Source organism: Bos javanicus, chromosome 13, assembly GCF_032452875.1.
Source record: "Bos javanicus breed banteng chromosome 13, ARS-OSU_banteng_1.0, whole genome shotgun sequence".
NCBI lineage: Eukaryota > Metazoa > Chordata > Mammalia > Artiodactyla > Bovidae > Bos > Bos javanicus.
In genome coordinates, this window is record NC_083880.1 from 31,354,038 (window position 1) to 31,813,988 (window position 459,951).

Consider the following 459,951-nt stretch of genomic DNA (forward strand, 5'->3'; position numbering starts at 1 on the left):
TCGCAATCATGGAGCCTTGAGTCACAGGACAGGGAATAGACATATGATAAATACGTGACCCCTGTGTTCTTATGCTATGTCATAGCTTAGTTTGCTTTCTGTTGAATGATGATTTCCTCGAACAATTTTGTGTTGTTTTTTTCTTTTAACTAGAATTTGTTTTTCTTCTTATAACCTTAAGCTTTTCTTTACTCTCCACTGTTTGAAATCCAATGGATTCTTCCTGAAGACTTTAGGAACCTACTAATATACTGCTGTAACTTGGACTGATTCTTTGTCCTTCCAGCTGAGAGACTGTAACTTTTTAAAACTTGGTTCCTGGGTTTAAACAGACATTTCTGGTAGTCACCTTGCTGAATAACTACTCTCAAGTAACCTTCTCTAAAAGGATGTATAAGAGGCACAAAGTCGCATGTTTTTAAATGTCCTTTTTCTCCTATGCCCCACATGGAATTCTAGGTTCAAAATCAGTTTCTCTTAAATCTCAATGGCATAGTTCCAGTGACTTCTGCTTGCAATGTTGATGCCCAGAAACGTCTCCTTAAATCTTTGCAGGAAACTATTTTTTTCCCTTGAGAAGCATTTGTGATCTTTTTATTATTCATCACCATAATCTCTCTGATGGAAGCTCTTTTTTTGTTTAATCTGTTCAGTGCTCATTGGGTGGTTTTCAGAGGATGGTTCATTTCTCTCTTCCTCTCTAGAAATTGTTTTCAGTTAATTCTTTTGAAATTTCCTACCATTTTCTATGATTTATCACTCTTGGAAATCTTTTCATATGGCAGCTTCCTGGGCCAGTTTTCAGTAGCTAGGTTTTTTTTCCCCCTCATATATTTAACACCCCCGCCCCCACAACACACACACTTTTTAATTTAACGTTCTGGAAGATTTTCTCTGTTTTATCTTGCAAAGATGTTAATTTTTTTTAAGCTATTAAAATTTTTAAAGTTGTTTTGACTATTAATGAAATATGCTTCTTAAGCCCTCCTTGTTTAATAGTGCCCTGCTTTTGTTTCATGAATGCACACTCTTCTCAAATATCTCTGAGGATAGCAATTTTTAAACCTTTCTTCTGTTTACTAAATTGTTTGCTCATGTCCCATTTTTTGTTAGTTTATCTAGTTCGTTCCCATTATGGCTGCTGTAACTTTTCCTCTGTCTGCTGACTCCTGGTTTTCCTTTTGTACTGAAGCATGAAACCTGAGCTGATTTTCCTAGCTAGCTGGTGTGCTCTACTTCCTCCTCTATTGTTGATGTGTATTTGTTTCCCTCTTAAGTCATCATTAATTTTCCTGGGCTATTTGTTAAATTTCTTCATAGGTTAGAAGATGGTCCTCACAAGGGTGCTTCCCCATGTTTGCATTCACTTCCAATTTTCCAGAAATTCGTTTTCACTCCTTTATAACCTTCTTCCATTCTTTTCACTTTTCACCAGTACAATTCTTAATGAAATGTGTCCCTAAGTTCCAGATTTTTATAACATGGAAACAGGACCGGCTTCCTGGATATGCAAACTGTACACAGTGTCAGAAAACTCCGGGCTTAAATAGGCCCCACAGTTAGTTTCTTGTTCTGATGTCACCAGCTTGAGATGTTTAACACTTTGAACCAGGGGCCCTGCATATTAGGTAGCTATTCCTGCAAGGAAAAGTATTTATCTGAGCTGAAATCGCCCTTGCAGTGTCACTGCCAAGAACTTACACAAAGTCTGTGCTTCATTCTCCTTTGGAGGGAATGTTCTACCCCTGCCTGTGAGCCCCCAGAGTGGGCCAGTCAAGGACAATCAAGGGGGATGCCTGGTTCCCCGAGGTACTGAAGCTGAATCTGGCCTCTGTACACGAACACCAAGTTAATTCTTAAAGACAGAGTTTTGGTGAAATAGAAAAGCTTTACTGGTTTGCCAGGCAGAAGGGAGAAGAGCAGACTAATGCCCTCAAAACTGTGTCCCACATGTGCACCATGGCTGATTCATGTCAATGTATGGCAAAAACCACCACAATATTGTAAAGTAATTATCCTCCAATTCAAATAAATTAAGTGATTAAAAAAAAATCAACTGTCCCAACCTAGAGGGTGTAGTGAGAAATAGGAATGGTTCAAAGAGAGTGTGATCTGCTCCTGGACATTCTCCTGATTGGCTGGTGGTGAGGTGGAGGGGAGTCAGCCTCATCAACCTTCCAGTTCCAAGCAGTCTGGAGTTCACGTGCTTGTGGGCAGCTTACCGCTAATTTCTCCCACCTGGTGGACCAGGGCTACACTATTGTTTCTTGACAGTTCCTCGACTGTCTCTTGACAGAGAGACAGTCTCCACAACCCTCTCTTCCCTAATTAGCAACTATTTGAACCTGCTCCTTGGAGCACAGGGAACGTCATGGAGGCTGATTAAAGCCTATTTTTGTAATCAAGAAACGCCCGACACACAGAAAGGCCCAGAAGCCCCACAGGTTCCTGCTCAGTATCAGCACCCCAGACTACAAAACAATGGTTGAAATTCAAGTAAATTATTATATAAATCGTTCATTTTGAAAATGTCTTTTGTAGGGACTTCCTTGGTGGCTCAGTGGTAAAGAATCTGCCTGCCAATGAAGGAGTTCACAGGTTCAATCCCTGGTCTGGGAAGATTATACATGCCTCAGAGCAAGCAAGGCCACGCGCCACAGCTATTGAGCCTGTGCTGTAACAGAGCCTGCACTCCGCAACAAGAGAAGCCCACAATGAGAAGCCCGCACGGTGCAACTAAAGAGTAGCCCCCACCCACCTCAATTAGAGAAAAGTCCACACAGCAACGAAGACCCAGAACAGCCAAAAATAAATAAAATTATTTTTTAAATGCCTTTTGTAGTCTCTAAACTGTGCTTATAATAAACAACTTACAAAGAAACATATGAAGGTATGAAATTAAAATTTGAAAAGCCAATTTCTCATTAATATCCAAAAATTATCATACCATGTTTCTTCCAATAACTTTCCCATTAAATTGTAGCCATGGAGTGATTTGAAGTCTCAATAAGTAAAACATTTTCTTCCTTTAACACTATCTTTGACTCCGTATAATTTCTACATTTTTACTAAAATAACAGCAATTGCATCAGAAAATTTTCAGGCCATATTTTTTAGTAATGTCACTAGATCTATGAAGATAGTCGGGTTTTCATACTTAATACGTTCACACATAATCCTTCTGGCTGGATGGGAGGAACTTTCTTGGGTGGTTGCTGAGGTTAAAATCACCATTCCGTCACTGAGATTTTACAAACTTTTTCATACCTCATTTTCCTCAACTGTAAAATGGAGGTGATTGTTCTTAGATTTCCATGAGTGATGAGAGAATGATGCCTGGCATAAAGCAAATGCTACTGATGTGAGTTCTCCTTTTTATTAATAAAATTAATTATGTTACTATTCCCTTGAAAAGCATGTGCTGGATTTTTAACAAATTCCATTGACTAATAAAATAGAGTTGAAATTTAGGAGATGATGACAAGTAGGAGGAGTAACCCAGGCATCACTCAGCCCCAAACTAACATTGGCCCATCCATCCCTGGGGTTTTCTTCACAGGTGCTTGAAGTGCCAGGAGATCCCTGGCCTGTGGTGGCCTCTGGCTGACTTATCCCAGGCACTTCCCTGAAGGTCAGATGAGGGTGACTGTCCAGTGACGGCTAACTTAACCTTGAAGACCAAAACGCAGATGCTCAGTTCTTCCCACTAAAGTCCAGCTCTTTAGGGAGACAGACAAGAAGAGGAGAAAAGATCACATGGTGGATGGAAGCCTGGCTCCCCTGACTCCTGAGCCCCGTTTACTTCCAAGTAAGACTCCCCTCATCCACTCTTCAAGCCCATTCATTTTATATTATGTGGTCGTTGTTGTTTTTGGATTCCATTTGTGGCCTACAGAATGGGGGAAAATATTCTTATTTCCTGTTATTAGTTTAAAAATTACATACAAAGATTGATTATGCTATCTCTGCTTGATAGATGCACTTTCTGAATATTCTCACATGCCTCCTAGAAATAATAACTCTTTAAAAATGACTTTTGTAGACGTTGTTACTCTAATGATGCAATCACAGATCCGATCATCTCTTACTGTTTGAAAGCTGCATATGCTAATCTTGCTTTCAGATAAAACTACTATTTCATAGGTTATTGTTCAACTTTCTCCATATTCTGTACCTCTGTGATTCATTTTTAGATAAAAAAGCTAAATCTTGTATCTATTCCCATCAAATTTCGTCTCGAGAGTTTCAGTCCATTGTTCCAGCTTTGTCAAGAACTTGGGTTTGATGGTCTCTTCATCATGTTCACCATTCTTTCCAATAGAGTCCTCCACAAAGTTGATGTATCCAACCATGATAGAGCTAAGCTGAGACTATCTCATTTAGGTGGCTCTGTAGTCTGTGCAGGTATCATTCCCCTGGCATCTGAGTAGTAGAGGAAGATGAAGTAACACATTTGATAATGTCTTTCATTCATTTGGTCCCTTGTCCTTCATAAGACTTAACTTTGTATTTTTAACCTAATGTTTCCGGATTTAAAATAGCAGAATACTTGATGAAAGCATGCTTAACTAGGTATAACTTCACATCTTGTGAAGTTGTGTCCAAATAGACAAGTGGCACATAGGGAAACTAGGCCGGAGAGTTAAGGAAGTGGCTGGAAAGGCTAAAATTCAGACACAGGCAACTGGGCTCTGGAGTTCCTATCCTGAATGAGTCATACACTTTCTCAAAATGGAACTATTCAGCTTGAAGTTTTACACAGACCTACAGTGAAAGACAAATTTCAGTGAGTTAAAAAGAACATGCAGCGCTACTGTTGAGATTTCAGTAAGGTTTATCATCCCTAATTTGACATTCACAGAGAAAACCATACTTCTATTTAATCAACTTCTGAAAGTGTACAGCACACAGGCCATAATCATTTCCAACCCTTTAAGGGATTCTAGAAATTTTCAGCTCAAAATACTAGATTAAAGAAGCTATGTTCTACATTCAAAAAATAAGTACAAATGTTGATTCCACGTGTACTTTGATGAAACACATAAAAGTTCAGATTATTCTCAGTGGCACAGGCAGAGGGTCAAGGATCCTGTCCAGCGTGAGGCCGGAGGGTCCAGCCCCTGCGGAATATCCAAGGTGCTGGGCAGACCCGGCCTCACTGGTCTAGCTGGCCCAGGTTAACCGGAGCGCTGATGGTCGGGCTGCATACTCTGCGTGAAATTTTATGAAGACACGATGTGATGAGGCCACAAAGGGAGCTATATCAGTGTCCTAAAATTGAAAAAGAAAAGAAGTAACAAATTATATAAAATTTGAACATTTTCCCAGAAATGTCAGTAGTAGTAAACAAGTACAACATAAAGAAGCCTTCTAGAATTTTCAGTAAACCTTCATATGTGTCTAGAAGTGATCTTGCTAAGTATTAATGTAGAGACTTTACACAAGAATATTGCTGGGGGGGGTGCGCGGAAAGTAAGGAGCAATGGGGAGTGATTGCTAATGGATACAGGGTTTCCTTCTGGAGTACAAGAATGTTCTAAAATCAAGCACAGTGACAGTAGCTTCCTGGATCCGGGAACTGACTAAAAGTTATTGAATTTTACCCTTTAAGTAGATGATTTCTATGGTATGTGAATTGCATTTCAATAAAACTGTCACTAAACTTTCAATTTCCAATTCAAGTTCTTATTGAAATTTTCATTCTTCTGATGGGAAACACAACTTATGTCCGCAACTAAAATGAACATCTGAATAAAGTATATTACTCCCTTCACCAACACCTGTACTTTCCTTTGGGGGATGATTTTCATATCCTTTGTGGGGAACAGTTGTGTTTGTGTGTATCTGTGTGCGTAGAAAGAGTGGGTAGATGGGTCTCTTTCCTTCTCCAATTATTAGCACTAGGGATATAAAAAATGAACCAAACATGCAAAAATCCCTGCTCTCATGAAGCTGACATCCCAGTGGGAGAGGTGAGGTAGGAAATAAGTCAGTAACAGGCACAGAAGCAAAGCACATCACACAGGGTCAAGGCTGCAGTCTGGGGCCCTGCTCCTCTGGTTCTGCTCAGGTCCCCTGCCTCAGTCCTACCCAGAGTCATCAAAAACAAAAAACAGCCAGACTTATTTCCAAGGCAGGAAATTATTCAGGTGAGCACAGCACAGGAATTCTTTTTCCTAAAAAGAGATACCAAGGGATACACAATATGGATCAATTGCTGTGTGCACACACTTTTTCTTTCCATTTCAACTTGCTCCCAAATTTCTACTTGTTATTCTATGCTGACAAACTAGTGTGAGCAGATTACAAAAATTTTAAACTCCTTCTCTTTAAAAAAATGTAAACTCCTCCTTACTTCCCTGTCATTCTTCCATGCTTCTAGATGTTCAGATTCTGTAACTCAGATGCCAGTGAGCAATGACAATTATCATAAAAGAAAACATTTCCCAATGATTTTATGACTAGCTATCCAAGGAGGGACTCCCCCTGTTTTTCTGTAAATACACTGACCCTGCTGGGCTTCACACACTAACTAAATCAATGGTATCTTTAAATCAAAACAATTACTCTGGAAACTAGGTCTAAATTTACTAAAGAAAATTTAAAACTGGGAAAATACTACAAACATCAATAGTTAAGAAAAGGAGACATAACTAATTACAGACTTGAATTTAATGTGACATTAGTTTAAATGGCCGTAATCTCTCTCAGTGCCTCAGTTTTCTTTTATCGGCAAAGTCCAGGGATCAAATGGGACTGTATATTTGAAAGTCACTGAAAACCAAAAAAAAAAAGTCATACAGACATAAAGTAATTATATTTTGAAAATAATCTCTTTTTGAAATTTTCACAAATTTCTTTATTCTTTCTTTCTTTTTTGGCTGCACAGTGCAGTTTGTGGGATCTTAGTTTCCCAGCAGGGACCGAACCTGGGCCATGGCAGTGAAAGCACCGAGTCCTAACCACTAGACCCCTGGGGAATTCCTACAACTCTCAACTAAATGTCTAAGGCCCAGTTAGCTTCCAAATCTGACTTGTGACTCATTTACTGGGGTCTCTTTTCTGTGGGCCCCTGTGAATAACTGCAAGACAGTATCCACTAGTCAGGTGACCCAGATTTCTCCCTCAATAATTAGCTCTGTGTAGAGGGACAGAGCTACCAGAGAGTTTATGATGTGTTGTCTGTAAACCAGAGGAGCCTCGTTTCAGAAATTAGGGGGCACCCATGCAAGAGAAAACCACCCAGTGATTAAATATGATAGACCACTTTGCCTAATGATATGGTTAAGATGTTAATGATGTATCAGTCAGTGGAAGAAAAAAACCAAACCACAAAACAGGATAAAATATGTGTGTATGGAAATATATTCCTCAAAAGTGTTTAGAAGAATATATGGGAGAATTCTCAGAGTTTTAGAAAAGTGGTTTTTTAAAAAATATTTTTGATAATACTATTAATCAATTTTATAAACTGTAGTTATAGTCTAAAAACTCTAGATTTCCAGCAGAGGCAATTCTCTGTTAGTTTGATCAGAAAGCATAAATGAGCAAAGAGCGAAACAGTAAGAAACAGCTAACTTCTCATCAGTAGTCATGCATCCCTCGCACTGAAGCTCTGGAAACATCCATCCACTTGGACATAAAACAAAAGGCAGCGAGGGGGGATGCAGCAATGTTGAGTCAACATCAGAATCTCCTGGAGGGCTCAGGGGAGATCTGAGATTTACCAAAACAAACTCTCAGTCCCCAGGACAACTGTTAATATCCCTGTGAATCTCTTCAAAGAGTTCCCACAATTTTCAGCAAGCGGTGAATGGAATGGAGCCAGGCATCCAACATTTCTATACAGTCAGCCCTCTGTAAGGACAGAGGGCTGACTAATCTGCTAATCTACATAGCAGATTCAACCAACCACAGAATCCAGCAGATACAGAACCTGTGGATACAGAATCCGCGATATGGGGGACAGACTGTACTCACTAGGCCAGTTTTTATAAGGGATCTGAGCACCTGAGAATGTGGTATCTGTGGGGGGCCATGAGACCGATCCCCTGCAGGTACAGAGATAAGACTGTAATTCTAGTCACGCAGAAATAACATGGATGGGCAACCCTGGACAGTGCCTTTAAACCACACATGGAACTTCCACAAAGCAGCAGGCCACAAGTGCTCCCCCAGAAACTTTGATTCTATGGGCTGAGTGGGGACTGGAAGTCTGTGATGCTAAATAACTGCATACATAATTTTGATGCACAGTCAAGTTTTGTAACGGTTAATAATACCGGTGGCTGGGTCAGTAAAGAATCTGCCTGTAATGCAGAAGACCTGGCTTTGATCCCTGGGTCGGGAAGATCCCCTAGAGGAGAAAATGGCATCCCATTCCAGTATTCTTGCCTGGCAAATCCCATGGACAGAGGAGCCTGGTGGGCTAAAGTCGAGCATGACATAGAGACTAAACCACCACTACCACCATTATTAATTTAATGAAAAGTCCACTAGGTGGCACTCGTGCTCCCCAAATAAACAGGAAAGTCAGAAAACTGAATTGCATTAATGAAAGTATGTTGTGCTCTGTGATTGCACGTCTGCCTTTAAACATGCCCTTTAAAGCTACTTTAATTATTCTGAAATGATAATTGGATTTTTTAAAAGCTTGTTCTACTCACTGCGCCACAATAGGGCCCGGAGGATGGAGAATTAGCATCGGGTCCATCGTAGAGCAGGAGGTAGTTTTGGACACATTCTCCGGGATCGTCGATGCTGATAAAGTAAAAGCTGACGGTGACCGGTCTTCCAGCTGGAGCAAGGATGGCCCATTCACAGTGAGTATTGTTTGGGTAAGTGCCCGGATAGCCAGGGCTGGTGACCGAGCCACTGTCTCCATAAAGAGTCCCACCACAGCCTGCCAGGAAACAGCAGCATGGAGTTGGGTTCAGTCACGCAGAAACCACCCACTGTGCTTTAGTGCACTTAAGACAATGCAACATTTTCCTAAGGCGCTGAGACTCCTTGCGGGAAAAGTGGAGGCAGAAACCCTTTTTCTGTGCCTTCATGGGCTACATCCTTCTCCTCCATCACCACCTGCCCCCTCCATCCCCACCTCCACCATATATTCCTTTCCCTGCAGCTCACCACTTACGACCGACTTCCTCCAGGTCTATTTTTTGAAAATAGTGAGTTGAGAACGCAATGGGAAAACCAAGATCTTGATAAAGTAACTGCAGGAGAGAGTGAAGTCAATCTTGGCTACTTTGGTGGTATAGGTACTTGGATTGATCTTGAGTACTTTGACTCAAGGGCAGTGACGTGGTGATGATGTGGGTGAAGTAAATTAAAAGGGAAATTCTGGGGCAGGATCACAGAAACAGGTGTTTTATTTTAGGTTTTGGCAGTAATTTGTTGTTTTTGTTGTTTGTTCAGTAGCTCAGTCGTGTCTGACTCTCTGTGACCCTAGGGACTGCAACAACCCGGGCTTCCCTGTCCTTCACCATCCCCCAGAGTTTGCTCAAACTCATTTCCATCGAGGCAGTAATTACTTTACTAAAAAAAAGTGACTTTACCAGGCATAGAACTGATAGCTCCAAGACTGATATGCTTAAAAAGTCAAAGTTTATTTTCTTTTTTTTTTGGCCAAGTCGTGTGGCATGTGGGGGTCTTAGTTCCCTGACCCGGGACTGAACCCACACCTCCTGCAGTGGAAGCACAAAGTCTTAACCACTGGACCACCAGGGTAGATCCCCCTGCCTCCTAAAAAGAAAGCCAAAGCTTTTTAAGTATCGGTGTTAATTTTTTCGGTTTGTCAGTTTGCACAGGAAATCTATCATGATTTAGACCAGATGGCATGGGCATCCAGATACGCTGTACGCAGGAAGAAACTGTAGAGCATAATTAAAGAGCACAGAGCCGGGTTTCTGACCAGTGGGGGTTTGGGCCTGCCTCTGCCACAGTCTGGCTGTGCGTTTAAGGCAACTCATCAGTTGGGTGTTTTATTTCTTTATCTGTAAAATTAGGGCATAGAGATCATCTTTTACTTTTGTGCAGGTACCAAGAAATCATTATCCACAACTGTCTTGATAGAATCTTTTTATAGTCACTCGGGATATTTAAACGAATCGTTTCCACATTCTTATGTTGAAAGCTTTTAGATATTTTCAGGGACATTTCATAAAAGTATTCCTTCTTTCTTGAGTTAAATGTATTGACATGACTTAAATTTCCTTCCCTCATCAGTAAACAGCCAACCCAAACTGCAAGAAGGTGCTTACTGCCCTGCAAGAGCCATTAATCTCCAGGACTGTCCAGAAATGAGAGGGCCTCCAAGGAACACAGCTGCTTAGATGTACTCAAGTATGTGTTTGTAACTTTTTGGCAAACTTTTATTTAATTTTCAGAGAAGTACACCTTGATGATCAAACCGAAAGTTAAAAATACGACAAAATCGGCTTCCCTGGTGCCTCAATGGTAAAGAATCTGCCTGCCAGTGTAGGAGACACCGGTTCACTCCCTGGTCTGGGAAATCCCACATGCCTTGAAGCAACTAAGCCCATGCACCACAATGACTGAACCTGTGCTCTAGAGCCCAGGAGCTTCAGCTACTGAGCCCACCTACCACAACTACTGAAGCCTGCGCCCTAGAGCCCACGCTTCACAACAAGAGAAAGCACCCCAACGAGAAGCCCACACACCACAGAGAAGAGTAGCCTCCGCTCTCCACAACTAGAGAAAAGCCCTCTTAGGAACAAATACCCAGCACAGTCAAAAATAAATGAATAAACACATAAATACATAAAAATTTTTTAAAATATGACAAAATCAAAATGTATAAACTAATTACAAAATCTTTATACCTTATCTGTGCCTCATATGTAGATATATATTCTTTAGAGAAATAATAAATACAAGTAGAATTTTTAAAATCTATAATTTCATCATTAAAAAAAATCTCTATTTTTTAACAGAAAATGATCAAGTACACAGATTGGGGAGAAAGATGAGGTCCCTTTAACTGTCTTTTCTATGAGACACTGTATGTTTTTCTCGGCTGCATCACTTGCCCTGACAAAGTGCCAGTGTCTTACCGGAGGGTGAAGAGGTCCAGATAATTTCATATCCACGACCAGAAGTTGCACCATCACTCTTAAATCGAAGGTATAGTTCATGACTCTGGGAGAAAATGGGATTTGGCAGCAGAGTCCCACAATATGTGCCCAGTAATGGCGAACTGCTCTCACTTCCGTTTCTGACCTTTAAAAATGCACCATTAATGATGACACTTAGACATATAGTACCTTCTTTTCTGATCTATCATTGCTCTACATTAAGACATGAGACTATTTGAATAACTTTTTTGAGAAAAACTTTGTCTTTTTATATATATTTACACTCAGATGGCACTTTCATTTGCAAAGGAGAGAAACATGAAATTTGTAGATCAAAAACTATTTACACTTGGATTCAGAAATATGTATTCATCTCCAGCAGTTAAAACATGGAGGCATGTTTCTGCTGATAAAGTCAACTAGTTGATTGCTGTATAACAAACTAGTTATATCTTTGTTCTTGGGGAGATGCTTCAAAGAATGTAGTTAAAGTGAACTTTAAAAAGATGCGGGGAGAAAAATATCTGCATCATTTCCAGTTAACTCTGTGGTAGTCTATTCATCATACTGCAGTTATGCTTTTCTCTCTCCTTAAAAATGGGTTGACTATAACGGGGCCATGAAAAAACAACATACAAAGTGTGATAAAGTCAAAACAAAATGAATTTCTATATGGGAAAAGGACATAATTAAAACAATCTATAAAATTTCTGACTGTTTAGATATATTTTAAAAATACACTGTGAAGCTGAATATATTTCTAAAAGAGAAAATCATTGCATGGTGTAGACACACATGAAAACAGGAAACGAGCTGTCCTGTGCCTGTGGTAACCACACGGCGAATTCAATCAAACCCAGTTGGAGGAGGACTCTTGAGGGCTATGAACACACGTGATTCAGGAGTTTGGGCTGGATCCAGCCCCTCCTGGATGGATGCTGACTTTATTGAGTTGATACCTGTATTTAAAATCCTGAAAGTGCCTCTGTTCCCTTTATATTCCCATAGTTTAACATGTGGTTAATTGTTGGTTGTCTTAAGTCACAGAATGTCTTCAGAGGTGTGGTAGGTAGTCTGGTCAGGTTGTGTTGCTCAGGAGATATCCCCCACCCTGACTTTTTGTTTGTTTGTTTTACCACAAGACTTGTGGGGGATCTTACTTCCCCGACCAGGGATCAAACCTGGGCCCCAGCAGTGAAAGCACTGTCCTAACCACTAGACCACGAGAGGAGTCCCTGGAGAGATTCCTTTTAGGTCTATAGAGTAGCCAGCAGGAGAGAAGAATGCCTTTCTGGATTATTCTGCTAAGTGTTTATACAAAGTAGCCTTGCTGTGGGTGGAGCAGCCGGTTCACAGTCAGCAGACAGAAGTCCAACTGCCCTACTCCAGTCTGGACATGGGTCTTTTTCCTCTGGATCCTCTTTAGAAAGTTGATGCTCTAAGAGAAGGAGCGGGATATTCATTCTCACGGAATATGCCAATGAATCGTCCTTTTCATTTCTCTCTGCACAGGAGGAATGGGACAGGAGAGCAGAGAGCATCTCTGGGAGTGCAGATAAGCCTGAAAGGGTTGCTGAAGGCAAAGGCAGATTTCAAATGGGGTCGAGAGCTTGGCCTTCAAGGGGTATAATACATTCAGAATCCTCATTGATAAATTTCCATTCTCATCATCATTAACATGAACGGAATGCTGAGGCTGCAGTAAACCGTGCCAGAATCTTCCCACTGAAAACCAGAAACAGCTGGGCTTTGCAGGCCTGAGCTGCCGTTTCCTGTCTTTGCTTATTGGATGGGAAGTTTCAGACCCGTTTCTATGGGTTAAGGCTTGGCAGCTAGAGAGTCGCCCTTGCTTCCCAGCATCCAGAGGCAAATAGCAGAGTTCACGCTAGTCACTAACGGGCAACTCAGGCTTGATGTGAACCAGGAGTAGCTGCACTGTGACTCTGAACTGTCTGGATGGTTTGTCTTTTTTCTGTGTCTCTCTCCACCTCTCACTTCTGCTTTATGCTCCATGGAACTGTTCAGCCTCCATGGTGGGTACGTACGTAGGGCTGAGTTTAATAACCTGATTGATGCCAACAAGACTGTCCTTCTCTCATCTCCTCCCTGCTACATCCATGTCCTCCCAGTTTCTACCACGGCTAAGGTTCCCCACGAAAAGGCATATGCTTCCTCTGAGAACTTTTACACTCTAGGTTGAGCATAGTCATTAACCAAGGACTTAGATGAATTCTATGGTGGGGGGCGCTTTCCAGGATAATAAAACTCCATAACAGGTCTAGGGGAACAAACCAACTTTTTGGAAACCTTGCCAGAGATTCGCATGTACATGAAACACAGCCAATTTAGGGACTCTCGGATTAAGATTTAGGTGTGAATTCAATTCACAGAGGGATTCAGCATCTTTGTACGTCTGAGACTTACTCAGCAACTCAGTTTACTTCCTAAGAATGAATACATTTCCAAAAGAGTCTGCAAAGGACACGGGAGAGAACACTGCAGTTTTTATAGCAAAATATAGGTACTAAGCTCCAGACAAGGGAGGGTTCTCTCTCAGTGTGTTTGGGGGGAAGGAGGGTAGGGTGGGTGGGGGAGGACAGGCAAAGAGCAAAGGTGCTTCAGAGGAGGAGGAAGAAACAAAGCGCTCCTCTTGTGTCTGCCAAACAGGTGGTCAAGGAGACACTCTCCGTAGAGAACACTGAAGATGCCCCGAACATACTGTGGCCATCAGCTAAATCAGGTAAACTATTTAGTATCATTTCTTATTAAAGTCAGACATATCTTCCACCTCCAAAATTAGCACTTTGCACTTGACCTTCCTCTGGTCCTTCCAGTCTCAAGCCACATATCAGTGCCTTCAAGATGCCTTCTCTGTCCCCAGGTGGGTTAAGTGCCCCTATCCTTGCTGGCTGTTGGTCAACAAGAGCAGACTACTTCCTGTCTTGTCTTTCCCATGGATTGTGAGCCCCCGGGGAACCCTGACTGTGTCTTGTTCTCTCCTGGATTTCCCATGTCTGGATCTTGGAGATGGTTGGTATCTAGGGGATGAAGGGATGATGAACAATTTAATGAAATGAGGAAGGAATAAGCAGTAGCAGAGGAAAAGGTGACAAATCTTTAGGGATCCAGCATCTTTTACATAGTTCATTTACATGATATTCAGCCACGTGTTACCTCCAAGAAGTCATGGGTGCAGCCACTTGAGTCCTCGATGCCAAATGAGTGAAAGAAGAGGGAGATGGTGTGGTTGTCGGGGGCTGTGAGCACGGTTGTGCAGTCCACGTCGCTGGCGTAGTCACTTGGCCAGCCAGGACTCCGCAGGTTGCCAAATGCCTTCTTATATTCTCGATTGCAATCTTAGAGGAAAGACAGTATCTTAATTAATGTATGCATCCCAATAGTTAGTTCTCCTTCAACTTGACAGGAATAATTCAAGAAAATTATTAAATCGGAGCAAACTTCAGAAAAAAGCTAATCTAGCTCCTCCATTTACCTCTGAGATGACTGAGATCCCAAGACCTGAGGTGGACAGCGTGCTGGGCAAACGCAGTGCAGTGTCTTAACACAAAACATCCTAGTGTGAGATGTGAAATGTGAAGACTCTCCTGTGAAGATGAACATTCTAGCACTCTCTGCACTTTTCTGATGATCCGGAGGTGGAGCTGGCTGACATTTAGACTCTGGACATACAGACTCTACCTCCAAGACAGAGTTTTGTCTGAGGATGTTTCCTCAAATACTTTGATGAATTGTTCATTCTGATACAACTGCTATAGCTTTTGACCATTTTTGGTAAAAACACCCTGAGTGTTTTTGTTTGTTTTAATCAAAGGCAGCTTTGGTTTTAATCAAGCTTGAAACGAACATTACATACAGTGTTCTCTGGAAATCAATTTCTCGGTGACAGTGAACAAGTAACTCTTTCAAGGCTCCTTGGTTTTTCCAAAGTAGTTTTCTAATACATAGTGATTTCTCTATGTGGTTAAGAGCATAATTAACATAGTAACTGGTATATATTTTTAATTAACAATATGAACTTAATATCCTGCATTCTCAACATTTTAATTAGTATTTCATTTGCTTTAACTCTTCAGAAGCCAGCTTTAGTCATCTACTAAATGGGGCAAGGCTTCTGGTAAAGTCTTACTTCACGTGGGTATGGTTTGTGTCAACAAACCTTAATTTATTCACAGGAGTCAACTCTAGCAGTAATTGTAATAATGGCAGTTTTTCTGAATAAAAGATTAAATCCCCAAGCTCACCTGCAATCTGATAGGTAAAACCCACTCTAGAGTTAATACTGAAAACTTCTGATTTGAAAACGATGACTGCGGTGCTCGTGGAGGAGTAAAACGTGGGCACGGCTGACACATTTCCACCGCAGAAGCGAATTCCTGGGTTTCCATTACTCTGAAATGGAATGGAAGCCAAGGGTCAGCAGGTTTAGTTTCAAAAGAGAATAGGCCACAGCAGAAATTAAACTGCACATAAAAATACAGTTTAAATATTTAACCATGGAGACCAATTATAGAGTTTAAAGCACTCTGCAGTAAGATGTCACCTTGGCCATGGAATTGACAGATGTCTCACATCTGAGGGCTGGGAGAGAAGTGGAGAGGTTTCTGCTGAAACCACAGGGCAGCCCCCTGCCTATTGAAAACAGGACCATCCCCCTCACTCCAAGTCCTCTCTAAGGGCTAGGCTGTTGTCAGAGCTCAGCCAGGCTGCTGGAGCTCACTACAGTTCACCTGGGGCATCTCCGTTGTTCGGAAGCCCCTACGGCTAACCAACACTGTTCCTGGCCCTCTCTCACCACCCTTTAGCAAACTTGCACTGTATGAGTTGCTCCTCAAACTGCAGCGAAACATTCCACGTATTCCCAGGTGCCTCCACCAGGCAGCATCCTCAGTTCAGGATTCCTACACTCTAATCCCATCATTCTTTTTATGTCAACCACCTAATAACATGATCAGTTCAGTTCAGTCGCTCAGTTGTGTCCAACTCTTTGCGACCCCATGAATCACAGCACGCCAGGCCTCCCTGTCCATCACCAACTCCCAGAGTTCACTCAGACTCACATCCATCAAGTCAGTGATGCCATCCAGCCATCTCATCCTCAGTTGTCCCCTTCTCCTCCTGCTCCCAATCCCTCCCAGCATCAGAGTCTTTTCCAATGAGTCAACTCTTCGCATGAGGTGGCCAAAGTACTGGAGTTTCAGCTTTAGCATCATTCCTTCCAAAGAAATCCCAGGGCTGATCTCCTTCGGAATGGACTGGTTGGATCTCCTTGCAGTCCAAGGGACTCTCACGAGTCCTCTCCAACACCACAGTTCAAAAGCATCAATTCTTCGGCACTCAGCTTTCTTCACAGTCCAACTCTCACATCCATACACGACCACAGGAAAAACCATAGCCTTGACTAGATGGACCTTTGTTGGCAAAGTAATGTCTCTGCTTTTCAATATGCTATCTAGGTTGGTCATAACTTTTCTTCCAAGGAGTAAGTGTCTTTTAATTTCATGGCTGCAGTCACCAGCTGCAATGATTTTGGAGCCCCCAAAAATAAAGTCTGACACTGTTTCCACTGTTTCCCCATCTATTTCCCATGAAGTGATGAGACCAGATACCATGATCTTCGTTTTCTGAATATTGAATTTTAAGCCAATTTTTTCACTCTCCTCTTTCACCTTCATCAAGAGGCTTTTTAGTTCCTCTTCACTAGGTCAGGGGCAGTGGCCGAGAGTGCCAGGCTGCGACAGCGCAGGAACGGCCAAGAGGAGCTACCCTGCGTCCAAGGTCAGGGGCGGCAGCCGGGAGGAACTACCCCACATCCAAAGCCAGGGGAGGCGGCCGAGAGGAGGAACCCCACCTCCAAGGACTGGTGGCTGCGCGGGCGCAGGAGGGCCTAGAGGAGCTATTCCACGTTCAAGGTCAGAAGGGACGGCGGTGAGGAGATACCCCTCGTCCAAGGTAAGGAGCAGTGGCTGCGCTTTGCTGGAGCAGCCCTGAAGAGATACCCCTTGTCCAAGGTAAGAGAAACCCAAGTAAGACGGTAGGTGTTGCAAGAGGGCATCAGAGGGCAGACACACTGAAACCACACTCACAGACAATTAGTCAATCACATGATGTTGATGCCCAAATCCTCAGGTATTCTGTGACCATCACACTTTTATGGTCAACAATCTCTTCAACATCTTACCCCATGAGCAATTCAGACTGATCCATTTTTTAAAAAAACAAAACAACTTCTCTCTGTTTTTTAAACCATGAATATAGTCCCCTTAGACTGGTACCAAATGGCTTCTTAACCAAACCCTCCACTTTGTTCTACACACAGATCCCGCTGACTACAGACAGCCTTCTGCCCGGAGCACTGCAGGCAGAATGCCAGAGACGCACATCAAAAACTCCGGTTAATGGCCTGAAACTATCACATCCTTGTTAATCAGCCGTACTCCAATACAAAATGAAAAGTTTTTAAAAATTCAGGTTAATAGGGGAATCAGTCTCTGAGGATGGGGCACAAGAGCAGGCACTTTTCTGTTTTATTTTGTTTTAGTTTATTTTTAATTGGACGATAATTGCTTTGCAATGATGTGTTGGTTTCTGCTGTACAACAGTGTGTGCGTGCATGTTACTAGCTCAGTCGTGTCCTACCCTTTGCGACCCCATGGACTATAGCCCGGAGGCTCCTCTGTCCATGGAATTCTCCAGGCAAGAATACTGCAGTGGGTTGCCATTTCCTTCTCCAGGTCAACAATGTGAATCAGCCATGAGCGTACATATGTCCCTGCCTTCTTGAGTCTCCCTCCCACTCCCCTATCCCGCCCCTCCAGGTCATCACGGAGCACGGAGCTGGGCTCCCTGTGCTGTGCACCAGCTTCCCACTAGCTACTTCACACATGGTGCTGTAGATATGCCAGTGCCACCCTCCCAGTTCATCCCGCCCTCTCCTTCCCTCTCCGTGGCCACAGTCTGTTCTCTACTTCAGGGCCAGGCACTTTTGCCAAGACACCCAGATGTTAAATAGGCACATGACCTACAGACCAAGTGCAGGTTTCTTAATGCCTATAAATAGGGGGTGTCATAAAAGGCTAAAAAGCACATTAGGCTGGAAGTAACTTTGAGAACTTATCCAGTCATGCCCTCATTACTTCAAGTGTTCTGCAAACTCTGATGAAAAGGTTATAGATGTTTCTGTCATTCATACAATTGTTACCTCCGGTGGGTCCTGAAACTCTAAGTAGTTCTGGTTGCAGTCTTGAGAGTGCAGCTGAAATGCCCACACAGTTATCTCGACCTGCTGATGCAGGGGAGCTTCAATGACCCAAGTACAGGTGGCAAGGGGGACATCTGGGTCTGATGAATTGGGTGACGAAATACTTTGTGGGGTCCGAGTTGCATTAAATGTTCCACCACAAGGCACTGAGATGGGAAATAAGAAACAACTTAGAAGACATTTTACTTGTAACTCATCACACATATAATATTTAAAATTCTATTTTCTTTGTTCTTCCAACCCAAAGGAGCTGTATTTATATCATTCTAGGAAGGATTTACATTATACATTCTTGACTAAGAATTGTACCAAATTTGTACCATGGATTAAACACAAAGTAATTAATAGGGTGTTTAGTAACCGACATTGCGCGTAGATAGTAATTAACATTGAGGTTAGTAATTAACATTGAGGTTAGTAATTAACTGAGTATAGATATAATCATGTCATTATTTTGAGTGCATAAATACACATGTGTTTCATAACATGTAAAAATGTCTCAGTTTACTCACTGTCCATGATGGTATATGTAGCATTAAATCCTTCTCTTTCTAAACTCAAGTCACTGACAAATTGAACTGTAAGGAAGTTTCCAGAAGAGATAAAGGGGGCAGGTACGGTGGAACCACAGAATGTTCCAGCCAAGTTGGCATTTTCACTGTCCCCATCATATAACTGAAAAGAAAAACAGCTCATTAGTTATCCATTAGTCACAAAGAAGTTGCATATTTTACACTAAAATGCACATGAAGTTACAAGAGGTCATAGTTAAGAATCTTACACTAATGTTCTTAATGCTGGTTTTAATTTAGGAACTGAATTGTTATCGAATCAATTACGCTATAATGATTTTCAGTAAAATTCTAGTATAATGGCCTAAAATTTTTTTCTCATTGGGAAAGTCATATTTGATTTAAAAAATAATGTGTCATTAGAGCCACAAACCCATCACCACCTTCACCTCTGTCCTCCCTAACAGCGCAGGTCCAAGCCATCGCGACATCTTGCCTGATTCTCATCACATCTTCCCACGGATGCCCCCGGTCCTACTCTTGACCCTCTACAGTCCGTTCTCAACACACCAGCCAGAGGATACAGTTTAAGTGTTAGTCAGACCAGGTTGCTGCTCCGCTAAGAACTCTCCTAAGCCCTCCCCACCCACTCAAAGCCATGACTAGGGCCTCCGAGGCCTGATAGAACCTGCTCCCACTCCTACTCCTGGACTTTCCCAGCTGAACTCTTAATGGCCTCCACTTTGTTTGCTCTGCTCCTGGAGTGAAACAGGTGCTCTGGCATCCTCGCTATTGTATCTGCTGTTTCCTTTGCCTGGAATGTTCTCCTGTTTATTCACGTGGTTTCATTCCCCTCTGTTCTTTTAGGTCTTGACTCAAACATCACTGACTCAGTAGACTTCCCTGACCACTCCCCTCCCCATGTGAGATCTTAGTTTCCCCACCAGGGATCTAACCTGCACCGCCTGCATTGGAGGGTGAAGTCTTAACCCCTGGACCACAGGGAAGCACCCCCAAGTCATCTTTGCGTCAGTTGATGGCTCAAGCCTAGCACCTCAGCCATCCTCGACTGCCGTGCCTCCTTCTGAACCGCCATCGATTCTGCTCCACCTTCATCCTCTGTCCCAAGGGCTCCATCTCCAGTGTCCCCACAGTGGTCCCTCTCACCTGTGCTGTTGTAACATTTCTCATAGCCCTGACTCCACAGAGCATTCTCCCCCAAGCCGCCTGAACATCTGTAAGCTTAGAACAGGCAAAGATCCTGCTTGGCCTGCAATGTCCCTGGGGATCTCACTGCATCTTCAGTTATACTCACCCTCTTTAGCATGGTCTGCAAGCCTGCTCTTGTCTGGCCTGGGCTGCTCTTCACACTTGCCCACTCCTCTGAGGTGTGCTGTGCTTAGTCATTCAGTCATGTCCGACTCCTTGTGACCCTATGGAGGACTGTAGCCCCCCAGGCTCCTCTGTCCATGGGGATTCTCCAGGCAGGAATATTGGAGTCCAGGGATCTCCCAACCCAGGAATTGAACCCAGGTCTCCCTGTAACTCCTCCATCCCCTGGCAAATCTCTCTGAGCTGCTCCTCTTGCCAGGAGCTCTCTCCTCAGCCCTTGGATGGCCCACTCCTCATCATAGGATCTCCGCTCAGATGCCACCCCCTCAGAGCCCAACTCTACCTAGTGGGCACTCCCCCAGTATCTTCCTGTTCTCTTCTCTAACTATAACCAAGACCTACCTTGTTTATTGCTTATTTACTTCTTCCGGTCTCTCGCCCATAAAGCATATAAACCTGTGGGTGGGCGAGGGGACCTCTGACTATTCCCTGTATGTCACCAGCACCCAGAACAACCCCCAGGCAAAGGCGCCTTCAGCAAATGCCCTTCAGCATGTGTTGAAATAGTGAGTGCTTGTATTTTCTCAAACACGTCACTAGAAGACAAAGTGTTCTCCATCTGAGCAATCCCTATTGCACTGCTAAAACACATATCTGTGTGGATCCAAACATGGAACTGAGAACAGAACCATGGTGTGTTGTTAAGCCTCAGCATCGCCATGATCCCTGACATTATTTTAAAATGCTGGGAATACATCAAACAGAAATGGTTAAAAACAGTCTTGTCAAAATAAACACAAAAATAAATTTCCCACTAGATGGCACTGTGTCTCTCCTTGAACATGATTTTAATAAAATTTTAGTAAGATTTTAAAGCCGAAAGAGACTGAGGGGCTGAGTTATCTAATCCCCTCATTTTACAGAAGAGCAGATTTGCCAAGTTTTAGGCGGTGTACTTGTTCTGGTAAACAAGTTAGGTTTTTATTATAACCATCGCTGCCTGTATAAAATCATGTTCATATCAACAAGCGTTTTTATTCCTGGTGCTGTGTATCAGGCCTCCGAGCTAGGTCCTGTCTATACAAGGATGCATAAGCACTTCCCATACCTTTAAGACACTAATTTGACTCAGAGATTAATGAGAAGAGGTTCATAAATTAAATATATGTGTGTGTGAGTTATACATAAAATAGAGAAAAAAGAGTGCTATAGCAGAAGAGTTCAGTGTATGAGGGGAACTCATACGATTGAGTCAGGACAGACCCCATACAGACGCCTCAACTGTGAGTAGAGGCCTTCCAGACCGAGACAACAGGAAGGGTACCCCGGGCAGATGCATCCAGGTGTGGAAGGCCACAGAAGGACAGAAGGCCTGACCTGTTTCAACACCTCCCTGCCCTGTGGCCCACCGGCCTGAGGTGAGAGAACAGGTGTGGGGCCAGGGAGTTCACTGGGACAAGGCCGATGCTTCATATGCTTCATGCGAAGGGCCTTGTATCTCCTACAGGAGTTGTAAGATCTGATTTGGGTTTTAAATGGATAAGTGGGCGAAGTGATGGAAAGAGATTACAGTAAGTCCCCAACATACAAATGAGTTCCATTCCAAGAGTGCGTCTGTTACGTCCAATTTGTTCGTTAAGTCCAACAAAGTTTGCCTAGGTACCCAATTAACACAAGCAGCTATATAGTTTGGTACTGTATGAGGTTTATATAGTATAACAGCTGGCATACAGGGGCTGGCACACACAATCTCATCTTTGAAAGCTCACAATTTGAAGGTTCGTATGTACAGGACTTTGGAGGAGGCAATGGCACCCCACTCTAGTACTCTTGCCTGGAAAATCCCATAGATGGAGGAGCCTGGTGGGCTGCAGTCAATGGGGTCGCTAAGAGTCGGATAAGACTGAACAACTTCACTTTCAATTTTCACTTTCATGCATGGGAGAAGGAAATGGCAACCCACTCCAGTGTTCTTGCCTGGAGATCCCAGGGACGAGGGGGCCTTATGGGCTGCCGTCTCTGGGGTCGCACAGAGTTGGACACGACTGAGGCGACTTAGCAGCAGCAGCAGCATGTAGAGGACTTACTGAATAACCACGCCCAGCATCCAGCTGGTGTTCGCATTACTTCACTCACTGCCACAGTAAGATTTCTCCTAATGGAGCTGAAATAGGACAGATGATAGAGGCTCTGGACTCCTGTGTAGGCCAGGCCAGGGTTTTTTCCCTGACGACGCCACGTCTCCACCGTAAACTTGGCAGGGCGGCTCTGTAGAGGCTTGCAGGAAGTGCACCGTGCAGCGCTGCAGGCGGGGGCTCTTACTCGGACGAGGTCAGCAATGGCGTCCTGAGGACCTCCCTGAGGCCCCACACCATCACCAGCAGCTGCGTGGTGCATTCTGGGAGCACACGTCACTGCCATACCGCCTAGACCTGGAGCTTGAATTAAGTTCTAAGTCTTGTGAATGGAGAAAAGTGCTAAGAGGAATTCCATGTTTTCTCAGCTTTTAAACCTCTTTAACAGTGGTGCAGGTTAGAATCTATTTAAGACCCTGAAGGAACTGCAGAAATAATCTGGTGGAAGATAACTTCTGATGATAGCTACTGCCAGATCCTCCCTGATTGGAGCAGCTAAAGAAAGTAGGAAAGGAGATTTGGGAATTTTAACTTATATGAATTTTTAATGCATGAGGGCAAGAGGTTTTGATATTGGGCTTTAATTCTTTTTAAATTTAACTCCGTAATTTTCCCTGGTGATCCTTGGGTCAAGAAGATCCCCTGGAGAAGGGAATGGCAACCCACTCCGGTATTCTTGCCTGGAGAATTCCATGGACAGAGGAGCCTAGTGGGCTACAGTCCATGGGGTCCCAAAAAGTTGGACACATTGAACTGAACAATTAACACTTTCATTTTCTCTTTCATAATTTTAGACATCAGTTTCCTTAGGACTTTATCTTTGAACATTTTCCTGGGAATGTGATAACAAGAGAATTTTAATAGTCTTATTTGAAGACTATGTAGCATCTCAGAGTATCTTCATGAATTCTTTTATCTTACCGTGAAACATCTGACAGAGTCTGCTGGACAACAGGCCTAGGTATAATTTGGAATGAGAATGAGAGTAAATTTTTAGGTTTGGGGTTGAACTCAGATACTTTATAGAATCTTTTGGGGAAAATGTTATCTTGGTCCTAGTGGTTCTAGGTTTTTATTATAACCATCGCTGCCTGTATAAAATCATGTTCATACCAGCAAGCGTTTTTATTCTTGGTGCTATGTGCCAGGCTTGGTGCTATGTGCCAGGCTTGGTGCTCTGTGCCCTGGTTCTAGAGCTTGGTCCAAGCTCTAGAAGAGCTTGCAAAGGAGCAATGAAGAGAATCAGCTCTAAATGCAGGAGTTTTTAATATAACAACAAAAGTAGTATTGTTATATAAAATCAATAATATTATTAATATGATTATTATGTAATTTCAGGCTCTTTTCCAGTGCTTATGACGGTGTTGGGAATATAGTAAGTACTCAAATTAACATTCATTGAATGAGTAAATGGATAGTAGGTGCTATCTTATAAGGATGAAGACCTGATGCCCAATTACTGACCTTCTCCCCAAAACTGGACAGCCCCCTCCTCCCATGGCTGATCACAGACTGATGGTTGAGCCTAGTGGGTTAAGACAAAGGTTTTCCATGAGAACGGTATCATCTAGGAAGTGTTTTGCAAAAGTTTGGTGTTCTTGGCTCATCATAGTAGTCTGAGGCTGAAACTGGTACTTAGTGTTTAGAAGCCACACTGCAGAATTCCAACAAAATTCACAGGACAGATATGCAATATATCCCACATACCTATGAATGTCCTGCCAGACACGTGTGTAAGAAAACTGTTTAAAATCATTTGGTCCCAGAACCTAAGCTCATTCTGTATATAAACACAAAAATATTTTGCACTACTTTAGTAAGAACCAAATTTCCAAGAAGGCAATTATTATATAAGTTGAGGGAAGACTATAGTTTGTTTTATCTGGAACTATTTGATTTGAATTTTGGAAATTCATATTGTGGATGGGTACTGCCATTATCTTTTAAGTTGCAAATAGAGCCTATGTACTCATACCAGTCCACATTTCTATGTATGCATTTGTCATGATTCCAGGATTTTAGTACTTAATCAAGTGACTTAGCATAGTCACATCAGAGCATTTACATGTTGATATACACACTATTTTATGGGTTTTCCTTTTATTTCTCCTTTTCAAAGCCTTTAGCATAATTGTAAATTGAAATTATATGTGGCTAGGCTATGGCACAGATGAGCTTTCAGATGGTCAAAGGATCATTAGACAATACTGGTTATTCCAAGGGGCACTGACTGCATTGAGAAGAAGCTGGGCAGTGTTAGAAAGAAGCCCCTCCTTTTCCTGTTTCATGTTTCCTAGCAAAGGAATGTCAGTTATGGTCACAAAACTGAGTCCTCTTTGCTGTTTGACTCACTGGTCTCCACAAAGGAATGACTTAACTGATGAATAGGCTGGTGTTCAGAAGCGGGGTATACATCATGCGGCTTGCTTCCCCTCTTCACCCACTTCTCTGTGGTAACCAATCACCCACTGGAAGCTTGCTTTTGTGCTGTTTATCTGAAATTCAGCTCAGCCATCCCATCTAGAATGTCTTTCTGAACCCTGGAGTGACAGCACTCATACTTTGGTGTTTTGCTCTATTTTTCTGTGTTTATCACATGTATTGGCTTTGCCATGTTATCCGTCTCATCCACTTACAGCTCCATGATTGAAGCTTATCTTTGATTCTCATACCTCAAGTGCCAGGCACAATGCCCAACACATAATCATGCCATGTGACTCTTCAGGGAATGGATGTGATGTCAATTTCAACAGCAACCACTCAGTGAAATACATAATTCTCTACTTATTGCGGTTATCTTTTTGTTGCTACTACTGTTGTAGTTGTTTTTCTTAGCCATACTGGGTGGCTTGCAGGATCTTAGTTCCATGACCCAGGCCCTCGGTGGTGAAAGCCCAAATTCCTAACCACTGGACTGTCGGGAAGTCCCCTACTGCAGTTATGTTAATAACTTTCCAAGTCAACCCTTTCAAAACAATAATGATATAATTACAAATGAATAAAGGATTTGGCATGTTTTCACTTAAATATCTACCTACAGAATTAAATTAACTTTTCTAAAAAGTGATTTGATTAGAATCTCTAAGAAACAGTCTAAAATGAGCCCAGTGTCCTATTTATCACAGTGAATCTCTTTAATAAAGGTACCTCCAGGCCTCACATTCCGAGAACTGTCCTGTGATCTGCCAGATTCATATAAGCTGGAAATGGTGCCAATTGAGAGAAACTGCTTTCCCAAAAAGAAAAACAAAAGTAGATCTGAACAGAATTTCTTTTAAAAAAGAAAGGGCATTTTATATTGAAGCCAGAGAATAGCTCCTTGTTTTCAATATTGTTATGTCTGTCCTAAATAGCTTGAAAACATCTATAAAATTAATAGTTCTTTTAATTTAAAAACAATTTTTTGCCACCCCATACAGCCTGTGGGATCTTAGTTAGTTCTCCAACCAGGGACTGAACCTGGGCCCTCAGCAGTGAGAGCAGAGACCCAACCACTGGACTGTCAGGGAGCTTCCAAGAGTTCTTTTAATTGTATTATCAAATCACACATAGAAGCATACCTTGAGAATAAATCCAGTCAGCCTCCTCCTGGCACAACCACATTCTAAACATCCCCCTTGTATTTACATTCATAATAATGTATATGTAAATCAATTATTCATAATATTTTAAGAAAAGGAGATTCTACAGACTTTGTGACCATGTAGAGTCACCCAAAGTGAGGAAAAAAGAAATAAATTTATTTACAAATTATATGACAGGCACAGTACTAAATGCTCTAACATACCTTATCTTTATCCTCAAAACAGTCTTGCAAGACAGGTACAATTGTGTGATTTTGTTTGTTCGTTTTTCAATAGATGGAGTGATGAGAATCAGGGACATTAGGAAATTTGTCAGGTGGCAAAGTTGGGTTTGAGTCCGTATTACCTGCCCTGAAAATGTATTTATCCTCTGGTAAAATTAGCACTCAAACAGCCTTGAACAGCCTTGAGCAGCTCATTGCTGCTCTGGCCACTCTGGTCTCATTCCAGACAAGAAGAATTCACCCTGATCTGACATTTCTTGTTATCTGTAGTCTTTCATGAATTCCTTCTGATCTGGCTTCTGTCCCAATACTTTATTTAAATGGTTGTCATCCAGTCTAATGAGTTTTTCTTTATCTTAACCTTTCCTGGCCTCTAATTTACAATTTAATAGTACTGACCATCCATCCTTGGTAAAAGACTTTTCTCCCTTGACTTCAGTGATAACTGCATTATTCCTGGTTGGTACATTTTTCTGTGACTTGTCTGTTTCTCTTCCTGATTCTTCTGTCCTTTCCAGCTGTCTCACCCTGGACCTTTCCTGGAGTTGAGCGGGAGCCTGGCTGTTCAGTGCCATGCTGTCTCTCTCAAAGAAGCATCTCTCCTGACTTAAGAAACTCTCTTTGCTGCCTTCTCTCTATTTATGCCACTGCCCCCTTGCTGGAGCTCTGGCATTCTCCCCTGGTCAATTTCACTTGTCGGCCCTGCCATCATCCAAATTAAACTGATTCCTGCAAAACCGTGGCCTCCTCCTAAGAGTACTGACATTCTTTTGGTCTTCTGGGCATGGTGCTTTTCACAGTGAAAATATAAGACTGTCTATAATTAAGTGCCCTGGTAGTTCAGACAGTAAAGCGTCTGCTTACCACGTGGGACACGAGGGTTAGATCCCCTGGGTCGGGAAGATCCCCTGGAGAAGGAAACGGCAACCCACTCCAGTACTCTTGCCTGGAAAATCCCATGGATGGAGGAGCCTGGTAGGCTACAATCCATGGGGTTGCCAAGAATCAGACATGACTAAGCGACTTTTCTTTCTTTCTTATAATTAAGTGCTCAAATGTGTATTTTGTCTATGACTTTTCTCCCCTTTCTTTTAAAACCAATTTCTGCAAAATTTAAGATGATTTTTGAACTTAAGTTTCTCTCACATCCAGCTTGTCATCAGCACCATCTCTGCACCCTCCTCACTTAAAGGTAATTTCTTCCTGGGCTCCTAACTCCAGCCTCTCCCCGGACCATCCACTCAGAATGCTGAGTCATCTTTCTTAAATACTGTTCTCATCTTATGACTCATTGGAAAACGTGCAATCACTTCTTATTTCCAACTACATAAAATCTAAATGCACTAGCTTGATGTTCTAGATCCTTTATAATCTGGGTATTTCTCCACCTATCCAGTCTTATTTTTTGCTCTGCTTTAACAATAATCTGCCCTGATAAAGTCAACCTCTTCACTCATTCAACTTCAATGCCTTTTCTGCCTCACCTAGAATGCCCTCTGTCCCAACTTGAACAAAGGTTCTCTTCATTCTATGTATCTTTCTTGTTCCCACCAAATCATCATGAACCATCCTCCCTTTTAAACTTGCTCATGGCTTCCAGCCTATGCCCAGTGTACTTGAATATCAACTCTCCTGAACTACCTGGTGTTGATTCGCATGTATCATCCTTTAACTGTGCAACCAACTTTAAGCTCCTCCTGAACAAAAATAGTGCCTGCTGTTTACCCCCAACAGTGTAGTGGAGTATATTGATTGATGCTGCTTAGCACTTTTAATCTAAATGCATATAGCCTGATAAATACAATGATTTAATATTAAAGAGTCATTTAAATATTAAAAAGTTTCTTGATTTACTTCTAATGGGACTTCAGAAGTAAGATATTTTTCACATCTAAAAGTAATATATTAAATAAGTAAATATCCAAACTTTAAAAATAGATGAAGGAAGGAGTGATGATTTGCATATAGACATTGTCATTTATTTTAGATTTTGCCTAAGATCCTTTGATAATGTCTTTCCAGAGGACCCATCGTACAGTAAATTATCTCTTGACAAGGCTTGGAGGAACAGTGAATCTTAAAGCTAATGTTAGAAGCTACACAAAATTTTTGACTCATTCCTGTCAGAGATTATTTTGATGTGAAGATAGGACAGTTGCAGTATCATTCATTACATCAGAGGACCCCCAGCCCTTAGGCCATGGACCGGTACTGGTCCATGGCCTGTTAGGAACCAGGCCACATAGCAGGAGGTGAGCAGTGAGCAAGTCAGTGAAGCTTCATCTCTATTTACACCTGCTTCCCATGGCTCGCATCACCACCTGAGCTCCGCCTCTGATCAGATTGGCTGCAGGATTTGATTCTCATAGGAGCATGAACCCTAAGCCCAAAAGTCAAGGCAGAATATCCTGAGATTGCCACAAAACAGAAATAAGAAAGAAAGTGAAGTCACTCAGTCGTGTCCAACTCTTTGTGACCCCATGGACTGTAGCTTACTAGGCTCCTCTGTCCATGGAATTTTCCAGGCAAGAATACTGGAGTGGGTTGCCATTTCCTTCTCCAGGGGATCTTTCCAACCCAGGGATTGAACCCAGGTCTCCCACACTGCAGGCAGATGCTTTAGTATAATAAATATAATGCACTTGAATCATCCTGAAACCATCTTCCACTGCCCTCATCCATGGAAAAACTGTCTTCCACGAAACCCATCCCTGGTGCCAAAAAGGTTGGAGACTGCTGCTTTAATCATCGAAGAACAGGTCATTTAAACAATTAATAGTACTCACAACTTTCAGGACTTTATGTGTGGTATAAACTGGAATACATCATGAAAAAGTCGGATTAGAAGACTCTTGTTAAAGAACACAATAGCTTTACCTTGACATAATCATAAATGCATCTTCGCAAAGTAGTTGCTGCCTCCAGAGCAAATGTATGGAAGGTGAGTTTGATGACTTTGTTCACGGGGGCAGTGATGAACCACACACAGTTTAAACCCTTGTCATACCTCCCATTGGAATCAGAATCAGGGGAGGCAAAGGAATGGTCGGAACCTGTCAGATAACCACCACATCCTTGCTGAGGCCCTGTGTTAAAACAAAAAAAGACACATCAATATGCAGAGCAAAGAAAGTGACTCTTAAATTTTATGAGGAGGATTTTTAAAATCATATAGTTTCTGTCTTCTGTCACACTTTGATGAACATTATCAGGTTGTTTGCAGGCTTCATCGAGCTTATGCAAGCGCAGGTGCCCCCTGCCTTAGCTTCTTTGTTATTTATTTCCTCTTCAATCACTGATCTGTCAGCCTCTACCAACTCACATCTAGTTGCCTAGAAAAGTGGGTAAACAGATATGGTCCTACACGCATTTTTAGAATGCTTGATATGATTTACCGGAATTTTTTCTACCCTTGCAAAATCCAATTTTATACAAAATAAAGTATTTTGCATAACAAAACTGATGGAAACTGTGAACACGTTTTACCTTTATGTTCTGCTTTCATGAACACTATCAGATTGAAAACTGAATTTAAGAAGAATTTCCCCCACATGCCAAGAAAATTGGCTCTCAAGATATCTTTTATTTAAATAGCCTGGTAGGAAGAGGCTGAGAGGCATTTAACACTCCATTCCACTTAATATTAAACTGTACTCTATATTTGAATCCTTCTTTTTCCAAAAATATGGGGAAGCTGAAGAAGAGGAACTTTGAGAAAAATATATACTTTGAAATGAAAACTCTGAAATTCAGAATAAAAATACAAAAGAGAGATAAGAATACTCTCACTGCTTAGTTATGAAAAAAATATGGCACAGACTCCTCAGAGCACAGGATTTAGTTTTTTCCACTCCACAGCCTAAGTTGATGCTTTGGAAAGGAAGAAAAACTTTATTAGTAATTTTGAAATGAATACATGAGACTGAATTAAGGTTAAAACAGCTCTAGGAGGAATGGAGATGAAATAGGCATTCAAAGTAGTATTCATAAAGCTTGCAATCTACACAAATACTCAGCATTACAAGTTGCATAGTTAAATTCACTGACAGTGGTCTTCCATTTATTTACCTGTCTCATTTCATTTAATACTAATATTAATGTTAATGTTAAACGTGAAAGGGTTGCTTTCAACATTAGGGGGCGCTACGGTTCAGGACTTGGCTCTTGGCAGGAAAGGCAAACAATGGCTGCCCACACGGGATGCAAAAGATACCAAATGCTCAGGGCGTTTTCCAGCATAGGCGCCTTATTTAGTAAGTCAAGCTACCCTGTCACAGCTTCTAAGTGAAGTACAACTACAGATTATTTGCGCTCTCACGTGTTTCCTGGCGTTGAAATGCTTCCAAACGTCCAGTCCCTGATATATCCATAAGCAGCATCTGGAGCAAAATTATTCTGAAACCCTAAGCAATGCTAATCACTCTATTCCTATGAAAGTGAAGTGAAAGTCGCTCAGTCGTGTCCGACTCTTTGTGACCCCATGAACTATACAGTCCATGGAATTCTCCAGGCCAGAATACTGGCGTGGGTAGCCATCCCCTTCTCCATGTTGTCTTCCCAACCCAGGGGCTGAACCCAGGTCTCCCACATTGCAGGCAGATTCTTTACCAGCTGATCCACTATGGATTCCTAGGCAACAGGTCTGCAAAGTGAAGAAAGAAATGGAGATTGCACAGTTTTTGCTCCAGTGTGGACTGACTGTTACTAAAGGCAACCACTTAAGCTTATTGAAAAGCCTGACACGGAAGAACAATTACTAAGGGTATTAATGAATTGAGAAATTCATTTACCTATTAAATAACGTTTTGTTTGTTAGTCAAGGAAATATATTTATTATTTCTTAATTTTTGTTGGTGTGTTGTTTGTTTACAATGTTGTGTTAGTTTCAGGTGTACAGCAAAGTGAATCAGTCATACGTATACATACACCCACTCTTTTTAGATTCTATTCCCATATAGGCCATTACAGAGTATTGAGTAGAGTTTCCTGTTCTATACAGTAGATTCTTATTAGTTACCTGTATTTATATTTAGTGTTGAGATGGGAAAAGATGAATGGTATTCCGATAGCAGTGATGTCATATATCTATAATGATGATACCATTTAGAAATCACAGGTGCCATAAAAGTGGCAGAGGTAAATTTTGCAAGAAAGGGAGACTATTATTTCAGGCCAAGAGGATCTAGAATGTTCAAGGAAGAGGTGACATTTGATCTGTATCTTAAAGGATAAACTGGACAAGACCATAGAGAAATGAGGTTGGTATTGGCAAGTCCAGGCTGAAAGAGTTTGTAACCAAAGGTTAAATGGACAAGGATTTACATTTATAGAATTTGATCTATAGACTTTATTCTATAGCTAGTAGGGATTCACTTGAAAGGTTTTTGATCAGAGGAGTGGTAGGGTCAGGATGAATGCACTTTCTCATCAAGTCCAATCTAGAAATGCATCTGGAGGAGATGAAACCAGACCTGAGCATATGGCTGTGGTCTGAGCTGGAGGAAGTAGGGGAAGTGAGAATTGGAGGTCTGTACTCAGGAAAACTGGACTGCTGGGCTTTAGTCTATTAATACATCAGCTCCAACAACTAAATGCTATTTTTTAAAAAACTTAAGCTATATGTTTTAATCACCATTTGCTTATTAATTGTTACTAGTTAAGTTAATAAGGATAGAATGACAATTACACTGAGCACTGCAAGTGCCGTTATACACACTTATTGCTGATATATACAAGATAAGATACACACTTATTAGATACAAGACTACTCCTATTGCTACTACTGCTACTAATGTCTTAAGAAAGAGACACCCTGCCTTCAGGAAATCCCAGAGCAGAATCCACAGCTCACTGATGTGCACTGGCACAGGCTTAGTGGGAGACTGTGTGATTCCTAACTCTTCAGTCTGTCTCTCTGCAGTGCTCTAGAATGGACAGAGTATATTTTTCTGTCCACTTGATGCTAGATTTGACTATGTGACTTGCTTGAGACAATGGAATATCAGCGGCCATGAAGTAGGAAGAGCACATTTAAATGTGCTGATGCTCTTTGCCTTGGACTTTTGTGCTTGTGTGATCCACCAAGAGCTCATGCCCTGGGGACTTGCATGGAAAGCAGACCCAGCCCTAGCCTGTACTGTAGAGCCAAACACACTCAACTTGCTTCCTGAAACATGCAGGCAAACCAGCCTGACGATCCATAAGTAATAAAATTAATATTCCAGGTATAAGCCACTGCATTTTGGATAGTCTGTTATACGGCATTATTGTGGCAGTAACTGACCAATATAAAAATAGCTTTTTCCAGTTATCAAACTATAATAGAGTACATTGACTCATAAAATGAACACACAGAATAAAGAAAATGGAGAACTAAAATTATTGTCAGATAATCCTGGCCCAAATAGTCAAATAACTGAAGTAAATATAACATTATATGAGTGAGTTATATAATTCAATGTATGAGTAAACATATTATATGAATAAATAGTTGAATAATTGAGGTAAACACAATATGATATGAGTAAATATCTTTCAGTGTTTGTGGCATAGGAAATGGAATGGTTATACTTGCTCTGATTCCCCACTTTGATATTTAAACCTAGCATAACTGCTCTGTGCTTCTGCCCCTCCTAAGGCAAGATGGAAGTGGAAACCTATGTCTTGAGGAAACATAAAGACGAATATTATCAAAGGAAGGGTTCTTTACCAAAAAGTACTATTGCCATGTAACTATTTCTGAATTTCAACAATAGTAGGATACAGGGGAAGAAAAAGGCAGAATTCTGTAACAGTGAAATAGTGTCATATATTTGTTTACTATATTGGTATTTTAGAATTCCTTTTTTGAGCTAGTTTATGACCTTAACCTTGACATGTTCTTTAGGATCACAAACTCACCATCTTTCTTGTCACTACTCATGTTTCTACTGTCCAGCCAGCTCCCACCCATCAGCAACTTCCTCGTCAGTCAAGTTGTGTCAGAAGCACTCTGGAAGACCCACTCTGTGCCAGAGAACAAATGTCACTCTAATCTCCTAACCAAAGAAGAAACACTTCCTACAAAAGAGCTCTGTCTTTAGAGAAAGCAAATGTTGGTTGGGCTTCCCTGGTAGCTCAGCTGGTAAAGAATCTGCTTGCAACGCGGGAGACCCTGGTTTGATTCCTGGGTTGGGAAGATCCCCTGGAGGAGGGATAGGCTACCCACTCCAGTATTCTTGCCTGGAGAATCACATGGACAGAGGAGCCTGGTGGGCTACAGTCCACGGGTTTGCAAAGAGTCAGACATGACTGAACGACTAAGCACAATGTTTGGCTAAAGAAATATTGGAAATACAAACTCACAGAAAGCATTGAGATCTGGGTCCAGATCTACTTAATTAAAAATCAGTAACTGAATCCTCAATTGTCTCCCTCCAATTATGAAACTTCAGAGTGAAGTTCAAGCCAGAATAAATCTGATGATAAGAAATAGCTATCTTATCTAAGAGAAAACATCTGGAAGGCTTCAGTGGAGGCAGATACATTTCTAAACAATTATCTTGAGAACTGACATTTCTGCAGCTGACATTGGAGGAGGCTGACATTTTATAGAGGTCTTCTGGATAGGATCTCCATCCATCTCTGGACAACCGCTACTTGGACAGATAGTCGCAGGCCAGCTGGACTTTCAGATAAGGATCAGCCTGACTTCAGGCATTTTCCTGTTCCCCAGCGTGTATTTGAAGGGAGCAGAACATAAGCACAGGAAACAGAACACAAACGCATTTAAAGCTGGTGCCTTAGGGAAATGGGAGTTCCATAATCCTGTCTTTGAGTATATCTTACTATGATTTTCAAAGCTGCAGTGTATAAGTGCCCTATAGCAGTGAATTCATTTAAAAAGTTCAACTAAGCTTCAGATGAACATGTCTTGCCTTTTTCACTAAAAGTAAACTGGAGCTGTTATTCTACTCCCTGGGCTTCCCTGATAGCTCAGTTGGTAAAGAATTCACCTGCAATGCAGGAGACCTGGGTTCAATTCCTGGGTCAGGAAGATCCCATGGAGAAGGGAAAGGTTACCAACTCCAGTATTCTTGTATGGTGAATTCCAAGGACTGTATAGTCCATGGGGTTGCGAAGAGTCAGACACGACTGAGCAACTTTCACTTCACCACTTCACTTCACCACTTCACTTCACGTCATTCTACTCCCTAACCCTAAACATCATCAACTACAAGGACAATTCAGTCACTTAGTCGTGTCCAACTCTTTGTGACCCCATGGACTGCAGCACGCCAGGCCTCCCTGTCCATCACCAACTCCAAGAGTTTACTCAAACTCATGTCCATTGAGTCGGTGATGCTATCCAACCATCTCATCCTCTGACGTCCCCTTCTCCTCCTACCTTCAATCTTTCCCAGCATCAGGGTCTTTTCAAATGAGTCAGTTCTTTGCATCAGGTGGCCAAAGTATTGGAGTTTCAGCTTCAGCATCAGCCCTTCCAATAAATATTCAGGATTCATTTCCTTTAAGATGGACTGGTTTGATCTCCTTGCAGTCCAAGGGACTCTCAAGAGTCTTCTCCAACACCATAGTTCAAAAGCATCAATTCTTCAGTGCTCAGCTTTCTTTAGTCCAACTCTCACATCCATGCATGAGTACTGGAAAAACCATAGCTTTGACTAGATGAAACTTTGTTGGCAAAGTAATGTCTCTGCTTTTTAATATGCTGTCTAGGTTGGTCATAACTTTCCTTCCAAGGAGCAAGCATCTTTTAATTTCATGGCTGCAGTCACCATCTGTATTGATTTTGGAGCCCCAAAAATGAAGTCTCTCACTGTTTCCATTGTTTCCCCATCTATTTGCCATGAAGTGATGGGACCAGATGCCATGATCTTCGTTTTCTGAATGTTGAGTTTTAAGCCAACATTTTCACTCCCCTCTTTCATTTTCATCAAGAGGCTCTTTAGTTCTTCTTCACTTTCTGCCGTAAGGGTGGTGTCATCTGCATATCTGAGGTTATTGATATTTCTCCTGGCAATCTTGATTCCAGCTTGTGCTTCTTCCAGCCCAGTGTTTCTCTTGATGTACTCTGCATATAAGTTAAATAAGCAGGGTGGCAGTATACAGCCTTGATATACTCCTTTCCTAATTTGGAACCAGTCTGTTGTTCCATGTCCAGTTCTAACTTTTGCTTCCTGACCTGCATACAGATTTCTCAAGAGGCAGGTAAGGTGGTCTGGTATTCCCATCTCTTGAAGAATTTTCCACAGTTTGTTGTGATCCACACAGTCAAAGGCTTTGGAATAGTCAATAAAGCAGAAATAGATATTTTTCTGGAACTCTCTTGCTTTTTCGATGATTCAACGGATGTTGACAATTTGATTTCTGGTTCTTCTGCCTTTTCTAAATCCAGCTTGAACATCTGGAAGTTCATGGTTCACATACTGTTGAAGCCTGGCTTGGAGAATTTTGAGCATTACTTTGCTAGCTTGTGAAATGAGTGCAATTGTGCGGTAGTTTGAGCTTTCTTTGGCATTGCCTTTCTTGGGACTGGAATAAAAACTGACCTTTTCCAGCCTGTGGCCACTGCTGAGTTTTCCAAGTTTGCTGGCATATTGAGTGACCAAGGACATGAGTTTGAGCAAATTCTAGGAGACAGTGAAGGACAGGGAAGCTGCAGTCCGGGGGTCACAAAGAGTCAGACAGTACCGAGCAACTGAACCACCACCACCTTAAACAGACACCACCTTTTAAGTGTCGTATTTATGTTTGCAAGAAAAAAAAAATCTAAATTCTAAATGGTTTCTGTATCCTGAGTTAGGCTTTTTGTTTGTTTTTAGTAATTTCACTCAAGATTGACTTACCTTAAACATCTCATTTTGAGACTCAGTCTAGTTTAACATAGAATATGTACTTAGTCCTGTGATATTTGGGACACATTAAGCTAAAATACTAACAGAAACATAATTTCAGTGGTTAATCATGAGCTATAGTCACAAGAAAAAGAGCCATGCAATGCATAGAGAATTTAAGGTAAGGAAAAGGATATCATTAACTTTTAATTTATTTTGCATTAGTTTGGTATTACTGAAAACACTTTATGTATGCATTAATAGTCTCTTCATGAAAATGAAGGGCACTTCATGAAAATCAGTCTCACCAATTTGAAATTTTTAAAATGCCTTATTAAGTAATACATAGTGATATAATCATGTCAATTGATGCAGGAAGAGGACTGACAAGATCCAACATACATCATGACATAAACTCAGAAAACTAGGAATAGAAAGGAGTTTTCTCAACTTGATAAAGAGCATCTATTGGGTTGATCCAACAATTCATTTGGGTTTTTCCACAGGCTATTACGGAAAAATACGAGCAAAATTTATGGCCAATCCAATGCAAAAAAACCTATAGTTAACACGGTACTTAAGGATGAAAACTATATGCTTTCCTCCTAAGATCAGGGACAAGACAAGGACATCTTTTTCTCACTACCATATTCAACAAAGTATTGGAAACTCTTGCTATCATAATAGACAAGAAAAAAAATGCAGACTGCAGAGGAAGAAATAGAACTGCTCCTATTTGCAGATGCAGAAAATTCCAAGGACTCTGCATAAAAATTCCTAGAATTAACAAGTGAGTTCAGCAAGAATTCATGATACAAGTACAATATACACAAAAGTCAATCACATTTCTATAAACTAACAATGAACATATGGAAAGTGAAATTAAAAACACAATTGTTTTAAAGAAGATAAAATACTTCGGTATACACTTGATGAAATATATATAGAATTTACATGCTGAAAATTACAAATTGTGGAAAAAAATTAAAGATCTACATAAATGGTGGGACATATGTATTTATGGATTGGAAGACTCAATCTAACAAAGATGTCAACTATTCCCCAAAATGATTCATAGTTTTAATTGTAATTCCTATCCAAACCCCAGCAAGATTTTTCTGTTGACATTAAGAAAGCTTATTTTAAAGCTCAAGATAATAGAACATTATTATCATCAAGATAATAGTATAACAGTAGTACACCAAGATAACAGAACATTATTCAGGGCTAAAAAATGAACTATCAAGCCATGAAAAGACATAGTAATATACAACTTAATGTATGTTAGCAAGTGAAAGAAGCCAATTTGAAAAGGCTATATACTGTATGATTCCATCTGGATGACATTCTGGAAAAGGCAAAACTAATGAGACAGTAAAAGGATCACTTATTTTAAAATTTACATTGAAAGGCACAGGCTCTTGAATTGCTTAAAACAATCTTGACAAAGAAGAATAAATTAGAAAGGATCAATCCACCTGTTACTATACAGCTACAGTCATCCAGATAGTATGATGTTAACAGAAAGTTAAATGGATTAATGGAAAAGAAGAGAACACCAGAAATAAGTTCACACAAATATGTCCAAGTGATTCTTTGTTGTTCAGTTGCTAATTCGTGTCCGACTCTTTTGCAACCCCAAGGACCATAGCCCATGAGGCTCCTCTGTCCATGGGGCTTCCTAGGCAAAAATACTGGAGTGAGCTGTCATTTTTCTCTTAGGAATCTTCCTGACCCAGGCATTGAACCTATGTCTCCTACCTGCTTGACAGATGGGATTCTTTACCACTGAGCCACTTGGGAAGCCCAAGTGATTCTTTACAAAGATGCAAAAGCAATTTAATGGAGGAAAGACAGTCTTATCAACAAATGCTGACAGAGAATTTGGACATTCAGAAGCAAAAACGAATTCCAACCTAAACCTCAGATCTTAAATAAAAATTAGTTCAAAACGGATCCTAAACATAAGTGAAAAATGTAAAACCATAAAACTTTTAGAGGAAATCAAAGTAGAAAATATTTGAGACCTCAGGATAAGTAAAGAGTTCTTAGCCTTGTTATCAAAACACTGTTCATAAAAGGAGAAACCAATATGCTGGATTTTGTCAAAATTAAAAACTTTTGTTCTAAGAAAAGCTCTGTTAAGAAGACAAAAAGGCAATCTATGGACTGGAGAAAATGTTTGCAAATCACATACCTGGAAAAGACAACTATTGAGAATACATGGAGAAGTCTCAAAAGCCAACAGTGGAAAAACAAATAACCCAGTTTGAAAATGGGAAAAAATTATGAACATATACTCCACCAAAGAAGATATACATGTGACAAATAAAGCACATGAAAACTCTTCACCATTAAGGAAATATAAATTAAAATCATAATGAGATGTTAATGCACATCTGTCAGAATGGTTAAAATACTCACCTACATGCACACACACTCAGCGATAGCTCACTGTAGAGTACCATACTCCACAATGGAGTGAGCACAGTGAGGGAAACCAGAGTGTGGACCACAGAAAGTGTTCTCTGACGACTTTCTAACCAAAATGATAGAACATAGATGACAATGAAATAGCATCTTAAAGCGCTGAATGAAAATAAGTGGCAACTAGACCTCTATATTCAGAGAAAAAAAACCCCACAAAATTTAAGACAGAATCAAGCTATTTTCAGAAAAACAAAAGCCAAAAGACATTTTTATCAGAATATTTGATATAAATTTAGCAAAGCACTAAAGGGAGTTCTTCATAAAGAAATAAATTTAAGCCAGATGGAAGCATAGAAATTCAGGAAGAAAAGAACAGTAACAATGGTACATATTAATTATGTAAAACAATAAAAATGTTTTATATGCTTAAAACATATGTAGAATTTAAATAATTAAATAATGGCTATTAATAGCACAGAAGACAGGAAGCGCATTAATGGATTTAAAATGTTGCATTTGTCATGTCATGGTAAAAGGACTAGTTTTAAACTAGATTCTGATGAGTAAAGGGGGAATGTTATAATCTCTAGGGTAATAACTAAGAGAAACTGCATACATAGATAATAGTATTTAAAACAGAGTGATAATTGATTAATTCAGAAAAAGCCAAAACAGATAGCTAAAGAAACATGAGAACATATAGGACAAACAGAAAACAATACAGTGGTCTATTTAAACCCAATAATGTTAGTAATTTTATCAGATGTAAATATGATACATTCTCCGATGGAAAGACAAAGAAACCAAAACGCAAATACATTCTTTGGAGTATAGAAATGTTCAAAGTGGAGAGATTGAAAAATAAGTCATGAATTGAAAGAAAGCTAGGGAAAGAAAGCTATACTAAGTCGGCAATAGTAGACATTAAGGCCAAAAAGAAAAAAGGGCCTTGCAGAATGACATAAGTCAATTCACCAGGAAGACACAATAATTTTAAATGTAGATGTGCCACACATTACATTGCCTCAAGTAAAATAAGACCAAAATTCTGAGCTTCTAATTGTCCTATATGGCTACCCACTGGATGACTTAGAGTCACCAAATTCTCCATACCAAAACCAAAAGTTCTTATTTCCTCCTGTGAAACCTGGTTCCCCCCTGTAAGTTTATATTTGAATAGTGGATATTGCCCAGAAACCTTAGTAGCATCATGCTTTCCCTTTTCCTCATTCCTGTTCAAAGACTATTGCGTCCTCTTGATTCTTCATCTTAAGTGCTTCTCCTTTCAACATCTTTATTTTTGCATTATCACTGTTCTCATCGTCCCCTGCCTAAATGACTGCAATGCTTTCCCAAATTTTCTCGGCCTAAAATGCTGCTCCTACTTCGAAACAGACCCTGATGCTGGGAAAGACTGAAGGCAGGAGGAGAAAGGGATGACAGAGGATGAGATGGTTGGATGGCATCACCGACTCAATGGACATAAGTTTGAGTAAACTCCAGGAGTTGGCAATGGACAGGGAGGCCTGGCATGCTGTAGTCCATGGGATCACAAAGAGTTGGACACAACTGAGAGACTGAACTGGACTGAACTGAACTGACCTGACTTCAGAACATCCTCCTCACAAGTGCTAGAATGTGCTTTCTAACCCAAATCATATTAGATCATAGGACTCTCCAGCCTCCAGACAATTGATGGTTCTCTTTGCTTGTGGTACACAGCCCAGCATGTCCACTGCTGCGTCTATCCTGTCTCAGCCCCTACTGTCCTCCACCAGAAACCCCAAAGCTTTACTAACAATGAGCAGGCCAGTCTGCAACCTCTGAAATGGGAAGCCTCTGCAACTTTGTACAAGCTTTTTCTTCTCCATAAAATGCCCATTTTCCCAACAAATGCCTTCTCAGCCTTCTGACTTACTATTATTTGTATCTAAAATGTATTCCATTCTAAATGAGTATCAGGGAATGTTTTAGTTTCCTCTCTACCACAGCTCTATGAGGTAGTTACTATTGGTAGCCCACTGTACAGATGAGAAAGTCAAGAGGATAAGTGACTGTTCATGGTCAAACTTGCTGGGACGTGTAAAGACTGAATCTGAACCTAGAAAATCTAGCTCTAGGGCTTGCACTATGTTTATGAAGCACTAACTACAAGTCAGGAGTCATCATTCTCTGCAGTGCTTTCTGGAACTTTTTTTTCCTGTGTTTTTAAAAAATTTTACTCAGTGTACTTCAGATCCCTTTCTTCCTGCCTCTGCTGTCCTCTGCACATACTTCTGACAAAAGCATTTGCCATGCATAATTTACAATTCTTTCCTGACTCTTGAATAAGATTCTCAAAAACCAGGACTTTGTTGAATTCATCTTTGTGTCCCCAAAGAAAAGCTCACTGCCTGCATAGAAAATGGTGAATGCTATTGAATAAGCAATTAAGGAATGCATAGAGAATATATAGATAGTTCTTACTGGATGGATCTTTGCTGTCTAATCTAAGTTTATACGGGGAAATCTTGGGGTTAAATATATTTCTTGAATTATAAAGCTGTAACTATGCTGCAAACATATTAGGCATGTGTTCGTGTGTGTGTATGTCTATATATAACTTTCTGGTTTTATGTATTAGCCTGTTTCAAAGCTAACTTAGTTGACTTTTGTGGCATATCTCATTGTGAAGAAACAATTAGCAGAACAACATCAAAAAATATCATCACAAGATTTGAAACACTGCCAAAGGGGTAGTTTTTTGTAGGAAAATGCTTGTTTAGCTAAAAACTTGAAGTTATAAGTGATGTTAGGTCTGTTTCTTAAGAAAATCCATTCTCCTAATGCTGAATTTCAGAAGGCAGAGAAAATATAAAAATTTTTAAAACACCAGACACTTTAACGTGCAGCAACACTACTTAGAAGTATGACTTTTCTCATCATTGACAAAGTCAAAAGCTAGAAAGAAATGAGAAAATGTTCTATTTAGAGAGAGCAGGATTAAGAGCAGTGTGCCATTCAACAGTCATAATATGTTACAATAGAAACGATGTGAAATTCATCGATCCAGACCAAATATACAATAGCGTCTAATAATGTAAACAAGGGCATGGAATTGTTTTGCTGTTCTCAGTGATACATTAGATTGCACATTATACTATTGATATTTAAATTCTATGACTCTGATGGCAGAGCTATTTAATGGCCACAGGGATTATTTCCCCAATTCTGCTCAAGATGTGCTAAGAGACCCTGCCAAGTCAATTTCTATGTAACTCTGTTTCCCAGTTGGTAAACTAGAGCATATAGTAAGAATGCCAATTAGGATTATAGCATAAAAGTAAATGCCCAAATTCCTTAATTTTGCTGGAATTTTGTGAAAGTGAAATTCGCTCAGTTGTGTCTAGCTCTTTGCGACCCCATGGTCTATACAATCCATGGAATTCTCCAGGCCAGAATACTGGATTGGGTAGCCTTTCCCTTCTCCAGGGGATCTTCCCAGCCCAGGGATAAAACCCAGGTCTCCCACATTGCAGGAGGATTCTTTACCATCTGAACCACAAGGGAAGCCGAAGAATACTGGAGTGGGTAGCCTATCCCTTCTCCAGGGGATCTTTCCAACCCAGGAATTGAACCGGGGTCTCCTGCATTGCAGGTGAATTCTTTACCAACTATTAGCCATGAGAATTTTGAGAAATTTTTACTAAACTGGAAGCTATAATTTGGAGGTAGAGATTTTTGTTATATAGAAATTTATTACCCTTATATTCCAATGCAATTATATTCCACATACTTGTGCTAATTCTTTACCGTTATGCCATATGTGCAAAGCTGATATGATAGATGTGATGTTTGTCAACATTAGAAAGATAATGGCTTTTTACTGTATGTGTGTATATATATACATAGAAATATAAGTATTACTTAAAATATAAATACTACAAATATATATTATGTATAATATATTTATGATATAAAATATATTCATATAAATATAAATATCACATAAATATAAAATTTTGCTATAGTACATTATTTATAAACAGTATATTTTAGTAAAATATATATTTTCCTTTCCTTCTGGTAAGGAGGAAGCAGTGACTCTTACTACAATATTTATATAGTAATAGTAAATTAAACTGGCAGTTCAGATGGTAAAGAATCTGCCTGCAGTGTGGGAGATCTGGGTTCAATCCCTGGGTTGGGAAGATCCCCTGGAGAAGGGAATGGCAACCCTTTCCCATATTCTTGCCTGGAGAATCTCATGGGCAGAGGAGCCTAGTGGACTACAGTCCATGACAATTAATTGCAAAGATTCAGACACAACTGAGCGACTAACACACTGACATTAGTAAATTAAATGCTCTGTTTAGGACTAGGTACAATTTGGAAAGCAGGCAAAGTCAAATGAGAAGATGAGAATGAAGAAAAATATCAATAGTTCTCTCTCTCTAAAGAGTGAGGAAAGAAATGACTTGCTTTTGAGAAAACTCACCCCCAGAATCTCTTGTCATCCTGAGTGTGTTTACTGATCTATGTGGAAACCATGTGGGCAGATGAGAAAAAGGATGAATTTAGGAGACAGTCCTACCTGATTCCAAGGTTGGCTTTACTTCTTACGAATTCTTTGACTGCAAAGTACTTAATCTCCTAACTTCTCTTTTCCTCCCTTCGAAAATGGGATAATCCATTCTGTCTCATGGGTGGTTGTGAGGATCAGATGAGAAAACCCATGCAAAGCACCTCTTGTAGAAGCTTAGTGACAGGTGGACAACCAGGACCTCTTCACCTGGGAGTGAGCTGAAATTAAAGCTCCCACACAAAGGTAACAGAACAAAGAGAAGAATATAGTCCCTGATAATGTTTTATCTCTAAACAACTGATTTACAACCAAAGAATCTTCTTCAGTGTTTATGCTGACCAGGCATAAACAAGACAGTCTGCTTGTATGTTCCTGGAAATACTATATCAAAGCCAGGACCAGTGAATAAGGATAATGATTATTACAGGAAACCTATGCTTATAAATAATTTAACCCCAAACACCCAGTTGTCTGATGAGGTGTGCATTTTTAGAAGGGCTGGAGCAGTTTTGGATATGCAGAATAACTGTTTGCTAGCTTCTTGTTTTTTTCAGTGCTTTTCAAAGTGTTATAATTTACTATTAACTCGATTTTATCACTGAGATTGGTTTTCACAATGCCATCTGGTTTTATTTTCCCAATGACAACCCTATCCTTCAAGGGGCAGCAATATGATCATTCAAGAGGCGGGTGGAGAGTGAGAACACAGACTGATATTGGAATACATTTTAATAAAAACCTTTCCCTTTTTTTGGCTGATCTGGCTTTGGTATGGTTTTGGTGAACTAAGCATTTGGTGGTTTCTTTAGCATATTTCCACATCCAGGGCTCAGCAAAAACCCTTGTCAATAAAACCCACAAAGGAGAAACCTTGCCTTTGACATCATCTCCCAAGAGGAACCTAATCACCAGTGAAAGCTGCAATACTTAAAAAGAGCAGAAATAAGCTTAGTTGAGCTTTCTGCAAATGGGTTTACAGTTTCAGCTCATCTCATTGTCAGACTTCATCAGAGGGAGCAAATGACTTTAAGAGAACAGACAAACAACACTGCTTTCGCGTAATATCCCCATTACTGCTAAACCGAGGGTTACCTAAGTAGTGGCTTACAAAGTTATTCACTTAGTAATTCAACTACCTTATTGTAATTGTACTTTTAAAAGTAATGTCACCTGGCAGCTAATATCAGGCTGCTGCTGCTGCTGCTAAGTCGCTTCAGTCGTGTCCGACTCTGTGCGACGCCATGGACTGCAGCCTACCAGGCTTCTCGGTCCATGGGATTCTACAGGCAAGAACACTGGAGTGGGTTGCCATTTCCTCCTCCAATGCATGAAAGTGGAAAGTGAAAGTGAAGTCGCTCAGTCGTGTCTGACTCTTAGCGACCACATGGACTGCAGCCTACCAGGCTCCTCCATCCATGGGATTTTCCGGGCAACAGTACTGGAGTGGGGTGCCATTGCCTTCTCCCATCAGGCTGCTAGGGAGGACCAAAGAGACACAGAAACATTGCTAGTGTCGCTAAATGTTTTTATTTATTATTATTATTTTTTAATGTTTAGCCATAGAACTTTAGAATGCCTCTCAAAGTCCAAACTTAACACCCAAACTATGAAATTTACAAATAACTAGAAGCAAAAATCTGAATTTGAGATGTTGTTACATTTGCCTCCTTGTGGTTTTATTTTCCATCTTTGGAGCCCCAGACTGTCATCAGCTTTCTCTGTATACCTTTCCATCTCTCCTGTCCTCTCTTACAAGTTACTCTTGTTCAACTGCCTCAACTTCTTCCCACCACTGCCACCTGTTTTCTTGCAGCACATCTGAGAGACAGTTTCCAAATATTAAGGAGTGAGTGTGAAGTTGCTCAGTCATGTCCGACTCTTTGCGATCCCATGGACTGTAGTCTACCAAGCTTCTCTGTCCATGGGATTTTCCAGGCAAGCATACTGGAGTGGGTTGCCATTTCCTTCTCCAAATATTAAGACAGCAGGTAAAAATCAAAAGACCAGACACACATGACCCGAGTGCTGAGTCTGACCTAATTAAGGATGAAAGTCATCCAGGTCACTACCCCGAGTAATAGCAGAACTGTCTGTACCACGACTCCATGTTGAGAATGAGATGAATCTAGATACAATATAATGTATAACACATACATAGAATACATAATGTAATGTAACTTTACATTATCCATCTGTTCTTTAATTCATTCATATAGCCAATATTGATAGAGTAACAGCTATGTGCTAGGTGTCTGCTGGGTGTGCTAAGTCGCTTCAGTTGTGTCTGACTCTTTGCTATCCTACAGACTGTATGTAGCCCTCCAGGCTCCTCTGTCCATGGAATTCTCCAGGCAAGCATACTGGAGTGGGTTGCCAAACCCTTCTCCAGGGGATCTTCCCAAGCCAGGGATTGAACCCGTGTCTCTTTCTTCTCCTAGATTGGCAGGCAGGTTCTTTACCACTAGCCACCCAGGAAGCCCAGGTGTCTGCCAGGCTTTGGAATTTTATTGGAATTTAGCTTCTGATTTTGGCGTTAAGTTATAAAACATACTTTAGGGTTTGCTGGTTAGATTTAAGTGCATGGTGAATATAAAAGAACATGAAATAATTGCACCCAGGAGTGCTGTTGATAATAATAACCCTATCTCCCCTCCTCTGCCTTAGAGAGAGAGTGGGGTAGGTCATAGAACCTTATAGAAATTCAGAGCTTTAATATTACTTTCTGATATATATCAGTCCTCTTTGACATCTCAGGTACTTTACAGAAATTACCTACTGCATCCCCATCAAATTCTTGAAAGACAGAATATAGTAATAATTCAAGTTGATCTTTTTTTAGTGGATAAAAGCTGAACATAGTCACTAAACTTGTTTTCTTAAGTAATGTATTCTGCAGCACTTTAGCATGTACTGACTATGGTGCAACACAGTCAGAATACATACTTTGAATCACTGATTCTCATGCCTAATGTGATGAGCATGTCAAAAACAGACTGACTGGACAGTACTCTGGTGTGAGATCAGTAAAATAAGAAGAAAAGGGGGCTTTGATGACTTAAAAGCATGTCTGTGGATCTGAAATGTTGGGTGAGTGACTTAGGTAAGCACAGCCAGGGTGGAAGCAAACCCTGGTGATGAAGGGGGGGCAGAACTAAACAAGCAGAAGTGGACAGAATAATGGATACTCATGAGTGTCAGCTGTGCCCTGTGGGGCTTGCCCACTTCAGCACAATCCACAGGACTGATGCCTGTTTAAAGTTCATGGGATTACAGACACCACTGACAACTGGATGAAAGATTTGTCTTCTTTCCAGAGAAAGGCTCAGATCTGCAGATAATTTCAGATATCCACAGATCCCAGGAGCTCAGGATGACTAGGTCCCTGGTTATCAGTTATCCAGAATCACTTATTCATGTAGAGTAGGACTGATGGGGAAAGTGAGAAGGCAGGTGTCCTTCACAGGAAAGTGTCAGCCCCCGGGAAGGGCTGACTTTGTTTCCTCCTTACCTTCCACTCCATGCAAGTGGCCCTTCATAGCAGAAGCTCCATTAAAGAGGAGACCCGATTTTACCACATAATTCATTAGCAACAAACCAGGGGGATATTTCCCTCAAATTTGTTCTGACCTATTAGCAATATAAATATAACACGTGTACAAGAAGTTACCTAATGATTACAAAATTGTATGAGTCGGCACTTAACTGACTTCTGGAAAATTATAGCAGATTTATATAGTATTGTCGAGTGTTACTTTGGCCACCTCATGAGAAGAGTTGACTCATTGGAAAAGACTCTGATGCTGGGAGGGATTGGGGGCAGGAGGAGAAGGGGATGACAGAGGATGAGATGGCTGGATGGCATCACTGACTCGATGGATGTGAGTCTGAGTGAAGTCCGGGAGTTGGTGATGGACAGGGAGGCCTGGCGTGCTGCGATTCATGGGGTCGCAAAGAGTCGGACACGACTGAGCGACTGAACTGAACTAAACTGAACTGATTGTCAAGTGTGGAAGTGAAATAGCAAATTTGTAAATCTCTAGGGTTTAGGTCAAGATGAATGAAAGTGAGCTGCTGCTGACTAAAATGGCGTCCATTTCACATCAATTATTTATTCAGGGAAAACACTGCTTTCCAGGCTAAACCAACAGTTTTGGAAATAAAAATATGCTGTCCCATCCATAAAGTCGTTTTTTTCTCTCTTTACAGAATGCTCAGGGCAGTTTGAAATGGATGACACTGAGGTGAAAAGTGCATCTTATTAGCCAAGCTTAAGATTTTTATCTAGACCTGTAGTGAAAATATCCTATAAACCCTAGAATTCATCATACCCTTAATGGTTCCTCTCCCTTTTCCTCACCAGAAACAACAAAAACCAAATCAAACTGAAAGGCTATGCAGAGCAAACAGTGAATTTATATGTACGGTCTTGAAAGGTTTTTAAGATCAAAACAGTACAAAATTTTAATACTCAGGTGTTCAGTAAAAAAATAAAAAACCACTAAACATACTTAAAATTATTCTTTAAATATTCCCAAGTGGCTGATGGCATTTATACATGAAGAAGAGGTGAGAGGGGGACTTCCCTGGTGGTCCAGTGGCTAAGATTCTGTTCTACCAATGCAGAGGGTGCATGTTCGATCCTTGGTCAGGGAACTAGATCCTGCATGCTACAACTAAAGATCCCATGTGCCACAACTAAGCCCCAGTGCAGCCAAATAAATATTTTTTAAAAAGGAAGAGGTGATGGGCATGCAGGGGTAGCACATGGCTGGTAAGCAATGAAACCACATTTCTGCTCTCTGCCTGTAAACCTTCTCTCTGTGACCAGAGGAAAACAGTTATTGACTGAAAGTGTCCAGTGTTTATGGGTAAGCAGGGGCTTTGACAGAAAAGGCAATGGCACCCCACTCTGGTACTCTTGCCTGGAAAATCCCATGGACGGAGGAGCCTGGAAGGCTGCAGTCCATGGGGTCGCTGAGGGTCAGACAGGACTGAGTGATTTCACTGTCACTTTTCACTTTCATGCATTGGAGAAGGAAATGGCAACCTACTCCAGTGTTCTTGCCTGGAGAATCCCAGGGACGGGGGAGCCTGGTGGGCTGCCGTCTATGGGGTCCCACAGAGTTGGACACGACTGAAGTGACTTAGCAGCAGGGGCTTTGACAGTGCACGATTTTTCCCTCTGCACTACTTCAGTTCAGTAAAATCACATAAAGTCCCAAAATGTCTTTTTGTAGCTGAGAAAAACATCATAATTCATGAGGTTAGGTAACACTGACTAAGCTTCACGCATGTGACGACCATATAGAGTGCTTTAAGAGGACTTCAATGATCATGTGAGAATATATTAGGAAAAAGAAAAACAATTTGAAAGTGGGTAGAATGAGCTACGGAGAAGGCAATGGCACCCCACTCCAGTACTCTTGCCTGGAAAATCCCATGGACAGAGGAGCCTGGTAGGCTCCAATCCATGGGGTCGCTAAGAGTCGGGCATGACTGAGCGACTTCACTTTCACTTTTCACTTTCATGCATTGGAGAAGGAAATGGCAACCCACTCCAGTGTTCTTGCCTGGAGAATCCCAGGGACAGAGGAGCCTAGTGGGCTGCCGTCTATGGGGTCGCACAGAGTCGGACACGACTGAAGCAACTTAGCAGTAGCAGCAGCAGAATGAGCTATGCAATTACATGTCATTTGATTCTAAAGTCTGTGCTAAAGGCATGGATATATGAGTTCTTTTGTGCAAAAAAGCTCCAAAGGAAAGGAAAGTTTTTTTCAAAATAGCCTTCCGTGTTTTGTATGCCATTTCACTTAGGCAATTCTATTAAGGAAATGAATGCTCCCTGTCTACCCATAAGACTTGCTTTCAAGTTATTGTTGATACAGCTAAGTAGGGTTTCTGATTTTCTGATTCCATTTGTCACAATGTCTGCGTTTTATTGGGAAGACTTCAAAACACAAATGTCTAATTGCTTCCCTTGAGAAATGCATGACAAAAATCACATACCAAATGTAAAGAAGGTGAAGGTAAGCTCTGATTGCTATCAGAGGCATGAAGAAGGTTTGGCACAACATGGGGTAAACAGAAAGAAAGAGTTTGAACACTGAGGTAGAATTCTTATTATAGAAAACGCCCCAGGTCTCTCTGAGTAGTCACAGTAAGTGATTTGTTTTGTGAGCTTTTTGTTTTTAGAACATTGATCACTTCTATATTCAAAGTGAAGAATCAGAACACTTCCCAGAATCAGATATAAATGACCTTAGACTGTGCCACTGATGCTACAAGTACAGATAAACAGAGAACTGGTTAGCTACTTTATATTTTAATAAACTTAAACTTCTAAGCTAAAATGGATAACCAACAAGGACCTACTGTATATTTCAGGGAACTCTGCTCAATGTTATGTGGCAGCCTGGAATGGGAGGGAAGTTTGGAAGAGAATGGATACATGTATATGTATGGCTGAGTCCCTTCACTGTTCACCTGAAATTATCACCACATTGTTAATTGGCTATGCCCCAATACAAAATAGGGTTTCCCCGGTGGCTCAGATAGTAAAGAATCTGCCTGCAATGCAGGAGACCTTAGTTAAAACCCTGGGTAAGGAAGATCCCCTGGAGAAGGGAATGGCAAACCACTCCAGTATTCTTGCCTGGAAAACCCCGTGGACAGAGGAAACTGATGGGCTACAGTTCATGGAGTCACAAAGAGTTGGATACGACTGAGCAACTAACCCTTTCAATACAAAATAAAAAGCTTTTTAAAAAAAGTTCTAAGCTCATATTTACAGATAATTATTTCTCAGAAGCAGTGCTATTACAGGGGTGCTATTTTTGATTGAGCCTCTCATCTGGATTTCTCTTTTACCTTTAAAGGGCTCCCTGATTACTACCTTGTGCCCAAATTGCTTCTCAAGCTTCAATTTCCTCCTGTATTTCTCCATTTAGATATCTCATAGATCTTCCAACCCAAAATGATCCAAACCAAATATAATATTTCTTCCCTAAACCTCAGCCTCCTAAGGCACCACTAACTAGTGAAAGAAAGTGAAAGTGTTCGTCGCTTAATCATGTCTAACTCTTTGCAACCCCACGGACTGTAGCCTGCCAGGCTCCTCTGTCCATGGAATTCTCCAAGCAACAATACTGGAGTGGATTGTCATTTCCTTCTCCAGGGGATCTTCTCAACCCAGGGATCAAACCTGGGTCTTCGACATTGTAGGCAGATTCTTTGCCCTTTGAGCCACTAGGGAAGCCCCTACTAATCAGCGAGCTACCCACAAAAAGTCATTCTCAACTCATGTCCTCATTAATAAGCATCAAGTTCCCAACACTGTACTTCCAGAGTATTCTACCTTCTGAGTATCTCTGAGATTTTTCACCTTTCCTTCTGTTTCTATTCACCCTGTGTTAGTTCGAGCTTTCAACCTTCCTCATCTAGAATTCTGTAATGAGCTTCTTCCTTTAGAGGTTAATGAGTCCTCGGAGTCTTTCTCAGTTTCCTGGATAGCTCAGTTGGTAAAGAATCTGCCTGCAATGCAGGAGACCCTGGTTCGATTCCTGGGTCAGGAAGTCTCCTTGGAGAAGGGATAAGCTACCCTCTCCAGTATTCTTGGGCTTCCTTGGTGGCTCACATGGTAAAGAATCCACCTGCAATGTGGGAGACCTGGGTTCAATCCCTGAGTTGGGAAGAACCCCTGAGGAGGGATAGGCTACCCACTCCAGTATTCTTGCCTGGAGAATCCCACGGACAGAGAAGCCTTGTGGGCTACAGTTCATGGGGTTGCAAAGAGTTGGACACAACTGAACAGTTAAGCACATAGCACCAAGCCTTTCTCTACCCTGCTACCACTATGATGCTTCTAGAAGCAGAGTCTGGACATGCATTACTTAAAATTCTCCCAGGTTCCTCACCATTTTAAGGATAAAGTCAACGCAGGCCACAAGGCCCTTTTTTTTTTTTTTTTTTTTTAATCTGGCCCTTGCTACCTACAGGCTCAACTCCCACTATTTTCATGGGTGATAATGAGACTCAAGTCTCATTTGAGATACTGCTGTAAACAGACTTCATCTTTAAATAGTAGAGAGACACATTTGTTGCGTCATTTTTTTTCACTCAACATACCTTATATGTAATTTTTAAAACCAAAATTTTATGTGACATATTCCTCTAAACTTAAATGAAGAGCAACTTTAGGCAGGTGAAAAAAAATTAAAGCAGAACAGTAACAGTTATAAAAAACAGATTTACAGGTCCAAAATTCTTACCCAATGTCTGCCGGAAAGTTATCCTCCAACCTCTTGCTGTTTGAATTGAATCTGTCTTGAACACCAGGAACATACTATTATTGCTGCTCCTAATATTTGGTGGAAGGTTGGAGCCACAGAATTGGCCGAGAAGGGGATCGCTGATGTTAGAACCATCGTAAACTGCCAAGTAGTCTTCAGAGCAGGAAGCCGAGGGAACCACATCAAAATCATTGAACCTGTGAAATGAACCTGGTTAATAGTGATGTTCTCCGTTTGTACTTCCATTAAATTATAGCTTTAGCTCTTATTTTTTAAAAAAAGATAGGACAAAGGTTAACGAGCATCCACGATTCACTTGCTAGGAAACATTAGAAATAATATACTATTTTACTGATCAGTTCAAAAGTTTAGAGGAAATTTTTTGAGAGACTAGAATATGGCAAATAGATGGGGAAACAGTGGAAACAGTGAAAGACTTTATGTCTTGGGGCTCCAAAATCACTGCAGATGGTGACTGCACCCATGAAATTAAAAGACGCTTGCTCCTTGGAAGTAAAGTTATGATCAACCTAGACAGCATATTAAAAGGCAGAGATATTACTTTGCCAATAAATGTCCATCTAGTCAAAGCTATGGCTTTTCCAGTAGTCATGTATGGATGTGAGAGTTGGACTATAAAGTTGAGTGCCGAAGAATTGATGCTTTTGAACTGTGGTGTGGGAGAAGACTCTTGACAGTTCCTCGGGCTGCAAGGAAATCCAACCAGTCCATCCTCAAGGAAATCAATCCTGAATATTCATTGAAAGGACTGAGGCTGAAGCTGAAACTCCAATATTTTGTTCACCTGATGCGAAGAACTGACTCATTTGAAAAGACCCTGATGTGGGAAAGACTGAAGGTGGTAGGAGAAGGGGACAACAGAGGATGAGATGGTTGGATGGTATCACCGACTCAGTGGACATGAGTCTGAGTAAACTCCTGGAGTTGGTGATGGACAGCGAGGTCTGGCATGCTGCAGTCCATGGGACTGCAGAGTTGGACACAATTGAGTGACTGGACTGAACTGAACTGATGATAAGCTTTTGGAATACACAGATGAGTAAGACACAGCTCTGGATTTCCAGGATCTTATAGTCAAGGACATAGTAAGTCTCTTTGACATTAAGCTTTGACAAGCTGAACTGATACTCATTTATCATTTGAGCAACACTTTAGTTTCCCAGTCTCATTAAAAATATGGTATTTACTCTGCTCCCTTGTTACTTTTGTGACATCAAGTGGTACTATTATCCTATTCTTTATTTATGGGAAGGATGCTAATATAACAGAGTGGGAAAATGCTGGTTTGAGAAGCAGAGCTTCATTTTCATTCTTACACTCTGTTTCTTTTAAAACAGACTTTATTCTAAGGTTAAATGAAGCTATATATAACTAAAACCAAACTAGGGTACCTGGGATAAGTAAGTGAAGTCACTCAGTTGTGTCCAACTCTTTGCGACCCCATGGACTGTAGCCTACCAGGCTCCTCTGTCCATGGGATTTTCCAGGCAATAGTACTGGAGTGGATTGCCATTTCCTTCTCCAGTGGATCTTCCCGACCCAGGGATCGAACCCAGGTCTCCCACATTGTAGACAGACGCTTTACCGTCTGAGCCACCCAGGAAGACCTGGCATAAAGAAGATGCTAAAAAAAAAAAAAAGAAAGAAAGAAAGAAAAGGAAAAGAACAGACCCAACAAAAGATTATTATTTCTGTGATTTTGAAAACCAGGAATATGAAATAAGTTATTCCTCAGAAAAAAAATATAAGAAACCAATGGTACAAAAGAATGAATTAAATTCTCTTGCATCTCACTTTACTGAGGTAAGCAGTAATTCACATTTCAGATCACTGTAGTCATCATGGGCATGTTACCAGTCATCCCAGCTCTAGACCTTCCTGACATTTATTAGGATTGTCTTTTTGTGACAAACACTAGAGGTCTGACGTGGCCCTAAGAGATATTTTGGCCCCAGAAATGTAAACAGTTGTCATGCATATTCCTTTTGGAAGAAGTTCTAAGAACTACTACTCAATTTGCACATTGCCTTCCACTGCAGTGATGATCATGGAAGCAAATGTAAAATGAGTTTCCATCAACCTGGGTGGCTGAGTGACCATGTTAGGAGGTGATTCCTTGCTACACCACTCTGGACACACTCATACAAGTGAGAAAGAAACTTGCTGAGTTAAGCTACTGTGCTTTGGAGTTGTTTGTTACCACTTTTAACCTATCCTGACAGATACATCCCTGACTTTTCTTTTTATTGCTTAACATAGTATTTCTTTTCTTTTTTTATTGAAGTATAGTTGATTTACAATGTTGTGTTAGTTTCTGATGTACAGCAAAGTGAACCAACTATTCAGGTATATATTCTCCTAGATTTTCTTCAGAATTATGGTGGGTTTATTATAGCTTTTTTTAAAAAATCTATTTAAGTTATTTGATATCATGTCATTATTTTGATAGGTTCTTCTTCTGTCTCAGATGTTTTTGTTATCTGGTGGGTTGTTTGTTGTTTTGTGTGTTTTTGCTAGCCTCTGTTCAGTTCAGTTCAGTTGCTCAGTTGTGTCCAACTCTTTGCGATTCCATGGACTGCAGCATGCCAGGCCTCCCTGTCCATCACCAACTCCAGGAGTTTACTCAAATTCATGTCCATTGAGTTGGTGATGCCATCCAACCATCTCCTACTCTGTCATCCCCTTCTCCTCCTGCTTTCAATCTTTCCCAGCATCAGGGTCTTTTCAGATGAGCCAGTCCTTAGCATCAGGTGGCCAAAGTACTGGAGTTTCAGCTTCAGCATCAGTCCTTCCAATGAATATTCAGGACTGACTTCATCTAGGATAGACTGGTTTGATCTCCTTGCAGTCCAAGGGACTGTCAAGAGTCTTCCCCAACACCACAGCTCAAAAGCATCAATTCTTCAGCATTCAGTTTTCTTTATAGTCCAACTCTCACATCCATACATGTCTACAGGAAAAACTATAGCCTTGACTAGATGGACCTTTGTTGGCAAAGCCTCTGTAATAAATAGCATATAATATGGAATACTTGTTTAAATATCTCATGATTAGAGAGGATTAAGAAAAAATGATACAGTATGTTAAAATGATACAATATGTTTTGGTTGGATGAATGTTTTCAAACTGATGATAAAGATCAAGATGAAAAGTTTCTTAATTTTCTTTAACCATGTGCAACATTTAATGTTCCTGTAATAGAAGAGGGCAAAACAATTACTAGATAACTTCCAAAAATACTTTTTTCATTCTTATTTTCTATAGACAATACATTTATTTTCCACAACATGAATCCATGAACAAAGATAAAAACCTGAATTTCCAGGAGGGATTCAAAGCTTTTTCGGGTTTGTATCATTTTCCCATGACAGCACAGAAAGTATCTGGAAAAACCCATTAACCCAGAAAACCTCATGAAGCTGGCCTATTTTGAGAGCCTTGAAAAATCTGTTTTACTACAGTCTACAACTTCTGCGGTACCTAAGAAAGTATCTGTTTCATAGAATATAGTTTCTTAGAAAGAATACAATAAATAGTTTTCCAGACATACTGCTCTGACCTTTGACTATGGTGAGCCCCAGGGCCTATATATATATTATAGCATATGCTATAATCCTACACATGTGAGAATCAAATATTGGGCCATGATGGCAAATGACAAGAACTATCCCTTAAGCTTCCATTCTTAGCAGGTGATCCCTTCACAGACCTCTTGCTCCTGGCCATCCGGCAGTTGTTGTTTATGCTTTTGTTCTGAGGACTTAGAGGATTTTTGGCTTTGGGCCATGGCGTCCTTAAACAGTCTCTGGTGGGAGCTGCAGCGTTCTTCAGGATCCAGCCTGTAGCCCCTCCCCTGATAAGACCCATCTTACAGTCCAAGGACCCATTTGATATGTGAGTCTCTGGAGGTAAACTGCAGAGAGTTTATGACTTGGGGGAGAGAATGTGATCACAGTCATATAGGAGGGACAGAGGTAGGAGGAGTCCTAGCCCATTAAGCATCTATAAAAAATTCTATATTGCCATAAACTACAGCAACTTTCAGAGTTTTCCACCACATGCTATATATCACTGAAACACAGGAGTTAGAAATATATTATCTTGGATGACAACAATTGTGAACTTTATCACTTGGAGAACTGCAGGTTACTTTCCTTTAATCAGTCTTGTTGGAAGTAGGCAGGATCAGGGGAGAATTTACTGATGATATAAGATACCTTGTTGAGCACCAGTTTAGAAATATTCTGAAACAGGAATAAAATGAATTTCTTAAGTAGTTAGAAAATTTACCTTTTGAGAGAGCATATGGAAGGATAAAGGACATGTTTTGGGGAGGAAATCTGATAAGGATTTTTTTGACTTTTCATGTAATAGTGTATCACTTTGGAAAAGTTATGTGATACTCCTGAGCTTCAGTTTTCTCTTCAGTACAGTGAGATTAATAATATATACCTCATATGATTGTATGAAGAACTAAATAAGAGAATGGTGCAAGTGGTCATTAAAGTTCTTCAAGTATTATATGTCTCCAAAATGAAAATTGCTTTCTCTTGCCCTCCCCATACCCTTTGAGATAGGCTTATAACATTACACCCCATTGTATAAACTCCTTTAAAACTGTTGGAAAACTCCAACAATTGTTTGAGCTGGTGGAGTGCCTGTTTTTCCCTGCATGACCACTGGCTTGTGTGGAGGGTAGGGAGGCCATGTCCTAGGCTACCAGGACCACACCACAGACTTGCTTTCTCTTCCTCCAGATTCTCATACGTACCTCTGATGAGCATCAGTAGTCTGCATCATTAAAGGAATATCTTTTCTGTAAACAGAGCTGAAACAGTTTTCTCAAGAAAGTAATGCGTCTTACGTACTTGAGCTGGATGACTCTGTTGCTTCTGACAGTGATGGTGTAAAGACAGTGCACGTCATCAGGGTAGTTGGAGTAGGTATACAAAGGACTCTTGATGACTCCAGTGGAGAGATTGAACACACCACCGCAGGCTGGGATAGAAGTGGGGGATGTGCAGAGAATGATTATGACTCGAAGCAGAGGAAAGTCATTGTCAGACATTCTTTACTATGTTACCACCAAGAGAGAAGACAATCATTTGTCTCAGAGCAATATAAACCTCCCTTTATTGGGTTTACAAATAATTCATGCTTTCCCACTGCCATGGAGGGAAGAAACAGTAAGAAGCAGGGAAGAATGTTTCAAGGCACCTCTTGGAATGGAATAAATCTGAGCCCAAAATAATGGCCAGTGTGAAGGTAATGAGAGAGAATGTTCCGTGTGTTGGAATAGAACCGTCCTTCTTTTACACTGAAGTGACAGATGCAAAGAGATGACAGTGATGGCTGGAAGTTTAGAAAAGGTGTGCTGAATGCAAGGCGCATCGTGGGCTTATGAACCCAGGAAGGACTGTGATCTAAACATCTTAAATAATATAGATTGGAGTCTCCTATGTCCATGATAGAGTATTACAAGGTGATGTTCCAGAAATCACTTTTGGAATAATGGAGCTAAGTTTCCTTTTTGGGCTCACATGCATAACTCTTGGGTCCTGTGTATTTCTAGCTAGTCCTGAGACTGGTAAGGACCATATTTACACAAGTTTTACTGAAGAAACAAGGCCTATCCCTTGCCCTGAGGCCAGCAATTAATAGCCCACAACCCTTAGTTATTCCTACTAGGCAATAAAACAACAGCTGTAAAAATGGAATGAAATTCCATTGTAAAAAAACATAGAATTTTTATTTGTTTGACCTTGCATGTAAGAAGGATGAACTTGTATTACCCAGTGATGGAAAGTGCCCTATTCTCACTGCAGCAAGAAAGGTTTATATTTATTATATATTGTGATTCTAAAATTATAGTAAGGTTACTATACTCTGATGATATATTGTCAACGGATGTGTTCCATTTACTTCTGTTAGAAATGATAACCAAATAGTGGCTCCCATTTAAGGTTATAAAGGTTATTTATTTATTTGTCTGTTTGTTTATTTTGTCTTAGCTGAGTCCACCTTGCAGAGAAAGCTATCCTCTATGCCCATAAGAATTCACGTGCTGAGACCTCTTGGTACATCTGCAGTGAGTTAAATGTTAGATTTATGTAGCCATTATTCTATTTCATCTTGTACACAATTATATGGTCTCTGAAAACTATGCCTAAATAACTCCTAAATTTGTCCATTGTCAGGATCTGAAATTTCAATATCAATAACCCTCTTTAAAGGAGACTCTCAGAATAGATAACATGAACCCTTTACACAGTGTTTTAGGAAAATGAGGGATTGAAGACTAAAAGAATATAAAGCAGGGAGGAAACTCTCCATAACACTAGCTGAAGCAAAAGAATAAAACAAACCACCCCTTATCCTTACTCAGCAGACAGCTGGGGGAAGGAATGTTCATGGCTCTATTCTGTTTGTGCCAACAGAACCCCAGAGCCACACAAAATCATACATTACAAATGGAGTCAGGACTTGGGTGGCAGCTAATGTGGACACATTGTGAAGGCCTTCTTCATGAGTAAATAAACATTTTCAGTCTCCTCTGTGGATGGAAACAATAATTTTTTTTTTAAAGAAAATGATTTGACTTTCTACCTTTAGCAACGGGTTTCGTCAAGTAAAGATCAAACAAACATTCTGCAAGATCTTTTTCTGGCCCATGTCATTATTGGAGTTGGGATGACATGGGGGAAAAATTTGCTGTTAGCAAACCAATGAAGTTTATTGCAGGAGAGGAACAGACCATTCAAAACAGGGAAGTGGAGTCTTATGATTTTCAAACAAACATTGATCAAGCTGTCTACCAAAATCTGAAAAGATCTTGGTAGCTACAAAGATCTTTGTCCAATATGTGACTTCTCATCTTGCCTTTGATATAGAGAAGTTGCAAATTATCACATAGTTGAATACATCAACCTTTTTGTTTACTTGTGCTTTTTACATATTGCTAAAAAAAAAAAAAAAGAAAAAGAAAAAAAAAACTCTTTCCTTCCAGGAGACTATAAAAACATCCCTTACATTTTTTCTTAATTTATAAAGCATTGCCTTTCACCAGAGTTAAAGTCAAACAAGTTACTTTATGCTACATACAAACAACTAAAGGTGGCTATTCATTCTAAATAAAAATGATCAAAACTGAATCTCTATCTTCCATTTGGTTTTCAAAGAGTAGTTCTGTCAAAGTTTATGAAAAAGGGCCTCCCCATTTTAAAAAGGAAAATACCTAAGTATTTTTAGACCATGTATCTAATTAATAACTTTTTCCCTTAAAGTCTCTGAATCTTCAAGTTGGTCATGTATGAATCACAATTAAATCTCCTGTGGAAATTGCTCAAGAAAGAAAAGAAAATTCCAAACTACATCATTACAGTCACTCACAAGTTATCCTATAGGAAAACTTGAATCCCAAGTCCGTGGTGTGTGAGTTTGAGTAGAAGTTAAGCAGCACTGGACCAGAGGTGGTGAGAGGGGACAGGCTGTCCTCCCCACACAGGGTCGCTAAAGGCGTGGAAGACAAGCTGTAACCCCTGATGATGTGCACGCCGTCATTGACACAGCTTCCCGTTACTGCGGAGTGAGCTGTTCAGGGCAGGGAACAACCAGAAGCAACATAAATAATAATCGGAAGCAATGTAAACGATCACACAAAAATGTGAGGAAGATTCATGCAATTTACACAGAAATTAAAATCAACAATCATTTTGATAATTCACTATTTAACTCAGTTTCCTGAAGGTTACTTTCACCCTAGTTACCAAGTAAGCACAGGTATGAGGAAACAGGTAGACCTTCACAAGAGGTAAATCCTATTTTGAAACAATCCAGAATTTTCTTTCTTATAAAATGACTCCTTTAATTCCATGATTATAAATAGGAGACAATTTTGCCTTCTGATTGACATCTGGAAATATCTGAAGGCATTTTTTTTTTTTTTTTTGCTGTCATGTTGGGGTGTGCCACTGGCATGGTGGGGGTAGACGGATACTGCTAAATACGCTATAAGGCTCAGGGAAGCCACCCAGGCCCCCTGCCCTCCCACCACAAGAATGACTCCACCCCAAATGCTAAAGTGCTGCTAGTGAGAAACTTGGCTATAACAGCGAAGTTTATACATAGATAAGGGACTTCTACCATGAAGAGTGGAATAGAAATGCTTGTAACTGGGCACAAATCTATGTCAGTAGAGCTCTGCGTATCACCTCACTGCATTAGATCAAAATATCACTGATTCTTCAATGGGAAGACACTTGGTGACAAAACCATAAGAAGATAATGATATTAAGCACTTTTCCATAATCATCAGATCAGATCAGTCGCTCAGTCGTGTCCGATTCTTTGAGACCCCATGAATCGCAGCACGCCAGGCCTCCCTGTCCATCACCAACTCCCGGAGTTCACTCAGACTCACATCCATCGAGTCAGTGATGCCATCCAGCCATCTCATCCTCTGTCGTCCCCTTCTCCTCCTGCCCCCAATCCCTCCCAGCATCAGAGTCTTTTCCAATGAGTCAACTCTTTGCATGAGGTGGCCAAAGTACTGGAGTTTCAGCTTTAGCATCATTCCTTCCAAAGAAATCCCAGGGCTGATCTCCTTCAGAATGGACTGGTTGGATCTCCTTGAAGTCCATAGTCATAGGGGAACCAATTGAATATATTATCAAAATATATGCAAAATTCCCAAGTGGAATATAGTTAAATGCAACTAGATGATTGTCTTTGAGGGAGAGAAAAAGAACTTAGTCAAGGTTTAAAAAATGTTCTTTAAGGAGCAAGATGTATTTCAAAGTTGAGTTAATGGCCAGGTGGTAGCATTCAATCAGACATGTGAAAACTTGTCAGGAAAAGTAGTTACCTGAAATGGAATGACACTGTTTACATGGACAAGAGCTCATGTCATGGGACAAGGCACTACAGCCACTCTGAATTTGATCTTCAGTCTGTGATTTTATGAATATTTACTATTGAAATCTTTGAGTATAAAATAATCCTCCATGATTTGTTTTTATGTCTATTTTCCATCCTCCTGAAAAACTGTAAAGCACATGTATTATTTGAAATGGGTAAAGCTCTATCTAGTGTCTTGAAATACAACTTTTATCACATTATTCTGGGCTTCATTACAGAGAGCCATGTTCAATTCTGGATTTCATTATGATTCCATGAACTTGGAGAGAACTGAAAGGAAGCCAAGGATGAGTAATTCGGCAAATAATAGAAACTTGTGGAATTTAGATGCAGACTTCGATTTTCTTTCAGAGTCATGGAGAGGCAGAGATTTAAGAGAGGACTAGAAATAGTGGGAAATCCTTTTTGTTGAAATAGTATAATATTATAGATATGCTAAAGTCTTCCCAGTTAAATAGCAGAGGGCTCTCGGGAGAGGGATGTGAATTGGGGGCAGCTCTGAGTAGCTTCAGGCTGGACTCCTCAGTGGAGGACGATCCCCTGGGAAGGATAAGCAGGTCCTGGTACAGAGATCAGCTTGGCTGAGTGTGGTCAAGGTCTTGTCAGGCAGTCAAGCAAGGGACCTCACACAACTATACCATCTCTGCTGGAGCTTGACCAATCTGCATAAAACATCAACAGGAGCTATTTCAGAAGAACCATTGCTCAATGCTTTCTAAAGTAGTGAATTGTGAAATGGGCCTACTTTTTGATTTCTTGAGAAACAATTGTGGAAGCAAAGAAGTGGTAAGTAGCTGCATAATGCCACTTAAAAAAATTAGTTTAAACGGAGGAGAAATGTGAACTAAGGTGGACGAAAGTTAATTATCCTGCTTCTTGGTGGGAAAAATGGGCAAAAGGAAAAAAAATCTGAAACCAAATTTTCTCTTGTTTTTCCTTTTGGCTTTCTATTATGCATAGCTTGTCAACCAGAACTTATAAGTTAATGAAGGAAAATTAAGGCAAATATTACATAGGATTTGCCAACTGGCTGCTCTGGAAGTCTAGCTCTGTTACTTGTGGGACCTTTGAGACCATCTCTGGAAGACAGAAAGCAGAAAACCCCATTTTCTGTGTCAAGGGACTACTCTCTATTCAGTTCTTATCAAGAGATACTCTGGATCAGAGAAAAACTGAGTTTAGAATTTGCCTAGTAATTTTAATGATAGAGAAACCAAGACACAGAAGGCAAAGGTTTGCCTTAGGTTACCTCATCTGTGAAGTGTTTTTTTTCTTCTATAAAGTTAAAAAAAGAAAAAAGGCCTATAATCCTCCTGGCACCTTGGAGGCATCTGCTTGGCCATGGGAATAATGAGAACAGAAAAACATACTTTTAGACTGTTCAATATTTGGGAAAGTAAAATGAGTACTTGATGACACCTGATTCCAAAATAAGTGTAAACATTAGAGGTTTCTCTCTCATACTTTCTCATATTTTGTCTGTTTTTGCTGTTTTCTTTTTGACCAAAGTAACATTTTGAATTTGTCAAATCTCTATTTTTATTTCACAGTTTTGGAAGGCACTGTTAAGAATACCCATTTTAGTCTTGAGGTAACTTTAAAAGTCTTCTAAGAGCTCAAATAGAAATTTCTTCTATGACTTTTGACTTTCCTAAAATTGTTATAGTTCAGTAGTGATTGTATAGAAAAGTATGTGGTTCATAGAATGACTAGTATTGGAAATGTAATAATAAGGAGAAAGAGAAACCTAGGCCAACATAAAATACCATAACATGCTTTCAGAGCAACTCAGTTTAGTAGAAAGTAGGTCAGTGAACATTTGTAACCTCTCTGTAGGAAAAGCTTCAAAAAGCCCTCAACTAGCCTGAAAGGTAAAATCTTTCCTAACCAGTTGTCAGTGTTTAGTAGACAGCGTATGGACAAGGGTGTTTCCCTGTAGTATTTCATAGCCTGGAATAGATCATTTTTTCCTTGACAAATTCAACTTTTGTGTCAATCCACCACCAAAAAAAAAGCAGAAATAGAATGTTCATCTCCACCCAGTCAACACAGGCTCTGCTGGCTGCTTGGACTCAGAAATACCTTGGACAGAATCTTTCAGAAACAGTTCTATGGCCTCTAGCAGCTAGGAAGACAGATGCTCCTATAGACAGGCTCTGATTTTCCTTGAGAGCAATTCTCTCTCTGTTTTACCACAATACACTGCACATGAATTCTTGAGGCTCATTTAGAAGTGGGTGGAAGGTTATTTTTACTGTAGCTAATGGATCTCTAACTTGCTGATGGTATTCAATGAACTATGGTATGGATATGATTAATGATAAGAATCTAATTACAAAATAAATCTGATTAATGTTGCCCTTTTGGGGACTCATCATGATTCATTTAATCTAAGCCAGAAAATGACTCACTAAGCAGTTTGGAAATGCTGAGTACGTGTAACACTAGAAATGTCACAAGACATGATCATAAGGATATGATCTTATACAAAGTAATCTTTTCAACTGGGCAATTCTGAGCAAATCCATCAGTAAAGAAGAAATCACTGAATCTGGAAAAACCAAATATCTGTTCGCAGGTGACTCACATTAAGGTGTGTCTGGAGATCCTGACTGGTGGCACCAAAAAGAACAAAACAATGGCCACTCTGGGACTTCCCTGGTGGTCCAGTGGTTAAGACCCTGAGCTCCTAACATAGGGGGCCCAGATTCTATCCCTGGTTGGGGAACTAGATTCTGCATGCTGCAGCTAAGACCCAGTGCAGCCACATAAATAAATTTAAATAATAAATATTTTTTAAATGGCCACTCTGATGAATTATCATTCACAAGATATGTTTCTACAGGCACAATCTGACTTTCACAAGTACTATTTTATATTTTTGCAAAAATTACAGTGATTACCAGAAAGATTAAGTAGTTTGTATAAAGTCATGTCATTAGCAAGTGGCCATTCTGGCACTGAAACCCGTCCTAAAATATTAAAATACCCCCCATCCCAGGTCAGGTAGTCCACAGTAAGCTCAGCCCTTTACCCTACCTGGTCAACTAAACTCAGGGAGTTACTGTTCACCCTAAATACAGGTTGCCTTCTAATCATACACATACCATTGGTTTTGGCAGTGCTGTGTGTGGCTATTTTACACAGTATATTTGACAGCATCATCTTTTTTTAGTCTAAATTACACCGCCTATGACATTCTCGTGTTTATGGAATTTAATGAGAACAAATGCATATATAGGGGCACAGTCCAAGCCACATGTTTCTGCCCATCTTATTAAAATAACTTTGTCTCAATTAGAAAAATAATAGAAAAGATATAATGTATGGTGATGAATTTAATTAGATTTATCATGGGTGTTCTTTGGAAGGAATGATGCTAAAGCTGAAACTCCAGTACTTTGGCCACCTCATGCAAAAAGTTGACTCATTGGAAAAGACTCTGATGCTGGGAGGGATTGGAGGCAGGAGGAGAAGGGGACGACAGAGGATGAGATGGCTGGTTGGCATCACCGACTCGATGGACGTGAGTCTGCGTGACCTCCGGGAGTTGGTGATGGACAGGGAGGCCTGGCGTGCTGCGATTCATGGGGTTGCAAAGAGTCAGACACGACTGAGTGACTGAACTGAACTGAACTGATCATGGTGATCATTTTGAAATATATATAAATATTAAACCATTACACTGTACACCTGAAACCAATATAATGTTACATGTTATACTTCAATTTTTTAAAAAGTTTTTGATAGTTTTTAACTCATAAAAGAAAACAGAAAGGTATAAAGAAGGAAATAAATATCACCTATCAATCTATGACACCATAGTAACAACTTTTAAAGTACTGCTTAATAGCCTTACAGATTTTATTCCTACACTTCATTTTAAATTAAAAAATTGGATTTTTATATAAACTGCTTTACCTTCCCCTAATATGAATACTTTATAAATCATGAACATCTTTTTATATTACTGGAATTTTGTGCTAGGAAATGCTGGGAAGATTCTATCTTACTTCTTAGTCCATTTTTACAGTGACAGACATCAATGCATACTTGGCATTTTCCAGCAAACGCTTGTCAGAAACTACAATATGTAGAGCTATAGGAAAACAAGGTCATAGAGAGAGGATCCAGTGAGAGAGGCTTCATGTAATTTATCAACATATGAGTACTGATAAGTCATTTTTATTTTTATGAGATATGAATTTTCTGGAGGCTGAATATTGTAGAACATTTTGCCAGATTTAACTTTACATGCCACGGGAGACCAACCCAAACAGAAGCAAATTTTGGTTGGACAGATGAAGCTTGGCAAATGTACAAATTAATTGTGATTTAGAAATGAAAAGTTAATTTGTAAAAAATATTAAAATGACTGAGTGGTTGAAGGTGCCCATCTTTTCTCTGTGGTGTGACACCACCCAATTAAATATCAAGTTGTATCATGTAGTCAGAACCCAACTCAAACCACAGCTCCACTGGCCCCTTTGCCAACAGTCAGGAGTAAGCCCAAAGGGGTGCTATGGTTAGCAATTTCCCAATCCCTGTGGAACTGATGAGGATGAAAAAGGAGAGGAAAGGGTATCTCACAGTTATATTTCATGAAACTAGATCACAGATCTTTATTAATGTCAATAATTCATTCACTCAACATTTACAGAGTACCTATTGATACTTTGACTCAGTGGTGAAGTTTCTCTTGCTAGTTAGTTCATTGTGTGTGTGTGTGTGTGTGCACACATGTGTATGACTGTGTGTAGGTACATGTACCTGTGTGGAATAAATGCAAATGAATAAATTAGAAACCATGATTAACATGTAATAGATTTCAGACTTACTTTCTTTAGGCCATTTACGTGATGATGCTTGTGTTCTTAAAGCTCTTGCATTATTTTTTTTTTTTAACCTCTGGTTGGAATATATAGGATGATATGTATGTTCTTCAAATACTGGATGGAATTTTATTCAAGTTTACATCAACTCCACTCTCATATTTTTCATGTTTTCTTCAAATGGTGATTTTTAGATAATCTCGGTCTCTACTTATTGCTCGTTCACTTATTTAGAACCAACTATAATTTACATAAAAATAAACTTACCTTCCAGATGGAAAGACACCAAAGTCAAGAGGATCACGGACAGGGGACTAGCCTCTATGATGTAGGTGCAGTTCATATTGTTGTCATATTGCTTTGGGTAGTTTGGAGAAACGATATAACCTGAAGGGCTAGTGAAATTTCCCCCACATCCTACATGGGAAGAAAAAGGTATTCTCAGAACATTTGTTCTCCCAGACAGTAACTCTTCATCAGTGAGGAAAGCCTCAACTTTCCTAAGCTCTCTACAGCCAGGGTCCCCAACCTCTGTGATCTACTGCCTAATGATCTGAGGTGGAGCTGATGTAATAATAATAGAAATAAAGTGCACAATTAATTTAATGCACTTTAATCATCCTGAAACCATCCCCCATGCCAATCCATGGAAAAACTGTCTTCCATGAAACTGGTCCCTGATGCCAAATAGGTTGGGGACCGCTGCTCTAAAGATATATTCTCTGAGACACTCCAAATGGAAGCAATGGTAACTAAAAGAATGGAGCTCTGATTTAAAAGTAAGTATGCATGCAAAATTAGAACAATATATTTTTTAGAAAATGATGCAGAATTTTGGGCTAAGTAGAATTTTTTCCACATATCCACTGCAAATCTCTCAATTTTAAGATGGTAAAGGATAACTTAGCAAAGATTGAAGAGGATTCATGTAGCTAAAGGAATAAAACGGATGAGAAGTGACCAGTGCCTGATAAATACACTGAAGTTTTAAAGTACAGTATTATATTATAGAAAAACATGTTCTTCTCATTACCATTGTAATACGGCTGTAAAAATAATACCTGCTTTATAAAATGGTTAAATTTACTAATCCCATCTCTTTAACAATTTCTCACATGATTCTCTGGTGTTAGAAATAAAGAGAACTACCTTTTTTTTTTAACCAATAAAATGACATTTATTTTTCTATAACCACTAACTAGTTAATCCACACACTCCTATCTAACGTAGATAGAAAACATCAGTATTCTTTTAAGCTGTTAGTAACACACACACACACACATACACAAATATAATGAACCAAGTGAAGGCCTAAAATCAGGGCTGGGGTGCCTTTCATTAATTCCTCTACACCACCCTCTTATTCAAGTCTGGATACCTGTTCACTGTGTTATTTCCTCCAATTCCTTTCATCAAACTTTTTCCTAAACAGTGGTTTGTAAAGAGTGGCTACCTGATTTAACTCAGTCAATAATCATATGCACCACTGTGTCTCAGTCTTGAAAACTCCACGCCTCATTATTCTACCTGGTAGGAGTAGCCACCAGAGAAGGAAGAGACAATCCTTAAGAAGGTGACTGTCAAGGTTGACTGAGCATGAGAATCATCTGGGTGAGAAACTAAAACATGTAAGTCCCTGGCCAGGGAAATTATGAATTCAGACAAACTTGGGGTGAAGCCCGTGTTTTTACAGCCCCAGCTGAGTCCCATGCAGACAGGTAAGTGCTGCGAGCCAGGAGTACTGATTGGCTACTAATGACAGCCTCCTGGACTTTGCTCAATTCCTGCCCCCCTGCGGATTTCAGGGTCCATTTTGGACATTCGCGAGTGGCACTCAAGCCTTCTACATCATTTCTCTAGTGAGCTACGGTTGAATTCGGTTCCATTCTCACTGAATTGGAAGGAAGGGTGCACTCTCGGGATCAGGTGATTGATTCACTCAAGCCCTTCCCCAGGGTCCTAAGCAACCGTGGAGGAGACCCTCACCTTCCCAGGTCTGCCCATGGCAGCCACGCCCTTTCAAGGACCCCCTCATTCTGTACTACTTACGGCTCACGAAGGAAGCAGAGAAGCCCTGAGCCGGGGCCTCCTGAGACTGGAACACGGCCGTGAAGACGTTTCTGGGCGTGGTGATGGGCCTCGGGGCCACGTTCCCGCAGCTCGTGGCTAACAGGGTCTGGCTGGACTCCTGAGTGTCCCCCCACACCTAACAGAGCCAGAAACAGGACTTAATGCCCCAGGCTTTCCCTAGTCAATGGTTAAATGTGCCCAGGCTGGAACACGACGGGCACTCAGATGTATAGAGACTGAAACATAATGGTAAATTAAAAAAATGCATATCTGCAGTATTTTCTTTTGTGAACCATTAAAGCTTTTTTTTTTTTTTTTTTAATAGCACAGCCCATTCTTGACTCTTCCAAGGAGACTGTGCTCATTTTTGTGTAGCTAGGCCATTTCCTCTTGCATACTTCTAGTTGACCTGATTTAGCTGAACTTGCCCAATGCCCAACTAAGGATTACCTAGCCCAAGAAGGCAAGAAGGGCATTGGGCTTGGATTGGTCTTACTTGACTACTCAACATTTCCTTCACATTGAATCACTCATTCTAAACTTATCACTTGCAGGAATGTTCCTTGAACAGAGCCATAACACATCAAGCCGTTATAGACATTTCTATTAGCAAATTGGCCCAGAGGAAGAAGTGTGAGGGAGACCAAATGCAGAGCACAGATTTACTATCAGCTCTTCAAGGTCATATCATTTCAAGTGAGTTTCAAACACTGCATATCCTGCTGTTAGTCAGCTTACTGAAGTCAGATTATATTTGCCATGTATGAGATATGGGAGGTGCATGGGGCTGGAACTACTGAGAACAAGAGTGAGGATATTCTGCCAAATATCTAAGATCAAAATAAGCATTAGGAAAGAAATGTACACCCACATTTTTCCTAACATCCCCTTTATGTCCTCCCACTCCCTGCCCTTAACTATCCAGGGAAACACTATACAGAAGTTTTCTACCCACCTTCTGTACTGTATGTATTTTTAACTCTGTGAAATTATAAACATGATTTACTGAGAGATCTGCATATACTCTTTTACAAACATCACTGAAAAGGAAAAATGATCAGAGCTAAAACTTTTATGAAAGCATCTCAACTTCTTCAATAAGGAACTTCAAGAATCCTCAAAGGTGTATGCTTTCCTGAAGTCATTAATTATGGATCTGACATCTCTACCTTTTGGCCCAGAACATAAGTGTTATCATGATAATAATGGTAAGGAGTTATTAAATATTCATTGCTGCTGTGTCAGTCAAGATCTCATTTCATTGCCTCTATGACCTAGAACTCTTAAATATTAGATCTACAAAATGTTACAAAACTGGCAGAAATTTTCTGACTTTTCTTAAGGTTTGTACAATTCAGCCTGGCTGCATGTGATATTTTATCACTCAAGTGATTTTTTAAAAAAATTATGTTTATTGAGTACCTGCAGATTCACATGCAGTTGTAAGACATAGAGGAATCCCTGGCACACATTTCCCAGTTTCCTCTAATACTGACATCTTGTAAAACTATAATTAATATCATAACCAGGAGGTGGACTTGATACAGTCCACCTGTCTTTCTCAATTTCCCAGTGTCACTTGTATTCACACATGTGTGTGTGCACATTTGGTTATACACCAGTTTAGACAGTAAGTCCCCTACACATGAACCTTCAAGTTGTGAACTTTTAAAGAGCGAATGTGTGTTCACATGTCCAATCACATAGGTCAGTTCACATGTCCAGCATACATTGTCATTTGCCTGTATCCTTTACAAGCGGTTGTGCCTTCATGTATTTTACTGTAGAGTACTATATAGAGTGTAGTAGTGCAGCATCTTTATTTCAAAGTCCAGGATGTCCAGAAGCAAGCGTAAAAGCAGTGGTGATGTAGTTGACTATTGTACTTTTCAAGGTACTGTACTGTAAGATTCAGTTCAGTTCAGTCACTCAGTCATGTCCGGCTGTTTGCAACCCCATGGACTGCAGCACACCAAGCCTCCATGTCCATCACCAGCTCCCAGAGTTTACCCAAACTCATGCCCATTGAGTCGGTGATGCCATCCAACCATCTCATCCTCTGTTGTCCCCTTCTCCTCCCACCTTCAATCTTTCGCAGCATCAGGGTCTTTTCAAATTAGTCAGCTCTTCGTACCAGGTGGCCAAGTGTTGGAGCTTCCACTTCAACATCAATCCTTCCAATGAACACTCAGGACTGATCTCCTTTAGGATGGACTGTTTGGATCTCCTTGCAGTCCAAGGGACTCTCAAGAGTCTTCTCCAAAACCACAGTTCAAAAGCATCAATTCTTCAGCGCTCAGCTTTCTTTATAGTCCAACTCTCACATCCATACATGACTACTGGAAAAACCATAGCCTTGACTAGATGGACCTTTGTTGTCAAAGTAATGTCTCTGCTTTAAAGATGTTTATTTTTTGTTTGTTTTTTTATGTATTATTTGTGTGAAAAGTTTTATAAACCTAATACATGACAGTACTATATAGCCGATTGTATTAGCTGGGTACCTAGGCTAACTGTTGGACCAATTAAGAAATTCTTCGGTGCTCAATTTCCTTTATGGTCCAATGAGCATCGAAGAATTGATGCTTTTGAACAGTGGTGCTGGAGAAGACTCTTGAGAGTCCCTTGGACTGCAAGGATATCAAACCAGTCCATCCTAAAAGAAATCAGTCTTGAATATTCATTGGAAGGACTGATGCTGAAGCTGAAGCTCCAATACTTGGGCCACCTGGTGCGAAGAACTGACTCACTGGAAAAGACCCTGATGCTGGGAAAGATGGAAGGCGGGAGGAGAAGGGACGACAGAGGATGAGATGGCTGGATGGCATCACTGACTCGATGGACATGAGCTTGAGTAAGCTCCAGGAGTTGGTGATGGACAGGGAAGCCTGGCGTGCTGCAGTTCATGGGGTTGTGAGAAGTCGGACATGACTGAGTGTCTGAACTGAACTGTAATGAATGAACAAATTGGACCTATAAACACACTCTTCAGATGGAACTCATTCATACATAGGGGACTTACTGTACCATCACCTTCAAGATACTGAGCAGCTCCAACTCCAAGGCTCCCCAGAGCTGCCACTTCTACTCATTGAGTAGTTTTTATATTCCAAGTATTGAGTACTATATATGTTATTGTATCATATCACCTCTAATGCTAAAAACATTCCTACTAAAGTAGGAGTTATTCTCTTCATTTTACAGTTGAGTGATTTAAAACCCAGATGTTTACTTGGCTCAGAGAGGAACATGCAGGCGGTAAATGCAAGGGAGGTGGAGTCCAGGCCAATGTTCTTTCCACTAAAAGGTGTACAGGCCCTCAGAGACAGAACATATAAGATCCAAAAAAGCATTTTTTTAAACTCCCAGTGGTTGAGGTTTCTCACTTTTTCATTCAAGAAATCCAAGTAGTGAAATTGTCCTTCTCCTACTTTGAGAGCAATGAGTCATTTCTAATCTAAACGTTTACGTTCCTGAAACCAGCTTGGCTCCCATTAAATACACAAGCACACTGACCTTCACAAAGCTGTTCTGACACTGTCCATCCCCACTGGGGATGAGGAAGTTGTTGTCAAAGCTGATCTCCAAGTGTTTACTTTGGTGTGTAATGACTGTCCAGGAACATCTGCTGTTCTCGGGAAAATTCTGAGGCCAGTGAGGGGATCTGATTGTACCATTGTTCAAATGAAGTACTCCACCACAGCCTGAAAAATTGTCATGGAAATAGTCATCACCTTGTGAAGAATGTAACAATTTTGGTAAACCCAACGCTTCTGGAGAAGACACATTTCTAAATGAGATGTCAGGGCATCTCTCCTTACATATGAGTCTCTGACCCTCGGGGCAGGTCCACAGCAAGGACTGTCAGCAAATGTAAGGTCAGTGAAGTCACAGGAACCTTCAGTTGTTACTGTTTGGTTACCCCTGTACTGAACTCACCTGATCCCATTAGTCCATGCCAAAAAGAGAATAGACTTCCACTCTGTCATCAAACAAGAGCAATAATTTTTACTCCCCTTGAGGCTCTGGTGGATTAATATTTGTGGCCCAACAATCTCAAGCTTTGTTTTTTACTGCCACAAACACATGAGAGTGCAAGTCTATACTTATTTGCAATTTTACTCTAACATACATATGTAACATGTAATTTTAATCTAACTTAAACAGGACAAAACGATTTTGAGGAGGGGAAAACTTTTCATTAAGCAACCTGGTTCATTCACACTGAAATGCCAATGGATGAAAATTACATTACAGGGATTAAAAGAAAGAAAAACCTAGAATTATTTTGTAATATTTAAAATATGTTCTTAAGAGACAACAAAAGAAAAATATGTGAACTTTAAACAAAATGAAGTTAGAGTTTTCTTTGTATCTTTTGCTTTTAAACCCTAGGGAAACTAGGGTTTCATCTCAAACACCCTTCCGAGTCCAACAGCAACCAGTGGGTTACTGAGGGACAGTTTGAATCAAAGCTCTTTTCCACAAAGAGCTTCCTAATCACCCCCTGACTCTTCTAGAAATAACTGTCCTCTTTGATATTCCAAGGCTATGATGGGATCCTAACAAAAGTATCCAATGCAAATCTTACATTTTCTGAGGATTTCCATGAAGTTCATAGTTTGCAGGTACAACAATTAATCCTTTGAAATCAGATCTGTTATGTTTTGCCCTGTACAGAGCATTCATTCTAAATCACAAATGTTATCTTGTCACTTTGCTGCTCAAAACTCTTCAACTAGCTCCCCATTGCTTGAGGGGTAATTCAGAAGCCAAGGCTCTTCAGGATGCAGTGGTAGTGGTTTAGTCTCTAAGTTGCATCCGACTCGCGACCCCATAGACTGTAGCCCACAAGGCTCCTCTGTCCATGGGATTCTCCAAGCAAGAATAGTGGAGTGGGTTGCCATTTCCTTTTCCAGGAGATCTTCAGGACATGGATGACAGCTTTTCCTGACCTCAACTCACCACTCTGCATCCTGCCTCCAAGCTCAGAATACTTTAAACTACTTGTGATTCCAGCACATATTTTCTATTACTTGTGATTCCCAAGCTGTGCCATGGCCTTTTGCCTATGGAGGCAACATGGTAGAAGTATTTAAATCAAAGTTTCTGGGCTCTGCTGTCTTTACTCAAATCTCAAATCTTCTGATTATCAGCTACACGACTTGGGCAGTTTATCAACCCATTTATCCTGCTTCCACCCATGCAAGTGGAGAAAATGTAGATCGATAGTGTGTCTTCCTTAGAAGGTTGTTACATGAGATGACATGTGTAGCATAAAAATTTAGAATTGATTCTGAAAGATTAGGTACAAAATATAGACTTGTTGGATTAGTTAGTAAATTTTAAAACTACATTGATGACAAAAGACAGTAAGTGCAGACAGTATTTCTTTTACCTAAAGTCTCTGAGCTCCATGTAGCATAAAATCCACCATGTTGTATCGAATGGTCTGTATTAAAAATCACCACCAGCTGGTTGGAACCTGACTGGATCGTCCCTGGATTTAAAATTCCACAGTAGTGTCCTATGATGGGTGATCCAGGAGAACCACCGTTCCTCACAGTGACCGAGTCCCAGGCACAGTTTTCATGGGCTTCAACGTCAAAATCACTGAATGTCAGCTGCAGGAGAAAAGAGAAGAAATGAGAAAACACTCTGAGTTGTAAATGAGCCTGTCTATGTAGAGTTAGACTGAAGTTCTTCTGCATCCTTTCATTTTAATTTATATAATTTTGTATTTACATATCTTCTTTCATTCTCCTTGCCCTTCTCTACTTTTTCTTATGGAAGTTTCTCTTGGAAATTTTGAGAGTGAATATTTCTCCCAGAATGGGAGTCATTAGGATCATATTCAGTCCCCTGGGCTGGGATGGCAGCTTATATTAAGAACATGAAAGCATCTCTATTCCAGATGGAGAATGGTCTTCTACAGAAAGCTTCTCCTGTGCTTGAAAAAGAATGGAATATATTTCATCCTTCATTAATTGTAAATGTGTAGATGTCAATGAATGTACTCCAATCAGAGAATTTTAGGGAGAAAATTATTTGATGGCAGAATTAAAGCCTATTCTAATCACTTGCTTATTAAAAAAAAAAAAACAACAACTCTGTCTCCACCCAGGACACAGTACTTTTATTGTAGTTTCAGAAGTATTGATATCTCACCCACTCATTAGTACTCACATTGATGGTGTGGCCTTGTGGGGCTTCCAACAGCCAAGAACAGTGGGTCAAGCTGTCATATGCAGCTGGATAGTTGGGGCTTGAGATCACTCCACTGTCACCTATCTGTATTCCACCACAGTCTGAAATTAGATTTGTAAACTTCTCAATAAGATAGGAAAAAACCCACAAAATTCTGTAAAGCCAAAGTAAATACTGCTTATAGCCACTGTACTTTATGATTTTTAAAAAGGGGCAATAAATGGATAAATAGATGAAATTAGATGAAAGCAAAGTAAAACTGAAAGTAAAAACTAAAAAGATGGAAGATTAGAAACAAACAGAATCTTATATAGTGTTAATTAGATGGAATCACACAACGAAGGTGGGCTCAAGTTTGATACAAAGGAGAAGGAAGATGTATGAACCAAAAATGGTAAAAACTTGGATGAGCATAGAATAAATGCAATAAATGCGCCTGACAACAAATGCACTAGGGACAATGTAAAGAACACTGGCTTTCTCGAAAACACTCGGCCCATGAAAACACATGTAAGCTTGAAGAATATGACCAGTACCATAACTAAACATTTTGTCATTTGACAATAAACACACATACTGTAGTCAGCTATCAGAGTGTACATTAGCACAGAAAGTTGAAGAAGTTAGAAAAAATTTTCTAATTTACAAAAATACATTTTGAAAGCATAGTATGGTATGATGTTCCACAGAAATAGTAATGCTTCCAGATGTCTGATGCTTTTCTTTCAATCTGATGAAGAAGAACCAATTGGCAACCTGGTTGACTGAGTGGATAAGAAATCTCACTCCTTTCCCCAGTCAACTGTTTGCTTATAAGAACTGGCTATATTGTCTGCCCTGGAGAAAATTACACGTGCCCTTGAAAAGAGCATGTATTCCACTGTTGTTGCTGGAAGTGTTCTGTAGATGTCAGGTTAAGTCGGTTGTTCAGGCCTTATATATCCTTGCTAGTTTTCTGTTTAATTGTGATGCCAATTAAAACATTATTTTGAGTTGTCTGAAAAAAAAGAACTGGGTAGAAAGTATAAATAAAAATGTCTGATTGACATTACCAATAAAACCAACAAATAAACCTAGAAATAAATCTAACAAAATACATATAAGATCTTTCTGGAAAATATCATTTACAAATTTATGTATTGTTTTAGCACTAGAGTTGGAGAGCTTATCATCAGTCTTACCTGTAAAGGAATACTGTGCATGGAATCCAACATGTTCTACACGCTCATTGGTGACAAAGTGTATCCATACCTCTGGATAAGGGATAACCAATGGCATTCTAGGTTTTGAAGATCCACAAAGTCTCCATATCAGAAGCCCATAGGCATTATCTGAGCAGAACAACACACTGAGTGTCATTTATATAACTTAGGAAAAATAATTCAACAAATTCAATCAGAATAAGTAATAATAATAAAAAAACATTTCAAGCTATTCACTGATGCACATTTAAATTCTGGTTTAGTAGCAGACATTTCACAAATCCTCTTTCTTTCTTGACTACAAAGGAAAGAGTGCCTCAAACACAGTGAAAAAGAATGGTTTTTTCGGTATGGACCTCTTTATCCTAGGCACCATTTTGCTCCAATTCATGTCTTCATAATTATTTTTTAGCATATATTTAAACAGAGACACAATTGGTAAAAACCTTAAAAACCTAGGGTCTAGCTGTCAACACTGATCCATCTCATTCCGTTTATGGGCAATATTGTCCTCGGCTGGACACATGCAGAATGATGGTTTTGTCTGAACAGTGTTCTTCTGGACATTACATACATACATTACCAATGGCATGCTAGGTTTTGAAGATCCACAAAGTCTCCATATCAGAAGCCCATTGGCATTAGCTGAGCAGAACAATGCACCGAGTGTCATTTATGTAACTTTCTTTTTGACTCCCTTCATTGGGAGGTCACTGGACTCCAGGCAAAAGGAGAAAGTTGTAGATATGAATGGAAGAACGTGTTCCTTGACTGGACTCACCTACTCGGAACTCAAGGACATCTGATTGACAGTCTTGGTGAGTTTCTAGATAAAAATCCTCAAAATGAATGTAAATGGAGGAGTTGCCCTGATTGGGGTTGCTGAGCATCCACTCGCAGTTTAGGTTTCTTGAATAATTACTGACTCCGTCATAGCCAGGAGAAGTAAAGTTTCCTTTAGGGAAGCTTGTAAGGGAACCACCGCACACTGAGGAAACAGAAGTTGACAAAAAACTAGTTGTCAGACTCATGCCATAGGAGAAGATACACATGTGACAGGAAAAAATAACTATAATAACCACAGCAGTCTTTTTTTTTTTTTTTATTGCTTTGATTTGTTTTTCCAGATGAAGTCAGGGTTGTGGGCAAAGGGCTGGCTCATCACACCAACTACAGAAGTTGTTTCTGTGGGTTTAGAAAGATGCACAGAAATAAGCAATTCCTTTATTTCCCTAAAGGTGTAGATTAGGTGAGTGAGGTTTGGCTAAGTCAGTATCTTCTAATATGAGCCCACTGTTCACTAATATTTCATTTAAAGTAATATCCAAATATAATGGTGGCCCTGATGGCTTCTGATTAGGAATCCTCCACTTGACCTGAGAATTGAATTGAATAAAACAGATAATATTTAACACTGGCATTGTGATGAATTTGCTCTTTTTAAAAGGGAATGAATATTCTTTGTATCAATGAAATAAAGTTTTTTTTTTTTATTCAATTCCAGTCTTCCTAAAGTTTAAAGTTCCTAGATAATAACACCAATCCAGAAAGTAGGAGGATATTTACAGTAGAAAGGCCATTATCTTGCTTAATTTTAAATATCCCATATCATATGTGAACCCCATATTCACGTATGCTGGAAGTCTATATCTGGATAGATGGATGACTCAGAAGCAATACAATCTGTCTTCAGTTGCATTAGTTACCCTCTGGGAGTAAGCTACCTTCCAAGAGATCTCTGTCCTTTTCCAGAACAGAGAACTGACCAAGGGCTGTGGGCCTGGCAGTCATCTATAATGGTGACACTGCGTGGGACTCAGCTGGAAGCTCTCCTAACAGCACTTTTTTTAACTTTTCTAATTCTCAATAGCAGTTTTCTTTCCAAAACTAGAAGCTTTTGTCTTTTGTTTTTGGGCTTTTTGGTTGGATTTTCTATCTGGTTATGTTTGTCTTTCATGGAAGATTCTAGGTGTAACCCTGATCTCTGAGGGGAACACGGATGACTCCGCTGCTGTTGGCAGCAGCTACAGGGCACTTGCCATGTGGACTGTAACACAGGTGTATTCGTAGCAGCTGCTATTACCTGCATCTTCATTGGACGTGTAGGAGGCAATGAAGCCGCCGTATGGCCTGGACCCGTCCGTGAAATAAACGACCTTCATTGTATTTCCTGAAGATTCGATTTCATTGCTGCCATTCATGCTCCTGCACAGTTTCTCCAGCTGGGGTGAGTTACTTCTAATGCCATTAAATACCTGTTGAGAAAAACAGTTTAACCTTTAGACATAGCCCATCTTACTGAGTATTTCCTAGGAGTTTATGTTCCCAGCCTAGACATGCTTCTTTCTAAGGAAACTCTGAGCTAAAATGAATTATTTCACAATATGGGCACTTGACCCAGGGTCACAAGCCACCGCATCACCCGCAGCGCATTTTGTGCCCTCAGGGTCATTGCACGAAAATGGAAGCATTGCAGTCATGCCCTCCTGCCACATAGTGACAAACAAAAGACTGCTGTGCTCTTTGCAACTGGAATCTGTGCTCAAAATGTAAAGCAGCTATGCTAACATGCTCACGTCTTAGTTCACAGAGTTCACTGGGGAGCAGTTTTTCTTAGCAATGCATCAGGACCTTTGACATCGACAAAGAGGGTTTAAAGGTTAGCCTCTGATGAACTGAAGTAGAGAAGAACTCAAATATTTTTAAATGCCTTGAAAAGTGATTTTAAAAAATCAATCTCAATATAATAGTTCTTTCCTAATTACTTATGCATTCAAAGCGTCAACTTTCTTGCAAGTTTGAACTTTTAAAAATGGATTTGAATATTGTGAACTCCAAAAGATTAAACAACTCCAGTTATGCACATGGTTATGATAATTGGCAAAATATTCTTCCACTTCTGTCCAAAACCAAGTGGATATCTAGGATAGCTCAAGAAAGATCTAGAAGTAACTAAACAGTAAATGAAAGAGTGAGTGACAGTTCTGCTTTTAAAAAGGATTGGAGTGGCTTACAATTAGGAATAATGAGGCTGAATATGACATTAAGAGCTATGGAAGTGGATACTGTATTCCATACAAAAGCTGTATGCTTTTCTGTCTACTGTAACTGATCATCAAATGTAGCTCTTTGGGGGCTTCTGGTTTAAAGTGTCTTCCAGCTTGTAGGAATGGACCCAACATTTCTTATCATTTATTGAGCACAAACAGCATGCCAGACTCTACTAATAACCCCTTGGATTACCTTATCAAATTAGCAAACTAACCTCTCAGACACAATATATTACCCCTGTTTTCCAGGTTAAGACACCAGAATTCAGAAAGATAATGCCACCTGCCGCAGTATAAAGAGCCAGTAATAATAAAACTGGGATTCAAATTATGCCTCTGATTCCAAACCACCAAACAATGCATAGGAAACAGGAGAGAGGTATTTCAATAATTCTAAAAACAGGAATGGGCAACACATTGTCAGAATCAAAAGGTATTATTTGCAACTACAAGGATAATATGTGCAAAACTATGATCAATGGCCTTTGTCTCTTCCCCAGCATCTGCCCTGAGTGTAAAATCATAGTGACTAAGAATTGTGAGGCATCATTTATCATGCAAACCCCTGCTTTTAGGAGGAACAAGACGGCTGTTTCCACATTCCTCCTCTATTCCTCTTTGAGAAACTAAAACTCTTGGAAAACAGTGGGGTATGAAGTAAGTATGTGAAATTCAGGACATAAAATGCGCTAAAAACAGGAATTCAATGGGGTATTCGGCTCATTATTCTGCACACGGGATGGTGTGGCTTTCCCACTTCTCCATCTGGGCACAGCGTGAGACCCGCAGCTGGTCTGGAGGAATGGTATGCTTAGGTTACTGCATGAGGTATTGTTCTGGAAGTGGCTTGCTCAAAGCCACCCTTGAGCAACCTGTAGATCTCAGGAAGAGTCCCTACCTCCTTCCTTCCTTCCTTTCTTTCTTTCAGTCAAGTTCTCAAGCAAATAAAGGATAAATAGAAGACAAGCCACATCCTGTTGTTTGGAGCAGAATGAAGAGGAAACAACACAAGCATGCAACTCATAAAAAAATGTATTTCAAAGAAAGGAATGTGGACATTGTATTAAAGATTCAGAAATTTATTCTGAAAGTGATTCTTTGATGCTTAACCTCAGGGGTGAGGGGGTGGAGAAGACCTGTAATATGACATTTGTGGTTTCCCCTGATTTAACAATCAGAAACCCCCTTGGTCACCCCCTTCCCACCCCCCAGGACCCCCCCAGCCCCCCGGCCATGAAGCCCAGAAGTTGATGGCTCCAATCACACACAGAGAGCTTCCCATTGCCTTTTAGCACTTAATACTTAAATAGGAATGAAGAGTCAAGGGTCAGTAGACATTTAGGCAAACATCCAATGTAAAAGTCAGAGACCAATGTAATAGGAAAGAGGGACTTGAAGGAGACTGACTCCCAAAAGAGCAATAAAACGTTTCAAAATTATGATTAATATATTTGATATACATAATACAGTCAAAAGAACAAGGATAGAATATAAATAATTACAGATACACATGTACTCAAAAACTTTGTCACCCATGCCTATGTCCTTAGAGAGCCACAAGAGCATGAGCCTTACCTCAAAGAGGAAATTAACCAAGAATGGGAAACGCTCATTATCATAAAGCCAGGTATCCTGTCCAGGAGATGCATGAAGAAACTTGCAAATAAGAAGATGAAAGGTAATGTGGGCATGGCAGTAGGAATCAGACTTGCAGCTGATGGGCAAAGGCCCAAGGAAGATATTTCTAAGGAAAATGAATGGAGCCGATAGAAGTGTTTTATCATATAAGGTGGGGATATACACCTGGAGTGTGGAACGTGTGGAAGAATTAGTGACTAAAAAGCCTTTGACTCTGTGGATCACAACAAACTGTGGAAAATTCTTAAAGAGATGGGAATACCAGACCATGACCTGCCTCCTGACAAATCTGTATGCAGGTCCAAAGCAACAGTTAGAACTGGACATGGAACAACAGACTGGTTCCAAATCTGGAAAGGAGTATGTCAAGGCTGTATATTGCCACCCTGCTTATTTAACATATCCAGAGTATATCATGCGAAATGCCGGGCTGGATGAAGCACAAGCTGGAACCAAGACTGCCGGGAGAAATATCAATAACCTCAGATACGAAGATGACACCACCCTTATGGCAGAAAGTGAAAAACAACTAAAGAGCCTCTTGATGAAAGTGAAAGAGGAGAGTGAAAAAGTTGGCTTAAAGCTCAACATTCAGAAAATGAAGATCACGGCATCTGGGCCCATCACTTCATGGGAAATAGATGGGGAAACAGTGGAAACAGTGGCAGACTTTATTTTCTGCAGGCTCCAAAATCACTGCAGATGGTGACTGCAGCCATGAAATTAAAAGACACTTGCTCCCTGGAAGAAAAGCTATGACCAACCTAGACAGCATATTAAAAAGCAGAGACGTTACTTTGCCAACAAAGGTCTGTCTAGTCAAAGCTCTGTTTTTTCCAGTAGTCATGTATGCATGTGAGGGTTGGACTATAAATAAAGCTAAGCACCGAAGAACTGATGTTTTTGAACTGTGGTGTTGGAGAAGACTCTTGAGAGTCCATTGGACTGCAAGGATATCAAATCAGTCCATCCTAAAGGAAATGAGTCCTGAATATTCATTGGAAGGACTGATGCTGAAGTTGAAATTCCAATACTTTGGCCACTTGATGTGAAGAACCAACTCATTGGAAAAAACCCTAATGCTGGGAAAGATTGAAGGTGGGAGGAGAAGGGGACAACAGAGGATGAGGTGGTTGGATGGCATCACCGACTTGATGGACATGAGTTTGAGTAGGCTCCAGGAGTTGGTGATGGACAGGGAGGCCTGGCATGCTGCAGTCCATGGGGTCACAAAGAGTCGGACACAACTGAGCAACTGAACTGAACTGAACATAGAAAACAACACACACACAAAACTATGAAAGTGTAAAACAGGACACAATTATTACTTGGAAAATCAAAAGCAAATGCTACCAGAGCACAATACTTCATTTAAGTGGGACTGATGTTTTCATAGTCATATTAATGTAAACCCTGAGTAACAATTTAAACAAAATCGGTGACAGGAGTATTTGGGGAGGTAGTTGGGGCGGTAATTGAGTTGTGAGTACCCCCATGTACATTTGTGGTGATCCTGGGGTGGTTTTTGAAGACAGTTAAATCCTCATCTTCCACAGTTGGATGTGGATAATGTCTAAGACAAAAAAAAAAAAAAGAAGAAGAAGTAGGAGCATAGGAATATTATTTTGAAATAATGACATAAATATCAAAAGATGTAGCTGAAAGAGTAGAAAAGAGTGCCTTTGGCATTTATTATTCGGAGATGGGGAAATGACAAGCAGGACATGATTTAGAATTTGTGGTTGATGCTGTACATTTTCTTTTATTATTTGAGCTTTGAAACTATGACTCTTCTAATTATCTTTCCTGTAGGGCATGTGAATACTCTGCTGGTAAGATTTCTAATGATTATGTTTCAATATGATCTCAAAGGAAAAAAGACTTTTAGCATAAACCTCAAAATTTTAGTAATGGTTGTGTGGGATTCCAAGTATTTTTATGTTTTTTTATTTTCTCAGCTCTACAAAAATTATTCGATAGCATTCACTATTCACAGTATTTATATTGAGAAAAAATTGATGAAAATTAGTATAGAAATGAATTTCTGTCACCTAAGTACATAAGAAAATGCTTCAAAATATGGTATAGTGGGAGTGGTTAAATTTTTTTCTACTTCATTCTTGTTTCTGTATTATTCCTTCAACAAGAGGAAGAATGTTCCTTCAAAAATAAGCAAGCTTGGTCCAAAATTTCCTGGCTTTCAAATAAGAGAAAAGACGCTGGGCTCCATAATTCTCAATATTTGACAGAAGACAACATTTTGGTCCTTCAGATATTAGATCTAAGAAGCAAAATCCAAAGTTTGAATATGATTATTTTAGGGCAATACAAACAGAGTAACATACAGCAATGTTTCATATTTTTGAAATTCACTATCCAGCAGGAGACAATGAAATGAAAACAAAGGTGGCTCATTTTTAAAAAGGAACGTGACAGTCCTTTAACTATTGATTGATTCAGCAATTGCTGTGTTTGTTATGAGTGAGGCAGTGGGGATTCATCAGGGAACGAAGCTAAGTGCACGTCCCTGTGAGCTGCGCTTACATTCTAGTCTGGGCAGCAGACAATATACAAACAAATAAATACGTGGACTGTGAGCTGTTGTGAAGTGCTGTGAAACCAGTAATGCAAGAAAAGGACCAGGCCAGAGTGGGGTGGGGTCTATTTAGTGAAGGTACTTAGGGAAGGCTTCTCAGATCTAGTCATCTGAGCAGACCCCTGAATGGACCAAGGGCGTGAACGAGCGAGAAGGAGCATTCCAGGCAGAGGCAACAGTATATGGGAAGCGGTTACACGGACATGGTAGCCCAAATCAAGGAGCAGAAAGGAGGCCAGGGTGGCTGGAGAGGAGGGGAATTTGAAATAAGAACATGGATAAGAGAAGGAAGGGGCAGCAGATAACGTACAGCCAGTTGGGCCATCGTGAAGACTACGGATTTCCCTCCAAGTGAGATAAAAGGTCATTAGATGATTTTCAAGGAAAGCAACATGGCCTGATTTAGGTTTAAACTCATCACACGGGCTACTGTGTTGAGATGCAGAGAGACAAGGGTGAAAGTAGGGAGACCAAGTGGAAGTTATTGAAATAAATCTGAATGAGTAGTGACGGTGGTGGTTGTGGATGTAAGGAGAAGTAGTTAGTTTCTGGATTTCTTATAAAGATGCGGCGAACAAGACTTGCTTATGGATGCAGTATAAGGTGAGAGAGAAAGGACTTTAAAACAGACATCAAGGCTTTGGACCTGAGCAACCACAAGTCTAGAACAGTTATTTAGTGAGATAACAAAGAGTGGAGAAAGGGAAAGTTGGGTGGAGAAATATACTAATATTCATCTATAGTTAATATAGTATACATACATATATGTGTCATTTCACAGTTTACACTCAGGGACTTCATTTGCTTTCTTAATCTCAAAGCTGGGCTTGGCAACCTCAGGACATCTGCCAGCAAACAATAATTAGGCAGGACCACCCATCTGCTTAAAACTTTTGGTGGTGGCTTGTTCTGTCGCTCTAGTCCCAGTTAGTTATTTGCTACTCAAAGTCCTAACTTTTCTGTTTACGCAGGTTTTCCATATGTAATGATGATTTGCTTTAAAATTTATCCTGCCCATGACCCTGACATAGGCTGAGATAACTGTCTCCTAAAACAGCTTTTACAAATATTTTGGCCAACATTTATTGTGACTTTGTTTTATCTAAAACACTTAGAATTTGTGTGAGATACAGTTGCACTCAGGGGAATATTCCTGACCTAGTTTTCTGACTGTGATTTACGGGGTCAATAAGCTCCTTAAACAATGGACTATAACATCCCTGGCTGCAGGGGACACTTACTGTCACATGCTCACTGCTGCACAATGGATGGGCTTCCAGCCTCAGGCTGTCAAAGGTGAGGGTGACCCTCCTCCCTTCCTGCACGGTGATTCTCCACTCACACATCCAGCCATGAGGGTTAGGGCTCCGGTAGTTGGGAGAAGTGAATGTTCCAGAGGGGCCCTGGAGATCCCCACCACACGCTGAAGGGAAAACAAAACAAAAACAAGAGAACTTCCAATCTGATCCCATAAAGAATGTTCTCAAAAATAAAGCATTTTTTTAAATCGCCCCACTGGACAAAATTATTGCTCTTATTTATTACTGTAAGTATGCGAGGGCTGTTTCTGATATTTAATACTTAATCTCTGCTTCCATGGATCATAGGGCTTCCCTGGTGGCTCAGCTGGTAAAGAACCCGCCTGCAATGCGGGAGACCTGGGTTTGATCCCTGGGTCGGGAAGATCCCCTGGAGAAGGGAATGGCAACCTACTCCAGTATTCTTGCCTGGAGAATTCCATGGACAGAGGAGCCTGGTGGGCTACAGTCCATGGGGTCACAGAGAGTTGGACATGACTGAGCGACTAACACTTTCATTTTCTTTCATAGATTATATTGATAGTTCACTGGCAGCTGTTTGTCATCATGACTGAAGAACTATGAGAGACCAGTAAGCGTAGTAACCATCAGAGTCTGAAAGCAGAAGGCTAAATGATCATCCAGTTTTTTCATGACAAGGTTTTTATTTCACCTGAGCTTGTCAGGGAGTTTGGAACACAAATTCTAAATGACTGGAGCAATAAAGGACTGGCCTTCTTCAGATGAGATGTGGTAAAGGCCCTTGCCTCCTCACACCCTCTCAGCATTAGATCCTTTGTAGCACTGATTGCATTTGTGACTTTTCATTTATTGGTGTGACTATGTGATTACTGTCTACCTCCCGCTAGGCTACTGAGGTTCAAGGAGCCATGGGCCATGGTGTCTTGTCCAGCTTATTTAACACCAGTGCCTAAGTAGAGTGTTTATTCAGTATAGCAGCTCAGAAACATATTAATATGTATTATAGTAATACATATTATTGGATTGGCAAAAAAAAAAATTCATTCATTTTTTCCCATAATGGCTTACAGAAAAACACAAATGAACTTTTTGGCCAACCTATTATTTATATATATGTAACATGATATATGTGCATGTGTGTGTGTGTATTTTTTTAATGAATCAACAGACTTACCTTCCAAGCTGGAGTCAAACCGTAGTCTGAATCCTGAGGCAGAGACAGAGCCATCCGTGACAAACCTGACCAAAGCAACATTGCTGGAAGTGTCTATGCTGCTGGGAATGCTGCTTCCACAGTATCTGCCCAATAAGGTTCCTGTGAGAGTGAAATAAGTATGAAGCATGTATAAGTCCGGGCGTTGATTTCACTTAACCTCTACTTGAGATACTTGGCATTCCCAAAGAAAATAATAATAGATTAGACCCTGCCCAGGAAGAAATGGTGACCTCTGGCAAGAGAAGTAGGTCAAACAAGAATACAAATTGATACATTCAAATATATGAAGATGAGCGACAAAAACAGCAACCAGGTAGAACCAAGAGCATCAGCACAGCGAGGAAGGTTGGCTCAGTTGGTTGTGAAATGGTCCAAGGAGACAGAGTGGGAAGCATCCATCTCATATTATTTCCACGGTGTATCACCCTTTTTTAAAATTTAAAAAAAAAAATGTTTTTGGTTGTGCTGGGTCTTCATTATGGCACAGGCTCCTCTAGTTCCACTCCTAATGTGCGGGCTTAGTAGTTGTGCCATACAGGTTTAGTTGCTCCGTGGCATGTGGGATCTTAAATTCCTGACCAGGGATCAAACTCATGTCCTCTGCATTGCAAGGCAAATTCTTAAACACTGGACCGCCAGAGAAGTCCCAGTATATTCTCCTTTCCTCTCCTTCCCTTACAGGATGCCCCTCAAATATCTAGCTGTGGCCCCGGAAAGTCCCCTGGAAGAGGGTGCCTTCCCACACAGTGCTCTCTCAGTGTGGTCCCAGGATAAGTTCTACAATGACCCCTGGGCTTTGGACACCACTGTTTCTTGGGTAAGAAATAAGCAAGAGAAATGCTGAACAGTCCATAGCTAACTGATCTGCACTTCTTTGTAAGAAACAAACTCTTTCCTTTCTTGGAAATGAGGGTATTTCAGAGGCTGAATGAGTAACAGGTGAAAACAGACACCTCCCAAAAGACAGCAGACATATTTCACTGACCAGATGTATGGTTTTCCCAGATTTCCACAAAGTCTCGTTCACAGCCAGACGAATTCTGAAGGTTGAAGCCTTCAAAGTGGATGGTGAGATAGTGTCCCAAGGGTCCCCGGAGACGCCACTCACAGAATAAGTCGTCTGTGTATGGCTGTGTTGGGTATCCGTTGCTCTCGATGACACCGCTTTGCCCTGTCACTGCTCCCCCACACGGGGCTGTAGAAAAAGAGCAATATGCTCTTAACGGTTTCTTTGAAATTTAACCAGCACATTGAAAAGCTTTTCAGTGCCAAGTGAATATAAACTGAAGTTTTAAAAATGGTGGAAATGTTTAGTTTGTGCTTCCCTTATTATACGAAATCTGCTATCCATGTACAGAGAAATGACACCACAAGTCCAATCTAATAATGGGAAAGGGAAGATGGAAAGACTGCTGAACAGCATATCCTGTGATGTCTCATGAATTCTCTCAGGTCACTGTAAGAGCTACTAACTGCAAGCAGGTTTCTTTCCAGAACTAACTGATAGATTGATAAGAGCTGCCTAGCAGCCTGGGTTGTGATTCTGTAGACTGAGTTCAAGCTCAACTAGAAATGATGCTGTGGTTGATTAGTTATGCCTGTGATTTCTAGTTTATCAGATAAACGTGCTACTGCAGTGATGGGTACCTCGGGGCCTTGAAAATTACTATCCTATTATTTCTTATCAGCTGGATGTGACAGACTGAATTATATACCATTTTCCTCAGGCTATAAAAGACATATGGTATAGGCTAAATATTGTTACAACTAGGCTTTTCGAGTTTTGAGTGTATCTAATATGTTCGGTTTGTGTTCAGACCCATTAGATACTAAATTCTATGTAACTGTGACCATCTTGTAGTGAATCTTCAGGATGCATGTTTATTATTTATTTTTTAAAGGAAAGAAATCAAAACACCGAGTGAATGACTTGGTGCTAGAGATTTAGGGGAAAAACATCTCGGATTATCCATTAATGCTGAGGAGGTCAAAGTCATGGTTCTAAAAACTAGCCATCTGATTGCTAAACAGTTTTACTATCTAAAGTAACATTACATATATTTTATGACAAGAGGAAGAAACTAGAATTTAACTGAATATATAAAAATTAAGAGAAAAATAAAAATATTCAAGTATACAAAAAAGTGTTTTAAGATGGAAATTAAAGTAAAAATTTAAATTGATAAATGACTTTGTGGTTTTAAACATTCACATTCCTTACTTATATCATTAAAATAACTGTTAAAATTAGGCAGATAGACTTCTTTAAAAATGGCATGATTTTTAAAAAAGTTTTAATGCAATCATTCGGTCACTACTTTCTTATTGAATAGAAAAATGTCATTACCTATAGAATACTTGGCTTTGAATCCCACATGAGTGGGGCTGTTGTCAGACTGGAACCTCAAATACATCACCTCTCCTGAGGACAACTGACTGATGGGCAGAGATGTCCCACAAAACTTGGAAAGTATCGGTGCGTTTGAATCAGCTCCATCTCGCAACTCAAGGTAATTGGACGTACAGCTAAAGTGGAAAGAAGATTCTGTTTAATTTGTAAAGTCAATGGCTTTGACATATTTTGATAATAAAGACTTCACTTTCTCCAAGGGCATAATAAGATCATTATTTCTGTAGCACCAGATATATATCACAGCATAGACACTACAACAGAGTCTATATAAGTGGTCTGTCACTTCAGAACACTGTCTAATATTTTTCTGAGACATAACACACTCCAGTTTGGAGCTCAAAAAGACAGGTTTTATATTTACCACACTGAAGAATATTTACTCACCTTCCACTTTCTGTTAGCCTTAGAAATGTAAAAGTCATTCTCCAATCAACCCCTTGTTGTATATTTATTTGTTTAGTCACTCAGTCATGTTCAACTCTGCAACTCCATGGACGGTACCCTGCCAGGCTTCTCTGTCCACAGGGTTTCCCAGGCAAAAATACTAGAGTGGGTCTCCACTTCCTTCTCCAGGGGATCTTGCCAACCCAGGGATCGAACCTGCGTCTCCTGCATTGGCAGGCAGATTCTTTACCACTGAGACATCAGGGAAGCTCCAAAATCAACCCCAAGGCATTTCAGAACCCAGGTATTTTGTTTCACATGATGTTATGACACATTTCATGAGACAAAGATGAACTCTGTTGACAGCTCTGTAAACGGAGCTTATGGAGAATCTCAGCCAGAATTCTGTGTCCATAAAAGAGGACAGGTATTTAACCAATCTTTCTTGAGAAAGTCAACCAGCCAATTAATGCTCAGTGAGGGGACAGTGGCATTATATCAAGAGTCCAGAACTGGTAAACAAAAGCTCTCGTACCTAAGCTTTGCACCACACAATCATGCATACAAGTGTATACATGCTTTTGTTAAACTAAGAGAAAAATACAGATCTTTTTTCAATCTCTTTGTGCTTAACATAGTAAGACATAAACTCTTTGGTTTGTAATCTTTAATGATTCTTATTAAACAGAGATTGGGAAATTGGACTCTCCTTATTTCCAGTCCTGTTTCTAACCCTGGTGACCCCTGGTGTCACAAATTTCCATTTGGTAAAGAGGCATTTTATCATTTATGACACCGAGTGTCAGGCTGGGCAAATAAATACTTGTCTACCAGAGACACTCTATTTTTCCTGTGGGAGGAAGAAGAGATGACATAAATCTCAGACAGCCATCCTCCGAGTCTCATGGAGGATGTGCACAGGGTCAGGAGGAATGGTATCTGTTTACATCATCTGCTCAGCTGACGGGAGGGTGACTGGCAGGCAAGGTTTTCAGCTTGAGGTGTTAACATTTCCCTTCCCCACCCCTAGATTTCCTTAGCAGTAAATGCTGCTGAGAAAAGCAGGTGAACCAGAACCTACTGTATAGCACAGGGAACTATTTTCAATATCACGTAATAACCTATCATGAAAGAGAATGTAAAAAAAAAAATATATATATATATATATATAACTGAATCACTTTGCTATACATCTGAAACTAACACAATATTGTAAATGAACTACATTTCCTACATTTCCATAAAAACTTTTAGAAAAGACAAAAAAGCCGTAGGAAACTGTTCTCAAAGGTGACAGCTAAAAATAAATACCAACTCCAGATAGCAGGAAAGTTAAACAGAGGTGACCTACTTGGGTGTTACTTCGATACTGAACTGGCCTTCAAACTGCAGTCGTATAAGTTTCCCGGGAGGAGCAGCTATAAGCCAAATGCAGTCAGCGTGCTGGGGATAATGGTCAGGGTGGTTCGGGGAGGTTACGTATCCAGTAGAATCAGCATTATGGATGTAAATATTGCCCCCACAGGCTGTCAGGAAATACAGGAAAATCAGTCTACAGTCTGGAGAAAGAGGACGCAGGCAATGGCCACCTTCATTTAAAAAAGTCTCTATCTGTATTTCCGATCTCAATTTCCTTTCATCTGAAATAATCCTTTTCTTTTTAAGCAAATACATTTTGAATTTGCTATCAAGGGAGCTACCATGTGTGTTCTTTTTTAATTTGCTAAACCATATATTCTCAGCAGAAATTTCACTCCTTCTTAAAGCCAATAAATTATGCAGTGGTTTGGTGGTTTGGACAGTGTGAAACCCTTTGTAAATGTTCAGTTAATAAATTAAAATATCAATTAATCTAGTGACAAAGAAAGCATCAAGCACAGGGACACAGAAATCTCATCAACCATATAGAAGGATGTTCTTGGAGGCTGATGGTGTAGAATGAGGCTAATTTGACGCCAAAAGTTGTTCACTGAATAGCATGTGTTAAAAACTGAGAAACAAGAGTGGCAAAGAAGTAGGTGTGGTGGAAAGAAAGGGAAGTAGAGCTGACTATAGTTGGGGGAGATGCTTGAATCAGAAAGTTGAGATCAACAAGAGTGATCATATTGCAACCAGTTTTGAAATCTTAAAAGACTTTTAAGTCTAATATTAAGGCAGAAAGATGGGGAAGTGGTGATAACCAATGGTGATAACCATCTTTCGTGAATAGAGGACCCACAAAGCAATGATAGAATTATAGTGTTTGCAAATAGACCCTTAGTGTATATGAATTCCCACTAAATATTGACTTTGAAAATATAATTCAAGACTGAGTCTACCTGGGTAAAGATGGAAAAGCAGAGTTCTGGGTCTACTTACTAAACACAAGGCACTAGGACTCTGTAAAGTCTCAGGACCTTGTGAAATCCTGACCATTCATAACTCAGCAGCAAAGCTGAGCGTGGAGACAGCGAGGGACAAGAAACTCGCTGCCTGGAAGGTGGTGCTGCTGGTGTCACAAAGCTGTGCTGTTAAAAGCTCCCTCCAAGCACCAGCGTTATGTGTGCTGGGAAGAGAGGAAAGGATGTTCCTGGTGGTCATGGAACCTGCTGGAGGGATGAGATCATTTTCTATGTCAGCTGGTGGATATTTATTTCCTCTCCTCTCCCCATTTCCTTAGAGGAGGAAATTATGCTGATGTTTTAAATTCTCATACTTTCAAGAATGTGCCATAAAACATATGGCTTCATTTAGATGAATATATATTTTGAAATATATCCAGGAATATGAGACTGAGGTCATAGGATTAAACTGAAATTAGAATTATCTCATTTTAAGGGACCAAAGACTCACTCTCTACTGACACTGCTCCCTCTTTTTTTTGAAGCTTGTTTACTTATTTATTCAATTAAATGTTATCTAAAGTAAATGTCACAAAAATCAAATCATTACAGCAGAATTAAATACAATTACAATCAAGTGTAATTAAGTCAGACCATTACTGTACTATATAATTAGATGGGTAATAATAGAATCAAAGGACTATACATTCATCTAAAAAGAAGCATACAAATGATTATAAAACAATGTAATTATCATACTTACAAGGTTTCTGTAACCAAATATAACTTATGACCAGACATTTTATAATGGAAAAGTATAGGGAATTTCAGGGATCACTAAGATCAGCTCAATTTATACTCATGTAAAAGTTCATTCATTTTCTTGTACAATCTAAGCCTCACCTTACTTATCTAGAGAATGGAAACAATGAAAAGATGTAGTCATGATGAGGTAGCAATTGTATCCAGCACAAAGTAAGTGCCTGATAATAGGTAGCTATTCCTAATAACATCATTATTCTTAGTTCAGGGGAAAAAAAAAAAAAGCTAGATATTTTTTCCTGAAATCTAAACAAGGAAGACCAAGCAATTTCAGGAAAAGTACAGACAAAATTCTCAGTGAAAACACTTACCCAAACTCTTTGCCTCGTATGTGATCTTAAATCCTTGCCCTTCATTACTATTATCAGAAATAAATTGAACAAACATTTGATTATCCGAAGTGAACAGAGTGGATGAAGGGTGACTGCCACAAAAACGACCATTTCCTCCATGGGGACCCAAGGGTGGAGAAGAAAGATCAGGTCCATTTTTGAGCTGGAAAGACAAATCAAAATTGCACAATTACCTTCATACTGATGAAGACAAGGTATACAGGTTTTATCAACTTACAGCCCAAAAGGAAAAATATCATCATTTGTTATGAAGTGTATAGAAAAAGTAATTAGAAAAAGCAGCAAAAAAGACCTACCACCAAGTAATCCCCCTGGTTGCAAGAGGAGTCTCTGTTTAGAATCTGGAAGGGCTGTTCAAAGTGGACAGCAATGGTCAGGCCACTCTGGACCTGGACATGCCAAGAGCAGTTGAGATTTGGTGTGTAGGTCTCGGGGTACCTGGGTGATGTGATAATTCCCCGGTCTGCATGCAAGTATCCACCACAACCTTGCCAAGAAGAAACAAAGATTGCATTTAGATAACATTCGCAACTGGATTTTGATGCTTTTTCTGTTTGTCTTGAGAATTCTCAAAGTGTAGGCAATAGAAATGTGGTTTGAAACTCACTTGGGACCAAAATGTTGGAAACAATGAGCACAAGTATGGATGGAGCACATGCTCCTGGGTCCTCATTGTGCTTTTGTTAGTAAGATAGGGATGTAGAAGTCAGCAGTAGAGACAATTCCCTTAACTTTCATGAAGCCTCCTTTACAGACAAGTCAGACACACAGCAAACATAAATGTAATATGTGAGGTGGTGATAAGTTTACAAAGATGAATTGGGAGTGGGAAAATGGAATTTTATTGTCTGGAGTAGTTAGAGAAGGCCACGTAACTGTGGTTTTATCTGAGCAGAGATCTGACAGAAACGGGAGCTCAACATCCTAAGTGAAGTCAGGCATTTGCCAGCTATCAGGGACCGACTGGAACATCAGTGAGTGAGTGCAGAGGGCTCACACCACTAGCTAAAATGCAGCAGTGGAAATTTACCTTAGGTCCATCTAATTCCAAAGCCCATTGTCCTAAACCATTCCACAGCCAGCCCCCCTTGACTGTAAAGGTGATCATTTATTTTCAATTGCTCCCTACTCTCTAATAACCATACATAATAGTGGGGGAAATGTTCATGTTTAATGTCTAGATTGATAATCTACTTTAAAATTATGTTTTTCAGTTACAAATATGGGAATCTTCAGATCCTGCACATTCTGTAGGCTACTTCTTTAACTTTAATCCAGTTTGGGCTGAAAATGATGGCTGGACTTCACATTTTGTCAAGCATTCAAATTCTTGATCACACTCCACATGACAGCCTCCCATATCCTGTGCATCTTCTTGGACTCACCAAATTCATACTTCAAGAGCAGCAAACTCTTCCTGCCAACCTTTAAATGAATCATTTCAACCAAGGGATTTACAACGATTTCTCCTATATTACTTGACTGGTTATTTCTTAGACTGAGGATAGCTCTGACTTATTGCTCCTCTGCTGTGTTATGGATATGCACTGTCTTCTGGTTCCAGCCATCACCTGGGCTGAAATATTGCTTGAGACATCTTCCTCTTAGACTTACTATGGAGAGAAGTTGTCCCACCCAGAAAACTGAAGGCAGAGGATCCTTCTGTACAATGTGACCGGTTTTTTTTTTGTTGTTTGTTTTTTTGATCAGGACTTAGTACGTGACATCAGGATAACCCCTCCTCCCCAGAGGCTAGGCAGAGACTTGTGCACTCTGACTTACAATCTGTGTCTTGGCATTGAAAAACGAGCAGAGTATGTTAGAGAGACAGCAAGAGATAGGTGAGGTGAGATGAAATGAATTAGAACAAATTAAGAGAATATATTACTCTTGTGAAAGGACGCATTAAAGCCTGCCCCAGTTACACTGAAGTCCGAGGTGAAGTGGATCACCATGTACTCTCCAGTTGACCGGATGGGTCCGGGGACCTCCCTGCCGCAGAGAACGGCTAGCTCCTGGGCCATGCTGTTGTCTCCTATGACCAAGGAAAGGAAATGTCAGTGTGACAACATGCTGTCTTATGAGTCACCTCCACAACTTATTTACAAAACAGAAAGAGAGAAACAGATGTGGAAAACAAATCTGTGGTTACCATAGGGGAGTGGAGAGGAATAAGTTGGGAGATTGGGATTAACATATATACACTACTATATATAAAACAGATAATCGATAAATATCTACTATTAATACATAGCAAAGGGAATTCTACTCAATACTCTATAATTACCTATATGGGGAAAGAATCTTAAAAAGAGTGAATATACGTATATGGATAACTGATTCACTTTACTGTACACCTGAAACTAATACAACATTGAAAATCAACTGTACTCCAATGAAAAACATTTTTAAAGAATTGGCTCCACCACCAGTGCAACCCAGCAGAAGCACCTCGTACATTATTCTCAAAACACCCCCATTCCTAGGAGACAACGAGATTATCAGATACAGGTACACTCCAGGGGTTACATCATCGTGGTTTGCAGTGGGGCTGCCTGCCTTTTTCTTTACACTTTAATAATGACTTCTTTGCCAGTTCCACTGCCTTTCCAAACACTGGTTGACAGTTCTTCCTGGAACTAAAACTCAAAACAAGATGTGGGGTTGGGAAGTAATTGAGGACCAGTGCTGATGTGTGCATCAGACACTAAACTAAGCTATTCTGACTGCTGAAGGTCAAGTACCCAAAAAACAAAACATTTGATTCTTCATCTCCAGATCCAGTGCTAGTGTTATAAGGTCATTTGCCCAGAAGTGTGCCTTCACCTTCAGAGGGTTTCTCTTTTTCCTTTTCATTTCTTGGTTGCTCATTGTTTGTTCTGCCATTAAATGAACACACTTCTGTCCATGTGTAGAAGATGAAAAAAAGCTAGCATCAGCAAGTGTGCACTCCAGAAACACCACTGAGGACTGGGTCACCCCATGGCCCTTTTCCCTTTGGCTTCTCTCAATTTTAAATGTTGATCAAAACAGCTGTTTCAGTTAAAGCCTGAATGGAGCAAAGGGGATTATAACAGACTTGGATGCCTTGACTGGGAAAATACATTGCTTTTTCCCCCTAAGGCATAGAATTAATGATTTCAAACTTAAAAAATACATAAAAATAGAATGTAAGACACGAGCAAATCGACCCTTTCACTCAACTAGCAAAATGATTCTTTTTTGACATTGACTACAACCTAAAACTCACACATTACTAGCTAGTTTAGAAAACAAGTTCCCGAATGTAGTGGCACAGCTATAAATACGTGGCGTTCTTTAGAGGAGTTCTGACTTCTGGTAACTATGCGTTATTTTATCATTCAGAAGTTTATCTGTAATTCCTCTTGCATTTTTATCTTCATTATACTAGTTTGCTATATATTTCAGCCCAAATCTGTTGACTTAATTTCTGATTATCTGCATCAGAAAATTTTGAAGCTTTATTTCATAAGTGTATATTTTATCTTTCGGTGAGACTGAGCTGGGTCTATTGACTTTCATTTTTTTTCTAAGGAAAGAATTTAAAAAAAGAAGGAAAGATGATACTTCCTCTGGGCAATGTGCTTACAGGAGACTTTTGATAGGAAAAAGGTAGAAAGTTATGGCTTACCATCTAAACACGTTTATATGATTGACCTGAGTCTTCACCTTCTGCCCTACAGCGGGAAAGCAAAGACGCTCTGCCATTTGATTTTTCCTCACTATAAATAGCAGGGGGTGGTCTATGGTTGAGTAGATACAGGAGACACAAAAATGCACATTAGACACCTGTGGACCAACAGCAAATATACTTGTTTGGTCCAAAAAAAAGGCTATGAAGCATTTTTCATTAATTGCCAAAATTTAATAACTAGGAAATTCATATAAAACTCTATGCTTCTTGCATCTTTTCGGAAATAAAACCCATAATGCTGAGCCTGCACTATTAGTTCAGTTCAGTTCAGTCACTCAGTCATGTCCGACTCTTTGTGACCCCATGAACTGTAGCACATCAGGCCTCCCTGTCCATCACCAGCTGCCAGAGTCTACACAAACCCGTGTCCACTGAATTGGTGACGCCATCCAACCACCTCATCCTCTGTCGTCCCCTTCTCCTCCTGCCTTCAGTCTTTGCCGGCATCAAGGTCTTTTCAAAGAGTCTGTTCTTCGCATCAGGTGGCCAAAGTATTGGAGTTTCAGCTTCAGCATCAGTCCTTCCAATGAATATTCAGGACTCATTTCCTTTAGGATGGACTGATTTGATATCCTTTCAGTCCAATTGACTCTCAAGAGTCTTCTCCAACACCGCAATTCAAAAGCATCAATTCTTTGGCACTCAGCTTTCTTTATAGTCCAACTCTCACATCCATACATGATTACTGGAAAAACTATAGCTTTGATTAGATGGACATTTGGCAGCAAAGCAATGTCTCTGCTTTTTAATATGCTGTCTAGGTTGGTCATAACTTTTCTTCCAAGGAGTAATAGTCTTTTAATTTCATGGCTGCAGTCACCATCTGCAGTGATTTTGGAGCCACAAAAAATAAACTTTGTCACTGTTTCCACTGTTTCCCCATCTATTTGCCATGAAGTGATCGTACCAGATGCCATGATCTTAGTTATCTGAATGTTGAGTGTTAAGCCAACTTTTTCACTCTCCTCTTTCACTTTCATCAAGAGGCTCTTTAGTTCTTCTTCGCTTTCTGCCGTAAGTGTGGTGTCACCGCATACCTGAAGTTATTGATATTTCTCCCAGCAATCTTGATTCCAGCTTGTGCTTCATCCAGCCCAGCATTTCACATGATGTACTCTGCATACAAGTTAAATAAGCAGGGTGACAATATACAGTCTTGACATACTCCTTTCCAGATTTGGAACCAGTCTGTTGTTCCATGTCCGGTTCTAACTGTTGCTTCCTGACCTGCATACAGATTTCTCAGGAGGCAGGTCAGGTGGTCTGGTATTCCCATCTGTTTCAGAATTTTCCACAGTTTGTTGTGATCCACACAGTCAAAGGCTTTGGCATAGTCAATAAAGCAGAATTAGATGTTTTTCTGGAACTCTCTTGCTTTTTCGATGATCCAACGGATGTTGGCAATTTGATCTCTGGTTCCTCTGCCTTTTCTAAATCCAGCTTGAACTTCTGGAAGTTCACAGTTCATGTACTGTTGAAGCCTGGCTTGGAGAATTTTGAGCATTACTTTACTAGCATGTGAGATGAGTGCAATTGTGTGGTAGTTTGAACATTCTTTGGCATTGCCTTTCTTTGGGATTGGAATGAAAACTGACCTTTGCCAGTCCTGTGGCCACTGCTAAGTTTTCCAAATTTGCTGGTACATTGAGTGCAGCACTTTCACAGCATCAATTTTTAGGATTTGAAATAGCTCAACTAGAATTCCATCACCTCCCCTAGCTTTGTTTGTAGTGATGCTTCCTAAGGCCCACTTGACTTTGCATTCCAGGATGTCTGGCTCTAGGTTAGTGATCATAACATTGTGATTATCTGGGTCATGAAGATCTGTTTTTGTATAATTCCTCTGTGTATTCTTGCCACCTCTTCTTAATATCTTCAGCTCCTGTTAGGTCCATATCATTTCTGTCCTTTATTGTGCCCATCTTTGCATGAAATATTCCCTTGATATCTCTAATTTTCTTGAAGAGATCTCTAGTCTTTCCCATTCTATTGTTTTCCTCTATTTCTTTGCATTGATCACTGAGGAAGACTTTCTTATCTCTCCTTGCTATTCTTTGGAACTCTGAATTCAAATAGGTATACCTTTCTTTTTCTCCTGTGCCTTTTACTTCTCTTCTTTTCACAGCTATTTGTAAGGCCTCCCCAGACAGCCATTTTGCTTTTTTTCATTTCTTTTTCTTGGGGATGATCTTGATCCCTGTCTCCTGTACAATGTCATGAACCTCTATCCATAGTTGTTCAGGTACTCTGTCCATCAGATCTAATCCCTTGAACCTATTTCTCACTTCTATTGTATAATTGTAAGGGATTTGATTTAAGTCATACTTGAATGGTCTAGTGGTTTTCCCTACTTTCTTCAATTTCAGGCTGAATTTGGCAATAAGGAGTTCATGATCTGAGCCACAGTCAGCTCCTGGTCTTGTTTTTCCTGACTGTATAGAGCTTCTCCATCTTTGGCTGCAAAGAATATAATCAATCTGATTTTGGTGTTGACCATCTGGTGATGTCCATGTGTAGAGTCTTCTCTTGTGTTGTTGGAAGAGGGTGTTTGCTATGACCAGTGCATTTTCTTGGCAGAACTCTATTAGCCTTTGCCCTGCTTCATTCTGTACTCCAAGGCCAAATTTGCCTGTTATTCCAGGTGTTTCTTGACTTTCTACTTTTGCATTCCAGTCTCCTATCATGAAAAGGACATCTTTTTTGGGTGTTAGTTCTAGAAGGTCTTGTAGGTCTTCATAGAATTCTTCAACTTTAGCTTCTTCATCATTACTGGTCGGGGCATAGATTTGAATTACTGTGATAGTGAATGGTTTGCCTTGGAAATGAACAGAGATCATTCTGTGATTTTTGAGCTTGCATTCAAGTACTGCATTTTGCACTCTTTTGTTGCCTATGATGGCTACTCCATTTCTTCTAAGGGATTCTTGCCAACAGTAGTAGATATAATGGGGGCAAAATTCAAGAAGACGTCAAAGACCTCAGGAATCAAGATAGAAATATTTTAGTGCAATCTTCCAAAAATGGAAATGAAATGTAAGGTGAATAAAACATTCTAGTTTTAAATGAAGACAGGATCTGCCTCTGTACTTGCCCAATCCTGTCTTACTCTCCTCACCCTGATCTTGACGTTAACTGGAGACAGATCTAGAACCCATCTGAGAGTTTCTAGTTTAGTTGATCTGGGGTGGGGCACTGAGTATGCATCACTAACAAGTTCCCAAGTGATGTTGATGCTGCTGGGCTGGGGACCAAACAGTGAGAAACACTGACAAGAGGACACAGCCTCCCTCTTCTCTGTTCCATGCAGATCGCGAAGTTACAACTCTACATCTTTCACTATAGCATCAGTCACACCTCTCATTCCCTGTCTAGCATTACTACAAGGAAAAGACGAAAACTGTTAGCCCTTAATACTACCCATTCTGGGGGCTTCCCTGGTAGCTCAGCTGGTAAAGAATCTGCCTACAATGCGGGAAACCTAGGTTCAGTCACTGGGTTGGGAAGATCCTCTCGGGAAGGGAAAGGCTACCCACTCCAGTATCCTGTCCTGGAGAATTCCATGGACTGTATGGTCACAAAGAGTCAGACACAACTGAGTGAATTTCACTTTTCAACCCATTCTAGCCAGAGATTCAGTAGACATGGAAAACTGAATACATTGAAATTATAAGTACTTTTCATACTTGGATCTTAAAGCCATAGATACAACACATCAAGATTGATTTCCATAGCCTTTAAATGAGAAAGCAGCACAACCTGGAAACTCAGATTATAATTTCCTTCTTAAACAAGATATAATGTTTCCTAATGCTCTCCCTGACATAATGTGTAGTGTGTGAATTATCTTGCTATGGCAATTTAATATTTTCCTTATTTTCTGTAGTCGTTATTTTTGTTGTCCAGTTGCTAAGTTGTGCCTGACTCTGCGACCCTATGGACTGTAGCCCACCAGGCTCCTCCGTCCATGGGATTCTTCAGGCAAGAATACTCAAGTGGGTTGCCACTTACTTCTCCAGGGCATCTTCCTGGACCAGAGATCGAACTTGCATCTCCTGCACTGGCAGGCTGATTCTTTACCACTGAGCCACCAGGGAAGCCTGTGTTCTGCATAAATGTAGCCAATTCTAGTATCTCATGATTCCATACAAACTGGATGAAGGCAGTAAACAAGTATGATTATAACTGAATGTAACTAAATATGTGTCAGGGTTGAAACTAGGTAGTTTTTTACTTTATTTTGCTTTTTAAATGTTTCTCACCATCTCTTATCACAAGTTTATCATAGCTGCATGTGCTATGAGATTCAATGTCCAGGGAAAGGATGTTGAGTTCCACAGTAGAATCTGGAGCCTGGATGAGCCACATACAGTTGGCGCCATTACTGTAGCTTTCAGGCCAGCCTGGGGAGTAGAGGAAGACTGGAGTATCTCCTGTTTGCAGGAACCCACCACAAGCACCTGCAGAATGAAAAGCAACAGCTTTGAAATAGCGCTGGTAGAAAAGAAGGTACATTTTAAGTGTAAAGCCACAATCCTATACTGAAACAACCAAATTCAAACAATTTTCTCAAAGAAATTTATAAATATTTTTCCACTAATTCAGACAGCTGTGATTTCCATATTTTTTATGAAAAACACATTGCATTCTACTGTTTTCACCATCATTTTGCCACTTCACCCAGTTATGGAGCGTCTATTATTTGTCAAGCATGAAGACTACTGTTGTAGTCGTTCAGCTGCTTAACAGTCTCCCAAAACACAGCATACTGAGGGAGTCTAACATATCTTTAAAGTAGGAAAATAAAAGCTTACAATTTAGGCCACCTTTACCTTGAAACATGACAGTTTATCACCTGCTAAGTACCAAGCAAAGCATTTCTGAAGGCACACTTATAATAACAGAGGAAAAATAAAGGATATTTAATACAGAGGAAAATATTTCTATCAGTTGATCTTTATCTATTGTGTGTGTGTGCATGGTATTTGCAAACCGAACTTTCAGAGATCTCTAAAGTGGTTTCTAGAAACTGTAAGCGTAATGTCTTGTGGATGTTGAACTCTCAATTATCAGGACTTCCCTGGTGGTCCAGCAGCTAAGACTCTACTACAAGTGCAGGGGGCCGGGGTTCAACACCTGGTCAGGGAACTAGATTCACATACCCAACTTAAAAAAAAAAAAAGATCCCACGTGCCACCACTAAAGATCCCACGAGCCACAACCAACAAAGATGGACAATCCTATGTGCTGCAAGTAAGACCTGGAGCAGCCAAATAAATTAATTAATTAAAATAAATGTTTTCCTAAGCCCTTAATTATTATGAAAATATAATGGGAAACCAGCACTTTTTGGAATAAACATGTAATCTTTATGTATTTATGAGAGTAGAAGAACATCTGAACATACGGAGGAAGGGTTTTGAGACTGCAATTATTATTCCTATTCATTTGTGTATTTGGCCTTTATTAGCAGGACTCTTGGAAATATTAGTCTACACGTATCAGCCCCTATAAAGAATGCCATTTATTACTAACAGACCTGTCGCAATGGTAGGTACAGGTCCAACAGAGGCATTCATTGCAAACCACTCCAAGAGGAATCCTCTCCCTGAGACGGAAGAATCAGAAGAAAACTGAAATGTCAGAGAACTTCCAGTGGAGCTGAAAGAGTCGGTTTGGGTACCACAGTAGGTTCCAACCAGGCGGGAGTGAATGCCAGCCCCATCGTAAATCTGCATGGAAAAGACAGAGAACAAAGCACTGAACTTAGGGAATCGCCTCCATTTTCTTCATAAATAGAAAGTCAAAAGGATAATTTTTTATTATAATTTTTATTATAATTTTATTATAATTTTTAATATATTTTTATTATAATTTATTATAATTGTATCATAAATAAGCAAACATTACATATAAGTTTAGAAAAGAAAGTATAATGAAATACAAAATATGACTGCAAACAATTAAATGTGTTTTAAAATCACTTCTCATTCCTGCGGAATTATATTAATAAACATGCTCCATGTGATGTAGCTCACTATACGATTTACAGTAAAATGTGTGGGTAGAAAAGTAGCAACCAAGATAGTTGCTCAACAGTGCTTACTGAATGTGCTCTGGGGCCTCAAAGGGAGGAATTGGGAAGAAAGGGGAAAAGTAACAAGAAAAAGGAAAAGTTTCATGAGAGAAAGTGGACAGGTGTCCTGAAGGAGCTCACCTGTCCACAGGTAAGTAAAGAAACAGAGTTTCTTTCCAAAGAAGTAAAGAAGCAGAATTGGCAACAACAGAAGAATCATAGCTTGCATGGGTTCAGCATACTCAAAGCTCTAGAAATCTCTTTCATTTGGTTCAAAATGTTAGATTACCTAATTAGAGATATATTTTGTGACAATTTCCAAATACATAGTCTTGAGCACGTTTAGTTTTCTGCACCCATGAATGGATGCTATCCAATTACACTTTTCATCCTTCCCTCCATCTTGTAAATAATTTGAATAAATTTGTTATGAGTGTTATTACAAATTTCTCAATTGAAGCTGTTATGTAAGTTCAGATTTCAAATTATCTGATAATTCTGTCCAACAAACTGAGCATCTATCAAGTACTGGATCCTATGTGAAGCATTGTGGACCTAAAACGAATAAGATGGCATCTTGGCCTTCAAGAATCTGATAGTAAAAAAGTCAAATCCATAGAAGCAGGAAATAGAGTGTGGTTGCCAGGAGATGGGTGAGTGGGAAATAGGGAGCTGGTCAAAGGGTACAAAGTTTCAGTAGTGCGAGATTAATAATTCTAAAGATGTAAAGTAGAGCGATGTGACTATAGCTAATAACAGTTCATTGTAACACTTTACATTTGCTAACAGGGCAGATCTTATGTGTTCTTATCACATCAAAAATAAAGAACATGGTAACTGACGTGATGTATGTGTCAACCAGCTTGATTGTGATTACTATTTTATAGTGTGTACATATATGAAACGACCCAATTGTACATCTTAAATATACACAGTATTTATTTGTCAAATATATCTCAATAAAGCTGGATGAAAAGTAATCTGATAGTGCTTCGGATTGGTGCAGTAACCAATGTCTGAATGGCAATGATCACCACAACTTTTATACTTAAATATAAGTACTTATACTTATTTTTAAATGATTGTTCAAATTTTTAGCATTCTAACATAAGAATGAACAGGGTAATGGGATATAAAATAGGATAAATACTTAATTAAGATAAATATACATGCTTAGATAAGCCCAACAGAAAAATTACAATAATGCTGAAAAAAGTTAGCTACAGAATCAAAACTAACAAATATAATACCAGAATTACCATTGTTTGGGTAACCTAACAGGGTTATTCATGGTGTAGGGTAGACCATCTGCTATGATTCGCAAATGCTTGAATAGACAATAACTTGGATCTATCATTGCCAATAGCAATTCACCAAAATGTATAAACATCAATTGCTCTTAAAAACTCACCTTCAATTTGTCATAATAGCAGTTAAGTGTGCCCTCCATGTCCATCTCCAAGATTCTGGCATGAATAACCTGAGATTCTTCCACATTCACTATCCATTGGTAATTGGAGTTGTGGGGGTAATTTCCAGGCCACAAGGGAGAGGCAATTTTCCCATGAGTTCCCACAATGTTATCATTGCCAAATACTAGGAAGGAAAACAGGGTAGTAAATCAGACCTACTTGGAACAGCTTTTTAATCAAATGAAAGAAACAAAAGGCAAGGGGTGTTGAAAAGGATGGACTTTTAATTGACTGCAATTTCTTTTCTCAAAACTGAAAGAAATACTGCTTCCCTTGTGGTTTCTCTGCTATCTATTAATTCCTTGGAGAAGAGTTGATATTGTGAATGGAATTCCATCTCCCTGGAAGGCTCCTCAGTGTGAAAATAAGCAATAGCTTCCCATGTAAAATGGGTTCCCAGATCCCAGGGGACCTGGAGACAAGGCAAGGGGCATTACCAGCCCTGTTCTATAATTTTGGTTTACTTTATTTTGCTTACAAAAGAATGAAACATATGTTTTAAAATTATAAAAGAGAAAGTGACATTTTAAATCACATGTAGAATACCATAATAGCACATTATGAAAAAACTGAGTTAGAAAATAAAAATATTTCATACTTTATCTTATTAGAAAAATATCCTGTTGTTATAACATCTGAGCACTTAGGAGTATCCTAAAGTAATACTAAATGTTTTTAATTAGCAGACTATAGAGTTTATGGCATCAAATGAAACACATTTGACATAAGAATACCAAACTGAAACAAAAATATAATTTAAAAAAACTCTTTTAACACACTCTCATAAAAAAGTTTAACTTAAAATTAGGCAGACACTAGAGCTTAAAAAAGAATCTTAGAGCTACTGAGAATGTTCTCCCTGGCTGTTTATGAGCCATTCATATATAATTTAGTTTTTCTAATACATTATAAAGTAATTCCACAGAGACAATAAATAAATTGTTCTTAATGCATTACTGAAACCACTGCTATCCTTCCGAGTATGTAGGACACCTTCTGGAAGCCATCACTAAAACAACCAACTCACTGCTGGCAAATGCAGCTTGGAAGCCCATGCCAGTGCCTGAGCCGTCGGAGACAAATCTAATCCACAGGATGTGCCCGACAGTGGATGAATAATTGAGGGGGAGGGCGTTTCCACAGTATCGTCCCACCAGGCGCCCCGTGGCGTTCCCTTCCCGGACCTCCACAAAATCTCTGCTGCAGTCCTGAGACTCCTCCAACTGGAAGGCTCTGATTGGACAAAAAAAAAAAAAAAAAAATTAGGGGTTAAATTGATCAACTAAATTTGGGGATTCTCCTCAGTTACTTGCTGAGTTGACCTGTTCATTTGTCAAATTTTTTTCTTTAACTTCAATCAAGTGTCTTTTAGCTAACTCAAAACATTTTGCTCACTTAACAATGCAGATGAAAAATCTTACATAGAATATTAGCTAAGTGAATCCATCAATCTGTAAGATATGTATATTTTAATCAGGTTAAACTCACAATGGTTTAAGATGAAAAGATCTTAGAACAATTTGTCATACACACACACACACACACACAGATTAAAAGAGAAAGTTAGATCAAAAAATACACAAAGGAAGAATCAATGTTTTCTGCACAAATGCAGAAAAGTGTTTGATAAAACTGAAGATCCATTCATCATAAAAACTCTAGAAAATTAAAAATAGAGGGAAATTTTCTCACTGGATGAGAGCTACCCACCAAATATCTACAGCAAATATACTTAGAGGTAGAAGTTTTTAAACATTTCTTTTAAATAAGAAATAACACAGGAAAGCCTGCTCTCATCACTTTGTTGCATGATATATTGAAGGGTTCTTCAGGGCAGTAAGTCGGGGAAAGGGAAAATGGCTGTAAGAACTGGAAGGCAAGTGCTGCCAATCAACATTTAAGAGCATTCGTTTATTCATAAGTATCCACCAAGTGCCTTTTCTAGGCACTGAAGATAGAGAAGCACACAAGATGCAGAATTTTTGACATTCTAGAAAATAGAATGGCTGCTGGATAAGATAATAGGCAAAAATTAATACAGTTTCCTTAAACCAGCAAACAAAAATTTAGGAACTGTACCTAAGTCAACATTCACACAACAAATACTTGTCTCTCTATTATATTGGGACACTGGGACAAGATAATGAAGAAAATAATGTTCCTTCCTTTGGGAAACTTATATTCTAAAAGTAGATAATAAACAAAGAAATAGAAATACTATGAGGCAGTGATAAATTCTAGGAGGAAAAAGTGTAGTCATTAAGGAAGGTTATTTTAGTAAGGTGGTCAGGGTACATCCATAATTTTTAAACAGATGCCATTTTTAATAGCAATAAAAAATAAGATGCCTAGGAATAAATGTAACAAAATATCTATAAGACTTTTATAGAAAATATATAAACTTTTAGTGAAGGATCTAAAAGGAGACTGAATAAATGGAGAGATATTCCAAATTTAATACGAAAAGTCTCTATATAAAGATTCTTCCAAAATCAATCTATAAATTTAGCACAATTTCAGCAAAATCAGTAAGCATTACTGCACTTGTGTAAAGAATAAAACAGAAAGCAATATTATGTTGTGTGTATGGAGACAGGTGTATGGCATCACTGACTCAATGGACATGAGTTTGAGTAAACTCTGGAAGTTGGTGATGGACAGGGAGGCCTGGTGTCCTGCAGTCCATGGGGTCACAAAGAGTTGGACACAACTGAGTGACTGAACTGAACTGAACTGATATATATATATACATAAAATATACATATAATAACAGTATATAAACTTGCGTAGAGGTGATAAACATAAAATTGAAAACACCGTTTATCTCTGTGATGAGAAGGTATGGGAATATGGATGGGGAACTTTTGCTGCCCCGTAATATTTTATTCATGTAAAATTATTTTTTAAATAAAAAGGTAATTTAATGATTTTTTAAAAAGTAAATGAAGTGAGCGCACGCTCTTCTTTTTTCAGAAGTAATTAATTTTTGCTGAGAAGGACAAGATAAAGAGAAGAAGAAAGAATGGCTTAGCAAGATTAAAGAAACTGTTGAACTTCCCTGCTGGTCCAGTGGCTAAGACTCTGCACTCCTGATGTGGGACACTCAGGTTTGACCCCTGGTCAGGGAATTAGATCCCACACGCCTCAACTAAGGGTTCGCATGCCAAAACTTAAACGATGCATGCCACACTGAGACCCAGTGCAGTCAAATAAAAATAAATTAATTTTTTAAAAAAGAAAGAAAAGAAACTGTTGGGAAGGGGGAAAGTGTCTCCAGAAGAGAAAACTTACTTCCCTGCTATGTATCTTTCAGGTACTGCTCAACATGAGCAGGATTTCCCATGACGCTGGTAAGCCAGCGCCCTTAGGGGGCTCTCTCTCAACTAACAGCTTAGGATGCTTCAGGAACAGCTGACTGGCCTGGAGTTACTGGGACCTCATGCCCCACTAGGGGATCAAATGTATCAGGCACACCTCTGAGGCTTCATTGTCAACCAGAGGACAGGAGCAAACTGGTCAGCTCCGCTCCACTAACAGCTTGCCAAGCCAGATACCAGCATTGGTAGGTCGCCAGCAGGACAGTGAGTCTGTACCTCTCAATAATCCCATCAAGGTGGGTTATTACCGTGTAGATCACCTGGGTCTATATTTCAGGCTGTTTTCAAAGACTTCCCTGCTGGCTCAGTGGTAAATAATTTGCGAGTCAATGCAGGAGACTCACGTTGGGAGGATCTACTCCACTATTCTTGTTTGGGAGATCCCATGGACAGAGAAAGCTGGCGGGCTACAGTCCACGGGGTTGCAAAAGAATCGGACACAACTTAGCAACTAAACAAGTGACGTAACTGAGTAGCAGAAAAAAACAGGAAAGATCCACATCAGGCTAAATGAACCACACATTTGTCTTACCTCCACTGTCTTCCTTGACAGTTTAATGCTTCATGAGACAGTTTATATCTACAATCTATCTCAATCACCAACTGAGAGTTGGTGATGGACAGGGAAGCCTGGCGTGCTGCACTCCATGAGGTCGCAAAGAGTCAAACTCGACACGACTGAGAGATTGAACTGAACTGAACTGAACAATCAGTTTTGGAAACTAATTGTTCTGAATCTATCCTTAGGATGGTTGTCAAGTTTGGCTCTTAAATTCAGGCTGTTTTATTACCCATAATATTATCAACAATGTAAAATATGCTAAAATTGCATTCTGATTCTCATAAAAAACAAAAGGTGATTATTTTTCTCTACAGGTGATTTACCAAAAACAGAAAGTGTTTAGTCACTCAGTTATGTTTTTGAAAACCTCGTGGACTGTAACCCATTAGGCTCCTCTGTTCATGTAATTCTCCAGGCAAGAATACTGGCGTGGGTAGCCATTTCTTCTCCAAGAGAATCTTCCCAACCCAGGGATTGAACCCGGGTCTCCTGCATTGACGGAAGATTCTTTATGGTCTGAGCCACCAGAGAAACCCAATTAACACAAAATTGCTCCTAAATCTTTTCTAGTCAAAATGTTGCATGTGGCCCAGCAGCATTAGCATCACCTCAGAGCTTGTTTGAAATGAAGCATCAGGTCCCACCAACCAACTGAATCAGAATATGAATTTTAATAAGATCCCAGATGATCAACATGCACATTAAAGTTTGACTCAAGGGTCCAGAAGATCACTAAGTGCTCGGTTTTTCTGTTTTTGTACCAGACTGGTGTAATCCAATGCTAAATGTCACAAAAGGCTTTTCATTAGAAACAATGGTAGGATATCTGTTAGAATCAAATTTAACTTTTAAAAATGTTTTATTGTTCTTGGAAGTTTCTGTTTTAGGCCAGTTCAATTTATAAGCAAACCTATCTTCTTTCCAAAACTTTGGCTCAGATCTGCTAGTAAAAATATGATGTGGAACAAAAATAGTACGATCTCTGTTTCTCATTATCTCATTTCAATTTTTGAACCAAGATCAATCACATTGTAAAAGGACTCTGCCAGCATAAAATACACTTTCTGCTAATTCCTTTAAATATCTGTTTTATAAAAGAAATTCTTTGGGGGTTTTATTTTCCCCCTCCTTTTGTGTTACAGATTCAACCATAATTCCTCCAGTTCTTTTCCCTACTCAATTTCACCACAGTATCCACAATTCAAACCCCGTGTTTTAGAACTTGACATATTCCATATGCTTCTCCCCCACCCCAGGGGAATGCCTCCAAGTGCCCATCTGGATATAGTTTAGATCAGGGCAGAAATAACTCGGAGGCCTTGCCATAAAGCCCTTCTCATTATCATCTGCATAAAGAGGAACATCTTGTATTCCACAAATTATACTTTAAAAATAAAACTGAAGCAAGGACGACAAAATAATCAAAATTCACTTCTCATGGATGAGAAGAGAAAAAGATGAAGCATTAGATTTGTTTATACAATAATCAGGATTTAGTGTCTATTAAAGAATACAATGGATGAAACTTGCTTTTTGTGTTTATCTTCTGTCCTCTAGGAGGACAGCTCAGTGTTGTCCATTTAATTTTAATTTTGAACTGCCAAACAAGAGACTTTAGAAATGGCAGGGTGAGAGAGTTAACATTCATTGAACATCAGGCATGCATCAGCCCTGTGCTGTACATTTAAAATTTAACATATCTAATCATAACTATGGCCCTGTATGGATAAGATTATCCCCAGAGATGAAATGAATCTCTCTAGGTTTTAAACAAATAGCTTCTTGACATTAATTTCTTAATAACTTAACAAAAAATGGGATCTTGTCTGTCTTGAACATTCCCAGGACCGGGCCCAGTACCTGATAACTGCTGAACATCAGACTGTTTAAGAATGTGAATGTGGTAAGGACAAAGAGGAAAACAACAACAACAACAAAAAAGCCCTTTAATTTAGCAATTATGAAGCCTGGTAATCTATGTGAAGGACTTTGGACTTACCATAAGAACGATGTTCACATTTTATTCATCATTGGCTATAAAGCATCTATTAAGAGAGTAAATTGTGCTTTATATATGAAGCATCTAACATATGTGTAACAAAAGCTTACCTGTATAAAGTAGGGGCTTAATAAATGTTGAATAAAAAATACATATGTATGTATATATGGCTGTATGTGTATATATATGTAATACATATGTATATATATATGTACTTATATTTCTTCCCATACAAAACTTTGTGCTTTTTGTAAAGATAAAAGCAAACAAAACCTCTTTCCAATGTGACAACTTAAACTTGCATTGCCTTTCAGGTGCTCAGAGGGTGTCTTTGTTTTGACACAATGCCAGTTGGATCCTAAAGAGGCATTGACTGGTAGGCTAAAAGAAAGTAACTTGAGATATTTGAACATGGTCCAGAAATAGGACTTATCTTTCATTAAAAAAAAAATCCATTCTTGATGCACAGAATGGCATGCCTAGAAGAGGAGCAAGGTTTTTGGAATAAACAGAGCAGTGTCCTCAAAACCATCCTCTTCTCTCCACAGTAAGTCAGGTATTATATTCTTTTCAAAACAGAATTAGTAACATCAACCAAAGCCCAATAATCTGTGATAGAGTAAAACAAAAACCTTTTAGTTTTAAAAACCAATGTCTTATTATCCAATATTTATTAAGTACCCATTACCTGTGTGGCACTACCAGTGTCACAAGTATTTCTCTACTGATGGATTAAAAAGCCCCATTTCACATACCATGTCCTTTGCACTATCTACTTCTAGAAAATACATTATTGCTATTTAATTTAACCTAAGACTGCCCAGAATGTGGCAGGATCCTACTGTTGACTGTATGTCCATAGTCCATATTTAAAAGGGCTTACAGTTCAATGAGGAACATAAGAGTGATTTTTCATTAATTTCTGTCAAAATTAATAAAAAGAAACTTTAATTATAAAGAATGGAGAAACCAGAAGGAACTCTCACACCCCATGATGGTAGCTGAGCCCAACAGGAAGAAGAAAGAAGACTCCTCTCTCTCCTAGCATGGACTCAGCCAATAAAAGCCATGGATTCTGTTTACTGCCCTCCTGGCTTCCTTTTCTCTCTAAAAAAAGTATCATCCTCCTGCTGTTCAGGGACTTGCAGTAGATCACTACCGTTGTGCATCCTGAATTGCAGTTCTCTGCTGATCCTGGATAAGCCCGTCTTTGCTGGAGGAATATGTAGCATTCTGTTTATTTCAGACCCACATTTTGGTGGTTCGGTAAGCAAACAGGTGTGGCACCCACAATTCAGCCCATTGTCATTCACTGCTTTTCCCACCAAATCTGGAGTCTGAAGATCCTTCTCCTGGATCTGAGCTCACATTCTCTTTGCATTTGAAGCTCTCTAGGTTTTATTCAGAATCTATTTTAAAGCTTCATCTTTCTGGTCAATGCTTTGCTCTGTACACAAGTATTCACTTGACACTTCTGTCTGATTTGAGATCAGACCGTTTCAATTGAAACAGACTAGCCTTTGAACCATTCCTTTGGGAACAGGGGACGGTTCACTGAAACTGTGCCTGTTTTTGTCCAGCCTTCAGCCTATCCTTTGCAAAGGGCTAGTCTCTGGAAAGTGGCTAAAAAAGCCTTTGGCCAAGCTCCTCTAGGACCAAGCTATTTCCTTAGAATTGGCTGGTATTTTAGGCTTGTGAGCTATTTGAACTGAGCTGCTTATGCTGCAAAATGTTTGAAAATTGTTCTTTTACTCTAGAGAAAAACCTCTGAGACATCAGAGCCCAGGTAACTAAGAATTGTGAGAGTACCTTCCAAACAGAGACTCTGGCAAATTTGAGGTTTAAGAACTGAAGTCTTTCCTTATGCACATTTCTGACTAAATGGGCCAACCTGACCAAAGACAATTTAGGATCTCAATGATCATTATGATGAACTTTTGAAATTCCCAAAGTTGAATTCTTTTAGAAACAAAGAGGACTACAATAGCTCAAAATTTCCAGAAATGAGTGGAATGCTTACTCTGATTGGTATTTGGAAGCTTCCCAACATTATCAGGAGCCTAGAATGGCTTCTTTACAAAATAAGATTTTAAGGAAAACATGAGTAATGAGAGATAAAACGGCTCCCAGTGCCTCAGGCTCCTCTTCTTCAGCTTCTCTGTCTCAGGCTCTGCCCCTAACACCATCTGGTCTCTCTCTTTTGGCTCTTCATGGGTTAGATCCCATCTCCAAGGCCATCTTCCTCCTTCCTAGCTATACTGTCTCCTCCTTCTCTGTACTGCCAATTACCCTCATACCAATTCTCTTACCAAGCTTCCCTGTTGAAACTATTCTCATTCGCTTTTCCTCTGAACGTGTAGGAATGTCTGTTTAAAATTAAGCCTTCTAAGAATCCAGAGGCTGAACTGTTAGTTTTTTGTATTCCCTGAACCAAAGCTGAATTGAGAGCTATAGTCAAAAGTTTTCCCAAAGTAACAGGATACTCACAGACTGCTGGAAAATTTTAATATAATTATTTAAACTTATCAACCTTACATCAGCTAGTCCTTATGCTGGGCAGTGAAGGCTAGGATCAGCACTGGATGAAAACTACTAACTGCGGGAAATCCTGCAAGGTTTCTAGAATTACAGCTGGGAGGCCAGCCTGCTATCATTATATGATCAGGCTCAGGCAATCCCCAGGAGGCTTCATCACATTGTTCCTGGGGTTTCTCCAAATCCTGCTGATTGGAACAAAATCCAGGCTCACACACAAAAATCTGATGAAACTGTTCATGATTATTACAATCAACTTCATATCATTTTTAAGGAAAATTCTGATGTTCTTTTAGATGTTGATTTCGCCCAGGTAGCTTTTAACACTATGTTTATTAATGGGCTGAACTGGGACTTTTCCCTTCTAGTAACAAGGATCAGGATGGAATGGGAAACTGTCTATCCCAGATTTAGCTAATGTGGCAAACCAGCTCTCTCCAACTCCAAATGAGTCACCTCAGAGAAAGACTGCCAAAATTCTTAATCTTCAACCCCAGCAAAAGAAGGCTCCTAAGTGAAACCATATCCTATTAGTATCCGCTATTACTGCAGAGCCAGGACACTGGAAAAGAGATTGTTCCAAATCTAAGTGCTTCAGACATCTTCAGCCTGAAGCACTTCTAACTGGCCTCTGAGGAACTACAGGAATTCTTCCTAATCTTCCCTCTTAACTCGTGTGGAGAAACATTTCTTTAGGAATGGATTTCTTCCAATCCTAACTGACCCCAGAGCCACACTCTCGGTGCTCAATTCCATTACTATTAAAAAAAAAAGCCCCTGCCTCAGAGAACAGAAACAGTTCACTAGTGGGGATCTAACGAGTCTCAGGAGGTTCCTGTCTCTGAACTAATTCCCTTTTGTTTAAGTCCTTTGAGAGATACATGTGCTTTTCCCTTAGTTCTTCTAGCACTACCCATTTGTCAGGTAAAGACATCTTAGAGAAGTGCCATGCTGGAATATTTTTGTCCAAGAAGGGGGAAATAATTCAAGATTCTGACAGGAGTCATCAAAGTAACCAACAAGGGCAATTAGATGACCCTTTGACATCTTCTATCTTCCATCTCTGATGGTTCTAGAGCTGATTCTGGAAATACTTACTATTTGTCTCTATTGAATCAGCTACCACCTTCCTTATGGGCAAAATCTCTAACTGATGTTGGCACAATTCACAACACACCTCCTATGAAGATTCAGGTAGACCCCTCTAAACCTCTTCCCTGAATTAATAAAAAGTCTTTAAATATAAAGATTCTTCAAGACACAAAAGCCCTCCTAGGAAACTACAAAGCTCAAGGTCTCATTATTCCTTGTACTATCCTTTGAAGCATTCCCAGTTCACCAGTGACAAAAGCTAAAGGTCAGATTTATCTAGGACCTCCAGACAATCAACAACACTGTTATCCTGTTCTACCGTGTGGTCCCCAGCTCTCACAGGATACTGACATCAATCCACCTGGAAGCAAATTCTTTACTGCAATTGATCCATGTAGTGCATTCTCTAGCATTCTGGTTGATGAAGCTAGTCAATACCTTTTTGCCTTTACTTGGTAAGAAGAACAATTCACCTGGACAGTAACACCTCAGGGTGTTACTCAGAGCCCTTGTTTCTCAGGAATCGTGAAGGCTGGTCTGGGTCATACAAAGTTCTCTAGAGGTTCAACTACTTAGCTGCAATACGTGGATGATTTGCTTCTTCATGCTGCATCTCAAGCCTCACAGGAAAACTGCATCCACTTGCTAAAGCTTTCAGCCTTAAAGGGACCTAAGATCACCAAAGGAAAACTGCAGTCTGCCCAAATCCAGCTTTGATATTTAGGGTATCTGCTATTAGGACAAGGGTTGTACCTGGGTCCAGACAGACTTTGTGGTGTCCTACATTCCCCAAACCCGAAACCAAGCATAACTATGAAGTTTTCTCTAGCTAGTTGATTATTGCTGAAACTGGATTCCAAATTTCTCTCTTATGGCTAAATCTCTGTATGTTTTACTCAACAATAACACCCTCAACCCAATTTTAAGAGGAAACGAGATAACATAACCTTCAAGGCCTTAAAGGCAATTTGAGGAACTCATCTGTCCTTGGGCCCCAATGACTGGATTCTCTTTTCCCTTTTTATATGAAAAGCAAGAGAATGGAACACTGACACACAGGAAAATCCCATGCACGGAGGAGCCTGGTAGGCTGCAGTCCATGGGGTCGTGAAGAGTCGGACACGACTGAGCGACTTCACTTTCACTTTTCACTTTCATGCATTGGAGGAGGAAGTGGCAACCCAATCCAGTGTTCTTGCCTGGAGAATCCCAGGGATGGCAGGGCCTGGTAGGCTGCCGTCTATGGGGTCGCACAAAGTCGGACATGACTGAAGCGACTTAGCAGCAGCAGCAGCAGCAACATGGGCTTATACTTTAACCAAGGATAAAACTGCTAGTATTTATATTGATAGTAGCTCATATTGATAGTAGTTTTTGGAGTAGCTATTAATTTTGGAATACCATGGGAGCAATGTGTCTTCCTTACTAAGCAATATGCCCTCCTTACTTCTAAGGGCAAAAAAGTTTTAAATGCCTCCCCTCAAGTTTAGGAATTACTGGATGTGATACTTTCCCTTGCCACTTTAGCTATTATTAAGGTTCTGGGACATTGTGAACCTGACTCTTTGTAAGCTAAGGAAAATTACCTTGACAATAGTTTTATAAGGAATGCTGCCCTTAAAGGAACCAATAGCAACCAAACTTCTGTCATGGTCCAAAGGGAAATTTAGAAAAACTGGCTAGAAAAGCCCAGAAATTGCTCTCAGAAAAGGGAAAACAAGATTGGAAATTCAATTATTGTTGGTTTGATAAAAAGAGAAAGCTCTGGTTCACATCAAATAAGAACTTATTGCTACCAGACACTCTAAAACTCCCACTCCCCACCAATATGCATGCATTAAACCATTGTTCTACTGACAAGATGATTGCCTTCATGAATCAATATTACAGAGGAAACATTAACAAGGCCGAGAAAAGTGCCTACCTCACTTGTCCCACGTGTCCAAAGTAGAACTGAGGGAAGCCTGTCTGTGCTGCTCCCAGACATTTTAAATTGCCTAATGGACCATTCAAGCTCTGGCAAACGGATTTTATACAATTTCTTCTTCTAATGGATATAAATATGTTTTAGTCGTGGTCTATATGTTTCCACAGTGGACTGAGGCCTTCCTTTGCAGACAGGCTGCTCTCTCTTCTGTGGCAAAAGTCCTTTTGGAAAAGAGGATCCCTACCTGGGGAACTCCACTCAGACTTTTCACAGTGATTGAGGCAATCCATTCTACTGGCCAGGTACTCTGACAAGTCTGCTGTTTGACTAGTTTTACAGCACTTCCACTGTGCTTATCACCTTCAATCCTCCGATTTGATTGAACACCCAACAGCATCATTAAGACTTGGCCAAATTTACAGAAGCCCTCCAAACATCTTGGTCAAAAACATTGCTATCAGTCCTTCTAAATCTTGGATCCTCCCCTTTTGAAACTTATACTCTTATCTTTTGAGATAGCCCCAGAATTTCCAATGCACTTGGCTCTCACTTATTTTGACCCACAACTGATAAAAAGTGAGATATTCCAATACTGCAAGGGATTAATTGCTGGTATTAAAAGTAACCATGTTTTAATAGCATAATCTTTTCATAGTATACCTTTGAGAAATGAAGACGTTAAGCATTACATCTTGAAACCTGTCAATTGGAAAAGACTCCTCCAGAAGAACTCACTTCATCCTCACTGGAAAGGCCCCTATTGGGTACCTCTAATCAACCCTGTGAAACCAAGCTCTCAGGAGTAGACTCTTGGATTCATATGGTTCACCTAAAGAAATCACTGAACCCTGATTGGACCTGCATATCAGCTGGTGACCTGAAGCAAAGATGTTCTGGAATTGAAGCAGGTGACATCTGATTAGACAGTTTCCCAAGATATCCAGACTAGGCCTTGTTAGACGTTTGTTGCCAAACCTCTGATGATGACCTATGGCTTCAGACAATCTCCAGTGTCTATGATCTTGATATCAAATGCACTTCAGATTAAAAGTACCTGAGCATTCTCCCTCCCACTCCTCCTAGTTATACAAATGTGACCTTGATAGATTTCCAGTGTGTGCACTTTCCCTCTGACAGGAGATACTATACCAGGAAAGGTCCTTCTTGACATGGACACACAGAAAACTGCTGAAACTAGAAACCCTGATTCTAGATCAGCAATGCTTTCAGAAAAATATTATGATCAAAAGGGGGAAATGTAAAAAGTTAATAAATAGAATCTCAATTAAATAGAGTCACATACCAAAAGGGGGCAGTCTCATGCCCTGCAAAAACAGAAGTGTCCAGCAGGAAGAAGAAAGACCTCTCTTTCTTCCTGAAGGGCTCAACCAATGAGAAGAATGTTTACTGTAGCCCTCTCAACTTCCTTTGCTTCTCTATAGAAGTGTTCTCCTTCTCTTTCTATACAGGGACTTGCACGTGGCTCACTATGGTTGCAGGCCTCAAACTGCAGTTCTCTGATGACTGCAAATAAACCCATCTTTGTTGGAAAACAATGTCCGACAAAAATAGGCATTTTTGCCAGGCCAATAGTTCCAAATACTTTCAAAATCCTTTTCTTGCTAAGAGTAAGAAGAAAAAGTGGATTAGGGATAGAGATAAGGTATATGAGTAAAGAAGGCTTAATTGAGATGGGGATTTCTGCTGGAAGAAAGAATGATAGTGATTCTCTGGAAGAGTCTAAATGTTTCTAAGTTTTTTTTAAAAAAAGACAAAATTAATGTTATCTGAAGATGAGAATTCAAAAAATTAAAACATGCTAAGAGCTCAGGCATGCACTCTTGTTAATGTTAGGCAGGACTCTAAAACCATTCATAAGAGAAGTTTAATGCTATTTATAACCTAAACTATGACTAAAACAGAGGAAATATGCAAACAGACTTCCTTGAAGTTCCCACCATATTCTCTTAACATTTGTTTGGACACATATGCTATTAGTTGTCCATCCTATTAGTAACAGTGCTTCCTTCCTGCAGATTCATTCTCACCGAAACAATACACTATGAAAAAAAAAGGATTTACATAAAAGACAGCTGGAGCTGGTTGCCAGGGGAACTGACGACGTTCCAGACACATTCCACATTAGCAGGATAAACTTCTGGGTAGCCAGGGCTGTTGAAGATGCCCTCAGCCATGTGGAATATTCCACCACAAGCTAGAAGAAAAGAGAAACAAAGTGAGTGGCGGAGTAAATGTCAAATACAAGACACCATAAGATAGAGAAAGAACACCAGAAGAGCTGTTAGGAGCATCAGAGGATGTACTCTTTTCATTTCATAATAAAAAAAAATCCACGGCATATATAATAATAAGGAAAAGATTCTGTAACTTGAAAACTAAAAGCCACTGGGTATGGTGGATTAGAAGGAATCCCTGTAGTTTCTTTTCTAAAAGCCTTTTCTTCCTGTGAACTATAGCTCTATGTAATAAAAGACTCATTTTAATCCTCAGTATTTCTGACCAGGATGATTTTCACCCCTGGCCTAGAAAAGAAAGCAATATTTCAACATTTCCTTCTCAGGAGAGCACTGAAACCTGCACAGATCTCCCAGCATTCTAAGGCTTTTAACAGCTAATAATGAGGAAGCTGACAAGCAGAACTATCCTAGCTTACAGCCTCTTACTGGGTGCTCCTCTTTCCCCTTCTCCCCATGTGCCATGGTCCATCCTGCATCCCTGAAGACACCCAGCCCTGCCTGAGCACAGCTGTCAGGCCAGGGAGACTGAAGAATGGCAGCTGTCCACCGGTTAGAGACACCACTGGACCCTGTCCATCAGGGGCTCCCTCAACAAACATATCAAGAAGGAGAACAAGGATATGCTGACAAGCAAGTCACCCAAGATCATTCCAACCAATTCTCCCCACTTCCAGTGCTCACCCTGAGCAGCATTAGTCACAATAGTCAAGGTATGGGAACAAATGTCTGTTAATGGATAAGGAAGATGTGGTACAGAGTTCACAGCTGTTAGAATTTATAAGCATGTTAACCAAATTTGAAAGACAGTAAAATGAGTCACAGAGGAGATCTACAAAACTAGCTCAGAACACAAAATGTAAAGGAATCCCAAATAATAAATCAAGGATTTTCTACACATTCCTCTTAACCTAATAGCACCACTTGCTGACATTTCTTACCTGATGTGGATGCAGCATATGTGGCGTGGAAACCACCAAAATTCACTGTAGAATCTGAGACGAACTTCAGCATCAGAGCATTGCTGAAGGAAGTGATAGGATGGGGCAAGGAGGGGCCACAGTATCGGCCTAAATAATGATGACATTGACAAGGAGAATGAATGATGATATGCCAACATGTATTCACTAAAATCACAAGAGACCAAACCAAACAGAAGAAACCACTACTAGAGAACCATTTAGGTCAGGGTCAGTGTTTGGGATGATGCCTGATGATTCAAAATAAACTGTGGACACATTTATAAACATGATAAAGACTGCGAGGGGAAGGTAAGAGAAACACAGATAACTTCCAAATGTAACTAATGTTAAACTCTCCAGGGCAGCAGGCACCTGCACAAAGAAGGGGGCTAATACTCAACAGCAACACACAATAGCTGAGAAACTGCGGCTATTGGGGCCAGAACACCTGCATTCACCTCCAAGCTCAGCCACTTACCAGCTACGTGACACGAGTCAAGTTACTCAAGCTCTCTGTGCCTCAGTTTCTCCACTTGAGAAACAGGTACATGGATAATAATGAAATTCTATGTCATAAGGGTATAAGAATTGAGTTACTATTTATAAAGTTCTAAAGTTTTTTAATGAATAGAACTTTATAAAAATAGTACTATTTATAAAGTTTACTATTATAAAATTCAGAAGAGTGCTCAGTGCAAGGTTATATAAGTGTCTGTTAAATAATATATCCTTGACAATGGTCAAATGCTTACAGACAAAAGTCACAAAGAATACAAGCAGAAGTCCACAGAGAGCATTTGTCAATTGCCTACTATCATCTCAGGCACTGTTCTGTGTACTGAGAATATAGCCATGAGCAAAACAAAGTCCCTTCTCTGATGGAACCTGTCTTCTACTGCAGGATAAGGAGCTTGAGTGACAAAGCTCAAATAGGAGTGAGTCATAGAGAACATTTAAATGAGTGAGTGAGTGAAAGTCGCTCAGTCATGTTCGGTTCTTTGCGAACCCACAGACTGTAGACCACCAGGCTTCTCTGTCCATGGAATTATATGTATATAGATACATATACGCTCCTTTGTCCATGGAATTCTCCAGGCCAGAATACTAGAGTGGGTAGCCATTGCCTTCTCCAGGGGATCTTCCCAAAATAACCTGAGATTATTTTGTTTGAGAACATTACAGAAACTATAAGCAACATTCTTTAATTTTACTGGGATGTCTTACAAACAGAACTCCATAATATCTGCCTGCCTGCCTGTCTGTCTATCTATTCTGTTCATCCAACCATCCATCCATCCATCCAATGTACATATATATATATATGTATTTACCTATCCATTACAGCTATCTATCTATCTATCCATCCATCCATCCATTACTTTCCTTCCAATGAAGACAAAACCAGAAGAAACATCCTCAATTTGAACACGAGAACTGTGGTCAAACAGTAACAAGAAATTTCCCACAGAATGCTATCTAATGTTAAAATGGATTGCATTTTACTACTGTTTAAAGCAGTTGCAACTTTTCAATTAATAAAAAATACATAAACCATTCATGTCCTTGAAGATGAATGAGCTGAGTTTCTCAAGCCCTACGTTGACTCCTGCTTCCTCAGCCTCTCGGTATCTTTCCTTGGCTTACGACAGTCTTCATAGTTATTGGAAACATTCTAACCTCTGATGACAGCATATACACATGTAAGTACAGAAACCGTAGAAAGCCCAGGCCACAGAAGTGAGTGAGCGACACGGCATACCTCGGAGGGGTGCGTCGTCATGGCTGCCGTCCAACACCTCTACAAAATCTCGGGTACATGGTGTGCTGCTTTCAAGGCCAAAGTGGCTGAAGGATAGGGTGATATGATTGACTGTAAGGGAAGAGAGGAAGACTGTTTAATAAAGTTCTGGCAAACAAAACATACAGGGAACAAGATTTTAGCCCTGATCCTTTCACCTGCTGATGCTCTGGCAAAGAATTGATGAATCTGTCAGATGTGCATCGGACGACAGGGGCAAAGAGGAGAAGTAGCCACCACTGTGCAAAAAGGTTTTTGTCTGAAGAGTAACTGAAAAGCTTTTAAAAATGTCTGTAGACTCTGAAATGCTGGTGCTGGTAAGAGAACCCTGGGGTGGGTTTACTTCATGGATGATGGAGAAAGTATCAGCTGTTGCTGTCTTTCTCTCAGAAATACTTTTATTAATAGCTTCCTTAAATTCTGATTCTTGACCTGTGCTTGTAAATAAGACACATTTTCCTCCCTGGCACAAATATCCTAGCATTTTCTGTGTTACTTTTAAGTCCAGAAGCAGGGACATGGAGGTTCAGTCATTTTTAAAGAAAGCTTTCAATTACTTGCAAAATACTCTGAGTCTGGGTCCATTTTCCTTTTGTTTTCTTCCAGGGTCTCGAATCTTTAGAATAGGATCTTTTCCTTTTGCTGTCTTTACACCAGTGAGCTCTTTCATCTAAGAGCTTTACAACTGTTTAGAAACTATCCTTAGGTGCAAGGCTTCAGGACTCAAGGCCGGGAGCTTCTTTATCCAAGGATTGGTTCCTGGCTGGCTGGCTACTTTCTTTGGCTAAGGGTTACATCACTGACCCCCAAATCATATGCAGAGCAATAAAGATACCCTTTTGTTAATGTTTAACATCCCTAGGAAAAATGTTAGAGAATATTTAAGCCAAACCCTTCATTTGTTAGATTAGCTAATGGGGCTTTGTGAGCCTAAGTGACTTTCCTATTATCACACAGGTCATTAATTAGAGAGTGGAGTCAAGAACTTAATGCTTTTCCCACATTATGTCTGAAGTCATTAATTTCCCCTGAAAACCTCAAGAAGGGAAGGGTTCCTTTGAAACAAGATTCATAATGGCCCCAGGGTCACCCTCCTCACAGTCGTTTTTGCTCGAGTTCTTAGTGGTCTCCTCATTTTCTCTGTAAAATGTGGACAGTAATCCTTACCACTAGATTGTTACCAGATCAGAAAGATTCTAGGATTCTAAAAAGAATACAGTGTAAGTACTTATTAAATGCTTCTTCAAGGCCGATGCTGGGACTTTTAAAAATACATTTTATAACCAAGAGAGACCAGGCTTTATCATTAACTTCCACCTTAACTGAAGACCAATATGCTCATAGCATTGCATCCCCAAAGTATAAGTTATTAACTTTCTAGTCTATGGTTCTTACTGTTCATTTATTCATTTAGCATCTTCTTGAGCACCTACCACAGTCAAGACAAACAGTCAAAAACTATTTATTCATCCAGTATTTTTGTTAACCCCCAATTTCAAATGCCTGTCATTTCTACTAGGTTATAGGTTTTCGCTTTGTTATTTCCTTTGCTAGGCCTTGAAACTTATAAAAAGAAAATTAATTAAGAATAAAGAGCAAAAATTACTTCCTACCAGATTAGGAAACCCTTGTTCTCGTGCACATGAGGAATTAGGGCTTCCCAAAGGAGGAGAGGAAGGCCATCAATTGTTACCAGGGAAGAGATAAGAACATGACTCATTGCTGGACTTTCCCACAGACACATGCATCCTGGATTCTTTTTTATTTTTGTTACTTACAGGGAGGTTGAGCTTGAATTATCCAGCTGCAGTTCTGATTGCTTGGATAGTTGTTCGGGAACAGTGGAGAGGATATAGTGTCAACGGAGTCAGTGAGGAAGTGGCCGCCACAGGCTGAGGGACACACAGACACACACTTTTGTCATACACTTTTGATTTCTACTGATTCTTCAGAACAATTATTTGAAGAATGAAAACATGAATGATGTTCCCTTATTTCTAAAGGGCTTATCAAAGAAATTCTCTGCCAAGGAAGCTGCACATGAATCATGAGAAAGTGGCGATGTACTCTACATTTACAACAGTATTCTTCAATTACAGGAAGTGGGGAGTGGCAAAGAACAGATTAAATGGTTATGAGTTGCCTGAATCTTTTGATAGAACTCTGGCATTGATTTACTTACTTTACCCACTCGTAAATTATAGGCACAGGGATAATCTCTTAACAACTGACTTCATTTTTAGGAACGTAAATACTCAATTGATGGAGACTTCATATGGGCAGTTGTGTGTTTTCAGGGATGTGCAGATCCCTGTGGGAACAGAAGACGGGGGTGCCTGCTGAGAGCTGGGGAGTGTACAAGGTGTTTCACAAAGGGGATGGTGCTGAAGGAGGAGTCGGGGTGAGGAAGAGTGGTCTGGGGAGAGGGCAGTCTGAACAAGATAGAGAGGAGGGTATGGGGGATATCACACAGACTTGGTTGAAGTGTGGGGCACGTGAGGACAGTCAGGGCAATGCTGAGAAAAGACAGGCAGGTTCCGTCCCCATGGGGAACATCCAGAGAAGCTGGGGCTCCACTGCCTGTTTAGTGCAGAGCCAGGACAGACGATGGTACACTGAAGGTCAGGGTCAGAACTCGCTACTGCACACTGACTTTGGAGGAATACGTGAGACCAAGGACGCTGATGTAGCAGCCCAGAGAAGACCTGCTGGGGACTTTTTTTGCTCTGAAGTGAAATATAAGTGATTAGTTAGAAGAAAAAGTGTTAAGAAACTGTTCTTTGAAAGAATTCTGCCATCAATCGTGCTCCACAGTCTACATTGCAACCTCAGGGGAACTCCATCCAAAAACTCTCACTGGCCAGGGCGCTTTACTACAGAAAATGAGCAAGCGAGTCCACTGAAACAGATGAAATGACTAAAGAGACCACACTTATTTGAAAGGACAGGAATCCTCTGAAAAAAAAAATCACAGGCATATTCAGCAGACAAGAGCCCTTCCAGCTCTAGGTTCCATCTCTGATGGTGGGTAAAGGGTTAACCTCTAAAAATACAAGACAAAAGGCAATGGATGGAAAGGTCTCTAGTAGAAAGTGGTGATTTAAGAAAAAGACAATGTAGCGGGGTGTGGGGGGGTGAACACACTTCCAGGCGAGACAGCAGTTAAGACTTTGCCTTCCAAGGCAGTGGGTGTGGGTTTGACCCCTGGTTGGGGAGCTAAGATCCCACATGCCTCTTAGCCAAAAATAAATAATAAATAAATAAAAACAGAAACAATAGTATAACAAATTCAAAAGATTTTTTTTAAAAGGTCCACATAAAATCTAAAAAGAAAGAAAAGAAAAAGGCAACAGAAAACAACATTGATTCTTCGGGTGAAGGGCTACCACTATCTCAAGGCTTAGAATTTGACTCTATGTTACAAGTTTTGCAATTTATAGCAGTGTATATCTTAGCATAAAATCTTAGATAAATGCTAGGTCATTTATCTATGAATGAATGAATTCAGATAAACACTTCTTTACATTACAAGTGTCTCTAATATTAAAGACACTTTTCAGTATGATTCTGACAACCTTTTGAGGAATACAGAGATCCGGAGGACTAAGACAGAGTTAAAAGTCCCAACAGAATCATTGCAAACCATGGTTCCTTTTTTCTTCTTAAAGTGTCGCACGTTAAATAGAAAGCTGGAACAATTTCCAAGGACTAGTCTCATTTTATTGCAGCACCAAGAGGGAGAGGTAAGGACAGATGGTCTGCGCCTTGGGGAGACCACACGGAACTTGCCTTGTCTGAAGTAAGCGCGGAATCCCCGGCTCTGTCTGGAAGGGCCGGACTGAAATCGCAAGAAGAGGCTGTTTCCGGAAGATATGATGGGGTTCCTCAGTTGCTGTCTTCCACACACACCGGCAAGGCGGGCGGTTGCGGAGCTTACACCGTCAAATGCCTACAAAGAAAGGCAACTGGGTACATGGTGGCTCAGGACTTCAGATCGGCATCCACAAGGCCCTGTTCTGTGGAGTATCTATATGCACATCAGCGACCTAGTGGAAAGCACATCTGGACTTCCCTGGTGGTCCTGGTTAGGAATCTGCCTGCCAACGCAGGTAACATGGGTTCGATCACTGTTCAGGAAGATTCCACACGCCACAGAGCAACTAAGCCCAAGTGCTACAACTCCTAAGCCCATTTGCACTAGAGCCAGTGCTCTGCAACAAGAGAAGCCACCACAGTGAGAATCCATCACACTGAAAGGAAGAGCCTCTGTTTGCAGCAACTAGAGAAAGCCCATGCACAACAATGAAGATCCAGCACAGCCAAATAATAATAATTGCTTTTTCTTAAAAAGAAAGAAAACACATTTGCTGGAACCCAGTGCTTTATTCTATGTCCACTCGGGTCCATCAGAATGTCTGCGTCTTTGGTCGTTTCTAGGAACTCTTCAAAGATTTCAGTGGGAGTTTTCATGTCAGCGAAACTCACCATGAGATCCCTGGATGTCTATAAACACCATGCCTTTCCCTGCTCTCATCCTCTTGTGACTCCAGGACAGTCACATCATGTACCATTCTCACAACATGTGCTGATGCAAGAATGAATACTGGAGCAAATACATGAGAAATAACGATGAGGAATCACTCATTTTCAGAAACTCAGCATTTGCTGGAACTTTTTGCTCTTCATAGGGTTATGGTCAAGAAGAGAAATGGTAGAATTCTATGAGCCTGACTTATTAATAGAAAATTACCTCATTATTTTAAAATATATAGGGTTCTGTGTCTGTTCAGTTCTGTGCTGGGACTTGGCTGACCTTCCATATGAGCCAGTGCAATGGAGTTTACATTGCAGACTCCCCACCCCAACCCGCTACCCCTGCTCCAGATTGCTGAATCAGTATGTGAAACTGAATTTTCTCATTGCCTTGGCACTCTGTGTGTCATGGACTATAGCTCACCAGGCTCCTCTGTCCATGGAATTCTCCAGGCCAGAATACTGAAGTGGGTAGCTGTTCCCTTCTCCAGGGGATCTTTCCAACCCAGGAATCAGACCCAGGTCTCCTGCACTGCAGGCAGATTCTTTACCGACTGAACCACCAGAGAAGCCCATGAATCTTTAAGCCAGGGGAAATAAGTTCTTTTTTGGGGGGGGGGGAGCAATAATATTAATAACAGCAACCATTCATTAAATGTTTACTATGTGCCAGGAACTGGACACAGCCTTTCACATATACTATCACTTTCTCCTCCCAAGACTCTCCATTTTCAAGAATAAGATCACAGATGCACAGAGACCTCACTAATGTCACAAATCACACAGTTCCTAAGAAGAACAAATACCATCATCAACAGTACACACACTTTTAGAGGATTTCTACAAGTCCATGAATTCACAAAGGCAAGACTCTTCTAGTTTCCTCTATTTTTCTCCAAATTCAGAGGCCTGGTGAGTAGCAGATACTGTTCCATCCCTTTCTAAGCTGTCTTTTTGATTGCAATCCTCTTAAGACAAAATAAGGACAGTAGAAAATGAAGATTAGAATTAGAAAATTCACATGTGTATACCTGTGGCAGATTCATGTTGATATATGGCAAAAAAAAATTTTTTTAATTAAAAAAAAGAAAAAAATAAGGAAAAAAATAGAATTAGAAAATTCAGAAAATCACATGAATGAGCCATTTCCCTGGGGATTCTTTGAAAGAGCACATTTTCTAGGAGGTCTCCATATTTCCAACCTTCCTACACAGAGATTCAGGAATCACAGGATTTGGGCTGAAATTCACATGGCTGGGGCATTGCTTCACAAGGAATGGATCAAGATGAGTGTTTCCAAATGTCCCTACATCAAAATTATATACCAGTGACACCCTACATTTGATTAGCATGCTGTAATTTTACAAGCACCATTGCAATACCTCTAAACTACTCTTCAACACTATGTGATTTTTTTTTTTTAGTAACGAAAGTGAGACTTCCAAGTGTGCTAGCTAATAAACTACTGTCTCATCCAATGGGCAACAGTGGCAATGGAAGCTAATGACCCAAGATCAAAGAGCCAGTGAGTGGCAGAGCCCGAAACTTAATTCTTCTCTCTCCAAATGCTGTATCACTTCACGTTACTTCTCTTTAAATGGTGTGTAATAGTTATTAAGTTATAAGTTCCTAATTACCATTTTATGAAAGTATATGACCTCAGGTTATTAAGGAGAGAGCTGAGTCTTTTTCTTTAAGTTTGGAAGAGCAATTCTTTTATTTAACAGTAATTCTTAACACTTGTAATATCAAATCAAGTTTTAATTTATAAAATTAGAAAGAAACTGGCGGGAAAAAAATATGAGAAAACTTGTTGCTATTTTTAAAAAGTCTGAAGTCATAAAAATTATCAATATACATTTCCTTTACTTCCGTTTAGTTTCCAAAACAAAGTTAGCAAATTATATTATTGGCTACATGTATAACATATTCGTATAACTTATTTAGGTCTTATTATAGTCTTATTGAAGTCTATTGCCAAGGGTTTCCTAGGCCTGGGAATTAATTTTCTGATCTGTCGCTTAGGTGGAAAAAGTCAGAGAAATACACAAAACTAAACAAACAAAAAACTATACAGTACAACCAACTCATTTCTAGGTAACTTTAGTAAAATAAAAATTTGAATAAAATTATGAATCCACAAAAGAAAAAGTAGCCACCATCCCTGGAGTTCCAACTACAGGAGCTCTAAAAACAGAGGCAGACCTGGTTACGTAGTAAACTAAGTTAAGTAGTAAACTAAGTTAAGTAGTAAACTAAGCTAAGTAGTAAACTAAGTTAAGTAGTAAACTAAGTTAAGTAGTAAACTAAGTTAAGTAGTAAACTAAGCTAAGTAGTAAACTAAGTTAAGTAGTAAACTAAGCTAAGTAGTAAACTAAGCTAAGTAGTAAACTAAGTTAAGTAGTAAACTAAGTTAAGTAGTAAACTAAGTTAAGTAGTAAACTAAGTGCTGGAAGTTAATCAGTATCTTGACAAAGTATCCAGAGTTTGTCAAATTTCCAGATACCAGCAAACACATTCAAAATACCTGAGCTCACCATTATCATACAAAAATAAGAGATTTTTTTTAAAAAAAAGAATAGAACCAGGCAAATAACAAACAGCAAATGCCTGATGAACAAATGAGTAAGTGAATATATATGTAAGAGTACAGGACTGAGGGTGTGGAAAACCCAGAGTTAAGAAAACAAGTTGCTCCTCTCTTGTGGACTGGGCTGTATAAATGCACAGCAGGCATGATGGCAGGGAAGAGGCCATTCACAGGGGGAAGGAGGACAAGAGGAACTGCTTTCTGGGCCCTGTGGGCAGTGGAGGAGGTTCCAGTCAGGCAGGGACCAAGCCACACGCACCTGCCCAGGTGCCCTCTTGCCAGCTATGCCAGCCCTTCACCAGCACTGCGAGAGAAGTAGGAAGGCAGAAGGTGGCAAAGGACACCGGACCCACCCCAGGTCCCAGAGTATCCAGTATCAGTGCCCTGAGCTGTGGCCAGAAGTCAGAACTGAGTCAAACTTCTATGGACTTCAATACTTGACGTTTTAAATGTTAAGGAGATTTGAATAAATATCAACCCTCTTTCAAAGTTCAAAGTGTCAACTCCAGCACAAAGTGATGGGAAGGAAAACCTTTCAGCTTAGAGATTAGCACTCCTTTCTGATGATATGTATGGATGCCAAAGGTCAGAGTCCAGAGACAATTTGAGAAAATAAAGGAGCCAAGCAAAGGGAAACTTTCACCTTTCCATGTACTTACTGATGATGGAAATATATATTATTTAAGAGTATGCATTATTTAAAAGCAGGTGGCAGAATCCCTTTAAAAGAGAAAAAACAGAAGGTAAGTTTATTTAGCAAAACACCCTGGCAGGTGCTCAGAGAATGATTGCCATGGGAGAGATGCCATGTGATGTTACTGTGGACAAATCTTTCTCTATCCTTCAGCCACCTAATCTGTACAATGGGACTGACATAAAATTGTAGTACATATTGTTCACCAGAATTAAGTGACTTAAAAGACATAAATTCTCATGTATACATTTTTCAGTGGAATTTGGCAACAGAGGAAATGTAAAAGCCAACTCTTTCACTTCCAGATAGCTACCTGAGGTAAACTCTTGTATAATTGGATTAAAAAATATGGACAATAATGTTCCCTGCTATAAGGGTTGCCCCAGCACAATATTAGAAGAATTAGAAGTACATTAACAGTAGAATGGGTCCATGACTCATGGTATAGAGGAGAATCTTGTATAGTGGCAAACACGATGAGCTAGATCTGAATACAGCACAGTGTAGAAAAATGGTCAAACCAGGTTGTTAAATGAAAGGAGTGAATGGAAGAATAGGTGTCATGTTGTATTATTTACATCAAGTTTGAAAACATGCAGATCAATACTACATACTGTATGTGGAAACCACATACCATGAAAAAGTACCAAAACAGCCATGGGAATCATAAACCAATTTATCATAAATGGTTTCCTCTGCGCCAGGGGCAGGGACTGGAATCAGTGTGGTTTGCCCATGGGGCCTCACTGTGTCCTCAGCAATTCATTTCTTTTGGGGAAGAAAAGAAAGAACTTGAAGCAAGCATGGTAAAATACTGAGATTTAGCAAGGAGAATGTTTTTGTTCATGCTGTACTTTATGTGCATTGTGTAGTCTTCTCTGTATACTCAACATATTTTGTAATAGAGTTTTCCTGAAGGAAGAGAGAATCTATATAAAGGAAATTACAGGAAATGTAGACTAAGATATACATATAAAGATGCTCTTCCAAGTATTATTATAATAAGCAAAAAATAGAAGTTGTCTAAGTGGTCAGTTGGAGAAGGCAATGGCAACCCATTCTAGTACTCTTGCCTGGAAAATCCCATGGACAGAGGGGCCTGGTGGGCTGAAGTCCATGGGGTCGCTAGGAGTCGGACATGACTGAGCGACTTCACTTTCACTTTTCACTTTCATGCATTGGAGAAAGAAATGGCAACCCACTCGTGTTCTTGCCTGGAGAATCCCAGGGACTGGGAAGCCTGGTGGGCTGCCGTCTATGGGGTCGCACAGAGTCGGACACAACTGAAGCAACTTAGCAGCAGCAGCAAGTGGTCAGTAATAAGCTAGTGGTTAACTCAATTCTAGGGTGTTCATGTAACTGACTAAAGGGCCAAAGAAACTGTTTTTAAGAAGAAATGTATTAAATAAACTAAGTGAAAAAGACAGGATACAAAATGATGTGCAGTATTCTCTTAACTCCCTTTGTGTATGTGGGTATAAGGGTGCGCGTGCTTGCATGTGTGTGTTTCTGTAGGAAATGAGCCAAAATGTTAATTGTCTCTGCTTTGCAGTATTATAGATGGTGTCCATTTCTTATTTTTTCTTTTCTGTATTTTAGAAATTTGATATGAGGAACATGTAAAATTTTAAATAATGCATATATTTAAAAATATTTATGTGTTTAGCCAGGCAGACATATAAGTGATCCCACACAGAGACATGAAAATACGCTCTTCATATAACTGAGCTGCAATATCAAAGCCAGATGGACATTAATGCCATTTAATCTAGCCTTTTGCTGCCTGACAGGACTCTATCCAGGATACGGTTTTTGTTTTAAGATCTCCAAGACATCTGTTAGCTGGCCAGTATCTGCAACTACAGTCCAGACCTCAATCCAAGCTCTAGGCTCAGATATCCGACTGCATTCCAGACAACAGACAACACGGCTGGTATGTCCCATCAACCATGGAAATCACTGTCTCAAACTGAAGTCCTCGCCCCGCCCCCTAAGTCCTCCTGCCCCTTTCACTTCCTGCCTCATCCCCTCCATGGAACGGAGCCTTATGTTCTGTTAGCTCTCCCTCTGCTGTGTCTCCTGGACCCCTTCCCCTCCCCCACACCAAGTGTCTTGTTGTGGGACTTCATCCCCTCTTGCCTGGGTCACTACAGCAGCCTGAAACTCCCCCTGCCTAAATTTGTGTCCCCCTTTAATTCGGTCTCCAAACAATCACCACCATGCAATGTGCTTTCTAAAATGTAACACTCAACCCAAAAGGAAGGAAGAGTATCCCAGTCCATTTTAAGATCATAGTGAGTAGGGACTTCTCTGGTGGTCCTGGGGTTAAGAATGCACCTTCCAATGCACAGGGCATGGGTTTGATCCCACGTCAGGGAGCTAAGATCCCAGATGCCTTGTGGCCAAGAAATCAAAAACATAAAACAGAAGCAATACTGTAACAAATTCAAAAAAGACCTTAAAAGTGGTCCACATCAAAAATCTTTTTTAAAAAAGTAAAGTGTACTGAATAAAGATGAGCATCGCAGGTTCTGCCTTACTGAGAACCAAGGAGAGTGCCTGATCCAAATGCAACGTGTAGAAGTGCAGCCCACAGCCCCGCTCCACCAGGATCCGCCCTGGTGACGGGGTGAGTTGTGGTCCTCACGGAAACACAGCGCTCATAGCGTCACAGCACACACATGGCGAAGGGAAAATGAACAGTAGCTTCCTCAGAAATGTTTGCATTTTCATTTCTAGAAACTTGAACAAGTACTCTCAGAATGTTTGTGAGTAGAGACGGGAAAGTACTTCTACTGCATCTATCTTCTTCTTTTATTAAGTTTCATCTTCCTCAGGGAGAAAATAAACCCACTATATATGTGGGTTAAAATTAGCATAAACTGGAGCAAGAGGAAACTATTTTAATTCAAAAGCAAAACACACAGCATGTTTTACATTCCCCAAAGTATGCCAATGCCATCTTAACCTCAGAGTTATGCTTTCCATGCAAATTGTGAATGTATATGAATATGCTTTTATTTTCATTTACTGCACTACCATTTTCTCCTTTGCAACGCATTTGTGAATCTTTTAGATGGTATGAGAATAACCCACTTATGAAGTGAAAACATTCACTGAGATGATACACTGAAGAGCGTGCAAAAATTTTATAATATATATTTTAAGATTTTTTTAAAAAATACTTTAAGATAAAATGAGTCTGCTCATAAACTAATCAAGATAGTTACCAATGAACTGGGGATTATGGATCCAGGTCTGTGTATCTAAGGTTCATAATTTTCAAAAATGTGAGATAAAGGGACTTTCCTGGTGGTCCAGTGGTTGGGAATCCACCTGCCAATGCAGGGGACATAGGTTTGATAGATCCATGGTTCAGAGGATTCCACATACAGTGGAGCAGCTAAGCCCGTGCTCCACAATTGCTGAGCACACGTGCCTAGAGCTTGTGCTCCGCAACAAGAGAAGCCACCACAATGAGAAATCCACACACAGCAGTAAAGAGGAGTCCCCGCTGCTGCAACTAGAGAAAGCCGGCATGCAGCAAGGAAGACCCAGCGCAGCCAGGAAATCTATAAATATTGTTTTTTAAAAAAGATAAGTTAAGACCTTTAACATAGCATGAGTAGTAACAAAACTAGAAATAGTAGTAATAGAAAAATCAGCAGCAATAGCTAACACTTATCTGTACCAGACACTGTGATTAATGCTTTAGGTATATTTTTTCAAATTCTTTCTTACAATTCCATTTGCAGCTGGTAGAATTGAGGCTCAGAAGATATATAAGTAACTTGTTCACAGTCACACGCTGGGTAGGGTGGAGCCACTATACAAATCCCCTCTGCCTGACGTCTGATCAACTATCATTAAACAACCAAAAATATAAAAATCAAGTTTTACTCATTGACAACAGAATATTGAGAGATTATGATTCTAAGAAGCTAAAGTAATATGTCCACAGTCTCCTTAAAAAAATCCTGGGAAACGGAGTTGAACTCAAGTCTCTCTTCTCTGGACCCACAAGCTTGCATCCTTAAAGGCATTTCAGAAAGTCTCATTCAAGGCCTGGGTGGGTTCTGGAGTGGTTGGCAGCTGTCATGCATCCCACCCACTGCACATGCGCGGGATTCCTGGCATGGTTATCTGAGCAGGCTGGAACAAAGGGTACAGGGGCCAGGTTGTTGCTGTTCAGTTGCAAAATTGTGTGGCCGACTCTTGGTGACCCCATGGACTGCAGCACACCAGGTTTTTCTGTCCTTCACTACCTCCTGGAGTTTGCTCAAATTCATGTCTGTTGAGTCGTGATGCTATTTCATCACTAAACCTAACATCAAAATCCCCGATTCCTAACTCCTGGCTCCAGTCTTAGATCCAGATTTCCATCCACTCCTGCCCTTTTTCTAGTATAACACAGCCTCCCTGGACCAGCAAGCCTTCTTTCCTCACTTCGCCCATGCTTTTAACCTGGTCTTTAGCCTTTACTTTAATTCATTCTTGCAACATGTGTCTACTGCTTGGATTACTTTGAAGCTTATCGGGGTCAAACTGTGTGGCAGAGGCTAAGATCTAAGGGTACAGAAGACAGCATTCTCATCAGGGTGCAAGGTCAGTGTGGAGGATGAGAGTCCGTGAAATGTATCCACATGTGCCATACATACAGAAGAAGCTAATATGGCTGCAAATGGAATCCCCATTAGGGAATGGGAACTGTGCCAAGACCGAGGAAATATTAAGTGATAGGGAGGGGAATCTGCCAGGAAATTATCCAAGCTGTTAAAGCCATAAATGTAGGTAAGGAAGGAAATAGAAATATTACTCATTATAGCAGCTTTTCTTGTGGGTGGGGACGGGGAGGAAGCATCCGTTTCCTCTGTCAGTGATATTTTCCAGCTATGCTCCTCTGAAATGAAATCGCAAATTCACAGCACACATCTGGTGTCGGGTCTCTCTTATTCCTGAGTCTTTGTTCTACGTGGTGGCACTCCAGCTTCACAGTTTACAGGAGACAATAAACTCTGCTAATTTGCAGTTGTCGCAAGCAGGGACTCAGAGATGACTGGAAATGTTGGTAGGAAAAGAAACCCAAGAAGCTTATTTTATTCTTACAAATAAACAAGAATTTAAAGAGATTCTGAGCTAAAATGCAAACAAAACAAAGCTCAAAACAAAGCTTGGGTCCACAGACCCAAGGACACTGGCTCCAATTCAGTTATTATTAATTTTTTTCCCTTTGGGGATGTAAAGTGCCGGCACAGTTTTGGTAACTCATTTGGCGCCGGGAGGCAAGATGGCTAAATGGGTTACCAAAAGCAAACTATAAAATAAAATGTTTAACAGAGATTATCAGAAATCATCCTCAAATGGAAAGTCAGCTTTCTATGGTGAGAAGTGAAGGAGAAAGGGAAAATACAAAAGGGAGAGGACAGGAAAGAGATTGATTTCTGTCCTGGATTTATTTTTAAAATAAATGTTTAAAGAAGAACTGTTTAAGAATTGCTTCTTTGAAGCACTGACTTCTCTTATCCCTGTGTCTTTTTGCTCAGTTTTAGAAACAATGAATGTTTTCAAAGGAAACACATTATAGGTAGGGTCTTAAAAAATAAAAACAAAGATACTGTGTTTCACATTCGCCTGCCCTGAGCCTCAATGTTAAGTAATGTGAACAAAAACAGAACACTGTGGCTTTAGGGTGGGGTTGGGGGTTGGGGCGCTCTGGTATTCTCTAGTTCAAATCCAACATTTTGCTTTCTTTCTCCTAGAGTAGCTTCAGAAAGCAAACCGTGACTCAACATGTGCTGCATTTTTTTTTTTGGTCCTAGGTCCTGTATCCCTAGCGGATATTTTCTCCAGATGAGAGGCCAGATCAGGGCTGTGGGCTGCTCGCTTTCGTCTGCTCCCCACTGGTTCTCACAAGGCGGACATTCCATTGTGCTGAGCAAAGAGGATGCTGGAATCAGAAGCCAGAGTCTCTGGGGCCAGTCGTCCTGCTGCTCCAGCTGCCCTCCTTCCCCTCTCATCTCACGCCGCGCTACTGCTGCGTTTCTCCGAGATCAATAAGAGCTCTTAGAGCTACGTGAGTTTAAGGCTCCGGAGAGAGCCTCTAATTAAGCAATTAAGCTGTTGGTCGGAGGTCACTTTAATCCTCGGCCTTCGTGAAAGGAAACCTAATGGGGCCGTGTTCATGCTGACTGTACAGAGTTCTGCTCAGCCGGTGGGTCCTGCTGTCGCCTGAGCAAGAAAGGCTCACAGTGTGTCGTCGAGGGAAGCCAGAGGTTAACGACGCCGGGCACTCAAAGGGACTGAGCAGAAAGTGCACTGGTATCACCAAATTAGTTGAAACCTGAATATAAACTGAGCTTTCTGATGAGTTTCCCCACGATGCCATCACCATTTCAATAGCAGTCAAAAAACCCAGTTTCTCTCTTGTTTTCATTAGAGCAGCATGAAATTCTAGAAGACATGCTCCTGCAATGTTATCTAAGTTCTTCTCGTGTGGCTCAAAAGATTGAGATTGAATATCAATAATTGTGCCAGGAGGTGAATTCCACTCAACACACTCCCAAATGTGCCGTCTTCAATTTTCCACTGAGGCACTGATCGTTGTAAGAGCAGAGATGACAACAGTTTCCATATTCCTGTGTTCAGCCATGCATCTGGTAGTCATTCATGCATCACACAGATCGATCCTCTGGCAAACACTGCCGCTGCGGGTTCCGTGAAATGGGATGGAGGCTGTGTATTGCTGTTCTGTTGTTCCATTTCATCGGTTTCTTCTACATGCTGAAAATTGTGCCTCTAGTTCCCTGCAGCCAGAGTGAGGGGCTTTGGGGCTCCCTTGGGTTTACACTGTGTCCACTGGGGACCTCTGGAGACGAGACCTCCCTCAAGAAGAGCTCTCTTCTGAACAAGTGTGGAGAGGACCCCTCCACCACTGCCGATGGACTTGTGCCCCAGAGGATGAACGGAAGCTGAGGAGTCAGACTGTGACCTCCGGGATGGATCCACTACTGACATCACCTGCCCCTTTGAGTCTGTTTCTCCAACTCCTCCCTTATTCTCCTCTTCAAACACAACTCAGAACTGGATCCTCTCCCCAAGGTCTCCTCTTTCTGCTGGTTCCCCAGGCACTTGATTTGATAAATGAGCAAACTACCATCCCCAGCCCATGGAGAGTTAGTGGTGGTGCTGAACCTGGACATGACTTCCTGGTAGAGTCTCATACACAGTGGACACCAAAGACCAAATGGATGGATGGAATGCAGAACACTGACTTCAAAGGAAACCCGCTTTGGAATTCATGTTTGAGATCCTAACATTTTTCCCAAAATTAATAAATGAAGTATGGGTTCATCTGAAAAAGTTCTGAATGGTTCCAAAGTAACCCTTGTTTTATCTCCTCCTATTTTTTCAGTTGTGCTTTATCCTGTGACTCAGTCTTCTGCAGATAGACCACAATTGTTATATTCTACCAAAATACTTACTCTTACTTAGGCTTGCTTGCATTGTAGTGTTGGTTCTGATATTAATTTCTGCTGCTACTGCTGCTGCTACTAAGTTGCTTCAGTCATGTCCGACTCTGTGCGACCCAATAGACGGCAGCCCACCAGGCTCCCCCATCCCTGGGATTCTCCAGGCAAGAACGCTGGAGTGGGTTGCCATTTCCTTCTCCAATGCATGAAAGTGAAAAGTCAAAGTGAAGTCGCTCAGTCATGTCCGACTCTTAGCAACCCCATGGACTGCAGCCCACCAGGCTCCTCCGTCCATGGAATTTTCCAGGCAAGATACTGGAGTGGGGTGCCATTGCCTTCTCCAGATATTAATTTCTACCTGGTCTTAATCCTGACCTGTTTGCACCAAAATTTTCTTATTTTTCAAATAAGCAGATGACAGTAAATTATCTCTAACCTCTCCTTTTTTAATCTTAACATTCTATGTATTCAATAAACACAATGACTGTTAAAAAGGATATTTCCACTTCTGACAATCCAAATTGTTAAAGAAAGTTTAAAAGCCTGATGGCTGGCCCCATTCAAGCATAATTTACTTTGGTATTGAATAATACACTTGAGATCTATTAAAAATCCATGAACACAAACATTATCTGGCAACATCATTGGCAGTTGAATATTTTTCTCTTTGCTAATGACTCTAAGTAGCAGAACTAAGATATTAACTTGACTGTATCCACAATGAATGACTAGCTTTGTATGAACTTAGACTACAGAGATATTATGTAAGATATTGGACTTTTAGGGACATTTCACATCCAGTGTCCATCTAGCTATAAAGAGCGATGGCTGGTGCCTCAATGCCTGCCTTCATGAACCCCTGGACAGCTCAGTAATACTTGAAGCCAAGCTCCCAGCCTTTCCAGTACATTGCCTGCCGTGTCCAAACCTCTTACTCCCATAATTGGGTGCACTTGACAACTCTACCCGGCAGAGCTCTACCCAACTTATCTGAATAGTCCTTTTTCACATTTCTTTATCTTTTGGTAAAGTGTTAGTCACTCAGTCGTGTCCAACTCTTTGTGACCCCATGAACTAGCCAGCCAGGCTCCTCTGTCCATGGAATTTTCCAGGCAAGAATACTAGGGTGGGTTGCCATGCCCTTCTCCAGAGAATCTTCTCAACCCAGCGATCGAACCCCGGTCTCCTGCATTGAAGGCAGATTCTTTACCATATGAGCCACCAGGGAAGCCCTCTTTTTGTGGAAGTGAATTACAAATTGGATAAACAAAAATGACTTAGCTTGTGTATGATTTATACAATTTTAAATATAAATAAATTTGCCAATCTGAAAAGAAATCTTACAGTTGGCCACAGGTTCAAATTTCTCATTCTGAAAATATGAAATTTACGGAACCAGTCAGGTCCTTCCTAAGGTCTCTGCCCTGGTAACTGACTTCATCAATTCCTCCATTTACTTCTTATACTCAGCTGCTCTTTTGTGACCAGCACCCTGCAGTCCAGGTATGCTTAAGCTCCTTCACAACTAAAAATAACAATAACAACTTTCCATGGGTCCTGCCTCCCATAGGCTATTACCCTTTATCCTTCTCTACCATTCATGTCCACTGTTCTGAGAAAAAGCTAAGAAGCTCCTGTATCTCTAAACCCACTGTAATCTGGAGTTTTCCAACACCACCTACACCAGTCCTGCTCCTTACAAGGTCATCAAAGACTGAATCCAGGGGCTTCCTTTCAGCCTCATCCTGGTTGACCTCTGCTGGACTTGGTCCCTTTGCCCACCCACTCTTGAAAACTGACTTCACTTTTAGTTCCTATGCTACCACTCTCTTCTGCTTCTCCTCCCGTCTTTTTGGGTAATGCTCAGTGTCCTTGTCTTCTGTTTCTCCCCGTTGTCGTTTACTTGCTAAGTCATGTCTGACACTTTTGTGACACTATGGACTGTAGACCTTCAGGCTCCTCTGTCCATGAATTTTCCAGGCAAGAATACTGGAGTGGGTTGCCATTTCCTTCTCCAGGGGATCATCTCAACCCAGGGATCAAACTCATGTCTCCTGTGTCTCCTGCATTGCAGCCAGGTTCTTTACCTCTGAGCCACAGGGAAGCCCATCTTCCTCCTAAATGGTAGTTTAGGGCCAAGGGTTTACTTGATCCCTTCTTCTTTAAAAAATACTCCTCTATAGGATTCCATCCACTTCTGTGTTAGTGCCAGCTCCTGGGCTCTAGAGCATAGGCTCAATAGTTGTTATGCACAGGCTTAACTGCTCTGCGGTATGTGGGATCTTCCCAGACCAGGGATCAAACCCATGTCTCCTGCATTGGCAGGTGGATTCTTCACCAATGAGCCACCAGGGAAGCCCTGGGGGGAGGGCTTGCTGTGTGACAAGCAGATCACCTATATGATCTTAAATATCCCAACAACAAATCTGACATGGTTATTCATACTGCCCCCATTGCAGATTAAGGAAATTGAAGCTGAAAGACTAGCTTTCTCCCGGACATCACAGCTAAAAGTGGCAAAATCCAGGCTCAGCACCAGGGAGAGCTAAGTTCTTAACCATGGCGCTATGGTGTCCCACACTGCCGGTGCAGTTCACTTTTTACATCCAAGTATGGCTCAAGGGCTTATCAGCATCTGCTTCTGATACTCCATCCCCCTACTGGCTGGGAGACCCCAGCTACTTCACACAGAATGCCCTGATCCTGACAACCTGTGTGGACTATTACATTTTGTATTTTAGCACATCTGCCAGACTGGACTCCTCCCAGGAGCAGTATGAGGATTCATTTTCTTATCTTCATGCCTAAAGACCAGATCATATTTGAGGTTTTACATCCTCATTTTTGTTTCCTCTCACTACATTTTATGAAGTCAAGCCCAGCTGCATGCTGAGATACAGCCATGTTTACTAGAAAACCCAGTCTGTGTATTTATATATTATGTAATAAATAGGTGGAAAATCCTACTCACGGCCACAGAAGGGGAAACGGGGCCGCCATGCTGGGTGTGCCTTTGACCTAGGCTTTATTTTCTTCACATACATTTGTTTATTGAATTGTATGTATTATGGACTTTACCAGAGAGAAGAAACTGTACCTAGAACCAAATAGACTGCAGGAGGGAGAAAGAGATGGAGAAGTACCCACCAGAGGCACAACTGTAAGGTAGACAAGATGTCTCTGGTCCATTCAAACTTCTCTTGAAGGCCCCTTTACTGTTTCAATGCATTGTTTCACCACCTTCATATTTAATGGTTATTTTAAGAGAGTACAGAGTTCCTGGTTGGTAGTTATTTTATTGCTCCAAATTTAAAATACCATCTCTTTTTCCCTTTCAATCATCACTGCTGAAAAGTCAGCATTCAGTCTGCTACTTCCTAAAAGATACTTTGTTCCCCCACTCACCAATTCCCCTGGCTGATTGTAATCTTTTTTTCTTGATCTTTTAGATTAAAATCTTTAAGTTTTTTAGATAAGTATGTCTTTCTATTTATCTTGCTTGGCTGTTTGGGTTCCTTGGCATTCTTGGTTTTATAAACGGATGTCTTTTATTAGTTTTAGAAAAGCCTTAGTCATTAGTTCTTCAAATATTGCTACTACTCCATTTATCAATGTATGTTACATCTTTTATATGTATCCTGTATATATCTTAACCTCTGTTCTGTATTTTTCATCCTTTGCTTATATATATATTTTTTTCTGGGTAGATTCTTCTGCTATCACTTGTTCTCTCTTCATCTCTAATTTGTCTAACATAAAACAAACAAACAAACAAAAAAACCCCAAATCCTTCCACTGAGATCTTAATTTCAGCTTTTGCATTTATCCACTTTTTCAATTTTCAGTATTTTTCAATTTGCAATGTTACTGTTTACGATTTGCAGTCTTTGTCAGAAGGTTTAAGTTTGACTTTTATCTCCATAATCTTAGTAAGCATAGTTGCTTAGTAAGCTGTGTGCCTGATAATTTTAGCACCTGGCATATCAGTGTGTTTATTTCCATTGTCTGTTATTCATGTTGTATCTCATTTATGGTACATCATCCCTCACATATATGGATATCTTTGATAATTTGCTTGCTGTTGCATATGAAAATTATTGTTAGAAATGAAGTCTGGAATGATTTTTATCTCCCTTTGAAGCAGAGTTTAAAATGCTTTGGTCAGATGTTCAAGGCCTGGATGCATTCGTAATGCAAGGTTGCTCTCATCCTATGGCTTCAGATTTGGGGGCCACTCAGGTGACTGGAAGCTGGGATGTGGTCTTTGTGAAGGCTGTTTTACTTCCATTCTATCTACGATTCAGGATGTTTAATCAGTACTCTTAGCCCATTCAGATCCTGGACACAAGTCTTGTTCCCCTTTGCCCTGAAAAGTTCTCAGAAATGCTGCTAACTCCTTCTGGATCGGCAAGTGCCCAGAGGCAAAAGCAGTCTCAAATACCAGACTCATATCTCTATCAGATACTAACTCAGAAACTTCACACTACCTTGTGAGTTCCTTGTTGCATTAGGAAAACACTGTAAAACAGCATTCAAATTTTTTAAATTGTCCTTTTCAGGAGAGTTACCATTATGGAAAGTGGATGCCCTACACCTTAAGTTCATATAAGGCTTTGCCAATTTAGACTCTGAAGACACATGTTAAAAGGTTAATACATAGCCATAAATCAACTGAACTTTGAAGTAGATTAATGCTTTAATCTTGTAAAATAATTCTCGAAACCATTCCATTAGACTGGACTACTTTGAAAGTTATGAAACAACTTTTGAATTTTCCTGAGTTAAATTTGAAAGCTAGCAAGTTGGAATTTGTATAAGAAACTGCCAGGAAGCTAAAACAGAAAGATCCATTAGCCAAGAGGATCTGGTTTATACTTGAATGAGATTTTTCTAAATACAAATAAAAGATGGAAAATCTTTTGTAAAGAAAATAAAGTTTCAAAATACAACCTAATTCCCTCTCACATTAGGCGTTAGTTTCAGGTGGAAATGTATTAAAGTTGTTGACAGTGATGGAAAGTTTTTGAACCACCTAACAGCCATAGCGCTTCTCCTCTGCTCTATCTCACCATCTAGTCTGTTCCTGAACTGATTTGTTCAAGCAGCAGATCAAGTTATCCTGAGCTCAAGAAAAGTGAAACCTTGAGAGAACCCTCAGAGAGTTAATAATAATTGACTGAAAGTGGCTCTGATCAATTCACTATCGTAATCCACTACACTTTCCTAATCTTTCTCGCAGCCAATTCTGGCCAATTATCTGTAAGGGGGCTTCTGTAAAAATTTTGCTTGCTTGATTGAAAAAAAAAAAAAAAAAAGATGGAAACAACTAACACTACTCCTTCTTCAGATTTGAACTCAGGGTATTTGGAACTGCTGCAGCCAGTTTTGGACCAAGAGATAACAAACACAAAATGAAAAGTCATTTCACTAAGAGTGGTAGAACAGAGACTGGGTTGTTAAACAAACCTCCTGGTTTGTGTTTCAGTTCAGTTCAGTTCAGTCGCTCAGTCGTGTCCGACTCTTTGCAGTTTGTGTTTAGGTAAGAAATAAATGTGCTTGTATTTTAAGTTGCTAATAGTTGAGTTTCCTATGATTTGACATGGAAAACATCCCTAGCCAACACATCCACTAAACGTGCTCTGTTTTGACATGGCAATGTTTCGACAGAGGTTTGACCAGAGACAATGCTTGAGATTTGCGTCACTTACCAAAACACAAGAGTCCTGAGGTTCAAGGTCAAAGTCAGTGAAGTTCAAGAGAACACGGTGATGTTTTTCCACTTGAATGACCCAAGTACATTCAGTGTTGCTCCTATAAGGACTGGGGTAATTTGGAGAATGGATCTCTCCACTGGGAGCCTGGAAAATGCCACCACAACCTGTGGATGAAAGACCCAATGCAATAATAAGAGGAATCTCTGATGCACAAAACTTTTCACCGTTATCTGGGAGCAGAGAAGAACATGCTACTTTGTTTGACCACCATTTTAATGTGGTCTTTGGTAAACATTCTGAACAGCTAAATACTCACTATTAATTTATGCATTCCAACAAAACAAAGAAGGGTGTCTAAGACTTCAAATACTTTAAATACTGATGCCACACATTATTTTCAAAATATTGAAAAATAATGCAAATAAAATCGAGTCTTCATAAAGCCATGAAATGCCTCTTCATTGTTTTCTGAAAGTATAACATACTTTAAGAATAACACATCTGGTTCTAAGCATTTTGATAATTCAGTAGTGTGAAGTATGAGTGTTAGTTGTTCAGTCATGTCCGACTCTTTGCTACACCATGAACTGTAGCCCTCTAGGCTCCTCTGTCCATGGAATTCTCCAGACAAGAACATTAGAGTGGGTAGCTATTCTCTTCTCAGGGTATCTCCTTGACCCAGAGATTGAACTGGGTCTCCTGCATTGCAGGCAGATTCTTTACCATCTGAGCTACCAGGTAAGCCCAATTCAACAGTATACAATTTTACAAATAATTTAACATCTAATTTTAAAAATTTGATACTCTGGACTTTGCACAGCCATTAAGTTTTTTAATTCCTATGATGTAATCAAATACCTATCAATGTCTAATTTTGTGACCCACCATTTCTCAGATTTATGACAATATAAACTAGAAAGGGAAAATTCAGTGCTGTTTTCTGAAAACTGAGAATCATTTTGGGGTAATCTAAACACTATGTAAATATAATTTTTTATTAAATTCATGAATCATTAACTTTAGGAAAGACCTAATAAACTTACTGTATTACCTTTGACCTGCAGAAGCGGGACCATAAGGCAGCCTGGAGTCATATCTTTGCTTTTACATTTTTTAGCTGTGTGATTTTGGACAGGCCACTAACTTCTCTAAGCTTCAATTTCCTCATTAGTAAGATGAGGATAAGAAATGAACTTCCTTTAGTGGGTGGTTGTGAAGATTAAACAAGACAGTCTTTGTGGAATAGTTAGAAAAGTGCCTGACACAGAGCAAGCGTTCAGTAAACATTGCTTTAATTAGTAGTTGTATCAATTAACATCTGCTCAGAGTTGTGCATTAATACTTTATGTTTAAAAATCTGCAACCATTTATTTAGACAGCCTAAGATCTTGGGCAGAAAGTCACTATATAACAAAAGGTAATAATTCCTAGGAATTGGCAAATTTCACATTTATAGTTTGGGTATTTAATAAGCATCCACACACATGGCATAAAGTAATTTACCACTTTACTAATGCCCAAATTGTGGCTGGTAAACAAGCAGAAATCCCACGGGGATCAAGTGAGTCTAACCAACCATCCTGCTTCTGCTTTTACCATGGAAGTGCATACTTGCATTGGCTGGTTTTCACACACGAGGTGACTCTTGGGAAGTTAAACTCCATCGTGTTTTTTAGGGAAATGTATATTCCAAAGCAATGCTCCCTATTAGGGAAGTCAGAGTAGTAATAGAGGATGTAGCCTTCATAGCACTCTCTAAATATGTCGTGAAATTTTAAATAAAGGTTCAACTGAAGAATTTAGTGATACCTCCTTGGTTCACCCACCTCCAGGGACTGCTCTCCATGAGACATTGAAGCCTCTCCCATTTATGGAACTGTCAGTCTTAAACCGGATGGCCAGCTCATTTCCAGTGCTGGAGACCTGCATGGGATTCTCAGATGATCTTTGCACACACAGCTGGGCTATCCTGGGTGAGTGGAAATCAGGACCTCCATAGATCTACGATGGGATGGAGAAGAAAGAACTTGAGAGAGATATGTAAGCAATTATAACCACTAGCCTTTGGATTCTATAATATTATTAGTAGAGAGTGAAATCTCAGCCACCCTGGGTGGGCAGGAGCTATAAACTTGAGTTAGGTTTTCAAAGGCATTCCCTCTGCCCTTGGAACACCCAGGTTCAACCACCCACAAAATGCTGGCTTGTTCCATCAGGCAGAACTGTAGAGCTGAACTGAGGAGATAACTCCAGAACCTTCTTATCGCGCCTCTTCAATTTTTCCAGTCTGCATAGGATTTCCTGCTTTCTTTGGCAGAGGCACTGCAGATAGTCCAGCATCACGTCTGATTTGCTAATTCTTCTGGGCACATGGGAATAGTCTGAGCACAAAGCCATTTTGTTTGTTCATTGAAGACTATTGATCACCCTGCTACATTTTTAGGATTTTCCATTTGCAATCTGAATATTTCAGATTAGGATTTAATATGAAACTTTTGCTCCTTCAGAGAGACTGAAAATGTAACCTCTATCAGGGTGTTCTGTGGTGTCCTCAGGAGGGAGTCCTACAGACCTCTCTGTATTTCCTCCCAGAGCCTGGCCACTCCCAGGAGCAAGATGAAGAATATTCACTTTCCGCTCAGCAATCACCAGGTCTCTGCCCCACTATGTCATTCTCACTTGTCCTCAGACCTCCTCAGCTCCTCCAACTTGCAACTATTTGTCTCACTGGACCTGATACCCCAGTGACACATTACTCCCCCATGTGTCCTCTGGGCTGCATGTCCAGTATCTTGCAGGACGTGTAGCCCCGCCCAGTAGAGGGGGAGACGAGGGCCCAGGCTGCCTCTCACACAGGCTTCTCAAGGGCCCCTTGGATAATCAGTGTGTGGGGGGCTGGGGTATGCAGATGAAGAAGACAAGAATCACACAAAGATGCAGAGACCCTACTTTCAGTCTTGCCAAACTTGAATGTGTAGAAGAATGACCAATTTTTTGCTGACAGTTTTCAGGCATGCTGGTATCTGGGCCCTTCCCTCTCCTTCACGAGAACATCCATTTAAATCTAGACTCAGGTTAGAATTGGAAAAGCGTGGCTCCATGCCCTCCCCGCCCCCTCACCCCCTGCATCTGTGTGGCTCTCCCACCCTGAGTTTCTCCCCATCCTCAGGCCCATGCCCCTGCCCACCCCAGGGCGGCTGCTGACTGACGCGGGCATCACTCGAGTGTTCTCCAGAGAAGGAGAGAACAAGCAGCCTACTCTCGGTGAGGAGCGTGTGATTTGAATCCATAATGATTTCTTTGTCTGATTAATTCCCCCCAGCCATGCGGGACAGGCCAAAATGAATGAGGCCACTGTTCCAGGAGGGCCGAGCACAAGAGCTGTAATTGCAGAGGAATGAAGAGAGCAGGCTGCTTGGTGCTGGTTTTCCTCAGGAGGAGCGCTGTTTGCCCGGCCCCCTCAGTCCCATCGGAGGGGGTCTGGAGGAAGAGGCCTGTGTGGCCCTTTACACGTACACACAGGCAAAGGGCAGAAACCACACTGCTGCTGGTTTAGCATCCTTGAGAGTCCCCTGCTCCCTGGCCCAGGGCGCAGAGCTCAGAGCCTGAAACCCACAGCCTGAGCTTCCAGTTGTTGGCCCCACAAGCAGCACATATTTGGACAGCGCACTGAGTATAAGGGTTTAGTTCTAACAAAGAAAACTTGCATGTCAGCAAAATATTCTGCTTTCCCTGCTCAGGGTCCCCTTGAGATCACAAACAACAGGAATGAGTCGGCTGGGCCTAGAAGCCTCCAGAAGGGTGAGCAAGGCCGCTTTCATTCTGCGCTTCCCCTCTTACTGGGTCAGTCTCACAAAGACAGTGGAGGAAAAACCAGCGATTGTCTGGGGGTTTTTTTGCACTGAGGGGTGGCTTTCCTTTTCTGCACTGTGCCCCTTTAGGCTCCTTTCTCAGAGACTGAAGTGGAATTGGCCAGTGTTTCTCTAACCGAAACAAAAGAACGGTACTTTTCACTTCCACGAATAAAACCAATGGTTAGCACATGACTCTTCAAAAGAGGAAAAAGATGGAAAGAATGTCAGGGTGTGGTCCGCTGGATTGCAGCGTGTGACTCAACGTTGTGGGGAAAAGAATTGGCCTGATGATCAGAGATTAAAACATGTGTTTTTAGCCAATGCTCAGGATAGAAAGCATTTCAAAGCCTACGGTTTTAATCTGTTTTGAACATTTCTTTCTGCTCTGTTAGCTCCATTTATTGTTACAATCAAGTCAGCATTCCAGAGTTATGAGTAACCAAAGGGCTGCTGCTTAATGCAACTGGCCGCTCTTTGGACACTGGTTTTTGAGAGAAAAATCCATCGGCTCTGGTTAAATCAGGGGAAACCCAAGTAAGCCCATACCTGGTGACAGCAAGACCCACTGGGTTATGCTCAGAACAAGAGAGGAGGATGTGAGGGAGGGCAGATGGGTGGAGAAAGCCGGCAGTGTTTTCATGCCACACACCCGCCAGGGGTAAAATGAAACCTGTTGCTAACATGTTATCAGCATCCATGTGCTGAGGGACGGAAAAAATTCTTTTTTTTTTTTTTTTTCCAGAAATTAACCCAGATTGATGACAGCACTTTCTTGAGCATCTGCAGAGATGTCAAACAAGGTTTAGGAGAGCAAGTCAGTTACTCACTTTAGTGTTACAGCTAGAGTTACTCACTTTAGTCTTAAAAAAATTTTCCCAAATATTTAAGGGCTTCAAAGTATACCCTCAAATCCTGGTTTGATGGAACACATGAAACCACCTTGTCCGGATAAAACTAAGTCCCCAGCAAACTCCAGCCTCTTCTTCCAGTTTTCTGTGGGGATCTTGCTTGAACACTGCTGCCCAGGGGCCTTGTTTGTCGCTCTGTCCCCTGAGGCTGCTCGCAGGGATCAGGTCTGCCCTTTGCCTTCTCATGTACTGGGTGTGACCAAACCAAAGCACAATGAACCCCTTTACATTCTGCCAAGTGGGCAGCAATCACATGGGCTTTGGAATATGAAAATGAAGGGTGAGGAACATTTCACATTACTGCGGAAAACCCCGCAGCCAGCCCTTTGTATCAGTTAAGAGGGTTCCTGCAACTGAGGATTCTTGTCAGCAGGAGGGAGCATTTCAACCTTCCACATGGAGCCTTATTTCTACTTCACACTCTGAGTGCTGAATTTCATCAATTTCGGGAGCCACTTTGCTCTCTCCGCCACAGAACCCGGTCCTCTTCTGAGATAGAGTTGTGACTGGGCAGCGGGACTTACGTGAAGATGAGGGTCTGGGCTGAACCCAAGGATGCCCTTGTTCTGTCACTTTCTGCAGCATCGGCCTCCTCTGCACAGACTTGAGCTGCTAAGTGCCATTCCTGCTGACTCTGAGCCCACTCAGGGAAGGCATGATTTGAGAACCCCATGTCTTTTCAAGGAGAGAACTCGGTTTGTAATTAAGGTTTTCAAGTGTTAAAGTTTCCCATGAAGTCCTATAAACACACGCTCATTTCAGTGTCTTGCCCACCTCTGTCTTTTGACACTGGCTGATGTGGACTGTGCAGTGGTGGGTAGGTTCAGTTCTTAGCTCTTCCACTCGCTGTCCTTAAGGTTGTGGAAAAATCCTTTTTGACCTTTTTGACCCTCTGTTTTGACAGCAGTAAAAGGGGGACAGAATTCCCCTCTTACCTCCCAGGATTAATTAACATTCAAGTGGGAAAATGGAGGTTGGATTCCCTTGCAATCACAATAAATGTACATTATCACTGCATGGCAGTCAGAAGCTTGGAGATTTTCATTTATCCCACAAATAGACATCAGGTGTTTACTATCTGCCAAGTGCTCTATGGCCCCAGGGTATAGCAGAGAAACAAAACAAAAACAGACACACAGCCTTCATGGAGTTTTGAGTTCTACCAGATACTAAACCTTGTCGTGATGCAGTCCCTATGGTTGAGGTGACAGGAATTTCCTGTGTACTTGGACATTATCTGATGACTAGATTCCTGCAGCGAACAGCTGGTTATAATTGATCCTCAAAGGCCATCTTCATTATCTGTGATACAGTGTTGGTAGCAGGGTTGGAGCAGTTGCAGGCACTTCCTCGGCTCACTGTCCTGCTCCCCTCCACCCACCAAGCACTCGCCTCTTCTCCACACTCTGCCAGCCACTGCCTTCCCAAGGGAGCTTTCTCAGACTGGAAGTATGTGGTTCTGACAATCCCAAGTGCCACCCTCTCAGTGCGAATGGGAGATGGGGGACCAATGCCTCAGCCTGTGTCCTGAGAAGGGTGATTCTGAGGAACAGACCTCATGGGACCTTGGAAGGTCATAGCAGGATTAAGCCCACGTTGCCAACAACAGCAGCTCCCCTCCTTGGCTCACCCTCCTCAGTCCCCCTCACCTGGTTCCCTGGTTCCCTCCTTTCGGTTTCCTGGCACCACCTCCCAGTCACATTACCTGCCCCCCAACATCCAGAAGAGAACACTGTTGGCCACTGGAAAGAATTTGGGGATTTTTGCAGAGTGATTTCTGGTTCTACCCCAAATCCTGTAACGTGCTAAAAAACAATCTGAATTCTTACCTCCAGAACATCGAAGTTGCATCTTGCATGATACTCCACATCAAAGTCGTGGATGGTGAGCTGAATGCTACTCCCAGGGGCTGTATGAATGTACCAGATACACTCCTTGTTGGCGGGGTACCTGTTAGGGTACCCGGGGCTACTGAAGGAGCCCGTGTCCCCAGACAGCTCTCCACCACAACCTGTGAAAACCACAAGACTCAGTCAGTTCAGAGGGCATCAGCCACTGGAAAAAATTCAAAAATCCAACTATATAAAACATAACTGAAAATGCACAATGCCTAATTTATGGGAAAAAAAGTCATAATAAAATTATAATGAGCAGTTATAAAACAATGAGAAAAATATCATGGCTACAGCTTCTATTTTTATTATTATTAGTTTTAAAAAATTGATTATATCACTTGGTGCAATAATTCTCAGTCCTTATGCTCACCATGTCAAATCTTTGGTAATATTTTCAAAATGTCATTCTGATAGATTTTCTTCATTATATTTAGGTGACAGTTTCCCAGTAAGAGAAAAGAATCCTCCCAGTAGGAGGTACATTGTATTGATTGTAAACAATCAATACTAGGTCACTCGATCTTCAGTTTGCTTGTATCTAATACATTATGTTTAAGTTCTTTCGGACCTAAGATATGGAATGCTAAGTGTTAAAAATCCTTACCTTTGTATGAGAGACTCTAGTAAATAAAATATATATATATATAAGTCTACAAAAAGCCTTCACATAGATGTTCATAGCATCCTTATTCTTAATTGCTATAACTTGGAAGCAGTCAAGGTGTCCTTCAGCAGCTGCATTAGGTAAATAACCTGTAGTCCTCCTAGACATGGGCTATTTTGCAACACTAACCACAAATGGACTATCAAGCCATCACAAAGCATGGGGGAAATGTCTATGTGTATTAAGAAGTGAAAGACTGGAAAAGCTATGTATTGCATCATTTTGATGGTATGACGGCATTCTGGAAAAGGCAAAACTATGGAGACAATAAATGACGTGGTTTGCAGGGACTGGAGGGGAAGGAGAGAGAGAGAGAGTGCAGAAGAGTTTTGGGGAGGTGACACTACTCTGTACGATACCAGAATGGTGGACATATGTCAGAAACTTGTCAAAACCTATAGAATGTACAACAGCAGGAATGAACCTATTGTAAACTATGGACTTTGTCAATAAAGGTTTATAAGTAATAACAAATGTCCCATTCTAGTGGGGAATGTTGATAACGGGAGATTCTGCTCATGGGTAGAGGCAGGGGTACATGGGAACTCTACCTCCCATTCAGTTTGGCTGTGAAACTAAAACTCTTCTAAAAAATAAAGTCTACTAAAAACAATACCAAAAATGATATAGGTCCTGACTCTGGGAGATGGAAAACCTGATATATAAAACTCAAGTGTGGAAAAAGACGCTAGCATATGTTTTATGAATGCTTATATATCATGCCTTAGAGAGTAATTAACATGAATCATTATAACAAAAAAATCAAAATGCTACATGTGGTACACAATAAAAACTGCACTGCTTATGAGTGTTCAGATGCACTTTACAGATATTTCCTATCTTATTGCTCATAAGAACCACACGAAGCAAATATTATGATTATCTTCATTTCTCAAATGTTCAAATCAGTACAAGCTCAAGTCAAGTGGTTTGTCCAAGGAACCCTGGTTGTGAGAGAGGGAGTCACCCATGTACTGAATCTCCCATTATCAACCAATCCACACAATTCACAATGCCAGTGTACTTAATTATAATACAACACTCTACAGACTGACATCATTGGTAAGAATTCAGATTTCAGAATGGACAGGGAGAGGAAAAATCACAGAAGTAAAACTTGAGGAAGACTCAAATTTTAAAGACAAAATTAGAACAAAATAAAGATAAAATTTAAAAAAAAGATAAATTGTCTTGTTTCCCAGTAGTAATTTTTGGTGATTAAAAAAACATTATTTCTCTATTAACGTACCTTTGTTTTCTATTTTTAATATTAATTAGCTGGCAAATTCTTCCAAGCACCTTTCCTTTCTGAAATTCAGGCTTTTCATGTTTAAAAATGACAATGACTTCTCATTCCATTGTGAATGCATGTGCATTTTGCACTTTAATTGGCTTAAAATATAAGGCACTAAACCTGAGGGCTTGTCTACTACCCATCTTATGCAAATTTGTCTGTACTGGGAGTTGGAAAAAAGTGTTTTGAAAGTTCAAAAGAAATAGTCTCCATACTGAATCTCCACTTAACTGAGAAGAGCTGAGAATTCCAAGAAGAATCCTAATTGTGTAAAGAAATTAGATTCCAGCTCAACACGCTACCATCTTCTTGAATGGCCAGTTTCCTGCTACCATTTAAAAAACCTCTGTGCTTTCAGATTTTAAATTCATTGAACAGGATGGTATCTATCTTATCAAGTTTCTACTTTTATTTCTGGTTCAAGTTCTGCAGAAAAAATATTTAAAATTAGGCGGGCTGACATTGTTTGTAGGCTGTGGGGAATGTTAAAAAAACATAAATGCCATGAAGATCAGAAAATGTTTTTCCTACTACAACCATCCATGGAAAATATTCCTGAAGCCAAAGTCAGCACAGATTGTACTTGTGGTCAGCACCACTGCACAACCCCAGGGGGCAGCAGTCTCGGAGCATTCTATCCAATGATGCTCCCTGGAGGTGAGCAACACAGAGGCCCATAGAAATCATCTCTTACTAAAAGACAATATAGGTAAGCAAGGCCAGGCTGTCACCCCATTTTCAGCTTCTATGGTTCTTGGTATCAGTTGTGCCAAACAAGTAATCCAATGAAAAAAAATCCTCAGAGGAAAATAACTTTGTGGTCACAAAACACAAAAAAGAACAAGGAAATGGAAGCCTGACTATCTCATCTGCATTTTTATTTAATTCAGTTTATCAGAAACCTAATTCATTATTTTTCATCTATAAGTCTGTATAATCATCATTGATTCATCTAAAAGTCTATATAATATTTTCCATTGTCTTTCCAATTGTTTTAGGTTTCCTTGTGAATTCCTTTGCAAATAACAGGATATTAATACTCTTAAATGAGTTGCTGTAAGCTGGAATGATAATATCAGATTCTTGGCAGTCAGAAATGCTTTGAAAAATTACAGTACTTGCTTTATTTACCCACTTACAGCTCTGGAGACCCACAGTGTACTTTCCCCTAAGATTTAAAATAAACATAAACAAGGTTTACAAAAAACAAAGCACGGCTTTATTTTTAGGTATGCCATGCTCTTTTCTCATGAATAGCACTTATGTGTGTGTCTCCTAAAGAGAAATTCCAATATTATTCAAAATGATACCATATTGGGGAAAAATACTGTGTGGTTGTAAGGAGAAGAAAAGGAAACTGTCGGAGCTTGAAAACTCTTTGCAGCTTTCTTTTTCTCCTACATAATCTCACTACCTCTGAAGTTTAATCTGTCAAAAAGTAACAACTTTGATTTAAAAGTTCATACCAAACGCAAAGTAGGGCAAATTAATTCAGTGGTATTTTATGGTAAAAACTATAAAGTATTGAAATAAAAAGCTAATTCTGATAAGTATGGTAGAAATTTAACTCCCTCTTTGTAGTTCTAAATTTTGAAAGAGACGAACAACTTTCCAATTCTCCTTCATTTATCCATTCATTCAATCAGTATTTGTTGAGTATATACCATAGTATAAGTGTTAAAGCAGTCAGGTGTATTTAATGCTTCTCAAAAAAAAAAAATCCATCTGTAGACATTAAAAAAGTATCATTACCACATCAGATCAGATCAGATCAGATCAGTCACTCAGTCGTGTCTGACTCTTTGCGACCCCATGAATCGCAGCACGCCAGGCCTCCCTGTCCATCACCAACTCCCAGAGTTCACTCAGACTCACGTCCATTGAGTCGGTGATGCCATCCAGCCATCTCATCCTCAGTTGTCCCCTTCTCCTCTTGCCCCCAATCCCTCCCAGCATTAGAGTCTTTTCCAATGAATCAACTCTTCGCATGAGGTGGCCAAAGTACTGGAGTTTCAGCTTTAGCATCATTCCTTCCAAAGAAATCCCAGGGCTGATCTCCTCCAGAATGGACTGGTTGGATCTCCTTGGAGTCCAAGGGACTCTCAAGACTCTTCTCCAACACCACACTTCAAAAGCATCAATTCTTCGGCACCCAGCCTTCTTCACAGTCCAACTCTCACATCCATACATGACCACAGGAAAAACCATAGCCTTGACTAGACAGACCTTTGTTGGCAAAGTAATGTCTCTGCTTTTGAATATGCTATCTAGGTTGGGCATAACTTTTCTTCCAAGGAGTAAGCGTCTTTTAATTTCATGGCTACAGTCACCATCTGCAGTAATTTTGGAGCCCAGAAAAATAAAGTCTAACACTGTTTCCACTGTTTCCTCATCTATTTCCCATGAAGTGATGGGACTGGATGCCATGATCTTTGTTTTATGAATGTTGAGCTTTAAGCCAACTTTTTCACTCTCCACTTTCACTGTCATCAAGAGGCTTTTGAGTTCCTTTTCACTTTCTGCCATAAGGGTGGTGTCATCTGCATATCTGAGGTTATTGATATTTCTCCCGGCAATCTTGATTCCAGCTTGTGTTTCTTCCAATCCTGTGTTTCTCATGATGTACTCTACATATAAGTTAAATAAACAGGGTGACAATATACAGCCTTGACATACTCCTTTTCCTATTTGGAACCAGTCTGTTGTTCCATGTCCAGTTCTAACTGTTGCTTCCTGACCTGCATACAAATTTCTCAAGAGGCAGATCAGGTGGTCTGGTAAAATCTTTCAGATTTTCCACAGTTTATTATGATCCACACAGTCAAAGGCTTTGGCATAGTCAAGAAAGTAGAAATAGATGTTTTTCTGGAACTCTCTTGCTTTTTCCATGATCCAGTGGATGTTGGCAATTTGATCTCTGGTTCCTCTGCCTTTTCTAAAACCAGCTTGAACATCTGGAAGTTCACGGTTCACATATTGCTGAAGCCTGGCTTGGAGAATTTTGAGCATTAGTTTACTAGCGTGTGAGATGAGTGCATTTGTGCGGTAGTTTGAGCATTCTTTGGCATTGCCTTTGAATGAAAACTGACCTTTTCCAGTCCTGTGGCCACTGCTGAGTTTTCCAAACTTGCTGGCATATTGAGTGCAGCACTTTCACAGCATCATCTTTCAGGATTTGGAATAGCTCAACTGGAATTCCATCACCTCCACTAGCTTTGTTCATAGTGATGCTTTCTAAGGCCAACTTGACTTCACATTCCAGGATGTCTGGCTCTAGGTCAGTGATCACACCATCGTGATTATCTGGGTGGTGAAGATCTTTTTTGTACAGTTCTTCTGTGTATTCTTGCCATCTCTTCTGAATATCTTCTGCTTCTGTTAGGTCCATACCATTTCTGTCCTTTATCGAGCCCATCTTTGCATGAAATGTTCCTTTGGTATCTCTAAGTTTCTTGAAGAGATCTCTAGTCTTTCCCATTCTGTTGTTTTCCTCTATTTCTTTGCATTGATTGCTGAAGAAGGCTTTCTTATCTCTTCTTGCTATTCTTTGGAACTCTGCATTCAGATGCTTATATCTTTCCTTTTCTCCTTTGCTTTTCACTTCTCTTCTTTTCACAGCCATTTGTAAGGCCTCCCAAGACAGCCATCCTGCTTTTTTGCATTTCTTTTCCATGGGGATGGTCTTGATCCCTGTCTCCTGTACAATGTCACGAACCTCATTCCATAGTTCATCAGGCACTCTATCTATCAGATCTAGGCCCTTAAATCTATTTCTCACTTCCACTGTATAATCATAAGGGATTTGATTTAGGTCATACCTGAATGGTCTAGTGGTTTTCCCTACTTTCTTCAATTTAAGTCTGAATTTGGCAATAAGGAGTTCATGGTCTGAGCCACAGTCAGCTCCTGGTCTTGTTTTTGCTGACTGTATAGAGCTTCTCCATCTTTGGCTGCAAAGAATATAATCAATCTGATTTCGGTGTTGACCATCTGGTGATGTCCATGTATAGAGTCTTCTCTTGTGTTGTTGGAAGAGGGTGTTTGTTATGACCAGTGCATTTTCTTGGCAAAACTCTATCAGTCTTTGCCCTGCTTCATTCTGTATTCCAAGGCCAAATTTGCCTGTTATTCCAGGTGTTTCTTGACTTCCTGCTTTTGCATTCCAGTCCCCTATAATGAAAAGGACATCTTTTTTGGGTGTTAGTTCTAAAAGGTCTTGTAGGGCTTCATAGAACCGTTCAACTTCAGCTTCTTTAGCATTACTGGTTGGGGCATAGACTTGGATTACTGTGATATTGAATGGTTTGCCTTGGAAACGAAGAGATCATTCTGTCGTTTTTGAGATTGTATCCAAGTACTGCATTTCGAACTCTTTTGTTGACCATGATGGCTACTCCATTTCTTCTGAGGGATTCCTGCCCGCAGTAATAGATATAATGGTCATCTGAGTTAAATTCACCCATTCCAGTCCATTTCAGTTCGCTGATTCCTAGAATGTCGACATTCACTCTTGCCATCTCTTGTTTGACCACTTCCAATTTGCCTTGATTCATGGACCTGACATTCCAGGTTCCTATGCAATATTGCTCTTTACAGCATCAGACCTTGCTTCTATCACCAGTCACATCCACAGCTGGGTATTCTTTTTGCTTTGGCTCCATCTCTTCATTCTTTCTGGAGTCCTCCTGCAAATCATTAAGTTCTTTTTGCTTTTCCTCCAGTTTGCAAAGCATAATTTCAGTAGGTCTTGATTTGAAAAAAAGTGAATTATATTTTATCTTTCACAAGCTAATTGATGGTACATTATAAATAAGAATGAATAAATCATCATGTTGAGTTGCAAAAAGGTATTTTAGAATTTGCTGGTTTCAGCAGTACAGTGTTGGTATAACTCCCTTTTGATACTAGTTTCAATCCACAAATGAGAGACTTTTATCAGCATTTAGCCAGTTATGCCTCACTCACTTGGGTATCACATCTTTTTCCTACATTTAAGGATTTTTTAATAAATCTGTACTTGGTGTCAGGCAAAAAAATATTATGTCAAAATATATCTTTTAAAAATCTGAAAAAATGAGTAATGTCTATTTTTTCTATGTGTTCTTTAAGTGACAAGGAAAAACAAATTCATGACAAAATTAAGAAAATGTCTGTTAACCCCCAAATTAAACGTGTAATGAATTTATTTGATGATTTGCTTCATAAATTAAAGCCACCTTTAAGCTCACAGTGAAACATTAGAACATGAATTTTGAATTGGATAATTATAGGTTAAAAAATGAAAAATAATAAATTCACACCAACAGTTGAGCTTTTAAAATTATAAATGAAAACAAACAACAACTATAATTCACTGTAAATAGTAGAGTTTTTTTTAAGAATATATAATGTGAGTCTTTTGAATTGTATTGATACATCAATTTCCATTTAATTAGCTGTGAAAAAGGGACAGACAGAACTGTAATTTGGAACCTATATCAACACATACAGTCCCATTACCAATAAAAGGAAATAGCAAGACAATCCAAAAACTCCTATTGTGTGTAATCCTAAAGGAGAGAGAACATGCTCCAAATGCTGAAATGAATCAAAAGCAAAATGATTTACTTCTGCCTCATCTTATTTATACTGAATAGCAAAGCTGTTTATCTCATTTACTATTTCTGCACTTTGTGTGGTAGAGACAAGTTTTATTTTTAATAAAGTGGAATTCAAAAATCTACTTATTTGCTTTTCCTATGGAGTTATTCTCAGGGTTGCTGATGTCTAATATTAAAATCTTGCCACAAAATGAGTATCCTAATTTTACTTTCCTGTTAAATTTACTTGGGCCAGGAAGAAGAAACATTGTTTTGCTCGCTGTACTCTCTTGGTGTGAGATTCTAGACTTAATAATCTCTTGTGAAAATACAGTTTCTCTTGAGTGAGTCACAGAAGAAAACATATTTCTAAATCCAATCACCTCTTTTTGAGATGGAAACGACACGGCTTCTGGAAAAATCTCAGGTGTTTACATTTCAGTTAGAGTGGAAATAGTGGGATAGACACACCTGCAAATGCTAAAACAAATGAAAGTGCTGGAAAAAATACAGTTCAGCAAGCGATGCAGTCATTTTAAACAACCATGTCTTTGTCAGTCATGTCTGTGACGGTGGGTCAGTGACCAGGGGGTCACAGGAAGAGTAGAAAGCGGGGATGGAGGATAGACAAGGCTGGGGATGAAAGAAGCTGTATCAGCCAACAACTATCAGGAAATAGCATAGGAGGTGATGTTTAGACTCCAAGAGCCTCCTCATTGTCATGTCTGTCCCATTGGATGAATAATAAAATGTAGGGAAATAATGAAGTTTGCTATAAGTGGGCTTCAGGCCTCTAAAACAGAAGACAGTGATTTCAGAAAGCATTTCAGGGGTCTATATAAAGAAAATAATTAAATGATGAAAATACAAACCAAGGAGTAGACAATGGAGCGCTGAATCAAGAGATTTGAGGGATACATACTCAGAAGAAAGAGAGAGATGGTGGCTCTTTGTACCCGACTGGTAAGAGAAGATTTTCATGGAGGAGATGACATGATTTCATAGTTGCATAATTTGCATACCAATTTGCAAAACTTTTGGAAATATAATAGCATACCAAGTAAAGCATAGGCTGTGGCATAAGACAAAAGAGCTTCCAGCTTTGACTGTGCTACTCTTCGGATGACTAATTTAACCTTTCTAGCCCTTGGTGTTTTCATCTGTAACAGTGTTAGTATTTAACCTCATAGGGTTGTGACATAGATTTAATGAAAAAACCAAAGTATGGTTTTTAGCCAAGTGTCCTGCATATGATCATCACCCCACATATACTGTGTATTACAACTGAACCAGTGTTTATCCAGACCTGGGATAAGACTAGAGAAAGACTTAGAGTTGAAGAGGAACTACCATACCAGCTAAAGAGTCATCGTGAATACCCAGTAAGATATATGAAACCAATTATTCATGAAGCTACAATAAAGATAGTTCACATCTGTATGGTAGTGAACAGTTTCTCCATGTGCTTCTCATGAGCACATCATCTTATTTGAGATTTATAACAACTCTACGAGGTCAGCAAGAATGATCATATTGCCCAAGTGAGGCTCAAGAAGGCTGCTGAACATGTAACTCACACAGTAATGGCAGCTCTGGGGCCAACCTTGCCCGGCCACCCCCAACCTGTCCCCCACCCGCTACTCCCAGGCTCTGCCTTCTCTCCACTATGACTAGTTGGGCGTTTCATCCCTAAGGCCCTGGATTGACAGTGTTCAACACCACCCTCATTACTAAGGCAAAATATCATCATGGCAACCAGAAAAAAAATAATAAAGTAAGAATCTTTTTCATTTAATTTAAGGCCAATCTAACAAACCTAATATACTAATACGAATAGATATCAGCTGAAGTTAAATAAGATAACACCCTGAAGAGAATCATATGTTTTTCAGTTATAATTAATCTTTAAAAGCTTTTAGTTCTGGTGACTGATCATCTGTTTGATTCTGTTTTCCTTCAAACTCCCAGTCATCAGCTGAAAGGAAGCGCTTACCTTATCAGCAGGAAGCATGCTGATCTAACGGAACTCATAACAAGAAAGAGTTAAAAGTTGTTGTTAAACCTGCTCACTTGTGAAGATAACTTAAATCTTTTCCATAGAAGAACTTTGCTAACACTGTTTTGGGGTTTCTTTGTTTGTAAGTTTGATCTAAAACAAGCAGTGAGTTATAAAATTCCAGAACAATGGCAATGAGAAGCATAGTCTATGTATGTCCCACCCTCAAGGTCTGGGGTGGTTTGGTTGTCTTTTATTTTTTGCTTTTAACACAAGAGTTTTAATAAAAGCAAATCAGCAAAGAAAGGGTTACATGGAATTAGAGGCACAAAGTTTTAAAAGCATATTCTGTGTTTCCTGCAATTACAATTGCTCAAACCTCTTTAAACTTGGCATTTTCCTGAAACTATGTTCCATAAACCAAGAGCACCAGGAGACCTGCCAGCTTGGGTGTGGCATGGCCCAAGCTCCCTGATGTTGGACGAAAAGCAACAGAGAATGGACCCAAATGGGACATCTTCACATCGTCACCCTCTAACCTTGGAGGGAAATGTCTGAGAAATGAGTGATCGGTGTTAAAAAGAAGCTGAAAAGCCAGAGTACAGTAAAAATCAATTTTAAACAAATGGTGATATTCATATACTTCATTAAAATGAATGATTTCTATTTTAATAGTTTTTCCATAATTTAAAAATAAAAACTTTCTCTGCTGCAAAACTTGAGAGGTGACTGGTTTTATCAGTTAATCCCTCAGTAGTGTAAAAGTATATGCCACAGTCCTGGGATGTAGGACAAAGGCAAATGATAGGTGTTCATCCTAAAAGAGAAGACTAAAATCCGGTCAACAGCCCTCTTTGAAGACAAAGCCATGAGTGGGGCCCCCAAATGCATCTGACTCACTTGTTAGTACAATTTGCGGCAGGGAGGGGGTGGATTTTGTGGGTTAGCACTGATTCTATGACGACATAGAGGAGCAATCATGACATGACATCAGAGAAGGAAACCAGGTAATACAAAGACCAAGGAATGGGAAATTCTCCAGAGAAAAAAGAAGTTAGAAGGAAGACAAAAGCCGGAGACTCCAAGAGAGGGGAGAGTTGTCAAAGTTGCAGAAGCTCTCGTGTTGGGTTGAATGGTGTTCCCCAGGAACCTGTGAATCTGACCTTCTTTGGGAAAAAGGTCTTTGCAGATGTTATAAAGTTAAGATGAGGTCATGCTGGATTAGACGGGGGCTGAAATTCAGTATAATTGGTGCCCTTCTAAGAGGTGAGAGATTTGGACACAGAGACATAGAGGAGATGGAAACAGAGACTCAAGTTACATGTCATCAAGCCAATGAAAGCCAAGCGTTCCCAGCAATGAGCAGAAGCTCGAAGCGGTAAGGAAGGCTTCTTCTCTAGAGCCTTCAGAGGGATGGCCAGGCTGACCTTGATTTTGGACTTCAAGACTCCAGAACTGTGAAAGAATACATTTCTGTTGTTTTAAGCTACCCAGTTGTGGTATTTTGTTACAGTCGCCCTAGGAAGTGGGCTGAGGGCCTTCTTCTGGGTGTACACATAACATGGTATATGGGGTGAGGCCTCTCTGGGGTGTCTCATAACTTCACTAATCCCAGCTATGAGGGCTTTATACTCATGACCTAATCACCTCCCAAATGCCCCACTCCTAATACTAACACCATAAGAGTTAGGTTTCAACACGTGAATTTTGAGGGGACAGAAACATTCAGACTCAGCACAAAGTTGAGAAAACTAGAGACAAACTTAGGCTAGGTATCACATTAGGAGACTCCAACTCTAGATTTTAGGGTGACTGTTTAGAGTTTCATCTTCCACAGTGATTTTATCACTGCCAGATTTTGTGATAACCATTTTGTCTAAATGTGTTCCATACAGCAATGGATGTGAAGTAATCAGTTTCCAATGGTAGGGACAGGAAAAAAAAAAAAAAAAGAGTGAAAGAATATGATCATAACATGAAGTTAATGACCTGGAAAATAGATACAAGGATTATACAAGAAGCTCAAAAATCAATTCTGTCCATAGTTTTTAAATGACTTTTAAATTCCCACATGTCATATTAATATTCAAAATTAAAATCATCATAGCCATTGGACTCTCTGAGATGTCCTGAATCTGAAGTGTTTCAGCTTACTATACCATAGAGAAACATGAACTCAATGTACCCATATTTTAGGACTTTTCACATAATTGATGCCTTTAAACTGTGGTGCTGGAGAAGACTCTTGAGAGTCCCTTGGACATCAAGAAGATCAAACCAGTCAATCCTAAAGGAAATCAACCCTGAATATTCACTGGAAGGACTGATGCTGAAGCTCCAATACTTTGGCTACCTGATGTGAAGAGCTGACTCTGGAAAAGACACCAAATGCTGGAAAAGATTGAGAGCAGGAGGAGAAGGGGATGACAGAGGATGAGACAGTTGGATGGTATCATCAACTCAATGGACACATGAGTTTGAGCAAACTCCAGGAGATATTGAAGGACAGGGAAGCCTGGCATGCTGCAGTCTGTGGGGTTGCAAAGAGTTGGATACAACTGAGAGACTGAACAACAACACATAATATGAATTTTAATTTCCTTTATATGAAAGGATAAAAATCTTTTTGACCCAGAGAAGTATAGTCGATCTTGTCATCTTTTCGACTACATCGTCTTTCATCTCATGTACTCATTCCAACCAAGATAAAAAATGGTTTCCCAGTAGACATTCTCTTCTTACAATTCAGAAGAAATCATTCTCTCTTAGGAGACATTTTTAAATTATTGAAGATCAGCTCCAGTCCATTCCCATCATTCACTTCATCCAACTAATCTCTTATGGGGTAGCTACTGTCACTTTGTATCACTTCTCTTGTAAGCTAGTTTGCATAACTTAACCATGGGAACAGATTAGATGATCTCTGTGGTCTACCCCAGCTCAAACTGTATGATTACTGCAACCATATGCAGCCACTCCAGAGAAAGAAACTTTATGAAGAAGTGGATACTGTGTTGAAGGACAGACAAGCAGTCTCAGCTATTTTGATCTAGTTGTTAACTAAGTAATGAGCTTCACCCCATCATTGCTATGGAGACCTTGAAGAAAGAAGAAACTGTGCAATTTAGAGGGGAGACCTTGGAACTGGAATATTATTTACTTGGGAAAGATGGCAGACATTCATTTGAAAACACCCATTATCCTCAGTGGGAACTTAGCTGCGAAATTACCTACTATAAGCTCTGACCTTCTCTGCATTGCAATATTACTCCATCTTTTTTGCAATGAAAAACTGGGGGAAAACTATTTGCTTGTAGGCAGAGTGCAGCTGTTTAAAACACAGGCTTGGGTGTGCAACACCACACACTTAGTCGTGTCCTCATTCCATCACTGTGAGCTTGGGGAAGTTACTTAACTTTTCTAAGACTCCTTTCTCAATTTTCTTATCTATAATATGGGGATGAGATGCTGATTTCAGAGAATTAGTAAGAGAAGAAAAGAGATTGTATTTTTAAAGTGTTAGCCAAAAGATCCAGCACATGGTAAAATGATGGCACCAACTTTTCAAAAATTATAGTATCAAAATTTTAGGTAATTACTTGGTCTAGTAATAATAAATGAGGTATCAATTAAATCAGTGCATCAATCATGTAAAGCATGTTTTCATTTGCTGTTAATAAGGCAACATGGTTTTATTTTTATCATCATTAATGTCTTAAAATAAATTTAAAATTACGTTTAGGGGGACTTCTCTGGTGGTCCAGTGGTTAAGACTGTGTTTCAAATGCAGGGGGTTCAGGTTCAATCCCTGGTCAGGTAACTAAGATTCTATATACCTCACAGCAAGCCCAAAGAAAGAAAAACATGTAAAAATTTTTTTAAATTACATGTAGGTAGTAAAATCTATATTATTTGGCCTGTGAGTAGTCTGTAAGTATAACAGGAAGGAGAAAGAAGTCAGAGACAAGGTATGTCAATTTCATTACTTAAACAGAGAATTCAGAATTAGATTAAACCTTCTAGAATGTAGTTACTATCTCACACTGGAGATTCATTCTTGATTTTGTGAGTCAAGTCCACTGAAGGCTGGCTTTAGTTTCTCTGAATGTTCAGGGGCATATACAAAAATACAAGCCCTTGGACACCCAAAGTCAGAGCTAATTATGGCAATATTTAAGTAAATGTTCAAAAAGAGAAATCTCTGGGGACAAAAAGTATGTTCTATACAGAACATCATGTTTATTTTGTGTTGATTTAGTCATTTGGGGCTGCTACAAAACTCGAAACTATAAAAAAAAAATGTGTGGTTTCTTTTTTCATATTGTATAGCAAAGTGTGGAATCCCCTGGAAAGTGTGTCCAGTGTCCATCAGGGGTGTTGTTGCCAAGGAACCAGAACACAAATAAGAAGATTTGAGAAAGCCCTGCTTTTTGGCCCAAATCTCATGGACTATTACAAGTTGTGCAATGTATGATTTGGGAAGGTCATGGTTGTTTGAGGGTTACTTTTACTTTTTTTTTTTAACTGTTTGGAAAAGAGCGATGGAAATAGAGCTCAGCCTTTCACACAGTAGCGACGTGGGAACTGGGATGCCAGATTTCTACAAGGTCGCCACTGGTTACAAGACACAGAGCCAACATGGCACGAAGGTCAAGTATGTGTATGTGTCTTTTCTGTTGTCGTCAGGGAAGCAAACAATGTCAGGGTTTAACTTTTCCACTCATAGTGAAATGTCTACATAGGTTCAGTGTAGCCTCTGATCACTAGGATCTTGCTGGAAAAATTGAGAAACCAAGGCAAGAAGAGTTGGGTGATTTTCTTCATATGTTATCATCCCAACTTTACAAACTTCCAAACAGATTCCTTTTTACATGACAATTATCCATTAAGAACCTCTTTCCAAAAAAGATGTTAAGTGAGAATCTGCCCTAAATAAAAATCAGACACAGTATCATAATACAACAATCTGTGCTTTGGTTCTCCACTAAGACTGCACACAACTTTCAATCTCCTGGCTTAAATGTTTTCCAAGAGTAACAAAGACAAAAATCCAAAATAGCAAATATGCTGAAGTGGCCAGAATAAGTACAGCAGGATATAGCATGTGTAAATGCTAATGCTAAGAAGAAAGCCTAGTTAACAGTTGGGGAAATAACTTTTAAATTAAACAGAATAACGTTTTTAAAAGATTTCTCTTTTACTTAAATTTTGACCCAAACTGAACAAGATTTCTTCATCACACTACATAATCACGGGAGTCTATGCTTTTATCCATCTGTCTTTATCAAGAGCTTGCTTACAGATTTACTGAACAAAGGGCACATTCTTGAGTGCAGATGAAGTTACTTTCGAGGCAGAGTGGGAGAAGTGTTTTACCGCTTTTCTCTGGGACATTCTATTACAACCCAGCAGGAAATGACACAGGAGAGCAATTCGTCAGCAGCAGAGAGAAAGGTCTCGGCCTGAGATGAGGACCAGACAGTATGATTCACAGCCCAGCCTTACAAGCCTGCTCAGGAATCTCTGCTGACCACAATTAAAAATCACTTTCCCTGTGAGCACTGCACCTCCAGATTGCTGTGGATGTCTGCATCTCACAGAAGCAAGAGTCAGGACAGACCACACGAAATAAAATCTAAGCTCTTCCGATGGCCCTTATCCACTAGGCTCTGACAATCCGCTCTGCCTTGGCTTCTGCCCTCCCTTCAGCTCAGGATTTTCTCAATCATTTGTTCATTATTGCCCTTCTAAGGAGGCTTTTGGATATTTTTTGCCCAACTGCTCAAAAAATTTAATATCACAGATATACTATATTTCTGCTCTGTGCTCTGTGTATATGTGCTTTATACATAAACCATTAGATATTTTCAAGAAGCAATTTTGAATCCCAATAAGCTATTTGGGGTTGGTGTTCGGAACCTGTGCTTTAGATCAACAGTCCCCAACCTTTTTGGCTCCAGGGACTAGTTTTATGGAAGACAAATTTTCCACAGACCAGGGTGAAGAGGATGGTCATGGCATGATTCAAGTGCATTATATTTTTTGTACACTTTATTTCTATTATTATTACATTAGCTCCACCTCTGATCATCAGGCATTGGATCCCAGAGGTTGGGGACTCCTGCTCTACATGAAATATTTGCCTGTTGAAAACCTTTGGCACCATCAACTCAAGACTCCCTGCTTTTGCTTAGAAATGTCTTTCTCTCCCAGATATTTGACTGATTCTTGTTTCCTCTTTAAAACTCAGCGCACATATCAAAGCAGCCTGGAGGGCCTCTCAAAGGAGACCTGAGGCCAGCCTAGGTCTCCTCCCAGCCCCCAGGGCATCACAGTCATGGATTCTGCACTCCTGTGTCTGTCTGTCTCCCCTACCACATGACTACCTCCCTGAGGTCAAGGATGCTGTCTCCTTCTTCTCTGTTATGGGCTGAACTATGTCTCTCCCACTGCGCCCCCAGAATCAACCCACTGAAGCACTAACCCGCAGCACCTCAGAATGTGACTGCATTTGGACACAGGGCTACTCAAGAGGTGATAAAGGCAGAGTAAGGCTCCCAGAGGGGGCCCTAATCCAACCTGACTGGCCTCCTTATACAAATAGAAAACTTGGACACACAGAGACATCACTAGGTTCACGTAGACGAGGCCATGCAAGGACATGCAGCAGGAAGGAGGACCCCTTTCAGGGCTTTACAGTGAGTTCTTGTCTAACACCTGGAAATGAAGTGTCCAAAGAGACACATGTGCTGATGAAGCAGCAGACTTCATTGATGGGGAGCCCGGGCAGAAAGAAGGAGGGTAAGGGAACCTCGGAGAACTGCTCTGCCGTGTGGCTTAGTCTTGGGTTTTATGGCGATGGGTTAGTTTCCAGGCTGTCTCTGGCCAATCACTCTGAAGGCTGTCATCTGCAAGTCCAAACACTGAAGCCTCAGGAGAAACCAAACCTGCCAGCACCTGGATCTTGAACTTCAGCCTCCAGAACCGTGAGCAACACATTTCTGTTGTTTAAGCCACCTGAAGGGTGGTATTCTATTATGGCGGCCTGAGCAAACAAATGTACTCTCTACACTCTACAAACACCAAGCCCAGATCCTGGTCGTGAATAAATATACGCTGGTTGGTTGACTGAATGAAACATGTCCTGTTCAGAGGCCCAGAGTAATCACTCCACATGATGCAAAACCACAAACTGCCTAGTCTTCGGAGGGAAACCCACGGATCTGCTCACAGAGCCCAGTTTATTGGGTCCCACACTCTCGGGCCAATTGCCCGGCAATTGCCTGTAGGCCAATGGCTAACAGAATTACAAAAGATAAAAAACCTATGTCTTCAAAAGGTGAGCCTCTCAGAAACTCCAGCCCACAAAGTCTAAGTCACAAAAGGAATAAAAACGACAAATTAGAAGAATTCCCCTGAAAGACCAACAATAACAAAGACTATTGAAATGACCTCCTGAGGGAGAGAACAGAGGGAAGGTTTACAAGAAACATGGCCGACCTCAAGGAGGTTCTTGGCCAGGACTCTCAAAATGCATTTTTTTAGAAGCACTTTGACACAGTTCTGCATGTCCACAGGTGGTCAAGAAGGCGCTGGCTCACGTTCAAATAAAGCCAGTCTTGCAAGATCAGGATACGGCTTTCATAAACCCTCAGCCAATTTCTGAAAAACCCTCAAGGCTCGAGAAATCTCGTTACTAGCTAAAAAGATGATAAAATGGAAACAGCCCCCATTCAAGAGGCTGATGTCATCCGTCTCTGCAAAGAAAAGGCCAGGCTCTCTTTTGTGAGAGCCCAGGGTGACATCACCTCCCATCCGTGCCCTTCTCCCTTCCTCTGCTGCAGCTCCCAGTTGGAGGGGGTGGGGCGATTCTCCCTTGGCAAATGTCACTCTTTCACTCACAAAGATCCTTGACCTTGTTTGTTTGCTGGATTCCATTGCCAAGTGAAAGAGGGCCCCTGGGAGGGGTGACCAGAGTGGGTGAGGGGGTGTGCGCAGCTGGCCTGGGGGGCCCTATTCACACAGCACTCAGAAAGTTCTATATTTCCTTCAGCAACCCAGACGCAGGCCTCTGGGCCAAATGCAGCCCCCAGACAATGCTGTCAGCGCTGAATACTGTGGACCGTTTAGCCAGGCAACTGTGGCCATTTCTTTCTTTGCAGAGTGGGATTCTCTTTGATGGTTTGCAGAAAGGCAAGGCTCACATCTACAGTGCAGCTTTAAAGATGCGCCCACAAAGAAAGCCCAGATTGTGGGCCCATTTCCTCAGAGCAAATAGAAGATTTGTGTGGGCCACACAGAGGCACATTTTGAGAGTGGGTTTATGGATTAGTGGGCCACATGAATGACGTGCATGGGGTTCTCCTCCAGCAGCCATGGTCAGGAAATGATGCCACTGCCGATTCTGAAATCGTGATGAAGAGGGTTTGGGACTTCTCACTGCATCGTTTAGGAGAGAGTGGGAGGGGAGAGAGGCCTGAAAGGAGATTTGATTCTAGTGGGAAGAGGCAGTTGCTTTGATCAGGTGAGCGAGAACAGCTTCCCAGCCAGCGTCAGCCTGGGTGTCCTGGGCTCTGGCCACTGCATCCTGATTCTGAGATGGAGATTCGAAGGGGCTGTGCTCAGACAATGACACTCGTGGACACACGTGCACGCATACACATACACGTTCAAGAATATTTCTACTGTACTTTAAAAAATTGAGACTCACTTCTAATTGTATTGTTTGGCTCTTGTACTTGTTTTGTGTTTCTTCCTCTATTCTGCATTTTGTTTTGTATTAAAATCCCACAACACACCACGCTGTTTCAGTGCTTCCAGATCCTACTCAAAACTCGTCTCTTTGAAGTCAAAGACAAATACTGCGTGATATTGCTTACATGCGGAATATAAAAAATACAAAAGAGAAGCAGACTCACAGTTAGAGGAACCAAACTCCATCTAGTGTTGCCAGAACTAGAACCAAACTCTAGTGGTTACTGGTGGGGAGGGAGGGAAGGAATAGGGCAATATGGGGTAGGGGAGGGGAAGGTACCAAACTACTGGGTGGAAGATAGACTCAAAGATATATTCTACAACATGGGAAATACAGCCAATATTTTGTAATAACTGTAAATGGAAAGTAACCTTGCATCATCACACAGCTGATGTTATATAGATTTGTGCGTTTATTTGCTAGATGGCTACTTCTGAGAGCAGGACCCAGGCCTGTGGGCAGGAGTCACTCAGGGTCCCCAGCCCTAGCACAGCACCTGGCTCCAAACAGCTCCTTAATATCTGTGGAAGGAACACACGGATGACTAAAACTCAGACCTATGTCTTCAATTTACCAACAGTGGGTGAGAAGTGAGGGAACTGCCTCCATCAGAGACCTCCTTCCTGACCCTTGCGGTTCCTGTTGTCCCCTCTTCTTGGGCTGTCTTGAATTAAGGACCTAGTTCAGATGCAGAGTATAAATTCAGGGCTGCATAGCTACTGAATACGACAGTTAATTTTGCACAGATCTAGATCACTAATAGTTCCCCTTCTAGAAAGTTCTTCCCAAGCATAATTTATATCTAGTGGGCAACACAGAGTTAAAAAAAAATTGTTCAGTTCTGGCCCCATCTGGCAAAATATTGCTTTACGAAATATTGCTGAACTCTGGTTCCAAGCCTAGCAAGTTTTCAGCCATTGGGAGTAAGTTTTGAAATAATAAACAGGAAAAGAGAACAGACAGAGGGTGTCTTTGACTCTCCCAAATGAAGGCAGGTTCCAAATAGACCTGGAAGAAAAAGCTTTTCCCAATGAAAACCCAAAGCTTTCAGGAGAGGATTCAGCCACGCCTAGTACGTTGACTGGAGGAACCCATGACACAGTCATCCAGTGTACCCAAAGTTATCCATTAAATCATCTTCCTTGGTGTGGTCTTAGTGATGTAGTTATGCAGTGTAGCCAGTAATGACCATGAAGTCACACTCAGTGTGGCCCTGGGCTGGCATGGCTATAAGAGCCAGGAGGGAAGAGGAATCAGTTTACTGAAGAGAAGGATACTGCCAGCAAAATAAATTACTGCTCCTAAAATTGTCCATTCTAGCTGCATGGCAGAATTCCTTAGGGAGCTTTTTATAATTAAGGATAGTCAAGGTCCCACTGCAGATCAATGGAATCCCATCTCTGCATGTTGGAACCCATGCACTGGTACTCAGGAAAACTTCCAGGTAATTCCAATGCCGTGTATCTCGGGCTGAGGACCATGTCCCTAGTCCCTAAGCCTTGTGATTGGCATTTCTTACTTTCCACTTTCTGTCTCAGTGTCAGAAGGATAAGAGCTGGGGCCCCAGTGAGGAAGAACCTCATTGCTTCAGAGACTGCTTCAGAGATTAAAGAAGAGAAAACTGTTTAAGTGTGGTCTACAGAGATATCCCATCAGCATTACCTAGGAACTTCTCAGAACTACAGATTCATGGGCCTTACCTCACTGCGTACATCAGAATCTGCTTCTTAGCAAGATCTCCAATGATGCATATCCACAAGGAAGTTTGAGAAACACTGTTCTGGAAAATACCCCTTACCCTTGAAAATCTGGGTCATGTTCCAAGATTTTCCTATTTCTTCTAGGTCTTTCCACACTGTCTCTAGCTCCCTTTGACTCAGACATTTGAGTCACCCTATTTCTGAATCACAGAATACTAAAGATGGGCTGTATCACAAAGATGAATCAATTCAGGCCCTTCATTTAATAGATCAAAAAAATTGACATTCCAAGGTTAAATCTTGATGAAGAGGACAATGCAGAACTTTCATGAGCTTAATTATCACAGTCCATGTGCTTGGGAATTCATAATCTATATTTCAATTATACTGTGGCTTACCATCAGATATTTTAAAATACTGACCCGTGTGTGTTTGTGTTTTAGTCACTCAGTCATGTTTGACTCTTTGCAATCCCATGGACTGTAACCCACCAGGCTCCTCTCTCCATGGAATTCTCCGGGCAAGAATAGTGGAGTGGGTTGGCATTCCCTTCTGCAGGGTATCTTCCTGACCCAGGGGTCAAACCTGGGACTCCTGCATTGCAGGCAAATTCTTTATCACCTGAGCCACTAGGGAAGCCCCAAAACTCCCATATTTGTCTCAATCTCCAGTTCACAATAACAGAACACCTTACACTCTTGAGTATATAATAGGGATCTTCAGTTGTGTGTGAAATGGTTTGGACCTAATATAAGCAGAAGATATTAAGAAGAGGTGGCAAGAATACACAGAAGAACTATAAAAACTATATAAAAAAGATCTTCATGACCCAGATAACCACAATGGTGTGACCACTTACTTAGAACCAGACATCCTGGAATGCAAAGTCAAGTGGGCCTTCCAAAGCATCACTACAAACAAAGCTAGTGGAGGTGACGGAATTCCAGTTGATCTATTTCAAATCCTAAAAGATGATGCCGTTAAAGTGCTGCACTTGATACGCCAGCAACTTTGGAAAACTCAGCAGTGGCCACAGGACAGGAAAAGGTCAGTTTTCATTCCAATCCCAAAGAAAGGCAATGCCAAAGAACGCTCAAACTACCGCACAATTGCACTCATCTCACACACTAGCAACTGCTACTGCTGCTGCTAAGTCGCTTCAGTCATGTCCGACTCTGTGCGACCCCAAAGACAGCAGCCCACCGGGCTCCCCCGTCCCTGGGATTCTCCAGGAAAGAACACTGGAATGGGTTGCCATTTCCTTCTCCAATGCATGGAAGTGAAAAGTGAAAATGAAGTCGCTCAGTCGTGTCTGACTCACCGACCCCATGGACTGCAGCCTACCAGGCTCCTCTGTCCATGGGATTTTCCAGGCAAGAGTACTGGAGTGGGGTGCCATTTCCCTCTCCAATGCATAAAAGTGAAAAGTGAAAGTGAAGTCACTCAGTCGTGTCCGACTCTTAGCGACCCCATGGACTGTAGCCCACCAGGCTCCTCCATCCATGGGATTTTCCAGGCGAGAGTACCGGAGTGGGGTGCCATTGCCTTCTCCGACACACTAGCAAAGTAATACTCAAAATTCTCCAAGCAAGGCTTCAACAGTATGTGAACTATGAACTTCCAGATGGTCAAGTTGGATTTAGAAAAGGCATAGGAACCAGAGATCAAATTGCCAACATCTGTTGGGTGATCGAAAAAGCAAGAGAGTTCCAGAAAAACATTTACTTCTGCTTTATGGATTATGCCAAAGCCTTTGCCTGTGTGGATCACAACAAACTGTGGAAAATTCTTAAAGAGATGGGATACCAGACCACCTTAACTGCCTCCTGAGAAATCTGTACGCCGGTCAAGAAGCAATAGTTAGAACCAGATGTGGAACAACGGACTGGTTCCAAATTGGGAAAGGAGTATGTTAAGGCTTATACTGTCACCTTGCTTATTTAACTTACTCCCTACTGGTGTCTCAGACTATAAAGCATCTGCCTGCAATGCAGGAGACCTAGGTTCGATCCCTGGGTCAGGAAGATCCCCTGGAGAAATAAATGGCAACCCATTCCAGTACTCTTGCCTGGAAAATCCCATGGACAGAGGAGCCTGGTAGGTGACAGTCCATGGGGTCCCAAAGGGACATGACTGAGTGACTTTACTTTCTTTCTTTAACTTATATTCAGAGTACATCATGCAAAATGCTGGGCTGGATAAAGCACAAGCTGGAATCAGGATAGCCAGGAGAAACATCAGTAACCTCAAATATGCAGATGACACCATCCTTACGGCAGAAGGCAAAGAACTAAAGAGCCTCTTGATGAAAATGAAGAGGAGAGTGAAAATATTGGCTTAAAACTCAACATTCAAAAAGCTAAGATCATGGCATCCGGTCCCATCACCTCATGGCAAATAGATGGGGGAACAATGGAAACAGTGACAGACTTTCTTAGGCTCCAAAATCACTGTAGACGGTGACTGCAGCCATGAAATTAAAAGATGCTTGCTCCTTGGAAGAAAAGCTATGACCAACCTAGACATCATATTAAAAAGCAGAGACATTACTTTGCCAACAAAGGTTCATCTAGTCAAAGCTCTGGTTTTTGCAGTAGTCATGTATGGATGTGAGAATTACACTCTAAATAAAGCTGAGCTCAAAAGAATTGATGCTTTTGAACTGTGGTGTTGGAGAAGACTCTTGAGAGTCCCTTGGACTGCGAGGAGATCCAACCAGTCAATCCTAAAGGAAATCAGTCCTGAATATTCATTGGAAGGACTGATGCTGAAACTTAAACTCCAATACTTTGACCACATGATACTAAGAACCGACACACTATAAAAGACCCTGCTGCTTAGAAAGATTGAAGGCAGAAGGAGAAGGGGATGACAGAGGATGAGATGGTTGGGTGGTATCACCGACTTAATGGACATGAGTTTGAGCAAGCTCTGGGAGTTGGTGATGGACAGAGAAGCTTGGTGTGCTGCAGTCCACGGGGTTGCAGAGTCGGACACGAATGAGCGACTGAACTGAACTGAACTGAGTGTTGTGGAGCATGTAATTAATGCTCCATGATGTTAAAAACCCTCAATACACCTCTGGGTGCTCTCACTCTGGCTCGCCCTGTTTATGACAGTGGGACCACAGCTCAGGATGTCTGTGTGTGATCCCCAGTGTAACACGGCCACTCCCCTTCTCTCTCAGATTGATTGAATCATACAAGGAAGCCCTTTGCCCTTGGCTGAGAACTGCTCATGAAATATTCACAAGGACTACATTTTCAGGTCTGGGTCTCTCTAGGACAGTGATTCTCCAATGTACTCACCAGGGACACTAGTTAAGACACAGACTATTGGGTTTCCCTCATAGTCTGTTATTTGGCATCTCCCGGATGGGGCCCAAGAGTCTGCATTTCTCACAGATTTTACAAGACACTGCCTTGGGGGACCACATTCTGAGAAGCACTGCCCTGGGGCCCTCTCCCTCTTCACTGGGTCACATGAGGTTAGTCTACAAGTTTCAGAACTTGTGTCTCAAACAAATTTGCTTCTTCACAGGAGTGATGATGCCTGCCAGCTTGCAGAGCTGCCAGCTTGCAGAAGCCTCTCAGGTACCCTCCTCGAGTGCATGGCCTGCCCTTGGCTTAGTGCATCAGTGGCTCAGGCTTTCTGCTCGGTCCCCTCACAGCCCAATCCTCCCTCTCACCCACCTACTCTCTCTGACTCACTCCTTCCTTTCTTTCTCTGTCACTCCTTCTCTGATCAGTCTCAAGGTGAGTCTTAAATCTCATTCTGTTGCACTCTCCTGAGAGACTCCATCGCACCTTGTGGTCTGCTTGCCACAACCAGCTTCAAGTCTTCAGCCCTTGGAACTTCCTGATGCTCTTTCCTTCTCATAAGTGAGTTACTGCTGCACCTCCTAAAGCAGATACCCAATCCTGTCCACTTGGACTTCACTTCCTGTCTTAACTGCAAGAGGATTCCATTCTCCGAGAGCCATCAACGTCTGAGTAAACTTTCTAAAGCCTGGCACCATTAGTGTTCCTCTTTTGGTGGATGGAATTGTTTTCAAACGTAGAATTGAAAAGGGAAAGATTCTTGGTCAAAGAGCAACTACCAAATAAGACTGAGATCAGCCAGGGGGTGGGGGGGAGCTTACCTTGGATGAACCACTGCATCTGAAATCCTTTCTCATGGTGACTGACTCCATCCGTATAAAACAGCACATGAAACTTGGAGCCTGTGGTGCTCCCCGAAGGTGGAATGTCTGTTCCACAGAAGCGCCCCATCCGCTGTGGGCCATCATAGAGCTGAAATCAGAGAGAGAAAACACCAGCATGAAGAGCAAGGTCCACGCATGCAGCTAGCGCTGTTTCTTGGTTCAAAAGTTAAGGGTAAATCTACTGAGGGGGGCTGAGTCCAGGAATTAAACATAGATAATTATATGCAGAGAGAGGTACCTCCACTCCAAGGTATAATCCAGGCACAGAAGACGGAAATGCTGGCCTGGATGAGAAGCATTCACATGTGAATCACATGTAAGAGATGCTAGATGAATAACAGTATTACAACTGTAACTTTTAAAAATAAATACTAACTATAAATAATCAGGCAGTTTAGAAAGCTCTGAAAGGAAAATACAAAAATTAATCCCACTGAAAGCGAACCATTGTTAATATTTTAATACCAGAAGCTTCTCTTACCAACATTTTTTTCATTTGTATATATACATGTACATCTATGTGCAAGGAAATGTGTGAATATGTGTGTAGCAATTTGGGCTACACATTTGTGTTCCCCGTTCTTCACTAAGGTTGTCACTAAGTAGGCTATGTAACCATTTTTAAGAGTGGCATAACATACTGTTAATATGTTGTATTTACAATTCTGCTATGTTCACTTAGTTAGTGCTACTTGCTCAGTCGTGTCCAACTCTTTGCAACCCCATGGACTTCAGCCTACCAGGCTCCTCTGCCCATGGGATTTCCCTGGCAAGAATACTGGAGTGGGTTGCCATTTTCTTCTCCAACTGTTCACTTAAGATATTTCCAATTTGAGGGCAAATAAATATAAATCTTTGTTTGATAGTTTAAGTGTCTTTTAGGAAACATTCCTCTAAAGGGAGTGAATCAAAAGAACAGAATCTTCCATGGCTCTAGATATGTATTATTAAATTTCTTACCAGAAATTTTACACAAATTTATTCCCCCACCAGAAGTTTATGGAAATATTTCTTGCAGTGCAACTTTGGCAATTTTGACTAAAATTATTATTAAAACTGGGGCTAATAGTGTAAATTTTTTTTCTGTTTGTAGTCGTCTGAATTTGTTACTTGGGATTGGAACTTTTTTCATGGTTCTTGTGCGTTTCTTTTTCTTCTTTTGGGACTTTCCTGCTGGGGTCTTTGCCCATTTTCCCCCTGAGGTATTTATGTACCCTGCTGTGTGCACTGTATCTGCTTGATTTCATTAGACACATCTCCAAACTAAAACAAAAACAAAAACTTTATGCCATCTCTCTTTCTTCAATCAGAAAAAATAGCAATGATCCAGGAAGATTTGCTTCCTTAGGACTCAGAACTTTGTATTTTCTTTTCATTCCCTAGTGTCCACATTAAACACTTTGTTCCGCTTACCCTTGGGATGTGCTGCCTGTTATAATAAAAAGGAAAATGTCTGATCATGGGTTTCCTTTATTCTTCCCTTGGAGAGTACATACATGTGCATGTACATGTGAGTGTATATGTATGTCTTTGTATGTAAATGTATCATCTGGATTCAACAAATTCCAAACTGACAAAACTATTTTTATTAGCTGAAATGTTATGATAGAAAATACCGTTTGAAACATACTGACTCGAGCGTAGAAAACTTCATAATCAAATTCTACAAATCCCCTCCATGGAGCCTTCCCTAATCCCCGTAGACAGTCATAAATGAGCTTTCCTTTGAAATCCCCAAGTTTTTCATTTGTGCTTCTTTGTGAAAATAGTCACATTCTGGTGACAGAGATGTGTGCCTTTCTCTCCCACTGAATTCAAGTTTCCTTAGATCCCAGACCACCTTTCAAATCCCCTCAAAGCCCAGCATAGGGCTTTGTCCAGGGTAGATTCCCGATATAGCTTCAGTGAAGAACTGCAACCACTTCCCCCACAGCTGCACACACTCACTCACTCACCCTCAGGTACTAAACCTAAGCATTTTATACAAACGATAAAGATGGGGTTTATTTTATAGTCTTATCCCTTCATCTTCCTTTTAATTTTTTAAATACTGCTGCTTTGAATATGTGTATTTATGATCAAGCTTCTAAGGTTGTAGATGATTGACAGAAATCACAAAGAAGGGGTAGAAATGAGAGAAGGAATAAAAAGAAGAGGAAACAAAAAAAGCCCTTCACTTCCCATCTGGACCCTACCGTCCACTGCAGGAGGTGGAGGTAGGGAAGGCGTCTGGGCTGCAATCTGTTTACTCCTAAACTACTGCTTCACTGTAGGCTGCTTATTTCAGCCACAGAGTTCTTTTATTAAACCTAGTGTATGAATTCCAATTCAAAACTAATTAATACAAAAATAAACAGACTGTTTCCAAGCCGAGGCATAATAAGCCAGAAAACACTCCACTGTTCTCCACTCCAAAAGGCTCATTTTGAACTTTGGGTTTTAGTGCAGTGACCAAAACTTTAATTACTTCATCTTTATCCAGCAAAACGAAGTAAGATTTCTCTAGGACCACAGTCGCCCTGAACTTCATGGATCTTCTGAAACACTAGGTCGTGACACCGTTAGGAACCGTATTTGAGATTCTTCAAGGTCAGAATCAGTGTAGAGTTTTTGCCTCCCAGCTCGGCAAGGTTAAGAAATGTGACATTTTCACATGACTTGAAGGGGATTTTTTTTTCTTCCTTCCGGATGGGATTACTCCATTGAAGGAGAGCCCCTGAATCCCAGTGGTTCTTAAATAACACATTGTGAATGGAATAGGGGGGTGAGGGCAAAGGGAGGGGGTTTGAGAGAAACAGTGATGAATAACAATTAGTTTCTTTTTGCCTTTGGAGGGGAGAGACTGATACATCAAAACAAGCATCAAATAGACATTGATGGAAATGCTTAAATATAATGTCAAATAAATTAATTAGTGTAGAACAAAATCTCTCTAGAAAAAAAATCCCATATCCCTAATTTTACATCCTTCTAAGGTTTACACTTAATTAAACCAGAGACTTTTTATTTACCCTCACACAGATGGCTAACGTCACCTCAACAATTCATTCCCGCGTAAATGTACCACACAAAAAGGAACAGTCATTTCTCAAAGTACACAAATACCGGTTACCATGGTGACCAGTTGGTGCCTGCTGCTCCTGATTTTGTTTTCAGAGCAGAATCTTAACCACAGGACATTCCAGCTGTGACTCATTGGGACTATTGGCCAGCACGCGGCTTGGTCCCGAGAAGGGCACCAGCTCCCCTGCTTTTAGAAAGCTTCAAGATTTACTCCTTCTGAACAATATTTGAGGTTGGACTTGAGTCCATAGAAAGAAAAATCGTAGAAATTAAGAAGTGAAAGACTGACATTCTTACTTTGAATATGAAGATCAAATTTGTACTACTGTTTAAAGGTTTGGGTTTTTTTTTTAATACTTAAAATGCTGCTCAGGTTTTCAAGTTGCCATTTAATGTATCTCCACATGTGGATCACTGTATGTACAAAACCTCTTGTGTAGAATCTTATCAGCTGTTCTCTTAAGGAGAAGATTCATTTAGGATTTTTGTGTTTTAGATCTTCCACCCTCCACACCACCCTGAAATATCTCAACCACTCTTAAGACACTCAAAGAGGAAGGAAATCTCTTGCCTAAGCCACATTTACCAATTTCTATCTACTTCCTTTGCGTGGGTTTGATAATTTGGTACTTGCATGGCTGAGGAGACCATTAGAGATTTCAGACTATGATTGCAACATAAAATGATCTGTGGACTCCAAAATAGTATGGACCCATGCATACAAATGGAAGACAGAAAACCAAAGACTCACCACTGACAGAGTGAGATTTGTAAGATTAAGGTTTCTGTAGGTACTTTATGAATCACTGGAACTCAAGTCTGGAGGAATGTCAGCTAGTGTCATCTGCTTCCTCGGTGTGAATCAACCTTATGAACTGCAAGATGCTCAGGACAGAAATGTAGTTTTCAAGCACGGCTTGTTTGCTAAATTCTTTGATGATTTTGAAAATTTGTGATCCTAATGAATGAAATTATAACTAACTCCTATCTCAGCTTGGGATGTATAGACAGACTTCTATTCTAAACTCATTTTAGAATGACAGTGAATTACACCTAAAACTCAACCCTTTCTATCGTAGAAGTGAAGTGAAGTGTTAGTTGCTCCGTCATGTTCGACTCTTTATGACCCCATGGATGGTAGCCTGTCAGGCTCCTTTGTCCATGGGATGCTCCAGGCAAGAATACTGGAGTGGGTAGCCATTCCCTTGTTCAGGGGATCTTCCCAACCCAGGGATCAAACCCGGGTCTCCTGCATTGCAGGCAGATTCTTTACCGCTGAGCCATCAAGGAAGCCCTCTCTATTATAGACTGGCAGCTAGTTCATACTTTTCTAAGTACTGTTTTTCTTATTTACTTGAAATTTTTCTGGAAGAAAATAATATTTATAGTGGAGGGTTAATTTTAAGAATAATTAAATATAACTCATACAAAGAAATCAAATCAAGAGCTTTTTGGGGAAGATATTGTTAAAATATGCAAACATTTCTGGAAAAAAAAATTTGGTCCATTTCCTATTACAAATCTTTAAAAACTCCAAAAGAACTTTATTCTTTAGAGTTTAGCATGTAGGTAAAATAATTCATCTGCTGTGAGGGAGAACTCTAGGTATAGTAGAGAGTTCCTAATATTTTTAGAGAAGAAAACTTCTGGTCAATGTAAAGGAGATAGTTACATTTCTGAGAATTACACTCCATGAGTCCATAGCGTGGCTTTTGAGAGTCAAGGTCACTAGGAGAAGATTATGTTTCAGCTGAGAGCAGGACAGTGATTGCACTGTAGGAACACATTCGCGTGCACAACAGAGGACAGAATGGTATGGACCCAGCGGAAGCAGAAGGTATTGAGAAGAGGCAGTCAGGATACACAGGGAAGCCTGGCGGGTTGCAGTCCATGGAGCTGCAAAGTCGGACATGACTGAGAGACTGAACTGAACTGAATATGTCCAGTGTTGGCCTCTAGATTCAAAGTCCAGTCTAGCTCTTAAAATTCACTTAGAACATAAACTTGTGGAAATTACTTAACCTCCATAAGCTAAGAGTTCTTTGCAAACTTGGCCTCTTAATGGTACTTGTCTCATAGGGCTGTTGTGGTTAGCATACCAAAAAAAACATATAATAGGCTGGTTGTGAGTCCTGGCATATGCACTCAAATGTTATTCTAACTCTTGGTCAGTGGCAAAGGGAACCAACATTGCTTCTAAAGAAACTCTACTGGAAATAACTTTGACAGAAAATAATATGATGGGTAAAAAGAGCTTGAACTGACTCATGTAAAATATTTCTCAGAAATCGTCCCTGGCAGACCAGACAGGGAAGCAAGAAATCAATGAATCACTTGGGAGGAGATGGAGGCCCATGGCCGGCAGGGTGTTGCTATGACAACCTGGTTTGTGTGGAGACTGAGGCCATCCCTGCCATGTGGGGTGCAGAGCTCAGCGCAGATCATACAGTGGGGGAGTCTGAAAGCATGGAGTGTGTGGGTGGAGGAAGGTGGTGAATCATCACAGGTCTGGTGGTGAAGAGGACATTGGGCAATCTGTCAAGGCTGCCCTGGTGACAGATCAGGGAGAAACCACTGGATAGCAAAATACATGTGTTTTTTTCCTGTTGCAGCCTCCACCCCACTTTCCACCTGGCCAGCCTGCAGCTCCGGCTGCTTGGCCACTGGAGCTCCTGAGAGGACCAGGAACTGCCAAATTCTTGGTGCACCTCTTCAGATTTTCCCCACCCCAACATCAACCGTACCAGGAACTATGGGAGCTGCTTTGTTAGAACAGTTACTGAGAACACTGTTGCCCAAGTTTACACGCAAATCTCCTGGCTTAGAACTTTCAGAGTTTACTTTAAATCTGAAAGGCTTTGAGAAGTTCTTGTAAGAACAGAAGAAACTGCCAAGCAAGATTCATCTAGAAGGGTAAAAGGCCCCCAGTGTGGATGACAAGAGCCTGGGCAGGGAGGGACTGCAGTGGGGAGGTGTGGTAAACATGCAATCCGATCGTGGAAGATAAATTAGACAAATGTTTAAATCAACATGCATAAGCAGAGCACTGCTGGCTCTGTGACACCCCAGGGGGTGGGGGGGTGAGGGGGTGAAGGTTCCAGGATGGGACACAAGGGTGGGCACAGTGCAGTAGGTACAGAGGCACATCTTGCCCACCCCCTACTCCCCCCTTCCCACCAGGCACAGGAAAAGCCATTGCCATGTGCTGCAGGGTGGGGCAGGAAGCATGAGGTACCAGTCTAAAATTAAACAATGACTCACAACCCTGAGCTTTGCATGAGACCAAGAAACTCACTGAAAGCCCACATTTGGAATTATTTTGTGTCGCTCTGAATTAAAGGTTGGATTCCAATACAGACCATACAGTCACGATCCATGTGGTGGCTAGCTGCTGTCCTCTCTTAATAGTGCATGGATATTTATTTCTGCTTGCTATATATTACTTATTTTAGACGCCACCAAGGCTGATTTGGGTTGGTTTGTTTGCTTGTTTTTTTAATCATTGTTTAATCATGGATTATGCAAAAGTTTAACTACAAAGACATTTTATCTCAGCACTGTTTATAATAGTGGACATATGCAAAGATTCTAAGTGTTTCTCAAGGAGAATGGGTAGTTGAATTGTGATGAGGAAACATTTGATGTTGCAAATGATGTGGTGTAATAAATCACAAGGAGAAACATTTGTAAGCTACTGTTACATGTTTAAAAAGTCATTAAAGAATAATAGTAGAGAACTTACGATGGAGGGGGGAAGAATGCGGGAAGGGATAATTAAGGAGTTTGGGATCAACATGTACACACTGCTGTATTTAAAATGGATAACCCACTGCATTGCACAGGGCACTCTAGTCCCTTTGCTGTCCACCTGAAACTATCACAACGTTGTTAATCAGCTGGATTCCAATAGGAAATAAAAAGTTTTAAAAATGCAAAAAAAGAGAATGGTACATACAAAATGATCCTCCTTGAATATTAAAATAAAATAGGGAGGGACTTTAGTAAGTAAATGTCACCAAATATTATCAGTAGTGATATAATTTGTGCTATTTTTATTTTATCTAGGTTTTTCTATATTTTCCACATTGTCTGCAATGACTGTATTCCTATGTGACCAGATAAGTTTATTTTTTAAAGTATTATCTCTGGGACCCTATTGACATGGCAAGGTAGATATGTATTGGTAATATTTTTCCAGGCTCAGAATTTCATACCCTTTTAGGTTCTCAGATACCCAGCTGGTCTACTAAAAATATTGTACTGTCTGTCTCCATAATCTTTTTCATGTATTTCAAGACTATCCCTGAAAATTAGCCCATTAAAATGTTATTATATAAGGTAATCTTCAGCATTAATTTAAAACCATATTTTGTCCCTAATGCTTCCTTTTTAAAATCATAACTAGGCTTTTATTATTAATTAGACTAATTCTGTATTTTAAAAAAGCATCCTTTCAGTTGTCCAGGGACTAAAGAGCTCTTACTAACATAAATTCTGATAGTCACTGATGGACCAATAAGCACCTAATTCCCTCCATTGTGGGAAGTGAAATGCTTTGAAAGTCAAGCATGTTCTCCCTAGTGTGTACAATGAACATTTAGTTCCATGAACCACAGCCTTTCCTCTGCCAACTATACTATTGTGAAGCATTCAACATTTAAAAAAATTATTCTGCCTCCTAAGAGCCTCACCATCTGCTACAGATGGACTCAGAAACAGGAAGATAACCATAACACAACATGAAACCATAGAAGTAGGAGCTGGAAGGACCCAGAGCACAGCCACACACTCTGTTCCCATTGAGGGAGGGCGAGAAAAGAAAGCTTGTTCAATAAGTAAGAAAGCTTGTTCAATAAATAAGTCCATGTAAGAACTGAAGGGTAAAGACATCACTTTTGGACTCGCTTGGTGGTACAATAGTTAAGGGGCTTCCCAGGTAGCTTAGCTGGTAAACAATCTGCCTGTAATGCAGGAGACTCGGGTTCTATTCCTGGGTCGAGAAGACCCCCTGGAGAGGGGGTAGGCTACCACTCCAGTCTTCTTGGGTTTCCCTGGTGACTCAGATGGCAAAGAATCCACCTGCAATGCGGGAGACCTGGGTTTGATTCCTGAGTTGGGAAGATGCCCTGGAGAAGGGAAAGGCAACCCATTCCAGTATTCTGGCCTGGAGAATCCCATGGACAGAGGAGCCTGGTGGGCTACAGTCCATGGGGTCACAAAGAGTCAGACACGACTGAGCGACTAAGCACCGCACAGCAGCACAGTAGTTAAGAATCCACCTGCCAGTGCAGGGGACACTTGATCCCTGGCCTGGGACGATCCCACAGGCATGGAGCAACAAAGCCCATACGCTGCAACTACCGAGCCTGTGCACCTAGAGCCGGTGCTCTGCAGCTGAAGCCACCGCAGTGCGAAGCCCACGGACTACAAAGGCAAGCAGCCCCTGCTGGCCGCAAATAGAGAGCCTGCTTTCAGCAACAGAGACCCAGCACAGCCATAAATAAATAATTTTTTTTAAATATGCCATTTTTGACAAAATTCTGAAATGTTGCAGGTGGAAATTGTTCCCATTGTAAAAAGTAGTCAATCAGCGTAATTAATCAAAATTCACAGCAACTCCTAACTTTTGGATTCAGCCTTCTGATTGACGCCTTCGCCTTCATGCCATGTGCCTGTTGGATGGTAGACGGGGCCTTACATGCATGCACTTGATGCCTGTGGTCTGAGGAGCAAAGTAAGCTGAGGACCACCAGGAAAGGAAGTGTGCAAAGAGCACTTTCAAGTTTTGAGCATCTAATGGCATTCTCACTGGCTTCCAGGTAGTGTGGAAATTATTGGTAGGGCTGATTATTATTTATCCTGATCCTGTCCTTCGTGTTTGAGAGGATATTGAGAGGGAAAACACAATTTCTTTTGAACCTGAGAGCAAAGGCTGTCTTTTGAAGTCTAGTGTGTTTGCCTCATTAACAGCAGCAAATTAATGCAATTACATGAAAACTCTTCCTTGTTAGGGATGGTGAGAAATGATCAGCATTTTTTAAGGAAAGGGATTTTGGTCATACTGAGATAAACATCTCTCCTTTTAAATTTTGTAATTTAAAAAATCACATTTTACTTGGGCAACTGTGGAGTCTTCAAAGTCTTCTAAAATGCTTCTTATTATAATTAATGACACTACAAAGTATTTGGCTTAATTAACCAATGGATACGCTTCATTCTAAACTCCTTTGAATCCAGATCCTGCTCTGTCCAATACTAGATTCATATCCGGTAGAGAGGCCTCAACTGAATCATTTGGCACACTGTTTTCACTTTTTATGTGTGGTTTTGAATAGCGGTTGTCCTTAGAATTGAAATAGCTTATCTCTGAATTCTAAGCAACATGCCAGCCATCCTAGAAGCAGACTTCCTCTAACAGACAGTTCCAGGAAGCATGACTCATCTGTCCAGGAAGTGTTTAAGGAGGTGCCACGATAATAGTCAGTGCAGACCCACTGCTGCTACCACGTCCCATCTCCTCCACTTCTCTGCTTTTCTTTGACCAGCAAAGGGGATTTTAACTACTTCACTCTTAGATTCAGATAACGCCCAATCCCTGTGGCTTTGGGAGGAAATCTGAGAGGCCAGAGAAGGGAAGCCCTGCTTTCAACACAGGGCCAATCTAAGCTAGTCACATTGGGAAGGCTGTTTTGGAAACTGTAGCTTTTCATTTACTGCAAAATGTTTTAGAACAACAAATTATCATAAAATTGTGTTTATGTTAAAAAATAATAAATAATATTTATTAGCACTTACTCTGTGCTGAGTATCATTCTAAGCCCTTTCCATGTATTATCTAATTTTTTTTTGTGCTCAGTCACTTCAGTCATGTCTGACTCTCTGCAACTATGGACTATAGCCCTCCAGACTCCTCTGTCCATGGGATTCTCCAGACAAGAATACTGGAGTGGGTTACCATGCCCTCCTCCAGGGAATCTTCCCAAACCAGGAATCAAACCCATATCTCTGATATCTCCTGCATTGCAGGCAGCTTCTTTACCCACTGAGCCAAACTTCATTTAAAAAAAATTTTTTTAACTCTTCTAGTTAAGTTTCCAAGCTTATTAAATGAGAGAATTGAGAAGTGATCATTGTCTAAGGCCACATGATTTTTAAGTTTTATTCATTTGTGGCTGTGCTAGATCTTGGTTGCTGCTCGCAGGCTTCGCTAGTTGTGGTAGGAGGGGCTGCTCTCCAGTTATGAGCTCAGGGGCCTCACTGCGGTGGCTCTTGTTCTGCAGCATGGGTTGTAGGTACGCATGCTCAGTAGTGGTGGCAAATTGGCTTTAGTTGCTCTGAGGCATGTAGGATTTTCCAGGACAAGGGATCGAACCTGTGTCCCCTGCATCAGCAGGCAGATTCTCATCCACTGGACCACCAGGGAAGCCCCATGTATTACCTACTTTAAAATTCCAGAAGCCCTATTATGCAGATAGTATTGTTATCTCCATTTTAGAGCTCTGGAAACTGAGGCATAGAGAAGTAATTCAACATTTTGAAAGGCATCAACAACTCAAGAATTGCTCTTGTTTCCTTCACTGGAAATTAGTTTTAAAAATAAGAATTGTTAAATTAAAAAAAAAAAAAAGCAAAGTCCTTATTCTCTGTGATAACAGAGAGTAACAAAAATAATTTTTTAAGTTACAGTGCTAACACGCAAAACTCCTGTTAGTCAATGGAATTGACATTTCTTTATTATATTTCTTAATAGAGCTTGGAGTGAAATAAGTGGACCAAAATGTTGGCTTTCCCATTTATCCTTTGTGAGAATTGTCAAAATGCATTATGGAAGCAGGCTATAGACAGAAAACAAGAAGAAAATTAAATGTCTTGGGAGATGAACCATTAATTATATCTCAGCCCCTAAAGAATTAAATGCTCTCTATTTAGGAATTTCTTTATACCTAACTGGACTTTCTAGGTGGTGCTAGTGGTAAAGAACCCACCTGTCAATGCAGGAGATACAAGAGACGTGCATTTGATCCTTAAGTCAGGAAAATCCCTTGCAGATGGAAATGACAACCCAGTCCGGCATTCTTGCCTGGGAAATCCCATGGACAGAGGAGTCTGGCAGGCTACAGGCCATGGGGTCACAAAGAGTTGGACACAACTGAAGCGAAATAGACACTTACCATCTGAGCCACCAGGGAAGTCCCGTTTGCCTTTGACAGTTCCTCAACCACAACTTCCTTTACTGAAGCCTCCAGCTCTGCAACATCTTGTCCAGTTACTCTTCCCCAGGAACCCTGGATAATATTCCTGATAGCATTTAATGCAACTTGTGACTAAATTGGTATACTGTTGCAAACTGACTAAGGGCTTCCCTGGTGGTTTAGCAGTACAGAATCTGCCTGCCAATGCAAGAGACATAAGTTCAATCCCTGGATTGGGAAGATCCTCTGAAGGAGAACAGGGCAACCCACTTCAGTATATCTTGCCTGGAGAATCCCACGACAGAAGAGCCTGGCGAGCAATAATCCATGAAGTCTCAAAGAGGTAGACACGACTTAGCGACTAAACAGCAACAGTAACAATAATACATTGACTAACATCTGTCTCCTCCATGAAAACAAGGAAAACTGATGCTAAAACAGTTGTATTTCCACAGCCTATGTGTCTAAAATATATTTGAGTGACTGAATGAGTGGATAAATAAATGAGCAATGTCTATTTAGGGCGGTAAAAACCTGAGGAAGTACTACAGCAAAAACAGAACAAAACAGATCCTGTTGCATTGTGTTTGATTCAGCATTTCTCAAATTTATGAGAACACTGGTCTCTATTTGTAAGACATCTGTCAACATGTGTGGCAGAGAGAGCTAAGTGATTTCCCCAAATGCAGTTCCCCTTTGTCTGCATGCCTGAACCACTATATGGAAGGCAGAGGAACACCTGAATTGGTCTCCAACGTGACTGAGAAGTAAACTTGTATTGTACTAAGCATCTGAGCATTTCTGAGTTCTCCATAAAACAGCTAGTATTCTTTCCTGTGTTCAGTTGCTCAGTCATCTCCAACTTTTTGTGACCCCATGGACTATAGCCCACCAGGCTCCTCTTTCCATGGAATTTCCCAGGCAACAATACTGGAGCAAGTTGCCATTTCCAGAGGATCTTTCTGACCAGGGATTGAACCCATGTCTCCTGCATCTCCTGCATTGACAGGCAGATTCTTTACCTCTGAGCCATCTGGAAGGCCCACAGTATTCCTTAATCAGGCCTTTGGGCCTGATGCTGCAGAGTTGTAGTTACGGAAAACACTGCTCAGGCTGCAAACTTGGACAACATGCGTGTAAGACTGGAAGACTGACGGACATCAGTGACGTTCTCAAGGATGCTTTTCATTAGCAGCGCACTGTTTTGTCACTGAAAGGAGGACATGGAAGTGCAAAAAGCAATGATATAAATAGCTGGGGAAGATGACATCAGAAAGAGGATTTGGCAAGGGATGAAGTGAATCTTATAAAGGCTACAGGGAAATACATTTGACAGAAGTCACTGACATAATTGAGAGGACTTGAAAGGGACATAAGTGGAAAGGGAAGGCATTAGAAAGAATGTTGAAATAATGGAAGATGATAGTGGCAAAGGTATCCAATAAAGAAGGTGGGGAAGAAGTTTAGAATCAGAATTCAGACACTGCAAAGTGAATCTGACATGTTAATGTACTGAGATAAATATAACAGTATCCGTGAGCCTTAGTGAATCAAAGCATACAATGTATGCTTGATTTTGTACAGCTTTGGCTGTAGCAATGGAAAAGTAAGCCCTATTGAAAAAGAAACATGGAAAAGCCCTTGAAGGTATATGCTAAGAAGACCCCTATTATAATCCTTACGACTTCCCAGGAGAGAGTTTTGAAGTGAGGATGAAACGTGCTGTCGTGATTGAAGTGGGCTGCAGACAGTGGCCCCAGCTGCTAAACTGAGGCTAATTCAGGGTTTGCTCTATTGGGATCCCTGGGGATTTTGACTGAATGGAGCCGGGGTGGGGTCTAGGGCCTATGAATATATTTTTAAACAAGTTACCTAAATGATTCTGGAATGAAGGCAGATTTAGTAGCTAGTTATGGGGGCTTTATCCTCCACATCACATTCTTCCTCAGCAGAAGGTTTTTTTTTGTTTTTTTTTAAAGGAAAGATATCAACACCAGTGGAGCAAAAAGAAACCAGGGATGGCAGAGGTCAGATGTCTTTGTGGACATCTCTCAGGTGTCTTGTTCTTAAAAAAAGCATGCTGTTTGCTGAATTCTTTATATTCTGTACTCTGTCAGAGAGTGCTGAGTGAAGAGATGTGCTCTCCTGAACTAATCCTGACCAGCAGAGACGTGGTTGTGACTGTAGAAATGAACAAGCCATTACGAGAGAGTGATCCATTTCCTCCGAATCTGTGATGACATGTCAGTCATGGGCATGAGGCTTTAGGGAGAGAGATTCTGAAAGGAGATATGAGCACATGGACCAAAAAAATTTTTTAATTAAAAAATTAATGAAAGAACAAAGAAATTCAATAGAAAAAGGAAAGGAAATTCAAGAAAAAAGACATACTCTAAAAAAAAAGAAATTAAACTCTGTCCGTAAAGTCAGGAATAATTTGGGGGTTGCGGTAGGTAAGAAAAGGGAAACCCTCTGAAGAACTCAGTCTAAGAAAAAAACCCATGGATGTACATGGTAGCTTTCTGACCATCCCATAAGCGCACATACAAATTAGCTAAACTTTGGGATATGGCGCAGTTAGAAAGAAATGTCTATTTTTTTAAGCTACGATTGGGGCAAAAGAAAGATGGAAATGTGAGTTGGACCACTGCTTCGAGAAGACAGTGTAACATGATGAAGGTGAAGTAGAAGACACCTCTTGTGATTTTGAAACTGGGAGAAGAAACAGGAAATCCAGTTTAGAGGATAAGTCTGTCAGTGTCTTTAAAATAATTTTCCCATGCTTAAGTGCATTACACCGCACAGTCCTGATAGGTATGGTCACTACAGAACAAATTGTGTAATCTTGCTCACTTCATAGGCAATTCAAACCACACTTCAGGGGAACTCCCTGGTGGTCCAGTGGCTAAGACGCCACACTTTCACTCTTGACAGCCCAGGTTCAACACCTCGTTGAGGAACTAGGATCACACAAGCTGCAGGTCATAGCCAAAAAAGAGAACAAAAGGCTTTAGCACACCGGCAGAATCCATGTATGTCCCTGCTGAAAGGTTTTGTCTCTTTCCACAGATATGAACTATGAGCATCTTGGGCCAGAGGGCTAGACCTTGCTGCCCCTGGTCAGAGCTGGTCATACTGAACAGAGGGGCACTTATCCATTGACAGCTAGATCCTTGCCTTGTTGTCAGACTCAAAGACATGAGCACCTGGTGACAGGACGTAACCTGTCACCAAGAGAAAGTCTAGTTGTTTGTAAGCACCTGAGGCCCACGGTCTTGAAATGTTATGGCTGGGGTGCCCTTATTTAAGTTACATCTGTGAAATTGCAGAAACTCAGAGGAAGCTTCTGAGATGAAAAAGGAGGCCAGAGTCTATGTTCACAGCAAGAAACAAGAAAGTCAGAAGAAAGAAGAAGAAGGGAGTCACTCCTGAGCCTTCTTAGTCTCTGCCCTCTCCCAGCTTTTCAGTTGGTCCCGTGTGTTATGAGGCGGCTTTTTAAACTTTCCTAGGGAACAGCCATTGCACAAACACTAGTCTTTTCCCCATGGGTCAGTTTGAGTGTGTATCTACAACCAAGAGTATAAGACAGAAGAGGGAACACAGGCAGATGCCAGAGGTCTGAAGGGGAAATGTCTTAACTTCCAAAATGTGGGAAAGATTTATTCTGGAATCTCACAGATGAGTAAGATGGATGGTAATTTTAGGGAAAAATTCTACATTGGACCCTGAACATAAGTTGTCAGTATGAAGCAAAGATATAATAAATGATCACTGTTTCCCTATGCAAAGGTCATGCTAAATAGCTTACATTTCTCTTGGTGACAGGGTCACTGAAGTGCTCAACTTGGGAGTTCCATGGAAACTCCCTCGTGTCACCTCTGAGAGTGATAATTCTGAAAGAGAACACACACGGAGTATGTGTGGTGTCATGGCTTGGGGCATTGGCATGGAGCCACAGTGCCCGGTGGAAAGCCTGGCTCTGGTAATATAATCTGTGTGACTGTGGACAACCTGCCTTTGTCTCAGTTTCCTCACCTGTCAAATGAGATAATGATATTTCCTACATTACACGGTTGCTTCAAGAATTATCTAGTAAGTAATGCATTTGACAAATACAAGCTATTATTATTACCAACTTTGTTTGAATGGTGCTTTCCTAAAAGTGTTCAATAACAGAAGCATTTTAACCCAAGAAACCTATCATTTTAGAATACTTGAAACAGGTAGCATCTTTCTGATATTTACCAAATGTTTATATTTATCTGATATTTATATTTTCTGATATTTATTTTTTAAGAAGTCATAGGCTAATGAGTCTACATGCAAATAAATAATACTCTAAAGACCAGAGGATTTAGAGGAATTATCATGAGATGGAACTCTGAGGCAAAATAGTCCAGTATAACTTACTAGAAATAATATCCTATGTTTAGCTATGAAGTCACTGCCTTTTATGTAAAAATGACCTGGAGACCACAAGTGTTTAATATCATCCAACACCATGACGTGGCTAACAACAAACCTATTAGAGCACACAAACCAGATAATATGGTCCAACGCCAAGTTAGTAGGAGAACTGAATCCAATCCTGGACCACATTTGAAGAGACACTGACATACCAGCAAGCACAAAGCGGAGGGGATCCCATGGGAGCTGACCTTTCTGGACCCTTGGGAGCATCCCTCCTTGCTTATTACTGTCACCTTCTGTCCCAGTCTCTTCCTTCAGCTTCTATGACACAAAAACCTCTTGGTTTTCCTCCATCCTTGGCTCCCCACCCACAGGCTCCCAGAACCAACACAGTCTCTGGATTTCCTGTACATTTCTGTGCTGATTTTTCCCAAATCCATTACTTTTGTTTGTATTTTCAATACTGATTTAAAAACTTCTTCTTCCAGATACAGCCCCAGTCTCAAAATAAAAATGAAAAAGCGAAATCAAGTGATAAAATACAAAAAGAATCCTAAGGTTGACTTCCTAAAACTGCAGGGGCAACACAGCCTTACTCCTTTAAGCAAATGACCCTTCCTCCCACTAAGTATTTTATTTCCAAATCTGAATTCTTTCATTTCACCCAGAGGACAAAGGCATAGAGGATGGATTCGTTTCCCAGTGGTATCTTTACCAACCCACACGTCTCAGCAAGGCTGGGCACAGTGTCCCACCAGCACCTAATCAAGTCCTTGCATAGTTTCAGTTCTGTTAATTGAAAATAACTCAATTCTGGCTGCAGTCACAGCTACTCACTTTGAACTTGACTAAATCACTTGAAAAAAACCCTTGAACTAGAAGTTATAAAATAATGGAAGCTAGGTTTCATGTTTGTGGCTATTCTCTCCATTAATGGTCATTTGTGCTTTTAGAATTTCCATCATAAACCAGCCATTGTAGCGATTGCTTTGGTCTTGCCCCTTGGCTTACAGAAATGGAAAACATCTCCTCCCTCTGGCAACAGTGTCATTCTTTGGAAGGCTTAGCTGAACTTCTGGTTCTCATTCTGTATTTTTGTGGCTTTCACCATCAAAGTTGCACAAGATACATGGCCCATCTGTAACATCATCTGTGGAGCGGCTCTGCTGTTATTGGAACAAGTTTTCTAACACTTCCAAAAATTATCCGATGGGCCTTTTTGTTACCATTTCACCCTCAAGTAAGTCCAAAGAGGTGGAGTCTGGTCCCTGGAAAGGTTTCATCTCATTTGCTCCCACTCTTTCTGCCAAAGCCGTCCTTAAAACCCAGTTCAAAAGCTTCCTGTTGGCCCCGCTCTCTGCATTGTGCTTTTTATCAAATAAGGCGCCCAGCAGATTGGTAAACATGCAGTACTCTGCACACCCATGAATTCTATTTTGGTATGTGCTCAAAGTGGTAGAATTGTAGTGAATGTGTAGAGATTACACAAAAATGCCAGTCTGGAATTCAGTTCTTTCTTATAGCTTATCTTTCAGCTGATGCTAAAATATGGCTGTGATGTTCAATTTAACCTGAACTTACTGAACTCCCATAAGACCTCAATTCTATAATCAGGGCCTGGGTTACAAAGTTAGCAGGAGACAGTTCTCACCTTCATAAAGCTTACAGTCCAGTAGGGCGGGTGGGCACAATCACACACGGTAAGAATATGATATGACAAACTGCTTATGTCTGTGGTATGAACAAGCGGCTTTGAAAGAAACCTTTGTATTTTTTCCTAAAGAATGAACAAAATCTCACCATGTGAAGAAAAGAAGATGATCACTCCAGGTAAATGGAATGAGACAAATATGCCATTGTCAAGCTTGTGAAGACCACCTAAGCACTAGATCAAGAAAGTAAAGTGAAGTGAAAGTCACTTAGTCATGTCTGACTCTTTGCAACCCAATGGACTGTAGCCTGCCAGGCTCCTTTGTCCATGGAATTCTCTAAGCAAGAATACTGGAGAGTGTAGCTGTTCCCTTCTCCAGGAGTTCTTCCCAACCAGGGATTGAAACCAGGTCTTCCATATTGCAGGTGGATTCTTTACCATCTGAGCCACCAGGGAAGCCTAAGAATACTGGAGTGGATAGCCTATCCCTTCTCCAGCAAATCTTGCTGACCCAGGAATCAACCTAGGGTCTCCTGCATTGCAGGTAGATTCTTTACCAGCTGAGCTACCAGGGAAGCCCACAGATTAAGGAAAGGGGATTTTTAAAATCTCTGTCAAGTTTGTGCTTTTTTAATGTTTGTTTCATGTTGTCTCATGTTTTCTTTGACTACTAGTAAATATAACTTTCTGGTGGATAAACACTATGGTTACTGTTTCTCTAATACTGAGTTTTTCTAAATATAAAGCAAGATTTTTTTAACCCCCCAAAATATCCTTCAAAGGCAAGGAATCCATATATTAATATTCAGCACCTCACTAAGTCTCTCAAAGCTTTCTCTTCTTTGCTTTGAAAAACAAAAGTGCTATTTGGAAAAGATATGATAATCTCAAATGACCTCCATCAATGCTAGCTTTTTTTTTTTTTTTTTTAAGAATTGCTTTAAAAGAGGGTTAAAACACTTTTACAAAGATAAAGGCTTTTTCTGTGATTCCCACCACCACCGTCCCCCTCAACCCCGGGACTATGTCCTGAAAGTTACACACACTGGATGGTGAAAGTCTTTGCAAGCAAGACTTCCTAAAATCACTGTCCATCTTAAAGAGATCGATACTCAATTATTAAGTTGTGGATAGAAGGGATACAGGAAATGTCCTAATGTTATCAGAGTGGGGACTGGCCTCTTAGAAAAGATCTCTAATGAAAACATTATATATGGATTAGAAGTATTATATGCTAGCATGGAGATGGAGATAAAGATGTGTTAAGTGACTCAAAAGTGATTTTATTAATGATGAGAACTAGATGTCAAAACATATGTAAACAGTCTGAGTAAAATTGTTTTATGAAAGTGGAAACTAACATTCTAAATTAATACAATGGCTTATAAAATATATAATTTTATATATGATTATATAATTACATTAATAAAGAAAGATAAGTAACCACCTAACTTTTCAATCTATACCTCCACAAAGTTGCATATTCAAATCAACAAAAAAGCTTTGGTAAATAAAATATCTTATCCTAAAAGTAGCATATTACCTTCTATTTGGAGGTACTTAATTTTCCAGCAACTTTCATTGCATAGCATTGTATACAGAAAGTTCAGTAAATGCTACTTGTGGTCATTATTATAACAAATAGAAACTTCCAATTTACAAACAGAAAAATTAATTGAAATGAACTCAGGTGTAAAAATAAAACACAAGAATCAAAATCATGATTCCCAGTATCAGCTTAATTAGGTATTAAAGTCATGATATTTAAATACTTTCTGATCTCTCTTTATAAATAAGAACAAACAAAAAATAACCAACAAAAACCAGAAGTTTTTCTTCCGCTTCTGCATTTTTTAGGTAAGATGAGGTTACTCAGTCCAGAAGTTACATTGAAACCTTAAAACACAGGTAGTTTTAAGGTTTCATATAATTTAAGGTTTGCATATAATTTAATGGATTAAGTACCCTTATTATTAAGGTGATGCAACGAAAGAGACTTGAAACACATCTGTCCAAATACCATGTATAGTCAGCGTATTACAGACATATAGGACAGGGTGAATGGTTTGGTTCTGCAAAGCATGATAACTTACCTTGGCTTGCTAACTTGAACAGAAAATGCAGTGATTATTTAGCTTCAGAACACATACCTCTAAATAGTCAGTGGAGCAGTTTGTGTAATATTCCAATTCAAATGCTAAAAACGTATAATTCACAGTGTTTCCAGTTGTTGCTTGGATGGTCCAGTTGCAACGCTGGTTGACCGAATAGGGATTTGGATAATGTATACTCTCTAAGGTGCCATAGGTTTGATTCACAATCACCACGTTATCACATGCTGGGAAAAATAACAATGACTGTTAACCACTATCATACGTATCATAATTGCCCCAAGATGTGTATGATTTTTCTATAGGAAAATATCTATGTTAAAAAGAAACATATATATGTGTGTATACACAAATACACACACACGCATACACATAAATAGACGCATACATACACAGGTAGTTGGTGCAGCATTTTTATATGGAAATGGTCTCCATTTAGAACAAATGTGAAATAATATTTAAATGAATTCATAAACTTTAAAGTGTCATGAAAATTGCCTGTGTTAAAACTGGCATCATGTTGCTGTGAATTGGTGCAGAGAATAGCGTAGCCTGACTCACACATCAGTCTAATTTGTTTGTTTAGAAAAGTGTATTAAACATTCTATGCTTCTGTTTTTCTAACTTTAGCATTTGGAAGAGACAGAAATCTTGACCTTTAAATTCAACAGTTTAGAAACACAAAGTCCTATGTGAGTGCTAAAAATGATTAACAACATGGCTTTGTTCAACATTCAAAAGTCAGCATGAAATTCATAATAAAGACTCTGTTATTCCTCTAGTTAGTCATCAGGAAGATTCAATTGAATAGAAGCAATGTAAAAGATTTGAAGAAGAAACGAAAACATTAAATTTTGAAAAAAAGTCTTCAATCCGATGGTGGCATTTTCTTTAGCTGAGTTTTCAACACGACCGTACTAGGCACTTCTACGTATGGCTAGTCTTGGGAGCCACTGCCAAATTCTACCAAACTTAATGACTTGAATGAGGCCTAGGCATGCCTTTTCTCCAGTCTTTTGCATATTGTATGATGTGTAATAAAAGAGAATGGGAAAATAAATGTATTGAAAAATTGTCGCTGAAAAATGTGGTTTGTAGTTGCATTTCTCCTACATTGCTTCTTGACAGGTAACTGGGACACCATTTGTAAGTCATTGAGGTCTACAGTTTCCCTTAATAAAATTTAAGTACCTTTTGAGATAGAAGACAAAAGCAATAGTGTTGGATAACTTTGTATAATAGAATGGTGTCCCATTATTGACAGTCCCAATTAGAAGACTATCATGTTTAATTCAAATGAAAACCCATTAGCTGCTAACCAGTTACACCAATCTTTAAATTGTGACTATCTAAGCAAATTCTTCTTCCAGCTTTCTGAGCTTACCACATGTGTTAGTTACATGACATTATACTCAATGTGTAAGCATTTCTCCATCAAACAGAGTTAAACTTTTTCATAAGGAACTAAGATTTATTTTAGTTGCTCAAACTAATGGGTTACACTTCTTTCAATTTGCTTCATTCAAGAGACTGAATACCCACTGCAGTCACTGAGCAACCAGTACACACACTTACTCTGCTGGTATTTAACCAGGAAGCCGCCTCCTTGCTGGCCTTCATCTGTCCTCAGTTTTAAAGACATGCTGTCTCCACTGGAACGGATGACAGATGGCTTCTCATTCCCACAAAGCCGAGTTAACAGATGAGAGCTGGTACTTGACCCATCATAGACCTTTAAGAAAACGTTTTATTGTTTGTTTGTTTGTTTGTCACGCCACAAGGCATGCGAGATCTTAGTTCCCTGACCAGGGATCAAACTTGTGCCCCCTGCAATGGACGTGCAGAGTCTTAATCACTAGACCGCCAGGGAAGTTCCAAGAAAATATTTTAAATGTCAGATGATTATGGCTGTAAACATTATCTAAATGACTCTGCAATTCTTGATAAGTGGGGAAGAAATACAAAATGATATAACAATAGAAGAGCCCTGAATCAAATATCTTATAAAATTGTATTTAAATGTCTATAAACCTGAGCTATGTACTCAAGCTGTGGCTGTATATAAGGGTAAGGGAAAGAACCTAGCCTGAAATGTAAAGATTGAAAATAAAGGATTGTTACATGTTTTTGAGACCATAGCTATTATCAGTAGTCTTCCTTGCTTTTTTATTTCATAGTTTATCATTTATGACACTTTAACACATTTTTTATTTAGGTGGTTATTTAATGGAGATGGTGACTTACTGGTACTGTAAAAAGCTCTGTTTTATTGACTTCAGTTATCTTTAATTCAACCTCTGACACAGTCCTCTAGATTGTTAGTTTTCAATACATATATACAAATCATGTAGATAATAACTATGATAAATCTCATAACCCCTTTCAGGAGATTTTTAACCGTATCTTAACAGTCTATATTCAATATATTTTAAAGACTTAATATACCAAGCCATTCATTAATATATGCTGTACTTAGAAAGGTATTTTCATCAAATTTTCTTTTAATTTTTTATTTTGTTTAAATTTTTAATGTGGATATTGTTTAAATGATCCCTTTTCCTGAATCTCAGAAATAAAAAATGAGGCATCAATGTGCACCGGGCAAGATGGGAGCAGTGAAAGCTACAAGTGAAACTTCATACATACAGCCAGATAGTCTTGACTACAATTTGGATGATACTCCAAATGGAAGTCTTCAAACTCCAGCAGGAACGGACTGCCACGGCTGGCCTTCAGCCACCAGGAGCACTCAGAGCTGTGATAGTAGGGCATCGGGTAGTTGGGGGACGTGAATGTGCCGGTGGACGTGGTGAGATTGCCCCCACAACCTGCGGGAGAAAGACTGGGGATAACACACAGTCTTTTCTTTCTGTAAAACGGAATTCTCTTGTCTATTTCAAACTGGTGCTACTGTCACTCCCCTTAAAAACCAACAAAACAACCCTGCACCACCAAAGACTAGCTGGCTTAAAATGTCAATTCACATCAGTGTACTTTCCTTTTCCCAACCAAGATGACCAGCTTGATGAACTATACCAGGGAATATGACATTTTCCCTTACTATGTCCTTCAAAAATAAAAACAAAAACAAAACAGTTAGAGTTAATTCAGAAATATTCACAATGTTGAAGTTTATTACAAATAGTACTGACAAAATACAGCTAGAAAAAAATAATATGTAACAGCACAGCAATCCAAGAATGAAAAATCCAATCTGATTGGACTCTCCAATAAAGGGCAAGTCTTGGCCATTTACCTGTTAAGGACCCATCCCAGTAAGCCAAGAATCCAGGCCCAGAGCCGAAGAAGTCACTCTTAAATTTTAACCATAACTTGTTACTGTGGGAGATGATTCTTGGAGGTAAATTTGAACCACAGTATTGCCCCAGGAGTGGTGAATTTTCATAGCCTCCATTCCTGTGACAAAATATAGGTGTGATCATTTATTAGGTTATTAGGTTATAATATAAACATTTAACATTAATTAACTTTGAGATCAAAAACAGATCCATTTGTCAGTCAACCTCTCTCAAAAATATTCTGAAAACAATTGCAAGCTTTCAGTTTTTCACTTTATTAAATAGCATGTGAATAACAATGAATAAAATCACCATCATTTATTGTTGACCTGACATTTTATACACCCAATTACAAATAGAGAAAAAGTACTCAATCTTCTCTCTTTCAAATAAAGCATCTGCCAAATGTATCACAGAACAAAAGATAAAGAAACAAAAATTATTAACAATATAAACAAATGTGGCTTAATTTTACAGAGAAACTTGAATGTTTTTCTAATTTGAAAGTTTTCAAAATGTAATATATTTGACATAGTTATGCATAGTTTTAAAAATACTTCCTTCCCTAAGAACTTTTGGGGTCTTAAATCTAGTTTACTATCTATAGTTTATATTCTGTATTTTCCAAGCCTAAAAAAAGATTCATTCAACCAATGACTGCTGATAATTAAGAAAATCATCTTATTTTAGCATTATATGGTGGTGGTGCTCAATCGCTAAGTCATGTTCGACTCTTGGCAGACCCATGAACTGCAGCATGCCGGGTTTCCCTGTCCTTCACTATGTCTACTCAAACTCATGTGCATCGAGTTGGGGATGCCATTCAACCATCTCATCCTCTCTCACCCTCTTTTCCTCCTGCCGTCAATCTTTCCCAGCATCAGGGAATTGTGATTTACTGTTTAAGTAGCTTACTTTACATCAGAGAACTAAATTTAGTATAAAATAGTATAAGATTCTAGCCTTTTGAAATGCCAAATAAAAACTTTAACACAGAAGGGCAACAAATTATTAGTCTAATTTAACTCACTGCAACGATCTGGAAATCCCATGGACACAGAAGCCTGGTGGGCTATAGTCCATGGAGTCGCAAAAGAGTCAAACATGACATAGCGACTAAAACAACAATAACAATCTGGGGAGATATTAATATATACCTTAACTCACCTTTACTGCAAATATAACTTTAAAAAACCCATCCTTTCAAAGCAATGAAGAATTAACGAAAAAGCCTTGCACTGAAATTCACAAGCCTTTCTGTTTTCCTACTGCTAAGTCAGGTTCCAAACGACAAACTTTGTATCTTGTAAGAAAGAGCACAAAAAGGAGCTTCACAGAACATTTTCTATATTTTTTCTTATCCTTTCCAAGAAAAATTAAAAGTGAAAATAAATAAGAAAAAAAAAAGATTATGATGAAATAAAGGTGCTTACCTGATTTCCACATAATCTGCTACACATGTACTACCAATGGCATCCTCCAAGGAGAAGTTTGTGAAGTGTAACGCAATCTGTTGGCTGCTTTCCACTGTGATCCTATAAATGCATTCCAAGTTGTTGGGGTAAAAACCGGGGAAGTTTGGAGAAGTGAAAGTCCCAGATTCTTCTGTATAGTCATTCAAGCATGCTGTAAAAAGAAACAGATCCCAAGAGGAAAAATAATTTACAAGATAATACATTTATAAGACATTTAGTTATATATACGTCATTAATTTATGCTAATATATTTGATTTTCAATATGCCATTCTGGGATGTTCAAAGAATGACTTCCTTTCAAAACAAAGTTTTCGAAATCTCAAAGGCAAAAACAATTACTAATAGTAAACCTAAGCTATATGGTGGAAGTAGTTACATGTAACCACAACTTTTTGGTTCTTGAAAGTACTTTAATTTTTTCTAATCCATGCAAATTATCATAAACATTATAAACTAGGCTTACCTACAGAAATCACAGGGGAAGGCTTAGTAATAATTCAGTTCTTTCAAACTTTCTTTCAAAATGGTTTTTGTCAAAGCACGCATTTATGAGAAATGACAAAACCAGTACTCAGCCACATGGGGATGAATAGGAGACGAGACCCGGGGATAGGAATGACCTTGAATCAATGCCCAGTTCAGATACCAGCAAGCTGTACAACCTTAGGCAACTTGCTCCACTGTTCTGAGCCTCATCTCAAAAATGGAGATGTAACTATTTTTGAGTATACACCCAAGGGTCATAGATAATACAATTAAAGGACTTGAACATGGCATTGTTCATGCTATATTGACTATGGCAAAGCTTTTGACTGTGTGGATCACAAAAACTGTGGAAAATTCTTAAAGAGATAGGAATACCGGACCACCTGACATGCCTTCTCAGAAATCTGTATGCAGGTCAAGAAGTAACAGCTAGAACTGGACATGGAACAACAGACTGGTTCCAAATAGGAAAAGGAGTACGTCAAGGCTGTATATTGTCACCCTGCTTATTTAACTTAAATGCAGAGTACATCATGATAAATGCTGGACTGGATGAAGCACAGCTTGAATCAAGGTTGCCAGGAGAAAGATCAATAACTTCAGATATGCAGATGACACACACTTATGGCAGAAAGTGAAGAAGAACTACAGAGCCTCTTGATGAAAGTGAAAGAGGAGAGTGAAAAAGTTGGCTTAAAGCTCAACATTCAGAAAACAAAGATCATGGCATCTGGTCCCATCACTTCATGGCAAATAGATGGGGAAACAGCGGAAACAGTGGGAGAATTTATTTTGGGGGGCTCCAAAATCATTGCAGATGGTGATTGCAGCTGTGAAATTAAAAGATACTTGCTCCTTGGAAGAAAAGTTATGACCAACCTAGATAGCATATTAAAAAGCAGAGACATTACTTTGCCAACAAAGGTTCATCTAGTCAAAGCTATGGTTTTTCCAGTAGTCATGTATGGATGTGAGAGTTGAACTATAAAGAAAGCTGAGCACCAAAGAATTGATGCTTTTGAACTGTGGTGTTGGAGAAGATTCTTGAGAGTCTCTTGGACTGCAAGGAGATCCAACTAGTCCATCCTAAAGGAAATCAATCATGAATATCCATTGGAAGGACTGATGTTGAAGCTGAACCTCCAATTCTTTGGCCACCTGATGCGAAGAACTGGCTCATTTGAAAAGACCCTGATGCTAGGAAAGATTGAAGGTGGGAGGAGAAGGGGATGACAGAGGATGAGATGGTTGGATGGCATCACCGATTCAATGGACATGGTTTGGGTGGACTCTGGAAGTTGGGATGGACAGGGAGGCCTGGCGTGCTGCGGTCCACGGGGTTGCAAATGGTTGGACATGACTGAGCGACTGAACTGAACTGAACATAGTATGTGCTTAGTAAATGATAGAGATCATCACTACACTCTAAAATGGGATAGAGAAGTGCAAGAAAGGCAGAGCATAAATATGAGGAATAAATGAGATCATTCATATAAATCTTTTAGATAGGATAATTTTATTTCCTAAATAACTACTAGCTTTTCTACTTTACCAGTTTCAATTTGATCTATTCATCTCTTCATGCTCTCTAGTCACTGACCAACCCACTTAATCTCCTATGCCCTCCAAGTCTGAGGTATTTCTGAAAGAAAATATGGTTTCAATGTATCTTCAACTGTATCTGGTAATAACATAAATCTAGGATCCCGGAGTAGACACAAGTCCCTGATGGGCAGGTTTTGGAGGAGAATAAACTATTATATTTTATGATGAATAAAAAAAGAAAATGAGGGTGGTTAGGTGTGCTATTTCCCCAAGTTGCTGCTGTATAACCATACTCAGAAAAGAAAAAAGGAACCATTGGCACAGAGGTGCACAGAAAACATTACGGGTTCTCCTATCATGTACAGCCCTCAGAATAACAAGCATTTACCACATAGTTGGTTATTTGATTTTAAACAGCAAGTAATCAAGACTTAACTTACTGAAGGAGTTGACGGTGATATTTAACTTCAGGGATGAATGTTGTATACTTTTCTATAGTCTGCCAAGATGTTTCTTCAAGGGCCAAAGAATAATGGAAGGAAGAAAAGGAAGGAAGATCAGAAGAAAGGGAGGGAGGAAAGAAGGGAAGGAGGAGGAAAAAGACAGAGATAAAGCAGGGGAAAGCAGGAGCAGGGCTCTGTGTGAAGAGGTGGTATATTAAGTATTTCAGATCCAGTAAGGAGTATTACTAAGATAAAAATTCATGGATCAAATGAACATTAAATAAAGGCTGTGAAACAGTCTCCTTGAGCTGATGAACTTATAGACTGACCACAGACTCACTGACCACACCACATTCAGATAGCTTTAAGAATTTATTTCAGAATGCATATTGCTAGGCCTTGAGCAAACACAAAAAGAGATATCATTAAAAAGCCAAATAAGGACATAAAATAGAATACTAAAAATATTCTGTAAACCAAAGAGAAGACAGGAAAGTGGAAACAGAAGAAGGGCATCTATGAAAACCCCAAACTTAACATCATACTTGGGTAGTAAAGGACCAAGTGCTTTCCTGTCAAGATAAACAGCAAGGCCAGTATGTCCAATCTCACTCCTTCTATTCAATGTTATAGACAGTCCCAGTTATGGCAAAAGGCAAATAGAGAGAGACAGACAAACAGATAGTGAATAGGAAAAAATAAAACTGTCCTTACAGATAAGATCAATTGCCTATGTAAAATACACTAAGAAATCTACTAAAAGATACTGGAACTAATAACCGAGTTTAGTAAGGTTATAGGATATAAGATAATTATTCAAAAATCAATTTAATTTTCAAATACTATTCCAATAACTGGAAAATAAAATTTTAAATACCACTTACAACTGCATAAAAAGCATAAAGCACTTGACAGAAAATTTAATGGGAAGAAACAAAAATTCTACAGTGAAAACTTTAAAACATAGCTGAAAGATAATTCAAAAGATTTGAATAAATAGAGAAGTAAATATGATACTGGATTGGAAGACTCATTGTAAAATGCCCTTTGTCCTAAGATTCATCTATATATTCAATCCAATCTTAATCAAATTCCCAATAAGTTTGTATTTTTCGTTTGTTTGTTTTTTTGCTTCAGTTCAAATTGAAAAGATGATTCTAAAATTGTATATGGAAGTATAAAAAGCCTAGAATAATCAAAACAATTTTGAAGAATCTGGATGATTTACACTTCCCGATCTTAAGATAAACTATAAAATTACATAATATGAAATAATAGAGTCTATTGTCATAGGGGAAAGATACATAGATCAATGGAATAGAACAGTCATTCCAGAAACTGACCCAAAGATACAAGGACAATTAGTTTTCAACAACAATCCAAAGGCAATTCAGTGCAAAAAGGACAATCTTTTCAACAAATAGTGCTTGAATGGTTAAATATCATTTGCTAAGCAAACAAACAACCTCGAATACATAACTCACATTACATAGGAAAATTAACTCAAAATGGGTCATAAACATAAATGTAAAAGCCTCACACCAAAAATCTTGCAGAAGAATCCGCAGAAAATCCTCACAACTTTAGTAGACATAGATTTTTAAGCAACATAAAAAGAAAAAAAAGAAAAACTAGCCATGAAGGGAAAAAAGGACATATTATTGCTCTTCAAACAATACCATTAAGAAAAAGAAAGGGTCAGCTGCACACAGTGGGAGACAATATGTGCCATACATTTATCTGAAAAAAGACATAATTGTATGTAGAGTATATAACATATGACAATAATAAACAGAAATGAACAAGATGATTTCAATGGACACTTCACAAAAGAAATATATGAATTGCCAATAAGCATGTAAAAAAGTACTCAGTCGTACTAGTCATCAGGGACATGTAAATTAAAACAATAACGAGGCACAACCATTGGTGGCTAAAATGAAAAGATTGACGATACCAAGGATTGACAAAAATGTGGAGAAAGTAGAATTCTCTTTCATTGCAGATGGGAACATAAAATGATATAACCACTTTGGAAAAATAGCTGGAAATTTCTCATGAAATTAAACACAGCATTACTATAAGACCTAGAAATTCTACCCTTAGAATTTACTCAAGAGAACTGATAATCTAAGTCCACAAAATACTTATACATCAATTTCACAGCAGCTTTTTTCATAATAGCTAAAAACGGTTAACAATCCAACTATCCAAAAACAAGTGAATGGATATCAAATTATGATACAGCCCTTACAATAGAAGACTATTCAGCAATGAAAAGAACTTCTTATAAACAGGATGATATGAACAAATTTGAGAAGCATTATGTTTCTCATGTAATAAGCCAGACATAAAAGAATGCACTGTGTGTTCCCATTCATATTTGCCTTTTGAATAGGCAAAATGAATACACAGTGATAAGCACAAGGTCTGCAGTTGTCGAGATGGAGGGTGGGGAAGCCCCTATAAAGGGACACCAGGACACCTTCTGAGACGATAAAAGTGTTCTATATTTTGCATGGAGTGGTGATGACATGGGTATACACACTTGCTAAAACTATGAATGAATTTTACTACATGGAATTACAAAATAAAAGTCTATGGGTTATTAAAAGGGTGAAAGTTCTGTTAAAAGACAAGTTGAGTTCTCTGAAGGATATCCAATAAATAATTTGGATATCTAACATTTAATAAATAAAGTTAAAACAGAGAAAGAAAAATATTTTGAAAGTACACATTTTATAAATATTAAATGATATAATATTTAATGTTAATATTTTTAGTTTTTATGAGATTCATGTCTGTAATTTAACAGAGAGAAAAACAGTGGTTCTCTAAATTTATTTGTTTCTTAAAAGGTTACTAAGTGCTTTTACCTAACACTGGAACATGTACAATGTTCATATGACAGTGTAAACTGCTCTTTGTAAAATAACATTGATATTGAGAAGTATGAGTAGGCTTATGTTTATAGGCAGTGTAATGAGAATATGCTAGGCTTTGGCTTCCTACTATGCTTTGCAATAAAGCACAAATAATTAAAGTTAAATATATTCCCATAAAAGGATATTCACATATTGTCATGATGCTTTTTACATCAATACAAGATCCAAACATGTAAATGCCTTTTATTTATTTCTCATGTACCCAAAGGGAAACTTATGCCCAATGGCAGTTTGCCCTTTATTATGGTCTAACAATACTGACAAACTGATGAAAAAGAAAAGTAGATTTCTTCCATCTAATATATCCAACTGAAGTAGCAGTGAAAAGCACATCTCTGCAGATCAAAGATAGCTATTAGTAGGCCTCTCACAGCTTTCTTTCTGATCAACTTCAAAAAAAAAAAAAAAAGTAAAAGAAGAAAAGAAAGTATATAAAAGTTTTCCATGGATGACCATAAAATCACAAAGTCATATTTTTCTAAAAATGACAATGTAGGTCTGCCTCTACTAAGCACTTTTAAATAAGTTTTAGTAACATAGCATTCAGTTCATTATCAAAGGGGAAATTCAAAAACATGGATAATCCTCCAACTCCAAAAGCAATGATGCTATCATCACATATGATTTGGGTGACAGGACAAGGATAAACTGATCCTGTGGCTAGAAAAGTGTCTCTCCTAGGGAGACTCTAGATTATGAGTAGCTGTTCTACCACCTCCCTGCTTTGTCTTGTGAGATAACTAATGGGATTTTGTTGCTTAGTTGCTCAATTGTGTCTGACTCTTTGCAACCCCGTGGACTGTAGCACACCAGGCTTCCCTGTCCTTCACCATCTCCTGGGGTTTGCTCAAACTCATGTCCACTGAGTTAGTGATGCCATTCAATCATCTCGTACTCTGCCATCCCCTTCTCCTCCTGCCTTCAATCTTTCCCAGCATCAGGGTCTTTTTCTAATGAGTGAGCCCTTTGCAACAGATGGTCAAATAATTGGAGCTTCAGCTTCAGCATCAGTTCTTCTAATGAATATTCAGGATTGATTTCCTTTAGGATTGACTGCTTGGATCTCCTTGCAGTCCAAGAGACTCTCAAGAGTATTCTCCAGAACCATAGATCAAACTTATGTGATTAGCCAGTCACATTCATGAGCAACCCTATAGGCAGAGCTTTCTGAAATCATTTACAAAATTTCTGGGTCTGCATGAATCCCTATGACCTCAGATTTTCTAATTAACCCTGGGACTGTCATCTGCTTCTACTGGCATATTTGGTTTAACAATCCTCACAATGAAGACCTGAGAGAAGATAAAATTACAGGTTCCATTTCTCCACTAGGAAAGAAAAAGTCTCCCTAACCCAAATCTAACATTCACCTACAATTTTCTGCTAGGTGGTCACAGTAATGACTTTTTTCCCCATGTCAATGATCAATTCTAATGAATATGGATACAAGCTGAATCACTAAAGCAGCTATTGTAAAATTGTATTTGAATATCAGTAATTCTATTTTAAATCTGGCACAGTCATGGCCCTTTAGAGCAATTATGAACTTTTCACAGAAAATGTTTTATTTTATCTTCCCCAACTATATGAAACAGCCAGACATTCTAACCTTCACTTCTTAGAGATGAAGGTACAGATAAAGGAGCTGAGGCTCCGGGAGGTTAGGCTCTGAAAATCACTTAGTTCAGACAAAGCAAAGATAAAATTCACATCCAAGTCCTTCCTTTCCAAATCCTGTGTTCTTTAAAATCCCTGGTTTCTTTAAGCATGGAATGTCAATTTAGAAATGAAGAGAGGACTTCCTTGGTGGTCCAGTGGTTAGGACTTCACCTTCCAAAGCAGAAGGTGGGGGTTCTATTCCTGGGTTGGAAGCTAAGACACCACATGCTTGAAGGCCAAAAACCCAAAACATAAAAAAACAGAAGCAGTACTGTAACAAATTCAATAAAGACTTATAAAAATAATAGAAATGAAGGTGAGTAGGAAACTAAGAATATCACAATTAAATGTCTTATTTAGCATGTTTATTCTAAGAACTAAGAAATATAATAAATAAGATAAATCAGGCTTCCCTGCTGGTTCAGTGGTTAAGAATCCACCTTGAAATGCAAGGGACACAGGTTCTATATGTGGTCCAGGAAGATCCCACATGCATGGGGCAACTAAGCCTGAGTACCATAACTACAGAGCCTGGCTCCAGAGCCTGAGAGTTGCAAGTACTGAGCCTCCGTGCTACAACTCCTGAAGCCTGTGCACCTGGAGCCCATGCTCTGCAACATGAGAAGCCACTGCAGTGAGAAGCCCACACACCTCAACAAAGAGTATTCCCTGCTCACTGCAACTAAAGAAAGCCCACATGCAGCAACAAAGACCCATCACAGCCAAAAAATAAAATAAATCTCAAAACAAACAAAAAAAAAATAAGATAAATCTACTGAGCTGGAGAGTGGTAGGAAACCCATACATACAGCAAAAAATATTAGAAAATACTGACCAATGAGAAAGTAAATCTTTAAAAGATCAATAAACTTACTAAAAACCTTTTACAGAGGGAAAATATCTGAATATCTCAAAGCAGAAAACACAGAAAGAATCAGAGAGGCTTGTGACTTGCCCCAAGCTTTCCAAGTTAGCAGCAAGGTTGGGACCAGAACCAAGGCTCTGACTATACCTTCAGCTGTCCTTTCACCAAATCATAGAAAACACTTTCCATCATGAGGAGTTACAGCCCAATCCACTATGAGATCTCAGTTGTAACTCTAGTAATTTATGTCCTAAGACATGACTTTCAGAATCTCTGATGAACTGTCATGTTTCATTAGAACCATCTGAATAGATTGCTAAAAACCTACCCTAGACCTATGCAACTCAGATTCCCTGGTGGCTCAGAGGGTAAAGAATCCGCCTGCAATGCAGGAGACCTGGGTTCAATCCCTGGGTTGGGAAGATTCCCTGGAGAAGGGCATGGCTACCCCCTCCAGCAATCCTTCCAGGAGAATTCCATGGACAGAGGAGCCTGGTGTCTACAGTCCATGGGATTGCAAAGAGTCGTACATGACTGAGCAACTAACACACACTCTGGTACCTGAACTTTTAATAAGAAAACCCTACCTCAAGTTTCCAATGAATGCTCAAGTTTGAGAACACTGCTCTACTGGACTGAAGTTTTAAAACAGAAACAGAACACTCTCTATTCATGTCTTCTAAAGAAACCCTTGTTTGCCCTTCTGTTAATCATTTCTTGACTTCTCACTCTTAGATGTCTCTTCTGTGCTCAATTCCAGGGTGATGGATGAAAAACAGCACTAAACACCTGCCCGCAAAGTGAATCAACTGTGCATATACAAATATCTACCTTTTCTTAGATTCTTTTCCCATATGGATCATTACAGAGTATTGAGTAGAATTCCCTGTGCTATTGTCTATTTTATATATAGTATGTATATATGTCAATCTCAATCTCCCATTTATTCCACACTTTTAACAAATGTAGGTAGCAATCTAATAAGATAATGTCATGATCCACTAAGGAATCATGACTGTTTCAATGTCTGAAAAACACTAGACTGGACATTATACAGCTTTCATTTAATGTTAAAGTGGAAAGTGTGTCATGTACATTTCTCTCTTCTTTCTTAAATCCTCTTAAAGTCCTCTCGGTAGGATCATAGTAATGTATATGCAGTAGATGTTAACAGAAAATAAAATTACAGTTAAAAAACTAAAGGTAACTAATCAATTACATTCTCTCAGAATTAAAATATTTTGTGCTTTAAATTAACAAATATTTAAAATCCAGTTTCATAAATCAGTTGCTAAGATATCCTTGAGGGTTTCTATCCGCAAAAATTTTCTTGTTAGTTCTTTGTCTCTCTTACCCCAGGCACATCTGGATGGAGGCAGAAACAGTGATGAGAGAAGGAGTCAAAGTAATGACCAGAAGTCAATCTCTTTCCGCCCAAACACATACTTAGGGGCTGACATCATAGCCCCATGGTACAAACTACAGATGGGAAAGTAACTGGATTCAAGTCAGGAAATTTAACTTTTATCAGATGAAGACAGGAAAGGCTTGAACAGAGAAACTCACACCTGTAGAGCCGAGGGACTAAAAGCCAACAATCCAACACCATCAAGATTGTGATTGCTCTAAAAATAACTTTTGCTAAAGCAATAAATAAGATGAAGACCACCAACTGAGCTTCCATTGACACTTCTCCCTGGTACTATTGCACCCTGCAGACAACATCAAAAATAATATGATAGCTGAAAAGAAAGCACCCCACCACCTTGCTATTTCCAGGTGGGCGGCTCACTCAGACTCCGGCTGCCTGGACCCCCAGGTCAGTCTCCTGAGTCCAGCCCTTCCCTGAGCAGTCCTGCGGGGGCCCCTCAACAATTCATGAGGGCCAGCCACACATACCCTCGTCTATGGGAAACTGAGACGGGCTCCAAATGGTAAGATGAGGGGCCATATGGCTTCCTGGATACAATCATCAGGTTGCTCTTTAGAATATTTGCCTGTGGGAGTCAGACCGATGAAATCATCCAGCAAAAGGCAGGCACACAGCGACCAGCCAGGCTCACTCAGGCTCAGCCAAGGAACAGAAAGCCAGCACTTCCTTGTCTGTGATTTCAGCCCTGTCTGGACGCAACAGCCAAGGTAGTGATTACCCTACAGGGAGGCCGACCAGAGTCTGCAGAGTTATCCGCCCCAGAAAGCCCTTCTCTTTCCTCACCTGTGTTTCCCTTTGTTTATCAGTTTCCTGTTCTGTCCAGCAGGCTTCTTTCCTTTTTCACAATCTTCTTATTTTATCTGTCTCTTATCTTTCTCAATTAAAATGTATCATACTCCATGCCAGATTACCCCCATTGCACTAGATACTGCTTTACAAATCAGTGTGATTTTTAGCAGAGCTGTGTTAGTCACTGTAGCGGCACTGCGAGCTGTTACAAAGATTTCCATAATATTTTAGGAGGTCCCACGTGCATCGTTTGTTATCTAAGTTACAGCTAGTTTATTCATGCAGCAAATTAAACTTGTGTTCACAGTTGATTAAAGGCAGAAGACATCCCAAAGATCATCAAATCCAACCCCTTAATTTTACAGATGAGAAGACTATGGCCCAGAGAGTTCAAGTGACTTGCTCCAAATCTGAATCTAATATTCAGCTGTGGTTTGGGCCAAATATATGAGGCAGATAAAACCACAGGAGTATGGAAAATTGTGTGCATACTAGGATTTCTTGAAAAGCCAGTTTTGGTCAGTGGATGTTAAAAATCTGAACCAAGTCCAGTAAATATGTCAATCATATAATATAACCTACTGGAATTGCCAGGGATTCAATTTCTCAGGTGCTGGAGCTAAATAATAAACTGCCTTGAGAGTGGGACCCATAGGAGAGAACGGTGTATAGCTTTCTCACAGTTGGGATCCTGGAGAAATCTAAAGCCATGCTTCTAAAACAGAACTTGAACTACTAGAATGCAGCCTGAAACAAAGAATCAGGGTCAGATGCTCTGAGAAGAAACAAGTGAGAAACTGAGAGGGACTCCAAGTAGATTAACTTACGTTTTTTTTTTAAAGGGAGTGGGGGCTTTAAAATATGAGAGCCTGGGGTTTCTGGATGCAGGAGTGTCAGCAGGAGCGCATATGGCACAATGAAACACTCTCAGTACTTTCTTAAGCAACAAAGAATTGCATGCTTCTGGGACAATTCAAAGGTGTGAAATGCTTGGGAGACTTAGTCACATACCCCCATATGTCATAACTGCACAGTATTTTGTTCCATGAGCTATCTTTCTAAATACTATGCAAAAGGAAAACCCAGACTCCCTAAAAACGTGTATATCCCAGTGGCAACATGAACCTAAGAAAACACGTTTATTGCTGCTGTTTGGTCGCTAAGGCTTGTCCAACTCTTTATGACACCATGGACTATAGCCTGCCAGGCTCCTCCGTCTATGGGATTATCGAGGCAAGCACACAAGTGGGCTGCCATTTGCTCCTCCAGGGGATCTTCCTGACCCAGGGATCGAACCCACATCTCCTGCATTGGCAGGCAGATTCTTTACTGCTGAACCACCAGGGAAGCCCTAAAACCCATAGTTTCTGGGGCCAGCTAGGAACATCTCTGGTTTACCTATGACCTCAAAGACCCTGCTGGCAAATGGTGCTTGTTTCCTACACTGCATTGACAAAGAGCAAAGTAATGATGAGAATTAAGTAATAGAAAAATATAATAAAAGGAATAAATGCTGAAAAGTTTCAATTTCATTAGGTCAAATTTAGAAATGTATATTCTAACAAGAAAACTTCCATTTTCTGCCATAGAATTCCATGTAGTGTAATGGTTTCTAACTCTGTTTTTGTCCTTTTTCTAATTTCTTAAATTTTTGGTCTCTTTGGTAACATTTAATTTTGATAGAAATTTAAATTCAACAGAAAAGTTGTTAGGAATAGTTCCCAAATTCCTTTCACTTAGATTTACTACATACGTATATTTTGCTCCCATTGCTTCATTATTCCTAAAAACATAAACATTTTCTTACACAACCATAGTACAATTACCAAAATTAGAAGATTTAACACTGATAAAATACTCTTATCATTACTCTATGTTTAACATGAAAGCCACTTAAGTCACTACACTTTATTATAAAAGCATCTTTCTTTATATAGCACAAATTTTGGCATAAACTATTCTTATGGTACTATTTAGTAAGAAAGTAAGTGAAACCAAGCATACAATGCTGTTTTCTCACCTGCTGAGGCATCAGTTGCTTCATAGTTTATTAGAAAGCCTTCATAAGCAAGGTCAGAGTCAGCCACAAATGTAAGCCTTACTGAGTTGTCATTACTGGTAAGAGAGGGCGGAATAGATTTTCCACAATATCTATTTGGAACCAAGAAAGAACACAGATTTAAAAACTTTCAGGATGCTCAGAATGACATACCCCAAATTCAGTTCAGTTCAGTTCAGTCGCTCAGTCGTGTCCGACTAGGACATGTTAAAAAAACACAATAATAATATCCTATATTAACCTTAAAAAACAAATTTATTTCAAGCACAAAGCATATACAAAGTTGCTAAAGATCATCCAAACTCACAGCTACTTCCTTTAGACGGTTTTATGTATGTGCCTAAGTGTGTGACATGTCATATAACATAATTTTAATGAAATTAGAAATTCTGAGCTACAGTAGGTAACCATATAGCATATTAATGAACTTATTAATAAAAATATAATAAACATACTTATACAACAAAGGAAAATCATGTATTATAAACTCATAGCACAGACTCTAGAGTCAGCTCTATCCCTTACAGGCTTTATGATTTTGGACAGATGTCTCAGTTTTCCCATCTATAAAATGGGGATGGTGATATGACGTACTTCAAAGAGTTGTCCTGAGAATTGTATGAGTTAATACACTGTATATAAGGAACTTAGAACAGTGTCTAGAATAGTTAGCCTTATACAGGTGAACTCGACTATCTTTACAATACTGGTCCCTGCAGAGGTAAGAATTTGATTGCTAATCCATAGCAAATTTTTGCTGAAGAAAGCAATTTTTACTCGGGAAACCCATTCTATAAGACATCATGTTGTGAGCTCTTATCTAGAAACACTTGTGAGAGAAATGACTAGAAAATCAAAATCTCAATTCAAAGAACACTTGGTAAAAGCAAAGGAATGACAGGAGGAAAAAATAGAAACCAAAATAAGACAAAGTATTAAACATGGGAAATGGATGAGTTAATTTCTGAGGCAGAAAAAGGAGGGAAAATGGTGTATAATACCATTTCAGTGTAAAAATGATTTAATATCTTAATCAAAACAAAGGTAGATGAATTAATATTCTATATGTCTCTCTTTTGAACAACAACAATAACAGTTTATATCATTCAGCAAAAAATAGGTAATTTTCAGTGATTAGGAGTCAAGTACCAACCATAAAAAAGAAGGAATTTTAAAAGTTTAAAGATTAAGACAAGGAAGAGCAAAAAAATGAAGAGGGAGAATAAAGTTAGGGGAAAAAATAAGTGTAAGGAAACAATGGATAAGGAAAAAAATGTTTAAAAAATGGATGAGGAAAAAGAAAATGAAATACAAAAAAAGGGGGGAAAGGGAATCAAGAGATATCTATGCCCAACAAAGATGTAATAACAGGGGCTAGATTTACATAATCTTTTTTTCTGAAACAACTGAAAACCTGGACAAAATAGATAAAAACAATGGTTCTCAAGACACTAGATATCAAGCAGTGGAAGACAATAACTCTTCAGAGACAGGAGACAAGTGAATAACAATGATCAAACTGTTTCTGAGTAACTTAACTGCATCCAAAAACAAAACCCAAGAATACTTAGAGTAATACAGTAGTGTCTGGTACACAAACACAAAACTTAAAATGTCTGTCATCCTATCAAATATTGGTGTTCAGTCGCTAAGTCGTGTCTGACTGTTTGTGACCCCATGGACTGCAGCACATGGGGCCGCTCTTAGTCATGTGCACTGAGTCAGTGATGCCATCCAACCATCTCATCCTCTGTTGCCCCCTTCTCCTCCTGCCCTCAATCTTTCCCAGCATCAAAATCCTTTCCAAAGAATTGGGAATATCAAGTATTACCAACTATGAAAAGAAGGAGGAAAGTATAACCCATATTGAGAAGAAAACTTCCTCAATCATACTATAGTGAGAAGGACTGAATCAGCAAAGACATCAAAATTTTATAACTGTATCCCACCAATTTAAGATGCTAGAAGGAAAAAATTAATATGTAAAGTAGGGATGTGAAATAAAAGATGGCCTGACATGAATTTCCAGAAGTGAAAATTACAATGTCTGTGATTGAAAAATGTACTTGGTAGGATTGATAGCAGAATAGACATTATAGAAGAAAAGATTGGTGCATTTAAATACAGAGCGATACTTTCCAAAATGAAATGCACAAAGACAAACTCAAATAAACAGAGTATCAGTGAGTTGTGGGACAGTATCAAATGGCCTAAGATAGGTGCAATTAGAGTTCCAAGGGCAAAAGAGACTAAAAAAGCACTTCAAGAACTAACAGCCCCCAAATTTTCAGATTTCATTAAACTATTAATCCTCAGACTAAAGGAACTCAACAAAATATGCTGACTGAGAAAAGTCAGATGAAAAATGAGTACATACAGAATGATTCTGCTTTTATACAATTTCAGATACACAAACTGACTTACAGTGATAGAAAGCAGTGCAATGATTTCCTGGGGCTGGGGAAGAGGGGCAGAAATGAAGACTTATAGAAGGTTTGAAGGCAGGAAGAAGGTGTGAAGGTGATGGATATGAGCACTGTTTTGATTTTGGTGATGCCTTCATGGGTATATCCTCATGTCAAAAGGTAATTACTAATGCCCAAGGCTACACGGAAAAAGAAAGAGCGTTCCAGAAAAACATCTATTTCTGCTTTCTTGACTATGCCAAAGCCTTTGACTGTGTGAATCACAATAAACTGTGGAAAATTCTGAAAGAGATGGGAATACCAGACCACCTGACCTGCCTCTTGAGAAATCTGTATGCAGGTCAGGAAGCAACAGTTAGAACTGGACATGAAACAACAGACTGGTTCCAAATAGGAAAAGGAGTACGTCAAGGCTGTATATTGTCACCCTGCTTATTTAACTTATATGCAGAGTACATCATGAGAAACACTGGACTGGAATCAAGAAAAGCTGGAATCAAGATTGCTGGGAGAAATATGAATAATCTCAGATATGCAGATGACACCACCCTTATGGCAGAAAGTGAAGAGGAACTCAAAGGCCTCTTGATGAAAGTGAAAGAGGAGAGTGAAAAAGTTGGCTTAAAGCTCAACATTCAGAAAACGAAGATCATGGCGTCCGGTCCCATCACTTCATGGGAAATAGATGGAGAAACAGTGGAAACAGTTCAGACTTTGTTTTTTTGGGCTCCAGAATCACTGCAGATGGTGACTGCAGCCATGAAATTAAAAGATGCTTACTTTTTGGAAGGAAAGTTATGACCAACCTAGATAGCATATTCAAAAGCAGAGACATTACTTTGCCAACAAAGGTCCGTCTAGTCAAGGCTATGGTTTTTCCTGTGGTCATGTATGGATGTAAGAGTTGGACTGTGAAGAAGGCTGAGCGCCGAAGAATTGATGCTTTTGAACTGTGGTGTTGGAGAAGACTCTTGAGAGTCCCTTGGACTGCAAGGAGATCCAACCAGTCCATTCTGAAGGAGATCAGCCCTGGGATTTCTTTGGAAGGAATGATGCTAAAGCTGAAACTCCAGTACTTTGGCCACCTCATGCGAAGAGTTGATTCATTGGAAAAGACTCTGATGCTGGGAGGGATTGGGGGCAGGAGGAGAAGGGGACGACAGAGGATGAGATGGCTGGATGGCATCACTGACTCGATGGATGTGAGTCTGAGTGAACTCTGGGAGTTGGTGATGGACAGGGAGGCCTGGCATGCTGGGATTCATGCGGTCGCAAAGAGTCGGACACGACTGAACAACTGAAGTGAACTGAACTGAAGGCTACACAGTAGTGAATAATGATATAGAAAAGGTCACTGAGAAGTGTGTTGATCTCACTTATTTTTTATAATACAACATGGTGGATGTTAACATCTTTTACAGAAGCAGAACACAAGAAAGCAGGAAACTTTCATGTTAAAAAGCAAAAAATAAAATATTCTCACCTCCCAAGAGATGTCTGAGAACCAGTGTCATAAACTTCTAGATAGTCCTTTGTGCAATTGTAATGAAACTCCAGATGAAATTCTCTGAATCTCAGATGAATCAGGTGACCAGGTTGGACTATGATATGCCAGGTACAACTGATGCCATGGGGGTAGATATTTGGATGGCCAGGACTTTGAATGTTTCCGGTTGACTCTGTAAGAACTTTTCCACATGCTGTTGAAATAAAAATAATAATAATTATCCAAGTTATTTTTAATTCTGATTAAAATTAGAACCAACAAGCTACCTGGAATTCCAAATAAAAATAATCTGATCATAACCTCTTAAAAGGTCAAAAAGGAAAAGTTTCCTTTTGTGCCACCTAGGATAACCTAAATTTCTCTCTTATTAATAGGTATCAATAAACCACTGAGATGTGCTGATTAGGAAATATATATTTCCTTTGCCTTTAAGTGTACTTTAAAATTTTTACAGCATAGGTGACTACACACCTACAGTATAGAATGATTTTCTATAATAATATATTTCCATTGTTCACTTATTCTCATACAAGCCCCAAAGGCAAAGTAGAAGAATCACTTACCCAGAGCTGCACTGCTAAATTCAGCCACAAAACCATGGTTGTCAGCAGAAGAACTTTTCACAAATATGACATGAAGAGAGTTGTACACGGATGTTATAAACGAAGGGATGTCTGCACCACAATGCTTTTCATTTTTCAGAGAACCCAAAATGGAACTGCTGCCAACCTAAGTAAAAAAGATATGTTCAAATTTATTCTCCTAGATATTTATTTTGGAAAACTTCTTCAAGAATAATTTTTTAATAAAATCTATTAATATAGTAAAAATCAATTTGAGAATATTTTAGTTGCCCTAAAAGAAACTCCATCCCCATCAGCAGCCACTCCCCATCCGCCTCAAGCCCCAGCCCCACAAAGCCATTATTCTGTTTTCTATTTCTATAGATTCCCTCTTCTGGACATTGCAAATAAATGGAATCATACAATATGCAGCCTTTCGTAACTAGCCCCTTTCACTTCGCATAGCATTTTCGAAGTTCATCCATGTTGTAGTGTGTATCATTACTGCATTTCTTTTTAATACCATATAATATTCCATTGCGTGGATATATCACATTTTATTAATCCACATATCAATTGATGGACATTTAGGTTGTTTCTACTTTCTGGCTACTATGAATAATGACTGTAGTCATTTAGGTACAACTTTTGTGTGAATGTATATTTCATTTTCCTTCAATGTATACCTAGAAGTGGAATTGCTGGATCAAATGATAACTCTATGTCTAACTTTTTGAGGAACTGTCAATTGTTTTCCACGACAGCCGTACCATTTACATGTTCACCAGTGGTGGGAAAGTGTAAAAGGGTTCCAATTTCAACACTGGTTATGATCTGACTTCTTGATTATAGTCATCCTAGTGGTTGCGAAGCAGCATCTTGTTGTGGTTTGATTTGTATTTCCCTGATGATTAGTGACGCTGAGTATCTTTTGTATATCTTCTTTAAGTAAATATATAAATTCATATTCTTTGCCCATTTAAAAATTATTTATTTTTAATTTCAATGAAGTTCAAATTTTTCAGTTTTTCTTTTGTTGTATTTTTTGTGTCAGATCTAAGAAGGCTTTGCCTAACCCCAAATCATAAACACTGACTCCTTGTTTTCTTCAAGAGTTTCATGATTTTAGCTCCCAAATTTAGGTCGGTGATCCATTTTGAGTTAATTTTTTTGTATGGTGTAAGGAAAGGCTCCAGTTTCCTAATTTCATTTGCGCATATTCAACACTACTTGAAAAAACCATTTCTTCCCATTGAAAGTCTTGGCGCTCTTTTCAAAAATCAATTGATCATAAAGATATAGCAATTTATTTCTGGATTTTCTGTTCTGTTACATTGCTCCATATTTTTATTCTTACTTGAAGAATACATGTAATATCCTCACTTGATTATTATAGCTCTGTTCTAAGTTTTAAAGTCATAATTATGACTCCTCCAATGTTGCTCTATTTCAAGAATGTTTCTGGCTATTCTGGTTCCCTTGTATTTCCATAAGAATTTTACAATCAACTTATGAGCTTCTGTGAAAATTCCCACTGGGACTTCAGTAGAGACTGAATTGAATCTTTAGATAAATTTAAGTAGTATTGTCATTTTAACAACATTAGTTCTTGTAATCCATTAATTTGAGATGTCTTTCTATTTATTGAGGTCTTTCATTTCCTTCCTTTGTAGTTTTCAAGAGTATAGATTTTAGATGTCTCTTTAAAGCTATATTCCTCAATGTTTGTTCTTTTTTATGCTATTGGAAATGAAATTGTTTCCTTGATTTAATTTTCAAACTGTTCATTGCTAGTGTATAAAAAAGATACGACTATCATATTTTGATCTTGTATCCCACAACCTGCTGAATTTATTAGTTTTGATATTTTATGTGTACGTGTGTGCATTCCTTAAGATTTTCTATAGACACTATCTGTGAATTGAAACAATCATGTTTCTTCCTTTCCATTCTAGATGCATTTTATCTCCTTTCCTTGCTTATTGTCCTAACTAGAATTTCCCGTATAATGTTGAAAACACATGGTAAGAACAAACATCTTTGCCTTTTTACTGATGACACAGAGGCAAAGTATTTAATGTTTATTATTAAAAATGATGTTAGCTTTATACACTGTTGGATTCATTTAGCTAGAATTTTGTTAAGAATTTTGCATCATTTATACAGAGTGAAGTAAGTCAGAGAGAAAAACACCAATACAGTATACTAACGCATATATATGGAATTTAGAAAGATGGTAACGACAACCCTGTATGCAAGACAGCAAAAGAGACACAGATGTATAGAACAGTCTTTTGGACTCTTTGGTGGGGGGATGCTTTGGGAGAATGGCATTAAAACATGTATAATACCATATAAGAAACGAATTGCCAGTTCAGGTTTGATGTAGGATACAGGAAGCTTGAAGCTGGTGCACTGGGATTACCCAGAGGGATGGCCTGGGGAGAGAGGTGGGAGGGGGGTTCAGGATGGGGAAGACATGTACACCCGTGGCGGATGCATGTTTATGTATGGCAAAACCAATACAATATTGCAAAGTAAAAATAATAATAATAATAAATAAATTAAAAAAAAAGAATTTTGCATCTGTATATTTTTTATAGATGCCCTTTATCAGATTAAGGAAGTTACGTTCTGTTCTTGGTTTGTTGAGTGTTGTTTCATGAATAGATACTGAACTTTGTCAAATGCTTTTTATTTGCATCTATTGAGGTAATTATGTGGTTATTTTCCCCCTTTATTTTATACTGACTATTTTTGGATGTATAGCAGCCTTGCATTTCTGGGCTATATAATCCTCTTTATATGCTGCTGGATCCAGTTAGCTAGAATTTTGTTAAGGATTTTGCATCTATAAACTAGTTTTGTTTCATGTAACTGAGTGAGAATAACATGACATAATATTTTTAATAACATCTAATCAAATGCAGATATTCAAGTGTTTTACTCTCACCTCGACATAATCTGTATCACAGTGGGCAGAACCTCCCATGTCAAAGGCAGTGAAGTTGAGAAGAACCACTTGACTTTGGGGCTGGCGGATGGTCCACACACAGACCCTTTCTCCTGGATACACATTAGGGTAAAAGGGCGAGCGAATGATCCCCTCTCCAGTCAATTCTCCTCCGCAAGCTGTGAGTATGAAAACAACAGTAGTATTTGTCCAGAGATAAATGACTGTTGCCCTCAATTTTATTGCAGAGTTTCACCCTGCATAAAGATATAATGCAATGTGACCTTACAATTAGAATTTTCCCCTTACTACTCGAGGACACAGAATGACTAAAATATTTCAAGAAATGAAAATGTTACAATCATGCAAATGAGACATTTAAAAATTAAATTTTCTTACCCACTTGATAAACAGCACTGAAACTAGCTCTGACAACAGAAGCATCCATTTTAAGCCTGATCCAGATACTGTTAGTAATGGATTTAATGTGAGAGAGGGTTTCATTGCCACAGACTTTTCCAAGTAAGGTTTGATCATCTCGAACCTAAAGAGAAAAATAAAATTGATCTGTAATCCTAATCAAGAAACTAATCAACAAAGAAAAAGAATAAAAAAGAAAATGAGCACAAATACAAAAAATTGAAAATGACAAAGGTGATAAAAATACACAGATTCTGAAAAACTTGTATAATAATTTTAGGGACAACACTATGTTAATATAGTTGAATGTTTGAAATGTTTGTCCCCAGAAAAATCTAAATTACTAAAATTATCTCAAGAAGGAGAAAAATAAAATCTGAGTAGATAATAAGTCATGGATAAAACTTAAAATATTACAAATAATTAGTTTCCCCCAAAAAAACCTTCTAGAAGATGCTCTACCTGGTAAATTAAATTAGACATTAAAGGAAAAGACAATTCCCATACATAATTTGTTCTAAAGAACCCTCAAACATGGAACAATTCCCAAATAATTATTCTCAGAATCATCTCACCAAAGCCCAACACAGATAATACAAAGGAAAACTATGAGTAGATCTCATCTATTAATATAGATACAAAAATCCTAAACAGTTCAAGAAAAGTGAATTCACTTTCTTTGTAGGCTTATGTATCAAAACAAACATGAGGATAAGGGTGATGCAAGGACTATTAGAAATTATAAATTAAACTTGCCAATAGATCCAATAAGCTAAACTATTTTATCTCTATAGATGGCAAAAAGTGTCAGCATTTCTATTTATTAGAAGCAAAACTCTTAGAAAGTCAGGAGCAAAAAGAAGTGTCCTTTATATAATAAAGACCACCTATTTTAAGTCACAGAGAAGGCAATGGCACCCCACTCCAGTACTCTTACCTGGAAAATCCCATGGACGGGGGAGCCTGGTGGGCTGCGGTCTATGGGGTCGCACAGAGTCAGACATGACTGAGCGACTTCACTTTCACTATTCACTTCCATGCATTGGAGAAGGAAATGGCAACCCACTCCAGTGTTCTTGCCTGGAGAATCCCAGGGACGGGGGAGCCTGGTGGGCTGCCGTCTATGGGGTCGCACGGGGTCGGACACAACTGAAGCGACTTAGCAGCAGCATTTTAAATCAACACTCAGTATCTTATAGTGTGGTGGCCATGAATCTGGTCTGTGGAGTCCTAAACTGTATTCAATTCCCACCTCTGTCGCTGGCAAACCTCCACACTTAATAACTTCGAACAAGCTACTAAATCTAAGCCACACTCAAGGAGCTGGATCAAATAGATGAAACCAACACGTGAATTCCTTAGCAAAATGCCTAGTTCTAGAAAAAGTGGACTAACGAGTAACTGTTGCTATTCTTGACCTTTCAGAAGTTTCTCACTCAAATCAGAAATTCTTCTATGAATATACATAACTACTTTTGTTCTACAGAATTCTTTTGGAAGAGCTACCTGTCCAAACATAGCTCCACCCCCACAGCTAACATTATCAAGGTATCAACAAACACCAGCACCTGTGCCTGTGACATCACTGTGAAAGAGTCGCCACTCACAGAAGCGCACAACAAGCAAGTGTATTTTTTTTCCCCCAAAAGCATGACTGTCATGTTTGAGAATGTAGAGCGTGCTGATATTGCTTAACACAATGGTTCTCCATAGGTACCTCAACTGAACATTCTGGAAATCTGTGAAGGCAATTTTTGGCTTTGTTTTAATTACTAGCATGAAGGTGGTTGAGGTGCTATTGGCATTTAGTGGCTGGGGACTGGAGATATGAAACACCCTGAAATGTGAGAGACAGTCACACACAACAAGGGTTCTCCTGTGTCCTGTGTGTCCTTCTTTACAGTGACAGTTATAAATGTAAAATCTACCTCGATTTTATATACCAGATGCAAAATACTTCTGCTCAGTTCTAGTTTGTACCAGATTTTCCAGGATTACAAGTAGAGTGTAAATCAAAAGAAGTTATTTTTTATTCCTGGAAATCTGTCAAGAATTGGTCACCATTTCAGAAAATTCATCTCCAACCCACATGGCCATGTCAGCTTGCATTTTTAGTGTAGCATTCATATGGATCAGGGAGCAAACAATTTATGACTTCATTCTGTCTTCAAGTGCAGCTTGCCTGGGCTTTTAACACACTGACATAAGTTCTTTTACTTTGCTTTAGTTCTCCTAAATCTTACACTTACAGATTTATTTACATAATGTATGTATACAATGTGAACTGATATCATCTATGAATTTCATTTCAGAATAGTATAATAGTCACACTGGAAGGTCTTGAAGTGTAGAGAACCACTGACTTAACCAAATACTCCGAACTCTCACAGAAAATTAGGGAATATTTCTCAGCAGAAATAACTTTTAAACTGAAAATTGAAAGAACATCCAGGTCAAGGGGAATGGACAGTAAAGGAAAGAGTTTATAAGTACCATAGCCAAAGCTGGTGGAGATACGGTAACATGTTACTCCCATCCTTAGCTGGTGGGAGTATAAATTTCTGGAAAGTAACTAGACAAATGTATCAAGAGTCTTGGAAATGTTCATAGTTTTGGACCTGGTAACTTCACTTCTAACACTCTGTCATAAGGAAATCATTCAAGATTCAAAGACACATGAGGTTCCACATCAATATGCTCTATAAACATAAGAATCGAAAATATTCCAAATGTCTAATAATAGGAGGGTGATTGAATAAATCATGGTACAGCCATATGATAAAATCTTACACAGATGTTGGAAACTGCATGCCTTTCCAATGACTCATCCCAAACCAGTTCCTTTCTGTGAGCTGTAACATTAAATTTCACATACTGCCATTAATTTATATTACATAGGTCTCCAACCAAACAGCAGATCTCTTAGGGAAGAGAAAATCCCTGTATCACCTTCATCTTCTAATTCGAAACTCTGCTAATAACTCTGATGGATGCTTGCTGATTCATTAATTTTAAGGCGTGGTATGATGGTTCAATTTTTGTTAGAGACATACTACCGTGCTTAGAAACCAGAAAGCATGAAACACAGAGTAAGAGATCTTCCTGTTCTGGAATCCTCCAGGGTGCCATTCGCTTCTGCTAAGACTGCAGCGAATGTCTCTCTCTTCTCTTTTGCCCATTAGAAGATGACAAGGCGGAAGAAAAACAGCCAAATAGCAGCAGAGCTGGCTAAAGTGGGCCATTCCCCTGGGCCTCACTAATGAAATTCAAGGACTTCGGCAAGGAGAAAGGCAGTTGCAGCCCAAATGTTTTAAGAGGAACTTATAGGGCTCAAGGGCTTTAAACCTAGAAGGTACAATTGATTTTGGCTACGTTTCTCTCGCTCTCTGTGGAAATGAAACCTTATTAATTCTGAAAGTCTGTATTCTCCCTAGATCCTAGGCATGGTGATACTATAACCACAACCCCTGAATGCTCTAGAGTGATACTAAATGCACATCCTGCATTCAATATCAGAGGACTTGTGAATTTGCACATCACAAAAACCTCTTTCTTTTGTGCTTGTGCAAGGGGACAGAATGTGTTATTTTTCTAATTACTCACATCCTTCCAGAAAGAGACTGAATATCTCACAAGCTCATTGCCGTGTGACTTGTGCTGCTTCCCTATGGCCATTATTAAATGGCCTTGACTTGCCCTCGTCCTTGACTCTGGGCTTGGCCACAGGGCTTGCTTTGCCCAAATGAATGTGAGCAGAAGTGATGTGCCTGTTTCCAAGAACAAGCTTTGGGAGTCACTACGTAATTCAACCACCTTTTCTTTTCTGCTCTTACAAGACTAAGAGCTGGGGTCCCAGGGACAGATGGAACAGGGGACCAGATCAGCAGAGATGCCCCTGACCCCACACTGACATGTTAACATGTGTGGAGAATAAGCATAAGTCGTTGTAAGCCACAGAAATTTTCCGTTATTGTTTCTGATTTTATTGTTGTTGACTTTTCATTATTGAAATCTAAACTAGAGAAAGATGACTCATATTTGAGCCTGGTTTGAACCAAAAATATAGTTTTTTTTTTTAAGAAGTCAGCTGGGTGGAATGGGGCATAGGAGGGAGACTCAAGAGAGAAGGAATATATATATATATGTATACACACATAATTATGACTGACTCACGTTGGTGTATAGCAGAGACCACCACAACATTGTAAAGCAATTATCCTCCAAAAATAAAAGTCAGCTGAAGTCATGCCATGGTCACTTGCAGAGGCATCACCACACCAAATCCATTCTTTACTGTAGGTCACATTTGCAAAGAAATGACAAGGACCGTTTCAAATTTTACTGTTCTGTGGATGAGGCCCAGATTTTTCATTGATTGTGCTATTTATTCAGCAAACACTGATTTTTTTCAGGCTCAGAGATCGAATTTATAACCTGTGACCTATGATTTAACCCTACAGGACAGCCCAAATGGCTTCTGATTTTTACCTTCAGCAGATGGATCCAGTTCCTGATGACAAACTACTCATACAAAAGTGTGTTTTTTAATTTAAAAAATTAGTTCTTAAAAAGAAACTGTGTCTTGGTGATCTAAATAGGAAGGAAATCCAAAAACGAGGGGATGCATGTATATAGAGAGCTGATTCGCTTTGCTGTACAGCAGAAACTAAAACAACATTGTAAAGAAACCATACTCCAATAAAAATCAATTAAAAAAAAAAAGAACCACGTCCTGTTGAAAGAGCTAAAACTAATTAGGCTTAAAAATACAGTTTATATGAACTGTGGGTGTGTCTGGAGCCCAGTGACAAGTAAGCTTTAACATCTATAATGGATCATGTCCCAGTGCAAGGTCTTAATACATGTGTTCATTTGTTTGTATCTGCTATGTGTCCAGATTTGTGTCCAGATAAAATGATTTTTAAAATATGGTTAAAAAAAAAAAAAGTTAAAAAAAAAAATATGGTTAAGTATCACATCCTAATTCAAAGCAAACCAAATATGCTGGCACTTAGGCTTGGTCCAACTGAGACAGCTAAAATCAGAGCCTTACTAACCTTACTATACAGTAGCATTTAACATGTGGCTTCTAGTGACGTGAGCCTCAAGCTGAAATGCCCCTTAGCTAAGTAAAGACTTGATCCTGGAGACCAGCCTTCATTCATCTGGAGGGGAACGGGACCCCCTTCCAAATGATAGATTAAAGGGTGAGGAGTAAGAGATGACAGAAGCCACAAGGACTAAAAATAGTTTTCTTAGGTTATTACCTTTCACAATTATTATGTTTTGTGATTTCATAGTTAAATTTTTAAAGCTTTTTATGCCTCTTGAAATAGTATTGCTTTTAATATCTCTACCAATAAATTTGTCCTTTGTTTCTTTAATCTGCTTTTCTAAAACATGGAGTACATGTCTAGTTTTACCTAGAAGTGTGTTCCTCAGTTCAGTTCAGTTCAGTCACTCAGTCACATCTGACTCTTTGCGACCCCATGAATCACATCACGCCAGGCCTCCCTGTCCATCACCATCTCTCGGAGTTCACACAAACTCACGTCCATCAAGTTGGTGATGCCATCCAGCCATCTCATCCTCTGTCGTCCCCTTCTCCTCCTGCCCTCAATCCCTCCCAGCATCAGAGTCTTCCAATGAGTCAACTCTTCACATGAGGTGGCCAAAGTACTGGAGTTTCAGCTTTAGCATCATTCCTTCCAAAGAACACCCAGGGCTGATCTCCTTTAGGATGGGCTGGTTGGATCTCCTTGCAGCCCAAGGGACTCACAAGAGTCTTCTCCAACACCACAGTCCAAAAGCATCAATTCTTCGGCGCTCAGCCTTCTTCACAGTCCAACACTCACATCCATACGAGGCCACTGGAAAAACCATAGCCTTGACTAGACGGACCTACATGATTGCAAACTCCAGTATGTCAGCTGCTGCCACCCTCTCTCCTCCTCCCACTGTCATCATTGGAATCACCATCATGTTAACTTTCATTTCCTGGTGTGCCAGACATTGTGCTGCTGCTGCTGCTGCTGCTAAGTCGCTTCAGTCGTGTCCGACTCTGTGCGACCCCATATACGGCAGCCCACCAGGCTCCGCCGTTCCTGGGATTCTCCAGGCAAGAACACTGGAGTGGGTTGCCATTTCCTTCTCCAATGCATGAAAGTGAAAAGTGAAAGTGAAGTCGCTCAGTAAGGCTAAGACCATTCAAATAGTTTCCCTTTTCACTGAGCAAAGCTCAGTACATTCACATCCATGTACAAAGCCCTACAAGATTTAGTTCCTGTGTAACTCCTGTTTCTCTCTACATCGCCTTTGTTGATTCTAGCCACAGAGTCTATTTTCAGTTCTTCATATTTGTCGATTTTTTTTTTCTCAGTTCCTCCTTCTCCTGGATCTTTGCATTTCTAATCCCTTCTCATCTTCAGACTCAAAATGTGACATCCTTAGGGAAGCTACCTCTAACGTTCAACTAAAGGCATCAGTCCTGTTATTTTCACTCATATATTTCTTTCCTTCATGATACTTTTCCCACCTTGAAAGTATGTAATTGTATGCTCGCATATTTAATATCTCTGTGCTTTATACACCCATCCCCAACACAGAACCTGGCATGAACTTTGATTAACCATGCAGAGAATGAATAGATAAGTGGGTGAATGACCTCTTCTAATTATTCTATAAAGAGTAGTCTTACTGTTTCTATTATGGATGAAGAAGCTGAGTTTAACTGATGTTAAATATCTTGCCTTTAGTGAAACAGAGAGTCAAAGTCCTTTCTCATGTTTCCATGCAATATTGTTCCATTTATATCAGAGAGCGCTGGCCATCCTCTTGATGTGCTCCAATAATTTGGAGCTTTCTTTCTTTTTCTTTCTCTTCCTTCCTTCCTTTCTTATTACTGAGTGTGCTGGGCCTTTATTGATGCATCTGGGCTTTCTCTAGTTGTTGCAAGCAGGGGCTGCTCTCTAGTTGCAGCAGACAGGCATCTCATGGAAGCGGCTTTTCTTGTTGTGGAGCACAGGCTCTAGGACACGTGGGCTCACTAGTTGCGGTTCCCAGGCTCTAGAGCACAGGCGCAATAGTTGTGGCTCATTGGTTTATCGCTCTGTGGCATGTGGGATATTTCTGAATCAGGGATCTAACCCACATCTCCTTCATTGGCAGGAGAATTCTTTACCACTGAGTCACCAGGAAAGCCCCTGGAGTTTTCCTGATGATCTTGATTTCCATAGCTCCTCTTCTCACTCACTGCTCTCCATCTCACTAGTTCCGTGGGGTTTGTGATCTCCACATGAGCACACAACTCCTCTACACACAGGAAGGATTTATGCCATACAATCCCTTGAAACTCCAAACCTAGGTGGTTCTACCATCTCAGTCTATTCCCTGGCTCCCACCGTGCCAATGGGTAGAACTGTTTTCACCTGAACAAAAGCATATTTTATCACTTCATTAAAAGGCATCAGGATGACAAAGCAATTTTGGAAAAACTGTGCTGACAACAAAAATGCTAAGAAACTAGCCAAATGTTTCTAGTCTCTGCCAAAACTCCAAATCCAATATGATAAGAATGCAAGTTACTGGACATCGCCCGATGTCTTCTTTCTTTCTGCCATCTCTGGAAAGACACTTCTTTGAACTAAAATTGATTTCAACCTGTGCTTCACTAGAAAACATGCTACTCTGGTGTATCTGCTTGCTGCAGCCGCATTCCAGCTTCATTTGTCAGAGGTCTTACTCTTTCTCTGCCATTTGGGTTTATGTCCTTAAGCACTTTTCTGTAAATCATCACAGTCATGAGGCTCTGACCAACACATCCCCTTGAGGGTGCCCAGTGAACTGAGGCAGACGGGAAGTCACAGACCTCCCTCACCCAATTCTGAGGCTGGAGCTGAACAGCTCTGCTGCCTGACAAAGAGTAAAAAGAGGTCCTTTGTGAATCTGAAGTCATCCCAAGACCTGTGGGGAATGGGGAGATCTGTGCAGGGCCCAGCCGGGAGCAATGGGAGTGGAGGAGAGGAAGGAGGGAGGTAGGAGGTGATGAGAGGTTCAGAGGGAAGACCGGTCTTCAGTGTTCCAGCTGACTGTGCTTCCCCATTCCCCATTAATTTTATTCTTTCTTTAAAATCTTAGAGATTTTATCTGGCTTTGATTTGTAGCACTTTCTTTTTACTTTCTACATTGTCTTTCATTTCACTTTCTATTTCCTTCCTTAACCCAGTAATTACTCAGGAGAGTGTTTATAGGTTTTCAAGAAGTCGGACATTTAAATTTTTTAACAGTTATTTCTACTTGATTCTCATTATAAAGAGATGTACAATTTCTGCATTGTGAATTTTCTGGGATTGGCAAGAGGTCTAAAATATGATTAATCTGTCAATTAGTGATACTTGTAGAATGGGTACACATGCCTTAGATTTCAGAAGCCAAATTTAGTGTTACTTACTTCTCCCTGTCTTATTAATCATAGTTTGTTTTCGTTTTTCTTTCTTCTTCTAAGAAGGAACAACTTCCCCAGAAGCCTCCTGTTTCCCCAGAAGGCCCCTCTCCTCCTGCTCCCTTTCCTGTCTTGGTGGGGAGGGAACAAACGATGTGGGATGGGTCAAGGAGATCTAGTGAGGGGAACAGCTGTATTCATTTCCTTCCATACCCCATTTCAAGCCCTGCTGGCAGCATCACACAAGCTTCTGAGATTATTATTCAGCCTAGTACTTGATTCTCTGGGATTAAAATTAAACTTTCATTACTACCTTATGTGTCCTTCACTCAGAGTTCTGATGACTTACATCACTTATGGAATATTAATTAGGTGCTGCTTTTTATTCTGGAAAGATAGTTATTCACATTTGTTGAACTAGTCTCTACAATTTAAAAGCTCTCTTAACAAAACAGGCGGACAACAGTTGATCTATTCTTGCTATACTTACTCTTTTGTTACAAGCCACATCACCCGTGGGCAATATACATTTTTAGAAGTGGAAACTTTAGCTGAGAAGTGATATAAGTCCAAGAATTAAAATATAAATGTATGTTTCTTATTTAAAAAAGAAGAAAGATATGCTACACTGAATGTGGCAATACCACATTTATGATCCTTTGCAGTTAAATTTTATTCTCAAATAAATGTTTATGGAGCTTTCTTACTGAACACAAAGTCTTTCCAAACCACACTACATGTGAAAGAGACATACTAGAGATTGACATTTTAATCTACATTTAAAGGACATATTCACATGGCAACAAGACATCTGGAGTTATAAATGAGAAGATTTGGGATTCTTAGAAATACATCTCAGTTTAGTTTAGTTCACTCAGTTGTGTCTGACTCTTTGCGACCCCATGAACTGCAGCCCACCAGGCCTCTCTGTCCATCACCAACTCCCAGAGTTTACTCAAACTTATGTCCATTGAGTCGGTGATGCCATCCAACCATCTCATCCTCTGTTGTCCCCTTCTTCTCCTGCCTTCAATCTTTCCCAGCATCTATTCCCACTCAAAAGAAGAGTTCCTATAATCATTCTCCCACACCTATCTAGAATTACCTTTCTGTTCTTCATCCTTTCTAAAATGTTGGGGGGGTGGTCCTTCTCTCTCATACAAATAGAGTTAATAAATGGCAAAATCATCCTTCTTCCAAACCAGCAATATCTTAAATACTACACTTCTTTGTTTACTCCTTTGATTAAACATGTCATTTTAAACACTTTTTAAAACTAAAACCAACATTGAGGAGAATGATCTATTGAGTCATAATAATGTCATTTGAATTTGGTTCCAGTATCACTTTACCCACTGTCTAAAGCATATGAAAAGTGTTGGATATACTTTTCCTAAAAGGGCTTAGTTCACAAATTTTCCCAGTAGGTAGATATGATTAAAGGTCAGAACTTTGATCTAAGTCAGTATACATCTATCTAGACTACTACATGTAGGTACAGCTAAATCCTGTTCCAACAATAACCAGAATTTGACCTTTGTGATCTCAATTTTCTCATTTGTAAAATTAAGGATTTTTATTAAATGACTTCTGAGACCCTGCTGGTGCTAAATTTCTATAAATCAATTGGCTGTATTTCTGTAGGACAGTCAAGGTTATATAGAAAAGTCTATTCAATTATTCAAATCCCTGTATATGACCTGTCCTTCTGATAACAAAGTTCTTTTATTTTTTCCATCAATAACCCTTGAGGGACATTTGATCAAGACTCTGTGGTTATTAGTGCACATTAGAATGTTGATACTTCAGTGGCCAACTATGAAAGGTTCTCATCCGATGTCTCTGAACTAATGCGTTCTAGGCAGGAGGCAGAAATTTGACCTGAGAAAGACTTGCATTTGTAATGTTTTTAATTCTTCAAGCTTCTTTTTTTATTTATTTCCTTGATTTATCCTTATAAAGTGTAGGAGGAAAGGTAGGGCATCTTACAGGAGTAGGAACTCAAGTATGTAGATAAAGAATTGTCCAAGGCTTCACTAGTGGCTCAAATGGTAAAGAATCTGCCTGCAATGCAGGAGACCTGGATTCAGTCCACCTGGAAAAGGGAATGGCTACCCACTCCAGTATTCTTACCTGGAGAATTCCATGAATAGAGGAGATTGGCAGGCTCCAATCCATGGGGTTGCAGAGTTGGACACAACTGAGCAACTACCAGTTTCAGTATACAGTCATCACAGGACTGAACGAAAATAAGAACTTAGAGTGTTGGGTGGAGATGGTGGAATAGAAAGACCCAGAGCTCAGTTCCTCCGATGGAGACACCAAATTTACAAGTATTTACAGAGCAGCTATCAATGAGAACAACCTGAAGACTAGCAGAAAAGATTCCCAACTAAATATGTAAATAAGGAACCATAATGAGACAGGCAGGAATGGCAGAGATGCAATATAGTCAAGACCCATAACACCAGGTAGGTGGCCCACAACTGGGAAGATAATCACAGTTGCAGAAAGTTTCCCCCAGGGAGTAAGGGCATCTAGCACAGTAAGTACTCTCTAAGTGTGAACTATTTTTACTATTCTTCAATTAAAAAAAAAAAAAGATGTTGGAAATTTAGTTTTTATTTATATAATAATGCCTAAAATTGCTTCATAATGAAAAACTCTGATGTACTTTATGAGAGACTTTAGAAAACATAAACTGAATGAATATACACATTTACCATCTGAGTTTAAAACTTCTAGATTTAAAATATATTACTGTGGTTTCATTGTCAATGTACTTGTTCATTATTGAGTTAAGTCCAGATCTTATGCTAGAAGTCTATGCTTCCTCTCTCTACATGTGGAGGAGGGAAGAAGGTAAGAGGTTACTTGGGTTTTTCCTGGAAAAATGAATTGGTCTAACTTACATGGGCAAACATAATTGTCAGTGCCTCCCTAAGTTTATTGAAAATGATTGTACCCAACAAAAAGTATTTTGTTTCTCTTACTCAACACTTTAATTTGTGGCTTGACCAGTGAAATACCAGACGAGGCAAACAAAAGCTGCCTTTTTGTCTCAGATAGTCTTCTTATTACATCCATTACACACATTTAAATCAGAGTTAAAATTTTCAGTAGGAGGGCAAGCAGAACTGATGAAGAAAAAAAAAATCTCTAAAACAAAGATTATTCAATGCTTTAAGTTCACTCTCTGCCACTGACTATCTAGCTCACCCAGGCAAGGCCTTTTACTTTTCTGGGGTGAGTTTCCTCCCATGTAAAACTGTCCTGTACAATCTCTGAATTCTGTATCCTATTAGTAAATGCTATTAGTTTTACTCATTTTCATTCACCCTGGTTATTAGGGCTCAGTTTAGAAGCTTGTGGGCTTCCCTGGTGGCTCAGACAGTAAAGAATCTGCCTGCAATGCAGGAAACCCAGGTTTGATCCCTGGGTCAGGAAAATCCCTTAGAGAAGGGAATGGCTACCCACTCCTGTATTCTTATCTGGAGAATTCCATGGACAGAGGAGCCTGCTGGGCTACAGTCCATGGGGTCACAAAGTATCAGACATGACTGAGTGACTAACACTTAATAGCTTGTAATGTAGCACTACTATGAATTTCTAGTCTCAGCTTTCATTTTTGTCCTTTGCTATTCTATTACCCATCTCCTGTTTCACCATCTGTAGATCTATTTTTGGCAAAATTCTTTCATATTCTCTAGAACAGGTGTTGTTAGACCTTAGCCTGCAACAAAATCAGCTGGCTGGGTTGGGGGGCAGGGGAATCTGTGAAAGCACAGATTGCTGAGCTGATTCCCTAGAGGTACTGATTCAGGAAGTCTGGGACAGGACACAGGTTTATACTACCTAACATCCAGACCATCCAGGTGATCTGGGCGCCGTAGACCCAACAACCATTTGAAGACCTCGGCTCTACAGAATATAAAAAAATGTTGACAAACATTATCTAAGGGTCACTCAGTAGCAAAGCTTACCTCAATGTAACTATGAGAACAGCCACTTTGGCCTTCCAGCTCCACGACGGTGAAGTTGACCTGTATTTGCTCTCCCGGGGGCTGCTTTATGGTGTAGATGCATTGTCTCTCGTGCATGAAAGGTCCAGACAAGTCGGCAAAGAGAAGACCCTCTGGGTCTGTGTAGTTCCCTCCACATTGTAGGTCCGCTAAAGACAGCACAGAAGAGAAGGGAAAGGTCACGCAGACAGACATTCCTCCAGCTCCCAGGCATGAGACACAATTTTTAAAAATTATACACACATACATACCATCATACTCCCACTCTATTCACCCTGAACAGACTTACACTTTTCATTACAAGATTTTTCAGCTTGACATGTATTTGTGGGACAGCCTAAAGAAATAGCTATAGAAATGTGTGATCTAACTTTCAATCTAACATCCTCTTAGATAAATTGCTTTTCAAATGCATTTATGCTTTCCTGCATGCCAAAGAGATTTGAGGCAGTTTATATAACATATGTAACAAAATAAAATATGTAACTAGAAAAATGAAACGGATTAAAGGAATAATGAATACAGAATAGCAAGATATGGTCGGGGGTGGGGGGGAAGTTGTTACGCACAGAAAACAGGTATGGGCTACAGAAATTACAGAAAGTCAGCAGCAGATTCAGCCTGAAGCCAAAATAAATGAGGAAAGAAGACTAGTGAAAAGATTTTTCTTGTTATCTTTCCTGATATTGAGACTTAAAAGGTGTTTCTCTTGTGAATTCTCATCAGGGCACAATGATGTATGTGAAGAACAAAATCCTCTACAGACCTAAAATAAAAAATAAAATGATGGAGCATTTCACTGTTTTTTTTTTTGGTTGGTTTGCATTAAGGTAGCAATGCAAGTTAAAGATAAAATAGCTATAAATCTGACATATCTCAAGAGAGACTGCATTTCCCTTTTGTTTCTCCCAACAACACACCCAATAACAGCTAAGGAACTAATGTATGAATTATTTAATTTTAGGGGCCTCACACATATTTACCATAAGTGGATCCCCGAATTTAGGGGCTAAGGAGTATTATAGCATTAATAATAGAACACTAGGAAAACAAAGAAATTTGTAGCAATGAAAGAAATATTTATAAATACACATAATCAGTATGAGTAAGTCATCCTCAGCCCCACAGTAAAATACAGAACAGCTATGAGCAAAGCACTGTCCTTCAAGTTGATATTAAGCTCCTAGTCATCAAGGTACTTACAAGGTGATGTTAAGTAGGTGATAAGAAACCCTTGGTCATTAATCTCGTTGTCAGAATGGAAATGAATCCTGGCAAAGGGACCCGTAGTCTGGAGTGGGGGTGCAGAGAGAGTGGTGCAGAATTTCCCAAGAACAGGGTCCTGATGCAAAGGACCATCTCGAATCTAAAACAAGAGGAGGAGTCATTATGTTCAACGTGGTCAGATTTTAACAAGCCTAGCCATTTTGTACATTAACTTTAGAAAACTTGTCTTTTAAGTGATGGCTCTGGGAGGTTCTCCTGTTACCTGTGAATCCACCACACAGTTGGGGTTTGGGGAAGGGTAATCTCCTCCCATCATTCAGATGCCTTACATTTGCTCTGAATTTTAACTCTGAGGCTAAATGTATACTCTGAATGTGTCTCAGGAAAATTTTTCATTATTTTCTTTCCTAGGTTTCCCCCAACCCCAAGTGTTTGGTTTCTTTTAATTGTTCATTCATTCATTTATGGTTATGCCGTGCAGCTTGTGGGATCTTAGTTCCTGGACCAGGGATGAACCCTCTGCAACAAAAGCACCAAGTCCTAACCACTGAGATGCCAGGGAACTCTCCAGATGTTCGTTTTGAAATGATAAATTCCTAATGATCGAGAAGAAGAAATGAATATAGGCAAAGAAAACAGAAGAGGAAGGAATGCCAGCAATATCCACTGATGCACAGCTTGGTCTAAATACTTAGGAGGATCTGAAATGGGAAAGGAAGTAATGTGAGATTCAGTTCAGTTCAGTTCAGTCGCTCAGTCGTGTCCGACTCTTTGCGACCCCATGAATTGCAGCACGCCAGGCCTCCCTGTCCATCACCGACTCCCGGAGTTCACTCAAACTCACGTCCATCGAGTCGGTGATGCCATCCAGCCATCTCACCCTCTGTCGTCCCCTTCTCCTCCTTCCCCCAATCCCTCCCAGCATCAGAGTCTTTCAATGAGTCAACTCTTTGCATGAGGTGGCCAAAGTACTGAGTTTCAGCTTTAGCATCATTCCTTCCAAAGAAATCCCAGGGCTGATCTCCTTCAGAATGGACAGGTTGGATCTCCTTGATGTCCAAGGGACTCTCAAGAGTCTTCTCCAACACCACAGTTCAAAAGCATCAATTCTTAGATGCAACATAAAAACAGTTTTGTGAATTTAAAAAGTGAAATTTTAATAGTAATTAAGTACTGCACTAATGATGACTGACCTTAGCAAATCTTTTTACTGGCTGGGTTTTAATCTGTTAAATAATCATGCCAGCCATTCTATGATCCTGTTGTAATTGCAAATTCTGTACTGCATAGAATACCAGGGCACCAATGAACGAAATCATATTTTAATATGACTAATTTTGTCCACTCAAATTATTTGTTCTACCGGTAGCGAAGTTATAGGGCAGCATTACTTTATTCCAGTAATTTAACTAGTTCCTTGAAATATTCTTGAGAAATGAGAGGCATTTCAATATTATTGGAATGATTGGTCTTTTCCATTACATGCATATCCAGGAATTAACATGTAGGAATGAAAAAACTGTCTCTAATTTGATATTAATAGAATATATTGAAATTAACTTCAAAAAATTTTATTTTAATGTCAACATCTACAGGATTATCTTGCCGAGATTTTCCAGTTATTCCCAAAGGTTTCAAATCCATTACACTTGCTAAATTACTAATGACTTCAGCTCATGGAGATTCCTGTCTGACAGCCATACACTTCCATTTTTATCAGTAATTCCATTATGCTCCATTCTTCTCTAATGGACTTGGGAAACCATACTATCTTTTATCACTGCTGCAAGGGACTCAGAGACTTATGGTGGTAAACAAGATGGGAACAACATATGAATTCAATCTTCTCAATGATCTTTTCAGTTTACAAATAGAGAGCCATGTTTTTGATAGACCTACATGCTTATAGCATTTGAATATAACAAATGGCACATGTTTCCTCTTTCATATTTTAATCTTTTACTAATGATAAACTGGAGGGACCAGAGGGTGACTTCTTTCTTCCCAGTGACAATATCAATACAGCCAGTGAGGCACACCCTTCAGCAATCCAAACACAACTGCTATTAGGTTACTTTTCTTCATGGAACCCTAGAGTCAACTTGTGAAACACCTTGGCAGTTTATAGCAGACAACTGAAGATTTGAATCTGCTATGGAGAAGACAGCCATTCCTCGGTGTTGATTTCATAAAATCTGCTATTCCCATGGGAAGAAACTGGGCTTCTGGGAAATGACAGGGGAAGGCAGGGCAGTCTGTTTCCCACATTCAAATGGAACCCATAAGAAACAACAAGCTGGCACAGCTAAGAATGGAGTGTTTCCGAGAATTCCCCGGCGGTCCAATGGTTAGGATGCCACACTTTCACTGCTGACAAAACAGGGAGTTACAAGATCTAGATGTCCATCGGCTACCTATTGAAGCTAACAAATTTTGGTCATCCAAGGGCATCTTTAATAATGGTTCCCTGAGTTCTAATCATATCATGATAAATTCCATCTGAATCCAATTGTTGGACTTCTCTGGTGGTGCGGTGGATAAGAATCTGCCTTCCAACGTGGGAAACAGGTTCAATCCCTGGTCCAGGAAGACCCCACACGCCAGGGAGCAACTGTGCCACGAGCCTCTGTGCCACAACTACTGAGTCCGTGCTCCAGAGCCCCTGCTTCACAAGGAGAGAAGCCACCGCAATGAGGAGCCCATGCACCACGACGAGGAGTAGCCCCAGCTCTCCGCAGCTAGAGAAAGCCGGCACACGATAATGAAGATCCAGCGCAGCAAAACTAATAAATAAATAAATACAATGGTCTACCTCAAGATAATCTTTGCTACAGTCATCATGGTGCTCCAGGCTCAAGGTCCCAAACGTAAATGTGATCAGGAGGTCAGGACTAGTTATCACCCTCCAGACACAATCTCTTCCTGGAGGATACTTTCCAGGATACCCCGGAGACTTAATAGAACCATAAGTTCCAGTCAGCATACCTCCGCACTCTGAAATAAGAGGAAAAAATAACTTTACATTTGTATGCAACTTATAATTCATGTAGAATTATCATAGCCCTTACTGCAAGAAGAAAGGCTTTGTATAAATAACAAGGTGCAGTTTTGGACACCCTCATAAATTAAGCATGACTTTCTGTTTTCCAGTTTTATAAAGTTATAAAACCAGGAGTACCGATAGATAAATAAATGAATCACCCGTGTATCAAGCTCCATGCTTATTAGCCATCTCGTGGTGATACGATTTAAAATGCAGTGCTGAACTGTCTAAGTGATGAATAATGGGATGACAGATTTATTTTTTCACTTTGAAAGAGAATAATTCCTGTACCTTAACTCTATTAAAGTAAAGTTGATTTACAATGTTAATTTCAGGTATACAGCAAAGTGATTCAGAAAAAAAAAAAAATATATATATATATATATATATATATATATACACACACTCTTTTTCAGATTTTTTTCCATCATAAGTTGTTACAAGATATTGAATATAGTTCCCTGGCTTTAACAGTAGGTCCTTATTGTTTATCTATTTTATACATAGTAGGGTATATCTGTTAATCCCAATATCCTAATTTATCCCTACGCTTCCCTTTTATGCATTAACTCTTGAAAATTTCTGGAACTTCTGTCAGCCTCTAAGTCTTTCAACAAACGAGGTCATTTTATACATTAGAAAAGTTCAGTGCTACATAATTTTCATTTGAAAAGATTAGCAGTCTTAACCCTGAGATACAGACCACTGATTTTATAAATGAAGAAATTCACATATCTATGGGTGGTTGAACCACCCTCCCAGGAATGGAGTTGGGGAAGAATGGCATCCAGCTTTCTGACACTCACGCCACCATCTCACCTCCACTATATCCTACTAACCCCCTAAAATTGCATATCATCTGTGGTGGCTATTGCATGTTACTATAAAAATAGAAAGAAAAAAAAAAACAGAAATCTAGATATAAATCTAGACTAGAGTAAATATAAATTAGAAAAAAAGTAAAATAAAGTGACATTTCACATATACAAGTTGTGGAATTCACATAACTATGCAGGTTATTAAAAAAATATATCGCTACCAAGGCCAAAAGTAAAACAAATTTAGTTACATGATTCTCACTGTTTCTAATGAGAAAACATCTCAGTTGCTCAGAGGAAGAAAAGCTTTTTTAAAAGCTTTTTTAGTATTTAAAAAATTATCATATAAGTAAAAAAAATAAAGTGCCATAAGCAAAGCAAAATATTAATAGAAATCTAGGGAAAACATAGTATATAATACAATGAGTTAATATCCCTAAAATGTGAAGAGCTTCTCAAAAGAATAGAGATATAAACAAAGAGTTCATTGAAAAGTGAAAAGTACCTCCTGACATAATTATTTTTGCAAAAACAAAACTGAATTTGATCAAACACTCCCTGTGTGCATTTCTCAACCTGCAGTGCAGGGCAGTGGGGCCCAAACAGCAGAAACAGCAATATTCTTGCTGGTGAAAGAAATGAAACTCAGATTGTTGGGCCAAGAAAGTGGCTGGGACTTGCGAAAAGAGTATTACAGAAAAGGCAGCTGCATGAAAATAGCATCCAAAAAAATGTGTCCTTGGGTCCTGAGCCAAAGCCTAAGCTGAAAACACAAAGGGGAAGACTGCAGACCAACAGGAAATAGGAGACAAAGCCCAAACCTCTGTGTGTAATTTGAAACCCAGAAGGAGAGAAGGGAGCGGAAAAATGACAGAAGCAGAGGAGAAAATCATATCTCAAAAGATTTAGAAAAAGTATTTAATGTTTTAGCATCCATTCATAATAAGCTAGAAATAAGAGGTGATAGCTGAAAATGTTCGTAAATTCTCTGGCACTTCTCCCACGGAGAAGTAGGGTCTGTGGCTCTTCCTCTTGAATATGGGTGGGCTTATGACTGCTTCAAACAATTTTTTTTTCTTTTCTTTTTTCTTTTTTGGCCACAGCACACAGCTTGTGAGATCTCAGTTCTCTGACTAAGGACTGAACCCACATCCTCAGCAGTGAAAGCGCAGTCTTTGTTAGCCACTGGACCTCCAGCGCATTCCTGTGACTGCTTCAGCCAGTTAAAACTAAAGCAGAGATAACACAACATGACCTCTAAGGAAAGGTCAGTAACAGTTATGTGGTACCTGCCTGGTCCTGTTGCAATGCGTATTCTGAGAGAAGCCAATGCTGGAAAGAAGTTCCACTACAGGGCCTTCCACTACTAAGACCACCACAGGAGAGGGGCTGCAGGTAGGCATTCAAGTCAACAGCCTGGTTGAATTCTCATCCAGAGGCCAGCACCAATTGTTAGCCAAATGACTGAGTCATATCGGATTTCCAGCCTCATTGAGCCTTTAGATGACTACAGTCCCAGCCAATATCTGATTGTAACTGCTTAAGAGGTCAAGTGATTATTGCCATGCTGAGCCCTTTCCAAATTCCTGGTCCACAAAGTCAGAAATATAATAAGATGATTAATGCTCCACAATGCTAAATTTGTGCGTCATATGTTATCCAGCCGTAATAATTCAGAGTGAACTTCCTTAATGTGATAAAAGTTATTTACAAAAACTTAACAGCTAAAACACAACATTTAAATGCAGAATATTGAACATTTCCCCATGAGGCTGGGAACAAGACAATGATACTCACTCCATCACTTTCATTCAGTGTTATATTAGAAATTCGGGCCAAGCAAAGAAATAAGTCAAGGAAGAGAAATAACGGTTACAAAGACTGGCAAGAAATTAGAAAAACAGGTTGCATAACAAATTCACAGATAATATCACTGTGTATGTATAGAAATCCAAAAGACTCTACTGAAAAATGGTTAGAACTGATGAGTGAATTAGCAATACAGCTGGGTTCAAAACCAAATTTTTAAAATAAGTATGCACAGGATACCTCTATATATTAACAACAAATGAAAAAAATTTTTTAGAAAAACAGTATCATTTAACAAAATATTAAATAGCTAGGGGAAAAAATTAATAAAAGCTGTGGCATACTTAAGCATGGGAATCTACTAACCATTGCTAAATTAGAAGAGAACTAAGTAAATAAAGAAATAATCCATGTTCATGGATTGTCAGGGTCAATATTTTTAAGAAGTCATTTCTTCCCAAATTCATCATAGATTCAACAAGACTTGAATTGAAGCAGCAGATTGTTGAGGGAAGTTAACAAGTTCCATGTGTAAGGATCTAGCATATTTTGAAGAACAAGGTTAGAGGTTTTACACAACCAGATTTCAAGCTTCACTACTAAGCCAATGGGGCACAAGGATAAATAAACCAATAGAAAAGATGAGAAATTTCAGAAATAGATTCACAAATTTATTGATAAATGAACTGGAGGTTCAGTGTGCTGTTCTCACTTTTTTATATGTTAAAAAAAATTCATAGTAAAAAAAGTTTAAAAAATAGAGCACCAAAAACAAGCTAACCATAAAGGAACAAATCATCATATGACATGAAGATAAAAAAAACAAAAGTACTAAGTGAAGGAAGAGGCAGAGTCCTCAGTAACACCCCCGCGGTATTTACTAGTAGGGATTATAAAAATGCTGTTTAGTAATGTCATAAGGGACCCTTTAAGACTCATGCTGTTTAAACTCTTTCAGTTCATCTATATTTTATTATTTCTGAACACAAAATGGAAGGCCACTGCATTTTAGGGTTTTCTTTTTTTTTTTTTAATAATTATAGAACTAAGATCTCAAAACAGCTAACGTATCCAAAAGTCTAATACTGATCAACAATTTATGTAGCCTCAAGAGCTTGTTTTATTTCTCTCCATGTTTTCACTTACCTGGTAGCTGTGTTTCCCATCTTATTGTAAAGCCTCTTTCACTTCTTAAATGTTCAGAATAGAGATGAAAATAGAGGGCGTTGTCACTACTGAGGAGCTCATGAGGGGGGCTGGAGCCACAGAATCTTCCGAGCTGATGTGCTGCAGAGGAATCTCCATCGTGAATCTGAAGAAACTCGTGTGGACAGTTGTTTGTGGGTTCTAACTGAAAAAAAGTGAAAGTGATCCGCAGTACCTGAAAAAAGAAAAAAGGTCATAAGAGATTATTTTCCACTTCTATGTTAATTCTAAAGAATTTCTCCTACTAATTGGAAGCATTTCTATTGAGTTCCTTTCAAGAGACAGATCTATAATTTCCTATTACCTAATTATCCACAAATATGTACGACAATTCTATATATTAAGTGAAACTTGTGTTAAAAATTGCTTAGACCTTAACTTCAGCTAATATCAAAAATCTCAATATTAACAAGATAGATTTGTAATAGCTTTACTGAGGTACAAAGAACTGTACATATTTAATGTGTACAGTTTGAGAAGTTTGCAAATATGTAAACACCTGTGACACCATCAATGGAGTCAATATAATAGACATAACCAACAGCTTCCAATTTCCTTCTCTCCCTCTCTCATTTTTTCTCTCTCTCTCTTCCTTGTAAGAACACGGCATGTGATCTACCTTCTTACATTTGAGTACAATGCTGTATTGGTACCTATAGGAACAATGTTGTATGGCAGATCTCTAGAACTTAATCACCTTGTGCAAATGAAACATTACACCCATTAAGTTATTGTTCAATGGGTTAATGAAATAGATTTACCTAGATTTCATTAATCATAAAGTTCATTAAACAAAGTCACTCCAAATGAATAGCTAACAGTGCTTCCAAATCGGTAACATATATAATATGAATATCTACCTTGAATTAAATTTAACTGACAAATAAATAGCCTTCAGCCTACTCATAATTCATCAGTGACCCCCAGGGATGCTGATTCCTTTGTTGTTGCTCAGTTGCTCAGTCATGTCCGACTCTTTGAGATCCCATGGACTGCAGCACACCAGGCTTCCCTGTCCATCACCATCTCCCAGAGTTTGCTCAAACTCATGTGCATTCAGTCAGTGATGCCATCCAACCATCTCATCCTGTTGTCCCCTTCTCCTCCTGCCTTCAATCTTTCCCAGCATCAGGGTCTTTTCTAATGAGTCAGCTCTTTGCATCAGGTGGCCAAAGTATTAGATTTTCAGCTTCAGCATCAGTCCTTCCAGTGAATATTCAGGGTTGATTTCCTTCAGGGTTGACTGGTTTGATCTACATGCAGTCCAAGGAACTTTCCAAAGTCTTTTCCAACATCACAGTTTGAAAGCATCAATTCTCTGGCAGTCAGCCTTCTTTATGGTTCAACTCTCACATCCATACATGACTACTGGAAAAACCATAGCTTTGACTAGATGGATATTTGTTGGCAAAGTAACATCTCTGCTTTTTAATATGCTGTCTAGGTTGGTCATAGCTTTTCTCCCAAGGAGCAAGCGTCTTTTAATTTCATGGCTGCGGTCACCATCTGCAGTGATTTTAGGGCCCAAGAAAAGAAAGTCTGTCACTGTTTCCATTGTTTCCCCATCTATTTGCCATGAAGTAATGGAACTGGATGCCATGATCTTAGTTTTTGGAATGTTGCCTTTTAAACCAGCTTTTTCACTCTCCTCTTTCAACTCTATCAAGAGGCTCTTTAGTTCTTCTTCACTTTCTGCCATAAGGGTGATGTCATCTGCATATCTGAGGTTATTGATATTTTTCCCGCCAATCTTGATTCCAGCTTATGCTTCATCCAGCCTGGCATTTCACATGATGTACTCTGCATATAAGTTAAATAAGCAGGGTGACAATATACAGTGACGTACTTCTTTCCCAATCTGGAAGCAGTTCATTGTTCCATGTGTGGTTCTAACTGTTGCTTCTTGACCTGCACACAGACCTCTCAGGAGGCAGATAAGGTGGTCTCATATCAGTTTATTGTGAATCAAAGGCTTTAGTGTGTCAGGGAAGCAATAGATGTTTTTCTGGAATTCTCTTGTTTTTTTCTATGATTGGACATTGGCAATTTGATCGCTGGTTCCTCTACCTTTTCTAAATCCAGCTTGAACATCTGGAAGTTCATAGTTCACATACTATTGAAGCTTAGCTTGGAGAATTTTGAGCATTATTATGCTAGCATGTGAAATGAGTGCAATTGTGTGGTAGTTTGAACATTCTTTGGCATTGCCTTTCTTTGGGATTGGAATGAAAATGGACCTTTTCCCCCTGTGGCCACTACTGAGTTTTCCAAATTTGCTGGCATATTGAGTGCAGCATTTTAACAGCATCATTTTAGGGTTTGAAATAGCTCAACTGGAATTCCATCACCTCCACTAGCTTTGTTCATAGTGATGCTTCCTAAGGCCTACTTGACTTCGCACTCTAAGATGTCTAGCTCTAGATGAGCAATCACACTATTGTGGTTTACCATTGTGATAACCATTGTGTTTAATCTGCATCATTAATATCGTTTTTGTACAGTTCTTCTTGTATTCTTGCCACGTCTTCTTAATATCTTCTGCTTCTGTTAGGTCCATACTTCTTCTGTCCTTTATTGTTCCCATCTTTGCATGAAATGTTCCCTTGGTATCTCTAATTTTCTTGAAGAGACCTCTAGTCTTTCCCATTCTATTGTTTTCCTCTATTTCTTTGCATTGAGCACTTAGGAAGGATTTCTTATCTCTTCTTGCTATTCTTCGGAACTCTGCATTCAGATGGGTATATCTTTCCTTTTCTCCTTTGCCTTTCACTTCTCTTATTTTCTCAGCTATTAGGGGTCTCTGAACCTCTCAGCTGATACCCAGCCTGGATGGATGGCTTAGGGTGTAGGCCTGTATAACGGGTATTCATCTTTGGTGTTTGGATGTCATTAAGGGATGAGAAATATCAAGAGCAGACATCAGGGAAAGGTACTATGAAGAGTTCTGAGTATGCAAGCAGGTGAGAATAAACATATAAATATGTCTCCAAGTTAAAATGTTAGACTGCGCAGACTTGAATATAGTAATATGACTAAAGAAACATAAAAGATTTTGTGCCGACAACCTCATCTGAAACAGCCAAACTATCAGAGGTGGTTGTTGAAAGAATCTAATTTATGATCTAAAACCACCACAGCATTCAGCTCGTGAAAAAGGGAATCAGGATGTTTTTGAAATGCTATGCTAGGGTACTTTTAATATCTCTTACCCAACATTACATCATTTTTGTCCTTGAAGCAATTTCAATGAAAATCAAATAAATGTTTATAAATTGAAGTATCCTTATTTCAATATTATATAAACTGTATTATGTAAACTGTGATGGGGGATAAGAAAATTCACAATACTCAAGAAAAACAGCATAAAATTTTTTTACAAGCTCACAAGAAAAGCATTAAAAGTTTTTCACAAAATGATTTTTTTCTTGAAAGAAACATGTTTTCAATGTCAGGAAACAGAATTCATGAAAACTAAATGGAAGGAAGGAAATTCACATAACATACCCAATGGGAGATCAACTTTGGAGTTTACTCTATTGTGGGATCACCAGACCCCAAAGACTCCTTGCTCAAGGGAAAAAATATTTCTAACCTTGACAACGACCTCTGCAACATTAGTTTGCTGGGAAAAGTTAATAGTATTTCAAGGGAAAGCCTTAGCTAGTCAGATATGCAACTTTAATTTAATGAGTCCATGAGTTGGTTGAGAAGTAAATATTTGGAAAAGTCTGAGTAATTCTGGAGATAAAAGCACTAAAAACCTTGGGCTAGGATCTTAATTTGAAGATCATTTGCCCAGAAGTCCAGTCACTGGAGTCAAACGGCCTGGGTTCAGGTCCCTGCAGGCCACTTAAAGACCTCACACCCCTGGACAGACGTCTCAGCTGCTCAAGGGTAAATGAGGTGATGGGAGTTAAAACGCAATAATTAAACATATGTAAAGCAATGAACATAGCACACCTGGAGAGTGTGCTGTCAGATAAGGAAGCCATCTTAACAGCAGTCCCCATTTTGGCATAATGATCAACCTAACATTGAATGATCACTACCAGTTTGGTAACAATATGACTTTACAAATGGCTGACTTGCCGTCAGCCAACCCATGTAAAGAAGTGTCTGTACTGGACAAAGCACAGGCTTTGAAAGACAAACTTGGCTTTAAAATCCAACTAGTCCAATTACCAGATAAAGAGTGTTTTTAAAAACACTGCAAAGTGCACAGTTCAACTTTGTTTCCTCTGCAGTGTGTGGAGAGTCCCTCTCGGGGATGAATGGAAGCTTTCCCAATTACTTAGCTTCTCATAGTTTCCATTATTTCATCTACACAAATGAGGATACCAATACTGCAATTAAAAGAGTTAGTGTTAAAAGTTTTCGAGAAAGGTATACAAAATACTTAGCCCAAAGCCTGATACTTAGAAAGTCCTCAACATTTTGTAGTTGTTCAGTTGCCAAGTCGTGTCCAGCTCTTTGTGACCCCAAGGACTGAAGCATGCCAGGCCTCCCTGTCCCTCACCATCTCCCGGAGCTTGCCCAAGGTCCTCAATATATGATAGTTGAATTATCATTATATGTAAAATAGTGTAATATATAAATGTAGTACATATTCATACATAAAAATGAAACACAGTGTGGCTGGGAGGTGCTGTATTTACCTTTCCCTCTTCAGTGTGGATAACCCAGAAGCAGTTAATGTCATGAGCATAAGCAACATCAGGGCTCACAAAGCTGAAGCTCCCATTCATCCCCGAGAGGGACTCTCCACACACTGCAGAGGAAAAGAAGTTAACTGTGCTTTACAGAGACTCTGGGAAGGAAGAGGCCAAGCAACTCCCACTCTGCCCCTGAAGCCTTTAGAGAGTCTGAGTAATTCATGTTGGAGACAAAAGCCTGCCATTCTTTCTTCTCATCGGTCTCCTTCTTCCTTCAGCATCTACTCAATTCCCACCTTGTGCTCAGAGTCCAGCTTACGTGTCCTCATCTCCACCTGAGTTTCCCTGCCTCTCAGTGTTTCCTCTGGCCCTTATTCCCTCTGTGTCTGTGACACCTGACCCCACACAATTTAATTCGTATCTTTAATTCTTGTCTCCCCTCTGCCATATCAACCTTGTGTCCTCAACTGGAAGAAGAGCTGAAAGTAGGTGGAGATTATTTTATTTTCTGTTTCCTTATTTTTCCACAGGGTCTACTAGAGTCCTAAACACACAATAAAGCCTCAGTAGATGTGCTGATTCAAAATCAGGAGGAATGAGGGACAGGAGGAGCAGTCAGAAGAGTTTTATGGAGAAGGCTGAATACGAAGCCTTCCTTGGGGACAGATACATTCTGATGGGAAGCAATGAAGGATTTTGGAGAAGTTTGGGAAGGGAAATTTTCCAAATAAAGGAACACAGCAGAAATGTGGTGGCACATGGCATCAGGAGATAAGGAAAGCTGTCTGGCTTGAAAGGGCATATTTTTAGGGAACTAGTGAAGAAAAGGTTAGATGGTTAGGGTGAGGCTTGATTGTAGAGGATGATTGAAAAAGTCTCCCAGGTTCATTCGCAGTGTAATATTAACTCTCATTTCACTAGATGATTTGCATGTTATCTAGTAACCTTCAGTACCTTCATTTGGTATTTGGAGGTATACATGGTTTTCTCCATTTTATAAATAAGAAAAACTGAAGTTCAGAAATTAAGCTACTTCCTTGAGACTGTGGCTACTAAATGTAGAATCTGAAAAACCCAGAAATGCAGAATCCAAAGGTTGTCTTCTTTGTGCTATAATTTACTCTTTTATATCATTTTAATTTTAAATGTCTTTATTCCACAACTAAACTCCTTGAGGGCAAAAGCTCTTTTATATATTTATAAGAATATATACATAGATATTTTTCACATATACTCCTCTTGTATTCCTCAGTATGCTAAAGACTTTTTTTATTTTAAATTTAAAAAGCAAACAAAACAAACAAACAAACAAAAAACCTAGCCCTGATCTTTATTTAACAGGCAAAAGGGAGCCACTGTATACTCTAGAACAGGAGAGTGACATGAGTATCTGTAATATTCCAGGGAAATGAAATGGCTGCTATAGAGGAGACTCTCCTTTAGAAAACTACAATAACTTAGTATATTCTGCTTTCAAAAGGGACATTATGAAAATGGAAAATATTAATGTTTTCTTTTATGAAAAGATTTGCATGGCTGAAGTTGAATTCACCTTATCTTACCTTGTGAATTTCAAACCATTTCTGCAAGGGAAGACTTAGTTCTAAGCCTTTGAGCAGCGGAACATGAAAGCAGGTTGTTCAGTGGAAAAGCTACAGCAGGACTCACTCAAGGATGACACTGCTAAACTGTGAGCCTCTGTGGTATGAGAGATGCTGAGTGTACCTTCCTGGGGAATGTGACAGAGAAATCCAGTCCAGAAATGTGTGCATTCACAACTGAAAGCATTAACGCCGTCCACACACGTTCCCCCATTCAGACAGGGGTTGCTCAGACACTCATTGATGTTTTCTGTGCAGTTGACACCGGTCCAGCCCGATTCACACTTACAAACATAACCAGAGACTATTTCCTAAGGAAAGAAGAAACACCATGTCACAGAATGGAGGGACAGACAGTAATCATGACCCAACCTAAGTAATAAAGAACAGCATGCTATGTATTTCAAGGAGAAGGTGTTGAACCGCAAGCATCGTCCAGGAGCCTAACTACTAATTCATTTAAATGTTAATTCCAAAGAATAAGAAATTAGATGTATTTGGGTCAAATTGTAGGCTTTGTTTTACTGCTTTGTAAATCACTGAGAGAAAAAAATGAACTCATTGGTTTTTCCTGGGAACTAAAGTCATTACCTACCTTTTATCTGAAAGCTATTGACAATTCTTTATCTTAAGCTTGAATCATTACCTTAAAACTCATAAATCATAGAAAACATATTGCACAGAAGGGATCTAAATTTATTCTCCAGCACTCAGTTCCCTTAGGAAGAACAAAGGACTCACAATGCATTGTCCATTTACACAGGGCCGACTCAGGCAAATATTACTGAGTTGCACACATCCATTTGGCCCATAACCATTTCCAGTATATCCCGGAAGACAAGTGCAAAGAGGTAAGGAACCTGTTTGGAAATAGAAATGGAAATGTAAGTGCAGGTCTCCTTCACTCAGGCCCAGGAAGGAAACTCAGGCTCTGTGGTCTAAATTAGGAATCCTCAACGTCTGCGCATACCCTGGGGCACACAAAGTGTGAGGTGAAAAGATTTACAATCTTTTTCTCCCCTAGTTTTTAATCTTAAGACTAAGAAAGACAGCACACACTATCAATACTTCATTTACAAATTGACAGTGGTGCTGTCAGTCCGTATGTCATAGTCCCGAGTTGTAAAAAAAAAATGTGAGGCCCAGCAAGGGGAAAGGGAGTTTCCTATTAAGGAGGGGTTGGCAGCAGGAAAGAGCATTCCTGCAATGATGGTATCTGTACACATACTGAGCCCTAGAAATACATACTATTATAAAACCTCTGTTTATGGATGAAGACAAAGCACAGAGAGATTAAGTGCCTTGATCACAGACCCATAGCTGGAACATGGTAGAGCCAAGGGAAAAATAAAGTGCAATCTTCCAGAATTCAACTCCTAACCACTTCAGTAGGCTGTTAATCATTTAACAAACACTTAAATAGTCATACATATATATTTAATATGTGCATACATACGCATTTATATTCTCTCATATATATGTGAGATATATGTGACATGTGCATATATATGACAAGTTAGTAAAATAAAGGCAGTGTTTTGAAATAGCATGAGATATGATATATAATTCAATAAATGGAGTTGGAGACACCTATTTGGATAAAAACATCAAACTAGATTTTTACTTGATGCTATAGATAAAAATAAATCCTGAAAAGATCAAATATTTTAATATTAAAAATAAATGAAAATAAAAACAACCATGTGTCAATACTTGACTTTCAAAGACTTTGGTAGGGAAGGCCAAATTCTAAGAGGAGAAATGCTAAAATGAAAGATTTACCTTATTGACCACATAAAAATTTTAAACTTCTAAATAGAAAACACTACCATAAAATTAAAATAAAAACCACATGCCAAGAAAAATATATATAAAATATAAAACAATGAGATAATATCCTCATAGTACAAAATGAAATTTCACAGATCAGTAAGATAGCAGATGAACAAAGGACCTTAAAAAAATTAAATGGCGAGGAAATATATGAAATTTTTCATTATTTAATTAGTACTAATCAAAGTTTTTTGACTTAGTCAAAATTAAAATAATGAGAAGGCAATTTTTGCCTATAAAATTGATGAAAATGAAAACTCACTGTAGTACCCGTTATTGTCAAGGGTGGGGTAAATGTATATTTGTACAGACTGCTAATAAGCAAATAAATTATTTATTCTTGAAAAAAAAGTTTAGTAATATGCATGTATTTTTAAAGTTTTAGTAGGTGAAGCTTTTATGCAACACTGCAGACCCTGAAGGTTTTTGCCCTGGATCCATTTTTTTCCTTTCTTAGTAGGGAACTCTTTATTTATTTATTTACTTTTTAGGAACTCTTTAACTGAGGGTGTGGGCACCTGGAATAAAGACTATATTTCCCAACCTTCCTTGCAGCCACACTTAGCCACCTCACTCAGTCAGGCCAAAGGCCCAGAAAGGAGAGTCCTTAGAGACAACTGACATGTTCTTCCTTTCTCCTCTTCTCCTTGCTGCTAGAATACAGTCATGCATCTATCTGCTGGCTTAATTATCTTGGGGAAAATTTGCAAAAACTAGAGCAGATCATAAAAAATCCAATTGTACAGTTTTATAACATGGATTGATATTTGGTTTGAAGACCAAAGTAAGAATTTTGGAAATAGAGGATTTTGATTTTAAAAGGTTGATTTGCTTTAGAAGGTTATCCTAAAATACCCCAAACCAGAGGGAGAGATGAGTCATTACCTAGAGCCAAGGAGCATGACGCCTGTGGGTGGCAGCCTCCATTATTGACCGAGCAGCGGTCTATGAGCGTGCAGACTCTCCCATCGCCCTGATACCCTGAGCACAGCAAGAGCAGGCAAGTGAAAAACAATGTCAGCAACATGCAAGAAGAAGAATCCCTATCTGAGAATCAAATATCAAGACCCAGACCAACCAGAGATCTTCCATCATCAAAACAGAAAATGTAAATAAAATATGTCATAAATAAAATTACACAGTTAAGAAAATGGACAAGAATTAGGCACCTAATTTTGGAAACAATGTTCAGGGTTGTTTCTAATGACAAAAATAAAAATTAAAAGATATGAAAACTATGGAGAGACTTAGAAAGTGCTGACTCTAAGGAAGTGACATTTTTCTTTTTTTTTTTCTTTCTTTTTTTTTTTTTAAATTTTATTTTATTTTTAAACTTTACAATATTGTATTAGTTTTGCCAAATATCGAAATGAATCCGCCACAGGTATACCCACGTTCCCCATCCTGAACCCTCCTCCCTCCTCCCTCCCCTACCCTCCCTCTGGGTCGTCCCAGTTTTTCAATCACAGTGACTTCAAAGCTTTGAGCTGAATTATTTGAAAAGTCCAAAGTACTGCTGTTTCATGTTAATAAAACATACAGGGTTTCAGTTTGCCTCTTAGAACTCCCTGAACTTCTTAGATAGTAACTCAATTTAGATTAGAAAATAGAAGTCATGACTTCTTTCTGGAAGAGAAAGGAAATGCATGTGTATGATATGCCTATCATTAGGTCTGGTATTTAGTAAACTTTATATGGAAAACATCTCAAGAATCCATTATATTAATAAACTGTGGGAACAATACATCTGTGATCCACAGACAAAACCTGTCAAGTTCTTCATTATTTCAAGAGGCCATCCCACAGTTGGTAAAGGCGTATTATTTTCCATTGATATACAAAGTAACTTTTCTTTCTTTCCTATAACACATTCTAATATATCCTGGATCCAGAAGTCAAACTTTTCGCACTACTCAGCTCGCTTCCTTAGACATAAGTCATATTTACAAAGGAACACAAGATCCTGTTTTAAATGCATGTTGTGTCTGTAACGGTATCAGGAAATTTGGTGTAGCACCTGGTGGACATGAATGACAGTGGTAAGATCCATGCGTATTTATACACTCCACAAGAGGAGCCACAGAACAGCCGCCATTGTTTATCTCGCATTCATTGATATCTTCGCAAATGTATCCATTTCCTTGCCAGCCTAGAAAAACAGAAGGTTTGAAAAGTTAGTTGAAAACATATAAAAACCTGCTTAACTATGTAAAGAAACATAGGTTAAAATGGTATATGTTCTCCCTTTCAGATTGGCAAAAGCTGATTTAAATACTTATAATCAAATTCCGGCAAATAGGTGGGCACATCGGGTAGTCTTATATGCTATTAAGAGTCAGAAGTTAGATTAATTAAACCTATTTGAAAACAGATCTAGCCGTGTTCATTAAAGATTTTAAAATACATAACTTTTGACTAACAATTCCACTTCTGAAAACTCACTCTACAATGATAAAATTGTCATCAGGTTTTATCTGTCAGTTTATCATTCATAAAGATGCAGGTAAGTCTACCACAGCATTGTTTAATGGGGAAAAAAAAAACTCTTAATGGTCCACAGTCACACATACTGAATATACTATGACTCATCTATACCAATGGATGCTAAAAGCTATTTTTAGTAATATGTGCACACACTGAAGGATTTTCCCATATATATTTTAATGGAAATATCGAATTTTAGAAATGTTATGCAGAGCTATGATCACAGTTTGGGGAAACAATTTTTCTTAAAACCTGCATATTGGTCTGTGTGTCTGTATAAATGAAGGAAAAGGTAGAAGAGGAGAGAGACACAGGGTTTTCCGATGATAACACCCAGGTGAGGACCACTAGACTCTGCTGCTGCTGCTGCTAAGTCGCTTCAGTCGTGTCCGACTCTGTGTGACCCCATAGATGGCAGCCCACCAGGCTCCCCTGTCCCTGGGATTCTCCAGGCAAGAATACTAGAGTGGGTTGCCATTTCCTTCTCCAATGCATGAAGTGAAAAGTCAAAGTGAAGTCGCTCAGTTGTGTCCGACTCTTAGCGACCTCATGGACTGCAGCCTACCAGGCTCCTCCGTCCATGGGATTTTCCAGGCAAGAGTACTGGAGTGGGGTGCCATTGCCTTCTCCGACTAGACTCTAGTTGAAGGAAAGTTACTGGGCTCAAAATAGCCTGGAGTTAAAACTCCCCTCCGGGTCCTCCCCACCATTCTATGCAAAACAAAGAACTCTCTCACCTAAAGAAAAAAAAATGGACATTAAGGTTGATTACGCCCAGCTCCCAACCGGTCCCAGCCTCTGGCCAATCTCCAGAATTCCTTGCCCCAGCCATTTAAGAGAAACACTCTAAACAACCTTGGAGAAGAACAGGCCCCCTTAAGACAGTAGATTTCCACATATATGCCTATATATACTTACTGTTTTCTTGGGTTAGGGCAGCAGCTCACTAATCTGACTGCTGCCCCTTCTCGCCTCATTAAAGGTGATCTGTTCCTGTAAAGTGCCAGTCTCGTTCTTTTTCTGAACCTCGCCTTCTCTAGCTTCCTTACCCTCACTAGTGAACACACTCAGAGATGAAACAATTTGCCCAAGTTTACAAACAGCTGGCTTGTATGAAAGGTGGGACCAGAGCACATGTCTTTTGATCTCAAATTTAATCAAGATCATGGCCACAGCAATAAAATGACTGACCTCCCAAACTCTACAGCTAATCCTGGCTGTGCCATTTAACTTTACCACTCTTTGGGACAAACCACCCATTTCTTTCATTAAACTGCTATAGCAGTTAGATGGTCTGAAGTGGGATATAGTGAAATAGGACATGAAACTGGATTGGAAGGCATCCTGAAAACAGCTTTCTTATTCCTCGACAGTGAAAGGAAATTGGTCCTGCCATCTTGCTTGACTGGCATGGGGAGCCTGGCACCTGAGCCCAGGAGGGGACACACCCACATACCTGTGGGGCAGGCCCCACAGTAGAAGGATCCCGGGGTGTTGAAACACCGCACAAGTTCTGAGCAAGGTGCAGGCCAGAGGTTGCACTCATCTACATCCAGCGTACAGGCCGTGCTGTTCGACGGGGCCTTCCACCCAGCATCACAGATGCAGCTGTACTCAGGCTGTAGGAGCGACAAAGGTGTGAAAGCAGGCAGTAAGGAGGATGAGCAAGAAAAGCCTTTGAAAAATCTCACTGAGCCTGCAACTGATTCCTCTTCTAATGTGCATTTCCATGAGACCAACCGAGTGGCTTCTCTTTTCTTCCCACATGAGTAAGCATTTAGACCAGACCATGCAAAAAGAGAAACGGCTTTATTTCAGAGTAAGGGAAACCTATAATTTGCCCCCAAAGATGCCTGGAAAAAAGCAACAACAATCAAGAGCTGTAAGTCAATATAATTAAAGTCAATCAGCTCAGCCTGCTTTTAGAGGGAAAAACATCCATGTAGTCACAGACCTTGGAAAATCAATTCTGTTTTTTCCTTTTTGAAGGTCACACACACACTACCCTCCCACCATGGCTGGAAGGGAACCATTTTCCATCACATAGGCAGGGAAAAAACAACAACAACAACAAGTAAAAATAAATACCTGAAGGTCTCAAGGAGGGCCAACTGGGCCAGGGCTGGAGGACCTCTGGGCCAGGAATTAAGGTCAGCACAAGGGATACTTAGAGAAGTGGGCTCAAAGGGGCTCTGGGGCCAGGACAAATGCAGGCTCCTTAAAAGTGAATGTCACAAACAAGGGCAAGACTTTTGTGTTTCCATATCTTGTCATTGTTAAAATTCACAAGGCCAAGAGAAGATCATGTCTCACAGCGAGAGTCATAGGCAAATAATAAAAACATGAGTAATTTAATGAAATCAGCCTCTGGAGTCGTTTTCTGCTTTCTTATGGACAACCCTCATCACCTTCCTCATCTGAGCCCAGCTGAAGGGCAGGACGTGACTCCCCTCTGCAGCCCCACAGGGTCCTGTGTGTATACACACAGCTACAGAGAATGAGGAACTAATAACCAGCCTCCCCCCGCCATCCCCGAGGGGGCCCACTCTGCAAGGGACCCACCTCTCCAGCCTTCACTCGGACCAGATCCTCGCAGATGCCGTGCACGCAGCGCGCCTTGGAACCCCCCTCACAGTCATCATATTTGGATGCACACTGGGGGCCGTGGGTCTCAGGTGAGCAGAGACAACTGTTGGTCACACAAAGCACAACTCAGGACCTGTTTCTTAGCATCAGTTAAAAAATTAACAATAATTCTGATTGCAGGTCAGTGATATGCACATAGAATCATAAACCAGAAAACCAGATTTACTGGCTGGAGTCTTAGAAGAAAGTCACTCTGCTCCTCTTGAAGTGGCAGATTGAGTAAATGTGCTGTCATCTCAAATACGAGATGAGAGGGCACAACTACCTCTATAAATTCTTCTGCTATCAGGTCAAACAGCACTGTCACAGGTCAGACAGCTATGAACTAAGGGGGATAGAGTTCATTCAGGATGGTAGGGATCATTGTGTCCATTCATCGGCCACCCAGCTGGCTCCTCCAGTGAGCACAGGTGACCTTGACCAAATGGGTAAATTCTCGAATATACTCTAGGTTTGTATAACCCCATGGGCAGTGGTATATCGACATCTCAGAATCTTTGATGATGATAATCATATTGCAAAGGCCACATTTCTTCTCTCCATAAGAGATAAGTTAACATAGTAACAGTTCTTACATAGCCACTCACAAGATGTATTTATTACATAACACCTAAGATAGATCCCCTGGAGAAGGAAATGGCAGCTCACTCCAGTATTCTTATCTCGAAAATCCCACGGACTGCGGAGCCTGGTAGGTTACCATCCATGGGGTCACAAAGAGTCAGACATGACTGAGTGACTTCACTTTCACTTTCAAGCTAGCCTAGCTGTTTTGTCCTAAGATTTCAATTCAGTAATAATCAAACAAGCAAGGCTTGCTCCTTGGAAGAAAAGCTATGACAAACCTAGACAGCATGTTAAAAAGTAGAGACATCAATTTGCCAACAAATGTCCATATAGTCAAAGCTATGGTCTTTTCAGTAATCATGTATAGATGTGAGAGTTGGACCAAAAAGAAAGCTGAGCACTGAAAAATTGATGCTTTTGAACTGTGGTGCTGGAGAAGACTCTCGTGAGTCCCTTGGACAGTAAGGGACAGTCAATCCTAAAGGAGATCAACCCTGAATATCCATTGGAAGGACTGATGCTGAAGATGAAGCTCCAATACTTTTACCACCTGAGGCAAAGAGCTGACTCTTTTGGAAAAGACCTTGATGCTAGGAAAGATTGACAGCAGGAGGAGAAGAGGGGTGATAGAGAATGAGATGGTTGGATGGCATCACTGACTCAATGGACATGAGTTTGAGCAAACTCCAAGAGATAGTGAAAGACAGGGAACCCTGGCATGTTGCAGTTCATGGCGTCACAAAGAGTCATGCATGACTTAGTGACTGAACAAAAGTTGTTTTAAACCATCGCAATCTTAAAGTTGCTAAGTTAGTTTTATATCTACCCTGCAGATTCAAAAGGAATATGGATGGTGTGAGACAGCAGCTGGGGAAAAGGGAAGAGGCAGAGAAGTCACAGAGCTTATTTACACATCTGAGCACAGCTGATGGGGTGAGAGTCAGGTCTGGTTGGTACTGTTTGCCTGACTTGAACTATGTTGGCCACTGGGGCCAAGGGTCAGAGTCAAGGAACGAGGACCTGTGTGACCATGGACTGTGAACTAGTTTCTGAGTGTTCTGGAAAAGGGGTCACTCTACCAGGTAAAGAAGCTCTTTTAGTGATATGTGTTGAGGATTTCCCCCCAGTTGTTAAGAATCTGCCTGCCAATGCAGGGGACACGGGGTTGGATCCATGGTCTGGGAAGATCCCACATGCCTTGGAGCAACTAAGCCTGTGCACCACAACTACTGAAGCCCGAGTGCCTAGAGCCTGTGTTCTGCAACAAGAGAAGCCACCGTAATGAGAAGACCTCGCGCTGCAACTAGAGAGTAGTCCCCATTCGGTGCAACTAGAGAAAGCACAGCAAGGAAGACCCAGCACAGCCACTGATTAATTATTTTTTTAAAAATACACGTTGAGGCACAAAAAGCTCAGCTGATGTCCATGGGTAAAAACAAACATGTGACTGGCAGCAAGGCAAAGGAGAGTTTGGCTGTTGGAGAAGCACCAGGGGCCTCACTCTGGGCACAGAACTTGGTGTAGCCATGGAGGCCCCAGAAACAACCATTGGGTGGCATCTCTGAGTAGGTTTTAAGGAAGAAAGAGATCAGTGAATGTGGCTGGAAATGGAGGGTTAAGAGTGTGGTGAATACCATTCAGGCTAACCAAGTAGGGTTGCCAGACCCAGCAAATAAAGATATAGGATGCCTAGCTTAAAATTTGGATTTCAGATAAATACTTTTTTGTTGTAAGTATATCCCATGCAATTCACAACATGTGTGCATGATAAGTTGCTTCAGTTATGTCCCACTCTTTGTGACCCTATGGACTGTAGCCTGCCAAGGCTCCTCTGTGCACGGGATTCTTGAGGCAAAAGTACTGGAGTGGGTTGCCATGCTCTCCTCCAGGAGATCTTCCCAACCCAGGGATCAAGCCCGTGTCTTTTATGCCTCCTGCATTGGCAGGCGGGTTCTTTATCATTAGCACCACCTGGGAAGCCCTGCAACTCACAACATCAATACATAATTGAGTAAAAGCTGTTCCATTAATAAATTACATTTCTGAACATTCCAAGGTTGCCTTTCTCATTAAGACAAGGTCAGAGATTAATAGCAATACATGATTAAACTTATAAAGGAATTCAATTACTCATTCCTTCCCCATAGCTATTTATCTTCTTCTCATTTTCCATACTTCCCCTCCCATATTCTCTTCCCTTTTCTCATTCACTCTCCCATCCTTATGCAGAGCATTCTGAGAATTTAATTAGACTCTTGGAGGTGATAGGACTTAGACCATTTCTTCACATATGTGAGGATTTGAACCTGGTGGCTTCCTTGCTAAAAGTTTATCTTACCAGCATCTGCACTCACCAAAAATAAATTTTTTTAATCTTTAAACCAACTCCTGCTAGCTTTCTGAGTCTCTGATGCATGAGAAGTCTGAGTATTCAAGACCCCACAGGACAGGATAGCCTTGGTTTAAATCTTGATGCTACTTGTTAACTCTTCACCTGAGACAATGTAATAATAACTCCCTCTGCCTCCATTTCTTGTAAATTAATAGTGTCAAGCTATGAGCTCTATTTTCACCTTGGGGTCTAAAGGCATTTTCCTGCAGGAAGTGCTCAGGAAATTGTGTTTATCTTATCACTAAATGCTTTATTATTGGAAAAGGACTAGAGATTTGAGCAGAGATTTTGGTTCAAGGACCTGCAGTTAAATCCTCCCTCTTTATCTCTCTTTTCCTTCTCCCTTGCTATTGTTATTCGGAGAGGAGTAAATTTTAATCCTACAGGTTTCCCTAAACAGCTACAGTATACTTCTCTCATTTAAGTTTAGATAAGGTGAGAAGCTCCAATACTTTGGTGAAGAGCCAACTCATTGGAAAATACCCTGATGCTGGGAAAGATCGAGGCAAGAGGAGAAAGGGTGATGAAGTAACAGAAGATGAGATGGTTAGATAGCATCTCTGACTCAGTGGACATGAATATGAGCAAACTTCAGGAGATAGTTAAGGACAGGAAAGCCTGGTGTGCTGTAGTCCATGGGGTTGCAAAGAGTCAGAGACAACTTATTGAGTCAGACACAATTTAGTGACTCAACAACAGCAAGGTGAGAAGTAGAAAGCTGAAAGGAAGAAGAAAGCCAGGTACACTAGCAATTTCCTCACTATGATACTTAAAGACAAGCATTTTAAATCCCATTTTATTGGCATGGTTCAAATTGCCCAAGGCACAGGATTAGCAATTGGCAGAAGATAAATTTACACCTAAGATAGTGTTACTCCTGTACTACTGTTTTTCCACATCACATTCCCACCTTCTGAAAGGGAGAGTTAGTTGAATACTTTCCCTTTTTATATATCCTTTAACACAACAGTGTTTACATGCAAAATGTATTAATAAATTCTCAAGGTGTCTAGATATGCCCTTAAAGAAAAAGAGTAGTGAATTTTATGCCCTCTTGTGAAGTCAAGTGGGCCTTAGAAAGCATCACTACGAACAAAGCTAGTGGAGGTGATAGAATTCCAGTTGAGCTATTCCAAATCCTGAAAGATGATGCTGTGAAAGTGCTGCACTCAATATGCCAGCAAATTTGGAAAACTCAGCAGTGGCCACAGGACTGGAAAAGGTCAGTTTTCATTCCAATCCCAAAGAAAGGCAATGCCAAAGAATGCTCAAACTACCGCACAAATGCACTCATCTCACACGCTAGTGGAGTAATGCTCAAAATTCTCCAAGCCAGGCTTCAGCAATATGTGAACTGTGAACTTCCTGATGTTCAAGCTGGTTTTAGAAAAGGCAGAGGAACCAGAGATCAAATTGCCAACATCCGCTGAATCATGGAAAAAGCAAGAGAGTTCCAGAAAAACATCTATTTCTGCTTTATTGACTATGCCAAAGCCTTCGACTGTGTGGATCATAATAAACTGTGGAAAATTCTGAAAGAGATGGGAATACCAGACTACCTGATCTGCCTCTTGAGAAATTTGTATGCAGGTCAGGAAGCAACAGTTAGAACTGGACATGAAACAACAGACTGGTTCCAAATAGGAAAAGGAGTACGTCAAGGCTGTATATTGTCACCCTGCTTATTTAACTTATATGTAGAGTACATCATGAGAAACGCCGGACTGGAAGAAACACAAGCTGGAATCAAGATTGCCGGGAGAAATATCAATAACCTCAGACATGCAGATGACACCACCCTTATGGCAGAAAGTGAAGAGGAACTAAAAAGCCTCTTGATGAAAGTGAAAGTGGAGAGTGAAAAAGTTGGCTTAAAGCTCAACATTCAGAAAACGAAGATCATGGCATCCGGTCCCATCAGTTCATGGGAAATAGATGGGGAAACAGTGGAAACAGTGTCAGACTTTATTTTTTGGGGCTCCAAAATCACTGCATATGGTGACTGCAGCCATGAAATTAAAAGACGCTTACTCCTTGGAAGGAAAGTTATGACCAACCTAGATAGCATATTCAAAAGCAGAGACATTACTTTGCCAACAAAGGTTCGTCTAGTCAAGGCTATGGTTTTTCCTGTGGTCATGTATGGATGTGAGAGTTGGACTGTGAAGAAGGCTGAGCGCCGAAGAATTGATGCTTTTGAACTGTGGTGTTGGAGAAGACTCTTGAGAGTCCCTTGGACTGCAAGGAGATCCAACCAGTCCATTCTGAAGGAGATCAGCCCTGGGATTTCTTTGGAAGGAATGATGCTAAAGCTGAAACTCCAGTACTTTGGCCACCTCATGCGAAGAGTTGATTCATTGGAAAAGACTCTGATGCTGGGAAGGATTGGGGGCAGGAGGAGAAAGGGACGCCAGAGGATGAGATGGCTGGATGGCATCACCGACTTGATGGATGTGAGTTTGAGTGAACTCTGGGAGTTGGTGATAGACAGGGAGGCCTGGAGTGCTGCGATTCATGGGGTCACAAAGAGTCGGACACGACTGAGCGATTGAACTGAACTGAACTGAAGAAGTAACTTTTGTAATGACTTTCTATTGCTGATTTGGTTCCAGTAGAAAAAAAAAAGGGGGGGGGTGGTTCTGTCTTGAAAAACACTGCAAGTACATTTGGCCATTGAGACGAGGTCACACATACTTCCATGGTCATAGTTTAACTTGTGTTACAGTCTATGGTTCAATATTAATATAATTGACTAACTAAAAGAGGTCATATGTTTAATATCTAACTCCATTCCATCTGAGCTAAAACCAGATGATTCTCATTGTTTAAGCTCTGCCTATTTTAAAACCCACTAGTGATAAAAATGAAAATAAGTAAAATAAAATATGATAATCACCATTGTGTTCCTGGAGAAAAAACAAACAACAAATTTAACTTCTTTTTTTCTATAAAGCCTTCTAGATCTGAGCTGGAAGTATATAACAGGCACCATCTATGCAGGCAAATGTGGATCCCATGGGCTGTTTTAAACCCACAGTCAGCAGGAAACAGTAAGAATCAATTCTTCAGAATAAAGAGGTAAAAACATATTGAGCTGTGGCAAAATATTATTGGTTAGCTGCCTGAGCACTTGGAAAAAGATTGGGAGCCCCAGGAGTTGGGGGAAACAGACAGTGGTTGTCCTTGCTGTATTCTCATGATTCCAAAAATCAATTTTTAGTTTAGGGGGAGAATGGATACATGTACATGGCTGAGTACATGTAAATGTCTGAGTCCCTTTGCTGTCCACCTGAAACTATCACAACATTGTTAATTAGCTATACTCCAAAATAAAATCAAAAGTTTAAAAAAATATGAGAATTTTTATCAGAAATTTTTCTGTGAAATGGGGCTTTCAGTGAACTAGTATTTGCATAGTGCTTTATCTTTCGAACTCTCCTGGTGGCTCAGAGGTTAAGTGTCTGCCTGCAATGCAGGAGACCTGGGTTTGATCCCTGGGTTGGGAAGATCCCCTGGAGAAGGAAATGGCAACCCACTCCAGTATTCTTGCCTGGAGAATCCCATGGATGGAGGAGCCTGGTGGGCTACAGTCCACTGGGTCGCAAAGAGTTGGACATGACTGAGCAACTTCACTTCACTTCACTTCACTTATCTTTCGAAGGTCTTTACCAAAAAAAGTTATTAATCCCTTTAAATAAAGACTCCTTTGTCTCCCACAAGAGTTAGGGACTGAAGGAGGCTGCAAAATCCAGAGCAAACTGCCCACTGCAGATTATTCAACAAGGGCTCAAGTATGTCTTCAGCAACTGTTCCCAGAAGTTTCCTGAAGGAGTTTCTAATCTCAAGGAAGCTACTGATTAACAAAGACTTAACCTCCCATAAAGAACAGAACTCGAGAAAGTATCAAAGGGCTCTGTATCATTCCACATAGATTCCACAAAACAACCTTTTAATCTTACGCTTATATACACATTTCTATTTTCTTTTATTCCTTCAAAAAGTCTTCACCATATGCCTGAATGAGAGTATTCAGGTCAGAGATAATCAGCTGGAATTCTTGAGGCTTCACACACTATCCCCACAGCAAGAAGAAACCAGATTAAAGACTGTGCTCTCTAATGTCCTCCAGGGAACCTGTGGCGGGCAGAAACTAGAAACCCAAATCATTTCCAGAGTCAGCACAATCAGTCCTTGGTTTTCTCTGATAGGATGGTGCAAGAGAGAATAATTCAGTACTCCTCTACCAAGTTTAATCTGCCATTTAGGCAACTCTCAACAAGTAAAATTGTTCTTTCTCGCTTGCTCACTCACTTGCTCGTGTGCACTCTCTCTCTCTCTTTCTCTCCCCGCCTCCTTTCCTCCCTCCTTCCTTCTCATTTCTATCTGGAAAAATTAACCTCTGACATGCAGGAAATAATTGTGTTAAAAATTTTCTTTTCATGACTTCCCTGGCAGTCCAGCGGTTAAGACTCCAAGCTTCCACTGCAGGGAGGATGGGTTTGATCTCTGATTGGGGTACTAAGATGCCACATACCATGTCAAGAACACAAACAACAACAAAAAATTTTTAAACCTTTCTTTTCATTGCCATTTTTCAGGGGTAAAAAGGCAAATTTGTCCTGAAGGAAAAACAATTTTGTCTTGATCTATGGATCTTTCCTCCCTGATGTACGTTTGTTATTTTGCTGGCTTGCAAGACTCCAGAAGACAGGGATGATAAAAGGAGAGAGAGTGAGAACTAACTCCAGGACATTCCTCGACGTCAGGAACGTGGGAACGATCCAGGCTAGGAATCATTTGCCAGTGTTATCTCCAAGCAGCAGTTTTCATTAATAAATGCTCATAAATAGAAATCAGGTACTGAAAGATTAGACTTGCATTCTGGATCCAAGCTTGAGTATTTATCAAAACAGGGATCAGGGGATTCTTTTAAAGGAGAAATACAGTTTGGAGAGCAAAAAGTTCTTTAATAACGTAATACTTCATTGACATCAGAGATGTACAATGTGCAGGATATTGAAACTGAAAGACGTATCCACCAAAAGCCGGAATAAGTTAAATTTGTAACTTGCAATGAGGAAAAACTTTTAAGATCATAGTAAAAGAATTAAAGGAACAACAATAAAAGAGAAAGATTGTGGTTGCTTTTTAAGAATACAGTGTGCTAATAAACGACAAGGTCAAAAACAAAATTCCTGCACTCTTTTTTGCTGGAAAGGACAGAATGGGTTGTTACAAAGGAACTGAAGAATAGGACAGCAGGGATACTGGAAGAGAGTGAATAGCTGCTCTTGATTCCAGTGAGAGAAAACACAGAGATTCTGTCACAACAGAACCCATTTCTTTATCTCTTAATAATCACAGAATATAGGAGACCCACCAAAATATGTGGAAAGACAATGTCTAGAGATTTTTTTTAAAGTGATTTTAAGGAACTACAGAAACCGAAGTTTGTTATTGATCTGCCATACGTTTTTGGACTTGATTACTTAACAAGACAGTACATCAGTCAGTGTCACTTTACAGACCAATATTCCTAGAGTTTGATGGGAACGTGGAGGTACTGTGATGTCCAAGTCAGCTTTGTAAGAGAAGGGAAGTTTTCCTGCGGAGGGCGATGCGGGATTTGAGCGGGAGAATGCGGCGGATGAGCCCTGTGACAGTCAATCAGCAGAAAAGATGGCGGATGGGAGCAGGGAGACGATTGTGATGAGGGGCCTGATGACTAATTGAAGAAAGACAATGAGGATTATCCACGTGAAGAAAACCGCGGTTCACCCTGCTCTGGTTATGGTGGACATTGTGCACAGTGCTTGAATGAAGTCCTGACTGTATCTATCAGCTCTCTCAGCTACTGAATGTGGGGGTGGCGGGGGAGGGGAGAGGGGGGCAGGCTGTCCCTCTTCTACATGAGGCTCTCCCATGGCCATCCCTTCAAGCTTTGACTCCTACTAACCCCTCTGCCTTATCTTGCCCCAGGCCATCCTCACTCTACACTAGCCATGGGGGCCTCCTTCCTGAGAGAGAGAACAGAGAACAGGTTTCTTCATGGGGTGAGAGTTGAGGTCACACGAGGTTTTCTCCACCTGAGGAAACAGCTTTGTGTATGTTAGATAAACACCGCGTGACTTCCCTAGAGAACAGCTAGTTTTGCTGGTAATACAGGCACTTAACCTTGGATACTCTTAACCAGGGGGTGTCTTAGTCCTTCAAAAACACACCCTAATTTAAACAACAACAAGCAGGCAAAAGTGACATCGAGTTTGGAGCCATGGCTCTAGGAGATTTTACACATTTCTGTTCAACTCTCTGGGGGCTTTTGACCTTGGACTTAAGAAGGACATTCCTCCAACAGCTTGGGGTACCTCTAGCCCTGGTGTAAGAAAGAGACCCACAGGCCAAACCAAACTGAGGTGGAGCCACCATAGCTTATATGCAGACCTGTGAGTATGAAAAATAAATGTTTATTGGTTAAAAAAAAAAAAAGGGAAAGGAAAGAAAAAAGTTACCTGTAACTCCCTGCTGTGTTTATACATGTGGCTCCATTCTGGCAGCCCAGGGGTGTCCCTGAGTAAATCTCACATTCATTAACATCAACAGAGCACAGAGGACCCTGCGTTTAGATAAAGCACGAAGTCAGGTGCCACAGGTTGCAAAGACATCTGGGTGAACAGTCACACAGCATGTTCAAGGATTTACAAACAGACAGTAAAGCTAAATATGATAAAATTAAAACTCATCTCCAGCCACGCTTCTTCTACAACTCAGGTGTGGCCTAACAGAGCCAAAGAGCTCTTCATAGATCATACCAGTCACAGGAGAAGAATCCTTATGTGGGCTACTTTTCATCTTACTGTGGAGCTCTGCCTAGGAATAGTCACTTAATTTCTTCTGGATGCGCATGTCAGGAATGTTTTCATTATTAATAGAAAAGGGCAGGAAAATGCACAGGCTACATTAAGATTCATTTAGTTATGCTGAGCAATTTCCATTCATGCTGGCCAGAACAGCATGTAGCATCTAGTCCAGCAAATCCCCACTTAAGATGGCTCAGGATCCAATGGGGACAGAATCATGCTGGCCGCTATTCGCATCTTGGCATACCTGGTGTCATTCATTCTGACTCAGGAGACCACAGAATCCTAGAAACTTTGGATGGAGAATTAAATAGGTCTGGAGGATTCCAAGCAAACCACTGATGCTGACTCATCATCATTTTTAACCAAGGATTAGGTGACTCACCTTCCACTGTGAGGGACACATACAAAAAAAGGAATCGGGGAGGTTGAGGCAGGTTCCGCCATGTTGGCAGGGATTGCTGCTGCAAACTTTCCTGTCCAGTGTCTGAAACAAAGACAGGATGGTCAGCGAGACAGTCATACTTTCCACGTTTTAGAGCAGGTGTGTACACCAAAACACATTTTACTCCTGGCCGGTGGGGGGAGGGAGGGGTCTTCCTCCAGACTTTAAATCCATTATGTAAATGCTTCTTCCTGTCAACTGTCTTCTGAGAAACCGAAAAGTGTTGACTATTATCAAGCCCTATCCATATTCCTTCACTACTAACGTGCATTTAACCACGGATGGGTGAGGCAAAAGTGAGGGGTGAGAGTTCTCACTCTGTTCTCTGAAAAAACACTGTTCACCTGACAAACGTATGACGGTGGCAAGAGTCAAGATGTGGGTGTGGGAGCCACATGGAAATTCCTATTGTACTAAGAAAATAAAACGGAAATTCCGGTTCCTTTGCTGTTGTTCTTCTCTTTGATACCTCCAGATAAGCATTTGAAATATGATCATCTTCGCTGCCCCCACACTCCTCCCCTGGGTTAAGACGACTGAACTCTTTTCACTCCAAGACCCTTTGTGGGAAATGTGGCCTGAGGCTTAAATACACCCTCCAGCCTTGTGCTCACATGACTGCTTTCAGACCAGAGTCATACACAGAGACCTGCCTTTGTCTCTGGAACCTGGGGAATCCTACCCTCCATCAGCTACTAGTTCCCAATTTGTAAGCTTTGAAATGCCTTTGGGGCAGAGAAAACATCTTTAGAGAGGACAAGTGATTATGCAAGGACAGCTATCCCATTAATTTCACCTAATGTTAGTCTAATTCTCGGTTTTAAAAATTAAAATGGGGCAAATTATTCTTTACATTTTTGAAAAATATTTGGTAAAATATTTGATTTTCTCGGAGAGAAAATCAAGTCTGTTCCCTCTGTTTGCAGATGAAACTGAGAGCAGAGAATGGCAAGCTGACTCAGCACCATGTGGAGCAAAGCCCATTCTCTCTCCACCTTTGTGATAAGTCAGGTGCCCATACATTTGGGGGTCTCCTTCTGGACTCTGTTTTCTTTCATTTTTCTGTCTCTCTGTGCCAGTACCACAATTAGTCCTGTTCATCAAAGGACACTGTTAAGAAAATTAACCACAAACTCACTGGAGGTTTTTCTGGCATGTAAGACAACACTGGGTGGGGATTAAAAGCTCAGAAGCCCATGGGGACCCAGCAGTAAATAGTCAGTGAGCAGTCAGGAGAAAGACAGTAGAAACTATGGGACTTTAGGCATCCAAAGGCATGGAGGTGTTTCTACTCCAGAGTTACTAAACACTCTTCCTGGGGGGATGGGCAGAGGGAGGCCAGTCCCAGCTAACTGGACTATGGCCTCCAGTTCATGACCTTTGGCAGGAATAAAGAAACACTCTAGGAGACTGAGAACTACTGTTTGTCTTGCTCATTTTAATTTATTCAACTACTCTCTAAGAAGATAAAGGCAGAAAGGGCAATTTCTTATCAAAGCCAGGAAAAGGAATGTGCAAACTTGTCCACCAAAATTAAAACAACAGAGTAGAGGACATTTGAAGAATAATCAAAAACAGACCAAGAATATGAGAGCAGGGACTCTGAACCTGGAATCCTCTTACTTTTATTCAAAATTTAAAACACGGGGACTTTCTATGCATTTCTCTGTGTGGAAGGTTATGGCTCCCTTGAAAGTCTTAAAAATATCAGCTCCCTACAAAAGGGATGAGAAGTCTAAAATTACAAGCATGCAGTAAAGTTATGGATGGTTTATTCTAAGAAATTGTTCAAATTTAATCACCAGAAGATATACTTTTAAGAAGATCTGGAATATTCTGAGATACAGCCTAGACTCTAAGTTCAATGTTAGAGAAAACGTGAGCCCTTTGAAAACTGAGTCGTGGATGCCAGAATAAGCAAGTTGGGTGGTCACTAGCTGACCAGCTCCAGCACACTTAAGCCTGACATTATATGGTTTAAAAAACGATAGCAAAGAGGAAGAGCACGTGGACAGCTGAACTGAGAGTCAGAGGACTTCACATGCTCAGTGAGCTTCATCTCTCTGAGACTCACTTTCCTCATGTGTCCTGGGAAGCATGATGTGTGATGAGAATTAAACGACCTTACAAATCAGAAATAGACTCACAGATGAAGAAAACAATCTTATGGTTACCAGGAGGGAAAGACGGGTAGGGATAATTGGGAGATTGGGATTGACATATACACACTGTTATTAATATATATAAAACAGATAGCTAATAAAGACCTACTGTATAGCACAGAGAACTTTACTCAATACTCTGTAATGGCCTAAATGGGAAAAGAATCTAAAAAAGAGTATATATACACACATACAACTGATTCACTTTGCTGTATGGCAGAAACTAACATAACATTGTAAATCAACTGCTGCTGCTGCTAAGTCACTTCAGTCGTGTCCGACTCTGTGCGACCCCATAGGCGGTAACCCACCAGGCTCCCCCGTCCCTGGGATTCTCAAGGCAAGAACACCGGACTGGGGTTGCCATTTCCTTCTCCATTGCATGAAAGTGAAAAGTGAAAGTGAAGTTGCTCAGTCGTGTCCAACTCTTAGTGACTCCATGGACTACATGCCCATAAAAAAACTGTTTTTGATTGTGATAAGAATTAAATTATGCGAAGAGCAAAGCCCTTGATATTGATCATCCATTCACCTTAAGGATACTGGCTCTATTTGGACTTCCCTGGTGGCTCAGTGGTAGAGGATCTGCCTGCCAAAGCAGGACACACAGATTCAATCCCTGGTCTAGGAAGATTCCCACATGCCACATGCCATGGCACATGCAGCTAAGCCCATGTGTCATGACTTCTGAAGCCCTCACACCCTAGAGCCCTAGCTCTGCAACAAGAGAAGCCATCAAAGTGAGAAATCTGCACACCACAACTAGAGAACCTCCAGCTCCCCGCAACTAGAGAAAAGCCCACGCAGCAACGAAGACCCAGTGCAGCCAAAATAAATAAATGAAATTAAAAAAAAAAAAAAGAATCCCAGCTCCATCAGCGATTCTAGTGTATTTTCAGTGAAAGATGCTGCCTGTCTCGTAGTTATAGGACTCACCTGCTGTAAGCTTTGGAGTTTTCTCTCAAGATCCGCAAGCTAGCAGTTGGGAAGAGAAAACATCCATTAGCTGGAGCAAAGGCGCGTCGTGTGCCACGTTACTCTGTTACCTGTTTCCCTAGTGCCTTCACTTTATCTGTTTGCTCCTTGTCTAATTGCCTTTCCCCTCCCCTCCAGGCTTCCCTTCCTTCCTTCTCTCTTCCATTGCATGGATATTTTTAAAAACAGAAGTACAACACAATGATAAGTTGATTCATTGACTGTCTGTGCATGGTGACCCTGGGAATTTTCCTGAGCGATGGTGACCCATCCACCTCATCAATAAGGAGGTGGCTATCAGAACGTGAGCAGAGCCAACTTATGCTGCAAGCTCTTGTCACAGGATTTCCAACCTCTGCCCATCACACCTCTACCTCCTCCATTAGGGCTGGGTCATTTAACCAAAAAGTCCATAATTATAACACTACATTTTTAAGGAGGATACAAAATTGGTATATCTTCTGCAAAAATGATTACTTACAAAGTTGAATTAAGGAGAACCCATTTGTCCCAAGGATGTGGATGTCAGACTTACCTTGGAATCAAGCTGATGGATTTGATTAGAAATATTTTGAGGCAGACCGACTGTAGTTCTTTTTAAGTTTGTAATATCATCTTTGTTTTTCTGGATCTGATTTTTTTTAAAAAAGGAGAAGAAAACGAAGGGAGAAGAGAAGGAGGAAGAGAATGCTAGTGAAAAAATTATGTATATAAGAATAAAATGTTTAAATTTGGGTAGTATTCTATTTCAAGCCCTAAGGCCTTGCCATTATTATTAAAATAAAAAAAAAAAAACAGAACAATGCCATGTATAATAAACACCAGACTAAAATAGCCATGGCATAATTCCATTTACCCTTTCAGTAATAAGGTATCAAGGAATTTTCTGTTTGCATTTTTTCCCCATAATAACAGTTTAGAATGCTTTTTAAGAGGCCTGACTTAGAAGGAGACTGGGTTTTAAATCTTGGCTCAGCCATTTAACATATGTCCTTGGATACATTGCTGAGGTGCTGTAGGGAGGGTTCCTCTATCTCCCTTACAGATGGGGTAGTGATAAAGCGCACCTCATAGGCAGCCATGAGGGTTAGATGAGATAATACACATAAAGTGCTGAGCACAGCGCAGAGTCCATAATGAACTCTAAATGCTAGCTCCTAACATGATGGTCAATAGACCTGTATGACGTAACAAACAATGAGCACTGAAAACATTCAGTAAGCAGGATAGGATAACTGGCCAATTCTGTTCTGTGGCAAAAATAAACTGATCGCATCTACATCTTTCTGTGGCCCCCCTCCATCCCTGGTCCCCTTGTGAAACAGCCTCAGTATCACCCTCTGCACCCTCTCTGGGCTGGAATACATAAGTCCACACAGTGAGCCACCTCCTGCAAGCACTATGTCCCGTACCCATCATTAACCCCAGGGCATTGTTTCCTACATGGAGTTGTTTCACCTCAGTCATGTTCCCTGTGCTCAGGAAAGTGCAGATTAACATAGGCCTTTTCAGTATGAATAAACAAAACTACTTCAGTATGTTTCCAGTGTATTACCTGATGGAAACACTCGCCGACATCCTCATCATTTAATTTAATTCTCCCCAGGGATCCAGTTCTAAATTCAATGTTTTGAGCTGATCCAGTAAGAAACACCAAGTTTCCCCTCTCTGCTGTCATTCGAGGCCTACATAATCCAAGCCAGAGAATGCATCAGTAATTATCACATGCAGTTTTTTAAGTCTAGAGAACAAAGTTTCTCACTCAATAGCTATGGACTGCATACACTTTTGCTTTGTGGTCATCTCAGCTGAATTCTCCCTGCTCACTTGTCATTTCTTTCTTTGCAAATTTCCTGGATATGCCTCCTCGTAAACTGCATCCTTGCCTAATTTGCCAAGGGATAAATGAAGAGTTTGTGTATAAAAAGGTACTTCCATACATCAACTCAACTGTTTTTCCTGGTTTGTTTTTAATATCATCTTTTTTCTTTAGAAAAATTATACCTTTGCTTATGTGGTTATTTGTGAAAACTGATGAGGAGCCACCCAAGTCCATCAGCAGAAATGACCCACGTGTGTACTTACTGTTGGAGGTCAATATTTCTTTTTTGTCTCTGCAGCGCAAGTCCTCCATCTTCACTGTATGATGCAGCAAACGTCAATAAAATAACCAAACTCCCAAGAAAAAGTGAGGACATGTTCCTCACCAGCCTCCTGGGTCGTCAGGAAGCAGGGAGGCTGCTCTCCCGGCCGAGCGTGGGAGTCCAGAGAACCAAGCCTGCAGCTGTACTCTGACCTGTGGATTGTCCCACACTTTTCAGTCCTTTCTTCTTTGCCCTGGAAGCCTACGTTATTTTTTTCTTCCTGAGGGATGTAAATGATCTTAGATCTTCAATACTCTTCAACTTGTGAGAGGTCAAAATCTACCTCTAAGTGATGCACAACTTAATCATTACCTATCTGACCTTTGAAACAGTAGCAAATGTCTTTGGAAACATCCACTAAAACTCTCCTTGCTTACGAAGTGACTGGCTTTCAACAAATGCTATTGGGAACTATTGGATATCCCCATGTAAAAGAATGAAGTTGGACCCAGACTTTACATTATATAGAAAAAAATAATACAAAATGAATCAAATACCTACCTAAATATAAGAGCTAAAACCATGACATTCTTAGGAAAAAACATAGGGGAAAATCTTCATGATTTTGGATTCCACAATGATTTCTTGGATATGACACCAAAAGTAGAAACAGCAAAAGAGAAAAAAAAAGTGGTATGTGGGACTATTTCAAAGTGAAAACCTTTTATATATTAAAAGACACTATCGATCATGAAAAGGCAACTTAAAAATGCGAAAACTTTTTAAATCGTATATATGATTAAGAGGTTAATATGCAGAATACAGAGAATCCCACAACTTAACAGCACAAAATAAGTAACCCTATTAAACAATGGGCAAAGAAAATCAACATTTCTTCTGAAAAGATACACAAATGGCCAAACAGCACATGAAAAGATGGCTCAGTGTCATTTATCACTAGGGGAATACAAATCAAAACCATAGTGAGATAACATTTCACACTCACAGGATGGCTACTGTCACACAAAAGCAGAAAATAACAAATATTGGGCAAGAATGTGAAAAAATTAGGACCCTGGTATACTGCTGGTGAGAATGTAAAATGATATAGTCACTATAAAACAGTATGACAGTTCCTCAAAAAATTAAACATAGAATGACCATGCATGTGTACTATAAGTCACTTCTTTGCAACACTATGAACTGTAGCCTTCCAGGCTCCTCTCCAGGCAAGGATACTGGAGTGGGTTGCCACGCCCTCCTCCAGGGGATCTTCCCAACCCAGGGACTGAACCCGAGTCTCTTCTTTCTCCTGCATTGGTAGGCAGGTTTATCACTAAAACCCCATGGGAAGCCCTAGAATGATGATCTAGCAATTCTACTTCTGGCTATAATAATTGAAAACAGGGACTCAAAGAGATATTTGTACAACTGTGTTAATAGCTCATTATTTACAACAGCCAAAACATGGAAGCAAGCCAAATGTCCATCCAAATGTTCACTGACAGATCTGAATGGAAAACAGAATGTGTTACATATATATATATAATGGAATATTATTCGTCCTTAAAAAGAAGGAAACTCTGACATGCTACAATGTGGATGAGTCTTGAAGACATTATGCTAAGTGAAATAAGCCAGTTCAGTTCAGTTCAGTCACTCAGTCGTGTCTGACTCTTTGCAACCCCATGAAGGGCAACAGGCCAGGCCTCCCTGTCCATCACCAACTCCTGGAGTTCACCCAAACTCATGTCCATCAAGTCGGTGATGCCATCCAGCCATCTCATCCTCTGTTGTCCCCTTCTCCTCCTGCCCCCAATCCCTCCCAGCATCAGGGTCTTTTCCAATGAGTCAACTCTTCGCATGAGGTGGCCAAAGTATTCCACTCATATGAAGAACCTAAAGTGGTAAGATTCATAGAGACAGAAAGTAGAGTGGTGGTTTCTAGGGCTGGGGGTAGGGAGAATGGTAAGATATTGTTTAACGGATACAGAGTTTCACTTTGGAAAGATGAAAAAAAGTTCTGGAGACAGATAGTGGTGATGGTTGCACAACAGTGTGAATGTATGTTCTGTATGTAATGCCACTGAGCTTAAAAATTACTCCTCTAAATAAGCTCTGCAGCTTGATATTATGGAGAGATGGAACATGTCTTATACCCGTTCTGTTCAATCAAAAGAACAAAAATAGCAAAAACAGCTTCAAATTGCTACTTTCTTTAGGTGATACTGGAGGTCAAATGATGAGTTCTTTGTTCTTTTGTTATTTAAGAAATGGGTGTCATACAACAATGGTATTGCAAGTTGGATACATTTTTTTTTAAGTTACATTAGTTTGAAGTTTGTTTAAAAGCTTAACAATTTGGTGTAGGGGTGGGGGGAAATCTTGACTATGAAATAGTTGTCAACTTTAAGAACAGGATAAAATACAATGTGTTAGAATATTTCAACATAAAGGACCATTCTAACTCTGAACTTTGAACATAACATAACTATTTTCATGATTCTATTTTCTTAATGGTTACTGCATTCAGCCTATCTTTTAGAGCAATAAAAGATGTCTCCAGCATATTTCAAAAAGAACTTCATTTTTTAACAGAATTTTCCTGTTTTACTAATGTACTTACTAAAACAAAGTCAAGATAATTTCTCTACTCTGAGTCTAGTCATCCAATTCTTAATTGACTCTCATGCTAGAAAGAAAAGAAATATTCTTTCAAGGTCTGACTGACTTTGGATGACGTGTTAGGGAATTTTATATCCAGTTCACCTGCTCAACTCTAGCTGAGATCAATAGATAAGTCAGACAGTCTGCACATGATGACTCAGTGGAAACAATATAAAAATCAATCACTGTTTCCACAGCGTTATCATTCATTCTTTTGGCTTTATTTGGAATTTCTTCAATAAAAATAAAATAGTTGTAGAATCCATGACCTTTAGACTTAGAAGGTGAATAATCTCCTGTCTCCCTTTCCCAGAGTAAATGCTGTATAAACCTGAAATCCTGTCTTTCATGACTGGCAAAGCTCCCATTTCCTCCCTAAATCAGAATTCATTCCACAAAGATCCTTCACATGCCCTTTTTGTATTAGCCAGTCTACAAAATGACAGGAATGCAAGATGGGATATGTTGCAGATTTTTCTCTCCAAAGTCAGCTCTAGGGAAGCTCACTGGGTTCAGGGTAAGAACGTGGGCTTGGAAATTCATTCATCGGGGTTTAAATGCAGCTCCATCACTGTCTGACCATATGACACTGTTTCTTCATCAGCAAAAAGATAATAATAACAGCACTGAAAGTGTACAAAATATTTAGCATACCTGGTCTCTGGCATATAAATGTCCACTAACTACAAACTGTGATTATCATGTAGATAAATATAACAATTCTCCTTCCTCTTCCACCACTTGAACTTGGGTTTCTCAAAGCAGGAAATGATGCAAGAATCCACAAGCAACTTAAAAAGCTTTTGCACAAGGAAAATCAGGGGTGCCCTTATCTCCCCTTTTACAGAAGAGGATTTCAGAACAGGGACATGCATTGAGGACTTTGAGTGAAGAGGGGGCTAGCTGAACTGCAGCTGGGGATCCGAGGCCAAAGTAAACTGATGCCTGAGAACCAGGCGAAGTGGTGCCAGGAAGCAAGGAAGCACTCCACATGGGCGAGCAGAGGCAACATTAGACTTAAATCCAAGAGTCTCCAAGAGCAGGCAATCCAAAGGGAATAAACTCTTCCCTGAGCCGGAGCTGAGGAAACAGAGAAAGGAGAGGGTTTGCTCTGGGAGCTGCTCTATGCCGGGGAGGAGCGTGTGAGAGGACACCTCAGAAAGCCATAAGACACTTTATTGCATTCATTAAAATAAAAGTATTAATTCAGGACACTAATAATATCTACGACTTTTACACATCTTAAGTTTGTCACGAGGTCTGTTGCGTTCTTGGTTTCCAGCCTTCGGCATCTACGGCAAAGTGAATGTCAATGTGTTTTGCTTTGTTGCAGACGTCACACATGGTACATGGACTTAGGGTTGTTCCCATTCCTCCACCTCCAAGTGCAGTGTTACTAATCAATGATTCGTGACCTGCTGATTTGTGCTCCCAATCCTGTGCCAGGATGTCACCTTCCATCCTCTCTCTCCTCCCAGCTCCTCAGCAATTCTTAACAGAATTTTCAGCTCCTTCTCTTCCTCTCTTTCCGTCCTTACAAAAAAGAATCAGAACTACCTCTTCTTTCTTCCTTTACCCTTTCCAAAACATCTTAGTACAACCTTTGCTTCTTGTGCACCATCCACTTCACTTCCTTTTTCTATCTGAATACCCAAGTCCCCAACGTTTTTAGTAATCCCCAACACAACACACTAATGAAATTCATGAATGACTCAATTCACAGAGGAAAATTCTATAGTCATCAAAACTGTACATGAAAGTAAATCCCAGGATACTTGAATTTCACTCAAGGGTAAGTGCTGGCTGAGAGGCATCACTATAATCATAAAGCTAATAAGTAAAAGTGAAAGTCATTCAATAGTGTCTGACTCTTTGGGACCCTATGGACTACACAGTCCATGGAATTCTCCAGGCCAGAATACTGGAATGGGCAGCTATTCCCTTCCCAAGGGGATCTTTCCAACCCAGGGATCGAACCCAGGTCTCTCGCATTGCAGACGGCTTCTTTACCACCTGAGCCACCAGGGAAGCCCAAAGCTGATAAGGATCAAAACAAAAACACAACAACCAAAACAATACAGAACAGAATTAACCAGATTAACTCTGCCAGGGAAGCGCAATGCAGGCTTCCCAAGAGCCAGTTGAATCTTACAGAATATATATGAGTTTTCCAGGCAAAGCAGTGGGACTGGGAGTTTTACACAGAAAAAGGGGCACATCTAAAGTTTTCCAGTTACAAAACAGCTAAGTATGGTTACAACGCCAATGCATTTTTAAATGGAAAGGAAGTCAGATCAAGGAGGACCGTGAAATGTCATTTTAATGAGCTTAGATTCTACTTTATTCCTTAATAATGGAGAATTATGAGGGTTTTTAGATAGGGGGTCATGTTTGCATTTTATAAACAGCCCTGCAGAGCCAAGTCTAATTCCCAGACTCATTGAGGAAGTTGTGGTACAACTAAGGTGTGACCTGGGGAGGCCTTGGTGGAAGTACTGGCAGAGAGAGCAGGAGACAGTGAGAGAGGTATTTAGGAAACAGGATCTACAAAAAAATACATATTGGGGCAGTTAAGCAAGAAAAGGGAAGTGATGCTCAGGTTTCTTGCTTGAGAAATTGGCAGGACAGAGGTGTCATGAATCGATTAATAATAATTAGGGGAAGGAGGTTTTGGAGAAAAGATAAGAGTTCAGATTTAGATGCACAGATACCTGGGGGACAGATGCCCCCTTCCCCTTGCCCTGCCCTGCTGTCACATGGCCATACTCTACAAATGGTTTAGTCATCAGTGGTGGCTGTAGGGAAGATTCAGAGATGGCTGAGACTACAATCTTGCTACTCAAAAGTGTGGTCAATGGACCCAGCACAGACTTTATCCACGAGCTTGTCAGTTCAGTCACTCAGTCATGTCCGACTTTTTGCGACCCCATGACTGCAGCACACCAGGCTTCCCTGTCCATCACCAACTCCCAGAGCTTACTGAAACTCATGTCCATTGAGTTGGTGATACCATCCAACCATCTCATCGTCTGTCATCTCCTTCTCCTCCCACCTTCAATCTTTTCCAGCATCAGGGTTTTTTCTAGTGAGTCAGTTCTTTGCATCAGGTGGCCAAAGTTTCAGCTTCAGCATCAGTTCTTCCAATGCATATTCAGGACTGATTGCCTTTAGGATTGACTGGTTGGATCTCCTTGCAGTCCAAGGGACTCACAAGAGTCTTCTCCAACACCACAGCAAAGCATCAATTCTTCAGTGCTCAGTTTACTTTAGAGTTCAACTCTCACATCCACAAATAACTACTGGAAAAACCAGAGCTTTGACTAGATGAACATTTGTTGGAAAAATAATGTCTGTTTTTTAATATGCTGTCTAAGTTGGTCATAGCTTTTCTTCCAAGGAGCAAGCGTCTTTTAATTTCATGGCTGCAGTCACCATCTACAGTGATTTTGGAGCCCCAAAAATTAAATTCTCTCACTGTTTCCATTGTTTCCCCCTCTATATGCCATGAAGTGATGGGAAACAAAGCCATGATCTTCGTTTTCTGAATGTTGAGTTTTAAGCCAACTTTTTCACTCTCCTCTTTCACTTTCATCAACAGGCTCTTTAGTTCTTCTTCGCTTTCTGCCATAAGGGCAGTGTCATCTGCATATCTGAGCTTATTGATATTTCTTCCGGCAAACTTGATTCCAACTTATGCTTCAGCCAGCCCAGCATGTCACATGATGTACTCTGCATATAAAGTTAAATAACCAGGGTGACAATATACAGCCTTGACATATTCCTTTCCAGATTTGGAACCAGTCTGTTGTTCAATGTCTGGTTCTAACTATTGCTTCTTGACCTGGATACAGATTTCTCAGGAGGCAGGTCAGGTGGTCTGGTATTTCCATCTCTTGAAGAATTTTCAACAGTTTGTTGTGAACCACACAGTCAAAGGCTTTGGCATAGTCTATAAAGCAGAACTAGATGTTTTTCTGGAACTCTCTTGCTTTTTCCATGATCCAGCGAATATTGGCAATTTGATCTCTGGTTCCTCTTCCTTTTCTAAAACCAGCTTGAACATCTGGAAGTTCACAGTTCACATCTGTTGAAGCCTGGCTTGGAGAATTTTAAGCATTACTTTACTAGCGTGTGAGATGAGTGCAATTGTGCGGTAGTTTGAGCATTCTTTGGCATTGCCTTTTTGGGGGATTGGAATGAAAATTGACCTTTTCCAGTCCTGTGGCCACTGCTGAGTTTTCCAAATTTGCTGGCATATTGAGTGCAGCACTTTTACAGCATCACCTTTTAGGAATTGAAATACTCAACTGGAATTCCTCTGCTAGCTTTGTTTGTAGTGATGCTTCATAAGGCCCACTTGACTTCACATTCCAGGATGTCTGGCTCTAGGTGAGTTATGACCCCATCGTGGTTATCTGGGTCGTGAAGATCTTTTTAATATAGTTCTTCTGTGTATTTTTGACACCTCTTCTTAATATCTTCCGGAGAAGGCAATGGCACCCCACTCAAGTACTCCTGCCTGGAAAATCCCATGGATGGAAAAGCCTGGTAGGCTGCAGTACATGCGGTCACTACGAGTCAGACAGGACTGAGCGACTTCACTTTCACTTTTCACTTTCATGCATTGGAGAAGGAAATGGCAACCCACTCTAGTATTCTTGCCTGGAGAATCCCAGGGATGGGGGAGCCTGGTGGGCTGCTGTCTATGGGGTCGCACAGAGTCGGACATGACTGAAGTGACTTAGCAGCAGCAGCAGCTTAATATCTTCTGCTTCTGTTAGGCCCATATCATTTCTGTCTTTATTGTGCCCATCTTTGCATGAAATGTTCCCTTTGTATCTCTAATTTTCTTGAAGAGATCTCTTGTCTTTCTGATTCTATTGTTTTCCTCTATTTCTTTGCATTGATCACTGAGGAAGGCTTTCTTACCTCTCCTTGCTATTCTTTGGAATTCTGCTTTCAAATGGGTATATATTTCCTTTTCTCCTTTGCCTTTTGCTTCTCTTCTTTTCTCAGCAATTTGTAACACTTCTCAGACAAGCTTTTTGCATTTATTTTTCTTGAGTATCGTCTTGATCCCTGTTTCCTGTACAACGTCACAAACCTCCATCCATAGTTCTTCAGGCACTGTGTGTATCAGATCTAACCCCTTGAATCTGTTTGTCACTTCAATTGTGTAAGTGGAATAAGGGATTTGATTTATGTCATACCTGAATGGCCTAGTGATTTTCCCTACTTTCTTCAATTTAAGACCACCTTGAGACATTACTTTGCCAACAAAGGTCCGTCTAGTCAAGGCTATGGTTTTTCCTGTGGTCATGTATGGATGTGAGAGTTGGTCTGTGAAGAAAGCTGAGCACCAAAGAATTGATGCTTTTGAACTGTGGTTTTGGAGAAGACTCTTGAGAGTCCCTTAGACTGCAAGGAGACCCAACCAGTCCATTCTAAAGGAGATCAGCCCTGGGTGTCCTTTGGAAGGACTGATGCTAAAGCTGAAACTCCAGTACTTTGGCCACCTCATGTGAAGAGTTGACTCACTAGAAAAGACTCTGATGCTGGGAGGGACTGGGGGCAGGAGGAGAAGAGGATGACAGAGGAAGAGATGGCTGGATGGTATCACTGACTCAATGGACATGAGTCTGAGTGAACTCCGGGAGTTGGTGATGGACAGGGAGGCCTGGCATGCTGCGATTCATGGGGTCGCAAAGAGTCGGACACGCTGAGCGACTGAACTAAACTCCCCTAAAGAAGATAGTGGAGTAGAAGGACGTGTGCTCTTCTTCTCCTGTGAGTACTCCAAAATTAGAACTCATTGCTGAACAACTGTCGGCGGGAGAATGTTGGATTCCAACAAAAACAGATGCCCCATGTCCAAGGGCAAAGGCTAAGTCCCAACAAGATGGTAGCCAGGGCAGAATCATGTTTAGAATCAAACCCATACCTGCCAGAGATGCTTGGAGGGCTTAAACAAAACCTTGTGTGCACCAGGAGACCCCACAGAGACTAAGTCAGACCTGCTTTGAGTGTTTGAGTGTCTCCTGCAGAGGTATGGGTCAGCAGTGGCCTGCCACAGGGCCAGGGGCTCTGTGAGCAGCAGACCTGGGTATGGGTATGACATAAGCCCTCTTGGGGGAGGTTGCCATTAACCCCACCATAGGGCTGCCAGAACTTACACAGGACTGGGGAAACAGACTCTTAAGAGAACACAAACAAAACCTTATGTGTACCAGGACTCAGGAGAAAGGAGCAATGACCCCACAAGAGACTGACCCAGACTTGCTCATGATTGTCCAGGAGTCTCCAACAGAGGCATGGGTTGGTGGTGGCCTTCAGAGTCAGGGGCACTGAGCGTGCACAGCAGTGCATGCATGGGACTTTTTGAAGGAGGTCACCATTATCATCCTTACCTCCACCATAGTTTGACCTCAGGTCAAACATCAGGGAGGGAACACAGCCCAGCCCATCAACAGAAAATTGGATTAAAGATTTACAGAGCATGGCCTTGCTCACCAGAGCAAGACCCAGTTTCTCCCTCAGTCAGTCTTTCATATCAGGAAGCTTCCATAAATCTCTTATCCTTATACATCAGAGGGAAGACAGAATGAAAACCACAATCACAGAAAACTAATCAAGCTGATCACATGGACCACAGTCTTGTCTACCTCAATGAAACTATGAGCCATGCCGTGTGGGGCCACCCAAGACAGATGGGTCATGGTGGAGAGTTATGACAAAATGTGGTCCACTGGAGAAGCCAATGGCAAACCACTTCAGTATTCTTGCCTTGAGAACAGTATGGAAAGGCAAAAAGATAGGAAACTGAAAGATGAACTCCCCAGGTTGGTAGGTCCCCAATATGCTACTGGAGAACAGTAGAGAAATAACTCCAGAAAGAATGAGACAGAGCCAAAGCAAAAACAACACCCAGTTGTGGATGTGACTGGTGATGGAAGTAAAGTCCAATGCTGTAAAGAGCAATATTGCATAGGAACCTAGAATGTTAGGTCTGTGAATCAAGGTAAATTGGAAGTGGTCAAACAGGAGATGGCAAGAGTGAACATCAACATTTTAGGAATCAGTGAACTAAAATGGATTGGAATGGGTGAATTTAACTCAGATGACCATTATATCTACTACTGTGGGCAAGAATCCCTTAGAAAAAACGGAGTAGTCCTCATAGTCAACAAAAGAGTCTGAAATGCAGGACTTGGATGAAATCTCAAAAATGACAGAATGATCTCTGTTCATTTCCAAGGCAAACGGTTCAATATCACAATAATTTGCCCCAACCACTAATGCTGAAGAAGCTGAAGTTAAATGGTTCTATGAAGTCTTACAAGACCTTCTAGAACTAAAACCCCCAAAAGATGTCCTTTTCATCATATGGAATGCAAAAGTAGGTAGTCAAGAGATACCTGGTAACAGGAAAATTTGGCCTTGGAGTACAAAACGAAGCAGGGCAAAGGCTAACAGAGTTTTGCCAAGAGAATGCAGTGGTCATAACACCCTCTTCCAAAAACACAAGAGAAGACTCTACACATAGACATCACCAGATGGTCAATACCAAAATCAGATTGATTATATTCTTTGCAGCCAAAGATGGAGAAGCTCTATACAGTCAGCAAAAATAAGACCAGGAGCTGACTGTGGCTCAGATCATGAACGCCTTATTGCCAAATTCAGGAGCGTGTCAGAAGTGCAAAAATCTCCAGTTCCTCAGATGTACTGAATCTAAATCTGCATTTTACAAATACCTTCCCTTCCTGACCCAGGGAGTGAAGGCACCTTAATAGAAGAAGAGAGGCACATGGTCTCCACAGGTGCCTCTCTATTTTTATTTTTTCTTAGATTGATCTTCTAACTTTCCATAACTTCCTTTTCTGTTTTCTGTTTCTTTATCTTCTTTTGTTCTAATTTCTGAGAAATTCTTTGCTATTTATCTTTTAAAATGTATATTGAGTTTTAAATTTTTTTTGGCATTATATTTTTAATTTCAAAAACTTTCTTATTCTTTTGTGTTGTAACATCTCCTATTACTCTAAAAACAGCTGCTATTTGAAGTTTTATTCTGCTTGCTTGATTTCTCCAAGTTCTTTTTCTGTTTGCTTGTTTAGATCTATTTCATCTCAGAGGCTTTCCTCAAATACTTATTGATCCTTTTTCACTTATTTAAATTTAAAAATAGGACATTAAAGAGTGGATGATAAGCTTTGTGTGATGGTCAGTGTTCATAACTAGTAGACTTTATCATGGGGTGGTTGAATGGCAAACTGATAATTTCATTGTGGAATATCAAATGTCAATTTTTGAAGATATTTTTTCCCTGGGGACATGTAATTCTTTCAGAAAAAAAAAAATACTCCAGTTTTCTACCTGGGTAAGGAAAGTTCGCTGGAAATTTTACTGCTTAGTGTGCAGATTTTATTTAGTCCCTTGTTTTCCATCTTTTTTCCAAATGCTTGAAAAGCAGCTCAATTCTATATTAATGTAATTCTTATAAGTTATTTTCTAAATCAAGATTTATTTTTCATTCCTATTAGTTTCATCTAAATTTCATTATTTTATAGTTTTAATAAGCATTTATTGCAAACATGACAGCCTCAATGAGGGAAATTCAAAGCAGAAGTCATGACTTTCTCTGGCTTGCAATAAAGACATATGTATAAATCTAGACCACTGTAATAAAGCAATGTTATAAAGAAGGGTGAGACAACATGGAATAACATACTAGTACGCTTTTAGGAAAACAGCATGAACCAAACTGAAAAAGAGGTCCTAAACCCAGTCTGGGCAGACTGTAGATACAGTGGTTCTATAAACCAAGGAGGGTCATTTTAGGGACAGGTGGTTGGGTAAATGTGGGGGCATTGATAAAGGGCCTTAAGTGGCAGTTTGAAGAATTGTGATTTAATCTATTTTATTTAATAGGGAGCTGCTCTTGTATCTTGAGTGAAACAATCCTTACGTGATATTTCTGGCAGGCCAGCTAAACTTACCTGTAGGCCTGGATGAATGTAGGAGTCACAAGAATAGAGAGAGATTAAAAGAAAAAGGTGCTTGGGAGGAAGACAGGCAAGAGTCTCACACCCTGTACTCCAGCGCCCATCGCATTTCATAGCTTCAACCTGGCTTTGGTGCTTTTCTATGGTTCCTTTCCATTTTAATATCAGTTTAAAACAGAATTAATCTGTTTTCAGTCATTATTGGAAACATTTGTGAACATAATGATTTGCTTCAAACTTTATGACACTTAATTCTCTCTTTTTCAGGGAACTCACATTGCTTGAAAGGTACATTTACATAGGCCAGTTTTTGTGATATTCTGCAAATGATCTGAACAATTTACTATTGTTCCAATTGTCTATTAATTTTCCATGAAAGATTACATAAAATAATTACGGAAATTGATGAAAGTTTAAAACTATTCATTTGCTCATTTCATGCAAAATGCATTACCTCCCAGGAAATTACCAAATTCACTGCTACAATGAACTGACCTTTCTGAATGCCATGTGGTCTTAGGGAACACAACCCAGACATTTGTTCTCCAGGCTCATTACTACAATGATTGCAATTATCCTTGAGTAGAATGAAAAAAAAAAATTTTTTTTTAAAGAATGATGAGTTAATCATTACCATTTGAATAATTCAGGTTTGGCAGAGATTTTCCTGAAGAGGTACATCTTATTACTGATTATTGAGAATTTGGAGGAACCTTTTGCTTTTTTTGTTTTATACTTTTTATAACTACAATCATCCTTAAATAAAAAGAGAAGCTGTAACCAGGAAATTCGTATCCAGAGGGAGACCTGTAATAGGGCTTCACATAAGGAACAGAGGGTGCTAATGCACATATACAGACACATACACATAGGGCTGTATATTAACATAAACTAATGTCACATGTTCTGAAAACATAAAGTATGTACTGGGGAGTCTTGTGCCACTGTGAGACATGGACTGTTAAGGATAGGACACACAGCAGAGAAAACATACAGTGCTGGAATTAATGGCTCCAAAAGCCAGTGGGGAAACACAACACAGTTGTCTCTACCTCCCACTGCTCTGGACACAGGACTTCAGCACTTCTGCTGGATTCATCTGAGCTTGATTCTGTGAAGGTGTCAAGTTGTGCAGTGGAGATTGTCTTTGATGAGGACCATGGGGAAACCTTCCTGACATCCCCTTCCAAGAAAACCTATAAAGAACAAAGTAAGTTTTCTACATGGTGACTCCCAAAACTCTCTGAAAAAGCCACTGAAGTGAAAGATTTAGACACCTTTCATACAGTAATCAAAGAAAATACCAGATTGTATTAACACGTCATGTGAGTGACTGTAGCAATATAGGTAGTAAGTAGTTGCTACTCTAATCTTTTGAAAAGGGGAAAGTGTATTTTTATAGGGCCTTCCCACGTAGTGCTAGTGGTAAAGAACCCGCCTGCCAATGCAGGTATAAACAAGAGATCTGGATTCAGTCCCAGGACTGAGAAGATCCCCTGGAGGAGGGCACAGCAACCCGCACCAGTATTCTTGCCTGGAAAATGCCATGTACAGAGGAGCCTGGTGGGCTACAGTCCATAGCCTCAAAGAGTTGGACACACGCTGCAGCAGTGAGCGTAATGAATCATTTACCCAGTGGACATAAAGGACATACCAAGTGAGGTAATTTTAAATAATTGGCTTGGAGTGGCTAGTAGCTAGGAAGTGGCTTTTAGAGATACCCAAGGTTGAGAGGGTATTTTTTTAAACCATTTGCTATAGATGTTGAAAAGGTAGGGTTTGCCCTCTTCATGTCTACTCCTTCCAAATAGATGTATACAAAAAAGCTGGTTTCTTCCCCCCATTCCTCTACTCTTGCCACCCTGTTAGAACAAACAGGGATTTATGACCCGCTCCTCATTACATGTAAAATTTGTACAAAATATCTTCTATGAAAATGATTTGTAATCGGTAGACTTAATACCTGGGAGATGTCTTGAGATGTAAAATCCCATCCTTTGGGTTTTGGGGTTTTCTTGTTTTCTCCAATAAATCTGATCTTTAAAGTTCAAAAAAAAAAAAAAAGAGTCGGACACGACTGAAGCGACTTAGCACGCATGCACTTTTATAACAGTATTTTGTGTTTGATGAGGGGGGAGAGCAACAGAGCACATTGCCACTGTGGGGAAGAGGGTAGGAAGAAGAATTTAAGGATACTTGGCAGCTACAGAATTCTGCCTCTTGTACTTTTAATTGGAGAGATACAAACAAGCAGTGCACAGAGGCATCTTTATCTGGTGAGGGGAGGCTTTGCTTCACGGATGTGATTGATGAAGGGAGGAATGTTTTAACAAGGCTGATGCCTTACAAAGGGCCATCATTCCCAGGGGGTGTGTTAATTGAAGTGCCATGCAGATCTGTGGGAAGATATAGGGTGTTGTCATCAAGGGCAGGAAGAAGGATGAGATGGCCTCACATCTAACTCAGTGTCTTTATCCTAAGATCTATAAACACCAAAGTCTTTGTCCCTTTGTATTTTCTTTTTTTAAAACAGTATTTTGGGCTATATTTATACAGAAACACTGCTAAATCAGGTTTTTGAACAATTCCTAGACTGTTTTCAGAGGAGGCATAAACACTCACTTATAAAAATAAAATTAAAGGACTTCGCTGGTGGTCCAGTGGTTAAGATGCAGGGGGCACAGGTTTGATCCCTGGTCAGGGACCTAAGACCCCATATGCCTCTTGGTATAATCAAAAATTAAATAACAGCAATAATAATAAAACAATTGGCTAGAGTTATACACAATTTGGGTATTAAATACATTTCTTATGATATCTAATGTGCTATTCTTATTTAGGTTGACGGAATTATTCCAGCAATTCCTCATCATGAAAGATATGATTTTTCTATAATACTCAGTATATTCATATATGCTGCTAAGTCGCTTCAGTCGTGTCCGACTCTGTGCGACCCCATAGATGGCAGCCCGCCAGGCTCCCCGTCCCTGGGATTCTCCAGGCAAGAACACTGGAGTGGGTTGCCATTTCCTTCTCCAATGCATGAAAGTGAAAAGTGAAAGTGAAGTCGCTCAGTCATGTCCGACCCTCAGTGACCCCATGGACTATAGCCTTGCAGGCTCCTCCATCCATGGGATTTTCCAGCCAAGAGTACTGGAGTGGGGTGCCATTGTCTTCTCCGGTATTCATATATAAGTCAGATTAATTGGACAATTATTTATTAAGTACCGATTATTTGTCAGCAACTGAGGAGCTGAAGAGGCAGAACTGGGGAAGATACAGCTTTGCCCTGGAGGAAAAAACTCTGGGGAGGTGATGGTATTGTCTGCCATCAGGATAAAAATGAAATAGTGACTTTAAAGCTCGATTACCTATGGTAGAGATGGGGGGCAGAGAATTGGTTTTGTAAGAATCCATTCAGTCACTCAGTCACGTCTGATTCTTTGCGTCCCCATGGACTGCAGCACACCAGGCTTCCCTGTCCATCACCAACTCCCAGAGCTTGCTCAAACTCATGTCCATTAAGTTAGTGATGCTATCCAACCGTCTGATCCTCTGTCATCCCCTTCTCCTCCTGCCTTCAATCTTTCCCAGCATCAGGGTCTTTTCCAATGAGTCAGTTCTTCACACCAGGTAGCCAAAGTACTGGAATTTCAGCTTCAGCATCAGTCCTTCCAATGAATATTCAGGGTTGATTTCCTTTAGGATGGACTGGTTGGATCTCCTCGCAGTCCAAGGGACTCTCAAGAGTCTTCTCCAACACCAAAATTCAAAAGCATCAATTCTTCATCGCTCAGCCTTCTTTATGGTTCAACTCTCACATTCATACATGACTACTGAAAAAACTATAGCTTTGACTAGATGGACTTTTGTTGGCAAAGTAATGTCTCTGCATTTTAATATGCTGTCTAGGTTGATCTAGCTTTTCTTCCAAGGAGCAAGCAACTTTTAATTTCATGGCTGCAGTCAACATTCACAGTGATTTTGGAGCCCCCCAAAATAAAGTCTCTCACTGTTTCCATTGTTTCCTCATCTATTTGCCATGAAGTGATGGAACAAGATGCCATGATCTTGGTTTTCTGAATGCTGAGTTTTAAGCCAACTTTTTCACTCTCTTCTCTCACTTTCATCAAGAGGCTCTTTAGTTCTTCTTTGCTTTCTGCCATAAGGGTGGTGTCATCTGCATATCTGAGGTTATTGATATTTCTCCGAGCTATCTTCATTCCAGCTTGCACTTCATCCAGCTTGGCATTTCACATGACGTACTCTGCATATAAGTTAATAAGCACAGTGACAATATACAGTCTTGATACACTCCTTTCCTAATCTGGAACCAGTTTGTAGTTCCATGTCCGGTTCTGTTGCCTCTTGACCTGCATACAGATTTCTCAGGAGGCAGGTCAGGTGGTCTGGGATTCCCATCTCTTTTAAGAACTTTCCACAGTTTGTTGTGATCCACTCAAAGGCTTTGGTGTAGTCAATAAAGCAGATGTTTTCCTGGAACTCTCTTGCTTTTTCTATGATCCAATGGATGTTGGCAATTTGATCTCTGGTTCCTCTGCCTTTTCTAAAACCAGCTTAAACATCTGAAAGTTCATGGTTCATGTGCTATTGAAGCCTGGCTTGGAGAATTTTGAGGATTACTTTGCTAGCGTGTGAGATGAGTGCAATTGTGCGGTAGTTTGAGCATTCTTTGGCATTGCCTTTCTTTGGGATTGGAATGAAAACTGACCTTTTCCAGTCCTGTGGCCACTGCTGAGTTTTCCAAATTTGCTGGCATATCGAGTACAGCACTTTAACAGCATTATCTTTTAGGATTTGAAATAGTTCAACTGGAATTCCATAACCTCCATTAGTTTTGTTCATAGAATATTTTTAATTTTAAAAGTAATATAAACAAAATAAAAGTAATATAATTATACTACATTGAATACAATATACAAAGTCTGGCTTCTTTCACTTAGCATAATATTTTCAAGATTCACTTATGTTGTAGCATGTATCAGTGCTTGATCCTTTTTTATGGCTGAATCTATTGTATGCATGGATACATTTTAAAAATTCATCCATCAATTGAATACAATTGCTGTTTCCACTTTTTGGTTATCATGAATTATACTGCCATGGATATTCTTGTAAAAGTTTGTGTGTAGATATGTTTTCAATTCTCTTTGGAATATGCCTTGGAGCACACTTGAGTCATAGGATAACACAACATTTTGAGGAATAGGCAAACTTTGACAAAGGGGCTACTCATTGCATAACTGGTTTCACTATCATATATCTCAGTATTGTCTACTGCAGCACATTTAATATGCTTACAGTTTCACTGTTTAATATTTTCATTCCTATTACCTGCTGTTCTTTTGAATTGTATTATGGCACATTCTCATTGTGGGTCCTGTTTTCACCACCGTTTTACTTCAACCTACTTAAATTGTTTAATTTGCAGTGGGTTTCTTATCAATGTATATAATTAAATGATGCTTTTTAATCCACTCTATCAATATCTGAAATTTAATTACTATATTTTGACCAACTATATTTAAGACACTTATTGATCTGATAGAGCTTGTGTGCCATTTAATCACTTGTTTTCTATGTTTCCTCCGCTTCTCATTTCTGTTTCTCTTTTCTTGACTTCCTGTGGATTTCTTAGGATTCCATCTTAATTTATTTGTGTGCATTTCTTTGCAAAGTTTTTGCAGTGGTTGCTCTGGGTATAATAATATACATACATGACTTACCACAGTCCATTGGTGTCAGAACTTTACCACTTTAAGTGAAATGAAATCTTCTTGAATTTCTCCACTTTTAAAAATCATTGTCTTGAGAATTAGATAGTATTAAAATTTTTGTTTCAATCATCAAATGTGATTTATAAAACTAATGTGGATAAACCTAGTTTAAGTATTCATATTTCTGCTTTTTCCATTATTCTTTGTTCCTCCCTGATGCTCCAAAATGTCTTTTATAATTTCATTTGTTTGAAGAACATCCAATAGCTATTCTTAATGAGTAGGTTTGCTAGCAATAAACATTTTTAGTTCTGCTTCATTTGAGAATATCACTGTTTCCCCTTATTCCTGCAGGATAGACTGAACACCAAAACTTTCAAATAAGTTTTTTCTTTCAGCACTTGAAAAATGTTATGCCACCTCCTGCTAGCTCCCATAGTTTGAGAAGAGAAATCCGCTGTCATTCAAATTGTGTTCTGCTATAGTAATGTGCCCTTTCTGCTTTTTCTTTTAGTTTTTACATGTTCAATTATAAACTGTCTTTGCATGGATTTCTTTCAGCCTATCCTATTTGGAGTCCACTCATGAGGTCGCACAGAGTTGGACACGACTGAAGCAACTTAGCAGCAGCAGCAGCAGCTTCTTGAACCCACATACTTATCTTTTGCTAAACTTGAGATGTTTTCATCCACTATTTCTTTTCATATTCATTCAGCTCTTTCTTTCTCTTCTACTTCTTGGACTCTAAATATATGAATGTTGTCTATTACTATTCCACAGGTCACTGAGTCTCATTCCGCTCCCCCACCCCTTGTCTTTCTTCTCTTTGTTCTTCAGATTTAGTAATTCTATTGATCTATTTTCAAGTTCACTGATTCTATCATGTCATTTCTACCCTGTTATTGAACCGATCCAATGAGCTTGCTTATTGTATTTTTCCGTTATATAATTGCCTTTTTTTAAAATTGAGACAAAAATGCACATACCTTACTGGTTCTTTTGCTAACTTAAAAAAACTTTTTGCTATTTCCTTGCTGAGCCAATTTTTTGTTTCAAAAGAATTTGTAATTACTTGTTAAGGCATTTTTAAATGGTTATTTTAAAATTTTTGTCAGCTAATTCCAACATCTGAATCATTTTGAAGGTGTCATCAGTTGTCTGTCTTACTTGTAATTTCCTTGTTTCTTGGCATGAGAGGGGATTTTAGATTGTATCCTGAGTGTTTTATCTGTTAGAAGACTATGGGTCCTATTTTAATCTTTTTATCTTAGCAGACAGTCAGTATGTTTTGCATGCAGGTCCTGGCCTACCTTTTGGTCTATGCTTCCAGTGGCAGTTTAAGTTTCAGAGTCTTTGCAGTGTTTATTTATCTGGTGCTCATAGTGGCTTTTAGATGCTGCTACTTTAGGGGGAAGAGTTTTTCCCCAAGATGAGTCACCTGGTACGTCTAGGTTAGGCGGGGAGAGTCTCCTGCCCATGGTGATGAAAACTTCAGGGCTAGACATTTCTATGGTTGGAGGCCCCTTGCCAGTGCCCTCCGGCTTCCCACTTCTCTCAGCAAGTGAAAGGAATCTCAGGGCTGGCAGGAAAATAGTGCTTCCCTTGGACACTTGCCAGTGGGATCCCTATACACTGCCCTTGAGGTTTCTATCAGACTCACCTGGTGGTGTTGGCAGGACTCCTGTTCCATCCTGGGCTTCTGTATGTTGCTAGCTTGGTGGTCAGGAAACACCAAGACTGGGTTACCTTATTCTGTTGGGAGGTGGTAAGACATCCTGTAGCTATGTTCCCCCTCCAATTAGGAGAGTACTTAGCTGGTTTATTTTCTTCTTTATACCTTTCAGAGTTTTCTTTCTGATAGCTCTTGCATTATTTCATAATCATATAAATAGAGAATTGATCATTGTGCTTAGCATGGAGGAGGAAGCAGGGATGAGTCTCCCTTCTTTCCAGACAACTCAGAATATTTTTTAAAATTTATATCTGCATAACTTCCCAAAAGCCAAAAGCACAAGTTCTATCCTAGAATTATTTTTTAAATCATGTATTCCAAAGGAGTATTCCTTTCTCGGCTATTCCTCTGTTAATAGAGGAAGTAGCAGTAACACAAATTAAAGTGACTTAAAGTTAAAGTGAAGTTGCTCAGTCGTGTCCAACTCTTAGCAGCCTCATGGACTGCAGCCTACCAGGCTCCTCCTTCCATGGGATTTTCCAGGCAAGAGTACTGGAGTGGGGTGCTGTTGCCTTCTTGCTGCTGCTGCTGCTAAGTCACTTCAGTCGTGTCTGACTCTGTGCGACCCCAGAGACGGCAGCCCATCAGGCTCCACCATCCCTGGGATTCTCCAGGCAAGAACACTGGAGTGGGTTGCCATTTCCTTCTCCAATGCAGGAAAGTAAAAAGTGAAAGCGAAGTCGCTCAGTTGTGTCCAACTCTTAGCGACCCATGGACTATAGCCCACTAGGCTCCTCCATCCATGGGATTTTCCAGGCAAGAGTACTGGAGTGGGGTGCCATTGCCTAAAGACATTTTAAATTCCACAGTATGACAGCCTTAGGCATTTTCTGTATCAACCCAGTATGGTGACTATATTCACTCATTTACAAATTTATTGAGTTGTGCCAGGTACTGTCACAGTCACTGGGAAGGTAGCAGTAAGGGAAAATTAAATCCTCATTCTCCTGGAAGTTTACATTCTCTAAATCATGGAATATTTTTTCATTTTGAACCAATTCAAATCATAGCAACTATCCAGCTTATTGTCTATTCATCCATAGGATGACCTCTTAAGCAGCAAACTCACCTTACATCTGTTTCACAAGAAGTATCACTTTCCATTATGTATTTTCAAGTCTTTCATATGTGTGTAAAATTTAACTGTACTTGTGTTCATTTCCTAAGTAAATAAAATAGCAATTATTTCAGTAAAAAGTATATTTTCTGGGTGTTATGGACAAAAAAGGTGAAAGGGTGAGATCTCTTGTGAAAAATGACTTGGACAGTGCTGGGTAGAGAGATCTGAAGACTGTATCTTTGGAAACAGATACGAGTTCAGCTCCAAACCTCTCTCCTCTCTTTAGACTCTTCAGGTGATCTCATCCGATTATAGAGCCAACTTGGCTAAATAAACATGCTCCATATTTAGACTGTTACAATTTAAGTCTGCCCTGATATGAACAAATATACAAACAAAATAAAATACAGAGCAAATAATTGAAGTAAACAATGAAACCATAGTATGTACAAGCAAATAAATGAGAACATTCTAGGGCTACAAAGAAGAGTTCAATGAGAAAAGTAACTTTCTATCTTTCTTTGGGTGTGTGAACATTTCTATCTAAATTCAGATTTGTAAAAAATAAGATTTTGGAAGCAATCAGAATCAAATACCGTATAGCTGAGGGAGAGTTATAAGTGTTGGATATAACTGAAAGTAAGACTCAGAACCTACAGTAAATATATAACAAATTTATTTGAGAACATGAGAAATAAGCCAAAAAAGTTCTTTGCATGTGTTCATATTTATTGAACAAGTACATTTAAAAAGGAATAAACTCAAAAATCAGGACAAAATAGTTTGAATCAAAGCTGTTTAAGATTTTGAAGAATATGAGTATCTTAGTGTAAAATATCCTTAGAAGTCAAGGAGGTAGGTTAGAAAAATGGATTAAAAACAAACAAACAAACAAACACGAAGTTTAAACCTTTAGTAGCAAGGTGAAATAATAACAGGAGAGGAAAAATGGTGCAGAAAGAGTGACCAGTATAATTTAAAGTTGAAGAAGGTAGGTTTCTTACTGTTCTTTAATAAAACAGGCAAAGAAACTTTGCCAAGTGAAACATTATAGGCGTAAGTAGGCATCCTGGTGAGTATAATGAAAGGAGAAAGAGACAGTCAGAATAGAGGTGGGTCAAAAAAGATGCATGCTAAGAAGGTGACTGACAGGTGTATGCAGCACATTTTGACATCAGAAGCTGAGCAGAGACTCCAGTACAAGGAGGTTCAAAGGCTGTCTTGATAAACTAGTTTGAACACAGGCTGTAAGAGAACTAACTGTTGAAAGCTGAAGGGTCAAAGCTATTAGTAAGATAGTTTGCAATTGTTGGCCTCAAATAATCATAGATTTAAGCTGAAAACAAAAGTATGAAAAGTTACCCTTCTTTTCAATAATATAACTCAGGAAAATATTCTTTTGCTGTCAATATGGCCTTAAAGAGAGATTCTTATTGTGTTATCTTGGCTTATCTGGGAAGCTGTTAATTTTAACTTTTGATTTTAAATGATAAAGTTATCAAAACATACAAACAAAAAAAAGCAACAAGACCCACTTTAGTTTGTAGGCAGATGAGGTAGCTGGCCTGCAGAAGGCATCCTTCAGTACATGGTTGAGGTTGGCTCAAACGGCAGCTGCTACTTTATTCTGGATTGTGAGAGCTAGAATCAAACCAGTTTCATTTGTCTTTAGCGTCATTCCTCTACCCTCAAACCTCCAGTTTAATAACTGCTGACCCCAACTAGTTTGAGGTTGGAACAAAAGACAGACTGTCATTTTAGGGTAAGGAATCCTACCCAGTATCTAAAAAAAAAAAAGAAGTGAGAAGTAGTCTCTCAACTTTCACAATTTCAACTACTGGTTTTGTCTCTTTAAAAGACTCTATGAGGAGAAAGTAAACTGGCTGGTAGTCAGAGGTATCCACTCACTTTCAAGGCACAAGGCAGTGCCTCCTGTGCACGTCTGATTTAATAGCCAGAACACAATGTCCAGGGGCTTCTGAACCTGAAGAGAGTCAGCTGATCCCTCAGTACCAGCCATCATCTGGCTCTACTATCTGCCAGTAAGGATTCTCAAGCTCTTTCTCCTATGACTACCTAACTCCTCTTCAAAGTCACTTTCCAATATGATTCATTCTGTTTATATTGATTTATTTATCCCATGCACTATATTTGAGTGTGGAGAACTTACTAAAAATTTGAGGCAGGTAAATAAAAGTCATTTAAAAGAGCATGCATGATGTAAAAGGGAAAACAAAAAATCCATTTCCTGTTAGAAATGGCAGAGATTTAATTACATCCAGTTCTTTTTAAAAGGAGAGCCTATATTTTCCAAAATATTGAATAAGTTTACAGTAAGTCTGAATATCAGAATTTCCAAGGCAGATTTTATACATATTTATTATCAATAACATATAGTGGGCATTCAATAAAATGACAAATTCTGAATTATGCATGTGTGTATATGCCAACTAAATGATAGTATAGTAAATAGATACTAGTAAATGATGATACTCACCAGTGGCTCAGACTGTAAAGAATCTGTCTGCAATGCAGAAGATCCGGGTTTGATCCCTGGGATTGGGAAGATCCCCTGGAGAAGGGAATGGCTATCCACTCCAGTATTCCTGCCTGCAAAATTCCATGGACAGAGGCTACGGGATTGCAAAGAGTTGAACTTGACTGAGAGAGTAGCACTTTCAATTTTTATGAGTTTTGTGCATACCAACATCCGCTGGATCATGGAAAAAGCAAGAGAGTTCCAGAAAAGCATCTATTTCTGCTTTATTGACTATGCCAAAGCCTTTGACTGTGTGGATCACAATAAACTGTGGAAAAATTCTGAAAGAGATGGGAATACCGGACCACCTGACTGGCCTCTTGAGAAACCTATATGCAGGTCAGCAAGCAACAGTTAGAACTGGACATGGAACAACAGACTGGTTCCAAATAGCAAAAGGAGTTTGTCCAGGCTGTATATTGTCACCCTACTTATTTAACTTCTATGCAGAGTACATCATGAGAAACGCTGGGCTGGAAGAAGCACAAGCTGGAATCAAGATTGCCGGGAGAAATATCAATAACTTCAGATATGCAGATGACACCACCCTTATGGAAGAAAGTGAAGAGGACTTAAAAAGCCTCTTGATGAAAGTGAAAGAGGAGAGTGAAAAAGTTGGCTTAAAGCTCAACATTCAGAAAACGAAGATCATGGCATCCGGTCCCATCACTTCATGGGAAACAGATGGGCAAACAGTGGAAACAGTGTCAGACTTTATTTTTTTGGGCTCCCAAATCACTGCAGATGGTGATTGCAGCCATGAAATTAAAAGACGCTTACTCCTTGGAAGGAAAGTTATGACCAACCTAGATAGCATATTCAAAAGCAGAGACATTACTTTGCCAGCAAAGGTCTGTCTTGTCAAGGCTATGGTTTTTCTAGTAGTCATGTATGATGTGAGTTGAACCATAAAGAAGGCTGAGCAGTGAAGAATTGATGCTTTTGAACTGTGGTGTTGGAGAAGACTCTTGAGAGTCCCTTGGACTACAAGGAGATCCAACCAGTCCATTCTAAAGGAGATCAGTCCTGAGTGTTCTTTGGAAGGAATGATGCTAAAGCTGAAACTCCAGTACTTTGGCCACCTCATGCGAAGAGCTGACTCATTGGAAAAGACTCTGATGCTGGGAGGGATTGAGGGCAGGAGGAGAAGGGGACGACAGAGGATGAGATGGCTGGATGGCATCACCGACTCGACGGACATGAGTTTGAGTGAACTCTGGGAGTTGGTAATGGACAGGGAGGCCTGGCGTGCTGCGATTCATGGGGTCACAAAGAGTCGGACACGACTGAGCGACTGAACTGAACTGTACTTTCAGTTCTAACTTAAAGGCAAAAATCATCATCTGCCCATGGATGTATGCCAAGATTTTTTCACAAAGCTATGTTTTATCTCCTAGTTTATAAGCACAAGTCTGCACAGAGTCTTTATGTGTTTATACCTGGTACACTGTAACTTAACACAGATTGTGCACCATTGCACAATGGGGCAAAGGACACTATAATTACAGCATAATCACAGTAAAACTCTGAACCTTCTTATCGGTAAGGATCTTTGTATCAGTGAGCAAAGCCTAGTGAAAGTGTGCCAAAGTGGTTTCAGATATGCATACTGTTGTTTATGAGATCTGTACTGAGCTTTATCTTTAAACACATACACAAAATGTAGACAGTGACAGTTGACATAAACATGCACTGGCCTACAGTTTCCTTAGACCCATATTTATCTATGAGTTCCTCTGGAAAAATGGTTATGGGGAATGCCTTTTTTACTGTGGTAAAATGCACGTGAAAGTTAAAGTCGCTCAGTCGTGTCTGGCTCTTTGCAACCCCGGGGACTATACAGTGCGTGGAATTCTCCAGGCTAGAACACTGGGGTGGGAAAACGCACATAAAATTTGCCATTTAAACAATTCTCAAGAATTCAAGTCAGTGGCATTAAGTACATTCATACTGTTGTTCACTCATACTGATGTGCCATTCTCCATCTCCAGAACACTCTCCCCTCCCAGAGCCTCCACATCCATTAAACACTAACGCCCATTCCTCTGGTCCCCTGAGCCCTGATAACGACATCTCTGTGAACTTGATTCTTGTACATACCTCATACAAGTGAAATTATACAGACTTTGTCCTTTTGTGTCTGGTTTATTTCACTGAATAAAACGTCTTCAAGGTTCATCCATGACGTAATGTATCGGAATTTCCTTCCTGTTTATAGCTGAATATCATGAATAAGGCCACAATGAACACTGACATAGAAATATTTGAGTGCCAGCTTTCAATTCTTTTGGGTATATACCTAGAAGTGGAATAGCTTTATTATATGGGTAATTTTATGTTTAATTTTTTAAAGGAATTGTCACCCTCTATAGAGGCCGCACTACCTTACATTCCCATCAGTAATACAGAGGGTTTCAATTTTTCCACATCCGGATGATTGTTTTTTGAGAATAAATATCTCGTCTTATTTCTTTTCATTTCTCTTCTACCTGTCACTTGCTTTTATTACTAAAACCAAAATCACAGAATTTATGATGCAAGATTTAGTCAGATTAGAGCCCTAAATCCAAGAATGGAAAGGGAGAGATAGAGAAAGTTAAAAGTTATGCCTTTTTTAATTGTGGTAAAATGCACATAAAAGGCAAAAGCAAGCTCTGAAAATAGCAAACTAAAGGTAAGTATGTACAAATGAAGAAGGGACGGTGGATTTTGTCTTTCAGAAGGAAGCAGAATTAAAGATAATTAGATAATGTGTACCTAAATTTTTCATCAGTATGGCATACTGATGGAAAGGTAATCAATAATCTAGGATTATTATTTCTGACATTTTCTTCAGACTGTTGCAAAAGGTGAGTGATGATAATTTATTCTAAAATATTTTACACATTTGTTTATATAAAATAATGTTTAAAAAACTGAAATTAAGTAAAATTATTCAATATTTTAAACAGGCTAGAATCATCATTTTAGAAATAGGATGAATCATCTTAAAATAAAATGAGAGATTCTTAAAGCAAGCAAAGAAGAATTAAACAGCCTCTTGATGAAAGTGAAAGAGGAGAGTGAAAAATTTGGCTTAAAATTCAACATTCAGAAAACTAAGATCATGGCATCCGGTCTCATTACTTCATGGCAAATTGATAGGGAAACAATGGAAACAGTGACAAACTTTATTATCTTGGATTCCAAAATCACTGCAGATGGTGACTGCAGCCAGGGAATTAAAAGACACTTGCTCCTTGGGAGAAAAGCTACGATCAACCTAGACAGCATATTAAAACATAGAGATATTACTTTGCCAACAAAGGTCCATCTAGTCAAAGCTCTGGTTTTTCCAGTAGTCACGTATGGATGTGAGAGTTGGACCATGAAGAAAGCTGAGCGCCGAAGAATGATGCTTTTGAACTGTGGTGTTGGAGAAGACTCTTGAGAGTCCCTTGGACTGCAAGGAGATCCAACCAGTCAATCCTAAAGGAAATCAGTCCTAAATATGCATTGGAAGGACTGATGCTGAAACTGAAACTCCAATACTTTGACCACCTGATGTAAAGAACTCACTAGAAAAGACCCTGATGCTGGAAAAGATTGAAGGTGGGAGCAGAAGGAGACGACAAAGGATGAGATGATTGGATGGCATCACCAACTCAATGGATATGAGTCTGAGAAAGCTCCAGGAGTTGGTGATGGACAGGGAAGCCTGGAGTACTGCAGTCCATGGGGTTGCAAAGAGTCAGATATGACTGAGCGACTGAACTGAAAGCAACTTTAATTAACATACACAAATATATAGTATCTCAAGTTTATATACTATTTTATAATGCTTTATAAAATATTCATGTAGACATTAAAATTCTAATGCTTCTAAACTTGTCTATACCATAATATTATAAAAGGAATGTTTAACATATATATTTACCACTTTCATATGAAAATATATTCTCCTGAAGCATAAGTTTCACCTTACAAAACACAGTAATATAAATTTAAGGAAACAAAATGGCATTTCCTGACCAACCCAAACTTCTTATTAAAGAGAAAGATAATTTAGTCAAATTTTGTCAAAATTAATTCAAAAAAGAATCTCAAAGTTACTATATGGATATGACAGAAAACTGTGACCCTCTTTCAGAGTTATTTAAAAAATTAGTCACATAGGATTTTGATTAGTTTAGCTACAACATGCACGTTGAGACTATTTCCAAGTAGACGGTAACGCTGTTTGACAGTTGTCATCTCAGGAAATCCTAGAAAAGAGAGATAATGATTTACAATACAATCATTTGAAATATTAACTTTCAGAGACAAAAGGATATATTCTTTAGTGGATATATCAAACTACAGGGACCAAAGGCATAGTGGTCCCTGGTTGGGGAAACTATTAATAAGATCCAGCATGCCATCTGGTGTGGTAAAAAAAAAAAAAAAGCAAAGTATTCTATGTTTAATATTTATCTTAGTACTTATTAATAACATTATGTATTAACAATATTATGTGTATTGTATACAACTATAAAATATAGTGCAACTCAAACTTCAAGCATTATCAGTAAAAATCAGCTGATCCAAGGTTTATTCATGTTATAACATGTGTACCCATAGTTCATTCCTCTCCATGTCTGAATAATATTCTATCATATGGATATACCATATTTATTTTATCCATCCATTCATTGACAGGTATTTGGATTTTTCCCTACTGTTTTATTATTATAAACATTGCTGTTATGGACATGGACATACGTATGCACGTGCAAGTTTTTTTTCAATTTTCTTAGACATATACCTAGGGGTGAGACTGCAGCAAAGTCAAAGTGAAAGTCGCTCAGTCGTGTCTGACCGACTCTTTGCGACCCCATGGATTATACAGTCCATGGAATTCTGCAGGCCAGAATACTGGAGTGGGTAGCCCTTCCCTTCTCCAGGGGTCTTCCTAACCCAGGTCTCCCGCATTGCAGGCGGATTCTTTACCAGCTAAGCCACAAGGGAAACTGCAGGGTCAAACCGTAACTCTATGTCTAACATCCAAGGAACTGCCAGGATGCTTTCTAAGGCAGTTGTACCACTTTATATTCCCACCAGCACTGTACAGGGATCTGATTTCTCCACAACTTGTCAACACTGTTATTATTTGTCTTTTTGTGAAGTGGTATCATACTGTGGTTTTGATTTACGTTTCCCTAATATCTAATGATGTTGAACATCTTTTCATGGGCTTATTGACCATGTATCTATTTTCTTTGGAGAACTGTCTATTGAAATCTTTTGCCCACTTTTAAACTGGATTATTTTTCTTTTTATTGTTGAGTCATGAGACCTCTTTCTAGCAATATATTCTGGATACAAGTCCTTTATATTCTGCTTATACAAACTGAAATTCTCATACTGAAGTTCTTTTTGCTACATCCTTTTTCAAAGTGAAATCTTCTGCAGATACTATATTTGCTGGAACAAAACCTTGCACATACCACCATCAAAGACTGTCCAAGCATGAGAGTGGACACTAGAATCTTAGTTACAATCCCAGAACTTCACATTCAGAACCCTTTGACACAGCAATTAAAAAAAGCAATCAGTTAATAAAGGAAGTAATTAAAGAGCATTACAAAAGCAAAAATTGGGCTTTCCCGGTGGCTCAGTGGTAAAGAATCCACCTGCCAATGCAGGAGACAAGCGTTTAACCCCTGATCCGGGAAGATTCCACATGCTGCGTGTGCAACTATTGAGCCTGTGCCCTAGAGCCCAGGAGCTGCAGCTACTGAAGCCCTCACACCCTAGAGCTGGTGCTCCCCAACAAGAGAAGCCACCGCAATGAGAAGCCTGCGCACTGCAACTAGAGAGTAGCCCCTGCTTGTCGCAACTAAAGACAAGCCAGTACAGCAACAAAGACCCAGCTCAGCCAAAAATAAATACACAAATTTATTTTTTAAAAATTTCAAAACTTGATAAAGTTGCTTCATCAACACTAGACATTACATTACCTGCAATAAAATACGAGTGATTACCATAATAAAACTATAGTTGCAATGGTGCCCAGTTATATAATTCCTATCATAAAGATAATATCTCAGTCAAGAACATTAGTCATCTCAGAAGTTATTTACTTCAAAGTAGCCAGAGGTAGAAATATACCTACAAACAAACTTTAAGACTATCCCAGGGATGGTCCTTTGTGATATCAAGATTGTATCAATGAGGAAGACACATCTGAAAACAAGCAAGATTTGTAAACGGAGGGAAAACATGTATATCTACAGCTGATTCATAATGATGTATGGCAAAAGCCATCACAGTATTGTAAAGTAATCATCCTCTAATTAAAATAAATATTTTAAAAAATTCTATATATATAATGCATACATATATACACATGCAATGTATACATGTATGTATTTCATATATAGGAACTAGAATCTAAATTTGTTTACGGAAAAAATTACATAATTTTTTATTTTTTTTTATAATTTTTTTTTAATTTTAAAACTTTACATAATTGTATTAGTTTTGCCAAATATCAAAATGAATCCACCACAGGTATACATGTGTTCCCCATCCTGAACCCTCCTCCCTCCTCCCTCCCCATACCATCCCTCTGGGTCGTCCCAGTGCACTAGCCCCAAGCATCCAGTATCGTGCATCAAACCTGGACTGGCAACTCGTTTCTTACATGATATTTTACATGTTTCAATGTCATTCTCCCAAATCTTCCCACCCTCTCCCTCTCCCACAGAGTCCATAAGACTGTTCTATACATCAGTGTCTCTTTTGCTGTCTCATACACCGGGTTATTGTTACCATCTTTCTAAATTCCATATATATGCGTTAGTATACTGTATTGGTGTTTTTCCTTCTGGCTTACTTCACTCTGTATAATAGGCTCCAGTTTCATCCACCTCATTAGAATGGATTCAAATGTATTCTTTTTAATGGCTGAGTAATACTCCATTGTGTATATGTACCATAGCTTTCTTATCCACTCATCTGCTGATGGACATCTAGGTTGCTTCCATGTCCTGGCTATTATAAACAGTGCTGCGATGAACATTGGTGTACACGTGTCTCTTTCCCTTCTGGTTTCCTCGGTGTGTATGCCCAGCAGTGGGATTGCTGGATCATAAGGCAGTTCTATTTCCAGTTTTTTAAGGAATCTCCACACTGTTCTCCATAGTGGCTGTACTAGTTTGCATTCCCACCAACAGTGTAAGAGGGTTCCCTTTTCTCCACACCCTCTCCAGCATTTACTGCTTGTAGCCTTTTGGATCGCAGCCATTCTGACTGGTGTGAAATGGTACCTCATGGTGGTTTTGATTTGCATTTCTCTGATAATGAGTGATGTTGAGCATCTTTTCATGTGTTTGTTAGCCCTCTGTATGTCTTCTTTGGAGAAATGTCTATTTAGTTCTTTGGCCCATTTTTTGATTGGATCATTTATTTTTCTGGAGTTGAGCTGTAGGAGTTGCCTGTATATTTTTGAGATTAGTTGCTTGTCAGTTGCTTCATTTGCTATTATTTTCTCCCATTCTGAATGCTGTCTTTTCACCTTGCTAATAGTTTCCTTTGATGTGCAGAAGCTTTTAAGATTAATTAGGTCCCATTTGTTTATTTTTGCTTTTATTTCCAATATTCTGGGAGGTGGGTCATAGAGGATCCTGCTGTGATGTATGTCGGACAGTGTTTTGCCTATGTTCTCCTCTAGGAATTTTATAGTTTCTGGTCTTGCGTTTAGATCTTTAATGCATTTTGAGTTTTTTAAAGCTAAAAGGTGACTTTTAAAAAACTTAGGTACATTAAAAATAATAATCCTCTCCAAAACAAAGAAACCTAGAATTAAGAAGGTCAAGATAGCAGCAATTATTCAGTAAGTGAAGGTTAGTATCTGTCTCCTCCAAAGCCTGCCATCTCATAAATGCAGGCCACTGGCCACAAAGAGAAATAGGACAACACGTGCAGGAGGATCAACGCAAAGCCATCACTACCGTGGACAAGCAGCTCCCAGAACGCCTGTTCTGGACCCAGGATTAATGATGTCAGAGGCCCACGTGAAGGACAGGCCCACTCGGTGGTGACTATAGGGGCTTGACTGACTACACACATCTATCACATTTTAAAAGAAGGTTAAGCAATTTGCCAGTGCAGGGGACATGGGTTCGGCTCCTGGTCTGGGAAGATTCCACATGCAACTGAGCACATGCGCTACAACTACTGAAGCCTGAGCATCCTAGAGCCCAAGCTCCCAACAAGAGAAGAAGTCACCACAACGAGAAGCCTGCCCACCGCAACACCGCAACTAGAGCATAGCCCCTGCTCACTACAACCAAAGAAAGTCTGTGTAGCACCGAAGACCCAGGGCAGCCAAAAATAAATCAGGTTTTCTCGCACATATTATATATTTTCACAGAACTTTGAAAAATCCTATTTTACCCTATTTATACCTTTAAATACTGAGAAAAAGTGTTTATGAAATAAAGGCTATAACATCTATCATTTAAAATATAAAAGCACAAATTTTGTATTAGGTATCAGATAGTTTGCAAACATGTTACATATGTTAATTCACTTACCTGTTACAACAACCCTATGAAGTTGGTACTGCAATCACCCCCATTTTACAGACACATAAACTAAGGCAGAAAGTGGCTTAGGTAGAGCTAAAATTCATGGTCTGTCTGTCTCTGGGGTCTGTGCTAAATTTCCTTACTACCAAAGTGACTACTACTACTTGAAAAAATAAACACTGAACTAAAACTTAGAACTTAGTTGCTATTAGACAGTAAATCTCTTTTCTCTCTATAGTACTATGGAAAGTACCTTTGATGACTCATCCTAAAAATGAAAGATAAAAAAGTAACCAGGACAGTAGATTGGGAAATAAATTTCTGAGTGCAATTCTCACTTCTTTGTTTGATGATGTTCTCATTCACTTTGTGACATAAACTAAGACAAGGGAAGTCTATGTTTTCTTAAATAACATTCCCTGGGATAGTTCAAACTGAATGAGATCACCAAGAAAAAGGCACAGAGGACAAAACAAACCCGGTTGCTGTGACTCTGCCTGGGGAATCAATTACCAAGAGGGTAGTCAAATTCTATTGGAGTTTGTTCTCCATGCAAAAAAAAGATGCATTCCAAACATCAAGTGTAAATCCATTATTTAAAATTTAAAACATGATCTATTTAACCCATGATGTTCTTTAAGAATAGTACTATAATAATATTACAACAAGATTAGATTTAGCAAAGCCTGGCTTTTCTGTAGTCAAGCTCCCAGTAAGTTATCAAAAACACATTTCCTCCTTGTGAGGAAATGTGAGAGAGATTTGTCTCTTCCTTCCCATGAGCTAGGTGCGAGGGACACCCCTCACCTCCCTCTGCCTAGGAAACCAATGGCATCCACAGAGTGAGAGCCCCTGTGCCAAGGAAGCAGGGTCAGGGAGAGGCAGTAGCTCTAAGAGGCAAAGGCACTGCATCCAGTCTCCTAATACAACAATCCCTGGCCTTCCTCAATGACAAAAGGCATCAGGGCTTCGTCTTTCTCACTCTGGAACCCTATGTTCATTTTTGTTCTTGAGATTCCATCTTCAGATTCTCTAATTTGGTGTCAATTCTGGGATTTGTGCTCTCAAGTCACCCTTAATTTCCATTAGGAAAGCTCCTTCCTAGAGCACCTCTCCACTTTCTCTTTTTTCCACTTAAACCTTGTAGGGAAGGAAAAAGGTGTCTAATTGATAAGAACGTACCTCCTAGGATAAAAATACAAATAACATACCTCCCACTACACACACGCAAAAATAAATTCCTTAATTGTCTTTTATTTATTTTTTTAAAAAAAGACAATTCTAGGCATTCTTTCACAACAGTTAGTGTCGGGTTATATGAACAGGACTCCTAGAAGCAAAAAATAAATTTTAGAAAGATGCTATTAACAACCATCTGTGGGGACAGTTGAGGAATTGCTGATTTGGCCTTTCTGTTCCTGCAAAGCACCTGGAAACATTACTGGAGTAAAAGGAGGAGAATTGAGTCTGAAGGGAATGGCAGGTTGTGAACAAAAGCAGAAACAGGAGAGAAGATGTCAAAATGGCACAAACAGGAGAGGAAGTGTTCTCCACCTCTGTCTGGGCAAGGGTTTATTCGTAACTCACACAGGAGTCCCTAATGAGTTCGGAGACCATTAATAAATGAAAGCTGGGGTCCGCGTGTATCCCACATACCAAACTCTGGAGGAAATCCAAGGAGATTTGCTATTTCTTTAGGAGTGAAAAATCGAAGTTGAAGCATTGACAATCTCATTATCTTTTCTTCTTGTGACAAACTGGTAAGGGATTTGTAGATATTCTCAATCTGTAGGAAAACATCCATGATAACTAATAAGTAATAAATAATTAATAGAATGCAATTAATTTGTTAAGATAATATCATCTGCTGTGAGGCAGTTTAAAAATGATGAACATATAGTCCACCACAACACACAGAAGCCCAGGGTAAAAGTCTGTGCAATGAACTGTATAATTGGCTCTTCAAGGGTAAGATAAACTCTGAAAACAAACAAAAGTTTGATGTTGAACAGATCAGGATACTTTCAGTGTGTCTGTCATTTTTGGTCTCTCAAAAATTCACTCATAAGAATATAAATAATAAATAAATAACAATATAAGAGAAAAATAGTGAAAGGAACTTGGTCAACCAGTAAGTCAGTTTTACAATGCAAACAGTCATTTGAATGTTTAGGTTTATGACTAATTTTATCAAATTAAGACATTTTCTTAAAGTGATTAAATATATTTAATAAATATGATTTCTCAAATTCTGACATTTGTTTGCCTCTGATACGGTTTTTACCATGGGTAAATTTTATTAACAGTTAAAGAGTTTAAATCAGCATAAAAGAAAATAATGTGATTTCACTGCAGAACTATTCAGACGTATATAAAACTTACAATACATCAAGCTTGTATTCAACCATGACACCTCAAAGAATTTGCAATTGAAGTATTAGTAAACAGCCTTGCTAAAATAGATTTATTTTTCCCTAAAAGGCATTTTTATAATATGTGCTCCAAAAGAAGGCTTTAATATTTGTGTGTAATCTTAGAGAACATTAACTACTGTACTTTGCATTTCAAATTATCCTCAATGGAGTACAAAAAGAGGGGCAAAAGGTAAGGGAAAAAAGTAAAAATATAAAACACTTCTTGTACATATATCCATACCTAGCAACAAGAAAAAGACTTACTCTATAGTAAATAATTATTATACATATATTCATTCCAATTGAATATGTAAAATTCTTTTAACATTCTCAAATTTTAAGTAGTAAATAAAATTTTATTTTAAAATATTTTCAAAATATTTAAGTCCTGAAACCACGCACAGTACCTGCACATCCTCTGTTGTCTGTAACACAGATCCTGTCCCTTCTATGTAGCGTCCATAACTGAAGAATTAACACAAATATTTTGTAACATCTGCTTGTTAATGATAGATTTCTTAAATATTTCTTGAATGAATCAATTTTACATAGCTACATCTTTCTGAAATATTCTGAATAATATCACATAAATATGCTTTGTAATTAAAAAAATTAGGTGAAAGACTTAAGATCATATTTAAACTTCTCAGACACTAAACTTGACAAAGTTTTTTGTTGTGTAAGTAATATTTGCATTATGCATTATTGTCATTTTTATAAAATGTCAGTTTTTAAATGTTCATCACATTTAAATGCACAGGAAGTATGCATTAGTTACAACTTTTATATCCAAATACTATTCAGTACTAGCATCCCTGACACATTAGACCAAATGTTATGAAGGTGAAAATGAATAGCAGCTATTTTTCTTCAGATGCCTGAACCATCATTTCTTCTCATGAACCCCAAATCCTATTCTCTCCAGCCCAGGACAGACTCAGGCTCATCAAACATGTATCTACCTCCTACTGTAACACCGTATGTTTTAACTATTTATCCTGCAACAGTCAGACTATTGTTTTAAAAAACTATATTAAAAATATAAAACACTACAGAGAAAAGCTGTTTCCTTATATATCATGTGTGTGTCTGCTTATATTATCTACACGAAAATAGATTTTCACATTAAAGCTTCTTTTATACCATTTTTATAATTACAAAAGAATTTCAAGGTTTTTTTTTTTTTTTTTTTAGTTACAAAAGTGATAAGTCCTGCTTTATGAGAGTCCCAAAGAGAACCTATCAGACTTGGAAACAGACAACAGCTGACTGAAGTCTTTTAAGGTGATGGAAGAAGCAATAAACCTATTCCCCTAGAAGTACAAGGGCAGAGTATGAGAAAATCAGGATAAGCCTCATATGATTATCTCAGGGGCAGAGTGTCAAGACAACTAGCTAGCAAGTAAAGAGAGAAGGTTTGAATGTTTAAATCATAAAACTACCTATCAAATGAGTTTGAGTGGTATTAACAAAGAAGAGGCAGGGATCTTTTATAAATTCTTCTCCAAAGATCTTATTTCCCCTTCTTTCTAGGTTTAAAAAGAAACCTGAAAAACACATTTATTAACACTTGGGAAATAAGCCAAAGGCTATATCCCCTAAATGTCCAGTAAAATAAATTATGATATACCTATACCATGAGTATAGCAAAATTCTTAGGCAATAATACCCAAATTACATTGTACAGTCAAAAAAATGGGTGCATAATAATGATTATAATATGCTACAATTTACTTAAAGAAGGGGGTAAAAATATACATGTATATTTAGATACCCTGTACACAACACCTCTGGAAGATCAGACAGTAGGGATGGAAACTGGATGAACAAGAGGCAGAGAGGAAAGGAGTCTTACAATCTCAGTTCTTTTTGAAATTTGAACCATGAGAATATAACTACTTACCCAAAAACTAAAGAAAATTTAAAGTGCTCTAATGTGCTCCAGATTATTCAATCTTATTTCTTGATATTAAAGTTTAATTTCTTCTTGTACACTGATTATGAAAGTGGACAGAAATTTTTGAGGTACCACAAAAAGAAAGGTGGTAAAAAATTTGCAATTTGCCATCTACAGAGACCATGTTTTCACCATGGGTATGTTTCCACCGTGGGTAATTAAGCTCCTTCGAAGGTCGCCAAACAATGGCCTGGCCTTTCATGAGCACTTTCGTGGGCTGTGCACATGATGTTCTGCCAGAAGCAATTTTTACTTGTGCATTCTACTGGAACAGGAAGGCAGGCAATTAAGGGAGAAAAAAAAAAAACACATTCTAGCAGAAACATTCTATAAAATGCTCCTTGTTTCCAGAAGAAATAAAAGAGACAATAGCTATGAAAACTTGGTTACTTTGGGTATGTCGTAAGTAGAGGGTATGTCGTAAGTAGAGGGTATGTCGTGAGTAGAGACTCTTTAAAACTTACCCTTTTGTAAAGCACATGGATCTTCTGGAAGTGGGTTTAACAATGTCTAACAAAAGAGCGTATCGCAGTAATGACTTTGGTGGTAAAAAGAATGAATGCTTGTCAATGTCATCTTCAAGAAAATCTTTTAGCATTCGCACAGAGAGATCGCTGTCCTGTTGATGTTTCCTGTCAATTTCTCCTGCAGTTTCAAGCTTAAAAAGAATGGCCTCTTTTCCAGAACACTGTGTGCTGCTATCAAAGCAAATCTTTGGTCCAGTTTTCTTTTCTTCAGTTTTCTTTTCTGCATTTATTGCATATTTAGGGGGATGTTCAGATTCAGTTTTGGGGAACTCCATCAGTACCTGGCATTAAATAAAAATATATAAATTGTCAAAAGCTTTCTTAAAAATAAAAAATGAGTTAATAATATCCAGTCAACATTATGCAAAAAAATTCTTTGGCTTTTACTGAGCTGTCATTAAAAAGATAGACATTGAGGTTTACTAGTAATTTATATAAGCTACTACAAGTTTTTCATCATATAATGATAGGCCATCAGTCTGTAGATAATTTATTTCATGAAATTACTGCTTTCTCTAGTAATAAAACCATTCAACAAAATAATAGGAAGTAGGATGAATATACCGACAATATCATATTTGGAAAAGAAGTTGAGAAAGCAACAGGAACATTTCCAGAAATGTGTTCTGAATCAAAGCTTACCATTCCCCTTCGTTAAAAAAAAAAACAAAACATGAAAACATACACATGATCTAAAGGAAAATTAGTTATTAAAAATGATAAGCACTCTTTGCCCTGAAAGGTTATTTCTATTCCTGAGCCCCATAGGAAAAAATTGTTCCTACAAAACAGGTAACCTTGTATAAAGTCCTATTTTGAGAAGGATAAAATAGTTCCAGGAATTTTTAATGATGAAATCTTAGTTAATATACTTTATACACTGTTTTTGGAACTATCCACATTGAAAGGGAGACACATTGCAATTGTATAATATAATACAGGCGTGTCTTCCATTGGCAGGCGGGTTCTTTACCACTCGTGCCACCTGGGAAGCCCCATAATACAATACCCATGTGTGTAGTCACTCAGTACTGTCCAACTCTTTGTGACCCTTTGGACTGTAGTCCACTGGGCTTCTCTGTCCATGGAATTTTTCAGGCAAGAATACTAAAGTGGGTTGCCATTTCCTATTCCAGGGGATTTTCCTGACCCAGGGATCAAACCCATGTCTTCTGTGTCTCCTGCATTGCAGACAGATTCTTTACCCACTGAGCCATCAGGGAAGCATAAAACTGGTATTGTGTTACAGGGGGATTCAAACGATACTACTGAACCCCTGTTAGTAGGACATGACTTTTAAGTTCTTACCTGTGATGATTACAGAGAGCTTCACTGAACCACTGAAACTCTGTTATCCACATCAATTTTCAGCAGAAGCATATAAAATTGCTACATAATGAGAGAGTCTATCCATAGCAATCGTGCATTTCATCCTAGCTTGTACTAATCATTACCATATTTTAATCAGTTAAAGCTAAACAGCATAGATTTCAAAGAAAATGCAACCGACATGTGAATTTTTATCAACAGTGGTCAATGGCTTCTACTGAGGGAGAAAAATAATGGATGCAAAAGAATCAGTGGTCGGAAGAGAAATTATTGGGGGGTTCATTTCCCCCCCAATAATTTCTCTTCTGACCATTAATAACAGCAGTAATGGTAATTTTTTACTTTCAACTTATTTTTTATAATGATGAAAGAAATGCTTCTGGTTTTGTTTCAAGCAATTAAAGTGGTCATATTAGGAATGGGAGGGCTTCCCTGGTGGCTCTGTGATAAAGAATCCCCCTGCAAATGCAGGAGACACAAGAGATGCAGGTTCAATTCCTGGGTTGGGAAGATCTCTTGAAAAAGGAAATGGCAACCTACTCCAGTGTTCCTGCCTGAGAAATCCCACGGACAGAGGATTCTGGCAGGCTACAGTCCAAGGAGTTGCAAAGAGTCAGACATGACATAGCAACTAAACAACATAAAGAGGGGCAAAAGGCTTAGAAGAGAGACTGAATGCATGCTCTTTACTACAGGCGTGAGAGGACACATGAACCCCCACCGGTACTGTTGGAAAATAAACAAGCAGCCTGAGACCTACTTACAACAGATGAATGATGATGATGAGAACAACAATAATAATAATACCTGACCAGGGGCCTGAAAAGGGAATGGCTCTGGCTGAAGCTTTGCAATAAGGAAGTACCGTAATCTTGAATTTGGAATGCCAAGCTGAAAGTGAAGCAGAACAGGTAGTTGCTATGGGAAATTAAAGTGATCTATACTAACTGTTAGCATCTAGTGGGAAAAAAAAAACACCTCATACACTGTACATTAGTTTACATCAGGTCTACATTAGTTTCTGCCAGACAAAATTCCATTATCAATTTGCGGAAGACTTCCCTGCAGCAAATTCTTGAACCTTTTAAACTGTCACTTTGTACCTTTATTTGAACAAAATAAAGATGGAATCAGATGAATCATATGTCTACGAGTCACTTTCACTTTATATTTCCCAGGTAAGAAGATACATAGATTTTCTTACATTCATTATTGATAGTACAGTAATCATAAAAAAATAAAATTCACATATAGCTATAAAATTCAGATATAGAAGGAACCATGTCTGAACTAATTTTAAGATTTGCCTATAATATTATTCAAAATGGATCCATTTTTTTAATTGAATCAAGTTCCCTTTGAGAAAATTTATTTAAGTTTATAATTGTGGTACTTACAGAGGTTGGAGACAGTAGAAATTCTTGATACTGAAAACCACAATTTTCTATTGTTTGTATTAACAGATCTCTGAAAAGACAAAGGGTAAGAAAAAAGGCTTTCACTCTATAGTTCAAAATGCAGTTCTTATATAAAATATTACACATAAAACTTCATTTTATGTGAAAACTATACCTCCATTCAACTTGTTTAGAAAGAGAAAAATCCTGGGTCTTAAGCCTAACATTTGAGAAATTACATTTCTCAAAAAAAGAGATAATCTGTATTATAAATAAAAAATTGCTAATCCACTGATGGTAAATTCGTTATTGGAATGGAGCTTTGTCGCCCATCAGACAGGGCAACACTGTCACAGACAGCAGGTGAATCGAGGACTCAGTCGGCTGCATTCTCTCCCGTGGGGCAGCCACCTGAAAGGGCCCTGACACAGGGCTTGCTTCTTCAGTCCAACAGGACAGAAAATGCCTATGAGAGGACCAATTCTTACTGAAAACATTTCTAATTCTAATGAAATGGACACCACTTAAGCAGCTAAAATTGAGAAATACAATTCGTATTACTCATTCTGGAAAAATTCAAACATATCAAAATGCGAGAGAATCAGCTGACCCTAACCTTGTGATACTTCACATTACTATTGGAAAACTACATTAATGATAAACTACATAACATATCTTAAATGTCGGAATGTACACCTTTATTTTTCAGACCTTTATTTCACAACAGCTCTTATTATATAAAACACCTACTCTAAGATGAACACAAGAGAAATACATTTCTTACCTTGTAGAAGACATTTCAAAACCTTTAACGTTTTCTAAAAGAATATACTTCGGTAATTTTTGTAATCTAAAACAAAAACAAACAAACAAAAAAACCAAACAGAATTCCAAACATCTCAATACTAAGAAGTAAGAAGCAAAGAAAATCCTTACTTGTGAGAAATACGAGGTAACTGTTCAAACTGATTTTAGAAAAGAATTTTACAAAGGATGGGGATGACATATTTTAACCCTTTCCCCCATAAACACAGCACACTTGATAAGGTTAACATTTGAAATATTAATTTCCACTGAATTTTAAGTGAAAACACAGGACTGCACAGAGCTTTGAACTGCACAGAATGGCAGTTCAAAGGGCTGACGTTTACGTGGAATACAGCTTTTAGGGTTAGCAGTGCGATTTTCCAGGCCATGGGCAACAGCATTCACTAACATTAGCATCATCTGCACTAATCCTGTGAGCAGAGGCAATACAATTCAGCTATTAGGCTATAACACCCTGTCACTCACTTTAGCAGCACTGTAGAATCAACAAACATTTTCAGTCACTCTATCAGTCATGGCAGAAAATAAATGGCATGTATAGTATCTGTAGAAGCTGCTAATTTCTATAAAATGATAAACGTCACATTCTTCCAGATGCAAAGTTTTACACCATGGTAAGCTTGTACAGGAACCTAAGTTTTTACCTTGGGAGAATGTCTAGAATATATAAGAAGCTATTTGTCCTTGGATCAGTCACATCACCTTGCAGGCCAATTCTGAAAGGGATAAGAAAATAAGTTCAAGAATTGTACATAAAGATATCAAGTCACTTTTAAAAAGGCAAGACAGAGAACTACAATTAGTTGGTCCTCACAAAAAATATGATCATCTCTGTTGCTATAAAGAACAAAACATATTTATTCATTTAATTAAAACAAAAAAAGCTTTGTCTGTCTAGCAAATGTAGTACTTATAAAAAAATAATATGCCCAAATGACTTACATGAAGCAAAGAAGAATACGAAGTTAATGAAGAATTAAAAACAATTATCCTCTTAAAATCAACTTGTTTAGGAAACACACACACACACACACACACACACACACACACACAAAATTGGCTGGTGACACCTTTCGCTCTGCCCCAAGGGAGACAAAAGAAGTTCAGAGGGATGAGCTGGTTGGGCAGGGTGGCAACATAAGAGTTGATGGCACTGAAAACTAATCACATCCAAGTAGACCAAGATAGTAGGTAAGATCAGGACGATCTTGTTCAATGTACACGGGAGACAATAAAGGTGAGGGCTTAAAAGGTGTTGCAACTTGGTTAGACTAACTAGGTCAAAACAGGTCATGTGAAAATGTGGTATCTGGTTCAGCAATTAGATCTTTTTTTTTTTTTTTTAAGAAATTAAATCTTATAAGTAACATTCAATATGATCAAGAACCAAGCAGAAAGGAAGACTAGGTTGGGCATAAATTATAATAACAGGGGATTAGGATTTAAGACCTTGTCATCTATTAGCTTCAAAGTCTTAAATTACTTGACATTACTTATCAGCTCCTCATGCCTGACAGCAGGACCAAAATTATCAGTGGATCTGAGGTTCAAATGGGAGAGGAGAGTGGACTTGAACAGATTCCTCAGAAACCTTGGTTTCTTCTCATTGAGTCCCTTTCCCCTCAGAGTTCCAAATGATGATTGTGTTGCAGAATCAGACTCTGCGGCCATTAGCAGCTGGATCTGGGCTGATATAGAGCGAGAATGGTATCATAGGGAAGATGTCCCATTGCAGGGACATCTGAGGCATCACAGTGCTGGGGCTGCACTCTGCTCTGAGCCTCCCACTCATGGCAGTCAAAAAGGCCACACCCTTGCGTAGCTCAGATGGAGCTACGCATCTCATCCTAGCTCAGGATGGAGATGACATATTACAACCCTTTCCCCCATAAACATGGCACACTTGATAAGGTTAACATTTGAAATATTAATTTCCACTGAACTTTAAGTGAAAACACAGGACTGCACAGAGCTTTGAACTGCACAGAATGGCAGTTCAAAGGGCTGACGTTTACACGGAATACAGCTTCTAGGGTTAGCAGTGCGATTTTCCAGGCCATAGGCAACAGCATTCACTAACATTAGCATCATCTGCACTAATCCTGTGAGCAGAGGCAATACAATTCAGCTGTTCACCTATAAAAAGACAGTATACTACTGCACATACCATAAGCTTGTTGAATTAAATGGCAAAATCTAGTAAGACATTTGGTTGGTTGTCATTACCATTATTACTTAATTAAAAATACTATTGTTAAAAATATCTAAATGAAGATAGACTAATCAAGATTTTATATAAATATAGTCAAATAAATACCTTATAAGAAGAAAGTGAATTGGAACATAGCTTTAAAAAAGCTATTTCATTAATTGTATGTATTATTAAATGTACGTATCAATTTTGAGAAATGCAAAATTCACAGATGCATTCTTGCCTACCTTTAATATTTTACAATTAAGTAATTTAGGACTTGAATATTTATTATGAAAATTGACTTTGATTAATCAATGTTAGGAAGATATTCCTGAATGCCGATTAATTTAAGTAATTCAGAGTAATTTGGGTCAGAAATAAATATTTTATCTTCAGTAGGTATTAAAGAGGTACCACATAGTCTCGCCATAACTACAATGACTATGACCGAATCACTGTGCTCATCTGGCAGTTAACTGCTCTTTTCCTCATCATTAATGCTGACTTATAAATGTGCATAGAGAAAGAGAATTATGCATGAAAAATTTCAAGACTAGGGAAATGCAGCGAATGGACTTTATAGTGTCCGTGCCTGAAATTATAGTACATTTGATTTAATGAATCTTTCAAAAGTATTCTTCGTAACAGAGAAATACGTATTATACATACCTTGTGAAGGGCTGACAGGGTGGGCTCATTAAAATCATATTGAAAGACAATTTGTCAAACTCTTCTAGTGTAATGCCCTAAGGAATGAATATTTGGGGTTGGGGGGAAAGAATATAAAAACATGCGTAGAAGGGGGAAAAAGGAAACATGCTAACTACAACTAAATATATCAGAAATTGTGACTGCTTATTTATAACACTTAAAAGTTTATAAAACATTTAATACTTTTAAAATAAACTTCAGTTAAACTAACTTTCCAAAGTGATTTTGTGAAGGATGTGGAGCAATAAGCTGAAGCTATAAAAGATTAAGTGACTTCCACCAAACCCTAGGACCAGCCCAAGCAGAGCTGCAAAGTTAGATCCTAAGCATTTCATGCCTCTATGATACCTCAAGTCTAATTAAGACTGCTGTGATTTCAGGAATCAAACATGGAGAACTTTATTTCATAATGAATTTCAGCAAAAGATCTAGAGAATTATTAACACCTTTCTATTAATATTATTTATTTACAAAATGCGATGTATTGACCAGTCACCACTTCTCTCCTGTCTGTCTCTGTCAGTATATCACCAAACAGACAAGGGTCCCACTTTCCGATGTCTGCATACTGTTTTACAGTTGTGTGTAGTCAAAGCACCTCAAAAGATTATAAACAAGATGAACCAAACAATGCCTACTGGGCTAAGCAGTTTTAAGATGTACTGTTTTTCTCCTTTATATACAGTATCAGAAGACAAATACAGAGAAATACAAATCATGGGTTTGGCCAATTCTCATTAGGCTCTGTTAGCATATACTGTTAGCCAGAAATTTAAAGCAACAAGCCCAGAATCCCAACATTCCTAGTTACATTTCTAAGAAGTTCCAGTTCATGAAAAAAGCAGGGAAAGCTTTATTCTGAGTTCTGAAAAGAGTTAACTTGTTGAACACATCAGTTGTCTCTATTGTATTAAAGTCTGAATGTACATGTCTATTGTTTTTAAATCACAGGCTTTTAAAAGTAGTTTACGATGTATATGAAAAATGAAATGAAAATAAAATAGTGGAAAGTTCCCAAAGCACCTCTAGAACCCAGAGTTCTAAAGAAAACAATCTGAAAATCACACACTCAAACTGCATCACGAAACCTGGGGCAGAGCAGTACCATTATCACAGGTACTTAAGTTACAGAGCTAGTTAGCACAGGGCTGTTAATAAAAGCAACTTATTGACTTCACAACTGACTGTAGACTGATTAAAGCTAAATTCCTAAAATTAAAATAAAAAACAAACAACAACTTTTAACATTAGGAGCATCCTAAATCTAGAACCTAAAAGAAGTAAACACTTAATAACTCAATACCTGCAATTAGACATATAAAATTACAATTTTAAAGGATTTTTGGAAAGGGTGATTTTTTTTTAATAGCACAACCCAAATGACAGAGAAGTTATGCAAAACATAATCACTCAATAAACCATTCACAACTATCTTTAATTTAGCAATCTAGGTCAGTGTATGTGACAGGATTCAAGAAAGTAGTTACAGAGATGCATGGATTAACTCTAGTAATTTGATATTTTATAATAACACTAATGGAAATCTATTCTTTTTTCATAACTAGAGCATTCAAGTTAAAAAAAAAATCTTTGCTTTCAGAAAACATTAGATCAACTTCATGCAGTAACTTCATTTATTGAGTGTTGATGAGCAACTTTGTCATACTACTTGTGTTATTACTTCTCTTCTCAAAAAGCTTCCTGGTCATTCTTACACTTAATTTTCATTTAAACTTTAGGAAGAAATCGATAGATTAGTAAACAACAACTTTTGACTGTTTTAGTGAATTTATTGTTAATCTAAAGAGAACTAAAATATTGTGGCACATGGTAAATCTTCAATAAAAACTTACTGAGTGGATATTTCATACTATTTTCTGCCCTATGAACTCTGATGTTTTGTTCATGAATAATTTGTTCAAAATTACATGTTTTATTCAAGAACAGAACTTTCTTGATCATTGTATTAATCCCCATTATAAAGCAATTTTCTATGACTCATAAATACATTTTGCCTTTAGACAGATCTTATCTAATATCAGTTCTGAAATATCTGTTATGCCTGGCATTTTTCCATTTTCTAGGCACAATATGTAGTTCATTAGATGATGTTCATAATCTAACTCACCAATATTTCAGAGTATCTATAATATGCTAAGCACTGTGATAGGTCTGGGAATACAACGATGCACAAACCCAGCAAGTTTTCAGCTCACATACTTATATTGCAGTAACTAGTAATTTTCCATATCCTATCTAGCAAATTTGGAAAACTCAGCAGTGGCCACAGGACTGGAAAAGGTCAGTTTTCATTCCAATCTCAAAGAAAGGCAATGCCAAAGAATGCTCAAACTACCGCACAATTGCACTCATCTCACACGCTAGTAAAGTAATGCTCAAAATTCTCCAAGCCAGGCTTCAGCAGTATGTGAACCATGAACTTCCTGATGTTCAAGCTGGTTTTAGAAAAGGCAGAGGAACCAGAGATCAAATTGCTAACATCCGCTGGATCATGGAAAAAGCAAAAGAGTTCCAGAAAAGCATCTATTTCTGCTTTACTGACTATGCCAAAGCCTTTGACTGTGTGGATCACAATAAACTGTGGAAAATTCTGAAAGAGATGGGACTACCAGACCACCTGATCTGCCTCTTGAGAAATTTGTATGCAGGTCAGCAAGCAACAGTTAGAACTGGACATGGAACAACAGACTGGTTCCAAATAGGAAAAGGAGTACGTCAAGGCTGTATATTGTCACCCTGCTTATTTAACTTATATGCAGAGTACATCATGAGAAATGCTGGACTGGAAGAAACACAAGCTGGAATCAAGATTAGCGGGAGAAATATCAATAACCTCAGATATGCAAATGACACCACCCTTATGGCAGAAAGTGAAGAAGAACTAAAAAGCCTCTTGATGAAAGTGAAAGGGGAGAGTGAAAAAGTTGGCTTAAAGCTCAACATTCAGAAAACGAAGATCATGGCATCCGGTCCCATCACTACATGGGAAATAGATGGGGAAACAGTGGAAACAGTGTCAGACTTTATTTTTGGGGGCTCCAGAATCACTACAGATGGTGACTGCAGCCATGAAATTAAGAGATGCTTACTCCTTGGAAGGAAAGTTATGATCAACCTAGAGAGCATATTCAAAATTAGAGACATTACTTTGCCAACAAAGGTTCATCTAGTCAGGGCTATGGTTTTTCCTGTGGTCATGTATGGATGTGAGAGTTGGACTGTGAAGAAGGCTGAGCGCTGAAGAATTGATGCTTTTGAACTGTGGTGTTGGAGAAGACTCTTCAGAGTCCCTTGGACTGCAAGGGACTGCAAGATCCAACCAGTCCATTCTGAAGGAGATCAGCCCTGGGTGTTCATTGGAAGGACTGATGCTAAAGCTGAAACTCCAGTACTTTGGCCACCTCATGCGAAGAGTTGACTCATTGGAAAAGACTCTGATGCTGGGAGGGATTGGGGGCAGGAGGAGAAGGGCACGACAGAGGATGAGACAGCTGGATGGCATCACTACTCAATGGATGTGAGTCTGGGTGAACTCCGGGAGTTGGTGATAGACAGGGAGGCCTGGTGTGCTGCAATTCATGGGGTCGCAAAGAGTCAGACACGACTGAGCGACTGATCTGATCTGATCTAGATAAATACCAGATTTTAGTTTTATTACCAATTATCTTTGTAACTGTCCTGTTCTTGGTTAAAAACATACATGCACTTTTCAGGCCTGACCACATTGCCATGACAAAGGCTTCACCCAGCAGGTGCTGGGCAAAGTCATCCTCCCAACTCCAGACTTTGTGCAAGGCCAGTGCCTGGCAGTCTCTGAGAGCAAGTGCAAGGTCTCCGGCCCCCTGGAAGGTCATGCTCTTCACTTATTTGCATTCCAAGGTCTCTCTGTCTGTGGGCACAGAGTCCTCTTCAGCCGCCATCTATTTCTGCCAAGGCCTCCTTCTGGGAGGAGGAGGAGCCCTTGAAGTTATTTCTCTTGCTATGACTATACCCAGCAAATCTCACTCTCTCCTCCAATACCAGGGGCTCCCTCAACTGTTAGCTGACTCCCATGTCTGCTGATCCACTCAACTTCCCAGCAGGGTGCTGTACCCTAGGGAAACACAACAGGGGGCAGGGCATAGACATTTTCTCTATAGCAAGTAATTAAGGCTTCACTCTTTCACTTTTGCCTTGTTGCTTTAATCAGCTACTCTGATCCCTGACAGCTCAGCTGAGCTCCTGACAACAACATGAAATAATGTCCTAAAAACCTAAAGCTTCATTTATCTTTCAAAGAACAGACATATTTTTTGAGTCTCACTTTCCCGTCCTACTCCAATTATAGTATTTTTACACTGCAAAGATTTATGACACTCTCACCTTGCTTCCTGACCATAATTTCCTTCCTAACATGGCAGCTTTATTTCTGGGTTTTCCACTCTGATTCATCTCTTGCTTAGTTAGATTAAGTGACTGAATCATTTTTTTCAATAAGGGTTCACAGGTAATACAGTTCATGAATTGTTGGAGGTTTTATTTCAGGAATGTTTTTCATTTACTTCTGTTAATGCTTTTGCCCCGTTTGTTTTGCTGTCTTTTGTTTGCCACTCTGACATAGCTTTTATTTCTATAATGGTTTTATTTTTCTCATCTTTTTTTCTTCTTCCCAGACCACTGATAGTTTTCAAGTCTATTGTCTTATTATCGCTTTTGAATGAAGCTCCAATACTTTGGCCACCTGATGCACAGAGCCGACTCATTAGAAAAGACCCTTATGCTGGGAAAGATTGAAGGCAGGAGGAGAAGGGGACAACAGAGGAAGAAATGATTGAATGGCACCACTGATTCAATGGACAAGAGTTTGAGCAAACTCTGGGAGATGGTGAAGGACAGGGAAGCCTGGCACACTACAGTCCATGGGGTTGCAAAGAATAGGGCATGACTGTGACTGAACAACAATACATTTATTTGAGTTCCTGAAGATACCAAGTTTTATTTAAGGTTTCAAACTAATGGAGATGTGTGTTTGTAATTTTCTTCTGCTTCTTCATACAATTTTTCTGTAAATATTCTGCTTGTTTATGTTACTTCCTTCCTTCAAAAAGTACTCTATCAGCATAGCCTCAAAGGCTCCTTTCTAATTACTAATACTCGATGGACGTGAGTCTCAGTGAATTCTGGGAGTTGGTGATGGACAGGGAGGCCTGGCATGCTGTGATTCATGGGGTCGCAAAGAGTCGGACACGACTGAGTGACTCATCTGATCTGATCTGATATATATTTTTTTAATGGAGATCACTTGAATCTAGAAATTTGCTAAAAAGATGAAAGAAAGAGTAGGTACTTTGTCACTGCAGTTTCTGGGAAGAACCCAGAAAGCTCTCTAACTTAAGACCATGCCTCTGTCCTTAACCATGTTCTCGCATTTAGAATGAGCAAGAAGTCTGCAGAGCTTGCAGTGATGTTTTCAGCCCAGTGATTCGGAATGTTTTAATGTCTCTTCTCTTCACTTTGAACAAACAATTGCTGGGTCTGCTTTGTCTCCTCCCTTGTCCTTCTCAAAGCTGCATGATGCACAGAGAGATCTAAATTGAATGCAACTTTGCCATCTTCATTCACTATGTCTTAGTGCCACTACATCTGACATTATTTTTCTCAGTTTTCTTTTTTGTTTTGGTTTCTGTTTAAATCCTATTTTCATTCATAATGGTTTCCCATCCCCTCTTTTCTCTTATTTCTATTAGGAAAAGAAATATAATTTCAGAATAGAAATATCTTGTCTTTGTCACAATCAGAAGTCCCAAAGAAAACTGTTCACAAGTCCAACTTCTGCACTAAGCAGTAAGTTTCCACAGGTAAAGACTAGTTCTCAGGCATATCTGTGTTCCTCTAAGGGCTCAATAACTTGCATGAAGTCAATGTTCTCAAATTTCAGTTGATCAGAATATGTTGTTTTCAGTTCAGTTCAGTTCAGTCACTCAGTCATGGCCAACTCTTTGTGACCCCATGGACTGCAGCCCACCAGGCCTCCCTGTCCATCACCAACTCCTGAAGTTCACTCAAACTCATGTCCATTGAGTCGGTGATGCCAACCAGCCATCTCATCCTCTGTCGTCCCCTTCTCCTCCCGCTTATGAAACTTAAAATCTCTTAAGTCCCTCATTACTCCTAAGTTCTCCATTAAACTTCCAACTACTTTTTAAGCATGACCCTCAATGTACTTCTGATACATGTGATCTGGACATGACACACACTCTTTCCATTACAGAACAGGGCTGAAGAGAACATCCAAGAAGAGACTAACAGCTGTAGGAAGGCACATCGACTTTTTTCTCATAGACATGGTTTTAATGAACTGATTCTCTCTTCTCAAATGAGTGGGAGCTACCTATCTCCATTCTTTCCTCTCCCTAGTATTCTTATTTCATATGCAGATAATATGACTTATTATCATCTATTAAAACTAGTATTGAAATAGAGCTATCACTAGAAAAATGGTTACATATATATTATTCTAAATGCCCCCAAATTTCTTCTGGCATGTAGTTGGGAACCCCAAATATGTAAAGTGTCTCACAGTTTCCCTTAGAAGGTAAAAAAGAAAAAAAGGTTAAGTCATCAAACGTAATGGGTGCTTTACTGAGATTGTGTTGTTGTTTCATATTTTGTTCAGTGGGAGAAAACCCTTGCTGAATTGGATATTTGGCTGCATCAACTTTTAAACATTTACATTAAATTTAAACTTAGATGCAACTTTTTTAAATAAAATAAATTTTGCTATCATAATCTATGTCACAGAAATTTTGGAACCTAAATGCAGATTGCCTACATATGAGTCAAACCAGTTACTTTTCAGCAGCTATGTTTCTCCTGACCCTGTATTTACTTCTGCCCTACATCCATGATGAGACTGGCAGACTTAGTGCAGTTTGCCATGATGTTCATGAAGTGTACTCTACCAGTTACTGGAAAGGTGATGTTATACCCATAGTACTTCTCTTGATGAGGCCCATGCAGAAAAACATTCTGTTCTCAATATCAGTGACAGATGTTCTTCAACACATAAATAGATGACTTTTACCTTGTAAATACCCAATCACAGAGCCAGGAAATGGCCCTATTTCATATCCAGCTAAAAGAAAGCTTAAGACAAACCTGTTGGATACACAAAATGTGGTACATCCATATAATGGAATATTATTCAGCCATTAAGGGAAACGAAGCACTGACACGCAAGAACCCAGACAAAAAAGGGCCACGTATTATATGATCCCATTTACATGAAATGCCTAGAAAAGTCAAATCCATAGAGGCAGAAAGTAGATTAGTGGCTTCCAGGGCCTGGAGGGAGGGAGAAATGGGAGTCACTGCTAATGGGCACCAGATTACTTTTTACAGGGATGAGAACGGACTAGAATTAGAAAGTGGCAATCTTTACACAACTTTGTCAGTAAATGAAAAAAGAAAAATGCTAAAAGTATACACTTTAAAGTGGTGGACTTCATGGTATAATGAATTGTATCTTACTTAAATAAAATTTGTGAGACTTTTGCTTCTGTCTGGAGGGAGTAAATTCTAAGAGACTTACTTTCCTTCTATAAATTAACTAGAAAACTGGGAGAAATGTAATAACTATTTTCAGATATTGGACCACAGGCAGATAGGACTACCATTCCTTGGAAAAAGACAAAAAAAAAAAAGTTGAAGATAATTAGACTTTCTACCTGGAGATAATTTCCACACAGCAGTGAAGGGAAAGGACACTCACACTGTACCTGGGAAAGAAGATGAGTTGAAGAGAGACACTGGCATTCAAGGTCAAGGTGACTAGAATTTGCAGAGCAAGACTACCACACTAAAAGAAGCTGCATAAGTAATGAAATACAGAAATCTGCATAACACTCCCTTTGAGTGTCCTGCTGAGCATACCTGTGCATCTATCAGGCAAAATGCTTGACAGAGCAACTTCCAGGAAAAGAACCATTATTGGGAAGCTGTAAGCCAAAAAAGTTCCCAGATCTCAGGGCAAGAGATCATTCGAGTTACCACCACAACCTAGTTGAGAACATTGGACACCCAATAGCTAGCAATCAAAGAAAGGTCGCATATTAATAGTAAGATTTGACTGCTGCTGCTGCTAAGTCACTTCAGTCGTGTCCGACTCTGTGTGACCCCCTAGACGGCAGCCCACCAGGCTCCCCCGTCCCTGGGATTCTCCAGGCAAGAACACTGGAGTGGGTTGCCATTTCCTTCTCCAATGCATGAAAGTGAAGTTGCTCAGTCGTGTCTGACCCTCAGCGACCCCATGGAATGCAGCCTTCCAGGCTCCTCCATCAATGGGATTTTCCAGGCAAAAGTACTGGAGTGGGGTGCCACTGCCTTCTCCAAAGATTAGACTACCCTTACAGTAAAGGCTACTCCACATACACTCTGAAATGCTTAAAATAAGCCTCAAAAAGAATCAAGATGATCTGAAATTAACTGCTTCTGAGAACAAAATCCAACGGTCTTTAAACGATTACGGTAAACTCCAGCACTCAAAAATGTAAAACGTACAATGTTAGGCTCCCAATAAAAAACTACTACAATGCTAATTAAACAAGATAATGTGACCCATAACAAATGGGGGTGAATGGAGGAAGAATCCATCAATAGAAACAAACTCAACAATGACATGCTGGAATTAACAAAGATTTTAAAACAGTCATTATAAATATCATTAATTTGTTCAAATACTTAAAGGAAAACGAAAATATTATAAGGAGACAAGAACATAAAAAAGAATTAATTGAAACTTCTAGAAATGAAAAATATCTAAAATGAACAGTTACATATCAAAAATAACCTCTTAAAGATACAGCAATATAGTGTGCTTCTAAAACAAAGCAAACGGAGTAGAATAGACTAAAAATGAACAGTCTCAGTGAATATGAAGGGATCTTATAATAAATCTAATTGAAATGCAAGGACTGGGAATTCTCTGGTGGTCCAGTGGTTACGACTCTGCACTTTCACTGTCAAGGGCACAGATTCAATTCCTGGTCTGGGAACTAAGATCTAGCAAGCCACATGGCACAGCCAGAAAAAGAGGCACAATTAAAAGGATGGATAAAATATATGCATACAAACACTAACCATAAGAAAGCAGAAGTTATATTAATTTAAGAAGCTATATTAATATCAAGAAAGTAGACTTCAGAACAAGAAATAATTCTGAGGGATAAAGAGGAATATTTCATAATGATAAACAGGTCAATTAATCAAGAAAACAATCATAAAGCATATACACTTAATAAAAGAGCTCTGGATAAAATCAAGCAAAAACTAAAAGGAGTTAATAGACATTCACAGTTGTGCTTGGATATTATAACATTCTCTCAGCAATTGATAGGAAAAAGTCAGTAAGGATACAGAAAAACTGACAATACTATCAACTAACTTGACCCAAATGACATTTATAAATGTCCACTCAACAAAAACAGAATACACATTCTTTCCAACAGGACACAAAGCATTCACTAGACAGAGTGAATTCTGGGCCATAACACAAGTCTCAACCAATTTAAAATAACTAAAATCATACACAGTATGACACCAAAATACAAAATAAAACAGAAATGAGAAATCAGTAACAGAAAGATATCTGAAAAATTCCTAAATATTTGGAAATTTTAGAGCCATTCTTACAAATTAACACATAAGCCAAAGACAAAATCAGAGGGGAAATTAGAAAATACTTTGAGCTGAATGAAAATGAACATAAGACATATGAAAATTTGTGATTTCTAGCTGAAATTTAAGAAAATGTACGACATTCTATATTTGCATTAAAAAAGAAACACAAACTCAAGTCAGTCATCTAAAGTCCCAATGCAAGCAGTGTAACAGAGAGTAAATTAAACACAAAGTAGAAAAGAACAAAAAAGATGAGTAGAAATTAGTGAAATAGTACAAATGAATAATAGATAAAATCAATTCCATCTAAACCTGTTTACTTGAAAAAAGCAATACATTTGGTAAGGCTCTAGCTTTAGTAGTAGAGGAAAAAACAGAAAAGATAAAAATTACTAACATCAGGAATGATAAACAATGGAAATAAGGAAATATGAACAACATTATGTCAATATGCTTGACAAATTAGAGTAAAAGATAAATTTCTTCAAAGACACAAATTTCCAAAATGGAATGAAAAATAAATAGAAAGCCTCAATAGTCTTATAACAGATAAATAAACTCATAATTTAAAAGGCAAGAGTACTGGAGTGGGTTGCCGTTTCCTTCTCCAGAGGATCTTCCTGACCCAGGGATCAAACCCAGGTCTCCCACATTGTAGGCAGACACTTTACTCATAATTAAAAACCTTCCCACAAAGAAAACTACAGGTCCAGATGGCTCCACTGATGAAATGCTATTATTTATAGAAGATCTAATAATTGTTCTTCACAGACTTTTAGAGAAAATAAGAGTCTGTGAAGCCAACCGGGTTGGCCAAAAAGTTCATTTGAGTTTTTCCATACCATCTTACAGAAAACCCAAATAAACTTTCAGCCCAATATAAAGCTAGTATTGATATCGCCCTAATATCAAAACCACACAAATATTTTATGAGGAAAGTACAAAAGTCACCTACAAAGATAAATGTAAAAATACTTAATAAAATATTAGCAACTATGATGCAGTTTAACATAAAACTGATTCTATATCATAAAAAAGTCAGATTTACCCTAGGAATGCAATATTGACTTAACATTCAAAAAAGGAGTTGATATGATTGCCATATTAACAGAATAAAAGGGCAAATTATATAATCGTGTTAAATGATAAAAAAAAGTTTTTGACAAAATTCAAAACCTATTCATTCATAATACAAATTCTTAGAAAATGAAATAAAAGGAAATTTCCTCAACTTAATAAAAGGCATGCTCATACTCAGTCGCTTCAGTCATGTCCGACTCTTTGCGACCCCATGGGCTGTAGCCTGCTAGACTCCTCTGTCCATGGGATTTCCCAGGCAAGAATACTGGAGTGGGCTGCCATTTCTTCCTCCAGGGGATGTTCCCGACACAGAGATCAAACCTGTGTCTCCCGGTTCCTCTCATCAGATCAGATCAGATCAGATCAGTCGCTCAGTCATGTCCGACTCTTTGCGGCCCCATGAATCGCAGCACGCCAGGCCTCCCTGTCCATCACCAACTCCCGGCGTTCACTCTGACTCACGTCCATCGAGTCAGTGATGCCATCCAGCCATCTCATCCTCTGTCATCCCCTTCTCCTCTTGCCCCCAATCCCTCCCAGCATCAGAGTATTTCAAATGAGTCAACTCTTCGCATGAGGTGGCCAAAGTACTGGAGTTTCAGCTTTAGCATCAGTCCTTCCAATGAACACCCAGGATTGATCTCCTTTAGGATGGACTGGTTGTACCTCCTTGCAGTCCAAGGGACTTTCAAGAGTCTTCTCAACACCACAGTTCAACAACATCAATTCTTCAGCGCTCAGCCTTCTTCACAGTCCAACTCTCACATCCATACATGACCACAGGAAAAACCATAGCCTTGACTAGACGAACCTTTGTTGGCAAAGTAATGTCTCTGCTTTTGAATATGCTATCTAGGTTGGTCATAACTTTCCTTCCAAGGAGTAAGCGTCTTTTAATTTAATGGCTGCAGTCACCATCTGTAGTGATTTTGGAGCCCAGAAAAATAAAGTCTGACACTCTTTCCACTGTTTCCCCATCTATTTCCCGGTTCCTCTCACAGAAGCATTTAAATTTTTTTTTTAAAAAAAGCCAGTTTCTAAAGCTACTGCCATCCCTCTGACCAATTCTTCTCTTGTTTTTGAAATTCTCTCCTACTTTGACACTTAAAACTCCAAGACCTATTACTCCTCCAACCTCTTTGCCAGTCTTCTTCTCCTTTCTTCACCTGCTTCTAAATATCCATGTTCCTCTAAACATGTAATACATGAAAAATATACAACTAACATCTAAGATGTTAAATGATAAATGACTAAATAATTCTCCCCTAATATCTGGCAGAAGGCAGGAATGTCCAAAGTCACACTTTTTATTCAACACTGTAAAGAAGGTCCTAGACAATGCAATAAGACAAGGAAAAAGTCATACTGGTTGGAAGGGAAAAGTATAACTTTTTTTCCTCAGACAATAGAACTGTATATGTTAAAAATCCTAAAAAATCAACATTAAGGTTATCAGAACCAATAAGTCAATATAGCAAAGTTACAGGATACCAGGTTAATAAATATTACAAAATATTAACTAAATACTATAAAATATAGCTGATACAAATTAATAAAGACCTAAATAAGTGAAGAGATATCATATTCATAAACTGGAAGATTATTTTATGAAGAGATCAGTTCTTCCAAAACCACTCACTGAAATTTCAATCAAAATACCTTTTTTAGGTAGAAATTGGCAAGCTGATTCTGAAATTTATACAGAAATGTAAATTAGAGAGTAGCCAAAATAATCTTAAAAAATAAATTCAGAATTTTGAGAACTTACACTGCCTGAATTTAGTACATATTATAAAGATACAATAAACAATAGTGTGTTATTGATATAAGGATAAAAACATAGATACTACTGAAGAGAGAATTCAGAAATTTACTCACACACATATGATCTGCTATTTTTTAACAAAGATGTCAAAGAATTTGTGGAAAGGATAGTCTTTTCAGAAAATGGTGTTAGGATAATTTTATATGCACTTAAAAAAAAAAAATTACTCCTACCTGAGACCACACACAAAACGTAACCATTTAAATGGGTCATAAACCTAAATGTAAAAGCCAAAGCTATAAAACTAACAGGAAAAAATGGAGTAAACAAAGACTTCGCAAGACAGAAAAACTGTCCCATAAAAGAGAAAAAAAAGATAAATAACTCCTGCACTTCGTGAACACAGTTAAGGAAAGACAAATTACAGAATTGAAGAAAATATTTATGACAAACAATGTGAAACCAGAAAATGTCAACATTTCTTAAAACTAAATGATAATAGCACAAATATCAGTTCAGTTCAGTTCAGTTGCTCAGTTGTGTCCAACCCTTTGCAACCCTATGGACTGTAGCACGTCAGGCCTCCCTGTCCATCACCAACTCCTGGAGTTTATCCAAACTCATGTCCATTGAGTCGGTGATGCCATCCAACCATCTCATCCTCTGTCATCCCCTTCTCCTCTCACCTTCAATCTTTCCCAGCATCAGGGTCTTTCCTAATGAGTCAGTTCTTTGCATCAGGTGGCCGAAGTATTGGAGTTTCAGCTTCAACATCAGACCTTCCAATGAACACTCAGGGCTGATCTCCTTTAGGATGGACTGGTTGGATCTCCTTGCAGTCCAAGGAACTCTCAAGAGTCTTCTCCAACACCACAACTCAAAAGCGTCAATTCTTTGGCACTCAGCTTTCTTTATAGTTCAACTCTCATATCCATACATGACTACTGGAAAAACCATAGCCTTGACTACAAGGACCTTTGTTGGCGAAGTAATGTCTCTGCTTTTGAATATGCTGTCTAGGTTGGTCATAGCTTTTCTTCCAAAGAGCAAGCGTCTTTTAATTTCATGGCTGCAGTCACCATCTGCAGTGATTTTAGAGCCCCCAAAATAAAGTCTGACACTGTTTCCACTGTTTCCCCATCTATTTCCCATGAACTGATGGGACCAGATGCCATGACCTTAGTTTTCTGAATGTTGAGCTTTAAGCCAACTTTTTCACTCTCCTCTTTCACTTTCATCAAGAGGCTTTTTAGTTCTTCTTCTCTTTCTGCCATAAGGGTTGTGTCATCTGCATATCTGAGGTTATTGATATTTCTCCCGGCAATCTTGATTCCAGCTTGTGCTTCTTCCAGTCCAGCGTTTCTCATGATATACTCTGCATATAAGTTAAATAAGCAGGGTGACAATATACAGCCTTGACGTACTCCTTTTCCTATTTGGAACCAGTCTGTTGTTCCGTGTCCAGTTCTAACTGTTGCTTGCTGACCTGCATACAAATTTCTCAAGAGGCAAGTCAGGTGGTCTGATATTCCCAACTCTTTCAGAATTTTCCACAGTTTAGGTCCACTGGAGAAGGGAATGGCAAACCACTTCAGTATTCTTGCCTTGAAAACCCCATGAACAGTATGAAAAAGCACAAACACACCAATTAAAAAAAAAAAAGTAAAAAAGAAATTTCATTAAAGAAGACATAGAAATGGCCAATAAAAAAGTACTCAACATTATTAGTCACCAGGGAAATGCAAATTGAAATCATAATATCACTGTATGCTCACAAGAGAGGCTAAAATTTAAAAGATTGACAATAGCAACTTTTGGTAAAGATGTAAAATAACTGAAACACTTAAACACTGACTGTGTGAGTATAAAATGGTATGAACACTACGTGAAACAGTTGGCATTTTCTCATAAAATTAAAGAAGTCTATCATACACTCCAGCAATTCTACTCCTCGGTATTTACCCACAAGAAAAAAAAAGTCTACACAAAAACTTATACATGGATCTTCATAGCAACCTTTTTATAATAGTCAAAAACTAGAAACAATCTAAATGTCAAACATGTGAACGGATACACATTTTGCAATATGAAATTTCCACAAATACCTGTACATACAGAATATCATGGAATAGTAATGAAGAGGCAACTACTGATTGATACAATGCAAAAAACATTACCCTAAACAAAAGAAGTCACACTCAGAAAAATTACACTCATGATTTTATTTATGGTATACTAGAAATAGAATATTTAATTTGTAATGACTGAAAGCAGATCAGTGGTTGCTAGGGCTGGGTAAGAGACTGACACTTAGGAGCATTTTAGGGTAGCGGATGTTGTGTGAGTGTGTGTGTGCTGTCTTGTCCAAGTCTTGCAACCCCATGGACATTGGTCAAAACTCAAACTATACACAAAGAGTACAGTTTCTTGCATATAAATTACAGTTTCATGAGAAATATGTGTAAAATTTTGCACAACATAAGACTGGGAGAAAAAACACAATTTCATATTACACTGTATTTTGAAAGTAACAATGTATTAAATACTTCTGCTGAGTTCATCACAAGCAAAAAACTATCTTTAACCTTGACAGGCGTCAACAAGAAGAGAGTATCATGGAAACATATACACTGCCATATGTAAAATAGATAGCCAGTGGAATTACAGTATGACTCAAACTCAAACTGGGGCTCTGTGACAACCTAGAGGAGTGGGATGGAGTGAGAGGTGGAAGGGAGATTTAAGAGGGAGAGGACATATGTATACTTATGGCTGATTCATGTTGATGTATTGCAGAAACCAACACAATATTGTAAAGTGATTATTCTTCAATTAAAAATAAAAAAAATTTTTTTTTTTTTAAGTAGCATTCAGTAAGTATTGGGTTGGCCAAAAAATTCATCCCGGTTTTTGCCTACACCTTTACAGAAAAACCTGAATGAACTTTTTTGGCCAACCCAATAATATAACCAATGGTTTTTTTTTCATTTTCTCTTTTTTCCCTCCTGCTATATATATATTGTACCTGCTGCTGCTGCTAAGTCGCTTCAGTCGTGTCCAACTCTGTGCGACCCCAGAGACGGCAGCCCACCAGGCTCCCCCGTCCCTGGGATTCTCCAGGCAAGAACACTGGAGTGGGTTGCCATTTCCTTCTCCAGTGCATGAAAGTGAAAAGTGAAAGTGAAGTCGCTCAGTCGTGTCTGACTCTTAGCGACCCCATGGACTGCAGCCCACCAAGCTCCTCCGTCCATGGATTTTCCAGGCAAGAGTACTGGAGTGGGGTGCCATTGCCTTCTCCATACTGTACCTGAGTACTGGTTAAAAATTAAGAATTAAGCCAAGTTTAATATCATTATAAAACTAAACATTTAGAAGTAGAGTATATGCTTACTTTTCAATTCTTTCAAGACCAAATTACTGATCTTATCTCTCTAAAGCTAGAAATTTTTAAAAAGGAAAAAAGAAAAAAAATTACATGCTACCTTCTGACAGAATTAAAAAATATAAATTTAATTCCCTTCTCCTAAACCTTTTCATTTATATATGACTTATCTTCAAATGAAGACACCAAAAATCAGTATCTTGCAGTATTCCTCAATCACATTTTTACTTGCTATATACTTATTAAAAGAATAATAATTGTTACTCACTTCAATTGTCTTGGCCAGTAACTGTGTGTGAGGAAAATTATACTTGTATACTTCATTAGCAACAGTGTTTACATCAACAGCAGCCACCACTTGTGCAGGTATACAGCTTTCTGTAATGATAAATGGAATATCTTAGAATGTCAAGTCCTGAAGATCAATTTGTTCATTATAGAAAAGGGCTAAAATAACAGAATTTTGTAGTACATTTCCTCACTTCCTCAATTATCTAGTCAGATCTCAGGTTGTCAGTCGACAACAAAGCCAGGAAGAACCAGGTGGGAAGTGGAATATTTATGTACCTCTGGTTCATCTCTCTCAACAACATTCTGGTGCCAAAAATAAGACAAATGTTTCATATTTGCTTTCCTTCCTCCATTAAGGTATACATTTATGAGTCATATGGAAAGTTTTCCTAAATTAAACCAAAAACATAAAAGTGAAAGATATTCTTAAAAGTCAAATGGCTTGGAAATTTAGAAATTAACTACAATTTGTTCCTCATCTTCTAACATTAATACAGTTGTGCTTCCCACTACCACTGGAAATACTTTTAGGTAAGTTTTGGTAAGTTTCAGGTAAATTTTTTTTTAATAGCTTTATTAACATGTAACTCACATATCACAGAATTCACTCCTTGAATGCTTTGGTAAGTTTTTAAATGGAATGAAAAATTAATTTGTGTCCAAATATAAAAATTTCACAGACCAAAATTTAAAAATTTTGACAGATCAGGAGAGAACATAAGAAGAGCAAGAGAAATAATTACAAGTGCATGTCTTCCTTCATTGCTCTGTCTTGCAGCTGAAGAAAGGCGTTTTCATAATGCTTTCAGATTCAGAGAATTTTGGTATAGTCTTAAAATAGCAGTCAAAATTTGTAACTGCTGTTGTATTTTGCAATTATCACCCTCTTTGCACTTCTTTCTCAAAACACATACAAACCCAATTATGTGTAAACCCTGTCCCAAATCAGTAGAAAATGTGAAGAGTACTTGAAATAAAAGTATTGGAGAGGTCTTAGGAAAATCATCAGAGAAAGTATTACAAAGTTAAATAGTGGCTCCAAATACCTATTTCTTTAATAACCATTTCTTTTAATAGTTAAATTTGGCAGCCCAAATATCAAAAAATTAAAGAGAAAAACATTAGGATGTGAGGAGCTAGGCCGCATGTAACAAGGACCTGGAAATAAAAACCAGATCACAGAAGATGGGGCAAAGAGGAAGCAAACACACACTCAGAAACAATCACAACACTACACTGAGGCCTAGGAAAGATGATGCCAGAGAGAAACAAGGGGATAAATGCATCCAAGTAAATATTTACTACACGTCTACTACCAGGCTCAAGAACCTGGGCTAGGACCAACTCTCTCTAGGTACCCTGCTGCCTTGTATATAGGTCACTGGAAGCTTCACGGTCCAGTTAGTAATATCATAAGCAGCTGCCTCTGATTGAGTTTAAATCCAATAATTAATCTGCCTTCGTATAAAGTAAATTTAAGTTCTAAATTATATCTTTGTCAAAGGTATCAGAGAGATCTTGAAACATAAATGAAGAAGGCTTTTAAACAAATAACAAAAATTAGTATGTAAGAATCAATTTGCAAAATCACAAACCTTATAATCAAGGTTAAGAACTAAGCAACTACTAATCATTGTAAGAGAGCTGGGAATTAAGTAAATTTCATTGAACTATTCCACTGTGTTGCTAAACAGGAAGTGTTGTAATTAGCATGATGCCGCCTGCTTGCATTTCTATTACATATACAGCAAGCTGGGAATGCCTGGAGTTAGTTGATATGATTTTTCTCTTTTTATAGGCTGATTGAAAACCCACAGTGATGTGCCAAATCTGTACCACAATCAATAATTAATTTTATGTTCTTGTATTATGTGCCCAGAAGACATAAAAACTGACCAAAAAAAAACTGCCAAAGGCATGTTTTATGTGGTGATACAAAAACTGATGAACCAAAAATTCTTTCTCAGAAAACAATAGATTTTTAAAGTCAATAAACAAATGCACTGTGTGCACATATTTTACTGTAATAAAATTACGATCTACCACATGACCTAGAAAGTTATTTCCATGATGAAAAATAAACATACTAAGATCTTCCTGACACTAATTCACCCTGCCTTTTCAAAACAGAATTGTTTTGAGGTATGAGTGTGTTAAGGAAAAAGTTAAACTACTTAAATAATACTCTTAAAAACCATGCCTTTCAATTCTACCAAAACCTTAAACTGAGCTCCAAAGACAAGTTGTCTTGATATTTCTTACCATATACTTTAAATCTATAGCCTCCAAAAATCTTTGTTAAGCTACATACACAGATTTTGAAAGTGTTTTAAAAATCCAAACAAATATAATTCAGTAGATTTTGCCCAAGGGAGCCCTGTCACTTTAAATGGTCCCAGAGTAGTCATTCTCAGAGGGGAGAGGGTTGGGGAAAAAGAGATCCACAGGATCTGTTGGGAAAGTAGAAGGGAAGGACATGTTTTCAGTATTTTGATCTATTGCTTTACCTGGATTTTATTCATGATATTTCTGGTTTATTATGGATTGCATATTTGTTAATATTAACAGGAAGCATAGATTTTAAAAAAGGTGAGATACTGTATAATTAGATGAACATAGCATAAATTATTTTTAAAAATTGTCAGATTAGATCTACAAGGAAAGGATAAAGGGTATCATATTCCTATTTACATGAGCCTTAAAGTAAAAAAAAGGCAGATTTAGTTATGTCAAGAGAGACTTTGAAGTGAAATGTTAGAAATGTCACTGGAATTACATGCATAATTCCTGCTCTTAAATATGTTTCTTAATAAGTGGGCAAAAAACACACATACACACCATGTTTGAATACTGATTATTTTCCTCCTTTTTCTGATCACACTTTCTGGAAAAGCTGCAAGGGAGAACCTCTGGTTGTTGGGAGTAAAAGGTATAAGCACAACACTCTACCTGCCTTTCCTAACCAAATAAATCAAAAAGTTTAAATTGTTCATACATAGCTAATGTGGGTAAAAATCATTTTAGAATGTAAATATAAAATTAACTGGCCTCCTTTGAAATAAGGAAAGTTGCTTTTTTTCTTCTTTTCCTTATCATTTTTTTCTGAACTGTTTCTCATATAGGTGAGTCATTCTTGAATTACCTCATTATAATCAACCTGAAACATGTAATCAGGTACGCTAACACTGACATCTAGTTGTGAAATAGAAGATCAATTGAATACATCAAATGTCTATTTCTTTTCATTCAAAGTCAAGCTTAATTAAAACTAAAAAGTATTTAGCAAAAACAGACATGCAAGGATTCTGAATTTAAAATGATCGCCAAAGTATATTTCCTACTTCTTTTTAAAGATTCTTACACTTCAAATATAACAATAAGTTGCATTTCTTTACACTAACAATGAAATATCAAAAAAGGAATGCAAAAAAAAATTCCTTTAAAAATCATACCAAAAAATTAAATAAAAATTAAATTTGATTAGGAATAAGCCTGATCAAAAACTTATATGCTGAGAACTATAATGAACAAAAAAGAACAGGATTCAAAGAAATGGAAAGATAATCCATGCTCTTATATTGGAAGAATTAGCATCGTGAAAACAGCCATCCTGTCCAAAGCAATCCATTACTCATGACATTTTTCACATAACTAGAACAAATAATCCTAAAATGTATATGGAACCATAGAAGACCCAGAATTGCCAAAGCAATCCTGAGGAAAAAGAACAAAGCAGGTGGCAAAACTCTCCTAGACTATGGATGATACTACAAAGTTACAGTAATCAAAATGCTACTGGCATAAAAACAGATACATGGATAATGGAACAGAGTAAAAGCCCAGATAAACCCACACACCTATGTCAATTAACCTTTGACAAAGGAGTCAAGAATATAGAATATAGAACAGGGAAAAGTCAGCAAATGGTGCTGGGAAAGTTCGATGGCCACATGTAAATCAATAAAGTTAGAACATCCTCACACCATACACAAAAATAAATCCAAAATGGCTTAAAGACTTAAACATAAAGCATGACACTATAAAACTCCTAAAAGAAAACATAGGCAAAACATTCTCTGACATAAATCATACCAATTTTTTTTTAGGTCAGTCTCCCAAGGCAACAGAAATAAAAGCAAAAATAAATAAATGGGACCTAATCAAACTTAGAAGCTTTTGCACAGCAAACGAAACCATAAGCAAAACGAAATCTAAGACAACCTATGGAGTGGGAGAAAATATCTGCAACCAACAAGGGCTTAATTTCTAAAATATACAATCAGCCCATACAACTCAACAACAACAAATATCAAAAAACCCAACTGAAAAATGGGCAGAACTAAATAGACATTTCTCCAAAGAAAACATTATTGATGTTGTTCAGTCACTAAATCACGTCCAACTCTTTGAAACTCCATGGACTGCAGCACACCAGACTTCCCTGTCCTTCATTACCTCCTGGAGTTTTCTCAAACTCATGTCCATTGAGTCAGAGATGCCATCCAACCATCTCATCCTCTGTCACCCCCTCTTTGTCCTGTCTTCAATCTTTCCCAGCATCAGGGTCTTTTCCAATGGGTCACTTCTAATCAGGTGGCCAAAGTACTGGAGCTTCAGTTTCAGGATCAGTCCTTCCAATGAATATTCAGGGTTGATTTCCTTTAGGATTGACTGGTTTGATCTCCTTGCTGTCCAAGGGACATGCAAGAGTCTTCTCCAGCACCACAATTTGAAAGCATCAATTTTTTGGTGCTCAGCCTTCTTTATGGTCCAACTCTCACAACCATATATAACTACTGAAAAAACCATTGACTATACTGACCTTTGTCTGCAAGATGATCTGTTTTTTAATATGCTGTCTAGGTTTTCATAGCTTTTCTTCTAAGGAGCAAGCCCCTTTTAATTTCTGGATGCAGTCACCATCCACAGTGATTTTGGAGCCCAAGAAAATAAAATCTGCCGCTGTTTCCACTCCTCCCCCCATCTATTTGCCATGAAGAAGACATAAAGATGGCCAACAAGCACATGAAAAGATGCTCAACGCCACTAATTATTAGAGAAATACAAATCAAAACTACAAGGAGGTACCAACCTCACACTGGTCAGAATGGCCATCACAAAGAAGTCTACAAATAACAAATGCTGGAGAAGGTGTAGTGAAAAAGCAACCATCCTACACTGTTGGTGGGAATGTAAGCTGGTACATTAACTATTGAAAGACAGTATGGAGGTTCCTCAAAGCTAAAAATAAGAGTTACCGTAAGATACAGCAATCCCACTCCTGGGCATATATCCACACAAAACTGTAATTTAAAAAGATACATGCACCCCTATGTTCATAGCAGCACTACGCACAACAGCCAAGACATGGAAACAACCTAAAGGCCACTGGCAGGTGAATGGATGAAGATGAGGCACATACATACAATGGAATATTACCTAGCCATAAAAAGGAATGAAATAATGCCATGGCCAACAACATACATGGCATAGAGATCATCCCACTGAGGCAAATATAAAGTGTATGTGTACACATTAAGAAAAAAAAAAAAAGCCAGCTGTCAATGGGGCTATATCTTGATGGCAGATGTGTAATTCTGGGGTGATTCTTACCTCTTTCTTAAACTTTCTTGGATTATTTGTGGGATTTTTTTTTTTTACAATAATAATGTATTTTATAATCAGTAAAATATTTTATATTTTATAATGGGCTTCCCTTGTTGCTTAATCAGTAAGGAATCTGCCTGCAGTACAGGAGACCCGGGTTTGATCCCTGGGTTGGGAAGATCCTCTGGAGAAGGAAATGGCAACCCATTCCAGTATCCTTGCCTGGAAAATCTCATGGCCTGGTGGGCTGCAGTCCATGGGGTCACAAAGAGTCAGGCACGACTCAGCGACTAACACTTACTTACTTACTTATCATCAGTAAAAAGCAAACAAAAAATTTTTATCTTGAAAAAAAGAATTCAATACTTCTCTGTTATAACCCTGAAAAACCAAAAGAAAAGTAAATTTCAAGAACAGACAAGAATATATTCTTATACACTAGCTACATCCTCAAAACACACAGAGGCCCTCCCACACACACACCAGCAAACAGTTGTAACTCAATGCATCATTTTATCCCATCAACACAATAGTCAAAAGAATAAAAAACAACAAGAATTAAACTGAGATAGTTTTTAAAAGATCAACATATGGCACCCAATATAATGAGTTGAAAGCTAACTCTTTAAATATTGTTGTTGTTGTTTAGTTGCTAAGTTGTGTCTGACTCTTTGCGAGCTCATGGACTGTAGCACGCCAGGCTCCTCGGTCCAGGAGATTTCCCAGGAAAGAATACTACAATGGATTGCCATTCTCTTTTCCAGGGAATCTTCCTGACCCAGAGATGGAACCTGAGTCTCCTGCATTAGCAAGCAGATTCTTTACCACTGAGCCACCTGGGAAGCCCACCTATTTAAACACTTAACAGAATTCAAGGGATAGAAATCTGTCTTCTCCACTTTCCCCATGACATCTAAGACCTTCACCTTAAACTCTTTAAAGGCACAACCATGTTTAAAAACACATTTTATTTAAATAAACACATGTAATGCAGCCTATTACAGATTTAAACAACAAAGACTATTTTACATAAATTTGCTGTGAGTGAATTAACATCTATGAATTGTTCATGTTTTTGGTGATGCTTTCTCATAATTTAAAGATGACAATTTCTGACATGTTCATTCTGACCAAGTCAATGAAGAACTTACAGATGACATAAGCATCAGTACTCTGTATCTAGTTGGTTGTGAGTGGAAAAACAAAGGCTTATTGTAAAAGTGTAATTATGTTATCAATCATAAAGATCCCCAAGATTAAAACTCCTCTCCTGCCATTCTGAGTCTTTCTTTGCTTTATGGCAGAAAGCGAAGAAGAACTAAAGAGCCTCTTAATGAAAGTGAAAGAGGAGAGTGAAAAATTTGACTTAAAACTCAACATTCAGAAAACTAAGATCATGGCATCTGGTCCCATCAGTTCATGGCAAATAGATGGGAAACAATGGAAATAGTAATAGACTTTATTCTTTTGGGCTCCAAGATCACTGTGGATGGTGACTGCAGCCATGAAATTAAGATGCTTGCTCCTTGGAAGAAAACCTATGACCAACCTAGACAGCATATTAAAAAGCAGAGACATTACTTTGCCAACAAATATCCATCTAATCCAAGTTATGGTTTTTCCAGTAGGAAAAACATCCAGTATGCATATGAGAGTTGGACTCTCAAGAAAGCTGAGCGCCAAAGAATTGATGCTTTTGAATTGTGGTGTTGGAGAAGACTCTTGATATCTCCTTGGACTGCAAGAAGATCCATCCAGTCAATCTTGGGGGAAATCAGTCCTGAATATTCACTGGAAGGACTGATGCTGAGGCTGATGCTTCAATATTTTGGCCACCTGATGCAAAGAAGAGACTCACTGGAAAAGACCCTGATGCTGGGAAAGACTGAAGGAGGGAGGAGAAGGGGACGACAGAGGATGAGCTGGTTGGATGACATCACCGACACGATGGACATGAGTTTGAGTAGGCTGTGGGAGTTGGTAATGGACAGAGAAGCCTGGCGTGCTGCAGTTCATGGGGTTGCAAAGAGTCAGATACGACTGAGCAACTGAACTGAACTGAAATTTTATAACTCTGCACTAGACCAGAAAGCACAGGCTAGTCCTAAGACCTCAGAGGAAAATGCATTCAATTAACTTCATTGCTCATTTTCCTCCTCCGTACTCCTCCTGACTGTACGCAAACCTTTTTCACTAAGCCACATAGTACTCAAAAATATTAGCTACCATTATTTTTTATAATCAAGGCTGTCACAGGCACACACTAAGAGATCTTTTATTCAAAATGTGTGTATGTGCATACATGTGTGTGTATCTGTTCACATAGTCCAAGAAAAGATTTAGAATATGATACCTAGTTGGCTCGTTGCCTGTGTTTGAATTTTAGCTTCACTCTTTCCAACTGTGTGACTTAAACAAACTCTTGAGTGTCTTCACCTATAAAACAGAGATAATAAGGTACCTACATCACAGTTGCCTGAGGATTAAATTACTTAATACCTGTAAGATTCTTACATTTGTGCTCACCATACAGTGGTCACTCAATAAATGTTTGCTATTATCAAAAGTACAAAGACTTTTAAAAATAAGAATATCAAACGTTGAAATATATATATATATATATATAGGTGTGATAGGAATTTTCACTGCAGATGTGAACATCAATTGAGGATTCAATGTTTTAGGAGTTTGGCCGTATGTATCTAAAGTCTAAAAACTGCTTTGAACTTACCAATTTTATACTTGGGCACATACCCTAAGGTATGGCAGACAGAATAAAGACCCCTCAAAGATGTCCACATCCTAATCTCTGAAGCTTGTGAAATGTTACCTTACATAGCAATGGGGACTTTGCAGATATGACTAAGGATCAAGAGGAGATTATCCTGGGTTATAATGATAGACCCAGTATAATCACAAGAAGGATGAATGACGGTTAGAGTCAGAGAAGAAGATGTGATGAGGGAAGCAGAGGTCAGGCAGAAAGATGTGAAGATGCTACACTTCTGGCTCTGAAGATGGAGGAAGGGGTCACGAGCCAAATGCAGGTGACCTACAAACACTGGAAAAGGCCAGGAAGGAGATTCTCTCCTAGGGCCTCCAGAAGGAACCAGCCCTGGCAACACCTTGATGTTAAGACATCTGACCTCCAGAGTTGTAAGAGAGTATATCTGTGTTGCTTTAAGCCATTAAGTTTATGGTCAACTGTTACAGCAGCAACAGGAAACTAGTACTTAAGGCAATAACAGAGATGTAGAGAAAAGACGCATATGATGTATCAATGGCATGTTATTTATAACAGTGAAAATTACAAGCAACCTAATTGTGGAATGGAATGGACATTCCATAAAATGGAATGTCACACAACCATCAAATATCAAAAGTTAACAAAGACATTTACTGGCAAAGAAAAATTCAAGATATTCCATGTGAAAAAAGCTATAATTTATTTTAGTGTTCATGGACCCATGTAGGACACAGATTGAAAAGATAAAATCTAAATCCTCAACAAGGATTAGCCCTACATGAGCATCATATAGAATTTTTAAATTTTCTTCTGCATTTGTCCAGCATGGGTATTTCCTTAGCAGACTGTAATCTCTGGAGGAGAGAACAGAGCATGTCTATAGAGTCCCTTGGACTGCAAGGAGATCCAACCAGTCCATCCTAAAGCAGATCAGTCCTGGGTGTTCACTGGAAGAACTGATGTTGAAGCTGAAACTCCAATACTTTAGCCACCTGATGTGCAGAGCTGACTCATATGAAAAGACCCTGATGCTGGGAGGGATTGGGGGCAGGAGGAGAAGGGGACGACAGAGGATAAGATGGTTGGATGGCATCACCGACTCCATGGACATGGGTTTGGGTGGACTCCGGCAGTTGGTGATGGACAGGGAGGCCTGGCGTGCTGCGGTTCATGGGGTCGAAAAGAGTCGGACATGACTGAGCGACTGAACTTAGAAATCAGTCAGCAATTATGTCCTGAATGAATAAGAATGGTCTCAGTATTTCCCAACTTTCAACAAATGTATTACACAGTTAAAAATAAAAAGAGCACTAAATGTAAAAATATTTTTAAAATATTCAACTTCATATGTTATCAAAAATTAAAATAATCTCACCTAGTAAATTATATAGTCTTAGGTATTATATTGGTATATCTATAGTCACACAAACACTATGAAATTTAAGCTGGTATGTCCTTTAAAAACGAACCTGACAATATCAACAGTCAATAAAACGCTCATGCTCTATAACTTACTCATTCAAATATTTGTTGAGTATCTGCTTTGTGCAAGCACTATTCTTGATGCCAATGATACAACAGTCAACAAGATAAATCTCTACACACACAAAACAAACAAGATTCTGACACAGAAACATCCCCACCTGATGGAGATTCCATTTTAGGAGAGGCAATTAGAAACATAACCAAGTAAAACAGTATGATAGATAATAGTAAATGCTTATAGTAAAAATCCAGATAAGTCAATGGCACCCCACTCCAGTACTCTTGCCTGGAAAATCCCATGGACAGAGGAGCCTGGTGGGCTGCAGTCCATGGGGTCGCCAAGAGTCGGACACGACTGAGCGACTTCACCTTCACTTTTCACTTTCATGCATTGGAGAAGGAAATGGCAACCCACTCCAGTATTCTTGCCTGGAGAATCCCAGGGACTGGGGAGCCTGGTGGGCTGCCGTCTCTGGGGTCACACAGAGTCAGACATGACTGAAGCGACTTAGCAGCAGCAGCAGCAGGGTAAAAATCAAACAGAAAGGGGGACAGGGAGGCAGAGCAGAAGGTGCAGTTTTTGATACTGACCAGGGAAGAATGAGAAGATGACATAAGAGTAAACACAGGGACTAAGCACGTGTCTATGTGGGGAGCAGGGTGCCAGGCAGAGGGAACAGCAAGTTCAACAGCACTGAAGTGGTGATGTGCTTGATGTGTGCTGGAGAGCAAGACCCTCAGCCCCACTCCACCCCAGAAGCTAACACTGAAAGCGGGACAATGTGCATGCTTCCTGACTTTTTTCTATGTCCATACTCATCTACATTACACACACATGCAATATTGTACATATGTGCCCAAATATGACAACTAGCATAAAAGCCAGTTGCCCATTTTCCACATAAGACTAGCCAAAATGAGAGGTAAAGCCATTTCCATAATACAGACGATGAAAGGAAATGACTTCATATTATATAATTTATTAATTTAGTTACGTAAACATTTTAAATAACACTTTCTTATTATGTTCATTTAGAAACATTGGTTTGTCCACTCAAATTTCATGAAACAAGATTATTCAATATGCATCTTGAAATCACGGTCTTTACCATCCATGGAGCCACTTTTTAAGTTATCTAACAATTTTCAACAGCACATCAATTTCAAAGTTACTTAAGATCTAGCACTTTGTTTGAGTCCATGCATGATGATGTCACTGGAAATATTATGCCAACCACAACTACCCATTAGCTATTTGTGATCTCCACAAAGTAACCCCATAGTGTATTGCTTTGTAATGCAATTTCTAGAAGGTTTGTTTACAATGATATCTAATACTTATAATTGTAAGGTCATCTTCCCCAAAATTAGCTCTAAATCTTTAAATTTGGCTGTAACATTTTTCACCAATTTCAAGTGACCCCAACAAGCATCCTAAATGGGTATTAAGTTTTTTCAAGCTAATGTAACTTTTCCAAGCAGTGTTTTATTACTTTGTTGTTCAAACTAAAATAAGGTAGTTGAAGAATATCAGCACCCTTCATGAGAACTATAATATAAGGCCATATCCTCTTTCCAAAGTATAGTTTTTGGAGGGAAAATGAATATATTACATTGAAGAATTTATGACAAATATGTATTTAAGGGCATATGTATATATGTTTGGGTTTTGGTTTTGATGAAATCACAAGCCCTTTGATGATACAATCATGGGAGAAATGCAAAAGACAACCTTTTATGAGAAACAGATCTCTGGATTTCAAGCATGCTTCCCTAGCCAAATACTGAAATGCCAACCCACACAAAAAAAAAAACAAAAAAAAACTGTAACATTATAGATTCACATATTTTTTCTTCAAGCCTGGTCACTGATATTCTGACAAATCAAAATTAACTTAAGGAAATCTCATTGGATGGAGAGTCAAGTAGAGATAAATGATCAGCATTAAGGCAAAATCAACAATTATTTTTAAAACAACTCAGAAAATAATAACAAAAATAAAATGAGGCCACAAAAACAAAATGTCTTCTGAAGAAGCAGAGAAATTAAAAGTACTGTGGAACCTTATTATCATCTAAATTTCAGGGATTTTAGGACAAAATGTAAATAAGGCAAAATTACTTATTTAGTATCTCTTATTTGATCTATTAATATTAAAGTTCAAGTGCTCCTACTAGAACTGTGTATAAATCCTTTGAATTATGGGTTCTTTGTGGACTGATATTGACCTATAATTAAGGAACATGCCATAGTCTATGAGGGTCATGCATGCGCTAAAAGGCTATGATGTTTGTTGCTTAAATGAAGTCTCATTCACTGAGAACAAAGGGATTATTAAATTCACTATTGAGTTTGAACAAAAGTCACTAATAGATGCTGAAAAACTATTATAATTAACTCTCTAATGGAGTAGTTTTACCTTAGTCCAAGAGTTATGCTAGGCTTGTGGTAATTAAAAGTCCCAGAATGAAAAGAACTAGTGAAAAGGTAAGAGCAACTATTGATCCAGGTAAACTAATGGTATTTATAGTATTTTTAAAATCTCAACATACAATCTACTTATTTTCCAAAGATGTGCATGCATGCTCAGTCACTCAGTCATGTCCAACTCTTTGCAACCCTATGGACTATAGCCCTCCAGGCTCCTTTGTCCATGGGATTTCCCAGGTAAGAATACTAGACTGGGTTGCCATTTCCTCCTCCAAGAAGGATCTCTCTGACTCAGGGATCAAACCTGCATCTCCTGCCATCTAGGAAGATATATATATATATATATATATATATATATATATATATATTGCTTTTAGGGAGGATGAGAGCAGTTTGGCACTATTTCTGAAGATCACGCTTCAGATATACTCCTAGTAATTTCCCAATGGCAAAGCAAAAAGCCAAAAGAAATCCTAAGAAGGCTCCAGACACCAAAAAATACCAAATTCTACATGTAATATTAATTTTATACACCTTTATGATAATAATCATTCTGGAGTCACTCACAGATATACTCTCATATATCAACCTCTTCTTTTTAACTTTCCATACAAAGAAATAACATTTCTTGACAGGAATAAAGTTAAACTTCCAATTAATTTTACCATATCTCATGATTATAACAACATATGATTAAAATTCTACACTGAGTTAAAACCAACTTATTCTCAATAGGTGTGATTATTTTGAGAAAAGTTCAAATGTCTTATCATGTGATACAGAGAAAAAACTCTATTATCTATTAAAATTTCACATATACTCACACACATAAAAACTTTTTATGCTTCTATTCAACTGGTCACTCTCCAGCACATACACACACACACACACACACACACACACACACACACACACACAATTTGTTCTATACCCTGCATAACACCTTTTCACATCCTTTAAAATGTTATCCATGGATCAACTTTGGGAAGTGCCGATTTAGCTCATCCAAAAAAAACAAAAAAGAGAGAGAGACCTTCATGATTCAGACTTAATACCTAAGCTTAAATTTGTCACAGTATAATGATATCTACTTTAAGCTATAGAGTTCATGGCAAACGTGACCCTTGTTCACCTATCCATTCCACAAATATGTGTAAGTGATGTTCTAGACAAAATCTATCCTATTATGGAATTATATTCTAGTTGTGGGGGGGTCAACCAACAAATAAGTAAGTATATAAGTATATACTATGCCTAATCATGAACAGTACTATGGTACAAATAAAGGAGAGTAAGCCAGACAGTGTGGAAGAAGAACCTGGTTATATTTGTATGTAGGTTGGTTAGAGGATGTCTCAGTAGCAGCAACCTGAAGAAAATGAGGGAGCAGGTCTGGGACATATCTGAGAAAAGATGCTTCTAGACCAGAAAAGAGAGACAATGCAAAGGTCCAAAGATGGGAACATGCTTGTTTGTCAGAGAAACAGACAGGAGACTGGTGTTACGGACTGTATGTTAATGTTCCCCCCATATCCATATGTTGAAACTTCACGTCCCAGTGTGATGGTGCTAGGAGGTGGGGCTTTGGGGAGGTCATTAGGATGAGAAGTAGGTGAATGAGGGTAGAGCTCTCATGAGTAGGATAAATGCCCTGAAAGTAAGGAGATAGTTTGCTTCCCCTCTCTTCTACCAAGTGACAACATGATGAGCAGGCAACCTGGAAGACGACCCTCACCAGAATTCAACCATGCTATCATGAAGATTTGAACTTCCCAGCCTTCAGAAATGTGAGAGATTAATTTCTATTGCTTATGAGTCTCTGGTACTCTATTGCTGCTGTAGTTAAGTCACTCAGTCATGTCCGAAACTCTGCAACGCCATGGGCTGGAGCACGCCAGGCCTCCCTGTCCTCCACCATCTCCTGGAGTGTGCTCACTCATGTCCATCGAGTCGGTGACGCCACACAACCATCTCATCCTCTGTCGTCCCCTTCTCCTCCTGCCCTCGATCTTTCCCAGCATCAGGGTCTTTTCCAATGAGTCAGCTCTTCGCATCAGGTGGCCAAAGTACTGGAGTTTCAGCTTCAGCATCAGTCCTTCCAATGAATATTCAAACTGATTTCCTTCAGAATGGACTGCTTGGATCTCCCTGCAGTCCAAGGGACTCTCAAGAGTCTTCTCCAACACCACAGTTCAAAAGCATCAATTCTTCGGCACTCAGCTTTCTTCACAGTACAACTCTCACATCCATACACGACTACTGGAAAAACCATAGCCTTGACTAGACGGACCTTTGTTGGCAAAGTAATGTCTCTGCTTTTGAATATGCTATCTAACTTTCCTTCCAAGGAGTAAGCGTCTTTTAATTTCATGGCTGCAGTCACCATATGCAGTGATTTTGGAGCCACAAAAAATAAAGTTTGACACTGTTTCCACTGTTTCCCCATCTATTTCCCATGAACTGACGGGACCAGATGCCATGATCTTCGTTTTCTGAATGTTGAGCTTTAAGCCAACTTTTTCACTCTCCTCTTTCACTTTCATCAAGAGGCTTTTGAGTTCCTCTTCACTTTCTGCCATAAGGGTGGTGTCATCTGCATATCTGAGGTTACTGATATTTGTCCCAGCAATCTTGATTCCAGCTTGTGCTTCTTCCAGTCCAGCATTTCTCATGATGTTCTCTGCATATAAGTTAAATAAGCAGGGTGACAATATACAGCCTTGACGTACTCCTTTTCCTATTTGGAACCAGTCTGTTGTTTCATGTCCAGTTCTAACTGTTGCTTCCTGACCTGCACATAAGTTTCTCAAGAGGCAGATCAGGTGGTCTGGTATTCCCATGTCTTTCAGAATTGTCCACAGTTTATTGTGATCCACAAGTCAAAGGCTTTGGCATAGTCAATAAAGCAGAAATAGCTGTTTTTTATGGAACTCCCTTGCTTTTTCCATGATCCAGCGGATGTTGGCAATTTGATCTCTGGTTCCTCTGCCTTTTCAAAAACCAGCTTGAACATCTGGAAGTTCACGGTTCACATATTGCTGAAGCCTGGCTTGGAGAATTTTGAGCACTGCTTTACTAGCGTGTGAGATGAGTGCAATTGTGCGGTGCATTGTGCCTGAGTGCATTCTTTGGCATTGCCTTTCTTTGGGATTGGAATGAAAACTGACCTTTTCCAGTCCTGTGGCCACTGCTGAGTTTTCCAAATTTGCTGGCATATTGAGTGCAGCATTTTCACAGCATCATCTTTCAAGATTTGGAATAGCGCAACTGGAATTCCATCACCTCAACTAGCTTTGTTCATAGTGATGCTTTGTAAGGCCCACTTGACTTCACATTCCAGGATGTCTGGCTCTAGGTGAGTGATCACACCACCGTGATTATTTTGGTCATGAAGATTTTTTTTGTACAGTTCTTATGTGTATTTTTGCCACCTCTTCTTAATATCTTCTGCTTCTGTTAAGTCCATACCATTTCTGTCCTCTATCGAGCCCATCTTTGCATGAAATGTTCCCTTGGTATCTCAAATTTTCTTGAAGTGATCTGTAGTCTTTCCCATTCTGTTGTTTTCTTCTATTTCTTTGCATTGACCACTGAGGAAGGCTTTCTTATCTCTCCTTAATATTCTTTGGAACTCTGCATTCAGATGCTTGTATCTTTCCTTATCTCCTTTGCATTTCATTTCTCTTCTTTTCACAGCTATTTGTAAGGCCTCCCCAGACAACCATTTTGCTTTTTTGCATTTCTATTCCATGGGGATGGTCTTGATCCCTGTCTCCTGTACAGTGTTACGAACCTCTGTCCACAGTTCTTCAGGCACTCTATCAGATCTAATCCCTTGAAACTTTTAGTTACCTCCACTGTATAATCATAAGGGATTTGATTCAGGTCATACCTGGATGGTCTAGTGGTTTTCCCTACTTTCTTCAATTTAAGTCTGGATTTGGCAATAAGGCGTTCATGATCTGAGCCACAGTCAGCTCCTGGTCTTGTTTTTGCTGACTGTATAGAGCTTCTCCATCTTTGGCTGCAGAGAATATAATCAATCTGATTTCGGTGTTGGCCACCTGGTGATGTTCATGTGTAGAGTCTTCTCTTGTGTTGTTGGAAGAGGGTGTTTGCTATGACCAGTGCGTTCTCTTGGCAAAACTCTATTAGCCTTTGCCCTGCTTCATTCCATATTCCAAGGCCAAATTTGCCTGTTACTCCAGGTGTTTCTTGACTTCCTACTTTTGCATTCTAGTCCCCTATAATGAAAAGGACATCTTTTTTGGGTGTCAGTTCTAAAAGGTCTTGTAGGTCTTCATAGAACTGTTCAACTTCAGCTTCTTGAGTGTTACTGGTTGGGGCATAGACTTGGATTACTGTGATATTGAATGGTTTGCCTTGGAAACGAACAGAGATCGTTCCATCATTTTTGAGATTGCACCCAAGTACTGCATTTCAGACTCTTTTGTTGACCATGATGGCTACTCCATTTCTTCTAAGGGATTCCTGCCCACAGTAGTAGATATAATGGTCATCTAAGTTAAAATCACCCATTCCAGTGCATTTTCATTCACTGATTTCTAGAATGTCGACGTTCACTCTTGCCATCTCCTGTTTGACCATTTCCTATTTGCCTTGATTCATGGACCTAACATTCCAGGTTTCAATGCAATACTGCTCTTTACAGCATCGGACCTTGCTTCTGTCACCAGTCACATCCACAAGTGGGTATTGTTTTTGCTTTGGCTCCATCCCTTTTTTCTTTCTGGAGTTATTTCTCTACTGATCTCCAGTAGTGTATTGGGCACCTACCGACCTGGGGAGTTCCTCTTTCAGTATCCCATCATTTTGCCTTTTCATACTGTTCATGGGGTTCTCAAGGCAAGAATACTTAAGTGGTCAATCTAGTGAATCTAATCACACGGACCACAGCCTTGTTTCAATGAAACTAAGCCATGTCGTATGGGGCCACCCAAGACAGGCGGATCATGGTGGAGAGGTCTGACAGGATGTGGTCCACTGGAGAAGGGAATGACATATAAAAACTCCTTAGTAATTGTTGCAGCTAACCACCATTGTTACTAGTTTGCATTATTATATATTAATAAAAACCCCATGGAAAACAGCAACGTATTTTATTACAGAAAAAAAATTTAATTTTAGTACATCAAATAAATGAATGTTGAAAGACAAGAAGCAATATCCCTAATATGCCAACCTCAAGTCAAAAGATGATAGAACGTCCAGGTGGAGAGGCCACAGGAGGGGTACTGTGGATCCCAGGGTCAGCAGAGGAAGGCTGTTCTGAAGCAGCCACATGTTACTGAGCTGTGGAAGACAAAATGCAGCTGCAGCATGAAAGCCTGAGGTTAGGGCACTTGGGTGGAGACGATAGCAAAAGCTAAGGCCAGAGCATAAGGGGAATTCTGAAGGTCTGAGGAACAAAGAGAAAGAAGAACTGGAAGCCTGGAAAAGAGAAGCAGGCGAGACTGGCAGATAAGGCTGAAGAGGTGGACGGAGGCTAGATCTCACAGGCCTTTTACGAAGAGGGGACTGTGATTCTAACCTCAGAGGGAGACCACTGACTCCAGGGAGTGACACGATCCAGCTTACCAGGTAAGAGATCACTTTGTTGCTAAATGGAGAAAGGATGGCGCAAGGAAGCAGAGTGGAAGAAAGTAGGGGAGCAGTTGGGAAACTATTTTAATATTTTAAGTGAGAGATGACATAACTTAGATTTGGGATGGTAGCAGTAGTAATAGAAATATGTATAGACAAATTCAGGTTGCAATGGCTAGTAGGGGGGAAAATATCTAATCATTTATTAACTCCCAAAAAACACAAACTAAAATTACACAACTTCCCCTAACAAATTCACAAAGGTTAAAAATGGATAATACAAATCCTGAAGAAAATGTAGTTGAAGGAGGCACTCAAATTCTCTGAAAAGCAACCTGCTGTATCACCAAAAGTCCAAAAATTCTCAGTATTTTTGACTTAGTAACTAGCACATAGTCTTTCATTAATTAATTTGACTTCTAGAAAACATGCTAAAGAGAAAACCAAGATTAATGCTCAATAATTAATTGCAGCACATTTAAACTTGCAAAAAAGGGGGGCGGGGGGTGGATTAACATCCAACATTTAAGGAGTGGCTGAATTACAGCACTAAGTAACCTTTAAGGGGCTTTAAGATAGGGGGGTAAAATGCTGACAATCTTAGAAAATTAACTAAAAGCACAAGGAATGCTAGTTTTGTTTTCCCGCTGGTAAATTTTGTTACTTTACATAGAGAACTGAACACAGAGAGCCATCAAATAATTGGTAATAAAAATTTAATCATCACTAATCTCTTCTAGATTCACTCAATATATATGCTTAGAAAATTTACGTGCTCAACTTAAGACATACTGTCCGTATCTTACAGTACTAGTCTCGTGTTACCCTTGGTACTAAAAAAGGGAAGAAGGGAGGTTTCAGTTTTGAGGTCGTCATAGTAATTTAAGAATAAACATATACGTTCCATGTCTATTTGTCACTCTACAACTCCAGTGCCTAGCATAGAACCCGGAACTGAAGAGGGGCTCGTTCAGTAAACATTTCTGAGTGCAAACAGCCGACATGAACCTTGCAGTTCCAACTTAGCACCAAACAAATCTAAAACCTCAAAATGCAAGAGGTACATGAGGACAATATTTATAATATTTTGAGTGGTTACAATGTACCAGGCATTATTAAACATTTTAAACAATTTTTCTTTAAGGTTCCTAACGTTTCATCTCTGAAAGAAATAACTTGTCACATTGTAAAACCAAGACACAGGTTCAAAAATGTTAAGGTCACATTTCAACGAAGTTTGAACTCAGTCTTCTGGAGCCTAAATGTATCTAGACCAGAAGTAACAAAATGTTTCTTTTCAACCATCACAACTGACTAGGATTGTTTTCTCCAGACTTCCCCTTCGGTTCTACTTAGTGTTCACTAACTTCTACCTCGCGTTGTAGTTATCACTTGGAAGATCCAAGCCCTCACCACCAGGAACCTGCCCAGCGTCCTCCCCTCCCCAGGTGTGAGTTCCTCGAGGGTAAAGGACCGAGTTTCCAGGCCTCTCGGGGACAGCCTCACTCAGAACTGGGGTTTGGCACAGGGCAGGGGGTTCGCCCCTCCCGCTCCGTAGGCACCATTTTGGTTCGACTTTACAGCCAAGCCATGCGGATCACGACTCCCAGCAGGTACCCCTCCCGCCCTTCGGACCGGGCGGAGGAAGGGAGTCTCCTCCCAAGGGACAGCTGGGGCGCCGCGCGGGCGGTTTCCAAGACAACCGAGCAACTCTCCCGCCCCTCCCCCACAGACCGTTTCCCCTCCAGTCTCCGCCCTTAGTGCCTCGCCGCTCCGCCCCTCCCTGGAGCCCGAACTCTGACCAGCTCCGACTCGCAGATGAAGTGGCGCCCTGTACCGTCTCACCTCTGAGAGCCTGGTGCATGCCCCCGATTCCGCTGTAGAGCTCCAGGGCCCGCAAGGGCTCCATTCCCGCGCCGCCACCGCCTCCTCCTTGGAGCTAGGCCTGCCGGTCCCGTGGCTCCTCCTTCCCCCCGGCCCCGCCGCTCTCTCATCTCTAGTTCCGCGGCTTTTCAGTTCCCTCCTCTTAGGACTTCCCTGGTGGCTCAGATGGTAAATCGTCTGCCTACAATGCGGGAGACCAAGGTTCAATCCCTGGGTTGGGAAGATCCTCTGGAGAAGGAAATGGCAACCCACTCCAGTACTCTTGCCTGGAAAATCCCATGGACAGAGGAGCCTGGTAGGCTGCAGCCCATGGGGTCACAAAGAGTCGGACACTACTGAGCGACTTCACTTCACTTTACTTCCTAGGCTCTGGCTCAGGTCTTCACAGGGCAGCCTTGGGGCTCAGGGACTGGCAAGGGTAGGCAGGTGGACAAGGGACAGAAAGCACCAAGGCATCCCAAGAGAATGAAAGCCACTCCATTGCTTGATTTACTCTCCATCTTCCTTCTAAAGTACCTTGAGAGGAAAAAAGAAAATCCTGGGTACACTAGAGGGCCTGTGCCTCAAAGTCAATTAACAGAGGTTAGAATCCACACTCACTCACTTTTCAGGCTTGCTGCTTTTCCCTCTTTGAAAGCCAGAAGCGTCCAAACCCTTCTTCCATTAGGCTTGAACATGTACCTCATGCCTGGGGTTGGGCCTTAGCTTGAGTGAGGGAACTAAATCAGCCTCTTACCCAGAGAAGATCTGAGAGTTACAGGGGCAGAAACCAGCACAGGTGCCCCGGAGGTCCCCTTGAGCTAATACAGGGGAGCTCTGGGGCAAGCTATTTTAACTTGGAAAATAGCCCCAAGATAGGAACTGCTGTTAATGTAACTTAGAACTATTTTTAAGTTATCGAAAGCAATTTCACATGCCTGATGCACAGTGTCAGAGTTTGGAGCAGAAAAAGGTTTATTGCAGGGTGAAGCAAAGCAAACAGCTGGCGCATGTTCAAAAACCCAGAACTCTCCTAAGGGTTTCAGCAAAGCAGTTTTAAAGACAAGGTAAGGGCTGGGCACCATTCTCAGATTGTTTGATGGTGGTCAGTCTTTAGGTGCTAGAAGGTCTGGAGCCAGTGCTCATCATCATCAAGTAGTTACTTTCTTCCACTTTGTGGTAGTTTCAGGATCTGAAAAACTCAGATAATATACATCAGATACTAATCATCTGGGTTCTTCAGAGAGGAGCTAAAGCAGAGGCTATGGGGGAAGAGGTCTAATCCAGGAAGGCCTTTTAGGGTCCTCTTCCCTTACAATTATGGCCCTTCAAGTGCTGTGGCCTTCCTTCTCCAAGATGATCTAATCACCAAATTGTTAGAAGCTCAATTACAAACTAAGAAAACACAGATATTGGGAGGAGCAGAAATGGTCTCACTGTGAAGTGTTTTTCTATTGTTCCCATTACCACCGAATGTTATTTATTTATTTATTTTTGGCCATGCCATAAGGCATGTGGGATCTTAGTTCCTGAACCAGGGATCAAACCTGTGCCCCCTGCATTAGAAACTCAGATTCTTAACCACTGGACTGCCAGAGAAGTCCCACACACATTCACTATTGTTAGGAGAAATTGAGTTGTACTAATGGCTTCCCTTGTGTCTTCCCCCAGGTCTGAAGGTGTTCAATATGCTACTGGGGAAGAGTGAGGACAATTATGAACAGGTCAAGAAAGAATTAAGCTGCTAGACCAAAGTGGGAACAATACTCAGTTATGGATGTGTCTGGTGCTGAAAGTAAAGTCCAATGCTGCAAAGAACAGTATTGCATAGGAACCTGGAATGTTAGGTCCATGGAAGACAAATTGGAAGTGGTCAAACAGGAGATGGCAAGAGTGAACGTTGACATTCTAGGAATCAGCGAACTAAGATGGACTGGAAAGGATGAATTTGACTCAGATGACCATTATATCTACTACTGTGGGCAGGAATCCCTTAGAAGAAATGGAGTAGCCATCATAGTCAACAAAAGAGTCCAAAATGCAGTACTTGGGTGCAATCTCAAAAACGACAGAATGATCTCTGTTCGTTTCCAAGGCAAACCATTCAATATCACAGTAATCCAAGTCTATGCCCCAACCAGTAACACTCAAGAAGCTGAAGTTGAACGGTTCTATGAAGACCTACAAGACCTTCTAAAACTAACACCCAAAAAAGATATCCTTTTCATTATAGGGGACTGGAATGCAAAAGTAGGAAGTCAAGAAACACCTGGAGTAACAGGCAAATTTGGCCTTGGAATACGGAATGAAGCAGGGCAAAGGCTAATAGAGTTTTGCCAAGAGAACGCACTGGTCATAGCAAACACCCTCTTCCAACAACACAAGAGAAGACTCTACACATGGACATCACCAGGTGGCCAACACCGAAATCAGATTGATTATATTCTCTGCAGCCAAAGATGGAGAAGCTCTATACAGTCAGCAAAAACAAGACCAGGAGCTGACTGTGGCTCAGATCATCAGCTCCTTATTGCCAAATTCAGACTTAAATTGAAGAAAGTAGGGAAAACCACTAGACCATCCAGGTATGACCTGAATCAAATCCCTTATGATTATACAGTGGAGGTAACTAAAAGTTTCAAGGGATTAGATCTGATAGACAGAGTACCTGAAGAATTATGGACAGAGGTTCGTAAGATTGTACAGGAGGCAGTGACAAAAAACATCCCAAAGGAAAAGAAATGCAAGAAGGCAAAGTGGTTGTCTAAAGAGGCCTTACAAATAGCTGAGAAAAGAAGAGAAGCTAAAGGCAAAGGAGAAGAGAGAAGCTATAAACAACTGAATGCAGAGTTCCAGAGAATAGCGAGGAGAGATAAGAAGGCCTACTTAAATGAACAGTGCAAAGAAATAGAGGAAAACAATAGAAAGGGAAAGACTAGAGATCTTTTCAAGAAAATTGGAGCTATCAAGGAAGCATTTCATGCAAGGATGGACACAATAAATGACCGAAACGGTAAGGACCTAAGAGAAGCAGAACAGATTAAGAAGAGGTGGCAAGAATACACTGAAGAACTATACAAAAAAGGTCTTAATGATCCAGATAACCAAGATGGTGTGGTCACTCACCTAGAACCTGACATCCTGGAATGTGAAGTCAAGTGGGCCCTAGGAAACATTACTACAAACAAAGCTAGTGGAGATGATGGAATTCCAGTTGAACTATTTCAAATCCTTAAAGATGATGCTGTGAAAGTTCTGCATGCAATATGTCAGCAAATTTGGAAAACTCAGCAGTGGCCACAGGACTGGAAAAGGTCAGTTTTCATTCCAATCCCAAAGAAGGGCAATTCCAAAGAGTGCTCAAACTACCGTACTGTTGCGCTCATTTCACATGCTAGCAAGGTTATGCTCAAAATCCTTCAAGCTAGGCTTCAACAGTACATGAATCGAGAACTTCCAGATGTACAAGCTGGGTTTAGAAAAGGCAGAGGAACCAGAGATCAAATTGCCAACATTCGTTGGATCATGGAGAAAGCAAGGGAGTTCCAGAAAAACATCTACTTTTGCTTCATTGACTATGCTAAAACCCTTGACTCTGTGGATCACAACAAACTGTGGAAAATTCTTCAAGAGATGGGCATACCAGATCACCTTACCTGTCTCCTGAGAAACCTGTATGCAGGTCAAGAAGCAACAGTTAGAACCAGACATGGAACAACAGACTGGTTCCAAATTGGGAAAGGAGTACGACAAGGCTGTATATTGTCACCCTACTTATTTAACTTATATGCAGAGTACATCATGCGAAATGCTGGGCTGGATGAATCACAAGCTGGAATCAAGATTGCTGGGAGAAATATCAACAACCTCAGATATGCAGATGACACCATCCTAATGGCCGAAAGTGAAGAGGAACTAAAGAGCCTCTTAATGAGGGTGAAAGAGGAGAGTGAAAAAGCTGGCTTGAAACTCAACATTAAAAAAACTAAGATCATGGCATCTGGTCCCATCACTTCATGGCAAATAAAAGGAGAAAAAGTAGAAGCAGTGACTGATTTTATTTTCTTGGGCTCCAAAATCACTGCAGATGGTGATTGCAGCCATGAAATTAAAAGACGCTTGCTCCTTGGAAGGAAAGCTATGACAAACCTAGACAGAATATTAAAAAGCAGAGACATCACTTTGCCAACAAAGGTCCGTCTAGTCAAAGCTATGGTTTTTCCAGTAGTCATGTATGGATGTGAGAGTTGGACCATGAAGAAGGCTGAGCGCCAAAGAATTGATGCTTTTGAACTGTGGTGCTGGAGAAGACTCTTGAGAATCCCTTGGACTGCAAGAATATCAAACAAGTCAGTCCTAAAGGAAATAAACCCTGAATATTCATTAGCAGGGCTGATGCTGAAGCTGAAGCTCCAATACTTTGGCCACGTGATGCGAAGAGCCAACTCATTGGAAAAGACCCTGATGTTGGGAAAGATTGAAGGCAAAAGAAGAAGGGGGCGACAGAGAATGAGATGGTTAGATAGCATCACTGACTCAATGGACATGAGTTTGAGCAAACTCAGAGAGATAGTGGAGGACAGAAGAGCCTGGCGTGCTGCAGTCCATGGGGTTGCAAAGAGTCGGACATGACTTAATAACTCAAACACAGAAATAAAAACTGGTGGCTCAGTGGTAAAGAATTTGCCTGCCAATGCAGGAGACACAGGCTAGATCGCTGATCTGGGAAGATCCCTGGAGAAGGAAATGGCAACCCACTCCAGTATTCTTGCTTGGAGAACCTCATGGACAGAGGAGCCTGGAGGGTCCATGGGGTCACAAAGGGTCGGACACGACTCATGACTGAACCACCACAAGAACTTGAAATAACTGATCGGATAGAAACTTTTACATGTACTAATGCAATACTATTAACAAACTATGGCTACTGTGTCTCAATTATATGCCTGACATCCATTTTGATGTGTCCTATGAAATATTTTAACTGTACATGTGTATTGGCCTTTGAGTGTTTTCTTATTTGCCACTGATAGGGGTAGTGTGGTAGAAAGATATCAGAGAACACAGTCTTAGCCCTGGCATTGCCAATAATTGGTTGTGTGCCTTGGCGGTGAGCCCAGTTTCCTTATCTGTAAAATACAACAGAAGAAAGAAGAGGAAATGATTGTTGAGGGCCCTCTAGTTCTAAAATTCTGTAGCTGAATTAGTATTTGAAGCAGTGAGTCCTGATTGGGCCACATCTTAATTATCTGCTCAAACTGAAATGATCTTGAAAGAACACATTTTAAAAATCTGCTATAAGCAAATATACTTTTAAACCAACTAAGCCTATAGAAATCATATATATGCTAACATCATGTGATGTTATACATGCTAACATTCATAATGCATGAAACAAACTTTTCTAATATTTATTACATAATACAGTGCCATAAATATATATATTAGTATATATTAGTATCTTTCTATATAAATAGAGCTATGCAGTTACAGTGATTTATATATAGTTAACAATCAATATATGAAATCTAGAACCTGTTAAGCATTAGTGCTATAAATCAAAATAAATATGACCAAGGATGTTACATTGTAAGAAGGAAGAACAAGTACAGGAAAGAGTTCATGAAAAATACCAACTTTGTGAGAGAAAAGCTGGTAGAACCCCATCCCCATGCAGCCTGATTACAAAATGTTCACTCTGATCCTTCAGGGTGTTCACCATGTAATTCCAGACTCACTTTTCTGCCCTAAGTTTGCGTTCTCCCATTCTTTGCTGCCACTACAACCTAGAGTACTCAGAATCGCCCAAACATGCTCCATTTCCGAGCTTTCCTGCTTCTGTTCTTCACCCTGCCTAGAAACCCTAGCCTTCTCCAAGACCCACACTTAAAGCAGACACTTCCTTCTAGACTCCCAGGCTGGAAACCCCCAACTTGCTTCAATTCTGCAATCCATCTGCCTCCCAGTCTTCTGCAATACAAATCCTACCTGTTCCTATCAACCCATTCAATTCATTCTAGCCCAGTTTGCCACATCTAGCTCCTATCTGCCACATCTTTTCTTTACCTGATACTTCCTCTCTAAAACTTATCACAGTGACAATCATTTCAAGAACAGAAACTTCTTCCACAGTCACAATTTACAACAGTCTCCATGGAAGCACCTGTAAGATGTTAGCCCCCTCAGATTGAATTATGTATGTGCTGTCTTCCAAACCCTGGCACAAGCTGCATGAGCTGGGGGTGCCACAATCCAGAGTAGCTAAGGAGGAATGTGGGATGGACAGATAAAGAAGAAAAAAAAAGATATATATTGGGACTTCCTCAATGGTCCAGTGGTTAAGACTCCACCTTCCAATGCAGGGTGCACGCGTTCAGTCCCTGGCCAGGGAACTAAGATCCCACATGCCGTGCAGTGTGGCAAAAACAAAAAAAATGTATATTGACTACTCTTTCTCAACTGTTCTTAGAGGAGAAGATTGGCTATGTAACCTTATAGTTTCCGATAAAGTTATCCTCAGTGACGTGTCCAATGGAGCTGATGTTTTAATCAGAGAAGCTCAACACTAGTTTGAAAATACAAATAAACACCAAAAGTTGAACTTTTAGGATAGTCAGTGCATTTTCCTTCAAAACAGAAAATACACTGTCAAGAAACCGAAATACTTAAAAATAGATATCTACTGAGAAGCTGCTTTATCCTGCTTTATCAGCTTGGTCCTCTGTGACAACCTAGGTGGGTGGGATGGTGGGGTGGGAGGGAGACCAAAGAGGGAAGGGATACGTGTATACATACAGCTGATTCCCACTGTTGTACAGCAGAAACTAACACAACATTGTGAAGCGATTATACTCCAAATAAAAATTAAAAAAAAATTTTAAAAACCGAAATGATGGTTAACATCTTGCACATATGAAGTATATCAAAGATAATTACGGGGCAGAATAGAATATCAAGGGGTATGCTGCTTAGTCGCTTTAGTCATATCCAACTCAGTTCGACCCTAAGGAGTGCAGCCTGCCGGGCTCCTCTGCCCGTGGGATTCTCAAGGCAAGAGTACTAAGAGTGGATTGCCATGGGGTAAAGTAAAATAATAACAGCATACTCTCAATTATTTAAAGGCTTGTTGTTTAAGTTGAAATCTAACGACATTTTATTCTTCATCTCCTACCTGTCACCAATCATTAATTTCTAACAAAATTAAATAAAGCCTGACAAATGCTTGAAATGTTTTTTGCAACCATCCTTGAGTTTCCACGATCCAGGCCATTCTTTATTCCTCAGTGAAATGTGATCTGGGTTTCTATATTGGATTGCCTACAGGGAGAGAAAAGCCTGCTTATGCCACTTTGAGTGACGAATAAATTACATTCTGGTTTTACACAGAAAAAGAATGGTCTTTATGAACTGCATGGACAATTTTAAAAATAGTCATCTGGGAATAAATTGCCAATAAATGCCCTCAAGAGAGGAGACCATATTTAGATGAAATTTGAAATGGAAAGACCCAGAGAATTTATCCACTGCAAGTGGTTATTCCAGACACTTATTTCAGAATGCCTTTTACCAGTTCTTGATCTGCCAGCAAGAAGCTTGTGAGCTGCTAACAAGGCGCACAGGGCACTTCACAGAGTAAGGTGTTTGGCGGTGAAGCGCTTGAATTATTAGAAAAGCCTTCTTTATAGTCATCCAAAATCTAGCTTCTTTTCGATTGGCCCTCTGCACTGATTTTGAAGAACTCTCCCTCTTTTGCAATGAACTGCATTGTGGTTAAGAATACAGACTTGGAAGCCAAAGAGTGCAGAAAAGAAATGCTCTGGATTTCCCTGGCTGTCCAGTGGTAAAGATTCTGAGCTTCCAGTGTGGGGGTGTGGGTTCCATCCCTGGTCAGGGAACTAAGATCCTACATGGCGCAGCCAAAATAATAATAAATAAAAGAATTTTTTAAAAAAGAAATCATAGCTCTGCCTCTAAGTCACTTAACCTCTCTGAGCTGCAGTGCATCTAAGATGTGTAAAAATAGAACATGCAATTGCTGTGGAGATTCTACAAGAATTAAAAGCACTTTGCCCAGTGCCTGGTAGTGGTTTAGTCACTAAGTAATGTCAGATTCTTGTGACCCCATGGATTGTAGCCCTGCAGACTGCTCTGTCCATGGGATTTCCCAGGCAAGAATACTGGCATGGGTTGCCATTTCCTTCTCCAGGGGACCTTCCCAATCCAGGGATCACCCAGATCTCCTGCATTGCAGGCAGATTCTTTACCAACTGAGCCACCAGGGAAGCCCCATCGCCCAGTGCCCAGTGCATAGATGTATGTGTGATGAACAGTGTCTCTATAATGACATTCTTTACGTGGATCCTATGGCGTGACTCTGACCCCTGGAGTCAATCACACTCCAGTGTGGTGATGCCTGATTTAGGAGACATAACTGAGCATGGGGCCCAGACAAAGTCAGATCATCATATAGAGTGCTCCAGACGGACACAGATGTATCTAAGGGCTCCGGTGGGACAGGTGAGAGCATCCTGGGGTTGCCAGGGCTTGGAGCAGCATGAAATAAAGCTAGATTCAGGAAGCCATAAGCATGACTGAGGGGTTGCTGAGCACAGTCTAGTCACAGGTAGTCAGAAGACAGACAGCAGCACATGTCCTAAGAGAAGCCCCCCTCTTACCTCTTAACTCCCAGAAAGATCACGGCAGCTGTGAAGGTGTGTCTACAGAGCTGGAAGATTTAGGGGAAAAAAATGTTAACATGACCTCACCCAGGATGCAAGAGCAGGTAAAACCTGGGATGGAGATGAGGTGAAACTTAATACTATCCACTCATTTATTGACTCTTCTTTGTGCCAGGTACTGAAGAATTTTTCATTAAAAAAATTTAAAATCTGCTATTTCTGACCATAAAAAATGCCAACAATAAAAAACAATTTAACATCTTCTTCTCTCTAAGCATAGGACTATTTTATACAATTTCATTGTTTCTTTAGAGCTACACTGGCCAGTAGGGCAGCCTCTACCCACATCTGGTGACTTGTGTTTATACTAACTTAATTAAACATTAAATATTTAGTTCATCAGTCACCCAAGGCAAATTACAAGTAACACAGCAAAAAACAAAACAAACAAACAAAAAAAGAGATCATTTCCTTCATCACAGAAAGTTCTATTGATCAGAATTTCTCAAGAGTGACAGTGTCTTGAAGCTATGACTTTCATGGGCATCCCATCAATAACTGGACAGTGTTGAAGAAGCATGCAGCAATTGCTTAATTATTGCATGCTGAACACTGATTTAAAATAAGTTCCCCTGAAATATGGAGTAAAAGAAACACAAAGAAAAGCAAACCTTGTGGCCAAACCTTCATCTTCTTTCCCTGGGGTCCAGACACCTTATTCATAGCCTGTCACAAAGGAAAAACGAAACAAAACAGGAAACAGCAGGTGTGTTCTATCAATGACATGATAAATTTCTAAGAGAAAAAGTACAGATGGAAAAAATATGAACTTCCTGGTGTCTGGAAGGAACAGTACTTTTCTGCTGTGAAGAATAGTCTACTGACGTTGGATTGTGAATACTGTTTTACATTTATCTGAGAAGAAAGAAAAGAAAAAAACAAGTGTGTGTGGTTTTTCTTTTTTTAATTGCAATCAAAAGGAAATTTCATAATAGATTTTTTGCTGAGAAGCATAGAAACCATAGGGCTTCCCTAGTGGCTCAGGGGTAAAGAATCTGCCTGTCACTTTGTCCAGTTTGAAACTTGTTAACAGCTGAATAACAAATTATATCATAATGGAAGATATAACCCACTGTATGTAATTCTAACAATTACATATAATTATTTTCTTAGTTTTCAAAAAGGTTTTATATATATATTTATATATATTACCAGGAGACTAATTTGCATATTATCTAACAAGATGTCTTTCTTTACTGTTTTCTATTATAGCATTTTTATCAAGTGGGAAAGTAAGACTCACGTTGGGAATAAAAAAAAATAAAAATGTAATGCCTTCATGGACTTCCCTGGTGGTCCAGTTTCCATGACTCTGCGCTCCCAATGCAGGGTGCCCAGATTCCATCCCTGGTCAGGGCACTAGATCCCACACGCTGCAACTAAAGAAAAAGGAAAAAAAAAAAAAAAGATCCCAGATGCTATAACTAAAGATCCTGAAGATGGAAGATCCTTCGTGATATAACTAAGATCTGGCTCAGGCAAATAAATAAATAATACATACATATCTTTCAAATGTAATGCCTTTCAGAGCTGTTATTACTGTGTTCCTCTTCTCTAGTACTGTATCTAAATACTCAGACTATTTCAGGTAACCAAGTCACACAAACCAGAAGCATCAGGAAGAAGAAAAGGGAAAACACACACACACACATATACACTGCATAAGCCTTTATTCTTCTTCATAGTCTTTTTTAAAAAATTGCTACAGTTACTAGGACTAAAGACAGAGAAAAAATCATACACAAGGATTTTTCATTTTACCCTTGTTAGTTAGGTAGTGGTTTAGATACATAACAGAAACTTAGAATAGTTCTCAGATGATCCAATATTGATAAAAATAAATGAAATATAATAACAGCCTCATGAGACTGCACTTACTATATTTACTCACTATATAAGAAAAATAACTTCATATTTATTTAAAATTGTTAAAATTGACCTTCTAAGCTTTCAAAGTCACTACTGTAAACATTATATGAGTCCAACTTATCCTCCAAACTTTCTGTTCACCCTTGGAATGCACCAGAGGCCATTAACCTTTATATTCTAGAGTTGAACTGAGTCCTGCAGATCAAGACTATTAGTGTTTCATTTCCATCTAAGGTAATTACTGCTAAGTTAAAATACAGTACAAGTCCTAAAAGGATTTGTTCTATGTTTAGTCACTCGGAGACTAGGAATAACTAAAATAGACTATATTTCAGTAGATGGTGAAAGTAAGTTTTAATAATAGAATAACATCAATTATATATGATAATATAGGCCTATAGGTTTCAAAGAACTTTATGAATGTTTAAAATGCTTATTAATCTATTTTAGACCTATCAGATTGTCTTTTCAATAATCTGGTTTATTACAAAGATTAATAAAGAGAAAACATCACATGATTTTCTCAGTGACACATAAACCAATATTCTCCAAGTTAACAGATTTATTTGCAAATCACAGAAGCACATTTTTAAAGGAAGAGAAATTAGAAGATTGTATCAGTATTTAACAACAACAACAAAAAGTCTGGAAGGCATCAAATAATACATGAAATAGAAGAGTTGGCATATTTGAGGAAAAAATTCTCATAAGCAGTTAAAAATCTTTCTGGTTAGGAAGGAATGTCTGGAATCTGCATGTCATATCTTTTTTCACTTCTTTCATTTTAGATCTAAATCCCAGCACAGGATGGGAAAAGAATGCAACAAAGAGCACTCTATATATATCCTCACCGAATTCATAGTTTTAAATTCCAAAAGGTTCAGATTGCAGTTTCATCAAATTTCTTGTTCCCTATAGACATGAGACACCACTATTTGGAAAACAAATGTTTGATTATCACCAAAAGTGAAAGAGACCTGGGACTTCCCTGGTGGTCCAGGGGCTGACTCTGCTCTCCCAGTGCAGGGGGCCTGCGTTTGATCCCCAGTCAGGGAACTAGATCCCACATGCTGCAACTAAAGATCCCACATGCCACAACTAAGACTTGGCAGAGCCAAATAAATAAATATTTTTTAAAAGTGAAAGAGACCTGGTAAACATATATTAAAAATACCCAGAGTAAGGAAAGCCCAAGCCAACTACAAGAATCTCTCTTCTGATTATTCTTTCTCTTTTCTACTAGGGATAAAACATTTACACCCATTACCCACAATTGGGAAAATCAGGACATATATAAAAAAAGAAAATTTGAAACCCACAGATGAGAACTATGGCTAATATTTTGATGTTTCTTCTGCTAGTCTTTGTACTAATTATATTTTATAAAATCATAAACTTATTGTATACATACTTTATACCCTAATTTTTTTCATCTAACATTTTACCATTACCAGTTCTGTACTTCATTATGCATATATCAAAGAGGTATATATATTTAAGTGTGATCTTTATTTTTTCTGAATTTTAGAAATAATACATGCTAATTTGGAGGAGGAAAACAAATTACAAAAGAAAAAGAAAGGGAAAAGATATTCCCTTCTATAAAATCTTGATTCTATCCTTATACCTAAAACACAACCACTTTTAACACTTTACTTTTGTGCCTTATTTCTTATCTTTCCTGCCTCATTTCTGTAGTACATAAACAATCATTTTTTCTATTCTCCAGTATTGAACATTTAAGAGGTTTTAGTTTTCTACATCAAGAGTGAGTGTAATATCTGAATATTAAGATGCAAATTCTTACATATTAATATTCACACATTCTTATATGTTTACCAGATCAAATCAAAAAGTGGGATCAGTTCAGTTCAGTCACTCAGTTGTGTATGACTCTTTGCAACTCCATGGACACCAGGCTTCCTTGTCCATCACCAACTCTAGGAACTTGCTCAAATTCATGTCCATCGAGTCGGTGATGTCATCCAACCATCTCATTCTCTGTCGCCCCCTTCTCCTCCTGCCTTCAATCTTTCCCAGCATCAGGGTCTTTTCCAGTGAGTCAGTTCTTCACATCAGGTGGCCAAAGTATTGGAGTTTCAGCTTCAGCATCAGTCCTTCCAATGAATATTCAAACTGATTTCCTTTAGTTTGATCTCCTGGCAGTCCAAGGCACTCTCAAGAGTCTTTTCCAGCACCACAGTTCAAAAGCATCAATTTTTCGGAGCTCAGCCTTCTTTATGGTCCAATTCTCACACCCATACGTAACTGCTGGAAAAACCATAGCTTTGACTAGACAGAACTTTGTTGGCAAAGTGACGTCTTCACTTTTTAATATGCTTTCTAGGTTGATCATAGCTTTCTTCCAAGGAGCAAGCATCTTTTAATTTCATGGCTGCAGTCACCATCTTCAGTGATTTTGGAGTCCAAGAAAATAAAGTTTGTCACTGTTTCCATCGTTTCCCCATCTATTTGCCATGAAGTGATGGGGCCAGATGCCATGATCTTAGTTTTCTGAATGCTGAGTTTTAAGCCAGCTTTTTCACTCTCACTTTCATCAAGAGGCTCTTTAGTTCCTTTTCACTTTCTTCCTTAAGGGTGGTATCATCTGCATACCTGAGGTTAGTGATATTTCTCCCAGCAATCTTGATTCCAGCTTGTGCTTCATCCAGCCAGGCATTTCACATGATGTACTCTGCATATAAGCTAAATAAGCATTTGGAACCAGTCCGTTGTTTCATGTCTGATTTTAACTATTGCTTCTTGACCTTGCATACAAACGAGGCAGGTATGGTGGTCTGGGATTCCCATCTCTTGAAGAATTTTCCACATTTTATTGTGATCCACACAGTCAAAGGCTTTGGCATAGTAAAAAAAGCAGTAGATGTTTTTCTGGAACTCTCTTGCTTTTTAGATAATCCAATAGATGTTGGCCATTTGATCTGATTCCTCTGCCTTTTCTTAATCCAGCTTGAACATCTGAAAGTTCTTGGTTCACCTAATGTTGAAGCCTGGCTTGGAGAATTTTGAGCATTACTTTGCTAGCATGTGAGATGAGTGCAATTGTGCAGCAGTTTGAACATTCTTTGGCATTGCCTTTCTTTGGGTTTGGGATGAAAACTGACCTTTTCCAGTCCTGTGGCCACTGCTGAGTTTTCCAAATTTGCTGGCATATAGAGTGCAACACTTTAACAGCATCATCTTTTAGGATTCGATATGGCTCAGCTGGAATTCCATCACCTCCACTAGCTTTGTTCGTAGTGATGCTTCCTAAGGCCCACTTGACTTTGCATTCCAGGATGTCTGGCTCTAGGTGAGTGATCACACCATCATGGTTATCTGGGTCATAAAAGCTTATGACCTAAGTCTTTGAGGCAGCTGATTAAAAGTCATCTCCAGAAAGACTGCAGAGCCCAAATTCCCATCAGCCGTGGCTGGAATAGTACCCTGCTATATCCTTATGAAGTGTCGCTAGTTGTAACCTTTGTCATTTTTTTACGTCAAAAATGACTATATCATTTTTATTTCCCCTTTTTGCGATTGACACAAAAACCTGAATTTTTATATGTTTAGGATTAATTATATGTTTCTTAGTCATCTGTAGTTTTTTCTTTTGTCAATGATTTGTGATATTTGTCCTTTCTCTACTGGGTTCATAGGCATTTCTTACTGAATTATCACAATGTTATTTTTGTTGTTAATTTTAAAACTATCAACCACATGTATCATAAAAACACTTTCCAGTTCCACTTTTTTCATTAAATATGGTTTATAATATTATATGAAACAAAAGTACTTAATCTTCTACAGCCTAACACACATATTTTTCCTTTGTGACTTACCCTATCTATGTCTTTTTAGGCTTCAGTTCAGTTCAGTTCAGTTCAGTCCAGTCGCTCAGTCGTGTCAGACTCTGCGACCCCATGAATTGCACCACACCAGAGTCCTTTACTTAGAAAAAATAAGCTAAATTCACTTTCATGTTCTTCTGTTCCTTATGTTTCAGTTTTTAAATTTATTTTGATACAGTATGCAAAGTGAGATTTTTAAACCTAACTTTCATCTAGAAACCTAGTTGCCCCTTTCACATTGGTTTGTAAGACTTCCGGTTCTACATACCATATTCTAATTTACTGTGATGGGAGGCGTGGCTAGGAGAGGCGGAGGAGCGGGAGGGGGAAGAATGGGCATGAGGGAGGACAAGGCATTCCTTCTTGGAAAAGTCAGTGGGTGAACCACACTTGTAACTACTCAAGCTTTATAATACATTCTCACATCTGATAGAAAGCTTCACAATTTCTCTTCTTTTGCAAACATTTCTTAGCCATGCCTTCCCATTCTAAGCTCCTTTCAATATTTTCCCAACATCTGGTACCAGTTAGTCTTAGGTCCTTTCCATAAGAAGAGCAGAAGAGATGGAAATCCAGGCCACAAGAAGCTTGTGATTTTCCCATATCCCTTCTAGCTTTAGTCAGTGTGATACCAGGGGCCCTTTCCACTCTTTCAGCTTTTGTGGGGGGCTTTTTAAAGTCATAAATCCATTTTGATGCTTCCAATTTAATAAAACCTGTTAATGTAACACTTATTATGTATTTCCCTTTTCAAGCCTACTGGTACACCATCTTCTCACCAAACTTGATGCACAGGCTGTGTTTAAATCCTAAATTCTGTTTAAATGACAGCATTGCACAAAATTGAGAAGAATCCATCTCTCTTTCTCTTTTTGTCCTTTTTGGTTCTTTCCCCACATCCTCAAGTTGGCTCAGAGTTCACGGTCCAGAGACTCTTTCCAGGTACTTTCATCTCTTTTTGAGCACATCACCCACTACCAGAAAATAAAGAAAGGAGGACCTTGGAGGGGAGGAAAGACAAAATGAGAGGAGAGGAAAGAAAACATCACTAAGGTGTAAGGCTCTGACCTAATATTGTCCCCATATACTTATAATAAAGATGTAATTGGGAGTGATGTGTATATGCTTACCATATGTAAAGTAGCTAGCCGGTGGGAAGCTGCTGTGATGCACAGGGAGCTCAGCTCATTGCTCTGTGATGACCTAGAGGGGCGGGATGTTGCAGGGAGGGAGGCTCAAGAGGGAAGGGATATATGTATACATCCAGCTGATTCACTTCGCTGTACAGCTGAAACTAACACAACATTTTAAAGCAATTATACCTCAATGCCTAACTAAATAAAGAGTAAAAAATAGAAAGTATTTCAAGACAAAATCTTCCTCTTATTTTTCCTAATTAGAAACCAAAATACAGACTCAGCTTTATTTTTCAACTCAAATTAATACCAAGGTTTTTATTATTGTTGTTATTTATTTTTAATGAAGGGAAACTTTGTACTAAATTCTAATATTTCAGGAGTTCCCTTGGATGGATGGATGCATAGCTAGGTATTTCATATCTCAGGATTTGATTACCTTGAACTGTCCTGCCAATCAGGCATATTTTAAAAAATAACCAAATTGGAGTCAGGAATTATTAGAGAAAAGTACCCAATATATCAAGTGTTCATATTCTCAGCAAGTCTTAATAGGACTGTAAAACTTTCACAACAATTATCTAGGATCTATACAAACAAACCCAGGAGGCTTCCATGACATTCCAATGACAAGTCCATATTCATATTCTACTTAGATACCCATCTCCAAAACTACCACAAGGCAGTCACGGGCATTTGTGGCATGATCTCAGAGCTGCACATACCTGTACACATACGTTTATGCACATTTTCACATTTTAAAAAGTTATGCCTGAAATGCTAAGGAAAAAAAAATTAAACACCATACAGAACATATTTTGTTTAATTTGCCAACAAAGGTCTGTACAGTCAAACCTATGGTTTTTCCAGTAGTCATGTATGGATGTGAGAGTTGGACCATAAAGAAGACTGAGTGCCAAAGAATTGATGCTTTTGAACTGTGGTGTTGGAGAAGACTCTAGAGTCCCTTGGACTGCAAGGAGATCAAACCAATCAATCCTAAAAGAAATCAATCCTGAATATACATTGGAAGGACTGGTACTGAAGCTGAAACTCCAAAACTTTGGCCACCTGATGCAAAGAACTGACTCACTGGAAAAGACCCTGATGCTGAGAAAGATTGAGGAAATGGAGAAAAGGGGGAGACAGAGGATGAGATGGTTGAATGGCATCACCAACAAAATGGACTTGAATTTGACCAAGCTCCAGTAGATGGTGAAGGACAGGGAGGCCTGGCATGCTGCAGCCCATGGGATCGCAAAGAGTTAGACACGACTTAGCGACTGAACAACAATAACAATTTGTTTTGAGACAAATTTATTTAAGTTTACATGGGAGTCTAGGATCATCCCCCAATTGATAAAAGTTAATCATTTTTTAATTTCATGGGAACACTATATTTTTAATTAATTTATTTTTGGTTGCACTGAGTCTGTTGCTGTGTGAGGGCCTTCTCTAGTCATGGTGAGCTGGGGGCTGCTCTCTGTTGCGGTGCACAGGCTCTAGCTGTGGGTTTCAGCTTTCGCAGCTCGTGGGCTCTAGAGTGCAGGCTTGGTAGTTGTAGTGCATAGGCTTACCTGCTCTGCAGCATGTAGAATCTTTCTGGACTACCTGGGGTTAAACCTATGTTCCCTGCATTGGCAGGCAGATTCTTATCCATTGTGCCACCAGGGAATTCCTTGGAAACACTATTTTTTTAAAACACATTTTAGATAAATGCTTATTTTCCAAAGCAATAATATATATCAGTCCTGAGTGACATGCCAGCTACTTAAAGAAAAGAAAAAAAAAACAAACAACTCTCTATGAGGAAAACCACTGAGGCACATTTACAGCTTTACTTTGTGACTAGGGTGGGTATTCATGAAGCTCCCAAGCACAACACTCACATCTATAACCCACCTTCTCCTCTGCTGGCCCAGTAACTTGGGGGTGACGGTCTGTAATGTCAAAGCATTCCCTAAGCAATCCTATTCCCTTTTACCTTGAGCAGGAGTTAAAGCGCCAAGTTTTGACTAAAATACCAAAAACTAGACACCACATTCCAAAGTGAAACACGATACAAAGCAACATTATCAAAGGAAGCATGCCAGGAAGGTTATGTAACTCTTAAAACCATGTACCCATGTCAAAGGCAGAACGAGTTCAAGTTACTTTTTTTTAATGAAGGATAATTGCTTTACAATACTGGTTTCATTTCTGCCATACATCAACATGAATTAGCCATAGATGTACATATGTCCCCTCCCTCTTGCACCTCCCTCCCACCTCCCACTGTTTCCCACCCCTCTGAGTTGTTACAGAGCCCGAGTTTGATTTCCCTGAGTCATACAGCAAATTTCCATTGGCTATCGATTTTACACATGGAAGTGTACAAGGAGATTTTTGAAGATGAAGGTTTTTGGAGAAAGCCAGCATGCTGCATGGATCTGACCAGAAGGTCTACAGGGCTGTTTGCTTACTTGCAAGCGTAAGGCAAAGAGCTTCAAAGGGCCACCCAGGGATTGCAAAAGTTCAAACCCTCTTTGAGTTTTTGAAGGTAAAGTATTTCCCTTGGACTAGATTTGATGCAACATAGAGCTAGCTGTCTTAGATCCTGTTCAAGGATGACTTGCCGGAAAGAAGGCACCAGAGCAAAGAGCAGCAAGGGGTGTACTTCCTAGAGAAAGCAGACTCACAGACTTAGAGAAAGAACTTGTGGTTGTCAGCAGGGGAAGGAAGAGGGAAGGGATAGGTAGGGAGTTATGGGATCGGTGTGTACACACTGCTGTATTTAAAAATGGATAACTAACAAGGATCTACTGTACAGGTCAAGGAACTCTGCTCAGTATTATGTGGCAGCCTGGATGGGAGGGGAGTTTGGGAGAAAATGGATACATGTATAAGTATGGCTGAATCCCTTTGCTGTCCACCTGAAACTGTCGTGACATTGTTAATCTGCTATCAGTTCAGTTCAGTCGCTCAGTCGTGTCCGACTCTTTGAGACCCCATGAATCGCAGCACGCCAGGCCTCCCTGTCCATCACCAACTCCCGGAGTTCACTCAGACTCACGTCCATCAAGTCGGTGATGCCATCCAGCCATCTCATCCTCTGTCGTCCCCTTCTCCTCCTGCCCCCAATCCCTCCCAGCATCAGAGTCTTTTCCAATGAGTCAACTCTTCGCATGAAGTGGCCAAAGTACTGGAGTTTCAGCTTTAGCATCATTCCTTCCAAAGAACATCCAGGACTGATCTCCTTTAGAATGGACTGGTTGGATTTCCTTGCAGTCTAAGGGACTCTCAAGAGTCTTCTCCAACACCACACTTCAAAAGCATCAATTCTTCGGCGCTCAGCTTTCTTCAGAATCCAACTCTCACATCCATACATGACTACTGGAAAAACCATAGCCTTGACTAGATGAATCTTTGTTGGCAAAGTAATGCCTCTGCTTTTGAATATGCTATCTAGGTTGGTCATAACTTTCCTTCCAAGGAGTAAGCGTCTTTTAATTTCATGGCTGCAATCACCATCTGCAGTGATTCTGGAGCCCCCCAAAATAAAGTCTGACACTGTTTCCACTGTTTCCCCATCTATTTCCCATGAAGTGATGGGACCAGATGCCATGATCTTTGTTTTCTGAATGTTGAGCTTCAAGCCAACTTTTTCACTCTCCACTTTCACTTTCATCAAGAGGCTTTTTAGTTCCTCTTCACTTTCTGCCATAAGGGTGGTGTCATCTGCATATCTGAGGTTACTGATATTTCTCCTGGCAATCTTGATTCCAGCTTGTGCTTCTTCCAGCCCAGCGTTTCTCATGATGTACTCTGCATATAAGTTAAATAAGCAGGGTGACAATATACAGCCTTGACATACTCCTTTTCCTATTCAGAACCAGTCTGTTTTTCCATGTCCAGTTCTAACTGTTGCTTCCTAACCTGCATATAGGTTTCTCAAGAGGCAGGTCAGGTGGTCTGGTATGCCCATCTCTTTCAGAATTTTCCACAGTTTATTGTGATCCACACAGTCAAAGGCTTTGGCATAGTCAAGAAAGCAGAAATAGATGTTTTTCTGGAACTCTCTTGCTTTTTCCATGATCCAGCGAATATTGGCAATTTGATCTCTGGTTCCTCTTCCTTTTCTAAAACCAGCTTGAACATCTGGAAGTTCATGGTTCACATATTGCTGAAGCCTGGCTTGGAGAATTTTGAGCATTACTTTACTAGCGTGTGAGATGAGTGCAATTGTGTGGTAGTTTGAGCATTCTTTGACATTGCCTTTCTTTGGGATTGGAATGAAAACTGACCTTTTCCAGTCCTGTGGCCACTGCTGAGTTTTCCAAATTTGCTGGCATATTGAGTGTAGCACTTTCACAGCATCATCTTCCAGGATTTGAAATAGCTCAACTGGAATTCCATCACCTCCAATAGCTTTGTTCATAGTGATGCTTTCTAAGGCCCACTTGACTTCACATTCCAGGATGTGTGGCTCTAGGTCAGTGATCACACCATCATGATTATCTTGGTCGTGAAGATCTTTTTTGTACAGTTCTTCTGTGTATTCTTGCCGTCTCTTCTTAATATCTTCTGCTTCTGTTAGGTCTATACCATTTCTGTCCTTTATCGAGCTCATCTTTGCATGAAATGTTGGTATCTCTAATTTTCTTGAAGAGATCTCTAGTCTTTCCCATTCTGTTGTTTTCCTCTATTTCTTTGCATTGATCGCTGAGGAAGGCTTTCTTATCTCTTCTTGATATTCTTTGGAACTCTGCATTCAGATGCTTATATCTTTCCTTTTCTCCTTTGCTTTTCGCTTCTCTTCTTTTCACAGCTATTTGTAAGGCCTCCCCAGACAGCCATTTTGCTTTTTGCATTTCTTTTCCATGGGGATGGTCTTGATCTGCTATACTCCAATACAAAATAAAAAGTTTAAAAAACAAAAAACAACTCCTAGAGGCTGCGGATGACCAAATACAAATTCACTTCTTCAGGTCAACGTTACTTTGGAAGACAAAGAAGCACCCACTAGAAAAAAGGCCAGTTTTAAGCACATGTCCGGAACTTTTAAACACATGCCAACCACTTCAGTGGTTAGAAGTTCTCCTTCCAATGCAGCCGGTGCAGTTTCAATCCCTGGTCAGGGAACTAAGATACTACATGCCTCAAGGCCAAAAAAACCCCAAAACATAAGCAATACTGCAACAAATTCAATAAAAACTTTAAAAATGGTCCACATCAAAAAATAGTAATAATTTTAAAAATTAACACATGCCAAATGGAGAGGTGTAAGCACTGGCTCATCAACAGTCCTTGTCAAGTAAGAACTTTATTTTCTCCTCCAAACTTTACTTCTCTATTTACCAAGCTGAGGAAAGAGTGATAGCACTTCACACACAGAGAGAAACCAGGACTCCCATTTCCTACAGCTCCTTGCCGGGAAGACACGTAACTTTCAAGTAAGGCTGTGATTTTGATTGTTACATGAACATGGACATTATAAACAACCAAGATTAATTTTCTCATTTGAAACAACCAAGGAAGTGTTTGATTTTCATCAAAGTGACCAGGAAAATCATGGCAATTGCTTGACTTGTCATTTGCAAAATGATCAGACCATTTTTAAAGCTTCCTCCCTTGTCTTTTTATCCTCTCCTGCCCTTGACTTTCAGACACGACCTTTCTTCCTCTTCTTCATGTTACTGTTTAATCATGACAGTCATAACAACAGCTCACATTATTGAGTGTTTATTCTGTGCCAGGCACTCTGCGATGTGTTTTATAAATACATTCCTCATTTCAGCGTCACAGATCTCTACTATTGGCATCCCATTTTACGTATGAGGAAACTGAGGTTTATCCATTGTTGCGAATAAGTAAAGGACTGGCAATTCACCCAGATGGCTTGACCTGAAAAGAATGAATGATATGTGGCTTGTCAGTTCAAAGGATAAAACACACCAGGCTTGCTTTCTTTAATAAAACATATGTGGATCTCCCCCACAGCATGAGAAAATGGGAACATTCCACTGAAGGAGAATGAGTAGAAAAGTAAACATAGCTATTGTTTGTAACCATAAAATCTGCTGATGTACACACTTACTGCAAACTCCTGGATGATATCATTCTGTCAACAGTCACAAAGCTTTCTCAATCCGGACATGAAATAACAACAATGAAAACAACAACATAGAAATTTGTAATGTTTGAGCTTTAAAAGCTGCCTTTTCATATTTTCATCTGATTTTCTTCTCACAATAATCCTATGAGTATGTATCATGAATACTATGTTTTCGATGAGGAAATGAAGATTAAAGCTTTTAAAAACTATGATTTAGGGACCTCTCTAGTGGTGCAGTGGCTAAGACTCCACATTCCCAATGCAGGGGGCCCAGGTTCTATCCCAGGTCAGGGAACTAAGACCCTGCATGATGTAACTAAAAAGATTTCACGTGTTGCAATGAAGATCAAAGACCCCCACATATCACAACTAAGACCCGGCACAGCCACATAAATAAATACAAATCAATAAATATTTTAAAAAATACAAACAAAAACTGTTTTAACACCAAAAATGAATACATGAGAGTCAAGACTAAAGGGAGCACATATCAAAGGGTAGTTGATATATCAACCCATATTTGCATCAATATCCATATTAATCACTCTTAATCTTTAGGCTTTGCATTTTTCAGTCACCAAAATGCCTTACAAAATCCTCTTTCAGATACTGAATCCCTCACTTCATTTCAATGAGATAATTCATGGCAAGTAACAATGCATATAGTTTTCAGATGTAGAAACTAGGGCCTCAAGTAGTAACTGAGCTGGCCAAGTCAATGGAATACAAGAATCTTATAGGGTTTTACAAAACTAAGTTGAATTTCTGTCCTAAAATGGGAAGGCATGCCTTTTCTCACTAGAGAGATTATTCTAGAACTTTAGAACCATGCCAATATATTTCCCAGTAACCAAGTCATCAGGATCTCTATTCTCTGAGAAGGCAAAGATTCATGCAAGCAATTAATCCAGCTAATTAAGTTCCAGGTCTCTTTAATTCCAAAAGTTAAAGCATTCTTTCCTATCTATTCTTCATCTCATCATAAGCAAAGACTCATAAATATTCCCACCTTCCAACCACTATATTTTTCACTCTCTCTATGGCCCCAAATACTACCAATTCACTAGCACAGAGCTTCTCAGGCTTTAGCACTCCTCAGAAACATCTAGAAGTCCTGTTAAAACAAAGATTGCTGGACACCCGCCCCCCCCCCCCCCACCGCCCCGCAGTTTCTGATTTTGTCAGATCTGGAGTGGGGACTGACAGGTGGCATTTCTAACAGATTTCCAGGTGATGCTGCTGCTGGTCTGGGTACCACACTTTAAGAGAACCACCGGACAAGTATTTCTCCCAAATAGTCCCTTAAAGGGTTCCCACAGAAAAGCACTCAGCTGCTAAGGCTTCTATCTGGAGGAAAAAGAAACATTTGTCATGACTCATAGCCTTTTTCAAGCTTTTCCAGCCACAAAATTAAAAACAGAAAACGACTAGATTGAAAGCAAAATGAAAACAGCTAATGTTATCCTGTCTAAATTTGAACTTATGGCATGGTTTCTGGAGTTAGGAAAAAAGACATAATAACAACCCAGGTGAGCCCGAGGCTGACCACATTGAAAGCTGGCACTACTGAGGCTACCAGAAAAACCTGGAGGCCCAGCCAGGCTGTCACACCCTGACCCCAATCACCGCAGACACCTGGCTCCCAGTTCTGTTTGGTTTTTCTCTGTCAACGGTAAGTTCTTCCACACAGTTCTCCAAACACATCAATCCATAACTCTTTTCATTAACTCATTTTTTTCCCTACACCATCTCTACTACTTTTAACAGAAAAAAATATCAATTGTCCATAAACAAATATGGTTGGAACATCAAACAGGTAGATCAAAAATCTGAAGAGAGAAGCTGACTAAAGGAGTTGTCTTAGGGGTCCTTTATTTTTGTGATTATCATCTCTAGAAAGCTTTCAGTGTAAACTGGAATTCCATTTTGTATCTCTCTAGGGAAAGACAAAGGCATTTTGTGTTATGGTATAAAATACTTTGGTATTCTAGGTTATTTGTCAAAAGTGTGACTAGTATTTTAAATAGTACTTTCTTATAAATAAAAAATAATTGACAAGAAATGTTATTCAGTTCAGTTCAGTCGCTCAGTCGTGTCCGACCCCTTGCAACCCCATGAATCACAGCATGCCAGGCCTCCCTGTCCATGACCAACTCCCGGAGTTCACCCAGACTCATGTCCATCAAGTCAGTGATGCCATCCAGCCATCTCATCCTCTGTCGTCCCCTTCTCCTCCTGCCCCCAATCCCTCCCAGCATCAGAGTCTTTTCCAATGAGTCAACTCTTCGCATGAGGTGGCCAAAGTACTGGAGTTTCAGCTTTAGCATTATTCCCTCCAAAGAAATCCCAGGGCTGATCTCCTTCAGAATGGACTGGTTGGATCTCCTTGCAGTCCAAGGGACTCTCAAGAGTCTTCTCCAACACCACACTTCAAAAGCATCAATTCTTTGGCGCTCAGCCTTCTTCATAGTCCAACTCTCACATCCGTACATGACCACTGGTAAAACCACAGCCTTGACTAGACGGACCTTTGTTGGCAAAGTAATGTCTCTGCTTTTGAATATGCTATCTAGGTTGGTCATAACTTTCCTTCCAAGGAGTAAGTGTCTTTTAATTTCATGGCTGTAGTCACCATATGCAGTGATTTTGGAGCCCCCAAAATAAAGTCTGACACTGTTTCCACTGTTTCCCCATCTATTTCCCATGAAGTGATGGGACCGAATGCCATGATCTTCGTTTTCTGAATGTTGAGCTTTAAGCCAACTCTTTCACTCTCCACTTTCACTTTCATCAAGAGGCTTTTTAGTTCCTTATAAATCTACAAATAACAAACGCTGGAGAAGGTGCAGAAAAAGGGAACCCTCCTACACTCTTGGTGAGAATGTAAGTTGGTGCAGCCACTATGGAAAACAGTACGGAGAGTCCTTAGAAAACCAGTTACCATATCATCCAGCAATCCCACTGCTGGGCATATACCCAGATGAAACTATAATTCAAAAAGATACATGTACCCCTATGTTCATAGCAGCATTATTCACAATAGCCAAGATATGGAAACAATCTATACATCCATTGACAGACGAAGGGATAAAGATGTGGGACTTATAAGCAATGAAATACTGCTCAGTCATAAAAAGAATGAAATAAGGTCATCTGCAGCAACATGGATCCAACTAGAGATTCTCATGCTAAGTGAGGCAGTCAGAAAGAGAAACACAAATACCATGTGATTCACTTATATGTGGAATCTAAAATATGGCACAAGTGAACCTGTCTACAAAACAGAAACGGACTCATGACAGAGAGCAGACTTGCGGTTGCCAAGGGGAAGAGAGGAAGGAAAGGGATGGAGTGGGAGTTTGGGATTAGTAGATGCAAACTAGTATATACAAGACGGATAAACAACAAGGCCCTACTGTACAGCACAGGGAGTATTTTCAATATTCTGTCATAAACCATAATAGAAAAGAATATAAAAAATGTATATATGTGTATAACTGAGTCACTTGGCTATACAGCAGAGACTGGCGCAACATTGTAAATCAACTATACTTCAATAAAAAACAACAAGATATAATATTTCTGCTTAGAAAAGCTGTTCGTTCTACCTTTAATATAAGAACATACTGCAGGAACTATTGCCTGCAAATCACTTCGTGTCCATCACATTTCAAAATATGAGCCAGCCGATGAAGGATAACACTTCTAAGTGATAAATCAAAGTCATCCAAATGTGGTTTTTATGTCCCAGTGCTAAGAGAAGGGAAAACATGAGGATAATGGTAGGGTCACTGAATACACAGACTTGCAAAGAAGTTATTCTGTATGAGCATGAGTCACCAAAACTACTTCCTTAGTGATAACAGTTGCCTAAGTAACTCAGATGCCTGACTGCTAAGAAATACACGGGCAGTGGGTTGGGTTTCGAACCCACTAGTCATTTCCTTTACTTAATTGCTAAGTACTCTTTCTTCCCGGTTGCCGTTTGGGGCCTGTGTTTTCTGTAGCAACCCAGCAACTAGTCATTATGCTCTATTTTATCAGGGAGAACAAAACAGCAAACTCGACATTTCCATGGATTTCACAGAGAAAGTGGCTGTTATTTCCTTCTGACTTGAGGGGGACATCAACTGAACTACTGAAACTACTGAACTAGGCCTCAAAGTGACAGAACGATTATTCAAGACTTAGACAGAAGGATTTCACAGAGAATACAAGAGTGAATTAGATGCCCTCTGAATACAAGGAAGATGCTTTATTCATTTCTGAGTCCTTAGAGCCCAGCAGAGAGCCTGGCCCCCAGGAGGACCCTAAATATACTGACTGAATGGGGTCACTGGTTCTGTTCGGAACATTTCAATCTATTAGGTAATCGTGCCACGGCTGAGTTAAGTTCTCATCAGGCTCGCATGTTTTCACACATCCTTTCCCCTTCTATCTACCATGCGGCTGTGATGCTTGTTGTTCTCACCCTTGTCCCCACAGCAAACACTTTAACAATGCTGTTTTAACAGAGAGTGGTGCAAGTGTGCATTTCTTGGAAAAATCTGAGCTGCAACAGCAGTGAGATTAATATTGTGCAAGAAATGTTTAAAACTGGGTGGTAAGGTCCTACGTGTTATCAGTAATATAGCCTGAATTTGGCCTTAAGAATCTTGGTCACAGGCAGACAAAGAGAATGGGCTTGTGGACATACCGGGGAAGGGGAGGGTGGGATGGATGGAGAAAGTGGCAGGGACACATACGCACTAATGGGGAGCCGCTGCAGAAGACAGGGGCTCAGTTCAGCGCTCTGTGATGACCTGGAGGGGATGGAGAGGGTGTGGGCAGGCTCAAGAGGGAGGGGATGTATGTATACATGTAGCTGATCCATTTGTTGTATCGCAGAAACTTTACACAATGTTGTAAAGCAATTACACTCCAAAAAATTGTTAAAAAATAATTTCGGTCATTGGGTAGTTCACTAAATCTCTCATTTCACATGTCTCTCATTATTCTTGGACTATACAATATTCCAAACATTAATAAATCTCCCTAAAATGTGAACTAATAGAGTAAGTATGGGGAAAAGCTGTTTCTACTTATAGAGGTGATGTGTTCCAAAAATGTGGTCAGCATCTCTCTTTTCCACTAGCAAATGTGGGTAAAGATTTTCATTCATCTCATTGCATGCGGGGATGATATGTCATAATCATTGCTTCATTCTGGTGAACTGAGTCAGAATTAAGAAATGAGATCTCCACAGAAAACCCCGAAAATGCCCATCAATGTCCTGATGATTCATTAAGGGCACCCTATTCTCTGAATCGGAAGGGGTCTTGTGGCTGCATGGGAAGGGGGTGAGGGGAAATCCATAGAGATAGATGAGACACCATGACAAGAATTCCAGAGACGTGGGGATGTCACCAGCACAAAAAGCACCATGGCATGTAAAGTACTGCAGTACAGTGAAGGATGGAGGGGGGCTGTAGCCAGAAGTCCTAAGTTCAAATCCCAAGTCTGCCGCTTCCTGGCTGTGTGAGCGTGAGCAAGTCACTCAAGCTGTTCTTTGCCTTGGTTTCTTCATACATCTAACAGGGTTGTTGTGAGGATTAAATAAGTTAACGCATGGCAAATAGAAAGCACTCAATATACGTAACCTATCATTATGAATACCACTAGCGTTCCCATCTGGGCCACACTCTGATTCTAGGAACAACATCAAAATCATGCCTGGTTATCATTAACATTGTTTGGAGTTCACTAATCAAGGACTGTGAAAACCAACCCAAAGTCAGCAAAAGAAAAACCCTGATTAGACATGCAAATATGACTGCATTGTATTCTGTGCACACATTTTTAACCTCCTAAAGTTCTAGAGATGACAGATGAATAAATTACAACATTGTTCCATAAGTTTTTCATGATTTATGATCCAAAACGTATATTTCATCTATATTAAGCTCAAATCTCATCATATTTTTGTAGTTACTCCACACAGCCATATGAGTCCCATTAGAGAGTATATTTCCAGTACTTGGCTAATTAGAGATACAAAGTCTTACTCAATCTTTTGGAAACCATTGCAGCAGAATTACAGAGAGGGCTGCCAATCCCTTTATTCTGCTACAGTTAACTCAGAATGTTCTTTCTTTACTTATTTTGTATCATTCTAATGAATTTTCTTAATCCTTTTGCCCTGCTTAGTTTTATCATTACGCCATCTTATATGTCCTTTCGTCACATGGCTCCATTTAGGGTTACTCTGATTTGTTTATTTTTTCTAATATTTTGTCTTTTTTTGTAATTAGGAGAATATAAATATGATTCTTTTGTATTGGGTTTTTTCCCCCTCATCATCATGTTTTTGATTTTCATTTATTTTTTATTTGAAGGATAATTGCTTTACAGAATTTTGTTTTCTGTCAAACCTCAACATGAATTAGCCATAGGTATACATATAACCTTATTGCCAAACTCAGACTTAAATTGAAGAAAGTAGGGAAAACCACTAGACCATTCAGGTATGACCTAAATCAAATCCCTTATGATTATACAGTGGAAGTGAGAAATAGATTTAAGGGCCTAGATCTGATAGATAGAGTGCCTGATGAACTATGGAATGAGGTTCGTGACATTGTACAGGAGACAGGGATCAAGACCATCCCCATGGAAAAGAAATGCAAAAAAGCAAAATGGCTGTCTGGGGAGGCCTTACAAATAGCTGTGAAAAGAAGAGAAGCAAAAAGCAAAGGAGCAAAGGAAAGATATAAACATCTGAATGCAGAGTTCCAAAGAATAGCAAGAAGAGGTAAGAAAGCCTTCTTCAGCGATCAATGCAAAGAAATAGAGGAAAACAACAGAATGGGAAAGACTAGGGATCTCTTCAAGAAAATCAGAGATACCAAAGGAACATTTCATGCAAAGATGAGCTCGATAAAGGACAGAAATGGTATGGAACACAAGCAGAAGACATTAAGAAGAGATGGCAAGAATAAACAGAAGAACTGTACAAAAAAGATCTTCATGTCCCAGATAATCACGATGGTGTGATCACTGACCTAGAGCCAGACATCCTGGAATGTGGAGTCAAGTGGGCCTTAGAGTGTATCACTATGAACAAAGCTAGTGGAGGTGATGGAATTTCAGTTGAGCTATTCCAAATCCTGAAAGATGATGCTATGAAAGTGCTGCACTCAATATGCCAGCAAATTTGGAAAATTCAGCAGTGGCCACAGGACTGGAAAAGGTCAGTTTTCATTCCAGTCCCAAAGAAAGGCAATGTCAAAGAATGCTCAAACTACCGCACAATTGCACTCATCTCACACGCTAGTAAAGTAATGCTCAAAATTCTCCAAGCCAGGCTTCAGCAATATGTGAACCGTGAAATTCCTGATGTTCAAGCTAATTTTAGAAAAGGCAGAGGAACCAGAGATCAAATTGCCAACATACACTGGATCATGGAAAAAGCAAGAGAGTTCCAGAAAAACATCTATTTCTGCTTTATTGACTATGCCAAAGCCTTTGACTGTGTGGATCACAATAAACTGTGGAAAATTCTGAAAGAGATGGGAATACCAGACCACCTGATCTGCCTCTTGAGAAATTTGTATGCAGGTCAGCAAGCAACAGTTAGAACTGGACATGGAAAAACAGACTGGTTCCAAATAGGAAAAGGAGTTTGTCAAGGCTGTATATTGTCACCCTGTTTATTTAACTTATATGCAGAGTACATCATGAAAAACGCTGGACTGGAAGAAACACAAGCTGGAATCAAGATTGCCGGGAGAAATATCAATAACCTCAGATATGCAGATGACACCACCCTTATGGCAGAAAGTGAAGCGGAACTCAAAAGCCTCTTGATGACAGTGAAAGTGGAGAGTGAAAAAGTTGGCTTAAAGCTCAACATTCAGAAAACAAAGATCATGGCATCTAGTCCCACCACTTCATGGGAAATAGATGGGGAAACAGTGTTAGACTTTATTTTTCTGGGCTCCAAAATCACTACAGATGGTGACTGCAGTCATGAAATTAAAAGACGCTTACTCTTCGGAAGGAAAGTTATGACCAACTTAGATAGCATATTCAAAAGCAGAGACATTACTTTGCCAACAAAGGTTCGTCTAGTCAAGGCTATGGTTTTTCCTGTGGTCATGTATGGATGTGAGAGTTGGATTGTGAAGAAAGCTGAGCGCCGAAGAACTGATGCTTTTGAAGTGTGGTGTTGGAGAAGACTCTTGAGAGTCCCTTGGACTGCAAGGAGATCCAGCCAGTCCATTCTAAAGGAGATCAGTCCTGGGATTTCTTTGGAAGGAGTGATGCTAAAGCTGAAACTCCAGTACTTTGGCCACCTCATGCGAAGAGTTGACTCATTGGAAAAGACTCTGATGCTGGGAGGGATTGGGGGCAGGAGGAGAAGGGGACAACAGAGGATGAGATGGCTGGATGGCATCACTGACTCGATGGACGTGAGTCTCATTGAACTCCGGGAGTTGGTGATGGACAGGGAGGCCTGGCGTGCTGCGATTCACGGGGTCGCAAAGAGTTGGACACGACTGAGCAACTGATCTGATACATATAACCCCTCCCTTTTGAACCTCCCTCCCATCTCCCTCCCCATCCCACCCCTCTAGGGTGATACAGAGTCCCTGTTTGAATTTCTTGAGACATGCAGCAAATTTTTAATATTTATTTATTTACTTATTTTTGGCTATGTTGGGTCTTTGTTGCTGTGGCAGGCTTTCTCCAGCTATGATGAGCAGGGGCTACTCTTTGTCAAGGTGCATGAGCATCTCGTTGCAGTGGCTTCTCTTGTTTTGTAGCATGGGCTCTAGGATGTGTGGGCTTTAGTAGTTGAGGCCTGTGGGCTCAGTATTTAGGGAACCAGGCTCTAGAGCATAGGCTCAGTAGTTGGCAGTATACAGGTTCAGCTGCTCCATGGCATATGGGATCCTCCCAGAACAGGGATCAAACCTGTGTTTCCTGCATTGGAAAGCAGGTTCTTTACTACTGAGCTACCACGGAAGCCCCCTGATTTTCATATCTAACTCTGACAAATCATACTTATCTTTTTCAACACACACAGAGACCAAAGTTTGATGGGGTATATTTTAAACTCTGAGTTTATCAAACATAGTCAAAGTTAAATATTCAAGATTCTGAAAAAAATCACTTTGCTGGCTAAATGAATGTGACATGGAAGTGCTAAAGCTTCTCCAGATTTTTGGAAAGACTGGTCAATTCATTAGTTTTGAGATAGGTGGGAAGGGGTTCTTTAATCCTTCCCAAATAAGCAAAGAGACTACGGCTATAAGATAGTCAGGATCTCTTTCCCAACTTCATAGGTTATCATAAAGGTGAACTCAAAATTATTTTAATTCTTCAATTCTTTCAAAGAGAAGTATGCTATTAAACAAAGTTACTATAATTAGACCCATTACCAAAATATCTTCTGAACAAAGTCTATCCCTTAGGAACTTGATGACCTCCTCCAAATAAGCTGAGTGAATTCCTATGATGCCAAAGCGACTTGGCCGATTTTCTAACACTGGCAGGACTTCCTTCTCTCTGATGAAAAGGAGCAACATCATAGACACAGGGCAAAACCTGCTTGTTCTCTTAAGGTCTCACTCAGCCCATAACTAAACTCTGATGCTATCATTTAGCTCTCTTTCCAATAAGGCCCGGGTTTTTATACGTGGGCTGCTTCTGTCTCGCTTTTTGGACCCCATGAACCAACAGCGACAGCCTGGCTTCATGTCTTTGTCCAACATGGGTTTGATTGCTCTGCACTAGGTGTTCTCCTCTACGCGGCAGTCAACACCCTCTGTCCCTCCCACGGCCTCGCCACCTTCTCTTTCTTTATTAGAGATGGTGCCCTAGGCTTTGAGGACATCAAAATTACATATGTATGTACAAAATATATGTAAACACAAATATGTATAATCTCTTAAAGGTCTAGAGGTAACAGATGAATACATTACAATACTGTTTCAGAACAATTTTTCATCATTTGTGATATGAGAAAAGCATGTTTAATCTGTACGAAGCTCAAATTCCATAATATTTTTGTAGTTATATAGTTTTAAGGGAAATGATCATCTGCCTCCCCCCAAAAAAAGTTTCAAAGAAAATTCTAGAAGTTTGTCTTCAAGCTTCTTTTTCTGTGGAACTTTTTTGGAGGCATAAAAGTGATGGACAGGAAGGCATTCCAAGTCTTTGAACTTTTCAAAACTATGTTAGAGGAAACTGAAGAAGCTCCCAATTTTGTACCAACAGGTGGAAAGCAGACCAACACACTCAAATTATATAATGAACAATCTAAGGGAATCAGTACTGATTTATGTGAACAGACTAGAACTATTGTAAGGAGTAAACTGCATGACCCAATTCATATCCCACCTTTTTTTTTTTTTTGGAACGTCAAAAAAAATTTTGGCCACATCCTGCAGCACATGGGATCTCAGTTTCCCCAACAAGGGATTGAATCCACACCCACTACATTAGAAGATGGAGTCTTAATCACTGGGGCACCAGGAAAGTCCCCATACCCTACCTTTTTCATGAGGTTTTGCTCTATGTAGACTACAGAAAGGAAGTACTTCCAGGTAAATGGATCTGAGTGAATTATCGTTCATCTCAGAGTAATTTTCCACCTAAAATATCTTCCACCTATAAAGCATCTATTCTCTTAGTTAATCGGAGAAGGCAATGGCACCCCACTCCAGTACTCTTGCCTGGAAAATCCCATGGACAGAGGAGCCTGGTAGGCTGCAGCCCATGGGGTCGCAAAGAGTCAGACATGACTGAGCAACTTCACTTTCACTTTTCACTTTCTTGCACTGGAGAAGGAAATGGCAACCCACTCCAGTGTTCTTGCCTGGAGAATCCCAGGGACAGGGGAGCCTGGTTGGCTGATGTCTATGCGGTCGCACAGAGCCAGACACGACTGAAGTGACTTAGTAGCAGCAGCAGCAGCTCTTAGTTAATCAGTCCAGAAAGCTCAGAGCCCTCGACTTGCTTGCCCTCTTCCTAACTTCAGTGTCTAACAATCACCCTCCTTCTTCATCACTGTACCCCCCTCAAGATCAGGCTTTTACCCTTCACACAATCTATTGCAAACAGCTTTCAGACTGCTCTTCCCATTTCATCTTCCACAATATGCCAGAAAAATCCTCTTAAAACACAGCCACAAGCATGTCTTTCTCCTCATCAAAAGTTGCAATGAAATCCCACTACCCACCACATTAATTGTAAACTCCTTTCCTTGGCATTTAGTCCTCCAACACATGGTTCCATATCAGCTTTCCATTCCCTTTCTCCCTTACAACTGCTCCATAATCAGCCACAGAGGGATTCTTACTATTACCTGCATGTCCCCAGAACCTGGACACTTGTACAGTTTTTGCTTATGAGTTTTCATCAGCATTGCATCCTCTGTCTGTGATAAGCTGTAGAAATCACACTCACTCCTCAAACGTCATCTTTTCTGAATACAGTTTCTGATCTTACCCAAATAGATGTGACCATGTCTCCATATAAACCCTTCAGCATTTTATTCATACCTCCATCAGAGCACTCACTGAGCACACTCTGCTATGTATTAATAATATAGCTCTTTCATGTGGTTCCTGACTTTTTCTCAAGGCTATGAGCTCCCCAGAGGCATGAAAAGTTTCTTAACTTACTGAATATATTAAGAAACATTGCAAGCAGTGAAAAAAACAAGTACCTATGTCTGATGAATGGAATATAAGGAAAGATGTGAGGGTAGGGGGAAATGAGCTGTATTCATGGAACAGAGAGGAGCTTAGGGTCTCATTGAAATTACTGTCTGGTGGGGAGCAGTGGCAGGTAAGGATGAATGGGCATACTTAGCCTGGCTTTCAAAGGCCACTGTCAAACGATGAGCCTCAACCTCCTCTGAAGAAAAAAAAAATGTTGCTTTCATTATATTTATTACAAACTGTAATTGTTTGATTTGTTCCTTAAGTATTGTCTCTCTGTACGACACACATGCATACATGGATCCAGCTCTACGTCGAAGAGCACATGGATTATACCTGCCTTGTCCACATTCTCCACTGTCTAGTAGGATGCCTGGAACATGGTAAACATTCGACACATGTGTTCTGAGTGTGTTAATGAAAGCTCTGGATCATAATACCCTGGAAAGATGAGAGGAGGTCATGTGTAAAAAGACCAGCACTAGTATTAGCCTTCTGTTTCTCCCTTTTCTTTCTCCCTCCCTCCCACCCTTCCTTCCTTCCTCTTCTCTCCCGCTTCCTCCTTTCCTCTATGAACTACTCATGCATTCATTCATACATTCAATAAATGTGCCAGGCTTCTCTGTAGGCACTGGAGATAAGATAGTGAACAAAAGAGAGAAAAGTCTCTACTGTCATGGAGTTTACCTTCTAACAAGGGAATGAATCATTCACTTTGCAGCTTTAGGGAGTCTTAAGCATGCAGTTATTAAGAAAAAGAGGTTTTGGTTCAAAGTCAGACACATTGGTGGGATTAAGCAGAGCCTGGAAGAAGGGAAGCCAATTGCCGTATGGCAGGGATGAGATATATGATGGCTTGGACATGAGTCACAGTGATGTAAGAGAGGAGAGGGTGCAGAAAGCAGTGGACAGGACACCCATGGGATCTGAGCCATCCAAGGGTAAGGGAGTGGGATGGATGAAAGTTTCCAGTCTTGTTAGCTCGCTGTGTTGCCATATAGAGAGGGAAGTTCGAAGGGGAAGCTGTAGTAGTTCATGGGGTTTAGAGTGTGGGATGAGTTAAGTCTAACTTTGAAAATGATGTCTTTGAAGAGACAGAAAGAAATCTAGGTGAAAATATTTCACTCTCGAAGTAACAATTTAGAGCCAAGTGAAAACCAAACTCCCTTCTTATGTATTATGAACCACTGTTTCATCATTTGAATAATGTAAAACATGATATTCTAAGGATCTGTCAAATTCCTTTAGGAAGCTGCTCCTTCACAACATAACCTGGTAGTTATCCTATTCCTACAGCTCCTGAAACACAGTACGCCCCTAAATAATTTTTGTGAATTAAATTAGTTAATAGCAAGCAAAATGTCATCAAGCCAATGAGAAAAGTGCACTTGGAGTCAGAAAGAGCTCAATTCAAATGCTTGCCCCTAAAACGGGTATGCTGCTGCTTCTAAGTCACGTCTGACTCTGTGCGACCCCATAGACGGCAGCCCACCAGGCTCCCCGTCCCTGGGATTCTCCAGGCAAGAACACTGGAGTGGGTTGCCATTTCCTTCTCCAATGCATGAAAGTGAAAAGTGAAAGTGAAGTTGCTCAGTCCTGTCCAACTCTTAGGGACCCCATGGACTGCAGCCCACCAGGCTCCTCAGTCCATGGGATTTTCCAGGCAAGAGTACTGGAGTGGGGTGCCATTGCCTTCTCTGGTATAGGCAATCTTATTTACAAAGCAGAAATAGACACACAGATGTAGAGAACAAATGTATGGCTACCAAGGGGGTAAAGAAGGTGGGAAGAAAGGGTAATTGGGAATGACACATATACACTATCAACCCTATACATAAAACAGATAACTAATGGGGACCTACTGTATAGCACAGGAACTCTATTCAGTATTTGGTGATGACCTAAATGGGAAGGAATTCCAAAAAAGAGGGGGTATGTGTATATGTATAGTTGATACAAAGTTCATATGGTCAAAGCTATGGTTTTTCCAGTAGTCATGTACAGATGTGAGAGTTGGACCATAAAGAAGCCTGAGCACCAAAGAATTGATGCTTTAAAAGTGTGGTGCTGGAGAAAACTTTTGAAGGTACCTTGGATGGCAAGGAGATCAAATCAATCAATCCTAAAGGAAATCAACCCTGAATATTCATCGGATGGACTGTTGCTGAAGGTGAAGCTCCAGTACTTTGGTCACCTGATGCAAGGAGCTGACTCATTGGAAAAGACCCTGATGCTTAGAGAGATTGGAGGCAAAAGGAGAAGGGGTCGCCAGAGCATGAGATGGTTAGATAGCATCGCTGACTCAATGGACATGAATTTGAGCAAACTCCAGGAGATAGTGGAGGACAGAGGAGCCTGGCTGTGCTACAGTCCATGGGGTGGCAAAGATTTGGACACAACTTAGTGACTGAACAACAACAGCTGATTCACTTTGCTGTACAGTAGAAACTATCACAACGTTTAAAGTGACTATACTCCAATAAAAATTAAAAGAAAATGCTTGCCCCTTTCCTGCCTCCACTGCTAGTTATATCACCATGGGCAGATTTTTGGCTTGCTTCTTAGTTGCCTAGTCTTTAAAATGGACCATCTACTATATCCTGCAGTATGCTAGAAGAGCATTCAGTTAAATTAAACGAATTCAAGTTTCCTGTCATCCCATAGACACAAAAACTAAAGCACTAACATTACTGAGTATTATTATTATCTTTAATACCACACCCTTTAGATTTTGCCATGGTTTCACCCTGTCACATTAGACATCTTCTCATTGCTGACATTCCGTCCAGGCGCTCCAGCTAGAAGCTGGTCTCTTTTGGCACGACCTCCTGCCACCCAGCTCTCCTAAAGCCTCCACAGGCCACTAAGCTCCTCTCCACATGGCTGGCTGGTCTGTCAGCTCAAATTGCCCAATTCAACTGACATCACCACAGCTTGCAAATTCCAAAATCACTGTTGAGTACTTTAGATTTGGTCATGTTTATGCCTGGCCTACAAACTGGTCCACTGTGTCCTTATTTACAGACAACTTGCAGCATGCAGTGTTTGAAGATGCTTCAGAGTCCAGCATTCAAAAATACTCTGGAGATAGATTTTCACAGCAATCAAAAAATAAATATGAAAACCAAGAAAGTGATATCTGTGCACTGTTTACTTCCAAAAGGTACTAAGAACACAGGGGTGCAGATAGAGCAGGATTAGTTACCATGTTCAAGGATATTAGTTCAGAAAGATAGATTCCTTCCATGGATGACCATCCTCCCTTGGTTGAGGCACTATCCTGGGTGGTATATAATTTACCTCAGAATGAAATAAAATTTTTCCAAAGTCTCATGCATTCTGCATGAATTGAGTAGAAGTGTTTCAGTAACCTTCAGTTTTCTACACTCTACAGTCCACCCCAAGCTATGGCAATTTCTAATGAGAAGGACATATTGGATCCTGTATATCTGTGTGTGTGTGTGTGTACACGTGCTGTATGGCAAGTACTATGGATTGAGTGTTTTTGGCCCCTACAATTTATATATTGTAGTCCTAATCTCCAGTGTGTGGATATTTGGAGGTGGGGCCTTAGGAAGGTAATTAGGTTTAGATGAGGTCACAAGGGTGGGGCCCCGAAGGTGGGATTAGTGTCCTTTATAAGAAAGGAAGAGACCACAACCTGCACTCTTTCTGCCAAGGGAGGACAAAACAAGGAGGTCATCTGCAAACCAGCAAGCAGACTCTCATCACACACCAAATTGGCTGGCACCTTGATCTTGGACTTTCTGCTTCCAGAGCTGGAAGCAATAAATGTTTGTTGCTTAAGTCGCCCAGTCTACTCAAGACAGCAAGTGAACATATCACAATCCTGAGAATACAGATAGGGGACAGGTTAGAAAGGAGAAGGGATGCCCCTGAGATGATGAGGAGGGCCAGCGGCCACCCCAGAGGAAGCCACCATAGGCCTGAGGAATTTGCTGTGGTCACCAACAGGGCACCCTGCCACACCGCACCAGGGCCTTGCCCTCATTTTCCGTAGTGAGTCAGACAGCAAGCGTCCTCTGACAGCACCAGCGCATTGCCCTGGGATCAGCATTTTAGGAGGGAGTAAGATTCACCCTCCCTTCCCCCAGAGGGAGATGGCTTTTTTCTCATCCTAAGGTTCCATGCAAACTCACAATGGTGACATTTGTTGAGCAGTGGCTTGAATAAAGGGCTCTCAGAGAGTAAGAGGGTAACACAGAGCCTGCGCGGGTCTGTCAGGGCGCCATGCCCCAGGAATGCCCAGGAAGGACCCGCAGCCTTCCAGAGAAGGAGAGAGTTAAGGATGTCCTCAACAGGGGAGCGGTACCACCAGGGCTTCTGCTGCTCAATCTTGTCAGCTCGATTTGACAGAACTGAAATGTGGTAAACAAAATATTGCCTAAAAGAGGCTTGTACAGAAATAAACCCTTCATTTGGTTCCAAACTATTTTTCTTAAATGCCAGGTAACCTTCAGTACTCCCCTTTCAAAACAAATAAACAAACAAAAATCAGAGAAAAGGATTTACCTCTTCCTACCCTACCCCCCCATTCACTACAGAATCAAGATGCTTTTAACAGTGGTTTGGGGGTTAATCCTTTCAATACTCCTTCAGTCTTGTAAATATAAACAAACAAAAAACCTCTGAATTTTAAATTGCTGTAGGTATCACTAAAAGACTGTCTTGGATTTTCTTTGTCTCTCTTTGCGGGTAACCATTATGTTCTTCGTGCTACGAACATTGCAACAAAAACCTAGTTGAGGGATTTATCTAGAAAGATTTTGGTGTTAGGAGTCTGAGCACTCCCTTGGCACCCTACACCAAATCATTTTGCCCGGTACTCAATTTTGTTTCTCTTACTTTAAGTCCAACTGCAGGAATTCTTCTGGAAAATCGACCAACGGACCAGTGACTTTTCCCCGACAAGACACCAGAATCCTGCAGGGTGCATCATCACTAAACAAAAAATGAACACATAAATCCAGTTCCTGCAAACATTCTATCATCTGAGGCTAACTAACTGCCTTTCTAACTAATCATCTAATCAACTAACTGCCTTTCATTCATCAAATTAAACATTTAAAGAATCACCTAATTCATTCTTATAATTAATGCAGGTTTATACCTTGAATGACTTCCGCAACAGCAGAAAAACCAGAGATCAATTTGATTGTGCAGCTGCGGACGCAGAGCTTCCTCCTTCACCCCAAACTTCCAGATCCTGTTAAAAGCCGGGTGTGGTTTTATGGGGGGAGGGGGAGAGCCGAGAGGAGACCAGAGAGAAGAGTGAGGGGGAACTTGGCAAGAAGAACTTCCCCGGAGTGCATTTGTGATGCCCAAGACCCGCGTTCGGCGCTTACAGTATGTGTGCAGAAGTTTCTTTCTACAGAGAAGCCTGCACATCGGAGCAAAATCTGGCTTTGGCGAGTTCTTAAGAACTCAGGGGCGCGCTAGTCTTCACGCAGGCGAACTGCTCACGAGAAAGCTGAGGCCCAGCTCGAAGTTGTGTAAAACTTCGAACAAACAGTGCGCGCGGGCCCGGGGAGGCTGGAGTCAATCTCGTCTAACGGTTTCCCTGTACCGCTACGAGCCCTCGGCGGGACAGCCGGGTGCAGTGACTCAGAGACCCCACCCTTCTCCCCCGGGCCTTCCTCAGCCGCCGCCTCGGAGCGCGCACCGTCCAAAGGGGACCCAGCCCGTTAGGTCCCTGAACAGTAATTCCCAAGACAAGAGGACTAAGAGAGACGGGGTCCGCATCGGATCCCCTTTCGAAGCAGGCTGTGCACACACTCCTGTGCGGGGCCCGAGCCCTGAGTCCAGAGCTGTGCGCGCCCCCACCTCGCGCTCCAGTCTCAGGCCCTCTTTGTTTCTTTCTCCACGCCTCCAGTTCTGCGGGATCCTGCACTCCCCCTCCTCCTGCTCCTTGGCCCGCGGGGCTCGGCACTCACTCTCTCCCAGTTAAGTGCAACCGAGTTGCGGCGCGCCCCTCCCACCCGCGCGCCTCCTCCTACATCTCTTTGGCGCGGAGCCCGGGACCCCTCTGGTCCAGTCCTGGCGGGTTCCCCCTCCACCACTGCGCGACCCCTCCTTTATCAGCACCCAGAGGTGAGCAGAGCTCGGGCCACCATCAGGAAAGCCCCTGAAAGTCCCAGCCCAGCTAAGAAGTAACGGGACTGTGCTCAGTCCCCGTTGGGGAAGATGGGGGAGGAGGACGGCTCCGGGGCGCCCCCGCCCCAACCCCCCGCCCAGCCTTCCCCATTGGCTGGCGCACTCCGTCGCCGAGATGGCAGTGGGAGGGAACCCTCTTACCTAACGCGGTTATAAAAACTGCGCCCCGCGCGGGGTCCTGTCCTCTGCCACTCTCGCTCCGGTGTCCCCGCGCCAGAGACGCAGCAGCGCTCCCTCTGCCCACACCCACCGCGCCCTCGCGCTCGCCTCTCCTTCCGGAGCCAGTCCGTGCTACCGCAGTCGCCCAGTCCACCACCACCCTCTGCAGCCATGTCCACCAGGTCCGTGTCCTCGTCCTCCTACCGCAGGATGTTCGGCGGCCCAGGCACCGCGAGTCGGCCGAGCTCCACCCGGAGCTACGTGACCACATCCACCCGCACCTACAGCCTGGGCAGCGCGCTGCGCCCCACCACCAGCCGCACCCTCTACACCTCGTCCCCGGGTGGCGTGTACGCCACGCGCTCCTCGGCCGTGCGCCTGCGGAGCGGCGTGCCCGGCGTGCGGCTGCTGCAGGACTCGGTGGACTTCTCGTTGGCCGACGCCATCAACACCGAGTTCAAGAACACCCGCACCAACGAGAAGGTGGAGCTGCAGGAGCTCAATGACCGCTTCGCCAACTACATCGACAAGGTGCGCTTCCTGGAGCAGCAGAACAAGATCCTGCTGGCTGAGCTCGAGCAGCTCAAGGGCCAGGGCAAGTCGCGCCTGGGGGACCTCTACGAGGAGGAGATGCGAGAGCTGCGCCGGCAGGTGGACCAGCTCACCAACGACAAAGCCCGCGTCGAGGTGGAGCGCGACAACCTGGCCGAAGACATCATGAGGCTCCGGGAGAAGTAAGGAGGCGCCCACGCGGGGCTGAGGGAGGGATGAAGTGGATACCGGAGCTGCCACGCCCTTGGGGATGTGGCCCGGGCGGCGGCTGCCGGGGGGACAGCGAGGGAGCAGGGTTGTGGCTTAAGCGGTACGGGCCCCGCCCTGAACCAGGATCTTTCAAGTTAGCATTTTCCCTCTACCCCTACTTATTGCCCAAGACCGCACGTTTCAAGTTGCAGACTTTTTAAAACTACCACTGTGTACTCTGCTGCTGCTGCTAAAGCCCTAGAAAAGGATGAACGCGGTTTCCCCAAACTTTGAGAAAAGTTTCCTGGCCCCCTCTGGCGGGCTGCCAGCCAACGGGCCTTGGAGGGAGCGAGACAAAGGGATTGTAGAGTCTCCTCCGCGGTGGGGTGGTGGCGGGCGTCTCGCAGGTCGGGGTGGCGGCAGTGATTGCTTTTCCACGCAGAGGCCAAGGTCCCGCTAAAACTTGCCTAGGACAGCAGGTCTAAGCCGCGGTCGCTGGTTGAGCGCGGAGGTGGCGCAGCAACTCTTGGGTCTCTGCGCTACGACTGGGTGTTTGGGTGTGGTCGCCCCGCCCCTGGCGGTTTCCCGGTTCCCCTGTGGTTAATCTGAAACTGTTTCAGGTTGCAGGAGGAGATGCTTCAGAGAGAGGAAGCCGAGAGCACTCTGCAGTCTTTCAGACAGGTTGGTAGATTCCGTTCCTACTCGAAGCCACCGGACGCCACCCGCCCAGCCAACCCACGGGCAATTCTAAAAGTTCCTTAACCCAAGTCTGAATCATACAAAACTTCACGTCTGCGCGCCAAGCCCCCTAGTGGCAGAGAGACCGCAGTTCTGGATAAAAGCCCTTGAATGATTAAACCGTTCCGTAGGACATGGTCTTTAAACATTTTTAAATTTGTTTCAAGATTCTTTTCCCAAGAAATGATTTTTTTTTTCCGTTTCGTGTTTGCAACACGTTGATATTTTGATTTTGAAGAGTTACAGTTTGATTTAGGTTGCGGTTTTGCCAAAGTTGACTACCTTTTATAAGGCCACAAAAAGCACAATTCTGCCCTGTAGTTTTAGATGTGAAATGGATGGGAGGATCGGAAACTTAGTGTAACTGAACTTCAGCCAGAAATTTTCTTTTCTTGCTGGCAAGTTCTGTTGTGGCCCCAAGGTTAGACAGAGTATTGCTATGCACAACTAATTTGTGATCTAATAAGGATGAAAAGGAGCCATCTGTCCCCTTGGCTGAAAGGTATTAATGGTTTCTATGGGCTTCACTATGGAATGTAGATACAGACATTCTGGCAAGTGTGGTGGCTCTGGTCAGAAAGAATAGGAGTCTTTGTATTCCTGGAGACGCTTTGCAACAGGCTACATTCTTATTGAATATGTAATGATGCAAGCACTGTTCTAATTGGACACAAGTATTTGCTAACATCCCGTTATCTAATATCTGGCCCAGACTCGAAGTACGTGATGTGAAAAGTTCTTAAAGCTGCAGTCCTACCTCACATTTGGAAAGGCCTTCCTTTTTTGAATCCTTGTATTCTTTATCATTTTCTCCATAAAGAATAAACCTAAAAATGAAGGATAGGATTTTAAGAAAAATGGTTTTCTTGCTCCAAAGATAGATGGCCTTTAAGGATTTTTAACTTAAAGTTGGATCCCAACTTTAGAACACTAGTTGCCAGCAGTTTTTTTCTCCTGAATACTCACTGGGACTGGCTCTAAAAGCTCCCTCAGGCAGATAGTCTAGAATACATTTTGAAGCAGAAATGCATTTATCAAACTAAACACAGAAATGTGTGGTTTATTTCAGTCATTGAGCATTTCTGATCATCATGTCTGTAATGTTTTCTTCCCCGGTAGTAGCTTCATATAAAATAATATTAGTATAAATTGTTCCTCCTATTTAGGGATTAAATAAAACCACTCATATTCTTTTCAAAGAAGTATAATAACACATAGAACTTTTGAAAATTGAGAATAGTAAATTATCTTTTGCAGTGATTAACAACAAGCAAAAATGATTTTTTCCCAAGACTGATCATTTTATTATCACCCCTTTCTCATTTACTTTTCCATGAAGGTGATAGAAACAGGTCTACATTTTAAGACTAACCTGAACTCCAAATATAACTGCTTACAAGATATGTGAAGTGAAAATCGCTCAGTCGTGTCTGACAGTCCATGGAATTCTCCAGGCCAGAATACTGGAGTGGGTAGCTTTCCCATCTCCAGGGGATCTTCCCAACCCAGGGATCGAACTCAGGTCTCCCGCACTGCAGGCAGACTCTTTACCAGCTGAGACGCTAGGGAAGTTGGCTTACAAGATAAGAGATATAAAAATCCTCAAGACATTCCCTGAGGGGAAATAAAATCTTTCCACCAGTTTACACATGGTGAAAACATAGGAGGAGACCAGAGCAATAAAAATTTTACATATAGTATGTGCATGTTGATTAGTCATTCTTAAACAGGCTAAAGAACTGAAATGACATAGTACTAAGTGAAAAAGATGTGGACACACCCTTGTGGGATGAGATAGGTGACTTTCAGGAGAAAAATCTACCAGAGAAAGCAAAGCAAATGCAGTTCAGGGTTACACTTCTTTTTCTTTATTTGGCTGAACTACATATTTGCCAGTGTACATCTTGAATTGTAGTAAAGATCTAGGCTTGTAACTTGAATGTCAGGTAAATTGCTCGGGATCCTGAGAAAAAATTTCAGAAGATTTGAGGAGACAAAAAGAGAGCTTAGGTATTATGTGCTGAAACTTCAGGAGCACAAATTTCTGTTCTGTGTTCTCATGTACACATGGAGGTGTGAAATCTGATCAGCTCCTGTTATTCTATCAATATTATTCCATGTTACCCCTGCCTCAAAAATTTTTAAAATTCTGTGACACTGATTTTCTAGATTTAAAAAAGTAATGAAAACTTCACTGATAACTATGAACTCAGTAATGATTGATTGCAGCCTGCTATGCTGGCATACAGTTATTTATTTTTAAATATTTATTGGTCACCTTGAGTACAACTCAATGGATCACAATTCAAGTTGGTTAATGAAGAGAAGAAAACTGTATATTGGAGCCCTGGGTGATTTACAAACTTATTTAAAGGTTATAAAATTTGTCAATGCCCTTTTCATAGTAAAGAGGCTAAGTTTGTCTGGTTCATTTAAAATGAACAAATAGGATAAGCCACAGACTTCATAGCATCTTCCTCCATGTCCTGTTTTTTTTTTTTTTTTTCCTTTTCAAAAGGATGTTGACAATGCCTCTTTGGCACGTCTTGACCTGGAGCGTAAAGTGGAATCCTTGCAAGAAGAGATTGCCTTTTTGAAGAAACTGCATGATGAGGTAAGAAGAGTCACTGTCTGTGAACAATTGTGGGTGAAGCTGCTCCCGTACTTGGCACAGCTGACCTTCTATCTTTCTTTCCTCAGGAAATCCAGGAGCTTCAGGCCCAGATTCAAGAACAGCATGTCCAAATCGATATGGATGTTTCCAAGCCTGACCTCACGGCTGCCCTGCGTGATGTCCGTCAGCAGTATGAGAGCGTGGCCGCCAAGAACCTTCAGGAGGCTGAGGAATGGTACAAGTCCAAGGTACAAACAAGATAGTGTGGCCAGAACAAATGGAAACCATTCTGTTTGCTGTACCTGTCTGTGGTTCCTAAGTACCTTTTAGCTCCCTAGTTTAGCTGGCTTTTCTTCTTGTTCAAGTTTTATGTCTTGCTGTACTTCGCACCTTCCCCCATCGTTTCCCACTGCCATCTGTCACCCTACTTCCAGGTAACCCCCAAACTATGCTCTTGACCTCCACCCTCTGCAAATGAGGGCAGCAGAGTGAATTTATGCTTGAAAATCTCAACATCCGCCTTCCACCTCATTTTCTCTGGTTATCAAAACAAATTTAAACATATCCTGGAAGATGTTGAGTTTGGAACTTTGAGTGTAAAATTTGATTGGCATCATACCTTATTTACTTATTTCTTTGTTCACCATCTTTAAGCTTTCTCATTTATCCAGGCCACGTAGAATCTTGGAGGATTTGTGGATGAGGCCCGTGGCTGACCCGGGTTTCTGCTTCCTCCCTGACAGTTTGCTGACCTCTCTGAAGCTGCTAACCGCAACAATGATGCCCTGCGCCAGGCCAAGCAGGAGTCAAATGAGTACCGCCGGCAGGTGCAGACTCTTACCTGCGAGGTGGATGCGCTCAAAGGGACTGTGAGTATCGTACTTCCTGAACAGAAGCCAGATCACCAGCTTGTAGCCATTCAGGTGGCCAATCTGAGGGTGCTCTTGGAAGAAAACTTTGTTCAAAGGGAGAAAAATTGGCATTTTAATCCCAAGAAAATAATTAGTTCAGATTCATTCAAAAAGAACTTGGAGATCCCAAGGTTTTAATTTACCTATATTATTGTTTCCACTAGGAAGGAACCTGGTACATTATTTTCCACCAAAAGTTGGAGTTTTTCCCATTTGCTACGAGGGGAAATGATTGCAGATAGTTTGGAATGGTTGGGATTGTTGTTGTTTAGAAACTCAGTTGTTTTCAACTCATGGTGACTCCGTTTGGCCTTTTCCAAGCAAGAACACTGGATTGGGTTGCCATGTCCTTTGCCACAGGATCTTCCCAACCCAGGGATCGAACCTGAGTCGTCTGCATTGGCAAGCGGATTCTTTACCGCTGAGGTTGGGGGAATAGCTGTTTTTGTTTGTTTCTGGGAAATAACACCAGCCACCTTTCTCATCTTTCCTGCAGAACGAGTCTCTGGAACGCCAGATGCGTGAAATGGAAGAGAACTTCTCTGTGGAAGCTGCTAACTACCAAGACACTATTGGCCGCCTGCAGGATGAGATTCAGAACATGAAGGAAGAGATGGCTCGTCACCTGCGCGAATACCAAGACCTGCTGAATGTCAAGATGGCGCTCGACATCGAGATCGCCACCTACAGGAAGCTGCTGGAAGGAGAGGAGAGCAGGTAGGGAACAGGGCTCCTGTGAGTGAATTCCAGCTGCCCTGCGCTGGTACACGCACCATTCATTTCATATTCAGAACTTCAAGGTAGCTCCTGACCACTTTTTACAGATGAGAAATCTTCAATTCAGAGAGACTGAGTTCCTTGTTCTAGTTAATCACCCGAACTGGGGTCTGAACCTGCAGTTGATTCTGTGAAAACCAGTAGTCATGCTACAGTACTTCCAGTCCCTTGTAGGAAACGCTCGGAGTAAAATATTTAAATGTACTAATGGGACCAATCATGGGTTAATTCTTCTAAAGCAAATCCGTCACCAATGAATTATAAGCATAAATTTTCTTAATTGATGAAAATAACTATATAAATTTGTTTCTCATTGTTTATGAAAAATGTGACTGTTTTTCTTTTTATAGGATTTCTCTGCCTCTTCCAAACTTTTCTTCCCTGAACCTGAGGGGTAAGCATTTGATTATCCATTATGAAAATTTTTATTCATTTATTTATTTAGTTGACTAATCTCTGTGGAATGTAGGATCTTAGTTCCCCGACCAGGGATTGAACTTGGGCCTCCTGCAGTGGAAGCATGGAGTCCTAACCATTGGGAATTCCCTATGAAACATTTTAGCAGCTTGTAGCCATTCTGCTTATAAAACACTCATTTTTAAAATTGAAAAATACCATAAAGGGAAAATTCTCTAGGAGAGCCATAATTTTCAAACAAATACTGTTTTATATTCTGTACTTCCAGTTAAATTGAAACTCCATTTTTCTTCCTCCTGATGGAATAAATGTTAAAACAGTCCATCCCATCCTGATATCTCAGTAACATTAGCCCCTGGGCTTGAAAACTGGTGATAATCTTTTAGAATTATTTTGGGAATAGTGCCTTAAACAATCATGAACAAAAAACCTAATTTTTGGACAAAATTGTTTCTTTTTAAAAATTTCATTTTTACTCATTTTGGACCTATTTTCTTTATTCAGAAACCAATCTGGATTCACTCCCTCTGGTTGACACTCACTCAAAAAGGACACTTCTGATTAAGACGGTGGAAACCAGAGATGGACAGGTTGGTATCTTTAAATCAAAAAGAAATAATCTTAGGCCAGCATTGATAAGCCTTTAAATCCATAAATCTGTGTCAGATACAGCTAGCTAATTTGGGAGGTTTCAGTTTCAATCATGTCTCCTAAAAGGAGCATAGTACTTCTTCCAGCCAGTACCCACATCCAACTAATTATTTGGCTCCTAGCTGCCAAGGTGAGATAATAGTCTGCCTTTGTCCAAAATTAGTGATTTACTTTGGTGCTTAATTTGAAATAGGAGTACTGTTTCCTTACGTTATTTCCTAAACTAGATTCATGAGACTAGGTCATGATTTCATATCGACTATGTCAATATTAGGAATGTTTTGATCCTGCACATAGGGCCTTCCCTGGACACTCCTAGGCCTTGTCACGGTGTGATACAAAGACATGGCGTATGGCTAAGTAGTTTCTCATTACCTCTCTGTGCCAGGAAAGACAAGGTCAAATGTATTGTAATCTTCAAGTAATCTTCCCTTGCACATCAAATGTACTTATTATACAGTTTAGTATTCTTTAATTGTAAGTTTTGCTGCTGACAATTATTACGGCATTCTTCACACACATAGTATTTTTAAGTCATAGCATCCTATTGCATACATATTTTGCCTATAGGTGAAGAGCATCTTACATATGTCTCTCTCCCCACTCTGTGAGCCTTTTCATAAAGAACCAATGTAATCTTCCAATTTTCACCATAAATGATATCCATATCCTAGGATTTTTCTTTGACAGGCTTAATGGGATCATTTCTTCATTAGTATGTAGTATTGTATTTGAGTTGAGTTCTATTTTTCTTAACAGGTTATCAACGAAACTTCCCAGCATCACGATGATCTGGAATAAAAACTGCACATACTTCGTGCAGCAAAATACTACCAGCAAGAAGGAAAAAAAAAATCCATATCTTAAAGAAACAGCTTTCAAGTGCCTTTCTGCAGTTTTTTCAGGAGCGCAAGATAGATTTGGAATAGGAATAAGCCCTAGTTCTTGAACCAACACCCGTAAAAGATTTAGAAAAAAGTTTACAACATAATCTAGTTTACCGAAGACGCCTTGTGCTAGAATACTTTTTAAAAAGTATTTTTGAATACCATTAAAACTGCTTTTTTCCATCAAGTATCTGACCAACTTGTTTCTGCTTCAATAAATCTTTGGAAAACTCTGGTGGTATCTTACTTATTTGATAATATCTAAATAATTCACTAAATTTCATGAGAATATTTATGTTTTGGTTAAGTATTTTTTGGTCAAGTATTGGACCAAGTATTTATTGGTCAAACTGCCACAAAATCAAGGTTAGGTTAACTTGAGAAATTCAACTTTATGCTTGAAACTGAGTTTTAAATTTGGTCATTTTAGGTAGATCTTGCTTCTTTGCAATTCAGTTGCTTTTTAAACTTACAAATAGATGTTATAAAATAACTCGCAATGACACTAGGTCTTTTCATAAAATGAGTTCAGCCAGGTCCATATCCATGTGTGAGTCCAGTTCTAACAAACAGACATCCCAAAACGAAAACCTGACTAAAATGAAAACTGCGTTCTGGTATGTGCAGCGTGAGTGGCACAAACTCTACTATGGGGGTTAAAGTGTAGACAACAGCCAGGATGTAAGGGCTGCATCTTCCATTAGCAGCATAGAAATGGAACAAATTCATTTAGTTTCAACACTAGAAACTACCCAGGCTTTCTGTGTGTATATCTATATGTGATGCCTAAATGTATATATCTGCATGCATGCGTGAGCTCAGTCACGTCCGACTCTTTGTGACCCCCATGGGCTATAGCCCTCCAGGCTCCTTTGTCCATGGGATTTCCCAGGGAAGAATACTGGAGTGGACGGCCATTTCCTACTCCAGAGGATCTTCCTGACCCAGGGATGGAACTATGTCTCCTTGCATTGGCTAGAAGATTCTTTCCCACTGAGTTACCTGGGAAGCCCAAATGTATTAATATAACACATATCTACTTACAGATATGTTTAAAGACTTGTGCTTGAGGAACTGATGTTAGACACACAATAAAGGAAAATTCTTACCTGTTCCTTGGGTGATAAAATTAACAAGTGGTAGAATGATGCTGATCTCTGATCAGCTTTCAAAATCTGGGACAATGAGCATGAAGTGCTTTGGTCGTGAAAAGCTTCCTATAGGTCACACAATGTGAGCAGAGTTTAGGAAGAGGGATAAAGTTAGATAAATAAAACGGTGGGTTTGGCCTGGAGGCAATATGAGTTCTAATGGCCCATTGTGTGTTCTGGAGGAAAATTTCCTCTCAACAAGAAGTTCCTAGACTTCTTTAAGTCCCAATTTCCTGTATTACTGTGATTATCTCTTCTCCAGGAATGCTGTAATAGGCATTCCTTATAATTTATTTTTTTTTGGCCACTCAGCATGAGGGATCTTAATTCCTCAACCAGGAATGGAACTCACGCCCCCTGCAGAAGTGCAGAGTCGTAACTACTGGTCTATCAGGGAAGTACCTCCTTGTAATTTTTAAGTGCTTACATCTATCTCTCTATAGAGTTGATGGAGGAGAAAGTAAGATGGTTTACACTTTGTTTACTCAAATGTCAGGCACTGTGCTAAGTAACATTAGCTGTGATTTTCATCATTTTTTTATGGTGGGTACTGCGTGAGTAAACAAAGAATTGGCCTGGGAAGTGACCCCTAGTCAAGTTGCTTTACATCCTAGTCTGCGTGGGATGGTCTTGGTTTATGCTTACTGATTAATAATGCCCCCTTTTCAGGCTCACAAGTGTACTAATTTGAACAATAGATTCCACCTATTGGTCATCCTACCCTTAGCATAATATCACAGGAAAAGGTATTACTGCTGTGATTCCTGGAGTGGTCCTGCACCCCATACCTCACCCTACCCCCATATTTGAACAACTGACATATGTATCACCAGAGGAAATATCCAGGTGCTTGGACCCTGAAGAAACTTTATTTGATTTTTTGTTCTGTAGCTATTTTCATCACATCCCTCTCAGCCTCCTAGCCATATTTTTCCTGTCTCATCATTTGTACCCTACCTTTGGCTTATGAGGATCATGCAGGGAAGACACCAGGCCCACACTGGTTTCCTTCAAGCATATAACTTTCATATTAACAAATAAATAAAGCTTAGTTTCCCTTGTGTCCCCCCCCCACCCCTGGGGAAAAGGAACCAAGATGACAAGTTCTGCCAAGTATCTTGAGACTAGTGGGCTCCCCATCCTCAAAATTCCCTTACAGCTCTTTCTAAAAATCACCTCCCTGAAACTGAAAAAGATGAGCTCATCTCCCTTATCTCCAACTGTCAGAAACCAGCCTTTCGTGGAAAAGAAAAACCAAAAAACCCCAGGGCCCACCTTATAGGAATTCAAATCTATGTAAGTCTTTTTACTTTTTATCATTAGTCCTACTGTTAGCGTTGTCCTTACTTTCCACTTTGAAAAACTAATAAAAAGAAAGGATGTTCTCACCACGTACAATGAAACAAAGATGAATGCTTGGTTCTTTAATGCATAACATTAGATTAAAGGAGGTTAAAAAAAAATAGTAGGGGATAGGGAGAAGAGAATGATGCATAAAGTGTGAAGTCTCCAGAAAGTGACCAAGGGGATGGTGCAGTCTGTAGAAATAATGTGAAAATTAAGTCTTTCTGAGGTTTCTCACCATCGTGACAGATGGAAGAGGTGGCTGGAGACTGAGACAAACGGTGTGACTCAGTTACAGCAAGTCTGATGTGAGCCCCACCTCCCCATGACCAGCCTCTGACAAAGGAGCTAGGAGACAATCTCATTCCAAAGGCTGTGGGACTGAGGGGGAGGTGGGTGTGAGGTGAGGGGGAGGGGCAGGGGGACAGTAGCTTCCCCTGGTTTCTTTCTGAAGAAAACAAGGTTGAAGCAGACACTTTGCCCCAAAGAAGGCTCTCACTCCAACCTGCCAGGCTTCAGCTGAAAAAAGGGTCTCCATATATCTGCTGGGGCGGGGCATAACAAAGTACCACAGAATGGGCGGCTTCAACTACACAAATGAATTTTCACACAGTTCTGCAGGCTGGACATCCAAAGTCAAGCTACCAGCAGTGTTGGTTTCTTCTGAGAACTCTCCCCTTAGATTATCTCTTCTTATAAGGAAACCAATCATAATGGATTAGGAACCACCTGTAGGACCTCATTTTATCAGAATCACCTCTTTAAAGACACTATTTCCAAATACAGGCACATTCTGAGTTAATGGGGGATTAAGACACCAACCTAAGAACAGCAGAAGGGGTTGGGGGTGGGGTACCTGGGGACAAAGACACAAATTCAGCCTTTAACAGGGTCACTGTTAAACATTGGGAGACCATTCTCCTTGTCTGTATTTGAAATAGGTCTGTGATGGAGGTCTGCAAAAGGCCCTAAGTTTGCAAAGTCACTGATGGTGAATATACTGCTTAAAGATTTGTGGCCACATGTGACTGATCAATGTCTCTGTTTTTTTTTTTTTTTAAACACCCCCTAATGGTAGAGAACAATTCAAGATAAATGCTCTGGAGACTTGCTCCACACAGTTATCTTATAAGGCGAGTATTTCTTTTAGGGCACAGTAGAAGGTGAGCAGACAACCATGGAAGGCTCTGGGGGAGTCAACAGAATCTAATAGGCTCCTCTCAGATGAAGATTCTCTTCAGTCCAAGAAGACTAGTCTAAAGCTACAGACTCATAGGAAGTTCAAGTTCCCTGTATGTGTCAGGCGCTCACTGGGTGTTGGCTGGACAATCACAAAGTCAGCTCCCTTATTGAGTTAATAGTCTACCCATTAACTGGAGAAGAACAGAGCTATGTACTGAATGGTCATGTCCCTTCCTCAAATTCATATGCTGAAATCCTAACCCCCAGTGTGATGGCTTTAGGAGGTGGGGCCTTTGGAAGGTGATTAATTAATTGTGGGAAGTAATTCATGAATGGAGCCCTCTTGAATTAGATTAGTACCGTTATAAAAAGACACAGAGAGCTTGCTTTCCCTTTATTCTGTGTTCCACCCTGTGAGGATACAAAAAGAAGCCCTATAGAGCAGGGGTCCCCAAGCTCTGGTCTGTGGACAAGTGCCAGGCCTGTTAGGAACCAGGCTGTATGTCAGGAAGTGAGCAGCAAGTGAGCAAGCAAAGCTTCACCTGTGTTTACAGCCACTCCCCATTACGGCCTCCTCTCAGACCAGTGGTGGCATCAGATTCTCATAAGAGGGATCTAGGTTGCATGCTCCTTATTATGAGTATCATCCCAAATCCATCCCTGCCCCTCCCCTCGACCCCAGATCCATGAAAAAATTGTCTTCCTTGAAACTGGTCCCTGGTGCCAAAAAGTTGAGGACTGCTGATCTAGAGGAAGCAGGTTCTCATCAAACACCAGATCTGCCGGTGCCTTGATCTTGGACTTCCAGCCTTCAGAACTGTGAGGAGTAAATTTCTGTTGTTTAAGTCCCCAGTCCATGGTATTATGCTATAGCAGTCTGAACTGACTAAAGCAAACAGGGGATGTTGTTATGAGGTGTTGGATGCATTTTACTTCACAGATGTTGTAAAGCGGCTACACAGGTCACTTAACATCCACTCAGCTCTCCTTAGGCTGACCTAACCAGGAGAAGGGTCTTGTTCTGTCCTTGGCATTCAGACTGTGGCTTCTAGTCTTTGATGTTGCTCTTAACTTGACATGGGCCCCTGTCTCTCCAGAATATGAAACTTCTATTTTCCTTTATCGCATTAATTGAAAATTATATCATTTATTTGGCTGTATCGGATCTTAGCTGTGGCATGCAGGAGCTTCACTGCATCATGTGGGATCTTTCATTGCAGCACACGGACTCTCTGGTTGTGGCAGGTGAGCTCAGTAGTTGCTCTGCAGCATGTGGGATATTAGTCACCCAGGCAGGCATCAAACATGCATCCCCTATGCTGCAAAGCAGATTATTGACAACTGGACCACCAGGGAAGCCCTAATTGTAATTACACTATTTCGTAATGTTGGTTTAAAGGTCTTTGTCTGCTAATGTCAATATGTGAATCACGTATTATTTTGTTTATAGGGTCTGTTTTCTCTTTGGGTTTTTGTTTTGGGTTTTTGATTATTTTAACATGCCTCATTATTTTTTACTGGATACTGAAGATTTTAAATCATGCTTGTTTAGGCTCTAGACAATATTTTCATTCTCTAAAAACGAAGAGAAGTCTTCTTTTCATAGGCAAAGAGAGTACTTGCATGTCATCTTGATCCTGGTAAGACTTGGTTTTAACTTTTGTTAGTCCTCGACTATTTTAACCCCATCATCTTAGTGCTGGTCCTCATCTCTCAGGTGTGATCCTTAGCCTCAGGATGGGGCATTTCTGGATCTCAGCTACAGCCTGCATGTGTTTCCCAAAGCCCTTCCACTTTGGCAGAAACATAGTTTCTCCAGAACTATGCAGGTGTTGAAATTTATGCCCAGCTTTTAGTTTCCCTGCTGCTATTTTCTGCTGGGTTTCTTGAAATTTCACCCTGAACATATACAGCTTTGGAGGTGGCCAACAATTTGAATGTTTCTCTGTCAACCTAGCCCAGAAAGAATACCATTTTATGTTTGCGGTATCTCCCTCATTTTGACATTGCCTTCATGGGAAAAACCAAGTGAATGTGGGTTTCACCTTGGAATCTTTGTTTCTCCCAAGGGATATAGCCATTAAACTCCATTCTTGACTGTATTGGTTGACCTCAAAACATTTACACAGTTGCTTGCATGGATGAGTGTGTATATATGTTTACTCCAGCTATTACAGTCATTTTCATGGAGAAGATGGGTACTCAGCTATCAGCTGCCACTGGGAATGATACAATTATAAAACTCAGCAGCTCAGAACAATAATTCATTTTGCTGTGGGTTGACCAGGCTCAGCTGGGGAGCCTGCAACTACTGTCAGGTGGTATCGAAGGCTGGGGTAATCTGAAGCCCTAATTGGACTTGACATAGAATATGACTTCTTCATTCTTAAGTCTCTTCCTTCAGTGTTCCATGGCCTCTTTCATTTTCCATATATCGTCTCATAATCCATGATTTAGGCTTCTAACAGCATGGTCTGAGGATAGAAATACTTTTTACTGTGTGACTCACTGCTAAGAGCCAGGACACACAAATGTCCAGGTTTGATAAGAAATACGTCTGTAAATAACACAGCATAATTTCCACTGCATTCCATCAGTCAAATTAGTCACAGAGACCACCCAAATTCAAGGGTGGAGAAATAGACTCCACCTCTCAAGGTGAGACTGGCAAGGTCATATTAGAGAACAGCATGTGGAATGAGAGAATGTTGTAGCCATCTTTGGAAAATACAGATTGCCATAGAGTTTGAAATCAAAAGTCCCAATCAAAACTGACTTAAGATGTTAAAGAAAATCTGAATAATCTTTCTTAAAAGAAAACATTAAGAACAGATTCCCAGCAGTTGAATTCCACCAAACGTGTAATGGATACATTCCAAATCATCACAAACACTTCAAATCATAAAAATAAGAGAAACTTTTCTAACTATTTATATGAATACAGCACAATCTTAATCCCCAAACTAGACAAAGGCCCAGTAGAGACTACTGGTCAACATTATTCATGGATAGAGATGTAAATATCCTCACAAAACATCAGCAAACCCAATTTGTGTCGGCTGACGTTCTCTGAACAACCAAAGATGGAATTAGGTGTGCAAGAGCTTTATTCTGACGGATAAATAGGGAGACATAGAAAGAGATATGTGAGCTTTTAGGTTGCAACATAGGCATGACAATAGTGAAAGGAAAGAGAAGGATGGAATAGTAGGAGCAGTCTCGGATGCAGTGCAGATTTAAGAAAGTTTTAGGAGAGCCTAGGGAAGGTCCACAAGTCAGTCGGGGCTGCTTAGAGGAGTCCCTGTCCCACAAGAATGGATCAGTGCTAGTATCTTTACCGTGTTCAGTCATTGGTTTGGGAGCAGTCCAGGGGAAGTGTGTCCTTGACTCAAATGTGGTGGTGAATCCAGAAGGATGATAGTGGGGCTATCAGTCAATTATGTTCCTTGAACCAGGAAATGGAAGTGATGTGTTTTCCTTGTTGTTATTCAGTTGCTAAGTCATGTCTGACTCTTTGCCACCCCATGGGACTGCAGCACATGAGGCTCCTCTGTCCTCCACTATCTCCTGAAGCTTGCTCAAATTATTCTCCATTGAGTCAGTGATGCTATTTTATACAAATCGGGCAATATATTCTAAAAACATATTTATGTATTCTAAACCTATAAAAATAATAAATGTTGAATACAGCTCAGAGATTATTTTAATATTAAAAATTGATTAACAGAGTTTAACATTTTAACATATTAAAGGAGAAAATCATAAGATCCACTTAATAGATTAAAAAAAAATCCATAAAGGTCAACCTCTAATTATTATAAAAACTTTTACAAAAATAAGATTGTACAGGCTGTTTCTTATCTCAATATGAGATAGCTATTAGAAACCAAGAGTAAGCATAAAAAACAATGGTGAAATAATATAATTATTCTTCTTTTTAAGATCAAGAAAAACAAAGATACCTCTATCCCTGCTCCTATCCAATACTGTACTATAGGGAAAAAGAGAGACATAGTAATAGAAAAAGAGATGAAACTGTCATTAATTGCAAACAATATTATTGCTTATTTAGAAAACTCCAAACTATTTACAGACAAATTATGTGCAAAGGAAAGCAATGGGCTGAGAAGAAATAAGATTCTCTCTGAGATAAGATAAACACTGCATTAGAAAGATATGTCTTACCAGATGGGGTATAGTAAAATATAATGGTGTAGTACCGGTGTGAAGATGGACATCAAGAGACTATAATGGAGTATCCCAAATAAACCCATGGATCTCATCCTCTCCTTCCCTCCATGAGATCCACGGGATTATTTGGGATGCTCTATTATATTCTCTTGATGTCTGTCTCCACTAGGATTGACATATATACACTGTGTGTGTGCGTGCGCATGCTCAGTCATGTCCGATTCTTTGCAACCCCACGGACTGTAGCCCACCAGGCTCCTCTGTCCATGGGATTCTCCAGACAATAATACTGACACGGTTGCCCTGCTCTTCTCCAGGAGATCTTCCTGACTCAGGGATTGAACCCATGTCTCTTATGCCTCCTGCATTGGCAGGCAGTTCTTTACCACTAGCACCATCAGCTGATTCACATTGTTGTACAGCAGAAACCAATGTAATATTGTAAAGTAATTAGACTCCAATTAAAAAAAAACATGGATCTTAGTTTGGGCTGCTATAACAAAATATCATAAACTGAGGGTGTTAACAAACATTTATGCCACAGTTCTGGAGGCTGAGAAGTTCGAGATCAAGAACTGGTTCTGGTGAGAGCACAATTCCTGGTTTGCAGATGACCATCTTCTTCCTGAATCCTCATATGGCACAGAGAGAGGGAAAGAGAGGAAGGGAGGGAGGGAGGGAGGGAGGAGAGAAGGAAATTGGGAGCTATTTCTCTGATCTCTTCATACAAGGGCACTAGTCCCATTGTTAGAATTCCATTCTTATGACCTCATCTAACCCTAATTAGTTCCAAAGGCCCCTCCAAATATTTCACATTGGGGTTTAGGGGTTTCAGATTTTGAGGAGACATGAACATTCAGTTCATAACAAGTGCATGGATATTCGCTTTATGACAGAGTGAGCATTATTCTAACATACATTAATTGGAAAATCATCTTGAAAAGGACCCTTAAAGGGGAGATGCACCATTGTATACACAAAGCTTTTTCCTAAGCCTTTCTGTAATGAGACCCAATCTTGTCTTTCAGTCACTGTCTTCTTGAACTTGAAGCAATGTACACTTGCTTGAGGAAAAGAGAGGATAACTGGATGGTTTTAATGTCCCTTTATGATTTATCAAAGATTTGACACTTCACAAATTCCATACCTAATAGTTCACTATCTATAAACAAATTTTTTAAAATTTAATTTTTACATTGGGATACAGTTGATTTACAATGCTGTGTGTTTCAGATATACAGCAAAGTGATTCAGTTATACATATAACCCAGTGGTTGAACCCAGGTCTCCCACATTGTAGGTAGATTCTTTACCAGCTGAGCCACCAGGGAAGCCTGTTATACATATACATGTATCCATTCTTTTTCCAGATTGTTTTCCCATTTAGGTTATTACAGAGTATTGAGTAGAGTTCCCTGAAGTAGGTCCCTGTCGATTATTTATGTTATATATAGTAATGTGTATATATTACTCCCAATCTCCTTATTTATCCACCCTTTCATAACGATAAGCTTGCTTTTGAAATCTGTGAGTCTGTTTTGTAAGCAAGTTCATTTGTATTATTTTAGATTCGACATACATGTGATACCATATGATATCTTTCTCTGTCTGACATTCTTCACTTAGTATGATAATCTCCAGGTCCATCCATGTTGGCTGCAAATGGCATTGCTTCATTCATTTTATGGCTGAGTAATATTCCACTTTGTATATGTATGGCATCTATTTTATTCATTCCTCTGCCAATGGACATTTAGGTTGCTTCTATGACATGGCTATTGTAAATAATGCTGCTGTGAACACTGGGGTGCATGAATCTTTTGAATGAAATGAATTTTATATTATATAGTCTAAAGTAAAATCTAGAAAGCCTGTACTATGCTTGAGAATCTCAAAAGGCTTTCTCTTCCCATTTATTGCCTGTTTTTCCCCAGCACAACAAATTCCATCTTTCAACTCCAATTAAATATGGATAATATTTAATTATCCTGCATTATATATGGACAATATTAAATATCCTGATAATATTTAATTATCCATATTCCAATTAAATATGGATAATTTTAAATTATTGTTTTGCAGTCCATGGGGTCACAAAGAATCGGATACGACTTTGACCGTGTGGATCGCAATAAACTGTGGAAAATTCTGAAAGAGATGGGAATACCAGACCACCTTACCTGCCTCCTGAGAAATCTGTATGCAGGTAAGAAGCAACAGTTAGAACCAGACATGGAACAACAGACTGGTTCCAAATTGGGAAAGGAATACATCAAGGCTATATGTTGTCACCCTGCTTATTTAACTTATATGCAGAGTTCAGTTTAGTTCAGTCGCTCAGTCGTGTCCGATTCTTTGCAACCCCATGAATCAAAGCACGCCAGGCCTCCCTGTCCATCACCAACTCCCAGAGTTCACTCAGACTCATGTCCATCGAGTCAGTGATGCCATCCAGCCATCTCATCCTCTGTCGTCCCCTTCTCCTCCTGCCCCCAATCCCTCCCAGCATCAGAGTCTTTTCCAATGAGTCAACTCTTCGCATGAGGTGGCCAAAGTACTGGAGTTTCAGCTTTAGCATCATTCATTCCAAAGAAATCCCAGGGCTGATCTCCTTCACAATGGACTGGTTGGATCTCCTTGCAGTCCAAGGGACTCTCAAGAGTCTTCTCCAACACCACAGTTCAAAGGCATCAATTCTTTGGCACTCAGACTTCTTCACAGTCCAACTCTCACATCCATACATGACCACAGGAAAAACCATAGCCTTGACTAGACGAACCTTTGTTGGCAAAGTAATGTCTCTGCTTTTGAATATGCTATCTAGGTTGGTCATAACTTTCCTTTCAAAGAGTAAGCGTCTTTTAATTTCATGGCTGCAGTCACCATCTGCAGTGATTTTGGAGCCCAAGAAAATAAAGTCTGACACTGTTTCCACTGTTTCCCCATCTATTTCCCATGAAGTGATGGGACTGGACGCCATGATCTTCGTTTTCTGAATGTTGAGCTTTAAGCCAACTTTTTCACTCTCCTCTTTCACTTTCATCAAGAGGCCTTTTAGTTCCTCTTCACTTTCTGCCATAAGGGTGGTCATCCGCATATCTGAGGCTATTGATATTTCTCCCGGCAATCTTGATTCCAGCTTGTGTTTCTTCCAGTCCAGCGTTTCTCATGATGTACTCTGCATATAAGTTAAATAAACAGGGTGACAATATACAGCCTTGACAAACTCCTTTTCCTATTTGGAACCAGTCTGTTGTTTCATGTCCAGTTCTAACTGTTGCTTCCTGACCTGCATCCAAATTTCTCAAGAGGCAGATCAGGTGGTCTGGTATTCCCATCTCTTTCAGAATTTCCCACAGTTTATTGTGATCCACACAGTCAAAGGCTTTGGCATAGTCAATAAAGCAGAAATAGATGTTTTTCTGGAACTCTTTGCTTTTTCCATGATCCAGCGGATATTGGCAATTTGATCTCTGTTTCCTCTTCCTTTTCTAAAACCAGCTTGAACATCAGGAAGTTCACGGTTCACATATTGCTGAAGCCTGGCTTGGAGAATTTTGAGCATTACTTTACTAGCGTGTGAGATGAGTGCAATTGTGCGGTAGTTTGAGCATTCTTTGGCATTGCCTTTCTTTGGGATTGGAATGAAAACTGACCTTTTCCAGTCCTGTGGCCACTGCTGAGTTTTCCAAATTTGCTGGCATATTGAGTGCAGCACTTTCACAGCATCATCTTTCAGAATTTGAAATAGCTCAACTGGAATTCCATCACCTCCACTAGCTTTGTTCGTAGTGATGCTTTCTAAGGCCCACTTGACTCCACATTCCAGGATGTCTGGCTCTAGGTCAGTGATCACACCATCGTGATTATCTTGGTCGTGAAGATCTTTTTTATACAGTTCTGTGTATTCTTGCCGTCTCTTCTTAATATCTTCTGCTTCTGTTAGGTCCATACCATTTCTGTCCTTTATTGTGCCCATCTTTGCATGAAATGTTCCCTTCGTATCTCTAATTTTCTTGAAGAGATCTCTAGTCTTTCCCATTCTGTTCCTTTCCTCTATTTCTTTGCATTGATCGCTGAAGAAGGCTTTCTTATCTCTTCTTGCTATTCTTTGGAACTCTGCATTCAGATGCTTATATCTTTTCTTTGCTCCTTTGCTTTTCACTTCTCTTCTTTTCATAGCTATTTGTAAGGCCTCCCCAGACAGCATCATGCCAAATGCCAGGCTGGATGAAGCACAAGCTGGAATCAAGATTGCCGGGAGAAATATCAACAACCTCAGACATGCAAATGACACTACCCTTATGGCAGAAAGTGAAGAAGAACTAAAGAGCCTCTTGATGAAAGTGAAAGAGGAGAGTGAAAAAGTTGGCTTAAACCTCAACATCCAGAACACTAAGATTATGGCATCTGGTCCCATCACTTCATGGCAAATAAATGGGGAAACAATGGAAGCAGTGAGAGACTTTATTTTTGGGGGCTCCAAAATCACTGCAGATGGTGATTGCAGCCATGAAATTAAAAGACGTCCGCTCCTTGGAAGAAAAGCTATGAGCAACCTAGATAGCATATTAAAAAGCAGGGACATTACTTTGCCAACACAGGTCCATCTAGTCAAGGCTATAGTTTTTCCAGTAGTCAGGTATGGATGTGAGAGTTGAACTATAAAGTAAGCTGAGTGCCGAAGAACTGATGGTTTTGAACTTTGGTGTTGGAGAAGACTCTTGAGAGTCCCTTGGACTGCAAGGAGATCCAACCAGTCGATCTTAAAGGAAATCAGTCCTGAATATTCATTGGAAGGACTGATTCTGGAGCTGAAACTCCAATACTTTGGCCACCTGATGCGAAGAACTGACTCACTGGAAAAGACCCTGATGCTGGGAACGATTGAAGGCAGCAGGAGAATGGGACAACAGAGGATGAAATGGACATGAGTTTGAGAAAGTTCTGGGAGTTGGTGATGAACAGGGAAGCCTGGCATGCTGCAGTCCATGGGATTGCAAAGAGTCGGACACAACTGAGTAACTGAATTGACTGATGGATAATATGGACCACAGGCTTCCCAGGGCACAGTGGTAAAGAACCCACCTGTCAGTGCAGGAGACACAGAGGACACAGCTTCAATTCCTGGGTTGAGAAGATCCCCTGGAGTAGGAAATGGCAACGTGCTCCAGTATTATTGCCTGAGAAATTCCACGAACAGAGGTGCCTGGCAGCCTACGGTCCATGAAGTCATAAAGAGTCAGACACATCTGAGCAACTAAGGACACACATTTTAGCACATCTACACAGTTTAGGGTTATGGGTAGAGTAAGATCATTGAATGTGCTCCTCACCATCTCCAGACAATCACTCTTTCCCTCTGTGGTTCTTTGGTCATAAAGTGGTTTATGGGAGAACTAAATATGGAGAGCAATTGGACTGCAAGGAGATACAACCAGTCCATTCTGAAGGAGATCAGCCCTGGGATTTCTTTGGAAGGAATGATGCTAAAGCTGAAACTCCAGTACTTTGGCCACCTCATGCAAAGAGTTGACTCACTGGAAAAGACTCTGATGCTGGGAGGGATTGGGGGCAGGAGGAGAAGGGGACAACAGAGGATGAGATGGCTGGATGGCATCACTGACTCGATGGACATGAGTCTGAGTGAACTCCGGGAGTTGGTGATGGACAGGGAGGCCTGGCATGCTGCGATTCATGGGGTCGCAAAGAGTGGACACGACTGAGCTACTGAACGGAACCGAACTGAAATATGGAGAGAGAGGTTGATTGCCCCCAGGTGGTAGATTGGGTGAACTGTCTATGAAACTATGCAATCAGCTCCAGGCAGAATATATTTCAAAATGTTTCTCCCTCTGGGGTTTGGCAAAAACAGGCAATTTTTTGTTCCAACTGCCATGTCCTTCAGCAAATCCCTCCTGCTGTTCTGAGCAGTCACCTTTCAAGCCCTTTCAAGCCCACAAGTGACTGAGTTCTTTTGCTTCAAACTGACAGAGCATAGCTGAAGCAGAATGTTATCCAGGCAGTGCCAGTTTGTTCTGGTCAACAATTTGATGTACTCAGACCTATGCCTGGCTTTCAGTACATTTCTTGGCTGACCATGAAGTCCTCTTGACAGTACCGTGTTGATGAGATTTTATGGTATCCGATAAAATCAGCAACAAGATTTTGCAGTGGGAACAACCGTCTAAAATGGTTGATCAGAAAAAAAATCTGAGGTGATCTATTCCAAAACAACTCTGTGTTAACATTATTTGGTGAATGGACTTTCTTTTAAATAACCTCTGTAAGTAAATTTTGAGTTCATAAAATTGGAGCCCACCAAAATGACACAAAGTTGAATTTCAAATACTGTGTGTGTGTGTGTGTGTAAGTTCTAAAAAATGTTATAAGTATGTTCCTGCCAAGGATGGACTATTGTCTTCAGGCCAAAGCTTAAGAAGATAAAGTATAGCATCCAACCAGCTGCCCAGAGGAGAGAGAAGTATGCATTTTTCAAAATAAACAACTTTTTAAATTGAAGTACGGTTGATTTACAATGTTGTGGGACTGCAAACACACACTAGTTTGATCTCACACTAGTTTGTGAGATCAAAATAGTCAATCCTAAAGTGCTTTATCCAGCACGATACATGAAACTGGGGCTGCTACTTGGCTGAGCACGCTATAGTCTTCAGTCATTTTCCTGGATCCTGTGAGTTTCTGCAAGGCTCATACTGGAGAATTAAATTGGGACGTGATAGACACCACGACCCTAGCATTCTTTTGGTTTCAAGTGGTGGCATGAATCTTTGCCATCCCTCTGAGATATGAAATTGTTTGTGACTTAATATCTTGGCTGGGAAAATGGAGAGGAGGTTATTTTCACTTGGCCTTTCCTAACCATGATAGCTGTCACTTCTCAGGCCACAGTTCAACTGCCGTGGATGTCCATTTTGATGACATACTCAGGGGTCAGGAAAATGACCAGTGGGTGAGTCTGTAGACCTAGTGGGCCCACTGTGAGCTGGATTTTATCCAGGACTCTATTTGTCTCCTGGACCCCATAATCCTTCATTCCAGCAAGGAGGCCATGAAACTGCTTCAGACCTCGGTACCATTGTCAATTCATGCCCTGTGTCCAAAAGCCCTCAAAAAATCAGGTTATTCCTCTTTCTCAGAGTATAGTCACTTAAGTAAATGACTAGAGGTCCTTTTAGAGGAAAGACTTGGGGATAATTTCAGGAATTATTGCTGAAGCATCTCAGGGTTCTTTCTCTAGGGCCCCAACCACCTTTAGAGTCAATGTGTTCTAGATCTGAACACTGGCTCAAATCAGAATTGAGCAAGATATCAAAACATTTTAATGGGGGATTTCTCTGGTGGTTCAGGGTTAAGACCTTGTCTTCCAATGCAGGGGTGTGGGTTTGATCCCTGGTCAGGGAACTAAGTTCCCACATGCTTTGAGGCCAAAATACCAAAATATAAAACAGAAGCAATATTGCAACAAATTCAATAAAGACTTTAAAAACTGTCCACATCAAAAAAACCTTAAAGACATTTTAATGGGTGATCTGCCTTTTCTTCCTCCATTGTTGCCTTCTTTGAGTTGGAGAAATTAAGAAGCATCTTTGTTGGGTAACTGTCTGTTTTGCTCATAAGGAAGCCAGGGTCTATTAACCATCTCCACCATTTCCTGTGGGTCAAATCTCTTTAGTTTCCCTTCCAACCTTGCCAGCCATGATGGTAACTGTGGCTTCATAGCTACTAATGGTTACAGGACCCTTCATGTCCACATCCTTAGGTCTGTTAACAAACCTAGCTCTTGTGTCTGCCTCATGGAGCCCTGGCCTGCAAATTTCATCTTACCACCTGTTTTCTCTGACCACTCCTGGTCCCAACTTTGTCTGTTCAGGTCTTCCAAGGAGTAGAAGCCAAAAAAGGAATGGATATGCAAAAGATTTATTGGATGAAATACCTATGAAGGACACAGGGAGCTAGAGAAGTAGGGAGGGAGAACCTTCAAACTACAAAGCAGATCTGGCATCTGTGAAAGGAGAAAGAGAAGGAAGAATTGAGTAAGAAGAGCCTTTGATTACAGTGCTGCTCTAAGAAAAATTTTGGCCAGGCTAATGAGGAGTCTTGAGCAAAAGTTATCTTTTAGAGAAGTACTGCATCCAACAAATGGTCCTATTCCAGCACACGTGTTATGCTCAGTCATTGTCTGGGAATGGCCTAAAGGTAGCACTGACTGAAAATGAATGGAGACTCCAAAGTAGACCTCAAAAAGTGACAGATGGAGACAATCAACTATGTTCCACAGTAGGTTTTCTTGAGGGGAGTTTTGAACCATCATGGTCACCTCACCGAGGACCACACAATAATTCTTGTTAAAGAATATTTCCTTGGATGCAACCTAACCTGCAAAGATGCTCTAACTCTCCAAAGAGAAGAAACTATCCCATTATTAGACAGAGCAGTGTCTGCCCCTCTTTCATTCTCTTCTTTTTCAGACTATGTCCTGGTTTTGTGTGCATGTGAGTAAAGAAATCCATTACTTACTTATCAACATTTTTGTTGTTGTTGTTTTGGGGAGGTGGAGGGGAGCCACCTTGCATGGCCTGTGGGATCTTAAGTTCCCTGACCAGGGATCAAACTCGAGCCCTTGGCAGTAGAAGCACTGAGTCCTAACCACTAGACCGTCAGGAAAGGCCACAGGAATTATTGCTGAAGCATCTTTCTCTAGGGTTCTTAAGGCCATTAAGAACCTTAATAGCCTCTCTTTAGCTTCATGAAGGCCCTGCTAAAGTTTTTAAATGATCATTTTCCTTTAAGATCACTTCCTTGAAGAGACTTTCTTCTTCACTTTCTGTTCCTTTTCCTTATTTTCTCCACTACACTTTTCACTGTCTATAATGTTATTATATATTGTGCATTTGTTGATCCATTTTCTGTGTCCCCTGTGCTGTGCTTAGTCACTCAGTCATGTCCAACTCTTTGTGACCCTATGGACCATAGCCCACCAGGCTCCTCAGTTCATGGGGATTCTCCAGGCAAGACTACTGGAGTGGGTTGTCATGCCCTCCTCCAGGGGCTCTTCCCCACCCAGGGATTGAACCCAGGTCCCTTGCATTGCAGGCAGATTCTTTACCATCTGAGCCACCAGGGAATAATGTTATCGTATATTTGTGTGCTTGTTGATCTGTTTTCTCCATCCCCTATTTGAATGTAAATTCCATGGCAGACGGGATCCCTTTTTCCTTGTTCACTACCATATGTTTAATACCCAGCACACACTTGCCTGACACACAGTATACGTTTGATATATGGTGATTAAATGAGTATATCAAATCTTAGGCAGGTCAACTATCCCAGAAATCTCTAAAACTAATCCCTAGAGTAGGGGGTGAAGTTAGAGCAAAGATGTTTTTCTAGTTGGATTTTGGAGATCTCACAATAACCCTATTAACTAGGCTTATCATCCCCATTTTGCAGATGAGTAAACTGAGGTTTACAGAAAAGTTAAGTAATGCAAAGCTATCCAGCCAGTAAGTTATAAAGCTGGGACTTTAATCCATATCCAAAGCTTATGCTCTCAGATGGCAGCCTGGATGGGAGGGGAGTTTGGGGGAGAATGGATACATGTGTATCTGTGGCTGAGTCCCTTTGCTGCCACCTGAAATTATCACAACATTGTTAATTGACTATATTCCAATAAAAAATAAAATGCTAAAACAACAAAAAACAAAGTGTGTGCTCTCAACCACTATTGAATACTAAGAACAACAACAAAACCCCAAAACCTAGCTTATAAATACATGAGTTCTGAAAAATACTAAACTAGCTCCATTTCCAAACTTCTTGAAGAGAGTAACTCTCACCATCCATCTATATAATTGCTATATAGATCAGACATCATGAAGTAACCCTAAAGTGCTTCAAAATTTGCCAGCTAACAGCTGATCATGTCCTCTTTTGCAATGTGAACTAAAATGCTTGCTAATTAGGCTTCTGAAGGGCTTAAATGTTCCACACAGAATATGGGAAATCCAGAGAACCATTAAGTCCTTACCTGGTGCCAAACTGAATGCTATAGTGTATTTTCCTGGTATTTTAACTTGTCTAGCACCTAATGACTCAGAAAGTGTTACTCTTATTTAATCCCTCTCAGGATTTCTTTTTTTTTTCTTACCAAGAAGCTACTAATAACCTCCCTTGTTAGCGAAGTTAGTCTCTTCAGATACCTGTCAAATGATTTTCTGTGGCTAATCTAAAGCAAAAGTAAAAAAAGGAGCCAAATCATTTTGGAAAGCAGACAAGAAAACGCCCTCAGCTGGGAAGTGTTTAATTGTTAGTAGCACACCTACTGCTGGCAGGAGAAGCCACACAACGCAAACACCAGCGTCTAAAATCAAATGCACATCTACTTAAATTCCAGCCTTCTGTTCACCTGATAAATTATTCAGCCTTCTTACACATTTAATAAAGTTCTGAAACAGGTCCCAGAAAACATCTGCATATAAAATATAATTTGAGAAATAAATAAAACCTTGGTAGGAGGCAACGGTCTTACCCGAGGTAACTCTGATGAAAGTACTTAGAGTGAGCTGTCTGTCCTGCTGATTTCTGAGTCACTTTTTTCAAGGGGAGTTCTTTTTGGCTTGGCATTGAACATGACAGTAGCTGATTAATTCCTGGAGAGTGGAGTGGGTTTGATTGACAAGCCAGAAGCTCGATTAAATCTAGCTTTAGTATCCTCAAATGTTTTTTCCCAACCTTGGCACAGGAAGAGCTCCTTGGGATAAAACCCTTTATTTGAATTTTTTCCATAAAAAGACGTGTGTGTGTAAGAGAAAGAGACAGAGAGACAGAGACAGAGAAAACTGCTTCTGGGTCATTAACACCTTTGAAGATACCAGGCTAAGAAGACTGCTGTGAGTGAAAATGTAAAAACAAGCAAACAAACAACAATAACAAAACTCATTCATTGATGACAGAATGGTAAGGCAAAAACCCAAATGGCCATTGTGGTGTCCAAAGAAATACTGACATCTACTGGTAGATCTAGAAATCATAGGGCTTGTCCAAGGGCCACATTGAGCTATATGGAAATGGAGGGATGGATACATATCCACTGGACACAGAACTATTTAAGTAAAAGATGAATTTATTATGACCATTAAAAACATTTCTGAATTTTCCTATTATTTATTATAGTCCTCTTATCTACCAGATAGATAGAACCCTTATACTTGAAACATTAAGGAAGAGAACAGCAGAGTCAAGGCAAGTGTAAAATGAACCGAATTCCTTTCTATCTTTTTATGACCGGAAAACATGCCTTTTCAAACAGTACTTCAAAAAGTAGCAAGAACAATGGAAAATAATATTGCTCAGCCGGAAGATATATCTGTGTTCAAATCCAAGGTACCTCTATTTGGCTTTGTAGTTTCTATGAAGTTACTTAATCTCTCTGAATCTCAATCTTCCCAGATAAAAAGAGGATTAAGAACACCTGCCTGGGATGACAATGAGAGGCAGTGGACACAAAATGCCTTGCTCACAGTAAATACTCAATAATGGACTTGCTATCATATGTTAAGAACAGGAAACTTTCTAGGGCTATTTGGTTCTTGATTGACCAAGCTACAATTTGGGAGAGTGCTTCTCAAACTTTAACTGGCATACAAGTTATCAGGAAATCTTGTTGAAATGAAGCTTCTCATTCAATCGATTAGAAACGCGGCCTGGGATACTGAATTTCTAGCCAGCTCCCAGGTGATGCTGCTGCTGGTCCAGCGCTATAGAGTAGCGAGGATCTGTGGGGTCTACCGCCCTCTGGTGGTCAGGAGTTTTGAGATGGCCTCTATTGATTGCCTTCCTCTCCAAGCAATCTCTTTTTTTTAATTGAAGTATAGGGACTTCCCTAGCTGTCCAGTGGTTGAGACATCACCTTCCAGTTCAGGGGGTGAGAGTTCTATCCCTCCTCAGGAAGCTAGGATCCCATATGCCTTGCCGTCAAAAAAACAAAACAAAACAAAACATAAAAAACCTCAGAAATGATATTGTAACAAATTCAATAAAGACTTTCAAAATGGTCCACATCAAAAAAAAAAAAAAAAACTGAAAGAAAAATTGAAGTATAGTTGATTTACAATAATTTCAGGTATACAGCAAAGTGATTCAGTATTTCTGCAGATTATATTCCATTACAGGCTATTACAAGATAATGGGTATAATTCCCTGTGCTATACAGTATATCCTTGTTGCTTATCTATTTCATATACAGTAATTTGTATCCGTTAATCTCATATCCTTGATTTGTCCCTCCCCTCTTCCTCTTTTCTTCGGTAATCATAAGTTTGTTTTCTATGTCTGTGGGTCTATTTCTGTTTTAAACATACATTCAGTTGTATTGTTTTTTAGGTTCCACATATAAGTGACATCATATGATGGATAATTGTCTTTCTCTGACATTGCACTATGTATAGTATTCTCTAAGTTCATCTGCACTGCGCTCTTTTTTATGGCAGAGTAATAGTCCATTGTATAAATACATCACATCTTCTTAATCTAATCATCTGTTGATGGGCACTTGGGTTGTTTCTGTGTCTTGGATATTGTAAATAATGCTGCTGTGAACACTGGGGTACATGTATCTCTTTAAACTAGTGTTTTCATTTTTTTCTGGATATATACTCAGGAGTGGACTTGCTGGATCTTATGGTAGCTCTGTTTTCAGTTTTTCGAGCAACCTTCATACTATTTTCCATAGGGACTGCACCAGTTTACATTCCCACCAACAGTGTATGAGGGTTCCCCTTCTCCATATCCTCTCCGATATTTATTTGTGTTCTTCTTGATGACAGCTATTCTGACCAGTGTGAGGTGATAGCCCACTGTTGTTTTGGTCTGCATTTCTCTAGTAATTAGCGATGGTGAGTATCTTTTCATGGGCCTGTTACCCATCTGTATGTCTCCTTCAGAAAAATGTCTATTCAAGTCTTCTGCCGATTTTTTGATTGGGTTGTTTTTTTTATTGAGTTGTATGAGCTGTTTATATATTTTGGATGTTAACCCTGGTCGGTTGCATCATTTACAAATATTTTCTCCCATTCTGTAGGTTGTCCTTTTGTTTTATTGATGGTTTCCTTTGCCATGCCAAATCTCTTTAGTTCAAATGAGTCCAATTTGTTTATTTCCGCTTTTTTTTCTTTTGCCTTAGGAGACCAGTCCAAGAAAATATTGCTACAATTTATGTCAAAGACTGTCCTGCCTATGTTCTCTTTGAGGAGTTTTATTGTTTTAGGTCTTACATTTAGGCCTTTAAACTATTTTGAGTTTATCTTCCTTTAGGGTGTGAGAAAATTTTTAGATAAGGGTAAATATCTCTGAAAATTTCATTCTTTCCAATACGTGGACGAAGAGTGCACAAAAATGTTCTGAATGAAGATGAATTTGGCTGATGTAGAAAAAGTGAAATCTTCATTCTCACACCTTTCTAGTTTATGGATTTCACTTCTCATAAGAGAGACGAGGCATTTGATTCTGATCAAATTACCCCCATAAGAGAGGTGTGACAAATTAAAGCCCAGCAGTTAATTTGTTCTGTTGTAATTCTGGGCTTCTGCAGAACCTGGCCACAGTGAGTGATTCAGATCATGGGCCTTGGAGTCACAGGGGAGCTCACCTGACCACCATCTGCAAGGTCTTGATGAAGTTCCTAAACCTGTCTAAGCCCTTGTTTTCTCAGAGTATACTACAAAAGTTAAATGTTATAATACAGATAAAGCCTTAGCATATATACTGCTTGAAAAATGATACTGTTATTATTGTTTTAATGACAAAATAGCACAGCTGTCATTTCTCTTTGTTTTATAATTATAGTGCTGCCACTTTGGAGAAAGAACAGGCAATGGGATATCACAGAATGAGGTTTTGGAGAAAGCAAGATTTCGGTTTAAAATCTCAGTTCTACCTCCAGCTGGGATAACTTCCAGCACCATTATATAACATCCCTGGGTATCAGGGTCCAACTGAACAACAAGGAAATTACAGCTTACTTGGGTGGTCTGAGGATTAGAGATGTTAGTAGAGCCGACACAAAAAGCCCTTAAAATTATTCGTTACTACTGTCAATGGTAAAAACACTGTATTCTGAATCAGAAGACTTGGGTTTTAGAACTCATTTTTCTGACTTCTCTACCTCCATACACAGCATTTTAGGCAAATCAAATAATATCCTTGGGCTAGTAAATTATAAATGGAGACAGGAATTATGGCCCTATCTGTTGGTCACAGGGTAACTGTGTGAGCCAGGCTTTCAAAAATTATTATTATAACCAGTTAATTAACCTAACCAATTAAACTGCATTTTAGTCACATGCCATTTTTAAAAGCATACAGCAAGTTTTCCTACGTATTATCACAATTATTTCGTACAGCAATATCGTAAGGATGGCTATATTTGCACTTTTCATGGACAGAGGAACAGAGGGTCAGAAAGATTAAGTAACTTGTTTAAGACCGTGGAGTTGGCAAAATAAATAAACTCAGGTGTCCTGACTCTGAAATTCTATTAATAATAGAGATTTATGAGGCAAAAGGTACTATTTAAGTGAGCTCATGAAAAGGTTTCATGTTTTCACCACTAAAATAGCAACCTAACATTGGACGGTTGTGGCTTGGTCACCATGACCAATTGATAAAGGCATTGTTGGTGGCCTTGAATGACATGGGTTCAACTCCTGGCACTGCTACTTCCTGGAAAGTGATGGTGGGCAAGTCACCCTCTGTCAGAACTTCACTTGAACTGTAAAAGGAAGACTCTGAACTGGATAATATCTACGCTTTTCTTTTATTTCTAATTGGTCATAGGGTAGCAGCCACTGCCAGAGGAATGGAGATAAGATGAAATGTGAGCATATATTATAGTCGCCATTGTAGATCAGCTTGTCCTTAAATTCTGGGGACACATGCCATCCAAAGAGTCGTCCAACAGCCACATTACCCTTCTACTAGCATACTTTTTCTTAGATTTTATTTTTATTTTTTGGCTGTGCCATGTGGCATGTGGGATCTTAGTTCCCTGATCAAGGATAGAAATGCTGCAGTGAAAGGATGCAGTCTTAACCACTGGACCACCAAGTAAGTTCCTATCCTCCCTTTTAGGAAATCTCCCATAGTATGGAAATCTTTCTCCTGAAGCCTACATGACCAGGCCTTTCCTCTTTCTATAGCAAAGCAGTCAGGGAACCAAGACTCTCCTTGACTGTCAGGATCTCAGTGATGATTAGGAAAACAGAGAGATGGCCAGAGTTCATAGCCATGGCCTCATCACCAATCAGTCAGTTTAGTTCAGTTGCTCAGTCATGTCCAAGACCCCAGTGTGACCTGTTGTATGGTTCCTACTGCCTAGCTTTCTCACGCTTCTGTGCTTCTTGGCTGTTTTCCAAGCTAGGTCCTCCAGCTCTGCTCTCATCCCAGTAAGTTCCCTTCAGGTTGAAGACAACCAGACTTAAATTCTGCTGCTTAGCACTAACTGCAGGAGAGATTAATATCCTTTTTACATTTTTTTCTTTGCTAAAGCCACTGCCAAGACTCTTGTGATGAGCCGAGCAAACACAATTCACACCAATGTTCCTAACTGTGCAATATACAAGAGGAACTATGCAGAAAATGCTAAAGAATTAAAAAGTAGTTATCTTTTCTTTAAAAATTTTAGTTTGAATACCACTTCACCTTCTGTGAATCAAGCATTCACATCCTTCTAAAAATATACTGCCGCACTAATAAACAAAAATCTGTTCGATAAGATAAATCGATGGACTTGACTGGCACCTTACAAGACAGTGAGCATGGCTGAAGAGGGCTATGTGCTTTGCAAATTTAGAACTGCATTCCCTAAATGTCAAGTGTTTATTACCTGGAAAAAACAAAGGGAAAACAATTCTACGTTTGAAACATATTTTGCAGTTTCCTTGATGAGACATTTTAAGGACCATTGGTTGTCTAAATAGAAATTGTATTTTAGAGAAGGGAAGACTATGAAAGATTGTTCTATGGTTTAAGATTATACCCTGTACCTTGCAATAAAGCTATAAACTCAAGCAGGCATGCTGTGCTGTTTGCCCCCCACCCGCTTGTTCTCTCCCTTCAAGCCTTGTTCTTCACTTTGAAGACAAAGGCGTATGAAAATATTTAGCACACAGCCAGTCTCAATAAGGTCTTTTTTTTTTCCCAGTGAGATCTTAATAGATACGGTTTCCTTACTGCTCCTCTTTTCCTTAACAAGGAACGGCAATGCTATGACTGTTATCTGAGAGTTAAAGTTCATCTCTAAATTTCATGGACTCTGAATTTCATGAATTTGGCATATCATATACTGTGGTTCCTAGAAATGGAATTTATCAGAAGGAATGATCATTTTGAAAAGAAATTCTGCTCAAGGTTTTCAAGATGGATAATAAGATTTTTTAAAAAAGGTTAGTTTTCTATCTCTAGCAAACTAGCCAGATTTTCGTCTTCATCTGATTTCTTTTCCATTCTTTCCGCCTTAATAGAGGACTCTAGCAGGTATAAATATCTAACTGCCTAGGGGTCAGCTTTAGAGCTTTCAGGCCTCAGGGAAGTTCAGTTCGTGTCTCACAGGATGGTTTATGACACGAACTATTCAAGGAACCCTTTCCTTGAATGGTTCTTTCATTTTTACTTGTGTTCTGCAAAGTCTGAAGCATAGCCAGGTTCAGAGCTGCTGTTTCCTAGAAATTGATGACAAGATATTAACTCTGAGATAAGCTTTCACAAGTTAAAAATACCAAGGAGAATCATTTCCCATGGATGGATCCTTTGTTATAAGGACACTTCTAGATAAGTAAACAATCCTTGTAGAAAAAGAAAGCTGTTTGAACTGGCTTCCCTTGACCTCACTTTTGTAGACTGCAGAGTTGATTTCAGAACAATTACCTCTCTCTCAATCTTTAAAACTTTTCCTATGTCTGTGCCTGCCACTAGGAGCTGGAGAATCTTAGATGAATCACCAATCAGTCGATTATTACACAGCTATATGTGAGGAACAGCAGAGTAGGGCAGGAAATTTATAACGGTGACACATCTTTTTGAAAACTGTACAGTTCACCATTACTGGCAAAGTGTGCATGTATCACAACAATTAAGGTGATACCTCTTAAGACAAGAGACAATCTAGTGGCAGGAGACAGAGAGTCCCTTTAATGGGACCATCTAGCACAAAAGGGCATGGCATGATGATACAAGCAGGCTGCCTTCCTAAAGAGGAAATGCTTCACCACTCCACCAGGAGAAATGCAGATTCTTGAAGCAGGAGAATGGAAATCAGACAACTTGTGAAGAGCCTCAGTCTCCAATGGTAAACCAAGTTCTAGTGGCTTCATTAGCTATGGAACCCTATACAAAGGTCACAGGTACAAGACCTTGTACCAAGGCCACAGATGAGGAATCCTGTACCAAGGTCATCTCTGGAACTGAGTCCCAGAGCAACCACTGCCATGAGCCCTCTGTTCTATACTGGCCAACTCCCTGACCCCGTATTAGGTAAAAATACCCACCCTATGACCCTACTGCACCCTAACCAATCACCTAATGCCACCCTTCCAGCAGGAATTTTCTTTGTCTTGAGGCTACAAAAATTGGCTACTAACCCACGAAAGGGTCAGCTCTCCCCAAGGTTGGTCTGCTGTTCTAACAATGTCTCCAGCTCTAATAAACTCTGTTCTCCTCTCATTCTGCCTCATGCCTGGACATTCTTTTCCAACCTGTGCACAGACCACGACATTGGCTTTGTGCCTGATTTGCTAATGTGGTCGTTTCATACAGCAAATCGTGTCCTATACTTCTACATCAAACTCATCTCTCGGGTGGCTTGTTGGCTCTCCTCCGGACAGCTTTTCTGTGGTTTAAAGAATTTAGGATCTTTTGGAGGACCTCTAGGATGAAGACTTCTGGTTGTTGGATTATGAGGAGAGATGAAACAGAACCCTCTTGTATGAGATAGCAGTGCTCCTTTGGAGAAAAGGCTACTAGAAAGCTAAAGCTTTAGACCCAAGTCAACAGTGATTAACACCAATGATGTTGCAGGCAATTTCTAGTAGACATCTTAAACACTCAACACTGGTCCTGGTTCTGCCATCCATCATCTGTGGGGTTGTTGTGGAGGACACTGAACCTCACCTAGGGGCAGTTTCCCCTTCTGCAAGATAGGAAAAACCACCCCAGTGGGCTGACTAAGGTGATAATGTATTTTTATAGCTTTACTTTTCTTTTTCTTTATTAATTTATTTTAATTGGAGGCTAATTACTTTACAGTATTGTAGTGGTTTTTGCCGTACATTGACATGAATAGCTTTAATTTCAAAGTGACCAATTAATTAATTTTTGGCTGTGCTGGGTCTTCATTGCTGTGCACGGGCTTTCTCCAGTTGTGGCAAGCAGGCCTCTTCTTCGTTGTGGCGTGTGGGCTTCTAACTGTGGTGGCTTCTCTCGTGGAGCACAGGCTCTAGGCCCGTGGACTCAGTAGTTGTCAGTGGTGGTGACAACTCAGTAGTGGTGCGTGCGCTTAGCTGCCCCAAGGCATGTGAAATCTTCCCAGACCAGGGATCAAACCCAAGTTCGCTGCATTGGCAGGTGGATTCTCGACCACTGACTACAGGGAATTCCGGAGGTGATACATATTAATACATAAAATTACCAAAAGAATAACATTCCACACCCCATTAATGTCTTATTATTGATGATCAGTAAATCAGAAAGAAAAGACTGATTTATGACCCCCTGAAGAGTGAAAACTCACAGAAGGAAATGACCGAGGAAGAGGGATTTAAATAATCCAGGACGGAGAGATTTGCCAGCGCAAGCAAACTTTTCTGTCCCTTTCAAGTTCCATGTGATTGTGGTACATAAAACATCCCAGAAATGATATAAAATCCATTTAGCTGAGGGGATGGCTAGGGTCGGCAGTTCTTTCCTGTCAAATGCACATGGGAAAGCTGGACAGCCCCATTTCCAATCAGATCCCGCTGCTGCTCTATTATCTGGATAATTAAAGGTATTTTATAGCATAACACTCCTGATACAAAAAAAAAAATGAAGCAGGCATGTTTTACTATGATGGTGCAGGGCTTAAGGTATGAGTGAAAAAATATCAATGGGCTGAGTTTTTCTTTCTTCAAGAAGAGCTCCATTTTAACCTAAGAAATAAAAACCATTTTACCATGATACAACCTGCAGTTAGCATATCAAGAACTCCATAAAAATATTCAATATTTTGAGAACATCTTAAAGTCTACTGCATAATAAACCACACTGCCAGAAGATTAAATCCAAATGATAGCATTATAAGTAGGAAAACTGGCTCAGTCAAAACACTATTTCCTGTCTCCAAACCCTCTAATTGCTCCCTCAAACCTGAGGGCCATTTGATTTACAAGTGAAATGAATTTCTAAGTTTGGAAGAGATGATCTTCACAGTTTTTTGGACTCTTTATTTTGCAAATGGAGAAAGTCCAGTTTATTGACAGGACTCAAATCCCCACTTTATTTTGATGCTCCCCAAAGAAGCTGAATCAGAAAAACTCCAAGTAAAATAACAATGTAATCTTCTTTTATTTAGACATATAAAGATTTGGGTCTTCCCTGGTAGCTCAGAAGGTAAAGAAGTACAGGAGACCCCTGTTCAATCCCTGGGTTGGGAAGATCCCCTGGAGAAGGGAATGGCTCCCCACTCCAGTATTCTGACCTGGAGAATCCCGTGGACAGAGGAGCCTGGTGGGCTACAGTCCATGGGGCTACAAAGAGTTGGACACAACTGAGAGACTAACACTTCACTCATAAGCATTTTACACCTTATCGTAAGAAAAGAGAATTTTAATTTTGTTCTTTAAAATTCATCCTGTGTTCTCCAACTTAACATTTAAATCCTATTAGTTTTAGCAGAGGCAAACTATTATATACAGGATGGATAAACAACAAGGTCCTATTGTATAGCACAGGGAACTATATTCAATATTCTATAATAAAACATGATGGAAAATTAAAAAAAATAAATCCTATTAGTCTTAGATTATTTACTTTCAAATCTGAGGTCTTACCCAATGATTGGTCTAAACATAAGACAATCATTCTATATTTATCTCTGTCTTTTTGTTGATTCTTGCTCCTTACAGCTGTCTGGAGCTGTAGATATGAAAGTCTCGGGATGATGAGTATCTCAAATTTGGAGGTAAACTAACACTAGATATGGCTGTGAAATAATTTTTTCACTTCCACACACTTGGCCCTGGAACACACCATTCCTCTCACAGAACCCCAGAATGTCTATTACTTTCAACATGTCAAAGTTATACAGTCCATTAACATTCTTGTACTTTATTTCAAATCGTCTCAAAAGAACTTTAAAAATGTGAAAGGTTGTCCTATTTCTCTCTTATAAAACAGACAGGATCACAATACTCCTAAAACACTAATCTTATGATAGATTCCATTTTTATATATTTGTTTCCTGTTAAAGAGAGAAAAATGAAGCATAGTGATGGTTACTTGGAAGTTTGTGAAAATTATTTTTCAGGACTTTTATCTCCAAGAGTTATATTAATGCCCTCAGACATGTTACTTACTTTCTCTTTACACCAGATTTTTGGGTAAATTAAGGAATATGTTGTAGTTATTGTTTGCTTTTCCCTAAAGAAGAATAATTACCCAAACCTCATGGGCTCTCCTATGAAAATAAAGACAATATAAAATGTATTTGAATTGATAAAGAAAAATGAATAAAAATGAGATGAAACATAAAGCAAGCAAATGAAAGCTTCATTGAGACATCACATATATAGTCTACTCCAATCTTGTTTTATTAGCATCTGAAATTTGATATGCACATTAATATCCAGTAAACAGTTCTCTGTGACTGTAGAAAGATGCTCAAAAATAAAAATATTTGACTCAAAGACTTAAAGCTGTAGGAAGATAGCTTAGCTGTGCTGGGTGTTCATTGCTGCATGCAGGCCTTCTCTAGTTTCAGTGAGCTACTCTCTAGAGACATGGCAGAGTAGAAGGATGTGTGCTCATCTTCTCCTGCAAGAACTCCAAAATTACAACTCACTGCTGAACAACTATCAACAGGAGAATGTTGGATTCCATCAAAAAAAGATGCCCCACGTCCAAGGGCAAAAGAGAAGCCCCAGCAAGATGGTAGGAGGGGAAAAATAGCATTTATAATCAAACCCAATACCTGCCAGAGACTCTTAGAGGGCTCAAACAAACCTTGTGTGCACCAGGACCCAGAGACCCAACAAAGACTGAGCCAGAACTGGGTTTGAGTGTCTCCTCCAGAGGTATGGGTCAGCAGTGGACTGCTGCAGGGGCAGGGGCTCTGCATGCAGTAGACCTAGGTATGGCATAAGCCTTCTTGGAGGGGTCACCATTAACCCCCCATACAGCTGCCAGAACTTAAACAAGACTGAGGAAACAGACTCTTGGAGGGCACAAACAAAACCTTGTGTGTATCAGGACCCAGGAGAAAGGAGCAGTGACCCCACAAGAGACTGACCCACAGTTGCCTGTGAGTGTCCAGGAGTCTCTGGCAGAGGTGTGGGTCGGCAGTGGCCTGCTGCAGGGTTGGGGCACTGAGTGCAGCAGTACCTGCATGGTACCTTTTGAAGGAGGTCATCATCATCTTCATTACCTCCACCATAGTTTGGAGGTAATGAACAACAGGGAGGTCAAACAACAACAGGTCAAACAACAGGGAGGGAACACAGCCCCGCCCATCAACAGAAAACCGGATTTAAGATTTACTGAGCATGGCCCCACTCATCAGAACAAGACCCAGTTTCCCCCTCAGTCAGTCTCTCCCATTGAAAGGTTGCTGCTCAATCACGAAAGACCCGGTATTCTTGGCCTCTGGAGGAGAAGAATTCAATCAGGGGCCAGAGACGAGGCTTGATCGCTCAGAGGTTTTGTGTAATAAAGTTTTATTTAAGTATAAAAGGGCTAGAAAAAGCTTCTGACATAGACATCAGAAGGGGGCAGAAAGAGTACCCCCTCGCTAGTGTTAGCAATGGAGTTATATACCTTTTAATTAGTTATTGGAGAAGGCAATGGCACCCCACTCCAGTACTCTTGCCTGGAAAATCCCATGGATGGAGGAGCTGGGTAGGCTGCAGTCCATGGGGTCGCTAAGAGTCGGACATGACTGAGTGACTTCACTTTCACTTTTCACTTTCATGCATTGGAGAAGGAAATGGCAACCCACTCCAGTGTTCTTGCCTGGAGAATCCTAGGGATGGCGGAGCCTGGTGGGTTGCCGTGTATGGGGTCGCACAGAGTCGGACACGACTGAAGCGACTTAGCTAGCCAGCTAGCTAATTAGTTATTACAATGAATCAAAAGAATGTCTGAAGGATGCAAAGACCTTACTAGACCCACTCCCATAATTTACATTTTAAGATAACAGGATTATCAGAAGGTTTTTTTCCAGAGACTGTCTTCAAGCAGGATACATTATTGTTATATAACCCTAAGGAATGTAGAGGGAAAAAAAGTTTGTCCTTTCCTTCTCCTTGAGAATTCCAGACCCCTCTCTCCTTGGGGACCCCCAGACTTCTTATCAACCTACATAAGAATTGACTCTCTCACCATCAGGAAACTTCCATAAGTCTCTTATCCTTATACATCAGAGGGCAGACAGAATGAAAACCACAATCAAAGAGAACTAACCAATCTGATCACATGGACCACACCCTTATCTAACTCAGTGAAACTATGAGCCATACCATGTAGGGCCACCCAAAATGGATGGGTCATGGTGGAGAGTTATGACAAAATGTGGTCCACTGGAGAAGGCAATGGCAAACCACTTCAGTATTCTTACCTTGAGAACCCCATGAACAGTATGAAAAGGCAAAAAGATAAGACACTGAAAGATGAACTCCCCAGGTTGGTAGGTGCCCAATATGCTACTGGAGATCAGTGGAGAAACAGCTCCAGAAAGAACAAAGAGACAGAGCCAAAGCAAAAACAACACCCAGTTGTGGATGTGACTGGTGATGGAAGTAAAGTCCAATGCTGTAAAGAGCAATATTGCATAAGAACCTGGAATGTTAGGTCCATGAATCAAGGCAAATTGAAAGTGGTCAAACAGGAGATGGCAAGAGTGAACGTCAACATTCTAGGAATCAGTGAACTAAAATAGGTTCTAAACTAAAATAGGACTGGAATAGGTGCATTTCACTCAGATGACCATTATATCTACTACTGCAGGCAAGAATCCCTTAGAAGAAACGGAGTAGCCATAATAGTCAATAAAAGAGTCTGAAATGCAGTACTTGGATGAACTCTCAAAAACAATAGAAAGATCTCTGTTCGTTTCCAAGGCAAACCATTCAATATCACGGTAATCCAAGTCTATCCCCCAACCACTAATGCTGAAGAAGCTGAAGTTGAACGGTTCTGTGAAGACCTACAAGACCTTTTAGAACTAACACCCAAGAAAGATGTCCTTTTCATCATAAGGGACTGGAATGCAAAAGTAGGAAGTCAAGAGATACCTGGAGTAACAGGAAAATTTGGCCTTGGAGTACAAAACGAAGCAGGTCAGAGGCTAACAGGGTTTTGCCAAGAGAATGCATTGGTCATAGTAAACACCCTTTTCCAATAACACAAGAGAAGACTCTACACATGGATATCACCAGATGGCCAACACCAAAATCAGATTGATTATATTCTTTGCAGCCAAAGATGGAAAAGCTCTATACAGTCAGCAAAAAGAGTGGGAGCTGACTGTGGCCCAGATCATGAACTCCTAATTGCTAAATTCAGACTTAAATTGAAGAAAGTAGGGAAAACCACTAGACCATCCATGTATGACCTAAATCAAATCCCTTACAGTTATACAGTGGAAGTGACAAATAAGATTCAGGGGATTCGGTCTGATAGATAGAGTGACTGAAGAACTATGGATGGAGGCAAAGGAGAGAAGGAAAGATATACCCATTTGAATGCAGAGTTCCAAAGAATAGTAAGGAGAGATAAGAAAGCCTTCCTCAGTGATCAGTGCAAACAAATAAAGGAAAACAATAGAAAGGGATAGACTAGAGATCTCTTCAAGAAAATTAGAGATACCAAGGGAAAGTTTTATCCAAAGCTGGGCACAATAAAGGATAGAAATGGTATGGACTTAACAGAAGCAGAAGATATTAAGAAGAGATGGCAAGAATACACAGAAGAACTGTACAAAAAAGATCTTCATGACCCAGATAACCACAATGGTGTGATCACTCACCTAGAGCCAGACATCCTGGAATGTGAAGTCCAGTGGGCCTTAGGAAGCATCACTATGAACAAAGCTAGTGGAGGTGATGGAATTCCAGTTGAGCTATTTCAAATCCTGAAAGATGATGCTGTGAAAGTGCTGCACTCAATATGACAGCAAATTTGGAAAACTCACCAGTGCCACAGGACTGGAAAAGCTCAGTTTTTATTCCAGTCCCAAAGAAAGGCAATGCCAAAGAATGTTCAAACTACTGCATTCAAACTAGTGCAATGTTCAAATTGTACTCATTTCACACACTAGCAAAGTAATGTTCAAAATTTTCCAAGCCAGGCTTCAACAGTACGTGAACTGAGAATTTCCATATGTTCAAGCTGGATTTAGAAAAGGCAGAGGAACCAGGGATCAAATTGCCAACATCCATTGGATCTTAGAAAAAGCAAGAGAGTTCCAGAAAAACATCTACTTCTGCTTTACTGACTATGCCAAAGCCTTTGACTGTGTGGATTCTTCAAGAGACGGGAATACCAGACCACCTTACCTACCTCCTGAGAAATCTGTATGCAGGTCAAGAAGCAATAGTTAGAACTGGACTTGAAACAATAGACTGATTCCAAATTGGGAAAGGAGTACGTCAAGGCTGTATATTGTCACTGTGCTTATTTAACTGATATGCAGAGTACATCATGCCAAATGCCGGGCTGGATGAAGCACAAGCTGGAATCAAGATTGCTGGGAGAAATATCAACAACCTCAGATATGCAGATGACACCACCCTTATGGCAGAAAGTGAAGAGGACCTAAAGAGCCTCTTGATGAAAGTCAAAGAGGAGAATGAAAAAGCTGGGTTAAAACTCAACATTCAGAAAACTAAGATCATGGCATCTGGTCCCATCACTTCAAGGCAAATAGATGGGGAAACAATGGAAACAGTGAGACTTTATTTTCTTTGGCTCCAAAATCACTGCAGATGATGACTGTAGCCATGAAATTAAAAGATGTTTGCTCCTTGGAAGAAAAGGTATGACCAACCTAGATAGCATATTAAAAAGCAGAGACATTACTTTGCCAACAAAGGTCTGTCTAGTCAAGGCTATGGTTCTTCCAGTACTCATTTGTGGTTGTGAGAGTTGGACTATAAAGTAAGCTGAGAGCAGAAGAATTGATGCTTTTGAACTGTCGTGTTGGAGAAGACTCTTGAGAGTCCCTTGGACTGCAAGGAGATCCAACTAGTCAATCCTAAAGGAAATCAATCCTGAATATTCATTGGAAGGATTGATGCTGAAACTGAAACTCCAATACTTTGACCACATGATGTGAAGAACTGACACACGGGAAAAGACCCTGATGCTGGGAAAGATCGAAGGTGGGAGGAAAAGGGGATGGCAGAGGATGAGATGGTTGATTGGCATCACCAACACGATGGACATGAGTTTGAGTAAGCTCCGGGAGTTGCTGATGGACAGGGAAGCTTGGTGTGCTGCAGTCCCTGGGGTCACAAAGAGTTGGATACAACTGAGCAACTGAACTGACTGAACTCAACTCTCTAGTTGCGGTGCACGGGCTTCTCATTGAGCTGGCTTCTCTTTCTGCGGAGCACAAGCTCTGGACTCATGGGCTTCAGTAGTTGCAGCTCCTGGGCTCTAGAACACAGGCTTAGTATTTGTGGCACACGGGGTCAGTGGCTTCACAGCATGTGGGATCCTCCCAGACCAGGAATTGAATCCGTGTTTCCTGCACAGTCAGGCAGATTCTTTACCACTGAGCTACCAGGAAAGCCCTACATGCATTTCTTAAACGGCTGTTTTCCTTTAGTCTGACATCCTGGGACATATTCCTCTGCCTTCTATCATATTTCTGCCCTTGGTGTCACACACTTTTGCTAGAGAAGTGTATTTTGTCCATTAAATGAGTACTACTGCATCTTGCAAATTTTCCAGCCATGAGTAATTACTGCCAAATAGAGCAAGGCTTCTAATTAACAAGCAAATTCAAAATCTAAACGGTATGCTGGACTACTTAATTTGATCTGTTGCCTTTTAATTCCCGACTGGAAGTCTCAGGCTTGGCTTTATCCCTATCCAGTCAGTTCTTTTCTTGAGCCTTATCTTGGTTTTACCATCGGTCATGTTAATTATTCGACTAATTTATTTGTTTACTACAGGTAGAGGACCTCTTTGTCTATAGAGTTCTGGGGGTGTCACTTTGATCCGTAATTGTACTAGTTTTACCTCCCAGATGACAAAAGCTATACCTGACTATGGCTTTGTTTGTATCTCTGGTCTAGTTCTTTTCTCTCTCTTTCTCTTTTGCCTGCAACCTCTACATTTATAACCTATTATAATATTAAAATTCAAATGAAGGATGCAAAAGAACAGTAAGTAGCCTAGCTTGACTAAAGAAATGAAGCCTAAGGTGAAGGTATTGTGCTAGAGATGGCAGGACACAAGGTTGAAAAGGTAAATAATGAGAATTTTTTTAAACTTTATTTTTTCATTTATTTTTTGACTGTGCTGTGTCTTGGCTGCCACTCGAGCTCTTCTCTAGTTGCAGCAGCTGGGGGCTACTGTCTAGTTTCAGTGTGCAGACTTCTTGCTGCAGTGACTTTTCTCTTGTGGAACAATAGGCTCTAGGCACATGGCTCAGTAGTTGTGGCACACAGGCTTAGTTGCTCTGCAGCATGTAGGATCTTCCTGGACTAGGTATCGAATCCATGTCCCCTCCACTGGCAGGCGAATTCTTATCCACTGTACCACCAGGAAACTCCAATGATGAGAATAGCAAGGTGACACTTGAGTGATTTCTTGCTGCCCTCCCTTCCTAATTATAAATGAAAATGAAAGTCACTCAGTAGTGTCTGACTCTTTGCGACCCCATGGACTATGGACTATACAGTCCAGAACCCTAAACAAATATATTATTATTGCTTTCTACTAAACTTGTGATCATCTGTTTCCACCCATGGAATTTTCCAGGCCAGAATACTGGAGAGGGTAGCCTTTCCCTTCTCCAGGGGATCTCCCAATCCAGGAATTGAACCGGGGTCTCCTGCATTGCAGGAGGATTCTTTACCAACTGAGCTATCAGGGAAGTCCTCCTCCTAATTATAGTTGCCAACTATTTCTCCACAGTCTGGCACCTGCCAACCATAAGCAGACCTGGAAGACAGAAACAAAACCTCTGACCAGGACAACAGGAAAAAGCTTAGGCAGGATTGTTTTCCTCCTGATGCAAGCTCAACTGTATTAACTTCCTGTTGTTGTGGAAACAGATGATCACAAGTTTAGTAGAAAGCAATAATAATTTATTTATTTAGGGTTCTGGAAATTAAATTTTAGCTCACTGGGCTAAAATTAAGGAGGCTGAATATGTTTCCTTGCCTTTTCCAGCATCTAGAGGTACCTACATCCCTTAGCTCTGGGCCCTTTTCTCCATCTTCAAAGCAGCATAGTCAAATTTTCAGTCTTTGACTCTGACCCTCTTGCTGCCCTCATTCACTTAGGGGAGTTGTTGTAGTCACATTGGGACCACCCAGATAATCCAGGATAATCTCTCCACTGCAAGGCCAATTGATTAGCAACCTTAATTCTACCTACATCTTTAATTCTGATGTGATAAGACTGTCACAGATTTTGGTGATTAAGACATCTTTCAGAGGCCATTATTTTACCTACCCAATTAACTGAGTCTACAGTTCAATAAGTAAGAATTCTAGAGACATCCCTATCTGCATTTCTTGTCAAAATTCCTGAAGTCTAAAACTAAAATTTTTACAAGATTTTAGACAGGAAAAATCATAATTCTCTCTCTCTCTTTCTTTCTCTCTTTCTCTCTCTCTCTCTCTCACACACACACACACACTCAAACACACGCACACACAAACCAGACTAGCATAAAGTTTATCTGCAGAATGAACATGGGAGATGGCTGTAGACTTTTGGTTAAAAGAACACCTCTGCAATCCAAGAAACACCTCCATCTAAGATACCATTCACCCATAGAGGAAAATATATTTATGAATATTCAAGGCTTAAAACATATTCCATGAAACTCATCCAAGGATAATATTTAAGAAAAAAAAAAAACCTTTCAGTCAAATAATAAAACATTCAGAATAGAGATCAGAAAGATGAAAAGAGAAAACAGTAATCAGTAGAAAACCTTCAAATTTATAAATCATTAAATCTAAATGAAGACTGGTCGAATATTAAGATTAGAAATTAGAGACTTCATTTGACTGACCTTAATTATAGAAAACTAATTTATACTTTTAATTGATAAGAAGCCTTGAGAGGAAAGTCGTCTTTGATGACATAACTCTTCAAGGGCTATGTTGATACTGCTTTTCTTAGCAACATAAGGAGAATGATTAAAAATATTTATATCCTGGTAGTTACAAGATACTTTAAACAAACAGTGCTGGAAACTACCTAGAAAGATCCAAGGTCTCTGAGATTAAACTAACTCTGGAAGAGATGCTGTCCTGATATTTACAGATCATTAAGAGAAAAAACAAAACTTCTCGAGAAATATAAGTATTTGACAAGTAGGTTTGTAAATATAATGGTTTAACCACAAATCTTGAAAACATTGTTATAGGAAATTGATTTTGTTCACTTCAGTTGTAAATTAGCTCATCAAGACTTGGGAAAAATAAACCTACCACTCAGGATGTGAACTATCTGGCCTTGTGATAATGAATCCACCACACTGAATGTCCTCCTGTTTTTCAGAAAGCTTTCCCCACCCCCTCACCGGTTCTTTTTTCCACAGCTATAGAAATAATTCAAGCTGCCTCTGGTAGATCTGATCCATATTCAGCACAGAGTTTCTTTCTTCCACACAATGGGACAAAAATGCTAATGACTGTCTTACACTAAAAAGCTACATATTCAGCAAAACCTGGGAGTTGACAATAGGAGAGAGTTAAGTAAAATATATTCTGAATTTATCATGTTTCTTGTACATGGGGGGAGACAGTGGCAAAAGAGAGTGTCCAAAATATTAATACAAAGTAATAGTATCCTATCTTCGTATGTGAAAGTCATTCAGTCATGTCCGACTCCTTGTGACCCTATAGACTATACAATCCATGGAATTCTCTAGGGCAGAATACTGCCCTTCTCCAGGGGATCTTCCCAACCCAGGAATCAAACTGGGGTCTCCCACATTGTGGGTGGATTCTTTGCCAGCTGAGCCACAAGGGAAGCCAAGAACACTGGAGTGGGTAGCATATTCCTTCTCCAGAGGATCTTCCTGACCCAGGAATTGAAGTGGGGTCTCCTGCAGATTCTTTACCAACTGAGCTATCAGGGAAGTCCCATCCTATCTTCATATAATACTAAAGAAATAATGTTTGATTATGAATGTACTGCATACAAAGAGGAAAAAACTTAACATTCACAAATGTTGAAATTTTAAAGATCACACTGTCTAATAATCATCCAATGAGAAAAAGTTAGAATATGCCCCTATGACTCAGAAAATAAGAAATTTACTTCTAAATATATCTTGGCTAGAAGAGAACAGTCAAAATGAAATCCTGAATGATAGAGGAAGCAATGAAAGGATGGTCACTGCATGCTAAAGCCTCTGGAACACAGTGAAAACTGTGTTCAGAGGAATTATAACCTTGAATACTGTGTTGGGGGGCCCCAAGGACACTCTCAGGCTGGATGATTCACTAGAAGGACTCACAGAACTCAGACAAACTATCATACAGGTATTGCAGGGAGAAGATTTGGATTAACACCAGCAAAGGGAAAAGGCATACAGGATGATGTCCAGGAGAAACCAACTGCAAACTTTCATGTGTCCCCTCCCTTTAGAGTAACACAGGCACTTCATCTCCCAGCACCAATGTGTAACAACACGTGCAAACTGCTGTCCACCAGGGAAAGCTCACTTGAACTTTGGCGTCCAGGGTTTTATTGAAAGTCAGAAACACAAGCACATCGTGCTTGCATGATTGACCTCAGCTACTCAGACTCCAGCCTTTCAGAGCAAAAATAGGCATTCATAAAAAAATCACATTGTTAGGATAAACTATCTGGTTAAACTGGTACTGCATGGTCCAATGCCCTGAACATGTAAAAACACTCTGATTAGGCAGAATATTCTAAGGGTTTAGAGTTCATCTTCGCCAAGGGCCATTCCTGAAGACAAATCTTTCTTGGCAATGTGCACAACTTGAGCAGCCAGACCTGCTAAGTTACCACTTTTCCACACATATACCTCCACAATTAAAAAATAAAATAAAGAAATATAACACGAGTTTTAAGAAATTGGAAATAGATAAAAGACAAAGAGCATAAAAAGGAATTAAGATGGCAAATGAAATAGAAAAAAATACATAATAATAGGTTAAATGTATCTCAAAGACAGTTCTTCCAAGAGAGTGATAAAAAAGTCTCATGAGCTTAATCAAGAAAGAAAGAGAACAGACATTATAACTGATGCCACACACAAAAAAGAAAAAGGATTCTAAGAGACTATTGAGAACAATTACACACCAACAAATTAAATAATATAGACAACATTTCTCCAAAAAAGACATACAGATGGCTAACAAACACATGAAAAGATGCTCAGCATCACTCATTATGAGAGAAATGCAAACCAAAACCACAATGAGATACCATCTCATGCCAGGCAGAATGGCTGCTATCCACAAGTCTACAAACAATAAATGCTGGAGAGGGTGTGGAGAAAAGGGAACCCTCTTACACTGTTGGTGGGAATGCAAACTAGTACAGCTACTATGGAGAATAGCGTGGAGATTCCTTAAAAAACTGGAAAAAGAACTGCCGTATGACCCAGCAATCCCACGGCTGGACATACACACCGAGGAAACCAGAATGGAAAGAGACACGTGTACCCCAATGTTCACTGCAGCACTGCTTACAAGAGCTAGGACATGGAAGCAACCTAGATGTCCATCAGCAGACGAATGGATAAGAAAGTTGTGGTATATATACACAATGGAATATTACTCAGCTATTAAAAAGAACAACTTGAATCAGCTCTAATGAGGTGGATGAAGCTAGAACCTATTATACAGAGTGAAGTAAGTCAGAAAGAAAAACACCAATACAATATATTAACACATATACATGGAATTTAGAAAGATGGTAACGACAACCCTATATGCGAGACGGCAAAAGAGACACAGACATAAAGAACAGACTTTTGGACTCTATGGGAGAAGGCGAGGGTGGGATGCTTTGAGAGAATAGCATTGAAACATATTTATTACCATATGTGAAACAGATGACCAGTCCAAGTTCAATGCATGAAACAGGGCACTCAAAGCTGGTGTACTGGGACAACCCAGAGGGATGGGATGGGGAAGGAGGTGAGAGGGAGGTTCGGGATGGGGGAGACATGTACACCCATGGCTGATTCATGCCAATGTATGGCAGAAACCACCACAATATTGTAAAGTAATTAGCTTCCAATTATAATAAATGAATTAATTTTAAAAATAAAATAGGGCCAAAAAAATAACATAGAAGAAATTTTCAAGAAACATACAACCTATCAAGGCTGAATCATGAAGAAACAGTAAAACAATACCTTTTACAATAAAAAAGAATAAGATACTTAAGAATAAATTTAACCAAGGAGGTGAAAGACTTGTACTTGTACATTAGAAACTATGAATCACCGATGAGAAAAATTAGAGAAATAAATGGAGAGACATCCTATCTTCATATACTGGAAGTCTTCATATTGTTAAAATGTCCTATGCCATACAAAAGCCAATGCAGATTCAATGCCATCTCTATTAAAATTTCAAGGGCTTTTTTTTTTCCTAGAAAAAAATAATCCTAAAATTCATATGGAACCACAAAAGACTAAATCTTGAGAAAGAAGAACAAAATTGGAAGCATCACACTTCTTGATTTCAAAATATATTACAAAACTTTAATAATTAAAACAGAATGGCACTGCCATAAAAACAGACATATAGACCAGTGGAACAGAATATAAAGCCCAGGGGGAAAAACCCCACATATACAGTCAACTAATCTTCAACAAGGGTGCCAAGAATACAACGTGGTCAAAGAAATGTTGATACTTTCATACCCTGTACAACCACTTTGTGTCTGTGTTTATACAAAAGCATGGAGAAAAGTGCAGAAGATTATACAGAAATCTGTAACAGTACTCAGCTGGTGGGGAGAGATGGGGCAATTTATACAGAAATCTGTAACAGTACTCAGCTGGTGGGGAGAAATGGGGCAATTTATACAGAAATCTGTAACAGTACTCAGCTGGTGGGGAGAAATGGGGCAATTTATACAGAAATCTGTAACACTACTCAGCTGGTGGGGAGAGATGGGGCAATTTATACAGAAATCTGTAACACTACTCAGCTGGTGGGGAGAGATGGGGCAATTTATACAGAAATCTGTAACACTACTCAGCTGGTGGGGAGAGATGGGGCAATTTATACAGAAATCTGTAACACTACTCAGCTGGTGGGGAGAGATGGGGCAATTTATACAGAAATCTGTAACACTACTCAGCTGGTGGGGAGAGATGGGGCAATTTATACAGAAATCTGTAACAGTACTCAGCTGGTGGGGAGAGATGGGGCAATTTATACAGAAATCTGTAACAGTACTCAGCTGGTGGGGAGAGATGGGGCAATTTATACAGAAATCTGTAACAGTACTCAGCTGGTGGGGAGAAATGGGGCAATTTATACAGAAATCTGTAACAGTACTCAGCTGGTGGGGAGAAATGGGGCAATTTATACAGAAATCTGTAACAGTACTCAGCTGGTGGGGAGAAATGGGGCAATTTATACAGAAATCTGTAACACTACTCAGCTGGTGGGGAGAAATGGGGCAATGCCAGTATTTGAGAGAAAAGGAGAGACAGAGGGAGGGAGGAATGGAGAAAGCAGGGAGGGAGACAGAGAGAGATGCAGGAGAGGCAGAGAGACAGATGGGGTGTCCAAGGTTAAATAGTATGTATGATATTTCTGTATTATTTTCTATATGTGTGGATTTATAAAGAGATGTGTGAAAGTAAAGTGTCCAATATTAAATGGTGGAGGTTGATGGGATGTCAGAAGATTTCAATTCTCTTCCTTCCATTTTGGGCATTAATGAATATATATTATTTATGAGTAGAATAACAGAAACCTTTTTTTGAAAAAAAAAATCATCTATCCAGTAAGCTTTTATATATAGGATGGATAACAATAAGGTCCTACTGTATAGCACAGGGAACTATACTCAATATCTTATGATAAGCTATAATGGAAAAGAGTATTTTAAAATGTTAAAAATTAAATGTCAAAAAATATCTATTTATTTATCCATTTGGGGGCATGCAGTAAATTTTGCTTTCTTTTCTAAGCTGAAATTTCTCAAAAATCAAGAATTCTATGAAATATTTATTTGAGGTAGCTGAATTATGTACTCTGTGATCAATTAAGTTTAGGAAACACTCGAATCAATGAAGCTGAATGACTTCCTTTATTTTGGAACTTTCTGAGCTAGAGTAGGATGTGGTACAAAATGTTTCTTGATCTCATTTAACCATACAACTCCCCACACATGTCTTTTTGGAGGTGAGGAGCACTTTGAAACTCTAGTGCTCCCTAGACCTTCTTTTGGGAAGGGAAAGCCACTGAAGGTTGTTGTGCAAGTGATTAATGTTTTAGGAAAATTAGTGAAGAGTGATGTTCCAGCCACTAATGCTTTCCTTCTCAAAGGCTTACACCTGTGTATTTCACAGGCTGAGATCATTGGTTGAATGTTTTCCCTTCACTTTGTCCCTTGGCTGCCCCTAGCAACTTTTGGAACTTCGCAACTTTGTAGCTTCCTTATCTTTGGAATAGGGAGAAGAGGAGAAATGAAGTTCAGTTCAGTTCAGTCACTCAGTCGTGTCTGACTCTTTGCAACCCCATGAATCGCAGCACGCCAGGCCTCCCTGTCCATCACCAACTCCCGGAGTTCACTCAGACTCACGTCCATCGAGTCAGTGATGCCATCCAGCCATCTCATCCTCTGTCGTCCCCTTCTCCTCCTGCCCCCAATCCCTCCCAGCATCAGAGTCTTTTCCAAAGAGTCAACTCTTCACATGAGGTGGCCAAAGTACTGGAGTTTCAGCTTTAGCATCATTCCTTCCAAAGAAATCCCAGGGCTGATCTCCTTCAGAATGGACTGGTTGGATCTCCTTGCAGTCCAAGGGACTCTCAAGAGTCTTCTCCAACACCACAGTTCAAAAGCATCAGTTTTTCAGTGCTCAGCCTTCTTCACAGTCCAACTCTCACATCCATACATGACCACAGGAAAAACCATAGCCTTGACTAGACGGACCTTTGTTGGCAAAGTAATGTCTCTGCTTTTGAATATGCTATCTAGGTTGGTCATAACCTTCCTTCCAAGGAGTAAGCGTCTTTTAATTTCATGGCTGCAGTCACCATCTGCAGTGATTTTGGAGCCCAGAAAAATAAAGTCTGACACTGTTTCCCCATCTATTTTCCATGAAGTGAAGTTAATTCTCCCTAAACTGAAGTAAACTGCTAGCATCCTGGTGGGAAAGATAACTCATGGAATCTCACTGAGGAATCTTGCTATAATCAGTGTAATCAGTGTTGACAAGCCTGTGCCCCGCCTCTGCTCACCACAACTAAAGAAAGCCCACATGCAGCAATGAAGAGCCAACACACACACAATAAAAGATAGAATTAGAAATGCAAGAACTTTATTAGGAGAATCCTCTGTGAAAGGTGAAGAAATGAGGTCACAAGAAGGCAGCAGACTTTGGACCACGATTTGAGTCTGGTACCTGTGATGAGAGGGGAGAGAAGAAGGGCGAAGGAAGACTGAATAGAAGAACAGTAGTGGGTCCTCTGCACACACTACTTCCAGAAGGAAGGTCTGAGGGAAGACTTGGGCAGCGTTCCATGGGTGTCACACTTTATATCTCATAGGCCATATCTCACTTCCCATCATTATGTGAATTAGTTATTATGTATCTTATTTCCTCAGCTAGCTGGTTAGGGACTTGAGCATAACCTCTGTATCTGATTTATTCTTCAGATCATATCAGATCAGTCACTCAGTCATGTCCAGCGCTTTGCGACCCCATGAATCACAGCACGCCAGGCCACCCTGTCCATCACCAACTCCCGGAGTTCACTCAGACTCATGTCCATCGAGTCAGTGATGCCATCCAGCCATCTCATCCTCTGTTGTCCCCTTCTCCTCTTGCCCCCAATCCCTCCCACCATCAGAGTCTTTTCCAATGAGTCAACTCTTCGCATGAGGTGGCCAAAGTACTGGAGTTTCAGCTTTAGCATCATTCCTTCCAAAGAAATCCCAGGGCTGATCTCCTTCAGAATGGACTGGTTGGATCTCCTTGCAGTCCAAGGGACTCTCAAGAGTCTTCTCCAACACCACAGTTCAAAAGCATCAATTCTTCGGCGCTCAGCCTTCTTCACAGTCCAACTCTCACATCCATACATGACCACAGGAAAAACCATAGCCTTGACTAGACGGACCTTTATTGGCAAAGTAATGTCTCTGCTTTTGAATATGCTATCTAGGTTGGACATAACTTTCCTTCCAAGGAGTAAGCGTCTTTTAATTTCATGGCTGCAGTCACCATCTGCAGTGATTTCGGAGCCCAGAAAAATAAAGTCTGACACTGTTTCCACTGTTTCCCCATCTATTTCCCATGAAGTGATGGGACCGGATGCCATGATCTTCGTTTTCTGAATGAGCTTTAAGCCAACTTTTTCACTCTCTACTTTCACTTTCATCAAGAGACTTTTTAGTTCCTCTTCACTTTCTGCCATAAGGCTGGTGTCATTTGCATATCTGAGTTATTGATATTTCTCCCAGCAATCTTGATTCCAGCTTGTGTTTCTTCCAGTCCAGCATTTCTCATGATGTACTCTGCATATAAGTTAAATAAACAGGGTGACAATATACAGCCTTGACGAACTCCTTTTCCTATTTGGAACCAGTCTGTTGTTCTATGTCCAGTTCTAACTGTTGCTTCCTGACCTGCATACAAATTTCTCAAGAGGCAGATCAGGTGGTCTGGTATTCCCATCTCTTGAAGAATTTTCCACAGTTTATTGTGATCCACACAGTCAAAGGCTTTGGCATAGTCAATAAAGCAGAAATAGATGCCTTTCTGGAACTCTCTTGCTTTTCCCATGATCCAGCAGATGTTGGCAATTTCATCTCTGGTTCCTCTGCCTTTTCTAAAACCAGCTTGAACATCAGGAAGTTCACGGTTCACATATTGCTGAAGCCTGGCTTGGAGAATTTTGAGCATTATTTTACTAGCATGTGAGATGAATGCAATTGTGCGGTAGTTTGAGCATTCTTTGGCATTGCCTTTCTTTGAGATCGGAATGAAAACTGACCTTTTCCAGTCCTGTGGCCACTGCTGAGTTTTCCAAATTTGCTGGCATATTGAGTGCAGCACTTTCATAGCATCAATGTACAAAGTTGTGACATACTTGCAGGTGTTTAGAGACTCCTAATTGAACTCGAAAATGACTCGAAATGAACTGTAATTTATTTCAGTGCTAATAACCACTTCTTTGATACATAATGCCTCCTGGTGTGAAGTCAAGGTTTCCTCAGTGACTGCAGTTACTCAGTTGGCTGCCTTTAGTGCCTTTTGAGGACACAGCTTACTGACCCAACTACATGCTCCTATTTACTTGGGAGTTGAAGTTTTCACCTGCTTCTTAAATTCTTTCTCTTCTTTGACATTGGTATGAGGTTAAGCTAGTTCCACAGTCTGTAGCATAGTAGCGTGCACTTAATTTCTACCACGTTTCCCAGTCCATTCAGTCCAGTGTTCCATCTGACACTATACACATATAACATTAATTTTATACATCTATCAACATTTTATATGCACCTTTTAAGAGTTCAAGTTAGATGTAGAGTTGATACAGACTACAGAAAGTACTTGATAAATATTTCTAGTTTGAATAAATTAAATTCACTTTCCTCCTACAGGAGATTTTGCAGGTTCAGTTTCAAACTATTCAACAAAGCAAATATCACAAAGAAAGTGAGTGACAGGAATTTTTTAGTTTCCCAGCATATAAAAGTTATATTTACACACACACTACTGTAGTCTATTAAATTTGCAATAGTATTATACCTAAAAAAAAAAAACAACAAGGTGCACACCTTAATTTAAAAATGTGCTCACAATGAAGGAAACTATAGCAAGGTGAAAAGACAGCCTTCAGAATGAGAGAAAATAATAGCAAATGAAACAACTGACAAATAATTAATCTCCAAAATATACAAGCAGCTCATGCAGCACAATACCAGAAAAATGAACAACCCAATCAAAAAGTCGGCAGAAGACCTAATCAGATGTTTCACTAAAGAATAAACACATGAAAAGACACTCAATTTCACTGATTATTAGAGAAATGCAAATCAAAACCACAATGAGGTATCAACTCACATTGGTCAAAATGGCCATCATCAAAAAGTCTACAAACAATAAATGCTAGAGAGGGTGTGGAGAAAAGGGAATGCTCTTACACTGTTGGTGGGAATGCAAACTAGTACAGCCACTATGGAGAAACTGGGAAAAGAACTGCCATATGACGCAGCAATCCCACTGCTGGGCATACACCCTGAGGAAACCAGAACTGAAAGAGACACATGTACGCCAATGTTCACTGCAGCACTATTTACAATAGCTAGGATACAGAAGCAACGTAGATGTCCATTCGAAGATGAAAGGATAAGGAAGTTGTGGTAGATATACACAATGGAATATCACTCAGCTATAAAAAGGAACACATTTGCATCAGTTCTAATGAGGTGGATGAACCTGGAGCCTATTATACTGAGTGAAGTAAGTCAGAAAGAGAAAGACAAATACTGTATATTAAAACATATATATATAATTTAGAAAGACGGTACCAATGATCCTACATACAGGGCAGCAAAGGAGACACAGATGTGAAGAACAGACTTTTGGACTCACCCGGAGAAGGCAAGGGTGGGATAATTTGAGAGCACACCACTGAAACATGCACATTACCATATGTAAAACAAATGCCCACTTAGTGCAAGTTCAGTGCATGAAGCAGGGCACCCAAAACCGGTGCTCTGGGACAACCCAGAGGGATGGCGTGGGGAGGGATGGTTTAGGATGGGAGGGACACATGTATACCTGTGGCTAAATCATGTTGATGTATGGCAAAAAACATCAAAATATTGTAATTATTCTCCAATTAAAATAAATAATAAAAAAAATATTCCACGAAGATCAAAGTTAAATATAACTAAGTTTGAGAATGCTCATTTTGAAATACAAATTTTAGTCTGTCTTTAAGAAACTATCTCATTGTCTGTGCTCATGTTCCATACCTACTGAGACTATTTTTTCTAAGTTATCATTCATAGAACTTATGGTTACTGGGTGGGAAGGATGTGGGGAAAGGACAGTTAGGGAGTGTGGGATTGACATGTACACACTGCTATATTTAAAATGGATAACCAACAAAGACCTACATACAGTATAGCAGAGGGAACTCTGTTCAATATCATGTAACAACCTAAATGAGACAGAAATTTGAAAAAGAATATATTCATGTATTTGTACAACCGAATATAGTACAACATTGCTAATCAACTATACTCCAATATAAAATAAAAAGTTTAAAACAAAAAAACAAACAAATGTGCTCAGTTGCTTAGTTGTGTCTGCCTCTTTGTGATCCTATGGACTGTAGTTGCCAAGCTCCCCTGTCCATGAGATTCTCCAGACAAGAATACTGGAGTGAGTTGCCATGCCCTCCCTCCAGGGTATCTTCCTGACCCAGGAATAGAACCCATGTCTCCTGTGTCTCCTGGATTGCAGGCAGATTCTTTGCCCACTATCCCTGAAGCCCTAACTTAAAAATACTATGTTGCTAAAAAAAAGAAAAATGCTAACCACCCTCTGAACCTTCAGTCAGTCTTAATCTTTTTGCAACAGTAACATCAAAAATCAATGATCACAGATCACCGTCACAAGTAGAATAATAATAAAAAAATTTTAAATGTTGTGACAACAACTCAGAGACTCAAAGAGAGCAAATGCTGTTGGAAAAATGGCACTGATAGACTTGTTTGAGGCAGGGTTGTCACAAACCTTCAACTTGTAGAAAATGCAAGTCTGTGAGGCATAATGAAGTGCAATTCAATGAGGTGAGTCTGTAGTTCCTTGTGAGCATGTGATACAGTCTGTGGGAAGAGACTACTGGTGCACACCCTTGGCCAGTCCAAATGATCTGCCCTCTCAACAGTCCTTTCAAAAAACATTGGGTCCGTATTGTTGGGGTGTAGAGTTAGTTTTTCCTTTTAAGTCAAAATATAAAAGTTGTTCTTTTAATTACTAAGAATTACCACCCAGAAAGATTCCTAGAAAGAAAGAAAGGGTAAGAAGTGATCACTGTTTTTTACAACCTGGTGTCAGTATTAGTCATTCCAGTCAAAGGACTCTTTGCAGCATGTACTGCTATCAGTTTGCTAGTAACATTCACAATCAGTTAAAAACACAGAAGGTGAGGGACTTCCCTGGTGGTCTACTGATTGATACTTTGCCTTCCAATGCTGAGGCTGCAAGCTTGATCTCCACTGGGGGAGCTAAGATCCACATACCTTGGGGCCAAAAAACCAAGACATGAAACAGAAGCAATATCCTAACGAATTCAATAAAGTCTTAAAAAATGGTCCACATGAAAAAAAAGTCTTAAAAAAAACCACAAAAGGTGGTTTACATACATTTAAACATAACATCTGTGGATTGAAAGAAAGATTTCTTTTGAACACTATATTTCAGAATGACAGGAGTATCATAGAATTATAATGTCTAGCATGTGAAAAGTGGGAAGGAAAACTCAAAACCCTTTTTATTGAGGGTTATTTTATTTTAAAAGAAGCATTTATTCTTTCATTTCTCCCCATCACTTGCATCATATCACAAAGTCAAGAATAAATAAATATTTTTTAGTTCTCACTAAATCATTTATAACACAGAAGACCCATTTCATTCAAGAGATAGAGGCTAAAATTTTCTTAGTTGTCTACAATAAAAAGTGAGCTGAGGTTTATGAATCCTGGAGGCTCTATAAGCAAAAGCAAGTATATGGAAGAAATCTCTTCTACCGCATGTTTATTTGAGTGTGTAAAATTGTCTCCATCTCATATAGGCGAGAAATTAATTTTCCTATGAACCAAGGAGTACTGCATCCAGAGAAAACTCAAACATCTTCGGAAATCTCTGAAAATCAGAAACTGCAAATTTCTACTAGCCAAATCACCAGGTTAAAGATCTGAAGAGTGTGGTTTAAATTCTACATGAGTCCCAATATGGCAGTCTAAGGAGCTGTGCAAACCGTTAGACCTTCTGAGTCTGAAGCTTGTGAGTAGCATTCTGCATACAAGAAAGAATCATCCAATAGAAGAGATCCATTTCCAAGCAGCTGTCAGCATTCTGCATTCGACTGGCCACTCTCACCTCTTTTAAACTGCAGAAAATAGCAGCTTACATCAAATTGCTATCTCAGCACCTGAAACTCTGCTAATCCTTCATTTCAGAGCAAATCTGATTTAGCCACAGTGCAAGTTATTAGGAGATCGTGGTGATTATGAAACGTCGGTCCCCTGATAGCTATTCTCAGCTAAAAGATAATCACCCTTAAGAAAATATGACTGTGTTCTCTTCCTTCATCCCTCAAATATTTGTTCTGTGCTGAGTGGATGAAGTCAAATAACATATTGAAGAAAATCTCTTGATGGCAAGATTGAGCTGAAAACCTGCATGGCCTGAAACATTATCATTTCACCTCTCGTTCGTGGGTCTGATTGAAATGAGCTTTGGAGATGGCGGTGCGGTCCCAAAAGGGCCCTACAGGCTAGTAAATCCATATAAAAAAGCCATCATATATATGAATCCGTGCTGATTTTATGGGACAGCCTGTTTCCATTTAGACAGGTTCAAGGACCACAGAACACTTCTCTCCTTGTTCGATTAAAAGTGGAACCATTTTTAACACAATCCTTTACCTGGTTTTTCCCTTCTTACTTTTATTTTCCCAGAATCATACAAGCCCTGTTTCCTGATGACAGTTAACATTTCCCTCTATGTTCACCTTGATTTTCCCTTGCAGGACAGAAGTGTCCTAACTAGGAAACCAGATGGTTTAAAGTGCATTCCTCCATGTTGGTGATAAGTAAGAATTACAAGGTTCCAACAATAACCAACAACCAGCCTCTAGATTTCATTACATGTTTATGCTATTTACACAATCACTGGATAAATGGGATTCATGTGGAACCATATCATTTACTCAAAGGGTGTCACATTTCTGCCTATTGATGAATTAAACATTTTTTGGCACTGAATTTCTGGGAAATAAACTGAATTTCATGGGGTTATAGGGTAATAGAAAGAATTTAAAGTTTTTACTTTATATCTTCAGTGTGTGACTGTGTTGGAGAAATCCTAAAGGAGAAGACCAGGTCACTGAAAAATTATTAAGATCTCTAGTAATAATTATTATGACCATAATGGACTATTTATTCATTAAGGGTTTATCACCTGAATAAAGATACTGAAAGTAGAAGATGGTGATTCAAGGAAGTACTGAGTCATACTCTGCAGGGTAAGCGGAGCAGCAAAATGTAACAATATGAGTGTCTGATTCACAAGGAGGTCAGTTGAAATCCTACTTGCCTCCCCTCTTGTTAGCAGCTTTGGCTAAATTGTTTACCTTCTGGGTGTCTCAGTTTCCTTATTTTTAGAATGGTGGCTGTAGTGCATATCTGCTTATGTCTTCTGGAGCACAGAAGCCCCTTCCTTGCCCCTTATTGAACTGGGGCATCAGTGGCCAGGTTTCGGCCTAATGCCTGGAGTGGACACTTGACCAAACCTGGACCATCAGATTTCCTCTCTGGAAGTTATCCTTCAGATAGAGTAGCAGTCTACAAGTCTCTGCTTGTGGCTGGAACTAGAGAAGGGAAGGGTAGCACGTGCAAGGAGAAGCAGAGAAAGACAACAGAGAGAAAGGAAACCAGGACCCCTAGAAAAATAAAAGTCAATGTCATTGAGAACCAGGGAGCAAAGACTGAAGAAGTGGCTGTCTCAGGATAGGGGTTAAGAGCAGCCTCTCTTTATCAAAGGGGAAAGTTGGGAGGGGATAAATTAAGAGTTTGGGATTACTATATATATAGTAGTGTGTACATGACATACACATATACACACTACTATATATAAAAGAGACTAGGACCTACGGTACAGCACAGGAAACTCGACTCAATACTCTGTATTTAACTATTAATACATGGGAAAAGAATCTGAAAAAAGAAAGGATATATGTATGTACAACTGAATCACTTTGCTTTACATCTGAAACTAGATATAACATTGTAAATTACAACACTAAATCAACTATACTCCAATATAAAATAAAATAAAAATTAAATTAAAAAAGAAGTGGCTGTCTCCACATTCAATGGCTTTCTATTTCTTGGTTTAACTCACACATGGGTCTAAATTGCTCTTGAGTGAGATTATAAATTGCAGTCAATTCCTTTTTTTTTTTTTTTAGATTTAAAGTGAAATTCCTGCCAATAAAATCAAAATAACCATGCCCACTATGGGAATGACAGTAGCTATATAGGAGGGTAATTGTGAACATTAAGTGATTTAAGTAAAATGCCAGATTCAATAAATGATCCATTGTTATTATGTCACTTTTCCTATGAGTAAAATGGAAATACGCTTGCAATAAAGACAAATATCGGAGAGAGGTTTTAAAGTACGTTAATAGAGGCAAATAGTAGGAAATTGGTAGAAAACATAATTGTTCTAATTTATGCTAACACACTTTCCAAGTAATCTAGAAAATTCTTTCTCAGTGGCACTGTTAATGGGCCATAGGGATCATGTGTGTGTATGCCCAGATGAGGTAATACATTTTCATCACCTATAAAATTCAGATTACTATTATAATAAGGGCAGTTAAATATCATCTAATGGAGATTACATTAGATTTCATTACATGCTTATGCTATTTATACAATCACTAAATAAACTGAGTATTATATTTATGAATGTGAAAAGTTTCAACCACAACTATATAATGGGTTGGCCAAGAAGTTTGTTTGGGTTCTTCCATAGGATGTTCTTCCCAGCCTTCCAGCCTGCTATATCTGTGCCTTGTGGCCTCCAGGTAACCCCAAAAAAGTTGAGAGAAAGAGGCAAGAGAGGAAGCAGAAAAATTAGTCTTGATGATGACATTCAGGAAAGAACTTGGGTTTGGTTCCTAATACAAATAACTAACTGGAAGTAAAAAAAAAAAAAAAATTAGAGGCTTCTTAAGTTTTTGAAGGAGTCACAGTGCCAAAGAACTATTAGGAGCCCAGAGTAAAAGGATGCCCTTGATTGTTTATTCCTTAATATAGTCCTTCATCTCCTCAATTTAGATGTGTAAGAAGTAGACTGCAACAGCAATATATCCCCCAAAGAGGAATTCCACAATATGAACTATATATATATATTTACATATAAATATATACTTATATGTATAAAACCATTACATTTAATATATTTATATAATATAATTTATAATTTTTATATATATTATATATTTCATATATTACATAAATCATGTGTATATGATATTTTGGGTTGTGCTTCTTTGAGGAGACAGTGTATTCTTTGTGTGGAGGAAAAGTATGCCAAAAGATGTCTGATTTGTAGGGACTTTCAGCTGCTCACCCAAATCTCTTTCCTTCTTAGAAAGATGACACTTCTTATTCTTCTGCCTAGGTACGGCCAGGTAACTATGCCCATGATATGTGAGCAAAAGTGCTGGGCACCATATTTAGATCTGGCCCATAAAAAGTACTCAAATCTGCACTTCTCTATGTTTGTCTTTTTCTCTAAATAAATGTGGATGGATGAATTTAGAGAACATGCCTTGAAGACAGCAGAATGCAAAATGCAGTGAGTCAGAGTCTTAGAATTACTATTTGGAGGTGAGTTTCCTACCAATCAGGAACACATATTATTTTTTGTTTTAGAATTTATTTTATTAAAGCATAGTTGATTTACAATGTGTATTAATTCTCACTGTACAGCATAGTGATATGGTTATAAATGTATATACATTCCTTTTCATTTTCTTTTCCATTATGCTTTATCACAGGACATTGAATATGGTTCCCTGTGCTATACAATAGAACTTTGTTGTTTATCCAAGCTGTATATAATAGTTTGCATCTGCTAATCCCAAGCTCACAGTCCATCCCTCTCTCACACCCCTCCCCCTTGGCAAACACAAGTCTGTTCTCCATGTCTGTGAGTCTGTTTCTGTTTTGTAGATAAGTTCTTTTGTGTCATATTTGAGATTCTACATATGAGTGATATCATACGGTATTTGTTTTTCTCTTTCTGACTTCTTCACATAGTAATGATAATCTCCAGGTCCATCCACGTTGCTGCAAATGGCATTGTTTCATTCTTTTGTTTCATCCTTCTCGTTCATTGTTTCATCCTTTTTTAATAGCTGAGTAATAACTCCATTTTATATGTGTACCACATCTTCTTATTATTCATCTGCCAATGGACATTTAGGCTGCTTCCATGTCTTGGCTATTGTAAACACTGCTGCAATGAACATTGGGATGCATGTGTCTTTTTGCATTATAGTTTTCTTCAGATATATGCCCAGGAATGGGATTGCAGGATCATATGGCAACTGTATTTTCAGCTTTTTGAGGAACTTCCATACTGTATTCCACATTGGCTATACCAATTTACATTCCCACAAGCAGTGTAGGAAGGAACACTTACTATTGACTTAACAAAAACTAGAAATAAACTTTAGTATTGTTTGAAACGTTACACATCTTGAGGTTTGTTTATGATGCTTGCTATCATTACCCTAAATAAGTATCTAACATTCCCAATTCATTTAACTTTTTCTTATAATTTTCAGATAAAAGTATTTATGTACTTTTCTTGGATGTACTTTATGTCAGAAATTTCCTAAAATGTAAATAGCAAGAGAGTAAATATATTCTGCCTAACAATAGTTCATGAAATTAAATACCTGGAAAAATTCATTAGACAAATATTCTGTTTTAGAATTTACATCAATGAAAGCACAAAAATATGTTCAGCACATCTTTATTATTATTATACACAGATAATAAAATATCAGTAAATAGGCACAGAGTTGTAAGGAAATGATCAATAATGAATCAAATGCATTTTCATAGCTCTTCAAGAATTTAAGCACAAAACATAATTACTGAAATATTTTAACAATATCAGATTTATATTTTAAAAGCAAGCAGCACCAATGCATTTTGCCTCTTTCAAATATTAATATGTAAAAAACTCAGCCATTCTAATATGTCTTTGAAGCTAGTTATTATTAATTTATTTTGAAAAATAACTTAATTCAAGTATAGATTTCTAAAACTTATGGAGTAGATTATACTGTAACAAAAATAATGTAGGAGAAGCTCTAGGCACCTACTACAATTTCTCCACTTGGAAATAAAAAAATATAAGACAATCATTTATACACCACAATAAAGTATAAGACAGTTTACAATGTTGTCATGATTAATGTCATGTTAATCATGTCAAAACTGTGATGGAAACATAAGTGCGGAGTTGTTTCTTAAAACACATAATATTGGCTTTATTTCATTAGAGTTATATTTGATGATCAACAGCTTTTGGATTTCTTCACTGACCCATCTCCATTCACATTTTTAAAAGATATAAAAAGAATGCATGTGAAATAATAATAATATAACAAATAATAGCAGCAATGGCTACATGTAGTGAATCCTTATGTTCTTACCACTGTGCTTATCATTTTACATAGATCATTTAATCTTTGACATGAACTGCAGTGACATTTTTTAATCCATCCCATAAGGCAAAACAAGTAGAAGCAAAAAAACAAATGGGATCTAATTAAATGTAAAAGCTTTTGCATGACAAAGGAAACCATCAACAAAACAAAAAGACAACCTCTGGAATGGGAGAAAATATTTGCAAATGATATGACTGACAAAGTGCCAATATTAAAAATATTAAATAATTCATACAACTCAGTATCAAAGAAACAAATAAATCAAACAAAAAATGAGCAGAAGACCTGAACAGACATTTTTCCAAAGAAACCATACAGATGGTCAACAGGCACATAAGAAGATGTTCCATGTTGCTAGAGAAAAGCAAATCAAAACCACAATGAGATATCACCTCATACCTCTCAGAAGGGCTATCATCAAAAAGACCACAAACAACAAATGTTGGCAAGGACATGGAGAAAAGGGAAGCTTGGTACACTGCCGGTGGGAATGTGAATTGGTGCAGCCACCATGGAAAGCAGTGTGGAGAAGGCTCCTAAAAAACCTGAAAACAGAACTACCATATGATCCAGCAATTCCACTCTTGGATAGATATCAAGAAAAAATAAAACCACTAATCTTCAAAAAGATACATGCCCTTCAATGCTCACAGCAACACTATTTATAATATTCAAGATACAGAAGCAACTCAACTGTCTATCAGTAGATGAATGATTAAGGAACATGTGCTATATATACAATGGAGTACCACTCATACATAAAAAGAAAGAAATTCTGCCATTTTCAGCGACGTGGATGGACCTAGAGAATATTATGCCCAGTGAAATAAGTCCGACAGAGAAACACAAGTTTCATACAGTATCACTTATATGTGAAATCTAAAAAATAAAGCGAATGTATATAGTAAAACAGAAACAGACCCAAAGATACAGAAAACAAACTTGTGGTTATCACTGCGGAGAGGGAAGAGGAGATGGGCAAGATAGATTAAGCAATATAAACTACTGTGTATAAAATAGATAAGAAACAAGGAGGTATCCTGCAGCACAGGGAAATATAGCCTCTATCTTATGATAATTTGGGAGTATAATTTGTAAAAATACTGAATCACTATGCTATACACCTGCAACTAATATTGTAAACCAATTATAATTCAATATTTTAAAAAACGAAAAACCTTCCCCACGGCCCTGTAGGTAGTACTATTAATACCAGCTGGAAACTCCAGGGGGCGCCACCCACAATTGGTCCATGTAAATAATGTCTCTCTGAGATGCCGTGTACAGCCTCCAAAGCCATGTATGGTGGCCCTGATTATTTATTATTCTCACATTTAGAGATGACGAAACCGGGGTCATAAAGGGAGAGGAGAAAAAATAATTTAAGAAAGTGAAACCCATATCAGAGCCTCTCTTTCACGGGTGGGATTAAAATCAATTCATTTTGAAAAGAATGAACACCTGTGCTACTAATAAGTATTAAGGCATATAAGTATAAATTTAAGGTTGGCAAGAGTCCATAACCTCTGGTTATTCCTGGACGTGTGCCTTTACGTGGATTTTAAACCTTCATCTACCAATCAGCAGCCAGGCATAGTTAGAGCACCTCTTCTGTGTTTCTAGAGCTCTCTGGGCATTTCACTGCATTATACTGTAATTCTTTAACAAGTTAGTCCTCCTCCTAGAATTTGAACTTTTTTCCATTTTTTGGCCATGTCATGTGGCATAGGGGATCTTAGTTCTCTGAGGATCTTAGTTCCACCACCAGGGATAGAACCCATGCCCCCTGCAGTGGAAGCACAGCATCTTAACCACCAGACCACCAGGGAAGTCCCAAGAATCTAAATTTTTAAAGAACAAGCTGTCCCATATTTGCATCCCTATAAACAGCCCATGATAGATGTTTTACTAGCTTTTGGCAAATTAATGAAAGGGACATTAGATCTCACATAAAACAATGCTACATTTAAAAATTAGTTCTTATAGCAACTACATTTGAGAACTAAAACCTCAACACATTTCAGAAAGGAAATGGAGGAAAATGGTATTTGACCATCAAAGACAGCTTTGTAAAAGAATGTCCTTATCGTGAAGTCCCAGGAGTTGAACTGTGTATGGTTACTTGACAAAAAAAAAAAAAAAAAAAAGCAGTATCACAGACCTCATCCTAAGACAAATTTAACAGTAAAAAACAACATGTTCTCTTACTGTAGTTTGAAGTCTTCTTTCCTCAAGTTTGGACTAATTTTAGCTCTTAGGTTATTTAATGTCGAAGAAAAAAATATTTATTTACAGTTTAGAGGCAACTACTTCCAAAAGTTTTTAAGGCATCTTGAAGAAATATTAATAATTAGCTGTATCTAAAATCATTTCAAGATTACCTTGCTTCTAAAATCTCCTTTTTTGGTTTGTTTATTCTTGTCTTGGATAAAATACTTTTCCCTCATTTGCTGATTTTGGGGGGGATAAAGTAAAGAACTTCAGAGGAAGGGCAGAAAACCCCTATAAGTACACATCCTTGAGATCTTTTCTGAGACCTGGCAATTGCTAGTTAGGGGGATGGAATCATGCTCGTAAATTCAGTGGGTCTGATATGGAATGGAAACACTGGAAACTCAAAGATAAGGACAGCTTTAAGCTTTGAGATCTTACATATATGAAAAATAAAATATCACTTTCTTCTCAGGAATCTACCTTATATGAAGTGTCTGAGGTTAGACTGATGTTTAGTATCAGAAATTCCATTGATGCAGCAACACGGACAGACCCAGAGATGTCATACTAAGTGAAATAAGTCAGAAAGACAACGACAAATACCATACGATATCTCTTGTATGTGGAATCTAAAATATGACACAAATAAATTTATCTATGAAACAGAAACAGACTCACAGACATAGAGAACAGACTTGTGGTTGCCAAGAAGGAGTTGCAGGGGAAGGATTGGGAGGCTGGGGTTAGCAGATGTAGGCTATTATATAGAGCCTTGTTGGTTGGATAACCAACAAGGTCCTGCTGTATGGCACAGGGAACTATATTCAATATCCTGTGATAAACCATAATGGAAAAGAATATAAAAAAGAACGTATAGATATGTATAATTGAACCACTTTTCTGTATAGTAGAAATCAACATAGTATTGTAAATCAACTATACTTTATTAAAATATTTAAAGAAAAAATGCCAGTTTACACTGCTCACTATTAAATAAAAAGTGCTTTACAACTCTGTGTATCTCAGAGACTGACAAATCATACCTCTAAGTGTCTGATACCATACAGACACATGTACCCTGTATCTACTGAGGAACTTGAATTAAAAGTTCAATTTGTCACTTATGATGAATTATGTGCAGAGTTGGATTGTTCTGGGGCCTTGTCTTGCAATAGTGGCAATGTTGAGAGATCACAAAATAGTAGTAAACATGTGGCTTGACTCAGGATATTTTATGAAGTCATCTAGGTCATAATGCACTGGTTCTGACATATGTTACAGAGAGGAAGGAAAACATCCTAGAATGTTTTAGGAGATTTCAGAGTTCCCTGCTCAAGGAAATATTTAAACCAGGCTCACCATTCTGGAAGGGGAGTGAAGATTGGGGAACCACAAAATCTTCCAGTCTTTGTCATAACCCTTAGAAAGCCAGAGACAAAATGAACCACCTTCACATTTTCTGAAGGCTTACAGGAGTCAGAGACATTTGAAGACTCAAGGATTCTGCTTGGATTCACAGCAGTAACTTTACTGAATAAAACTGTGGAAGAAGAAACCTGTGGACTCCCATCTCTTATCATCATTTGCATCCAGAGGCCATGCTGCTGCTAAGTCGCTTCAGTCGTGTCCAGCTCTGTGCGACCCCATAGACGGCAGCCCACCAGGCTCCCTGTCCCTGGGATTCTCCAGGCAAGAACACTGGAGTGGGCTGCCATTTCCTTCTCCAATGCATGAAAGTGAAAAGTGAAAGTGAAGCCGCTGAGTCGTGTCCAACCCTCAGCGACCCCATGGACTGCAGCCTACCAGGCTCCTCCGTCCATGGGATTTTCCAGGCAAGAGTACTGGAGTGGGGTGCCATTGCCTCCTCCTCCAGAGCCCATATAGGCTGTTAAAAAGCCAACTTAAAGTGAATTCTAATAATAATAATTACTTATTATTAGAACAGTCTTTAGACTGCATTTACTGACAAGTCACAGTAGCACTTGCTGTTTGACTATAAATATGCCAAAGGACAGCAAGAACTAGAGAACATTATTCTCAGAATCAAGATCCACACACAGACTCAATGATTATGTATGTAAATAATAGTCTTGTTCTTCATAAACTGGGGGGACAATCTAACATATTGGTTAAGAAGGAAATTTGTTTCCTGAAGTTCATTACTAATTAAATTATCCTTTTGTTTTTATAAAATACATGCTACCTTAGAGTAAAGGATCACGAGAGCTTCACTTTACCCTTAAATCAATGGTTGGATTGCACATGAAGGATTACTATTTCTGTTCATTTTTTGTAAGCTGAAATAATTCAAAAGAAAAAAATTTTTTAAAGTCATTTCTCTTATCTTTTGCTTATCAGCTGTATAATCCAGTTCAAGTTACTTGCTGTTTGGAAACCTCAATGTTCTCATCTGTAAAATGAGAATAATGCTGGTAACATCCTCAAAGAACTCAATGAAATAAACAGTAACTCAAAAAAGTTAGTAATGACACAAATCTTAAAAGTTATTTACTGCTAATGCTTGATCACAAATTTTTGGTTTCTAGTTCTAGTCAATTAGAACTAGCTGAGGGCCCACCTACATGACATCCACTATGATAATAAAATATGCTGATGCTATCCTTAATAAAATTGTAAGTGCTCAATGGCATTCAACTTTTGTTAACCACAACCATTATAAAGTGGACTATTACTGAAGTGCTCTGTTTAATTATAAAACAACTACCTATGTCCAAAGATACTTATTAAATGAGACTGAACGGATTGGAAATTTGTCAGACATTAGAATTTATCTTGAAACTGTAGAATTTTTAGCATGTGAAGTTCCCATGAACTTTATCCTCCAATGGGACCAGGTAGCACTGCTCTCTTGAATCCCAGACAAGCAGCCCCAGTTCCAGTAGCATCACTGGAGCCTTCCTTTTCTCCCCTCCAAGTCCATTTTTAATGTGTATTTTTTGTTACATATACTAAATTGTGCATGATATAATGTCCACTTAAAGTTTAATTTATTATTTTCAACTGTACATTTAAGTGGCACTAAGTATATTCATAATGTTACATCACCCCCTATAATGTCTATTCCAGAATATTTGCATCCTTTTTGTCACCAGAACAATATTCCAGGGAGGTAGAAATATTACATCTCTAAGTTTTTGAAACTCGAACTTTAAACTTTTGACTAAGTTATATGGTTTACAGCCCCACCCAATCCTGTTTATGAAATTCTAATTTCTAAAAACTTGGTACTATGTTACATTCAAACTGGACATCTCTGAGAATAAAGGGGGATAAACTAGAACTACTTGGGTAAACTAGGACATACTATTATTAAGAATAAACTTTCAATGAACTATTGCTTCAGTTCATTGCCTTAGGTACCAACTGGAAGGAAGCTTTCTCTTCAGAAATGTTTATTACTAGACTCTATGACCAGAACCACTATGGTGCTGCTGATACATAGGAAATTTCATGATTCTTAGAAGAGCAACTTGGGTAAATAATTAATGGGTAAATATTGTTCTGGAGAGCCATCAGGTTTGGGTTCTTTAGACAAAGTTGTTAAAATATTCTAATTACCCCAAAATCAGGAAGCACAGAAAGTCTACTCTAAGGTAAAAAGTCTTAATAGCTATTTATAAGACTTCACACATGAGCAAACATTTCACTTCACATATTGGATGAAAATTAATCAAGTCATTGTCTTACAAGTAAAACAAATAAAGAATACAGGAGCCTACATTTTCAGTAACAGAGAAGAGGGATCTGTGTTCAAAAGGAAAATGGAAAAGGCATCATTCAAGTAAGGCTTGCTCCTGAAGTGAAAGCATCTAATCGCCAGTAACTGATAATATGAAAAAATTTTAAATGTCACACAAGTCTCTTTCCTCTTTGATCAGCAGGATGGTGTACTAAAAGTCTCCAGAGCTTGAGAGAAAGAATGTGAAATTTGGAGTCATACTATCTGGGCCTGAACTCTAGTTCAGCCACTTAGTAGATGGAAGATTGCAGCAAATATGGTTAGATGTCCATCCAAAATCTTTTCTTCCTTCTTCCCAACAAAACTCTGAATTTTCTCAGACACACCACCTGTCTCCCTTCAAAACCATGCTTCCCAGGCATAGGACTTCTTAAAAAGGTTAACTTCAAATTCCCTTTATTCCCTCTGCCAATGATTGGCTCAGGAATGTACATGCGACCAATCTGAACAAACGAGAAACAAGGAAAGTTTTGCTGGGGCTTTGGATAAAGCTCTTCCTCTATCTTCTGGGACAGTGTCAAGAAGTGACTCTCAACAGAGAAGGACAAATATCAATATGACATCCCTTATATGAGAAATCTAAAAAGAAATGATAAAAATTGAACGTATTTACAAAAGAGAAACAAACTCACAGACTTAGAGAATGAATTTATGATTACCAAGGGGAAAGTTGGGAGAAGGGATAAAGAGTTTGGGATTGACATGTATACACTGCTTTATTTAAAATGGATAACCAATAAAGACCTACTGTATAGCACAGGGAACTGTGCTCTACGTTAGGCGGCAGCCTGGATGGGAGGGGACTTTGGGGGAGAATGGATACATGTATATGTATGGCTGAGTCCCTTTGTTGCACACCTGAAACTATCACAACATTGTTAATCAGCTATATGCCAATATAAAATAAAAAGAAGTGACTCCTCTTCTCTGGGTATGTACAGATGTCCAGATGCACATATAATGCAGCCTGCTGTGCTGCTTTGTTCAACAGCTAGTCTTAAGATGAAGTCATCACACAGAAGTGAGCCAGACTAAAGCTCTCTCAGGGAAATGAAGCCAGAACCAAAGTTCTTAGGTTGCTCTATCTTTGGACTTCTATATCTGTGGCCAAGAATTTGACAGAATTTAAGCCAGTTCGGTGAGGTTTTTGATATTTACAGCTGAAAGCACTCTGATCTTCCTAAGTCATTTTCTAACCTGTGAAAATCAGATTGACAGCTCCACTGCAACCTTGCAAGAATTCTCAACACAAGTTAAGTTTTATGTACGGTGTTTGATGCAACACAAGCTTTCAGTAAATGATATCAGGCTCAAGGTGCTGCTTGCCTGGAACACTGAGTACCTGCTGTTAACTTTGCTAATAGTTAACTTTGGCAAATCTTTAACAGCCTTAATTTCTGATTGCTTGCATTTCCATATCATATAAAACTGATGATACTAGTCTCCAACAAACACATTGTTATAGCTGGGCTAAAAACTCTAAATCTCCTTGAGGTCCCAAAAGACAAGGAATAGAATAATAATGCATTGGTACTATTGGATTTCACTGTACAGTTACATACACATACCTCAAAGCAAATAAAATAGAATCAGGCTGATAATAGAAATTAATTAATCATATTAAATGCTCATTTCAAAAAGAACTCAGGGGAATTTAACATATTGAATATGTCCCAATAAATTTTAAAATGAATATAGTAGAATATGTTAAAATTTACAGTGAAAGCCTGAGCCATAATTCCTTAATTTAGAAAAGTAAAAATTTAGAATTTATCAAGAAGAATAACACAATTAAGAAAGACCCAAAGGAGTGAAGGTAAAATTCTAAAATTTAAAAATTTTAGATACTTTCATTTTTCCAAACAAAACAACATCAACCATAATAAACTAAAGAGAGGATTAAAATATTAATTAAATATACAAGCTTAGGTTATACAGCCTAAACTTGAAAACTGACTCTGATATCTGTATACTATGTAACTTTGGGCATGTTTCTAAGCCTCTGTTAGCCTGTTCTCTCATATATGAAGTGGAGATAATATAATCTACCTCACAGATTGGGTTTAAATAAGATAACATAAGCCAAATTCTTATATAGGTGCAAAGTGTATAATAATCACTGAATTAAATATTTAAATTATATTCTCATAATAAAATTAGTTCCATGGGATATCACTGGCTTGGTAGTCTATTATAGCACCTTGGGTTTAAAAGAACAGGCTCGCATCAAAAAGAATGAAGTAATGCCATTTGCAGCAACACGGATGCATCTAGAGACTGTCATTCTGAGTGAAGTAAGTCAGACAGAGAAGCAGAAACGCCATATAACGTCCCTTATATGTGGAATCTAAAAATACAAAGGAACTTATTTGCAAAAGAGAAACAGACTCACAGACTTAGAGAATGAACTTATAGGTGCCAGGGGGAAGGACTGGGGGAAAGGAAAGGATAGTTAGGGAGTTTGGGATTGACATGTACACACTGCTATATTTAAGATGGATAACCAATAAGGACCTGCTGTATCGCACAGGGAACTCTGCTCAGTGTTACGTGGCATCCTGGATGGGAGGGGAGTTTGGGGGAGAATGGATACATATATGTGTATGAGTGAGTCCCTTTGATGTCACTATCACAACATTGTTAATTGGCTATATCCCAATACAAAATAAAAAGTTAAAAGAAATTAAAAACAGGCTCAAATTTCAGATGGGCAAAGGGAAATCCTCAAAAATATTCCCAGCAACTCCAAGAAAAGACAGGTGGCAAACACTATAAACATATTATTGACCAGATATGTATTTATGTATTAATTTGTCTTTTGTTATCCAAACGTTATTGACTGGAGTGTTTCAATATTCATATATATATATATATATATAAAACAAATTGCTGTCCACAGGCAAAAATTTTCTGCAAAAATCCCCTGGTCAATTATATGTAAAAATAAAATCATACAGGAATTTCTCCTTCTGGATAAGACAGAGTAACAGGTACTGGATTTAACTTCCTGTCTGAAATAACTAAAATATAGACAAAATGAATGAAACAACGGTTTTCAGACACTGGACGTTAAGCAACTCCAGATGGTGATCCTAGAGAAAAGGGGATACTAATCAGGCAAGTCCTACAATTCCCCTAACTTACTGCCAAATGCTTTCTAGGCCACAGCAGAGGGAGGGGAAACTCAAGTAGAGTCCAGTGGATTCTCTGAGTAGACAGATGTTATAGATTCAGGGGCCTGGGGATGCCAAGGTAGATACAGAGTGGAGAAAGCTTCACAGAGAGAAATCTCTGCAGTGTTCTCTGGTCTACAGCTGAGGAAATGTGCACATTTAAGGGAGGAAATTACCTGAATCTGGGGAGAGAATCACCAGAAAAGGAAAGAAAAAGTCCTAAAACTCAAAAGACCAGGAATAATTCATGTTCCCACCAAATAGAAAGGAAAATCTTGTAATTCATGAGACGCTGAGTCTATGATAAGTGTGGCTATGATTCCAACTAATGAAGACTAAAAGTAAGTCTCTAGAAGGAGCACACTCTTTATAGGTAACTTAATCTCTTCCCAGAAAAAGATCTTAAGACATTTATAGGATACCAAAATATTTAACACACACCAAAACAAAATGTACAGTGTCTGGCATTCAATAAAAAACATCAGATATTTGAAGAAGCAGGAAAATACAACTCAGTAGAAACAGATTCAAGAATTACAAAGATTATAGAATTAGTAGAAAAAGACACTGAAAGGGTTATAAGTATATCCCACACTGAAGCGACTTAGCGGCAGCAGCAGCAGCACATGTTTCAGAAGTTATAAAAATAAACACACAAGCACTAAATATAGACATGAAAGGTATATGTCTATATAGAGACATGAAAGGTATAAAAAGACACAAAGCTTCCACAATGTTTAAAATGAAAAATATACTAAATAAGATTAATACCAGATTAGAAACAGTAAAATAAAAGGAGTGAATTTGAAGATGGAAGAGAAACTATCCAAAGAAAAACAGACCCTCCTCCCCAAAAATAAAGTGGTAAGACAAAAAATATTCGAAAATAATTGAGTAACTGCCCAAACTTTCCAAATTTCATGAAAGCTGGTAAGTCCACAGATGCAAGATACTCAAAGAAATTCAAGGACAAAAAAGAAAATTATACCAAATCACATACTAATAAAACTGCTTAAAACTAGTGACAGAAATAATTAAAATAAACCAGATGGAAAAACGAAACATCATGTACGTGGGAACAAAGGTAAGAATGACAACAAACTTCTCATTGGAAACAATGCAAGCCACACGGGAGAGGAGTACTATCTTTAAAATACTAAAAGAACATATACTGTCAATTCAGTTTAAAAAAAAAAGATTTTAAACAATGGGGAAATATACATGTCTTCAAAAACTGTATAAAAACTGAAGGAATTTATCACCAGCAGTCCAGTCCTATAAGAAATATTAAAGAAAATCCTTCAGAGAAAAATATTCATTGAAAATGCAGATTTACACAAAATATAGAGTACTGAAAATGATAAGTATGTGGGTAAATACTAAATATTTTCTTTAAAAGAAGTTTTAAAGGTAACTGACAGTTTAAAACAAACAAAAAATACAATATAGCACAGTGCAGTTTATAATATATGTAGAAGTAAAATGTGTGAGGTTAAATCTAAATGATATAGACACATGAATTAAAGGCAGATGTTCAGTTTAAATAAAAAACATAAGAACCAAAATTTGCTGTCTATAAGAAAACAGCTTGAAGTATAAAGAAACAAATAAGTTCAAGGTAAAATGGTATGCTAAGAGATATGCTAATTATATAACTAAAAATAGCTGGAGTGGCTATAATAATATCATAGTGGATCTCAGAGAATATAATATTACTTGGGATAAAGAGGACAATTTCAGAATGATAATAAAGTTATTTATCAAGAGAACATAACAACCCTAAACATTTAAGCACCTATAATAGAGGTACAAAATACACAAAGAAAAAATGGATAAAACTGCAGAAGAAATAGTTAAGTCCACAGTTACAGTCAAGGATTTAACACTCTTCTCTCACCAACTGGCAAAACTAGTACACAGAAAATAAAGATACGGAAGACGTAAACAATAATATCAACTGAGCTGATCTAATTGACATTAGTAAAACACTTCACCCAGCAACATCACAATATACATTCTTTTCAAGTGCACAGAGAAAAAGTTACCAAGAAAGACCATTTTCTGGTCCATAAAAGTCATAATAAAGTTAAATGGATTTACAAAGTATATTCATTGACCACACTGAAATTAATCTAAAGTAATCTACAGTAGTATATCTGGAACAGTCCAGAAATATTTGAAACTGAATAACATATTTCTAAATAACATTCAGTACAAAGAAGAAGTGAAAAGTCAGTCAGAAATTATTTCTGAATTCCATGAAGAACAAAACATGTCGTATCAAAATTTGTGGAAAGCAGCTAAAGTTTTTGGAGGAAAATCTACAGCACTTAACTCCCACGTTAAAAACAAAAATAGGTCTCATATTAATTACCTTAAGCAACTATAAAAATTAAGGTAATTAAGTTTTTATAGTTGAAATCCAGTGACCCTTACTTCACATTATGAACACACACATAATTAACTCAAAGTGACTCAAGATTTAAATACAAGAGTCAAAGTATAAACCTTCTAGAAGACAACAGGAAAAAATCTTAGTGACCATGGGTTTGTCAAAGAACTCTTAAATTTGAAACAAGAAGCACAAATTGTAAATTTAAATTATCACTAAATTAAACTTTAGTGATATTACAAACTTTTGCTATTTAAAAGGCACTATTAAGAAAAGGTAAACCACAAACTGAAAGAAACTAGTTACAAAACATATCTGACAAAAGCTTTGTATCAAGAATTTTCTTAGAACTTCATAATAATGCAATTCAATCAAAAAATGGTCAAAATATTTGAATAGTCACTTGACCAAAGAAGATACATAGAAAGCAAATAAACACCTGAAAAGATAATTATAAAGAAAATTCAAATTAAAATAAGGAGAAACAATTATATACCCAACAGAATGTTTAAAATTTAAACAAGACTGAACATATACAATTTTATCAAAGATATAAGGTAACCACAACTGGTATAGACTGCTGATAGAAACATGAAGTGTTACAACTTTGGAGAACAGTTTGGTATTTTTAAAAACTATTAGACATACACTGACCACAGACTCAGCTGTTCCAACCCTAGATACTGGAGCCGAAGAAATGAAACTATGTGTCCACACAAAGACTTGTGCATGAATGTCCAGGAGAGCAGTATTTGTAACAGCCAAAAACTGGAGACAACTAAAACATGTATCAATGGGTGTGAATGGATAAACAAATTGTTGTACATCCATATTATAGATTTCTATTCAATAAATAGGGGAATAAACTATTTACACACAAACAACATGAGTGAATCTTAATATTATTATGCTAAGTAAAAGAAGCATAAGAAAACATTTTGGGATAATAGATATGTATAATATCTTGACTGTGAAGATGGCTTCCTGGTGAACATATGTCTTTAAGGTCAAACATGGAAGTTTGAATGTTAGCCCTACTCTTACAATGTAACCTTACATAAGCTACTTACCTGTTTGAGTCTCATCTTCTATATTTGTATGTTATGTGAGAATAAGAACATATGTATCAAAGGCTTGTCTTATTAAACGTGATATCACATATAAGTAACCAGCACAGTACTTCTTAGTCAACTCTGTGTGACTCCTTGGGCTGTAGTCCACCAGGCTCCACTGTCCATGGAATTCTTCAGGCCAGAATACTGGAGTGGGTAGCCATTCCCTTCTCCAGGGGATCTTCCCAACCCAGGGAACAAACCTGGGCAGTATAGTACTTGGCACCATACAAATGTTCACTTCCATATGTGTATTTTTTTTTTTTTTCCCCTATTCATCTGTACCATGTCTCCCCTTCTGTGGTGGCTCAGATGGTAAAGAATCTGCCTGCAATGCAGGAGACCCAGGTTCAAACCCTGGGTTGGGAAAAACCCCTGGAGAAAGAAATGGCAACCCACTCCAGTATTCTTGAGTGGAGAATTCCATGGACAGAGGAGCCTAGTGGTGGGCTACAGTCCATGGGGTCGCAAAAAATCAGACAGGACTAAGCAACTTTCACTTTCACTTTCCCCTTCTGTAAAACATACCTCCTTAGCACTACTATTTTTCTACCACAGGATGTCTGTCCTCTCCCTCTTGGAACAAAAGAGAAAATATGTTATGCTATTTTAGAACTTTTACTCTTTTTAAATTAATATGCTATTCATTCTGTGTTACTTTAATTTTGCCTTGGATTGTGAGCTGTTAATCAGGCTCTTCATTTATGGCCTACTTGGTAGCTGCTGTCCCTGCGAGGTCCTTTCCTTGTATTTTTTATTCATTTTATCCCTTTATTTCCCATTTTATCCCTAAATCCAGTCCCATTTCCCCCTCCTAATTAGGCACTCTTCTAGCATTTAATATATGTCTTTGAATATGCATGTACATATATGGTCCTGCTGCTAAGTCACTTCAGTCGTGTCCGACTCTGTGTGACCCCATAGACGGCAGCCCACCAGGCTTCCCCGTCCCTGGGATTCTCCAGGCAAGAACAATGGAGTGGGTTGCCATTTCCTTCTCCAATGCATGAAAGTGAAAAGTGAAAGTGAAGTCGCTCAGTTGTGTCCGACTCTTGGCGACCCCATGGACTGCAGCCTACCAGGCTCCTCCGTCCATGGAATTTTCCAGGCAAGAGTACTGGAGTAGGGTGCCATTGCCTTCTCCATGTACATATATATGTATGTGTATATGTAATATATATATGTGTATGTGCTCTAATACATATTTTAATGGCATTGTGCTATAACTTTTATTTTCCCCTTTATGCTGTATTGTAAGGATTTATCCTAGTTCTATACACATCAGTAAGTTGCTTCTAATTGACAGCATTGTATTCCATACTATGTATTTATCAAAATTAACTCATGTACTCCCTTAGAGAAGGATACCTGGGAGATCAACTTCCTGCTACTGCAAACAATATTGAAATAAGTATCTTTAAAAAATATCTTTTATGTTTCTGATACTGTTTTTTAAAGTGTTTATTTGGCTGCACTGGGTCTTAGTTGCGGCACATGGGATCTCGTTCCCTGACCAGGGATTGAACCCAGGTCCCCTGCATTGGCAGGGCAGAGTCTCAGCCACTGGATCACCAGGGAAGTCCCTGAAATAAATACCTTAACACTTGTCTCCTTGTGGACCTACAAAGGAAGTTCTCTGAGTCACAGATGTGAAAGGTGGGACTGCTGGGCCATAGGACAAATAAATAATTTTACTACCTCAGTACTTTGAGACTGCTTTCCAAACTGGTTGAATTAATGATCTTACAAATTCTTAGCAATATAATAAATAGACGTCATTTTTATTTTGATTTCTCAGATATTAGTAAGTTTGAGCATCACTTTCCATTATTAGCTGCTCAGCTTTTCTCTTTGTAGAGCACATTCTTATTCTTTATTCATTTTTGTATTGAGCTTCTCATCTTTTATTTGTTGATTTGTAGTTCCTAGAATGTTTCTATATTAGTATCATTAATTTTACACATTGCTAAAAGCTATGCTGGTCTGTCACTGCCTATGAGCTTTGTTTAAGGTGTTGTTCATTGACTAGAAATTCTTCATTTTAACACAGCCATAGTCATCATTTCTTAACTTAATTAAAAATTCTTTCGGGGTTATGTTTAAAGAGAACAGCCCCTTACCTACATTTTGCTCTATTAGCTTTGCAGTTTTTCCTTTAAACCCTCTTTAATCTACCTAGAGTCCAGCTTTTTCTACAGTGCAATGTATTATAGAAATTTGTCTTTTTTCCATATCACCAATACCATCTGCTGAAGAGTTGATCTTTTCTCCATTATATAAAGTGATGTTTTTCTATCATATATCACTCCCTTTTTTATATATATAAAAAGAAGAATGCTCTTGGAAGAAGAGTGATGACCCAGATGAGATGGGCAAGAAAAATATTCCTGGCCATCCATCTTTGGGAGGATAATGGTGACTGCTCACTCTGGAGTCAATCTTCTGAAGCCACATGCAGAGAGTAAACCCTGAACTCATACAGTGGCTCCAATTGGATTTTTAAAAATCAAGAATAAAGAAATAGTCTAATTAGGTCCAGTGCTTCCGATATTGTGAATTCCTGCAATTCCTTCAAGGCTTCATAGCAGAACAGTGCGTCTCCATGTCGTGTTGCATGTGATGTTTTTACTGTCATAACTGTGCTATACATTGCATTATAATTATCCTCCTGTAGTAGCTATTTATACCTGTTACACAAAACTTTCCAAATTTCCCAAAGCTTTCTGAAACGTATGGGATGATTTAAGGTACTTAACACAATATAGTATTTAACTGGTAAATTTTTTTGTAAGCAAGGAAAAATCTTGCCCCAAACAGATTTGATTTATGGCTTATTCCAGTATTCTACACATAGTAAGTCCTCAAAAAAAAAAAAAATGTCCTTGGCTGATTACCTGGCTGAGTGCCCACATATTTACTGGGTTGGAATTTATATGCAGAAGGAAATCTTCTTTCATGAAAGTCATGATCTATCTTGCCTTTTGTTAGTAGGAAAAAAACAGCAGAGACTTCAAGGACTATTACATTGTGTAAAATTTAATTCCATGCAGTTATTCATGGAATCCCTCCAAGGGACCATACAGCATTCTTATATGCTTAAATAAATATTTCTGCCTTTACCCTTGGATTTTGATAGAAATTATTTGGGGCTCTCATTATTCATTTACATTGCCACATGATGCTAAACAACAAGTAGAAAATGAAATCAACCAAGCCAGTATTTCCCTTAGAAACTGGTAGCAGGTGGTATTATGAGTTGGAGTCCTGACTCAGGTTTGGTAATGGCTAGCACCAGTACTGACTTTGTTTTCCATGCCTATGGATGTACCTGAAATTTAAGAGCAGAAGGTCAAACTCACTCATCTAACAAGTGCTCATTACATCCAGAGATTTCTTGAGAGTGTCATGTCAGACTTGGTGAATCACTAAA

General features: G+C 39.7%; 3 protein-coding genes across 12 annotated transcripts; 1 reads left to right on the plus strand and 2 right to left on the minus strand.

Moving 5' to 3' along the window:
* Positions 1–4,816: 4,816 nt before the first annotated feature.
* Positions 4,817–268,759, minus strand: CUBN (cubilin). The gene is made up of 67 exons (XM_061436135.1): positions 263,779–268,759; positions 263,249–263,378; positions 262,229–262,324; positions 261,655–261,693; positions 258,497–258,598; positions 257,764–257,867; positions 248,212–248,338; positions 247,106–247,268; positions 245,183–245,314; positions 244,051–244,146; positions 242,074–242,192; positions 241,457–241,643; positions 239,735–239,847; positions 235,020–235,254; positions 231,016–231,197; positions 228,180–228,342; positions 226,938–227,125; positions 214,494–214,638; positions 214,095–214,273; positions 211,142–211,307; positions 210,555–210,771; positions 206,607–206,737; positions 194,380–194,572; positions 192,904–193,064; positions 192,294–192,475; positions 191,223–191,379; positions 189,687–189,874; positions 170,158–170,308; positions 145,963–146,144; positions 141,198–141,372; positions 139,366–139,535; positions 122,161–122,320; positions 120,150–120,263; positions 118,333–118,443; positions 116,553–116,681; positions 115,439–115,571; positions 102,892–103,097; positions 101,804–101,988; positions 99,856–100,048; positions 98,579–98,776; positions 92,493–92,639; positions 90,901–91,091; positions 90,563–90,746; positions 88,460–88,634; positions 86,659–86,837; positions 85,297–85,506; positions 84,270–84,410; positions 83,057–83,238; positions 76,615–76,786; positions 75,313–75,519; positions 74,511–74,660; positions 73,309–73,430; positions 72,521–72,746; positions 70,639–70,826; positions 67,102–67,258; positions 65,320–65,469; positions 58,694–58,894; positions 56,173–56,302; positions 51,263–51,480; positions 29,043–29,251; positions 18,891–19,053; positions 18,319–18,524; positions 15,362–15,509; positions 14,274–14,455; positions 11,079–11,244; positions 8,667–8,902; positions 4,817–5,271 (listed from the first exon to the last, which is right to left on the minus strand). Exons 1-67 carry the CDS (start codon positions 263,889–263,891, stop codon positions 5,164–5,166), a joined length of 10,863 nt encoding a protein of 3,620 aa, XP_061292119.1. The 5' UTR covers positions 263,892–268,759; the 3' UTR covers positions 4,817–5,163.
* Positions 268,760–277,239: 8,480 nt separating this feature from the next.
* On the minus strand, positions 277,240–382,091 carry TRDMT1 (tRNA aspartic acid methyltransferase 1). Of its 10 annotated transcripts, XM_061436143.1 has the most exons (12): positions 381,770–381,970; positions 380,884–380,979; positions 380,619–380,714; positions 322,598–322,707; positions 304,164–304,235; positions 303,476–303,541; positions 302,692–302,761; positions 302,102–302,185; positions 299,903–300,246; positions 297,889–297,946; positions 296,724–296,853; positions 277,240–290,759 (listed from the first exon to the last, which is right to left on the minus strand). In XM_061436143.1, the coding sequence occupies exons 4-12, from the start codon at positions 322,651–322,653 to the stop codon at positions 290,659–290,661; spliced, it is 981 nt and encodes a 326-aa protein (XP_061292127.1). In that variant the 5' UTR covers positions 322,654–322,707; positions 380,619–380,714; positions 380,884–380,979; positions 381,770–381,970; the 3' UTR covers positions 277,240–290,658. The 10 variants fall into 10 exon arrangements, with proteins under 10 accessions (XP_061292127.1, XP_061292123.1, XP_061292132.1 ...); XM_061436139.1 differs by lacking the exons at positions 380,619–380,714; positions 380,884–380,979; positions 381,770–381,970 and adding exons at positions 306,383–306,459; positions 342,339–342,474; XM_061436148.1 differs by lacking the exons at positions 380,619–380,714; positions 380,884–380,979; positions 381,770–381,970 and adding an exon at positions 382,068–382,091.
* On the plus strand, positions 382,084–390,054 carry VIM (vimentin). Its single transcript, XM_061436138.1, has 9 exons — positions 382,084–382,819; positions 383,447–383,507; positions 386,083–386,178; positions 386,265–386,426; positions 386,922–387,047; positions 387,586–387,806; positions 388,217–388,260; positions 388,788–388,873; positions 389,694–390,054. The coding sequence occupies exons 1-9, from the start codon at positions 382,257–382,259 to the stop codon at positions 389,733–389,735; spliced, it is 1,401 nt and encodes a 466-aa protein (XP_061292122.1). The 5' UTR covers positions 382,084–382,256; the 3' UTR covers positions 389,736–390,054.
* The last annotated feature ends 69,897 nt before the right edge of the window (positions 390,055–459,951 follow it).

Bases quoted from the DNA above. Each gene is read 5' to 3' on its own strand.
- CUBN (XM_061436135.1), bottom strand. From the start codon at position 263,891: ATGTCCTCACTTTTTCTTGGGAGTTTGGTTATTTTATTGACGTTTGCT. The intron at 170,309-189,686 runs GTATGTGTTCTG...CTCTGATTTCAG, and splicing joins GCTCCACTGACTATTTAGAG to CTCTATGATGGCCCACAGCG. The intron at 115,572-116,552 runs GTAAGAAATGTC...CTTTTCTTCTAG, and splicing joins ATATGCTGCATCCACATCAG to CTTGTGGTGGAATATTCCAC.
- TRDMT1 (XM_061436139.1), bottom strand. From the start codon at position 342,402: ATGGAGCCCTTGCGGGCCCTGGAGCTCTACAGCGGAATCGGGGGCATG. The intron at 304,236-306,382 runs GTATGTATAATA...TATCCCTTTCAG, and splicing joins CCCTGTCAGCCCTTCACAAG to AATTGGCCTGCAAGGTGATG. The intron at 300,247-302,101 runs GTATTATTATTA...ATTTAATGCCAG, and splicing joins CTTTTCAGGCCCCTGGTCAG to GTACTGATGGAGTTCCCCAA.
- VIM (XM_061436138.1), top strand. From the start codon at position 382,257: ATGTCCACCAGGTCCGTGTCCTCGTCCTCCTACCGCAGGATGTTCGGC. The intron at 387,048-387,585 runs GTGAGTATCGTA...TCTTTCCTGCAG, and splicing joins TGGATGCGCTCAAAGGGACT to AACGAGTCTCTGGAACGCCA. The intron at 388,261-388,787 runs GTAAGCATTTGA...TTCTTTATTCAG, and splicing joins TTCTTCCCTGAACCTGAGGG to AAACCAATCTGGATTCACTC.